Source organism: Pleuronectes platessa, chromosome 23, assembly GCF_947347685.1.
Source record: "Pleuronectes platessa chromosome 23, fPlePla1.1, whole genome shotgun sequence".
In the NCBI taxonomy this organism is placed as follows: Eukaryota; Metazoa; Chordata; class Actinopteri; order Pleuronectiformes; family Pleuronectidae; genus Pleuronectes; species Pleuronectes platessa.
The window spans coordinates 15,641,322-16,188,983 of record NC_070648.1 but is presented as its reverse complement, the minus strand read 5'-3'; the positions used below and the strand labels follow the sequence as shown (position 1 = coordinate 16,188,983).

The following is a 547,662-nucleotide window of genomic DNA, read 5'->3' as shown; positions in this document are numbered from 1 at the left end:
AGTTTTTAACACGGGTTACAAAGAGGAAATACATGATCAAACTGATTATTTTTTAACAAATATTAGTATCTATGGGCCACAATCCTCAACATATTCCAACCAGCAAAAGAAAAGAGTAGACCACCTAACCCTATTGTTTGTAGCCAAAGAAAATGATGAATCATCTAAAGTGATTATTTGCTGCCTGGTGTGAACGTGAAAATATGCAAGGCTGGAGAGGCCATGGGTGTAATTATTTACACAAATTGTTTTCTTGTGATTGTTATGATTATTAAAATGTATTTATTATATAGTTATCTTGGCAAAACATAACCCAAACTGTGTTGTCATGAGTCTGACATGATCCTTCCTAGACGATCTGAAAATACACAATGTTGTTGCTCTCTCCTGGAGATTCCATCATCCAGAAGGCATTCCTGATTATAGTGCCTTCTTGATGTCTGAGATTCTCACCCTGTCTATAAAGGTGAGACCAGACACCCCACGGAGGAAAGTAATTTAGGTTGGATCTATCTGGCATTATATTGTATTGGATTATTGATGATTGACAGTGAGTTGAATTCCTTGACGTGTGGCAGTTTAACTCTTTCAACTCAAAGTGAGCAGCAACCTATTAGGTGAAGGTTGTAGTATCAGTTTATCAACCGATAAATCCAGTGCATGACTGTTGTTTAGACACTAATCTGTGTCAATCCCAATTCCATTTTACCCTCAATTGTAAATAAGATGCAGACATTTGAACGTGGGTTTCTTGTAGGCAGCTACTGACTCCCAACTCAGAGATACTAATCCACTACTATACAGTAGCTGACTGCAGACTTGGAAGTGCTCATCAGAAATGAAATATCACATATTTCTTTTCTCCATTTTTTTCAAATGATCATGAAAAGTCAGTTTGGTATGGGTTGATTATGTGATCACAAGAAAACAAAGATTGTTATTTCAAGACAATGGATAAATAAAAATGATAACATTCATTATTTTAACCCATGTGCATCTTCAAGGTGCAAGACTTATAAGGTCTTTGTCCAGCTACGATAATATTACATATGCGCCCCCCTTCACACACACACTCACACACACACACACACACACACACACACTGCCAGTTAGTATGGTGAACTCAGCTCATTAATCTTTGAAAGATTGTGCAATTAGCTTGATTTCATTTTCCCTAAGAATCACAATGTCTCTATTAATTTTGAAGTAACCCTAACATAGCAAGTAGGGATGTACTTAAATAGGTTATGTTAAATTATCAATCATTATTTTTTGTTGTTTTGTCATAATATGTAATCCCTGTAAATACTGTACATTGCACTATACTGTACTGTGATCTTATAATAAGAAAACAACACAAGCACAAAAAAGTGCTTAGTTGAATAAAATTCACTCATTATCTACTCACCACTATTGGAGTAAACAGTGTTGCAGCAAATCCAATACAGTCGAATTAAATGGTGACAGATACTTCAAACTTTAAAAAAAGTACTGCTCCTGTGGTGTAACCCAAGTGTCCGCATTCCAATTTGACTCGAGTCAAATTTAAATGTTGGGGCTTAAGGACATTTGAATGACACCACAGGAGCAATATGGAACATTTATGTTTTTTGTATTGATTTTTATTGATGAAGAATCGTTCACCATTTATTTCAATTTTATTGGATTTGGCTGCAACACTGTTTACCCCTGAAACTTCAAAAGTGATTTGTGGACTGAAACACTTCAACCACCCCTCCATCGGCATAGAGGTGAGTAGATAATGAGTGAATTTAAATTTTTGGATTAACTATGCCTTAGGGCACTGAGGCTCAGTTTTGACTTTATATCGTTTATGTTTTTTGTGTAAAAGTCCTTTTGACCTGAGTTAAGAACCAAGTATTTTTTATCCTTCCCTGTGTGGGTAGATTAACATTAATCCTCTAGTGCTATCAGATTAAACTTTGTCCTGTAACTCTACACAATTTATAGGGCACATTTTGTTCGGTCAAAAAAATACTAAATACTAATCATCTACTTTTGCAGACCTCCTATAAACTTGACCCAGTCATCATGCCAAGTTGGTTTCTGTGGTCTATAATGTGAAGTGCTTCGCTTCCTGAAAAATGGGAATCTACTGCCAAATTCTATAGAGTGAGATAAATAAAAACTAAAAGGTTTTATGCTCCCCTATTAATTTTGATTTAAAATGTTAAATGGTATTGTAAGAACAAAAAAGTGCATTCAACCCAAGGCTGAATCCGATTGAATCGTGTTTCTTCACAGCCCTTTTATGACAGTCACATAGCCACAGCAGAAGTTAGGCTTTTTCTATTCAACGTAAGGGATGCCTTTTAAATAGTTCTAAAATGTAGCTAATGGCTTTGTTAATATGAGCATAAATAGACATTTATTTTTTAAGTTTGTTTGTATGACAACAGACACACAGCTCTGCAGAGGTCTTAAATTAACCTTGGCTTAATACGATTTTCAAAAGTTACATTTTGTGTAGGGTTTACAAGTTGCAACTAATAGGTTCATGAAATGTTTTTCTTTATACTTAAGGTTCCTGTACAAGTATATTATTATTAATATAGTTTGTGTTTTAAATCTGACCATCTTCTCTGTGGAAAGGGACTGAAGCCAATTTTACTGCATTTATTAACACACTGTTAAGCTTTAATACACAGATTATTAGAAATTGAGGCCGGAACATGCTTCTCTGAGCTGCCTAGATGTAAAGATACTCCGTTGTCATTTCTTTCAAACTTTTTTTACAGTATTACTTCGTTAAGCTTCCTGTTTCAAAGGTGCTGTCCCTCTTCCCTCCTTAGATCTACAAAGAGGTTTACATTTACTTTCACTCATTTATCAACTGAGGGACAACACTAAACCTTCAGCACAGAGATGAGACCTGGATAAGGATATATACCATCTTAATGCATTTTTTCACAAAATGATAATCCAAGTTCCTTGAACAAAGGGTTATTACTGCTTCGTCAGTTTATTAACCATTAGTGAAAACTCATAAAACTTGCCACTAATGTTAAATTACACTTATAAAAAATGTATGTAATAAGGGTATGGGCAAGACAGGGATGAGGATGAGAAACTATTAAAATTTACTTAATCACCCAGTAGTGTCCCCAATCAGAATCAAGTGCAGTATCTTCAGCTGTGCAGAGTCTCAGGTGTGTTTCAAGGTTTTCAGACAGTTCGGTACTTGTGTTTAATTTGGACTTGTGTATACAGAAAATGTTGCACAGATAAACTGTATAATACCTTCAGAAGACATTCATTTTTGCAGTATATTTCTTTACCGGAAGTGGATGCACTGTGTGCTTAAAGGGAACCTCAGAGAAGTGCCAAACTGTATGACTGCTAAACTTCTGTACTTGGTATTCAATTAGCTTAAAAATGTCCAAAAACACAAAATTTCCAGAGTTTATATTCTTGACAGGAGCTTTAGTTGAACACTTATCTATGAGTCAAATGTCTGTCTTTGTTCTTTAACACAGAGGGCCTGTAGCACACAAACAAAATTCAAAGGTGGTATTATCAGTGGTATATTGTGAAACTTACTTCAATTACTGAACTTTTTTTCATTTGGTTACTTAGAACACTTTGTGTGAAAAATGTTATGATGGTATACTTTGTACGAACTTTAACGAAATGCGAACACATTGTGCCGCAAATCCTATAAGTATTATAGGGATTTATATTATATTTATGTTTGTTTTATGAATAACTGTACAAGCCATTGAGTTAGTGGGTACAGCAGCATGCACTTTAGTTGTCTTTGGCAATAATAGATGTGCTCCTATCTCCTGTAAAGTAGCATCAACTTCAATGAAAAACAAATATTCTTGTCACACATCTTGATAAACAATCATACACGTTCATGTGAGATACGCCTTTCACTGTCATTTTGACAATGTTTCTTCTAAGCTGAACCATTTTACACATTTGAATATTAGTTTACAGTGTAATTAAAATCAACACTATATTTTATTTTAATAACAGACCAACACAATTACAGGTTGTAAGACTGTGTACTGAAAGACCAATGCAGGTTATGTTAGTTGAGTGGAGAGATGAAATAGTAACTAAGGAAAGTTAGTAATAGTATTAGTACTAATTTAAAGTAGTTTTTATGGGTGTATTTCTATTTTGTGAGACCTCATACTTTTACATTTCAAAGGGAAATATCGTTCATTTTACTCCACTATCAGCTTTGCAGCTTTTAGAGGTTAGAAGTTAGAAGTCATTTTGAAGACTGACATTGTTACATGTAAAATAAGACGCACTGCTAGACTTTAACTAACCAGTGTGTTGATGCATAGGCTTAAAAGATTATTTTATTATAATATTAAAATCAGTGATGCAAAACCTTTATCTGTGTACATTAAATCTCCTTCTGTACTTGATTTGTAGTGACTGCTTTATCATGAATTGACAGGTTATGCCTTGGACCTCCAGAAGGGGGAACATGAACAAAGTTCACTCATTTGTTGTATTCTAAGTAAAGACAAGCAGCAAGTCTGTGTTTTTTTGTTTCATAATTTTTCCTCTTTTTAAATGAATACATTTATTCAGCAAACAAAGTGATGTGAGAAGATTGGTTTCAAACTCATTTATGTGTGTTAAATACACAGCTAGAGTCAGGAAATGTATGGCTAGTCTAGCTCGGTATAAAGACTGCAAATATAATATCAGAGGTTGCCTGTGACACACTGGATACCCAGGCGGTGAATAAATAGGGATGAAACGTCTCCACGCGGTGACGTATTTTGGAGCCAGTCTGTGGAGTAGTTATCAAGAAGTGGTAATAAGATATCAATGTCCTGCCAATACACCTCCCTGACCACTAAAAATCAGTCTCAGCTTTCAATCATGACATCTCAGCCTGTTTCCTAAGCAGCAAAAAAAGAATTGTAACAAAATCATCAGAAACAAGTACACTTGAACATAGGGGTAGGACGAAATATTAATACAGCAATATATAGTCATCCTGACTGGTGAGATATTGCTATCAATATGCTGGTGCCAAATTTCGATATTTTAATTTTAAGAAATCTGCAAGAAAGCCAGTTTGACTTACCAGTATCACTACTTCATGACTCCTCGCTGTGGTGTTTATCACAAGAATAGTGGTAAGAGGATTGGAATTTAACTGCCTGAAGAAGTTGACAGTAGGATAACAGCTTTGAAATAAATGTAATGTAGAGTGATGCTACTTTCAAGTCTAAAAATTAGGCCCACAAAAACTGTGCAATATGCAAGAACTGTCTGGTGAAAGTAAAGTACAGCAATCCCTCAAACGTACAAAGGAAAGTCGGAGGATGCACTTTAGTCTGCAGCGGGTAGACTTAATGGGCCTTGAGACAATCACTGTCGATTTTATTTATGTTCCTTCTAAAATCAAATGTTTATTTTTATACTAATTCGTTAAATAGTTTTATATATCTCTAAATGTTATTGGCACTTTTTTACATTACATTACATTTCATTTAGCTGATGCTGTTATCCAAAGCGACTCACAAAAAGTACATCAACCATGAAGGTACAAACCCAGAACAACAAGAATCAAGAAAGTACAATTTTCTTTGACCGGTTTATGGTTATTTCACATTGGAATGATTGGGACATTGAAAAGTTACATTGTGTTGGTTAAAGACTAAGAGGCACCATGACAAGACTTGATGCACTTTTTCACTACATTGTTTCATCTCAGTTTGTGTCAAACTCTGTCACTGTGTGGTGATATTTTCCTTACTGTGGGCTTTGTTTCGAATAGAGCATCATATCCTGAGTTAGCCTGTGATTCCAACCCAACCACTTTACTTGCCCATGTCCCATCTGCGAACAAGGACGGGGCAGGGATTATGATGTATACTTCAACCAACCACCAAAGGTTAATGGTAAATGGTTTTGTATTTACAGTGCCTTGCATAAGTATTCACCCCCTTTGGACTTTTCTACATTTTGTCATGGTATAACCACAGATTAAAATTTATTTCATCGTGAGTTTATGTAATGGACCAACACAAAATAGTGCAGCATTTGGAAGTGGGGGGAAATATTACATGGATTTCACAATTATTTACAAATAAAAATCTGAAAAGTGTTGAGTGCATATGTATTCACCCCCTTTACTGTGAAACCCCTAACAAAGATCTGGTGCGACCAATTGCATTCACAAGTCACATTTGCAAGTCACATAATTAGTAAATAGGGTCCACCTGTCTGCAATTTAATCTCAGTATAAATACACCTGTTCTGTGACGGACTCAGAGTTTGTTGGAGATCATTACTGAACAAACAGCATCATGAAGACCAAGGAGCTCACCAAACAGGTCAGGGATTAAGTTGTGGAGAAATATGAAGCAGGGTTAGGTTATAAAAAAATATCCAGAGCTTTGAACATCTCTCTGAGCACCATAAAATCCATCATAAGAAAATGGAAAGAATATGGCACAACCGCAAACCTACCAAGAGGAGGCCGTCCACCCAAACTGAAGAGTCGGACAAGGAGAAAATTTATCAGAGAAGCAACCAGGAGGCCCATGGTTACTCTGGAGGAGTTGCAGAGATCCACAGCTGAGGTGGGAGAATCTGTCCACAGGACAACTATTAGTCGTCTACTCCACAAATCTGGCCTTTATGGAAGAGTGGCAAGAAGAAAGCCATTGTAGAAAGGGATCCATAAAAAATCCCGTTTGGAGTTTGCCAGAAGCCATGTGGGAGACACAGCAAACATGTGGAAGAAGGTGCTCTGGTCAGATGAGACCAAAATTGAACTTTTTGGCCTCAATGCAAAACGCTATGTGTGGCGAAAACCCAACACTGCCCATCACCCTGAGCACACCATCCCAACAGTGAAACATGGTGGTGGTAGCATCATGCTGTGGGGATGCTTCTCTTCAGCAGGTACAGGGAAACTGGTCAGAATGGAGGGAAAGATGGATGGAGCCAAATACAGGGAAATCCTTGAAGAAAATCTGATGCAGTCTGCAAAAGACTTGAGACTGGGGCGGAGGTTCATCTTCCAGCAGGACAATGACCCTAAACATACAGCCAGAGCTACAAAGGAATGGTTTGGATTAAAGAATGTTAATGTCTTAAAATGGCCCAGTCAAAGCCCAGACCTCAATCCAATAGAGAATCTATGGCAAGACTTGAAGATTGCGGTTCACAGACGGTCTCCATCCAATCTGACTGAGCTTCATCTTTTTTGCCAAGAAGAATGGACAAACCTTTCCATCTCTAGATGTGCAAAGCTGGTAGAGACATACCCCAAAAGACTTGAAGCTGTAATTGCAGCGAAAGGGGGTTCTACCAAGTATTGACACAGAGGGGTGAATACTTATGCTCCCAACAGATGTCAACTTTTTTGTTCTCATTATTGTTTGTGTCACAATAAAATTTATTTTGCACCTCCAAAGTACTATGCATGTTTTGTTGATCAAACGGGAAAAAGTTTATTTAAATCTATTTGAATTCCAGTTAGTAACAGTACATAATGGGAAAAAGTCCAAGGGGGGTGAATACTTATGCAAGGCACTGTATATAGCACTTTTCTAGTCTTGATGACCACTCAAAGCTCTTTACAGTACAGTTTTACATTCACCCATTCACACACACATTCATACAGTGCATTTATGAGCAGCACTTTGTTATTCTATGGGGGGCAATTCAGGGTTCAGCATCTTGCCCAAGGACACTTCGGCATGCAGATGGGTCAGACTGGGGATCGAACTGCCGACCTTCAGGTTGGAAGACGACCACTCTACCCCTCAGCCACAGCCGCCCATTGACTGAGATGTTTTGGCTTCAGTTTTTTTGGAGCTGCCATATGTCTATCTTTATATACAAACACTGGTCCGACAGTGTCTAGCTAGTCTAAACTATGAACAAACAAAAGTCTAGGATTGACCAATTGTTGTTTATGGAAGCTCTGTACTGTAGATATTTCTTTGGGAGGCTGCAGACAGTGTGACCCAAACTTTTCTTCAATAAGAAGCAATAACCACACATAACTTCTTTCTCCCTGCATTTATGCTTAGTCAAGAGCCGTTTTCAGACATGACCTCCGAGTAAAATCCGGAGAATAGGCTATGGAGTTTACCCAGAGTTTGCCTTTCACACATGCACAATACAGTGGGAGTTTTCTGCACAGACACTTTCACAACGGCATCAAATGGTGGAGCAGCTGGGTGCAGCAGACAGAGACAGTAAGAGATATTTTAACTCTGTGTAGATCCCATAGTTTTATTTAGAGCACACTGAGAATGTAGTTAGCACTTATCAGCACAATCTCTCTTGATATCTTTGTCTGTGTCTTCTACAAGTGTAACACAGCATTTTTACAGGGAGACATTTGTTTTCTATGTGTTTGTTTTTTTCATTTGTGCGTCTGTCGCGCATTAGAAGTGTCATCAACCACCCACTCGCTTGCCATGAATCTAGCAGGGGATCCCCTGCTGTGTTCATACATTGACCTCTCCTGGATCTCTACTGACATTATACTAGGAGGTTAGGCTGTTAGTGTTCATACAAAATTAGGAGCATCTCAAATTAACGTTAACACATACAGAAGTTCAATGAATGTCTGAAAGCAGTTAAGATAACCATGTCTTGAGTCATCGGAACATGTCTATGACAATTTTTTTAAGAATCTTGAAAAGGATATGGTTAGGCAACAACTGTATACAAATAAAAATATATTTATTAAAAGTTAAAATGAGATTTCTGGGAATGACTAGATGTGGAAAAAAATGTAGTAAAATAAATGAGTGATTTATCAATATGATTGAATGTTTAATGTATGAAATTTGGGTAGTGGTAGGAGATAGATTGTGGAGTTAGACTTAAATATGAATGTGAATGGGAGCCTACTTATGACATCAACCCAGTCATCAATAGCAGTGTAGTGTGACAGCTTAGCCTATTTACATCTCGGGGCAGTTAATGCCGCAGACGTCGGCTGGAATCCAAAGCAATGACTGCTGGGCCGGTGAATTGATGTTGAATCTAGGTGGATCTCGGACTAAACTCCGACCAAACTGGGATTTGACTTTGTGGAGGCAATTTCTATGAATCAAGCACAAAGTCAATCACTTCTTTCTGTAAGTTTAATTCACCATCTGCCGATGGACTCACAGTATACATCACCTGAATGACATGGACAAATGAGGAAAGAACAGAGGTGAGAGCTGTGTTATTTTAACCCACAGCCCCCTCTATTAGGTATGTAAAAGTATTTATTATCCTCCGTGATGTCTTATCTCGGTGGGAGACATCCTTCCCTCACGTTTCTGTGCAAAGACCCCTGGAATGAGACCCCGGGTGTGAGATCCTAACCATATACAAAAAGATACTATAAAATGTAGGCCTCAAAGAGGCTATAAGGTTAAAATCTTTGCGTAATAGATGTAAACCTAAAGATGAACTTTTAGATTAACAATCTGGTCAATCTTCCACACTACACCTATGCTGATGCAATATCACATCCTCAAATGACAACATTTCCATTACATTTTCCCCCTGTGAGCGTTTAATTTTCACTAAACACTAATCATTTCGATACAAACTCAGCATTTTGAAATCGAGAATTCCATTCTAGATGAGAATCAAGAAGTTGAAAATATTTTCCTTGGACAAAAGGTCATTGAATGGGAAACGATATGCGTCATGTTTTCGGAAATGTCCAGTATGTAGGTGCAGCAATCCATCCTGATTATGTGACAAACACCTTCTTGGCTGGCGAGCATCATGTCCGAAGCCATCCTATTCTGCAGAGCCAAATTTCGGAGGCCCTGGACACTGGGAGAAAGAGATGAAAACCCCAGCCCCCACCAAGGGAAAAGCCCTCCGAATCCTTCCTCCTGAGACACTCACTGTGGAACGCTTATATCTTGATGGCACATGATAGTGAGTGTAATTTGTATAGAACTAAGTGAGGTTAGTTCTCTCATTGGTGATCCTCCTCTCAGTTGTCATCATGGCTGCATACCATGCATTGTCTTCAGGACTGTCAGTTCATCGGATAGGTCAAACATGAGTTCTCTTTTTTGTTCTGCCTTTGATGCTCAGGTTGGTTTGTTGTTGTTCTTCCTGCCCAGGTTTGACGTGCTATATTAGCTGTGGCAGGACGACGATGACGGTGAGCGAGAAGAGGGAGCACATTTTTTCCCTTGAACTCCATCCCAGTCTTCCTATCAGGTCTCACTGTTTGTCTGCCGGCGCATTGTTTATCAGCAGTGTCGCAAAGCAGTTGAAGGCCGAAGGCTCAGTCACTGACATCAATGCACGCTATGCTCCGAAGAATCCACTCCTGGCTCAGGGACCTTCCTGCAATGGCTTGCATGTGTTCAGGTTGATCTTTCTGATCTTTCTCTGGTTTAGCCATAATTATCTTACAAAGTTGTAACTGCAAAACCCACTTGAATTATACCAGTCGCTGGATCTTTCAATGCTGAGCTGTCCATAAACAGCTCCATTTCTGAATTTATCAGCAGTATATCCTTTAAATCTGGTCTGGGAGATAAACTTCAGTTAACACTGCAACACAATCATGTTGCTGTCCATCACATGGTGTAGGGAGGAGAGTAGCAGGGTTAAGAACAGTACATCTTTTAATTGTGATGTTTGGCATTTCAAGCAATACTGTATTGTATCTGAGCCACCTGGCTGTTATAAGGTGGGAGATCTTTTGCTTAAGCAAAATCATTACAACAGCATGTGGCACCAGTAAAGTCAAGTCATCACAACTCACAACATCACGTGATGCAATCACAGCCTTGTCAGCAGCAGCCACAGTTCTTGTTTTGAGATATCTAATTTCTCATTTTCGGAGTAGTATCAAACTCTTCACATTTAATGACTGATTCTGTGCACCTGAATCTACCAAAAATGTGATGTCTTAACCACTTACTGTGATTTTGAGTTTTGGCATTTGTTTACATGCATCATGTGAATATTTAACATAAAGCTCAGTAGGCCTCCCTATACTGATCTTCTGACTAAGCTCACAATGGTCAATAGCCTTCTTGATCATCTGATCTGTGTCTTACATTAATTCACATGATGTGTAGGTTAGAACTCTCTCTCCATCTCAGCGTCCGCACCAGATGAATCCTTCACTGTCCCCATCTCCACAGCTGCTCAATAACACTGTGTTTAATAGTTTTCATGGCACTCCGTGGCCCAATAACAATTTTTTGTCACATTTGTAACAGGCGTCAGTTCTTCCAGTCCCCTTCCTCTCCGTCCGCAACCTCTCCCGTACCCGGGGACTTGGTTTTGATATTCTGCCAGCTGTGCCATTTGCAGTTTCTATGTAACCTGCACACTCCCTCTCCTTTTCTTATTGTTCAAGTGTTTCTCAGCAAGGATAGAATGTAATTCAACTGTCAAGAACTGCAGACTCCCAAACACTGCAGTTTGCTTGCACCATCTTGCTGATCTCCATCATCAACAGCAGTCTCTGCAGTTCAGTGCTGGTAGGTTCAAACTGCAGGCAAAACGCCTCCAATTTCCCTGCATACTGCATTCCCCCACGTATCACTTGAGGGAATAATGAAGTTGCAGATTATTTCATATCGGTGAATGTCCATGGACTGTAAAAGGTAATTATTACCATCCTGATTTCTTATCAGGATGGGACACATCCTGCCTTCACGTCTCTGTGGAAGACCCCTGGAGAGAGACCCCGGGTGTGAGATCCCAATCATACACAAAAAGATACCATAAAATAGATACACAATATGCCTACTCACATTATTACAGTTGTCATTACTGCTCCCTTCATCTCTGTTTCTATTAACAATTATAACATTGATACACCTTTCCTCTTCATTTATGCTAGGCATTGTCTTTTCTTAAGAATGTTGCAGATGCCTAAATCTAAAACATCATAGTAACCTTTATTCGCCACTGGGTGGCGCTGTTGCGCAGTTTACCCCTCTAGAGAATCCACCCATTCGCACTGATTGTTCCCCCTGAACAAAAAAACACTGTGTGAGAAGATTTGTATTGAACTGTAAATTAATTGATAAGTTGGGAAATTTGTATTGAAGATCAGACACATATGTGAAGTTACTGTTGCTGTATCACTGTACAATATCCATTGAGCAAAATCCTAGTTTTTATTTTGAGTCACAGTCTCTTTTGGGGAAATTTCTTACTTGTCCTTGACTGCTGTATTACAAGTTTTGTAATATTTCACCAGACATTGCTACTTTACATATCAATAGACATACACATAACATTCATCCACAATCACATCACTTGATATCCAGGTATATTAAATCAATCAATCAATCAAATTTTATTTGTATAGCCCATATTCACAAATTACAATTCATCTCATAGGGCTTTAACAGGGTGTGGCATCCTCTGTCCTTAACCCTCAGCAAGAGTAAGGAAAAACTACTAAAAACCCTTTTAACAGGGTAAAAATATGTAGAAACCTCAGAGAGAGCCACATGTGAGGGATCCCTCTCCCAGGACGGACAGAAGTGCAATAGATGCCACGTGTAGGAGAACATCATCAATAATCAAAGTCTCTAGCAGCATTTGATGAGGGTAGACATCCCGAAGGACAACCCCAACATGACATGCCAAGCAGTCCCGCTGCAAGCACAGTCCATGCTCAGCAACCATCTAGACCACGATCCACCATCCAGACCAGACGCCACTCCAGTCCTCAGTCACCGTCCACCGCCGCCCACCAGGACCCATCACAAGCCACCACCGCGGTCCTGGTCCACCGCCCGTGCCCAATGCCAACGCGACACAGGGTCCGCCACCAGCACCACGATCAGCCCAGAATCCGCCACAATGGATCCACCACCGCGACCCCCGGTGTACGATCCACAAACCGCAATCCATGGTGCGGCCACAGAGGCCCTGGATCTGCGGGTGATAAAGCAAAGGGATTCCGGGGAAGGGGGATAGGGATGGAGAAGAGGAAGGAGAAGCTGGAAAGAGAAGCTCCGTGTGTCATGTGTCATAAAATAGAACAAGTAACGTTCTGGCGCACTAATTAGCTCTAACTATAAGCTTTATCAAAAAGGAAGGTTTTGAGTCTACTCTTAAATGAAAAGATGGTATCTGCCTCCCGAACTGAAAGTGGTAGATTATTCCACAGCCGAGGGGCTTGATGGCTAAAAGCTCTGGCTCCTACTCTTTTTTTAGAGAATTTAGGGACGACAAGTAGGCTTGAATTCTGGGAGCGGAGTGCTCTAGCGGGTTTATAAGGTACTAACAGCTCTTTAAGGTAAAAAGGCGCCATATTATTAAGGGCCTTGAAGGTGAGGAGGAGAATTTTAAATTCTATTCTAGATTTAACTGGAAGCCAGTGTAGCGACGCTAATACTGGAGAAATGTGCTCTCTTCTCTTTGTTCTCATCAGGACACGTGCTGCGGCATTTTGGACAAGCTGTAGAGTCTTTAACGACTTACTGCTGGAGCCAGATAATAATGAATTACAATAGTCCAGTCTCGATGTAACAAAGGCGTGGACTAGTTTTTCTGCATCTTTTTGGGAAAGGACATGTCTAATTTTGGAAATATTACGTAAGTGGAAAAAAGCGGTCCTAGAAATTTGTTTTAAGTGAGAATTAAAGGATAAATCAGGATCAAAGATCACTCCCAAGTTCCTGACGGTTTCATTGGAAGCAAGGGCAATGTCGTCTAGCGCAGCTATATCATTAGATAATGCATCTCTAAGGTGTTTGGGGCCAAGTATTATAACCTCTGTTTTGTCTGAGTTTAATAAGAGAAAATTGCGGGTCATCCAGGTTTTTATGTCCTTGAGACATGTTCGAAGTTTAGTTAATTGATTACTTTGTTCAGGTTTTATTGACAAATATAACTGGGTGTCATCCGCATAGCAGTGGAAATTTACCGAGTGTGTCCTGATAATGTTTCCTAGTGGAAGCATATATAATGAGAATAAAATTGGGCCGAGCACAGAGCCCTGTGGAACACCATGGTTAACTTTGGTGCGCACAGATGACTCATCATTAATTTGCACAAATTGGGAGCGATCAGAAAAATACGATTTAAACCAGTTAAGGGCGGTTCCATTAATGTTAATTAACTGTTTGAGTCTTTGTAATAAAATTTGATGGTCAATTGTGTCGAATGCTGCACTGAGATCTAACAGAACGAGGACAGACACAAGTCCCTGATCTGAGGCTATTAAAAGGTCATTAGTGACTTTTGCCAAGGCTGTCTCTGTACTGTGATTGGCTCTAAACCCCGATTGAAAGTCTTCATATATATTATTTTCCCGGAGAAACTCACACAGCTGATTGGCAACAACTTTTTCTAAGATTTTAGAGACGAAGGGGAGATTAGATATTGGTCTGTAATTGGTTAAAACCTCTGGGTCTAGGGTGGGTTTTTTGAGTAGGGGTTTGATGACAGCTATTTTAAAAGACTGTGGTACATAACCTGATGATAATGACAGATTGATGATGTTAAGTAACGAACTATCAATTAGGGGCAGAATTTCTTTAAGTAATTTGGTAGGAATGGGATCTAAGATACAGGTTGTTGGTTTAGAAACTGAGATTAATTTGGTAAACTGATCACGGGTGATCAGAGAGAAGCTGTCTAAGTAATGGGTAGGATTCTCAGCCGTTTCTGAGATCTCTGTTGTTGGGAGGGTATTAGTGCCAATTGAGGGCAGGAGATGGTTGATTTTATTTCTAATAGTTTGAATTTTATCATTAAAAAAGGTCATAAAGATATTGCTATTTAGGGATCGAGGAATACTGGGTTCGGTGGAGGTGTGACTCTCTGTCAGCCTGGCTACAGTGCTGAAGAGAAACCTGGGGTTGTTTTTATTCTCTTCTATTAGTTTTGAATAGTAGGCGGCTCTTGCTTTGTGGAGAGCCTTTTTATATTCTTTAACACTATTCTTCCAGTCTATTAGATTTTCAACATGGTTGCTGGAGCGCCACTTCCTTTCTAGTTTTCTTGATAATTGTTTTAACTCATTTGTCTGGGAATTATACCATGGAGCTAATTTACTATGTTTGACATTTTTCTTTTTTAGAGGCGCTATTGAGTCTAATGTTAATCGTAATGAGTCTGCAGAGCTATCGACGAGGTGGTCGATCTCAATGGAGCTCAGGGTTTTAAAGAATTTGTTGTTTATATCTACTGCTAATACGGGTTTAAATGTAATTGGGATTATTTCCTTAAATTTAGCTACAGCACTATCAGGTAGACATCTAGAAAATGAATTTTTTATTAGTGGCATATATTCAGTTATTGAAAAATCAAAGGTTATTAAATTATGGTCTGATAGAACTGGATTGCGCGGAAGTACTGTTAAATTTTCAATTCCGACACCGTACGATAATACAAGGTCAAGTGTGTGGTTACCACAATGAGTAGGTTTGTGCACACACTGACTGAAACCAATAGAGTCTAGTATTGAAATAAATGCTACGCTAAGGCAATCTTTATTATTATCAACATGAATATTAAAGTCACCAACAATAATAATTTTATCGGTCTTTAGGACTAAGTTTGATAAAAACTCAGGGAATTCCTTTAAAAATTCAGTATAAGCCCTGGGAGCACGGTAAACTACGGCAAATATGATTGGCTGTTGGTGGTTCCTGGATTGGCGTGGAAGACTAAGAACCAGACATTCAAATGATTTGTAGCTGAGTTTAGGTTTAGGATTAATTGATAGACTGGAGTTAAAAATAGCAGCAACTCCACCTCCTCGCCCAATTTCTCTAGGAACCTGTGAATTGATATGACTGGGGGGAGTAGATTCATTTAGACTGACATATTCATCAGGATGTAGCCACGTCTCAGTGAGGGACAGTAAATCTATGTTGTAATCGGAGACTATTTCATTAACTAAAAGAGCCTTTTTTTCCAGTGATCTAATGTTTAAAAGACCACATTTAAAAGTCTGGGTTTCCTGTATTGTTTCAGAGGTTGTTTTTATTTGTATTACATTTTTGTGTGGAGTTCTCGCTCTGTTATTGTTTAATTTCAATAATTTAATCGGACGGTCAACAGACACAATCTCTATGGGGTTTTGTGATTGATCCAGAGGGAGCGCAGAGAAGTGTTTAGCACTGCAGCTCTGCTTCCTGGTCCCAACTATGGGTTGTCATGTAATAGACTGAGTAATATTCCTAGATAAGAGAGCTGCTCCATCCCAAGTGGGATGAACGCCGTCTCTCCTAACAAGACCAGGTTTTGTCGAAAAAGTTAGCCAATTATCTATAAAGCCCACGCCGTTTACAGGACACCACTTCGACAGCCAGCGGTTAAAAGACAACATGCGGCTAAACATGTCATCACCTGTTGTATTAGGGAGCGGGCCAGAGAAAACTACTTTGTCCGACATCGTTTTAGCAAAAGCACACACGGACTCAACATTAACTTTAGTGATCTCCGACATGCGAAGCCGGGCATTAAATGCTGCATAACTATTCAGATTCTTCCCAAACAATGCACTCACGCTTCCAAACCCCAACGGGGCCTACAGCAAGCCACAGCCACCACCAACCAGATCAGACACAAACTCCCCATCGGAGTGACAGGGCACATCCAATGTTACCAACCCCCTTTTGACAGCCTATGCTGATCAGCATTCTACTCCAGTAACCCAACCAAATAGACAAGACCATATTCCATCCAAATGACAACTCTGTTCCCATCTCAAAATGAAGGACGCAACAGCCTCTCTCCCTCTTCAAAGTGTCATGGCTAGACACACTCACACTCACCATTTCCTACTGCTTGAACACCAACCATATTGCAGTTGCCCCCATCTGCTGTCAACACGTGGGCCCCCGGCATGACCATATACATTCCTCAGGATGTAATGCAAGCAGCTAGAGATGCCTGTGTCAGATCCTGGTATCAAAAAACATTCAACCGCCACCACTCTCAACCCTGCCAATACACTCATACCCACCTGAGCTACCATCAAGGACTCCTGTCCAGACAGCAAAATGCTTTTGGAGGATTGGATCCATGACATGCAGTATCTCCTGGATGCAATAGAGCTCCCCACACATCTTTGCTTTTCCAAAGTGGTGCGACACTTGAGTGGTTAGGCTTGAAAGCTGGTATTGAACCTACCTCCTGATAACCAGACCCCAAAGAGAGCATTTGAGGAATTGAGTTTAGAGTACAGGGACACACAAGACTACTTAGACCCGTTAGCTGACTTTTATGAGCGAAGCCAGATGTCGGGAGAGTCTGCTTGCTCTTATGCTATTACACTGGAGGCAACATTGTGGGATGTGGTTGAGATCGAGACAATAAATTAAGCAGTAGTTCTTAAGAGGGCTCATGGAGGAGGAGGTGTACGCGAGAATTGGGCCAATGCTACCCAGGCTCCGGAGCTCCCGAGAGCTAGACGCCGAGAGATGTCACATCAGAGGGTTGTGCCAGTGTGAGGGCAGAGAGGACAAAACAGACCTCTGAACTATCAGAATTAACAGTGATGGTCAAGAAAATAGCTCTAAGCCAGCAAGAGCAAATGGTCAAATTGTGTAGAGTCTAGAATAACCGTTACAGCTCATGTCCCTCAACCAACAGTCCAGCCACCAATAGCGCACAAAAGTCAGGGTTCCAGTGCTACATGTTACCACTGCAGGAAGCGGGGACACACTGTCCGTGTCTGTCGAGCGTTTTTTCCCCGATTCCAACAAGGCATGGGTCCACCAGCCCCAAAACATGACCCCTGTGGAGGGAGATACACCTCACTCATCCCAGCCTTTAAACCATTAAAGCCCGAGATACACCTCACTCATCCCAGCCGTTAAACCATTAAAGCCCATCGTATCAGGGGGTTACACAGGTTAACAACACTGAAAAGGGAGCAGAAGAAACCCCATTAGGGGGTCCCAGGAAAAAGGGGGAGCTGGAAGTACTCACAGCTGTTAGTGCAACCACCCAGGCCTCCAGAAGCAGCAGTTACAGGTCTTTTAAGTCCCCATAGAGGTTGCAACAGGTCAGGCCCTTGCCTCATTATTGTGTTCTGAATGTTGAGCAAAAATTGCTGGGGAAAGTGTATAGACTGTTCCAACATTTGTCATTCCTGATACTGACTATCGCTCATCAGTCCCCATACTAGTGGAAACCAATGACATTAGGGCCTCAAGGAGCATCCTCCAGGCAGTCTATGGCCAGCAGTTTCTTCACCGGGTAAAGCCATCCAGAGATTCAAAGCTCCAGTTGAGGTCGGGAGTACCAAGCAAAGTGAAATGGATGACCTGGTAGGCCCTGCTGTGCATACGGGCCGGAAAATACACATTTCCTGGTGGTAAAGAGATGAATCTAACTGTATATCTGTTAATGGAGATGGAGGCAGCATGGGTTATTTGGCCCATATGCTTCTCCAGTGGTGGGTGTGATCAAGAAAGGTGGGTCCCTAAGGTTTTGCATCGACTATTGAAAGCTCAACTCCTGCAGCACGAGAGATGTATTCCCCCTGCCCAGAATAGAGGAGGCCCTTGAGTCCCTAGGGCAAGCAAAGTACTTCTCCACCCTCAAACTCACATCTGGATACTGGCAGGTGGAATTCTTCACTACCCCCATTGGGCTCTTTGAGGCCAACTTTATGCCTTTCGGACGGCAGAATGCTCCATCCACCTTTCAGCGACTCATGACCTGCTGCTTTTGGGGATCGGAACTTCACCAACCTTATGATCTACCTTGATGACCTCATCATCTTTTCCAAAACCTTTGATGAGCATCTAAAAAGTTTGCAGTTAGTGTTTGATTGACTGCAGGAGCATGGCCTGAAGTTAAAGCCATCGAAGTGCCAGCTTGTAAGAAAAGAGAGTCAGTATTTGGGCCCCTTGGTGTCTGCAGAGGGGATCAGGAAAGACCTGGATAAGATCAGCTGATTCAAGGACTGGGCGAGGCTGACCAATCACAAGGAGGTGTCCTCAAGTATGTGATGACCTCAGCCCCCTCACCTCCACAGTCATCTTAGTTCACTTCATTGGACAGAAAATGGGAACCACGTCCACACATTGTGGTGGTGAAGCAAGCTGGCTCACCTGTGTACGTAGGTCGATTGGAAGACGGTGGAACAGAGAGGGGGATCCACCGCAATCTCCTTGCCCAGTGCATGGTCTTTCCAATGGAGCAGGTTGGTGGAACAAACCTGGAAGAAGTAGAGCCAGATACAGAGACAAGGGAGGCAAGCATCGAGTGGGACTTATGGAGAGCAAAAATGCATACACCTACACCACAGCTACACGCATGACTCCAGAGCCATTGGCTGCAGCTGGTCTAGTGCAGGATTTTTGTCCATGTATCCCCAGATATTTTAGCAAACTAATGGTGGATGTTGCAAAGAAACCCCTGCAGCCAACCTACACAGGGCAAGCTATTGCTTTCCAGCCTCATTGCTTTGCCTGAAATGCCATGCAAGGTATTCGAGTACCTGGTTATGTCTCCATGTATACCTACCTTGGGAGAGACGTATTTTACAACCAGTGAGGATGTGCCTGAGGGTACTGGAGTTTAGCATAGTGGGCAGGATGGATCTTCGTTCAGCCACTGCTCTAGGTTTTTGGGTCAGGGAAAGACGTAATCCTGCTTGCTTCCATTCCCCACAGGTCCTTCCAGCTCTTTCTTTTCTCTGTATTTTCCAATTTCTTCCACTGCCCCTGTCTGGCTTGATTGACAGCCTTCACACATCTTGTTGCCTCTTCCTGATGCCGGATTTCAGGGCCATCAAATTTCACCATTCTGTAGGAATTGCTTTGTTCCACAGGGGTTTACTCTGACCCAGGCCAAAACCTCTTCTCTGTTGATCCTGGCCAACAATGTCAGCGTGCTGGAGTGCTGGTTTTGCTTGTTGAGTTACATCTTTTTGTGTCCATTTCTGTCCTATTGTCAATGGTCTAACTGTCCATTTAGATTTGTCTCTGGACTCTTAGAGGGTCAACTCCAGCTTTGTTTTGGTGCATTTAAGCTCTTCTCCAAGATTCGAGATAGGCAGCTCGAGAATGTACATACAGGCCGCTGTTGCTAAAAAATCCTGTGACTCCGAACTACTTTCTCACATAGGAGTTGATCGTTCCCTCCATGATCTCAACTTTTGTGATAGGAACGTCAACTACTGTAAGTGGCTAAATCAGTCAAGGTAAAAGGCCAGATTGTAAGCACCAGAGCTTTAGCTTGCCAGGAAGCATGGACTGGTCAATGTTCTTAAGACCTCTGTTGACATCCTGCTTCTGTTCCTGAACCTGCTCGCAGTCATGAGGCTTGCATCAGTGCCTCATCCGAGGCTTTTTATTGGTTTCTCAGACAGTGTTGGAATGGGTTATCCATTCATGTAAAACCTATGGTCTGATTTCTTACCTTTGCTTATTGAGAAGACCCCCCTAACCTTTGCTGCCCGCCACCTACAGCCCATTTTGAAGTTCTAATAATCATCGCCATAGTGAACTCTAGTTGGAAGATAAGAAGAATAAGAAGAATAATAACTTGATTTGTATCGCACATATCTAAGCTATTATCTAGATAGTGCAGCCAGACATGATGCCTACTTCGAGATGCTGCCATATGGTGGTCAAATCTGGTGTAATGAAGCGGTTTTGAAGTTCTTCAAAGTAGGCTTTAAAGGGGACATATTATACCCATTTTACCGCAAGTTGAAATGGTTTCTTTGGGGTCTTAATGAAATGTCTGTAATATTTCATGTCTAAAACATCCCTCCTCAGATTGACCTGTTGCACAGACTTTACCACTACATATTCTTATATATTTAGATATTAGATATATATATTTTTTCATCTGTTTTTATATATATACATTTTATATTTTATTGTACTATCCACTCCAGCAGCACAAGAACACTTTCCTACTCAGAATCAGAATCAGAATCAGAATTATTTTTATTGCCATGTATATTTGCACATACAGGAAATTGCCTTGGTGTGGTTGGTGCACTGTACAAACAACAATATAAAAACAAAAATAGAACAACAATATATACAGTATGAGAGTTATGGGCACGTGCGGTTCTAAGGTGCAGAGATTGGTGATAGTGCCAATAATATAGTTATAAATGATGTGGGGGGGGGGGCAGAGTCAGTGTGATGCAGGGGGCTTGTGAGCCCCACTGCCATAGGGAAAAAACTGTTCAGTTGACGCAAGGTTTTAGTCCTGATGGCCCGGAACCTTTTTCCGGATGGGAGTCGCTGGAATAGGTGGTGACCGGGAATGGGAAGGATCTGCAATGAACTTGCCTGCTCTCCTACTGGTCCTGGAGTGGAACAGGTCTAGGAGAGCCGGAAGGTCACAGCCGATGACCTTCTCGGCTGACCGAATGATTCGCTGCAGTCTGCCCTTGTCCTTGGCAGTGGAGGCAGCAAACCAGACGGTGATAGATGAGGTGAGGATGGACTCAATGTTGGCTGTGTAGAACTCAACCATCACTTTCCGCGGCATTGTTGAATTTCCTCAGTTGCCGCAGGAAAAACATCCTCGGCTGGGCCTTCTTGATGGTGGAGGTGATGTTCTCCGTCCACCTCAGGTCCTGTGCAATTATAGTCCCCAGGAATCTGAATGACTCCACTGTTTTAACTGGGGAGTCGCACATGGTGAGGGGGGCTGTTTGGGCTGGGCTCCTCCTGAAGTCCGCTACCATCTCTACAGTTTTTAAAGCGTTCAGCTCCAGGTGGTTCTAGCTGCACCAAGTAGCCAGGCTGTTAACTTCCTCTCTGTAGGCGGCCTCGTCCCCATTGGAAATTAAACCAATAAGGGTTGTGTCGTCAGCAAACTTCAGGAGATTGACAGAGGGATGGCTGGAGGTGCAGTTGTTGGTTTAGAGGGAGAAGAGTAGAGGAGAGAGCACCCAACCTTGTGGGGCTCCAGTGCTGAGGGTCCGGGTCTCCGAGATAAGCTTGCCCAGCCTCACGCGCTGCTTCCTGTCGGTCAGGAAGTTAGTGATCCACCTGCAGGTGGGCTCAGGCACGCTCAGCTGTGTCAGCTTGTCCCCGGGAAGAGCTCGGGAGATTGTGTTGAATGCGGAGCTGAAGTCCACAAACAGGATCCTGGCGTAGGTGCCGGGGGAATCGAGGTGCTGGAGGATGAAGTGGAGTCCCATGTTGACTGCATCGTCTAGGGACCTGTTGGCTCTGTAGGCCAACTGCAGTGGGTTGAGAGGTGGTTTGTTATGGTCTTGAGGTGGGTCAGCACGAGGCGCTCGAAGGTCTTCATTACTACAGAGGTCAGGGCGACTGGTCTGTAGTCATTAAGGCCTGTGATCCTCTGCTTCTTGGGAACGGGGATGATGGTGGATGTTTTGAGGCAGGCGGGTACAACACATTCAGCCAGTGAGGTGTTGAAGATGTCTGTGAACACTGGAGACAACTGATCCGCACAGTGCCTCCGTGTGGAGGGGGAGAGAGCATCTGTCCAGCTGCCTTGCGAGGGTTCAGTCTCTTCACTAGTTTGTTGACATCTCTCTCTTACAAAGATGGCGCCACGAAAGGCTGCTTCGGCGTATTGGTGCGCACTTCTGTGTTTGTTTTTAGTATTCAATTCTGTTTACTGCGACCCTACTCGGATTACTTTCACGATGGATGAGCTTCTTTCCATCAGGGACAAAACACCATCCGATTTATGTCCCAACTTCCTCGCCTCTTCCGTGGATTTAGTGGATTTACTGATCAAAGGTGCTGCGGTCCTCTGCCACGCAGCGAGACTGAGGCGGAGACGGAGAGGTAAGCGTCAATTCAACTCTTTTATCCTGGCTGGAGTTTACATCCCACTGCAAGCTGACGTGCGCGAGGCTCAACGACAACTCGTGGAGCACATACTGGGAGTGGAGAGAAGGAGAGAGAACACGTATTCCCCCGTTATTGTTCTTAGGGACTTTAATAAGGGGAAATTATCTCAGGAACTCCCAAAAAACAAACAGTTAATCAAATGCCCGACCAGGGGGGACAATACTCTGGACCACTGCTAAAGCACCATCAGCAAGGCGTATCATGCAGTTTCCCGCGCTGCTCTGGGTCTATCCGACCACGCTCTCATTCACCTGATCCCGGCTAAGAGACAGAAACTAAAACTTTCTAAACCTGCTGTGCTTAGATCAAAGAACTGGAGCAGCAGAGAAGCTGTGGAGGAGCTGCGTGACTGCCTGGAAAACACTGACTGGGACATGTTCCGAACTGCTTCTAACAGCCTGGACGAATACACAGATGCTGTGACGTCCTACATCAGCTTCTGTGAAGACAGATGTATTCCGACACTTACCAGGGTGAGTTAAAACAACGACAAGCCCTGGTTCACAGCAAAGCTCAAACAGCTACGTTTGGAGAAGGAGTTGGCCTTCAAGAGTGGGGACATGGATAGGTTCAGACTGATTAAATACTCATTTGGCAAGGAGATTAAGGAGGCCAAACGACAGTATTCGAAGAAACTGGAACAACAGTTTGCAGCCAACGACTCCTCGTCAGTCTGGAAAGGCCTTCGGGTGATCACTGGCTGCAAGACAAAATCCCCCCACTCCGTGGAAGATTTCCAACTGGCAAACGACCTCAATGAGTTTTACTGCAGATTCGACGAACAAAGGACCAGGTCTAACCCTTCCCCACATTGTCAACCCCCCACCCCCACAGCTATCACACCTCTTCTTCCCAGCCTGGACAAAGACACTAGCCCCCCCACCACAAAATGGCCCTAGACTGCCCCATTACTGGACACTGACACAATCACATCATTGCATTGCATTCCATTCCTGTATCTGTACATTTGTTCTCTGTATGTGATTTATGTATGTTTGTCAGTGATGGGTTAAGTGTACAAGCTACTGGATGATCCGAATTTCCCACGGGTTTAATAAAGTATCCCTCTATCTATCTATCTGTGACGTCAATCCTGGTCGTAATCCCATTCGACGCACTCTAGCGTATAGTTTCTGACATAGAGGAACCACAACAAATCGCGGGAGTTGTTTTTTTCCTGAGTTTTTGGGAAGGTAGACATGCCAGATACCCAAATCAACGTGTAGAAGCACTACAAAAGTGGAATTTTCATAATATGTCCCCTTTAATCAAATTTATATTTGGCTCTGGTATGTTGAAGAAGTCGAATTCAGCCCACAAAACACTTGGTGATTGGTGCCAGATCATGCTAGTGTGTTCTAAACATCCAGAGAAACCTTAAATTCCTGCCTTTTGGAGCGTTGTATCCACCAGCTGATTTTTCACCGGATAACTTGTCAGCTTATGGGCTGAAAGAAGATCTAACCTTCCATACTGAGGAGAGTGATCGGTGGAAATTGGCTAATGTTTCAGGATTCCTCCTCTTTTGGTATCAGTACTCCTCCAGCTCTGCGCCAAGCTTTGGGTATTGTTTGCTTCCCCCATCCCACTCTCATTAGTGGTTTCATTAATAATTCATTGGAGTTATGTTTGACCAGGACAAGTAATTGGACCCACATCAAAACAAGTCTCTAGGACAGCTTCCTTCCACCTGTGAATTATAATGAAAATTTGAAACATCCATTCATTTGTTACCTCTAGACTGGATTTCTGTAATTCTTTATTGAGGATGTCCCAGTAAGTCTCTGATACACCTCCAGTTGGTCCAAAATTCTGCAGCACGAGTGGTGAAAGGAACTAGAAGGAGATATCATAATAATTCTGTCTTAGGTTTACTTCATTGGCTCCCTGTCAAATTCAGAATAGAATACAAGATCATGCTCCTCACATACGAAGCCCTTAACAATGAAGCCCCTTCAGATATCAAAGAGCTATGAAAATATTGTTCAAATAAATAATTTTGAGTCCTGAACAAGCCCTTATTTATGCTGCTATAGGTCTGATTGCTGGGGAAACTCCCATCATTTCCTTAGCAACTCTCCCCTTCTTTCTGTCTCTCTCTGCCCGCACATTTTTTTTTTACTCGAGAGTTCTGGCTAATGTTCCTCCATTGCATATTAATGCCAGTCAGACGCCATATTTACCATTTTCTTAACTTATGAGTTGAACTGATGCAGGTCCCGTTGCACAGATGAGGTGGATGAATGTTTGTGTATAGTCTGAATGTGTGTATATGAGGTGTCCTTACGTTTAGTTCCAATCAAATGTAGCTTAAGGTGCAGTCAGTAATTATGTAAAAGTTCAAAGTAGCAAAGCAATATACAGTAATTAAAGATAATCAGCTAACTTAAGAGCATGCGGTTGAAAGACTGTTGCTATGCAGCGTCTTTTTCCCTTGTCGCACACCTGGTTCCAGTAACCTTTCTCTCTCTCTCTCTCTCTCTCTCTGCAGATATCTCTGACTCCAGAGGTAAAGGATCTCGACACCAACTATTATTATTATTGTTATTATATGAATGGATGCCGCTATTGTCAATAAAAATCTTTACATCCATAATTGTCACTATTATTGTATTCATTATAACAACTAGTCAGCGCTGAAACCTGACGGTACACAACTGTTCCTGGTCTCTCCTCCTCTCTCCCCCTCTCCTTTGAAACATTATCCAATCTGCACCAAACTTCACATTTGATAAAAATCCCAGCATGTATTATTCAGTCCTACTTATAGTGGCCCCACTAACTAAAATAAATAACATGTTTTATACTGTGATGTACTCCTCCTAACAGGTTGACCATATCCAATTGAAATCTGGTCAGACGACTGTTTAGACATGGTAATGATAGGTTATGAATGTTTTGTGTTTTTTTTGTTGAAGGCTGTTGCTGTGGCAATTTACTAATAGTTGATGTTTAGTTTTTACAATTTATCACATTTTCGAGCGGCTAAACATGCTCGAATACTAATGAAACCTAAGTTGGAAATGCTAAACATTTACTTCCAATATAGGTTTTGTATACTAGTGTGGCAAAATGGCTCGATAGCACCCCAAACAAAATCCATTTCACATTTTAGCAACATGTATGAAAATCGGTAGGTTTATGTACAATATCTAGACTTACAAAAAAGCCTCCCGGACCTGTACCCTAAATTGAATAGGAAGTTGGCGATGTTGATTGTAGTGCAAAATATTAGCTTACTTTGCTATTTGCAGGCATTCAATTTTGGTAAGTTCAATCGAACAACCTTAACCATGAACAGTTTTGCTAATAAGTTTAAGTTTTCCTTTAACAGCCTCCCCATGGCTATATGGCCATGAAACAGGAAGCTCTACTAATTTGACTAGACATTGTCCAATCTGCACATGACTAAACATGTTTGATTACCTGGCATTACCACATTTTTATGCCAACATAGACCACATACTAGCAACAGGATTTGAAATTTAACTCCTTCATGCACTGTGCAAATGCATAATGCAATACCAAGCTGTGTCAACCGACCTCCACCGTTTCCCCCTGTTCTAATACATTGGAAACAGAATATAGTGATCAACCAGAATCATTCTTCTACAAATGTGTAACCAAGAACTCCACTTACACTGTTCATGTTGGGTCTTTTGATAAACATTTTTTAGCGGTTCTGTCAGTAACTGAGCGCTCCTCTCAGTCTCTATCGTTCGCGCTGCACACTGCAAACAAAACTGTATCAAACCAACTAATGCCCTGCTATGAAGAAAGATTTTAGTAGTTTCCCAGAAAAAACATGGTCACTTTAAGTGGTTTCCATAATAAGTTATAATTTGACTTCCATATCCCATCTTCTAACATGGATGGTGCAAAGTTTCTGACCTGAACTGCAGCCAGCCACCAGGGGGTGATTTACACACTTTGGCTGAAGTTTTGGGAGCCGTCCAGTTGTACGTCTAAATAAACAGTAAATGATTTCAATAAATAAAACCCCTAATATTTTTTTGGGTGTGGGATAACTGCTGAATTTGCAAGCTGATAAAAGGTGAGGAATATTTGAACAGGCTGTTCTGGACATGAAGAAATACTCTTCTCCACTCAAGACTGATGACTCAAACCTGGAAGACCAACCATAAGTAGCTAAATCACAACCGTCTGAGAAGAGAAACAGCTTGAGCCATCACATTAGTGAGGTTACAGATATGTATTCAATAATCTATGGGCCTTAATGGATTTTGTAACATTTTTAATGATAACAGATTACTTCATACATGATTCAGATCACATGAATTACATGAGACTTACATTTCTATTCAGACATCATTCAGATTTGTATGGATCGAAAAGCAATATAAGATTTGAGCTTGAGAAATAATGTTCTGGAATATAAGTTTGATAGTATACTTGTGTAATGTCTGAATACAAATTTAACAATCAACATAGCGACTGTAGATTATAAGAATATTTTCTTTAAACATTTTGTATATATTTAATGAGACATTAAGTTCCAAAACACTGAAGTAATGTCACACAAACCAGTATTTACAGCCAGCAATATTTAAGGATGTGTAATTTCCACAGGACACACTTGGAACTTTAAGGGCACTTGCAATGATACTTGTAAAGGCCACAAGGACTACATAATCAGGGACTGAATTCCAGTGACACACAGAGTTTAAATCTACAAGTTTCTTTCTTATATATGCCTTTTAATTAATCTTATTACAATAATGAGTATACATAAATGCAGCAAAACATTAAAATCAGTCCATCCCCTTTGTAGTCTTAAATCATCAATATTTACTGTAAGAGTTATGGTATGTTTATCCCTTAGAGGAAAAAAAGTTATTTGAGGATATCTCAGAAATCTGAGTGTATGTTCCACCGACCATGTTTGAATGAGCATATAGGAACAATTCAGGTGCAGTGAATATTATCAGAATTGTACAATCATATCAGTTCATTATTTTTGTGACAATAAATTGAGTTGCTGTTAAATTTTCAAATAGTCGAGTAGATAATTAATTTACTGCTTGTTTCAGCTATAATGAACAATGTTGACAATTGCAAAAAAGTTTCTTAGCAACTCATTGGCACTTTCTGACTAGCTAATTAACTAAACTTGTAAGAGGCTGGATCAATTCAAATCACAAATTTCCTTTACCAACATATTAACAACTTGGTAGGGTATTCACCATGTAAGATTTGTAGCGCCTACAATAATGATAATTTTGTGCCTTCAATCACAGGTGTGTTGCCACAATGCAAAGTTTTACACTCGTAGACCATTCAGACACTTCGCCTGCAGCATGTGTTTGGCTTCTAGAGTTTTGGACGCAGAGATCCGACCACAGGTTTGTCTGAGCAGAACTCTTTCCACCAGGAAGGACGGTCCAGCACCTGGCTGCCCTGCAACACTGTTGACCATAGGTTTTTGTAAAGCTGTGTGGAAGAGAAAGAAGTAGATGAGTCCGAGTAGTTTTTATGCTGTCTTTGTCTGTTGTCTAAACGCCTCAACCCCGCTCGTTTCTTTCACAGACACTGAAATAAAGTGCTGAACTGTCTAAATTTTTTCTGGCAGAAAGACAATCTACACTAAAGATGATGATTGGGGTTTTTCTCAGTTTATTTAATTTTTTAGATCAAGTTAACATTATAAAATTGATGAGGTTAACATATATTTTTTTCTAATAAAACCCAATTAATTTAGTCTTTCATTATGACGAAAAAATATCCAATGAAATATGATAGTGCTGTTTAATCAATACCAAAAATGTGTGAAGTCAGTTAGGCTTGAGATACTTCTGAAAAATGGGTTAGTGGGGACTTGCTGCTTCAGGTATTAGTGAAAATAAACCAAGACTCAGGAGGTCCGTAAGTTTGCTGTTTGATGCCAAAACACTGCACAATGGTTTAAACTACCATGAGACAAGACTTAAAACTTTGAAAAACGAATAAACTGGAAGCCACTGTTATATTTGTTGTTGCAGTGACTGCTAGTGTGCTACCAATGCAGCACCTTGGCAGAATTTGTCACATTTCACTCTGGTAAATCTTCCATTATCAGTGATCTATGAATTGCACCCTCATGTGTCTCGCTACGTACTGCAGGTTATTACAGTAGCTGGAATTATACCTCTGCTTATCTTCCATTATGCTACAAAGTGTTTATTCTAATCAGTGCTGTAAATACCCATATTTCTGATTGTCTCCATTACACGTGGCATCTATTGCACTTCTGTCCCTCCTGGGAGAGGGATCCCTCACATGTGGCTCTCTCTGAGGTTTCTATGTTATTTTTACCCTGTTTAAAGTATATTTTTTTTAGTTTTTCCTTACTCTTGTTGAGGGTTAAGGGCAGAGGATGTCACACCTTGTTAAAGCCCTAAGAGACAATTTGTGATTGTGAGACAATATGGGCTATACAAACAAACTTGTATTAATTGATTTGATTCCCTTCATTTCCAGATCCTTGAAAAAGCTGTTGCTAACCATTTGTGTGATTACTTCGACCAAAATGGAAGACTTTTAATCAGGATTTAGAATCCATCGCACCACAGAAATAGCACTGTTAAAAGTTAAATGACCCTTGCATGGCATCAGATAATGGACTTGTCTCTATAATGCTGGATCTTAGTGTGGCGTTGGACACCATAGATCAAAACATTCTATGAGATATATAATATAATATAATATAATTTTTACATAGGGACATTTTTCTTGGGCCAAAGTACTACAGCAGCTGCAAAACAGTACATATTAGAACAAACAACAACAACAAAAACAGTAAACAAAGACATATCATGCAAGACAGATAATAAAAAACAAGTGTGAAATGTGCTAGTCAAGTGGAAGGTTTATAAGTAGGGCTGTCAAAATTAATAAACGCATGCGCAGAATGACCCGCTCCATGTACCGATACCCACCCCCACTCATTCACTCAGAGTGACACACGCAGTGAGATCATAGCTCGTTCACGTTAAGCAGGCGGTCAGTGACTTTGTAGAAGAACAGTGGAATACAGAATTTCTCTGGTCACAGCTGCTCAGTGATCAGCACCGCTGCGTCATGATTAGAGCAGAAGCTGCAGTGGGTTTTTACCGAGCTGGAGTTTCTGTGTCCTCCTCCGCTCTGACCTGCTCTCACTTGAACAAATAAACACTCATCACTAGTTATCAGGACCTGATCAGCACATGAACTAACTTAGTGTTGGTTTGATTCGCTTCAGAGTTTATGAGGCTGCATTTAAACATCATGAAAATGACATTTTGTGCTCAGTACAACACGCGACGCGACACTCAGTGTTAAGTGAGTGGAGCGACACGCAAACATGATCCGACACTATCGATTCATAACCAAACACATTACCGTACGTTTTTCCCCTAAATCATCCCAATAAAAAATTAACTATGAACATGAACTAGTTCATTTCATCTGCATGACCTGAACTTGGAACACGCTCTTTTTAAGTGTGAACTGGCTCACCACTGGTTCTACAGATATGCTCAGATTCAGATTTCACAATCAGATTTAATTGTGCAAAGGTTTGTTTGTTTGTTTGATTTAAAAAAGAAAAGAAAAAAGTTTTATTCAACCATCCTATATTTGCTTAAAAAAAAAGAGAGAGCAAAGGCTAAGTTGCCCCAATTCTTCTTTAAAATGAGTCAATCTCATGCAATTATATTACAGGGCAGTCATGCCGGTGTAACAAGCTTAAAACTACTGTATCAACAGAACATTTTATAATGTGATTATTTGGGAGGCTGCTCCTACATTTGTTAGTATAAAGTGTGTATGGGAAAGGAGAGCTTACGCAGCCTTGTGGTACACCTGTGCTACAGTATTTGATGCTGGAAAGTGAGCTATTTACCTTCACCTGCTGGGATATGTTGGTTAAGAAAAGAATAAACCATTTTAAAATGAAATGATTAAGTTGCATGCTTTTTAACATCTGGACCAGCAGGTAAGGTTGGATAGGGTTAAAAGCTGATGAAAAGTCTACAAATAGGCCCTAAGGATAAGTCTTGTGTTCTCTAAATGCTTACTGATTAGATGCGTCACAATTGCGACTGCATCCTCCGCGCTCCATCCCTGCCTGTAGGCAAATTGGAGGGGGTCTATGTTCTATATGTGCCCCAAAAGGCTGATATGATTTTGGCCTCATGCAGTCTAATACTAGATAGAACTAGTGAGGAGATGTTGGTTGGTTGATAAGGATCAGTAAAAGGTTTGAACACTGATGTTCACAGTTTACTCAAATAAACCAGAGATTTGTTACAGCTGACAACTTCAGACTAACGTCAGCTTTAGGATAAATAATTCAGCTTCTATGCCATACTCTATATTCTCACCAGCTATATTTTTTCTTATAGAATAATCAAGTTATGGTTGTGCCATATATTGACCTAATCAAAAAAGACCATCTTTCACAACACTCACTATGGTATGACATGACAGCTCTTTGGTTTCTGTGTTTGTGTGAGTTACCTGTCCATCAGCATTGCCAATGGGTGAGTTGAGGATGAAATCAGTGGGTGCAAATATGTCCACCAATGCTACTGCATCATCCTTTAGCTGGAGAAGAAACAGAGAGCAGATCAGGTTAAGTTTATGTGAGGTGGCCGAGCCACATCTACTAAAGGCATAATTTCCTCATTTAGCTTTATAAAGACAGGTAGAAATTAGGTAGAGCACAAGGAATGGGGATGCGTATCACAAAATTTCATAGAAAATTTACAGCAGCTTCAGAAATATCCCTTTTTGCGCACTTCGTGTTTGATCTCATTCACACCAACTCTTTAAGGATGTCAATTCAATTTAATTGTATAGCGCCAGATCCTTATATACATTATATCAAGGCAAAAGGTGTCAATGTGTATATTTAGGAAGCACAAGTGATTATGAATCAATTAACCTGCTTTGGTGCAAGTGGAAGTCACAACAGGTGCAATGGAGAAAAAAATGCAAGACAACCCCCCCAAAAAGGGAATGGTTTTGCATGTGAAGGCCACGGACAATTGCTCTGTCCTTATCCTTCCTGATTGATTCTTCTCTAGTTTTGTGTTCTGCTGGTGTCTTTGTCACTTCTGGTACTATGAGGCAATACCTGAAGCCCAATCAGTTTGCAGGTGCTTCAGCTCCTTAAGGGTGGCACATCCATACTTCTGGTCACAAGAAGATTTGCTGTGTCTCCCAGCATAGTCTCAAGAGCATGGAGGAGATACCAAGAGAGCGACCGTGACACAGGGAGAGCTAATCAGGGCAGTAGAAGGGCTTCAATCAGCAGCAGGACAGGTATCTGCTCCTGTGCGAGGAGGAACAGGAGGAGCCTTGCCAGAGCCCTACAAAATGACATTCAGCAGGGTAATGGTGTGCATGTTTCTGACTAAACAATCAGACTCAATGAGGGCCCGATGTCCTCTAGTGGGATTGGCAATCGCCAGAGAACACAAGGATTTGAAGGTCTGCCACTGGTGCCCCATTGCCTAATCAGATGAGAGCAGGTTCACACTGAGTACACTGACAGGCGTGAAAGAGTGTGGAGAAACCGTGGTGGATGTTATGCTGCCTGTACCATCATCCAGCATGACCAGTTTGGAGGTGGGTCAGTGATGGTGTGGGGAGGCATATTCTTGGAGGGTTGCACAGACCTCCATGTCATAGCCAAAGGTACCCTGACTGCTGTTAGGTACTTGGATGAAATCCTCAGAGTGATTGTCAGAGCTTACACTGGTGCAGTGGGCCTTGGGTTCTTCCTGGTGCAGGACAATGCCCAGCCTCATGTGGCCAGAGTGTGTTAGCAGTTCCTGGGTGACGAAAGCATTGATGCCATTGACTGGCCCTCATGTTCCCCTGACTTAAATCCGGCTGAGCAACTGTGGGACATGATGAATAGGTACATAGGATGCCACCAATTACCGCCACAGAATGTCCCGGACCTCACTGATGCCCTGATACAGGTCTGGAGGAGATCCCCCAGGAAACCATGCACAGACTCATCAGGAGCATATGCCCAGATGTTGTCGGGAGTGCATACACACTATGTGTGTATACACACTATGTGCATACACACTATGTGTACTATGTGTGTATGCACATAGTGTGTATGCACTCCCGAATTATTATTAATAATAATAATAATAATAATAACAATAACAGTTCCTGGTTTACACTGTATCAGGCAGATGGCAGACAGCGGTTAAGGCATCGGTTGGGCAAGCGGTTTCCTGACTTCGATGTTGTCAACAGAGTGGCCAATGGTGATAGAAGCGCTATGGTATGGGCAGGCATAACCTATGCACAATGAACACAGGTTTTTTACTGATTGCAATTTGAAAAACTATGATAAGTTCCTCAGGCAAAAAATCCCAGTTCTTGCATGGCTTGCATACAAACCCGACGTGTCACCTATTGAGCATGTTTGGGATGATTTGGATTGCCGTGTTCGTCAGCATGTTCCAATTCCTGCCAATTTGCGAATTTGTGTTGAACTGCGTCAGGCAAATGGTGGTGAAACCAGATACTGAATGGTTTTCTACTGTCCCCTCCTTAAAAAACTCTGTGAAACTGTAGGGTGGCCTTTTATGACCAGTCTTATTTTACTTATAACCTTTTAATTAGCATATTTTGATATGTCACACATTTCTTTCAACAAACGGATTCTGGCAATTTGAAAGATATAAGCCTTTTTCTGCATAGAGAAAAACCCTACATCTTTTATTTCAATTCATGAAATAAGGAGGTGAAAACGAAACTGTTGCGTTTATATTTTTGGTGCGTGTATTCACATACACATGCATGGTTGTTTTTAATACTTAAGATTTTGCAGATGATCCAAACACAAATGAGAGTTCTTCAAAAACTGAAATAGTAGGCGATTAAATTCAGTGTTAATAACATTCTATTGCTCTATGCTTCACGGGAACATGCTCTGATCTCTTGTGTGTCTCTGAGCGAGTTAGTGGGGGCGGAGCTCCGGGGCCTGTGTGTGTGTGTTGTCTGGAGACACACACACACACACATTTACCACTCCTGGTATTTCATGCTGGCCTGATAAGAAGATGATTCAACAAATTAACGTTTTTTTTTTATTTAAAATTTAAGTCTTTTCTTTTTTTATTTTTTTTATTTAGAGCATACCTTGCATCCGGCGGGCCGAGCTGGACCCCCTGGCAGGCCGTATCCGGCCCGCGGGCCGTATGTTTGACACCCCTGGTCTAAGTGTTTTCTTTCTCAAAAGACATATTGAGACTTCAGTATACTCAATGTACTGGGTTCACTTTATTTACAAGTAGATGAAATAATATCTATAATGCCTCTTACGCCAGGGACACACCAGAGGTGGAAGCACCACGAAGTGTCACCAAATGCTGTCCGCTTCCTTTCCGCGCCCATGTTAATCAATTGGCCAGCGATGGTTTCTATTCTATTATTTCCACTTGCCGTGAGCGAATCTGGCCAGAAAACACTCAGAAAATTTGATTTAATTTAAAGGATATAAATAATGTATATGCATCGCATACTTTTGATTTTCCTGCTGTTCTCCTGGAGTTTCAATTTCCCTGATTTTTCCCTCCACATGATGAAATTTCCACATCTGCCCACCCTCTGTAACTGCGTTTTAATTATGTACTTACACATTTGTCAGTTGGGTCTAAAAAGACAGACACACATAAGCACACAAGCAAACAGGAAGACAGAGGGGACCCCTACCCCTACACCACTACATTGAAAAGAGCATATAACAACCAGCAGAGAAAGCAGAATCACGGGCTGACGGCCTCCGCCTCCGGTGTGTCCCTAGCATTAGTGTATCTTATGCAAATGAGAAATACATGGATATGGTGAAAGACTTAGACAGACAGGAAGATAGAGACAACAATGTTACTGTACCTGGGAGCAGAGAGTGAGAATGGCCATCTGAACCAACTCTGCTGGCTTCCTTCCACTCATGTAATTACCTTGAAAAGAACAAGTATGTCACAATCTCACAAATACTGACACAAATTCTGAGTCAACACAACCGAGTGGATCATCTTAATTTCTGTGTATAAATGCAACATAAAGAGGACAGTACATACCCTGATACAGTGTGGCCATGTGGTTGCTGAGGCTCCACAGGCCATACAAGGCACACAGTTTGCTTAGTACTGGTCTGAGAGAAGCTGGCGTGGTCTGATCCATTGTCTGTTCATGAAATCTCCGGAGGCAGTTTTGTTCGATGTAGGCAATGGCAAGGGAACGACAGTAGTATACCTAAAACAAAGAAAACGGGGTGAATTTTTTGAAAAATATTTTTTATTTCCACTCACTTTACTCAATTGAGGAAATAGAAAATAAAGCCACTCTAATGCCACAGAGTTAATGGTTAAGTCGTACTTTTATGGTAATCAGTTTAAACAGCAACATGGGTCTGAGTTCAAACCCAGCTCAGAAACAATTCTGTATGGATTTTAAATCCTATTGCCTTGTTTCCTCCCACAGTCCAAACACATGCAGGCTCATTTGAGACCCTAATTTGCCTGTAGGAGTGAATGTTTTTTTGACTGACATTCTTCCCTGCGATAGACTGGCGACCTTAGGTGTGAACCTCTATGGTGTCAACCCACCTCTCACCCAATGTCAATTGGGATTAGCTCCAGCTGCAATGAAAGGATAAGCGGCCTAGCCAATGGACGGATGGATTAATGGATGTCACTATCATTAGTATCCAGTCTCAAACTAGAGCATCCAGCCTAGGGATGAGCAAGTAACGCCATTATCTGTATCTGTATCTGTTCAACTTAATTAATTATCTGTATCCGCTATCGGGAGGGGGCTTACACTTGAAGTGGGTGGGACCTATCTAAAGGTTGCCATCCATGGGGGACCTCTACACCCAGCAGTGTAGGACGAAGACCAACCGGATCATTAAAGACCCCTATCACCCCAGCCATAAACTGTTCTGCCTGCTGCCGTCTGCCGAAGGTCCCGCAGCATCCAGGCCCGCACCACCAGGCTCAGAGACAGTTTCATCCCCCAGGCCTTAAGACTTTTAAACTCCTCCCATCCGTCATAATTCCACTAACTCTGCACCTTAGCATATTTGCACCATTGCATTTTGCACTATTGCACACACTTGCACTATTGTTTTCACTCTGACTCAGCCAGTGGAGCTTGTGCAAGCCGCCTGGCTCTCACTCACTCACTCGGCTTGTGGAGAGGACCGCTAGCTCTGTGTGCATCTTGCCAGGCTGGGTGCACTGAACATTTTATAGGCTCATTAGGGGAAGAGCTCTGTGTGTGGCTAGCCTGGAATGATGTGGACACAGCTATTTAAGGAGGATTTTCATTCATCACGAGTACGGTTATCGATTAGTAAGACTAGCTACAGTAGTTTGGATAACAATAGCCATGTTAGCTACAGCTAGCTCTTATCTCATCTCAGAGTGCAATTAGCTGAATACTTGAAGCATAGGTCCACATATACTTTATCTGGAGTGATCTTTTCAAATGCATCGCACACATTAAGAGAACAACACAGAGAGACACCGATTAACATTCCTTTAACTAATGTACTTTGTTTCCCTGCACATCTTGGCCAGTCAGACCACCTCTCACTGCTGCTCGTCCCAGCATAAACCCCCATCAGGAGGAAAACAAAGCCCACAACAAAAATCATCAAACTTTGCCGGAGACAGCTCTGTCTCAGCCAAGACTGCTTTGACCACTCCTCAGGACAAAGAGGAGCCCACACTACATACACTGTAATGTTCTGTATCACAAGCTGTGCTGATAATGTCGAAGTTAACAAACTTTTCCAAGTTTTTCAAAACAAGAAACCGTGGTTGACGACTGAAATACAGTCACTCATCAGAGACCTCAACATTGCTGTCAGGTTTGGTGACAGAGCTCAGTACAATATGCCCAGAGTGACCCTGAGGAGAGGCATTAGAGCTGCCAAAGAGGCTTAGAAAAATGGAAATAGAGGACCACTTTAAGGATAGTAACCCATGGCGGGTGAGTCAGGGAATCCAGAACTTCACAAATTACAGGGGCAGCAACACCTAAAATTCCATGTGAGGTGAGCAACAAACCACATACCTAAAAACCTAAAGCTTTCACTTGCTCTATTCTTTATACATATGTATCAACACTTCTCTTTCTATTGAACACTAATGCCCCCATGAAAATGAAATGTTTTCTACCACATTAATTGCCTCTTGTATTTTTCCCATAATCATTTTGCTTCCCCTTTACCACAGGGCTCCATCATCAGCAAAGAGCAACCGCCCAATATCACCCTGAGCTTGAGAACACATCATTAATCACAATGGAAAACAATATTGTACCAATGATACTTCCCTGAGGAGAACCATTTTCAACGATATATATTCCTGATGAAGCTGTCCGAATTCTTATTTGAATAAATCTATCAAATAAAGAGTCTCTGATCCAATTATACATCCTACTCGCTATTCCTATCATATTCAAATTAATCAATAATCTCTCCTTCCAAACCATTTTATATGCCTTTTGTACATAAAAAAACACTACGATCACAGACCCTTTATTAACTTGTGCTTTCTGTTTCTAAGCATTTGTTTTGTGTTGTTTGTAATCTGTTCTTCTTCCTCCCTTTTGGAGCGATTTATGTTTAGAGAGTTTTAGTTAGTTTGATAAGCCTCCTGTTTAGGTGAGCCTTTTCTTTTGTCCTGTTTCATAGTGGTTTGGTTTTCCTCCTTCGGGAGCGCTTTTGATTTCTTGCTCTAGCCATTTGTTTGTCATCCTTCGGGAGCGATTTATGTTTCATACCTCTTTCCTTGTCTAGTGAGTGTTTTGAATTTATTAGGGAGTTTTTCTATCCCTGAGTTATTCTTTCAGGTCATAGATATATTAAGTGAGTTTTTCATAGCCCAATTGTTTGTCACTCTTCATAGAGGATCGGAATTCAATAAAGTGTGCTGGTACGTGTAATCCTCTGCATCTGAGTCCTCATTTCAGTCCAGGCCTGACATATCCCTTCTCTCAAGAAATCCCCAAGGTCAGCTGATCTTGTCCTATCTTGCTCTCCTCAGTCAAGTTATTAGAACTGATTTGAATAAGTACTTTCGCTATTATCTCTACCAAAATAAGATTTCTTCCCTTCTAAATGTGTCACATCCACCTCCTATTACAACTAGTAGCATATCCCATTATTCTAAAATCCAAATTAGTTGAGTTTAGTTGAACAACAATGCTGTGAAACATTCACTGCATGATCAGACTGCCTCTGTATGTGAGAGAAAACATCTGCTATAAGATTTCTCCTCTGCTCTTATTTGAGCGACAAGTGAACATGATAGCAGAGCTGGGACGTCGATGTTTTTGACTGTGGGCGTAGGATGTTTGGTTTGTTTTTCACCTTAATTCTTGTTTTAAGGTAAGTCTGATTTTGTCTTATTTTTTAACCTGTTTAACTTGTGCATCACCTTGTGTCTAGCTGCTTTCAGACATGCGCTAAAGACACATTTACTGAAAACTTCCCAAGAGACTGTATGTGAGAATGCAAATGTGCTTCAGAGTTTTTCAAAAGTTTCTGCCTGGACACAGTGTGTGTAGGGGAGAGCGGGGTAATGTGGGACAAATGCTGTGGGGTAAAGTGGGACACTGTCTCACTTTACCCCACCATGAAGCACAAGTTAAGTTTAGTCTTAAACATATTTTAGTGTTATATTACATTACATGTGTTATTTTTAATGTCATAAACATTGTAGAAAAGCCATCATGCCAAGAAACTATACACCAGGAAGACAACCTGGGGCCAAACACCCCTCGCAGAGATGGAGAGTGCAGCTGCTGAGGTCATGCAAGGAAAGAAGTCCTTAAGAAAAGCTGGAAGGGATAGAAATATTGATAAGACAACCCTCACAAGATTCATAAAGAGAAAGGGAAGGTAAAATCAGTAGCCTGGGTTGCAGTAGCTGAGGTAAAGAGAATATTCACAGATGAGATGGAGGAGGAGCTTGCCAAACACTTGAAACAACTAGCTGACCAGTTCCATGGCCTTGCTCCAGTTAAGAGCCGTGAACTGGCATTTGAATACGCAGAGAGAAACAATATCCCTTTTACTGCCAATTGGACAGAGAAACAATGTCCAGGTAAGCTAGGGTGTGCAAGAGATCACATGAATCATAATAATCATAAATGTGCTTAACTTACCAATCCCCATGATTCTGTTACTAGTCCGATATTAGTGGTTGTCAATCTAGCTGTCGGGATTTTAACTATTGCAACATGTGTTGTTATGGTAGTTTTAAAGTGAAAAAAGTGGTCTTGTGTCCCACTTTACCTCGTAGCTGGGGTAAAGTAGGACACAAGACCACTTTTTTTTAAATAATCATATTTTCACTGCCCTTTGTCCTGAAGACATTCTGATCATTTCCATTGCTAGAAAATATCCTGAATTAATGGGAAATGTGTACATTTTACTGATATATCATTTTAGCTCGCCTAGAGGGGAGCAAATGTAAAAAATGTCCCACATTACCCCGCTCTCCCCTACTTGTACAGATATCTTTGTGAGGACCATTTTGAGCCTACAACCTACAGTGTGTGCACTTGGGTATGTTACCTGGCTGTTGTTAGAGGTCTCAAACTCATCCTTGGATAAAGCCCTCTGCTGTTCTATCCTCTTCTGACTCTCTTCCAACAGGAAACACACCAGCCAATTATATGCTGCCAGTGGCACTGATTTGAAAGACAAAGATATTGATACACCTCGTCATTTATGTTATACACTTTCTTTTCTCATCAACATTGATATTTAATGGATTGCTCTGCAGATGAACAGATGTTTCTGTTAATACCTTGTTACCTCAAGTTTCGATTTTTACAATGAACAATGTTTTCTGAATTCTAGTTTTGTCAAAAAAAGTTTGTAGTCAACATTTCAAGTTAATCCAATCTGCACCAGCTGAAACAATAAAATACCTGCAGAGTCCATACACTCCTCCATTGCTGTTGGTGTAAATTTGCTTCCCAAAATCTTCTGGAAATCATCAAGGAAATCCACACTATGAAAGGGAGACTCAATCCGCATACCATCTGTAACCAGACAATACAGAATTTGATGCTGTACAAACTAATCAAAGATTTCATGTGAATTCATCAGGCATTATAAAACTGATAAGCCAGTCAGCATGACAGGCATGTGGAGCCATTATGTGGCTGTGTTGTTGTTTCAACTAAGGTCTATGTATAGATGTAATTGTACTTAACTTTGGTTCAACAAGCTCCTGAGTAAAACAATTAGTGACCTATTAGTTACACCAATTGACTAAAATTTGAAAAGTGCTTCACCAGACTTCAGTTATTGTTAAGGGACACAAATCACTTTGTTCATTGCACTCTTTATAGATCCAACAGTGAGTGTGATTTACGACATACACAAAATATGAACGTGTATATAACATTTGTAAATGAGGCCACTGGTCTCAAATGTTGTGAGAGTGCAGAAACTGCTTTAACATTGTAAACCACAGCAGCACTAAAACTGGAAAGCATCATGCCAATAAAGAAGAATTATAATCTCCAATCTGCACAAATGCATTTCTGCCTCTGTCCCAGGAACTTTATATTTAATGTCTCTCAGCATTACTGAGCACTGACCATGATGCTTGGCATGTAGCCAGCTGAGCAAGTAGTTGCTGGTCTGTTGCAGCAACAGATTATTGTCTCCTTCATATGTGCAGTTTGGGTCATTGTCATCCCGAAGATCACCCAGCCGATTCACTGAAAGACAGACAAATCAACTTAGGCGTGTGTGTGTGTGTGTGTGTGTTTAAAAAAATTCAAAATATTGTGAAACTGTTGCAGGACGAATAAGACTGTAGGGGGCCTCTACTGTCTAGGCAAGGAATGAAAACACTGTTATATGTGAATATGTGTATGATTGAGACTGACTGGCCAGGTATCCATGTCCACCGCAGGCCTCCCTGCATTCTTGAATCCCCTTCTGAGCAGTCCATGAACCCAATGGTTTACTGGAGCAGCCTATGGCATGGATCTCCCTGCCCATCTCTGCCTAGCAAACACATACAGCAACTATATTAAGTACAGACCATAATTATATTTTTGATCCTCAGGCTCTGAGCTCACTACAGTCAATTGGAACATAATGGCTACTACACAAAGTTGCAAAGTCTCAGCATAAATTTGTCAAGGTTAACTTCAATACAGAATGTGAAGTACTACCATGCAAAACTGTTAAACTTATTTTAAATGGAGTAGGATATTCGATAGAAATATATAGAAATATATATTATTTTACTTACTTGAATGTCGTCTTTGCTATTCATCATCTGCCCAATCTGGAACTCAACAAAATTCATGAAGATAGATTTGGTGAAGTGTTCAAGAGCATAGGCTGCTGCCAGATACGGGATAAGACGCCATTGCTAGACAAAAACACAACACATATATATTGCGGTTTAACACTCTGGCACATGGCATTGGATATTCTATCAGCACAACCCTTACCCTGGATATACTAAGTATACTTAACCATCTGGACTGAATAATAATAATAAATTACAATATAGCTCTACAAATGTTTATTGACAAAATTGGAATTTTAAAATAAACTGGTGTTACTGGTGGATAGGTTGGGATGATTATCTCTCTCCCTGGCCTTCATTCTTCTGTCTATATCTGGTGGTCTGTATTTTTTGCTTCAGGTTTTTAAGGGTTGTGTGTGTGTAATTTCCGACCTAGAACCCATTCAGTCTAACTCTGGTGTGGAACAGACTATAAATACCGCAATGCGGTTGTATACCTCCTTCAACAAGTACAGTTTCTGTGTACATATTTCTACAATTCTTTTTTTCTGGATTCAGTGACCTATGATCTTTGATCTCTGAAATACAATCACTTAACCATTAAATCCAAGTGCCAACTGATCAAAAGTTGAAGAAATTCCCTCAAGCATTCTTGAGATATTGCCAACTTGACCTCAACATTTCATCTTTGACCACTGAAATCTAATTAGTTAATAAGTGCATTCAAGTGAACATATGTGCTATATTTGAAAGAATTTCCTTGAGATTTTTCTGGGATATTACATTCACAAGGTAAACAGTGTTTGAGAGGTCACAGTGACCTTTGACCACCAAATTTTAAACAGTTTATCCATGAGTCAAAGTGAAATGTGGCAGATGTAATGAAAATCTCTACAGGCAGTCCTGAAATATAGCATTTAAAGGAAGATGAAATGATTCCATGAAGGCCTTGAGATATCGCGTTAAAAACAATGAGACGGACAGGCGACCAGAAATGCCTGCGACCACTGTCATCGGTGCGGAGGCATAAAAAATCCTTTAGTTGTACATGTAATAGTTGGTAGTTGTCTAGTTGTGACCATGGTAAAAAATGCATAACAAACTCAATGCTTCAGTTTACCTTAACCGCGTAAGGGTCGGGTCAAGTTTGGACATTAAAAACACTGCGCCCGACAGGTAAGGACTCAGGTTTGATTCAGACAGAAATATGCAGATTAAATGGCACTAAAATATCTCTGTATTATCGTCTTTGTCCATCATCTATACAATTCTGACCTGTAACTGGTACTCCAAAACCGGAATCTCATCCGAGTCCTTTGGTCCAAACTGTCTCCTGGTTGCTGAAAAGCGGATGGCCACAACCAGAGCTAGCTTCAGGTTGGTCAGAGCCATCCTGGTGATGTACACCCTGCCCCCTGACAGGGCACCAAGAGATGCTCCGAAACGCTTGTTTGAGTCCTGGTGGAGATGACAGACAAAAATGAGAGACACAATAAGCAATTAACTTCAACAACGACTCGTCGTTTCACTTTTCAATCAACCAAGCGTTCACACCCAGGTGTGCAAGCTGTTAATCATCAGATGTAGTCCTTATTTACTCAGTTTTTTTTACTGTACTCACTATTTACAACTGGCTACCAGAGCAATCAGTCCAGTAGATTGTTACCCCCGGCAGCCACAAAATAAGCCTCAAATTGTTGGGTATTTGCTAACAGTCTGCCAACATTAAATATCTTGCTCAATGAGAAGTCTCACTTGTCTAGACATTTTGTTTGACTTTCCTTTCATTCATCAGCCATCTGTAAATGTGTGGCTCAGGAGTTAGAGCGGTCGTCCTCTAACCAGGTCGGCGGTTCGATCCCAGCCTCCTCCAAATCACATGCTGGAGTCTCCCCTAATGGTCCCTTCTCATAGAGAAGTGCTGCACATAGATTCACTTTGAACGTAAAACTGTACTGTAGTCCTCGGGACTAGAAAAGTGCTATATAAATACAGACAGTTTATAAGCCCAACCTTTAAGATAAAAACATAACAGACACTATGTGATTACATTGTTTAAAATTGTGATGATGATGTGACTTGCGATAAATAATCACACCAGTCCCTTGCTCAGGACCCAGAGACCACGGACAGCTCCACAGCTGGGAGAAGGCACACAGCCTGGTCGAAGCAAGTTGGGTGCAGACACCAGGGAGCCATGCACACCTACAATGTTAGTTTGAGGGCTTTTCATAAATGTTTGGACCGTGACATTTTTTTATTTAAGATGCATGCGTGTAGCGGCGTATGTGAACCTGACTCGAGGCAAATGTGATCAATAGAAGTTTCCAAAATAGAGTTAAGTCAGAGGAGGCGGAGCAATCTATGTTTTAAAAATCACTTTTTTTCTCTATTTCCCCTTCTTATTATCTTCTTACGGCAATGATTAAGACAGAAAACCCTGATAATGATCGGAATGTCTTTAAATTATCATTACATTACATTTCATTTAGCTGACGCTTTTATCCAAAGCGACTTACAATAAATCATCTAGGGCAGCATGGGTCCATCTGATTGGCCAAATTTATTGGTACACAGAGCGAGAATATGTGCTGCATGGAACACCATTTATCGCAAATTTTGCCGTCTTTTGCAATGTGTCTATCCTGCACATTAATATCACAAAGATGATTGATTTTTTTCCAAACAGACACACAAATTTGCATTTATGCTTGTTTGCTTTGAATATAAATATGTTATAGTGAATTGCATTACAGTCTTTTTGTTTGTGTAGTGTTAGTTTTTTTTTTATTGTGGGCATGGAGGGGGCTCAGGGAGAACCCACAGGTGAACACTCCCTGGTTTCAGAAGGCAGCAGCTGAGCTGAGACACATGGGAAAGCCACAAGGAGACACAGAGACATGCATGGGAAGGAGAGAAGCACAAGAGCCTCTTGGAAAAGACTGAGCTGTGCTGCCAGGCCAGCAGAAATTGCTGAACACTTTGAGTGGTGATGTGGTGAGACCCCTGTGGCATCGTCAAGTGCCATAGTGACTATTATTACTCATATTATTGTTTTCAAAGTATTTTTGTTTTATTTCTTATATTGTCAGACGAGACTCTGCATGGTACTCTAGATTTAAGTAAAAAATCCTCTACAATCTTACTAACCTTGAATGGTGTAATGTAGTGGCCATCAGAAGTAACATCTCCTGTCTTATTCAGTAGGTTCTCCCGTGGGATCCTCACATTGTTGAACATAACAAACCTGATACATTGACAAAAATTAAGTGCATTAAGTTAATGGACTGTATTTATATTGCACGGATCTAGTATTCCCGACCACTCAAATGTTTTACATAATATACAAATACTATTACACACATGAGCGAGTTGGCGTTTTGATAAAGTCCTCACACAAAACAGAAAAGAACTAAAATAATTTTCTCTCAAAATTAATGGAAATTATTTAATCAACTTGCAAAGCCTTGGATTATATCTGCAACTGTATAAAGTAGCTAGTTATCAGATAAAGTGGGCAAAAAATCTCTCTCAGCCACCTACCCATTATCCAATCCATTCTGGCCCAGCTTCTTGCCAATATCTCCAGCCATTACACCCGGGAGAGACAGCAGGGTATTTGGGTCCCTCACCTGTAATACAATGGTTATAGACTTAATGAATTTCACTCAGGGTACTCTGTCATTTAACCTGTACAAAATCATCACTTTCTATTTCTACGATAATTGCTATGACTTGGTGGCTACTAAAGGCCGGCGCATGCTTCTGCAACTGCGTCTGCGGCTTTTCACGCAGCTGTGTCGAAGGACTCGTTGTCATTCATGCTTCTCAAACCGTTGCGCATGTTACAAAGCAATTTTCCGCCAGAACACTAGGCGGAGTAACGTATTTTGTCGAAGACGACCTTAGAGAAGCCTTCTTTCTTCTTCGTCGACTTTCTATTTACATCGCCACTGCGGCTCCTCATAGCCTTTTTCAAATCCGCCAGTCAGTGCGAGTTATACAAGTGGTCATACTTTCGGATCTCTTCCGCCAAACGCTCTTCTATTTGGTCCATATTCGTTCTTCTAAATCTTCCGTTGTTTCTGCCGGTATTATGGGGCATGAAACCGGAAATGCGACTCCGGAAAGGATGTAGTTAGCAGACGAATCACAGCATTGCGGGCTGCGTGAGGCTCGCGGAGCTTTAACATATAGTTAGAAAAATTGGGCGACGCACGTAAGCACATAAGAAGAGATACATAAGCACGCAAGGGGCCCCTGAAAACGCAGAAGCATGCGCCGGCCTTAAGGCCGAATTATAGTACTGCGACTGCAACTGCGGCTGATCACGCACCTGCATCGACGGACTCATTTTGGGTTAGGGTTAGGGTCTCTTCTGCCAAAACGCTCTCCTATTTTGGTCCATATTCGTTCTTCTAAATCTTCCGTGATTTCTGCCGGTATTATGGGGCATGAAACCAGAAACTAGACTCCGGACGGGATGTACTACAACTTCCCATCTCCTTTCTGACTTTTACCTTTATCTTGTGTATCATTAAACATATTAACAACAATTAAATCTAGAGTATTGTTGGATCTGGCCTGCGAGTTGATTCATAGATACAAAAAAAACATGTGCGAAAAATATGAAGTACAAATAAGATTTTCCCTGCTCGCACCAGTTTGCAACTGTGCCTCTAACATTGAACTGGTCTCTCTCTCATCTCTGGGAGCGATGCGGAGTTTACACTCACACACACAGGGAGTGAAGTGAAGCGAAGACGACTGAGGAAAATTCGTTAACGTGTACAAGCAGTTGGTTTGTTTTGTGTCAAAGTCCTGCATGTCGGCAAGAAGAGAGAAGGTGGAAAAAGGACCAACTCAGAGAATCATATGAAATCTTCCAGAGCCATCTATCTGACTACCAGAAAGCAGTAAAATCGGCAAAAACTATGTTTATATCTAACCTGGTCTCCAACAACTATAACAGACCTAAGGTTCTTTTTAATCATTTCAATAATATCATAAAACCCTGTAGTCCTACTCCTATTCTGCCGATATGTACGACATAGTGGTGAGTACATAATGAGTTCATGAAAAATTTACCAACAGAGAGAGACAACATACATAACAAACCAAATACAATATAATTACCATAGACAATCAAAGCACTTAACTAAAACCAAATGAAGACAGGGATGGGAAACTAATGAGTTTCTAATGAGAATTTATTAAATTATTGTTAGCTGAACAAGATACTGTTTTACTGTGGGTTGGATAATTGAAATAAATACATTTAAATATAAGCTGAAGCCAGTGAATTGATTCTGCACCAAGATATTTGTATATCCCTCTGCTCTCTCACTCTACCACCTTCTCATTCACACCGACACAGACACACAACACTGACCCATATAATTACAACAACATCAGATACATACACAGACTGGGTAAAAACTTTTCTGTATGACAACACTTGTCATCGGATCTCTCAGGACAGATTTTAATCCAAGGTCGAAACAGGGCCTGTGTGACATCACATCAGATGACAGCATCAAATAATACAATCAGTTATAACTCGGTCAGTGGCCAAAGGTCTTACCGGGACGATGAAGGAGTGCAGGCCGTGGCAAACCTGGTCAGGGGTGTAGAGCTGAGCAAACACCACAGCATGGGTGGCAGTCTTACCAAGGTTCCCCACCCAGAACTTGGCAGCCTCATAGTCTGGAGAGTTGATCACAAATTCCTACAGACAGGTTACTGTTTGAAACAGTGATGTAGAGTCCTGATTTCCCAAATAACTTCCAAATTAAATTTTACGAGTCAAAGTATCCAGTAAACCAGGAAAATACCACCAAAATGTTACTAGACGAAAACTGAGGTAGGGCTGCACAATATAATGAAAATCTATCGTCATCGCGATATTAATGTGCGCGATAGACATAAGATTTGGGAATCTTTGCTACGTAGTATTACATTTTGCTAAATAAATTACATTTCTGTAAATCTCACTCTCAGTGGTCCGGTAAGACCCTCACACCAATATGTTATAATATAATTATAGAAGCTTTAGTCAAACATAACATTATAAAATTATTAATGAAGAAAAAAAAATTGTTTGACCAGGTATTAACTGATTCGTAGAGTTTTGGAACCACTGGTATAAAGACTGATAGCCCTCTCCACATTCAGACTTCAACTTGTTTAAGTGAAATAGTGAATCCCTTCTGATTTCCATTTTAATCATAACAGTAATATTTATGGATACCAAATCTAACAATGTCAGAATCTGTCTTAGAAACTCACCATGTTTAATGTGTGTCTATTTAATGGACAGACACAAACACAATGTTTAAATCCTCAAAGAGTGTATGTGCTAACCTGGGTAGACGGGTCATACGTGGCTGTGGTCCTCATGGCTCTGGTGTTGCTGCCATGACTCAGTTCAGTCAGTGCAAAGCATCCAAATGTCTTTAAACAGATACATACAGTAAAAGGTAAGGTTAACATGTAATTTAACTGACGCTTTTATCAAAAGCACCTTCCAATTTTTTCATTCAACATCTTTGAGGGGTCATTTGGGCTCAGCATGATGCTCGTATGCAGATTGTGAAGACTGGGAATCGAACCACCGAACTTTTGGTGGAAGAGTGACTGCTCTCCATCACCGTCACCCCATTAGTTACCAGTGCAGGGTGAGTGAGTGTTTTCGTGTGCTAACAGGCACCATGCCGGTGCCCCTCAGTGGCATTTAGTGTGGCGGAGGACGCGCTGGCTGTGTGGGAGGTGGTCTGGTGTGACTCGGTCAAGTCGGCCTCTCGGATGAATGGAGCCATTGTGATGTTCCTAAAGAATACGGCGAAGGTGAGCAAGGTGGTGGAGAAAGTAGTGGGGATCCACGATTCTATTAATCCTGTTCTCCCACTCGTAATCCCAGCAACTAAGGTGATAATCTCCAACACACCCCTTTATAAAGAATGAAATTCTGGTGAAGAAACTTTCCCGCTATGGACAAATTGTGTCAATGGTTAAAATGGTGTTTGAGAAATAACTGATGTGATGAAGGGGGGGAATGAACGCAACTGAGGAAAAACTGTTAAAAACCAGTGTTGAAATTATGGTGTTTGAGGAGTTGGATAAAGACATGAGTGAAGGTGAACTGTTGAAATTTCACAAAAAATAAAGAACTCAGGGTCTGGGCATAGCGATGTCAAAGCCTGCAAGGACTTGGGCTAACACTCAGCCAGGGAAGTGATCCGTCGCGCACAGTCTGTATTCATCTGCTGAAATCAAAAGGTTTTTAGAAACAACCGAATTCCAGAGTATCCCTCGGTGGAGGAGCACTTCTCTGACATAAATCAGCCAAACTCTCACCAGGAAAAACAGCCAATGGCGAGGTGTTAATGGATCAAGAAATTTACAGACTAAGAAAACTCGTCTTGAAGTGTTGTGGCAGGATGATGAGTTTAAAAAAAGTTGATTTGACACGGTTGACACCTGTAATAACAGTAACAGTTTAAAACTTTTTAAAGCCCTATCTATATAAAAAAGGGCGTTCTAATTTGTCCGATTCTAATAAGGGATATTATCTAATGAAAAAGTAGCCTTGTGCAGTAATATAAGAATTTGTGGACGTGAGACATTGAAATCCATCGAGATGCGACGTTGTGCATTTGAATCGTTGACTGCTGAAATGAATGGAATCGTGAGGCTAGTGAAAATGCACACGTCTAGTGAGCACACAGTCATCGGCAGTCATGTCAGACAGACAGCACCTCCCTCCTCCTGTTACAGCTGTTGTGGGTTTTTTTGCTTGTCCGGAGTTGTGATGAACAAAGGACTAAGCTCCCCGTGCCTCCAGTGCCTCCAGTGCCTCCAAATTATTAACTTCATAAATGTTTGTCATTTCTGAAGTGCATATTTAGCCTCTCAAAAATGTAAGCAACTGTAAAATACATTTCAACATTCGATGTGTGGCCATGGCAAATTCAAACAGACAACATTCACAAGATGTCTTCATCACACTCTGGATTTGGCCTGGAGAGGTTTGCTGCAGACTGGATAATATATAGTGAAGTTGAAAGAACTAAAACCAAAACGTCGAATTTTGATGTGACGCCAAGGACATGTCATTCAACTAAACCTCATTAAGAATACAACTCTTAATTTTGCCGATTTTTGGATTACAATGACCCAATATGAAGGAGAAATGAATAATCCTGTTCGGTTGGTTTAATGTACAATGCATGAAATGGCAAACCTATTAACTATTTTCATATTTCTCCTGAGATGATCACTCTCTTCTACAGAAGTTTTATTGAAATCTGTTCTAACCTTCTATATTGTTTTTTGGTGTGGAAACTTCAATCTGGCAAGTAAAACAAGACTAGTGGCCCTTGTTAACATCGTCAGTAAGATCACACAGAGTCAGAGTCTGTCATGTATAACAGACAGGTTCTTCGGAGGGCAAATTAATGATGACTTGTCATCTCAAGAAGGAGTTCGAACTTTTGGCCTCAGGCAAAGGTAACAGGGCACCTAGTCGGAAGAGAAAAATACTTTTTTTTGTTAAAATGTTAATTCACTGGGCAATTACACATTCTTGAAAATTGGCATCTGTTTCGCATATTTGTAAGTGTTTGAAAGGTTTTATTTCCCTGTACTTGCTGACATTAGTCTATTTTGGACGCTTTTGTGGTAAAGGAGGTTGCCACTGGGGTCTCCCAACAGCAGCCATACACAAATCATTCGGTATTCAGTATCTTTATTTATTTAACACGGCCAAAAACACATATTAAACATAAATTGGCCAGGACTTTCTGTTTGGCTGCTCAGCTCTGTCCAGTCGCTTCCTCTCATACAGCGTGTCTCTCTTCTCCTTCATAAGTTTCCCTAATGTGTATCTCTTCTTGTGGCTGCTCTCCTGCTGCCTTTTTCAATCCAGGGAGAACTAATTGGCCCACTAACCTGGCGATCAACTCTCCCTGAATCACCTGGAGGTGCTCCGATGATCCACCTCCACACGGTTGTTGATTTTGGTGTTTTTGTCTCTTTGCAAACTCTTGATGCACACCAAATTTCCCCTTGTGAGACAATAAAGCTTACCTAACCTAACCCAATATACGGTCACCGAGCTGGACAGACTCCAACTGACATGGCTGAACAGGACTGTGGGTAGTGGAGGAAAGGAAGAGGGCTGGTAGTGTTCGTGAATGATATATTTTAGCAAGCAGTGCTGTCAGAAAATTTAAATGTTGGCAGTTTTAAGGAGATAGCACCCCCTCTCATTGTCCTTCAAACTGCCTACTTTTACTTTTGAGATAATTTTTCTCGAGATTTTGAAAGAAATCTATTACTAATTTGTATGAGAAAATTGTACAGTTTACTGTTAACATCATTCCACACTTCGGATTGAAGTAAGGAGTAGAGATGTGTGACATCCCTGTAAACTTGCCACACTGGATTTTTCATATTTAGCCATTAATACAAACATTGACACAACAATAAGGTGGTGTTACTTGCAGTTTGAAGCAGTGTTGTACTCTTACCGTCATGTTGTCAGTGTTTTCAACATATTTGTGATGTCTCCGTGATCCACTGTTGGCAATAGTTGCTCCAAACATCTAAAACAAAAGATAGAGAAAGTTCTAGCAGCCATGAAGGGTTGGATTAATAAACATTAATTTTAGGATGCTAACTTGCTTATTTTAGCAGGCAATTTTATTTTTCATCATCTTACTTAAGCATGTGCCTTTAACTAATTAGCTGAAAACAACAAATTATTGCGGAGGCTGATGGGAATATCATGAATTCTGGAAGTACTTGCAGTAGTGAATACATTTTAATTTAGGCTTTTACCATCATGGCTGAAAGCTGCTTGGTTGAGCCGAAATGTTAGTTGGTCAGTTAAAAAACGCAATTACAAATTACCTGAATGGTTGAAGTTTGGAGAGTAGTAATCAGTTGCAGTCTTACACGCTTCTCTCCGCTTCTTTAAGAGCAGTGACCCACCCCCAATAGCCTATAGAAAATGTGTCTGTTGCCCAACCACCTAAATTATTTAAATCAAAGGTGAACAGGAGGAGTAATACATTAAACATAAAAGTTGATATAATCACTATATCTGTACCAAAAAATAGAAGGATAAAAGTGGGTTTATTAAATATCAGGTCACTCAATCCAAAGTCCCTACTTGTCAATGATCTGAATCAGTAAGATGCACTGTGTCTACGGTTGCAAAGGGGCGGACAATTTCTGGTAAATTTCCGGAAACTTTCCGGAAACTTTCCATGGGAATATTAAGCTCGTGAATTTTGGTTGGAAACCATGGAAAGTTTCCAACTTTGAATATTCCCAGAATTTTGCAACCCAAACTGTGTCTAACTGAAACCTGGCTTGAAAAAGCTAAATATGTAGGTTTAAATGAAGCACCGCCCCCCGACCAATATTAATACTCATATTCTTCGAAGCACAGACAGAGGTGGAGGGGTCGTAACAATCTTTAGGTCTGACTTATCTATCAACCCCCTGACCTGAAAGTGTTATAACTCATTTAAAAATCTACGTAGTTCATCCAAGCCTGAAATCACATTACCAGGTCATCTAGTTATCATATATCGTCCAGCTGCCCCTAACTTTGAATTCGCTGAATTTCTATCTAAGCTAGTTCTTAGGACAGATAATCATTTTAGCAGGTTAGGTGGTGAGAAGGGGGGATAAATGAGATAATAAGATCACAACGGTTTGCACCAGACATCATACGTTTCGCACACTCTAATGGAAAAATGCATTATTTGTCGGTAAACTAGGAGATAGTACAGCCCAGTGAAACAGGATAATTTGTGAAATTAACCGGGTCCTTTTATATATTGTAATAGATTTCCACACCCCGGGGCCTGTCGGTGTGTCCGCACGAACGTTTGTAAGTATGTGTGTCTGATCAGATACCCTACCCCACTACTTTTTAAAGTGGGGGGTCTCGACCCCTAGGGGGGTCGCTAGGGGGCGCCAGGGGGGTCGTGGAAACTGTAAGGGATGTGACAATGTGACAATAAAAATAAAATTATTAATTATTAAATTAAATGATGTGTGCCTGAGAAATAGTTAGCTACTTCCTGCTAAAGGCAACAATGAACACATTCCATCCCCTATCCTTATGACCCATTTCCTATCAAATTAGCAGGATCACAAGTAAACAATTAATAACAAATTAACCATTAATACACCCAAAATACAAACCCATTACATATTATATCATAACCCAAAAAATAACAATAACATCTTTCTTTAACTTATTTACGGCTCGTACGTGTCGGATTGAACGTTCTTTACAATTAAGTTTATTGCTCTTTGAAAAAGCCGAACTTGCATGATTATCTTATAATATTATTATTGTATCAGTAGTTTAAAAAGGAGTCATGCAAAGAGTCCATTTTGCATCCCAAGACTAACTGTTCGAGAAAGCTTAACTGGAGTTTAGTAAAAAAAGTAATGTCAATTGTCTTTGTCAAACACAACAGTTAAATAACGAACACAACATGGCCTTTGAAAATGTGATATTTTCATCATGTCAAGTGTTACATTTTTTCATGCCTCCCACAACAGCCATGCATACTCACCCCTTTGTTGAGGGAGTACTTAGAGGTCATGGACCAGTCATACATTCCCAGACAGTCACTGAGGACAGCAGTTTTCCAGGGATTGGCCATTGCCTCATCTTTTGTTATGAAGTCATAGCGGAAGAGCTGCTTCACCCTGCAGATTTTCAGAAGCTTAATTTTTTCCCACATGTACAATACATAAATATCAAGCACAGGATATAACAGATTATGTTTCTCGTGGTAAATATACATGTAATTAAATAAAAATAATTCCCTAGCTACAATAGTGAAACTGCATCTTATGTTGATACCTGAGAAAGGTCAGCTCTCTCATTTTCTCCATAGCAATGTCTTCACCCGATTGACGAGCAAATAAAGGATCATTCTCCAGTGTCTTGAATACATGTTGCTGTAGAAAGAGTAAGAGTATAAACAAGTAAAATGTTATAAAATATAAAGTATTTGCATGTTAAATGTTGATGCTGAAATTGGTCACTGAAATTGTTTAAAATTTCAGTTTCAACTTTGAGGCCCTGTAGGAACTTCAATTGTTCACTTGCACACAAGAGACTAAAGCAATCAGAGGCTTTGGATTACAACTCATGCTCTGCTGCGATATCACAGTCAGTACATTTTCTTGTCTTGCTGTTAGCGCACGTGTCGACATCCCATCGTCAAGTTCTTTTTTGTTTGGTTATTCCCACATTGCTGATTCATCCATGTAAGAGAGGGAAGCGAGGAAGTGTACACACAAGACAGAGGAAGTGTCCCCCAAGGAAAGATACATTTAATACAAATTAGGGTTGAGAAAACTGGAAGAGATCGAGAGGCATAGTAATAGTACAGTGTTTTGGTGTGGTGATTTTAACGGGCACAGTGCAACATTGGGAAGTGACCGAACAGAAGCTCATGGTCAGGTTATTGAAGAGTTGCTGAATGAGATACATTTTGTTTTCTTAAATGATGGCAGCTATACAAGAGTGTGTACTGGACCTCACACTGGTATATCAAGTAAAATTGCAGCAAGATGTGATTAGACAGTGTATCAAGAAGGAACTACAGGGAATGATCATTATCCAGTCTGGTGCAAGATAAATATTGCTTCTTCACAGATCATAGAGAGTACTGGTGGAAAGTGGATCTTGGCAAAAGCAAACTGGGGGAAAAAATTGAAATAAAGTGACAGACGTCTCCAGCTTAATGAGGAAATGAGTAGAGAAGTGCTTGACAGATAAATAAAGCAAGGCAATATAGCAGCGGCCTTAGGGGCCAAAAAAGTGAAGGAAAGGTTAAGAAGAAAATAGTAACGTGTCGGGATAATAACTGTAAAGAAGCCATGAAAAATAGGAACAAAGCATTTAAACTAGTCAAAAGAACCCACAACTTGCAGCTCCTGATTCAGTATAAGCAAGCTAAGGCAGTTGAGAAGGACAATAAGACAGGCTAAAAGAACACATTAGAGGAACAACTGGGACTTAATAGGAGGCAAAACAAAGGTTGGAGAAGTGTGGGGGATGATTAAGAAGATGGAAGGGGGCAGGAGGGAGTGGAGTTGTCCTGTTCTGACAGATGGAAGTATCATAGCAGTTACGAATAAAGAAAAGGCAGAAGTGATGGTAAACATAAGTTAAGGTGCATAGTTATCATAAGAAGGGAAAAGAGGCAGAGAGTGAACAAAGTCTGAAAATAGAGAAGCATTGGGCTGAAAAACACATTTTGATGGGCTGGAAAGCGACCATTTCACTATGGATTAGCTGAAGAGTGCAGTTGATATGACAGGAAAGTTTGCAGCTGGAAAAACTGAAATCTGTTACTGTGTGTTAAAACATTTAAGTGAAGGGAGTCTTTGGAAATTGCTGCTACTGTAAAATAAAGTGTTTAACTGGATAATGCACTTCTTAAATGGAAGAACTATTCAGGTGACGGTTGAAGCAGAGTTATCAAACCAGCACAGGATAGAAAATCTGACACCTCAGGGGAGTGTAGTCCAACCATATTTTCATTAATAATGAATGACATATATGAGAATATCCCAGCTGGTATGGGGAGGTCATTGTTTGCTGATGATGGAGCTCTGTGAAAAAGGGGAAGAATTGTTTAATATATAGCAAAGAAAATGCAAGAGGGAATCAATCAAGTTGAAAATTGGGGGTTTAGATTCTCAGTGGAAAAAACTAAAGTTATGTTCTTTATAAGGAAAAAACTGAAAGATTGTAACTTGAAACTGTATGTAAGTATATTAGAAAGGTCTGAGAGATTTCATTTCTTGGGTATACATTTTGATCAGAGGCTAACTTGGAGAGAACATATCAGTCTAGTGGTCAATAAGTGTAATAAAGTAATAAACATATTGAGATGCCTTGCTGGGCTGAAGTGGGGTGCTGACTTTGTGTCGCTGAGATATATTTACGTAGCTCTAATAAGATCCCGAATAGACTTTGGGATAGTGTAAGGGTCATCAGCTAAATCAGTGCTAGCAAGCCTAGATACTCAAGCTCAAGCTCTTAGATTGAGTTTAGGAGCAGTCAGAACCTCACCTGTGTGTGCTCTTCAAGTAGAGGCAGGATAAATGCTGTTGCACTTGAGGAGGGAACAGCTGGTTGCCCATTACTGGATCAACATAAATGGACATGGAGATGCTCACCCCACTAAAGCAGTTCTGCTGACGTGTAGCGTGCAAAAAGAGAGATTTGGGTGGAAAGGAAATTAAACAGCTAAAAGTGTGGGGGGTGTCTGATAAAGAGTTTGGGGAGACTGTGCTGTGGCCTGTTAGGCCTGTCTGGCTGTGTGAGAAGCGAGGCGTAGAATGAAAAATTTGCAAAGGAGGCAGTTTAGAGAGAAGCTGTTGAGGTTAACATTAAGTTGTCAAAGTCAGAGGGCAGAGGCATAGTCTGGAAAAAGTCATTTTCAAGTGGCAGCAGAACTGGGATACGCAGACAAAGGGAAGGCATCTACAGTCAGTACAGAGCAGAGTAAATCGGTTAAGAAGCAGGGGAAATAAAAAGGAAGGAGCAAGTAACAATAGGCAGACTGAGGATTGGGCACAGTATGTTTACTTTCAGAACATAGGCCATTAATGAAAGTTTTCATCCTCGTCTGTCTTGAGCGATCCTCTCCAGCTGTTTCCACATCAGCCCCTTATTCTTGAAGTCCTGCTCTGTGCTCCTTTTCCAGGTGTTTTGGGTCGTCCTCTACCCTGTTTGCCTTGTGGGTTCCATGTCAGTGCCTGTTTTGTTATTGCTGTTGTGTTTCTTCGTAGTTTGTGTCCAATCCAGCTCCATTTTCTTCTAATCAGCTGTATATCTACTGTTTCTAGTTTTGTGCATTCCCACAGGTTGATGTTGCTAATTGTGTTTGGCCAGAAGGATGTGTCTCAGGCAGTGGTTTATGATGGTTTGCAGTTTGTTTGTGATGTTAGTGGTGGTTCTCCAGGTTTCGGAGCCATAGAGCAGCACGGTTTAAATGTTGGAGTTGAAGATTTGAAGCTTCGTCTTGAGGGAGATTTTTTTACTTTTCCAAATTTTGTTTATGTTGAATGTTGTTCTTGCTTTCCCAATTCTTGTCTTCACGTCCCCCCGTGTCCCACCATCAACAGCTATCACACTTCCCAGGTAGATGAATTTGTCAACATCTTCCAGCGTCTGGTCCCCGATGGTTATTAGGTCCATGTTCTTGGTGTTTATCCGCATTACTCTGGTTTTGGGTCCATTTATTTTGAGTCCAAGTCCAGCAGTAGCAGTATGGAGGCATGTTATGTTATTTCTGTTGTTTAATTACGTCTGAAGAAGGACTCACTATTGACCACCATTTTATTGGATACTGCTCTAACAAAGTATACCCCTGAGACTCCAGACTAAAAACATTTCACCCAACCCTCCATCGGCATTGGGTTGAGTAGATAATTAGTGAATTGACCTTTTTGGATGGACTATCACTTTAACCGTAGTTCAAGAATGAACTCTAAGCCCCACCTCGGACAAGAAAGTGCACTCAGAATTATCACGCTCAACCATTATCACCAATAGTTATTATTAATAGCTACTAAATTAATTTTGAGGTAAGACTTTTTTTCTTAAAAGCAATTGTGAGAGTTTTATTTTGACACTGTCCGGCTTGCCATCATTCTGGAGCACCAGAGGCTCATTAATCCAACCTGAAAATGCAATGCAATATTTTCTTCTGATTGAATAACAGTCACAACAAACTACATTGACCTATAATTACAGTCTTGGAAATGATGTTACCTTGAATGTCAGTATATCCTCTCCATCTATGAAGCGGACCATGTCCTTCCAATTGAAAGAGGCTTTTTTCCTGTAGATGTCCAGGGGGCCACAAGGGAGGTCAGCTACTTCATGCTCCATCATCTATGTTAAGACTGAAGGGTTTGAAATACAGATATATAAATAAATATGGGATCATATTGGTCATTCATATTTTGAAATTGTGAAATAATACAGTCCATCTCTAAGTGTAGGTGTGGAAATATGTTTTGGATTAGTGAAAAGGTTTTGTGTAAACACATTTAATTTCTACATGCATTGAAAAAAGGTTTTGTAAATTACCGTGCCAATAAGCGTCAGTGTCATATGCAAAGGTAGGACATTTGTTTATCTGTCTCTCACTCTGTTGAAAATAAACCTGCATAAATTTGAATACCACAATACTTCTACTGCCACAAAAAAAGTCTACACACTCTCTGTTAACAAGTATTTTTGCACACAATAGGTGTCTACAAGCATTAAATATTAGTGACCTTAATTCGATACTATAGGAATTAAAAGTAATTAAAATTCTGGCCCCTGGAATACTAGGGCCACTTTGCCGTAAATAATATAACTCTATAGCACAGTAAATGAAACGCTGTAAAACCTTATCTATCAAAACTGAACAAGTAGACGTTTATTTAAGTAACCTTTGTGCTTCAACTGCTCTCGATAACAGAGCAAAGGTCATGGCTTGCAATGTGACGCCTACTGCTTCGATCGGCTCACGTCAGTTACAAACCAAACTGCTGTTTCGAATCCACTGATGGTGATTAATATTGAACTATCACATTATACCTTGTCCCACTATCAACACTATAACCCTAAACCCACGCTGCTGTCCAGTGAGATGAGAAAAGAGGCGTTATTAAAGTGCGCTTTAAAACTTATTCTCCTTTCACTTTTGTCAGGAAAACGCTAATAACTTCATTAACAGCTGACCTGGGTCGTTAAGTCTTACCTTATACGTCAACTTTTTCTGTTAAAGTGGTTGTTTCTTCTTCTCCAGTTGTAAAGTTGACCAGAACACCGCTCTGTTTACAACTTCCAAGACACGCCTCTGTTCTGATATCAACGATATTACTTCCGGTTCACGTCCTTCATGACAAGAGTGCTGTCTTCGCCACAGTCTTTGTTGTTAACACGTCAAATGAATTAAAAACTGCCTCGCTGATAAGCTCCTTTAGTGAAAAATTATGTAAGTGATATATACATTTTACGAACACTAATAATGAATGAGTCTGTATAGCAGCTATGGAGTTAAGATTATAAATTGTTATGGAGTGCTTTTATTCTGAAAGCACAAAATCGCTCTTGTGACTTCTGGGGGGGGGGTGTAACCATGGAATAACAACGCTTGGGAATAAGATAACTCTTGGCCACAAGTTACTGGGTCATGGCAACGAGAAAAAAAAGCAAAGCTGAATCATGGTGCCTCTCAGGTACACCAGCCTGTGTACCATGATCAGTTTATCTATATAATATATTGTGATGTCATGAGAGGGAGTGTCATCGATTGGAGAAACATCCCCTCCCAGTGGCTGCAGTAGGGACTACAACCCATCATGGCATCTGGTTAAGTGACTACATATCCCAGAGTCAGCAGGGCAGCCAGAGCCAAGGGTGCTGCCAAGCTGAAAGAGATCGCTCTGATCGCCCTAGTGGGAGAGGAGGACAGAAACAGACAGAGAGAGGAGCTCAACTGAAGAAGACGGGTGTTGATTTTGTTTAGCGACTGTCTGCTGAATTTAGGTTAACCTTTTACTGAAAAAACCCGAATACATAATTTTGAGTTAGAAACCACCGTGTGTCGTCTTCCTTGGTGCACCCTCGCCTCCCAAGCCGATCCACAACCTCCCAAGACATCACAATATATACAAAATACATACAGAAAATCTGTTTAATTTCCCTTTTTTATGTCACTTTCCATTTTAGTGTAAACTAAATTGAACAAACATTTATGGTGGGAAATAGGAAAATATTCCTTGACAAATAAATAAAGCAAAGCAAATGTGTGAAAATAGTAAAAGAAAACAATTATAATAAAAAGACTCAACAGAAGTAATAATAAGAGATGATATGATGCTGTTAACGGTGTTGTAATCCCTAGGCTCCCTTATATGGTCAAACACTGTAACATCATCCTTGTACTACCTGTGAATATGTTTACCATTTCTAAGCAGTATTGGAAGAAATGCATTGGTAAACTCACACAGTTTTCAGGGAGTATCATAGGACACAACAGCTGTACAGCTGTGGCCAAAGGTTTTGAGAATGACACAAGTATTGGTTTTAAGAAAGTGTGTTGCTTCTGTGTTATTAGATATTTTTATCAGATGTTACTATGGTATACTGAAGTATAATTACAGGCATTTCATAAGTGTCAAAATATTTTATCGACAATTACACTGAGTTCATGCAAAGAGTCAATATTTGCAGTGTTGACCCTTCTTTTCAAGACCTCTGCAATTCACCCTGGCATGCTATCAATTAAGTTCTGGGCCACATCCTGACTGATGGCAGTTCATTCTTGCATAATCAATGCTTTGAGTTTGTCAGAATTTGTGGGTTTTTGTTTGTCCAACCGCCACTTGAGGATTGACCACACTTTCTAAATGGGATTAGGGTCTGGGGAGTTTCCTGGCCATGGACCAAAAATGTTGATGTTTTGTTCCCCGAGCCACTTAGTTATCACTTTTGCCTTATGGCAAGGTGCTCCATCATGCTGGAAAAGGCATTGTTCGTCACAAGACTGTTCTTGGATGGTTGGGAGAAGTTGCTCTCAGAGGATGTTTTGGTACCATTCTTTAATCATGGCGGTGTTCTTAGGCAAAATTGTGCGTGAGTCCACTCCCTTGGCTGAGAAGCAACCCCACACATGATTGGTCTCAGGATGCTTTACTGTTGGCAAGACACAGGACTGATGGTAACGCTCACCTTTTCTTCTGCGGACAAGCTTTCTTCCAGATACCGAAAACAATCTGAAAGGGGATTCATCACAGAAAATGACTTTACCCCAGTCCTCATCAGTCCAATCCCTGTACATTTGGCAGAATATCAGTCTGTCCCTGATGTTTTTCCTGGAGAGAAATGGCTTCTTTGCGGCCCTTCTTGACACCAGGCCATCCTCCAAAGTCTGCACTCACACCTGCCTGCTGTCATTCATGAGAAACAATTGCTGACCATGGACTGTGATTCATTAGTACCTCCTTCACAATTTTCTGCATCATTTTCCATGCAAGGAAGGTAAGCGCCACAAGCCTGTAGTCATTTAAGGATTTTGGAGCTTTATTCTTTGGCACAGGGACAATAATTGAATCGTTCCACATACAGGGAACTCTGTGGAGATGGATTGACAATGAAAAGATGAAACAGAAGATGTCTTCCAACTGTTCAGCACAATTTTGTAAGAATGTGACCTCCGATTCTATCAGGGCCAGAACTTTTTCCTCTCTTTAACTCCCTGGAAAAGTCTAACAACTTTGTCCCTGTCAACCTCTTTGCTATCCTGTTTCTAAACAACATTGTTAAAAGCTGCCAGCTCCTTAATAGAAATCGTGGATGTTAAAACTATTATAAAATGAGTTAAGGTCATTAGAGAGGTCAATATCAGATTTGCCATAGTAGGAAATTTCAGTTTAAATTTCCTTTTTAACTTGCTTCTGTAGATCTCTGTATTGAGTCACATCACCCTTGTTGAAACTGATGTTTCGCTGATTAATTATATATTTAACTATTTTTGAGATACATGGCTAATTATTACAGATGGATTTCTTGGGGATGATTAACTCCTCACAAAACTTAAAGGGGACATATTATGAGAAATCCACTTTTGTAGTGCTTCTACACGTTAATGTGGGTATCTGGCATGTCTACCGTCCCAAAAATTCTGCAAAAAAAACAACTCCCGCGATTTGTTGTGGTTCCTCTATGTAAGAAACTATACGATAGAGTGCGTTGAATGGGAATACGACCAGAATTGACGTCACAGTCGGTCTACATGGCATAGCCCCCCCGAGGCGGAGATCTGGTGGAGGAGGAGACCGGGTTACGTTACGAGCCACAGCACCCTCCTCAGCTCGAGGCTGCGGGTGTTAGCTGGCAAGCTAGCCGAGGGGGGACACTAACCAGCCGGTGAGCGGGGTGAGAGGCGGAGATCTGGCCGAGAAGCAGAGCCTGTGGTCGGGGTAATGTCTGGTTAGTTAGGGGATGTCTGGTTGCTGGACCCGTGTCTGCGGCTCGCTTCTGGTGGACCTATCGCTGTTTGTTTACGGTTAGTTGCAGGGAGCTAACGCTAGCTTGCTGTTAGTTTGTGTTTAAAGTTGCTTCAAATGGCTGATTGTGCATGTTTTTACAGCAGTATTGCATGTGGCAGCCCACCCTGGAAGCAGCGGAGATCTGGCTGAGAAGCAGAGCCTGCGGTTGGGCTGAGTCACATGCCAAAGCCCCCTCCTCAGCTCGGGCTCGTTAGGGGATGTCAGGTTGCTGAACCCATGTCTGCGGCTCGCTTCTGGTGGACCTATCGCTGTTTGTTTAAGGTTAGTAGCAAGGAGCTAACGCTAGCTTGCTGTTAGTTTGTGTTTAAAGTCGCTTCAAATGGCTGATTGTGCACGTTTTTACAGCAGTATTGCATGTGGCAGCCCAACCAGGAAGCAGCAGAGATCTGGCCGAGAAGCAGAGCCTGCGGTCGGGGTAAGTCACATGCCGAAGCCCCCTCCTCAGCTCGGGCTGCTGGACCCATGTCTGCGGGTCGCTTTTGGTGGACCTGTCGGTGTTTGTTTACGGTTGGCAGCAGCCGCCTGACTGATCTCCCCACGGACAGGGGAGCGTTGACAGTGCGTGTCTCGTGTCGCAGTGAGTGTCTTCAACTAGAAAAGCTGTTGTTTTGTTTCGGTAATTGACGGTGACATGTAAGCTAGGTGGCGTTAGCCTCATAGAAATCAGTGCCCGGCTTGCCGGCCGGCGTCGGCGGCAGCCAGGTGCTCGGTGGCGGGTTGGATCCAGGCTGTACCTGGGCGGCTCACTGTGAGGCTGGCGATGCTCCCGCTGACTTCACACACCTGAGAGCCGGACACGTCTGACCGGCTCAGGGTCCCCCACGTCTGCAGGGTATGTCTCATTTTCATCATTGATCATCATCGATCTGTGACAAATCTCCAGCCTGTGTGTCCCCTGTGTGTGTCCCGCTACAGTTAGCAGGAGCGGGCTAACAGCACTTTCAGCACTTTCTGGAATGGCTGCTTGTGAACGTATTTACAGCAGTATTGCATGTGGAACCCCGGCCTGGAAGCATCTGACTGGGAGGTGGGGGGAGAGATCCCATTTCGGGTCCGGAGTGGAGGAACAATGCTCTCGGAGTCGTAACTTGTGTGTGTGTGTTTGGCGCCCCGTGCCTGCAGCAGGTATAAATAGAAAACAATGCACTCGGAGGCTAACCCGAGTCGTAGCTTCTGTGTGTGTCTGTCTTTGTTAGAAAATAGCATCGGAACGTGTTCCAGGACCCCACCGGTCTCCGGCTGCATTGTACCCATGCTAAGGCGCTCGCTCAGCGGACAGCCTCTCCTGTGATGCGTGGGCGGCGAAGCGGAGGAGCAGGAGGTGGGGGGGGAGAGAGCTGCGCCTTATAACTTTTGTGGCCCGTACAGATTTGCTCCAAGCACCCCGAGCTGCACGAACCGGTGCCGGTCACCAGCAGCTCGTTGCCGCCTCCGTCGCTCGCTTTAAAATAAACTCATACCCGGGGTTTCGCCGCAAAAGTTGCAGCAGTGTTAGCCTCCAAGCTGTAGCCCCCCACGATCCCTTTGTCTGTGTTTGTCTGTTTGTGTGTGTGCGCACGCTCAGAATATATGGCCTGTGTGAATAAATATACACATACAATTATATAGTGTATACACACATATCTAATGCATGTATTTAAATAATGTACATCTTTATCAGAAGGTGTAGTAGTTTGAAAATTGTAGCTTCAATGAAGAAACACAACAAACAGATACAGAAATATATGTGTAGGAAAGTGACTTAAAATGATTTTAACCACCTTAAATATGCTAAGGGGAGATTTAAGATGGGTGTGTGTCTGTGTCTGTGTGTGTCTGTTTCTGTGTGTGTGTGTGTGTGTGTGTATGTGTGTGTGTCGGGAGCGGGGCAGTGAGAAGGGGGATGGGTTGTTGGTGAGGGGGGGGGGGGGGGCGGGGCACTCAAAACAGGTCAATCTGAGGAAGGCTGTTTTAGAGAGGGTAAAAAGGGTGCTGTTTTAAATGATCCTTGTGGTTTATGACCAAAAATTTTGACAGACATTTCATTAAGACCCCAAGGAGCCATATCAACTGTGGTAAAATGGGCCTAATATGTCCCCTTTAATGTTTGCAGATAAAAAATTGGGCTGTGATTCTTTCTTATTTTTACAGGCACGTTCAATATGGCCTTTCATACCACAGTTTCTGCAGTCCTTACACAAACACTCTGATGCCTGGTGCCCCACTTAGTTGCTGGGCTTCTCGGGCAGCCATTTCCATTGATGTACAGTTGCAATCAGAAATATTCAACCCCATCACCTCAAAAGACATTATAGTGATGTGGATGACAGATAATGACAATAAATGACAAAAAAACTCATTAAACATCAAAACATATTTATTGATACATATTTGAGTTATTTTGACAACAGAAGTTGACTTAACTTTGAAGTTTAAATGAAAAATGTAACCCTGTTAACATATGTGCATGTGCAGTATTATTCAATCCCCAGCCTCAGTACTTTGTGGCGCATCCTTTAGCTTTTATAACTTCTAAAAAACATTTCCAGTAAGTGCTGACAAGCTTCTTACACCTCTCAATCAGAGTCTTTGCCCATTTTTCACGGGAAAAGCCTCTAGCTCAGTGATGTTTGATGGCTTCCGTGCTGCAACTGCCTTCTTTAAATCCCACCAAAGATTTATAATCAGATTTAAATCTGGTGACTGTGAATGCAACTCCAGGACGTTCCAGGATCTTTTTTCTCAACCAAGCTTTGCTTGACTTGGAGGTGGTCTTTGGATCATTGACTTGCTGGAAAGTCCAATGATCACCAAGATTTGATTTGTCAACTGAAGGCATCACATTCCTTTTTAAAATGTCCTGGCATTTCTAGGAATCCATGATGCCAGGTACACGATCAAGATTGCCAGTTCCTGCCTCAGAACAACAGCCCAACATCATCAATGACCCACCATCAGGCTTGACCGTTGGGATGGTATTCTTCTGGTCATAAGCCTGGCCTTTCGCACGCCAGATATACAACTGGTCTATATGTCCAAACAGTTCCAGTTTGGTTTCATCAGTCCATAGAACTGTCACCCAAAACCCAGTCGTCTATCCAAATTCCTCCTGGCATATTCTAGTCGACTTTTGATGTTCCTTGTAGTCAAGAGCTGACTGCGTCTTGGAGTCTGGCCATAAAATCCTTTTTTTATTCAGTGCACGTCGTATAGTTGCCACTGAAGCACTTGTACCAGCCTTCATCAGGTCATCCTGAAGGTGTCTTGCAGTTACACAGGGTTTCTCATAGTTGTTCCGACTAAGTTGCTGAGGGCCCTTGATGAAATGTTGGGCTCTCTTCCACGGCCAGGCAGGTTTGAATCTGCTCCATAAGTTTTAAACTTCCTTATAATGCTCCAATGTCAGACAGCTTTAAAAACAACAATATTATATAGGGGTTGAATAATTGTGACATGGCTATCTTAACAAAATATACTGTGACACACAAATAATACATGATGCATTTTCTATGTTGATTTTATGTATCACTCAACTCATAAAGAAGTCATCCAAAGCAGAATCTTGCTCTTTGAAAATTGTAATTGATAAATCCATAAAATCTTCGGGGGGTTGAATATTTCGGATTGCAACTGTATGTATCTCTATGGCCTTTTCCAGTTTCAGGCAGGTGTTTCTGAATTGCCTCACTGCCACTGACATGGTTTTGAAGCAACTGTTGTCAAATAGTTTCTCTCCAAGCATCTTAAAATGTGCATATTTAGATTGGGGAAATCCCCCCCCCCCCCCCCCCCCAAATTCTGGCGATTCTGCCCTCCTGCCCCCGGAAATTGGACCTCAGCATTGCTAAAATCCTGGCTACGGGGCCGTGTGCAAATTTTTTTTTGGGTTGATTCTGGTGCAACACACTAGAATAGATAGAGATGATTTTCTTGTTCCACCCAAAGAAAATGGTCGATACACACAATAGCGCTTCTGGCAAATAATTAAATTCGGTTCCTCTCACATTTTCTGATAACTGAACTAATGAAACATTTCTAACACTCTTTTCTCATATCAGGGTGTTTTCCAAATTCTGATCAACAGCTAGCATTTGTAAAATATCCTTATCAGTGGAAATTGTATGAGTGTCTGAGGCCCTTCTGAGAAAATCTAGGGAATGCACCTTCGCGCACAGACACACAAAACACACAAAGAGGACTCTCTGCATTGTACGTCACATGTTTACATGGGTCCTCACATCACATATGAAAACCATGGTATAGTACGGAGATGAATGCAGAAGTGAGAAACTTTTGATAACACATTTATGCTGGGATACACATCAATGTGTTGGTCTAGTTCACTTATCAGAAAAACTGTTTCAAGTCTCAAGCTCCAGATGACACATCTCGCCCACTAAAGAAATAAAAAATTGAATTCACTGATTGGAAATTACTGAGGATGCATTCGTACTTTATTCAGTCCAATTGCATGCATATAAAAACAAACAGCGAACCGCTAATCTCATTGTCTCATCATTTTTTATCTCAAACGGATGTTGCGAACGTCATCCCCTTCAGGAAATCCCTAAGACACTGTGGATTCAAGGCAAACATTATGTTGGCTTGATAAAAATGAGGAACCTGCAATTATAACACCTTGATCTGACTACAGGCCCTGCCAACAGCAATATCCAATAAAAACTGACGCCATTAAAGGCATTAATCTCGGTTTTTTAATCATTGCAAAAAGCAGGAGTTATCAGTCCAAGAAACAACTCACCAGCACCAAATCCCTCTCAACCAAATGTATTGAGACGACACAGAAAAATGCAGACTTGACTAAGACCATGCACCTCTAAATTCCCTATGAGCAAAGAGAAACACGCAGATAAAGACTTCTGACTGGATATGTTGACAAATTCTGAGTTTGATGCATTCTCCAATGTTTAATCCTATTATTTGAATAAGGCTGATAACAGACCTCCAAGTATGTAAGTGTAGCTGATGAGATACCTGAACCAAAGCCTGACACTGAATGGACGTTTCAAAGGTAAAGCAAGGATATTTTCTATTTCTATATCACATTCAAATGTCAGACTGAATGTTCTTTACAGTTAAGTTAAATTCATTACTCTTTGAAAAGATAAACTTGCATGGTAATGTTAAACATTATTATTATATCAGTGTTCTCAAATAGTTTGAGAGTTATGACAATATGTCATCTAACGAAATTAGTTTTCATAATGCACCAAGTTAGAGGTTTCCTTTCACAGTTACACATATCCAAATAAAATTGTTACTGTACAATGATATATCCTTAACTGAAATAGATACTGAATCAAATTGAAATTAAACCTTTTAAATCAGAATAAATTAATAATAAACAAATACTTAGTCCACTGATAACAAATTTGGAGTGACAAAGAAACAATTTCCACACAGATATTCGTTGTAATTTTTATTTGGGAAACCCTTGAGTAAAGTTTACCTTTCCTAGTAAGAATTGGAAGATAAAGTCTACTCAAGAAATTTACTGGATATGTTCACCCTTAGATATAAAATGTGCAGACATTTTGCCAGTAAATTAGTCTAGTTTAGAAAATATTGAAATGAACTACCTTATCATTACATTATATCCAGACGTTCCTGAGTAATATTCAAATAGTATTTGACCTTCTAAAACAGCACTATTGTACTCTAGATTTGTTGTATTCTTAGTATGAGAAAAGGGTCCCCTCACTGAATTAGATATTGATGCTGTACAAATAGACAACACACTAATCTCAGCCTGAACGGAATGTTTCAGATGCTCCTGACTGTGCACACTGCCATCTAAACCGCTGAAAGACCGACCTCATGTCAGCCGCTGCAGAAAGGTTCCAACTCCATCTGCTGACCATCAAAGGTAAACGTCGAACAAAAACGCTCTACTCCACCCATCCAATTTCGAAAGACAACTGAGGTGTACGACTGACTACAGCTGTCAGAAGCAGACTAACTGACAGCTACTGTCACCACCAAGGGATCAATGGTGGAACGTAGACCTCCATGGCATCCCTGCCGTCATCCGGGGCTGTGTGGCCTAAGAGGGACAACATGTTGTTTGCTTTTAATTTCCGTTATCATTGTTGTTCCTATATTATACATGTTAGAGACACCTCCACAGTAGGATTATAATTTAAACTTGACAAACAACACTCTCCCCATCTCACAACACTCTCCTATCAGATCAGACCATCAACAGATTCACCTCTCTTCGACTCCATACTCACACAACAATATTTTAACATTAAAATTAAGATTAAAACAGCAAAACGCTTTAATATCACCATGTTAATGGTGTCCTAGATTGAATCTTTGAATTGAATCTGCGTTTGATGTCCATTATGGTGTGTATTTGTATATAGTTTACTGATCATTACTTCCACAATGCAGCTGAGTGAGTAATTTGTCCACATAAGGGTGAGAGTATTATTATCTGCCTATATGTATGGCACAGAGGCTTGTTTTTCTATTTGGCCTTGATATTTAGCTTTTATTGCTTCCATTTTGGAGACTCCACTACTCTGCAACAAAAGCTGTTGCCGGCACGGCGCATAAATAACAGACTCTGCTATTATCTTTTGAAATTGTTTATTTAATATTAGTAACACATACAACACCTGTAAGATATTGCCAGAAAATTCATAATTGAATAAGAAAGAAAGCAGAGCTCACATTACCTTGACATACAGAGATCAACACTTGTAAGCTACATGTTAAGGGTGTATACAGGATGCAGAGAAAAGCATGAATGATGATTATGTGCAGGAAAGCAGTGTACAGGATAAGTGAGTATGTGTTGTCGGTGACAAGCCACTAACTCAAAAAAAGCCAGCCCTCAAATACCAGACAAGTAAGTTTGAAAGTAAGTACTTTTTCACATTTGTTTTTGTTTTTCAAGTGTCAATCAGGCAAATAGACAAAACTTAATGGCAATGTTAAGGTGCTGAACTGTGGCTATACAGGACATGTTGACAGGCACTAAAGCATGGGAAATGCAGTGCAGGCACTTAAGTGTACCGCAGTGGATAGTCAGGGTGGCAGCAAGCATGTTTGACAGGTCATTGTCATGTGACTGCTCCCAAAAAACTAGAAGATCTCAGGCACATCTGTCATAATAAACACTACAGACATCATTCAAAGTTAAAACGCCAGAGAAACATTGAACAAACAAACTCACAGAAAAATCCAGGCTTATTATCAGTTAGTCTTCTTTAGTTTGTTCTGTTTAGGATTAAGGCTTGAAACTGTGAGAACAAAATGTGGTCCTGGATGAGTTTAATATCATGTAACAGTACAATCAGCAGTCTTTTTCTCACATCAATAAACCCATTATCTATACCTTCTATTACAAAAGCACACCATTATTAAAGATAAATTATTATTCAAGATGAGCAAATCAAACCTAAATCTCTGCATTTGTAGAACCAGATTATCTAGACGAGATTTAACTGGAACATTTTAGTTGGATAACATTAGTCTTGTGTCACATAAGTAACATAATAATTACTATACTAAAATTACAATAATAATACTTGGCCTATACTCATTTACAAGGTCCTTTCAGAAATCCTATAATCCAAAAAATTAACTTGCAATTTATTAAGCACAATGTACAATATTAATCAAATATTGAGTTCCATATAAAGTCTGAAATCAACTCTTAGTCAGATGAAGGTCTTTATCATGCTATACATCTCAAGATGGCTGCACTCTCATTTCTTTGATGTGCTGGTGCTGCTTTGAAGTAGGGCTGCACGATATTAGGAAAACATGTGATATGCAATAACTTTGTTGAATATCGCGATGACGATATGACTTGCGATAAATAAAGAAATGCTCTATGCTGACACTGACAAAAACCGTAGGGACCAAGGACAGCTCCAAAGCGAGCGGGAGAGGCAGCACAAGATTTGACGGAGCCGCCTCACATTTTTATATTTTCCTCTCCCGAAAATGATTTATTTTAGGGAAAAAACCTGTCAAATGATCTGAATATCTTTACATTTTTATGTAGGGTAGCTGGGCTCCATCTGATTGGCCCAATATATTGACATGCAGAGCGTAAATGCATGGCACATAGAACAACATTTATCGCAGGAGTACATTGGACTTCTTCATATTATTTTGCTAGACAAGACTGGAAACCACTTGCAAACAGCAGTTTAACAGGTCGCCACACTAGAACCTCAAACGGTATCAGCATCCAAAGTGCCATAGTGGGAGTTATTCAAACACTGTGTCGACACAAGCATTGGAAAGATAATTACACATTATTTGTAAGATACCAGGTGTACTGTCTATCAGATTTCGATGTTCTCTTCTGTGTCATATCCATCTAACTATCATTGTCAATGTTGCCCTTGAGACGAAAGGACATCTGCATTACATTCAGACTCGTGGTCAGATTAAATGTTTGTCCTTCATGATTATTTCAAGGCCTTGTTCTCACAAACAGATTCAAATACAACTCCAATACACAACAGAAAAGTCAATCTTAATCATCTTTGGTCAAATCTGTATTTTTTCTACAGCAGGTGAAGATATTTAATGCATTCAGTAAACAGTGGCTTTTTTTGTTTGTTTCTTTGTGTTTAGTTCAGCTCTCAGCAGCATGAGCTTGATACAGCACCCACACCTTTCCCCAGTACCCAATAGACAAAGGAGGGAAGCAATGGGTGTTGCTCATGTGCATGTTGGGGGGTGTTAGATGAATAGTGTGTCCTTGTGGGACTGAGCAGCTTATAAAACAGAGAGAATCACCATTTGAAATTACAGCTGCCAGGGCAGAGAGGTTATCCAGTAAGAGTCGTAGCAGAGAGTTTCATCCCTGAAAACAACAAACAAGGAAATTTCCCCTTGTTTGAACAAAAAAGTAACTTAACTTTGACTTTAGTATCTCAAGATGTTTTCCTCTGGGGTTACTCACACATCACTCTGTGCTATCTGTCAGAGAGCATGTTTAAGCACTTAAGATGTTTCAGCCCATATCTCTCAGGGTCTGGTTGCATAAACATCTTGTCAGACTCTTAGTTAGGTGTTCTACACAGGTAAAGTTGGCACACACTTGGCACATACAGTCTGAGATAAATGTTGGGCGGTGAACAGGCTTCCAGACTTAATCTGTCAGGTGCCTCATGGACATGGGCAGTTTTATTGACCCTAAAGAATATTCTGAGTGATCATATTTGGAGGCCAGCAACTGTTTTTTTTCAGGGTCACACAATATTGGTGAGTTTGAAGAAATCTACCCATCAATATTAGATGACGATAAAAGCTAGATAGGGATTATAAAATTTAAATGAAACAATTTTTCCTTATGGGAGCTGGATGTTTATTTTTAAAGGTGGTGGAAGAGCTGCTGATTGGCTCTGTTCAGTCACTACCAATGAACCATTCAAGTTTCAAGAGGTTTCACCAAAAATGACATAATTGTGGAGATTTACAAAATACACAAGACTGTAGATATCAGTGCAGGAACCACTTAAAAAGCCCAAGTTATAGGAAAATAAAGTGTTGGCAGTACACAACAAACACACTCACCAAGACGCGATTACAAAAAGTTAAGCCAAATTATTAGGAAAAGTAATTTGGGTACAAAGTGTAAAAAAAACTGGAAAAGCGTGTGAACACACACACACACACACACAAATACAAACACACACACACACACACACACACACACACACACCCACAAACACAAACACAAACACACACAAACACACACACACACACACACGCACAGGAATATAATCAAATGTGTCATCTCTTACATGATGCTATCAGTACAAACAAAGAACTACTCACAGTAAAATGTACAACCTTCATATTTGTTTCAACAATACCATTCAAGATCCTTATGCAAACTACTGATTCTTACTTCATCTAGGCAGCTAAAGCAAAGCTCTCTTTTTCTTATTCAAATTATCTTTTCCACTATTTGTAAAAGTGCAAATGGCTTCACACTCTTGTCTGCCTTCATTAGTCACTCAATCGTCACTCCTTTTACTCCCTGTCAGTCCTTCTCTGACTTCCTTTCACCATCACCTTTCTACTAATGTGGATCTTATTCCCATTAAGGACCTTTTAAACTTCAAAGCAAAATCGCTGTTTTCTAGTCAGATTATGTCATGTGAGGACCCTAATATGAGTCCATAATATATGCAAATGTTAGACTCTCTAAGCAGTGATTTTCCAATGGGACACAACCAATGGAAAATAAACTTTTGACGCCTCTTGTCTTCACATCTGTTTGGACAACACCTCTTATCAGCTATTCTGTCAAGAACCGAGGTTCCCAAACTTGTCAGTCCTCAACCCCCAACATTACAGACTCATAGACTTGTGACCCCATTATCCCTGGAGGTTGCTGAAGCATACAATTGATTTGAGATAGTTTGCAAATAATCAAGAACTTGCACATTTTGTCAACTTTGGCACTGTTCGTTGATACAATCAAAACTATACTGTGGCACAGTCATATCTACCTATTCTGGAGTTTGACCAGAATTGTGGCATAATTGATATTTTTAAGTTTCCAGAATCACATCAAAATGCTTAAAGTAAGCGCTTACAATATGAGTACTTATTATTAAAACGTGGTAATCTATTTTAGCCTTGACACACAATGGTTTCATGATATGCCGCTGTTCTGCAAGCATATCTCACACTGATGGAAATAACGGCCACCAGGGGATCAAGATGAATTCTATTCTGTACACGCTGAATCTCACCGCTTACACAATACAACATAGTATTGTGATGGGTCAGACTCCTTTCTAATTCAGAGGGAGGAAAAAACATGCTGTCCACTATTAAACTCAAACCACAGAACAACTGATTTAGCAAGCTAATTGTATCCTCCCAAGTGTTGATTTGACTCTTGTCAATTACCTGTCAACCAATCACTGTTCTTTTCAGAACTATTTTACCATTAGCACCTTGAAAAAATGAAACTTCTCCTTAGCTACCTACATCGTTGTTAAAGGCCAGTTGAAAAAGCGGCAGGCTATTTACAGTATAAAAGGTCGCAGGTTATGATTAGAAAGTATAGATGCATTTTTTTCCCACTCCAAAAAGATGCAACTCTGTACATTATAACATAAGCAGCGTGTAACAACTAATGATGTCACTGTCAGTCCACTTAACAGAGGTTCCCCGCGCTTACTTCAGGTCTATAAATATGTCCCTTGCCCACTACTGGACAAGGAGCTCATATTTAAGTCAACAAACAATCAAATGTTTAACTTCAGAAACCCTGATCATCTACTTAACAAATAGTATTATAATCACTGGTTATGACTTCATAATAACACAGTAAAGTGAACAAGTAATAAATCACATAAAATGTCACATTTTGTAGGAATAAGAAAAATTGGTGGGATAATTCATGATTATTACTGTGAAAATGTGTTCTTACATTATCTGCTAACTGGCCATTTATACATTTTATCACAATTTCCCAAATGATTCCATAATTAGTTGCCTCAAGGCTTGTAACAGAAATCTAGGGTCTACAGTTAAATGTTCTTCCTTAGAAAGGATAGTTCACCAAAAATGTATATGTATTGTATAAATGATGTCATTTAGAGTTGAATTTGAATGTCGGGCCTTACGGACACTTGAATGACACCACAGGAGCACTATTGAGGCATTTCTTTTTTTTTTTGTCTGTAGTTTTTTTTACATTTGAAGAATAGGTCGCCAGTTACTTCAATTGCATCAGATTTGCCCACAACACTGTTTACCCCTGAAACTCCAAACATTTTTCGTGATCTCAAACACCTCACCCATCCCTCCATCGACTTAGTAGATGAGTGAGTATACATCTTTCAGTGAACTATCCCTTTAACTGAGCACTGACAGGATTCTGAGATGTGTTATTCTACTTCGCATGGTTTCGATCAACATAAGTAAGATATATGATTTGTCACAAATAATCAGTTGTGTGTCAAAAGGACAAAAAAGCAAACCTGTTGGTGGTGTTGTTCGATGTGTTCAAATAGTCAGCAATAAATTACTATAAACACTCACATTTGGAAAGGTTCTGTTTGCGAGTGTGTGCATGGTTTGGGTGGGGGATTTTGTTGAGGGGGAATGTTTGTAGGTGACCTTGTGAATGTGTTTAGACAGCATTTTCTTCAGTGGGTGGCTCAGCATTGGACGGCTCAAGGAGAGTCTGTTGGACTGTAGAAACAAAACAAAATCTCTATCAGCCATTTCAAATAGATTAGACTGCACTTGCAGGTGGCATGACAAGTGAAGTCTATTTGTTTCATTTTGTTTATTTATTAGACCAAAACAATTAAGAACCAGCCTATTTTTCTGCATCCTTTGGCAAGATGTTTTGAAACAAGTAAGTAACAGGTTGGGAAATACAGATAGGACACCAAAGCAATAAAACCAACAGGCACAAGGAGAATAAAAAAAATGTATATATATAAATCATAAATCACTAATAGAACATTAATGCAACATACAATCCATTATTGCATTGAGCCATCTAGAGCAGGACTGGATTTCACTGATTCACATCAGTGGAAATTAAGAAATTGTGTACTGGATACAAATTAGGATAAATTCAGGATGAATGAGGATGTAGACATCAGTAAAATCCATGAATTTATATATAATTATTAGATGTGATGTGTATATTTTTTTAGGAATGTGAGCAATTTGACCAAAGTGTAGCTGGAGACAAAGAAAATGAAAAAAGGACTGGTTCAAGACAAAGACCAGCAACCTTTTTGATTCTGAAATCGATGCGATTGTGGAGGTGAAGAAAGACAGACTGGTTGGTGGTCATAGTAGTGATATCTAGGGTTGCAAAATTCCGGGAATATTCAAAGTTGGGGACTTTCCATGGGAATTAACGGGAATATACAGGAATAAACAGGAATTAACGGGAATAAACTGGAAATTGTTCGGGTAATTTATACTAACTGTATTTACCTTGTCATATACAGACATAAATATAAACATTTTGTTTTGTCATAGGCTGATTTGAGCCCTGAGGAAACTTTGGGCACTTGACTATATGCTTCTGCATATTTGTGTTATTCTTAACATAGGTCTTTGCACAGTATTTGCAAATGTACACAGCCTTTCCTTCTACATTGGCTGGGGTGAAATGTGCACGTGGCATTGTTCTGTAGAATACGATGAGAAAAAAGCTTGTAAAAAAACACTTATGCAATGCCAGAGATATAAATAGTTGGCCAATTGGAATCGTCTTTAAAAATATTTTACAATTGATGGATAAATTAATAGAAATAGGCTTGATGGACAGATGAACAATTCTCAATCAGCATGCTAATATATTTTCCCCAGTAATATCATCGAAACTTACCTGACTAGTCCTGCACACTACAGCAGGCCTCAATAGCCCTGCTGTAGTGTGCAGGATGCTGGGAATTATCGGCGCATGTGATGGAAAAATGCACAGTGGAGGGTTGAAATTCAACGTGCAGCGTGTACTGCATGCCATACATCTTTAAAATAGAGTTTTGATTGATGTTTTTATTGCTCAGCGTTTAATTTGTGTATTTGTGTATTTTTTTTAATTCCCCAAATTCCCGAGTTCCACAGTGTAACATGGTAAAGATGCAATTAATGCAGTGAGTGAGTGTGGTTACATTTTTTTTTTAATCCCATCACAAACAGTGATTTGAAAAGGTTTGTTTGTGAATCAATTTTTTTAGAGGACACAAGACAGTAGAAATGAGATCCCCATTGCCTGAGGCCATCATCATATTTTTGATCTATCAGATTCTTGTTGGTGCAATGAGATCACATATAACAAATATGTTTATAAAACAATGAGCTTAATAGCTTAATTCCACAAATTAAATGTGGAAAACATGTAGTACAAATTCTCAAGTAAAAATATGAATAACACATGAGTATTTGGTATTTTACTTTCTTTGAGCACAAAAATCAGTGAACTTTGGTACAAAATGAAATAAACCATCGTATGGAAACTATTTGGTCACTGCCATAAGAGTTTCAAAGTTCTTTGTAAGTCCCACCTCATTTTCTCTACAGATAAACAATATATTCATGACCCCATCACTACCCTGGGAGCATGTTAGGAAGGGATCAATAGGGCCAGACATCCTCTAGTGGGACTAAGCATATTTGAGTGGTGTGAAAGATTCTGGGGACGCAGTGGTGAATGTTATGCATCGTGGTACATCGTCCAGCTTGCCCGTTTTGCAGTGGGTGAGTGAGGGTGTGGGGAGGCATATCCTTGGATGGTTTAACACAGTGATTTTCAACCAGTGTGCCGTGGGAAATTATCTAATATCACCTAATTAACAATTGTCGAGTGTCAGTACCAGGGGTGCCAAATACGTCGATTGCGATCTACCGGTCGATCGCAAAGGCAGTGTGGGTCGATCGCACGACTGGACAAGAGGCAGTTAGGAGGACGCTCCAGCACACGTACCCCCTCTTTTTATTTTTTCCGCTGCCGCCACGCACATAGCTCAGCATCAGTTGCTGGAAAGGACATGACTTTACAGGAGCAAGAGGAACTCATTGAACTGAAACAAGATCGTGGTTTAAAGCTAAACTTTGCTGATCTTCCTTTGGACAGTTTTTAGTTATCAGCTGCCAAGGAGTTCCCCAATCTGGCCAACAAAGCTATTTGGACATTGCTCCTGTTTTCCACAACATATGTGTGAGCTGAGCTTTTCAAGCTTGACTGCGATAAAAAATAAAAACAGAGAGACACTGAGAGCTGTTGAGAAAGAGCTTTGTGTGTGTCTGTCTTCCATTCCTGCAAGGATATCAGTTTTGTGTTCATCTAAACAGGCCCAGGTTTCACACTGAGTGAGTGTAAATACATTTAGAAACTATATTACTAACTATATGTATTATATGTACTGTGTTAGGCCATAGAGTGTCAATTTGTGTCATTTTGGTTGGTGGTGTGCCCCAGGATTTTGTAAATGAAAAAAATGTGCCACGGCTCAAAAAAGGTTGAAAATCACTGGTTTAACAGACCTCCATGTCATAGCCAAAGTTAACCTGACTCCTGTTAGGTACTGGAAAGACATCCTCGCAGCGAATGTCAGACCTTACGCTGGTGCAGGACAACGCCCGGACTCATGTGGCCTGAGTGTGTAATCAATCAATCAATCAATCAAATTTTATTTGTATAGCCCATATTCACAAATTACAATTCGTCTCATAGGGCTTTAACAGGGTGTGACATCCTCTGTCCTTAACCCTCAGCAAGAGTAAGGAAAAACTACTAAAAACCCTTTTAACAGGTAAAAATACATAGAAACCTCAGAGAGAGCCACATGTGAGGGATCCCTCTCCCAGGACGGACAGAAGTGCAATAGATGTAAGCAGTTCTTGGATGACAAAGACGTTGATGCCATTGAGTAAACCTAGCTTTCCCTTGACATACATCCGATTGAGCACCAATGGGACGTTATGTATCACCACAGACTTTCCAGGAGCTCATTGATGCCCTGATGCTGGCCTGGAAGGATATCCCCCAGGTCACCATCCACAGACTCATCAGGAGCATACCCCGACATTGTCGGGATTACATACAGGCACGCAGGGGCCATAAACACTACTGAGTCAAATCATGAGTTGTCGTGATGAAATTCACACAAGTTGGATCAGCCTGTGATTAAATGTTTTACTTCAGCCCTTAATGGGTTGATGATTTTGGTTTCCATTCACCGTTTTTACGTCATTTTGTTCTCAACAAATTTTGCAATGTACATCAGCAAAGATTTTCAACTTGAATAATTTGTTCATCAAGATCTGATGTGTATTCTTGTTCCCCTAATTTTAGTTTTTGTGTATAATATATAATTTACATTTTGTTTGTTAAGTTAGTTTGTTGTTGTTAGTGTGTTCTAGAACATGACAGACCAAAGTCTTCTGCTTTTTCATCACCCATGCAGTGGTCTATCAGACCTGAGAGCAGCACTGAGCACTGACTCCACACAATGTTGATTTACAGCTCAGTCTAACAGCTCTGTTATCCTGCTTCTCTCTATTCCTATTTTCAGACATAGACTCAAAAACAATGTTTAGTCTTTAAGAGACCACCATACCACAGAGTAACACAACACTGTAACATAACATTGTCAACTTGGCCTGTGTTTCTCCCTCTGACACTGGAGATATCAAGTGATGGCAGCTCCACCATTAAAGAAAAATGTGTTCTGTATCATCCATTAACACATGTTTTTTATTCAGGGCCATTACAGTCATAGGCTGTACAGTGTGTGCATGTTTGTGTGTGTATTTACCTTGTGGTTCTGTAGCCACCACAGCCTCAGGGTTCTCTGCCTTCACCATGTCAGTGTTCAGGCTCTCTGTTAGAAGAAAGCTGCACATATCAGCATATAGTGTGCTCTGCAATACTGTGCTAACGATATGAATTGCAATAAATAGCTGTCCCTTGGTATGGATGCAGAGACCACGGACAGGCCGCAGTGCCCTCAACTTGGGGGCTGACACCAGAGAGCCATGCACAAGTCCACTAAGTCCACTTACAGTTTTAATTTGGGGTCTTACAGACATGTTTGGACAGTGAATAGTTTTAATTATTTTTTACAGTTTTATTGCAAATTACCATTTGAGCTGTAGGTGTAAAAGCAATGTAGTCACACACTGGTGACAACAATGTCCTCAAAGAGTGTTATGAACTGTAATGTAATGCCTTACGTTGCACACTGAAACACAGCTTCTTCTTCTGATAGGAGATGTAACTGCTTATTGCACCCACCAGTGCCATGGCAACTGCACTGACAATCCCTGCAATAGTGCCCACCTCAGCTGTGGTCTCTGGAAACACAAACACACAAACACACGCACACACACACACACACACAAACAGTTGTACAGTAAGCTCAGACAGTCACACATTCATAAATGATCAGACAGAGAAAACCAACCATGATTGTCATCATGCTGGTTAATCAGATCACCGCCACCTCCTGAGAATCCACCTGTGGAAACAGTAAGAGTAAATGTTCACATCTGTTAAAACTATTAAGTGTTGTTCTCTTCTGTAACACCAGGAGTTAAAGTCCACACTTTACCTTTGCCTTTGTCAGGCTTGTACGTGTCATCTTTACTCACATCACTCAGATCACTGTCAGAAAATATATCTGAGAGAGGAAATATAATACATAATCTTAATCATACATAATGAAATCACTGTGGTGTCACTTCTTGTTGAGTCTAAGAAAGTGAAGCTGCTCTCTGTGTTTTCAGTTCATAGTGCTGTGTGGGGCTTCCATAATTGTTTTATGTAGCAAATGAATTGGATAGACATCACGTGTCTATTCATATACTGACCTGTTACTACATCCGGTTTCCTGTATGGTCACTGCACCTACACATAATAAGCCGGTGGCTCCACTAAGGACACACGTAAACCCATAAAGCTGTCTTAAAACTGCAAAAAATATCTTTGAATAATTGCTGGAGTTGGAGAAGTTGAACAGAGGCTTGGGTGGCATTTAAGAAATCCAGAACAAGAATTAGGCAAAAGAAAAAAAATATTCCTACCCACCTCCCTGCCCCTTGTTTTTCTCCTTGCCACCAATGTCATTGTTGGGGTTCAAGGCATCAGCCAGGTCTAGGTCATCATTAGCTGTGAAGATCAGTCAAAGTTCAATGTAATTGTAAAATAAAGGCACAATCAGGATATTAACACTACATTAAAGGCCGATACATACTACTCCGTTTATAGGAAAGGGACAGATAGGACCGCCCTCTTCGCCGTGGAACGCCCTCTCCGGGCACCCCACGGAGAGCTCTTGGTGCACCTCTGATTTTTCTAATAAAGGCCGATGTATGCTTCTCCGAGTCCATTACGGACGGACGGACGGACGGATCGGACGGATCGGACGGACACTTTTGGATTTATTGTTCTCCGGTGCTGAAAACAATTGGCCGCAGTAGGTGGGGCAACGGAAGACGAGCTTAGAGAAGCCTATCTCATGAGTTCTCAGAAGAAGTCCACGTTCATTATTTACCTGCCCCCGGCTTTTCACACACACAGTGTACGATGGTAACTAAATAAAATAAAGTGACACCCAGCGGTTCCCCGGTCTTGTTTCTGAACTGCGTTGCTAATTCCACTACTTGATGCTACACGGAGGCAGCTAGCTGTATGTGACCGTACACACATGCCGTCAGGGCTCTAACCAGCCACCGTCAGCCGGAAAACTCCGCTGGCTTAACACACTTGTCATATTAATCGTAGAATCATAGTTGTGTTTGGGTTTATTGTGATATAGGAAATGAAGCAGGAAGTTTGAGGTCCGGAAATGATGTAGTTCCGAAATGCTGTCGTTAGCGGATCAGTTACAGCCAATGGCTATCCGTAGCCATGCCGACGTGTAGTTAGAAAAATCTGAGCTGCAAGAGCAGCTCTCCGTGGAGCCCGGAGAGGAGGTTCCACGGCAAAGAAGGCGGTCCTATCTGTCCGTGTCCGTCAAAACGGAGAAGCATATATTGGCCTTAACTACATGTCGGCATGTCGGAGAGCCTAGGGATAGCCCTTGGCTGTGATTGGTCCGCTAACAACAGCATTTCGGAACAAGATCATTTCAGGAACTCAAACTTCCTGTTTCATTCCCTATATCACAATAAACCCAAACACAACTACGATTCTATGATTAATGTGACAAGTGTGTTAAGCCGGCGGAGTTGTCCGGCTGACGGTGGCTGGTTAGAGCCCTGACGGCATGTGTGTACGGTCGGTCACATACGGTTATAACAAACTTTCATAATGGTGCTAGCGTGCTAGCCACCATGCTAACTGCGGTGGTAACAGCGCAAAAACCCGCTGTCACGACTTTAATTCCACGGCTATCATGACACTGTTTCTCAAACACTGTCAGGCTAGAAGCAAACACTTGGTAGTAGTTAGTATCAGGAGTCCCTGCTGACTGTGTGTGGAAGCTAAGGGGTGAAGCTAGCGGCTTCCGTGTAGCTTCAAGCAGTGGAATTAGCAACGCACTTCAGAAACAAGACCGAGGAACCGCTACTCTAAAACGTATCCATCTATCTATCTACAGTGCCTTGCATAAGTATTCACCCCCTTTGGACTTTTCTACATTTTGTCATGGTATAACCACAGATTAAAATTTATTTCATCGTGAGTTTATGTAATGGACCAACACAAAATAGTGCATCATTTGGAAGTGGGGGGAAATATTACATGGATTTCACAATTATTTACAAATAAAAATCTGAAAAGTGTTGAGTGCATATGTATTCACCCCCTTTACTGTGAAACCCCTAACAAAGATCTGGTGCGACCAATTGCATTCACAAGTCACATTTGCAAGTCACATAATTAGTAAATAGGGTCCACCTGTCTGCAATTTAATCTCAGTATAAATACACCTGTTCTGTGACGGACTCAGAGTTTGTTGGAGATCATTACTGAACAAACAGCATCATGAAGACCAAGGAGCTCACCAAACAGGTCAGGGATAAAGTTGTGGAGAAATATGAAGCAGGGTTAGGTTATAAAAAAATATCCAGAGCTTTCAACATCTCTCTGAGCACCATAAAATCCATCATAAGAAAATGGAAAGAATATGGCACAACCGCAAACCTACCAAGAGGAGGCCGTCCACCCAAACTGAAGAGTCGGACAAGGAGAAAATGAATCAGAGAAGCAACCAGGAGGCCCATGGTTACTCTGGAGGAGTTGCAGAGATCCACAGCTGAGGTGGGAGAATCTGTCCACAGGACAACTATTAGTCGTCTACTCCACAAATCTGGCCTTTATGGAAGAGTGGCAAGAAGAAAGCCATTGTTGAAAGGGATCCATAAAAAATCCCGTTTGGAGTTTGCCAGAAGCCATGTGGGAGACACAGCAAACATGTGGAAGAAGGTGCTCTGGTCAGATGAGACCAAAATTGAACTTTTTGGCCTCAATGCAAAACGCTATGTGTGGCGAAAACCCAACACTGCCCATCACCCTGAGCACACCATCCCAACAGTGAAACATGGTGGTGGTAGCATCATGCTGTGGGGATGCTTCTCTTCAGCAGGTACAGGGAAACTGGTCAGAATAGAGGGAAAGATGGATGGAGCCAAATACAGGGAAATCCTTGAAGAAAATCTGATGCAGTCTGCAAAAGACTTGAGACTGGGGCGGAGGTTCATCTTCCAGCAGGACAATGACCCTAAACATACAGCCAGAGCTACAAAGGAATGGTTTGGATTAAAGAATGTTAATGTCTTAAAATGGCCCAGTCAAAGCCCAGACCTCAATCCAATAGAGAATCTATGGCAAGACTTGAAGATTGCGGTTCACAGACGGTCTCCATCCAATCTGACTGAGCTTCATCTTTTTTGCCAAGAAGAATGGACAAACCTTTCCATCTCTAGATGTGCAAAGCTGGTAGAGACATACCCCAAAAGACTTGCAGCTGTAATTGCAGCGAAAGGGGGTTCTACCAAGTATTGACACAGGGGGGTGAATACTTATGCACCCAACAGATGTCAACCTTTTTGTTCTCATTATTGTTTGTGTCACAATAAAATGTATTTTGCACCTCCAAAGTACTATGCATGTTTTGTTGATCAAACGGGAAAAAGTTTATTTAAGTCTATTTGAATTCCAGTTAGTAACAGTACATAATGGGAAAAAGTCCAAGGGGGGTGAATACTTATGCAAGGCACTGTATCTATAAGCATTTTGACCCGCTGGGTGTCACTTTATTGTATTTAGTTGCCATCGTACACCTTGTGTGAGGAAAGCCGGGAGGAGGTAAATAAAAAAAACGTTGAGGTAGGCTTCTTGCACTTTTATCACTTTTATCACTAAGTTTACACTTTAGAGAACCTTATGCTGCTGTACTTAAAATCTGTATGTTTACTTAGTATTAGGAAATGTCTTGTGTTATCTGTTGTGCCTGTGTACTTTATATGTTTCACTGTGGGAGAGTGGGAAACGTACTATCGATTCCTTGTATGTCTTGAACATGTGAAGAAATTGACAATAAAGCTACTTTATCTTTATATCTTTATCTAAGCTCGTCTTCCGATGCGTCACCTACTGTTCTGGTGCCGAATTGTTTTCAGCACTGAAGAACTATAAATGAAAAAGTGTTCGTCCGATCCGTCTGTAACGGATTCGGGGTAGCATATATAGGCCTTTAGACCTCATCTTGAGTGGTCGCATCCTAAGCGGTCTGTGTTTGAAAGCATAATAAGAGACAAATTAAACCATAAACCCTCACATCTCTGGCCTCCATGTTTATTACCAACTTCTTCGCCTTGTTTACTATCATACACAGCGTAATGTGTGTCAACTCTTGTTGTTCTTCTGTGCATACGAGTCACGTTATCACCATGACCAGTTCATATTCTGAGTCTGATGCTGGCCAAGATAAGATAATGTGAACCGCTATATAAAACAATCGGATCTGGAAAAATATCTGAATTGAGCACTAAGGCTTGAAATGTGACATTGTGTGTCAAAAAAATGTAAACATGTAAATATATTCCTATCTATTCACCACAGTGTCAGTTACTAAAGTTATCCATGCTATGATCTTAAGCTGCATCTTAAAATTAACATAGTAACTAACTTGCAAGGTGTATTATATTTCTATTCAATTAAATTGTATTTGTGTAGAGCCAAATCTCAACATAGACTATTTAAAGGCACTATTCATAGTAAGATGCAGACCTTACAATGTCATACAGTTCCCACAGCAGGCAACCATTAGCGACTGCGAGGACAGAAACTCCCCTGTAACGGGGAGAAACCTCCAGCACCACCAGACTCAATGCGGGTGGCCATCTGCCTCAACCGGGTGGGGTGAGTGGAAAAAAATGGGGAAGAGAGGTGGATGGAAAAGAGGTGAGCGATTGGGGGGGCTGGAACAGTTGTGTAACCATCCAATTCAGCCATCATCAGGCCACATGCACACTATGCGTTTTTTGGTATGAAAATGCATCAACTCTGTATTGGATACGCATGGTGTCATCACTATTTCTCAAGCAGTTCCTGATGCACATGCCTTCATACATACACCGGCACGTGCATGGGCAGGGGAGGGTTCCCTCTCACCTGGCTTGGGTTTATGCTTGACTGGGGCCTTGGTACTTGCAGAACCCTTAGGTATAACCCTGGGTGGGGCTTTGGTGGTGCCACTGACTTTGAAAAAATCCTCCAAATCCAACTCTGCAGAGAACAATGACACCAGAGAATAATGATAAAATATTAATTAGTATGTCATAATTATGATATAGTATCTCATTATTATGACTTAGTATCTCATTATTATGACTTAGTATCTCATAATTATGACTTAGCATCTCATTATTAAGAGATAGTATCTCATAATTATGAGATAGTATCTCATTGTTATGACTTAGTATCTCATTATTATGACTTAGTATCTCATTATTATGACTTAGCATCTCATTATTATGACTTAGTATCTCATAATTATGACTCAGCATCTCATTATTAAGAGATAGTATCTCATAATTATGAGATAGTATCTCATTGTTATGACTTAGTATCTCATTATTATGACTTAGTATCTCATTATTACGACTTAGCATTTCATTATTATGAGATAATATCTCATTATTATGAGATACTAAGTCATAATTATGAGATACTATCTCATAATAATGAGATACTAAGTCATAATTATGAGATACAAAAAAAAATTCTTCATCAATGTGGCAGAAATGGGCTTCCATATATATTCTACTATATCATAATGTTAATTGTTATAGAATTATTGTAAAACATACATTTACATGGCACTGTGTCAGTTGCTGCATGGTGCTTACCTCCTCCTGCAGGTATAGCTGGTTTTGGTGCAGGAGTCGTTGCTGTAGTGAAAGTTAGAAATTAATTATATCTTAAAGAGAATTGTTTTATCTAGTGTCATTCATACGTGAAAATTAGGATTTTCTCCATTGGTTTCCATTATTTCCATATTATCTAAAAAACTACCAGTAACATAATGATTAAGTAACTCTGATACAAATGAACATAGACTAGATGTTACAGATTTATTGTTTTATCGTGTCACTGAGTCAATCTCTCTTCATTTGTGTAAAACAAAGTAAATGTTCAGTTTTTATTTTCAATACCACAGTTCATTATAAGTTAACAGTCAGGTTGACAAACTCATTAAATGATTAAGTTCACTGTTTAAGCAACAGTAGCATCAAAATGAACCAGAGGCTCCAAATGTGTGCTTTTACATCAATTGTTCTTTCTAAAACTCATTTAATTTTCTTTGTGAATTGAGAGGATACAGAATGTTAGGAAACCAAACTACCAATCAAATATACTCCTGAGAGCTCCTTCATAAAAAGTTAAATCACCTGGTGTGTGTGCAGGGTGTTTTTTTCTAACTACACTGAGCTCACTTTGTTAGAGAAAAGTAACGAGGCGAACCTAAGAAGGTCATGAGAAACAAAAAAGGATAATGTGAACAAGAAAGTGGTGTTCCATTGTACTTACATGATTTACTGTCACTGTTAACATCCAGAGCATCATTCAGATCAAAAGAACCCTGAGAGAGTACTAAGGACCAGAGAGGACAGAAGAGGACAAAGGAGGCAGATATGCTGAGGCTAACATATAAAACATATTTTTCATAAGTTCTTGGTGTGAGAATCTAGCATGACAAGCATTCTGTAACATAAATACACATACGACATTCATAACAAACAAAACGGTTAAAGAACGTATAAGAAGAGAAGACTGCACATACGTGAGTGCTAGAATAAAAGCAATGTGCCTGCAACATCCTTTGCTTTTAACTGTGACAGAGCTGTAACTCACTGGAAGTCAGACAACAGTGTGATTGTATTGTTTTAAAAAAGACACAGAGTGTGCATGTATTTGTATTTATGAGAACTATTTTGAGCAGGTCAGGCCGATAAGAAGCTGTGGAACGTCTCACTCGGACATTTGTGTTCACATTTGCACCTCCTCCAGTGCCGAATTGTCCTTGGGTCGCTAAGTGCTATGTAATGTGTTGCTTCCTCCAGAGAATATACAGAGGATCTGCGGCTTCCAGTCTGAAAGCAGCTCAATAGTGTAAAGAGGAGCAACAACTTATGTCTATTGTTTTAATAAATTATGATATTAGGGATATGTTATTAGTCTAATCTGAATTAGGTCTCGAATCACATGGTCTTGCTCTCTCTCTCTTTATCTAACATTTAATCTCTATTTCACTCTCACTCACAAATACATATTCTCACACCCAGATGCCCTCACAGGTACAGAAATTTGGCACCGATTGATTTAACATGAATCTGTAACTGCTGGTATCGACGTAATTCGTTTGGTACTCTTAAAAGTAGTGGGGTTGATGAGCAGAATCTTGAAGTTTATCCCATATTTTAAGATCCTCATAGAGGACTGGGGTGATTTGATCAGTTGGGCGGTTACCACCAGGCTGAGAAAGTTTCATCCCCCAGGCCATATAACTTTTAAACTCCTCCAATCTGATATTCTATTCTATATTTATTTGTATTCTTATTTTTTGCGAACTGCTATATGTGATATACGTCCATATGGGTGACTTGTTGAAAACATTGAAAACATGAAAGTGCCACTGTGTATGACAGTGTAAACACAACATGGGATTTAGGACACTTATGCACTGAACATTTTTAAAGAGTTTTTAAAGCCTCTATGCAAGGGGTTTGTAAGTGGTTTTGAAATGGTCTCATTTTAATATTGGTGCCTCTTTATGACCTACAACAGCAAATGAGACAATCAGGAAGAAATAAGGTGTTCATACTGTTATGGCAATATTACGTCGTCGTCAGGAATAAAGAGTGAATCAAACAAACAGTTTATCTGTCTTTATTACGAAGCTTCGGACACAAGTCAAACGGACAGCAAGGAGGGGGGCAAGCTACATGCTAAGCTCTTTTAAGGTACAGACAAGCATAGTCAACCACTTACGTCAGGGCCGGCCCTTGCAATGTTTCAGCGCGCACACACACACACACACACACACACACACACACACACACACACACACACACACACACACACACACACACACACACACACACACAATTCAAGTCGACGAAAATAAACATTAATGATGTGCAATTCTCGTGCGAGCAGCCGCCTGTCTGTTCACACAGGAAGCACATTTCTCCGCCTGTTCGGGGCGAAAATGATTATTGTCCTCAGTGACTGAGCTACACATCCTATAGCCGCCCCCCACAATAGATTGTGTGCTTTTGTGTCTGTTTAGACACAACTGACAAATGTGTGGAATAGGTACATTATTCAAGATGGGGAGATTTCATAATGTGGGGATTGAAACTCCAGGAGAACAGCGGGGAAATTGAAATTATGGGATGCATATTTATTCAAATATAAAATAGAACCCATTACTTATATCGTAAAAAATAGAACAGACCCTAAAACCATTGCTGTACATCGCGAGCCGGCCGCGGAGTTTCATGGCGCTTCGCTGCCGGTGCGAACAGCCCAATTGATTAACATGGGTGCGGAAAGGAGGCACACAGCTTTTCGAGGCTCTTTGCGCCGCGTCTGCCTCCGTTGTGTCCCCTGGGTTCGAGAACGATGGTGTGACGTTACTGCATTGGTTAACGTATGTGTCACGTCATCATAAATCATCCTCTTTGTGGCGCGGTCTCGGCACTTTGCGCCCTATTCAACTCCACATGTCGCCGATGCCAAGAGCCGCCCCTGACTTAAGTTAATGAAAAAGCAGTAGTTTGGAAAAGTCTGTTTGCCTACAAGCTCATCCATTACCCTGAATTTATAAACGTTTTCCACATATCTAATTCTAGTCATGTACTTATAAAATAATTAAGCAAAAAATAGATGGAATAATCAGAATACAGTAAAATGTCAGATGGACGTTGATGTAAGGGGTACATCACAATGATCTTTAATCTGCGTTATTTCATTCTTTTTTTAATTACTTACATCTAAGTGAGTAAATTCTTAAATTCATCACCAATGAGAGGCGTTGACAGACAGACACAACGGTCACTGGGTGGTGCCACATCAGTATGGTCTCTAATAACTGTCATATTTAAATAACTTTACCCCTGAAACTAACACATAACTAATATTATATTATAATACAACTATAATAATAATAATAATATATAGAATAATTAATTTAACAATCGGCAATCACTCTAACAGGGTGTCTGACAACAGGTTCAAATAGAACTGCAATATCTGAATATATAAAAAGGCTAATAACAATACGATGGATAACAGGTCCGTGAAGAGATCCTCATTCAGAATGACTTCGTAATGAATCACGAGTAGTGTATATTTCAGTAACATGTGTCTCCAGGCCGATGGACCGCTACCCGGCCTTGAATCAAAGTGTGGCACAAAAGGAGCGCAGAGCATGTGGGTGAGCTACTGTGAGACTGAGACAGAGCCTTACCTTCCGTTGGCAGCAGCAGCGCCAGCAGCAAGCCCACATTCCACAGAAAGCTGGTAGTCATGTCTACAGTGACCCCGAACAAACCCACCCAGCGGATCTTGATAGCACAGCGTTTAGACAGCTACTCCGTTACCGTGGGCTACTTGCAGTTTAACGAGAGCCGCATTAAAGGCGTTGCCTTTGGCTCTGTGACACTCCCAAACTGAGCAGCTTCTTCATTGTTCCGCAGACTGGACGCAGCGACGGACGTGGCTGCCCCCCTGAGGTTGGACCTTGCCATTGTACAAATCTGTGTAGATCGCTACTTGCCAGTGGCAATGACATTTTATAATCCTTGATTTAGTTTTAAACAAAAATAAAACTCGGACAGACAGTCGTTTGCTCGATAATGTTGAAATGAAAAATGATGCTTTCAAATTCCACAGCCTGGTTTCAATGACCTGTACCAAACTAAAACAATATCGATACATGCATAACCTTTACATTCCTGAAGAGGTAATGTAATAACAATTGTTGTTACTGGTGTTATGGACAGGCTTATTGACCACAATGTCGTCACTATGGGGACACGCTACAGAGAAGTTAGAATTTTTTTGGCTTCTCCCTCCAACACAATTTTTTTATTTTTTAAATGTATTTGTCTCTCTTCTAACTTCAACTTCTCTATTCATCACAGCACTCTCTGCATGAAAAACAGATGTCCTTATATGGAGAAATATAGGCATTGCAGTATGCTCATTACAGATAGCGACAAGTACAGCACTGTGGGTGAGGAGTAGAGCGGTCGTCCTCCAACCTGAAAGTCAGCGGTTCGATCCCCAGTCTGACCCGTCTTATAAGGGCGGCTGTGGCTGAGGGGTAGAGTGGTCGTCCTCCAACCTGAAGGTCGGCGGTTCGATCCCCAGTCTGACCAATCTGCATGCCGAAGTGTCCTTGGGCAAGATGCTGAACCCTGAATCGCCCCCCATAGAATAACAAAGTGCTGGGATAGATGCACTGCATGAATGTGTGTGTGAAAGGGTGAATGTAAAACTGTACTGTAAAGCGCTTTGAGTGGTCATCATCAGACTAGAAAACCGCTAATACATAAATACAAATCCATTAAATCCATCCATAACTACAATACCATAATGACCTTTTACATACACAAAAAGCTCTTTTTGTGTATGGATTGTTACATGTTTTTCATAAACTTAAGTTATAATCACCATGGGTATAACTGCCAGCTGTTTGTCAGACCTCAAACCTTTTTGACAGTTTTAGTAAAACTCTCTCTTATCAATATAAAAGATTCGATCGAATTTTGACATTTTTCCTCTCGGGTTGATGGTCTAGTGTTTGAAAGACTTTGCCTGCCTGGTATTGCGGATCTTTTTGACAAGTTTGGCGGAGATAATAGGACACATCAACTCCACAGGCTAAGAAGAAAAAGACAGGATAGATGGACCAAACATTCTTCAATACGTTTGTTCACCGTGACAGCTGTTGTTTGAATCTTGCTTCGGCCTCTAAGTTTGACATCACCTTCTCTTCATTACATAAGAGTGGTTGCTGGTGCCAATCCCAGCTGACATTGGACAGAAGGTCGGGTACACCTTGGACATGTGGTCAGTCTATTACAGGGTCACATTCTTGCTCACATTCACAGTGACAGGACCCTTGCATTACTGTGAGCCATGAAAAATATGAGCTATGTGAATGCATTATATCTACTGTATTATCAAACCTGAGATATACAGAATACTTAACAATTCATATTAAACAAGAACATATATTCCAAACTACTACATCTGCATTGTCTTCAACAGAATGTAAAAAAAGGGTCTTTATTTTATTTCAAACATAAGATAGGTTGTCACACTACTTTTTTACGTTTTGTGAAAAAGTTTTCCACCTGTCAAATGGAAGGTGTAACCTTGAACTTGTGTAAAAAATGCTATGAAATATATAATGTCAGACATGTTTAACTAAATACTGTTAGCAAGTAACTTTTTGCATTCTCAAGAGCTCAAAACATAAAGAAGAAAAAAGTTCTTGGCAGTTGTATAAGAAGCATCTTAAAAAGGGCCAATACAGCATATACTACTTTTTCTTTGCCGTTTTGTGAAAGTCAAGTATTGTAATTACAATGAAAAATTATTATTAAAGATTTCAATATGTAATGAGGTACGGGATACATTGGGTATCTCAGTGAAATGTTCCAACTCAGCCAGCTTCTCTTCAGCCATCTTTGCTCTCATGTCTGCTGCTGCTGCTGCTGCAGCTGCTGCTGCTGCATCTGCTGCTGCTGCATCTGCTGCTGCTGCTGCTGCTGCTCCAGCATGACTTCACAGGTCCGTCCCAGTTCTCCCAGTTTGACCTTAGCGTACTCTGCTCGGTTCAGTGCCATCTGACAGTCCTTCCTTGCAGAGTACGTGGAGCCCTCATGAGGTTGACCAGTAGCTACCTATGGAAATAAACAGGAGAGTTACCTTTATGAAGAACTTTGATGTATGATGCAAAAGATATCTCTGCAAATAATGGATTTTTCCAGGTATCTCTACAATATAGACCTAAATCTGAAGCTTATAGACTGAAACAAATGTATGCTCACATTAGAGTGGTGATCATATAAAGTAACTTTCTAACCCTAACCCTATAAGACTAGAGACACGATCTACAGCTTATTTAGTTCAACCAATCATTTGTCATAATATGGTGTAAATTATATCATGACGAATGTTATTACAACATAATAAAGGTTGCATTATCTGATGGGGTTTAGACAGCGTGGGAGTATACATCACCCCTCTGATGCTTTTCATAAAAATGTTATTGATTGTTTCTGAAGCCCATCTATGGGACAATTTTCTTTTAATATAATTAGCAATACATCTTAATTGCCAAGTAAAGTGACAGAGAAAAACCTGAACTGATATGATATAAGCCTTCCAACTGATATCTTATATGATAATATTGATAGGGATATATTGAGCAGAATATTCCAAGCTCTACATATAACAACAGTTTTGGTTAAGGTGAAACAGCCTCTCAAACAACACTTGTAAAATGAGGCACTTAAGTTATGTTGGACAAATGAAGAAATATAACTACTATTAGAATGTGTTTGACCTGTGTGAGGTAGCGGATCTGGGTGCTCAGTTCACTCTCCACTCGGGTGACAGAGCTTTGGAATTGGACAAGCTGTCTGTCCAGGAGGCTGGCATTATGTTTGTCTTTGGAGAGTTCCAGAACTATATTACCTGCAAGGGTAAGGAAACAAAAATATACAGTATCAATTTAGGACCTGACACTGTGACCATGATAAAAGCATCTCATGCCTAAAGCTACTCGAAAGGAGATTGATGAGAGTTGAGTTTATCAGCCAGGATGTCAAAATAATCTGCTCAGAGAGGCTGAAAAGCTCTGTGACAAGACTTTTCCCCCCCATTCATATTGTCAGTCGAATTGGGGATAATCTAATGCATGAACCAGACTAAGCTACTTTGCAATGCAAAGGTGGCTCTTTTAGAGACAATGAAGTCAACAAGGAACTGAACAGCTAATATTAAACATATACTCTTTTAAGACAATAGATGTGAAACATGACTATTAGTTCAAGATTCATTGTGTAGAATTTAGAGGCAAATAAATGTGATGATGTATGTTGGTATAACAATCCTGGACTAATTTCCATAAATGTTTCTGACCAACAATAAACTGTAATCAGTTCACAGTGGTTTCTTGATTGTAACCAACGGAATATCCCTTAATTTCCCCTGTCAAGCATGTACGTTTATGTTTATATAGACTTTATCTCCTCTACAACTTAGCTCACTTGTGTTTTGTGGTTTACTAACACTTAAATACATGGGTGTATATCTTTAGTATTCCTACAAACCTTGGTTTTAAGCAACCCTGCACTTATTGTGTATCACGCAGATTTAAATTAAACAGCTTGACAGCTTTTGAAGGTACACTGTGTAGAATTTAGTGATATCTAGTGGTGAAGTTGCATGTTGCAGATGAATACCGCTCACCTCACACACCCTTTAAAAGCATGTAAGCAAACCTGTGGTAGCCTTCAGTTGATATAACAAAAACTCAAAAAGGTGTTTAGTTTGTCCTGTCTGGGCTACTCTAAAAACAGTAGCTCTCCATAGCGAGGATCCACTCCCACTGTAAATATATTGTAAATAAATATGTGACGTCCTGTCATTTTAGTTTGTTAATTTCAGTGTCTTTGTATTTTCTGTTTCCTGTTTTATTTTGTAGTATCTGTCCCTTGTGTGTGGTTTCAATCTTCACTTCCTTTCGGTGATTGTCTTCCCAGTCCTCATGTGTTTCACCTGTGGTTAATTGTTCCTGCCTTCCCTCTGTGTCTCTATTTAAGCCTCTGTGTTCCCCAAGCCCTTTGTCGGTTTGTACTCGTTGTCTACTCGTTTCCACACGTGTTAGATATGGTTTGTCTGTTTCTGCTGTCTCGACCAGCTTCTCCTGCTTCCTTGTTCTCTGTGCGCCTTGTCGCCAGAACTTACCTGTTAGTGTTAGTGTTTTGTTTTTGTCTTGTTTAAAGCCCTTTCTTATATTAAATACCTTTTTGTTTGTAACCTCTGCATCCTGGGACCATCTCCTCCACATAACCGTAACAGAACAAACCGACCAAACTATGGACCCAGCAGAGGTTAATTTATTTTTTGAAAAAGTTTCTGGTGTATGAGCTGGAGGAGGGAGCCCCAGACCCTGCGGAGACCCTGAGGGAGATCTTGGTAGTGGAGGCCTGGCTGAAGGATCGACCTTGGGTGAGCCACACTGTGCCATACCTCCCGGAGGTGCAGGAGAGATTGAGGAAGCTGCGCAGCCATGCTGTCCCATCCGCTAACCCGTTTGTGGGAACCCGCCTGGCTTTTGGTGGACCCCGCAGCCTGCAGCGGAGGTCTGCGGTTGATGGCAGAGGTCGGAGCAGTAACCCCGCATCTCTAAGGCCAGCTCGCAGGTACCACCCTCCAGCCCCAGCCGTAGTCCTGTACGCTGGAAGCGGCGGGGCCTTTTGGGGACCTCGCAACCTCAAGGGGTTTCCTCTGGCGGGTTGCTGACGTTGGAGAGGGGGGATCCACAGCAGAAGCCATCCCTCCAGCAGCATGCTCCCAGGCACCAGCCACCTCCAGTCCCGACTGGGTCGCAGTCCCCTGCTCCGCGCCAGAGGCTCCCAGCTGACGTCAGTGGTCCTCACAACGGCGTCTGCTCCAGCACCTGCTCCAGTGCCTGTTCCGCGCCGGAGGCTCTCGGCTGACATCCCCTGTGTTTCGGCGTCGGAGATCCTCGCGGTGTCAGCTCCGCACCCAGCTCCCGTCCCTGCTCCAGTGCCTGCTCCGCGCCGGAGGCTCTCGGCTGACGTCCCCTGTGTTTCGGCGTCGGAGATCCTCGCGGTGCCAGCTCCGCACCCAGCTCCAGTCCCTGCTCCGCGCCGGAGGCTCTCGGCTGACGTCCCCTGTGTTTCGGCGTCGGAGATCCTCGCGGTGCCAGCTCCGCACCCAGCTCCCGTCCCTGCTCCGCGCCGGAGGTTCTCGGCTGACGTACCCTGTGTTTCGGCGTCGGAGATCCTCGCGGTGCCAGCTCCGCACCCAGCTCCAGTCCCTGCTCCAGTGCCTGCTCCAGTGCCGGAGGCTCTCGGCTGACGTCCCCTGTGTTTCGGCGTCGGAGATCCTCGCGGTGCCAGCTCCGCACCAAGCTCCAGTCCCTGCTCCAGTGCCTGCTCCGCGCCGGAGGCTCTCGGCTGACGTCCCCTGTGTTTCGGCGTCGGAGATCCTCGCGGTGCCAGCTCCGCACCCAGCTCCAGTCCCTGCTCCAGTGCCTGCTCCGCGCCGGAGGCTCTCATCTGACTTCCCCTGTGTTTCGGCGTCGGAGATCCTCGCGGTGCCAGCTCCGCATCCAGCTCCAGTCCCTGCTCCGCGGCGAAGGTTCCCGTCTGATGTCTCTCTTTCTCCGACGTCAGTGGTCCTCACAGCGGCGCCTGCTCAAGCACCCGCTCCAGTCACTGCTCCGTGCCGGAGGCCCTCAGCTGATTTCACTCGTTCTTGGACGTCAGTGGTCCTCACAGCGGCGTCTGCTCCAGCACCTGCTCCAGTCCCTGCTCCAGTGTCTGCTCCGCGCCGGAGGCTCTCGGCTGACGTCCCCTGTGTTTCGGCGTCGGACCTCCTTGCGGTGCCAGCTCCAGTTCTTGCCCCACGTCCGGGGTTGAGGTCGGAGCGCTTGCCCTCTGCCCCTGACTGGTCTACGGGCCACTTGCTCGAGGAGCTCCTGTGTTGGGCTCCTGACCCCCCTTCCGAGCCTCAGAACTCTGACTTTGAGCGGCCACGGCGCCGCCCTCCCGAGCCTCAGAACTCTGTCCCCGAGCGGCCACGGCGCCGCCCTCCCAAGCCTCAGAAATCTGTCCCAGAGCGGCCAAGGCACCGCCCCCACGAGCCTCAGAACTCTGTCCCTGACCGGCCTCCGGGCCGCCCTCCTGAGGAGCTCCCGTGCTTCGTCCCTGTCCGGCCTCTGGGCCGTCCACCTGAGACATTGTGCCAGGTTCCTGAGCGGCCGCGGTGCCGTCGGCCTGAGACCCTGGGCACCTCCCGGATTCTCTCCACCGGTTCCCTCCTCCCACCCGTCTCGGTTATGGACCGTCTGGAATCCGGTCCTTGAGGGTGGGGGTACTGTGACGTCCTGTCATTTTAGTTTGTTAATTTCAGTGTCTTTGTATTTTCTGTTTACTGTTTTATTTTGTAGTATCTGTCCCTTGTGTGTGGTTTCAATCTTCACTTCCTTTCGGTGATTGTCTTCCCAGTCCTCATGTGTTTCACCTGTGGTTAATTGTTCCTGCCTTCCCTCTGTGTCTCTATTTAAGCCTCTGTGTTCCCCAAGCCCTTTGTCGGTTTGTACTCGTTGTGTACTCGTTTCCACACGTGTTAGATATGGTTTGTCTGTTTCTGCTGTCTCGACCAGCTTCTCCTGCTTCCTTGTTCTCTGTGCGCCTTGTCGCCAGAACTTACCTGTTAGTGTTTTGTTTTTGTCTTGTTTAAAGCCCTTCCTTATATTAAATACCTTTTTGTTTGTAACCTCTGCATCCTGGGTCCATCTCCTCCACCAAACCGTAACAAAATATATTTTAAAATATAAGGGCCCATTCTTGGGTAAAGAAACCAACCATTTGTACAATTTAGATGATCACACATTACTGAAAACACCCCTAGATTTGACACACTAGACCTTTAACCACATGATGTAGCATCTATGCAATCAAGAGCGCTCAGACAGACAGAGACAGAATGAGAGAGAGAGCAGAGGGCATGACACAATATTTCATATTTATACTGTCTAATCTTGCATACATGCTGACACCTACCAATCCAAATTAGTCAGCACAGCAATCACTAATCACTTATGTGTGGTCATTACAACATGTTGTGGGACGAGCACTGATGCACAGATGTTTTTCCAGCTGAAGCAGTTGTGGTTCTGCACAATTTTAAGAGCTAGGTCATACATTACATCAGAGATGCCCTAACCTTGCCCTGGAGTGGTCTTCAGGTGGTACCCAACCTTCAATAAACATTTCGATCCTTAACCACACCAATCTCTAGTTGATGGGTCAGAAGTAATGACCAAATAACTGCCTCCTACTCCAGGCTTCCAGCTAGTATGCTTCCTCTTATGCCAGAGCAACCAGGAGTCCCTCTCTCTTATCGTCACTTATTCCAACCTTCGAACGGTATGTTTTCCTCGTCTGCCCTCTTACTCCAACTTTGGTCATCGCATTCCACACTGATTGAGCTGGGAATCATCAACACCCCACCTCTGCTGTAAACAGCCATGATGTCCTCCGTTGTCCTGATAATCCTGGACCAGCTACTGGTACTTGGCTTTTTTTTCTGTCTCTGCTGCGTCCTCACAGCCCACAGCTCACAGGATTGTTAATTCCATCAAGTTGACTTTCCTTCTCTCCTGAGACCACATGACGATATCTGGTCTCTTGTAGATATAATCTACTTTGGGTTGTGGACTTTTCTCCCAAGGTCTGACTTCATTTCCCATCTCTAGGTGGACTGCAGAAGGTTTTGTTTTGCTCCTCCTGGGATCGTGGGCTTCTGACCGTCTTTCACAAAATTGATGGTGCTCAGCAGCGTTTCTGTAGTGGGGAGTGGCGCCACCTGTACCTCCTCTGGGTCAAAGCTGTTTTGCACCCTATGTCGTGGTATCTCTTTTATCTCCAACCACAGCACGTCAAGTTATGAAGTCATCCAGTAAAGTGTGCAGCTGGTGAAATCCTCTGCCCAAGTTATGTCCAGGAGACCTGGATACTGGACTAAGTTCAATACAAAGATCACAGATCATAGATCTATAGAATCTTTTTCAGCTGATCATTCATCGTCATGGGACAAAAACTCTATGTGATAACTGAACCCTTGTTTCCTCCCCATTCTTCCATTCGCGTGCATCCATCACAAAGCATTACTCACGAGTGTCACCGCAGTATTTATATATTTAGAGCAATCGGACCGATTACCTCACATCAGTGGATCCTAACCTTCACTCTGGGATATTATTTGGAAAGTGAATATTTTTTCTACTCTTTTAGTGAGTGATCTCCAGTGCGCTCTGTGCGCCTGATGGCACAGTCACGTTAACTGCAGCAATTTGTTGATACACTGTACATAGTGTTGTACTCGGCTCTGTAGCTCCGCTGTTTAATGGAATTTGAACATAATTTGCTGGAAGTTGTTTTATATATTTTGCAATGAAAAGGTTTGTGTGGAACAGATATGTAGCACGAGCACAACCAAAGCTGTTGGTTTTAATGTCAATGATAAAGTGGATCAATAATCTGTCTTCAGTTCACCGCCTCAGGTTTGCACTTCACGATACCTCTCCCAGGACGGACAAAAGTGCAATAGATGCCATGTGTAATGGAGAACATCAGAAAGATAAGGGTATTTGCAGCATTGATTAGAATAAACAGTTCGTAGCATAATGGAAGGTAAATTAATTGATGGATTAGTGTCAGTAATGGTAGAGTATCTATTAGCCTAAAGCAAACTCCATGGTAGGGTCATATACGCCTGTGTGGGATAGGCATACTAAATGCATGACACAAAAATAAAAATTCCCACCAAGAATGAAAACTGTAATTTAGACCGCCACTGATTTATTCCTAACTACTGGCAACATGAGAATCGACGACAAGCACGAAGCATCAGATAGGGACACACAACATTTTTCGGACGAAATTTTTCTAGTTAATATCTCAAATAGAGACAGTGGTCCACAACAATATACAAAACCAAGATCTAAAGATTTATCAAACATGGCGGTGTCTTGTATACTTTACCGGCACACTGCAGGATCATCGCTATCTCTTTTTCGACCTCCTCCAGAGCTCTGAGCCGCTCATTAGCCATTACTGAGCAGCAAACCGCTTCTTACAGCAGCTCTCCAAGGACAAATAGTAACAAAGATTAGTCCAGACAGCCCAGCTCGGTGTAGACAGGGCTAAATGCAAATAAGCCTGCTTGGTTATGACTAAAACACATACACTGAAACGACTGGAGCTCCTGCACAACTCAGAGCTCACGAAATTGACGTCATACAGTCGCACAGTGATTACGTCAGCCGGTCAGACAGGCAAAATGGCTACATCGACTTGGCAGCATGGCTCATCTGCCATGCGACTAACCGAGGGTTTGGTGTCGGTTCTGAAAGAACACCGTCCAGAATATTTACCTGCTTTGTTGGCTAGCTACAGAGAACATGGCGTATTCCCGACACAGGTAGTGGCCAAACCGGAGCAGCTCATAGCCTAAAACGAGTTCCCTGTTAGCCCGCTGTCGCTGTGTAGCATCTGCTACAGGCTTTGTTTTTCACTAAACTGGCATCTGAGGTTACAGTAGCACAGTGTGGCACAGAGGTTTATGTGGCTGTTTACTGTGTTTTTGCTCGTATTGATAGTTAACGCCTGTGTTTATTTCTGCAGGGCGCGAGCGCCGTCGGGGGTCTCGTGGGTTTTAGCAATGCCAAGCTGGGCTCGAGCAAGACCAGGTGAGAAAAAATAATGTTTCACGTCAGCTGTCTTAAGGTTTCAGTCATTGCTAAGGTAACCTTAACACTGGTAACGCTGTAAGGATACTCTGTCACATGGTCAGTATATGCATTAGCGTTATTTTCAGTGTTCTGTATCTGAAGTGACGCTATCTTGTGCATCAAATGGCAAAAGTTTAATTTCATTTATTTTGTGAAACACGAAAGTCAATTGATTTGTTAAGAATTTTCACACTAATGTATATGATTACTACAGTGCAGTCGTGATAAATAGATTTGGTATCGAATTATATTTAATTTTGAGGTACATCATTTCAGTAAAATTGTATCAGACATTTGGCATTACAGTTGTGATAATTACTGATGTGAAGGAAAAAATCAACAAAAGTCCTATGATTATTGAATGCTATGTTTTTGAGGCATACCTTGTGTGTGCAGGTTTGAAGGGCTCTGCCTGCTCTCCATGCTGGTTAAAGACAGCTCCAGTTCTCTGTTTGAGCAACACTGCCTTTCCTGGCTGCGTTCCCTGCAGCAGGTCATACAGGTACAATATCCATGGACACAAATGTCCACACAGACTTTTGTTGTTGTCCAGTCCTTTCAGTCTGTGTCTGCCATAAAACTTGAATTGTTCCAAATTGAAAGCCTAAAAATCTGTCTGTGTCTTTGGATGTTCTCCTTTAGTCTCAGGCTCCAGTTCAAACCATTCAGCTAGCAGTGAACATTCTGAAGGATTTGCTACACTACTCATCCCAGTTAGCAGAGCTGGCCAGGGAAGTTGGACTCAACTCCATCCTGGGCATCCTGACTTCTCTTCTGGGACTCAAGACAGAGGTGAGGGAACAATGTAGTGAATAGTTTTACATATCAGGGACTAGGGCTGGGCGATGTGGAAAACGTTTTTTCTTATGCACAAAACTGATTTTACTTGCTCGTACAATCATCCTGTGCCACTGCACTATATACATTTTCTTTTTTACAAACCACTACAGTGAAAAGGGTTAAATAATGTACATACTCTGCATTTTAAATTTAAATAAAAAATTAATATTCTGTTGCCTTTTATATTGCTCATTCTGAAGGGGCTGCTGCTGTAACAGCTGCATTTTAATGGTTTTATCTTATCTTAAATCAGCGTCACTGCACTGAGGTGCACTAGTCAATTTACTGGTCAACAAGTGACTGATGTTTTCTAATCACTCACACTTGGATCTCATCTTTAGAAAAACCTGCTGAATTCATATTTATGTTCATGGCGTTGCTTCTTCTGCAACAAAGAAGTTAATACAGCACGCTGCGTCATAATCAGTGGAAGGAGCGGATGCACTTGCTTGCATACACAAACTGATCAAAAAAGTTATTAATCGATGGTTCAAATCAGGACCCCGGAACCTTCCCGTCTCTTTAACCCTGATTTCCTGACTGGTCTCGTCACGTTATGCCTCATGTTGTGGAGCAGGTTTAAAGATGTGTCTCATAAACTCTAGAGAATCAACCAAAGTAAACATCAGTCCCTCTACATGATCCCTCTACTAATAACTTGATGGTGTTTATTGTTGAAGTGTAAAGTGAGCGCAGGTCAGAGGGGAACTGAGACTCTGACACAGGACGACCAGACCTTAAATGAGCATCTGTCCTGAAGCAGCGTTGTTATAAATATTCAGCGATGGAAACCCGCTAAAACAATGTGCTTAGCGGAAAAAACATGAATCAATATGAGCAGTCACTACATGGATAAAGAGCGTCCACCTCTATGCAGGAGCTCAAACATTAGCATGTGTGCTGCGGCTCCTCTTGTGTGTGTCAACCTAAGATGACGTGGCTGTAATTCCAACCACATGATTGGTTTGGCGCGGCGCTATTCTCATTATCATTGGTTATTTGTGTTGTCTGTCAAAACATGGATGTGATGAGTCCTATCAACTTTATATCGACATGACATCATCGACATAAATTTATATCGTGGAAAGAAAGATGTGAGCCTGTTCGAGTTTTAAGCCCTCTTGGAAAAGGCAAGTTCAGTGTTTTGGGGAGAGTGGCCCAGAAGAAAGATGGAGGGTCTCCCTCACAGGACTCAGGGAAACCTACGATAATAAAAGTCCTCAAATTTTTTGCAAATGTATGCAAATTAGAAAAAATCCATTATGACAGTTATGGTCTAAAGGCCGGCGCATGCTTCGGCATTTTCACGGGCCCGCAAGCGCCCTTCCGGGCCTATTTATTCCTTCTTATGTGCGTCGCCCAATTTGTCTAACTATATGTTAAAGCTCCGCGAGCCTCACGCAGCCCGCAAGGGATGTGATTAGTCTGCTTACTACATCCTTACCGGAGTCGCACTTCAAGTTTCATGCCACATAATACCGGCAGAAACAATAGAAGATTTAGAAGAACAAATATGGACCAAATAGAAGAGGGTTTGGCAAAAGAGATCCGAAAGTATGACCACTTGTATAACCCGTCACTGACTGGCGGATTTGTCTGCCAGAAAAATGCTATGAGGAGCCGCAGTGGCGATGTAAACAAACAGTCGACGAAGAAGAAAGAAGGTGTCTCTAAGGTCGTCTTCGACAAAACACGTTACTCTGCCTAGTATTCTGGCGGGGAATTGCTTTGTAACACGCGCATTGCTTGGAAAAGCATGAATGACAACGAGTCCTTTGCAACAGCGGCGTGAAAAGCCGCAGACGCAGTTGCAGAAGCATGCGCCGGCCTTAAGAGGCATTTTTTTGTGTGAAATTTGAAGTCAAGTAATAGCGCCACTGTGTGGCCGAATGGGCTCAGATTTCTTGGGCATTATTTGTCATTATAACATGTCCAATAGATCTACACAGACAGTCTTTTCATGTTCTGCAGATTAAAACATATGGAGCTTTTTTCCTTTCTTTATTCAAGAGCGTGGTCTTTCAGTTTGAGAACATGACTTGTTGAATTGATGTACAGATTGTTTATTACTTTTCATCAAAACCCTGCCCTTGCACTCAAATAGCCCCTGTTTGCACATACATTTGCTCTGCTTCTGCTCAAACTGTGTGCTTGCACTCAGATATATTGTTGCTCACACGGATTTCCTTCACTATTTTTGTGCAGTGTTGACCACTGGTCAACCAATGAAATAATCTCTACCTCATTGCGGGCCCGTTCGACTTACTTCAAAGCCAACCCAGCGGGCTGTGGCTCTTTAACCGGGTTCATCCACTCCTGCCCTCCACAGCTTTATTACATAGACTTCCCCTTGGTTTTTCTATAACAGATGCGACAGGACGCTGGTGTAGCAATATAAAAATAAATATTTTTTTAAAGGAGGGCAGTGTAGCTATTATTATAAAGTTAAAAGAATGTGCACTGTAAAAAGTATCCTTTTATTCCAAAAGTCATGGAGAAAGCAAGGGGAAGTCCTACTGGAAGTTAGACTGTTTTTAGCTAGTTCTCAGCTCAGTTCGGTGTGGTCAGTAGCCGGTGTAGGTTGGCAGGTTTACACTCTTAGAGTTCAGAGGTCAGACCTAACTCCTCCTTTTTGTCCAATTATGGTACCGTCCGGCTCAGCCTGGCTACAAATCACCAAGATGGCGCTGATCAAATTCGAAACTCTCAGGTTCAAAACAGCAATTCACAAACCAATGGGTGACATCACGTTTGGTCGCCACTGGTTTGGAGCTGAGAGAGACTATGGTCTAAGAAAAGGATGTAAACTGATGCGGTCCTTGTTTCAGAATCAGTGAAAATGAAAAGTTCCTTGTAGGAGAACCAACATGAGCAACATTAAGTCACTGAGAGGTCATAAATGTCATTTTTGAATCCTTTTCGGTCAATTGCCAAGCACTAGTTGCAGGTGAACTGAGAGCACAAGATGTTGGACTTGTGTGTTTATCTTCAGGCTAACAACCATATGCATTGGTATTTCAATGCATTAACACTATTTCCAGGTGCGAACCGCACCAGACACTTAAAGGCTTGTGTATAGAACTGAGAATTACATATATGAGCACAGTGCCTGTTCATGCCTGTATGGAATTGGCTGTTTGCTTGTGCAGTGATGATGCTCCAGTCTACTTCAGAATTATTTCCTGACATCCGTGAGCCTTCCAAGTATAAGCTTTGCAATTCAATTATACTCCCTCATGGATGTTCTAATGTCTATTACTCAGTTTTTCTGTTTTAGGGTAGGGCTTAACGAAATAATCTAATTGCGATTTTTTTCATCTTATCCTCTTTTTTTTTTTTTTCCCCCTCCCAAAAAAACGCAATGAATGATTTAAATATGACCAACACAATATTGGATACATTCACTGTAACAATATTCTTTCCCACATTTTTACTTAACTGCTCACTACAGAAACAAGAACAACAAATCGGTGTGCATTTAAGTAATTTAATCAAAGTCATTGTAAGTATAAACACAAGCCGTGCACTTTTTAAAACCTGTGTGCAAAAATTACCATCTTGAGAAAAACATTTTTTAAATTATAGGTGTCTTACTGCTCCCAAGTCAGTAACATTTCCAGTGTTGGGAAGGATACTTTCAAAACTTATTCCGTTACAGAATACGTACCCAAATATGTAATCTGTAACGTATTTCGTTACATTAACTAATCTGAGTAACGTATTCTGAATACTTTGATTACTTCCACATGGAATTGCATTTTATAAGTGTAGGAATACGGCGTTGTTGTAGTCAGTGGAGCAGCAGCAGTTTAAGCTCTGTGTCCGCGGATGCGGCGGGCCAGCTGGATGCGCTGGAAGGGCAGCTTGCGGATCAGCAGCTCCGTAGATTCCCATTCATGTCCGGGTGGTCGTGCAGCGGTATGGAGGCGCCGGGCCTCAGCAGGAGCACCCCCCTGCTGAACACCTCCGTCTCGCAGATGTGCATGTAGGTGACCGGGGGGCTCTGGAGCCCCGCCGCCCCGGATCTCGGCTTGCTTTTCCGGGGAGTGATATTCTGGTCCGCCGCCCACACCGAGGTCACCGGCGAGATGAGCTCGCTCTGTGTGTCCGCTACGTCGGCCGAAGACTTTAGGTCCCTGTAGGTGATGCAGGCTTGCTTCACTATCTTCGGGATCAGAGGAGTTTTGTGGTCCCGCGGCATTCTGGCTGCGGGTGAGGAGAGCAGCCCAGAGCCCTACTCTCTTTCGCAAGTTTTAATCGCGCACGTTGCGATTAGAAAATCACGTTTTATCATATCGCGATTTTATCGCAAATGCAATTAATCATTCAGCCCTATTTAGGGGCATGTTAATAAATTGTTTGGTGATGTTGAGATGTATTGCTAGCAGAGCGTTTTTTGTTAATCAAACCTATCTTCATCGATTTAAACGGGTTGGTCAAAATCATATAAACCTTTTTGAAACCACATGAGTTGCTGTCTACACTAAAGGCATTAACTACTGCTTTATACAGTTTATAGACTCTATAGATTCTATGTTCCAGTAGCTTTGTGTTTTGAGTTGGTATAATTCAATTTTTCAGATTGAAATTTTTACTCATCAGTCGAAGATATCAATCATTAGTCCCATTGATTGCTAATGGTCTGGAAAAAGCCAAATGGCTTGACCCCTAAATTTAACAATATTGTGATAATATTGATGAACAGGATCATTTCGATCACAAGAAATGGTGGTATGAAATTGTCATACCATTCCCTACCTTTTACTGCTGCCACGCTGTATGTGATCTTTAGTTTGATATAAGGCAATCTAGGTACCAATTTGTTTATATAGCCTACATACATATCTTATTTATTCTAAATATTATTTAACATTTTGTTTATAATCGATTAAATGTATTATAATAATGCTTTGTACTTAATTTTTCTATAAACTAATAATATAAGATGTTTGTCCCTGCTTCACTAGTGTGAGCACTTGCAACCCTTCTGTTTTTTTCTCCTTTCTTACGTCATTAAAAATATTTATGTTCTTCGACTCTTCTTCAGATATCCCCTTGAACAATGTGTCCTGACATTTTAATGATTCAGCTAAAATTTATTGATTGAGTAATGAAGAGATTAATTCGGCAGTAACCAGCATTGTTTCAGCCCCATAACTAAGACCAAATTTGCATTATTCTCCCTTTTCTTCTTGTGAACACAGTGTGAGATTTCAGCCATGGAGGGAATGACTGCCTGCATGACTTACTACCCCAGAGCCTGTGGATCCCTCCGGGTAAGATACAAGGAGACAAAGAAAACTGGAATGAAGGAGTTATTTTTCACCATTAATAAAGTTTGACTTATGTTTTGTTGGTAACTAAGATTGTATCTATTTCACTTCTGTCATATGAAGAAAACAACTTGAGCTGTCTTTTTTATAGGACAAACTAGGAGCCTATTTCCTCTCCAAAATGGACAGTACAAACAAGAAAACACAAGTGGTTAGTGTTTCCCCCTCTCATTTTTTAAATATGTTATATATGTATATTTACGGCGGCTGTGGCTGAGGGGTCGTCCTGCAACCTGAAGGTCGGCAGTTCGATCCCCAGTCTTCCCCATCTGCATGCCGAAGTGTCTTGGGCAAGATGCTGAACCCCGAATTGCCCCCCATAGAACAACAAAGTGCTGCTAATAGATGCACTGCATGAATGGGTGAATGAAAAACTCTACTGTATAGAGCTTTGAGTGGTCATCAAGACTAGAAAAGCGCAATATAAATACAAAACCATTTACCATATATCTAATGTGCACAAATATTCCTTTACCCTCTTTCTTTGTGACTATTGTTCTGTTAGATGGGTTGTCAGTGCTATGGTCGCTTGCCCTGTCTGGGGGGTCTATTGGACAGAGGGATGGGTGCTGGCAGAGCTGACGGCTGGACCAATCAGATTCACTGCTTATTGGCATCAGCCAATGGCCTGTTGGCACAGATCTACCAAGGATCAGAAATGGGTAAAACTTTCAGTGAAGCTGAATTTCTCTGTAGAGCCAGAGTTCAATTCATATCTGTTCCTAACTGTATGAAACTGAGTTCATTGTATTTCCCTAACAATAACCTACAGAGACACACGTTTAAGGGTAAACATAGCATGGGCATCTCTTGCTCCAACCTCCATTGGATACAGGAAACAAAGTTATTCTGAGATGGGAGTTTCAGACCTTGCTGACAGGGGCGTTGGTCAGGCCTTCACTTTCCCTCTGACGTAAAGGTCTGCTCAGCTTTCAGCCCCAGCTACCGCTCTGATTCATTTGTCTCTCTTCATCTGAGAGTAAGAAACATACGTAAACACGTGTGACCACAAAGTCTACGGCCTAGTGTTTCTGGCACCAAATACACTTTGGGAACTATGCTTAAACATAATTTTCATTGTGGCCAATTCATGACAACACAGAACTCCAATGACGAAGAGCCATTTTGGCTAGGATGAGTGGCAGTTCCTGTCAGTCATTGACCTCCAGGTTTAACCCTAGCCCAACTGTTGGAAGTCCCATAGAGCACAGCAGCATCCGTAGGTTGTATACTCTCCAGGAACCCAACCACAGACATAGAGAAAACTGGATATTCTTAACTGATGTTCAATACCTGAGCACAGATAATAGTCAGAGCCTTCCTCATCAGGGTTGGGTGAATTGCATTTTGTCTGGCTTCTCCCATTGGACAGATTTTCGCTCAAAAACACCACTAGAAAGTATTTCCACCGACAACATGGCTACCAGTACCACTGAGACAGACAAACCCATTCAAACACAAACAAGTCATCTGGTGACAGATGTATAAATATTAACAATGGATGCATCATAAGGTTTGCTGATGACTCCGTTATAATCTGTCTGCTGGGGGTTGTGAAGTTATTAATGATTATTTAGAATGATGAACTGAATGTGTCTTAAACCAGTCAGTGATTTTTGGAATCACTTGTCTTTGCTTGCCTCAAAGATTATTTTGTGGTTTCATGTTAATAACTGGTGAATGGGATGTGTTGGGAGAGACTATATCCATCACTAGAGAATTATGATTATAAAGTTAAATATTCCCATGGACTATCTTCATTTAAAAATCCCAATAGCACCCTGATACTCTTGTGATTGACATGGTCCTAGTGGTAGTTGAACCTGGCACAGGATAGATGTAAAAAATGTTGAGCAAAGATACAATTACTGGGAGCCCATCGACAACATAGTGCAGTTGATATTTTGCATGTGCCTGACCATGCACTGGTCACTAACTGCTCTTCAACAACATTGTATATAACTACTGATGCGATGCCACTTACGATAAGTTATATCTCAGCAACAGCTCGAAAACCAAAGACCAAACTTTCTTTATAAACTAATGTTGTGGAAAACAATTTTTAAATATGTCTTTTTTTGCTATTCAACTTGTTACTGTTATTAACAAACAATGCTATTATAATAAATTGATAGCATACTAGTAGGATAGATATGGAGCTGGACAAAAGCTTTTAAATAATAGAACCATATACCTGTGACCTATATTAAAGGTGATATGACCAGTCAAATTCAGTGCCCCCCCCCAAATTTTGTTTTGTTTCCATAGGTTGCTCATACGACTTAGCCAGCAACCCAAATTTCATTAATATCTGCAGTGATGAGGCCCAAAGATGAGATGATTTGACATTGGCTGCATCCCAGTTAAAACAGTTTATTCTCTCTAACATTCCTTTTGTAATACAGAGCCATCACTGAGACTATATTAAATCTCTCTATTCTGGAAATGTATGCTTTTACACACCTGACATTTTTATCATTCTTTAAAAATGAAATGCAGATATCCGCTAGTAAGTAAATCAATCGCTATACCACATGGAGAACTCCTGTTAGATTTTATGAACATGTTTGTTGGATTTTCTTCATCTGTTGTCCCCTGGTTTAATGATTTGGTTGCTAAGAGTTGATTGCTTGTTGTTGATACAGATGGAACTGCGCAATATGAAGGTTCGGGGGTGGAGCTGGCCTTTCCTCATCTCGACCAATCCGATCCCCTGCTCCTCTTGCAGCTCCAGAACAGATACACAGCTCTCTGTATGGCACTTAAACACACACTAAGGTACAACACAAACAATGTCAAACTGAAATCTAACTTTCAAAATGTCACATCACCTAAACCACAATACAATCTTTTTGGTTATTATTCTGTCCCGCAATTAGAATATTTTTGGTATTCAAATATCTTCTGCCGCTATAATTTCATTTGTTGTGGTGGCAGCACTAACTACTACATTTGAAATAATCATCAGCAACATATCTTCCACATTCAATGTTCAGACAACTGGCCTCACTTTGATAAGTTCTAATCAGACCTAATCTCTACTAAATAAAAACTGTTAACATACCACAGTTTGTAGACTGGGTAAAAATGCTTGATCTTGGATTCTTTTTAAGATAGCAGAACCTGAAAGCTCCTGAATCTATGTACTTACTTGATAGTAGACACTTTTCAAAAAGAAAAAAAGAAAACTGGTTGTGGTGAATATGTGGGTACCTGTACTGTAGTGCATTATAAGGGCAGAAGCATCATGCTGTGTAGTGTTTATAAAGAACTAAATTTTGACTTGAGTTTACAAAATAGTAATTTAAAAAAAATTACAAAGCAGTAAAGTGTTTTGGGTTCCAGGTGTTCATCTTGTTCTTCTCTTGTACCTGTCCTTCAGAGTGGATCCAGCCTCAGCTGTACGTCTGCCTGTCAGACCAATTCTCAACCTGGTGTGCCGAGCCCTTGCTGTCAGCTCTAAGAGCATAGTGAGTGTGCAAATGCTCTCACACACACTCACAGAATAATTATGAATTAATATAATTCAGTGTTTCCCCTAGGATGGAGTTGTAGCACCTAACCAACAACTCTTTAAGAACAGTCATTTTCATTAAGATATTTGGAGCAATTGTCCATACAATTAGCGAAATATAAAATTATAGAAATATATAGTTTACGTCACAACAATCATAAATACCAATGATTAAGTGAGCGAAAAAGGATATATACTATATAGATACAAATAAAATAGAGAATCAAATTACCTATACATCACGATATATTGCCAGAAAAGAACACACAAATAAAATAAAATTGCACAAATCCTCCTGGTCTATCACACAATACAAAAACTGAACAAAATACTAGTGCACACTTATATTCAACTAAATTCCATAACTGCTAAATCCTGTCCTGACTTGCCTTCCTTGACGCAAAGTCATCCATCAAATCATTTTGCCCAGTAATTGTATTGTTAATAATAATAACAGAAAGGCCACTAAGGCATTCCTGTGACATGCTCGATCTGAGGTAGGCACATCGCCTCTAAATTTAATGCTAAACGCATGATGGGGGAAAAACTGCAAGTTATGCACTGCAACATCAGCCAGTGTATTTTCATACATTTTGGTAAATGACTGTGAAACAAATGGCTTGGATCATTATTCTTATTTGACTGTGTGTGTGCCAGAATTTAACAGGAGACGGAAGTGTGAGGATGCTTGTCCTGCCCATCATACACACCAACACTCTGGAGGTCCTATCAGCTCTCATCACAGTGTGAGTGTGGACAGACACACGCATTAACACACACTTTTTGAGATTTTTTATTTGAAATTTTTTCATATAGTTTTTTTTCTTCACAAATGTATATGTAGTACGATAGACAAATCATTTCAAAGATACAAGCATGCAGGAGATACAATTGTTAACTGAAACAGTGGAATTGATGTGTAGCTTCTTGTCTGCTCTGTGTGTATATTACAGTGTACGTAGCGGCATGGTTCAATACACTGTAGTTCTACAGAGGCTGTTTTCTCAAACCCTGTCTTCCTGGGCACCTCTACATGAAGCCAATCTAGGACAGCAGAAAGCCTACAGGTAACTGCAGCACTACCGCCTGTGATCGGTTTGTTTTATATTGTACAAATCAACCTCTTATTTTTTACATTAACCAATATCTAAATTACAGGCACCAAAACTCCTATTCTGTTGTTACATGAGACCATATTTGATCCTACTGATCTCGGCTCGCTCCTTGTGCTCAGTAGAATACGTGACGCTCACAGTCAGGACTACTGACACCTAAATCATCCCAATAAAAAATAACCTGAACTAACCCTCTAAACTTGAACTAGTTCATTTTAAGTGTGAACTGGCTCAACGCTGCAAACAGCCACTGGACACCAGTCAGCATTGAGAGGCAGAAGTAGTAGGGCTGGATCATTACACTCCTGTGACCAATCCTGCATGAGACTGCGGTTAGGCCCGCCTTTATCATTAGCATAAGGACACTGCAAATGAAAAGGAAATGTATCAGGGAATAAATAAATGTGCAAATATATTTAAGACATTTATTTGGACATTTCTGTTGTTATTAAGGTATTTATTTATTTATTTCTGTATTTATTTATACATTTATTTCTGTATTTATTTTTACTTAAGTCATGTATGGTCCTCCATATATCATGTCCGCATCCTACCTTTCAATTTTAATTAGATTTACTGAATCAGGTATGTTATCAGTTATTTTGAAACTATCGCTTGCTAAATATTTTGGGATTACCTTTAAAGCCGTATTGAGATTAAAACTAATGGCAGTGCAACATTATTTATTAGCATCACAACCGGACAGTACTTCATAGTGATTTGTTCTCACTGAAAGTCAGTTGACCTTTTTAGCTAATGTTTTATATAAAACAAAGTTTGTTTTGGTGTACATGAAATGCATGTCAAAGCACACTCCACCTCATGTACACGTTTCAGAAATGGGTCTGCAACAGCTTCAAGTCGTCTGCTTATGTGACATCTATTGGTTATTAAAAAGCATGGCATAAAATCATTTCGGGCTATAGTGTAGTCTGTTGGGCAGTAGGTACTATACATTTACTGTAATATAAACGTATTACTTATTACGCCTACTGTATAATGCAATAACAAACAATACATCCACCAAGGCCAACAAAATGTCAGAATCAATCAACACACCAATTCATAATAAAACTGAACTTTATGACAGGAGGGTTTATTGCAGGGAAGTTTCACTGGGTTCTTTACTATTTGCTACTTGCTTCGGTAGTACAGTGAAGGGATGGCATCTATTTCTATTAGATGGATAATAACACACTTATTCCAAGATGACTGCTTTGATACAATCAGATATTTGTGTTGACTGATGTACAGGATACAAACTCAAGACATGAAGAAGCCGTGAACTTTTCCACGTTATTTCAAATAAAAACAGCATTCAGCAAAAATACTGTATCATGTATCAGAAAGATGGGGTGCTATCACGGTTTCGGGTGGAGGAGGATTAGTTTATGAAAAATTTCAGACTATGAGGATATGGCAGAAGGATTTGTTTCTCATGTCTCTTCTTTCATTCCACAGTTCAATGCGGGTGTCAGTGTACAGAACCTTAGAGCTCTGGATCCAGGTGGCCGGGGCCTCTGCAAGCATTCTTCAGGGAAGCCCAGGCCATTCAGAACTCCTGTTTAGCCACCTGCTCAGTGACATCACACCAGGGGTCGACTCTGTCAAGGTGACTTCACTTTCCATTAAGTTAGTTTAAATGTATATGGGCACCATGTATTTTTGAGTAAGAATTAATTAGTTTTTAATATTATCTAGCAGCAGTATAGATTGTAGCAGCAGGTTTCTACATCGACATATGTAAAGGAAGAAGCACCAAGTATTCAGTCCATATGTCTTTCTGTGTGGTCGGTTCCTACAGCTCCGGGCTGGTCTGTCAGCTGATGTGGTTCCTGGAGGGAAACCAGGCCCTCGGAGGACGAAGCCTTTGGTCATAGCAGATGCAGGCGGGTCATCACTTCAGAGGAAAGGAGACCTTCTAGCCAATCAGGACACTTGCCTTTCAGCCCTCAGAGGTGAGATTTGGACCAAGACTGAAAAAATCTGATGTTATAGCTTTTTTGTAAATCTGGTAAATCAGAGATTTTTTCTTCTTCACAGCACTGAGACAGATCATACTGACAAGTGGTACACTGCTAAAGGATGATATACACAAGGTAAATGTCAGTGTTACATTGTTGTTCGTGGTAATTTTTTTTTTTTTTTGCCAGATATTAACTGTAACTGAGAATTGGTGCTTTAACACTACAGCAGTTAGGCTCAATCGCATTTCACCCCTTGGCCCTACCCCTTGTTTCAGAGGGTTATCTTGCCCTTTGAAACTGAGTCACAAAAGGTTGTGGTTTTAAATATTCCCCTACAAATTGGGACAGCCCTTCAAGAAGCCATTACATCATCAGTAGTCATCGCGAAAACCGGACACATCATCAGTAGTCAGTAAACAGTCCAGAAAATTGTCGGGGATGCCATTGTGATCTTAAATAAACCAATGCTATTTTTTGCAGTTACTAAAGTGAAAAATCCATAATATCCAAATAACATCCATGCTAACGCAGGTGAATCAATGAGATGTGAAATCCTCTGGATTATTTTACATGGGAATCAAAAGCACACAGCTTCAGGCTGCTAGCAGTGGTCTGTAGGCAACCCTACCAGGATGCTTTGTTATTAGAGGAACAGTTAAGTTCAGTAACATCATTGCTATACGTAGGCTCAATCAAGTGCATCGTGTGTCTTCAAAGAAGGGGAATGCGACATGAGACTATGCAAAAATACAGGACTATCATGCAAAAAAAAATGCTAGTATGCTAACGCCGGCGCACTCACGATCTTTATTGTTGTAAGTTTGTTATGAAAAAAGTGACCATAATACATTTAAATTATATTAAACTAAGATATTACAATCATTATCGTAATTTTAAATCCTTACGTTCATTGTGAGGGTCGGAAAATCTCCATTTGGAGGTATTGGGACATCCTACCGCTACAAGTGAACGCGCATATCGAAGGGGAAGGGCTAAGGCGTAGTCACTCTATTTCAGAGGGAACACATCATCTTTTCAATGGCAAACAGTCAAAATGTGTAGTTTTCAGTTCTGTTGATTTTCTCACAGCGTCTCCACGACGTGGTGCTGCCGCTTTGTGTGCGGCTGCAGCAGCAGCAGTCCTGCAGCAACACTGCATGTGATTCTGCAGTGGGGGTCAGTGGGCAGTACAGCAGTGCCCTCACGCGACGCGAGCTATACAGGTACTACCTTCATTCACATCACATCAGAGATTTACAAGGACACTGTATTAGTATCTTTTATACTTTTATAAACTTATATCTGACCATTATTTTTTAAATAAACCCTTTCATCTGTATTAAATTCTATTACTGTATTACAAAACATCAGCGTTTATATTTAGTTCAGGTTGCCAGTTTATAACACTTCTTTTTGGCTCATTTAATCCAATAAACTCACTGCTGACAGTGTGTGGGATTTTTTCTTCACAGGACAAAGATTCTCTACACACCTGTAGTGCACACACTGATTCATTTGACCTGTATGTTGTAAACTGAGTCAAGCTGAGTAAAATTAAGACTATAAACGGTTGTATCAATGGTTGATATCAGTGTTTTATTTCTATGGACTTTAAGGTTATTGCTGGCTCTGGTCCTGGTCCCATCACCCTGTTGGCCTCCACCTTTGACCTGTGCTGTATCCATCCTCAGCAAGGGACTAACCGACCGCAACCTCAAGGTAACCAATCTCAGGCAAAAAGAGAAGATTGAAGGCGGTAACCATGAGATGTGTTGGCTGGTTTGAGTTACAGGATCATCAATTCCAGCAGTTTATAAAAAAAATAGGAGACAAGATTTTTCAACTGCAGCAACTTTGCTATCTTCTCTCACGACTTCCACAACTCAAACAGTAAATGTTCATATTAACTATTAACTATTCTCTATATCTGCTAGGTATGTGTTCTTGCTTGTGGTTGTTAACAAAAATATATGAGATGATGAACAAAGACCTCCCAAAGTCGCTGCATCAGTTAGATCATCCTTATTCAGCACCCCTGAGCCATCTCAGATTACGATCAGATTTCTAACCTGCTTGAAATCTGGTCGGTGTCACCCAAACTCGCACCGCAATCACACCAGATGTGGAAGCGCATCAGCAAGAAATGCTGTCCGCCTCCTTTCAATTGGGCTGTTCACATCTGCAGCAAGCGACGCACAGTGGAGAGGCCGGCTCGTGATCTGCCCGTGATGGTATCGGCATCTGTTCTTTCTTCCCGTTCGCCGCTAGCGAATCGGGCCAGAAAACATACTGAATCTATTTTGAACGATATAAATGATATATTATATATGATATAAATGATCAAATATGCATCTCATACTTTGGATTTTCCTGCTGTTCTCCTGGAGTTTCAGTTTCCCCCGATTTTTTTATTTATTCCACCATATGATGAAATTTCCCGAACTGCCCATCCACTTAAATTTTCAAATTTTGTATTATGTACTTTCACATTTGTCAGTTGTGTCTAAAAAGACAGACACACACACACAGACAGAGAGAGGTGGTGGTTGAGTGGCTATAGGCATGCTGTTCTCCTGATCTGGAATATTTTTTCATTCACTGCAAACCCTTCTACTCCCCCCGTGAGTTCGCTTCATTCATTCTGGTCGGTGTTTACATTCCCCCGCAAGCTAAAGTGCAAGAGGCACAACGCACGCTCGCTGATCAGATACTGTGTGTGGAGCGGACTAACCCGGACTCCTTAGTTATTGTCCTCGGGGACTTTAACAAAGGAAATCTCACCCGTGAACTTCCCAAATATAAACAATTTATTAAATGCCCGACCAGAGAGGAGAACATTCTGGATCACTGTTACACCACAGTAAGCAGTGCTTATCACGCCGTCCCCCGGGCTGCACTGGGACTCTCGGACCATGTCATGGTCCATTTGATTCCTGCATACAGGCAGAAATTAAAACTCTGTAAACCTGTTGTGAGGACTTCAAAGTTGTGGGTCAGCGAAGCTGTGGAGGATCTTCAGGCGTGTTTTGACTGTACAGATTGGGATGTGTTCAGGACTACTACTAATAGTCTAGATAATAATAGTCTAGATAGATAATAGATCTATCTAATAGATAATAATAGATCTAATAGATAATAGTCTAGAGGCTGTGACTTCTTATATCAGCTTCTGTGAGGACAGCTGTGTTCCATCACGCACCAGGGTGATTTACAATAATGACAAACCCTGGTTCACAGCTAAACTCAAAAAGTTAAGGTTGGAGAAGGAAGAGGCGTTCAGGAGCTGGGACAGAGTCAGGTATATAGAGTCTAAATACAGGTTTAGCAAGGAGGTGAGAGAAGCTAAAAGACTGTACTCTGAGAAACTTCAACAACCAAAAACAGGCCGATTTGCTTTAGTAAATGGGCAAACTGTTCACACCAGGAGACTATGGGCCCAATCCCATTTCACCCCTTCTCCCTGCCCTTTAGCCCTTCCCCTCTGTTTTGAATGTGCGCGTGTCCCAATACTTGTAGGGATGGAGAAGTTTTTGGCTGTACAGCCTTCGAAAAGGACATTTATCAGACCCACACTTCAAACTGAGGGCTACGAGAATTTCCTAGAATGTCTTTGGAATCACAGGCAAGTTGGGAGAGTGTGCCACAAATGAAGTATTTTCTCAGTTAATAAAGGTTTTAAAATTGCGATAATAGTAATGTCTTAGTTTGATTTTCCGAGCATCCAAGTCTAAAAGTCCACCAGAGGTGGCTAAGCTAGCATTTCCGACGGTCCCTGAATGCACCTTGTCGGACATATCTGCGGACATTTAAGCTTAAAACACAATGTAACTACGCCGTTTTGAGTCGAATATGAATGTCGAGGCAGAAAAAGTATATGTTATTTCAAAGTATTTTATTTTATGTTGAAAATTGTATTTCAAATTATACTTCCATTATACTTTTTACAATATTGGAAAAAGTGCATATGTTTAACAATGACACACTCTTGAAACTGCACAGTGCACAATGCTTTTTTTAATCCAGTAATTAAAAATAGTTATTAGACAAGTAATTTCATTTACTGAGAAACTGTATAATTATGCGGAACAACAGATTATACTCTATATTTAAATCATTTTCTATATGTCTGTATGATAAGCAACACATAACTTGTACTGTTAATTTATGACACACGTTAGCCTCAAGTTTGGTGAATATTGCTTTGCCGCTACATTGACCGCCACTAGGAAAAGTCCATGACTGATGCAGTGACAGCATTTTATTGGTGGAGCTGCAGGACCACTTCCTGTTTGTGTTTCAAATTAAAAGCCCTCTTTGTACATGGTCCAGCCTATAGGTCTCAGCTTTGCTTCCGTTTCATCATACAACCACTGATGGCAACCAGCTTTAGAGCTTTTTAGTGTCTCTTCTGCCGTGTGTTTTTGTGATTAAACAGATTTTGCGGACCACTCAATGGTTTCTCCTGGTGAAAGATCATGTAGTGTGTGTCCCCCATCACCAGTCAGTAGTGTAGTATGAAGTCAGCTTTCAGAATCATTGGTGAATCTGATAACCATAGGTTGAACTGACTACAAACTAATTATTAAGATAGATATTGATTTGAACACAACTTTTAAAGAACACAATATGTCATGTAATTTGTCAAGTCATTTCAGTTTTTAATGACTATTTGCTCATGTGCCCTTCCTCCCCTCTCAGATCTCTACATTCTGTACTGAGGCCTTGACCATCTGTAACTCTCTGCTCCATCCCCGTAATCCCTCCATCGCCCTCCCCTTACCACCTCTCACGTTGAGACCCACCGCACCAGTCCTTTCATCCTCTCAAGGATCTACCCCTGGACTTACTTTGCCAACCCTTTTAGGAGGCACCGCCCCTGGTCCCCCTTTTGCTACTCGCCAAACCCTCAGCCTTGGCCTGGGCTCGCTTGAGAACCACCTCTCTCTGGTTCCGGGGCTGTCAGGCCAGGCCCCTACTCCAGGAGACATGATCCTATCCCCACATGCACACCACCTGTCAGACCAGCCTGGGCTTGGGCCCCTAGAAGGGCAGAGACCGGTGTTTGTCCGTTATGAAAAAGAAGAAGCAGATGATGTGGAGATCTCTTTGGCCAGTGACTCAGATGACAGTGTAGTCATCGTTCCTCCAGGGATGCTTAACATGGAAAACCAGCAGGAAGACACAGCCGTCTCAGCAAACTCCCAGAATTCGGCTTCTGCTGCACCTGGAGGCTCCACAGTCACACTACCAGGAGGAGAATGTGTCACCATGGTTCCAACCACAGCAGCACCAACCACAGTAGATGGCATCTCGCTTTCCAACCATCTCCCTAACTCCTCCCCTCTACTCACCACTTCCACAGCCCCCATTAACTCCTTCCCTCCTTCCAGCACCTCAGTGGTTTCTCTGGTTCCACCTCTTAACTCTAGCACTCTCACAGTTCCACCGGGCAGTCTGGGGGACTCGATGCTTGGTAGACCCCAGCTCCAGCAGATGCTAATGCAGCCCACCACGACAGGCCAGCCCAGTGCCATGGGTCTGCAGCTCCACCAGCATCAGAATCAGCTGGGTAGACATCTTCACCAGCATCAACCTCCCAATGCACTGAGTGAAGATTCAGCCGTCATCAACATAAACAGCACAGATGAGGAGGAGGAGGAAGAGGAAGACATTGAGGATGACGAAGAGGAGGAAGAGGAAGGGATGGAGGAGGAGGATGAGGAGGAAGAGGTGAGTGATTTTGCTGAGGATGAGTTCTATGATGGAGAGGAGTTTGAGGAGGATGAGGAATATGATGCACAAGAGGGAGAAGAGCTGGAAGAGGATGAGGAAGGGGATGGAGACATACCTCCATTAGAAGGAGCAGGAGAGATGGGGATGGAGGAGGGGAAGGTGCTCCAAGCAGCAGTGGATGAAGGAGGGATTGCTGGATTCAGTGTGGAAGGAGATGATGAAGGTGGGATAGAAGAGATTCAGACCAACAGAGTACTGTTCGGAGAGGACAGGATTAAGGTCCAGGAGGTGGAGAGCATTGGAGTCCTGGAGGAGGCGCGGGTGGGTGACGACGAAGAAAGCGAAAGGATGGATGACCCTACCATGCCACAGATACTGTGTGTCACCGGAGGACCACTGGAGAAGAGGGAGGAGACAGAGGAGAAGGAAGGGGGAGCTGGAGGTGTGCAGGAGGCAAGCTTGTGGGAGAAAGGAGCCAGTGAGATTGAGCCAACAATTCCCTCAGAAGAGTGTACAACCAATCAGAATCAACAGGTACTTAACACATTTTTTTTTTTTTTTACTTCTGATGTCATCACATCAGTGTTTAAGTACTTAACAAAGGCTACAAGATTTCGAGTAATTAAGTAAAGAAGTTGTAGATCTAAAATCAAAGTCAACACACATGGGCAGTGTGTGACACTATAACCATACCACTTGATTTGTATATGAACTTGCTCCCTGATAGTGAATATTTTATTTCAGCAAAGATAGCTTGCATGTAGACAATTAAGAATTGATAAGTGAAACCTGTCATCTCTGTGCACGCCTTGCGCAAGACACATGACAACTGCACTAATTTTCAGCACGATAAGAGTTGTGTTCTTCCCTGGACATGCATTGATAGTTTTATATAAAATATATGATATATATATATATATATATATATGATATATATATATATATATATATATATATATATATATATATATATATATATATATATATATATATATATATATATATATATATATATATATATATATATATATATATATATATATATATATATATTGAATTGCAGAGATGAACAGAAACATTCTCAAAATATTCATGAGGTGCACAAAAAAATTGGTGAAGACGGCATCAAGTATAATGGCACTCATGATTTAATTTAAGTGGGTTGTCAATTTGACCACTGTCCCCCCTAATGGCTGTGTCAACAGTGTGTGATTGATCTGGGATCGGCTGAAGTGTTGCATATTGAGGCGCACTCTCAATGTGTGTGCGAATAAGTGGATGGCAAAAAAAACTGTCCTGTACAAAGAGAATTTCTGCCTCCCGAATTGAAACTGGAAGATGTTTCCCATGGAAAGGAGCTCCTATTCTACTTTAGGGACATCAAGTATGCCTGAATTCTGCGAGTGCAGTGGGGTGATATGAGCGCTTTCAGGTACAAGTTATTGTCAGATCTACTCTTGACCTAATGATAGGACAGTTTTACTGTAAAAACAGTGACCAACGCATTCATACAATCAGCAAATTTTTGCTAGCCTGGATAATATATTTGTGATCTTTTTTTGTAATACAATATAGGGCTGCAACTAAGGATTATTTTGATATTGGTTCAACTGTTGATTATTATTTTAGCTACATTTGACCCTTTCCAGCTTCATCTTCTTGTACAATGCTGGTTCTAAAGACATCTGCAACTGAATAAGGATAATTCCAGATTCAGATATCTGCAATTTAATTCAATTTAATAATCAGATATCTTAAATTCAACTGAATTTTAGATACCTTAAATTAAGTTTGAACTTGTCAGAATGGTGTTTTAGATATTATGATGTTGAATTATGACTCGTTAGAATTAAAGTTAATATAATATATTAATTCAACTGAATTGTAGATATCTATAATGAGAAACCACACACAAATGAAAACAATATTTATTATGTTATTACAGATCTAAAAAAAGGTTTTGAGTAGTTAAAACCGAATTAAGTAAGAATGATGTTGATAATTTGGTTGATCTTGTACTGTATAAAAAAAATGTACCAGTCACAGTGAAAGTATAAGTAATCCAAATGACGTTGGTGATAATTGTGAAGTTATCCCAGATTAATCCATATGCTACATACATTGTTTGCATCATAGAAACAAATTTAGAGCTAGATATGTCATTTAATATGATCTAAGCCATTGGTTTTAAAGCATACTCTGCTGAGTATTCTGCGATAAACTGATAAATCGCACCTCATTACACCTCAATTAAATGTCCAGATATCTGGTTAGTCAAACTCTCAGACATGTACTCAACACGGCAGGTCCTCCGTCCCTTACCTTTCTCTTGGCCTTAAAATATCTTTGTATTTAACAGGGTCCTAAGTATATACCCTCCTCTGTTGTCTGTTTCTGTTACACTAAGGTTTGATCAAATTAAGCTTGTGTTGTTACCATGAAACTGAGAATCTTCATCTCAACAGGAGTCGTGGGCTGAAACGGCACAGGAAGCCAGTGTGAGTGATAACCAGCCATGTTGTCATCAGGAGGAACAACCAGCTTCTGCCGAAGAAGGAGAAACGGCAGCTGCAAAGCCCGAAACCGCAATAGCACTGAATACTAAAGAGCAAGAGGAGACAAATGAGAACAGAGACAACAAAGTGGAAACTGAGCTGCAGGAGACAAAGGGAGGAGGGGGAGAGAACGATGGAGAAGAAGTCAAAGGACTGAAAAGGAAGAGAGAGGAAGTGCACAGGGCGGAAGAGGCGGGACACGGCACTGAGAAGAAAAAGGTAAAATTCCCAGCTGTTCAAGTATTTTAAGTAACACAAAAAGTAATTTGTAAATCTCACTCCCCACATGGTGCATGTTTGAGCAGTTGTCCCTCTATCTGTCCCTTAGCTGGATGATGATGCCATGGCCTCCATGTTGGCTGATTTTGTCGCCTGTCCACCTGATGATGAAGACGGCGCCTCTGGATCAAACTGCTCATAATCACCTAACAACCATAACTGTCTGTAATGTTATTGAAGTCACCATGAGTACTGCTAAGATACTGTATTATTAGTGACATTTTCAAGACTGAGTTACCTCAAGTAACAAGTCCTGTATTAACATCTTCAGTCATTCTTCAATGTTCACATCAGACTGATATAATGTGGCCTCCAGGTTTGTCTTTTAACATTGTTGCTCACTTTCAGCTACACTGTGTGGGCTGTGGGAATATTAAACTATTACAACTTTTAGTGATAGCAATAAGTGAGGTCTTTGTTTATTTTTATTTTTTTATTTTTCACTCACTAAACATCACGCCATCCACTGAGCTGACAGATATCTGAAAACATTTACAAAGAAAAACAACTGAAATTGGACAAGGGCCTCGGGAGAGAGGAGGGAGATGTCTGTGTAATTTGAGTGTCACCTGTTCAGTAGAACGATGTCCACATTTCTTACTACATACTAGCTGTACAGGTTCTTTTACCGTAGTATTCTTTCTGTAGAGATACAAAAACATCAAAATAGTCTACTGTGGTAAACCAAAATTAAGAAAGAAATTACACAAACTGCCCTAACAGACATCAGTCTAACTGCATCTTTAGTAAGACGCAGCAGAACAAGACGCAACCCTAACTTCATGTTTAACAGCGCTTTCTGGAGCTGTGTCACAACCATCTGCTCTTCGCTGAAACATTTTGCAGCTGTGAGGCAGCTTTTCCATTTCACATTTACCGTTTGAACACATTACACACATGGGGCCATATTCAGAAAAGGTTGCTCTTAATGATAAATGCAGGTAGTTTATCTAGTCTGGTTTTCTGCAACTTTTACTTGTTACTTTGCTGTTTTGGTTGTTTCTAAGATACAAGATACATTTATTGATCCCAAACACATCTTCATATACTCCTTTTCTTCCCTTCTCAGGCCCAGAGACCCCCTGTGTTGTGTCTACAACTGTATAATAGTCTAGCTTGGAGTACTTAGGTTGTCAATTAGATATCCCTGCTAGCATAGGTCTATAGCAAGGATCGGCAACCTTTACTATCAAAAGAGCCATTTTCCCCTTCTTCCCCAAATAAAATTTGTCTGGAGCCGCAAAACATTTGATAGCAAATCTAATAAAGTTCTATATAAAGTTATACTCTACTAAACTATAGTTTGTTTCATTTATGAAATTATAGAACGAATAAAGAAAACTGTTGACATTTTATTGCTATTTTTACCTGTTACAACAAAGGAAAACGCCAAACTCTTATGAAGAGAAGAAAACACACATGCAGGTGTAGGCCTACTTTGAAATAAATTAAACACAGAACTATGGAGGGCTATTTGAGTCCTCCCCATATTTGTGGGAAATGTATGAAATAAGAAGTACCCTATTTTGAACTAAATAAAAACATAGCTGCAGTCTAATAGCTTAGGAAGATACATTTTAGTTGACGAAATGTGAAAGCAAAAAGTGACAAAATGAAGCTCGGTGGAAACTAACTGCAGCTTCTGCTCTGATCAAGAAGCTGCGGCACTGATCTCTGAGCAGCCGTGACCAGAGAAACTCTGGTTTCACTCATTCCACTGATAAGAAGCAGCCGGTGAGTCAGTGACCGGCTGGTGCACGTGAACGAGCTCTGATCGTGCGGCGCACATCGTCGTGCAGACATCAACCTGCTGCGCACATCATCACCGCAGATCGGCGCAGATCATCCTGCGGTGCATATCATCATCACCCACATCATCATGCAGCGCACCTCATCCTGCAGCGCATCATCGTGTGGCGCACGTCATCCTGCGGCGCACCTCATCACTGCACATCATAATGCGGCGCACATCATCCTGCAGCGCATATCATCATCACCACACATCATCGTGCGGCACACATCATCTTGCAGCGCACGTCATCCTGCGGCGCACATATCCTGCAACGCACATCATCACCGCACATCATCCTGCGGCACACATCATCGGCGCACATCATCCTGCAGCACATATCACCGCACATCATCAGCGGCGCACTTCATCCTGCTGCGCATATCATCATCACCGCATATCATCGTGCGGCACATCATTGTGCGGCACATCATCGTGTGGCTCACATCATCCTGCGGCGCACATCATCCTGCGGCGCACATCATCAACGCACATCATCCTGCGGTGCACATCATCGTGCGGCACACATCATCCTGCAGCGCCCTTCATCCTATGGCGCACATCATCTTGCGGCGCACATCATCTTGCAGCGCACATCATCCTGCAGCGCCCTTCATCCTATGGCGCACATCATCTTGCGGCGCACATCATCTTGCAGCGCACATCATCCTGCGCCCACATCATCCTGCGGCGCACATCATCCTTCGGCGCACTTCATCCTGCGGCGCACCTCATCGAGCTGTCTGAGAGTTCACGTGTTTAATCGTAGTCGTTCCCAATTTCACTCTTTCAAGTGATTGTTTTCGAGGATGTTTGACTTCCACACCAGTGTCTAGAATCTGCCAGGAGATTTCTCTGTTCTACTCATGGCCTGAGCTCCCCCTGGCAATGGGCCCCATTCACTAACCTGTGCACAGAAATGTTATTACTTTGCGCAGAAAATAAGTGCAAATGCAAAATCGCAGCTGGATTCATGACACATGCGCGCCAGCTGATTTTGTTCTTACCCCTTTGCCTATGTTTGTGAATCAGAATCATTCTCAATTGACAGGCGTGTCCTGAACATTTATTTGAAGTTATAAGAGATGGGGCCCAAAAAAAACCCACCAGAATTTCACAACAGCAGAAATTGAAGCAGTTGCATCAGAGGAAGCCTGAGCTGCAATAACTGAGATGGTGATTGCTGTTTCCTGTACAGTGGTGAGCAGTAGAGGTGTGGACATTTCTCCATTCTTACATAAATCGTGACATGAACTCTGAATAATATAACACTGCTGCTCCAGAATCAGGACAGACACTCATTGCTCTGATGGTCCTGTGTCAGAGTCTCTGTCAGTCTGTGTCCTCCTTACTCCCCCTCTGGCCTGCTCTCACTTTACACTTAACAATAAAAAACAGCACTGATTACAGGTTATTAGGAACAGGACTGATTTTTACTTTGTGTTTGTTTGATTCACTCAAGAGTTTATGAGACATGTTTAAACCAACACGTAACATGACAGCACAACATCAATGGTTAATGATTAATACATGTGGTTTTCAGTTTGTGTGTGAAGAGGGACAGAGATGAGAAGACACTCTCTTGCAGACAGAAGTTCTAACTGCAGATTATGATGCAACTCAGTGTCTAAACTTCTTTTTTGCAGTTTATCCATATAAATAGGAATTCAGCACGTCCTCTCCCAGTTGTGCTGGTTTTTCTTCTCTTGTGTGGAGCTGAGTAGTGATGAACAAAGTACTAAGCTACCAGTGCCTCCAGTTTACAGCTAATTAGCCAAAAGACAAAAACATATATAGTTAACATGTGTCTTGCTAATGTACATGCCTAAGCTACTAGCCAATGTAATAAGTTATGGCATAAAGGCGTATGTACTGTACTTAAGGGGAGAAACTACAGGTGAATACAGTCAATTATATTATATTTTTATTAATATGTAGAACGATGTCCACATTTCTTACTACATACTAGCTGTACAGGTTCTCTGTTACCGTAGTATTCTTTCTGTAGAGATACAAAAACATCAACATAGTCTACTGTGGTAAACCAAAATTAAGAAAGAAATTACACAAACTGCCCTAACAGACATCAGTCTAACTGCATCTTTAGTAAGACCCAGCAGAACAAGACGCAACCCTAACTTCATGTTTAACAGCGCTTTCTGGAGCTGTGTCACAACCATCTGCTCTGTGAGGCAGCTTTTCCATTTCACATTTACCGTTTGAACACATTACACACATGGGGCCATATTCAGAAAAGGTTGCTCTTAATGATAAATGCAGGTAGTTTATCCAGTCTGGTTTTCTGCAACTTTTACTTGTTACTTTGCTGTTTTGGGGGGTTTTGGTTGTTTCTAAGATACAATATACATTTATTGATCCCAAACACATCTTCATATACTCCTTTTCTTCCCTTCTCAGGCCCAGAGACCCCCTGTGTTGTGTCTACAACTGTATAATAGTCTAGCTTGGAGTACTTAGGTTGTCAATTAGATATCCCTGCTAGCATAGGTCTATAGCAAGGATCAGCAACCTTTACTATCAAAAGAGCCATTTTCATTATTATTATTATTATTATAATAATATTTTTTATATATATTTAGCAATTAGTTAAAAGTGTGTGCTTTTACATTTTCAAGGACAGCCGGGCCTTGGTCTGAGGAAGTTCTAAATTAGTTTGTACTCTTTAGGAGGTGAGAACATATTGACGAATCCCAGATATGACAATATCTTCTTACCTAAATTGTTTGAAGAGTACAAACAAATTTAGAACTAGATATGTCATTGAATATGAATTATCTAGGCCATTGGTTTTTAAGCATGTTTGGCCTAGTTCTACTGAAAACTGATAATTACACCTCAATGTTAATATTTTCAATTTCAGCTTTACTTTTATTTTCATCCATCCTAAAACAAAGTATAAGGCTAAACAAAATTCACTTCATGACTTAAAACTATATCTGTGGTGAACAGTTGTTAAATTAATTAACAAAGTGAATGTTCAGTCCTGAGTTAAAACGGCGGAGGAAAGGCAAATAGCATTAAACTACAAAGTAGAACATTAACAGGAGAGAAAAAAAAAAAATCTTTTTTCAGATTCCACTTTGAAATTCATTCACTTATTGTATTTCTTTAAATAATATTTCTTTATTTGCACAGCTTCTGTTTATATGCTGCTCCCTATGGCTGTTATCTGACACTGGAGCCCATATTATTACCCAACTTCCCTTTCTGCAACTTGTGTGTGTATGCGTGTGCGTGTGTTTGTTCATGCTTGTGTGTAACCTACAAAAGGGACTGACCGAGTGGAACTGGGACACACCTAACACCAGGAAACAGTTAAATATACAGTAGAGACTTGTGAGAATTTTTAACACAGAGAAAGAAGATATAAAAGACAGTGTGAGGGGAAAAGCTTGGGAAGTATAAGAACGAAGCCAAAGGCAATCCAGAGAGAAAGGAGTGCCTAGTGATACACACTGGACTAAGGTGAGAGCTTTTCTATTGTTCGTTGTCTTCTGAAAAAACTATCCTCTATATCACTATAATTAGTTTTATTTTGAATAGATGTAATGCCTATTTGCTGCAATGCAATATTTACCCCAATTGTTGAAATAATGATTAATGTCAAAACAAGCTGCTTATGTGGGGACACGAAGGGTCTTGATGTGCTTAGGGAGTGGACCTATTTGATATATTTTATTCTTTCATCACACACTGTTCTTTTGCTGACAGTGCTCAGGTTTCCAAATGCACAAAGGGGGCATAATATATGCACATAGTTGGGAAGATGATGTGAAATGTGACATGGATCCTCATGGCCTTAAGTACATAGAAGCAAACCACTGTAGAGTTGACCATCTTCTAGAGGGGAGAGAGATTAAGAGAATTAGAAGCCAGTCACTATTCCACTCCCATGAGCAATAGTAGGCTCACTGGCCCTTATTACAAGTCCAAAGCATGCATACTAAAAAACTGCTCTTCACAGTCACCTGTCATAAAGGGTTGTCATGTATATACTTAGCACTCAACTAAGAGTAATAGCAAATATAAAATGCATTAGATGTTTTAGTAGCATCAAACATAATAATGACAACATAAGCAATATATCAAATAACAAATATGTATATAAAGTGTCTCTCACAACAAGTTTTACCTCAAAATACATTACATGGCATGAACTTGATCCTTATCTACATCATGATAAATTATGCAAATAAATGTTGCAGAATGTGGGAAGCCACTGAATTTGGCACACTAATGTGAGCAAAGATATAAACTCAGGCACATGTCTCATGATGCATGTCTTAGTCACATACTTCCCCAGGGCTGTCATATCAGTTGTTTCAGGCCAATGTGTCTGTTGTTTCATCAGCTTATTTGCATCATTTAAGTTTACATATTCAAAACCATAACCGGAATATGATGCTCATGTCAGTACATTACTGTCCTCACACAAAAAATGCCCTAAGACTAAAAGTCAGCAAAAGCAAAAAGACATACAATAAGTAACATACAGTACTTGGGGGAAGGAACATAAAGAAATGTACAGAAATATTATATGGAAACTACTCCAAAGAAGATGTCAGATGCAGTCATACAAATTCTTCAGGAGCGCCCCCTGCACTCCAAAAGACGTCAGTCTCCTGAACAGATACAATCTGCTCTGGCCCTTATTGAATAGGGCACTGGCATGATCAATCCAGTATATTGTTCAGGTCCTCCATCTGTCCTCTGTATTCCCTGTCGTCCTCGTCAGTGATTAGGCCCACAATCAATGAGTCATTAGAGAACTTCTGCAGGTGACAGGAGGCTGAGTGATAGGTATAGTCTGCAGTGTAGAGGGTGAAGAGGAACAGAGCCAGGGCCGTTCCCTGCGGAACCCCCATACCTCAGACACCCGTGTCCAACACACAATCCTGGGATCATCACATACTTGGGTCTGTTGGTCAGGTAGTCCAATATCCAGGATGTGAGGTGCAGATCCATTCCAGAGTGCTCTAGTTTTTCCCTCAGAAGTGCCGGTTGAATGGTGTTGAAAGCACTCTAGAAATCAAAGAACATGATCCTCAAGTGCTCCCAGGCTTCTCCAGATGAGAAAGAGCTCTGTGTTGTAGGTAGATGACTCTCCTGCACCCTGATGCCCGGCTGATAGGCGAACTGCAGCGGGTGCATGAATGGTCTCAACAGGGGGTGGAGGATGAGGCGCTCCAATGATCAAACCTGTTGAAGAACGTGTTCAGGTCATTTGCCCACTTCTGGTCCCCTGCAGCAGATAAACCCATATTTAAAAGAGAGTTGATAGCCATGGGTTAGTTTAAGGTAAGAGAATGCCAACTACTCTGGTTATGGACTGACCCTCAGGCCACTCGGTTCTCCACCACCTCAGACTACCCCGAAAATAAGCTCACAGCTCGCCAGTACCAGGAACCACAAGGCCAGAGGACCAGACAACTTTAACCCGAAGTTGTTCCAGGTATTCAAAGAGCAGCTGACATGGGTGTTCACACAACTCTTCAACCTCTAACTGAGGCTGGAAATGATGCCCAAGATCCTGAAGACATCCTGCAACATCCCTGTGCTCCCAGTGACTTCAGACCTGTGGCTTTAATGTTAAATGTTATGAAAACCTTTAAGAGGATCCTCCAATAGCACATCTGGCATACCAGACTGACATTGAGGTTCGATGCTGCCATCATCTACCTGCTTCAAAGAGCATACACGCACACCTAGAGAAGCCACATAGCACCTTGAGGACGTCCAGCCCAGAAGCTCTCTGTAATGCAGGTGAACCGGTACCTCATGAAATGGATCATAGACTACTTCACCGATCAGCTGCAAGACTGGTTGTCATACAGGTTTGTTTGCACACCTCAGGGAGCAGTCCTGTCCCCTTTTCTATTCACCCTTTACACCTCAGACTTCTACTACAACACAGGAACATGCCATTTACAAAAGTTCCCTGAGAACTTCTCCATTGCCAGCTGCATCACAGATAACAAGGAAAAGGAGAACAGAGACCTGGTCAAGAGTTTTGTAGGGTGGTGTGGCATCAGTAAAACCAAGGAGCCGGTGATGGACTTACCACGCAGAAGGAGATCCCCTAACCTTGTTGTGATTAATAAGGAGGGGGTGGAGATAGTGGACAGGTATAAGTGTATGTGGCCAGTGTCATCTTCTTTGCTGTGGTGTACTGGGGAAGTGGCATAGGGAGCTATGGCACAATCTAACTCAGCAAGCCGGTGAGGAAGGCAAGCTCTGTGGTGGGGATGGAGCAGGACAGTGCTGAGGCAGCCTTGTCTTATCTTATCTTATTTATCTTATCTTATGAGCATGCTACTATCAACATTTTTTTTTTATGATCAGGCCCTACGTCTTCCCTTAAGATCTCAAAGGATATAACAACAACCCATCTTTCCCCCCTGATGCATAAAGAGCCCTTCCTGTAATGCACTGTAGCTGTAAAATTATAACGTTGAAGTACTGTTATTTGCATAACTAGCTCACAATTTGCCTATTGAACCCATACTAACCATGGTGTGTGTGTGTGTGTGTGTGCGTGTGCGTGCGTGCGTGCGTGTGTGTGTGTGTGTGTCAGATGGAAGACTACACTGTAACAGTAGCGACTGGTACATCTGAGTATTCCGGTACTAACAACTACATCTTTCTGACCCTGGTGGGAGAGAAAGGGGAGAGTGAACGCACCCTGCTTGATAATCCTGGACTGGACTTCTGTCGAGGAGCAGTAAGTAGGGCCTCTTTAGGATTTAAGATGCTTGTGTAAGGATGGTGCCCGGCCTGCCTGTGTGTTTTCCGTACTCTAAGCGTCTTGATTTGACTATTAGCATGTACGTTAGAGCAAGAATCTTCTCTGTTGACAGATCCATGTTGTTATAAACTTCTCAATTCAAGTAAAGAAAAATGAAGCTGATCAAGTCTTTTTTTGTTTATTCAGCCATTACCAGACAATTGTGAAGAAAATATATCTTTATCAAACAGACACTGCACAGAACCCTCAAACTCCCAGGACTCTGGCAATACACAAGCAAAATGTTCTAATGTTCGGAGGGCACTGGGAAAGAATGTTTAAATGTTACAGTCAGTGAATCTTTTGATTTGAATGAAGTAGCATTTATCAATGGTTGATTATATAACTACTTCAAAACCTAACAACAATGATATCTTTCTCCTCTGTCTTTTTTCATCTGTCAGGCAGACAAGTACAAAGTGACTAGTCCTTCTCCTTTAGGCTCCCTGCTTCTGGTCAGACTGGAGAAACAGAGGTATTGGGTGGAAGACAACTGGTTCTGTCGCTATGTCACAGTGGAGCACTTAGGTGGGGACACAGTGGTTTTCCCCTGTTACCGCTGGCTTATAGGAAACGTCAACGTGGAGATAAGACAGGGAAAAGGTAGGGAAGATTTCCACCATTCAGAGTAAGCTCCTAATTGTCAGCTGTAAACATATTGTTGAGGAAACCTTTTAGCAAAGCAGCCAACCACTTACTCTGGTTATTAATAGGTGGACCGTTGTCCAGACATTGTGCAATACGGACCCAGACCCATAACTGATACATAATTGAGAATTGTCGAATTTTGAGATAACGTTTCTATTGAAACCGGCACAGTTGTGTAGCCTTCACACATTGCTTTACAGCCCATACTAACAGACCAATTGCATGCATTGTAAATCATCTCATGTGATGATAATTAATCAAATCTGTGGATTCCGATGAGCATTTCAACTGTGTGTATCTCACTTACCAAGTCAGGGAGAAACAAACGGTGGAGAAAGTAGTATAGCATCAGTTGTTGACTACACACAGATATTGTTAAACTTATATTTCGATATACTATATTGCACTGAATCATAACACTGACATGGTGTTTTGGATCTTTGCAAGAGGATTTTTTTTTCATTCTGGACCTCTGAATTTTAAATGAATATCACTAATAAGATATTTCTGTGATATTGATAATGATATCAAGGAAGTACTGAGGTAAATCACTGAAGCTTATTTTGTGCATTAGTCCGTATACTCCTGATATTAAAATCATATCAATTATGGAACTTTTCTGGAAGCTGGTAAAAAGAGAACTCAGGCAGCATCTGATGTCTTATGCCGAAGATTTTAATGTAGACTGGATTTATCAAGGAGACCAGAAGGTTGAACAATATACAAACGTCAACAGAGTAACATACGCAATTGTCACCCCCAAGTCTGAAGATGTGTCCTACAGTTACACAACTTAAGATATGTCCCTAACTTCCTCTGGTGGCCACTAATATCAGATGACATCAACTGGCTGTAGGCATTAATTATAGAACATACAAGGGATATTCTCCATCTGGTCCTACATTCTAAAATGGGACATGGTTCAGTTAAAAAGGCACACAGGTTTTGAATAATGATCTATTGTGCCGGCCACAGGTATTTCCTATTATGAGTATACAAGCCAGTAGCTAAGGTGCACAACTGAAGTTATGTCCTTAGGCCCAAAATGATTGTCCCTTCTCATTGTGCTTTACTTAAAAAATTGGGTTTGCACAGTACAAGCTGCAACTCTGGGGGTGTCTCACTGACAGCAGCAGAGAGAGGGTCCGTGAATAACGCTGTCAGTGGCTGCATGGCGTGAAATTCGTGGAAGCTGTCGTTTAACTGCTGCTGCAGTGTTTTGATATTAGCTCTGTACTTGTGAATTGTTTTGTCACATTCAGCGACACATGGATTCACATGCCAAATATGGACAAAATTATCAAAAGCCCTCTTTGAACAAGGCTAGTTTACGCTGAAATACGATCATGTGGGCGTTAAGTTCTGACACAATTTGTCCCCTCCTCTTCAGGTGATTAGGATGTGAGGTAATGTCCACAAGGAAGGCCGAATTGCAGAGAAAATCTGTACCCCCGAGTTTTCTGCAGTAAGCGCCTGTATCACATTGAATGCTGTTCTCCAAAAACTCTGGGATTCTGTGCGTCTCCAAACACTAATTCCCACCCCATCTAATTTCGGTGTGCATTTTGTGTGCTGGGCCAATCTCACACTTCATATGAACTGTCTATAGCTCTTGTGAATATGAGTACCTGGCTAACATCCGTCGAATCTGAACTCTCATCCAATGCTATGGAGAAGTACTTGCAGTCGTGCATGACTTGTTTTAGCTTCCCCTTCCACATGATTTAGATAGTCAAAAATTATTGGCATCACTTTGCGACGGGACAGAGAAACAGTTTTATAGTTTTTAGCCATGTTATCGTCTCCAGAAGCTTTAGCCATCTCCACTGTACATCGCTTCACCATTTCTTCATCTGACAAGGGCTTCTTTGCTGTAGAGAGCTCAAGTTTGCTTCAAACATTATTGTAACCACCAATTTATTGATATTTGGAAATTGACTCTGAAAAGAAAGATGATATGTTAATATCTAGTGTAAAGGCTAAGTTCCTCTAGGTCTGACCTGTTGGTAAAAGTGCATTTTCTTGTCTCCACAGCTAAGACACTCAGGGATGAGTCCATAGCTCAGCTGCTGGCACATAGGAGGACAGAACTGCAGGAGAGACAGAAGATTTACAGGTATTACAAAAAAAAACACGAGGACAGAGTTTCACTCTACAGAATTAATGTTTTCAAAGATTATTTTTATTAATAATTGTATAATGTTGAGTTTTCCTGTGTTAGATGGCAAACATGGGCTCCAGGGGTTCCCAGATGTATTGACGCTAAAACAGAGGCAGATTTACCGCAAGACAGCCGCTTTGAAAATGAAAAGAGAAGCGACTTTGAACATTCCTTGCAATATGCGTAGGTGGCACACAAACATGCAGACATACACACACACACATCCTCTCAGCTGTCCATCGTGTCTGATGATGACGTTTCCTTCGTGAATGGGGGTAGGTGGGGTGCGGTCAGCGCTGTTGTCATTGGTGTCACTTAATGTAGCATGGATTCTGTTTAGAGGATTACACATAAACTGCCTACTGATGCCATTGGGCATAACTTTCGGCCCTCCCCTGTTTACCTGCCAGGCCAATCTGTCTATTGCCAGTAGCGCAAGATGCACAGGATTTATGTTGCATCTTCTCAGAAGGTCTCTGATGTAGCACTTATAGCGTTTCTTTATGTCTCCATGCCAGTGACAGCCAGTGGTAAGAGGCATTATGTGTTTGGGTTGCCTGTCTGTCAATCCATCTGTTCATCCATGCCCTTTTCATGAATCAGGGTTGATACATAGCAAGGGTATTGCAAAGAAGAGAGGGTTAGGGTGAGGGAGAGAGAATAGGTTAACAGTCCTCACTCTCACCTAGTCGTACATGTGTGTCATTAGATGGCTGAAGGTAGTGGGAACTCTCTCCTTTCTTTGCTGCTTTTGGATACTGGCAGATACTGGCACTCACAAGGTCTTCTCAGATTGAGTTGTTGATGAGGAAACGTTTGGGGTTGATCCTGATGTTGTCAGGATCAACATTTTTTTTTTCTGTCCTCTGGGTGCTCATTGGCCAACACTGCTGTTGATGTTTGCTTCCCATAGGACACTGATGTTACTGTGCTTTTTCCGCCGACTGGTGGTAGTACTCAAGGGCTTTCATATACCTACTGTAAGTAATCCAGGTCTCTCTATCATCACCATTATAAAAGTTTCGGAAAGATGATCAATCATCAATCAATCAAATTATATTAGTATACCCCATATTTACAAATCACAATTTGTCTCATAGGGCTTGGCAAGATGCGACATCCTCTGTCCTTAACCCTCAACAAGAGTAAGGAAAAACCCTCTCCCAGGACGATCAGAAGTGTGATAGATGTAGTTATACATGAACTGAGAACATTAGCAAAAAAACTGTATACAACATTGATTAGAAATAACATAATGGAAAGTAAATTAATTGAGGAGTTATTGTCATTAATGGTAGTGTATATCAGTAGGCATATTATACATTAAACAGTCTTGATCAGCTGCCACCATGATCCACAGTCCATCGTCATGATCCAGACTCTAGTCTTATTGATAGGTATAACTGAGGGTCATTCTCTTAGCAGTTGATATTTACAGAGTGTTTCGTGATAATGTTTCCTAGTGGAAACATTTATAATCATTCGTGATGTATGGCAGGATGTTCTAGACTGGTGTAAAAAATCTTCCTTGACATCGTCTTGTGAGTCCAGAGTGGGAGCAAAGGTACGCACAACAGTGGCTGTCTGGATGCTAACCTCATGTGCTTAGGTTCACCAGCAGAAAAAGGGGTATCCTCCCTCTTCCTCCTTCTGTTGTCCTTCTTCTGCCAGCCTGGTCTCAGACAGGGCTGCAATGTCAATGGGTAACCTTCATAATTCCCTTGCTATGAAGGCAGTTCACCTATCAGGTCTTTCACAGTCATTGCTGTCCAGAAGAGTGCACACATTGCATGATCAAAATTTATTTTCTTCTGATTCTGAAGACATGGAGGAGAAACCACGTGATGTCGTAATCCAGCCAGATTTAATTTCTCACAATGTAACCTTATATTCAGATCTGTATCACAGCAATGTGATGAATGTCAGGTGCACATATACCTTTTCTTCTCATCAGTTTGCTGGAGTTGTCTCTGAAAAAGTTGGTCATCATGTTTGGAAAGTCCTGGAGTGACCTGGATGATTTCAAACATATCTTCTGGAAGCTGAGAAGCCCAATTGCTGGTTGGTATAGATGCACCCAAAAAACTCATTTCAAAACCTTAAAAATGCGAGGGCTGGGCTGTGTGACGCAGTGCACTACAATTATATTAAATTCTACAAATGAAATCCAAATTCAAAACATGTCATCTATGCCACATCCAAGCCAAATCTAAAGACAAGACAGGAAATAAGATGTATTAGGTTTAACTTAACTTAAGAAAAGGGTAGCCAAGCCATGTCACCACTAAATACAAAGCCTTTATGAGATAAGATAAGATACGATTTTTAAGAGAATAAGCCAAAATTTACCTTGAGTGAATAACAACATTTTGCCAAGGAAGATGACAACAGGATTGGTGGAGAAACATCTTTGCAATCAGGCACAAAGCTGGTATTCTGCCCTACTTCTAGATGAGCTCATATTCCAACACTCTCTATTACACAAAGGCAAAGAGGGTATCTGAAGCCACTCTCTGTAATATGAGTCTTAGCCATAGATGCTGTATGAAAGCCTCAGGAGTGTTAGTGCTAACAAAATAATTGTCCTTATTATTAATATAAGCTATTAAATCTGTGTATACTTGATGCAAAATGACACTACTTTATACACATTGATCTTGAAATGAAAGAAACATCCAGATTCGAATTTCACACCCAGTATATGTTTTTGTGTCAGAGTACTGTATGGAGCACTGGAAGGAGGACTGGTTCTTTGGATACCAGTGTTTGAATGGCTCCAACCCAAGGATGATCCAGAGGTGCAATAAACTGCCAGAGAACTTCCCTGTCACATCAGACATGGTGCAGCGCTCCATGGCGCCCAGAACCAACATGGAAAAAGAACTCAAGGTGGGGAAATGCATTTATAAAGTTATGATGTTAAGTTATGACTCAAATTCTCTCAATTATCTTTCACTGTGGCTTCCCTGTCTCATGTCCAGGAAGGAAACATCTACTTGTTAGACTATGCCATCCTTGATGGAATTCCCACAAACACAATCAAGGATAAACCTCAGTACATTGCTGCTCCGCTCTGTCTCCTGTACCAACACCCAGATAATGGGCTCATACCTATTGCTATACAGGTATATAACTCACTCTTATTATGCTCATAGACCATGAGTGAAATACTGAATTAACTCAATGTGTCACTGATGTGCATGCACACAATCATACATGCAGTTTCTATTCAGTAAAAGTTGATTTGCTTTATTGTTGTGACAGCAACTAATGTCTGCCAATTCTTATAATTCAGTTTTAATAAAAGGCTTAGAATATAAAAAAAGTTAAAGAAACCACACGATTGGTAAACGCATCCTGAAGATACTAAAATAGATAGAAAGATAGATAGCTCTAAAATTGATATTTGAATGAATTAGATCGATAATCTAAATTACAGCGGCAAGATGTATCAAAGTTCAAGGTCAAAATACAATAAAATACACAAGCTGCAATGTAAGTTCAAATACACACTCATAAGACAACAGAATAAGAGATTGAAGGTGCAAAGGAAGTCATGATAGTGGTCGTGTGATAACATATTGATGAAGTGATGATAATGTCTAAACCTGAAAAAATGGTAATTGAATGAATATTGAAAGAACAATAAAGAAAGGCTGTATGGCTGTTGCTACTTTTTTTAAATGATGCTTGGTCATGGTGGTGACTTATATATGAACTAAATATGGAATCAGAGATATTTTTTTTTTATGCTTAAGATCCCTTTCTTAGTGGTACATGTCAGCTTGTCAAAGTTGCCCTTACTCGTCTACAGTTGGAGCAGACTCCAGGCCTGAACACACCCATATTCCTTCCCAGAGACCCGCCTCTTGCTTGGCTGTTAGCTAAGATATGGGTGCGTCACGCTGAGTTCCAGGTGTTCCAGGTGCTGTCTCACCTGCTCAGGACTCACCTGGTGATAGAGGTGTTTTGTGTGGCCACTCTGAGACAGCTGCCTGCTGTACACCCTATATATAAGGTAAACTACCACACAAGTCATATTATCTAACACTGCAACCCTTTCAGTCAGACCATGTTGAGGTTCTGGGGATAGAGTTAAGCTTACAATCATGTTACCATAACAACAACCTGACCTTTATTTAACAGAATCTTATATTTGAAGGAGACATTAATTCCAATCTCTGATCTGCGGTTGAGACAAACTCAAACCCTGCTGCTGCGCTATAACAAAGTACTGCTATGGTAACTTTTACTTTTATCTGAAAATTGTTGCTATTGACTTTTTGTTATTATGATTATTATTATTATTAATTACGACCCACTTTGTCATTTTTAGATGTACCATTAATCAGACCTTAATGCAAAAAAGATTTCGAGTGACTCAACAGATATAATTCCTTCACTGGCAGGCTTTTTTTTTCGAAATATGAATGATTATTGTCCACCAATAGTGGAAAATGACATTCGGCTCACCAGTCCAACATAAAATCTGACAAACAGATGTAAGAACAATACATTAAAGTTCAGTTTCTGTGGGTTGAGGTGTAACAGTCAATGTATTGATTTACAAATGGGTAAAGTTAAAAGTGCAGTTTGGTCTTGAGCTTAAAAATGTTGGTGGTGTTGAGGGTAAAAAGTTGAAATATCTGAAGGAGGTCTGCAGGAGATTTACAGATAGTAGTTTAACAATGATACATTTGGTAAGTAGAGGAAATGGGAAACAATTAGAGAACTTATAACCGTATTGTAATTTGGCTTAGGAATTGTACATTACACTCCATTCACTGTTACCTGTTATAGTAAAGATTTTTCCATCCTCATTATATAAGCAATAGTTTGAGAATTGGGCTTTTATATGATTACAACTACTTTGCTTAAATATGCAATATGCCTACTCACATATAATTCCATTATTGGGAATTCCTCTATCACTACAATTGTAAGTATTTTTTACTATTGTTGAGGGTTAAAGGCAGATGATCTTGCGCTTTGTTAAGACCTATGAAACACATTTTTCATTCTGTAGCTAACAAACGTTTTCTTTCTTCCAACTGTAGCTCCTGGCCCCTCATCTGCGCTACACTCTCGAGATCAACACTAGGGGGCGCAGTCAGCTTATCTCTGCTGATGGCATCTTTAAACGGGTGTGGCACATTTATGATTTTTTTGTTATATCTTATTAGATGTTGCCTTGATGTACCTTTCAAGGGACTTTTATAGTCACCATGATGCCAGCCACATAACAGTCACATTAATAATCTTGGATTTCACGTGTACAGTAAACAAAGTGAAAATACACTCTCTCAAGCTGTGTTAAACGATCTTTTGATGACATCATTATGGTTGTCATCATTGGTGTGACGATCATGTTTTTGTGTAGGTTGTGTCCACAGGTGGTGATGGCGTGTTGATTCTGGCTCAGAGAGAGTTTAAGATGCTGACCTACCGCTCCCTACAGCCCTACAATGACTTCAGTGACAGAGGAGTGTCCCAGCTCCCAGACTATTTCTATAGAGAACACAGTCTGATGTTGTGGGAGGCCATACACAGGTGGACACACAGGTGTTTTGTAAAACTGTACTATAAAGCGCTTTGAGTGGTCATCAAGACTAGAAAATCGTCCCCTTTTACCTTCGAGTTCTGCCACGGACACACTGCCTGTTCAACGTTTTGTTGTTAATTGACTCATGAACAGTTCCAATGATTCCTTCAGAACTTCAGCTGTTACTCAAGGGTTCTTCTTTACCTCATCGACAATTCTGCATTGTGATTAGCCACATTATCCACACTACCAAATTGTCTCCATGTATAGACAACTATCTATATCAGTCCACTAACTGATGGATATCTTAAGTCTTACTGTGTAACCCTTTCCTGCTTTATGCAAGTCAACTACTCTTGATTGTAGAGCTTCTGATATCTTCTTTTTGCATGGCATGGTGCTAATCAGCTGAGGCTTCTAGTGAATAGCAAGCTCAAAATGTTTGAGTGGTTTTTATAAGTCAAAGTAACAACTACAAATTTGTGTTATTGATTGGACTCCATGTTTGCTAACATCTGACGCCAATAAGCTTTTACTGAAGACATTAGTCTAGGGGTTCACATACTTTTCCCAACCCACACTGTGAATATTTGAATGATGTACTCAGTATGGAGAAAACTATAATATAATTGGTGTGTTATTAGTTAAAACAGATTGTGTGTTGTTCATTTTTGTAACATGTACAATTATACATAAATGCTGGTTATTTCAAATGTTTACCTGCCATGGTATATTATAGAGCATGAATTCCAGTGTTCATATAGCACCGTAGCCATTTTATTGCAGAATTGTGAATAATGACACACTAAAGATTTAGCTATTTGATTGTATTTTCAAACATTTCTCCAGATTTAAGGAGATTGGGAAAAATAGCTCCAGACATCATTCGGCTATTTTAAAGGCAATAATCATAATGACCTCCAATATACAACCACACTGGAGTAAAACTTTGTGGCTGTGAATTGTCATTTATGATTAACAACAATAGCAGATATTAGTAGTAATAAGCTAGAATCTAGCCTATTTCTATTCATTTATCCATCTAGCCGCTAGATGAACAGATGAACAATCCTCAATCAGCATGCTAATATATTTCCCCCAGTAATATCATAGAAACTTACCTGACTAGTCCTGCACACTAAAGCAGGCCTAAATAGCCCTGCTGTAGTGTGCAGGATGCTGGGAATTATCTATGAATGTGATGGAGAAATGCACAGTGCACGGTTGAAATTCAACTTGCAGCGTGTGCTGCATTCCATGTATCTTTAGAATAGAGTTTTGAATGATGTTTTTATTGATCAGCCTTTAATTTAAGTAATTTCTCTTTAAAGTTCTATATTTGCATGATATTTCAAAAGTCGAAGAGTAATCATGTTAAATAATCATGATTACAATATTGACCAAAAATAATCGGGGTTATAATTTTTGTCATAATCGAGCATCTCTCTTTGGTGCTATAATTATGATGCATTTTGGCATGTAAATGTGGTCATGCTAGGTATTCACACTTGTTAAGTATTGTGCATATTGGACAATGTATAGTCAAATCAGTGGAAAGTCCTCTTTCACGGGTATGATGATGATGATCGAAAACGTACTATTAGCACAACTTTTCAAAACAAAAATGTGATCAATTGTAAAAACTAAACATCAACCTTCTAAGAGGATTTCATTAATGCATGGACGTGGCAAAGAGTTGTACATTATATAGGGGGAGTGCCCTTTGGGAATGGATTTTGTGATTTGAGGTCAGATATGAATCACAATGAGTAGTAATTAAATGTAACCGTATTTCAGTTTTGTCTCTGGTATGGTGAGCCTGTACTACCAGTCAGATCATGATGTGACGGAGGATACGGAGCTCCAAGCATGGATCGGAGACATAACACAGAAGGGGATGGCAGAGCTCCCCAGCTTTGGTGAATCATTCATATCTTGTTATTTAGCCTGGCACAGCACAGTCCTACTATTTTCCAAGTCTCTGTCCAAATTTTTTTACAAAACAGCAAAAATGACAAATTGCAGACACTTGGAACTTGCAAGGGCCCTTTTAGTCCCAGCATGTTTAGCTAAGCTCACCACGTTGTGAGCCAGTAGCAAGGCATTTGATGTAACTGCAATTGTACATGGTAGGAAAAATATCAGAGGAATTCATCTATATCTATATATATATAGATATTTAGATCAATTGCTTGCTTTGCCTGTTGCAACACCCTCTGTTCTTCATATATCTATATCTATATATATCTTAAAATGCTTTAAATGCTTTTGGTCATGGATTTGTTTCAGGTCTGCCAAATAAGCTCAGCACCAGAGAGGAACTGTCCAACCTGCTTGCAGTGGTCATCTTCACCAGTACAGTCCAGCATGCTGCTACTAACAACGGGCAGGTACTGGCACTCCCACACCTTATGGTAATGGTCTGTATTTGACCACTCAAAGCGCTTTACAGTATAGTTTATTGACATTAATCAATTCATACAATATGTTTATGGGCAGCACTTTATCTATGAGGGGCAATTCGGGGGTTTCAGTGTCTTGCCCAAGAATACTTCGGCATGCAGATGGGGAAAACTTCGATTGAACGGTCAACCTTCTGGTTGGAGGATGACCGCTCTCTCCCCCCAGGCCACAGCTGCCCACTATAAGTATTGTTGTGGTTTTTGTTAATGCACTGAAATGCTCAAAGCTGATGACTTACTGTTGATGGTCTAAAACTCAACAGTCTATTGCACTTACTTTGAAAAAAATGTGAATGAACTTTAATGTCTCATCATGAATGTTAAGCATGAGCCTGCCTTTTCTTTTAGTTTGACTGGTGTTCATGGGTCCCCAATACTCCCTGCACCATGAGACAACCCCCACCGACTGAAAAGAGTGCGGCTACCATGGAGATGATCATGGCATCCCTTCCTGATGTCAGCCAGTCCTGTTTGCAGATGGCTATCACATGGCATCTGGGGCGAGCACAACCAGATGCTGTGAGTCCAACTCTGTCTGGTTTGCATGGTGATGGACAGTACACTCTTTAATGAATTTCTAATTTGAATAAGCTGAATTGAGTCTATATGTTGAATCACCCAAATAAGAATCACTTTTCTTCCAGTAGTGTTAATCTAGACACAGTTGATTTCCTTTGTCCAGGCTTTTAGATCTCTCAGATTTCTTCCTCCACCACATTAGGGAGGAGGTGAATGGATCATTTGTGGGGCTCAATAATTTATATGTATGAACCTAACCCTAGCCTGTGGTTACATACTAACCATACTACTAGGTTTTAATTTAATTTAAAATAAATTTCTAAGGGATAATCCAATAACAAAGACCCTTTTGATGGGAACTGAGGGTCAAATTTTTCAGTCTCATTTTCACTGGCTTTGCATCTACCACGACTGGTGTGTCCAATAGCACCTATTTCTGAAAAGTATGTTCTTAGAATCGATAAATGATATTAACATGAATCAAATTTTCAAACAACATAACCTCTAATGTAAAAAACACATTTCAATTGTGCTGTAATTTGTCTGTAGAATTGTTGACTTAACCTGACAGTGATTGATTTCCACCCACATTAGTTTATCTTTCTACAGCAGTCCCCTTATTTCTTCTGCCTAGATTCCTTTGGGCCGATACACAGAGGAGCACTTCACTGAAGCACAAGCTGTGGAGCTGATCAGTGGGTTCAGAACAGAGTTGGAGAAGATCGAAGCTAACATCCTGAGTCAGAATGACGGACTGGAGCTGCAGTACCTTTTCCTCCTGCCTAGCCGCATCGAAAACAGCATCACTATATAGATTTACAGACTACTCTGTGCATAATCTGTTTTTATGTTGACATATTTTGTTTTATTCATCGACCTTTTAAAAAACGGTATTCAATAATGTGAAGAAAGTAATTAATTACAAACAAGCAGTGATGGTTGTGCCCCCGCAGTCTACGTACGTGGAGGTGTGCTGCGGCTGCGGTGTAGTTGTTCGAGGTTGGTTGACATGGCTTGGTACTGCAATATGCATTTGCACAGTGCATAAATGAGTTGAATGTTACAATCTGTTACGGCGTGCATCCTGTTGCTTGTAGGTGGTGTTATGATATATGTAGAATTTTGGCATATAATAGGGGTCACAACAGGTCTCCAAACATGTTAAATAAGTGTTGTGCAGATTGGACAAGTAGTCAAATTAGTGGAACTTCTTGTTTCATAGTCAAATTGCCACGGGCATACTGTTAAAGGAAAACTTGCATTTAGCACAACTTCGTCGAGTCAGTTTGTTTGCAATAAATAGTAGTTCATTAAAGTAGAAACTCTGCAAATATCAAAAAACTATAGGGCAAAAACCGTAGGTTGTAACTGCTCATTACAATCAACCAACCAACATCGCAACAAAAATGCTCATCTTGATATGTTCAACCCGGGACTCTTCTAAAACCTGCGAAGTTTAGTGCAGATTGGATAATTTACACTACGTTGCTATTGCCCTTACACAACTACAACAATTTTCACATAAATCTCCCAACAAATAAATGCATTTTCTCTCAATTTCAAGGTCAACGTTTCAATAGTTTTCTATCACTTTTCTTTTACAGGCAAGTTAAGCAAGGATATTGTAATTTCTCACTCTTTCTTAAACATGTCAAAGCCCTAATAGTTTGTAGTTTGGGACACTTTTATGATAGAATAGAACAGCATGCCTTTATTATCATCACACAGCAGAAATTTAGTGAAACTCCTCAGTGGCAGGCCCTACATACATAAAACAAGGGAATTATACATATACCCAATAATTTGTATTCATTTTGGTCAAACGCACAATAGACGCTGCACTTTAGGGGGCGCTATCAATTGAACATGCCCATGCACGATTATCATTTGACATCTGAATTTTCTGCACATTTTTTGCAAAATTTACATTGGTTCAGACTGCCAAATATGCAATTCATTACTAGGATAAAAAAATTATTAGAAAAATAGGGTCCTTGCCGAGGTATTTTGCTTTGGCCCTAAATTTGTGATAAGAAGTGTTCAACTGAGAAGAAGTGAAAAACATCCAGAGAAAGATCAAGAAAAACATCACATCTGAATGTCTATGGATTATTATTGTCTAATGTGTGTTAAACTTGGATTGCTAAACTTTAGGTGTACTCTTCATTTATTTATGTAGCTAATATGTTCCACTTATAAGTTAATTTCATTATTAAACTTATTGTAATAAGTTGGTAAATTGGCTCTGACTGCAAGTTCAGATAAAATGTTAGCCGACTTTGAAGACATTTTATATCAATCAATCAATCAATCAATCAAATTTTATTTGTATAGCCCATATTCACCAATCACAATTCGTCTCATAGGGCTTTAACATTGGTGTGACATCCTCTGTCCTTAACCCTCAGCAAGATTAAGGAAAAACTACTAAAAACCCTTTTAACAGGGTAAAAATACCTAGAAACCTCAGAGAGAGCCACATGTGAGGGATCCCTCTCCGAGGATGGACAGAAGTGAAATAGATGTCAGGTGTAGAGGAGAACATCATCAAGATTTAAGTTTCTAGCAGCATTGATGATGGTAAACATTTTGAAGGATAACTTCAATACTATATATCAAGCAGTCCTGCTGCAATAATAGTCCATGGTCAACAGCCAGCAAGATCCCGAGCCGCCACCCAGATCGGATGCCACTATAGGGTCATTGTCATTGTCCACCGCCGCTTATCAGGATCCATTATCAGCCGCCGCCTCGTCGTGTCCCACCACCACCATCCGATGCCAACTCGACACAGGATCCGCCATTACCACCACGATCAGCCCGCACGATATAGAATCCGCATTGATTGATTGATATCCAGTAATCCAACCTTGTGCCTAATAAATCATTATCTTTTTGCTTTTCTTAAGAGCTAACTCAAAGATTCCTGCTTGTACAAAGTTATAGAAGGATGCTTATATTAATAATCAAGTATCCTGGATGAATCAATGTTAATGTGATGCTTTCTATCACGTGATGACAATGTTTCAGTTAAAGATATGCCATACAGCAGACAGAGGGCTTGGTTGGGCATAAGACTTGGTGGACACCCTGGTCAGAATGACTGATCACATTGACAGGTGGAATATGTTTGGACAGTCGAAAGAATGGAATCATTTGATGTAATGACTAACTAAAATGAAAGTTCTCTCATATATCTACTCACCACCATACCGATGGAGGGATGAGTGAAGTGTTTGAGTCCTCAAAACACTTTCGCAGTTTCATGGGTAACCAACCTTTAGCCCAGATGACCGCTTCTTCAGATGTAATAAAACAACAGAAAAAAACACAACATGCCTCCATACTGCTCATGTGGTGTCATCCAAGCCCGACATTCATTTTTGACTCGAAAATAGGTGATTTACACTGTGTTTCAAGGCTAAATGTCCGCTACTGGAAATATTGAAGCTAGCGGACATAGTAACACAAATAAAGTGCTCTTGGGTACGTGACACATCTCGTAGGAAGATATCACAGGGAAATATAGGCTAAAAACATGGTGGAAACTTGGATTAAACCACACAAGCGGTATGGAGTTATGTTGTTCCGTGTTTTCTGTTGTTTAATTATGCCTGAAGAAGTGGTCACAACTGACCTCAATTGTATTGGATTTGGCTGCAACACTGTTTATCCCTGAGATTCCAAAAGGTTTTGTGGACTCAAACACTTCACCCATCCTTACATCGGCATAGTGGCGAGTAAATAATGAGTGCATTTTCATTTTTCGGTGAAATGAATCCCTTTAAGACCAGCAACATTGACATTACAAAGATGAATTTCTTTGAAATTGTCCCTAACCTCTTCCCATGTAAGTCTTGTTATCCAAAGGAGATGAACTGTTGCCTTTACTATCAGCTGGATCTTTTGCATTTTACATTCCACCACAGCTGTACTATGAATTACTCCTGCAATAAGTGTCACCAGCTTTTTATTCTCAACCATTAAGCTTTCTTTTGAGACCTCACTAAATTCCCCTATTGGTACATGGATGTACCTTTTTAGCTCAGCTTAAGACACATTCACCATTCTAACTTTCTGTAATTCTACAACCGATTTCATTACCGCTTATCCCCTGTAGAAATTTAAAGCGCTATCAGCATCTCAACAACATCCCTTTTTTAGGAACCGCCTCCCCTTAAAACTCTATCCACATTGTCTCAGTGTCTTTCCTTGTCCCATTCACATTCAACCTTGTACTTTGGACATTCACAATCATTCCCCCTTTCAAGTAATTTTTTAACTCCCCAATGCATATATTAAGAGATACACCAGAGATGACCCCTCTTCAACCCTCTGCCCCACTTGTTCCTCCTACCCTGCTTGGCCTTACCACTTCAATCCCACCAATTTCTTATGCAAACACTTATTTTACACTTAATATTAATTTACACTAGTTTGTAAAAATCAATTTTAACTATGATATTAAAGAGTTTTTTTTTTTCAAATTCTTGTCAATGTTGTTCAAGCCTAATTATATTGACCATGATTACATGTATAAAAGCAACAAAAGGGTGAAACATCCAAGGGGGGATGAACACGTTTTATAGGCATTGTAGCTCCATCCAGGCCAGTGTTCTTTTGTATTCAGGTTGAGCATAGAGAATACGAGGAGACCTTGAAGGCAGCATAAACCCTGTGGTTGTACAGACAGGGAGAAGTGACCAGTTTGTCTCCAGCGGGGATGTCATTCACCCGTAGATAGAACTCCATTAGCACTATGCACTGGGGGGTTCAAATGCTGGACTACTCCAGATATCGAGTCTGAACGAGTGGACGAGCCGACGCGTAGCCGCTCTGCTACATCAGGAAGAGCACCAGATGTAGCTTGACTGCGCTGTTAGCATCTTAGCTGTTCCGTCAACTTGAGGGCACCAGTGGGTCCAACTCGTAGACAACATACAGCCTATGCTAACACAATGACCTCAGCCTCCACTAAAGTAAGTTATCCATTCACATGAACCACGCGGGTGTCGCCTCCCGGTGTGAACGGTACCTTCAAATCTGTACATAGACGCTCGAGCTATGCTTTCAAGTCGAACGCGATCGTTTGTGTTTATTCGCGCGAATTGCGAATAAACACAACCGGGGAGTATTTAGAGTGCGTAATGACGCCTAGTGTTACGTCGATACCAATTTGCGTACGTCGCGCTGCCGACAGGCATCCCATTCCCTTGAATTTTAACTAATTTACCCTTCTCTCATAAGGACTTCGTTTCTAATTTGGTTTTAATCACATGTGGCCTTACTGCTCAAATGTCTGCATACTTTAGGACATGTGCTGACTTTCACACTTTCGTTTTAATTGCACATTTGTTCATGTCCACCCACTGTTGAATAAGACAATCGACATAAGACCAGCTTTATTTGTCTGTGTGTGTCTGTGTTTGCATAATAGGTTGGAGAGATCTTCTCTGCAGCTGGGGCTGCTTTCACTAAACTAGGAGAACTCACGATGCAGCTTCACCCAGTGGCCGACTCCAGTCCTGCAGGGTAAAGCATGCATGTTATCACTTTTGGGGACATTAGTATTAATATAATTTCTAGGAGACATATCCTAACCAATACCACTGAATCATAAATCCAATTTTTTACCAATTAGTGACACAGCTTTACTCTGAATTGGACAATGCCTCCCTAATTAACTGGCCACATTATGATACAATGTTGTGGAGTATAGTTTGTCAGCCCTCAGGGGCCCCCCCTCATGGCCTGGGGCTCCAAGAAGTTGCTTGCCTTTCCACAAGCATGACTCTGGGCTGAAACTGCTGTACACCAGAAATCCAGCAGTCCAACTTGTTATCGGTTTTATACACTTTAATAGATTGATTATACTAATGAATAATCAATCAGCTTCTTTGGCTCACAAAAGGAATCTTCAACTGAGATAATAAATTGATAAAACTCAATTGTGCAAAATAAAGATTGGGGTTAAACACTGCTGGTAAAACCTCTCAGCGAGTGGGTTCATCACAGTATCCTCACTGGCAGTTACTGTAATAGCTGCATGTAAAATGTATTTCTGGAAACTTCCACACGGCCCAAGTCAACACCTGGACAATTGTGCTCCTGTTAACCTGCTGTACAGTAGATAAAGTAACGTCACTGTAGTTCCCATCTTCCTTGCAGCGCTCTGACAAAGAGCACAGTGAAGAGGAAGCTGTATGAAGAAGGAGTTCTTCCCACGTCCTCTGATGGGCCCAAGAGGGTCATCAAAAAAGCCCCAGTAACTGTTTCCATGGCGACACAGGGCACCCCAAATATCATCTCTCTGCCAACAGCTCAGGTTGTTGTGCCGTCAGGAGTACTGGGCCCCCCCTCCAACCAGGCCCACCTGAAGAAACAGAAGACTGCCGGTGAGTCCAGTAGCACTACAACATGAAAGCATTTCAACTGATGTAGAGGTGGTTGGAATACTGTTATTGTCCATAGTATGAAAAAAGACACATTTATTCAAACCTCTTGGGTAATTGAGAAGGAATCTGAAATTTCTACCCCACTGTATATTGACATTTTGAGTATTTACAAGAGGTATGGTGATTTTTATCGAGCTAGTAGAATCTACACACATAATTACTCCCCTAGAATTTCAAGTGACCCTTAGCGTGAAATGTATTGATTATTATGCAGAAAAGGTTTTCCCACAATAATCACATTCTTTGCATATCTCAAAATGACATGGTTCAACAATTTCAACTGTTAACTAGTGATATGGCTCAAGTTTGTCAAATGCAAAATACATTATGTACATTGTTCACGAACAGTATAATAAACACGTGTGTGTGTGCGTGTGCGTGTGTGTGTGTGTGTGTGTGTAGATGTTACCCTCAGTGCTCTGAATGACTCGGATGTCAACAGTGATCTTGTTGACATTGAGGGACTGGGTGAGGCGTCCAACTCCAAAAAACTCAACAACTTTGATCAAGGTGAAGTTTGCTGCTGAGACACAGCGGTTGATTTTTGTGGGACTTTGGGGTCGTGCTAGGTATACAACATCAAGTTTATTTACTACCAACCAACATACATTGAAAAAAGAAAGATGCTCAGGTTCTTAAAGATGTATCAGTGTATAATCTATAATTTTTGTGATGAGATGCCTGCAGATTTCAAGTTCTTACTTGTTATTGTTATGAATGTGGACAGGTATGTGTCTAGGAATGGGTTTGTGTGGATCTTTTTGGCATGACACATGAAATTTCATTGTAAAATTTTGTGCAATGACTATTACGCATTCTGATTCTGATTATAGCTGTTCAGCAACATTCAGCATTTCACTTGGCCTTTTTGTCAATAAAAGAAGGGCCTGGTAGAAAACACATACAAATGTTGTCAGGTGTTTATATTTAAGTACAATATTTGTATCTGTACACAAACACAAGTAGTATATTATCACTATAAATGACAAATTTGAAAGGATACTCTGCCCAGCCCAGTTCGATTTTTTTCAGATCTATATGTTTAATAAAAAATAAATTTGTTTGTTTTGGTCTTTTCAGTGGTTTTGTTGACTGTAATAAAAGCACAAAATAAATCCAGACCCTCCTTTCATTGAGCTGCTCATGTTTTTTTGTCTTCATAGATAACCTGAACCTGGACTCCAGCCTCATCATGAATCCAAGTGACCTTCCTCTGCTCTCCCGTTGAGCTCTTACTTCCTCTGACTTCTGTTGATGAAAAAAACTATGACAATAAGATGATAAAATGGCTGATCCTTTGTGCCAATGATGCAGACCATCAACTTTAGAGAGCATATAGGATTGTTATGTTGGGTCCCTCAGGACCTCTATCTTATCCACTACTGTTGGATAATTGTTACTTCATGACAATTTTATTTGAGACCATCTCCTTTCCTCACCCAGTTTTGCAATGTAGAAATATCCAACAAGTCTAACATTTAAAGGTGAGATTTTTAGAGTCATACTTCCTGTGATCTTTAAAGAGAACACATTTCTCTTGTGAGCTCATTGTGTACACATTTTGAAAGTGATTAGTAACAGATGTTACCACAAGAGTAGTTAGTCATGAAGATTATTTAAACCAGCAAAAAACATTTTGGAGGTGAATTTATGGTTTATTTTAGGATATCTTCAATGCGAGTTGTCTTTCACAATGTTCTTTTCATTCCAGCCAGGGGCAGTTTATAGTTGCATTTTAGGCTTAGTACCTGAAGAAAAAAAAAACTTTTTGTGGAGAGTGAAGATTTTTTTGTAAGAGTGATGTATTAAAGTTGTGGAAACTCACTGATACATGATCAGTGTTGAAGCCAGTTCTCTGTGGCATACATTTAAGTTGTAATTAAAAAACAACAAAAAGTCGACTTAGTAGCTTTTTTCAGAGCTTTTTGTCTTCACCAATCGATTCAGACTGCCCAGTTGTGGAGATCAGCATCAGCATAATTTACCTACTGATAAAGACTGATGGTGGTGAGGGGGTTAATACTGTACTTGGTGTTTTATTCCTTTATATACAGATCGAATGGAATGCCCAGCCTTTATTTGAGTTTTAGGAAATTATGTTACTGACAACTATGAGTTACTGGACTATTGTTGATGGATAACCGTGTAATCATGCAACGGCCATTGTCACTTTTTTAAATACTTAGACATCAATCCATTTGTGCTAAAAAGAAACCGAAGCAAATTAAGGTTCTTTGTCTTTTCGGAGGTATATTAGCAATAAACCATACTAGGGCTATGATTAGTATTTATAACTTAATAATGGAAGTTGAGACACCTCAACTAGAGAGTTCAACTAAAATTGTAATTACAAAGTGCAGCTCAGCTTTTGTCAGTTGTTGCATTAAAAATGACATTTCTGTAGAGCAACTTTTAAATCATATTTTAGTCTAGAGTTTTTTGCTGTGATTATCCCCCTCCGAAGTAGCTGTTGGCTTCCTTTAAATTCAGTTTAACCTGCTTGAGGTGGTCTCTTCACAATGTCTACTCTTAATGTCCTGTACAGTTCGACCCTAACTGCCTTGCACTGAAGGCTGTGTGATGAAGACAAGGTTATATATTGGTCTGCATTTGTTTGAAGAATTACAAAAGTTTTCTGGACAGATTATATGGATTGCGATAAGATGGTGGAAATATGATTTTTCAGTCATGAACAAAAACAATTTTACGGGAGATCTAAGATTTTTTTCACTTTAACACTGGAAAAGGATTTATGGCAACATTTGTGTTGACTTCTCTGGGAATAAATTCATGATGAAAAAGAAAAACAAAGCAATTTTTAAAATTTGGTGCAATTTGGTGCTGATCCAAATGAGGATCTGGATCAAGTGAATTCAAATGTGGATTCATAGGTGAACTGTTGGCCTTGATGGTCACAAACGCTTAGTAAAAAGTAAAAGGCAACCCATTGTGATTCAATGTTTAAAAAAAAAAAAAAATACCCCATCGCCTGGTGGAGAAGACCTTGTAAAGCTATAAAAAAAATAAATGTATCATTAAAAATTTAAAAACAAGCACACAAGTTCTGTTTTTGACCTCAGAATTTATACATGTTTATATTTCTAGCTCTGTATTAACGGGCCCATATTGTGTAAAATACATTTTCTTGGCTTTTACTATCCGTAATTACCTGAAAGGAGTCGGTAGTTACCCACAAAGTATGAAAACAGTCCCTCCGCAGACTTTTTCCCTCCTATTAACTATCCCTGCCCTGTGGGTAAAATACAGAGAATTGGCTATGGAGTTTACCCACAGTTTGCTTTACACACATGCACAGTACAGCAGAAGTTCTGCGTTCACAACAGCAGCAATCCTCCACATTATTCAGGAGAGGTGGAGCAGAAAGAGACAGGAGGCAAGCCATTAACTCTGCTGCACAGATTACAGACACGTATCACATCACTGAGACTGAGGGATAGAGAGGTCATTCTCCAACCAGAAGGCTTGTGGTTCTATCCCCAGTCTTTCACATCTACATGCCAAAGTGTCATGGGCAAGATGCTGAACCCTGAATGGCCCCTCATAGAAGAAGTGCTGCTCATAGATTCACTGTAACCCAGTATTCCTCGATCCCTAAATAGCAACATCTTTATGATAACTATTAGAAATAAAATCAACCATCTCCTGCCCTCAACTGGCACTAATACCTCCCAACAACAGAGATCTCAGAAACGGCTGAGAATCCTACCCATTACTTAGACAGCTTCTCTCTGATCACCTGTGATCAGCTTACCAAAATAATGTCAGGTTCTAAACCAACAACCTGTATCTTAGATCCCATTCCTACAAAATTACTTAAAGAAATTCTGCCCCTAATTGATAGTTTGTTACTTAATACAATCAATCTGTCATTATCATCAGGTTATGTACCACAGTCTTTTAAAATAGCAGTAATCAAACCCCTTCTCAAAAAACCCACTCTAGACCCAAAGCTCTGGATATTTTTTTATAACCTAACCCTGCTTCATATTTCTCCACAACTTTATCCCTGACCTGTTTGGTGAGCTCCTTGGTCTTCATGATGCTGTTTGTTCAGTAATGATCTCCAACAAACTCTGAGTCCGTCACAGAACAGGTGTATTTATACTGAGATTAAATTGCAGACAGGTGGACCCTATTTACTAATTATGTGACTTGCAAATGTGACTTGTGAATGCAATTGGTCGCACCAGATCTTTGTTAGGGGTTTCACAGTAAAGGGGGTGAATACATATGCACTCAACACTTTTCAGATTTTTATTTGTAAATAATTGTGAAATCCATGTAATATTTCCCCCCACTTCCAAATGATGCACTATTTTGTGTTGGTCCATTACATAAACTCACGATGAAATACATTTTAATCTGTGGTTATACCATGACAAAATGTAGAAAAGTCCAAAGGGGGTGAATACTTATGCAAGGCACTGTATATGCTTCCACTAGGAAACATTATCAGGACACACTCCACTGCTATGCGGATGACACCCAGTTACACTTATCAATAAAACCTGAACAAAGTAATCAATTAACTAAACTTCGAGCATGTCTCAAGGACATAAAAACCTGGATGACCCGCAATTTTCTCTTATTAAACTCAGACAAAACAGAGGTTATAATACTTGGCCCCAAACACCTTAGAGATACATTATCTAATCACATAGCTGCGCTAGATGACATTGCCCTTGCTTCCAACAAAACAGCCAGGAACTTGGGAGTGATCTTTGATCCTGATTTATCCTTTAATAGTCACTTAAAACAAATTTCTAGGACCGCCTTTTTCCACTTGCGTAATATCAAAAAAATCAGACATGTCTTTTCGCAATAAGATGCAGAAAAACTAGTCCACGCCTTTGTTACATCGAGACTGGACTATTGTAATTCATTATTATCAGGCTCCAGCAGTAAGGCGTTAAAGACTCTACAGCTTGTCCAAAATGCCGCAGCACGTGTCCTGACGAGAACAAAGAAAAGAGAGCACATATCTCCAGTATTAGCATCGCTACACTGGCTTCCAGTTAAATCTAGAATAGAATTTAAAATTCTCCTCCTCACCTTCAAGGCCCGTAATAATATAGTACCTTTTTACCTTAAAGAGCTGTTAGTACCTTATAAACCCACTAGAGCACTCCGCTCCCAGAATTTAGGCCTACTTGTCGTCCCTAAAGTCTCTAAAAGTAGAGTAGGAGCCAGGGCTTTTAGCCATCAAGCTCCTCTGCTGTGGAATAATCTATCACTTTCAGTTCGGGAGGCAGACACCATCTTTTCGTTTAAGAGTAGGCTCAAAACCTTCCTTTTTGATAAAGTTTATAGTTAGAGCTAATTAGTGCGGCAGAACGTTACTTGTTCTATTTTATGACACATGACACACAGAGCTTCTTTTTCCAGCTTCTCCTTCCTCTTCTCCATCCCTATCCCCCTTCCCCGGAATCCCTTTGCTTTATCACCCGGGCCTCTGTGGCCGCACCATGGATTGCGGTTCATGGACCCAGTGTGGCGGATTCTGTGTCGTGTGGGCTGATCGTGGTGGTGGTGGCGGACCCTGTGCCGCGATGGCATCGGGCACGGGCATTGGACCAGGACCGCGGCGGCGGCTCGTGGTGGGTGGCGGTGGACGGTGACTGAGGACTGGAGTGGCGTTCTGGTCTGGATGGTGGATCGTGGTCCTGCTGGTTGCTGACCATGGACTGTGATTGCAGCGGGACTGCTTGGCATGTCATGTTGGGTTGTCCTTCGGGATGTTTACCCTCAACAAATGCTGCTAGAGACTTTAATCTTTAATCTTGAAGACTTTAATCTTGATGATGTTCTCCTACACATGGCATCTATTGCACTTATGTCCGTCCTGGGAGAGGGATCCCTCACACGTGGCTCTCTCTGAGGTTTCTACGTATTTTTACCCTGTTAAAAGGGTTTTTAGTAGTTTTTCCTTACTATTGCTGAGGGTTAAGGACAGAGGATGTCACACCCTGTTAAAGCCCTATGAGACGAATTGTAATTTGTGAATATGGGCTATACAAATACAATTTGACTGATTGATTGATTGATTGTATGATTGCGGCAACTGTACTGTTAAGCACTTTGAGTGGTCATAAAGACTAGAAAAACACTATGTGAATAAGACCATTTACCACGAACTCTCTTGACATATTTCTCTGTCTTCTGCTTGTCACCCCTGTTTAACTGGGAGATATTTATTTTTATTAATTTTTTGTCTGTCGAGTGGTAGAAGCGGCATCAACTAAGCTGTTTACTACCAACACAGAAACGAGGAAAAATTTGCCACAATGCCTCAAGGTACACCATGGTTATAGGATAGCTAGCAAGGGCGGCTGGTTAATCCAGGCACTGGGGCGCTGCCCCCTGGAACATCCCGAGACAAAAGAGCTCAAATGTTTAACATAATTCAATTAGCTAATAATAATTTACTCGTACAATGCTCCTGGTAGAAAGCACCTGTGAGTATTCAAAAAACAGGGATTGGTCTAGAATAGGTATTGATTTGCTTACGCTGTGAGCTGACTGGTAAATTTACGAGGAACTGTGGAATATCCAGTCATTTCTTTACAAAAAGCACACTACCAAGAAAAAATGTATAAAGGAACTTGTTTAATAATTACAGATTCAGCCGTGCCTACAAATGTTGGATGCATAAATCTGGGATTCATCAATATGTTCTTACCTAAATTTGTTTGTAAGTGGCTTTGGTAAATGGCTTTGTATTTATATAGCGCTTTTCTAGTCTTGATGACCACTCAAAGCAATTTACAGTACAGTTCTACATTCACCCATTCACACACAAACAGTGCATCTATTGGCAGCAATTTTGTTGTTCTATTAGGGCCAAACCAGGGTTCAGCATCTTGCCCAAGGACACTTTGGCATGCAGATGGGGAAGACTGGGGATCGAACTACCAACCTTCAGGTTGAAGGACGACTGCTATAACCCTCGGCCACAGCCGCCCCATAGTTTGTACTCTGCAAACAAATTGAGAACATCCTCAAACCATGCATACACACAAAGATGAAGGCTCGGCTGTAGAAACACACCCATTTAACTAAATGCATAGTATAACATTTATTTGAATAAAAAGGCTTTGATGGAAAACGACAATTTAATTTACCAATGCATTGACCAAATGTATTAAATAAGCATGTGACCACCTCATTATTTATTTTCATAATTAAAATCTTCAACTATACCAGATATGATAGTTAATTTAGTTTACAATAGACTATATGAGAATGTTCATATTGAAATGTATCAGTTTTGGCTTTAGTAATACACATACGCGTCGTAATGGAGCTCACATTTAGGCAGCTCAAGGGTCATTGGATGTGCTTCGCTGGTACCTTTATGAACCTGAGAAGGTGCAGAATTGTCCTGCATGCTGTGTCCTGCACAACTTAGCTATGGCTCATGGCATTCCCTAAACACCTGGAGCAGAACCACAACCAGACTGGCCCGAAGATGCATAGCCAAATATGGGGGCTTCCTGGCAGGGCTGCAGTGCTGGCTCTCTCTACGCCTTTAAAGGGGACATATTATGCCCATTTCACCACAGTTGATATGGCTCCTTGGGGTCTTAATGAAATGTCTGTAAAAAAATGTTGGTCAAAATACCACAAGGATCATTTAAAACAGCACCCTTTTTACCCTGTCTAAAACAGCCTTCCTCAGATTGACCTGTTTTGAGTGCCCCCCCCCCCCCCCTCTCAGCGCCCCGCCCCCCCTCTCACCGCCCCGCCCCCGACACAGACACACAGACACAGACACAAAGACACACATGCACACACATCTTAAATCTCCCCTTAGCATATTTAATGTTGTTAAAATCATTTTAAGTCACTGTCCTACACATATATTTCTGTATCCGTTTGTTGCGTTTCTTCATTGAAGTTACAATTTTCAAACTAATACATCTTCTGATAAAGATGTACATTATTTAAATACATGCATTAGATATGTAGATATGTGTGTATACACACATATCTACACTTAAAATATGCGCTGCTGTACTCTCAAGCCCCGATGAGAGACCAGCTAGCCGCTGAGAGCTAGTTCGATTTGATGGTTCTCGACGTCTCAGTCCGGTTGTTGTCACGCCCTCACTCCCGGAACCCCTCACCCAGACCCGGGTCTGACCGGGTCCCCCTCCGCGTGGACTGACAGTCCGTGTGCGGACATGATGTCGAGCGAGCAGTGGCTTCGTTCAGCTGCTAACAACATCGTTGTGCTGAGTTCAGGGTAACTCGGATATCCCGACCTCCTGCCACATAGCGAACATGCAATAGTTTTCATCGATGAACATACACACAGACACACAGACACACACACACACAGACACAGGGATCGTGGAGGGGCTACAGCTTTGGAGGCTAACACTGCTGCAACTTTTGCGGCGAAATGCACTTAAAACCCCGGGTATGAGTCTGTTTTTAAAGCGAGCGATGGAGTAATGAGCTGCTGGTGACCGGCACCGGTTCGTGTAGCTCGGGGTGCGTGGAGCAAATCTGTACGGGCCACAAAAGTTATAAGGCGCAGCTCTCTCCCCCCCTCCTCCTCCTCTGCTTCGCCGCACGGGGATCACAGGAGAGGCTGTCGGCTGCAGCCGGAGACCGGGGCTATTTTCTAACAAAGCTCCACAAACAGCTCTTTTAAGTTATACCTGCTGTTTCAACCGGGCGACACAGACAACGGCTCGGGTTAGCCTCCCGGCCGGGGTTTCGCATGCAATACTGCTGTAAATACGTTCACAAGCAGCCATTCCAGAAAGTGCTGCAACTTTAAACACAAACTAACAGCCAAATAGTGTTAGCTCGCTGCTGTTGACCGTAGCGGGACACACACAGGGGACACACAGGCTGGAGATTTGTCACAGATCGATAATGATCAATGATGAAAATGAGAAATACCCTCCAGACGTGGGGAACCCTAAGCCGGTGAGACGTGTCCGGCTCTCAGGTGTGTGAAGTTAGCGGGAGCATCGCCAGCCTCGCAGTGAGCCGCCCAGGTACAGCCGGGATCCAACCCGCCACCGAGCAGCCGGCTGCCGCTGCCGCCGGCCGGCAAGCCGGGCACTGATTGCTATAAGGCTAACGCCACCTAGCTTACATGTCACCGTCAATTACCGAAACAAAACAACAGCTTTTCTAGTTGAAGACACTCACTGCGACACGAGACACGCACTGTCAATGCTCCCCTGTCCGTGGGGAGATCAGTCAGGCGGCTGCTGCTAACCGTAAACAAACACCGATAGGTCCACCAGAAGCGAGCAGCAGACATGGGTCCAGCAGCCCGACGTCACCTAACGAGCCCGAGCTGAGGAGGGGGCTTCGGCATGTGACTTACCCCGACCGCTGGCTCTGCTTCTCGGCCAGATCTCCGCTGCTTCCCGGGTGGGCTGCCACATGCAACCTGCTGTAAAAACATGCACAAGCAGCCATTTGAAGCAACTTTAAACACAAACTAACAGCAAGCTAGCTTTAGCTCCCTGCTGCTAACCGTAAACAAACACCGACAGGTCCACCAGAAGCGAGCCGCAGACATGGGTTCAGCAGCCCAACATCACCTAACGAGCCTGAGCTGAGGAGGGGGCTTTGGCATGTGACTTACCCCAACGGCAGGCTCTGCTTCTCGGCCAGATCTCCACCTCTCACCCCGCTCACCGGCTGGTTAGTGTCCCCCCTCGGCTAGCTTCCCAGCTTACACCCACAGCCTCGAGCTGAGGAGGGTGCTGTGGCTCGAAACGTAACCCGGTCTCCTCCTCCACCAGATCTCCGCCTCCGGGGGGGCTATGCCATGTAGACCACCTGTGACATCAATTCTGCTCGTATTCCCATTCAACGCACTCTATCGTATAGTTTCTTACATAGAGGAACCACAACAAATCGCGGGAGTTGTTTTTTTCCAGAGTTTTTGGGACGGTAGACATGCCAGATACCCACATTAACGTGTAGAAGCACTACAAAAGGGGATTTTTCATAATATGTCCCCTTTAATGATGGTAAGTTAAAATACCTTATTGAAAAGTGTATACTACATAAAGTTAAGAAATAGTTCACTTTTCCTAATGGGTTTATCCTAAATGTTCTGAAACTTATTACACATACACATGCTCAGTCATGCACTTATTTATTTGCGAGGAAATCCAATAACTGTTTCAGTGTTTCATTCATGTTTTCTATTCCTGATGCAATTTCCTTCACTGAATCCAGGAGAGCCAGTTGATTCTGTACAACCTGTTGGTTGGAGCTAAATTGGCTGGTGTGCCCATGTCATGGATGTAGCGTTGAGTTTGTGCATGAACTTATTTTGTTGCGAGAGTGAGAACGTTTATGCGCACATATTAGTGAATGAATCCCATTGTGTCTGAGTGACTGTTACAACTTTCATGCCATGTTTCAGAGAGGTTTTAGGTCTTACACCCCCATCGTTGTCCACAGTATCTCTGTGCCGACACTTTGAAATAGCAAACAGGGGAAGCAATAAAAGACATAACCTATACCGCATCCAGTTAGTCACCTCTGTTTCTCATACCAAGAGCAGGAGAAGCACAGGGTGTAAGCTCTTCCTCATCACTTACTGGCGGCTGAATCTGTAAATTGGATCGGTCTGGACTAAGGTCTATTATTCTCTTTATTTCTTGTTGGGGTGTTTTTGTAAAGAAATTTACTGCAGTTAGCCCTGAAGTCTCCGTAACTTTGCCAGTCAGCTCGCAGCGGATGTGAATCAATACCTATTCGCTGTGAATAAATGTAGGAGTATCTAGTTCGGGAGGCAGACACCATCTGTTCGTTTAAGAGTAGGCTCAAAACCTTCCTTTTTGATAAAGCTTATAGTTAGAGCTAATTAGTGCGGCAGAACGTTACTTGTTCTATTTTATGACACATGACACACGGAGCTTCTTTTTCCAGCTTCTCCTTCCTCTTCTCCATCCTTGTCCCCCTTCCCCGGAATCCCTTTGCATTACCACCTTCAGATCCTGGGCCTCTGTGGCCGCACCATGGATTGCGGTTTGTTGATTGCGCACCGGGGGTCGCGGTGGTGGATCCAGTGTGGCGGATTCTGTGTCGTGTGGGCTGATCGTGGTGGTGGTGGCGGACCCTGTGTCGCACTGGCATCGGGTACGGGCATTGGACCAGGACCGCGGCGGCGGCTCGTGGTGGGTGGCGGTGGAAGGTGACTGAGGACTGGAGTGGCGTTCTGGTCTGGATGGTGGATCGTGGTCCTGCTGGTTGCTGACCATGGACTGTGATTCTAGCGGGACTGCTTGGCATGTCATTTTGGGTTGTCCTTCGGGATGTTTACCCTCATCAAATGCTGCTAGAGACTTTAATCTTTAATCTTGAAGATGTTTTCCTGCACGTGGCATCTATTGCACTTCTGTCCGTCCTGGGAGAGGGATCCCTCACATGTGGCTCTCTCTGAGGTTTCTACGTATTTTTACCCTGTTAAAAGGGTTTTTAGTAGTTTTTCTTTACTCTTGCTGAGGGTTAAGGACAGAGGATGTCACACCCTGTTAAAGCCCTATGACATGAATTGTAATTTGTGAATATGGGCTATACAAATAAAATTTGATTGATTGATTGATAGTGCACAGAGAGGCTGCCTCCTGTGGAAAATCTGCAACAACCAATTCAAAAGCAGTCTTAGGTCTCGTGGTTGCCAAACATTTCAGGACCCCCAATCATTTACATTTGGCCGAAGCCCCGCAACCAGAAGTATATGTATTTAGACAGAAATTAACCAAAAGCCCTAACCCTAAGATGTGTGAAGTAGCTCCTGTGTCGACCATCAGGCCCCTCTCCTGGATGCTGCGTGCTGATTGCTGCTGGATCCCTGTATTTTCGTCTTTGATCCTGAAGGCGTAATTTTTTTTCTTCAGAGACTTTTCTCGCACCATCCTGTCTGTCTTTACGCCTACAAGTGCCGTCTTTGTGTGTATCACTTTTGCAGTGACTACACCATGTCTTCTGCCGACATGCTCTCGCTCTGTGGCCTTTGGTGCAACACTTAAACACACCATATCTGCGTCTTCATTGTTCCTGTCATATGCACTTTGCTTGGCGGGCCACCGTCCGGGTTTAGCTTCAGTCTTAATCACATTATCTCTCGACTCTGCCGTGCCTCATTTTTCAGTATCTTCAAAACTTATAGTTTTGTTTTGAACTCTGCAAACTGTTATGTTATCATCATTATGTGCCACGTGTATTGCAAATGGTCTAATGTCCTCAGGCAGTCCTTTTAAGACCATAGCTATCAGTAGGCCATCGCGTAACGTTTCACCTGGGTTCCATAGCGCTGTGATGGCGGTTTCTGCCCTTATGATATAGTCTGTGACACTTTCTCTGCTTGTCTTCTGAAGCGATGTCAACATGGTGTACAAGTTGATTATCCAAGGTTTTCCCCTCCAGGCATAATACCCCCTTAATATCTTCAGGGCTTCTCTTGCATTGTCGGGCGCTTCCCTCATTATTTGCATGAGGATTTTATCATCTAAAAGCTGAATTAGCTCAGCATACTCATTAGAGTCAAATCAATATTTATTTGAGTGTATTATTACACATCATATTTACAAAAACTCTATTAGCAGAAGTTATAACACTGTAAGCTCATTAATAGATCTTTGAGATAAACGAAAACATGAAAAAGTGACAGCATTAACAACAAAAAAGGCAGTAATGTAACGTATGGAATGAACACACAATGTTGTCACTTATGCAGACTGATAACAAATCAAAGAAAATACCTTAATAAATGAGTGCGGAAACAAATACAGATGCTTCCACTCATGGCATGAGGGCTAAATGGGCTGATTGGGCTGAAAATGATCTCAATAATATTCTAAGGTCTTCACAGTCAATAACTTAACCTTACTGAACACTTGGTAGATATGGATGTGTTACAGCACTGTCCACCACCAAAACATAAAATATTGGACTATCTTTTGGAGTTATGGTTTTCCATCCCTTCAGTAGAGTTCAGTGACTTGAGCTGCTTTCAGACATGTACTGAACTCTGTAGATCGTCTGTATTTCCTCAGGAGGAGGTGCATGTTCGAACGCTCCGGATTATCTGGGGCTTTATCCACCTGGCCTCCTATTATAAGGTTTTTAGAAAGGAAGGATCATTTTATGTGATAATTATATTTAGAGCAATAACTGACAGATGCAAAAATGAAGAAATACATTCAAAAATCAATCTCCCAATGAAATAGAAGTGTCGGACACATATACGAATCTAACAAAAATGTCTAGAGAGTTTGTGGATACAAGAGCTGACTGTGTGTCTGTGTGATGTTAAAAAAAAGTCACATGATCTTTGCAGCTGAGTTAATACATCACTTCCTGTCTCTGTCTGCTGCACCTGGCTGCTCCACCTCTGAGGATTTGTTGCTGTTGGGATCGCGTCTGGGCAGAGAACCTCCCACTCTAGTGGATATAAGTGCTACCATGATGATGTCATTTGGAGCCAGAGTCCAGTCCAGTAGTGATCATTGTAAGGGGAATCGAACTCTACCGATACATGCGCTCAATCAATTTCGAGTCAATGTCAGCTGTCAATCATGCCATCTAACACCATTTTCATAACATCTAATATTAAATTTAAACCAAACTTATCAGACACTTCAATATTTCAACAAACTAACTTAAATGACAGAAACTACCTTCACTTTTGGGAGCTTTCATGTTATTCATCTGTATATAATGAATAAAGCACTTTAACCTGTTAAAGTATTTTTTGTACTCTTTCCTTACTCTTGTTGAGGATGTCACACCTTGTTAAAGCTCTATGAGTCAAATTATGATTTGTGAATGGGACTATACAAATAAAATTTGATTGATCGATTGATAATCCTCTGAAACATGTTTGGTTCAAATGTCCATATATTCACATATACCTTATATGAAATAATATTGAAATTCAAAGACGTGTATTCCCTATATTAGAATGCGTACGTGAATAATTCATAATAAAGTGGTGGGGCAGTTGGCCTCTACCAAATGAGGACAAATATGACTCGCTGAAATGCCATGGCAATGCACAGATTCAGCAGATTTGTTTAAGTTAAATTTTGACTGGAATACTATCATCACTTGTTTATGATTGCCTTCTTTCTAAACATTCTCCTTCATGAGACAACTGGCTTTTTGGGGGTAGCCATTTGGAACATGTTTGGTTGGATGAGAATAAAACAGTTAGTGATCACAAAGGTAAGCAGAGTATAATTTTAAATCTGACACATTATAAATACCATATAGGCTACCATATAAAACAAAATAATGTAGTTTACATAATAAGGTCACATTGTCATTCATGCTGTTTATACTAACTAAGCTTCAAAGAATGATTTTCATTGAACCACAAGTATCAGTAAATAAAAGTTATATTCATTGTCTTGCTTGGGTCATCTTTAATCACTGCTTTTGCTACAGTGCTCCTATTATATATTGTATGATTTTTTTTTTTTTCTAGTAAAAGACAACCTGCAGTGCATCAAAAATTCATTCTTTTATTTCTCAAAAAAACGTTCATTCAACTATATATGTGACTTTTGCTCTGTTTACGTATGACGGACTCTTAAATGCTTTATTCTCCTTATTGTCCATTATGTCTTCCATTTCATTCTCTGCATTCTCTCCTTTTCTCATCATCTTCAGTGGTAACAGAAGCCCGCCATGTTGCTGAGTGTTGCCGTTTACTGTCTGGCAGCAGTGAGCTCCCCCCTTGTCTTTAGTTAGGAAGTAAAGTAGGGCGTTAAGCCAAGCGTTGAATGACGCCAAAGGCCTTGTAATCTTATAGCACATGGAGACCATGGTCATGGTAGGACAGGGAACTCTCTTTGTCACTTTCAACAGGAGGAAAATTGTTTTGGTGACATGAAAGGGGAGGAAACAAAGAGCAAAGAGGAGAGTGATAGTGATAATGGTCCTGATAGATTTGCGTCTGCGATTGGCATATGGGGAGTGGGCACCAAGAAACATGGAAATTCCTCCATCTCTTCCAACTGTCCTTGACAGTTCATTGCTTCCTCTTCTTTCTCTTCCAGCTATTGCCAAGTTTGTTCTCCATCTTCTCTCCACTCCCTCATGTCCTCCCTCTCTCTTGCCTCTGTGGGATGAGGGGCGTGAATGCAGAGTTCTAAATATGGTTAGAACAACATGAGAGTAACACCAAGCAATTATAGAAAAAGGCAAAAAAAAGCCCAGCAAATGGAGTATGATGCCATAGGGTATATAATCAGGGAACTCCTTATCTATTGCATCATCCCAACAGTTCTGGTATTCCTCAGTGACACCTCCCAAGTTATCATGGCTTGCATTACCATTAATAGCTGATATCTCATAGTTTGGCTCTTCAGTTATGCTTTCATTGGTGACAGCCCCCCCCATTCTTGCCACATGACCAGTCTGAGCAAACCGGAATATAGGGCAGGTCAAAGCAAAAACCACAATCCAAACCAGAACACAAGTGTACTTGACAGCCTTCTTGGTCTCCAGTGTGATCACTTTCATTGGGTGGCAGATACCGAGGTATCTGTGCACAGAGATGCAAGTGAGGAAGAAGATGGAGCAGTAGAGGTTAAAGTAAAACAGAAAACGGACAAGGCGGCACATGAAGTCCCCAAAGACCCAACGGTCTTGCATGATGTAGCTAGCCACAAGGAATGGCAGTGACAGGCCGTACATGAAGTCTGTAGAGGCTAGGTTGACCATGTAGATTAGAGAGGCATTCCAGCGTTTGGTCTGGCGGAAGGAACGGTAGAGGACAACAGAGTTAAGGGAAATGCTGAAGATAAATGTGAAAGAGTAACAGATGGGGAGGAAAATGTACTTGTAGGACTCATCTATGCTGCAGGATGGAGATGGAGGGGTGGTGGAGGGAGAAGAAGAGGGTGAGGATGAACTTAGAACGCCATGGAGGACTGAGTCACTAATGTTGAGAGGAACCCCACCACTGGATGACATTCTGATGAATAAATGGATTTTCATGTGAGGAACAGGTTGAATGAGGCCGTGGCTTGTTTGTTTGTTGTTCCGTCAGACTTCTTCTCTCTCATCCTTCTACTTGGTACTGTTTATTGTCAGTTTTGTGTGATCCTTTGCTGTCAATTTTCCGATGATTTCGGATCCTTGAGTGGGTGTTTACCTGGAGATAAAGAGACAAGTTAGTAATCAGCTTACAGTGATTCAAGGTTCTCAGTTAATTTGCCGAACTAAATTTCCATTTGCTGATGCAATCATTGTCTCTTTGCACAAAATAATATCTGGATGCTTTTCATAAATTTTAATAATTCTAATTCTGATTCAGCTGGTTTACACCAGGTGATGGCCATCACTATTTAAACGGTGTCCTGGGACCTCAAGGCTGTTGGTCCTGCTCTGACCACCTGATGCGGGAAGGCTGTCTGCCCCTGTCTTTTGTATCTATTTTGTCAAATAAATGGGAGAATTGTTAAACGTTACCCGACGGTGTCTGTCTTCCCTATGTCATGACTATTGTGAGCTAGATAGCCGTGACATGGTCCTGATGGCTTCCAACGTTACTGGCATGACAAGGAGATGCCACCTGAGATATTTTCTACGCGGCACAGTGGAGGGGGTGCCATCATGATCTGGGGTGCTTTTTCCTTCAATGGAACAATGGAGCTCCAGGTTGTGCAGGGGCGTCAAACAGCAGCTGGCTATGTGGAGATGTTGCAGCGGGCATCCCTCATGACTGAGGGCCCTTGTCTGTGTGGTAACGACTGGGTGTTTCAGCAGGACAACGCTCCAATTCACAATGCCCGTCTGACCAAGACTTTTTTCCAGGAGAATAACATCACTCTTTTGGACCATCCTGCGTGTTCCCCTGATCTTAATCCAATTGAGAACATTTGGGGATGGATGGCAAGGGAAGTTTACAAAAATGGACTTCAGTTCCAGACAGTGGATGCCCTTCGTGAAGCCATCTTCACCACTTGGCGCAACATTCGCACTAGCCTTTTGGAAACACTTGCATCAAGCATGCCAAAACGAATTTTTGAAGTGATCAACAATAATGGTGGAGCTACTCATTACTGAGTCCGTTTTTGACACTTTAATTTCTGTTTTAGGAGTTTTTTTTTTTTTTTTTTAGCTGTGGTCTTAAATTTTTGTTCAGCTGATGAACAGCCTACTTCAGTTAAATTGTTGTTTTCAATAAATTGCCTGCTCACAACTTTTGGGCTCTTGTTCCCATTTCTTCTTTTTGCATTTTGAAACTCTACTTAGAACCTTCCTAAGATTCAACAGTGCAAAATGCAAATTCATGCAATTTTTTAACTGGTCTTAAGATTTTGATCAGGAGTGTATATATATATTCTGGATTATGTTGTTGTTACAGAAGAATACTGAAATAATATTCTAATATGACCATATATACTAGGGGATATTATCATATTAGTGATGCGAGAAAGTGCATATTGCCTCAACATCCCCATTCCTACCTTAGGGTACTATTAATCCAAAATAGCAGAAGCTAAGATAGCAAACATAATAACACTTCCTAATTTACACCTGCATGTTAACATTATAAGCACCTTTTGATCTAATTCCTAATATCTCAAAGCACCAGTCAACGATGAGGTAAATCAGGAGGTAGTATTTCCTACTGCCTCCAATTCTTTGAATGTTGACCAGGACCTTTGCACAATCTTTTTGACCTCCTATTGTATGCTGCTGATTCGGAGTGCTTGTTTGCTTTCCTCTGTACAAGGGTATGCTGCTGATTCAGTCTCTTCTCACTCCATTAGCTCAGCAATAAGTAACCAAACTTACCGTTGTGTCTCCATCCGACTATAACATTAAGTCTCACTTTAATGACTATAGACTGTCATTACAATTCCAAAACCTACTCTAATTCCAACTCACATGAAGAAGAATTATGCTAAATCAAGATATTTCAGTTGAACAGGATAAACTGAAGCAACACTCAGTTGAAAGGCTGACCATCAGCTGTATTGCTTGATATTAGGATCAGCACACATACAGGTGCAACAGTGTGTGTTCAGTGAGCCATCTGCAGGTTTTACAAGCACTTCCCTAGAGTTCAAGTAAATAAGGGTAATGTGTCAACCAGTAACATGACATATTAACAGTAAAACAGAAATATAGCCACAAAAGGTGAACTCTTTGAAATGAACTGCATTTATGTATAAACAGATCTCATATCAACATCTAAGTTACAGTTATAACGTTTTGATACCCATAATGTATATTATTCATTCATTTATTTATTATTCACATTGAGAAGTTTAGAAAAAGTATTTGACTGACTCAAATTACCTTTATTTGTTTAGAAACTAGCAAGGTGTGCGTTAAATATATTTCAACATATAATAACTTAGATTTTCTAAACAAGCTGATGTGAACCTGGTCTCACAAAAAGACCCATGAGACTTATGCTCAAGTCAAGACATGTGACAGGGGCGGCTGTAGCTGAGGAGTAGAGTGACCACTCTACCCCTCAGAGTGGTCTGAGGGGTAGAGTGGTCACTACCACTCTACCCCTCAGACCTTCAGGTCGACCTGAACTGCCGACCTTCAGGTCCTCCAACCTGAAGGTCGGCAGTTCGATCCCCAGTCTGACCCATCTGCATGCCGAAGTGTCCTTGGGCAAGATGCTGAACCCCGAATGGCCCCCCATAGAATAACAAAGTAACTGCGAATAGATGCACTGTATGAATGTGTGTGTGAATGGGTGAATGTAAAACTGTACTGTAAAGCGCTTTGAGTGGTCATCAGAACTAGAAAAGTGCTTTATAAATACAAAACCATTTACCATTTACATGTTGATCCACAAAGTTAGAAGGCATTACAGAGTCACCTCAAAGAGTTTAGATATTCATCATGCTACAGTCAGACCAGGTGTTTGTAAAAAGCGATGGCTTAGTTCTGTGGTTGTGCTCTGATTAATCTAAGGTGGACTTTTTGAGAAGAACACAAAAAACATGTCTGGTTTAAAAAGGCCACTTTGTATTAACAATAATATCATGCCAGCGGTAAAGTGCTGAGGAGGGAGCATCGTGACTTTGGGCTTTGCTTGGTGTGGGTCTGGACTTTGATGTAAAGATAAAGTAGGACAATGATCGTGGAATCAAAATAAATCTACAACAGAATGAATTCAAACAAAGTAAATCCAACTTCAGGAGTGGTCTAGTCGGAGTCCAGAGCTGAACCAAGTAGAGAAACTGTGGAATGAGCTCAGAGCTGAGTAGCACTGTAGGAGGAATGGTACAAAACTGTTCCTGAACCTTGTGCTCTGGTGTGTAACGGATTCTACTGTTAATGGTTACTGAAGTGACTTCCTTCCAATGTAGTAAACCTTTCAATCATTTGCATCAGGCAGTAAAGTAACAACTTTAGATGACAGGTGTTAGCCCCTTAGCTGCAAGTGCTTATTATATTTGATTGCATGCTGCACTGTTTAAATTTGTGGGATGTTTTCACTAAACAATATGAAAAATCGTCAGATGTAGTCAGAGCACCATGTTTTCTTACAAAATGACTATCACTGCCTCGTTATTACTTACACCAGCAAAGGAGACAATCAGGTAGAAAATATACTTTTTCTATAAACTTTTTTCAATGTCTGTCTCAGGGAAGGATTACCCGCAAATTCAAAAAATTATTTACGACAATCATGCTGGAAAAGCATATTTTTTGGGCAGAGAGAGAGAAAAAATAAGCAGGCGAAGCGAAATGCTCTATGCGCTAGACTAGACTAAAGTCTAACCCAGGGGTCAGCAACCTTTACTACCAAAAGAGCCATTTTGCCCCCTCTTCCACCAACTAAAACGTATCTGGGGCCGCAAAACACATTTGACAGCACAGTTTATATAGTTTTATATATAGTTATGCTCAGTGTTGTGCCAGTTCACACTTAAACAAGTTTACATTCATAGTTACATTTTTTAGTTCACCGTTCAAAAAATTTACAAGTTCACATGCATTTTAGGGGATGATTTAGGTGACAAATTTACGATCATGTGTTTACTAATTAATCCATGGTGTTGGATCATGTATCTGTGTTGCTCCGGGCATTTGAACATTGAGTCCTGACTGTGAGCTCCTGTTATTTTTCATGATGTTTAAATGAAGTCTCAAACTCTGTAGCGAATAAAACAACACTAAGTTACTTCATGTAACTGATCAGGTTGTTCAGAATGTTTATGAGATTTAGTGAGAGCAGAGATTTAGTCAGAGTGGAGGAGGAATCAGAAACTCCACCTCGACCAACAACAGGTTCTGCTCTGATCACTGAGCAGCATTTGACCATAGAGAAACTGGTTTTACTGTTTCCACTGTTCCTCAACAAAGTCAGTGACCGGCAGCTTCACTTGAACGAGCTCTGATCACACTGTGTAATGCTCTTCTCAGCGATTGAGTACACACATACACACAATCTCTCGTTCCTGGTATTTCACATTATGGATGATTCAAAAATAAAAGTGAAAATTGATTCGTTCAGTTCATTGTTCACGAAAAATATAACTGTTCATACAAAACACTACACAGGGAGCCACTGCAGAGGGGTTGAAGAGCTGAATGCGGGATGCCGACCCCTGGTCTAACCCATAGAGACCAGCGCTCCCAAGTCTGTACTTCGCCAAATGCAGGTCTCTTACATGAGAAATACGATACATACATCTCCTCATCGCTATGCAGCGTGCAAACAGCTGTGTTATTGTGTGGATTCATAATTCAGCGAAATTTAAGCCCCTGTACATTGATTCCCTTGGATGTTCCATTTGCCTACAAGAGGAGGGGGAAGTATGAATTTCTTGTACCTGAATCTATGTAATCTACATAAATCTATGTAATGCTCAATGGTTAGGTTAAAATCAATTCTAATATTGTTAGAAAATTGTCTTTACAGACGAATTAATTAATATGTTAAGTATTTTTGTTTTTATGAATATGTTGGTTTATTTGATCTTTGAAACCCATCCCATTGTCGCGCTTTGGTACGGGCGCCCAGGAATCATTAGGTGCTTTAGACTTGGACTGGCTGTGTCTGACTCTATGGTCTGACTTGATCTGCTGGCAGCTGCAGTGGTGGAGTAAAATTACACAAGTTTAAGGTCTGTTACATGATTTACGTCTCGTAGCTTCAGCTCTGAGCTTTCTCTTTTTTTGTTGCAGATGAAATGGATGCTTTGGAAATCCCTTTGTTTCTGCATAAATAATATAATTAATAACGAAGTTGAATGAGAAGTTTTTTTCAGCTGAAAACTAAATTAAATAGTGACCATGGTTAAATACACAGGAGATAAAATTCATCACATCCTCTTAGGAGAGAAATAAACAGATAATGTTTTCCTTTTATATTAATCATACAGATATGCGTGTGTGCGTGCGTGCGTGTGTGTTTGTATGTGTGTGTGTGTGTGTGTGTGTGTGTGTCTCTCTCTGTGTGTGTGTGTGTGAGTGTAAACATACATTACATTACATTTCATTTAGCTGACGCTTTTATCCAAAGCGACTTACAATAAGTGCATTCAACCCCCGAGGGTACAGACCCAGGACGACAAGAATCAAGAAAATACAATTTCTTCAAAATAAAGTAAAACTACAAAGTGCTATGCATACATACATATATAGTTAAGTTTTTAGTTATTTACGAAGTAAAATGTGGGAAAAAAAATTGTTACAAAAAAAGGGTTAAGAGGGTTCAGCTTTGAACACCTTACATTTATAGATGTACGAAGCAGAAAACACATTTGATTTGTCAGAGTAAAAACATAAGACGCATCTTGCGTGTCACTGAAGCCTTTAGCCAATCAGAGCAGAGTGGTGATGTCACAGAAGCGGCCCCAGGGTGGTGCAGCTGGAGGAGAACAACAGCATGGTCTGTCTGTAGCCGGCTCGTTCGCGCGATATTTTACAGTCGCATGACCTTGTTACGTTTTGCAGCGCTGGATGTAGTCGGACAAAGTCGGACTGCACAGCGTCACATCGACTCGAACGCACCTAGTCTCTGAGTTTGCATTTGGAGCTGAGAGAGAGAGTGGCCTGACAAGAGTAAACGGATGCGGTCCTTGTTTTATATCATATCATTACAGTAAACGCATCTAAAGAGAGCTTGGATGTCGCAATGTTTTCTTGGTGTGTGTCCTGAACTCACACTCTTTTGAACTACTTCCAGAACAAACGTTAACCGAAGTTTTTACGACAGGTGACAGTGGAAACACTACCGCCTTTGTCCACAGAGGCGCCAAAATCAACAAAGACGATGAGTTCCTTGTATGAGCTTTAAAGCACGATGCTACTTCAGCGACAAGCTACTTAAAGCTACTTTTGAATACATCTAAGCGTTGTAAAACTCAACTCTGTTTTGCAGCAATATTTTCCCATTGTGAAGTTTTTGGCATAATAGAAATACGCTTACATGTATACATAACAAGTTTGTGTGGGAGAAATCTGGCTGGGAAGCCATGTTTACATAAACAAACATGATATTTAAGAAGACACAAAAAAGTGAAGACCATACGTTTACTTTCATTGATTATATGACTGAAATGTTTTTTAAGAGTCTGAATAAAGGTAAATCTATAACTGCATAAAATAGTATGAGATTTTTTTGCAAATAAATTACATATTTAATACTATTCCGTTGGCTTTGATTCATTTTAACATTTGCTATTCACTGTGAAGTGTAACACATTTAAAGACATTTGAAACACTGCATAGTACTATGTAGAATAAATAAAAATACATCCACATATAAAAGTTTATGTATCATGTATTCAGAAATGCTCAGCACATCGGTAGGCAATACTTACATTTTATTAAAGGTCTAGTGGAAGCTCCACACATTGATTGATGTGGGCATTTCTTAAATTTCTTGTCATCAACTTTCTCCAGTATATTTACCTGTATTATCGTTACATAAGTGGCTGTTTTTGTATGATACTTTGTTAAAGTTAAGTCCCACATTTACCTTGCTGTTCAGTGTGGTAGGTTAGTCAGTTTCACTGCACTAAGGCCTTTTGAAAACGGGAAATGTTGAGTGTTTTCATGTGAGGTTAAGCATTGAGGTAAACATTAGATTTTCCGTTGACCAAAGTGGCTACTGGTAAAGAATTATGTCAAAGTTTTCAAAATCTAATATCCAACTAACATCTTGTCAGAATTAAGAGCTAATCAAATCAAGTGGTTTTATATATTTTAAGGCCTGATGAATGGAAGGTCTTTTTAAGGACATACAAACACCCTGCGTTAAGAAAATCAATTCAGTACATATTATTTCCTGTTATGGACTGAATGCAGGCCTAATCAACACTGTTAGTTTTCTTGAGGCAGCTAATATGTTCGGAGAAGCCCCAGGCTTCACAAAGTCCAACTTGGTTTATAATGTGCCCCTATATTCATATTAATTCTTATTAAGAAATGTTTTTAGTTAAGTTTTTAAAGTTACAAAACAACTTGAACTGATGTTTAATAATAAACTGTATTACTGCTTTGACAAATGTTCTGGATTATATGACCAGAGTGAAATCTTCAGTGCTGCATTAGGAGTTCAGTGTTTGTCTAAAGGGAACTGCATAAAACTCATAAATACCTGCATCACTGCAATCTGCTGTTAGAAAGAAAGCTTACCTGTGCCAGCGATGACTTTTACTCCATATGGCTCCTGTTACATCAGTCACCCATTTGAATAATCACAAGAAAATACAAAAAAACTCCAAAAGGCTTTGACTGCAGCGCATGTCAGCAACTGTAAAATTCACCCTTTTCTGGTTGTATACAAAATAGTCAGCACACATCAGCTGTAGTCAGGTTTTATCAGTCCCAATTAGTGACCTTGACAGTAGGACCACTTCAGCTTTCACCTCTTTTCTGCTGCTTCCCTGAACAGTCCGACCAGTTTCTATGGTAATTCAGTCCCTCCCTCTGTCCCTCATTGTGTGTCATCCAATTCTTCTTCCCGCTTCAGCTGTTGTGCGTTTGTGTGTGCATGTGTGTGTGTGACTTGCTTTCTCCTCAGCTGGATGTTGTGCAATGGAGGTTGAGAACACAAAGACAGATTGATTCTACCAGTACGCATGTGTTTGAGTATGCATTTTTACAATAATGTAAAATAAGTGATCCTTAACTGCAGTTTTCTGCAAGTGCCTAAGAACTGACACCAAGTCCCCAACCTTTCTTCAAAAACTGTGGAGAGAGAAAGTCCTTTTGAGCTTTGTAGAAAGTGGAGCTTGAGATATGACTGTCAAATAACTGCAAATTGATTATTTATTCATACTTCAACCTTTTATTCAGGTTCTGTGTGTGGGAAGAGGGAGTGAGTGAGAGAAAAGGAAATATGGTGGATAGGTTTCGAGAATCAAAGGACATATCTGGATCAAAGATAACTCAAATTCCTGACGGTTCCACTGGAAGCAAGGGCAATAAGATATAGAATAGCTGTATCATTAAATAATGTATCTCTAAGGTGATTAGGGCAGAGTATTAGAACCTGTTTTATCTGAGTTTAATAGAATATTGCAGGTCATCCAGATTTTTGTCCTTGATACGTATTTGAAATTTTGTTAATTGATTACACACTTTTCTGTTCTTATTTGTACCAAACTCAAAGAAGATCGAAGCCTCATCTTCTTGAGGATCTTAAGGCTGCTGATCAACTTCTACAGCTGTACTTTTGAGAGCATTCTGACATACTGTTGCACAGTCTGGTTCTCAAGCTGCAAGTACCGAGGGCTGCCCAGTGGCTTGTCGGCTCCCCTCTACCAAATCTTGGGGACATCCACTTGTGTCGGCTCCACAGACAGGATGTTCAAATAAGAAGGGACCCCTCACATGCTGGTCAACACTTGTTCTCCAACCTTCCCACAGGCAGGCTCAGGGTCATACGTGCCCGGACAAACCAGCTGAGGAACAGCTTTTTGCAAGAGCTGTGGACAGGTTGTTAAAATCTTAACATCCCCCTCACCGCAACCCTAAGAACAAACTATGTTGTAATGTTCTAGAGGCTGCTAACATTGTATGAGTGTGCCATATATTTTATTTTTATATTAAAGTCTCTACCACATTTAACTTTTTTTAAACATGTATTTATTCAATTCTCTATTTATTAATATTTATGCTGCCAAATGAAATCCCATTTTGTATTGATGCATAGTGACGATAAAGTATCGATCTATCTAAAGAAATACTAGTCGTGAAAAAAGCCAGTAGTTAATGATTTTTTATTTATATAAAAGCTTTTCTAGTCTTGATGACCACTCAAAGTGCTTTACATTACAGTTTGTCATTCACACACTCATTCATACAGTGCATCTATTAGCATCACTTTAATTTTCTATAAGGGGCAATTCGGGGTTGAGCATCTTGCCCAAGGACACTACGGCATGCAGATGGGGAAGACTTGGATCAAACTTCCGACCTTCTGGTTGGAGGATGAACGCTCTACCACTCAGCCACAGTCCCCTAGTTCACATGCTCAGTTCCACAATATTAAAATAATTCTTCTTGGTTTGAGTGTTAATTTAGCGGGAATGAAATTCATCTCATAACAACTTCCCAGGAGTGAACTGTTTTGGGGGATTTTAATGTGAATGTATGATGAATGTGAAATTTGTGAGATGAAAAATGGCCAAACATTGTGCATCTTCCTTAAAGCATTAAAAAAAAGCACTTAATCAGAACAAAACTAAATGTGCTTCATTTATTGTACACAGGAGCACATTTAGGCCTTTACCAGCTTCAACTAAAAAGCTGACACAAAGACATACATGTATAAAACAACTTACATTTTCTAAAAAGAACAATAACAAAGTAGTAGTATAATAGTTGGCAGAATTAGCAGCTTTTTTAACATGACTCCATTTATATTTCAGTTTTAAGCCTTAAGGGAAAATATACAACACAGTAACATGTATAAAAGCATTGTCCTGATGCTATTAAGCTCCAAATGTTAACCTCCAATGTGTTGTACTTTATGCTTTTAAAAGCATAAATATTCAGTCAAGTCAAGCTACTTTATTCATACACCACAGACTATACTTGTTGAACAGTAAAGCAAAACCAGCCCAATGAGACAACTTGATCTAACCAAGCAGGAACAATTGCTGGTAGGAAAATACAGTTTACATGTACAATTCCACTTCATTTTGCCCATACTGATACTCATTGTATGTTAATCATCACAGACCAACAACTCAAGTTACCTCGAAACATTTGAGTAAATCTCTGCAATAAAGGTGATGTTCTTACTACAACTTCTTAAAAGGTGTTCTGTGTGGTTGTCTCCCTAACAAACTTTTCCAATTCAATTTTACAACGCACACCTTGGGTTGTTTTGTCACAAATACATTGTCTTGCTCCCTTGTTCTTGTCAAAGCTATTTTGAAAAATAAAAAACAAATACTATTGTTGCTTGACATTCTAGCCAACTGTCCACATCACATCACCAGCGTGTTCCTGTGTACGCGCAGGATCCTTTCAGTGAATTCAAATGTTTGGGTCAGTATCTGTGTCATGCCTTTATGTCCAACAAACCAATGATTTGTTTGATCTGGCCCCTTTTATCCTGCATTTACCTAAACTAGATCGAGCTGTCATACTCTGTCATGAGTTCATATATGGAGGTTTTACCACGTTACACTCTTTCTTCTCCACCAGCAAATAATAAAACATCTACAGTTGACAAGGGTTTTGGCTTATTGAGTAGACGTCTGTTTACACTATGTGTAAACATTAAATACCCCACTTTTTTCTTTTTCTGAGGCGGTTAAATGATGTTTCTCCACATTTCACCTCCCAATGTTGTAAATTAATGCGAATTATCAGCACAGGCAGAGATCAATGTGAACACCTAGAGGTGAGTGACAGGAAGAGGAAAGCATCTTTTACAAGTAACGAAGGCAATGTTGACCAGATGAACACAAAGAAAAAGAAACAACACAATGTACAATTGTAGTAGTGAAGTGCCGGTTGACGCACAGGTTGGGCGGGTTTTGGTCAACATTTTAGAGAATATTGCAGGTGGCTGGCCAAAAGTGACAAACCAGGTCCCATTAATGTTATAGGATGAATTGCATGCAATTCAGCTCAGTTCCGTGTACCGTAAGGCTTCCTCACCATCAACATGCCTCGGATGTGTAGCTTTGTAATGGTTCTCTCACAAGTGAGTCTATAACTATGGCTCAGTGAAACCGACTTTCCCTTTTTAACCACAAAACATTAACAATAACATGAAAAATACTGTGCAAGCGAACGTCCAAGTCCTTTCAGGGAGTGAGAGTCTTCTTAGTGGTTGGCTGGACAGACTAAAATTTTGGTCCGATTGAGGGCATGTGGGGACCACTGTGTCATTGTCTTATACAGAATAATGTTCACAGACTGTTTGTGTTACATCACCAGTCCGCGCTGTTTGATAGGTGACCTTCAACTGGGAGTGATCAGCAGTTTCATAGTGATGTAAGATCCTGGACCTCCAGCAGCATGGCGTCCTGCTCTGTTCTCAGCTGGTCTCTGACCTGGAGGCGACCCACCAGATCTGAGCTCAGGTCTGACATGGACAAATTCAAAATTAATTCAAAATGTAGTTTGTAGATTTGCCAAAAAATATTTAGGAATAAATGAATGCTATAGTAATAACTTTCCTTTTTTCTCTGTGGCCAAGCTCTGTGACCTTTCTTGAATTTTCAGGATTACAATTTACTTCAGTATTCTGTTCCATATTTCAACAATAGTTTGGCCTCTGCAGGAATCCACATAGCCATATAACTGTTTTACTTCTTAAAAACGTTGAGGCAGAAGGCCGCCCACACTGAGTTTGATGAGCTTGAGTCATCCAAGCCCTATTCATTATTATAATAACCAAGTTATAAAAAAAATCTAAAGTATTAAAGCTTAGATTAATCAAAATAAGAATCGTTGGATAAATCAATAAAAATGTAGTAGATAGGTGCAGCCCTAGATCAAATGTAAAAATGCCATTTAGATGAATTTGGCTATAATGATCAGGTAGTTCACAAAAAGTGTTAAATTTGGGGTCTTTTCGTACATGTTTAGACCATAACTAAGTTTACATTTCTGTTGTTTTTACTGGGGCTGGAAGATATGACTTCACATCAATATCATGATTATTTCAATTGTTAATAATCAATTATTTTATGGCAGCACTTACACTACGGGATTTTGAAATGACCGCTATAGTGATCAATTTGGCCCGGAAAAAACATTATCATGGTTATTATCATTATCATTAACATTTAAATGGTTTCCACTGTAAAATTTGGTTGGATAGAATTACTTCCTGTGCCTGCAATTGAGATCATCAATCCGTACCCGTTGACTTCCATAGGATTTGCAACTACCCTCATTTCTACTCTTTAGTAAATCTTCAAGCATCTTCCACTGGGTTGGTCTTCACCATTTATTTTGGATTCATCTTTAAAAAATACCTAATTCTGGGGGGATGCTGTCCTGGATTTGTGCATGACCTTGACAGACAAAGCATTGGACAAGGCATTATTCATGCTTGTGCACATTTTTTATGCCACATCATACAGGTGGGTTTAAAATAAAGCTCGCTGAGAGTCCAAACCCAACTGAATGCCCAGAATCTTGTTGATACATAAACACCTTCAAGTTTTCTGGGGAAGCCTTTCTAGAAACGAATATATGGTCTAAGGTTGCCAAGTGTCCTGGAATTCCAAATTCCTACACAGTTCATCTTATGACTCCACCGTCCATGTTAACGGCCGGTTTTAAATCATTTTAGTGACATTGTGCTCATAGAGAGGTCATTAGCTGTAATTAATAAAGCACGCACATCCACCGGGAAGAATTGGGATATAACGGTCTAAGTCCACATATTCTTTGACAGATATAATGTGCGGTTTTGGTGTCTTTTTTACTTCTTATTACTTACGCATTTTTTTTTACAAAACAGTGATCTATATGTATATAGATGTATATAGTTTGGTTGAAAAACTGTTTGTAAACCATTTTCATGTCATAAGTAAAAAAAAAAAGGAAATCACGAAAATAGTGGTTGCTTGGATGAAAATAAGGCATTACCAAATGACCAAACATTTCCAAACATTTATGGTCACAGTTGAGTGTAATGACTGTGTGTAGGGCTGTACCTTGTATGGTTTGGCTAAGAGATGAACAAAGACCATTTAGCTCCTTGATACTGACGCTTTGTAAATCACTGCACTCCAAATGTCTCCTCTGGATTATAGGGTCACTATGAGCTGCAGTCTGAGGAGAGGAGAGGAGAGGAGAAGAGCCGTGACAAATAACATTCAGGGCTGGAAAACAAAAAAGGGCTGCATCACTACCGTTTCATGCTATGTGCAACTTGGTAACATGAGCCTCACCAGTGTTTTGTGGTCTGTTCTCAGCCTGTCTCGTAGGTTCCTTAGAGTGTTCCTGAAGCCTCTGGATTTTGGTTTCTCTGGCTTGGAGGCAGGCTGAGGATTCTTATGAACCTGAACACTCCCTCTCTTTAAGATTGGGAGGGGACATGGTGTGGGGTTGACTTTATGAATATGATAGATTTTATACTCTTAATTACAACCCTTTAACACAGAGGTGTAGCGGAGCTCACCTAATCTTAACTGTTAATTCTACTGTCAAAACATGTTTTAGAGGTACTTACCCATGTGTTTGAGCCTTCCTTCTTGCTCCCATCTCCTTCCTTCTCTTCCTCCTCCTCCTCCTCACTTTCACTGTTGTTGATGAAGCAGAGCTGAAGATTCATCTGTGTCTGCAGGCTAGAGGATACACATCAATAAAATATATATCATATGTTGGTTTTACTATGGTGGTCATCTAGGTACATGTGTGACTGACTGATTAGTGTGTGTGGGGGGGGGTTCTATACACAGGTTTCTAGACTGAATAATCAAAATTAGCTCATAGGGGGGAAAAGACACAAAGGCTCCCATTAAATGTCCATCAAGCCACAAGAGGAAATGAATCAGACTGTTAAGAGTTCAACAACTTTGCAGGGAAAAAAACATTTTCTGCGGGAGAGTAGGAATTCCTCTGCTGCTTAGCAATGCAAAAAGCTGTGACACACCCAAGGAAAGGGAAACATAAAGTGCTAAATATTTAGCACTGTAATACAAAGGTCCCCACAAGTAGTACACAGCAGCTCTATAGTAATAACAATAGGGGGTGAAGCTACAAAATGTGGCAGAATTGTAACCAGTCCATATGCAAATCAGAGCCTGACATAGTAGACTTATTTCTCATAACCAGACAAACAAGAAGCTACAACGTCAGGCTAATCTAAAGCCCGTAGGTGTGCACGCAGCTTATGCACAGGGTTGGGAATTCATAGCTGTGCATATGTGAATGTGAGTCGCGCTGCAACTACATCACCAAAACACTAGTGGTGGTAGAATTACTATGCTGGTGTTGAGTGTCTTCCGGTTTCTGGGGTCTCATTTATAACCGTTGCGTACACACACAAAACAGGGCCTGAAACTTGCGTACACCACTTCTCACGCAAACGTTGGGATTTATAAAAAACAAACTTGGCGGGAAAATCAACCAGTATCAAATCACTGCGGTGAACGTGTCTTTTCCAGCAGGTGCACAGAGCGCACAGGAGTTCACTCACAACAAATTAAGAAACTTTCCAAATAATATCCCAGAGTGGAGATGGGGATCCACTGATGTGAGGGAATCGGTCCGATGCTCTAAATAAATAAATACTGCCATGACAGTGGTGCGGGGTTCTGCGTGAAGTGTGCATGGCATGCGAATGGAAGGATGAGGAGAGAACGAGGGTTCAGCGAGGTCTGATCAGCTGATAAAGATTATATTGATCGGTGATTTTTTTTTTACTTCAGTCTCCGTTCTTTCTATCGTCTTCACTCTCACACAGTGTGTTATCCACATCAACGGCAGAGTATCAGTGTATTTTCTTTATCATTGACATCACTGCTTTCCCATATAATCTCTTTTCTCCTCCACCTCACTAACAAACACCTCGATGTCAGTGTCAGAAAGTTTCGCTTCCTCACAGTGGAAACCCATTGGTCAACTGCATAATTTAATATTCATGCCGTGCTTGCATTGACCATTTATGGTTGAAAGTGGGCGTGTGGAGGGCGGATTTGGAGGCAGATCCACGTACGAATGTGTCCAGGTGGACTGGGATTTATAAAGTGAACATTGCGTTCAGGTGTGCGTGCGCACGGTTTTATCAAATCAGAATATTCTTTTTCGAATTTCTGTCTGTACAAGCTTTGAACAATGCTACTTACATTACAGCTGCTTCAAAGGGCTGCAAAAACTTGACATAAGTAAAACTAGCAATACATCACTGTGTAAATAACAAGTTCAAGTTTTGCTTTCAAATTAGTGGGGGGTGGGAGGGTAAACCAGGACAGGCCATCAGTCTTTCGAGTGTATGTACCGGGAGGTCAGTGCCAGCACGTGGCTGTTGCAGGCGTCGTCTCCATCCTCCCAGCTCTCTGCTCTCCTGCCTCTCTCCTCCGTCCAGCTCACCGGAGCTCTGCCACGCTCCAGGGAAACTCCATTCTGAAACCACATCACACGTCACTGTCAATTCTACTCAATCATGATGGGAGCGACAACAAAAAAGCTAGATAATTCCCTCTTGTATTCATTGTGGAAATATTATTTCTGTGATTGTGTCTAAGTTCTTTTGACTTGATAAGATGTTAAAGTAGCATCAACAGAGGTTTCTAAAGTAACTGATACCAAACAGTCATCCAAATCACTTGGTTAGTATGAATGTAGTATAAGTCATAACACATCAACACGCAATACCCAAATTGAAGGGTAGGTTGTCTGATCCTGACATCAAGTGTCCACTGAACCCCAACTCCGATGTTGATGGTGGCATTATGTAATTATGATGTATGTGATAAAGAAGCTGCTAGCAAGTATTGTATGAATTTGGGTTAGGGGAAATTCTTTTTTAATTACTTAAATATACCATGTGCACTTAGTGTGGTACATTCCAGACTCGTCAAAATCGCACTCAAAACCATGTAGGCAGCCATTTTAGGATAGTCTAACAATGACAGAGCAATCAGTGCTTACAAAAACTTAAGTCGAATTGAATCATGGATGTGGATTTATTGTGACACCAAATAAATAAAATCTCAATGAGTTATTTGTCAATTCCTTTCAATCTAAAGTATTGAGAGAAAATAAAAATATAGCTTCTTGAAAGCCAAAATTAAACATTTCATAAAACACAAAATGCCTCCATATTGCTCGTGTGGTGTCATACAAGTGTTCGGAAGCCCCAACATTCAAATTCGACTCAAAACGACTGAATGTTTTTACCTGTATATTCCAACAAGGTGCATTCAGGGCCCGTCGGAAAGGCTAACGACCGCTAGCTTAGCCACTTAGTCACAAAACACGGTGTCTTTCGAGTTGAATATGACTGTAGGGGCTTTAGGACACTTGAAAGCCGGCATACGGGCAGAATGGAGGCAAGTTAGGTTTTTTCTTTTGTTATACGATGTCTGAAGATAGGTCACTAATGTCTTCAATTGTATTGGATTCAGGTGCTAAACTGTTTACCCCTGGAACTCAAAAAGTGTTTTGTTGACTCAAACACATTGCCACACCCTCCATCGGCTAGTGGTGAGTAGAAAGTAATTATTTCTGGGTGAACTATCCCTTTAAGTTGGTTGAATTTTTGTTTGTGCCAGATCAAATGAGAATAAAGATGCTAAAAATTAACTACTTTGTCTCTGGCTGCATTGAGCCCCACGTTGGGCGCGACTGTGGCCACAGACGATGCCAACGGGTTCTCCCAACACCAGCCCGAGATGAACCACTCACTTTTCAGCATTTTATTTCAGGACACCAAACATAAATTCATATAACTCAACTTAAATTATCGGATAACCTTTTCAAGTTCCTCCGTTCTGTGTCTCCCTTCATGTTCCTCTCCCTGGCAGCTCTGCGCCTGCTGCCCTTTTGGAACATGAGGATTAATCAGCCAATAGCCCTGCGCTGATTAATCCTCTGCAGGTGAGCTTCCTCCCTGCCCACAATCATACTCCCCTCTCCCAGACTATGACCTCTGACCTTTGCCCTTTTCTCCTTCTTCTCCTCTTCTTGCTTCTCCAGCTCAGCGATGCGCAGGCTCAGCGCTTCCCAGTGCATGATGGGAAGCCCCAGATTGTCCTCACCATAGCCTTCCTGCCAAACCAGTGCAGCACCCTCCGAATCTTCATCATCCTCCTCTCTGTTGTCAGTTTCATCACCACTCTTCCTATCGTCTTCCGCCTCGTTACTCTCTTTCTCCTCCCGCTGCTGCCTCTGTCTCTCCTTCTCACCCTCCATCTTTACAGTGGAAACAGCAGTTGAACAGATACAATTTTATACAAGTGTCTCGGACAAAGAGGTCTAAAAAGAAAATATGCCCCCAGGTTACAAACTGTATTAAGTAAAAGTATTAATTCAAAGAAACAGGTGTTTCTGGCTGCCTAAAATCACAACTTAACAATCATTAGACTCTTCACATTAAAACGTTATAATCCCAATCATTTACAACCTGGAGGGACCTCTTCAGTTTACAAAGCTAACATATGTTAACTACTGCATTGACTTATTGAAGTATTTTCGAAAATGATCCAATATTTATCTACCATATCTTTATTTCTGCCAGGGTGAATGGGGCTTTAAAAACAACGCCAGTGTGAGCCTTTCAGTGGTTAGAGCTGACTACTTGTTTTTCTGAATAATAAGGTGGAGGTCACTGAATGACACTTACAGCTGTTATGAAGGAATTTCCACGAAACACACTGTGGAGAGAAAGGGGGAAAGGGAAGGTACAGAAAAGTCAAAGATTTGAATATGCTCAATATGTGCATGAATACAAGCACTAAACTGCATGTTTGTCACAGAAACACAAATTTTTTAACATCAAGTTCTTCCTTAGCTGCTGATCCAAGCCATCACAATTTTTAGGTTCTTGTATGACCCTCTGTATTTAGACAACATGTAAAATTTGAAAACATGAGCATCTTTTTTGAAGTTCCAGTGTGTAGGATTTACGGGGACCTCTGCAGAAATAGAACATACTATTCATAATAATGTTTTCCTTGGTTATCCCCTGCTGTGCACTCACATTGGATTCTACTGACTTTCTGCTTACTTTATACTCGGGGGCCAGGCAGGGAAAGTCCACAGACAATCCGGAGGCTACACATTTCAACATTGGTTTGGTATGACTTTTCTAATACTGAGCAGGACCATTACAAATCATTTTGAGTCACTAAATCTCTTTCCTTTGATTTGCAAAGGATACAGTGTTAACTGTGAAATGTTTTGTGTAAGTGGTTATATGGACCCAAGCCCTAAAGCCTCCTATTCATTTAAAACAACACTTTCTGTTCAATTTGCTGATGCTTAGACGTCACCAGAAACTATGATGATGGGATGTTGAGGTCTATTTTTTGACATTTTAAATAGCAAAATAACAAGGTTACTTTAAAATCTTCTTCGAATTTTCTCCACAATCGGCCATCATATTAACTTAAAACTTGGTGGCTGGGTTGCTGAAGATTCTGGGACATGTCTTGTTGACTGAAATTCGGAGGAAACAGATTCCTTCTATTATTTTTAATCTATAATCAACAGTAACAACAGTTTTTTCATCATTTGAATGAACCATGTTTCCAAGACAAAAAAAAAGAATGTGTATCGTACCGTGTTCAGAGGATATTAAGAAAAGAAAAGGATCAGTGGTTTAAGTTCAGGACTATAAGTAATAAATATAAACTATAAGTAATACATTGAATGTAAGTGGCAGAAGGCCCTCTACAGGCATTACGTCACTTGTAAGGTGAACTGTAAATACTCCAGTAAGACGTTATTGAATTAAAAATCCGGTTTCGAGGCTACACCCCTGGAAATCAATCTAACCATATACTGAGTATCACACCAAACGGGAGATTGTTATTTAAAAATGGACACTTACCACTTTACCCGTAACACAAACACAAGTCTACTGGTGTGATCAGAGGAGTTGAGGGCTCTGCCACATTGCTCAGCTCCCCCAAATTGTCTTCCTCCTTCGCCTCCTTTCCATCGAGTTTCACGCTTTCTCAAACAAAGTACAATAAATAGAAAACACGTCCATAAGAGCCGTTCACGCCCAAGTCTCAGTCTGCATCACAACTATGTGTCCACAGTTTAGATCACCCCACACATCCACGTCCAAGATTTCTTGGTCAACTCTTAACATACGAACAAAAGACGAGGAACTTAGGAATTTCACGAAAAGTAACGTTCGCGAATGCAATTCTCAATTCTCACACTTCCTGTGGCTGCCTTCAAAATAAACGTCTTCTTGGTTATCTGCCTCCTTTTTGAATAATGTCGTAGTTAAGAAGAAAGTCTACAATATTACCAGAACAAATTTGCAATTAAATTAGAATAAATATTAAATATGATTGTAATTTAATTAGGGGGAAAAGTCAAAATATTGCAAGAACAAAGAACAAATAAATTAAAACAAAATATTCTAGACCCAAAATCGTGAAAAAGAATCTCATGGTTTCTTGGAAAACTACGAAACCCCTTTGAATATCACGCAGATGTAACTGTTAGCCTCGTACTCAACAGCTACAAACATCTCCTCAACAAAAGAGTCAGATCACTCCATGTCTGTATAAACGGTTTCTTTCTGAATTTATCCAAAGTCCTAATTCGTATTGTAATCATTTCAAAGTTTTATGATACTGACACTTTTTAAAATCAGGTCTGGTCCAGAGGCAAGAGAATTATCATCAGGCAAAAATATGGTTTTATTTGAATAGTAAAAGTCAACAAGCAGTGGCAGTATATATAGGCTGCAAGGGTGGCAGTATATATAGGCTGCCACCCTACTCCCTAAAACACATAACGCTTCAACTGAATTCTATATTGCACACCCCTGGGATGACACTATACATCCCAAGCACAGCAAGTGATTGTACGGCACACAATGGAACTTAGTATCTCAATGCACAGCAATCCACAAAGAAACTATAAACTATAAACAGGTCAAAACCAAATGCCACTAGGGGGAGCCAGCGGACCTCCCTTACACCAACGGCTGTCTCAAATGAGCCCATAATAGGGTGTCAGGCTATAAAAATCGATAGAAAGACAAATCCCCAAAAAACTGGCACGACAACACATCATCCATTAAACATGAAAAGTCTTTTTCTAATTATCGTGCCCTGTTCAGCAACCAGACTCCCCTGTGGAGTGCGAACATAGAATCTCTTTTGTGAATTTGTGATGGCAATTTGGTGTGACAGCTTGAAGTGGGGCTGTAGTCACTCTCAGGATAGCCACCTGCAAAGGCACCACAAATCCCTGGTCCCTTGCTACCTAAAGGGAGGCATTGTGCCTCCCTCTCCTAATACAGGAACAGATCACCTACTTAGCTGTCTTTGCTCCTGGCAACACTATAAGTGGCAAACAGCACCCTCCCACCAGAGTGCCACACTCACAGACAACAGCAGTTCAGGCTCTCATACTTTATTTTAAAGTTCATCCAAATGATCACTTTTATTCTTTTATCAATCATTTTGCCCACATACATGTGTTCACAAGAAGACAAATCCTACCCCACTTCGACTCACCACAATGTGGTGCTGTTACCCTATAACATAAAATGAAATCTCAACTCTTTTCTTTTCTTCGTAAAATTATGAATTTATTCCTGGTATCCCAGAATTCATTTTTAGGAGGCATTCAAAATCAGAAAAGAACATGAGCAGGTGAGTTTGAGTCAGATTATGGTGTCTAGGATTCTAAGAAAGAAGCTAGGAGAAACGGAAATTATCAAGATTGTCCAAATGGCAACCAGTTGGTAAAATGATGACCTGAAGAACAGAAAAATAGTGTGCCACATTGAAAGTAAAAAGGAAAGGTGGTAGCTCACGGTCAAGTTCTGGGTGAGAATAAAACTAATCTGACAGTTATAACTGACATTCATATTCAAGAGCATTGAAAAAATTAAAGGTTTGTCAGTGTCTAGAGTTTCAGTACTTGATACTGCCAGATACAATAAAGAAAGGCCGCATGAGTTTCCAAGTCAGGCCTTATGTTCCTACTCCCCTTCAGTGTTCAGCCAAATTCATGCTTTGTGTCGAAGCTACAACGTATGCACGTAGCCTATCCACGGGGCAAAGCATTCATAGTTGTGCGTAGGTGTGTGTGAGTTGCATTGCAATTAAATTGCTGAAATGCTAGTGGCGGTAGATTCAAGATTCAAGAGTTTATTGTCAAATGCACAACAATATAATTTGTCGCTGGCAATGAAATGCTTGGGTCACAGGCTCTCTTATAGCAATGCTTGAATATTACAAGCAAAAAATTATTTAATAAAATAATATAAAATAGAATATCTAAAATTTTAAAGAGAAAATATATATATTTAAATATATATATATATACACCTAAAGAAAAAAAACAAAAGTCCAATTATGTGAAATAGTGAAAGTATGCTAAGGTGCTGGTTTAGCGGAGTCATTGCAGTTTGGAGGAGTTTAAAAGTCTTATGGCCTGGGAGATGAAACTGTCTCTGGTGCTCTGGTGGTGCGGACGGCAGTAGGCAAAACAGATATGAATGAACATCGTCTGAAGATATCAGCAGACATTTCGGCCTTGAAAAAGTTTTAGCCAATCAGCTGTGTGAGTTTCTCCAGGAAGGTAATGCATATGAAGACTTAAAACTTGCTGTCTCAAGTCGCATATGAATGAGGGGGCTTACAGACACTTGTATGACACCACAGGAGCAGTATGGAGGCATGTTATGGTTAATGTTGTTTTATTACGTCTACAGAACGACTCACCATTGACTTCAATTGTACTGGATTCTGCTCTAGCAAAGTATACCCCCTGAGACTCCAGAAGTGTTTTGTGAAGTCCAACACTTCACCACCTCTCCATCGGCATATGGGTGAGTCGATAATGAGTACATTTTCATTTTTGGATAACCATCCCTTTAATCGTCACAGTAAAACACCAAGTCCATTTAGGATCACAAGTTACTGTGAATCAATTTCACAAAAGCGAGAGGCCCAAAGCAAAAGCAAGACAACCCTGAAAAAGGGAATGGTTTTTGGGGGTTGCTCTGATCGTGGTGTGGGAGGAGATCACCCAGGACACCATCTGCCGACTCATCAGGAGCATGCCCAAACATTGTCGGGAGTCCATACACGCAAGCAGAGGCCATTCACACTACTGAGTCACATATCAGTTGCTGTGTTGATTTTAACACAAGTTGGGTCACCCTGTGATTTACATATTTTACTTATTTAAATCACAGCCATAGACTCACAGATGAACAGATTCAATTTTATTGGTCAAAGGCAAGGGTGACCTCATATGAGTCCGGAAAAGAATGAATGCAGAAACAAACTGCACAGGTTGAAGGTGACCATCAACCACAGGGTGAAAGTTTATCAAATCAAACTGTCTTGTGGGCAACATGCGGCCTGGAGAACAGAGGTTCCTCACTGTGTTGTGAATAAAAGATCCAAGTACTTCTTCACAAAGCTAGCACCACTGTAAACATGTGTTTTCTTTCTCTCCTTGTTCTTGAAGTGAAGCTGCAGGACTCCTCTGGACCTGAATGACCACTGGAAACAAGAGTTATCATGTTGACTCCTCTGAATTATTTTAGGATGTTGAATAATTCTTCCAGGCATTGCTGCTGTAGAGCTGCTGTTTTTGGTTGAGATCAGGAAACACACAACATGCTGGGGCTGAGTTGGTACTCGGGCCTAGAAGGACTGGATCTGAGACATGTGGTGCAAATTGTAACTCCGTGAACACATCCATGTTGTGAAGATGAACACTGGATACCTGAAGGCAGGCTTCAATATCCAGTGGGGTTCCATTTTCAGATTTTTTTTTTTTCAAATGAAAACAATTTATAGATGATAGCAGTGTAATAATAATAATACTCATAATCATCATTTATTTTTCTTCTGTTTACATCCTTATTTTCATCTGATCTACATATTGGATGGAATTAGAGGTGATCACAACATTAGAAGATAAACATTTCAAACATCCCTGTCACAGAGGTGTCATTGGATCCTGAATGTAGAGATTAATTTGAGTCCTCAAACATAACACAAATAACTGGTTTCATCCTCAGGGTGCCTCACCTTGTCCCCATGCCTCCTCCATCAGTACCACTTTGTGTCTGATGCAATGACTTGGATTAAAGCTCAGAGCTACTGCAGAGAGACATACACAGACCTGGCCACAATTGAAAACACTGAAGAAATGAACAAACTTAACGACACAGTTTCTGCCGCTGGTAACAGCTCCGAGGTTTGGATTGGCCTGTACAGTCATATTGACTGGAAGTGGTCAGATGGGTTCAACCAGATCGGAGCTGAATATAGGAACTGGAGTGAACCTGGTTGTGATCCAAACTGTTTAGCATTCAATGAGCTCTGTGTGAAAATGATTACAAATGGAAAATGGTTTGATGATAACTGCCATAAACAGAGTCCATTTGTCTGCTAAAATGGTAATGATGTGCTTTATAATGATCTTTACTGTACAACGTAATGTATTAGATATGATTTTGAAAATCAATGTGTGATCTCTCTTTTGTTCTCAAACTTAACTGCAGGGACAATAGAGGATTCTGACTTTGTGCTGGTGAATACAACAAAGAATTGGTCTGAGGCTCAGAGGCACTGCAGAGAAAACTACACAGATCTGGCCACTGTGCGGGACGACGCTGACAGCAACAAGATACTGAACTTGAAAAAAACTCTCAAATAGGCATGGATCGGTTTGTACAGAGATCCTCAGATTTACTGGTCCGACGGGAGTAACCATTCATTCAGCTCCTGGTATCAGGATTACAACAGACCTGGATCAATGTGGTGTTGCAGATTTGGAGAATGGAGGAAAATGGAGGTAAGTTTCCTGTGAAGAAAGAAACGCATTTGTCTGCTACAGCATGCGTGGATGGTGCTTCCTTGATTGAAAGAGAGAGAACACATCCAGACTTTAGAAAAACTGTTATTGTTTCAATAGTGATTATTATAACATTAATGGATTTATGAATATTTGGATGATGTTTGTTCTGTCTATTGTTTCTTTACAGTGAGAGAAACTAGAAATGTCTTGTGATGTACTTGTATGTTATCACTTAATTTATCTGCTCTGTGATGGTTCTTCAAGATAAACTGACACTTTGGATCATTTTGACTCTGTCTGGTTTCAGATTCCTTCACTAATTATCCTCATGAATGAGAATTCAGCTCTTAACTCTCAGCAGTTTTTTTGCCAGATTTCAAATTAAAATTACCCATAAAACATTCATATTCACTTGTTTTAGTTTTATTGAAACCCCTGTCTTATATATAGAGGTTTCTCTTTCCCCCTGTTAGTATGTCTTTTTTTGTCGTTTTTCCTTACTCTTGTTTAGGGTTTAAATCATGCAAAGATTACATTATTCCAAAGAAAAAAAGTATATAATGTATCCTAATGTATCCGATATAGGAGACAGGTGTAAATCTTTGAAGGGTACTCTAGGCCACACATTTTGGCTTTGTCCTAAAATTCTCACCTTCTGGCAGGATATTTTTGAGTGGTATTCTAAAAATGTATGATATACAGATTGAACCTGACGCACTGGTCTCCCGTTTGGCGGCTCTGTAGATTATCTTGCACTGCCACATGCTGTTCAGCAGACCCTTTTGTTTGGTATGTTAGTTTCTATATTATCTTGTGGGGTTTCCACTTGTTTCAGTATCAGTATGTCAGTACGCACGCACGCACGCGGGCACTCGGGCACGCACACACACACACACACACAATGCATGATGACTCATGTTGATATTATCTTTTTACAATTTGAGTCAAGTCACCACGAAGATATCAACTGAGTTTAAAGGTCATTTTTTTTTTTTTCAAAAACTGATAGTTAAAGATGATTCTGATTTATATTAGAAATGTATGAATAAATAACATCATAAGATCTGACTTACCAGTAGGGTCGAGTTGGGATGTAACCTTACTTTAAGTCACAGAACAAAAATTATGCCATGGTCTGTAGCAACCTGTATGAGAGTGTGATTCTTAGTCATAGGTGATCCCTGACATCTGAGACGTCTTTCTAATCAGTAACATTTTGTCTTTTCTGTAAAATCTGTTGGACTCTTACTCCACCCTTCACCTGATCCTCGAATGCGTGACGAAGGTTTTTTAGTACTTACGATAAAGCCGTTGCTAAGGTCCTTGTGTTAAGGTGTGACTGGCGTGGGTGGAAAAAACATCTCAGATTTGATGTCATAACCACATCTATAAAAAACCGAATGCTCTGTCATCACAGCCAGTGTGTCTGCGTGCAGCACATGTTTGTGTCATCAAGACTCCATTGTAAATTTAAAAAACATTTTTTATAATAAATTATCCATACATAGCTTTCTAAAAATCCTTCATATAGTCTGCTCTTATACGAATATATCAGCATCTAATTATGCAATATGTGTTAACTATTCGCAGGGGCGGCTGTGGCTGAGGGGTAGAGTGGTCGTCCTCCAACCTGAAGGTCGGCGGTTCGATCCCCAGTCTGACCCATCTGCGTGCCGAAGTGTCCTTGGGCAAGATGCTGAACCCCGAATGGCCCCCCACAGAATAACAAAGTGCTGCGAATAGATGCACTGTATGAATGTGTGTATGACTGGGTGAATGTAAAACTGTACTGTATAGCGCTTTGAGTGGTCATCAAGACTAGAAAAGCGCTATATAAATACAAATCCATTTACCATATTGGTTATGTACAAAAAAAGGCCTACATCATCCTATGCAAAGAATAAGTCTGAAGCATTTTTGATACAATCAGTTCCGAATGTAGACCAGATGCATTTTTTATGCTTTTTAGAGCTTTTTAGAGAAAATGTTTAATTTCATATTCTTGATTCAGACCTTTTGGAGCTAGGCTCTCAACAGTAAAAATATAGAAACTTTCTCATTTCATTGTGTTCATTGCCAGCACATCTCCGAAAGGCCACAGGGTGGTTTGCCTTTCCAAAATGTACTGCCACTGGGTTGCGTTGGGCCTGCGTCTGGATGCAGCTTCTACGTTTTTCTATCCTTGTTTTTAAAGCTCTTTGTGTTTTCCGTACATATGCTAAATCACATGGGCACTTCATGAGGTAAATCACATTGTTTGTAGAACAAGAAATGGTGCCTCTCACGTTCATAGTTTGACCTGTGATCCGATGGGTGTATGTAGTACACTACATACACCGATGGGTGTATGTAGTGCACAGGCACACTCATGCAATTGTAGGGAAATTTAACCTCTGCGTTTAACCCATCTGGTGCAGGACACACAGAGCAGTGAGCAGCCATGTACGACGCACGGGGAGCAGATGTTGGGGGAGTAAGGTGCCTTGCTCAGGGGCACTAGACAGGGTAGGGAGAATCCTCTTGGATTTTTGGACAGATCAATCCAGGTTCGTCTTTTTTGTTGTTTCTCTGTGGAGTCGAATCAGAGACCTTTTCTGCCCATAGTCAAAGTTTCTGCCACTAGTCCACCGCCTCTCCATACACCTCTTAAATACACACACACGCAATCACATACAGATCCTTGTTAGTTAGTACGTTTGTTTAGTAATTTGTGTTTTTATACTTTATTATGTTCGTAATAAATATTTTCTTTCACAAATGTTCTGTCATTAATGTTGCATAAGTGAATACAAGTAAACCTGATTTTTGGGAGAGCAGTGCTCTAGCGGGTTGATACGGTACTATCAGCTCTTTGAGGTATAAAGAGCTTTCATTGCTTCGCTGATGACGTCTCTACTACAGTAAATCCATCATCACTGCTACTCGCTGCCCCCTGACAAACAGCCTCACTGACATTAAATCCTTGATGCAAAACAACTTCCTCAAATTAAACTGTGACAAATTGGACATAATCCTCATTGGTCCCAGATCCTTCATTAAAAAAAGTCAGAGCTTCTGCCTCACCATCGACAACTCCACTCTCTCTCCCTCCCCACACATCCGCAACCTCGAAGTCTTGTTTGATAGCAACCTCTCTTTTGAGGCGACGAAGCCTTCTCCGTAGCCGCCCCCTCCCTCTGGAACTCTCTTGCCAAACCGCCATCCGTGACTCCAATGACCTTACCTTGTGCAAAACTCTAATCACACCTCATCTTTTAAGAATTGCTTTTAATGTGAATGTTTTATATATGCTCTTTGATTATATTGTGATACTTTTTATGCAAAACTTTTAATGTTGTAACACGTCTTTGAGTATCATGAAAAGTGCTCTATAAATAAAAAGTGTAATATTATTATAATTATTATAGCTATGAGTCATACTGACCTCCCCTCCTTTTCCTCCATGGCCACGACCTTGTCCTTTTCCTCTGCCTCCCCTCTGACTTGGACCTGTGAAAGCTGATAACAGTGTCAGCTGTGCGTTGTCAGTCTTGTCTGGTTGATGATTCTGCTGCTGCTCATTCTTTCGCTGTACGCTGTCTTCAGCGTGTTCCGCTTGGTGATTTCATCGACACTGGAGAGTTCGGGTCTTAACCTATTTAAGAAGTGTTCTTTTAACCTTTGTGTCGTGTCGGGTCAAATCTGACCGATTTCCATTTCGATCAATCATAAATATTGTGTTTTACATTTTATTGTCTCAAGGGCTTATGATATCCTCCACACTAGGCATTTGAACATTTACAATTGCTGATCACTACTTTCATTGAATTTTGAGTTGTTTAGTCAACTTTGTAACACCTGTGGTGTTCCCGGTCAAAAATGACCGCCATAGTAAATGAATGGGTGACCCTAGATTGTGTTCATTCATCAGATAGTACACAACCACAAATCCACAACCACCACCACACGCACACACAAACACACCTACACGCACACACACACACACACACACACACAAACACACCTACACGCACACACACACACCTACACACACACACACACACGCACATACACGCACGCACACACACACACACTCCACCCCACGTGAACCCCTTTCAGACTGACCATGTGTCCTCTCTTTCCCGTGCTTATGTGCCTGTCCCCCTACGTGAACCACACCTTCCAGACTAAACGTGTAACACTTCAAAGTTACCAATTAGGTGTTTGTTATGGGAACCTGGCTCTTTCCCGGGCTAATGTGTCCATCCCCCCACGTGAACCACACTTTCGATACAAAACGTATGATATCTTCTCACAGATCCCCTATATATAGCTTGCTTGTGCATTGCTCTTATTTTACTCTGAACACAATGAGTCGGCGCCCGATCAGACGTTTTTCTGTCAGAGAAACTCTTGACCTTTTTTTTCAAACTGATGAAGACGGGATTGGAGTTGAACCAGAAATAGAGGAGGATGTTTCAGAAATAGAAGACAACGATCCTTATTTTGATCCAGACCATCATGAGACCGAACAGTCAACAAATGGCGAGGAAGAGGCCCCTGAGGAAGAGGCACCTGGGGAAGAGGCCCCTGTGGAAGACACACCTGAGGTGACATTCCAGTCCAAGGATGGCAACTTGCTCTGGTATTCATCCCCCCAGGACAGAGGAGGCAGAACAAGAGGGGAAAATATCATTAGGATGTCACCAGGGCCAACACGGTATGCAACATCTCGTGTGGATGACATCAAGTCCAGCTTCCAACTCTTTTTACCAGAGTCCATTGTGGAAATTATACTGGCGATGACAAACCTGGAAGGGGGGCGTGTGTTTGCGGACACATGGAAGGCCTTGGACCAGGTAGACCTCCAAGCCTACATGGGTCTGTTGATTCTAGCAGGAGTACATCGGTCCAACAATGAGGCTACAAAAAGTCTGTGGGATGCAGAGTCAGGGAGGCCTATATTCCGGTCAACTATGTCCCTGCAACAGTTTCATGTCCTCTCAAGAATTATCAGATTTGATGACAGAGCTACACGACCTTTCCGCTGGCGAGACGACAAACTGGCTGCCATCAGGAACGTTTGGGACAGGTGGGTGGAGCGCCTACCACTGATGTACAATCCAGGCCCTGAGGTGACAGTGGACGAGCGCCTGGTCCCTTTCAGAGGTCGCTGTCCATTCAAACAGTACATCCCAAGCAAACCAGGCAAGTATGGGATCAAGATCTGGGCAGCATGTGATGCCAGGAGCAGCTACGCCTGGAATATGCAGGTTTACACAGGGAAACCTGTTACTGGAAGGCCAGAAAAAAACCAAGGCATGCGTGTTGTGTTGGACATGACAGCCGGTCTCAAGGGGCATAACATCACATGTGATAACTTTTTCACATCACATGGGCTTGGTCAGGAGCTGCTGAAAAGAAAGCTCACCATGGTGGGGACAGTGAGGAAGAACAAGCCTCAACTTCCCCCTGCACTGGTGTCGACCAGAGGGAGAGAGGCACTCTCATCCAAATTTGCTTTCACTGACACACACAGTCTTGTGTCATATTTGCCCAAGAAAAATAAAAATGTCATCCTGATGAGCACTCTACACAAAGACGCCGCTGTCAGCGAAGCAGAGCACAGGAAGCCCCAGATCATCCTGGACTACAACAGAAACAAAGGAGGCGTTGATTGCCTTGATAAGGTAATGTATATTTTCATCTGTCATGCATTTGATTTACTTGTATTCATGTAAAACATTGCATTTTGTGTAAGACAGGTTCAATATTGTTTCCAATCTATTCATTATTGTTTCTTTCATTGCAGCTTACTGGTACATACACCTGCAAGCGAATGACAGCTCGTTGGCCTGTGGCTGTGTTCCACAACATCCTCGATGTGACTGCATGTAATGCATATGTGGTGTGGACAGCGATCGACCCAGCCTGGAATCAGGGGAAACGTTTCAAGAGGAGACTCTTCCTGGCAGAGCTTGGGAAAGCTTTAGTGACTCCTCTAATTCAACGGCGCCAGCACCGCCGCAGAAACGGAAGAGATGCAAGCTATGTGCCCTATAGAGACAATAAGACAAGTCTTACATGTTTCAAATGTGATGCCTACGTTTGCAAGACACACTGTGACCTGATTGCAAAATGCCACTCCTGTGTCTGAACACACACACACACACACACACACACACACACACACACACACACACACACACACACACACAATGTGTTCATGTTGATGTTCTGATGTTCTGTGAATTTGGTCTCTGTTTTGATTTTTCTACAATAAATGTAAATTTTGGAATACAACTTTCAATTTCTGTGTCTATTCACTGCAGTTATTCATGTAACCAGTAGTCTGAGACATTGTTTACAGGTTAAAAGGGAGTTAAATACAATTTGGTGACGATCAATGGTTTTTGTGTTAATGTAAGGGCAGTTAAAACAGGCCGGTCAAATTTGACCGGGAGCACCAAAGTAAGGGGGGAGAAACGAACACGACACAAAGGTTAAGTGGACCTAATAGGGAGACAATGGGGATGCTTCCATATCAGCTAGACGTGTGAGTCCACTGCGCAGGTCAAAAGAGCTGACAGTCTCATTCACTTACCAGTCATCAGGCGTCATGTCTGATGACAAGTCAACGCCTTTGTTATATCCAGACTTGATTAGTGTAATTCCTTATTATCAGGCTCCAGCAGTAAGTCGTTAAAGACTCTGCAGCTTGTCCAAATTGCTGCAGCACGTGTCCTGATAAGAACCATGAAAAGGGACCACATTTCTCCTGTATCAGCTTCACTACACTGGCTTCCAGTTAAATCTAGAATAGAATTTAAAATTCTCCCTCTCACTTCGAGGCCCTTAATAACATGGTACCATTATACTTCAAAGAGCTGATAGTACCTTATCAACCCACTAGAGCACTGCGCTCCCAGAATTCAGGGTTACATGTCGTCCTTAAAGTCTCTAAAGTAGAGTGTGAACCAGAGCTTTCATCTATCAAGCTCCTCTCCAATGGAATCATCTCCCACTTTCAGTTCGGGGGGGCAAACACCATCTTTAGGTTTAAGAGTAGGCTGAAAACCTTCTTTTACGAAAAAAGCTTATAGTTTGAGCCGGTCCAGGCTTGTCTTAGACCTGCTCCTAGTTATGCTGCTATATGTCAATCAATCAATCAATCAATCAATCAATCAAATTTTATTTGTATAGCCCATATTCACAAATCACAATTTGTCTCATAGGGCTTTAACATGGTGAGACATCTTCTGTCCTTAGCCGTCAGCAAGAGTAAGGAAAAACTACAAAAAAACTTCTAACAGGGTAAAAATACGTAGAAACCTCAGAGAGAGACACATGTGAGGGATCCCTCTCCCAGGACGGACAGACGTGCAATAGATGTCAAGTGTAGGAAAACATCATCTAGATTAAAGTTTTTAGCAGCATTGATGAGGGTAAACATTTTGAATGATAACTTCAATACTATATATCAAGCAGTCCTGCTGCAATCATAGTCTATGGTCAGCAGCCAGCAAGATCATGATCCATCATCAAGATTGGATCCACTATAGTCCAGATTCATTGTCCACTGCCGCCAGTTATGATCCATCATCAGCTGCCACCTCGGTCGTGGTCCACCACCATTATCTCACTCCAACGCGACAAAGGATCCGTCATTCCCACTACGATCAGCCGGCCCGGAATGTCTAGAATGTCAGAGGACACATGACACACATTGAAAAAGTAATTAAAAATAGCAACCACACCTATAATAACATATACATAAGAATAAAAACTACCTAAAATGACACAAACCTTATTAGAGAAAAACTTATATGATGTGAATTTTGTCTTTTTAGTTTGCTCCATGTTCCATCTGCTACCATAGAAGTGAATATGTGGTTGGATGTAAATGGTAAACAGATGACATTTAACACTTTTTTGGGTACACATGGTTCACCTGTCTTTGACATCATAGCTCACCTGTCTTCACCCGTTGCTCAGGTCGCTGATGTTGACAAACAAATAAATCAAACAAGCTGAGGCTAAATAATGTAAATGTCTTAATGAACCACATGTAGGAGTTATTTATTTAATTATATATTACTGGACATTCTAAATAGCGGAGCTCAGCTGTTACATATCTTATTTGCTTTGGGAGGCATTTTTGCCTGGACTGATGGTCATATTTTGATTTTGAACGACCACATTTTGGCCAAATTTATCCCAACAAAAAAATGTATGTCAACAGATGTTTTTGTCCAGTCATTGTGTATAAGGATCATTTAAACTAGCCCTGCTAGGCTGTAGTAGGTCAACTGTGCCTAATAGAGAATGGCAGTAGGGGCTGTCAGGTCATGCTTGTGTGTGATATGCCTTCGCTTGTCTTCAGAAGGTATGGATGCCTGATAAAAGGCCTGAGTCACTGTATGTTTAGTCAGATGGTAATATTGTTTTTTAATGATTACGGGAAACCCTTTTCAATGTACAATTCATGCTGAAAAGGTGTGTCCATGTGATCAAAGTATTCTGTTTATAACACAATAAACTTTATTATGTCTTAAAGTACAAGTTTTTATTCATAATTTAGTGTTTGATGGGCATCCCCACCCAGCCTGTGAACTGCCAAGAGGTCAGAAAGCACATACACACACACACACAGGCTCAGATATACATCCACAAAGTCACACCCAAAGAGAATACTCCCTGTCCCTATCACTCATAGTTACTCATTTACACATTTTGCAACATCAAGTAATGCAGCAATTCAGCATCCACCCCACCCACCCACCCTTTTTCCACACAGCACTCCCCTGACCCATCCGAGCCCTCTATATAGAGCTCTGTTCTTGTCTCTGCTGTCTTTTCTGATCTAACTAATGGTTAGCCATGGACACTTTACAATTTCAAATTTTGCTCCTATGGATGTGTGGCTGCAGAGCAGGCTGGGCACAGCACAGGTGAGTCAGTCCACTAGGATGGTATAATAAATAGATTCTAAATTAATTCATAATTTAAAACAAATCTAATTATGTAAACTATTTCTTAGACATTTTCATAATATCAAAATGTTTTAGTTTCTGGAGACTTAACTGTACTTACTTTTAGAGAAAGGTTACAGGGTCACAATCTGATGTAGTATTTGGTCTTGATTAGTAAACACAGGATCACATATTTTTTAATTACGTAATATCATTCATTTGTATGTCATCTAACAGTAGTTCAGTTAAATCTACACTTTATGTTCCATTTTTAATTTATATTCTTATACTCTGGACTTAACTCGATTCTTAAACTTTTTCAAATATATTCAACCATGGTTATATTTAGATATCGATGTCTAAATTTGAGCAACATGTGGCTCAGGACGATGAGCAGCTTATCTATGAACCAAAAGGTTGATTGTTTGATCCCTGCTCCTCCAGTATGCATGCCGATGTGCCCTTAAGCAAGACACTGATCACTAATCACTGTCATGTCATAATGTGAATTATGTGTAACACAAAAAGCAATGCATAGAGAAGTGCTTTGTAAATTTGTGAATGTAGCGTGTAGTGAAAATCACTTTTAGTGGTTATTAAGACTAGATAAATCTTAACTGTACTTACTTTTAGAGAAAGGTTACAGGGTCACAATGTGAAATAGTATGTGGCCTTGGTTAGATAGACTAGATAAGTATTTATAACAGTTTGTTTACCATTTGTTTTCATGGCCATTTTACGTGTCTGCACCTTACTATAACTTTGAACTCACCTTTAACTTGAATATTGTCCTATGTCTTCTTATCTTTTACAGTCTGCAGAACACACAAAGAGAAGATGGTAGGTTGTGTTGATCATCCAATTAATTGTTTCAATCTTCAAAACACGTTCATATCAAACCAAAATCAAAAATCAAATTAATTTCTAATGCACATTTTAAACACCCATAGTTGACCAAAGTGGTGTACAATAAGAGACGATAAAAACAGTATTAAAGTTAATAAAGAACCAATAAAACAACAATAAGAGAAGATAAAACCAAAATGAAAGCCATCCATTAAGCTTAAGATGAGTCCACAAATCAAACCCTTTGGAATACAATAGGCAAAACAGTTTAAAAACAAATAAGTTAAAGACCTATACACACTTATTAAATGGCTGACTAATTTAATAGTTAAGTTAACTATTTGATTTAAGCTTGGAATGCACTTTTTCTATAACATTGTCATTGAGATGATGTGGACTTTACCTCTGTACAGCTCTTATCTTCACTCTCCATGATAAACAAACACTTTCACAATTTGCTATCTGTGTGTTTATATATACATATATAAACACACAGATTATATATACATATATGTATATACAGAGAGACAGCAAGAAATGTAGATGTAGATATAGATACAGCTATAAATCTGTTTCAGGTTCCTGAATATATTGGAAGGGTGCACTCTGACCAAGCCCCATATCACAGATGTACACACTTTACATATATCACTTTCACAACACAATAACCCACAATTATTTGGGTGGTAGATGACATGATATTGCATTGACATGACATGGAATTGCTGCTCTTCACCCCTAAGCCTGTAATATCCATTTGTCTTGTGTCTGTGTGTTGTGTTTGTGTTCCTCCAGCTGAAGTGCTGACTTCCTGTGACTTTAACCAGAACAGTCACCCATTCTGCAGCTTCATACAGGACACCGCAGACAATAGTGACTGGACCCGACATAAAGGTCAAACACCAACAGAGGGAACCGGACCAAGCGGAGACTACCCTGATGGAAGTCAGTCCTGAACTTCTGGTTTAAAACAAATATTTCCTTTCTGTACAATTACTTTATTGACTCTCAGGCCATGATTAAGGTGAATTTCGGCACAGATGCTGTCTATTTCTGTCTGCAGATGGATTCTTTATCTACCATGAGTGTGACAATGTGGCAAATGGGCAGAAAGCTCGTCTGCTGAGCCCAGCCCTCTCATCATCGGCATCTCAGATCTGTGTCCAGTTTCGATACTACATGTACGGCTCAGATGATCAGAATGTGTTAAGGGTTCTGGTCAAGAGCCTCAATGCAGAGGAAGAGGTCTGGAAAAAAACTGGACTCCAGAGTCCTTCTTGGCTGAAGGGCTCCATCACTGTGCCCAAACCTGGTAGTCAGAGCGTCACTGTAAGTGTCATTTTAGATGTTGCTTTAAAAATAAAGAATGGATACTTACAGTATAGCTGACGGTGGCAAAGGGGGCAACTAATAACTGTAAGGTTATTTGGCCGAGAAGAAGAAATTGTTGAAACATTATATAGTTAGGTATAAAATGTTATATATCTAAATAGCATACAGTCTACAGACAGATGCACTTCATTTAAGTCTGAAACTGTTTATCATTTCATCACCTTAAAAAGATATTTACTTTTCCTATATTTAATTGTCTGCAGTTTTGCTTACATCGAGAATCACCCATCTGCAGTGCTTTGACAGAAACTGAATTGTTTTATTTTCCAAAATAATTTGGAGAATTGGAGGGAAACAACTTTTAGCATTAATTTTCATGCTAACCGTTGCTTTTTCATTATATTCTAACATTGGTATAAAATAAAAATTCCATGGTCAGAATTTAAACATTGAGATACATCTACAGAATAACAAAAACCTTTTCGACATCCACTGTAATGCCTGTCCAATACACAATTAACGTGTGGTTTGATCCCAGTCTCCTTAGTCTAGGGCTAGGGTTAGACTAGAAGAGTGGAATATAACAACTTTTACCATACCTTTTGTTCATATATAGAAATACTTGTTATTGCTATTGATAATACCTATTACAACAGTATGACAACAAAGCAATTGACAATAGTCAAGGTTTCATCTAAGTGTAGTGCAAATTTTAAACAATTTCCATATTTCCCCAAAACGGGCAAACAGAATATGTGAAGGAAGGCATGTTCAAGGTGCTCCTTCCACACAGAGAAGGGACTATGAGCATTAATCATGTGTCTATAGGCTGATTTATTTTCTCTCTGTTTCTCTAGATCGTATTAGAAGCTCAGAGAGGCTTCTCCTCTTCCTGTGATTCGGCTTTGGACAACATTGTCATAACTGAAGGAGCATGTCCCTGTGAGTTTTCAAGCACGCACACACACACACATGCACACAAAACAAATATTTCTGTCTCACTGATTGATCGTTTTGTCCACAGCTTGTGTTTCTGGCTGCGATTTCGACTCTCTTGATGACCTGTGTGGGTGGACAACACTAACTGAGAATAATGATGTGTTTGGCTTTGAGCAGTGGATTGGACAAACCGACACTCCTGGCACCGGACCTGATGATGACTTCTCCAAACCTGGAAGTAAGGGGTTCTTTTATAAGTCTGTTTGGAAATCATTGTAAGGAAGTAGCGCAGTCTGCACACCCATTTTTTTTTTAAATACTCCAGAACAGCAGCAGTCATTGAAGACTAAAGTACAGAATTTTTAATTTGTATTTATGTCTTGTCGAACGCAGGAGGTGTGACCACACGCAACATATTTTCAGATTATCGGTCCGTTCATTTCAATCTCATGAATTAAATACCTTAATATCTCTGGAATGTCTCTAGGGAGTATCTTCATTACATCACTTGGATTCAAACACTTGATTTTGGAATTGTTTAAAATTTGCAATGAACTTAAACAAAACCTTGATATTGACAATTGCTTTGTTTTCACTGTCATCATCGGTATTTGCTTAGCAATTACAGGTAGTTTATATATGAACATAGGGGATGGTAAATATGTTTTGCAAAACATATTTCTTTCCATTATTCAAACAGAACAGAAGGGGAGATTGTGAGAATTTTTTCCTGTAATATGAAAAACTGTAAACGCCCTCAAGCATTTGGCGGTAATTCTAGTCTCATAACCCTCTTGTACTAAAATTAAGTTGGGCAAAAATGTAATTGTGATGTGTTACTTTCTGCCGTTAATACATAGAATAAGACATCTGAACAAAAAAAAGAAGGTTAAATTAGCATTCTCAATTTTTGCCCTTTGGTTGTTCAATGTATTGTACGTACATTATTGCAATCTTTTTATTTTGTTGTTTTATTCTGAATTGTATTTATTTTTTTAACATTCAATTTGTAGCTGGTGCCTACATGTTGATGGATTCTTTCGCGGCCATCCCTCAAGTCAGTTCGCAGATCAGAAGTCCTCTATTGACCCCCAACTCAGGATGTTTGGAACTCTTCTTCCACTACTACCTTTATGGCACAAGCACCACCATGCAGCTCAGTGTCCACACCATCACCGAAAGTAAAATACAACATTTATCATTATTTGCATAGAAAGAAATAAAAAAAAGATAGCATGAAAAAAAATGTTGGGCTTAAATTAGTTTTTCTAAATACACAGAGGGACATCTTGGACCAAGTCTTTTTACCAGGACGGGCAACCAGGGTCAAGGCTGGAAGCCTGCAGAAGTCCAATACCTGGGAACTGCTGCTATTCAGGTTAATATTAGTACTAAGTTTGTCTCATTATATCTGTATTTTTGTCCACACAGGTTTACACCAACTAAATAATAAATTAATACATTTTTTGTACTTGTATTCCAGTTTGTAATTGTGGGGACCTATGGAGAAACTCCTGAGACAGATATTGCCATTGATGCAGTGTGTATCATGGCCTGCAAAGGTGAGAAACTGACCAGATAATTCAAGTTACTCTCGGCACCACCAGAAACAAATTGTTCAACAGTTTTTTTCAAATATATATTTATTTTCTCATTTATAGCTCAGCCAACAACTCCTCTTCCACCAGTAACAACTCCAGGACCAACTACGCCAAAACCTACAACTCCAGGACCAACTACGGCAAAACCAACAACTGTAAGACCAACTACACCTAAACCAACAACTCCAGGACTAACTACACCAAAACCAGCAACTCCTGGACCCACTACACCAAAACCAACAACTCCAGGACTAACTACACCAAAAGCAACAACTCCTGGACCCACTACGCACAAACCTACAACTCCAGGAATAACTACACCTAAACCAACAACTCCAGGACTAACTACACCAAAACCAGAAACTCCTGGACCCACTACACCAAAACCAACAACTCCAGGGCCAACTACACCTAAACCAACAACTCCAGGACTAACTACACCAAAGCCAGCAACTCCTGGACCCACTACACCAAAACCAACAACTCCAGGGCCAACTACACCTAAACCAACAACTCCAGGACTAACTACACCAAAGCCAGCAACTCCTGGACCCACTACACCAAAACCAACAACTCCAGGGCCAACTACACCTAAACCAACAACTCCAGGACCCACTACACCAAAACCAACAACTCCAGGGCCAACTACACCTAAACCAACAACTCCAGGACTAACTACACCAAAACCAGCAACTCCTGGACCCACTACACCAAAACCAACAACTCCAGGGCCAACTACACCTAAACCAACAACTCCAGGACTAACTACACCAAAACCAGCAACTCCTGGACCCACTACACCAAAACCAACAACTCCGGGAATAACTACACTAAAACCTACAACTCCAGGACCAACTACGGCAAAACCAACAACTATAGGACCAACTACAGCAAAACCAACAATTCCAGGGCCAACTACACCAAAACCTACAACTCCAGGACCAAGTACACCAAAACCAACAACTCCAGGACCAACTACACAAAAACCAACAACTCCAGGACCAACTACACAAAAACCAACAACTCCAGGACCAACTACACCAAAACCAACTACAAAGCCACCAAGTATGACATGTCTTTTTGAAAGTTTTCCAATGAAACTTGTTTGTTTGTTTCAATCTTTCTTGTCGAGCAACCCATTAATTTTCTTTCTTCTGTACAGACCCATGCCCACCTGATGCAGAGTATATAGAATGTGGCCCATCTTGTATCCCCACTTGTAGTGAGCCCTCCACCAACTGTTCTGGATCCTGTATCAGCGGCTGCTTCTGCAAACCAGGGTTTGTCTTCAAGGGACGGCGCTGTGTGCCACTGGAGAAATGTGGCTGTCTGGATGACAAGAATAACTACTATGAGGTTATAAGTTGGAGTTTATATAACAATATGCTTGTGCATTTTAGGCTTAAAAGATTTAATGACCAAGTAATAAATAGTAATCAAGAAGGTTGTACAATGTAACTTTAGTGATACAGTTCACATCACTAATGTTGATCCTTCATTCAATTTTGTTTTAGCCTGGCGAGATCATATTTGGAGATGGCTGCTCACAGCTGTGTCGCTGTGCAGGGAACTATACTTTACAATGTGTTGATAACTCCTGTGACCCAAGTGAAGAGTGTCGCAACATTGATGGCGTTGCAAGCTGCTATCCCAAAGGTAATGCCTCTGAAATTGCTACAGTACTTGGTGCTTACAGCTTGAAATGTGTCATCCAAGTTTCTTATTTTTTATTCCTTTAGCTACATCCACATGCATTGCATCTGGTGATCCACACTACACCACATTTGACAAAAGAAAATACAACTTCATGGGCAACTGCAGCTATCTGATGTCCAAACCCTGCAACAAAACAGCTCTGCCATACTTTGAGGTCCATGCTGACAATGAAAATCGCTATAATTCACCCACCATCTCCTATGTAAAGGCCGTACATGTATATGTGTACATGGTGAAGATTTCCATTCTCAAAGGGGGCACTGTGCAGGTAAGAAATGAGAGGAACTAGCACTCTTAAATAGGATCATATATTCAATCAATCAATAAATCAAATTTTATTTGTATAGCCCATATTCACAAAGCACAATTTGTCTCAAGTGCTTTAACAAGATGTGACATCCTCTGCCCTTAACCCTCATATTGAAAACAATAGTGTGACAACAGTCACTACTGTTATATAAACCCATCAACAATACCTCTCCAGTTACTGATATCATTGGAGTATAATTCGTAAGTGTAAATTCTGTACACAAAAAACAAATGCTCCTAAATTTTTCCTCATTAATCGCTCATTAGGAAATTCATGAATGCTTTCCCTTTACAGGTGAATGGGACCAATGTAAATCTGCCTCTGAGTCCGGCCCCTGGAGTGTCTGTGTTCAAGTCAGGAAAGCATTACACTGTGTCCTTAAACTTTGGTGTGACCGTTCGCTATGATGGAAATCACTTCATGGACATCAAAGTGATCAAAGAGTGAGTGAATCCTTTTGTTAATGGATGTTTCTAAATGAATGGATAATCAATGAAAATACAAATGCTTGGTTGAATTGACAAACAATGGTTGAGAAATAGCAAATTACAGTTTTAAATGAATTGTTGCCTTCACGGTTTTCTTGTAATCTATAGCTTTCAGAATAAACTGTGTGGACTGTGTGGAGATTATAATGGAGATGCCAAAGATGACTTCCGTAAGCCAAATGGATCATTGACCGACAATGTCAATTCCTTTGGACACAGCTGGAACATTGACCCAGAGTGAGTATTACAAGGATAGAAGCATACATTAATAATTTTACTGGAGCTAAATGTCCCAGTTTGAATGTCTGGGTTAATAGTTGATTATGTCTAGTGGTGCCACAGTGATTGGCATGGCGGGGAATCTTGATGACTCGCCAAGAGGCTTCAAGTAGCTGTAACTTCCATGTTTCTGCTCTAATTACTGTCAAACTTCATTTTTGTGATAAGGAACCTTCCCTGAAGAGTTCTATATGCAAGTATACTTTAATAGTCACAGCGGCCCAGGGTCGTAGCGCCACCTACTGATCAGCGTGGCTCAATGAAGTTGTTGTAACTCCACTGTGCATTGTCCATTTGACTCCAAACTGCTCACACTTTATCATAGCCCGGACCTGAACAGATTTAGAGGCTGGATTTTGAAAATAAAGCCCCAAGATTGTTATAGGGATTTACCAGGAAACACAAAAGGGGCCTGGATTTTCAAAAAGGGGCCCCCAGATAGTTACAGAAAGTTACCAGGAAGCCTGAATAGAGGGTGGATATTAAAATAAAACCCTGGATTGTACTATGACCTTACCAGGAAGCCTGAAGGAGGCTGGATCTTCAAAATAAAAGTCCTGGAAGGTAATAACACCTTACCAGCAAGCCTGAAGGAGGCTGGATTTTCAAAATAAAATCCCCCGGATGGTTACAGGATGTTACCAGGTGACCCGAAAGGAGGCTGGAACAGTTTCTCTCTCTCTCTCTCTCTCTCTCTCTCTCTCTCTCTCTCTCTCTCTCTCTCTCTCTCTCTCTCTCTCTCTCTCTCTCTCTCTCTCAATTGGCACAGTCTCTCTCTTTCGCAAACCTGGATCATGTTATACAGATGCAGCTTTTATAAAATGTCTCTCTCTAGCCGGCAGCAAGCACTAGAGCTTTGAGTTGTCATCATCACACTAGAAAAGCACTATATAAAAACAAAACCATTTATTTCATGTTATGTGCTAAAAATATCTTCCTTTCGTTCTCCCAGTAATACCATTCAAACAGTTTGATTCTGCAGTCATGGTCATTTACTAATTTTGTGTCCAATGATAATGTTTTCTGGGATTTCCAACTCCCCCTTCATGCTTATCTCTTCTCCCATTAAGTGACAGGCGAACAAAGAAAGTTAAATTCTAAGGCAAGTTACTTAGGGCTTTCGTCACATAAATATTGTACAATTTAGAAGTGTACAAATGGCAACTTCATTTCTAACGGACGAAGCTCCCACTCACTTCAAAGTAGAGAAGCCTCTTGGATGAGAGGTGAATCATCTTCAAGAAACTTAAGCAAGTCCAGTTGCCTATGTACGACTGAAGATACCATGACCTGGATAATTGAGAAACTTCACAGATCCAAGTCCAAACATCATAACGGTTCTCAATAAAAAGCATTTTGGTGAGCATCCATTACTAACGAACTAGACACAGAGCTTCTCTAACAGACTGTCTGGGTTAACAGGTGTAATAAGGAACCCAACACCACAATTCCAGGGTGTGATGAAGAGCAGGAGCAATATGAGAGCTCTACATACTGTGGCATCCTGCTGGACACAGACGGTCCTTTTGCTGTGTGCCACCCCAGAGTCATCCCCAATGTAACTGCACACTCATTCACACCACAAATGCACAAACATATGCAGCACACACAGATGTGAAGTTTTTCCCTCTGATGATGTTTTGAGAAATATATTGTACATATATGATAAAAAAACAAGAAGACTAATTTCATTAAAATAGAAAAGAGATTTTCTAGTGCTCAGTTTGAGATGGTATCCCTCTGTGGACCAAAGCAAGCAACAATTACATTTTCTTTTATTCCAACCACAGGAAATCCACCTAACTAACAACTAGCAAAGTGGATTAGTGTTATATAAATTAAACAAGAAAAATGTAGATACCCTGGTACAAAACTCTTGATAAAGATTATTGCATTTAATTCAGAATGGACCAGTCACTAATGGCATACCATAAGTTATTACAAATGAAATGAATGGCGATCCTTGGCTCAACCTTCTGCAACACAAATTATTGTAAAGTCACAAAATTGACGGATTACATTTCTAAGATAAAATGGGGAAACAGAATTAACTCAAAGCTTCATGTGCCTTTAGAGTTATTTTAAAGACTGTGTCTTTGACCTGTGTGAGCTGGATGGAGCCAAGCCCATTCTGTGTGAAGCAATTGAAGCCTACGTCAATGAATGCCAGGACCGGGGAGTCAACATTGGACCCTGGAGGAATGAAACCTTTTGTCGTGAGTATTAAATGAATGGATATGTTTGTTTATTCTAGTCCACTCAAAGCCCTTTACAGTAAAGCTCTTGACATTTACCAATTTACACAAGAATTAATGCATTTTTGTGCAGCACTTTTTCTTTATAAGAAAGGGCAAGGATATTTTAGGCATTCGGAAGAATAGGATTGGACGGATTGCAAATAAACACAGTCCTTCAGCTGCAGCTTTTGCGTCAGTACTTTTTAAAAAGAAAAATTATACTTATACATCTATTTAATAAGGATTAAATCAGTTCAACTAAAAAATCTAAACAACCCAATAACATAGGAGATGACTCTAAGACTCCTGTGAAAAAAGACAGAAATCTTATTACTGAAACCCCCAAAATGCTTGATTCATTGAATTTTTATTAAGATGGGAAAAACATGTACCGCTCTGCAGTTATTGCATACATTAAAACTCACTGAGGATAAAACACATTAAAGACTGTAGTGTTATTACCATCATTGTCCTCTAGAATTTACTTTAACACATTACAAGATAAAAACAGAAAAACAAGACAGTGACTAAAAACAATACAACAGAGACATAGCTCATTAATACTACTTAGTCAAGTCAAGTCAATTTATTTATACAGCACATTTTTACATTACAATTCATTTAGCTGATGCTTTATCCAAAGCAACTTACAATAAGTGCATTTAACTATGAGGGTACAAACCTAGAACCGCAAAAATCATGTAAGTACATTCATTTCAAAAGTCAAACCACAAGTGCGTCTTGTAAGTGCAACTAAACTTATTTTAATTTTTTGTATTGGTTATTATCATCATTTTCTGAATCAAGGTGTAGTATAAAGAGATATGTTTTTAGCCTGCGGTGGAGGATGTGTAGACTTTCTGCTGTCATGATGCCAGTGGGGAGTTCATTCCACCATTTAGGAGCCAGGACAGCTTTTAACATTTTTTAAGCAACAAACACATACAATCACATACAGGCAGAGTTCAAGGCGGAAAAAAAATGCCAAAGGGAAGAGGTGAGTCTTGAGCTGTCTTCTGAATGTCTTGATGGAGACGGCAGTTCCATGTTCCACAAACTGGTCGACACTGAGTTTCCGACGAGCCCTAGCTGCGACCAGCAAAGACTTGTTGGTCAATTATAGTTAATTAAAACTTCAGACAGATAGGAAGGAGCCTATTCATTAAGAGCTTAATAAATAAATAGCACCATTTTAAAATGAACTCTAAAACTGAGAGGGAGCTATGGTAGAAGGCAAGTACAGGGGATATATGCTCATGCTTTTGGAAGCTAGTCAGCAACCTTGCAGCAGTGTTTTGCACATATAGCAGGCATGACAGGGAACAATGACTGACAGGAAGTAAAAGCATGGATAACTTTCTCACAATCTTCGAATGAAAGAAAGGCTTTTGCCTTTGCTCAGGCTCAACTTTTGAAATAGATACCTGTCACAACAGAGTTTTGTTTGTCAAATTTAATGCAGAGTCAAAAATGACTCTAAGGTTCCTGCGGTTTCACAAAGGGTGAAAGAGGGCTGAGTTTCCCACTCAGATTATTTGTAGTGTTTAAGTACCATATTTATGACAATTTTATATGCAAGTAACATATTAATGTAAATTAGTCTGGAATGTGCAGGGTGTGATATCAATCTAATCACTTTGTTATGATACTTTTTTCATTTGATTTTATGGTGTTGCGATAAGAAGGTGTACCAGGAGATGTCAGCATTAACTTTTTCTCGGTTAGGGATTTTAAAGCCATATTTGCACCAAATAAGGGCCTGTCTAAAATGCAACCAAGTTATTTTACTAAGCCTCTCCAACTCTGACTATAACATTTACGACAGACAACTCACCTCAAACATTTATTGCAGCTGTAGAACAGGTTTAGCGTTTGGCGTCTAGGCTCGAACTTAATCACTCCCCCATATGATTACACAGATATGATGGGAGTGATGAGCAAATAATTGTCTGACAGCCATCTAACTCATACTACTAATAATAGTAATAATAATAACCAAAGTAAGCAGATAATGAAAAGGCAAACAATACTCATTGGAAAACAGATTAGAGAACAACATAATATGATACTTAAATTTTTTTTTTTAAATGCCTCTGCTCCTCAGACCAGCTTAGTCCGCTGTAAATATATCACACATGCAGAAGGGGTTTGGTTCCTGTCTAATATGCGTATTGAAGAACAGTTTGTTTATCCTTCAATGAATACCAGTCAGTGTAGAAATAGTAAGTTAATTCATCTCCAATTGTTGGGTGCCTCTCAGCACCTTTGCAAACAAACCAAAACAATTAACTCTGTGGATGAAAGTTTTACTGCCATCAAGGAAAAACTGCTGTATTCCTATATTCCTATCTGCTCACTGACTTCAATCTCCAATCAACCCTCTAGCCCTGAGTTGCCCCCCCAACAGCCACTATGAGCCCTGTGCAGATCCCTGTCAGGAGACGTGTTCTGGGAAGCCTCCGTCCTGTGATGGGCCCTGCTCTGAAGCCTGTGTGTGTGATCCTGGCTATGTCCTGAGTGCAGGAAAATGTGTCAAAAATAATGCATGTGGCTGCAAAGACACCAACGACCAGTATTATGAGGTACACAGTGAAGGGCTTGTGCTTGTGCATGTGCATTTGTATGTGGATGTGTCCCTTTTCCTAAATACACATTTGCAATATTAAAAACACAAAGTGGCCCGCTTAGCCTTTACCATACCGGACAAATTATATTTATCATTGCTAATTGACAACCTTTGATTTAAGCCTCCTCCTGCTAACACAGTTTCAATTTGTGATTGTCTCAGCCTGGAGAGGAGTTTTATGTGGAGGACTGTACGCGGAAATGTAGGTGTGATACTCCAAATATCACCTGTGTGACCTCTGAATGCCCCCCAATGAATGAGTGTAAACTCCAAGATGGCGAGTTGGGCTGCTATCCCACTGGTACGTTTAAAACTATTGTCCTTATACACATGTGTTAAATGGATGTTGGGGATACAGTGTTAGCTGAAAGCTGAATCGGTGTTGTAGTCTAATGCTCAGTTTGTTTTGTCTCTCCCTGTCAGGCTCTCAGGATTGTGTAGTCTCTGGAGATCCTCATTACAACACATTTGATAAGAAGTTCTACAGCTTTATGGGAACATGTACCTACACATTGGCCAGAACATGCAAGAACAAGACAGGTAGTGACATGTTCCTTTCATTGCACCTCAGCGTCTTTTGAACACTATTTCCTTCAGTCCCTGAGACTCACCCAATATTCACCAAAGAATCAAACATACACAAGCACAGCAAATATTCTGGTTATCCCCCAAATGCAACCTCCTGTAATTATTGCAAAGTTCTGAATATGATGATACACGCAGGTGTACTTCAAATGGTCACTTAAGTTTGATGTACAACTACGGGTAAATGATCAATTCAAATAACCATAGAAAATGACAAATAATATTACAAGCACAAGTGCTAAAACTTATGTATTATCAGATCAGAAATACAATGTGGCTGATGTTTTCAATTACTACCCACCAACTGTATTTTGTCATATTTCTGTAGTCATTACTCTGACTTATCTGAGAAATTTGGCATCTATCATAAAGGCTTGTGGGCTCTTGGGACATTTTACATTCATATAATTGCATATGTTTTTTATGGACATAATGTTTATGAAATCGAACTGCTGCCAAAATAAGACCGTGAAATGAATTGTTGTGCCTTTACTGCACACGTCAGAGAAATCTTGTTTAGTCTACACTGTAGGGCAACCTAGAAGAGCCTAAGCCATGCTGGATTTGACTTGATCTTTATAAATATGGTTTTGTGCTACCTTTGCAGCTCCTTGGTTCTCAGTGGAGGGGAAGAATGAAGCGAGAGGATTGTCAAGTGTGTCGTACCTGAGGAAACTCTATGTCACTGTGAATGGAATTACTGTGACACTGATGAAGGCCCGAAAGACGCTGGTCAGTAACATTTACACAATGAAGTCTGTGTATGGAAGTGTACCTATCCTTTATCACGAGAGGATGACTGGGCTCGCACGCACACACTCACACACATACACACACACAAACAAACGCACCATCTGTAGCAATCTCTCTATATCCATCATCATCCTCTGCTCTAGTGAAATTACAACTATAAGCGCTCATCCCTTGATGTCATCACCTTTTATTAGAAATGATCCTTGTTCTTTGAATTTTATCTCCTTATTCTCTTTATTCCATAATCCTAGAAACACAAATCCATCCTCATTGATCCTTCCACAGATCAAACACGTCTTGTCAGTGTCATTGTTTTCTCGTCTTATCCTTCAAGACAACTAAGTATCCTAATCCCTGTGTGCTGTTTTTTTTAATCCACTTGCCATATGACATGTTATGTATCAAATTCGAAAAGCTGACAACACTCTTAATTTAATTTGTAGCAAACATTACCTGTACCTGTAGCTATTGTTTAACATGGGTTTTATATCATACGTCCTGTATCCCTCCGGCAGGTAAATGGACGGCGGGTGGCCCTCCCTCACTCACCCTCCCCTCTCATGACTATCAGCCTTGCTGGTCAGTACATCACCCTGCAGACACCCTTTGGTCTGCGGGTGCGTTGGGATGGAAACCATTACGCCCAGATCTCAGTTCCCAGGTTGGTATAGAGATTTGTTTAAGAAGTAATAAGCGACACAGACAGACACTATGTAATAACCAGTAACACTAAGGTAGGAATTAAGTAACTTAATGTAACTCATTATATTTTTCCCAGCAGTGTTCAACGTTTAGGGAAAAGTATCTTAACACTTAAGATAATTTCACACAATACATACAAGCCTAATTTTGCATAACTGTGGATTCTTTTTTACAATGAAAATCTTGTCCTTGTTTCACTAAAAATTCCACCAAGTGAAATTCTACTTCTTCTTTCTTTTCTCTGATCTTCAAAAGTCCTTTATGTGAAATCTTACATAATGTGTAGCATAGATCCTTGGCCTAATGGACTCAAGACAGGTTGAAACTTTTTCATCTTATGCCGATGTGTCTGCCTCCAGATTTGGCAAAAGAACACATTCTTTACTCAGGGAGAAGTGCGGACACTAAAAATAAAATTACTAAAGTAAAATGTATGAAAGTACAAAGGATGAAAGTAAAAAGTAAAAATAACAAAGTACTCCTCGGTTAGGACTGTCACATGACAATTTAAATTAAACCACTCGTACTTCAAATAATATAAAAAATAATATACTACAAACAGGGGTTAAAGCAAAACAAAATTTGTGATTTGTCATTTTCTAGGAGAAAATGTGTAGGCTACGATGGAATGTAGTATCATTTTAATAAGGCAAGGGTTGTGTACATATGCGTCTTGTGTATTCAACATTATTTCTGATGTTACTTTCTTCCATGTTGTTACTCCTTGTCATGGACATATTCGCTGTGCCTCATCTCCGCAGTTGAGTCTCCCTCTCCTGTCTGTTTTATCTTTATATGCCCTTTACACTTTGTTGTCTATGTTTTGCATGATTTGCACCAATAGATACACAGCAAGGAATTGTCTTTTCTGTATTATTGTCCATTCAGTTTAAAATCAGTATTTATATTGTAAAGGCAAGGCTCAATGCTGCAACATAAAAATTATGAATAACTGCCCTCAAACGCATTAAGAAAAAAGTAACAAGCCTGTTTTGAAAAGGGTCTAAAGTATTAATCAATCTACAACTAGAAAGTCACAATGATTTGGACTGGTTACCAATTAAATATTTAATTACATTTACTCAAATTCAGCCAAGATATATTGGTCTGCAGAAAATATTAATCAGATTTTAACTGTTGAAAATCATAGTTTAATATCAGTTTATGCTGTTACATATCAGACGAGAATCTGTGCAAGATGTAATTTAAAGGTCATGCAAATCTGTTATTTTTAGTAAATCCTTGCAGCATCCCTAATTCCTAATACTTTGGCTGTATTCTGCAGACTCTATTGATAATGCCCTGATGGATAGGAGCAGAGATTTCTATATTGTAACTATTTGTGTCTAAAAATCCATTAAAGGGCTAAACAGTATTTGTCCCTGTAAGTCTTCTTAAAACATCCCTCCTCCTCTTTTAATCCCCTGGTATCTTTGTATTCGGCCCTTCAGCTCCTACAATGCCCAGATGTGTGGTCTGTGTGGTGATTACGATGACAATCCAGGCAATGACTTCACCAAACCAGATGGCACTCTGGTAGGAAATGCCAATGACTTCGGAAACAGCTGGCAGACTGAAGAGGATGAGGATGAATCGTGAGTTAGCACACATCCATCTTATCAATGTAACCGGAACATTTCTGAGAATTTACTTCACAAACTCGATCAGGCAGCCAACTTGAGCTGCGCTTTGCTAATCCTGTGACATACGCCACATGACATATCGCACTCTCCACAATCGTCTATAATACAGTCCCACCTTATTCGGTGATCTATTTAAGCAGAGGAAATTTCCCATCACCCCCTTTGCTTGCCCAGCTTGTGCGTCAGTATTGCTACTGGTTGCTTCAGCCCCTCCACCACCCCTGCATCCACCTGTAGGCTCCGACGGGGGGTTACAAGTAGTGGATCATCACTCCCATTATATCTATGTGATCATATCGGGGGCAGTGATTAAGTCGGAGCTTATACGCCAAACACTAACCTGTTGTACTTTTGCATAAACGCTTGAATGTGAGTTTTCTAACTGAAATGGTTATTTTGATAACTGATTCATCTGTAGATTATTTTTTTCGATTGACTGATTGTTAATTGGCTAAAATGACAAAAGCTACATTTGACCCTTTACAGTTGATTTGAAGTGTTCTTTCTATGTGTGTGATGATAATTCCAGTTTCAGATATGTGTATTCCGACCAAAATGTTTTCTCTTCAGGTTCATACCACAGTGATGTTTGCCGATGTTTCTTGTGAATTCAGCTTTTTACATTTGCAGTTAACGGTCTTCTTTGCAGACTTACATGTAAAGTGTTCCTAAACTCTCTGCTGTATCAATAAAAACAAATATCTAACATAGTTACAAGCAGCATTTTGCAGGTTCTAATCTCTTTGTGCTCAGCAAATGGAAGCAGCTCAATTGAAAAGCATTTTTGAGGAAGAAGTAGCATGAGCATGTTTAAGCAAAGACAATGCAGTTGGCCCATTGGGCTTGAGTTCCAGGGAAACCCATATATATCATTTCCAATTATTGGGCCAAGTGTCCCATTTCTAGCTCCCTCCAGCTAACAGCCATTTGAGCCACAGCAGAAGATGACAAATAATACTATTGCAGCAGATTTTATTTTGCAAAAAATATCATATTATCAGCACAAATATAATGTGGGAAGATGTTTTCAATCACCAAACACCAACTGTCTAAACTGTTGGTGTTATCATTTTTAGGGATAAATGAAACTGAACTTGTTGTTGATTTTACTATTTAATGAGCCTGTTGGTTGTTGTCTTTTCTTCAGGTGTGTTCCAGGTACTAAACCTGACCCAGACTGTGATCCAGAACTACAGGCTGAGGTGGTCAAACCAGACAAATGTGGCAAAATTAAAGACCCTGCTGGACCCTTTAGGTGAGAAAATTCAAACAAAAATGTAACTGCTACTATTTACAGCTGTAAACCATCAATATGTGTGTGTGACAAAAACATGACTGATGGCACTGATGAAGTGTGCAGTTCAGTTTTTATTTTTAATGGAGGAATCTCAAGAGCTGCTCGTCCAAAACTATTACAGTAGACATTACATTTGTTTGGGTCCTCAGAAACCCACGGGTCATGATTGAAATTTAGATAATCAAAGGACACCCAGATAGACAGGCAGACAGATATTTATAGTTTATGTATTGGTTGCTTGACCCTTTAATAAAACATTGATATAGAAAACATTTATTTTGAAGGGATGTATATATTTCTTGGTGTTATGTCATACATTAACCTAGTTAAACTCAGAAATCACATAAATTACAAATTTATCCAATTTTAATTTCTTCATGTTAAACTCAGAAGTTTTAAGATGACTATTCATTCACAGTCCATTTATATATATATATATATATATTTATATATATATATTAACATAGGTTTCAGGAAAATCTTTCCTAATCAGATCTGTTTATATTATTGTATAAACCTTAGCTTTTCACCTTGAATCGATATCAGAAGAAAGAAAGCGCCCTTTTATGAGCAGTCAGCACTGGGGGTGTACCATAGTGTATACTTGTTTTTGCAACTGCCCAGACAACATGTGTTTTTTTTAAACGATGTGTCTATAAACAATTCAGTTAGACACATTACGGTATCTTTACAAAGATTATCTGATTCACTATCATATCTTAGGTTACATTTATAGCTCCTTCTTGGAATATCACAAAAAAAAATCAATGGACTCTGAACCTCTGAACATTTTAGAGCACACAATCTTGGGTCATTCAGGAAGGTATTCAGATGGTTTCATGCATTTCTGTTAATGTTTACAGCTGTAATCTTAACAAGGAAAGAGTTGGTGACAATAATGCGATGGTATTTAAAACCATACCTCATTTGTTGTTCTACAGCTCTTTTCTGTCTTTGGTTTCTTTCTGTCATCCCCTGAGATTTTGACAGCATTGAAACATCTGCCTTCTCCAGCCCCAACTTGATTACTGTTTGTCTGTTTTCCAGGGAGTGTATCAGTGTGGTGGATCCCACTCCATTCTTCCAGAGCTGTGTGTATGACATGTGTCAGTTCAATGGTCAGCAGCATGTGTTGTGTGATCAGCTCCAAGCCTACACTGATGCCTGCCAGAACGCCGGTGCCAAAGTCCTCCCGTGGAGGACTCCAGACTTCTGCCGTAAGTCTTCAGTAGCTTAATGCGACAAACTTACATTAGTTTTTTTCGAAAAAGGCTCTTTAGCTCCAGGTAGGGGCATGCTAAGGGAGCATCAATAGAGCCATTACAAATGTATTCATTGTCTTTTATTACATAAGCACAGAGGGATGACAAAGTGTTGCCAGCAGTGCCACTAGCTTTAGCTGTAGACTATTCATTTCTGTTCCCAATTGTATGAATAAGGTCAACTGAACATCCACAATATCTGAAAGTTCAATGCTGATCTCAACATTCACACACTTCCATTCAGTGTGGCTGCAATAGCAACCATGTGAAAAATATTTTGTAAATCCTTTCGTACCATACAGCCTAATCACAATAAATTCATGCAACTCTTCCACTTTGCCTTTGTCCATGCAGCCCTGGACTGTCCTCCCAACAGCTCCTACTCTCTGTGTGTCAGTTCGTGTCCAGAGACGTGTCTGGGTGTGGTTGGACCTCCGGGCTGTGAGGGTGTGTGTGTCGAGGGCTGCCAGTGTAAACCAGGCTTTATCCTCAGCAATGACAAGTGTGTGGCACTGAAAGACTGTGGCTGTGTGGACACCAGTGGAACCTATCACCCTGTAAGTGGCGACAACATATCCTAAATCTATACAACCCTCTCACTTTAAAGTATTTTGCGGTTATATTATGAAATCCGGATGGTTTCATAGAGAACTTTGGATATATTACATTACATGATCAGAACAAGCTAGGTATCAGAAACCAAGCAAATAATAATTACAGCACAGTGAACAAGGAATATTTTTAATGATTTGATTTGAGAAAGATACTGTCAATCATCTACTGCATAACTTGAAATGACCCACAACTTCATACTTCTCATCACATCAAGTGTTGGAAATGCAAAAAAGTCGTCAAACGATGATTCATTTCAACGGTGTAAAGAAAGAAAAATTCACTTTATCAACCACACTGCACTGAAATATGTTTTCTTTGTTTGACCTTACCCTCTTTTGATACCAACTCAATTTTTTCCTGACAAGTTCACCTTTGTTCATTTACCAAATGATTGATAACTGTCTGTGTTATTGCTGTAGGCTCCTCCATGTCAAACATGAACATGGGCTTTATATTAGTTAAGTAAGAGCAATACAGAAAAGCCAGAATATCTTGTTTGAATGCATTTATATAGCACTTCTCCAGTGTTAGCAGTAACAAGTCACATTCACCCATTGCACACCATATAGTGCAACTCATTATACATCCCATCCACACACTGCTGTCACAGCCATCAGGGGCGATTTTGGGCTCTGTATCGAAGACATATCTTGAACTGGAGGAGCTGGGGCCACCGTCATCTGCTCATAAATTAATGAGTTGGAAAAGGGGGCAAAATGAGCAAATGTGATCAAGCACACAGAGATAGGTGTATCTATTAGACCTTACTGTGTTACTGTATCTGCTTGTACTTCATTCTAAGCATTCATGGGCAACAGATAAATAACATATAATAATCAGCCTTCAAGACCAACTGACTCTGTTTGACAAATTCTCCCTCTGAAGGAGGTTTCAGCTTCTTGGCTTTCAGGTTGCTAATCACAAATCTTGGCGGCATAACATTTTCTCTGTTACAGTCGGGTCTTGTGAAAGCACAGAGCACTAACTTTATCCAATAGCATTTTTCCTTGGTACTTATTCAGTTATACTGCATGTTTCCAGCTGTAATAATAGTTTTTGAGAGAGATTGGTGTTTGAAATCCCCCACAGTAGGCCCACTGGCTAGTTTTTTTATTTCAACATAGAGGAAACAAATTATTTTTCCACTCCCCCTGGAAAGTACAATATTTCACAGTCTACTTCTCATTTCTTGACTGTCAATGATATTTGTCAGCAACATAACAGCTTTGTGTGTGTTTTGTGACCTGACAGACCAACAGCAGGATAGAAAATGTTAGTCTACTGATATATGTTCATGTTTTTATGTTATTTCCAAAGAATTGTCTCATAGCCCATCCCTATTGCTGCAAGTGATTCTGCCATCATTAATAAACACAGAACTTCATTAATTTGTCCCCACTGAACATAATCTAGTCAGTCATTACATTTCATACAAAACACATTTACCATTGTAGGTTACTTTTGTAGAATCTCAATAAGCCATGGTTGAACGTAAATTGTTTTTGAGAGAGCAACTGAAAACACAAATATTATATGTGCATAAACTATACTATATTACACAAGAATGTGTAGGATGGTTTGAGTATTACACAAAATACCAGCTACAGGTGGAAGCTTCTGCACAAAGATGTTTTGATCTTGAAAATATCATGCTGGTCAGTTAAAGAGCAATTATTTGTTTGTGGATTCTTAATGTATTATTTGCATTATTATGTGTGTTTATAAGGTGGATGATGACTGGTACGTAGAGGGTTGTGGGCAGAAGTGTGAATGTCAAAGTGGAGGTTTCATCCAGTGTCACAACAGCAGCTGTAAACCAACCACTGAGAGCTGCCAGCTACAAGATGGAGAATATAAATGCCTCCCTCAGGGTATGTTACACACACACACACACACACACACACACACACTAACACACAAACCGTCTAACTGTTTCACCTTAGGTCTTAAATTAAACTTACTTCTCTTGTTTAGGATTTGGTATCTGCTCAGTATCTGGAGATCCTCACTACATCACATATGACAAATTCACCCACAATTATATGGGAGCCTGCTCATACACCTTGACCAAACCCTGCAACATTTCCTCCAACTTACCATACTTCACTGTGGACACCCAGAATGAGCACAGAGGAAGTAATAAGAGGGTCTCCTACGTCAGGGCTGTGGTCATCAATGTGAATGGTGTGACTATCATCCTTGGCAAGGGCCGCACAGTCCAGGTAGGTTACCTGACAGGCATGATTCTTACGTTAGAGGTGGAATTCTGCTCAATACAGTAGTCATCTCCCCACTGCATCTGTCACATCTGTAGGAAGAACTTGCTTCAGAGAATCTGTAACAATTAGTCAATTATTCCATTAGTCAGAAAATATATCTGCCACAACTCTGGTGATCAATTGATAAAGTAAAAACAATAGTTGGCTCAAATTTGTTTGTATACTGTCCAAAAACAAACATTATCTTACAGGACTATACATAATTAGGCAAAAACCTTAAAATATTGTAGAGAAACACAACAGCTCCTACAATGAGCAAACACAGTGGAGAGAAAAAACTCAGTTTAAACAGGAAGAAACTTCCAACATAGTCATCTGTCTTGACCATTTGGGGTGAGAGGGGAGAGATGAAATAGAGAAGAGATGGGAAAAGAGTAGAGCGAGAGATCCGGAACAGTTGTTAAATGATTTAATCATCATCAGACTTGTTGTTATAATGTGTTATAATCACTAGGTAATATGTAGGCTATGAGGTGGGGGTTGTCATCCCGCTTGATAACCTACCAATTCTCATATCCCCTCTCAACCATCCCCTAAGACAGAGAGAGTTGCATCTGCAGAAAGAGAATTTGAGTCTGCAGGTGAACATCCCATAATTAGTTTTCTCCCGATGGCAGATGATCAGTGGCTTTGGTTGATCAGCTTTTGGCAGGCAGGCAGGATTCAGCATAAACTCAATGGACAAGCTGTGCGCATTAATTTCTTGGGAGAAAGGAAAGATAACTTGATAAAAAGGAATGCTTGAAATTGGAATCAGTTTGTGTTAAATATGTTGCCTAATGGTTATAATTACAATAATAACAGTGATACTTATGGATGTAATAATGAATTATTACCTTTCTACTCTTCAGGTCAATGGCACAGTGGTTGTCCCACCTGTCAGTTCAATCAGCGGTGTTAAAATCTTTCTGAGTGGAAAGTTTGTTGTTCTGGAGACAGACTTTGGCCTGAGGGTGCGTTTCGATGGAAACCACCACGCTGATGTCACTGTGCCAAACTCCTACAATGGCCTGCTCTGTGGCATGTGCGGTAAGAGTTCTACATTTTATAAGCCTTTTTAAACAACAACTTCCAGTCAGAATTTGGTCAATTTCCTTATGACAGCTACTTTTACTTTATTTTCTTAAAGGGGACATATTCTGAAAATTCCACTCTTGTAGTGCTTCTACACGTTAATTTGGGTATCTGGCATGTCTACCGTCCCAAAACAACTCCCGCGATTTGTCATTCAAAACAGGTCAATCTGAGGAGGGCTGTTTAAGACAGGGTAAAAAGGATGCTGTTTTAAATGATCCTTGTGGTATTTTGACCAAAATATGTTACAGACATTTCATTAAGACCCCAAGGAACCATATCAACTGTGGTAAAATGGGCATAATATGTCCCCTTTAAGTGTAGCTCTTCAACCTAAATTACCAGGTCCAACCAAAATACTATCGCAAGCATAACTATGTTGATAGAGCACTCTGTAGTGAGTCTGTATACTTGTTCCCTCTGCAGGAAATTTCAATAAAAATCCAAAGGATGACAACTTGAAACCAGACAATAAACCAGCTGCTAACACCAATGAATTGGGAGACAGCTGGCAAGTTCCTGACCTGCGGCCTGAGTGAGTCACAGTTTACATTTATTAATACAGACCTGCGCTCTCATATCAGAGACAGCCTTTAGAACTCGCTGTTGCTATGTTTACGTCTGACATCCACATTACTGCAGAATTTACAAGTCCCTAAAACTGAGACTTTTGGAAACAAATGATGCGCATATGCTTCCTGATAAACTCTTAACAGTCAACGGTGAACGCAACGTGTTGCTAACTTATTTTCAGTAACAGGTCCACCTTGTCGTCAGTCCAATAAAAGAAATCCCTGCTCTTACTCTTCCCTGTTGCTGTTCAGTGTTCATAGTATTTTTTGTAGCTAATTAACCTCAATCCTTAACATCATGTAAGCTTTAAAGGGATAGTTCACCCAAAAATGAAAATTCCCTTATTATCTACAATATTACATCATAATCGCATACCAAATTGCACTGATGACATGTTCATAGTCTCCTCTCTGAAGGAGAATTCCACCATAATCCTTTCATTCAGTTTAAATGAATCCTCCGCATCTTTTCCAGCTGCACTAATGGAGGAGAACCTGAAGACTGTGATAAAGAAGTAGAGGAGGAGGCCAAGAAGCCCACCAGCTGTGGCATGATCACTGATCCAAATGGTAACACACACATGCACTCTCACACTCTCTAAAAAAAACACACACACACACACACACAGCCTATAAGTAATAGAGTAGCCTGATACCACACTACAGTATATTGCACATTGCACATCCTCAATCTCTCCAGTTTTGCATTTATATCTTGTATTTATTTTGTTTTGTTTGTTTTTTGTATAGTTATTTCTTTCTTATGTGAAGTACTTATTGTGTTTTTGTAGTACTTATTGTGTTTTTATGTTTTTTATGAAATCCTTTCTGATTCTGATTCTGAAAAATAATGATGAACTTAATATGTGCCTGGCATTCACCTCTTCGACATCTATGTGTTTTCAATCTACAGGTATCTTTAAGCCTTGCCACTCTGTTGTGCCCCCAAGTCCATACTTTGAAAACTGTGTGTATGACTTGTGTGCGACTGGAGGTCAGACCGTGGCTCTGTGCCAGTCCATAGAGAGCTATGCTGATATGTGTGCTGCTGCAGGAGTCCCCATCACATGGAGAAACCAAACCTTCTGTCGTAAGTCTTTGTGTGTGTCTGTGTGTTGTGCTGACCCTAACCCTAACCCAAAGACTTTTCATTCGACAGCATATCAGAGATTTGCACAAATTTTGATCAGGTTATGAGGGAACATCCCCTTTAACTGGGATTGCGTATTACAGCAGAAACAGGCACACTAATTATATGAAACCTGTAGCTGACATCACGGAGATGTGTGTGATTTTTCTTTGTCTGCAGAAACCGTCAGAAGACACAAACTTAGAAAATAGTTTCCTGCGTAAATGCCAATTAATCAGCAATGACACTTCCCTGTAAAAGAGAAACTTTGAACAAGTAAATATACAACAATGATTTTTGACCAGCCTTTTCTAAACTCTTTAAGCAAAACAACTTCCCAAAACTGTGTAAAATATCTTTGGTGGCAATGTACAAAAAGAGTGTTGAGATTTTTTTACTACATTTGTCAGTAAGACTCAAAAAGTAATTAATGTGCACAAAGAACCATTGGTCTCACAATCGCATGATCTAGCTGCTATATTATTTAGATAGCTGCTGTCAAGTTTTGTTTTGATTGAGTATATAAAGTATCCATCTTTTTGTCCTCCTCCCTCCAGCTCTCAAGTGCCCCCCAAACAGTCAATACAGCCCATGTGGCCCTTCCTGTCCCCAGCCCAGCTGTCAGGACCTTGCAGGCCCCGGTGTCTCCTGCAACCAGCCCTGTGTGGAGGGATGCATCTGTAACAAAGATTTTGTCCTCAGTGGAGACAAATGTGTCCCACTCAGTGATTGTGGATGTACTGATGACGATGGACGGTACAGGCCGGTGGGTTTTATTACGTGGAACGCGAAGCAATAATATTTATTTTTTTGAGATTTGTCACAGGAAATTTGTTTGTGTGTGTGCGCTTGCGTACTTGTGTGCAGACGGGAGACACTTGGTTCACAGAGTTGGACTGCTCAGAGCGCTGCAAGTGTAATAGCAACAACAACATCACCTGCGAGCCATGGCAGTGCAGCCCTGCACAGGAGTGTAAAGTGGTGGAGGGGGTACTCGACTGTCACTCTACTGGTAAATCTAACAACACACTAGATGACCCTAAGGGTCACAACTTCTGAAGTCGGTATTTGTATAAAGTGTCAATATTTTGAGAATAATGTGATCATTTTCCATCTTAAAATACACACCCAGACTGGACATCAGTTTACTATTAGCTGTGTCTCGTGTCTTTAGTTGTGTTCGTCTTGTGTACTTGAGCCAAACACTTATCTATTTTTAAATTGCCCTCTACAGGTAAAGGAGTTTGCCAAGTGTCTGGAGATCCTCACTACTACACCTTTGATGGTGTGATGCACACATTCATGGGCACCTGCACTTACACTCTGGTGGAGGTATGAGATTAATTTGACCTGTATTTCAAATTTCTATATAAACATGACACATATTTTGCGAGTATGTGCCCATCACTGGTTTATCTGCTATGTGCAATGTGTCAGTTGTAAATCACTCTTAAACTATGAGACTGGTCTGATATTGGTTATTTTTAATATTTTAGGTCTGTAACACCACCAACGTCACTCCCTTTAAAATAGTAGCTAAGAATGAGGAGCGTGGTCAGCCGGACGCCTCCTATGTCCGCTCTGTCAAAGTCTATCTGCCGGATGATACTGTGGTTGAACTGCAGAAGAGCCGCAGAGTTCTGGTAAGAAAAGTTTTTTTCAACTCAGGATATTAGTTCATAACTGTCTAAAATAGAATGAAATGATCAGTGGTATATTCTCTATCTCATCTTAGCTGAACGGGCGTCGGGTACGCACCCCAGTTGCCACTAAAAGGGCCAAGGTGATAAGCAGTGGGTCCTACAATCTGCTGGACACAGACTTTGGTCTACAGGTGAAGTTTGATGGAGTCCATCACCTGGAGATAACTGTTCCCGGAGAATACTTCAACAAGGTATGAAGACGTCCTATCAGCTTTAATGTCCCTCCAATAGATTCCTCAGTGCCAAGTCAGACATTAAAACACAGAAGGAATAGGAGATTCTAATTGTAGTGGCTTGTAATAATAATTATTTTCTTTAACTGGATTTTGAATACCACAAGGCACACTCTAGGAATATATATATCATTTTTATTGAGCACTCATATCACAGGAGTTGTACATGATACAACATTCACAAAAGAACTTTAGACCAATGCTCACATCATTTTGTATAAATTATCCCCCCTCCCCGAACACACTGGAAATCCATCCAGGAAAAAAAAACAAAAAACACATACATTAACATAGGCTCACCATTTTTTAAAAGTTGTACAAGGCACACTCTAATTCCACCTCCCTACTCTCCAGCTTTGTGGCATGTGTGGGAACTACAACCACAATTCCACTGATGAAAACCTGATGCCCAACAAGAAACCCAGCAAAGATGTGATTGAACTCGGCAACAGCTGGAAATCAGATGGAGACAGTGATCCTGGGTTAGTGGATTACAACATTGTTTACTTGTAATATCTTGCTCAAGGACGCTTCAACATGCGGAATGATGAATATATACAGAATATATATGTAATAAGTAACACTGCAAAAATGCCAAGAGCCTCAGCCACTCATCCAAGCATTATCCTCTATAGCTGTCAGCCGGACACTCGTCCAGACATCCACCCCAACTGCACTGCAGATGAAGAGACACGTTTCGAGACTCAGTGTGCTGAGATCATCCTCTCTAATGGCTTCAAGCCCTGCCATTCTCTGGTGCCCCCTGCAGCTTTTCTTGGTAACTGCATCTATGACATGTGTGAGTATGACGGCATGGAGGCAATGCTCTGTGACAACGTGCAGGCATATGCTCAGGCCTGTCAGAGTGCTGGAGTCACCATCAGCTGGAGGAACAATACCTTCTGTCGTGAGTTCTATTCATCTACTCAACACTTTAATTAAAGTATACACTTTTATGATTTTTATAGTTAATTCTCCTTCTGTCCTGCAGCCCTGCCTTGCCCGCCAAACAGCCACTACTCAGATTGTACTGTCCCCTGCCCACCAACCTGCTCTGACCTCTTCCCCATCGTCTGCCACCTGCCTTCAACCACCTGTGTTGAAGGCTGCCAGTGTGACGCCGGATATGTGCTCAGTGACAACAAGTGTGTCCCTCTGGACAGATGCGGCTGTCTGGACTCAGATGGAGACTACCATGACGTGAGTGAGGCTGACAGATCAGTTGAAACATGAACATCCTGAATCACATAAAGGTTATAATTGCAGTCGGAGCTTTGTTAGTTAATAACTCTTACTATAGAGCAGGGAGGTAGGAATCAATGGTTTCTACCCTGGGTTCAGGACCCACAGAAGTGTTGACAACTGTGAATGTTCACAAATGATGCACCATTAAGAAATAAATCAAGATAATACTTATTTACTTAAAGTGCAAAATATCATTCACACACAGATTCATACAGTGCATCTATGTGCAATACTTTCTCTATGGGAAGGGGACTTTTTGCAGTATCTTGTTCAATGATGCATGTTGAATGGGGAAGACAGGGTTCAACTGCCTATCCTCTTCAAGGATAACGACTCTACCGCCTTAGCCACAGCCTTATTGTGTGTGTGTGTGTGTGTGTGTGTGTGTGTGTGTGTGTGTGTGTGTGTGTGTGTGTGTGTGTGTGTGTTTGTTTGTTATTGTGTGTGGCTTATTTTATAGGTGGGAGACTCGTGGCTTACAGATAAATGTGCTGACTCATGCATCTGTAAGCCTGGTGGCAACATCACCTGTAAGGTCCACAGCTGTAACTCCAACTCAGTGTGCGCCCTGGATAAATATGGAGACCTATCTTGCAAACCCAGCAGTGAGTTCCCCACATTGACTGACATTGTAACTGCTGGGCAATGTGCAGCTCAGAGACTTTGTCCTTTAAAAGAATAATAAACATTGACTGCTTCTATATTTTCTTGTTTTGATGTTTTTTAATGATTCCAATCAACCTCTCATTCTCTGTAGGTTTCAACAAGTGTAGCATCTCTGGGGATCCTCACTACCGCACATTTGATGGTTTCACCCATCACTTCCAGGGCCCCTACACCTACATCCTGACCCAGGACCACAACCTCCACTCCTCTCTGTCACCCCTGGTGGTAAGGGGGAAGAACATCAGACGCGGGGGCAACAGGAGGGTGTCATTCCTGGATCAGATGTACATTGATGTTTACGGTGTCAATGTTCGCTTCCTGCAGAAGAAGAATGTCTTGGTGAGCCTTAGTTTGTCTGATGAAAGCACCATTTATTTGTTGTTGTGTCTTGTAGAAGAAATAATTGTTGTTGTATCTCCTGTAGGTGAACGGGGAGCGTGTTGTGCCTCCTTTCAGTCCAGTTGATGGTTTGACTATCACAAGGAACTCCAGGCAGGTCCAGCTTACCACTGTCTTTGGACTTACAGTACGCTTTGATGGCAACAGTCGCGGAGGTAAAAAAAAAAGGGGGGAAAAAGGAGAAACCTCAGCTCAAACTAATTGAGCCCTTCTTTGGCTTGTTTGTTAATTCATTAATTTCAATCTACTTCTGTTTGTGTATTAGAGGTCATACTGCCCAGCACCTATAAGAGCTCTGTCAGAGGCTTATGTGGAAACTTTGATGACAGCACCAGAAATGAGTACATGAAGCCAGATGGGTCGGTGATCAGGAACCTGAATGAATTCGGAGACAGCTGGAGAGTCAGTGACCGACAGGCGGATGGACTTAGGATACACGATCTTCCTCAAACAGTCCATGTCCATAGGTAGGACCACAAACTAGAGTCACTATTATGGTAGCCGATTGTAAAGCTATACATGCTGTAAATAACAGCAACATTTCACCAAATTACCCACAAACGTTTAAAAATGTGTGTATTTGTAAAGTAACTTTTTTACCAGATTAACACCAATATATGAGGACATTGTCATGTTTACTTCTTTCATAGTGTATTAAAGATTAGAAACATTAACATTTCACGTTTACATTTATCTATCTTTTATTTTTAGATTTAACATTTACCATTTATATTTATAGTTAAAATTTAGATTTAGATTCAACAATTAGATGTATTACAACGTTAAGATTTAGATTCAACATTTAAATTTAGATCTAATGTTTCTCATTTAGATTTAACATTTAGATTTCTATTGATATATAGATTTAACATTCACATTTTAATTGAATATTTAGATTAGACATTGATGTTGTCTTTCATATAATAGTTAAATATAACAGTTCACAAATACTGCTATAGAATTTGATAACAAATGAGTGACTTTTAACATACACAGCACTTTTTTTATTTTGGAGCTAAATATGGTGAAATATTGCTGTTAGTTTTTAGCATGCACAACCTTACAATCAACAATGCATACACTATAAAGAACCGTTATTACACTTTTAATGTTGGGTCAAGGTCAGTACTCATTAGAAATATTCATGTTCATAATCGTGTGTGAAGATTCATATTTGACCACGGAAAAACTCAGAACCCTTTGTTTGTGACCTACTGAACTACACATCTGTCTTTGCTTCACTGAAGAATGCTGTAGGATATGTATGATCATGTTTAGACATTGCTGACCCTGATGCCTGTGCTAACAGCTGTTGTGCAGTTAAAGTCTGTATACATAACAGTAACTGTGTACATTTCATAGCTCTGTTCCTTCAACCTCCTCGTTCACAATTTCCTTTAAACATTGGTTTAAACGTAGCAGCTTCGTTAAAGCTCTGTTTCTTCTCTCCTTCCCTCCCTCCCCTCTGGCTCCAGGAGAGAGATTGAGACTGATCCAGACTCAGGATTTGAGACATCGGACTGCTCTCAGTCTCAGATCAATGATTACAACAGTGTGGCTCAGTGTGGAGCACTGTCTAATTCCAACGGACCGTTTGCTGCCTGCCATGCCACCCTGTCACCCAAATCCTTCCAGGAGTGAGTACTCTGCCTGTGTGTCTGGGAGTGTGCACATCTGTATTCTGGAGAGAGTTAGTATGCTGCTAACAAGTTGTCATTGTACTTATTGTGTGTGTCTCCCTCAGTGACTGTGTGTTTGACCTGTGTGCCGAGCAAGGTAGTACAGCACTACGTTGTGCCAGTTATGAGGCGTATGCTGTAGCTTGTCAGGAAGAAGGTATCAAACTGGGATCCTGGAGGCAGCAGCTGGACTGTGGTAGGTTGTTGAACCATTATAAATCATCAGATTAGCAGATAAGAAAAGGATGGTTTCTGCACAGTTTCCCTTGATCACGAATCCTGTCATTGTTGCCGACTGTTAAGGATAATTACTTTAAAAAATCTGAAAACGGTTACGTTTTACAGAAACATTTAACAATATAAGTAAGGTTGTGCTTTAAGGTTATTGTTAGAAAACCATTATCCATATCAGATGGTGTTGTAGCTTCTCTCTCTCTCTCTCTCCACCGCCCCCCCAGTTCTCTCATGTAATGCCAACAGCACCTATACCACCTGTATGACACCTTGCCCACCCTCCTGCGCCAACCTGGCAGCCCCTTCTGAGTGTGACACCACTTCCTGTGTGGAAGGGTGCGAGTGTGCCAGGGGCTTCGTCATGAGTGAGGGAATCTGTGTGCCGTACTCAGAGTGTGGCTGCACCTTCCTCAACAGATACTATCCTGTGAGTAGCCTTATCAAACAGTTACACCAATAATTTGGATGTATTGATGAAGATGGAAGAAATAGGTGTTATTGTGTGGAATGCTCAACAGGTACTTTATTACATGACATTAATAGGGTGCTTACTTTTCTGTTAATTAAATGTTCACATATGAGAAAAAAAAGTAGCATGAATGATATTTATAATATGAACACCTTTAACAAGACCAAAACCACATCATTTAAAAATATGTGTGTGTGTGTGTGTTTGCTGATATGATCTCATGCTACTCTCCGTGTCTCTTCTCTCCCTCCATCCTGCAGCTGAAGGAGACATTTGTGACTGAGGATTGTTCTCAGGTCTGTGAATGCACCCCCACTGGAGCCGTGTGCCAATCCAAGACCTGCCAGGACAGTTACATCTGCACCATTTATGACTTCAAACGGGACTGCTACAGAGGTGTGTGTGGTTATGTGCGCTTTTATGGGAAGAGTTCTTCAAAATAAAATTTGCTTAATATGATGTATATGATATCAAAAAACATATTAAAAGGGATAAAAATGTATAAACCTTGTGTAGATATATATATATGGATATATTCATACACATGTGCCATGTTTGTTCTGCCACTCATTTGCCAAAATCTTAATCCCCTTGTTACATTACATAACATTACATTTCATTTAGCTGACGCTTTTATCCAAAGCGACTTACAATAAGTGCATTCAACTCCGAGGGTACAGACCCAGGACGACAAGAATAAAGAAAGAACAATTTCTTCAAAATAAAGCAAAACTACAAGTGCTATAAGTAAGTGCCATTTAGGTGCTAGTAAAGTGTTAGTTTCAAAAAGTTGTTAGTATTTTTTGTCGTACTCTAAGGAGGTCTTCACTGATAACCTGAATACATAACACAAATGTAAAAATAAAACAGCAAACAACGACATTTTCATGTAATTCGTGTAACAAACAGAGAAGTTAGAATGAGTGCAAAGGAAGCAAAGGCAAACCTCAGTGATATTTTGTCCTGTGTTGTAGCGAGTCCCTGTCTCAATTACCCCTGTCTGAATGGAGGAACATGTGAAGCAGAAAGCAACAACACATACACCTGTCAGTGTTCAGAAAGCTTCGAGGGCTCAAATTGTGAGGTGGAGAAAACACCGAAAGAAGAAGGACTGGGTAAGGCCTTATCACTCACCTCACTCTGCAGGGAGTTAACGTCTCCTCTCATGATGACTTGAGTCATTCTATGGTAATTTCATGACAGTTGAACATCTTTATCCGACTTACTCTGCTCAACTACTCAGCAGGACTTAACTTTAAACTTTAAAGCTGTCTTATTTCTATTCTTATTTCTTCATCCATTTTCGGCTGATAGAAAGGGTCAAAGATTGTTTTCGTAATATAACCCGTTATTTGTTGCAGGAACCACGGAGTTAATCCTGATTGGGGTTCTGGTCTCAGTCGCAATAATTATTATCGTGGTCACCATTGCGTGTGTTTGTACTCGCCAAGCCAGGTGAGTTTCAAGTGCTTCCCTGGTGCAATTGTATCACTGTTACTGTCACTACCCCTGTCCGTCTAACCTGTGTCCACTGCGGCAGAACAGCTTTGTTTCCTCCTCTGAAAACAACCTGTTAATGACTTTTATTCTTTGTGCTGATCTAATGGAATTACTATCCAGGTCAATGTTCCTAACTGTTTTGGGGAAGGGTGTGGGTATTAACGAGTAGAAAAATAAATGATCCAGTAGGGTTTGGTTTTCTCGCTCCTGTGTGTTTGTGTGACTTGGTGGGAATATATTGCAGTTGTGAGTGTATCTCCAGATGAGTAACTTTCACAGCTGATCATTTAAAGCTCAAGATTGGGAAAATATCGTCAGAAAAACCAATTTTCCAGACAATCTAAAGCTTCTATAGCCTCCTTGTTCCTATTCCTCCTTTAGGATTATAGCCAACCAGAAGCTTATATCGATCGAAAAATAATTTATTAACATATGGTTGGAATGATGTCGTCATGAGATCATTGTGAACGAGGAAAATGACATCAGATTAGAGACACTTTATACATCATACCTAGATTGATAATTTCTATTCAAATGGAATAGATGACCTCATGATGATGTCATTATTAAATGGCTTTATTACAATATAAAAATGTAGAATTGCCTGATTAGGGTTTATATACTGCATGCATGCAGGGTAGGCATGGGCCCTTCCATCGTTTTCTTTCTGTATTTTCAAGGACGGGATGACGATATTGCTTTTTTTTTGTTGTTTCTTCTGATTTTGACTTGCAGCAGGGATGTAACCAGGACAAAAGTTTCATTTTAATTTAAGGTCACAGGTTTATGTAATTCAGAAGCATATTTATCGGAGCACAAACCGGATCCGCACATGAAAGGGTTTCATTCTTTATTCTACAACCATAACCATTAATCTCTACCTATGTCTCCTCTATTCTTTCGTGCTCATGCAATAGTTCTTTCTCTTAATTTTTGAGTCTCTCACCTTTGTTCTTTCTCTCCATAGGAAAAAGAAGTTAGAACGGAAAAAACTCATCATGACAAGTAAGGATAATCTAAAGAGCTAGCTGACAACTCTCACACTACCTCAGATAGATGATCAATCACAGTGAACATGTATCTGGCATCATGTCTCACGGACAGTGTTGTCAAGGAATTTCCTTTTTGTCTCCATGTGTATCGAAAAGATTTTCAATGATAAAAACACTATGAATCAATATCACAGCTTCAGTCCTGATTGTGATTATCTGTGCAGCACTAATATTTATCCCTTTTTTATGTCTTTCAGATGTTCCATATACCATGCATACAAACGACCAAAGTAATGAAAGAGTGACCTGTATGTGATGACAAACTGTTCATCCTGTTCACCTGAATGTTGACTCCTGCTGTTTAGTCTCTTCGGAAGCTTTTTAATTTGGTCTCCAAAGGAAAATATCATAGATATCGTTCATGTTGCTTTTTTCACAACTTGTGCTTTTGAAGATGTCATTTGGCTCAAATGTGAACATTTTAACAGAAAAGTAAGCGCCTTGTTAATGTATTGTACGAAGTTTTTTTTATCAATGAAGTATGAGGCGGTAAAGAAACTGCGGTTGTCTTTTTGACACCGCAGTTTCTACAACACATCCACAGCTCAATTTTTAACACATAACAGCGGTTTGCAGCCACACCTGCATGTAATATTTGGCACAGACATTCCGACAGGATGACTCTGAATAAGAGTGATGATCTTTTTTTTTTGTAGATAAACTTTTTTCGGGAACCAAATAATTGAAATGGATATCAGAGGGAATCACATGTCAGACAGAAAGAGACAAAAGTCAAGTTTGGTTTTAGGATTGAATGGAAACATTTGCCAGACAGATGTTAAAATGTAGAATGAAAGTTTTATTTGTTTTTTAATTTAAAGAGACACAATAAGAAAACATTAAAATGCTATCTTTCTCTACCTGATTGAGTTCTGCTCCAGAAATGAAAAATTAGAGAGATTATTATTCCCAACATTATATGCTATTCTAATACAATCATTGAAGATATTTTTGAAATTACAGTAAAAGTTAGTTCCGACATTGCTGCTGTGTAGAATATATTTCATTCCCCTTTTGTAGAATGGTACAAACGGCAAGTGGCTTGCTTTGAAATTTCTATTCTGGTTTAAAACCAGTACTTTGGTCCATTACAAGGTGGTGTGTGGTCTACAAAGTTCATTTTCTGAAATCCATTTGTAAACCCAAATAAAATATTGAAAGAATTGACAAAGCACAGTAATGTTCTCTGAATGATAAACCCTAAAACTTCTCTCCAAAACAACTTATCTCTGAGTCCTACTGGTAATTCAAATGTTGAGTATGTATGTATGTATGTATGTATGTCAGTCTATCCAACAATGAACTTGTGGAGTGAGCATTTTAACCTTGTGGATTAACTAGCTGGGCTTTGTAATCCTACGCTTAGATAAACTCTCCAGATGTGTTTGGAATCCCTGCGATTCACATCTGTTAACAAGCTGCAGGAGAAAGCTTTTTGTTGAAAAGGGCAGGAACATCAGTGGGATTTAAATTACCAGATTCTCTTGGAATGGTGAGCAAATTACACTGACAACACTTTGTGTCAGTGGGTTCAATCACAACAGTCTATACAGTATTTTCCAGAGTAACTAGTTCTGCTCTGTCCGCCTGATGAAACAGCCTTTCTGATGTCACATCAAGTGTCATCTGATTAAAACTTTTAACTCCATGAGGCTATGAGGTTAGTCTTTCCCAATACAGTTTCGTATAATAAATGAATGGAGATTATTTACAGCTACAAAAAATACATTTTGTATAAGTAACATAGACAAAGATGAAAAAAACCTGATGTGACTCACTAAAAAGCAGCTGATAACAGAAAAGGCCTAGATTTAAGAGAATTGAAAGTTGTAGCAGACAATAAATATTTGTGTTGAAAAAACGCTCAGTAAAATATGTATTTATCTCTAAAACGCTTCAGGTATTTATTGATGTGGCACATTGACAATTGTGTTACAGAGAAAATGAGCACTGATGAGCCCACTGTATAGACTCTACATAGAACTGTCCAAACAGTGGGGAGGGGGAAGGATTTCAGGCACAACCTAAGTCTCTGTGGCATCTTATACCTTTGCTTATTTAGCAGGTGTGACCCGATACTGAGAGGTAGGTCAGGTGATTCTGTACACATTTTTTAACCTGCATTAAACAGCTGCCTGAAAGCCTTTAATGAGCTGAGACTTTAATGGTCCCATAAGACCATATTGTTCTGCGCCTCGTTCACTGGGACGACTTAAATCTAGAAATGTAAAAGAAACTAAATGCCAGTAGAACCCCATTACCTCCACCCTGCCCCCACTGCACTTCACATTATTCATGACAGCTTTCATTCAGATTATATATCTTGTGATGCACAGCTGGGGAAAACTTCACGTACAACAAAACAAGGAGAGTACACTGCAAAAGTTTTTGGTACATCGATGCACTGATCGACTGCAGACAGTTCAAACTAAAGACTAAAAGCATCCATTTAAAACTAGATTCTACAGAACTTACAAGAATAAATTCAACATTCACAATATAGATCAAATCAGTCTGTGTAAGGACTCCTTTCTGAAGCTGCAATACATTCACATTGAAATTATGTCCTATTTTGAAAATAGATTTTTACAGATGAAAGTCAGTCTGAGCATATCGCTTCCTCGAATTGGCTGTAAACTTTTATAAACTGACTATAACATGTTTGTGGTCCAATTACAAAGACAGCCATTATCATTTTCATTAATATATTACCGTAGTTACATTATCCTAACAGAGTAGCATGTTTCAGGATTTTATGGACCAAAAAAAAAAGATTGCTGTTAAAAACCATAGGATCTACCCAGTCCGAATATAGAGCAGCATATGTCCACGATTATTTAAAGGAGCAGTCTGAGGTTGTGGGGCCTCTGTTATTGCTTCATTACCCAGAATCTGACTGTTGATTAATATCAGTTTCGATTTTCAGCACAGAACAAAATTACTTTCAGCACACGTTTAGCTTAGCTTAGCACATACTCTTTCTGACCAGAACCTAGCTGGCTTTGGAGACAAGCTTTCTAGTTATCTACATGGCCAAAGGTATAGACGGCCAAACCTTCCGGCAGTATATGATATGTGTAATGATTAATGTGCTGCTCTTCAGTCTGTGTAATAGCCAGAGGTCCAGTTTATCCTGAAGGTGTTGGCTGCAGCTGGGCTCAGGGCTATTTGCAAGGAGGTCATGGGAAACAGATAAACAGACAGTGTGCACAAGGTCGAACTGGGACTGCTGCAGACTCTTCGTTTCCAGATGGAGCTGAGTTGGAACTTTTCTGACTGTGATGGCAAACAAGTGTACATACAAATGTAGCCAATCAGAGGTTTCCTTACTGACAATCCAAAATGACACGTGAGCTGCCGTATACAAAAAAAAACAGTCAATGATGCTTTAATAAAACCCTTAAACCTTCATATGTAATTACAACAAAATCACCCAGACATAGGAGAGTAAAAAATATCCCACAGACTTAAATTAAATGCAGGCTTGGAGAAAATGTCTTACGAAAAAAAATAACTGGTAAGTAATCCAGTGAAATGATAAACCAGTGAAATGAATAACCGCTGTGGCTTGACGAGGGCTTTTCCTTTCATCATCTCTGCAGAGCAGCATCTTTCCACCACGTCAACACCACTCCTCCTGGCCTTTGATTCTACTCTTCTCTGCTCCTCCTTCCATGGAGCCTGGACTGATCGATGAACACTGACGAATGTATCTTCATTACAACATTCCTCTCCACGTCATCTGACAGGACAGACAGAGTAGGGATTGGCATAACATGCTTTGACTGCTTCCAGTTAAGAATAACAGAACTGTATCAGGGCTGTTTTGCCTCACACATCTATTTTGTGCACAAATCTAAAAGTAAGGTTTGTTCTTTATCATCCTATATTACACTGTGTTACACTTTATAGTTTGCTATGCTAGGGTCAGAATCAATATGACGTTGCTGAAAACAGATTGTGTAGAAAACAACTACTACTCCTGCTTACTGCTGCTCTATCTCAGGTTATCAAATCTAAAGTGGAAAGCTCTAAGTACAAGTGTGAACACAACCAGACACATAATTAAAATAAATCCAACAATGCACATGGGCAGCTGTGGCTGAGCAGTAGAGCGGTCATCCTCCAACCAGAAGGTCCGGGATTCGATCGAAGTCTTCCCATCTGCACGCCAAAGTGTCCTTGTGCAAGATGCTGAACCCCGAATGGCCCCGAAAAAGTGCTGCCCATAGAAGCATTGTATGAATGTGTGTGTGAATGGGTGAATGGCAAACTGTAGAGTACTGTGGACTATAGTGGCATCCGATCTTGATGGTGGATCATGATTGTGGTGGCTGCTGACCATGGACTATGATTAAAACAAGACTGCTTGATATATAATATTTCTCCTAAGATACTCAAGCATTACTGACAATAATCCATCACTTCATTTACCTTTAGTTATGCTACAAAGTGTTTATTCTTTGCAATACTGCAAATACCCTTATCTGGCTGATGTTCTCCTTTACACTTGATATCTATTGCACTTCTGTCCTTCCTGGGAGAGGGATCCCTCACATGTGGCTCTCTCTGAGGTTTCTATGTTCTTTTTCCCCTCTTGTTGAGGGTTCAGGGCAGAGGATGTCACACCTTGTTGGGGATTTGTGAATATGTGCTAGTCGAATAAAGTTATATTCACTGTACTGTAAAGTGTGGTCATCAAGACTAATACTAATACGATTTGTTTTGCAAATTGTTAAACTTAGTTCCAAAAAAGAGCTACACACAAACACATTGATTCACTGCCCTTCCTGGCTCCATTTCTACTTCTCTCTCACACATTAGGGCCCGCGCACATCAGGTCTGGTATAAATTTACTGAAAAGTTCGAGTAATCGTTACATGGTCTGAAGGTGGCGTGGCGTAAAATGTTGATGAATCGCCATCAAAACACAAGGTTGTTGTATCTTGGACATACATGGTCAAATCTACTCCAAACTGGAGATACAGTGCCTTGCATAAGTATTCACCCCCTTTGGACTTTTCTACATTTTGTCATGGTATGACCACAGATTAAAATTTATTTCATCGTGAGTTTATGTAATGGACCAACACAAAATAGTGCATCATTTGGAAGTGAGGGGAAATATTACATGGATTTCACAATTATTTACAAATACAAATCTGAAAAGTTTTGAGTGCATATGTATTCACCCCCTTTACTGTGAAACCCCTAACAAAGATCTGGTGCGACCAATTGCATTCACAAGTCACATTTGCAAGTCACATAATTAGTAAATAGGGTCCACCTGTCTGCAATTTAATCTCAGTATAAATACACCTGTTCTGTGACGGACTCAGAGTTTGTTGGAGATCATTACTGAACAAACAGCATCATGAAGACCAAGGAGCTCACCAAACAGGTCAGGGATAAAGTTGTGGAGAAATATGAAGCAGGGTTAGGTTATAAAATAATATCCAGAGCTTTGAACATCTCTCTGAGCACCATAAAATCCATCATAAGAAAATGGAAAGAATATGGCACAACCGCAAACCTACCAAGAGGAGGCCGTCCACCCAAACTGAAGAGTCGGACAAGGAGAAAATTAATCAGAGAAGCAACCAGGAGGCCCATGGTTACTCTGGAGGAGTTGCAGAGATCCACAGCTGAGGTGGGAGAATCTGTCCACAGGACAACTATTAGTCGTCTACTCCACAAATCTGGCCTTTATGGAAAAGTGGCAAGAAGAAAGCCATTGTTGAAAGGGATCCATAAGAAATCCCGTTTGTAGTTTGCCAGAAGGCATGTGGGAGACACAGCAAACATGTGGAAGAAGGTGCTCTGGTCAGATGAGACCAAAATTGAACTTTTTGGCCTCAATGCAAAAAGCTATGTGTGGCGAAAACCCAACACTGCCCATCACCCTGAGCACACCATCCCAACAGTGAAACATGGTGGTGGTAGCATCATGCTGTGGGGATGCTTCTCTTCAGCAGGTACAGGAAACTGGTCAGAATAGAGGGAAAGATGGATGGAGCCAAATACAGGGAAATCCTTGAAGAAAATCTGATGCAGTCTGCAAAAGACTTGAGACTGGGGCAGAGGTTCATCTTCCAGCAGGACAATGACCCTAAACATACAGCCAGAGCTACAAAGGAATGGTTTGGATTAAAGAATGTTAATGTCTTAAAATGGCCCAGTCAAAGCCCAGACCTCAATCCAATAGAGAATCTATGGCAAGACTTGAAGATTGCGGTTCACAGACGGTCTCCATCCAATCTGACTGAGCTTCATCTTTTTTGTCAAGAAGAATGGACAAACCTTTCCATCTCTAGATGTGCAAAGCTGGTAGAGACATACCCCAAAAGACTTGAAGCTGTAATTGCAGCGAAAGGGGGTTCTACCAAGTATTGACACAGGGGGGTGAATACTTATGCACCCAACAGATGTCAACTTTTTTGTTCTCATTATTGTTTGTGTCACAATAAAATTTATTTTGCACCTCCAAAGTACTATGCATGTTTTGTTGATCAAACGGGAAAAAGTTTATTTAAGTCTATTTGAATTCCAGTTAGTAACAGTACATAATGGAGACATTGATGATGAAGTCCTATGGAAACTGTAGGCATGTTAGTGGCGTGGCATCAAGTTTTAATGTGACGCTGCAACACACGAAATTAGTGTAACTTCAGTGTACATTGTTCAATCTCCCTTAAAAATGATGTATGTAACAACAGCCAAATAGTGACTGGTGCTGGCGACAGGAAGTGACGTGTTTTTTACTTTAGACATCATGCTCCTGGCTGGTTGGCAATATAAATCTCAAATGTGCTCAGAATAGTCATAAGACATTCATCGTACTTCATGGTCAGAATTGTGACTTTTCCTCAAACCGTTTAACTACAGAGGTGCAGCAAAGGTTGACGCTTAATGATTTGAAATCAAGATGATTGAGCTGTAGTTGTAAGTTTTAATCACTAGAGGGAAGTGTGATTCCATGGTTTGCCCAAGTGTCATAGAGCTTCCTTCTAAGAGCTATAAATAATTCATTCTTTCCTGTATTTCAGGTTGATAATGTGTTGAAATCCATATTAAACTTACTGATGTGTGTCAAATAATGTTCAGAGACAACTTTCATCAGCCTGAAAGAAACATGTGTCAAATTCACTCAGGGTCATAGCACCACCTACTGATTTGCCGTGAAATGGCAGTTTTTTGTAAGTAAAAACAAGAAGTGACGATTTTATCATTCTTGCGTTGCCCAGAATGTATGCAACACAGAGCTGTTTTTTCCCAGTCCTTGTTTGACCGTCGCCCCGCGGCCGCATCAGGCCCTGTCATGCACAGGTGTAAGGGCCCGACAGTGCTACTTGCAGCCTTAGTTTCTGGTTGTTTTCATTCCTATACGTTTGTGTTTGTTGTTTGTTTTGCATGTTTGTACACAAGGTTGCACAAACAAACACTGGACTGATAACCATGACATGTTGTGGAATAAATCTCAGGGAATAATTCATGGATCCAAAGTGCAACCTATCTACCTGCTTATCAAATCTAAGGATCTAAAGTCTAAGGATATTTTGTGAGTACAACTTCTGATCTTTAGAAAATATCAATAAAGGAACTCAATGAAGAACTGAGTCTAGCTACACTACCACTATGGTTTCTTTTTGGTGACCTCTGCATCCCACCACTTTTGAGAAAGGGATCTGTTGGCAGAAACTGAATATAAAATAATAATATTCCTAGAATCAGCCCTTTATATATAAATACTTTATATTTACTGTACATCAGGAGTGGGTCCTCTCTAGGGAGGCCGTCATGTTTTATCAGTTGTCCAAACTGTACATCCCAAACACCTTTTGTGTTTTCATGACAACTGACCGCTACCACAGGTTCTCTCTCACATTTGAAAGGGGAGGGGGAGGGGTGTCAGCTGCAAAATGCAACTTCACCACTGTCCCTAAATTGTACCCAATGAACCTTTAAACCTAGTTTTATATACTCCTTACCATTGTACTTTTATATTTAGATACAAATTTAAGTTAATTATAAGAGGTTATGTCATCATGGAGAGCTTATTAGAAACTCATATTGTTAAAGCTGTTATCTTACCTGCAGTATGCCTCTTGGACATGTTCCAGCACCAACACTTTACACTTTCTCTTGGCTACTTTGTCCAATGAAATGAGGGTGTGGTCAGGGGGAAGCTGGGTGGCTCTGCCCATTGAAGGTCCCATAAGTGGTGTGATTCCCCGATGCTCCATCACACTGCCTGTCCTGAAGCAAACAGAGACACCGTGTCATGGACATGATGACACAGGAATGGTTAGGTGTAGGGATGAATGGGTTACTGGTATCATGATTAACCACAAGCAAATTCTCGACGGATAGTATTACTATATGAAATTAAAATTATCATTAAAACTGCAGATGATTACCACAGTGTAAAGCTCATGATAAAAACTGTCCAGCATCAACCCCAGTGAGCGACGGTGTCCCAACCAGATACACGCTTGCAAAGTGGGATTGTTATGCGCCTGTGTGAAGTTCACCAAATATTTGTTTGATTCGCTCCAGAGTTTATGAAGCAGTATTTATCCACATTGAAAAAAACGTTTGCTAGAACACAGTTCACCTTAGACAAACAACACGAGACGTTGTGAAATTCAGGATCTGACATCATCCTTAATAACTAAATAAATGTGAATGTCAGTTTGTGTAAAGAGTGACAGAGACAAGCAGACAAGCACGCACACTCAGAGAGGAGAGAAAACTTCTTCCCACAGATTTTGAGGCAACGCAGTGTGTTAACTTCATTGTAGCAGAAGAAGCAATGCCTCGCTAATCCAATAACACATAAATTATGTGTTATTATAAAGATCAGATCTACGAGTGAGTGATTAGAAAAGAGCAGAGGAGCAGAGTCACTTGTTGACCAGTACGGCGTAATGCACATCAATGCAGTGGTGCTGCCAAGAGGGGGCCAGCGGGGCCACCGGATACTGTAAAGGCTATAATCAGAGTTTTTCACCACACACGGTTCAACACAAAGCAGTGATACGAAAACATAGGAAGGCTGAACCGGGATTAATCAAAAAAATCCAATTTAGTCTCTGTACCTAATATGGTTTGATCTGGCCGACTGTTGGTGGGAGAAGCTCTGAGATCGGCCCAGGGTACGTGTCTCTAGAAGCTCACCGGCTACCAAGCTTGATGATAATGGAGATTTCTTCAGGGGTGATCGAGGAGGAGGAGTGGACACAGTAGCTGTGAGCTGAAGCTTCAGTTTCATATGCTGGCTTAACTGTAGTGTTAAAAAGGAGCAGGATAAGAGAAGACAAGATGGAAGAGCACTTCATTAATTCAATTATTGTATTCAGCATATTTATATTGTGAAACTAAAATATGTTTTTTCCCAACTTATCCACTTTAAAGTCATTTTCAGACAGGACGTCTGCACAGTTGGGTCCATACTTTCTCAGGAGTTTGCCTTTCAAACATAAACATGGGAGCAGGTGACTCTCTACCCAGACGCACTCACAACAACACAGAAATCTCCAAAGCATTCAGGTAAGGGGTGAATGTAGTCTTCAGCTGTGGAGATCACATATATTTATTTACAGCACATCAGCAAAGGCGTATCATCAAAAGCTCTCTTGACATCTTCATCTGTGTCTTCTACATGTTTGGCACCGCCTTTTCCTCCTGAGATGTATTATTTTTTAATGTTTGCGTCGGTTTCATGTTCGAAACGTAAATCTATACGCCCAGTCGCTTGTAGTGAATCCCCCAGTGCATCTGCTATATTCTTACATTGGCTCACTCAGGAATTATCCACAGTTTTAACAAAGGGGCTGGGCGGAGAAACCCCGGAGAAAGTCCGGAGCCTCTCATTCAGGCAGTTGCGTTTTCACACACAGCCCCTCCGGAGAATGTCATGAGATTATCCAGAGTTCAGAGCATGTTTGAAAGCAGCTTGAGTTTTATCAAAGAGGTAACTATACGCCTGTCAGCAGGTTTAGCCTATAACAGTTACAAAGTCCATATTGTAGACTTAATACTTTAGGCATCTATAAACACATGTGGGGTGTCCCTTTATTTAATCCCTCTGGGGTGAGAAATCCATCAATCTCAGCGCGGGGTATTACTTGGGTAAAATGTTATTTACTTCACTTGAATCAATGTCAAAATTATACTGTATAAATGTTTTGACTGCTTCTGATTTTTCGAATACAATAAAAAAAAAATCAAATAGAATTTAAAATTCTCCTTCTCAATTACAAGATAATTCATCATATGGCACCATCACACCTCTATACATTTAAGAATAGGCTTAAAACCTTCCTTTTTATAAAGCCGTTATTTAGAGCTGGTTTAGGTCTGTCTTGGCCCAGCTCTAAGTTTTGCTGCTTTAGGTCTAGAATGTCGAGGGTCAAATGACAGGTGGAGCATTTCTTTCCTCTTCTCCCTCATTATCTAATTAATATCTTATCAATATATGTTACTGACTGGACTTCTTTCCCGGAGTTATTGTGCTTTATCGCTTGCAGATCGAGGGCAACATCCTGGATTATGATAATGGATCATAGACTGTGATCATGGACCATAGATCATTATGGTTGTTCACGAATCACACATCGATGGAGATCGTGGATCATGATCGTGGATCATGATGATAGATTGTCGATAGTGGTGGCATCTGATTGTGGACTATGATTACAACAAGATTGCTTGACAAACACTACGCCTACTCACATTCCATTACTGACAACTACTTCTCAATTAATTTGTCATTGTTGCTCCTTTCATCTCTATTAGACATTTTCTTATGTATAAATACTTGAAACATAGACACAGTTTTCCATTGTGTTACAAATTGTTTCGTTAATCAATGTAGTTGTTCCTTACTCTTGTTGAGGTTTAAGGGGAGAGGATGTTGCACCTTGTTAAGCCCTATGAGACAAATTGTGATTTGTAGATATGGGCTATACAAATACAATTTGATTGATTGATGTCAAAGTTGTTCTGTACCACAGGAAAACTTGCAGTGTACTAAGTATATTACTCAGTGTGTAACCTCGCAAATGTTCAGTACCTCAAAGAGTCCAGTTCTGAGGATCTGGAAGGCCACAGTGAATGAGAGGGTGGAGCCCTTGCTACACTGTCCCAGGTTGTTGATAGGAGACTGGCACACCACTGCTTCATCCCTGGCGTCCTGCTGATGACTTTGAGCTGAGGAAATGATGGATGGAGGAATAGGGACCAAGTGGGGGGGAGGGAGTAACAAGCATAGATAGGACAAAGCATACACAGTTAGATTAAGACAGAACTCTAAGACTCAGATTGCTGTGGTGCTTTATCTTTCAAGCTAGAATTTCCGCCATACGATTATATGCCTCAACCTATCCTTAAGTTAATGTGTTCACGGTGACTTTGACCTTTACCCTTCAAATTCGAATCAGGTCATCCTTGAGCTCAGGTGAATGTTTGTTCCATTGAAATGGGTGTTCTAAATCCCTTTCACAAGAACATAAAATCACTGTGACCTTGACAAGCGTGGAATATCTATATTGCAGTCCTGGAGTCAAACAGCAATTTATGAAGGGCATTTTTTTATCTTATCATACAGTAACAGCAAACTATCCTGGGCTCCAAGTGGCCTGTGTGGCTGCTGGAACTGATCAAATAAACCTCTGTTAGTTCCCACCAACACATATATTAGGCCTCTGGGGTAAACTGTACATCCATGTACTTTTGGGTTCTTCTGCGAAATTACATCTCCTGTCTTGTGTAAACACTCAATCATGCTACTCAGAGAACCTGATGTTATGCAAATAAACTAAAGTTATCTTTTATGGCATTCCTTTGATGATTCCCTATGGGATATACTGACTCCCGGATTGCGCTATAAACCATCTAGGAACCAATCCTACTATTACACTTATTCTTGTGCAGCACCTTCCCCTCCAGCCACCATTACACTTACCACTGAGTGAGCTAAAAAGGGAGATTTAACATTCAGCCAGAAGCTAGCAAAAGTAATAGGTGAAGAACAGCACCCTGCTGCACAAATATCCTGAATGTAGACACCTATGTAACGTACCAATGAAGAGGTCATAGCCCTTGTAGAGTGCAGCTGCTGACCAACTGATGGTTGTAAGCCCTTACAGGCATAAACAAGTCCATTTGCCCCAACTATCCAACTGGGAAGTCTCCACGTAGAGACTTGTTTTCCCTTGGGTAAAATTTCATTGAAGACACAAACATCTGGCCAGAAGTTCTAAATACAGCTGTTTTTCCAAATACTTCCGCAGAGCCTTGATGTTGTAGCAATTCACCTTGCTGAGAATGTAAAAGGGAAAATTACATACGCTATTCTAAAGGAGCAAGGATGGATCTGTCACGCTGTGTACGGGCGCCGCCCACTGACCATCTTACAATAAACGAATAATACTTTATAATCTTGTCATCTGGCCCTAAAACATTTAAAGAATATATATTATAACGAAATTAACCCAGAAGTTGGCATTTAATGATCTGTATTTCAATAAACCTAACTATACACAAGTAGCACCTGGACGTGTGCCCGCAAACAAAGACGGGATAGTGACCACAACCACTCAACCTCAAACAAATCACATACATCAATATCACCCCCACACCCCAGGTTCATACAATCTCTCAGTTCACCAATCGAAATAGTTTGTCCCTTATAGCCTTGAATCCCCAAAAACTTCCCTAAGCCAAGTTTAAGCAGGTGTGGCATTGAGAGATTGCCGCAAACAATAATATAGAAATATTCCAAGCTATTCTGACCACCTCTGATCGCCTAGAAAAAGGGTCCGATCCTCACGGTAATCCCTGAAAGTTTAGCCAAGGCAATAATCCAGTTTATTTGGAAATAATCCCTTGTAGGTCCTCAGGTCTGCAGTTTCACCGAACGTCGCTGGTCGCTCACCGGCCCAAAAAAACAAAACAACCCCCGTCGAGACATCAATTCCCCCCTTTTATAACATTCTGATATAAAGAAACAAATATATACACATTAATACCCACAATAAACAAATACCGATGAAGATCCCATCCTTTATCATTATAATTTCAGGCTTCTGACAGATAAATATGCAAAGACTATAATATATCCAGGTAACAAGAGCAGATTAACTGTCCTCCCTAACACATTTACTGTGCATATAAAGTGCACTAAGGTGACCTTTACAATGGTACATAAAGAATTTAACCAAGACACACACTCACACCATCAGGTTCATGCAAGCATCATTTGCAGAAAGCCTAATTCCCCCCACCCTCTTTGCAGAGGTAAAGGAAATAAAACATGACTGAGTCGTTAAAGTAACCATATTCATATCCACCTGCCAAAGGGGTTCAAAGGGTGTCTGCTAGATAGCTTCCAGAACTATTGGCATATCCCATTAATAACAGTAGCAACAACAACTGCAGCTTAAGTTAATATTGATGACGTGAAACAACTTGACCTCATTCAAAGATCACGATGACCTGTGTCAACAGAAGGAAGACCTGATGTATGGAGCAGAATATTTGGTGCCATTCTTCAGGATGTGGAGGAGAGAGACTGGACAACAACATCCTTAATTCTTTAATGAGTTGTGCTAATGACATGCCAGACTAAAAAAAGTTTGTGATAGATTCTCTATATTCTCAGATTCAGTTTCCTACCTTTTAGCTAATTTGTGCATTTTTTTTAAGTTGGCAGTGAAATTTTTTTAACATTATTTTAAAAAGATGAAACTACAATTAGTAAATGGATCAACTTCAGCAGTTACAACCTTTACAGGTAAGTTTTTACCAATGTGACATGAAGAGTCTTCAATTCTAAACAGCTAGAACTGTACAACCTGAAGTTCACCTGGATTAAATGTGTGTATATCAAATGTTAACTTCTGGTAAAACCTCGAAATGATGTATTAAATATACAGACTCTTAAGTATTTACTTAACCTCTGATATAAACATTTTTAAGCCACAGTTTATGTGATTGAACAGTTTGTGTTTAACACACATACCCAATATGATTAAACTGAACTAATAATTTGATTAAAACAAAAATGTAAAAGGCCTGTGATTAATTTCAAATTCCAACAATACGTTCTTCAAAATGTTCTTGTATGATTACACTACTGTGCATGTTGCTGCCGTTACTTTTTTAACAGATGTGCAGAATCATGAGTAGTAAAATAGAGTTTCACGGATACATTTATTATACATTGACCTACATTAATGCAGTCATATCCAACAAAAATATTAATACAGTTGTGGATAAAGGTGAACATGATCGTCACTGTATAAAGATTAACCTGTGAGTGACTTTAATTTATAGGCTGCCTTTTGGCCAAATTATTAAGAAACACTATGCAGATGACATGCAATTATATATTTCCCCAATGATCGGAGACCCATTGACACATTGCCATAATGCCTCAAAGATATTGGTTTCTGGATGTCTAGCAATTTCTTACAGTAAAATAAAGATAAGATAGTAGTCCAGGTTGTCAGGGGAATAAGAAATAGACAGCAGACCCTTATCATCACTATCTCTGGATAGTGTCAAACTGTCAGAAACCTTGGTGTTACCTTGACACCGACCTCACTTTCCAGAGCCATATCAACAACATAGTTAGAATTGGATTTTATCCTATTAGAAATATTTCAAAAGAAAGGAGCGTTCCAAGAAGACACTGAAATATTTGTCCATGCTTTTATTTTCAGTCGGCTAGATTACTGTTCACAGAAACCTGTAAAAAGCATCCTGATCAGCTCAAGCATCCTGAAGCTTGAGTTTTAACTAGAAATACAACACCTGCTGAAGTCCATACACAATTTTAGAATTGATTTAAAAATGTTAAGGACCTACATAGTCTGGCATCACAACATCTTACTAACATGCTTGTTAGCTATGAACCAGCTCCACCGCTTAGGTCATCTGGAGCAGGTCGCCTGGTTATTCCCCAGGTCTCAACAAAAACTGGTGAAAGTGCCTTCAGGTTTTACTCACCAAGCCTATGTTAGGTGGACTCCAACACTTCGGTATTTCTAATCTAAACTATTAACGTTCCTTCATAGCTGTGCTTTTCAGTAGTTTTAATTGTATTTTATATTTTTATTAACATTTTTTATTTATTTATTTTTTAACAAAATCCTCCTTTTATTTTATATCTTACCGTCTTCTTATCTTACTATTTTATCAACATGGTATTCTAGCTGCTACTTCTGTCGTAGCTAACAGTCTGTGCAGCCCATTGTGAGTCCAACTGGAATGAGATGTGCTGCATAGATAACATTTTGATTGCTTGCTTTGTCACTACATGACTTTTCAGTTAATTTAAGCTGATTAAAGTGGCGTTACAAAAGCCAAACCATGAGTCAGGCAAAGATTGAATTAATAGTCGATGCTTGTGTTGAATAATTCAATCTTATCATGTGGACATTTTTATCTTTCTGATGAAGTTGGAACAGTGTTTCAAGTCTGCTTCTCACCTTCAGAATTCCAGATCAGATGGACGGCAAAGTCCTGCAAGTTGTTCAGGAGGGTGTATTTTACCCAGAAGTGCTCCAAAGGCCTGACTGCCCTTGGACAGGAAGCTGTCATCACCAGCTGAGGACGATCCAAGCGAATACTGGGCAACGAGTAATAACTAGAGATATATCTGGAAAAAAAGGAAACAAGTATTTTTATGTCCTATCACGCGGCTAACACTTTGACTTGTTACAAGTGAAACTAGTTTTTTTGACATAGTAATGCTAGTGAGTCAGAATGCACAACAGATTGATAATGGAACTAGCTCACATAAATAGATTGCTGTGGTTTCTCCTACTACTGGTGTATCTCAATAAATGAGAATATCATGGAAAAGTTCATTTATTTCAATATTTCAAATCAAATCGTATAACTCATATTATATAGATTCATTACACACAGAGTGAAAGGTTTCAAGCATTTATTTCTTTTAACTTTGATGAGTATGGCTTACAGCTAATCATAATAAAAAAAAAGTATCTCAGAAAATTAGAATATTACATAATACTACATAATACAGAAATGTCAGCCTACTGAAAAGTATGTTCATACATATATGCACTCAGTACTTGGTCAGGGCTCCTTTTGCATGAATTACTGACTCAATGCGGCGTGTCATGGAGCTCATCAGCCTGTGGCACTGCTGAGGTGTTATGGAAGCCCAGGATGCTTTGATAGCGGCCTTCAGCTCGTCTGCATTGTTGGGTCTGGTGTCGCTCATTTTCCTTTTGACCATACCCCATAGATTCTTTATGGGGTTCAGGTCAGGCGAGTTTGCTGGCCAATCAAGCTTAGTGATACCATGGTCATTAAACCAGGTATTGGTACTTTTAGCAGTGTGGGCCGGTGCCAGCTCCTGCTGGAATATGAAATCAGCATCTCCATAAACCATGTCAGCGGAAGGAAGCATGAAGTACTCTAAAATGTCCTGGTAGACGGCTGCGTTGACTTTGGACTTGATAAAACACAGTGGACCAACACCAGTAGATGACACGGCTCCCCAAATCATCACCGACTGTGGTAACTTCACACTGGACTTCAAACAACACAACAATATTTACTTTCATCTGAAAAGAGGACTTTGACTGAGCAACAGTCCAGTCCTTTCTCTCCATAGCCCGGGTAAGACGCTTCTGATGTTGTCTCTGGTTCAGGAGTGGCTTGACACGAGGAATGCGACAGTTGTAGCCTATGTCCTGGATACATCTGTGCGTGGTAGGCCTTGATGCACTGACTCCAGCCTCAGTCCACTCCTTGTGAATCTCCCCCAAATTCTTGAATGGCCGTTGCTTCACCATCCTCTCAAGGCTGCGGTTATCCCTGTTGCTTGTGCACCTTTTTCTACAACACTTTTTCCTTCAACTCAATTTTCTATGAATATGCTTGGATACAGCACTCTGTGAACAGCCAGCTTCTTTAGCAAAGACCTTTTGTGGTGTACCCTCCTTGTGGATGGTGTGAATGACTGTCTTCTGGACAACTGTGAAGTCAGCAGTCTTCCCCATGATTGTGTGTCCTACTGAACAAGCCTTAGAGACCATTTAAAGGCTGACCAAACCTTTGCAGGTGTTTCGAGTTAATTAGCTGATTAAAGTTGGACAACGTGAGTCTACAATATTGAACTGTTTCACAATATTCAAATTTTCTGAGATACTGAATTTGGGGTTTTCTTTTAGCTGTAGGCCATAATAATCAAAAAAAAAAAAATTGAAACGCTTGAAATATTTCACTCTGTGTGTAATGAATCTATATAATATATGAGTTTCACTTTTTGAAATTAATTATCGAAATAAACAAACTTTTCCATAATATTCTAATTTATTGAGATGCACCTATACACACTATGCATGGCATTCAAGTGGTTAAGTTGACAGAACACCACTGCGAGGCAACAGCAACATGAATGCTAATAAAATCTAATTCCAACTATAGGCTGGCAGTTGTTTGAGGTAATGCGCTACATACAAAAGCATAATGAAATTATCAAACAGTTGGAATATTAAAATTACATTATAAAACTCCAAAAACTCAAAACAAAAAGTCACTATATATGAATTATCTTTTGATGAAAATAAGTCAGAAAGCCTGCTTGGAACATGGTTTGTCACAGATCTGTCATAACACATTTTTCTATTGATGTTTTTCTTTATGATTTAAAAATACACAAAAGCATAGTTGTACCATTAAGCGTGTATCATGTTGTCCAGTGCACAGGCCATAAAACATGGGAAAAAACTGACTGAATGTTAAAACAAAGGGTAATTCTTGAAACAATAAATGGTAATACTCCTACATTGTTTTCATAGCACTCTGAAATGTCCGTAGAGATTTGCTACACGTTGAACAAAAGATGACCAGTTACCTTGTGAGAGGAAGTGCTGGAGAATACCATTGTAACACAGCCACCAAAGGGATTTCCATACCCTACGTTTAAAAAGATAGAATAAATTCACTGCAACACATTTCATACAGATTGTGCCAGAAAGTTGAAAAAAAGTTTCATGAGTGTATCAGACGCTTTCTCTGTCTGCAAATATATCAGTAGGACTCAGTGATCCTAATCACCATAAGCACACATTTATTATGACTCTGCCACACACACATCATCTACCAGAAGTTTTAATTAAAGCACTCAATGAAGATTAATTTGCTGCATAAGATAGTCGCCAGCTTATTTTCTGTTTCATCCTTTTGTTAAAATCTTGAAGTAAAGGAGCTGACATGACCTTCCTAATGTCTCCTCACCTCACTGGAGTCCTCTTCTGGTTTGTTTTGAAGCTGTAGCTGAAATAGAAAGTTCTGTTGCTCCAGGGCACCGAGCGTGCTTGGTAAGCGTGATGACTCACTATCTATCCGATAGAATGACGCCATGGTGACCTCAGCTGATTGGTGGCTGGTGGGATAAGTATATATGGGTCATAAGTGCATCAATGTTTTTTCAAAGATAAAAATGTTTCAATGATATACATAACATAGGATAGATTATTATTCATATAGCTGACTCTGCATTGCGGGGGAACTGATGCATGGATAGAAAGATAGATAGACAGACAGACACATAAATGGTTTAAATGTATTTTTTTCTTCTTTTTTTAGTCTTGATGACCACTCAGTATAGTTTGCCAGTAACCCATTTACAGACACATTCATACAGTGAATCTATTGGCAGCACTTTTTTTTTGTTCTATGAGTGGCAATTCGGGGTACAGCATCTTGGCGTGCAGATGGGGAACACTGGGGATTGAACTTCCAACCTTCTGGTTGGAGGACGATCGGTCTACCCATCAGCAATAGCCGCCCCACATAGACAGATAGATAACCACCAACCGGGCACTTTATTGGGCACACCTGTTCAATTGCTTGTTAGCACAAATAGCTAATCAGACAATAACATGGCAGCAACTCAATGCATTTAGGCTTCTACTCGTGTTAATTAATACAGTTCTGAAGGTAAAAGGTGGTCCAACACGGTACTAGCAATGTGTACCTAATAAAGTGGCCGGTGAGTGTATAATTCTCTATAATACATCTTCCAAAGTCCTCAACAAACATCATTCAATCCAGAACTCTGCTACCTGTCTGCTAACCAACACTCACTCCTGTGATCACATCAACCTGTTCTCCAGAACCGCCACTCCAAATTTGGAAGTTTTCCTTAATCTGACAGTTTACATTATGGGCACATACTTACCACACATTGTCAACTATGAGCACTGAACCATCTGGCATCATCGGAAGATAGGACAAGTTATAGTTGGGAAGGATCTTCATGTCTCTTACACACATCTCCTCCTGAGAGCTGCAGTTCACCACTTAGGATATAAGAGGAAGGAACAGCAGCTGATTACCCAGTCATGGTGACTTAATTCTATTTGGCTGCGTCAATTTCAGTTAACATTCTTGCTGGCTCAATGGAATACAACCATGTGAACATGGTTAGTAACACATGTGCTTCTCCTACTATGACAAAGAGCCTTGGGACCACACACACAAATGGGTTACTCATATATAGTTGCCAAAACAATTACTATGGTGTTGTACTGTATGCTAGATGATCAACTTACTCTTTTTCTTGCTGGAATTTAAAACTAGAGTGGACAGTATCTTTTATGTTCAAACGTTGTTATTTAGCTGAGGGCGGTATGGCATTAGCTAACTTGGAGGAGACTGCGGATTGTATCTGTGAATATGAATGGTTTACCTTTAAGAACTGTCAAGTGTTTTCCAGACACGGTCAGCTGCTGACACTGGACGCTGGGAGGTGGCAGAACATTCAGGGTGGTGTTGACTGGCAGTCAGATACAAGACAAATACAAAAAATATATGCACTTTACATAACTACAGTTATTCAGCAGTCACATAGGACAATTTTAATGACATGAATGGTGTTGACAGATAAATAATTGTTTGTACCCTGTGCCTTGAAGGTGCTCAGGTCCTGTCTGAAGGTGTGTGTTGGGCTCCTGAGCTGCAGAAGAGTCAGGTAGCCATGTTCCCTCACTTCCACATTTTCTTCCTCCTGCTTCCACAAAGTCACCATGATCTGACAGCAAAAAGAGGCACACAAACACAAAAAGACCAGGGGCCTCATTTACAAAACATTGTGAAGGATTAATTCTAAAAGTGGACATGCGAAGGCAGACAATGGCTTACACAAATATATTTTCTTATTTATAAAACCATGTACACCTGAGGGCAACGGGCCTGATTCACCAACCGTTCCTATATTTGTTAGCCTGACGTTGTCATACTCACAATTCTAGTCAGAGTGTGAGTCTGATACCGCTCCATTGGGCTGTGATTATGGGGCGTGTTTCAACCGAACCAGAAAAAAAAATGCCTCTTCGCTCAATTGGATAGACCTACAACCAATCAGTGCAACGTAGTATGTGACGTATGTAAAGCGACGCATAACTGTTGTTCACAGAGCTCAACTGCACGCATGCTGGAAGAAGTAGAAGAAGAAGATCAGTAAAAACGATTTTTGCCAGTGTTGTAAAAATAATTTAGGATACATGGAGATCTTACCAACACGATCAGCATTTTTGAGAGAAACAGTAAATGGGAGTCGCTACGCGGCAGGCATGTTGGTTGAAAACCAATTCAACCCAAGCGTACTTTGATGACGTGGTTGATTACGTTACCGTTGATCATCTGTCCATCATCGTATAAAGCCCGCCCTGACAATCTGATTGGACCGGTCGATTTCGAGCCAGGCATAATTTCTCCCCAACGGAGCGACTCCAGACCGAACTTCCCGACCTCAAATGTTGTGGGCGGGGCTAAATTCGTCTGGCATCCAGGCTATATATTTGTTCTTGTGTAATAACAAAATCTCTGCAAACTGAAAAGCACTCTCACGCACTCTTGACAACTGAAACAATCAGTTTTTTACTTTTAACTTTAAAGTTTTATAGTAAGATTTTACAATAATATGTTATCATTTGTATCTTAAAAAAGACCTGTTTCAGTGTTTCAGACAGAGTTCCCACCACGAAGGTCCTCTTTGCTGGCTTTCAGAGACATATGTGAATGGGCCAACTATTCAAATATGTGATTTACAATGAGCTCAATGCAGGCACAGGAGGCCACATTGAATGCCTGCAACTTTGCATCCAGGATTACTACAAGCAGGACTGGAAGCTAGTAGACGTAAATCTGCCTGTTTTAAACCTACGAAAAAAAGGCCCGAACAAACCTGCATGCGGAAGAAGTGAACTATTGAGATAGACATCCCAACTTGGGACTCCTTAACCAATCTGAGAAATTGTTACTAACTACCATCTTGGTTCACCATCATCTCCCAAGATGAACCGATGCCAACAACATTGAAATAAAGTAAATTTATACACAGTATAAAGAGAAGAGCTGTGAAACATGTAATGTCTCACAGTTTACATGTTCGTATCATCCAAACCTCTTTGCTCGTATATTCATGTGTCTTACCTTGGCTTTGAGTGTGTTCACTGGCAGCTTGTCCAAAGAGACTGTGAGGCAGAAGATAACCTGGTCATCTAACACCAGAGCAGACTGCAGGGGGATAAGAAAGAGGACACAATGTTCAACATTAGAGAGGGTGTGGAGACTATAAGTGAATTTAAGCCTACAAATAATGAAAGGTTCAGTGTGTAGAATTTAGTGACATCTAGTAGTAGACACCTCCCCTTTCAAACATGACAAAACTAACTGGATGTTGTTGATGATAATAATAAATATGTTAGCTATATATTGCTTCTTGTGTGTCCTTTTCCTTTCTAGAGTAAAGATAATCCTGAAGCCATAATATTATTATATTATATTATTTGATGTTAGCAGAGGTTAGCAACAACCAGGGGATGTTAGGGACATGCCTTTAGTTGTGTTCCAGGATTTGAATTGCAACAGCATCACAAAACCAAACCTGGCGGAACGTTGAGGCTAAAGGGAAGTTTGACTGGCTACTGGCATGTATGGCAGTACTATGAAAGTAGATCAGACATAATTACCTCTATGCCTTTTTAAACTAAACACCTACTGTTAAATACTGCACTGTTTTTAAGATTCTGCTACTCACCTTTAAGGCAATCCACCAACTCGCTCCACCATACCTTTCTGAACTCCTGCACGTGGACACCCCCTCCCGCACCCTCAGATCTTCTTCTTCTATTCACCTCACTGTACCACCTGCACGTTTGTCCGTCTTCAGCTGCTCTGCCCCCCGCCTCTGGAACTCCCTCCCACCAGACATTCGCAACACTGACTCTCTCTCCATTTTTTAAATCACCTGTAAAAACTCATCGATTTAAGCAGGCGTTTTTTATTCACTATTAATTTCATTTTATTTATTTTATTGATGTTTTTGATACGTTGTTTCTTATGTTGTGTTTTTTATCTGCCGTGCAAGGTGAGCTTGAGTTCTATGAAAGGCGCCTATAAATAAAATGTATTATTATTATTATTATTATTAAACCTCCACCACAAGCCTGTGACAACAACATCTCTCTGCTGAACCAACTGAACAGCTTATTTGCACGTTTCGATGCACGAAACACCACCACTGCACAGAAGTTTATTGTGGTCGTGATTTTAACAACGCCAAGATGAGGAAAATCCTGCCGAGATACCATCAACACATCAGCTGTCCTACGTGTGGTGCGAACACACTAGACCATGTTTGCACTTCCTTCCGGGATGCGTATAAGGCCCTCGCTTGCCCCCCATTCGGCAAATCGGATCACATCTCAGTTCTGCTGCTGTCTTCCTATAGGCGGAAACCTGTTCCCCAAAAAACTAAAATCCTCTACCTGAACGACTACCGCCCAATAGCACTCGCCTCCAAAATTATGAAGTGTTTTGAGCGGCTTGTCAAACCCTTCATCACCTCCTCCCTCCCTGACTCACTGGACCCTCTTCAGTTCGCCTACAGGCCGAATAGGTTGACAGCAGATGCCATCTCCCTCACCCTCCACACTGCCCTCTCCCACCTGGACCAGAGGGACACATATGTGAGAATGCTGTTCATCGACTACAGTTCAGTATTCAATACCATCATACCCCTGAAGCTTGTCACCAAGCTCAGAGAACTTGGGCTCAACATCGCCCTCCCTGATTGGATCCTGAACTTCCTGACAGGCAGACCCCAGGCGGTGCGAATAGGCAGCACCACATCCTCCACCCTGACTCTAAACACCATTGCCCCCCAGGGCTGTGTGCTCAGTCCTCTCCTGTACTCCCTGTTCAAGCATGACTGCGTGGCCACCCACAGCTCCAACACCCTCATTAAGTTTGCTGATGATACAACTGTCATAGGCCTGATCACCGGCGACGATGAGAAGGCCTACAAAGAGGAGGTCAGAGCCCTTACATCTTGGTGTCAGGACAACAACCTCCATCTCAACGTCGGCAAAACAAAAGAGCTGATCGTTTACTACAGGAAGAGACAAGGAGAAGAAGACGCCCACCTGACCTGGACCCATCACACAGACCCCATCAGTAAGTAATTCAGACAGCGCCTCTTCTTCTTCCGCAGGGTCAACATGGAGGCCAGGATTCTCTGCAATTTCTATAGGTGCACCATAGAGAGTATCCTGACTGGCTGCATCACCGCCTGGTGCGGAAGCTACACCACCCTGAACCGTAAGGCTTTACAGAGGGTGGTGAAGTCTGCACAGCACATCACCAGGGCGGAGCTACCATCCATGGAGGACCTCTACACCCAGCGGTGTAGGAAGAAGGCCAACCGGATCATTAAAGACCACTATCACCCTTAACCATAAGTAGATAGGAGACAATGTGAAGGTCAGTGAGTTTGTAGTTTAAGTTTAATTAAATATACCCCGATAAATTTACAATAAATGTACATGACATTGTTTTATGGCAACACATCTTAAAATGTGTATTTAATCCATCTTACCTTAACCGGTTCCTTCCCATCCAGTCGCCCATCAGACGCCGGGTTCTTGTGAACGAGAAACGTGTTGCACGCTTTGAAGGTCCGGTTGCTGTCGGTGCATCCGGATTCCCTCTCCCTTAGATCTTTTTCCTCGTCGTCTTCGCTGCAGCTGCTCTGGAGGTCTGGTTGCCCCTCACCGTGCCTCGGCTGCCGGCTCTCAGCGACGCACACACTCGCCACAGCAGACAGAGATCCCAGCTGGTCCTTCCAGGGTAACCCACTGGAGCGGTCATCCCGGAACCGCAGCACCAGCAGGAACTGGACGGTCTCGCCGAGGTAGACGTGATTTCGCCGCGGAAGAGTTGCGTACTCCGCCGGATCCAAGAGACTCGATATTGGAGCGGCAGGAAAATACATGAAATACTCGCAAAGTGGTTCCATCATAGCAACCACTAATTAGAGTCAGCTAACATTAGCTTACTGTGAACCACCTGCTGCATTGTCAACAAACCAATGCTGCGATATTTTCATGCGTGAAAACAAAACGCATGACCATGCGTCTGAAACAATCTAACATCCAAATTCCGTAAGAAACATAATTCAAGTCACATTCAAGCGATACGCATCCACCTTCCCCGCTACACTTCCTTTAACTCTTTTACTAGTCCAAACAGAAACAGGATGTTTAGTAGATTACCAAAACAGAGCGAACACCAGACCAAGCTAATCTATCACCAGAGGAGACTACATCAACAAAGCTGCGTAAGAGACCAAAGCAGCAGCTAACAAAATATTGTCATTTAAAGGACCAGTTTGTAAGATTTAGGTAAAAGCATTTATTGGCACATATGGACGATGAAAAATGTATCAAGTATAAATAATGTATTCAATAAATGCATAAATATATAAGGAAATAAATACACTTATGAATAAATAAGCTTTTATAATTTTATAGGACATAAATAATGAAATGTCTTAAATTTATTTCCACATTCATTAATTTCTGTATTTCTGTGTCCGTATGCTAATGAGAAAGTCCGTCCTATCCTCAGTCTCTTGCTGGATTCATCACAGCAGTGTGATGATCCAGTTCGGCTACTTCTGCCTTTCAATGCTGACTGGTGTCCAGTAGAGTTGCCATTTGCAATGTTGTGACAGTTCAAACTTAAAAAGAACTAGTTAAAAGTTCAGTTCATGCAGATGAAAATTAACTTTTTATCGGGATGATTTAGGTGACAAACTTACGATCATGTGTTTAGTAATTAATATGGTGTCAGGCAGTGGCGGTTTTGGGCATGGGCGAACCGGGGCGGCACCTTCTCTTGTCACGTGGGGGGCGGCACGAGCACTCGAAAAAAAAAAAAAAGAGTCACCTGGCCCGCGAAGCGGTTTTCCATGATCTATCATATCACTGTGTGTGGAATTGGCAAATTGGCGCCACCTGCAACTGCAGCGCCCCTGCTTGATGCTGTGTGAGAAAGGGGAAGGGGAGGGGGCGCGGGGGACAGTTCACCTCTGGGTCTCCCAAATGGAACGGACGAGGGTGGGATCCACTGTATAGAGCAGTGATTATCAAACTGTGTGGCGTGGGCAAATGTTTTAACGTCCGCATCTCTTTAACGGCGGAGCAGTAAACAAATCGCTCTTTCGCCGTAGACAGGGGTTTCCAACCCGCGGCTCTGAAGAGCCGCCCCTCTGCAGTGGCTTCCTGAACAGTGTTGTGTGTGTCGCGGACAGCACACACACACAGGCGCCGGGGTTCGCCCCCCGCTCCGCTCACTCTCTCAGAGACACACACTTATTCATTATTCGTGTGCAAGTCGCTACCAGCCACACATACAAACACACTCACAAGACCACGACGTTGCAATTACAACTTTATTAACATCACACACACTGTATCAGCAAACAAACACAACCATGGAAAGTTTCTGATTCGTAAAAGTCAGGCAACCGATGCGCCAGTTGCAAAGAAGCCAAAGCTTTGCAAATATGACGAGAGCTATTTGCAGTTTGGTTTCACCGTCACTGGCACGACTGAGCCACATCCTCAGTGTGTTTTGAGTGCCGAGGTGCTGGCAAATGACAGCACCTCATGAGAGAGTTCAGTCTCTTCATCTATGCAGAGTCCACATCGTGATGCATCTAAGAATCGAGACATTTCCAGACCTCTAGTGTGGAACGTGGTGAAACTGAACCCTTTCAGGACACTGAAAAAAAAAAAAAATTGCTCTGCCAGAGTGTCTCTTTTGGCTAATTTTGCTGGTCCGAAGCCCGGATAAAGGAGGAGGGTTGGACCTAGAGCTAGCAATAACGCCCCACTTAACAGTGGCGCACATCATCCTGCGGCGCACATCATCCGGCAGCGCACATCATCCTGCAGCGCACATTATCCTGGGGCACACTTCATCCTGCAACGCACATCATCACCACTCATCATCCTGCGCTGCACTTCATCCTGCGGCGCACCTCATCTTGTAGAGCACATCATCCTGCCGTGCACATCAATCAATCAATCAATCAAATTTTATTTTATTTGTATAGCCCATATTCACAAATTACAATTCATCTCATAGGGCTTTAACAGGGTGTGACATCCTCTGTCCTTAACCCTCAGCAAGAGTAAGGAAAAACTACTAAAAACCCTTTTAACAGGGTAAAAATATGTAGAAACCTCAGAGAGAGCCTTATGTGAGGGATCCCTCCCCCAGGACGGACAGAAGGAAAACATCATCAATAATCAAAGTCTCTAGCAGCATTTGATGAGGGTAGACATCCCTGAAGGACAACCCCAACATGACATGCCAAGCACACATCATCGTGTGGCGCACATCATCCTGCAGCGCACATCATCACCACACATAATTGTGCGGCCCACATCATCCTGCAGCGCACATCATCCTGGGGTGCACATCGGCGTACATCGTCCTGCCGCACATCATCCTGCGGTGCCTTTCATCATCACAGCTCGGAGGGGGTCTCGCCCGGGGCGCAATTCCATGTAGAACCGCCACTGGTGTCAGGTCATGTATGCATGTTGCTCCGGTCATGTTGAACACTGAGTTCTGAATGAGGACAAAAAGTTGATGAGTCATTTTGACTGATGTTTAAATGCAGTCTAAGAAACACGAAATAACCACCTGTAAGTTACTTCATGTACTGATCAGGTCCTGATAAGTAGTGATGTTTATGAGATTTAATGAGAGCAGCTCAGAGTGGAGGAGGGATCAGAAACTCCCGCTCAATACAAACCAACTGCAGCTTCGGCTGCAGTGTGTTTTCACTGATTCCACTGTTCCTCAACAAAGTCACTGACCGGCTGCTTCACGTCAACGAGTTCTGATCTTATTGTGTGTGTCGCCCTGAGTGAGTGAGTGGGGGCAGGGTGTCAGAACCTTGGACCTGTGTGTCGCTGTCTGGGAGCACACACACACACACATTTTCTCTCGCTCGTGGTATTGCACGTGATGGCCTGATACGATGATGATTCAAAAAATGTACGTGAACGTGAGTCACTCAGTTTGCTAACTAGAACAGGGAAGATTCGCTAGGAAGAGATTGCTTCTGCCTGGATCGCTCAGTTGACCAATCCTGCTCGAGGCTGAGGCTAGGACTTTTACATATGGACACAGACATAAATAAATAATTTATTAAAAAGAATTAAGTAATTTATTCATTTATTTCTGTATGTATCTATTTCTGTATTTATTTATTTCAGCATTTATTTATTTATTCTAGCATTTATTTATTTTATTATTTATTAATTTATCAATCAATCAATCAATCAATCAAATTTTATTTGTATAGCCCATGTTCACAACCTGAATTTGGACATCCTTAGCCCTTAACCCTCAACAATAGTAAGGAAAAACAACTAAAAAAAACCTTTTAGTTTATGCATTTATCAATTTATGCATTTATTTATGCATTATTTCAGCTTTTATTGATTCATCGATAGGCAGAAACTGAATTATAAAATAATCCTGTTGATGTTTTCACTACTGTATAATCATCTGAATTGTAAAAAAAAATTGTCTTTACCCTTTAGAATTAAGTACTTTATATTTACACTAGGAGTGGGTCTTTTCTACAGAGGCCATGTTTTTTCACAGTAGCCCAAACTGGACAACTAATCACCTTTTGTGTTTACATGACAACTGAAGGCTATCACAGGTTCTCTTACATGTTTAGAAGAGTGTGAGGTGAGGAGATATTCAGCTGCAACATGGAACTTCACCACTAGATGTCACTAAATCCTACACACTGAACCTTGAAACTATATAACACAACTTAAGCAGAACCGCGTTGATAAATAAGTAAAACCTTCTGACTTTTGTTAAACGAACTTGTTCAAAGTGGTAACAATTAACAATGGCCCGTTTTATGATGAAATTACATTATTATTACTGATGAATGACCACATTCTTTATTGGATCTCAGTTGATTGAAGTTCAACCTGAATTAATCAGTTTATATAATTGTAAACTATAACCCAGCGGTTTATTTGTTTTGCAGATAATCCCTTGCAAACATTTTCTTTTGAGCTAATCATATTTACAACCTGAGTCTTCTTAATAGCTAGAGTGATGAGGAAAATACACAAACATCTTATTAGGACTATGTATCAGCTGCAACAAGTTGACCAATGTGTCCTAAAAAAAAATACATGTTCCATTTATGACTTACTGTTCCCTTCCCAAATGTCACTAAAACATCAAAACTGTTGATACCATTAAACAGTTTATTATCCAGCTGAATGAATAAACATGAAAACGAAGACCAGGAGAACAACTAATGACGTTAAAGAAATGTTTTATTCAGTACCAGAAAAGAAACAACTCAGTGGATGCACACAAAGAGGCCTATTACAACTGTCCACAAATATATATGCAGTTTCAAGTAAAATCCAAGCCAGGGTACACCACTGCATTCTGAATGAACATTTGCATTTCCACTTCATTCAAATCTGTAATAATTTGAGAATATTCAAGTACTTCCGGTCAATTGTAAACCAGGATGTGAGGATAGCAGGCGGAGATGGAAGCTGTTGGAATAAAATGTGCATTATCAGAGATGAACAAAATGAATTGGAGCATGTGCTCATTTTCCTCTGAGAAATTAAAGAGGTTTGACAAAAGATGTACATTTTATATTCTGCATCATTCTTATACACCCAATAACACACACCATGTTGATAAAGTAAACCTTTTTAATACTTTTAACAAGCTACAACATAAATCACAGTACCATATCAGTAAAATGTTTGAAGCAAAAACAGAGCCTGGGAAGACAGCCATGAAAATACAATTGAAAAATGTATTTGTAAAATGTTGAATGTAAGTGGGAATTAAACAGCTGTGTAAACAAAGTGTTCTCAGAACCATTTTTGATTTCATCATGAAATCATGTGTACACATAAAACAATCAAACTTCTGTTCAGTGTAATGAATGTTTTTTAAAATCATGTATAGTGAGATTTCCCTCTTCACACCTTAACATCATTAACATTTTTTTTCTTTTTAAAGCTGCAATCTGTTGAAAATCTAACTTTCTGTGATTAAACTATGTGAAAAACATGATGTGACTGATGCAACCATCCTAGTGAAATGAAATGATAATATTGAATAACGGCCCAGCCCGAGATGGTGACCGGCACATTTGGATCAATGTTTTTTCCCCAACATCAATAGTTAATGACATCATACTCCCACAGGCACACTCCTCCTCTCATCACTAACCCCTAAAGAGAACAAGCCCTGATAAATACAGTATGTACACATGGCAAATAGAATATTAAATACAGAGGGACAAGGTTTTAAAGCCCAGGTCCATTCTATGATCTCCTAAGGCATGAGAAAATGTTTTTAAATTTGTGTTTCTCCTGGTGCAGATTAAACCGTGGTGTCATGGAAAGGCTAACATCTGATAGATGTGGATCAGTTTCACTGTAAAACAAGTATGTGGGTCTTTTCATCACAATAAAATGAGGGCTACGATGAACATGGTATCCATAGTTTAGACAAGTTGGGCGGCTGAGGGTGGCGCTAAAGAAAGACAATGAACTGTCCAATATTTAGGGAATGAAAAGTGCAACTGTCAAGAACATGTGCCTATTAGAATTACATATATTATAATTATATCAATATCTGATGGTGGCTCTGAAGGTAAAGTTGAAGCTTTTCCAAAAAATATTTGTCTCTCATCTGTTGCATTGGAGCCTGTTCAATACACTGACAGTTTATTACAGATATATTGATTTGAGTTTTGGCTGATAAGTAACAAAATATCAAGTCAGAAATCCTACAGAAGTTTTTAAGGTAATTTATAAAGAATGTCTACATCCAGGAATCCATAACGATAATGTTTATCTGACACTGCAAGTTTGAGTAGAAAGAGAAATATTTTCAAATACTGTCAAATATTAACGTAATGGCCTCAAAAAATCATGTCCGAGAACATTTCAGTCTCAGCTCATAACAAAGAAGGCAATCTTAAAAGCAAATTAAATGGCTGGAAAGGATGCACAGTCAGGTGCAGTGTTATATGAAGTGGTGCTGAAGTACTGCGATCCTGGTGGCAGCACTGAAGACACAGCAGCTCCTCAGTCTGTGAAAAAGGCAGAAATAATTTAACATGCTTTCAGCTTCAATTAACCACAATGGAAGATACCTATTGGAGCCAGTAAGAAGTTTGTACAGTCACTCCCTTCCTCTTTAATGATTGAGATGTGACAGTATTTCAGTAGATATGTATGAATGTGATGCATCATATCACCATCCAGGATCAGGATTAGGTATTGGTAAGGCTCCATTTTGCACAGAAACAGTACTGTAATGATTTTTAATGTAACAGATGCAAATTTAAAGTCTCTGAAAGTTGATTTCCAGATAAATGTGTAAATAGTAAGTGGCTAAGCCAGCGGATGTTAGCATGTGGGAAGGTCCATGACCTTACCTCATCGGAGGATATCAGTGGACATTAGATTTAAAACATGGTGTAAATGACCTTGTTTTGGGGGGACAATCCTCTCTTCTGCAGATATGTATATTGTGTAGGTAGTATGTGTACCATCACCTACAATGTCTGTCTAATACTAACCCCGTCACTTGCGATGTGACATTCTTTTTGCAGCATTTCTTTATACAGGATGCTGGTTAAGTTTGTCATGTCATGGAGAATACCCAGTTCTGACTTGTCAGACAGTGTGGTCTAGCAGGTCTCTGATACTAGTTCAACTGTCACTAGCCTATAGCTCCTCAAAACGATCATATCCTTTAAGATTGCTAACACAAATACTGCATGTAGAATGCAATTTACAATAAATAAGTGTAGAGTGCCAAAATATCAATAAACAATACTGTAGAGTAAACACAATGATTCACTCTTTATTGTGTAAATCTTGAAAATGGAATAACCTGAGGACGGCTTATGGTTCGCTGAAGATGGACAAATTACCTCCTGTCATACCATGACCCCTCACCTGCTAAATATTTTTCACTTAATATCACTCAAAAGACTGGACATCATGGCTGTAAAAGACTCAGACCAGAGTACTTGAATGGTGTCACAGCAGCAACGGTGTTGTGCTGGCTCAGAAGTGTTCTGACTATTCACACACAGACCAGTTTGTTATCCGGCAGCAGCTCACATGGATTCCCTGCATTCATGTGTATTCATTAAATCCCTGTGTTTGACTTTACTCCCACACCACATGACAACGGAGTTAACAGAAGGAGATCAGTTTCCCCCTGCTCCTACATTCTGGATTGGTCTCATGCAAACAATGAACTTATTCTGTTCTTCATTTACAGCTACGGAAAAAAAAAAATCAAGCAGAGACTGATATGCTCTGGCACTGCCAGTGTCTGTCCTTTTTAAGTCACAAGTATGTTTCAATTTAATGCTGCTACTTCAAGTAATAATAATTATAAAATAGTTATAATTAAATAAATGAATGGTAAATTGTGATCATTGCCGAAAACCATTTATCAGCACAATCCTTGGAGGTATATATTGGTTATTATTATTTTGTAGTATTTTGACCATAATTAATTTGCCAAAAATTAAAATTAACTTTATTGAGAAATTGACTGATAGTATCATTAGTATTATCATAATTGCTTTTCAAACTTTCAATAGATGGCAATATTATGATTTTGGGCATGATAAATGTTTAATGGAAATCTGATGTTGTGACAGCCCTTACTGACATATTCACGTCACAGACCATATCAGCGACATAATGACATCCACCATTTCAGGCCTGGTTTCTTTTGTTACAACCAGCTTTCAAAGATCATTTGACAAGGATATATGTAATAAATAATGTGTTCCAATAACCAAAAAAGTCATATATAATAAATAACAATCACTGGATCTGACCTCCATACAAGCAAAGTCAAGTTAACAGCCAGGCTGGCTATGCAGCACAGCTTCTGACGATAGTTCTCACTAATTCAGTAAGCTCACTTCACATGAGCAACATGTGACCAGTTACAGGACACCGGGTCTTTTGGAGTTCTCCTGTGCCCAAAGCTATTGTGTCTTTCGGGTGTTTTATAAGGCTGGGCAAGCTCCTGAGCAACCCTGTTGTCCCGTTGAAATAATACCATGTAAGCTAAAACAACGTCAAGTCACAGCCCCCTACCTACATCACTACATTTCTGCTGAAACATTGAGGTTTTGTATCAAATTATTGGCGGTGATCAAAGAGGACATTAATGACATCATGTCAAAACAATAGGCTCTCTATGGGAACGTGTCTGCATGTATCAGACAATGGATACATTTCATCTATTTTAGCAGCTCAGAACAGAAGTGCAGGCCTCGGATCCTTTTCCACTCATGTATTATTCAGAGATATTTGATAAGACATACGGGTTATCTCTCTGAGGATGAACCCCTGAACCACTACCAACCCGCACTGACTTGAAACTTGATCAGGCATGGAAAATTCGCTAGATACAGACTCTGACCCTAGTTTGCAATCTGAGGCGTTACTCTTACATTGGATTCAAAGAGGTTTTCTGAAAGATACTCTTAGACATAGAAGGGGGATTAGCAACTGTTTTCACAAGTCTCTTCCAACCATCTGAATACAAATCATTTAAAGGGGACATATTATGAAAATTCCACTTTTGTAGTGCTTCTACACGTTAATTTGGGTATCTGTCACGTCTACCGTCCCCAAAACTCTGGAAGAAAACAACTCCCGCGATTTGTTGTGGTTCCTCTATGTCAGAAACTATACGCTAGAGTGCGTCGAATGGGATTACGACCAGAATTGACGTCACAGTCAGTCTACAAGGCATAGCTGGTTTGTTTACGGGTAGCAGCGAGCTAACGCTAGCTTCTGTGTGTGTGTGTCGCCCCGGTAGAAGCAGCAGGTATAAATAGAAAACAGCTGTTTATGGGGAGCTAACGCTAGCTTGCTGCTAGTTTGTATTTAAAGTTGCAGCACTTTCTGGAATGGTTGCTTGTGCACGTGTTTACAGCAGTATTGCAGGGATATGTGGCACCCCACCCGGGAAGCATCGGACTGGGAGGTGGGGGGGAGATCCCATTTCGGGTCCGGTGTGGAGAAACAATGCTCTCGGAGGATAACCCGAGTCGTAGCTTCTTCTTCTCACTCAAAACAGGTCAATCTGAGGAGGGCTGTTTTAGACAGGGTTAAAAAGGGTGCCGCTTTAAATTATCCTTGTGGTATTTTGACCAAAAAATGTTACAGACATTTCATTAAGACCCCAAGGAGCCATATCAACTGTGGTAAAATGGGCATAATATGTCCCCTTTAAATCCACTACATGATATTTCCTAACTCGGGTGGATGGAAATAACACCAGACATGCATGAAGTCTAGAGAAAAGTATGTGTGAATGCAAATGTCCAGGTGAGAACCTCTGGAGTTTCTGAAGACCTCTCCACCAAACCCCATAATATAAAGTCAGCAAAAGGTCAACAGACGTCAATGTGAGAACACAGCAGAAGATGTTGTGGATTCACTGCGGGGGATCTCCTGCTTCTACACATGTAGAAGAAAATGAAGAAGATGTCAACAGAGTTTGTCATGATGTGATGCACCGGTGTCAATGTCCTGTAAACAAAATCATGTGATCTCTGCAGCAGAATTAATACATAAGATCCTGCCTCTGCCTACTGCTCGACCCTTCGTCTGAATCCTGTGGAGAGTTGTCCAAACCCAATGCACTGGAGATCCTTCACAAAAATGTCTGAAAATGGGCAATATGTCCTTGCTCATTTTGTGGATTATATACAGAATCATTGTTAATCCTAATTGAAAAGAACGTAATTTCATCCTTTTTGTGCCCCTTTGGGAAATGTGAAAATGTATTAAGCAACAGTAGAAACAAGCTAAACACGTTTAAACTGAGCAGCAGTGAGGATATTTCTTCATCCAGAGTCTCTGAGGCTTTTGGAAAAATGACCCAAACGTTTGAAAGATCATCAGGCATTTATCTAAAAAAGAACAGATGTTTACGCATGCACTGTAATGGTATTGCATGAGAGGCACAAACTGGGGCCACACTTACCTATATGTTGAGAAATTTCAACCATAGGCATTGATGTCAAAATAGAAATCACAACCCTTAACAAATATGAATATGTAGAGAAATAAAACAAGTGTCCGTGTGTCTGCTGTCACATGAATGTGTGATGAACATTAGCATTACCCACCATCACCACAACTGCTTCTCCTTATGAAAAAATTCAAAGTTGGCTTTTCATTTTCAATTTTTATAGCTTCTTACTGCAGCCATGAAAGCATCACAATCGCTCGGTGGTTCAAAGTCAAGTCCAAAAGGATTACACCAACCAAGATCCAAGACAGTTTATAAGAATACAGGAAAATGACCAAATAGTTGAAGTACAAGGCAGGGTCTTTCTGTTTACTCCAAGTCCAAAGGTACCATATTTGAGAAGGACACTCACCTCAAACCATCTCAACCTTCCTTTTCTTTCCCTCGCGTCAAAGTCTGGTTGGTCCGAATTGAATGGCTTGCATCCCAGTCTCGCTCCCTTTCCTCCACTGTCCTCCCCCCAACCTCTCCCGCAACCAGTGTCTCTCCTGTTCTCGATGAGTCTTGTTTTAAAAAAGAGCCACCGGCTGAGACCACCCGTCCCTGGCTCTGTTGCCCTGGCTGGACTTGAGATGCAGAATCCCGTGGGAATTGTTTAGCATCAAGCACGTCTTTGTACTGGATCTCTGGCCTGATCATTCTCAGACAGGCTGTTCTGGTGGCGTTGTCCAGCCCCGGTTGAAGCTCATAGCCAAGAATCTTTACCATTCCAGTCTGATATGGCCGGATGGTTTTATCTCGGATCCGGTATGCCTCCAAAGGTTTCCCACCATTCCTGAGGCAAACCTGGGCCAGTACATCCCGCCGTGCCCTGAGAAGAGCTACTTCCTGCTCCATCTCAGTGAGACCAAACCTCTGAATTTCCTCCCAGAAGGTCTGGTTGAAGGCTTTGTATAAGTACCAGTCTAAGGCGTTCCACTGCCGCAGCCTTTCACGCTGTTCCTCTGTGAGTGGCAGATTGGGCGGCATTTTGGCTTGAGAATGTCCTCCTCTATCACCGAAACCTGCCGCACCTTTGCCAAACCGGCTCCCTCCCATCACCCCAATGCCACTGGGCTTCTGCTGGCGGGCATTAAGGCTGAAAGAGACAACAGCGTCCAGTGGCCAGCAGAGGGCATGCCTCAACAGGATCATGGACTGATCAAAGTACTCGGACATCAGAATCAGATTGAAGGCCTGGCGGATCATGGCCTCACCACGTTGAGCCAGTGCCATAGAGAAATTAGCATTGTGGTCCATTCCAAAGTCAAACGACAGAACATTACGGGCATAGTGATTGTTGCGCAAACGAGGGTCGTAGTATTTCTTAGGGTCATCAGCAAAGTCGCCCAAGCCTTTGGCCTTCCGAAAGGCAGGTGCTACCTCTTTGAAATACGAAAAGGAGGACTCAGCCAGAGAAACCGGGTCTCGGATGATAGAAAAGTAAAAGGTGTCTTCCGGCATCACCTTCTCCACCTAAGAGACAGAGGACGGACATATGGTCAGAAAAATGTGCAATTAAAATGATGCAACTCAACTAAAGCCCCTTCTCTACTCTTCTCATCTCATCATATAACATCCCTTTACTGGCTATACTAGCCCCATGCACAGAATTTTACCTTTTATCACTTCATATTCTTATATATTTATATATATATATTTTGTTGTTTTTATATTTATATAGATATTTTTTTTGTAATACTCCACTCCAGCAGCACAAGAACACTTTTATACTAGACACTGACACAAGCACATCATTGCATTCTGTAGCATAGGGTCAGACCCATTCATGCACCTGTATCTGCAAGGTTCTACCTATGGATACGCGTTTTATGTTCGTATGTCGGTTAAGTGTATAAGCTACTGGATGAATAAAGTATCCATCTATCTATCTAAAGCAGTAGTATATTGGTTTCACTGAGCAACAGATGCCTTACACTGAATTATTTTGTAGTTTTAAAATGATCACCAGAAACGAGTCAACCTCTTTGAGAAGAATCTGTCAATCCCTGACACAGGGACCACAGACGGCTCCATAGCCCGACGGAGAGGGCACACAGCCTGTCCACAGCACCATCAAGTCTGGGTTAGACACCCAGGGAGCTATGCACAGCTCCACTAAGTCCAATTTCAGTGTTAATTTGAGGTCATGCTTGGACAGTGAAACGTTATTTATTTACAGTTTTAGCTGCACTGTCAGTAAGATACTGCTCCCCTCCATGTGTCTATCTTTCATGCTGTGCGCTTCCCCAACCACGTCACGCCAAACCGATCTCCACCATCTCCTCCAGCTGTCCATACATTGTCTACTTTTTTGTTGAGTTTATATATATGTGTGTGTGTGTGTGTGTGTGTGTGTGTGTGTGTGTGTGTGTGTGTGTGTGTGTGTGAGAGAGAGAGAGAGAAGGGTAGTTTGTTCCTGTACTTATATTTTGGTGAGGACCATTTTAAGCATAGACCTGACAGAGTGAGGACATTTTTGGAAAGTGAGGACATATTGAACAGTCCTAACTTTTTCAATGGGCTGTTTGAGGGTTAAGACTTGGCTTTATACAGTTAGGTCCATACATATTTGGACATTGACACAACTTTCATCCTTTTGGCTCTGTACACCAACAAAATGGATTTGAAATGAAACACTCTGTGCTTTAAGTGCAGACTTTCAGCTTTAATTTGAGGGTATTTACATCCAAATCAGGTGAAAGGTGTAGGAATTACAACACATTTCATATGTGGCACCCCCCTTTTTAAGGGACCAAAAGTAATTGGACAATTGGCTGATCAGCTGTTCCATGGCCAGGTGTGTGTTAATCCCTAGTTATTTCATTATCAAGGAGCAGATAAAAGGTCTAGAGTTCATTTCAAGTGAAGTATTTGTGTTTGGAATCTGTTGCTGTCAACTCTAATTATGAAGTCCAAAGAGCTGTCACTATCAATGAAGCAAGCCATCATTAGGCTGAAAAGAGAGATAGCAAAAACTTTAGGTGTGGCCAAAATCAACTGTTTGGTACATTCTTAAAAAGAAAGCACGCACTGGTGAGCTCAGCAACACCAAAAGACCCGGAAGACCACGGAAAACATCTGTGGTGGATGACAGAATAATTATTTCCCTGGTGAAGAAAAACCCCTTCACAACAGTTGGCCAGATCAAGAACACTCTCCAGGAGGTATGCGTTTCTGTGTCAAAGTCAACAATCAAGAGAAGACTTCACCAGAGCAAATACAGAGGGCTCACCACAAGATGTAAACCATTGGTGAGCCTCAAAAACAGGAAGACCAGATTAGAGTTTGCCAAACGACATTTAAAAGAGCCTGTACAGTTCTGGAACAACATCCTATGGACAGATGAGACAAAAATCAACTTGTACCAGAATGATGGGAAGAGAAGAGTATGGAGAAGGGAAGTAACTGCTCATGATCCAAAGCATACCATCTCATCAGTGAAGCATGGTAGAGGTAGTGTTAAGGCGTGGGAATGTATGGCTGCCAATGGAACTGGTTCACTTGTATTTATTGATGATGTGACTGCTGACAAAAGCAGTAGGATGAATTCTGAAATGTTTCGGGAAATATTATCTGCTCATATTCAGCCAAATGCTTCAGAACTCATTGGACGTCGCTTCACAGTGCAGATGGACAATGACCCAAAGCATACTGCGAAAGCAACCAAAGAGTTTTTAAGGCAAAGAAGTGGAATGTTCTGCCATACCCAAGTCAATCTCCTGACCTGAATCCAATTGAGCATGCATTTCACTTGCTGAAGACAAAACTGAAGGGAAAATGCCCCAAGAACAAGCAGGAACTGAAGACAGTTGCATTAGAGGCCTGGCAGAGCATCACCAGGGACGAAACCCATTGTCTGGTGATGTCTATGGGTTCCAGACTTCAGGCTGTCATTGACTGCAAAGGATTTGCAACCAAATATTAAAAGTGACAATTACATTTATGATTATGTTAGTTTGTCCAATTACTTTTGGTCTCTTAAAAAGGGAGGGCCACATATAAAATGTGTTGTAATTCCTACACCGGTCACCTGATTCGGATGTAAATATCCGCAAATTAAAGCTGAAAGTATGCACTTAACGCACATCTTGATTGTTTCATTTCAAATACAATGTGGTGGTGTACAGAGCCAAAATGATGAAAATTGTGTCAATGTCCAAATATTTATGGACCTAACTGTAGTTTGGGTTAAAATTAGGTTTAGGTTAGATTTAATGTAATGGTGAGGCATTTAGTGTGGATGTTTAAGGTTAGGGATCATATTATGTCAACCAGTGTGAGTGTCCTCACTAAGCTAGAAGTACAAATGAGTAAGAGAGAGAGATAGAGACAGTGTGTATTACTTTTCCCTCAGGTTCTGGGACTTTTAGATAATCCACTGCTCATAGTGATGAATTTGACCTGGGACATACGTGATGAATAGAAGTTTCCACAGTAGTCCGGTTTTGTGTCTCAGCACATCAAATTTTGATACCTTCTAGCACTAATCAACAAATACACGATCTAACCTTTCATTATTTATAACACAATGCATCCACATCACATATCACATCATCATTGTCCCAATGTCAAGCTTATATTGCTATTCTGCATAACTCACCTCCAGCCTGTCAAATCTCATGTGATTTCCCATGATGTGGAACTCCTTGGCTCCAGGACCCCGATAACCTTTGACCCTGTGAGCATTGAAGGGCAGTGGATAGCCCAGCTGGTAGCTCATTGGCAGGGCAAAGCGAAGGTTGCGCTCCTCTCCAAATCGGTACAGCATGTTGAGCACAGTGCTGCTGGCCGTCTTGTGGGTCTTCAGGAACATGATGTGGGTGTGGGGCTGACAGGAGCCCAAAGAGGGCCCCTGAGCATCAGGGAACGAGAAAATGGAGTGAGCAGCTGGATGTACACTGCTGTAGGAAAGGTGGAGAAAAAAACGATGTTTACCATTTGATCAAACAGTGCAGATTTATAATCCTGAAGCTTGTTGTCTTTAAGCTGTATAAATCAACAACGGATCAGTGAAAAGACCAGGACACAGTGGACCATTTGGCAGCTAAACACAAAAACAAATCTTCTCAGGTGTTGGTGAAGACAAAACTAGAGGTAAAAGAAGAAGAAAAAAAAAAGGACAAATGCTAATGTTGCTCTGTACATGCTGGTTGTGTCAATAGGGAAACAAATGTTTGTTAATATTTTCAAAGTCACTTAACAAAAAAACTATTGGAATTATAAATTAGTTTGAGTGTACACCTGCTAATTCATCAGGCAATAAATCTCATCGTACTTGACAAATTAACGTAAGCTTTGAACTTTGACATGAACAGATTTATTATTTGCAACACTGACAATGATAAATTAATGATCTTAAATATATTAACTGACAATGTATATGATCATGTCACTTTTATCAAACCAAATATCAAGCCAACATTTGACAAAACATGTTGAAACTGACATTTTGCTGGTTTCCATATTCATAGTAGTTGTGGTCACTGTAATTGTTAAACCATGACAATCTTTGTGGCTTTGCATATTTGTTTCCAGAAAAAAATCCATAAATATAGCTCTAGCTGGGTTATCAAAAGAAAAAAAAGACGCATTACACAATATTATTATACACACTGGGAATCTAGAGACATGGTGCCAGTCCACACTGCTGAGACAGTGGTAACAGTGCGGGGTTACCATTGAGTGCTACATCGACACTCATCTCTCACCTCACTGCCATTCACCTATGTTACCAATAGTACAGTCACTAAAACACAATGTGAAGAGGTGTCATATGACTTGGTCACTGTCGCTCTGTCAGTGTGGTTCTTGTGGTTGCTGCAGACGTCTGCACGCTGAACATCAGTCAACACTTTTTGCTTTGGTTATAGTTATTAAGCAAAAAACGGAAGCAGCAGCCCTAGTTTCCGCTGTTTTTTCTTAAATAGTAGATTTTTAGATGTGCCTCAATTGCATTACATACACTTGTGTTTATGGTAACTATATGCTGAAAAGCCCCATCACATTTCCTGAACTCTTTGAGGGCTATTTAGGAGCAGAGCAAGCTATGAATGCAGATTAATTAAAAAGACACGAGCCAATGTATTTTGATCAATGTGTTTCTCCTCTTTTACTCTCCACTGTTTACCTGCTGCCAACCAAAGATAAAATACATTAATGAAACTACTTACCTCTTGTTGAAGATGACCCCCAACAACTGGCTGGCGAATGCAATTGCCCCGAAGAGAAGCAATGCCTTCCACATCCACACTGGACCCAAGCGACCACAAACCAGCCATCGCAACATCCTGGGGGAGAATGGGTCAATGGAGAGAGTCAGAGAGGGAGACAACTGAGTGACTCATAAAGCAAATATGACTAATGCATTATACTCATCATCATCGTTACAGACACGTGAGCAGCCTGGAGACATCTGGAGACAACAGGGAATATTCATCATTAAGATGCTGTTGACCACTACTAACTTCAGAATAACATTTTCTGATACATACAATACATTTGATAGTTACATTGAATTTTCTCGACTTTTTCTTTAATTTAGTACATCACGAAAACAGAGAGTAGGTGACGAATCAAATAAAGGGTACTTTTAAGTCTGATTTAAGACTTTTCACTTCCATACTGGCCCAAAAAACTACAAAGGATCTAGGGAAAATTGTGCCAGAATTACATACAAAGCAAATGTATCAGTAAATTATATTTTCGTATTCATTCGAGCGTGACTACACAGAACATTTTGAACAGAATAATAGTTTGTGTGTGTGTATTCTGGTGACCTTTTAAGGCTGCAGTTTGGTTTTCCTCCCATGTGACTCTAATGATCGTGTTTTCTTGCACGAGGTACAGCAAGTTTCAAATTCATTCTTTTCATCAAGCTTCAGCCGAGCACTCAATGTTCTCAACCTAGATCTGGTTGAACTCTCCCTTACCCACATGAAAGCTAAAACAACCTAATATAACGTATACTCTAGAATAGATCTATTTTTGATGACAGGAGATGCAATGTTGGTGACACACTCAATCGAGTGTGCTCCGATAAATTTTGGCCAAGCTGCATAGTTTGTCAGTTGTTATTAGTTAAATGGTCTGTAAAGGGTCTCTATTTATATAGTCCTTTTCTAGTTTTGATGAAAACTCAAATTGTTTACAGTACAGTTTTTGTCATTCACACACACATGCATACAGTACATCTATGTGCAGCACTCTCTCTATGAGAGTGGAAATTAGGGGTTCAGTATCTTGCTCACAAGACACTACGGCATGCCATTGGAGAATACTGGAATCAAACCGCTAACCACTAGATCTATATTAGTCATGTCAATGCAATGGTTTCCTGAAAATACATTTAAAAGTGAGACTGAAGTTAATGCAATGTCATAAAAGTACAATATTCACAAGCCAACCATTTGCTTTTTATATTCAGGAAATTTAAAATTCAGGTAAATGGAGAACTTTTTAGGACCCAAGTCTGGTGATGTAATAGAACAACATTGTCTCCCTGATTCATTCAAGCCCCTGAGATGATTGATGGTAGATAGTCATTTAACTGCTGCTGACAGTAAGTTGTATGAGACCGAATTCTTGAAAAAAAAAAAAATGAATATCAATGATTGCTCTCGTCCAGTGTAAGATGGGATAGGCTGGTCCCACTGCAATTCTCAAAGGAAAAGCAGTACAAATGGATGGATGGAATGCACGGACGGACTGGCAGACAGAAAGATGGATATCATGAAGAGACCATTTTAACTGTTGTTGATATTTATTATAATTCCCACTCAAGTATTTTGCACATGTAGTCTTAAAAATATGAATTATGAGGAGCACTTTACTCAACATTAATATTTATCCAAATTAACCAAATCTTCAAATCATCCAATCTGCTTGAATAGAAATGTAATTAATCGATGGTAGATAAAATGGAATTGAGTGTTCTCAGTGGTCCAGATATAAATTTGATGATGAGAGACCGACAGCCGTTATCACATTTAGTAAGTATAATCACTGTTAACAGTCTGCTATAATTAGTTTTACATAGAAGGATGCAGCTACAATGACGAACCTCATTCAACCACAAGCCAACCCCAGTATTGTCTAATGAAGTATGAATGCTAGTAGCTAAGTACATTATGTTAGTTTCTAAGCTTTGAAACTGTCTAACCTGCCATCTTTAGCAAAAAGATATTAATCTCACAATAGGTACATTTCTTGTAAAAAAAAATGAAAGAGCTGCTGGCGCCCCTGGTGACTAGGGATGCCCAAAACTACTCAGATACAACTGCATCTGATACCACTTTACGGCAACTTGACGTCAACATCACGTCAGTGGAGCATGTAGCAGGAGGAGGTGCAATGTCAGCAAGATAAACGATGACAAAAGTAGAGCAGACTGCAAACTATGCTCTGCTAAATTGTCAAGAGGAGTGGTGAAAAGTAGCTTCTTTAAAAGAAGCAATTTGATAAAGAGAGTGGCTCTACAAGCAAAGCATTTTCGGGGTTCGCATACTAGCCAAGCCAGAGCAGGTGCGTTTGAGAAAAAAGCTGCAGATGTGGGGCATTCCGAAAAGTTCTGTTTACGTTGTGCTCCGGGAAAATGCCATAAGCGATGCTGGTCTCACGAGCCTGCCGTGTGTAACCCAAACCTTCCGGATGGTTGTTAACGTGGGACTTCCGGCTAAGAGAGGTATAGCTGATGTGGTAGCAGTCCGATGTAAAATTTTGGGACATTCCGCCTTAGCCTACTAATGCTTGGAAGATATTCAGTTGCAGCTTCACATGCCTATAAGAAGACTCCAGTGAGACGTGCAGACCCGCTGGAACAGCCATACTACATGCTACAGTCTCTAACCGAGGAGAAGCGGGCTCTTGGAATAGTCCTATCAGCATCAAACCTCTTACACACAATCACAGTCCTATATGCCAATATTGACTCATCATCACAGTGCGACCTGCTGGCGACAGGAAGTGAAATATGTTATACTTTGATGTACTGCTCCTAGCTGCTTTGCAATATACAGCTCAAATGAGTTCAGACTTCATGGTCAGAATTGTGACATTTCCTCAAACAGTGTAAACATTGAGGGGCAGCGAAGGTTGATCCTTCGCCGAAGGAGACAAAGTTATCATAACTCGACTGTGCATTGTCTAATCAGCACCTACATTTTGTCACATGATCAGAGTCCAAGTTAAGCAGAGCCATTTTGCCTGTCCTGTCCACCATCCCCCGCGACTGCATCAGGTTCTGAGTTTGCATAAGTGCCCGTTAGGTAGTTAGGTTTCTAATTAATTAGTTTGAAGGCAAGTTGATGAATTTGACTCGAAAATTGCCTCTTATATGTGAGGATTCACTGCTTTTCTCTGCTCTAAATTAGTTATTTGGTCATAAAACAACCTCTGTAGAAGGGATCACCAAGTGGCGTACTACAGTCCAATTCCGCACTGCGACTCTCCATCAAAAAAATTGGAGGCCTTGTTTGACTTTTAATCAGGCATAATGAAAGCAACCCAGTGGAGCCACTTGGGTCATATGTGTTGCTATCATATATTGTGTAGCCGGGTGGCTAGGTGGAGACAAGCACGCAGACGGAGACACATGGATGACGGAGAAATATGGCGTTATCAAAAGTTATGAAAGTTGACGTTGAAAACCGAGTCTTCCGAGCAGAGTGGACAGAAAATGACGTGTTTGTTCTTTCTGCAGTGAGCTCAACAAGACCGGTGTGTCTCACTTGCTCTGAGTCTGTTGCGGTCCAAACACTTCTGGATGGAAATGAAAGACGTGAACTGACAGAAAAAAATCAACAAATCCCCCTCTCAGCCACAACAGCCACAAGACACACAGAAATATTAGGAGAGGATGTTAAGTCACAGTTCACTGCTGCTATTAAAAGGGCACCTTGCATAGCCTTAGCAGTTGATGAATCAACTGATATTAGTGACAATGCTCGACTTTTGGTATATGTCAGATTTTACCACGCAGAGGAAAGATTTCTGTGAGGACATTTTCGGCATCACAGCAATTACAGCACACACCAGAGCGGAAGACATATACTTAGCTATAAAAGAAATGTTAACACAGAGAGTTATCAGTATGAAAGATGTTGTATCCATCACCACCGACGGAGATCCCTCTATGATGGGAAAAGAAAAAGGGAGCAGTAACTCAAATGAGAGAGGACAAGCCAGACCTCTCCTCATATCACTGCATGAACCACCAGTCTGTTCTGTGCTCTACTCTTTCAGAAAAGTACAGAGAGGTTATGAATACTGTGATGCAACTTATTAAATTTCTCAGGGCATCGTCATCACATAAACATTGCCTCCTTCGAGAATTCCTGACGGAAATTGATGCAAATACAATTGACCTACTGCTGCACTGCAATATTAGATGGTTGAGCAAAGGAAGGGTTCTAGCACGCGTTTGGGTCATTCTAAATGAAATTTTAATGTTCCTGGAACAACAGAAGAATCACAAGGCCAGACAGGTGCTCAGTTTTTGGAGAGAGAAACAATTATTTTATGGCCTTCTTAGTTGACATAACCTCACACCACAATGACCTCAACTTAAAACTGAAGGAGAAAAACAACTCTGTGTGTGATTTGGTAGCAGCTCTTCTGTGTTTCCAGTGGATGTTGGAGATTTTCAAAGTGGGTCTCCAAGAGAACTTTACACATTTTCCAGCCATGAAGCAAATTCAGGGAGAGAGATAGTTCCTCTGATGCTGAGTTCATACAAAAACTGATTCGAAACTTCAATGTCGTTTTGGTGACTTCAGCCTGGAAGAACAGGTCCTCCTTTTCATTCAAAATCCTTTTCTGGTCAAAATGTGACAGGAGGCTAAAATTACCTTCAAGTGGGTAGATTTGAAGGTAAATCTACCCACTCCACCTGGACAGATTGAGATTGTTGATATGCAAGCAAATGTAGTTCTGAAAGAGCAGTGTGGAGTTAGTAATGCTGCCAGCTTCTGGCCACAGACTGTACCTGAGAAAGTTTTCCCTGGTCTCACTGAAGTGGCAGTACACACCTTGACGATGTTTGGCTCCAATGAAGTTTTTGCTTCAATCTTAAAGTAGTTGTTAAGCTCAGTTCCACTTAAAGCAATTTATATGTTTGTCTTAGAGGATGTTACATCTTTGATGGGTAAAGGAATATCGGTCTAAATGCAAATTCCAAGACAGAATGTTGATCGCACATTGTTTCATGTTTGTCCAGCATAGGCATTGTAATTTTGCAAGTTTGTGTTTGATTTTGTTCTGCCACGAAAGCAACCTTTAAGCAACAAACTTTTTTTTCCCCAGACGGGGAGAAGGGTTTATGTCTGGACCTCTTGTAATTTTAGTTGAAGAGCCCTTATCATCAACCATCTCCTGCCCTCAATTGGCACTAATACCCTCCCAACAACAGAGATCTCAGAAACGGTTGAGAATCCTACCCATTACTTAGACAGCTTCTCTCTGATCACCTGTGATCAGTTTACCAAAATAATCTCAGGTTCTAAACCAACAACCTGTATCTTAGATCCCATTCCTACAAAATTACTTAAAGAAATTCTGCCCCTAATTGATAGTTTGTTACTTAATACAATCAATCTGTCATTATCATCAGGTTATGTACCACAGTCTTTTAAAATAGCAGTAATAAAACCCCTTCTCAAAAAACCCACCCTAGACCCAGAGGTTTTAGCCAATTACAGACCAATATCTAATCTCCCCTTCATGTCTAAAATCTTAGAAAAAGTGGTAGCCAATCAGCTGTGTGAGTTTCTCCAGGAAAATAATATATATGAAAACTTTCAGTCGGGGTTTAGAGCCAATCACAGCACAGAGACAGCCTTGGCAAAAGTCACTAATGACCTTTTAATAGCCTCAGATCATGGACTTGTGTCTGTCCTCGTTCTGTTAGATCTCAGTGCAGCATTCGACACAATTGACCATCAAATTTTATTACAAAGACTCAAACAGTTAATTAACATTAATGCAACCGCCCTTAACTGGTTAAAAATCATTCTTTTCTGATCGCTCCCAATTCGTGCAAATTAATGATGAGTCATCTGTGCGCACCAAAGTAAACCATGGTGTTCCAAAGGGCTCTGTGCTCAGCCCAATTTTATTCTCATTATATATGCTTCCACTAGGAAACATTATCAGGACACACTCGGTAATTTCCACTGCTATGCCGATGACACCCAGTTATACTTGTCAATAAAACCTGAACAAAGTAATCAATTAACTAAACTTCGAGCATGTCTCAAGGACATAAAAACCTGGATGACCCGCAATTTTCTTATTAAACTCAGACAAAACAGAGGTTATAATACTTGGCCCCAAACACCTTAGAGATACATTATCTAATGATATAGCTGCGCTAGACGACATTGACCTTGCTTCCAACAAAACAGCCAGGAACTTGGGAGTGATCTTCGATCCTGATTTATCCTTTAATAGTCACGTAAAACAAATTTCTAGAACCGCCTTTTTCCACTTGCGTAATATCTCAAAAATATGACATGTCCTTTCGCAAAAAGATGCAGAAAAACTAGTCCACGCCTTTGTTACATCGAGACTGGACTATTGTAATTCATTATTATCTGGCTCCAGCAGTAAGTCGTTAAAGACTCTACAGCTTGTCCAAAATGCAGCAGCACGTGTCCTGAGGAGAACAAAGAGAAGAGAGCACATTTCACCAGTATTAGCATCGCTACACTGGCTTCCAGTTAAATCTAGAATAGAATTTAAAATTCTCCTCCTCACCTTCAAGGCCCTTAATAATATAGCGCCTTTTTACCTTAAAGAGCTGTTAGTACCTTATAAACCCACTAGAGCACTCCGCTCCCAGAATTCAGGCCTACTTGTAGTCCCTAAAGTCTCTAAAAGTAGAGTAGGAGCCAGAGCTTTTAGCCATCAAGCTCCTCTGCTGTGGAATAAACTACCACTTTCAGTTCGGGAGGCAGACACCATCTGTTCGTTTAAGAGTAGGCTCAAAACCTTCCTTTTTGATAAAGCTTATAGTTAGAGCTAATTAGTGCGGCAGAACGTAACTTGTTCTATTTTATGACACATGACACACGGAGCTTCTCTTTCCAGCTTCTCCTTCCTCTTCTCCATCCCTATCCCCCTTCCCCGGAATCCCTTTGCTTTATCACCCGCAGATCCAGGGCCTCTGTGGCCGCACCATGGATTGCGGTTTGTGGATCGCGCACCCGGGGGTCGCGGTGGTGGATCCAGTGTGGCGGATTATGTGTCGTGTGGGATGATCGTGGTGGTGGTGGCGGACCCTGTGTCGCATTGGCATCGGGTACGGGCATTGGACCAGGACCGCGGCGGCGGCTCGTGGTGAGTGGCGATGGACGGTGACTGACTGGAGTGGCGTTCTGGTCTGGATGGTGGATCGTGGTCTGGATGGTTGCTGACCATGGACTGTGATTGCAGCGGGACTGCTTGGCATGTCATGTTGGGTTGTCCTTCGGGATGTTTACCCTCATCAAATGCTGCTAGAGACTTTAATCTTTAATCTTGAAGACTTTAATCTTGATGATGTTTTCCTGCACGTGGCATCTATTGCACTTCTGTCCGTCCTGGGAGAGGGATCCCTCACATGTGGCTCTCTCTGAGGTTTCTACGCATTTTTACCCTGTTAAAAGGGTTTTTAGTAGTTATTCCTTACTCTTGCTGAGGGTTAAGGACAGAGGATGTCACACCCTGTTTAAGCCCTATGAGACGAATTGTAATTTGTGAATATGGGCTATACAAATAAAATTTGATTGATTGATTATCTATAGGCTCTGGAAACCTGTGATGGGCTGTTTTCAATTTATTGTATGTGGAAGTAATTATTATGATCTTAATCTCGGAATTCTAAGACTCAATTCAAGAGAGAAAATCCAGAACACTTTTTTGACTGACTTTACACTAAGAATCCTGTATTCTTATTTAGCAAATGTGTTGTAAAGAAGGGCTTTCTTTGCTGAGGGACCAAACCTGAGTGGCCATAAGAGACAGTGTGCTGACAGTGTGGTCCAACCAGAAACAGAGTATGAAGGACACACATTCTCTCAGGTATTTCCACGGTGGCGGACACACATTCTCTCATGTATTTCTACTGTGGCCTCGGGGTAATCAGTAACAGTGATTACAGTGAACCTCCTGCCCGTCACCATTTAACACCGAACATGTGGCGAGAACACAGTGAAGCAGAGATACGATGGTTACATGATAGCGAGAGCAGTGATCCACACAGAGGAATCTGTAGCCTCCACAACACAAAGGAGAATTTAGTTCATAACACAAACGTTGTAATGGGTCTTTTTTTGAGGACGCTGCATTGTCTTGCATTTCCCGAATTTTACCAAGACAAGAAAAAAAAATCCCCAATCCGGGACATAGCTTGTCCCTTACTGGCGAAAGTATCCTCAATTTAATTTATCTTAAGACTGAAGTAAGTCCGCAAATGGAGCCTATGTCTCACACACGCGCGCGCGCGCGCGCGCGCACGCACACGCACGCACACACACACATACACACACAGCTGGACTGGATAAATGTTAAAGAAAGAGGCCGCTGCGTGTGGAGGAGCTCCTCCACCCACACCTCCTTCCCTTCTCCCCTTCTCTCCGCAGGATCACAGCCCAGCGCCGCCCTTTATTCACCACAATCCCCGCAGCCCAGCCGCTGTTCAGCGCCTCAGATTTACGCCTGGACCTGCTCCCCCCTCCTCGCACTCGGACGGCTCTGCTAGCGAGCTAACGTTACCTGGCTCTCCGTCTGAAAAGCATAGCTGAGTCCTCGGGCCGGTGTTGCTGACGGTGTTGTTGTGCAGCTGCGGAGAGCTCGGAGCATCTCGAAGGCTTCAACTGCAGCTTATCCGCCGCCGGTGGAGATCAGGCCATGCAGCCGGAGCAGGCGCGTTGACACGGATCCTGGGCCATTCCCTGGGATACTGCTAGGTCCTTTAGTCCTGGCCGGGTCTTTAACCAAATCCACTTTCTGTGCACCAACAACTAGAGCGCGTAAACCGCTGATGGCCAAGGCACAGACTGTAACAGGGGGTGCGCATAAAAAGAGCGAGATCATGAAATTCCTCATCCGGACACGTCCAAAATAAAAGCGATTGGCCAGGCACGCAGAAGGACAAACCAGGATTTTAATAATAAAGTGTAAACATGATAGGGTAAATATTTAATGACTCACTCTCTAACATGATATAAATGATAGTGTATTACATACAAACTTGACTTTATTATTATTTTGTTCATAGAATTAAAAGTGTAAATTATGTAATGAGCTTATTTCTCAATGTTTGATTGTGGAACTGTAACCCGTATCGCACAAATTGTAAATCAAACAAAAAATGTTTATCATACTGTTTTATCTCACAGACGTATGTTTACGCGTTCAAGTCCGTGCTCTTATTCCAACGTAACATGGGTTTCCGGTCTGGGTTGGTTCACTTCTGCTACCTTGAAAAACGGGTATCTGAATCTGACGTCACCCTCCGACGCTGACAGAAAGGCATTCAGAGAAAACCAGTCTGGGTCTGCACACGTTAGTTGGCGCGCATACACACGCACACACAAGTCACAGTTGTGTCAGTTCTTTTGGAGACTTACTACTTCACTATAGATATTCTTTGATTAAACCTGACCCTTATCCTGAGCAAAACCTAAATGTCTTAAAATTAAATGATTCTGATTACATTATGGGGATTTATTCTTGGAAGGAAAATATTATTCCTCTATCCCTGAATAGCAATGTCTTTATGAACTTCTTAAATTATAAAATTCTGCCTACTAAAAATAATATCTACAGTCTCCTGCCCTCAGTTCACACTAGTACACCATCAAGCACAGAAATCTCACAAAAATAGCTGAGAATCCTACCAATGATTTAGACAGCTTCTCTCTGATCACAATAATCTCATCGTCTAAAACCCACAACTTGCATCTTAGATGCCATTCCTACAAAGTTACTTAAAGAAATGCTGCCCCTAATTAATATGACTTTACTGAATACAATCACTCTATCATTATCATCAGGATATGCACCACAGTTCCTTAAGCTAGCTGTAATCAAGCCCTTTCTTAAAAAAACCATCCTGGATCAGAGGTTTTAGCCAACTACAGACTGATATCCAACCTCCCCTTCCTGTCTAAATCCTTGAGAAAACTGTAGCCATTCAGCTGTGTGGGTTTCTCTGGGAAATTAATGTATATGAAGACTTCTAGTCAGGGTTTAGAGCTAATCACAGCACTGAGAAAGCCTTGGAAAAATACACTAATGACCTGCTCATAGCTTCAGATCAGGGGTTTGTGGCTGTCCTCTTCCTGTTAGATCTTTGTGCAGCACTCAACACATTACAGAGACTAAAACAGTTAATTAGGATTAAAGGACCAACCCTGAACTGGTTTATATCCTATTTTTCAGATCGATTCCAATTTGTGCAAATTAACGATGGGTCATCTGTGCGCCAAAGTTAACCACTGTATTCCACAGGGTTCTATGCTTGGCCCAATTGTAGTCTCATTATCTATGCTTCCAATAAGAAACATTAGCCTTTGTTACATCCAGACTTGATTATTGTATTTCTTAGTTATCCGCTTCAAGTAACCGCAAGCCCCGACATTCATATTCAACTCGAAACGGGGACATTTACACCAGGTTTTTATTATGTCTGAAAGAGGGGTTCCATTTGCTTCAATTGTATTGGCTTTGGCTGCAACACTGTATACCCCTGAGACTCAAAGTGTTTTTCCTGATTTATATTACCTTTACTTCTACTCAACTACATTTATATGACAAATATAGCCTCTAGTTGTTAAGTAATTAAGACTTAACAGAGATTACATGTTGTGGTTCCCAGATTGTGATCCCGACACAAAAACACTAGTTGTAGCCGTCCTGTCTTACCTCTCCTCTACCCTTCTGACAAACAAGGGTTCCACTAGAAAAAAAAAAAAAAAGTTGAAAGTTGAAAACCCAAAGAGGTCAAATACAGTACACTAACCTGATAATTGTACATTCAGTCAAGTAAAGGATCTGATATTTCTTGTACCTTTGTTACGTGTCAGCATGCAGTTGACATTCAGAAATTGAAGATCTGGGGTGGGGGGGGGGGGGGGGGGAGTGAAACAAAACAGCTACATGACTGTTTACAAAGTCGGGTCAGTTAAAACACTAATAGAGGGCACTCTGTCAACACAGTCATACAGTGTTACCAGGTGCACGTTTGAGCCACAGCCCCAAGGAAGTGAAAAAATGTGATCAGTTTTTCAGATAGCTGAATTAATTAATTCATTTAAATAACTCCAAGGAGTTCAGATGAGTTTAACATGAGCTCCTAAGTTGTCATTTTATGTTATTAATTTGGAAAGTGTAGTCAAGCTCCGCAGGACGTTGCTGCAGTTCAGTTATCGCTCAGTGCTGCAGCTGTTAAAAACATGTCAGCTCTATCCACCAATAACTCACCGTTTTACAGCTGTTCTATTGCTCAACAGTCTGAATAGTATGAAGTGTAATGGATTCACTCTTGTGCCGCGAAAGACAATGACAATCAACCTAATGTATGCACATATAGAATGTGTATACAGAGTATTTGACTAAATCTATTTCATAATAATATACCCTTCCTGTACTGATTTCTCATTATATTCCTACATTCCTGTCAAAATAGGTACAACCTTTTTCTGTTTTAATTACTTTTAGTTAAAAATCATGTCTCTGTGATCAGAAAATATTAGTTTTCCTCGGGATTAAATCTTCTCTCTTCAGACCAATAATGTCCCTTATTCAGAATTTATTCTCTTCTTGGACAGGAAACACTGTTCACTGCAGTCCAGGTTACCACTAACCAAATTTGACAAGTAAACATGTTGAAACAGGCCTTGAAGGTGTAGCGTGACACTGATGTCAAACTGTAAAACAACATCAGAGCAGGAAATGGTTCTGAACAAGAGTGTTACGGTTTGAAGGAGGAGATGGACCCAGGATGCAGAGATTATAACAAAAGGGGATTTAATATCCAAAAAGGTCTTAAGACAAAAACAAAACAGGAATACTAACAAAAGTTACACTGGCGACAAGGCGCACGGAGAACAAGGAACGAGGAAGCAGGAGAAGCTGGACGAAACAGCAGGAACAAACAAACCATCTCTTACGACGTGGGGAGAAAACAACTAGTACAACCCGACACCAGACAAAGGGAAACAGAGGCTTAAATACCAAGCAGGAAGGCCGGCGCAATTACACCAGGTGAAACACATGAGGATTGAGAAGACAATTAACGACAGGAAGTGAGAAGCTGAAACAAGACAGTGACAGCGGGGCTACAAAATAAAACAGGAAATAGAAAACCATAAACATAAATGACTGAGCGTCACAGTTCCCCCACCCCTCAAGGACCGGATCCCAGACGGTCCATAACGAGCACCGAATCGGGAGGGAGGAGGGGGGAACCGGAGGAGGGACTCCGGGACGTGCCCAGGTTCTCGGACCGACGGCTCCGTGGCCGCTTCGGAACCTGGCATAATGTCTCAGGTGGACGGCCCCGAGGCCGGACAGGAACGCAACACGGGGGCTCCTCAGGAGGACGGCCCGGAGGCCGGTCAGGGACAAAGTACATAGTCTCAACCCGACGGCTCCGTGGCCGCTTCGGGGCTGAGCGCAGAGGCTCGGGAGGACGGCGCCGTGGCCGCACAAGAGCAGAGTTCTGAGGCTCTTGGGGGCGGTGCCGTGGCCGCTCAGGGACAGAGTTCAAGGGCTCAGCTGGACGACCTGGAGGCCGGTCAGGAGCCAAACACGGGAGCTCCTCAGGAGGGCGGCGCCTTGGCCGCTCCGGGACAGAGTTCAAGGGCTCCGCTGGACGACCTGGAGGCCGGTCAGGAGCCAAACACGGGAGCTCCTCAGGAGGGCGGCACCTTGGCCGCTCCGGGACAGAGTTCTGAGGCTCCGCTGGACGACCTGGAGGCCGGTCAGGTGCCAAACACGGGAGCTCCCCAGGAGGGCGGCGCCTTGGCCGCTCCGGGACAGAGTTCTGAGGCTCAGGAGGGCGGTCCAGAGACCAGCACGGGGCTCCACGGGCAGGTGGACCGAAGACCAGTCAGGGGTAGAGGGCAAGAGCTCCGACCTCAACCCTGGACGTGGGGCAAGAACTGGAGCTGGCACCGCGAGGATCTCCGACGCCGAAACACAGGGGACGTCTGCCGAGAGCCTCCGGTGCGGAGCAGGCACAGGTGCTGTGTGCGGAGCCGGCACAGCGAGGATCTCCGACGCCGAAACACAGAGTAAGTCAGCCGAGAGCCTCCGGCGCGGAGCAGGCACGGGAGCAGGGACCGGAGCTGGGTGCAGAGCTGGCACCGCGAGGATCTCCGACGCCGAAACACAGAGGACGTCAGCCGAGAGCCTCCGGCGCGGAGCAGGCACGGGAGCAGGGACCGCAGCTGGGTGCAGAGCGGGCACCGCGATGAGGACCACTGACGTCGAAGAATGAGAGACATCAGCTGGGGGCCTCCGGCGCGGAGCAGCGACTGGAGCAGGTGCTGGAGCAGACGCCGCTGCGAGGACCACTGACGTCGGTGAACGAGAGACATCAGCTGGGGGCCTCCGGCGTGGAGCTGGGACCGGAGCCGGTGCTGGAGCAGACGCCGCTGTGAGGACCACTGACGTCGAAGAATGACAGACATCAGCTGGGAGCCTCAGGCGCGGAACAGGGGACTGCGACCCAGTCGGGACTGGAGGTGGCTGGTCCCTGTGAGCATGCTGCTGGAGGGATTGGCTTCTGCTGGGGCTCCCCTCTCTCCAAGGTCCGCAATCAGCCAGAGGAAACCCCTTGAGGTTGCGGGGTCCCCAAAAAACCCCGTCGCTTCCAGCGTACAGGACTACGGATGGGGCTGGAGGGTGGCGCCTGCGAGCTGGCCTTAAAGATGCGGGGTTACTGCTCCGACCTCCGCCACCAACTGCAGACCTCTGTTGAAGGCTGCGGGGTCCACCAAAAGCCAGGCGGGTTCCCTCAAAAGGGTTTGAGAAAAGAAAACTAAAAAAACTAACCTCTGCTGGGTCCATAGTTTGGTCGGGTTGTTCTGTTACGGTTTGAAGGAGGAGATGGACCCAGGATGCAGAGATTATAACAAAAGGGGATTTAATATCCAAAAAGGTCTTAAATAAGACAAACAAAACAGGAATACTAACAAGTTACACTGGCGACAAGGCGCACGGAGAACAAGGAACGAGGAAGCAGGAGAAGCTGGACGAAACAGCAGGAACAAACAAACCATCTCTTACGACGTGGGGAGAAAACAACTAGTACAACCCGACACCAGACAAAGGGAAACAGAGGCTTAAATACCAAGCAGGAAGGCCGGGGCAATAACACCAGGTGAAACACATGAGGATTGAGAAGACAATTAACGACAGGAAGTGAGAAGCTGAAACAAGACAGTGACAGCGGGGCTACAAAATAAAACAGGAAATAGAAAACCATAAACATAAATGACTGAGCGTCACAAAGAGAATACAAAGAAACAAAGTATAATCTAAATTGCTATTAAAAACAATCTTACATTGAAAAAGCTTTCAAAAAACAACGAGTGAACCCAAATCTTTTTTCTTATAATCTAATCGACAACCACACTGGATGGTTGTGTGTGTTATTCTTGTTATATTTTCATATACATAAATATATCTTTATCCAAATGTTTACAATAAGATTTCCCCACTGCTGGAAAACAGGAACATCAGAGCATATTACAATAAATTGCTTTGGGGTGATGAGACTCTAAATTGAAAGTCTTTGGCCAATGATATAGTTGCTGCTCATCAACAACTAATGGCATCAGGGATGCATGCTGGGGAGGGAGCTTCCTGACAGCAGCAGCTGTGACATTGCTTAGGGTTTAGAGAATGATCATGGTAAATAGTCTGTATTTACATAGCACTCCTCTAGTCTTGATGACCATGCAAAGTGCTTTAAATTACAGTTTTTCCACTCATCAATTTCCACACACATCCATACAGTACATCTATGTATAGCTTCTTCTCTATCACACATCAAGCATACACAAAGCCGTCACTGGAAATTTGGGGTTCAGTATTCTGCCCAAGAACACTTCAGCACACAAAATGGGGAGACTAGGACCGAACTACCAACCGCTGGACAGTGACAGGGGACACCCTGCTCTGTAACTCCTGAGCCACAACCTCCCACAATGGAGCTGAATACTGAAAATCTGAGGTTCTAAAGATAAAAGGATGTACAGAGAGACTAACTGAGACAAATATGTGATATCATTTTTTGCCTGCTGCCGTCTGGCCGACGGTACCGCAGCATCCGGGCCCGCACCACCAGGCTCAGAGACAGTTTCATCCCCCATGCCATAAGACTTTTAAACTCCTCCGAACTGCAACAACTCCACTAAACAAGCACCGTGGCATATTTGCATCATTGCACATAATTGCACTACTTTTTTTTCTTCAGCTGTATATATATATATTTAGATATATATATTTTATTTTCTATTTAAACATTTTGATATTCTATTTTTATACTATTTTATTCAAATTTAGTTTTTAATTATTGAGCATTGTTAGAAGAGAGCCTGTGACTCAAGCATTTCATTGCCAGCAACTGCTTGATGTTATCTATGTGCATTTGATAATAAACTCTTGAATCTTGAATATAACTAAAATCATGAACAACAAACCAAAGCACCCAGTGCCAGTGGATTGGGGACACGTTTTTTTTTTGTTCTTCAGTTTGGCATCGACCGCCTGTTTCCCCATTGATCTTCCAGGTTGTCCTATTATTTGTCACTAAACTACATGTGTCTCTGCTTGTATGGATTATCTCACACTCTTTAAAATATTCATCTGAATGGTATTATTGTGAGTCGTTAAAGTCGTGAGTCAAAACCACCAAAGGGGCAATAAACACCCTATAAGCATATATGCTATATAAGCTTTAGGCTGTGTATCTAGTCATATAGGATGCAGAGATACCTGGAAAAACAAACATTTAAATAATTAAAAGTAATATCGGGATCACCTGACTATGACCGCAGGGAAAACGGCTAATCTTCTCAATTTATCTTGCTTTTTTCTAAGCAATTTTTTGTAGTTTTCCCTCAGTATTGTTGATGGTAAAGTCTAGATGGATTTCCCTATGAGAACAATTGCGATTTGTAAATAGGGTTAGTTAGTTAGTTAGTTAGTTAGATACCTAGTTAGGGACAGGATCTCTCAATAGGTGATACTATGGCTGCAGGTGAAAGGCTTTTGCCAAAGGGGGCCCTTCTAATGTGTCATAATGAAAAATGACAGTTGAGTGGTAATTGAGGTTGAGTGAGGTTGCTTACCTGAATCGCAAAGAAGTTAAACAACTTTAAAAACCCGAACAGCTCTGTTTCAGAGTCAGTGAGTAGAGCAGGAGGAAGCTCTGGCTCTAAATTTAGAATAAATCTTCTAATTGGTTAAACACTGCCTTTGTTAAGGTGGCAGCACCAGCTGCTCCAGGCCTTAGTCCCATTCCTCCCCTCCTCACCCTACCACCATATGGCCCAGTTCAGACAATAGCAACTTAGCCAACAATCTATATGGTAATTTTGGTTATATTTATTAATTGAATTGTTAATCAGCATTCCAAATTTGTAATTAGCACTTTTATGAGACTTAATCAATCAATCGGCTATCTTTTCCCTTCTTTTAACATTTGAATATCACATATTCAATGTTAACTGGTCAAGATGTGAAATTTCCTGTAACTGTTAAGTGCTTTTGAATTAAGACATAGCGTGCCACCGACCCTGTGTAACAGAGCTTGTACCTGGCTGTTACTGCCTAGCATTTCAGCCAAAGTTGTATGAGAGAGCCTGAGAAAGAGCCACAGCGTCCTTCCAGCCCTGTGAATTTAAAGAACCCCTAACTGTCACTGCCCTGTATATCAGTTAGTATGATTAAATGTTTGGTGAGCTGTTTTACCCACCATAGTTTTGGTTAGGCTAGTGTAAGATCAAACCTACACTACAAGGTGTCTGCCAGTGCAACACCATAGCAAACAACACTGCTTTGCTGATTTATAAACTTCTCAGACACAGCAATGGTGAACCCCTGTGTTGAACAGGTTGTGCAGGACGGCGAAGTGTAAAATGCTGATGAACGTGTCAATCACGTTTCACCTGCAGCCGCCTCGTTCCCCACCTCCCGCCTTCAGCTCTCCGGAGAAAAGTTTTTCAAGTAAAAAAAAACAAAATTGGCTTGAGTTTCTCGCTAAAGATATTGAACAATATTATCCAGACTAATGTGATGACAATATTGATAATTTCCTTAGGGAAGTAGATGTCAACCTAAGTGATGTGCCAAATGCAACAGAAAAAGAGAAGGTTAAACTTGTGTTAAAAACCAGCTCTACAGCTGTTCACAAGTTTATTCAGTCACTTCCTTCGTCCGTCAAGCATTAGTCTAGTAATTCTCTTCTACTGCTGACGAGAGAACATCCATTGTTACAGCATCCCAAATTAAACATTCACGTCGTGAAAGACCAGGGATTTCTCGACGTTTCATACATGTTTATTTTCAGGGAAAGAACGCACCAGGCCTAAAAGAACATTCCAACTTCAAGTCCTTGATCTTACATAACCAACATCCATGTATACGCACACATGTTGGACTAATGACACAGCAAGGAAAACCTTCAATGCAGCAGATCACTGAGCCCTTCCTTTGAAGGGTGGTCCCCCGGGGTAACTTTAATCAATTAAAGTTATTATTTATTTATATTTTTTATATTAATATACAGTTTGTATAACCCCCTAGTCAAAGTATTTTTAAATGTCATTTCTAAGCTATGCTTTCAAAACATCAGCAGATCCACATAGTCCAAAAGTTCCTTGATCCATTCTTTTGTCCAAATCTCCACCAAAATGTAATGGCTTCATGAACCAATAACAAAATTAAATAACACTGAATAACTGAAAAAGAATATTGTATTCATTACATATTTAACATTAAATCAATTAATGTAATTATTATTCATCACCCTCTGCTGTAGTGTATTATGAATGAAAGCGAAGTTTTCAATCAATATAGGTCCATGTCTACCAAACTGGTGAGACGCTACCATCTAGTGGCACCACCTGTTACTACAACACAGTGTCCAGGGAAAAAGTTTCTCAACGCAAAGTAGGTGAACCCTGAAACATTCAGCTCACTTTTGGATAAAGCAATTAAGAAGAAAGACAGTTTCCAGGAAGAGGACAAAGGATTATATATGATCAATCTATTTGACTGAAAGATGAAGAATACAATATTTAAGAGATTATTTCCTTTCTATTTTTATTTTTCAGCCTGGTAAACCTCAAGTAAAAGGGACACTATATTTTTTGCATTTGAGTACACAGACGGTTATCTCTATTTTTTTGATAACAAACATTTAAAAAATTGAATTATATTGTAAATAAATAGTCAGAATATAGTTTTTTTTTAAACATTGTGTAAATGTTCTCAGTGGAGGCTTTACCTAAAGTAAAAGGCTAACATTTATACTCTCTTAAAGCTTATTGAGGATTTAAGCAAGATTGCTACAAAAATATCCAAATCACCATGCTTTTTTATATATATATATTGTGGAGATGTGTTCAAGTGCTTTCCTACATAAAGGTTTGACTGTTTTTAACTGAACTATCACCAGCACAATGAGAGACGTGACTGTCAATGACAGATCCTACGATTGTACCCCCCTTTAGTGCCCTCATCCAGTAACCTATTGGCTAAAGGATCAGTCAAACAAGATTACTCCAAACTGTCGGACAAATGCCTGGACAATAAGCCGAGAAGAGCTTTGTGTGCTTGAGGATATACCATTGGGTTTACAGGAAGGCATAAACAGGCCAATGGCAATTAAGAACCAAGTAGTTTGGCTTTAGCAAAACCTGAGGAGAGGAGATTCATCAATTTCTAGGCTCCATGCAAGTATTATACCATTCCCTGAACAACCAGCATGCTATGTGGTCTTATTAATTATAAACATACTAAACAACGTTTGCCAGTGTAGCTTCCCGCCATCCATTATCTATACTGCTTATCCTAAGGATCACAGGGGAGCTGGAGCCAATCCCAGCTGACAATGGACAAGAGGTCTGGTACTTCCTGGATAGGTGTCCGTGTAACAGTCAGGCTCACATTTATGTGATTCAAACAAAACCCCTCCTGTGTTGGCCTATAGGCTACATTACATTAATACAATAAAGAAAAGTGAAGTGCTCACTACAGGCTGTCTGAAGTAATTTTAAGAGTAACTGGTGAAAAAAGTAAATAATATTCAGTTATTGATTATTATTTAGACTCAAACAAATTTTAAAGACACAGCAGTAATGGACATGTCATTTTCTTTCCTCATATTTGTGTTACTCTTATTTTATTGATTTAGATTTGTTCACGGTAACAATTTTACTGACTTTGTATAGCCTAATTTAAATTCGGTAACTCATTATTACACAAATCGTTTTGTGATGAGTTGTATTAAGACTTATTTTGAGTGGAAATGTATGAGTTAAGCTTGCCGTAATTTCGATGCAACTTAATTTCGACTTTTATGTTGTGGAAAGGCGCGTTATTTCCAGATAAATGTGCTGTTCTCAGTATGTGCTAACTGTGTGGAGCGGACTCACCTTCTGGAGCTTATTCTGATCGGTGTGGACGGTAGGGAAGTCACAGCGGTGTGTTTGTGGACACGCTCCGTCTGTCTGTGTAGCTCTGCTCCAGTTGGATGATTCAACACCATCATAACAATGCCGTCGCATCCGTAGGAGAACGAGGCAGTTGACCAGGGGGGAGAATCGAAAATGCTGATGAACGTCTTAATCACGTTCCACCTGCAGCCGCAGGTTCTTCAAGTCAAGTTTAAGTAAAAAAAAAAGAAAGGTTTTGAGATGATACTGCAGCATGTCTGACCGACCGAAATTATTGCGAATAAATAAAGAGGCGACTTTCCAAAAACGGAGGGATGTTAACATCCCGTTAGCAGTGTTGTAAACGCTAAACTAAACGAATCAGTTTACATATACGTGAACGTCTTAGCCATCATGTGAAATAAGAGGAGCGAGAGAAACGCTCAGAGACACAGGACCCGGGGCTCCGCCCCTACTCACACGCTCGGAGCCACTCACAGTGCGATCAGAGGAGCGTTCACGTGAAGCAGCCGGTAGGGGACTTTGTTGAAGAGCAGTGGAAACAAACAGTCACCTTTACCGTCTATCTCCGGTTCACTGGGGCTCAATGATCACAAGGGGGGTTTGTACCGAGCTGGAGTTTAATTGTCCTCCTCAACTCTCCGCGGACATGCAGTCACTTAACTAACAAACGCCAACAATTCTCACATTACATTACATGGCATTTCATTTAGCTGATGCTTTTATCCAAAGCGACTTACAATAAGTGGATTCAACCTAGAGGGTACAAACCCAGAACAACACGAATCAAGAAAGTGCCATTTTTTCAAAAAAAAGTTTAACTACAAAGTACTATAAATAAGTGCCATTTGAGTGCTACTAAATTGTTAACTCACAAATACTAATGTTTTGAAACGGATGCGAGCAGCCACTGGTAACCAGCGGAGGAGCGGAGTAGTTCTCAGGACCTGGTCAGTATAGGAAGTCTGCTTGTTTTACTTTCATCAATAATTAATAAGAGAGCAACTGGTCCACTTCTTATCTAAGTTGGAAGGTAACATTAGACCCCGCCTCCTGAAGCAGCATCACTCAACCATAAGGATGGAGCATAGACCAGGATTCTTCAACGTTTTCAAGCCAAGGACCCCCAAACTGATGGAGAGATGGAGCAGGGACCCCCTACTATATATATTGTATACAATTTTATTTTATATTAAACTGGGCATAGTGCCATGTATAAACATAGCTACCCTGTTATTGTGCATTAAATACTAAGCTATTCAAATAATAAACAGGTTAATATAATCATGTTTTTATTTTAAACATGAGCAAGGTATAGGAGCTGCAGTTTGCGCATTGCTGACTGAAAGATAACGCCTTCTGCCTATAATTGGTTGGGGGGAAAATAAAAAATATAAAAAATAGTCTAATCAACCAAAAATGTATTACACAATTACTAAACAAGTTTATCAAAATGTTTCAAACATTAACAAACATAAAACACATCATTACGCCATACCTTCAGTTCATTACAATAAAGCAGAGACCCAAGCCGTCCTTATTGTCTGGACTACAAGTAAGCAGGAAAAGAGAATAACGCTCAATGTCACAGATATAATAGTATAGACTCTGGATACATCGTATAACGACCGGCGCTTCACCTACAAGTATCGTTCCCATTAGTATGACCACGCTGACTGGAGGAGATCACAGCGTACATGCATGGCGACGCTATGTACGAAACCAGTACAACATGATCCCAATAGACTTTTATTGGTCGATCACTTGGTTCCGCACTTACAACATTTATACTTGTATGTGCACACATGACACACACACACACACATTTCATTTCTCTGTCTTTTTTTAGAGAGTAACATAGCATTGGTACCACAGCAAAGGGTGTTCAAATTTAAATGGATGAGTCTTCACGTTTTCTGCGGGATCTCCATTGACTTTCAGTTAATAAACTTACCGCAACAAACAATAGAGAGAGAGAGAGAGAGAGAGAGAGAGAGAGAGAGAGAGAGAGAGAGAGAGAGAGAGAGAGAGAGAGAGAGAGAGAGAGAGAGAGAGAGAAACTATCCGGTTTTAGCTAAAGCTTTATTAAGGATTAACCCCATTACATATTTATTTGTACTTTTACTACAGGGAAATGCTTGAATTCTGCCTCCACCACTGTCGGACTTTCACAAATAGATTAAATAAACAAAAACAATAAGATCATTTCCAGTGCTTTTACAGTTACAGAAAGAACATGCATTATCACCAGACAGGCATCAGGCCTAAAACAAGAACTCTATCGAATATACAATATTCAATTTAAAATAAAAGTTATGCATGTGTTGGATGTTTGACACTAATGTTTTTATACTGAACATGATACAATATGATGGTATTCTGTAAATTATATCATTTAGTATAATGAAATTGAATCATTCTAAATGATATTTGTGCACACACCATCACACACATCTGTTAAATCTGGATGTTTAAATGAAAACCAGAAGTGACTCTAAATGCAGAGCCATTTCGGAGCTGAAACAGCTTCCTCTTATTGCTGAGCTGAGCTAAATCATCTGGATTCCTCATCACTCTATAACCCTTTTATCTCTTTCTAGTATTCTTTTAATTATCTACACATTTCCTTGTATAGACTGAATATTTTCAGGCAAGTACTCGAAAAGTAGGGGTGTTCTTGTGAGAACTACTTATTGTAGATGTCCCATTATTTAACATTTAAACTGCTTTAAGACATGCGCTGAACTCCAAATACTCTCCTGAAATTATGAATTTAATTACGCAAATCAAAGAGTCAGAGGCTTCGTATTTTCTCTGGAGTTTTCCCTGCCAGCCCCCTGTTAAAAAACTCAGAGTGAGCCCATATGATAATAAGATGTAACATTTCCTCTATGCAAACAAAAGGTTTATTTCTCTCAGAAAACAAGTCATTATCACCATTTGCCTCACAGATTGCGACCCCTCTCCTTTGCATATAGTTGATCATGTTATTGATTGTGGCCTGTGGAATATTGATCCACTCCTCTTCAATGGCTATTACAAGCTGCTTGATATTGGTCAGCTAGATACCAGACGGAAACTGTGCATAGAACAAGGGCCTCATCAGCTCCAGGTCCTAATGGAGTTCCGTACAGGCTTTACAAAAGTGCAGGAGATCCCAGTGTCATGGCAGAGAGCAAGAGGAATCCTGATTCCCAAGGAAAAGGACACATCTGTGATGCTGAGGGAAATATCTTGGTCAGCGTGGTGGCCTAACGTGTAACCTGCTACCAAAGCATTTGATTGGCAGGTGAATCCAGAAAGCAGGGGTCTCAGGCTTTTCCGACTGTCTGGAACACCCTAGCACCATCTGGCATCAGATCCAGGTCACCAGGAAGGAGAGGACAGATCTTCAAGTGGTGTTTGTGAACATTCCCAACCTCCTCTGTACTGCCTTTTTCAGATTCCTCGCAGATCTTGTCGAGGCCTATATTAAGGACATTCAGCTTGACAACATCAGACTTTGATGGAAAGACGGCTCCCATTGATAGGCCGGAAATCAAAATTCCAACCCAAGGTTATTACGGACAGGTTCAAGTCCACTCCAATTGACCTCTCTACGGTTTGCCCCTGATAATTTATCTAATTTGTGTCCAGTTGTGCACAAATTGTGTGTATATATATATATATATATTTTATGATTATTGCAAATATATGTTTATGTATTTTCTCCCTGCACTGAATACCTCAGTAGCAGCTGAGTCCGATGATTGTTTTTGCCCAGTGACTACCCTCCTGCCCCTTCTCCTAAACAAAATTGGGAGGAATGTTGATCTAGAGTGGCGTAAAAGTCGCATTGTATTCCATATGGGTCAGGCTGTTCAGACTGAGGCTCCATTTAAAAAAATTTGATCTTTATCTGATTTATCGCGATATATGGAAGTGGCCCAAAGAGATTCCATATTATTTGTGTTTGGCTGGGAGGGTCGGATTCATGACACTTGGGCCGGCTATATGAACGTTGACAACCAGTCTGGAAAACCCAAACTACACCTCACCTCCCATCTTTCGCTCTCCCACACAAGCCAATTGGCTTGCTAATGCAAAGTATTTAAAGTTTTCTAGCTATGAGCGACGACACCAGTAGCAGTATACGCACACTTTTGCAACAGATATGTCATATGAGGTAAAGGACCTTAGGAGTTTCCTCAAAAGTCTGAGGGCTGAAGCGGCATGGAGGGGCAAAAGAGGATGGGGAACATCTCTGAATGGTTAACGATTTTATGGTTTGGGGTTTAGTTTCAGAATGGACGTGAAAATGGCTACCCAGATTCCCACTCACAAGAGATTGCTAATGGTAGGAGGCAGACCAGCTTTGATTTGAAGGTTTTTTACCTTTTAATTTATATATACAGTATATGCTATGAAGTAGAGCAGTCCCAATGATTGAATCTATGTCAATATTTTCCCTGCAAGGTCCAAGATGGTTTGAAACACTAGATGGCGTCATGAGCCATGATCCACCCATAAATGTTGCATTTTTTGTGTCAGAAAAAGGCTCCATGAGGGTGGCACGAAGGCCCCAAATTATCTAGTGGGACCTGTGCTCAGCCCTGTGCAGCTTGATTGGCAATCTGTCCCATTTACTTCACAGATGAAAGAAGTGCATACAGGCACGTGAGGATACCATACACACTACTGAGTCACATGAGTTCCCGTGATGAAATTCATGAAGGTTGGATCAGCCTGTGATTTACATTTTTTCTTTGATTTTCTATATGGTTTTGATTCCATTCATCCATTGACCATTGCCATATAGGTCTCAACAAATTATACAATGTACATCAGAAAAGATTTTTAACTTGAAAATGTCATTCATCAAGATCTGATGTGTGATTTAAGTGTCGCACTGCATCATTTTGCTAGGTAGATATTATGATTTTCCAGACCTTGGATAAACGTTCTTAATCTTTACCTCTTTTTTAAAGAGACATTGTCTTTGCTTTTTTATTGACGGATGGTACAAAAACACAACTTCACTTATTGTATAAAATGCATTTAGACTGGGAGTGGAGTGCGGGGGTGGAGAGACACCCTATCAGTCTCAATACGGTACCAAGCAATGATAAATATGTCAAATTGATATGGAGTTCTTATCTTTGTCTCTGCCACTGAGACAGCGCTTGAAATGTATGCTGTAGACAGTGGCCAAGAATACTCTCTGGAGCTTTTGGAACTTTAGTTCCTGCACAGGTTATTGAAATTGAAGAAGTGCCCTTCAGCTTGAGATGCATTAAGCTGATACTGTAAAACTGGGAAAAACTAACTGGTGAATCACACTTGTACAGTAAAGTGTATTTTTCCAGGGACTGGTGGGAGGTACAAAACCAGATAATTTTTCAAAATGACCAGAAAACTGAGAATAGAGCAGGAGAGCATAGTAAATCATGCAGACTGATTATGTATTCTTTTTAAGGCAAATGCAACAATCAGACATTAATTTTACCTTTCTACAAGATAACCTTGCAAGTGTGACTGATTCTTAACGTAAGGGAAATTATTTTAAAATTATTCTGATGGTTTGAAGAACCCAGAGAGTGAGAAAGGAGGACGCTGGGTGTATGTGGTTGGCTACAGCTTAAAAAGAAAACATGATCAGTCGGTGACATGGAATCTGTTTTCACAACAGAACTATTAACAGTTTTTTGGACTTTGTGGTGGACAGTTAATACCAGACCAAGAAAATGATGTTCTGTTGTAGGCGTTTGGGGAGGGAAGTTGTGTCTATTTTGTTAGAATTGGAAGGATTAGCCGTGTAGTTAACTAGGTTCATGGGTATGCTAAGGTTGATGGCTATGAAATCGCTTAACTCTGTTAAGATTGGCAGACTGAGACTCCAGTATTGTTGGTTAAATCAGTATTTGCAGGTAAATATCCAACTGGGATGTTCAAATGTGGAAGTTCTACAGTCAAGCATGTTTTTCTAGAATGTGGCACTTATTACACAGAATGAAAAAGATTTATAAGAGTTTGTAAAACCAAGGCGTTATTCTGTTGATTTGTTCTTTGACCAAAATAATAGTTATGTTCTGTTTGCAAAAACAAATACTGCAGGGTATAGATCAATATACAAAAATATGAAACGTGGCAGATTTTTACTCTGCAGGGGGAAGTAGTACGTCTAATAACCTATATACTGCCAAAAACACATAAACTTAATAACTTCTGTAGTAGACCTTTCAGGGGCTCATCATCACATCACAGTTTTTTTGGAGAATGCAAATATATGCAAAATGAATGCATGGTTCCTTGTATCATATGGAATCAATGAACCATAGCAAAATCTGACTAATAAAGCAAAGCCAAATCAGAAGGATAAATACAAATGAAACCCGCATTTAAACCGTTCATCTTTATTTAAATTCAAATACTGGAGGCCAATTTATCTGGTTTCGTTCAATATTAATTGTTGGATTTGTGTTTCGTAATATACTATAGGCGAGGGTCCAAAATGAAAGGCTACCCTTAAAAAGCATACTCGGTGTGACGCAATCCTTACGCGACGGAGTTGAAAGAGCGAAAAAGCAGCAGCGGTTCAGGGCTCTGCCATCATTGGTCTCCGTACAGACATTTTAAACAGAATTTAAACGAATCGTCCCAGTCCATTTCACGTATACCTTCGACTGGGATTCCACCATCGCTGATCATATTTACGTTTTTCTCTGAACCGGAAGACCTAAATGAAATCAAAGTTCGCAGGGAGGTGACATCTAGCTGCTCCACACCTGACTTCATTGAATTGGGTTTTACAACAATTAGCATTTGTTTTGGTCCCATCCCGACACAGTATTAAACACGCCCAACTTTCAGTCAGAAGCAACTGGACTCACTCGTATAAATCTGCAGGCTAACGGTAAGCACACCAATGCAACACTTAGCTTTGTAAGGAGCACATGAGCCAGGCGTTGGATTTTGTTGTTGCTAATATGGTATCTGCCTAAGCAACGCTCTGCTAGCTAACGACAACATGGCTAACAAGCTAACCTGTTAGCTCGGATAGACAACAAATTACTGATTAAGTCTGGTTATTTTAGATTCTTCATAATGGTGGTGCGGTGGTTTCAACTTTCCATAGTAACTGGCAATGTAATGTTTTCAATCGGTGGGATTTTTATTGAGATTTAAGTGGTTAAACCGTGACGTTGTTTTGGCTAATGTTGATCGCGCACAAGCTAGCCCTGGTGAGGACTGCCCCCTGCATCGGTAAGAACTGTTCTCACCACGTAGCGGCTGATCTGAAATGTTTTCTATTGGACAAGCAACAACTCCCAGCTAACGATCTACAATTATATTAGCTATTTAATCCAATGCTCCTTTATTCGCGTAGCCGAGCGGTGGTACCGTAAATATAGTCAGTCTAGCTAGCAAGCTAAGTTGCACATCCGCACTCCGACTAGGTGCACATGGTTACGATGTTTTGCACTCTATTCTCATGATCTAATAATACCAGAGGGTTTTACAACTGTTATAACAAATCCTGTGGGTTTAATGAAATGGAACACGCACGCATGGTCTGTTAAAAGACCTTTTTTCATTAGAACTACTGTGTATTTCATTGAAAAAGAGGTGCCAGTTACATGACATCTATTGGAAGTGTTGCTGTGATAAAATGTGTTTTGAAAATCGACTTGCCGGTGTAGCTCTGTCAATATTGCGGGATTAGTACCATTAGTACCCATCCAGCTTGGGGCTGCATCTACAATTGGACATAGGTCTTCTCAAAGTTGTCTCGAAATTGAATCGTGTATGGAGTGAGACTGGGGCACTGTGCAGCTGCTGTGTTCATAGGTATCTTCTCTGTCAGATATAACTAGTAAACTGCATTTATATAGCGAGAAAAGTGGCTTCCTCTGACATCGACTACGTTGGTTTTCACAACGCTGGCTGAGTTCTTGACAGAGCCTGCTGTGACAGCAAGCTTTTGCGAATAATTTCCCAGAACTTGCAAAAAAATTCAGTTTTTGAATCTAAAGTGTGAGATGTCAATACTATTAGTGCCACAATGTAAACTGTTTGATTTTTTTTGTAGGTGACGAGCTGGCGCAGGTCGTGGGTTGTCCGTGGATAATGCGAGACAGTGGCGGTAGCCTGGCCCAGAACTGCTGGCAAGGCGACCTGGGTCTTACGGCTGTGGGGCAGGATGATACAGGGGGAGGTAGGCATTTCACCTCTGCTTAATAATATGTTTACCGTCTAGTTAGGTTTGTATAATTATGAATAATGCTTGTGCAAATGTGTCAAGTCAGGCTATAAGTGACCACCAGTACCTTCACATAAAGCATATTGGAAGCACTTTACAAGCTTTTATTTCTGCAGTTCTGTTGTTTGGAGCAGGCACTAGCAATACTAACATTTGTATTTATCCTCTTCCCAGTGAAGTGCAGTTCAGTGTTGGTTGGCAGCAAGTATATCCTATGATGAGTAATAGAAAACCTCATCAACAGTTAGAATGTACAGCATACAGCAGATGCCAGACAGAAATCATTTCAGTAAATCCCGACACAGTTAAATAGCACTGAATTAATGAGTTGTTGTACTATACATTCCAACTATCACACAGAGTCGGCCAATAACAAATAGTCTTGAACGTGTAGATCTGAAAAAAGAAAAAAAAGTATTTTGTGTCAAGACTGCACATGGTTGGACACACTTGAAAAAATTAATCTGTGTTTATGTTGCTGTTTATGTTGCTGTTTAGGTGGGATTCCTGGAGACCACCTCATAGTCCCAGTGTCAGGTCACAGTGTACAGAGTCCCATGCACCTCAGACTGGGGCAGAAAGAGAAAGTATGGACACGCGAGTATGTAGATGATGAGGAGGAGGAGGAGCAGGAGGAGGGTGGGATTGAGCCAATAGGTGACGAGGAAGAAGACAACTATCTGGATGGGGAGGACAAGGGTGAGTTTGAAGGCAAAGATTGGGATAACATTGAGGAGGAAGACGAAGAAGAAGAGTTGGAAGAGGAAGGAGACCAAGCAGAGGTGCAGTGGGCGATCCCTGAATTTCCTTTTCAGTCCACCGCGCACTCTAATTCACAACAACTTCAACATTATGGACCACAACAGAAGGCAGAAGAAGGTGGTGTTGTCAATGTAGAGGATACTCTCTCCCATACCGAAGTAGGGGGCTTGTTCAGGCCCCACCTCAGCCGGTACAGGGCTCTGAGGAGGTTCAGGCGCTGGCAGCGTTTGCGATCTCATGGAGGCCTTCAATTTCGGCTAAGTCAGCACTGGAAGAGCTGGCGCCAGCGTGCTCAGTGGATATGCTTTCTAGGACATCAGTGGAGTCGGAAGGGGAAAAGCTACAATCTGTATGGAAAACAGAGGAGGATAAAAAGGTATCAACAATCCCCCTACACAGATGGAGAGGAGGACAGCAACAATGAGAGGTTCAAAGAGTCTGACAAAGGTACTGACGTACACCACATTTACTTCTTAACAAGACTAGTTGATGAATATAAAGATGGCACAGTCCTATATTTTCCATAGGACAAGGAAAAGACAAAAGCAACTAAATGTCATTCTGTTTCATTGACCTGTTTTTAATAATTGTTGTATACTAACAGAGCACACGTAACGGAAGTCCTCTCAGTCTCTGTTAAGTTTCTGTGTTAATTCTGGATGGCAAATTATTTTGCATTGCATGCAATATTTGCACAAATATTCCATGCATGAAAAATGTGCACAAGGAAATAATTGCACAATAAATGATGAAGACAAGCAGTTAATGCTTTCAAAAGCCTTATTGTTGTTGTTTTTATAGTGATGTGTGTGTATTGTTAGTTACATTTAACAGACACTATCATTATAAGTGTACATTTATTGTTTTGGTTCTGTTCTTGATATTAGTTACTAAATATTACAGGAAATTATATTTACATTTTCACACTTTTTTTTAAATATACAGATTTATACTATATCTTACCTTCAAATTTTTTTGAAAAAGATTGAGTCTAAGAATCTGCATATGGAATATAAAATGCATTTTCCTTTCTCTGGCAGATAACCAAACAAATGGGCGCTCTCAAGACAACCAAGAGGACAGAGGGAGAAGGGAAGCTGAGGTCAAACCTTTGGAACTGGCCCTCAATGAAGAACACATGAGCTGTGTGACAGGTATGGAACAGAGGCCGAGAGTTTTGGCTGGTGTTCACCGCCAAATAAATCTGCTGTGCTATGTCTAATTAGATTTTGTCTTAGCTTTGTCATTCACTCTGAAATACCAAAGCTGTTGGTGTAGTTTAATTTCCTATGAAAATCAGATGATAAGTAAGCTGTTAATGTCACATCTGTCTTGGTCACACTTTTCATTTAGCTCCCCTTTGTTTCCCTGTTAGCTTTGCTTTAAAGTATGGTTAGTGCATCCTTATCTGCATCTGGTGTAGATCCAGACATTTGTCAAGAGAGACAATTGTCCTCATGAATGAACTCTTATTATTTAGAGATGAAGTCTTTAGTTGCATCTAAAATGATTCAGAAGATTCCAACTTCACTTATTTTCAAATATTTTGTAATATCGCAGTGAATGAGGGTGTTCCACTGCCTAATCCAGGAACAGCCGAAATCATACCAGTGCAGCATCACATATTGTTGCACATATTTTTCATCCAGATCAATGACAGACCTCCCTCTTGAAAGTGAACAAAAAAGTTTTTGTTTTTTTCAAGCATTTTCATATCAAAACAGTTATTTTTTTCAGTGACGGGTGACACAACACTGCTGCTATAGTTGGTTTCTTAATTCCACTGCTGATGCTGCTTAAAATGATCAACTTTGCTCTCTGGATTTGTGAAAGTAGGACATCAATCTCTGAACTTTTAAAGCTCCTTGTACACTTTCATGACAATTTCATGAATGAACACTTCTTGACATGAGCCAGGAAGCGTAGCCTTATATGGTATTATTGATGCATTAATATCCTAATTTGCCATCCTCGTGCACATCTGCTCAAACGCGTGAAGGTGGCATTCATCATGCTTATGCAGGTCATCTACAGGTCATATTTTCTTAAGTTAGAAATGTTTGAATCTGACATGTCATGTTCTCACAAACAACCCCTAAGAATTTTAGGATAAGTATGATCTTGCATGAGTCCTCATATTTTTTCTTTTTGCTCTTTTTTTGTTCTTAATTTGAAACTGGAATTATACGCAAAAACTACAGAAATATTCTAAAGAAAACATTGATCCACTTGCATGGAAACCATAGTATATATGTCAGGAATTTTGTGAAGACAATTGTTTTGTCTTATGACTCTTCTGTCTCAAGGTATTCTCGAAGAGTCTCTACAGCAGTATGGCAGTTTGATCCCCATCCATGTGGATGACATCGTGGAGAAGCTTCAAGACATCTTCAGTGAGAGCTTCTCACAGCCGAACAGGTCAGACACAGTGTTTGGTGGCTACTTTAGTGTCTGATTAGATGGTGTGTAGGTAATGGAGGTATTGTATGAAGCTAATTCGGGAGATTTGTGCAAATAATACCATAAATGTTTAAATAATCTTTTCTTTTCTTGATTGATTGCCTCAATTATGTAAAATATTAGATTTCCCTCAAAACAGTTAAACTGTCAGTACAGGCCACATATCAGTGACTATGAAAGCTTTATTTGACTCAAACTGACACAAAATGAAAATGTAGTTTTACATTTTGTTCAACTTGGGCAGTGCGACATACGCACAAAATAAAAAACATAATTTTATTTGCTTACAATAATTAATTTTAGGCTTATGATACACTCTACTGTAACTCTGATGTCATAATTTCTGTTTGTCTGTTGTGCTGCCTGACAAGACTGTAAAAAGTAACAATTGGGTTGCCAAGAATAGTGTGACTGAACCACTTTTGGGTTGTACAGGAGGCTCTTCAAATGTCATGTAGAGTTCTAATAAATCTTTTTTATTATTATAATTATAAATGTTTCACTCAATGAATCATCAATATTAACCACAGTTATCATCAGAAAACTTTATTCAGGCCAGATGCATACATTGTGATAACCCATAATGATCTTTGATGTGAACAAATAAAACATAAATTAGGTACAATCCAAGGTCTGGTCCATTGACACTTTCACACTGTAGGTGGGTCCATTTCATAATTCATGACATTTGTAACATAATCCAGAGGATAAATTAAAATAATGGCTATATTTTTTCCCTTCTAATATGACTTCATGTTTGATTTGTTCATTAGGAAAGCATTGGTTCAGCACCTAATACAGTCGTTCCAGCGTTCATCAGGATCAGCATTGGCTAAAACATTTCGAGTCAACTACAAACGCCACGTTCTGACTATGGATGACCTGGGCACTCTGTATGGACAGAACTGGCTCAACGACCAGGTATGGCATGACAGACTTGTAACTCTTAATACAATAAACTGTTTTCACGTATGACATTTTACTTGTCATAGTAAAGAAAAGCTTTAATGAGACCCAATTCGTCAATGAAACACATCAGAAGGGTGATGCATAGCCTGTGCACGTGCTGTATATCCGCCAATCCAGCTTTGCTTACTTTTTCTATTCTAGTTAGGATGGGGCGATGGCAACCTAATTGGCATATGAAAATGTATGTAGTGAAACATCGCGATGGACACTGCCGATCTAATATTTTGGAACATGTGTTTTTCAGACCATTTTTTTTTTTTAACCATCAGCTCCACAATTTTGTCATCCAGGAATACCTTACCATACCTTGCTTGCACAACTATGCTGGTGCACAGTGCAATATGGTTCAATTCCATTATCTACATAAGCCATTTACAATTTTCACTTCTTTAGTCTCTGTCAAAAACACTCCCACATTTTAGTCGGTCTGAGCCTATGTGAGATTGTGTAAAAAAAACTTTAAAGGACCCATCGTATGCCCATTTTACCACAGTTGATATGGTTCCTTCTTGGGGTCTTAATGAAATGTCTGTTACATATTTTGGTCAAAATACCACACGGATCATTTAAAACAGTACCTTTTTACCCTGTCTAAAACAGCCCTCCTCAGATTGACCTGTTTTGAGTGCCCCGCCTCCCTCTCACCCCTCTCACCCTCACCCCTCCTCCCTCCTTCACGAGATACAAGCGCCCAGATTTTTAGCTATCCATTACCTCTGTAGAAATATGGCTACAGGAGACGAAGATACAATCTTGCAACCATATCGTTTTGAACGGGGAGAGGGTGGAGCGCGTTAGCTCGCGAGCTAACGCTAGCCGGGGAGCCGGGCCGTCTCTCCCCGGAGCCGGTGAGATGATGGTGGTCCAAGGCCATGTAGCAAGACTCCCTACATGGGCATGGTTGGAACATGACTTATTTTTCGGTCGTAATCCCATTCGACGCCATCTAATTTAGTTCCACTGCTTGATGCAATGATTCACCATAGAAACCCATTGATCATTTTGGTCATTTAATATTCATGAGGTGCTTTGCATTGGTAATTTATGGTTGAATGTAGAGGGCGGGGTATTAGGCAGATCCATGTTTGCACTTTTCCAGGTTTACTGTGATAAAGGAAACATTGCATTCAGGTGTTGCCTGTATGTCCTATGTGTAAGTTGATGTTCAATTTTAAATTATCTTGAGACACAACCCAGGGTGTTTTTACGTCAATCTTTTTGAAGTACTGTAATGTTTACAATGATATAAATACTTTGAAAACCTAAGTATTCTAAGAAAACTTAGGTCTCTGCTCAAATAAATGAAAACAAATTTTATCAGACTGGGTGGCAGACTGCTTACAGATGAGAAAGTGTGCTATTGCGCCACTTTCTTTTCTTTGTGCTAAGCGCAGTGCAATTGTTATTGTTGATCTCAGACAAAAGTTATTCACTTATCAGAGAATGTCCTGTATCCCTCTTAAAGATGTTTGTTTATATATGTCATCTTCATTTGCTCTGTTGTTTAGGTTATGAACATGTATGGTGACCTGGTCATGGATTCTGTGCCAGAGAGGGTAAGGAAATAATAATAATGTACCAACTACTGATTTTACACAGAAACAACTCTGTGAAACAAGTAAAAAAAAGAAGAAAAGTGATTGGATTGTTAAACATGGTTAAAACCAAATCTGATTACATTAAGCTTCCCAGGTGTTTATGCCCACGTTGCACAAGTTACTGAATAAGGTTGGGGTGTTGAATATGTTTCTATTCAATTTATAATTAGGTGGACACCCTGCTTAATTAAGGTTTAGTGTATGGTTGACTCCTGAACAGAGATGTTAGCCAGTTTCAATAATTCCTTCAGGCTTCGAAAGTGTTACTCCAGAGTTCTTCTTTACCTCATTGAGGATTCTGCAATGTGCCTTTGGAGTCATCTTGGCCACGTGTAGGGAGACTAACCACTGTACCATATCTTCTCCATTTAACGACAATTTGTCTAACTGTAGACTGATGGAAATCTAAAGTCTTTCAGAAGACTTTGTAACCTTTTCCAGCTTCATGCCAGTCACCCACTCGTGATCGTAGGTTGTCTGAGATCCCCTTTTGCGAGGCCAGGTTCACATCAGCAGATACTTCTTCTGAATAGCAAACATAAAAATGTAGTCAAAGCTGCTTTTGTCCAAATTTGTCTAACTTATTAGAATCCAGGTTTGCTAACTTCTGACTCCAATAACCTTTTGCTGAAGTCATTAATCTAGGGATTCACATCCTATGCTGTGAATGTTTGAATGATGTACTTATAATGTGTGTGTTAGCAGAAACAGATTGTTTGCTGTTCATTTTTGTTTTCCACTGTATAAGTATTCAGTGTTAACATGCTGAAAATACTTGTCTAATATCTTTATAAGACATTTCCTAAGTTTTTTTCCCCACACAACTAAGTACGTATCTACAAAATAGGCTCTGTCAAATTATTCCAAGGGATCTTGAGTTGATTCCTGCAATATATCTTGTAGGGTGTCCTTGACTGGGAAAAAACCCACATGTACAATCACTCTTTACCTTCTCTACCTCCCTCCCCAGCACACAACGTCATTCACTACAAGCAATCACTCGCCATCTCTCATAAGCTGTTTTCAAACATGACCTCCGATGGAACTCCTTAGAATTGAGTCCCTACTTTCTCCAGAGTTTGCCTTTCACACATGAACAACACTTTGTGCAGAGTTAATACTATCACCCAGACATTTGCAGAGAAAGTCCGGAGTTCAGTACATGTCTGAAAGCAGTAGATATAATTTTCCCTGTTTGCATTCATGAGGCACACATACAATACTCAGCAAGCAGACAGACCTATTCTCAACACTGACCCTTTTCTGTAATGGCGTGTGGAATTACTGAAGTGATAAATCCCCCCCCCCCCCCCCCCACACACCATTTTTTTAACTCTCAAACAGGCCCAAATATCCACATAAACACACAGGGCCAGTAGACATAAACTTGTTGAGGAGAGCGATAGTGCTGCCATTTAGCTATGCTCCGATCAGTGCCAAGAAGTCTAACTGGTATTCCTCCAGGATCTTCCCTCTCTTGACTTCTTATATCCATCTAGAAAAGGGGAAAGCCCAATGAGTCAATATGGACAATTGAGATGATTTAACAGTCATGACACTGCAGCCTTGACCAATTTGAACGATTTTAATCTTCATGAAATAACTTCATATAGGCTATACAGTACGTACCAGAATCAAACATTTGGTGTATGCCTGCAGAACAGGCCAAGCCTACATCTACGTCTCATCTAGCATTATGAAAATGATCCCCATCGGAATGTACCTCTTTTTCCCTTCCCTTTTAACCAATTTAGACTCTTTGGCACATTTGCCAAACCCACCAAACTCCATTAAAATCATTAAATACACACTTAATACAAAGTCAACAGGAGAAGAACAAAACTCACTCGAACCATCATGGCTTGTCTTTCCACTGAACAATCAATCAACACACAAATATTGTGACATGTGTGTACTTGTGCGCTTTTAACACAATTATTGATTGTGTTCGATTAGGATTAAAAGTAAGTCATCATGTTTTATTTTTTTGGAATACCATCTCAAAATATTGTTCACATTTACCTTAACATAAACGTGTTCACAATTGCCGTCCACGATGATCACACATTTTGTTGACTATTCCATACAACAATTTTTTCCACTGCATAATTGTTAATTTCTTTCTTCCTCAGGTTCACTTTTTCAACAGCTTCTTTTATGATAAACTAAGGACAAAAGGATATGATGGAGTCAAACGGTGGACAAAAAACGTAAGTGTTTCCTTCTTTGAAAAGTCTTCAATTAAGTTGTTGGGACGCTCTCCTAGACCATCTTGTCATTTTAAATCATTAAGTGGCAAAAAAAGCAGAAATTACCCCCATGTTTGCTAAGCAGTTAAATCTGTCTAAAAATTAACAGGAATCAAACTTCTTTGTAAACATTAAGTGCCAACAGGAACTCAAAATCCAATATAAAATATAGCAGATGAAACTGAGAGGAAACAAGGAGCTTAACTAACTTGGTCAAACATACAAACTGAGCAGTAATCAAACTTTTTTGTAAACATTATGCAGAAACGGTAATTCAAAAACCAATATAAGATATAGCAGTGGCATCACTCACTATGTTGTGAGCTGCAATGTATGAGCAAAGCAGTCAAAGCTGTGCACTCCCATGTTGTCCTTGTCCTTTTTCATGTTGCTAGCATTGTCCCTAAATTGACATGCACTTTATTCAATGGAGAAAGCCACTGATTATTTCCTTTGGCAGTTGAAAATGAGTCACTGGTGTGTATTCTATGGAAGATTTTTGCTTGGAGCATCGCACAGGGAGGCGTCCAACCAGTGGAGAGTTGAACCTAAATGCGACGTTGGCCACATGTCAGGGCTCGACATATCTGTGGTTAAGCTCATTGGTTTAACATCTTCTGTACACTTCTGATATGTCTGTTTGCACACTTTCCTGTACAGTTTAGGCAGAAGGGTCTTGGAAAAATATATTTTCTCGACGGTAAACTGTGACTCCAGCTGTTCAAGTAGGTGACCTAGCCTTTGTTTGCGACAACGAACAGGGGGTTGCACATCCAAAACATGAATGAATGAAGTTCTTTTTGTCGCTTTCACGTCTTTGCAGTTCTTTTACCAAAGTTAACTGCTTCGTCATATTTTCTCCTTGTTTTATTTTGTTCAACTGCAGGAACATGGCGTGCTCTTTAGCGTGATGCTTCTGGAGGTGCTTGAATAAGTTTGCTATGTTGTATTTTGCATTGCTACCACCCCTCGCAACATTTCCTTTGCATTTATTGCAAGTAGCCGTCAAACCTGTTAGCGTAGCAAGCGTGAAATACCTCCATACAGCTGACTCTTTGACTGGCTCTGTGTTGTTGCTGTTTGTAGTGAGTCAAGTCTACAGGCATGCTGCGCGTGCGGCTGAAGCATGACGTAGCATGCGACGCAAACATAGAATTGACGTGAATAGATAAGCCCCATTATCTGATACTCGATCTAGCTGTTTAGTCAATATCGGATAATAATACTGGATCGTTGCATTCCTATACCAAATGTTCGGCCGTTCTTTCTAGGATTATGGATTTTGTTGTTTGATAGAGGGTGCTGTGGCGTAATGCAGTCTGATGGCTGATGAAACAAAGCAACACCCCCCAAGCGCTTTGAGGCACTTGGCTGAATATGCTCCTGTGCTGCCTCAGTTAAGCTGAGAGAGAATGATGGCCTCTGGTTTCCTCATCTTTTCAGTCACTGCCTCAACACTGTCAAGTTCCATTCTCATTACAGAGTTGGCCTTCCTCACCGGCTTGTTGCCAACCCCCCCCAGCACACCACAGCAAAGAAGAGGACACTGGCCACAACAGAACAGTAAAACATTTGTAGCAGCTGATTGCACATGTTAAAAGACCTGAGCCTTCCCAGAAAGAACATGCTGTTGTGTCCCTTCCTGTTGAGAGCCTCAGTGATGTCTGACCAGTACAGTTTGTTTTTTAGATGCACTGCCTGAAACTTATAGTGTCCACCATCTCCGCTCCTAAGCCATTAATCACAAAAGGTGTCGGGGATCTATGTCTATATCGGAAGGTCACCACCAGCTCCTTGGTTTTACTGATTGGTTTCACCATTCAACACGACTCCCGACCAGGTCTCTACTCTCCTCTTCTTTGTCAACTGTGATGCAGCCGACAATGGTGGATTTGTCCAAGAACTGTTGTAGGTGGCAAGTTACTATGTTTAAGGGGTCAGAGGGTTAATGGTAGAGGATGCCCCACCTTGTTAAAGCCCTATGAGACAAATTGTGATTTGTGAATATGGGCTATACAGATACAATTTGATTGATTTTGTAGTAGAAGTTTAAGGTATAACGGGTGAATAGAAATTGTGACAGGACAGTTCCCTGGGGTGTACCAGTGTTGTTCACAATCACATCTGACAAGCAGTCCTGCAGCCTGACTTACTGAATCCCGACAGTGAGGGAGTCTGTGATCCATGACAGAGAGCTTCTGGGGCTGACCTGAGTCGCTGAACTGTGTTAAACACACTGGAACATTTTAAAAATATAATCCTTGTGTGCTGCTCTGTGGCATCTCAGTTGGTGTGCACAGTATGCCCTGTGATCCAGGTACATGATGGCATCAACCCAAGGTCAGTCTGCTATGCAAACTATAGTGGAACCAGGTTGTCCTGTATCAGGGGCCTGAGGTGCTGCAGGATGATCCTCTTGAAGGTTTCCATGACATGTGACGTTAAAGCCACAGGACTGAAGTCCCTGGGAGCACTGATACAACCTTTCTTTGGCACAGGGACAACGCAGGATGTCTTCCGGGTCTAGCTTAGTTAAAGTGGGAGACAGGGATACTGTGTCAAGCAGCCACTCGCTGCGGTGCTCACTCGCAACTCAATGTTTCAGTGTGAGGAATCAGCAGTTATACTCAGTCTCTCTTGTGCCTGTGCTGACCCATACAGACACGAGCACACAGACGCAGTTTCATCGGACACATCTGTAAACTCAGACGAGATAAAATATTAATTTGGTGTTCAAGAGTACAAATTACGTACTTTTGTTTGCATATGTAGCTGGGAGTGAAATCTGATCATAAGAACATGCATTCAGGATGCATTTAATGCATGATGTCAATAATCACTGGGGGTTTGGAAGTCAGTCAAAATGTTTCGAAGTTAATGTCAAAATATTACTACATGGAATAAACAAATAACATGAATACCTTTTTTTTCCACTTTTACCTGGTATCATTCTAATCAATTACAGCTGCAGCCTGTTCATACAAAAAAGTAGGAAAGCTGTGATTTCAAGTCTTGCTACAGATGTTCAAAAATTTACATTTAATTAAAAAGTATGGATTAAATTAACTAAATCTAAACCAAAACATTTGTAGGATTTGGTAAATCGCAATCAATTGTAATGCAACAGGAACATTTTTTTACATTTCCTAATTATCTGGGTCCAGTTATTTAGATGTACCATTTACCTGCATGATATAAATTTATATTTAATAACTGTAGTGGTGAATTTGATTTAGATTTACTAATAATCTGCAAGAAATGTATTTATAGTCACACATTGTTGCTTTACAGTGATATCCTTATTTAACTCTAAATTCAGTACGTGTTTGAAAATTACAGTTTTAAATTGTATCACAGCACTTTAAAACTATTCAATATTATTAGATGTCAGTTTGTTGCCATAATTTTCCTATTTAAAACAAACTCAATATCATGCCTTTTCGATGCAACAGTTAACTAAAGTTTGGTCAACATGACAAACATACTAAACCGTAGAGGTGTGCATCTTCACTAGCCTCACGATTCGATTACAATTCAGCAGTCAACGATTCGATTCACATCGATGCGTTTCAATGTATCGCATCCACAGTTCTCTAGATTACTGCACATGGCTGCTTTTTCATCGATTTTAATAAAATCAGTCAGACGAACATGAATTCTGTTTTTATTTAGAAAATGTTTTAAAAATAAAGAGGTCGCTCACTTTAACACTGATGTCCTGACTTTTTGATCACGCTACGTTACATTTGTCTTATAAACTCTAGAGCGAATCAAATCAACAAAAAGTAAATGTCAGTCCTGTACGTCTCCTAATAACTTTGTGATAAGTCGTGGTGATTCTGTGTAAAGTGAGCGCAGTTCAGAGGGGGAATGAGGAGGAAACAGACTCTGACAGAGTCACACAGGACGACTGGACCTTTTTAATGTGCGTCTGTCCTGGTCCTGAAGCAGCTCTGGTTATAATTATTCAGCGGTGGGACATCGCTAAAGCAATGAAGGTAGCTGAAAACATGAATCGATTATGTTCTGTCACTGCATCGATGTAGTGTCGTCAAAGTCCGCATCGCGATTCATCTAAGAATCGAGAAATGTCAACATCTCTAATAAGCAGTCGGAGGGGCTCTAAGAAAAACAATCACAATTCTGTGTTGGGAAGTCAATGCAGAAACACCACTGACCACAAAACTGTTGCCATTCAGATTTTTAATGGGCAAAAAATGATTAAAAAAAAAAAAAAGTTATAAAATTCTGCAATACCTTACTCAACATGCTCCCGAAATGTGCCATAGCAGCCTATGTGTATTGGATATTGGCTTTACTTCAATAATTCATATTTCATAGACACATAACAGGGAACCAATTAAAAGTAACAGAACAAACTGTCAACGTATGATAAAAATCTGAGGGTTACAGTTTTGGAAAGTTTAGAATGTGTTTTTCACTCAGGAAAATAACAAACGCACAAGCAGCGTAGCTTTCTGAAGCTTACAAAACGGAACGCTTAAAAACCTTCTTAATCCTGTATTAATTATGTGCTTAGTCCCACAACTGTTTCAACCGTAGGAGATTTTTCCTCTGTCAGTCAGTGACAGACCATCACACAATAATCAGGAGTCAGTAATGTGAACTAATAATTTGTTATATGTAGGCCAGGATGAATAAACCATCATTTTCTATTACTGTAATATTTTTTCCATACCAATACTTTACAAAATAAATAATTGCAATAATGTGGTCAGACCATTGAAATATGTTATATGTATTTTGAGAAAATGTAGGTTTGGGTGATAAAACCATTGTCATAAGTTTGTTTTTGGAGAGGTTGCTGCTGTCACTGTGGTTGTTGTTGCAGCAGCTGGATGGCTGTAGTAATCTGAGATTCTAGACCAAAAAAAAACATGGTGGAGGCTTCATCAGGCTACAGCAGCACAGTGGTTAGCTGGCAGATGTAAACGCTACTAGTAAAAGCTGCGCAGTGCACCACGTCTAGATGCCTAAATGCATTGAGTTGCTGCCATGTTATTGTCTGATTAGCTATTTGTGTTAACAAGCAATTGAACAGGTGTGCCTAATAAAGTGGCTGGTGAGTGTATCTCGATATTATATTATCATGATAAGATCCTTTTCCAAATTGCTCCTATGTTTAAGCTGGTATACATGAATTAAAAAAAGTGATGACCAAATCTGTTTAATGTGTATTTCAAAACAGACTGACTTGTTAAGCCTCTGTCTAGCAGGTCAGACACTGCATCATCAAACCCTTATTCACAAATGCAGCTTGGTGTGGTCGGTTAGCATTAGCAGCAACCACTTTTTGAAAGCATATAGCGATGGAGAAATAACAAGAAATGGGCAGTTTTGCTTCGTAAATCTCATCTTGTGGCCTCATTGTACCGTGAACAAAGGCATGACAATGCCTGGTTAATGAGCCTCAGCGAATTTTGGGTTAGCACAACATCAGGCAAAGGGTCTGCACAAAACACAATGACAGACTTTCAATCAAACTACAAAATATTAAATGAAGGGGAGATGGCGCACGTTGTTTCAAAATCTAACGAGAGAAATGCCTACTGATTTTTCTCCCGAAATATTAGACCATTTCTAGAGTTTTTAACGGCATGTTGCATAGGTAAAACCTGTATGCATACTTGTGTACAGTTTTCTTTTGAAAACAAAATTTAGTACAAGTAACTAATATTACTTAACTCTGATGGCAATGTTTTATTCTCATTAATGCGGTCCCTTCTTGTGGCTCATTAAAGTTGTTTGGGTGGAACACTATTGTAGGAAAATTGGATAAATTAATTTAGCTTGTATCTTGAAAGAAAAACAATTTTTATTTGGAAGAGTAACATGAAACTGTGACATTTAACAAACCACTTTTTCAGTCCTGGCCATGTTTTTAATCAAATCGTAGAAGATACACTTTGACTTTCAGTAGTTAAGATGGCATATTGGGCCACGTTAACTTACTAACTTGCGATAAACAATATTCATCTACTGCAATAAAATGTATAAAACATGTTTTACCTTTTGGAAATGGCTACAGCATTGTAAATCATCTCATGTGACACCACTTAACCAGTCAAATTTGGGAATTCTGATAACCATTCAGACACTAGATACAGGTAAGAATAGATTCAGAGAAAAGTAATACGTTTTTAATCAAGATTCTTTGAAACGGATAGTTCACAGAAAAATGAAAATTCACTCATTATCTATTCGCCACTATACCGAAAGAGGGGAGGGTGAAGTGTTTGAGTCCACAAAACACTTTTTTTTTTGTCCCATTGTCTCTCACACAAACTTGTTGACCCATCAGAATGGCCATCTGCGGCATTGTGACAAATCCTGCTTGTGTCTCTGGCCAGTTAAAAAACCTTTTCACAACAAGTTTTTCCCATCCATGGCAGTCAGACAATATTCAGCATAAACTCTATAGATGAAGTTTTCTGTGAACCTTATCAACAAGCACACAGCTTTCTGAAGGTAGATAGAATTTGATCATCTGGAGATACCCTGTACCAATACTGCATGGTTAATTAAATTGCTCACCACTGTTTAGATAAGAAAGCTAATCAATTTCTTCTGTACTTTCAAGTGGTGGGAAGCAGTATGTAATATTAAACATAACAATGTTCTCTCTTTCTACTACTCTCTATCCTCTCTTCTCATCTTACTCGTATCAGGTGGACATCTTTCAGAAGGATCTGTTGTTGATCCCCATCCACCTAGAGGTTCACTGGTCGCTGGTCAGTGTTGACATTCCTCGTCGAGCCATCACCTATTTTGACTCTCAGCGGACCCTCAACAGACGCTGCCCGAAGGTAGGACTAGACTACACATACTCGTAGTTTATTAAAAACAAAAACAAAAATGCCTTGAGACCTCTTTGGTGAATAGTATATTAGTGTGTGACGTCAAATTAAACTTTCCATCTAGGCAGTGTCCAGGCTGCATTCATAGAACAGGCAGGTGTAGTCTATTCTGACACACCTCCTATTGCTCTGTTAACATGGACCATCAGCCTGTTTCTTTATCCTGAACTGTTTTCAGATTAACCCAGTTTATAATATACTAACATGCAGGGTCTTGCCTGTGTTTGCAGAGGTCTTGGGGTGTTTTTTGTGTTTCGAGGGTTTGTGGTGCTGTTTGGGAATTTTGTAATTATTCAAAATAAATGTTTATTTAATGTCACTTTGAGTTTTTTGGCATGTTTTCAGTTTTTTTCTACCATATTTGTGAAAGAAAGCTGAAAATACTTATTTTACTTGTAAGGAAGTCTATTAATACTTTTTTTAAAATAAATTTAGATTACCTGAACATGTACACAGAACAAGAATGTACATGTTGATAGATATGTACGTTTTTTTTCAAATGCAGTGATGTCACTATCACTTATACCTGCAGACTTGCGAATGATCTACAGGTCAAGGGGTTAGGGTTGTAGAAATTAACATTTCTGATTAATAGCGTCTGGGTTTAGGTGAGTGAAATAGGCCTGATAGTTTAATTAAAGCCCTTTTAACCAGTTATAGTAACATCACCCCTCAGGCTTTATAAGCGTTGCGTTGCGTGTGCAGCGTTGAACGGTGCTTTTAATTTCGGTGTCATTTTACCAGGTTTGAGCATCCACACGTCGCTGAGCCATACTGCACTTATAGAGATTTGAGGTCTCGTCTATTTCCCCTGCATTCCATGCAAGACTCACAGCAGTATAAACAGGGGAAATAATCTATCGCCACAGTTTCAATATTTACTATTGATTATGTCACAACATAAATATTTGCAACTCTTCCTGTACTCATTTCAAAGTATAAGCACCCTTGCGTTTCTTTTGAATTAAGTAATTTGTTTTAACAAGGTTTTGATTGTTATTGCAGGACCTGGAAGATGTACGGCTTCATACCATAGTGTCGTTGCATTTAGCTGCGTTTATAACTGTAATTTTATTTGCTGGAATACAGTATAGCAGAAATGCCAATGAAATGGTGTGTGTGTCGGCATGAGAGAAAGAAGAAGGGAGCGAGTGGAGTGGGGGGTGAATAAAATTGTTAACACACGCAGCTATTAAGAAAGATTTTTGCTCATTTAAGAAAAGTATCGATCAGTATGTGTTTAAGTGTTTACAATGTGGAGTTGGTTAGAAACAAATCAATTTGAAACTATAGCGGGTCAGAGACGTCAGTGTCGGTATGTGTGTGTGATTGCATGTTAGTGCAAGAGAAGAGCGCGAGCAGATTCAGGTTGAATATGAATGTCATGAATATATATATACTTAAGCAATGTACACTTGAGCATGGTTCTATCAATCTTTCTGCATAGAAATTTTAATTGTTCACAATCTAATTTCACCTCTACTTCCAAACTTAAATAGAGAAAATAGCCTCTTGTTATTTTTTCCTACTGCACACTTTTTGTTGGAGATTAAATTTTAAATTGATCAATTTGCAACTTGCGAATCAAAAACTAAAATTCCTAATTGCTGGAAATATTCAGACCCTACATTCAATAGAAACCCCTTTTGTACTTTTACCGGTATGTAAGTCCCTACAAGATTTGTATACATGGATTTGTCAGTTTATACACTTTGGACACACAAATACGCACACACACACTGTACATAAATTCACAAAGAAACCTGTTTGTTTGCTTTATCTCTGTAGTCTTTTCATTGATTATTTTGTTGTTCACAGCACATTTATAAGTATCTGCAAGCAGAGGCCATCAAAAAAGACCAACAAGACTTTTTGACGGGATGGAAAGGCTTTTTTAAAATGGTGAGATGCATTATTAGTTTTATTTTTGTCCTAACTTGACTCGCTGATGCAGATTGAGGTTTCTCATTACACAAAGCCCTTTGAAGAATTAATTAAAAAATTTGGGATCTCTGTGGCGGATCGTAGGCTGTGGATGCTGATAGTCATAGTTCATATTATTAGTGTGGCATCTGTACTATGGTTTGCTAACATTACGGATTGTATGTTGCAGAATGTGGGTCGTCAGAACAATGACAGTGACTGTGGGGCTTTTGTGCTACAGGTGAGTTACTCTTAACCCCTATTGACACATGCAGATTTATGTGGAATCCTTTGTAGCCTCAAAGTCAACTTAAGTCAATGTTAGGGGATACACTGTTTATCTCATCAGTATCTCCGTCATGATTCAGGCCCATATGCAGTCTCTGTATCTATCCACCGTGGGAGCCTTAAGGCGGCGCATGCTTCTGCGTTTTCAAGGGCCCGTAAGCGCAAGAGCCCTTCCGGGCCCCTTATGTGCTTATGTATCCGTGCTTACGTGCATCGCCCAATTTTTCTAACTATATGTTAAAGCTTTGCGAGCCTCACGCAGCCCGCAAGGCTGTGATTGGTCTGCTAACTACATCCTTTCTGGAGTCGCATTTCCGGTTTCATGCCACATAATACCGGCAGAAACAACGGAAGATTTAGAAGAACGAATATGGCTCAAATAGAAGAGCGTTTGGCAGAAGAGATTCGAAAGTATGACCACTTGTATAACCCGTCACTGACTGGTGGATTTGTCCGCCAGAAAAAAGGTTATGAGGAGCCGCAGTGGCGATGTAAATAATCAGTTTATTTACATTGCCCGCAAAAGTTGCGTGCAACCCGACTATAATTCGGCCTTTAGACAGTCTTCGACCAAAAACCTTACTCCGCCTAGTGTTCGGGCGGGGAAATGCTTTGTAATACGCGCAACGCTTGGATAAGCATGAATGACAATGAGTCCTTCCACACAGCGGCGTGAAAAGCCGCAGATGCAGTTGCAGAAGCATGTGCCGAACCTTTAGAAAGACTACAGAGGCTATGGCTTTGAAACTAACTCAGGAAGTAGGCTGCTTGTTGCTGTAACTTGAGGATCTATGGAGCTGGTCGCTCAGCACTGGAGGAATACACGCAAACCTACGGGCTGATGTTGCACGTGGTGTAAATGCACTTACAAAATGTTTTGTTGTTAATCTGCAGGCCTATAACTTGTTTTTTCCCCCCTCATATACCCCCCCCCGACGCCCTGCAGTACTGCAAGTGTCTGGCACTTGGGCAGCCATTCAGCTTTGGCCAACAGGACATGCCACGGCTGAGGAGGCAAATGTACAAAGAACTATGTCACTGCAAGCTCATTCTGTGACCAACCCCCTTAAACCAAGCCCACCATCTCCAGATGCTCCCACCCCTAACCCCAACAAGATGGAGGGACAATGATAAAACAAGAAGAGGACAATGAGCAAATGATTGACTGGAAAAAGACAAACTTTTGAAAAACTTTATTTTTCTCTGCCAATATCCAGAGAAATTACTTCTACTGTAGGTGATGTTATTATTTTGCTTTTTTTTGTCTCCCTTTGCTTCCCTTCACCCTCCCCCCGGAACTCTCTGATTTTATGTCCATGGTTATTCCTTTGTGGTTGACAGAGGCCAAGACTAGCTTCCGGTTTTGAAATGTGCTAATCTTCCATCTTATTGTATATCATATCTATTTTTCTGTCTGAATGGGAGCATGAAAAAGATCATGGTTGGATTTTTAAAGAATCCAGCCCAGATGAAGGCCTGAATCACACTTAGTCTGACTGCTACTTAAACGGAAGATGCCTAAATAGTAAGTGCAGATGTGGTGTGAAGAAGATTTGAACCAGTCTGTGTACGCTTGTTGTTAAGTAGTACCAGTTGATTTCTGTGCCTTCCATCCATCCACTCTTTACATCAAGTTGTGTTCCATTCCAAGTTCAGTGGGAAACTCTGAGCCAACGTCTTTTGAAGAAAAAGTAGAAATACACTCCCCCGATGCTACAGTCAATGTTATGTTGATCATGCATTCTAGTCAGCACATAATGTTTGCCACTGTAGTGCAACGTGACATTTCCAATGTATAATATTTGCTTATTCATTTTCTAGAAGATGTTAAGATGGATATAAACTGATCCTGAAAATGGAAACGTTTTGAGGTCAGAAAATGGCATATCAAGCTCTCCTGGTGCTTTTTTTCCCTGAAGGAAACAAGTAGTAAAACCTAATCCTGGAAACACGTTACATATTGACTCTTTGTGCCAGAAACCTCCTCAGCCACCATCTTTATTCCCAGCCATACAAGTGGAACATCTGCACATGGGAGATTAGATCTGCATCAGTTGATCAGCCCACCCCATCCCACCCCAAACAAGCCAGACTGACATTGGCCTAAAGAAGGGGTAGCTTTACATAGCGTTTATCTTTTTCTGTGATTTATCTCTGTCAGTAAATTTGTTGATATGCTTATTGCTTTAAAGAAACGTTGTTAAAAGGAGGACTACAAATTTGTGTTGTTTCGGTGTAGGTACAGAAGAGATCCTCATGCTAGTATGTCTTTGAAAGTTCAAGATGCATTTTGGTGTGGACCATGACAGCTACACAATAGATGAAGCATTTGGAGTTACAGTGTCCTCCTCTTCTTTTTGTAACGAAAGACAAATTTGTTGATAGCTGTGTTTTGGTTTGTTTTTTTGTCTTTTTTTTCAAACAGGAGTTGATGCAACAGAGATGACAGTTTTATATATCTTCTACAATGCATTATGGTTGCTAAAAATTAAAATACGTGGCAAACGAGATATGTGTGCAATTTTTAATGATATTACTGAATGGGTATAAGCTGGCTACATGCTATCTGCATGTTGTTCAGGATGTACACAATTGGGAGACAGGTATTTTACTTGAGAGTTTCCAATTTATGCCATATGACAATACAACTCCAACATTCAGATCAGAATACTGCACTCATTTATTTATTTATTTTTGTCAGAAGTAGCTTGGCAAATAGAGATTTTTAATTTAATTAGAAACATGATTGATTTACAAATATGATGCACTGTTAACTGAATTGGACCCAGCTAGAGACTTATCAAAGATCTCTATAAGGTGACCAACAACTTAAGAGTTTATCAGTATGACGAATCTTGGAGGTTTTGGAAGATGGCAAAAATTTATAAATTGTTATAGTTATGCTTTTTGATATATTCAATAGACTTAATCTAACGCATTAGGGCCTTGGCATAAGGTTAGGGGAACCTCTTGATGAGGAAGCCTTTATACAACACTAGTAAAATCTGGAATGGCAAAGAAAAAACATGTAAATGGTAAATGGTTTTGTATTTATATAGCGCTTTTCTAGTCTTGATGACCACTCAAAGCGCTTTACTGTACAGTTCACCCATTCACACACACATTCATACAGTGCATCTAATCGCAGCACTTTGTTATTCTATGGGGGGCCATTCAGGGTTCAGCATCTTGCCCAAGGACACTTCGAATAGAATAACTGAGAAAATAGTCAATTTTACAAAAATAACAAACTGTAAAATCTGTAGTATGGGTAGAATATATCTATGCGAAGTACTTTCGTTCTGCCAAATTTTCTCTTGTCTGCGGTGAGTATTTTAACTGTGTAGCCTCTTGTCTGAGGTTAGCATTTTACCTGTGTAGCATGCATAGATCCAATCCATAGAGGTTTCCTCCATAATACTACAACCTCATCTATCCATTCTATTATGTATATGGATTTGTTTCTTTGCATCACTGATTGCTCAATTTAATGCATGAATGTGGAGGAAAGTGATGTTTAGAAGGAGCTTCAAGAGCTTTTTTGAGAAGATTGGAAGGCTTGAAGGGTGAGGAACATTTAAAATCATATATTAGACTGTGGGATTTTAGACTGTGGGATCTGTTATTAAGTTAACAGGGTGTTAACAGGGTTGCCCTCCAAAACACCCAATCTGGACATGAGTTTCAAACCTTTATTGTTCACCAAAGACGCAAGGAGGAAAAGGAGCAACAACAAAGAAAGAAAGGGAAGTTACACACAAGCTTTGAGATCTTATATCACAGACACACAGATAGGTGGGACATGATATCGATGAAATCTGATGTTAGTTAAGTTAGTTTAAATCTTGATGCTGGAAACGACATTTACAAACATTATTAAAGATGGAAATTACTTTCGTACTTCTTTAGTACTCACCAACATGCTTAGAAACGATCTACTGAAACTTTCTTGTTTCATTAGGAGTTTATCAGCACTTCATTATTTGACCATTAATGTGGTTGAAATGAATTCCAGTATGAAACAACGGTGTAATGGGACATGACTACAGTGTGACACAGTCTATGAGTGTGACTCATCATTACATCACTTGATGTTAAATATGTGCCTGCTGTAATTTTCCATTCTCTGATTTGCTACAAAGTAATGTGAAATATTGTTCCCAGTAAAGCAGTAGAGAAACGTAACCCCCGGGGACTGGCCCTTTGTCCGTGCTGATGGCTCAACTGGGGCCTGAAAACAGTGTCCCGGGGCCGCCCGGCTGAGAGGGACTTAGCTCCATCTTGCACTTTTCTGCTATAAAATGTTAACTCCGCCCTTGTGCCGTGCTACGAGTGAGACAATCCTGTACGTATGAAGGCGCTAGGACCCGCCTACCATTAATGTGACGTCCCAATCGGCCAATCACAAGTCTCGCTGGGCGGGAGTTGGGTTAAATGACGGCGGTGTGTTGCAATGAGAGAGCTTCTTTGTGCGTTGTCAAGGTATATAAGACATTTCTGCCGCAATTTCTTTCTTTGGAATAATGTCGGCTGAAAGTGAACATAGGTAAGAGACCTCTATGTACCTGTTAAACTGCGCTGTTCCCGAGTGTGTTTAACGTGTTAGTGTCGGTGTGTCGCAGTGTATTATCGAGACTTTTCGTGATGTAGACATTAAAGGATTCGTTCTGGCGGTTCTGTGCTCGACTAACGTGAAGGCCTCAGACTAGCGTTGCAGTATAAGCGGTCGCATTCCACACAAGCCAGCTGCGGTACGTTAAACCACAGATGTTAGTATGTACATTCGAGTACAAGTGTGTTGCTTCCTCCGGTATATACTGACCGTTGATTTTTAACGGCAGGAATGGTCGCCAACTACCTTTTTAACGTAACGTTATTAAAAACGGCCGAAATGGCAGCCGGCGCCTTGGGTAGCACGTGATGTAGCTTTGATCAAGGCCTCGACAATGCCTTTTTTTTTACTGATGGCTCCGTCATTACATTTCTTAAGCTCGATGGAAAGTCGTATTGGGCCTGTTCAGCCCCGGTGTACGAGGAGGAATTATCGCGGTCTACACGCGGATATATTTATTCTTCTTGTTCGACCGGCGCACATGGTCGAGGCGGCGTTAGCCGGCTGCTCCGACAATGCCGGTAGCGTAGGCCTCTAAATACCAGGAGAGGCCGTTCCCCGGTATACTGCCGTTGGTGATGTGCTGCCGCCGGGGAACAAACTGCTGGTTTGTGTCGACGGTTGCTCTCGTTAACGGACATCTTTCACCCGACGATGACATTAAAAAGGCCTGTGAAAACGAGCCGGGCCTGCTGGTAGTGGATGTAGCGGTTTGGTGCTAATGCTAGCTGAGCAGTTTTTTATTATTGGCACACCCTTTGTGTAAAAACCACGGTTAAAACTCGCAATCCATGATGGGTTGGTGCTAAATATCGAAGCTAGAGAATATCCGATTGTTTTGGCGAGGAGATTTGTGACTTAAGTCGCTTCCAAAGATCTCGGCCTTCGGCGGAGAAACCTCCATCTTGAATTGAAGTAATAGAAATGGCGGACTTCAGAGAAGGCGTTTACTTTCTGGATCTGTTAATGGCGATTTGAGTATAAACTAAAATCCGTAACGTGGGTCATCATGCCGTGTTTGGGAATATGATCAGGAATTTGCATATTGTTTATTGATGAGGCCACCATAAGCAGGAAACTGTGTCGCAGGGTTCGATTATAACTAATGTAGCTAGATTTTGGCCACCGTTATTTCCTCCCAAAATCATCACATTGTTGGTCAGCATTCTTTGAATAATTGTCTTTCAGTTTTTATGATTGTTATAGTTTGATGGGAAACAATTAATACATGACTCTTTGTTTGGTCGTTCACAGAGACAATGGCCCTGAGGGCATGGAACCAGATGGGATCATTGAGGTGAGTCTAAAATACCCAAACCTAAATTCATGTCAAGATATCCTAAGGAAGAGTGATAGCTTTTTTTAACCCAAAGGCATAATATGAACGTTATAAAGTATATAATGCACATATAAATACAACCTGAGAATCGAATTTTGCATGTTAATGTCTTTTACCCTTTGCATTACCTCTTCAGAGCAACTGGAATGAGATCGTGGACAGCTTTGATGACATGCACCTGTGTGAGGCTCTGCTCAGGGGAATTTATGCCTACGGTTTTGAGAAGCCTTCCGCTATTCAGCAGAGAGCCATTATGCCTTGTATCAAGTGTAAGTTGATGTAACTCTTTAATACATAATTTGTGCTTTCCACTTGTACTTCTGTATCTGGTTAAAGTTGTATTTATTCATTGCACTTACATAATGTACATTAACAAGCCAGTATTCAATCATGTAATGTCACATCTGTCAATGATTGACAATAATCATTGATCCTATTTATTGGATACCTGATTAGAAAATATACAGTAGTTCAACAAGAGGAGTACCAGAATCTATTAGCACAGAACAAGTTGAACTCTCACCTAAGTCAGTTTGTAGTTGATTATGTTTAGGTGGCAGCCCAAGAAGTTATTTAAGGTTAAACTGGTCAGATATATACTTGTAACCTTTTCATGTATCCGCCCCTCCCATTAGGTTATGATGTGATTGCTCAGGCACAGTCTGGAACTGGTAAGACTGCCACCTTTGCCATATCCATCCTTCAGCAGATTGATGTGGAGCTTAAATGCACTCAGGCTCTGGTCCTGGCTCCCACTAGGGAGCTGGCTCAGCAGGTATGATCTCGCAATCACAATCTCGCTTTTCGTGCACGAAATTGTTCATTGGTTCAGATTGAATACTTAATATCATTAGGCTTGGTATATTTAAAAGCTTCTTTATGATATTGCCAGAACTTGAGGGAACAGTGAGCATCTCCCTCAATGCCGATCACCCAAAATAATCTAAAATTTTCTTTATCAGAAAATGAGACATGGCAACGCACTTCCTTTGAATACGGCAACTTTTAAGCATGATCCTCACAAGTTAAACTTTACTTTATGCTACAACCAGTTTTGATAGAAATCATTCATATTTGCAGCAAACATGCCAAATGGTTAATTTCATTAATCTCAGACAAAATCCACCATAAATGTGTTGATTTTATTCATGATTTAAAATATGCATCAACAGACTGTTTCTTGCATCTTTAACTAGATCCAGAAGGTGGTGCTGGCCCTGGGGGACTACATGGGAGCAAATTGCTATGCCTGTATCGGAGGGACCAACATTCGCAGTGAAGTCCAGAAGCTGCAGGCTGAAGCCCCTCACATTGTAGTGGGAACCCCTGGCCGTGTCTTCGACATGTTGACTCGAAAAAACCTGTGTAAGTCGTAAATGACAACGAATGATGGCAAATGGTTTCTGGACCCTGTACTCCAGTTTAGTGCTTTTCAGATTATGTTTTTCAGCCCCTATGCATACTGCTACACTACATGAGAGAATCAGAATTGCTGTATAGTGATGAAATCCATGCGTGTCATATGACTCTGTTACTCCTGGTGTGTTGTTGGTCTTGTCGGCGTTCTGCAGACTTGAATCCTCAGGGCAGCAGGGATTCAGAGACATGATCATACTTAACTTCTGAATACAGCCAGATCCCAGTAGCTCATGTTAACAGATGATTGATTGCAGTCATAGCCTGACGTATTCAGGCACATTAATGACTTTGTTGCCGTTTTTGCAGCTTCGAAGAACATCAAAATGTTTGTGTTGGATGAGGCTGATGAGATGCTTAGTCGAGGATTTAAGGACCAGATCTATGAGATTTTCCAGAAACTTTCAAGCAACACGCAGGTAAGACCAAACACCCCACAGAATAATGTAAAGCACTCTGTTGCTGGTTGGCCGGTGGAACACCAAAACAAAATTCCCAGTCTTCCTGTCTTAAGAGGCAGGTGGGGAAAAAAAAAAAAAAAAAATCGCTAACCCTCTCTACCCGTCATTCAGGCTGGCTTAAGCCTGAAACATGCTTCTGCGTTTTCACGGGCCCCTAAGCGCAAGAGCCCTCCCGGGTCCCTTACGTGCTTATGTATCCCTTCTTACGTGCTGACGGGCGTCGCCCCACTTTTCTAAAATTTACGGCAAAGCTCCGCAAGCTCAAGGCTGTGATTGGTCTGCTCTACATCCCTTCTGGAGCTGCATTTCCGGTTTCATGCCCCATAATATAGGCAGAAACAACGGAAGATTTAGAAGAATGAATATGGGCCAAATAGAAGAGCGTTTGGCAGAAGAGATCTGAAAGTATGTCCACTTGTATAACCCGTCACTGACTGGCGTATTTGTCCGCCTAAAAAAGGCTACAAGGAGCCGCAGTAGCTATGTAAATAAACAATCGAAGAAGAAAGAAGGCGTCTCTCAGGTCGTCTTCGACAAAAAGCATTACTCTGCCTAGTGTTCTGGCGCGGAATTGCTTTGTAAGACTCACAACGGTTGGACGCATGAATGACAACGAGTCTTGCGTCACAGCGGCGTGAAAAGACGCAGAAGCAGTCGCAGAAGCATGTTTCAGGCTTTAGTCGCACGCTATTTTTCATTCCGTTTGAGTCGAGCCAAATTTTGATTTAATTAGTTGGTTTTGTTTTGCAGGTTGTCCTTCTGTCGGCCACAATGCCAACCGATGTTTTGGAGGTCACAAAGAAATTCATGCGTGAGCCTGTCCGAATCTTGGTGAAGAAAGAAGAGCTGACCCTTGAGGGTATCCGCCAGTTCTACATCAATGTGGAGAAAGAGGTGAAGAAAGTTATTTCTTGTATGCAAGCTCTGCAATATACATGAAGCTTTGAGGATCTGCTGTGTACAGAAAATAGTTTTTTAAACCTATGATGTTGTTCCTTAGGAGTGGAAGCTGGACACGCTGTGTGACTTGTACGAAACCCTGACCATCACACAAGCTGTCATCTTCATCAACACAAGGAGGAAAGTAGACTGGCTCACTGAGAAGATGCATGCCAGAGACTTCACTGTGTCTGCTCTGGTAAGAGCCTGTACAAGGCATTTCTACATTCACTTGAGTGCTGTTGGAATAAATTTCAGAAGTCTATTATAATTCAAAACAATACAATTAGTATGGTGTAATTACCACTTGGAGTTGCAAATATGTTTTCTCCATTGCTGATGTGCTGCTAGCCTGCATGTGTTGTACAGAGGTGACATGTCCCTTTTGAGGATGCACAGTCCACCTTAAGTAATACCTAGATTAGCATGTTTGCTTTTAAGAATGAGGCTGAATGCAGTCCAGGATCCCTCTCCTCCCAACTGTAGTGTTGGTGAAGGACTGAATGTTCCATGGTAGAGAAATGCATCTGCCCTCCACAGTGGCTGGGCTCAAATCCCTGACTCACTACTAATTGGCAGATCACACTATTTAGAATGTGCTTAACTTTTAATAGTAACTCTTTATTTTAAATTAAGCTAGACTCGGTTTTCTAAAACAGAAGGTATTGGTTTGGACAATAACGCAGAGGTGGCATGTCCGGTTTTGTTATCCTTGTCCCGAGGAAAAAATGCAAGAGCATGCAACAAAAGTTTACCCTCAATTGCTGTTTTCAGAGCCTGGCATTCTACAGATTGTGTCTTTTGGAAGTTGTACTGTTGCTGTTATGCCACAAAGCATAATTTTCACTGTCACTTATATTTTCTGCTGTGAACTACACACATTTGAAATTATTCGCATAGGAGACGCGCGCTGTGTATATTCAAGATAACTAAAGTTGGTCTTCATTTTGATGTCTCATCCTGTATTCTACAATCTTATTTCTCAGCACGGTGACATGGACCAGAAGGAGAGAGACCTGATCATGAGGGAGTTCCGCTCCGGCTCCAGTCGAGTCCTTATCACCACTGACCTGCTGGTATGTATAAGAAACATGCTCTGTCAATACTGAGTAAATCATGAGAAGTTTTGGCAAGTATATGCTTGGAAGATATCTTGAGCTGTGTCAAGACTGTCCCTTTTGGGGGGAGGGGCACAGTCCACCTTAAGAAATACCTAGACTAGCATGTTTGCTTTTAAGATTAAGGCTGAATGCAGTCCAGGATCCCTCTCCTCCCAGCTGTTGTGTTGGTGAAGGACAGAATGTTCCATGGTAGAGAAACGCATCTGCCCTCCACAGTGGCTGGGCTCAAATCCCTGACTCACTACTAATTGGCAGATAACACTATTTAAAATGAGTTTAACTTTTAATAGTAACTATTTTATATTAAGCCAGACTAATTTTTCTTAAACAGAATGTATTGGTTTGGACAATAACGGTACTTAAATAGCCCATATAGTGTGAAGGACGGCCTAAAAACAAGGGGTTTTATCTGGGGATTTGTTCAATGACTGGCTTTGTAACTAATGGTCTTTTTTCTTTTTTACTTCAGGCCAGAGGTATTGATGTCCAGCAAGTGTCCCTAGTCATCAACTATGACCTGCCAACCAACAGGGAAAACTACATTCACAGGTAACAACATGAGTGCCAGTATCAAATTCCAATTAGCAACATTTTCTTTTGAGGTTGTTTCTTATAACGAGGTAATCAGCCACTTCTAACTTAAAAATGATTATAAAAGATGCAACGCTGCCTCTAGTAATGGATAAAAGCCAAATGGACTATCTGTTCCTGTCATCACAGGTTATTTTTATATCAAGTTGGTAATCAAACCTAAGGACGACTATCTTTACAACTAATACCACATCCGTCTGTATGTGGTGTATGTGTATCTTGCAAACCTTTCCAGCTTCAAACACTTATTCTTAATTGTTCTGGGACGTACTGTGCTCAAATCTGAGATTTTAATATATTAAAAGACTTCTGTGCAAATGCAATTCAGTTGCATTTGCTGTTGAAACTACCAGATGTTCTTTCCTTAATGAAGTCCTTTTTACTTCTGGCGTTCAGGATTGGACGAGGAGGTCGTTTCGGAAGGAAGGGAGTAGCCATCAACATGGTGACTGAAGATGACAAGCGAACCCTAAGGGACATTGAGACCTTCTACAACACCACCGTTGAGGAGATGCCCATGAATGTGGCTGATCTTATCTAGAGGAGTCCACATGCCCTTTACGCTGCCCCCCCCTTGCTTATTTTAGAAATTGAACCTCATTACTTTATGATCTGAACCATGACTACAGTCTACAGGAAGGAAGATTGCAGTTCTTCCTCCTAGTTTGAAATATTTTTGGCCATCTTGGAAGGATGAATTGCTGACAACTTAATCTGCTCTCTATAGTGATGCTCTATATCGCCACCTAAATACTTTAAACATTAATTTGAACATTTCCAAATTGAAGGTCTGCAAGATTAGCAAATTTGGAACTAGTTCTCAGTAGTGCAAACAAGTGCATTCTTGAAGGATCCTTGCTCTGACTGTTAATGATGTTTTAATTGGTAACTTTCAAAGTGAAAACTTAAGCTTTTGTGAAATGTGTCTGGGTTGTACCCCGACTGCATCACCAGGTACTGCACTGGTAGTTACTTGTAGACTGTTGGCTCGACTGAAATTGGGTCTAGACTTGCCACATACAGAAAATTGGACATGCTCTATTTGACCAAATCAGTATTTAAACAAGCGTCAGTGTACTTAAAGCATCTATGGTCATGTTAAGAACAGGTTTTGGGGGGTTCTAGAGTACACAGGGCATATTCAATAAAAAGACCTGTATAGTAAAATCATTCATGAATGAGTTGTTTACCATTTTGATCCTTTTTAACGCTGTTTCATGACTGTATTTTTTTTTATTATAATTTTTTTGCTATTGTACATACTGCTTGACTTGTAAAGTCACTTGTCCAGTAGCATTCACTTGAAGACTGGCTGCCACAAGTGTTCGGAAGCGAAAACAACGGTGAGTTCTGTGGAGACTATAGCCTCTGTCTTGCTGGATTTTCCTATTTTTCTTCATTCACAACATTGTTTATTTTCACACAGAATTTGACTGGAAGTCGGGGTAATTTTTGTAACCTACCTTGCCAAAACAGGGGAAGGCTGGGTTTCTGAAATGGAAGGACCAAACTACCCATGATTGAGTGTATATGGAGATTTCTTGCCCTCCCTCTTCTACGCTTGTCTTCATGGGGTGTGGCGTCTGGTTTAGGAGAAGCATTGTGTTTTGGGGGTGTACGGTCAGTGCTATTTTTTAAGATGAATATATGGAGTTGTTGACCTTTTTGAGACAGAAACCGTGTATTAAGTTTTTTTTACATTGGATTCTGTATAGTATTTATTTTAATGGTCTTAAAAATAAAGGTTCTCCTTAACAGTGTAAACTGGCCTCTGCATTGTTGAATAGCATGAAAGCTTTTTGGGCCAAATCTTGTGCTGAAAGGTTGGTAGCCAAATTAATGGGTTCTCATAATCTTATAGGTAATTGGTGTACTGGCTCTCAGTTGTACTTGTGCGTGAGGCCTGCTGCCCTGAAACTCCAGCATTACAGTTGGTTCAACTACTGATTTTGACAGGCTAGCAAGTGTACCTACTTCTCAGGTTGTGGTTAAATGTGTTATTTGGATCCAATTGGTGATTGTCAACTGTAGAATGTGCCAGGTTCCGCTCAGGTCAGCCAAAAACAGAAGTGAGTCCGTCAACACTGGCTCACCAACACTGGACGGATGAAGACTGAAAAACAGCCTGGCCTGAAGGATCTGGATTCTGGAGAAGCTGTAGATGAAGTCCCCAGCATGAATCCATGGAGCCAGCCTGCCTTTTTTTAATAATTCAGGTTGATTGTGCGAAATGTTGTTACTTTTTATACTCTATATCATAAAATCAACCATGCTTTGAATGTTGGTCCAATAATTGTTGCAGATGTGAGGCTACTGGCAAGCAAAAGGTAGAAACTACGCAGTAATAGTGTGGGGTTCCTGATCAAGAGCTTAATAGAAAATCTTAAGCAAATAGGAAACATTTCCGGGCAAAATTAGCATAGGACAAGGATCTGGTTTTATTGTGTGTAGTTCACTTATTAAAAGTAATTCTGAGCTGTAGTACACAACTGATAACCTCTTGACATCACAAGAAATGCAAAAAATCCTCTAACTGGAACCACAGTTAAATAAATACATTTATAATCTCAATTTCCCTCGGGATTAATAAAGTATATAATACACACAGCTTTAGTTATGACTCATACATTTGTTCTTCTAGGGGACACAAAGTACAGAACATTTTACACCTTTATTGTGTAAAATGTTTTGATACATCTGAGCATATATTTAATATAACCATTTGTTATGTAGCTGCACACCAGGTTTCAATCGAAACATGTACAGTGCTTCAACCGTTTCAAGCAAATGCATTGGCAAAATGGGAATGGTTTGGAAAAAAAAATCCCTCCACTAGAGGGAAACATTGTTCTTTGTATTAAGTCAACTGGGAGCATCCTGAGAACATGTGACTGCACGGTAAGTAGAAAATGATGCTGAAAGATTCAGAGCACAGACCCAACAGTTTGCAAACCGGAGCATTCTCAGGGTCTTCAATAGTTAATAACAAATCTATATGCTCACATGGGTAATTGGAGGAACAGACAACAGAAATTATTGTCTACTTCCTCCAAGAACCCACTGAAGGCCAGACCGCCCTATCCAGTCTGAAACCGTTTCTGTTTTGTTTTATTGCAATGCCAGATTTTTACATCAGATCTGGTTTTGACCTTGTAACATGAACATCTGTCTTCCTCTTTGAGCTGTTCCTGTTCTCCGTGTCTTTCAAGTTGTATATAAGAATTACAGCATTTTTTTTTTAAATAGCCACCACCATGTAATGCCACACTAGCAAAAAACTAATAATAGTAATTATTTTATAGTTCAAATTCTTTATTTGTTTTTATAATAAAGACCTCATTTTCCTTTACTTCGTTGTAATTTTAATCACATATTTTATTTAAATGTTCGATAAGAAATCAATGAAAGTCAATGTGATGTCCTCTTAAAAAATAGTGAGACAAGTGTTTGTGTAATGACACAAATCCAGTGCCACTGAAAACCACTCAAAGTAATGTCCTTTTTGAAGAGTTTGAGAGTTTCGCTTTGTCACTAACCACATTGTATCCTAACCTTTTAGTCCATGATATTGTAGAAAAAACTATATTTACAACATTCAAACTCCAAACCATGATATTTAATCTAGGGTTTTGCAGAATGGAGAATTGTGTACTTGTCAGTCACATTAAGACACATTCATACAGTGCTGTCTACGACTGACACAACCCAGTCACACGCTGTTGGCACAGCCACCAGGGACAATTTGGAGTTCGGTGTCATACCTTAGGAAATTTCCTCATGTCAATTTATGAGCCAGGAATTGAACCGCTGACCTTCCAGTACAGTATCTGCTCTAATTGCTGAGACAAAGCTGGACACTCACATACTTGTAAAATAGTACATCAATATTGTCTAAAGCCATATCCGGCTACAATCAGATTCACTAGTTTGATGTCACGTTTCTCTTTATCACAGGGGGATGTAGTGTTATCATGGGTATTGGTCATTAAGCTCAAACCCTGTACCAGTTCATTTTCTGTACTTTGAAAGTGTTAGTGGTGACGAAGAATGTGAAAAGTCTGCGATCAGAACATTGGATAAAATGAGAAATGAAGAACTGGTTTGTTACTCACAGATGCTGGCACACTGACCTTAAATTAATAAACTGAAGGAAATCTTGTAAATGATGCCTTTGGATTGTCTTGTTAGAGCTCTGATGAAAGATGAACCATCATCTCAGTCTCACGTCACTTGCACCTTGGAACAGATATCCTGGAAGAAAGCTCTTATTTGGCTGCATTCATCCTTCCCTCAGTCTTCTTGTCTCTGCAGCTGAGATGGGGCTGCCACCAACTGGCTTTACCACAGGGATGGTGCAGTATGTGTATATATGATAAACAGTGTCCACTGGTCACTGGACACAATTTTATCTCATTCCACCAGGAAATCACCAGTGAAGGTCTGAATGACACTTTAAATATCCATTTGATTAATTTAAAATTAAATCCACACCAGTTTTGTAAGTGACACTACATTAATTTCTTCTTTATGTAACACATATAAACAGCATTTGCCCCTGCATGCACAGTAAATATGAAGATGGACCCTGCACCAACAGGCCTGAATAACACATCTCTCTCTCACACCCACACACACACACACACACACACAGCCACATCCCAGGCAGGTTAAACTCTCCTAACCTCCATGGTGTCCCAATATGATGTCCATCAGCCTCAAAACATGTTATGTCTTTCTGCTTTTTTTGTCCCATCTCAGCCTAGGTGGCCGGTCTTCCAAAGGCACTTTCTGTGGCAAAGATACCCCCTGACCATCCCCCAACTGCCCAACACACATACATACTCCTGTTACCCACTCCACCCCCCATTGGGTGCCGGATAGTAGGGTTGAGAGATGGTGGGGTGGAGAGGGGGTGGGGATAATGCGAATGTGAGCCTCGTAAAGGGCCTGCCATGGTCTTTCTGTTGTGTGACGGATGGCTGGGAGGCTGAACAGGCCTGTTTTGCATGAGAAGAGAAGCTAGCAGAGGGGAGAATAGAGGTCTATTCAATGAGGCCTGTCACCCAAAACCACCCTCCTGCACAGAACCCTCACACCCCACCCCTCCATCATCCATCCCTTCATCCTTTCATCCCTCCTCCTCCTCCTCCCTTGTACTCCCTCTCCATCTCAGTCTCCCTTTCTTCCTTCATTTTGTGGTTTTTATTTGCCTGTCTTCACTGCTTCGTTCTCACCCTATAATCTATACCCCACCCCCACTCCACTGCTCTCCTTACTTCTTCTTATTTCATCCACTTAATTTCTGTTCATTCAGATTTTCCCTCCTTTCCATCAAACACTTTTCACCTCAGTGGGTTTCATAAAATCTGAAAACTCATTATTTTGTGGGTATTGTGAATGAAAAACTATAATGGCATGTCAAGGTCAGACTTCTTTAACACTAATAGAAGTCATGTGACTTGATGCCCTGACAAGCTGACTGAGTCGGCATTTGAATCAGCAGGAGATATTATGGCATAATTAGGTTAAAGATGGATTCAATAGTTTTTAGCTACTGGGAGCAGAAAAAAATACAGATATTCAGCCTCAGTACCAGTTCAAACAGCTAATACAGCTGACAAATGAAGTGAGGTGTGCTGTTTGCTGCTAGATAGTTACCAAACAGCAGACAATGGTTACATTGGGTTTATAAGTTGTTTATAGGGATTGATGAGAACTGCTGGATTCAAACCTATTTCACACTTGGCAAATAGCCAACTTACTACTACTAACTTCTGCCTTTTGTCTCCTGTGTGATAGTTCAACCAATGTTTTTTGGACCTCAGTGTTTTTACCCTAAATATTAGGAAAATTTGTGATATTTTTTATTTCACCCACAGTACATACCAGTGGCATGCAGGGACTTTTACACACAGGTGTGTTTACTGAAATGTTCTCCTATCTATACATCCCTGCACTCAACTTGAACATCTACATCTTTCTGTTCTCTTTCCAGGTGGAATAGGTATTATATATAACTCCCCTGTGCACCAATGTAGACACCAAAGCTGAGTATTGTGTTCACCCTTGTGTGTGGGACCCCATACGCCCCTGCTACTAACATGTGTTCTTTGTGATTCGATCGCAAGTGGACAGCTCTAAGTACAGGTGTGAACGCACTCAGATTGAATAGTGATCTGATCACGCCAGAACACATTCGGAGGTGGTCAGGCCAACATTTAAGGACCGCCTACTTTACTGACGTCCTCTGTGTAAGTGGAAATGCATACACATAGCAGTGCCTGAGGTGTCATTTAAACTGTAGCAACAGGCAACAGCTACAACAGAAGCAATTTGCCCTACCTTGAATGCGTTATGTCTGTTATTTTTATTTCCTCTGGTTCTCCTTGTTGCTTCCCACCATGCATTGCGTCGTGTGAAAATAAATGACGTAATTTTTTATTGATATGCATGGTGGGGAAGTGAGATGTTATCTGAGATATAATCACGAGACTCTTATGGGGCAACATTTTAACACCAGGTGTGAAGTACGCACTCAGAACTGTCCACGGATCACAAGAAACACCTGTTACAGGGTATTTTTGTATGTTTTACGTATAGATAGATCTTCACCTAAATCAAATAAGAACATGGATCAAAAAGCTTGGGACAGAATTGTTCCTATGCAAATGCTTTTTAAATAATTTGGTGATAGTGATCATGTAGTATGCTTACATTGTTCATTTTGGGTCTTTTCATAGGCAATATCACACCCTGCTGTACTTATCCATCCAGCCTGATGAATCTCTAATTACTTAAACTTCAGGAAAGTCTTACAGACGTTAAAAGGCCCTTTGAGTGGTTAGCTTACGAAGAAAATGTAATGCTCAGTTACTTCGAATATTTGAATTGAACTAAACGAGACAACTCAACTTTTGTCTGCTCAGGCAGTGGAGTATGCCAGGCTCAAATCCATCATCTCCCTCTCCTTTAAAATGTGATCTCAAGTACAACAAACATACATTTCTCTCAAAGATGTTTTTTGTCATTTTCGGTAGTTCTTCTCACGCTGATGTATGTGCAAGCACAAGTTGCTACAACAATGGGGTGAAACTTCATGATTGAAAGCTAAGACTGACTTGTCTATGAATAGAACTCAAGATCCTGCTCCTCACATATAAAGCCCTTAACATTTAAGCCCCTTAATATATCAAAGAGCTCATAACACCATATTGTCAAAATAGATTACTTTGCTCCCAAAACAAAGCTCCCCTGTGATTCCAAAAATCTGTAGGAGCAGAACGGGAGGTAGGGTCTTCAGCTGCAGGCTCCTCTCCAGTGGAACCAGCTCCCACTCTGGATTCGGGAGGCAGAAACCATCTTTACATTTTAGGTTAAACTTAAACTGTCCTTATTGATAAAGCCTATAGTAAATTCTGGATCAGGTGAGTCCTGAACCATCCCATAGTTGTGCTACTGTAGGTCTAGACTGCTGGGGGAACTCCATGTACTGAGCACTTCTCTCCTTCTCTCTGTCTCTCTACCCCCACATTCCTTTATTTAGATGTCACTAACTATGTGTCTTTTTCCAGAGCTGCTGGATAACAACTATTATTATTATTATAATTACTATAGGAACTGTTGCTGCTATCATTAATAATCAATAGAATCTTTACACTGTTATTGTTTTCAGTCTAAAGTGTTCCTGGTCTCTCCATCCTCCTCTCTTCCCCTCTCCTCCCCCTCCCCACTATCTTTCTCTCTCTTTTGCCCCTCTTTTACACACATATCTGCTCTCCTCCCCATGTTTCCATGCTCACCCCAACCGGTCGAGGCAGATGGCTGCCCACATTGAGTCTGGTTCTAGAGGTTTCTTCCAGTTAATGAAGGATTTTCTCTACCCTCCACAATCGCCAAAGTGCTGCTCATCGTGGTAACTGTTGGGTTTCTCTATAAAGAAAATGTGAGGTCTTGACCTTTCATGTAAAGTGGCTTGAGATGTATATTATGATTTGGTGCTATACAAATATAATTTAATTGGATTTGAATTGATTGGTGGAGCAGGTGTATTGCTGGGATCCAGATGACATGGCTCCATACCCTGATTGCTACTGCATAGACCCTGGCTCCAAATGACATCATTGACGCAAGATGGCAGCATTTGTATCTAGGATATTTTGGCTTTAAATTAATTTCTTAATTTATGTAGGGTGAATAAGGGTAATCTGGGATATTGGGTAATGTGGGACACCCAAACTTCAGTCTGTTTATAACCTGTTCTAACAAAATCTAGTCAACAATGTGAAATCACATGACTTCATGGGGCTGATGTCACAGAAAGGGGTGGGGCATTGTCAATCAAACCCCCCCCCCCCTTTGGAACTGCATGACATAGGATTCTGACAAGATTAATGTTAAGGATATAAATTTGTCACAAATAAGACAATGTTCTTAATTGTTATCAAATCATGTGTTTGATTTATTCAAGCACAAAATATGCACTGAGGGGTTTTAGCTGTCCCACCAAATCGAATATGATTGATAATATGGGATGAATGGTGTAAATGGTAAAATAGAATACTCCAAAGACAATTAGTGATATGTAAGGGTGCCTACACAATCAATCAATCAATCAATCAAATTTTATTTGTATAGCCCATATTCACAAATTACAATTCGTCTCATAGGGCTTTAACAGGGTGTAACATCCTCTGTCCTTAACCCTCAGCAAGAGTAAGGAAAAACTACTAAAACCCCTTTTAACAGGGTAAAAATACGTAGAAACCTCAGAGAGAGCCACATGTGAGGGATCCCTCTACCAGGACGGACAGAAGTGCAATAGATGCCACGTGCAGGAAAACATCATCAAGATTAAAGTCTTCAATGTTGTCTCCAATCTAGTGTCACAAAAATTTGATCCCCAAAAACTTTTGGAGACCCAATATAGAGAGGGAGGAAGGGGACGGAAAAACAAATGCAAGGTGCACACAAGTGAAAATAAGAGTGTGTGAGGGGAACGAGGGAGCTGAAAAACTCAATAATATTGCATTCCAGTTGAAATCACAGAAGAAAGGCAGATGAAGAACAGCTCAGAGTGTGAGTTGTTGTGAACGAGTAAAGGGAAGCCGAGAGGGGAGGAGGGAACGGGCAAGGTTTTGAAGGGATTCCACACAAGGTTGTTATGGAGATGGAAATGGGAGAGTGGAGTCTCACAATTCCCAATTAGTCACAAACACATGGTCACAACACACACCTGCAACATGTGTACAAACTGGTAAGATGTCTTACACACACACGCTCACACACGCTCACTAACACACACACACATACACATACACACACACACAGTTGTGTCACCAGGACTTCAGAGGATCTCACATTGACTTACATACATTTCCTGAAAAGGAGGTAATCAATTAGTCTTTACCTCACATCTGAATTATTTAACCTCTAGGATGGTCCCCATGATGTAACTGTTAAACAGATCTAGGCCCCCCACATGAATATTACCTAGATTACACACACACATACGTTTATTCATTTTCCATCAAGTCTCGCCTTTCTCAGGTAAACCAACAGCTAACATCAACATCAACAAAAGGATGAACACGTACTTAAGCACCACGTTTGTGAGAAGTCCCATGACCTTAAAGGAATAATTCACCCAGAAATGGGGGGGGGGGGGGGGGGGGGTTGAAGTGTTTGAGTCCACAAAACACTTTTGGATGTTCAGGGGCAAACAGTGTAGCTGATTAGTGACGTGTGGTGTCATCCAAGTGCCTGGAAGCAACGACATTCATATAAGACTCAAAACGAGGTAATTTCCATCATGTTTTAAGCTAAAAAAGTCCAACAAATCGTGGTGGCTGCTGACCACAGTTTATGATTACAACAAGAATGCTTGATATACAATATGTCTACTCAGATACTCGACCATTAATGACAATAATCCATCAATTAGTTTACATTCCATGAGGCTACAAACTGTTTATTCTAACCAATGCTATAAATACTCGTATCTTTCTGACGTTCTCCCTTACACGTGACATCCATTGCACTTCTGTCCGTCCTGGGGGAGGGATCCCTCACATGTGGCTCTCTCTGAGGTTTCTAAGTTCTTTTTACCCTGTTAAAAGGTTTTCCCATTTTGTTATGTAATTTTTTTTGTAATGTTTAATGTAGTATGTTCTGCATGTTCTCTTGGATTGTGAAAATATTTGGAAAAATAAAATATCACAAAAAAAAAATAACAAAAAAAATAAGGTTTTCCCTACTCTTGTTTAGGGTTAAGGGCAGAGGATGTCACACCTTGTTAAAGCCCTACGAGATAAATTGGGATTTGTGAATATGGGCTATACACATGTAATTTGATTGATTGATTGATGGTGATCTTGTTAAAAGAAAAAATGCCTTCACTAATGAGTCTTTTCTAACTGAATGGGAAATGGTCTGCATTTATATAGTTCTTTTCTAGTCCTGATGACAACTCAAAGCACTTTACAGTACAGTTATTTGCCATTCACCCATTCACACACAGACATTCATACAGTGCATCTATGGGCTGCTTCTATGAGAACAGCACAGCTGTCAGGGGCAATTTGGGGTTCAGTATATTGCCCAAGGACACTTCCATGCAAACTGGGGAAAACTGGGATCGAAACACCAACCTTCTGGTCAGAGGACAACCTGCTCCAAACCCATGAGCCACAATTAATATGTTGGTGCCTTTCTTTGCAAAGAAAAAGTTATGTAACTGTCACTTCCCTTAGTCAGGAAAAGACTAGAAGAAAATAGTCTGTTTTTTGGATAACTGATGGAAAAGTAATGTCACAGATGTTTCACCTTGTTAAAGTCCGATGAGACAAATTGTGATTTGTGAGTAGGGGCTATACAAATCAAATTTGATTGATTGATTGAGGTTGTCCAGATTTCACTGCGTGTCTTAAGTTTAAGTAAAGTGTCTTGTATAACTATAATGTATGAAGGGATTTGGCGCTATTCAAATCAAATTGAATTAAACTGAACTCAACCATTCACTTTATTTATTGTACTTTGCACATCTGCGATTATGTGAGGGTCTACTAGCATCAAAGTACCATAAATTACATCCTTTTCAGGGGGTGTGTGCACAACTGCTTGTGGATTTGTGTGCAAGCACCAATTTGTTGTGTAGACACTACGCCACAAGGGCTACTGCTGCTCACAGCCCAGACCAAGCAGACTTCAATCATACTAAAAGATTGAAAACAAGAACAACTATATATCTTTGGTGCACAAGGCTGTCCATGATTGCAAGAGAGGCCTAAACAAAATCTTTGAGAGTAGCTTACTCCAATTTGTGGAGTAAGCAGGTTGGCACTTTTATGACAACAGACCTGTTAAGTGCTGATTGGAATTTCCACAATCGATGATAAAGTGCTAATATGCTACTGTTAAGCCATTTTCAGACATGATCCAGAATTTGCCTTTCACACATGCACAACACAGTGGGAGGTTATCTGCACAGACAGGTTCACAACAGCAACAAATCCTCCACAGTGTTCAGACAAGCAGTGGAGCCGCTGGTTGAAGCAGGCAGAGGCAGGAAGTGTCGTATTAACTCCACTGCAGAGATCACATGATTTTCCTAACAACACAGAAACCGGTGACGGCTCCTATCTCCACAAACTCTTTTGACATCTTCATCGGTGACTTCTACTTGTGTGACACCGCTTTTTCACAGGGAGATATTTGGGTATTTCATTTTTGCATCTGCGGCGTTTTACTCCCCTAATTGGAAGTGAATCCAGCAGGGTATCCCTCACTTTGTTCAAACATCGGATTTTCCCGGATTACAGACATGCAGCTCCTCCAGAGGAAATACAGAGGAACTGCAGAGTTCAGTGCATGTCTATTGAAAGCAGCCGTAGACTTCATGTCAAATATTTTCATTAACCGGATTAGGGCAAAGTGAAGAAAATGAAAATATAAATCAATGATAACCTAATTTTTGCGATTAGAAGTTGAAAAAATGTTCAGGTTATAATTGAGTGTAAATGTCTTTTTTTTCATCTTTTTCCCGATTTAAAAGAACTTGCCCAAGAGCATTTAATAACTTTATTTCAACATGTAGCAAATATATATGCAGCAAATAGATGCTGTTAAAAAACAAGTTCTGCAGTGTATATTCAAAACTTATAACAGCTAAGCTTTCAGCCGCACTACAATCATGTTCTCTCAGAAATATTATGTCCTCCAGAATAAAAAATAGATAACTGTGATAGGAATGTTTAATCGGCACAAGAAATTATTCTTCATAGATCATGGATCCAAGAGACACAAAGATTTATTCTCCTTAGAGCTCCACTAGTGATGTGTTCTTTGCTGGGTTTCAATGCAACTATTTTGAATGGCCCTTTAGTAAGAATGAAAGAAAAACCTTGTCGTTGGCTACTTGAGCCTTTCCTTTTACAAGTGTGCCCAAATTTAGCTGCATTAAAGCCACGCGTCTCCCTTTCATGAGGACTGTGAGAGATAAGATTTTCGTACTTTTTCCTCCTCATTAATTAATATTCCACTGATTATTTCACACCTAACCCTAGTAAATCCTTGCCCCCTAAACAAGAATGATGAGCCTGCTCTTGGAAAGGCACGGAGCCATATGATCTGGGTTCCTTCAAAGAGCCCAAATTCCCATCAATACACCAACAATGCAGCCTTTACTCTGAAAAGAGTCTCTCTGCCGACTATGATCAATCATAAAAGGGGTGATGGTAGGATCGGGTCGTGGGTAACAAACTAATGTTTAATATGGATTTTATTCTCCTCCCATGCGCATATGAACGCTTTGACATCAACAGTGTTGGAATGAGGAAATGAAGTGTTGCATCAGACAGCTGCTTCAGGTTCAACAGGAAGAGACGGATAGAAACTCAGGGCCTGTTGAGGAAAGCTTTCACAGAGTCAGTCAGAATCAAACCCTGAATGCACCCCCGGCTCTGTCGTTTTTATAATCTGTGACAGACTTTAATTCCTTTTGAAAGACTGGTCTCAGAGTTGATATGTGGTGTTTGCTGCTGCCAATTTGTATTCGATGTATGCAGATGCACCACATTTCAATACAAATAAACATTTTAATGAAAATTAACTGAGGCACTGCATTTAAAAAAAATGTTTTAAATAGGCTCCATAGCGGATTGGACAACAGGGATTATTTGCACTGTCAATCAGGCCCTTGTTCCTTGTGTGGTGTCTGATGTTTACACTCTTCATTGAGAACTTTGGTAAAAGCCCTCGTTTAAGCTTAATAGTTGTTAATAATTGATTATTAAGATACTTTTGTGCCTGGAAGGCCTCCCCTCTCCCCGCCTCCACCATCAACAAATGTCTCGTGCACTGTCAGGGGCTTTTGAGTTGCAAATGCACGCGCACGGGCGGAGGCCCTGCGCCCTCCCATTGGTCCAACCCGGCGGAGTGCACGAGAGCAGGGAAACTTTTGGAGTGAGCGGGCACATGAGTTCAGTGTGCGAGCCGAGCGTCTAACAAGTGGTTTCCCGCTGAGATCCCTCAGAATAGAATTGCTGCGTTTACGAGAGAGACCCTCTATCCTCCAGTGTCCCAGTATCCCAGTAATGCCTTCCACAAGCCGTCTGCTCGTCTAGGATCATTAGAACCAAGTGATCGCTCCTGTCTCTGGTGCGCTGCGGCTAATTGGTTAATTTGGATCACCCGGCGCTCCCACTTCGACCTGAGAGGAAACCCGACCACGAGTCGCCAGGTGGAGGGCGACAGAAGGCTGCAGTGAGCTCCAGTGTTCTCTTGTTCTCTAACTCATCCCTCCTCTACTGCATCCGTCCAACATGTACAGCATGATGGAACACGAGCTGAAGCCGACCGGCCAACCCCCCTCTCACCAGACCTCACAGGGCATGTCACCGGTCACCATGACCGGGAACATGGGCGGCAATGGCAACTCTCACCCGTGCACCAAGACTGCGTGTGCACCTGGAAGCGACCCCATGGATAAAGTCAAGCGGCCCATGAACGCGTTCATGGTCTGGTCCCGGGGTCAAAGGCGCAAGATGGCTCAAGAGAACCCGAAAATGCACAACTCTGAGATTAGTAAGCGACTGGGAGCTGAGTGGAAACTTCTGACCGATGCCGAGAAGCGACCCTTCATCGACGAGGCCAAAAGGCTCCGGGCAGTCCACATGAAGGAGTACCCCGACTACAAGTACAAGCCACGCCGCAAGACGAAGCCCCTGTTGAAGAAGGACACTCAGGTGGGCAAGTACCCACTGTCGGCCGGAAACTTGCTGGCCGCGGCCCAAGGCCAAGGTGGTAGTCCGAGGATGGAGAGCTACGGCTGGGGTCCAACCGGGGGGTACGCGGGCATGCAGGGCGAGGCGCTCGGCTACACACAGCAGCTGCACCGGTACGACCTGTCAGCTCTCCAGTACCCGCCGGCCATGACCGCGGCTCAGTCCTACATGAACGGAGCCAACTCATACAGGTGAGCAGCAGCCCAGTGTTTAGGACCCAACTTTTAGTTTTAATTTTGTTCTTTGACTGTATTAACTTTCGTGGTAATACTCAGCAACAGGTAAGGACGATTAGAAGGATAACTTCCACGGATTATTTCCAGTCTCCCTTTTTAAGTAATTATTTAATGTCTTAAACGAGCTGTAGAATCCACCTGTCAGACATTATATTCTAAAGTGGGGACTCAAAGTCTTTACACCAACTTCGTATTCAAGTCGTTCACATGTTTTTAAGCACACGCATTCATTTATGTGGATTGATGAATATGACAAATGTCTAACATACACCAAGTATCTCAATAGAAATACTTAAGGAGTTTGACATTATTTAAATGTGTGTCTGAGGTAAAACTGACTTAGCAGTTAAAATGAGACTTAAGTCAGAGAAGTTTTTTCCCTTTGAGTCAGGAACTTTGCATATGATGGAACAACAGGCTTCAGTCTGTTGCCTACTTGTTATGCATGTGACACTGTTCAGGGCTGGGTCCTGCCTGGAATGTTGATCAGGATGACTTGATGGCAGGCAGGGCTGCTCTGTGTGTGGTCCTCTACCCACTGTCCCTTATTCCTGCAAACCTTTGTCCCCCAATTCCACTTTTGGGCCTTTGCCTCATTCCCTGCAAGCTACGCAGCTTCAACACTTGGATAAATGTTCGGGTTTACACCAGAACATTAGATGGATGATGTTGAAGTGAAATCCAATATCCAAAAGTTTCATAGCCCTTTGACTAATGGCTCAACAGCTTTAATATTTCAGACTTCAGGGGACTCCATTTAAAAGCACCAGATGTTTTGATGTTAGTTAACAGTAACCTTCATGCCAACTGTTGTTGTTGCTAAAAAGCTGAAAGTACTCTTTTGGTTAGAACAACTTGTCAAATGATACACACAAAACTTTATAGATGGTGAGTGTGAGGTCCTATGGCTAGAATACTGATCTCAGAAATTAAATTTGTTATATTTTCACTGTATTTAAGATTGCCTGAGAGTTTCAATTATTCAATAAATATATATTTGAAGCCTGTACATTTTAATTGCTTCCTTCCCCTTAGAGGCGTATTCTTTTAATTTAACAAATTAATGATTTCAAAAGACCAACAATGTGAAAGTGATCGATGGTAAATTTAAAAGATATGACGTCGTTGCACCTTATCGTGTATTTAATTCTCTTTTGACAAATGTGCAGATTGAAAGCAGTGAACTGAAGACTGACCTGAGTTTTGGGGGAGGGGGGCAGCAGCTCTGTCTCAACATGCAAATTGGCATATATATGAATAATCTGCCACGGTGTATTGACCCTCTCACTCCTTGCCTGTTTTTAAAGTTTGATGTGTTGGCTTATTCCATTAATTGACTCAGGTGTAGCAACACCACAGTATAAAAGTCCTCCATTACAAGTAAAGAATGCTAAATGTAATATGCAAAAGTATCAAATTTAAAAAAGTTAAAGTAAGGGCACAAATAGTATTTTTGACCATATAAATGTAGATTTTATATTTTTCAAAAATATGTTTGACCTTCAACCAGTATTTTAATGTAGGTCCTGCTGGAGACAGTGACGATGCAGCACATTATTAACCCAATGTTTGCTTGAAATATAGTTGCAAAACAATCCAGTGGAATTCTAGTAGTGAAAACATTAAGAATAAACTAGAAACGTTATTTTCTCATGCTCCGAGGGGAATGGAGTCTCCCGTTTCAATGGCGTTCGACGTTAAGTAATTAACTGAGATTGCAGAGCAATTGAAGATAAATATCATGGTGTCCACACTATTGTACCATAAACAATAATTCAGATATATTCAGTAACCGATTCGGAGTAGAAGTTCCAAATCATGGATTCAGTCCTTGCCCAACCAAGTATTGGGAAAACTGAAAGACCTCAAGTCAGTTCATTAGTTTTAATATTAAAAATTTAGAACAGTAAAGGTTGTGTAGTTTTCGTTAACACATTGCCATCATGTTGTCCAACAGATCCATCCCACATTTTCTTATAATTAAAATGAATTCAGGAATCTCTTTATCATTGGCTACTGAATTATTCTTTAAATGAAAGCTGGTTTTCTGAACCTCAATAATACACTAAAGCATGAAGCACAGCTAAATGAAAAGAGTGTTAATTTGCTTAAATAAATTCAAACTTGTATTCAAATGTAAATGTGGATTTTAGAGCAATAGATGTTCTGATTCACTGTCTTAGCATAATTTCCCCCATTATGAGGATTTCTCATCCTGATGTGTTTATGTTTTTTGTATTTTTTTAATCTGACATCTAATTTGTTCTGTCTTGTCCACTGCACAGCCCTATGTCATACGGTAGCAGTCCTCAGCAACCAAGCCCTGTCACCATGTCAATGGTGAAAGCAGAACCAGTGTCTCACTCGCCTCCAACTGGGACACCAAACCACCACAGAGGGCCTTTGCAGGGAGACCTCAGGGACATGATCAGCATGTACATTCCGGGGCCAGGAGGGGATGCCGGTGACCCCACAACACAGAGGGGCTACACCAGTGTCCAGCAGCACTACCTCAACGGAACTGTCCCGCTCACACACATCTAGGACTGTGGGAATCATGGGGGTGCGGGTTGAACTGAGTGAGAGAACAAGAAATGCTCATGATGCACAGGTCAGTAGGTGGAGTCAAAGAGATGACGGATGAAGGATGAAACGTGAAGTGAAAAACTTTCTACCTGGGTTAGTCTCACTGTTCCAGATGTGCCTGCAGTTCCAGACGTGCAAGTGACGACTTAATGTGTGTTTCACTAAAAAGCTGTTTTTCTACCTCCTTTGGTTCAACATCAGTTAAAATAAATGCCACTCACACCCTCCACCATTCATAGTGAGCCGAGTCTCCTCCCTGCCCACCACCCGACCAGAGGACTTCTCTCCATGCAGTGAAGATTGGGACAGCTTTAAAGCATGTATTCTACAAGCTGTACCAGTTTCTGTACAAATTACAAAATGTTTGTCTTTTTATATTTTTAGAACTTATCCACAATGAGTCAAGGTGATACTAGCCAAACACCTGTGACACTGGCACTCTTTTCAGTTCCACCACCCACAGTCCGTGCCTGGACACTGCTGTGCGAGCAGATCTGAGAACAGCTGGGTGCTTGTAGTGAACACAAGAAGGACATGCACAACTTAAATAACGGCTATTTTGAAAATGAACCTTTTTGTGTCTTGGCTTAGGTTGAGTACTATTGTGTTTTTGTATTTTAACTGATGAAATCCTATTGGACAACATAAAGACACCTTTTGGACAATCAGCACTGCATCCACAGGAAATGAATACAACACAATAGCATCTATAATCTATGGTGTTTCTTACAATGAAGAATCAGCTTGGTTCCACCTTTAGTAGATTACCTGTCAGAGTATGAGGAGGTCTGCGACACTTGTTGCTGCCAGTCTGAGTTTTATTTGTTATTAGTTCTAGATTTGTGCTTTGATATTAATTTTTAAGATGCATTGTTCTGGCAGCATCCTGAGTGTAATTGTCACTTTGCTATAGGCAGGAGTTGTATTGCTTTTAGGCTGCTTGAGTGAATGAATAATATGAAATGCTTCATATCATTTGTTTGTTCCAAATAGCAGATTAAGACATGTGGAAGCTTACTTGTGAAGCCAACCTTATGTTGACAAAAGGCCGCCTAGGCATGTGTTTTGTTTTTTTAATGACCTGTCTTTTTTTGTGTTTTATGATTACCAGTTAGTTTCGGGAATATATCTCCAGAAAACAATACATCTTATTTTTAAACTGTTTAGAGTTACTTCAACAATGGGTAATTTTTATTCTCTTAAATAATAAAACTGTTTTAATCCCAGTTCTTTCAATCTGACGGCACTGTCATTCTTCTGTCGAGCCTGCTGTCTGCTTACTAGTGCTGCTATGGACCTAAAGGAAAGTTTTATTTTAAACCAACAACTAAGTATTGAATGTGTTAGATAATTCAGACAGTATTATAAACTACACTTGCACTGGAAACAGATGCCTGAGTTATTTTTGAAAGTGAGTAATGCATAAATGTTTACATTGATGCCCAATATTTGAAAACCTAACATTTATACTGATTTTAGAATGAATTCTGTTGTATGTAAATGCTGCCATGTGCTAGAGTTATTGTATGTAGCATTCATGTAAATAATGTATACATTTTTTGGCTCTTATACTAAGAGTCTTGATTCTTTTTTGATTATACAAAATCTTTGTTATGGCATTCATGACAATATTAATAAAAAGTACAAATTGTTTTTCATTAATGTTACATGTCTGTGTGAATTTAGTTGAAAGATTGATGGAAAGTTTGATGAAAAGTGTTTCACACTGACACAAATCATTCAGTGGCCACTTTCTTATACACTTGTACAATTTAAGCTTTTTTACACTTACATCAACTGATGAAACGTCCAGCTGTTGACAGTACCAGGAAGACATAAATCCAAATATATTTTAGTGCTACACTGGGTGTGAAATATTGAAAGCCCATATACATACTTGAACATTCAGGTCAGTACATCTGGCCCCAATAATAAACACAGTTAAATAAACCTTTTGGACTGTGTCAGCTAAAACTGAACGTTAATCTTTGTAATGGTAAAATTGATGGCTTAGCGTTGTCATATCCTATCCAATTATAACAGTATAACACACAAAGTGGCCACGGAAGGCCACTTATAGTGCTTAGCATATGTAGTCTGGCAATATGCTGTGTGTAAGTTTTATCCCCTGTACCACATAGTTGATAATACTTGACTAAACTGCAAATCGTTTTTGAATAGTTTCTAATTATTTTAAGATACACTTTCCCACCAGACAATCATCACAAGGATAAAAAACAAACAATCATTAAACACTTCCCAGTGAGCATCAAGTTAAGTCAAGTCAACTTTATTGTCATCCATCCACATCCACAGTACGGCTGAACAAAATAGTGTTTGCTTTAGTCTTGTTAACACATGCACAGTGTCAATGCCACAAAATATGCTTATTTTGTGTTCAAGCACATATTCTTATATAATTTCATATACAAAGATCTTCATGGAAACAATTGACTATAGGGAACACTAGGAATAATTAACTCTACAACAACAGATGCTCAAACAATTTAGAGTTAATAGCCGTGTTCTTCCCCATTTCTCCATGTACAAACACTTTTGACATCAGGCTATGAGTGTGTGTTACTATCAAACGTTTTATTTATGAGAAGACTGAAATTAATTACTAGCCATTTGCCCTCGGGCAAAGTCGAAATGGAAAATCGATAAATTGAATCCTGTGTATTTCCGGTGTTTCTCGGCCGTTGATACAAACGTGAGCTCATCCATCAAAATGATTCCAGAAGATAAGAATGGCAGCGATCAGACACGACTTTATCATTTGCGCCGCCTGTTCACAGGCGGGGTCTGCTGCCACTCGCACGAACACTCCGGACTGAATTGAACAATGGCGGCGGGACATGGGCAGGAATGGGAAGATGTGATGAGAGAGGGTGAATTGTACATAGTGGCCAGAATGATTTAAAGCTTGATTATTTACTTTCTTATCTTTACTCTCTTTTAAAATTCACTTTCGCTGTTCCCCTCCTCCTCCCTTTCACTCCCGCAACTCCTCCCCCACGTCTCTCCACAGAGAAAGCGGGTGGATGGCCCGTGCGTAATTGGCCGTTTCGGAGGCGCATTGTCCGCGGCTTTTCAGGCCGCAGGTGCATATAGTAAAGCCGAGCTCTCCGCTCCTCCCCCGGCCGTCTTTGTTCCCTCTCCCCGCTTCGCCCACTCCCCCGCCGGGCAGAAAATTAGGGTTGCTTTTTGGGGCTTCGTCCTCAGGCTTAACCCTTTCACCGACCGCCGCCTTTCTCATGGAAATAGGAGAGAACCCCGCACTGGCTAATCGGTCAGTGAGGGGAGGGGTGAGTTGGAGAGGATGGGAGAAGAGATGCGGGCACCAAGATCAACAGATGCAAAGGAGGGGACTTTTCAAACTTCTCCAAGAGCACATATCAGAATGTGATTAAATGTCATGGGCGGTGTATGCGTAAAGTCTTTAATGAAGTATTTCATTATGAAATGTGTGTACAGAGATGTGGTTTAAATTAGAGTCTAATAATACTGGGAGAATGTTTGGTCTCTTAAAATGGGTCTAATACATTACAGTCTAGACCTACTCTAAATTAAAAGTTCCCTCGGGTAACATCTTTTAGGATTTGGAGCTGTACGAATAAACACAAATACTACCTCCAGCATCCCTGGAATCAAACCCCCTGAGGGATTCCAGAAACCCTCTCAGAGAACTTCTTGATCCCCTCAAGGATCCTTGGAACCTCATTTATAACGTCTGTAACTTAAGAACTAGTGGAACCTTATAGCAAGACACATAGGGTCCCTGAAATGTTCTTTTCTTGGGTTTATAAATATCTTAAACCATTTTCTACACAGTTCAGTTGATACTGCTGCTTAAACCGCTTCTTTTCATTACTTTTTAGTTAAAAGTGGCAATGTCACTTTTTAACTCCTTTTAGTGGACAGTGTTTGAATATGCAACATATTAACTTCGGCAAATTAGCAAATAAACATTTGTTGCTCTAACTAGCGGAAGTTACAGCATATATTTGGGTTGTTTTGGCTGCAGTCCACGGGTGGGTACAGATGGGGTAGGGAGAGGGAGGGATTGGTGGAGAAGGGGGTGGAGGGAGTGTCAATGGAAGGATTTTCTGGTCCAATACATCCCATCACTTAGCAACGAGCAGTGAGGCTTCAACAAGTGGTTGCCATGGATCTGTGGAGAGTGACTTAAAAGTCCCTACAAAGAGCTTTGGTCAGCCTCTGTGTGTGTGTTTGTGTGTGTGTGTGTGTGTGTGTGTGAGAGAGAGAGAGAGAGAGAGAGAGAGAGAGAGAGAGAGAGAGAGAGAATCAGGTGGTGGTTACCAATGGGTTTTTTCTTTAATTGTGAATTGGCATTTACAATCCAGACACAACCACGATGTTTTAGCAGTGATTCTGTTTGAATGCCAGCTCCTTTAAAGTTAATTTATGGTCTGTCACTTGCAGGTCAGTCACAAGCTGCTGTTTGTCTATTTCTTCCATCAAGATTCAAACAAATAAGAGGCAGAATTGAATGTATATCATCACAAAAATACAGGATTTAGTTCACCAACAAGTTTTCATGTAGGCTACAGAACATGGTGCATTCCTTCAGGACCCCAGATAGTCTTAAACACACGTATGTATAAAACCTAATTTGTGTTGCACTGTATTGTCTTTTTTATCTATTTGTCATTATTGTTTTTTCATGCAAAACAATATTAAAAACCATCCGGCTGATGCTGCCTGGTCATGTTTCACGCACCTGTGGAATAGAGATGCTCTGTTTTTCCATGCATGTCACCCTCATGCACAATCGTTGTTGTCATCCAATGTGAATGGTTGACTAGAATTTCTGGCCAAATTTACCAACATATTTCCCATAGATTCACATACAGATGTCATTTCTATCACTCATCAATTAAGAAAATAACTGGCTGAACAGACGTTTCCAGAGGAATCTATGTACTTGTAGATTGCCTGATACTATTGTTAGCATAGAGCCTTCATGCCGTGAAAAGGCTGGCCGGAGGCATATAACCTTTTTTCTTCTAACCTTGCAGTTTTTATGGTTAAGCATGTTCCTAAAAAAACCACCCTGGAACCGGAGGTTTTAGCCAACTACAGACCAATATCTAATCTCCCCTTCCTGTCTAAAATCCTTGAAAAAGTTGTAGCAAATCAGCTGTGTGAGTTTCTCCAGGAAAATAATGTATATGATGACTTTCAGTCGGAGTTTAGAGCCAATCACAGCACAGAGACAGCCTTGGCAAAAGCCGTTGCCCTTGCATCCAATGAAACACCCAGGAATTTGGGAGTCATCTTTGATCCCGTTTTGTCCTTTGAATTTAACTTCAAACAAATTTCTAGGACGCCTTCTTTTACTTGCGTAACAAACAAAAAATCTGACATTTACTTTCTCAAAAGATGCAGAAAAACTAGTCCACGCCTTTGTTACATCCAGACTTGATTAATGTAATACCTTATTATCATGCTCCACCAGTAATTTGTTAAAGACGTGTAGCGTGTTGTGCTGACAAGAACCAGGAAAAGAGCCCACATTTCTCCTGTATTAGCTTTACTTCACTGGCTTCCGGTTAAATCTAGAGGAGTATTTTAAAATTCCCCTCCTCACCTTCAAGGCCCTTAATAATATGCCACCATTATACTTCAAAGAGCTGTTAGTACCTTATCAACCCACTAGAGCACCGCGCTCCTAGAATTCCGGCTTACTTGTCGTCCATACATTTTCTAAAAGTAGAGTAGGAGCCAGAGCTTTCAGCCATCAAGCCCCTCTCCTGTGGAATAATCTCCCACTTTCAGTTCGGGAGGCAGACACCATCTTTGCGTTTAAGAGTAGTTAAAACCTTCCTTTACGATAAAGCTTATAGTTAGAGCCGGTCCAGGCTTGCCTTAGACCTGCTCTTAGTTGTGCTGCTATAGGTTTAGAATGTCGGGGGACACTTAACACACAGAGCTTCTCTTCCCAGCTTCTCCTTCCTCTTCTCAATCCTTATCACATCAAAGAAATTAATATGATTATGATGGTTGATCACGAATCAGAGATCGTGATCATAATGGCGGATCCTGTATCATGTTGGCATCTGATAATGGTGGTGGACCATGATCAAGGTAGCCCCAGAAGGTGGATCCTGGAGGGGGCAGTGGATAATGATTGTGGACTATGGCGGCTTCCGATCGTGATTGTGGATCATGATCATGGTGGCTGCTGACCATGGACTATGATTACAAAAAGACTTTTTGATATACAATATATCTACTCAGATACTACTGACAATAATCCATCAATTTATTGACCTTCCATTATGCTACAGACTGTTTCTTCCAATCAATGCTGTAAATACCCTTATCTTTCTGATGTTCTCCTTTACACATGGCATCTATTGCACTTCTGTCCGTCCTGGGAGATTTTGTTTTGTTTCTAACTCTTGTTGAGGGTTAAGGATAGAAGATGTCACACCTTGTTAAAGCCTATGAGACCAATTGTGATTTGTGAATATGGGCTATACAAATTTTGCTTAATTTAAGTCATATTTTCCCCTTGGCCTTAATTCAATGTGCAATATCTAAAGAAAACCAGGCACTGTTCATCACCTGCCAAATACAATCCCAGTGGGAAAACTATTTGGTGACAACACCTAATCCGTTAAGGTTAAGGGAAATCTGAGTGGAGTAAAGTAGAGAGATATCATTATTGAAAACAAGGAGTGAGGTTTGAATTTATAGTTGGGAAGGCAACAGTTGTTACAGCTGAACCATAGTTTCACATAGCAACCCTCACATGATGGTACGTTAACACAGCCTGCATTTAGATCCATATTATAACTAAACTCTAAATTCACTCAGATTAAGGCAAAATAATCCAAAAGATGTTGTGTAACCTGTGCAGAGGCAGATTATACATACCTAACACATACAACAAGGCTCATTGAGTCCGAGAGACACTTGGTGAATAACACAAATTAAGTTGTGACTCAAATGTGCCACAGCTGTTTGTTCAAGTGCTTCTTGTATCTACATTTTTTAAATGTTTAAATTAATTACATTAAAACAAAAAGATTCTGTTAAGACAAAAAAAAGGAGGAAAAGATTAAGTTGCCTTAAAATGATAGCTTTACAGTAAGCGGGTAATGCACTTTTATTGTGAAGCAGCTTCAAATCCCTACAAGGTTCTACACTTTATAGTAAAGTAGAAGGTAGTTGAGTCTCACCCCTGATTATGGGATATTGACCAATTGTTTGTAAGATATATAAGCACCCATATAGTACCGGTGTGCAAACTGCATCCAACACAACACATCTTATATGACGCTTAAAACAGGATCATTTACTACTTATTTGACTTTAAAGGTTTAGTGTGTAGAATTTAGGGACATCTAGTGGTGAAATTTCATGTCGCAGCTCAATACCTCTCACCTCACCCTCCTTCCAAATATGAAAGAGAACCGGTAGCCTTCAGTTTCATAAAAACTCAAAAGGTGTTTAGTTTGTCCCTTTGGGCTACTGTAAAAAAAGATGGCCGCCTCCATTGAGCAGACCCGCTCCTAATGTAAATATTAAGTACTTAAATAAAAGGGCCCATTCTAGGCCAAAGAAAATAACAATTCGTCCAATTTAGAACAGTAAATTGGACGAACTAACACACTAGTCAAAATATCACTAGGATTATTATATTCAATGTCTGCCAATAGATCCCTTTCACCTAAATATATCACACTGAACCTTTAACATCACAAAAAAAACTTCCTTTCATCACCTCTGTAAAACATTAATATATTCATATATTTTTCACTTTTTAATCACTTCAACCGTCATTCCTGATCCTAATTTCCAAATATTCATTCATTATTAGTATTTTAACCCTTTAAATACCAGTTTGTTTACATGTTACATTGTATAACATGAAAGACAAATAAACCTAAGCCTTTTTTTTTCAAAATATGAAATATATGTAAATTATATTTGGATATGTCAATTATTAGCACACTGAAAGCTTAGCATGCTAAACTCCTATAAAGAGATTCCCAGCTTAATTGAGGTTCAACTGACTGTGAAACATGCATGTTTTTGTGTGTGAGTGTTTGGATTGATGATGGTGTGTAAGTGTGTGAGAGAGGCACAGAGAGTGTGAGAGGAAAATAACATTGCAAAAGTTTATTTCTCTTACTTTTCTACTTCTGGACTCTCTCTTAATCCACTCACAGTGTGTTTATGGGTTCCATTATACAGAAGTATGTATTATATATACAGAATTACAGGAAACAATGTCAGAACAGGAGACAATAAAATAGCAAGCATTTAACCTATATGTAAAATATGGGAAAATTGGTCAAAATGACATAAAATGGTAAAAAATATACATTTGAAGCAGGGATCTCGGAATATAAGCATGCAAACCTGGAATGCATGATTCATTGTTCTAATGACATTGGGGAAAAAACTAGAAAATTTGAATCCATACGCATTTACAAAAAAATTATCAAAAAGTAAAAAAAAAAGATTTAAGATGTCCCGAAGGTGCCCTCAGGGATAAAGTATGTGACAATTTACGAAAATAAAAAAACCTTACCTGATTAAATCATGAACAAGGCCATTTGTATTTAGGAAACTGACAATTGGGCAACTGTGACTCAGGATATAGAGCAGGTCATCCATTCACCGGACGGTTGGCAGTTGAATTCCAGTCTCCGCCATTCCTTGGGCAGGACACTGAACCCTATCTGGCCCCTGTCCTGGCAGTTTATGTGTGTACAGTGCTGCACCATATGAATGTGTGAATGAATTGGTGCATGGCAAATATTTTACTGTAAAGCGCTTGTGTTCATCCAGAAAAGAAAGTGTTAACTGACTCTGAGTATGTGAGCGTGCATGTCCACGTGCGCAAACCTGTGTACTTCTCAGAAGAATTCTCAGCGGATATGAAGAGATAAAAAAAAGTTTGAAACAGTGAAATATGAAACTGTGAGTGGGAGGTTAATTAAAACACCTTACTGACAGAGTACATTCATAAAAGAAGCGACGTTTTGTCATTTGTTCACTACAATCTTCATTTGTAATATGATTGACATGCAAGTTCCCATTAATATGTTAAAACACTGAAAACATTCTTAAATTATAGTGTACATGCACTCAATTTCTGAAATTGACACTGATGAGTTTTGAAATTCTTTCTAAAGCACTGAGGCACTTACATGGTGTCTGTGTATGATACTGTTCTGTTAAGTATTTATTTGATTTTAACATTAATTTTAGCTAAACACACAATGGAAAATCCACCTGTAGTAAATCAGGATGAAATTAAAAAATATTCTATCAAGTGATCTGTAGGAATATTTCTCATTACAGTTTGTCTAAATTGCAAAGTCACGCATCAGGAAACTGGATCCACTTGATCTATATCATCATCTTCATCACAGCAAGAGTTATCTCACGTGTTAACACTTGCAGTAGGGTCAAATTTCTAATAAAGAGAAAATAAATATATAGTTCACACTGTGATATGTTTGTTTGCCTATCTTTGGCACAAACTAACAAAAACCACAGGACCACAGACAGTAAGTCTGACAGATAGCTATATTTTGTAGTATAAAATAATTCCTGTAGTTCTGTCTTCTGTAAAGTTAAATAAAGTTATGGTTTTGGTATGATCAGTCAAAAACAAGAACATTGATGTAAAAAATGATTTATGATTCATAATATCTCTCATGAGCTCATGGGGCTTTAACGGCATCAATCCTATAGAAACGCATGTTCTATGTGTTGACCTGACAATACACATATATAGACCAAGTATTTTTATGCTGTAGATCAGGGGTCTTCAACGTTTTTCAGGCCAAGGACACCCAAACTGGGCAAGAGATGGAGCAGGGACCCCCTACTATATATATATATAGTATAAAATTGTGTTTTATATTAAACTGGGCCTAGTGCCTTGTATAAACATAGCTACCCTGTTATTGTGCAATCAATACTAAGCTTATCAAATATTACAAGGGTTAATTTATTCATGTTTGTGATTTAAACATGTGCAAGGTACAGGGTGGCCATGCCACTGCCATTTATAAACATACATCTTGCATACAACACTGAGCTATTAAAGTAATTCACAGATTCATGTTTTTATTTTAAACATGCATGTAGAAGAGACAGTGAATCCTCAAGCCATCTGTGGATGGCACACATACGCCCACATTAGTGAGATGTCGGACCCTGATGGGTAGCACACAACTTATCTAATCTTGGACAGATGGAGGTTGTCAGGCAGAGGGTCATTTCAGCCTCACAATATGTTGGATGCATGTAAATGTTTATTTAAAGAAATTTAAATTGGTGGGGAAAAATTGTCTTGAAAATTAGAAAAAAAAAAATTGAAAAAATTAAAAAAATTGTCTGATCAACCAAAGATTTCGCGACCCCCCTGCAGTACCTCCGCGGACCCCCTAGGGGTCGCGGACCCCCTGTTGAAGACCTCTGCTGTAGATGACCTGCGATCGCAACCGCTTTAGTGACAGCAAGTACCACACAAAGTTACATCATTAGGTGTGGAAATATTTTCATGTTTAATGACAAATCACAAAATTCTCCATTACATGCATCTATGGTCAGTTTCAAACCATTTCCACAAAAAAGAAAATGAACAGGCAAGTGCACGGACTCTTTCCAAATATTGAACTGCATCAAGAGGAATGTAATAACAGTGGGAGTCTGACCCCAGCAGCTCTGCTTAGAGCTACAGAACCTGCAACCACCAGCTGTCCACTGTCATCATAAAGCCAGTGGATCTACACAGAAACAATAGAAAACACTACCTAACATCTGCTCGGCAAGAATTACATCTTTGCATCAAGATCAAAAGTTTGTCCACCAGACGCAACGGGGCTCCATTTTCAAGTGGTTCTTTCAAGTTTTGAAGATGTCTCTTTGTATCTTAAGATTGGGAAGAAGAGTAACTCGAGAATAAAGTTTAGCTTGGTTCTTTGCCTACTGCGTCTTCTTTTTCGTCTCTGTCTTGTGTTCTGGGGAACTGTTCCAGTAGTAGAGGACCTGCAGAGTGATGATGCCGTTACAGGTGGAGGATATAACATAGGTGAGGGCCATCAGTGAGTCTCCAGTTTCCTGTGAGAAGACAATATGGATCAGAACACGTTGACATGAGCTGATAACATAGTGAATGGATTTTCTAACATGCTGATGATCCTCCCGATACTGAGCTATGAGGTAGCACCTGGAAGTAGCTCAAATAAGCTGCTTTCAGACATGCACTGAAATCCAGATATACTAAGCATTTTCTCCGGAGGTTGTGTATGTGTGAACGCAAATGTCTGAGTGAGAGCCTCCGGATTTTCTGTGTACTATCTTCACCTGGCCCCCTAGGTGTATTATTAATATAAATACCCCAAGAAAAATACTCAAAACTATGTGACAGTATTTTTGGTCCAAAGTTAGGGTTGTATCCTAACCAGGAAGAGACCATTTATGTGTGAATTGTATGTGGTGACCCTACACTGCACACCCTCTTACCTGTAAGGAGGTGAAGATGCGGGCGAGGGATCCAGCAAACAGCAGGAAGACAGAGACAGCAGAGAGCTGACCAGTGTGTCCATTACTGTAGTTAGTGGCTACCTGGATCAGCTGACACACACACACACACACATACAAACACATAGTAAATGCAGACCTTTTCTATCAGAAATCACATTCACCAGTGGCATCTTGCCCAATGACACTTCGGCATGCAGACTGTTTGCACATGATATATCGATAACACATCTGTCTGTCTCGGGAGAAGGATCCCTCACTTTTGACTCTCCCTGAGGCTTCTCTGTTTTTTGGAAGTTTTCCTAATCCTGGTCTAGCAGGAGGACATTGGATGTCACCTTGAACACATTTCTTCATGGGTTGCTGAATCATGGAAGCCATGCAGCAATAGCTTCTAGTAGTGGCCGTTTGTATATAAGACAACTATCAGGGGTTAATACTAATGAAAGTGTCGGACTATCACAGGAAAGACTCCAGCACAGTGTTTTTGATGTACTGAGAAGAAGAGGGTGTACATGTTTATGCACCTCCATCAGATTGGCACAGTTGGTTAAAACATCATGTGACATGTTCCTACATTATAATCTGAACCTAATAAACAAAGAAACAACCTCATTTCATTCTCAATAGTTATAAACACAAGAAAAACGCATTGACAAATTGAACAGTGAACAACACAATGATTTAAGAAATCGTAAAGAAAACAACTCTGCCATTCAGGCTGTTTCTTGACATAAAATTTAACAGTTGCAGCTAAAGCTGTGAGGTCTTGGCATCAGCGCGGACGATAACAACTTTATGGAGGAGAGTTCAAGCACACGAGAGGGAGCGACAGAGAGAGCATGAGGTAAACAGCTCTTCAAGAAATCAATGGAGAAAAACACTAACTTAGAGTTCTCTTATGTTATTATGAAAAGTAGAAATGTTTGTGTTGTACTGTGAATTTGTGGCAGGACAAATTACAATATGGTAGGCCACCACAATCTGGTTAATTAATGTGAAACGCTGTACATGTATTAGACGGGTGCTGTACCTACCCTGCCAATGATGATGGCGGGCATGTTGAAGGCCTGCATGATGGTCACCACTGACATGGGGGTGACTCCAGACAGCAGGGGGAGCAGCAGGGCAAAATACAGCACCAGAAACAGGAGACCTGGGACAGAAGAAACTCGTTTAGACTGAATTCAGCTTTGGAATGAACGAGTTACGAGTGTAAAAATTCCAATGAATCAGAATCAGAATCAGAAAGTATTTATTGCCAAGTAGGTTTACACCGACAAGGAATTTTCTCTGGTTATTGGTGCATATAATGCACATAGAAATATAAAAAACATTAAAACACAATAAATACAACACAAATAAGAAAAGCAATAAAAAGAAACAATATATATTTACTCACTATTTACTTCTTATTTACTCCCTTTTTCTAATATTTATACAAGTAACATTTATTTAGACATAAACATGTCTAAATAAAATATATATAATAGATAAAAGATATAAAAAAGTGAAGTAAAAAGTGAAATGCAAGATGCAATGAGGTGGGTTATTACCCCTATAGACTGGCCGAGACTATATTTTAGTCAGGTGATATGCATTTGTTATGTTAAGTTTGATATTTTCTATAGCAACCTAGGAGTTTGATAAATTACAGACATAAAGCAAATGTTTACTGAACACAGTTTACCTGGAGGCAAAAATGGTTAATGCACTGATGTGTGTCATATTAAAATTCTATGTTATTTGTATAGCACCAAATCAGAATATACATTATCTCAAGGCACTTTACATAGAAGGTTAATACCTTAAAAAACAGTCCCCAAACACTCCCTGCGTTAAGAGTTGTGGTTTGCTCTGTTTTCATTTATGTGGGTTACAGTAGCCATTACTCTGGCAAAAATATGTGTGTTGAGAATTGTGTATCTTTTTCAAGATTCAAGATTCAAGATTTTTATTATCAAATGCACAACAATAACATTAAGCAGTCGCTGGCAGTGAAATGCTTGAGTCACAGGCTCTCTTCTAGCAATGCTCAAGTAATTACAATCTATAAAATAAAATAGAAATAGTATAAAATAGAATATCAAAATTTAAAATAGAAATAAAGTATATATACATATAAATAAATATATAAACAGCTGAAGAGAAAATAAAACAACAATAGTGCATTTATGTGCAATATGCAAATATGTCACGGTGCTGGTCTGGTGGAATTATTGCAGTTGGTGGAATTATTGCAGTTTTTCCATACTGCAATACAGATATCTATATTTAAATCTGTGAGATGTACTTTTATTTGGAACCCCATCAGCTTCATCATTTCAAAGAAAATATATGCTAGGTTTTCAGTTATTTCTGTCCTGAACTCTATTTATCAGTTATGTCTCCTAATTAATTGGGCCAGAATCCCGATAGGAGTCCTTTAGAATAGAAATAAACCACTGACAAATGAAATTGTGTTGTTCATTGGATTATAAAAAGAAAATGTAACATAAATATTTTCTTTTCCTTACTATATTTACAATTCAACTAGCATTGCTGGAAATCACAATAATATTTGTGATGTCATCGGAATGGTTCGCCACTTTGTCTCGGTTGTTGTTGGCTTGTTCACCACTAGGAGTTGTAGGTAAAAATCTAAGTGAATAGAGAATAAAGCAAAGGACACAGTAACAGATTATGAGGGTCATTCTGTATTGCCCTTTAGTGGTCAGGAGTGCTACAGAACAAAGGAGAGCAGTAGACTTGTCCATGTTTATGTTCTTCCTTTGAAAAAAACATAAAGTGCTGCAACACTGGACAGTAACTGTGAAACACTGCAGTCCATCTGTGGAATTAAGAACACGTTTCCGCAGTGATCATTTTGTCCAGATTTGGTTATGTGGAGAAGGATTTGATGAGTGTGAAAGATTTGTCGGTCGGACTACAAATCTTTTTCACTCAGAGTTTGATTTTAGTGGCGGTTTCTCACAGAATTGTTTCAGATTATGGCGGTACCGTGACACGCAGTTCACGTTCACGTACAACACAGGCCGAGACAGGAACACAGACTAGAGAGTGACAGAGTGTTAGAGAGCTGCTTCTTGTGAAGGCCAACAGCTGCAGCAAAAGCTATGATGTCTGGCTGCCTGCGTGGGCAGTGAAAGCTTAATCGACTCTGACCAGTGGGAGAGACTGAACAAACACATGGCAAATAGCACTGCAGAGAGCTCTACAGGGAATCAACCGAGCAACACTGGCCATGGGTAAGAGTATGATTTAGTTGCTTGGCTCTGGGTATCTGTTATCGATATCGAGAATGGCTAGGGTGGTTATGCTAATAACAGCTAGAGCCAAGGTTAACAATAATATTAACTCTGGGTACAGCGGCAAGGACATCGAAAGTCAGATTCAGGAATACAATTTGAAAATATTATATTGTGCTATCAGTTTGAAAACATGGCCCTATTCACAGGGCTAACCCTCTGACCCACCCATTCCCCAAAGTTATAATTTAATCCTGTAATACTCTATATATTCTGCTCACACTGAATATATTGTTTTTATACTGTGTATATATATTTTATCTTAAGGATTAAATTAAATGTAAATCCAATTTCCTCTTCACTTTTTGAAATATGTTGTCATCTTGAACTGTGAAACTGTAAATTGGTATTGTAATTGTATTTGATAATATGGGTCATTGTTGAAATACTAACCCCACAGCTCCTCAGTGATTAAATAGTCATATGAGCATCGGTGTTGTTGTTGGAGTGTGCAGTTAGTGTTACCTTTACTGGTTCTTCCTCCGTAGTGCAGAATGAGGAAGCCAATAGTGACAGTCTGCAGCGTGAGGAACAGAGCCTCACCCCAGGCGCTGAGGTAACATTGAGCAAATGTTGATTAGTTGGTTACTCACAATAATAAAGAAAAGAGGAAAAACTTGTCTGAATCAACATACAGTGCAAATATTAAGTGATGGCAATACAACAGCAGAATTGCAGACTGCATAGTGCTCCATGTACATAAAATATTAAATCATTTATAGTTTATTTGAAAATATCCCCACCTGAAAGGGAACTTGTTGGCGATACTGTAGGCCATTGTTCCTGTGATGGCCAGCAACTCTAACAGCACAGACTGGAAGCTCAGCCCCTCAGCACTCTTTGCTCCTATCAACTTTAAGATCTGTGGCAGTTTCACTGTGGACGAATGTTAATGTTGACTAAATTGGAATCAAATTCACGAAATCAGGTGAAAGAGAGGCAGAGTTGAGGTGTTTTACCCAGCACTGATCCCAGGATGATCCCGATCCCCAGGCCTTTGCTCAAAACAATCTTCAGACATGGTACTGGCACAAAACATACAAAGAGGCAGATTAGCCACATTGTCATACATCACGTCAGACTTTGCACACAGAGTGCATGTGTGTGATTAAGACAACAACATGGCACGGAGGAATAAAATGAATCAGATGTTATTTAACACGCATTACTGGCTTGTGTGATTAGTTCATTGTTGGTTTGGTTCTTTGTAGGGAATTTGTTTATGGACTTTTATTTTGCTGATTAATCCTGGATGGCCTTTTCCAATATAGCTGGGATGATTACACTGCTAATCCAAGTGCACTAGCAAGAAATGTTTTGTCTTGCCATGCTTATCTTGCTGAAGCATGTTGACAGGTGGAGCTGGGGATCGAACCACTATACTTGATGACTAACCTGTCCAACCGAGTGGCCTCTAGCCCACACCAGAACATCTGGACCTTTGTGAGACCCATAGAGTGTCTGACTAAGCAGGCTTACCAATTAAACGAGGCTTATTTCAATATGTAGAGCTAGTTGTAAAGTATGTTTATGTCATAAAGTAGGATTAAGTCTGAGCAGGGTTATTGTAGACACCATCAGACTAGTTTTAATGCTTAACTTGCTTCATATTTAAATTGCAGTGATTGAAATTGTGTGATTTAAATGTCACATCTTCTCATTCAAATGTATCCAAACAGTATTCCAGCCATTACATGGTACAAAAAAACCTCCAGTGCTTTACAGTGCAGTTTTTGCCACTGACCAATTCCATACAATTTTGGGCTTCAGTATCTTGCCCAAGGACACTTCAGAATGCAGAATAAGGAATAAGACTATAATTGAACTGCTGACCCTCTGGTTACCACCCTACACCCTCAGCCCTATCATATGTGCTTTTAAATACAAGGATTTCAAATAATTCAAATAAAGTTATTGTCTTATAGTAGTTATTATGATACAAATATTGTTTTCTTATTTGGTTTGTCAAACTTTTTTCAAATTGTATGTTCATCTCTGTATCTATCTAATGCATGTTGTCAAAAATCAAAAGTAAAGAGACGCAACGAATTGATAACATCACTTTGACTGAGTATGAGCTCTCTGAGGACTTGTTTGCTGCAGTGATCTTGTTACAGTTCTTTTGGATTGCTTACACACTCAAATTAAAAGTAGTACACTATTAGCAAAACCTTACACTCAAGAAGCAAAACATAAGCCCATATTTGCACAACTATAAGCACATTGTCAACCTCACACTTGTTGCAAAACTCTACACACAGTGATTTGCAAAACACTAAACACACTTAACATATATTACACACAAAAATCGATAATGAAGTCACATCCTTGCAATACCAAAGCACTCAACACAGTCATCAGGTGTGCAAACACTCGTTTGCTTAATTGTAGACACACCAATCAGGTGTGTAAGCACTATAAAAAGCAGCAGGTAACCTGTCTGCAATTTAATCTCAGTATAAATACACCTGTTCTGTGACGGACTCAGAGTTTGTTGGAGATCATTACTGAACAAACAGCATCATGAAGACCAAGGAGCTCACCAAACAGGTCAGGGATAAAGTTGTGGAGAAATATGAAGCAGGGTTAGGTTATAAAAAAATATCCAGAGCTTTGAACATCTCTCTGAGCACCATAAAATCCATCATAAGAAAATGGAAAGAATATGGCACAACCGCAAACCTACCAAGACGAGGCCGTCCACCCAAACTGAAGAGTCGGACAAAGAGAAAATTAATCAGAGAAGCAACCAGGAGGCCCATGGTTACTCTGGAGAAGTTGCAGAGATCCACAGCTGAGGTGGGAGAATCTGTCCACAGGACAACTATTAGTCGTCTACTCCACAAATCTGGCCTTTATGGAAGAGTGGCAAGAAGAAAGCCATTGTTGAAAGGGATCCATAAAAAATCCCGTTTGGAGTTTGCCAGAAGCCATGTGGGAGACACAGCAAACATGTGGAAGAAGGTGCTCTGGTCAGATGAGACCAAAATTGAACTTTTTGGCCTCAATGCAAAACGCTATGTGTGGCGAAAACACAACACTGCCCATCACCCTGAGCACACCATCCCAACAGTGAAACATGGTGGTAGTAGCATCATGCTGTGGGGATGCTTCTCTTCAGCAGGTACAGGGAAACTGGTCAGAATAGAGGGAAAGATGGATGGAGCCAAATACAGGGAAATCCTTGAAGAAGATCTGATGCAGTCTGCAAAAGACTTGAGACTGGGGCGGAGGTTCATCTTCCAGCAGGACAATGACCCTAAACATACAGCCAGAGCTACAAAGGAATGGTTTGGATTAAAGAATGTTAATGTCTTAAAATGGCCCAGTCAAAGCCCAGACCTCAATCCAATAGAGAATATATGGCAAGACTTGAAGATTGCGGTTCACAGACGGTCTCCATCCAATCTGACTGAGCTTCATCTTTTTTGCCAAGAAGAATGGACAAACCTTTCCATCTCTAGATGTGCAAAGCTGGTAGAGACATACCCCAAAAGACTTGCAGCTGTAATTGCAGCGAAAGGGGGTTCTACCAAGTATTGACACAGGGGGGTGAATACTTATGCACCCAACAGATGTCAACTTTTTTGTTCTCATTATTGTTTGTGTCACAATAAAATTTATTTTGCACCTCCAAAGTACTATGCATGTTTTGTTGATCAAACGGGAAAAAGTTTATTTAAGTCTATTTGAATTCCAGTTAGTAACAGTACATAATGGGAAAAAGTCCAAGGGGGGTGAATACTTATGCAAGGCACTGTATGTAGATGAGGCTGGGTTCAACCTGACGAGAGCACGAAGGAGGGGAAGAAACATCATTGGCCACAGGGCTATAGTCAATGTCCCAGGGCAACGTGGGGGTAATATAACACTCTGTGCAGCCATTACACAGAATGGGGTCCTCCACCGCCATGCCCATATGGGCCCTTACAACACAGCACTCATACTTACATTCTTGGACCAATTGCACAACATAACAGCAGCAAATCAAATCGATCATATGCAATACATTGTTGTCTGGGACAATGTGTCTTTCCACCGCTCTGCTCTGGTTCAGAACTGGTTTCAGCAACATCCACATTTCACCGTCCTATATCTTCCACCATACTCTCCATTCCTCAACCCTATAGAAGAGTTTTTCTCGGCATGGCGGTGGAGGGTATATGATCTCCGTCTCCAGGCTGAGGTACCCCTCATCCAAGCCATGGAGGAGGCCTGTGACCAGATTGAGGTAGCAGCAAAGCAAGGATGGATTCGTCATTCAAGAAGTTTCATTCCAAGGTGTCTTGCTAATGACAACATTGCCTGCGATGTTGATGAAATTCTCTGGCCAGATCCAGCTAGGCGAAGAGACAATGTCTAGTTTTTATTTTTTGAACTTACAATACGTAAAGTGACGTTTGGTTACAGTATTATGAATCTCTATGTCAACATTTTGGGCGTGTTGAGAAATAAAAGAGTATCTTCAGTCTGTAACATTGGTCTTGTGTAGTGTTTGGTGAATTTACATTACATTTATACTTTGTTGATAGTAGCCTACTCTAATCATAGGGAAGTAGAAGTGCTAAAAGTGTTTTAGGTTTATCACAGCAGAGTGTAACTCGTGCAAACAGAGTATAGTAATGTGAAACGTGTGTGTTTCATATGGTAACAAAGTGTGGTTTTTAAAAAGAAGTGTATAGTTTTTAAAAGAGTGTTTAATTTTGCAAATGATCTGTAGTGTTTGGCTAATTGGGTGTGTGGTTGTGCTAATTGTGTGTAGTGTTTTGAAAACACGGGCCCTGTTTTGAAAATCGTGCTTAAGCGATCAGAAAAACTGTAAAAGTGCAGTCTGCAGAACTTAGTGACATCTAGTGGTAAAGTTGCATACTGCAAACAACTGCATATCCCTCTTCTTTCCCATCCATTTCCAAATGTGTAGGGAAATCTACCATGGCCTTAATATAATTCCCTCCACCAAGGAGAATCGGCCTCTCTCAACAATATCTTTCAAATACGTTTTCTCTTTAATGTGTTTTCAAGAAAGTTCCTGAGAAAATAGACATCAGATTCATGATGTGTTCTTAAACTGCAGAATTGTTTGATTTATTGGTTTGATGTTGTCTTCATTAGTTGAAAACACCTGCCATTTATACCTAATTTGCATAGGTCAACGCGCCACCCATGCCCATAACATGGCATGAGACCGCAGTGTGGTGTGTACGCACAGAAATTTAAAAGAATATGCAAGAAGTCAAGAAGGCCGAAACGAAAATCTAATGACAGTCGAGCACTGGACTCAAAACCCCCAAAAATATTTTGTAGTATCAGCAGTGGATATAAAATACACAAATTAATAATTGTTGATTGGGATGCAGTTACCGGTTCAGTACACGCTGTACTGGGAGAAGGTTGCACAGTTGATGGAGAAAAATAATTGTTGGATCCCAAATCTAAAGTCAAAAGGGACATAGTAACATAAACTCTGTGCAGTTTACAATAACTGCATTGGACTCGGGTCGGTCATGGACTGAAAAACACAGCATTTCTGTCAGGTATGTGTCAGGCTCGATGGAAAATGTAGGAAGAGACTGAGGTCCTTCGGATTGTGCAGGACAATATTAAGGACTTTTCAGGACAGTGTGGTGGCTTCTGAAGTGTCCTACACTACTGTCTCCTGGGGGTGGGGGGGCACTGAGATGGACAGGATAAGACTAAATAAACTGGTTAAGAGGGCAATCTCAGTCTCGGACTGCTCTGTGTACTTTACTGAGAAAGTGGGGGAGAGGAGGATGGTAGCGAAGCTTAAATCCATCATGGGAAATACCTCTGATTCGCTATGTGACACTGTGAGGGCTCTGATCAGCTCTTTCAGCAGCAGACTGCTGCACCCACAGTAGGATCGCCTACTTATCATGACTTATATTTTATATATTTAATTAAATTGAATTCCGCACATTGATATCGTCCTGCACATTACTTGTTTAACTTATAAACACCTGCATATCTTATAATATTCATATTATCTGGTATATTGTGAATTTATACCAAAATATTTCGATGCATCTTTTTAAAGTTGTATTTAATGAAACCACCAATACCAATACACTAATGAGGAATGGTTTATCAGCTATTAAACTCACATTTGAGCCCAACATTAAACTCAGAAGAACGACTGGGAAAAATGACTACGCCATACATATCAGACCAACCCGGAAGAACAAGCCGGTCACCTACATACTGTAAATCGTCTGGCTTAGCATTAGCTTGAGCTTCCTGAGGATTCATCAGTGTTCATCTTACCGTCCAAAAAGTTGAAACTGAGGAAAAACTCGTCATAGCATGACTCTGGCATAAAATATGTCAACAGAAGCCCCTTCAGGGGATCCATAAACGATGTCCCTCGGTCCAACACTGCTTCACTCGCCATTGTCAACAATATAGTGACGTTGTATTCCTACTTTTTCATGTTTTATCCCGGTGGCAACTGGGAGTTTAAACTGCGTTACCGCCCCCTATCGTGGTGGAGTGGAGGACATAGATGTCAAAACCAGCATTATCTCTGATTTTCGGTGAGGAATCTTTTAATATATTATAATACGGAATTCTACACATTTTGGTGATTTTTTTGGTGAATAGCAGCTCCTCTGATTGAGGAAGCTGATTCTCATGAGGAATCTCCACCATTCAGCTGTTTATTTTCAGTGAGTGGGATTACACTGTCAGAACTTTGTTCAACAGATTAATAGGCTTTGTTTTTTAAACACTTCCTCTTTGAATTTTAGTCACATTTTTATTCTCTAGCAAACAAATGCATGTATATACAGTGGAGGAAATAATTATTTGATCCCTCGCTGATTTTGTAAGTTTGCCCATTCACAAAGACACAAACAGTCTATAATTTTAATGGTAGGTTTATTACAATAGTGAGAGATGGAATATCAAAAGGAAAATCCAGGAAATCACTTTAAATAAAATATATAAACAGACTTGCATTTTATCGAGTGAAATAAGTATTTGATCCCCTGCCAACCATCAACAATTCTGGCTCCCACAGACTGGTTAAATACTCCTACTCCTTAGATACACTGAAAAAAACATGTTACCTGCAGCAAAGACACCTGTGTGTCAATCAGTCACCAATCACCTGTATAAAAGACACCTGTACATGCATTCATCAGTCAGACTCCAAACTCTCCACCATGGGCAAGACCAAAGAGTTGTCTAAGGACATCAGGGACAAGATTGTAGACCTGCACAAGGCTGGATTGGGCTACAAGACTATAGGCAAGAAGCTGGGTGAGAAGGAGACACCTGTTGGTGCGATCGTTCGAAAATGGAAGACGCACAAAACAACCATCAATCGTCCTCGTTCTGGGGCTCCTTGCAAAATCTCACCTCGTGGGGTATCACTGATGATGAGGAAGGTGAGAAATGATCCAAGAACTACACGCGAGGAGCTTGCTAATGATCTCAAGGCAGCTGGGACCACAGTCACCAAGAAAACCATTGGGAACACACTACGCCGCAATGGATTAAGATCCTGCAGTGCCCGCAAGGTCCCCCTGCTCAAGAATGCACATGTACAGGCCCGTCTGAAGTTCGTCAATGATCACCTGAATGATTCAGAGAAGTCTTGGGAGCAAGTGCTGTGGTCAGATGAAACCAAAATTGAGCTCTTTGGCATCAACTCTACTCGCCGTGTTTGGAGGAGGAAAAATACTGACTATGACCCCAAGAACACCATCCCCACCGTCAAGTATGGAGGTGGAAGCATTATGCTTTGGGGGTGTTTCTCTGCTAAGGGGACAGGACGACTTCACCGCATTGATGGAAAGATGGACGGGGCCATGTACCGTAAAATCCTGAGTGACAACCTTCTTCCCTCCGCCAGAGCACTGAAAATGGGTCGTGGATGGGTCTTCCAGCAGGACAATGACCCAAAACATACGGCCAAGGCAACAAAGGAGTGGTTCAAAAGGAAACACATTAAGGTCATGGAGTGGCCAAGTCAGTCTCCGGACCTTAATCCCATCGAAAATCTGTGGAGGGAGCTGAAGCTTCGAGTTGCGAAGCGACAGCCTCGAAAACTGCATTGTGAATCCTTTCTGGTAGGTGTTCTTTGTATTCACTCATCTCCATCAGGGTTGTTTGATGTGATCAAACTCTGTATTATATTTTTCTTGGGTCTATGAATGTGTTTCAGGGTGGATTTTGGAAACTTGATGATTTCAGAATGTCTGCTTTCACAGCAGGGTCCTTCAGGTCCAGAGGAGTCCTGCAGCTTCACTTCAGGAACGAGGAGAGAGAGAAAACACATATTTACAGTGGTACTAGCTTTGTGAAGAAGCACTTGGACCTTTTATTCACAACACAGTGAGGAAGTGTTGCCCACAAGACAGTTTGTTCAGGCCTGTCATACAATTCACAAAAACAAGCAGCACAGATATAAACTCTCACCCTGGTTATTTGCGAACTTCAACCTGTGCAGTTTATTTCTGCATACATTTTTTTTTCTGGACTCATATGAGGTCACCCTGAACACTGAAATCTAATCTGTTCATCTTCAACATCTGCTCAAAATGTGAGGAAATTATCGAACCACAGACTTGAAATATCATGTTCAAGAGACCAAATCAGGTTTTATAAGTTAACCACTACCAACTGAAATCTAATCAGTTAATCTGTGGGTCTATGGCTGTGTTCCAAATCCCTCACTAATCACTAGTGCACTATATACTGAGTTCGTCTTTTTTTTGTGGTGTCCAAATGTTTTGATGATTGAGATTTTTTTTATACCCTATATGTTGGACTCATTGTTTCCCACACTGCATCATTAGAAGTAGTGTACAACCAATGGTCACTAACCAAACAATATATACCATCATGCATTGCACTCGTGGTGGAGAGACGGGAGGAGCGAGGGCAGCAGGAACAGCCCGACCTGTCGTTCTAATGTAAATAGAAGCAGAGCGGTGCATCACAGCACAAAGTGTGGGAAACCAGTTTATTCCCACATGTAAAGATGATCATCCAACATGTTTTTTTACATTAAAGCTGCAAAATAAACATTTAAAATTTACTTTGGGATTTCCACGTTGCTGTTGTTGTAAATTGTATTCCTGTGACATGTCATTTTTCGATGCAGACAAAATGCACTGAATATGTCTGAAGGCTTTTATGTTCTTTTCCGATGAGCTCTATATAGCAGTCACTTTTTGGACTTTTCATTTAAGTTATGATCCTTTGTTTGGACTTAGTTTTATCAACCCTGAGTTATCAACAGTTTGGTGATGTCAGTGGGTCACAGTCTTGATCCAGTCATTACAAGAAAAGGCTATTACACCAAGTGTATAATATCTTCTACTTGAACTTAAACACCATCTGTTTAAGATTGGAAAATGTTGATTTTAAGTTTCTTCTTATTAAGTATTAATAGCAGGAACAGAAAAAAAGTTCCATAACATATTCAGAATCAGAAAGTATTTATTGCAGCTGAGAGGAAGCACATGGAACAGCCAGGCTAAAGGTATCAAGGTTCAGGACACAAACAGTTGTTGTTTGATCTCAACCTAATGAGGCTACTATGTGGTTGTTGTCGATATAAAAATATAATGATAAAGATAATTGAAAAAATAGCAATGCAGAAACCAAAAGTAAAATCAAAACAGAAAAAGTTATGGCATTGGAATAGAGGAACTATGGCCGAGCTATTCAAAGAAAGGAGAGAATATCAACAAGCGAGACAGGTAGTTAAATATGCACTAAAGAGGAATCAGATTGCTCTGAATATTAGGGAGATAATGTATAGTTGCAGGGATGTAGGTTACAGGGATATTTTCAGATTTCTAGCAGACACCAGCGTTTTAAGGAGAATTGAATGATTTAATACTATATTGAGTCACACTCCCATCCAGAAGGTAGTGGTAATGCGTGTTCAAGCGGATTACCAACCGCATTAAACAAAAACAGAAGAAGCCCGAGAGCAGCAGGTCATCATACAGAGTCAGATACTGTAGGTGGCAGTTAATCTGAGAATCGGTATAACAGGATAAATGATACACTTCATAAAATAGGCAAGCACCCAACTGGCCTCTGCGACCACTGCAACACTCATGTATTGATAGAATGTAACAAATATAATGACCTAAGAAGGGAATTAATATCGGGATTAAAAGACGAAAAGCTAATTATCACATTCAAATACTTATTAGGACAGCCATCAAAGAATACACATAATCTTTTAATTAACTACTTAAGAGAAACAGGACATAAGAAGAAAATAATTTAATTTTAGTTTAGTTGAGTCAGCTGCCAATCTACTGTTCCACACTCGTCCAAAGGGTGGCGATAATGCACCTATACGCTTGTTTGCCAACCGCAAAAAAACACCTGAAGAAGAAGGTATCAACATGCAACGTGATGGTTTGGATGAAGTCATGGACCTTGCTGTCATGTGCTCGTCCGGCTCAGCTCCTCTTGAGGACTCATCGGACATGTCGGGGACAGGCAGCGTCCTGGTCTCTGTCTCTGAGCAGTATCAAACCATCCCGCTGCCGGAGTCTCACGCACACTTTCCTGGACAGCCATACTCCGTGTCCGTGCTGAAAGTGGGATACTGTCTTCCTCAGCCGGACGGGACATTCAGAGCCGACGGGACTATCACCCTCATAACGGGACCCAAGACAATTCTGGTGGACACGGGAGGACCATGGGACCGGGACTTTCTCCTCATGTCGCTGAAAGAGAGGGGTCTGGAACCGGGAGACATTAACTTGGTTGTAGGGACTCACGGACATTCAGACCACATTGGAAATCTGGGACTTTTCCCAACAGCTCTCATGATTGTAGGGTATGACATCAGCGACGGGGACACGTACCGTCCCAACAGGCTGGCACAGGGACATGCTTACACTGTTGATGAACATGTGAGTGTCACGTCCTCACACAAAACTTTGCTCTGAAGGTAAACGTATCTGAAAAATCCAAGTAGTCAGCGATTGGTAATTCTTAAAGTGCCCCAAAACGACTGAGAGCTATGGGATTTCAACCTGAAAAAACTTTTTTTGCAGGCTGCCTAAAAAAGAATGGGTGGATAATGTTCATTATCCCAAGAAGTGAACCTGTATTTTCGCTTAGAGAGCAGGACTAGCTGTCAGATCCGAGACTAAACCTGGTGTTCAGGTCAAACTGCGGCAGTGAAGAAATAACAGCTTTAAGACCAGACAGTTCCCAATGTTACTGTTTGTTTGAGGCTGATCAAAGAATGTTCTGTGTTTGACACTCTCAGGTTGTGAATCAGTTAAAGACCACTGAGAAACAGGGTGATGTTTTTACAGCACTATTTTGTTTACGTTCTAAAGATAAAACGGTGACCACAGGCAGTGCATCGTAGCAGACAGTATCACAATAATGATAACATATTAGGGCTGCTCGATTATGGAAAAAATAACCACGATTATTTTGGACAATATCAAAATCACGATTATTTAAACGATTAGTAATATGTGCCCTTATTCTGAAGTCTATGCTTTATTTGTTTTAATCACTTCCGGTTCCGGTAAACACCGATGACGGCTGCGTGTCTTATCCCTCCGTGAAACAAGGATATCGGTGCCCGGTTATTCAAACCCTTAAGGCCGAATTATACTCGTGTTGCACGGACGCACGCATGCACGCAAGACACGCAACACGCCCCTTTCGTACCCTCTGCGGGCTTGCGTGCGTCCGCCAATTTTTCTAACTACACGACAAAGCAACGCGAGCCTCACGCAGCCCTCAAGGCTTGTGATTGGTCTGCTTACTATATCCCGTCCGGAGTCTAGTTTCCGGTTTCATGCCCCACAATATGCGGAAATCACGGAAGATTTAGAAGAACGAATATGGAACAAATAGAAGAGCACTTGGCAGAAGAGATCCGAAAGTATGACCACTTGTATAACCCGTCACTGACTGGCCGATTTGTCCGCCAGAAATAGGCTATGAGGAGCCGGAGTGGCGATGTAAATAAACAGTCGACGAAGAAGAAGACGTCTCTTCTTTGTGGGTTTTGTCTTTGAAAAAAAAACGTTACTCCGCCTAGGGTTCTGGCGGTGAATTGCGTTGCAACACGCGCAGCACGTTAGAGAAGTATTAACCAAAACGAGTCCGGTCTGAACAGCCAGGCGGGAGCGCGCTTGAGAATAGCGGTGCGCAGCGCGGCCGCTACATGGTCTGCTGCTGCCCTCCCTGCTTTTCCACTCGCGCTGTTTTTTTCACCGCCGATCACCACACACACACAACTCGCCTCCTTCACTTTACAGCTGTTTGAGAGTGAGAGCCAGTCAGCTGACCGCTGAATGCTTTGTTGGAAGGACTGAATTGCGCATGCGCGTCTCTTTCGAAAAAATGCCAAATAATCGTTTCAACTCGATTATAGTAGTATGGGGATCGTTTGACCCCATAATCGTAATCACGATTAAATTTCGATTAATCGAGCAGCCCTATAACCTATGATGTGCTGTAATAATAAAAAAAAAAAAAAAAAAACAGTACATTCAACATTGTTATTAATAATATTAGGATTATAATTATTTCTTTAAAAAATAAATAATCATGATTAGACCTTATGTAGGTTGCTCATCCACAAGAACCATGCAGTTGTCAACACAGGTAATATCCCCACCCACATAAACGCAGCATGCATTCTTATCACACTCATACTGAAGATATATATTTCCAAAATGACTGGATCATCTTATTTCACATTTTGTGGTTGGGCAGGCCCTCTAAATACCCAAATATATCTGCATGGCATGCGCACTTGAAAGGTGAGTTTCTCAAAGGAGTCCCTTTGTTAAATGGTCTCCAGTGGGCTCTGTCTGTCTGACAGTACAGCTATGTTTACAGCATTGCTTTTATATAAAAATTACATGAAAACTAAAGTTGAACTTGGTGATACATTGACAGTGACAATATTAAAAACGAAAAATTGCTTGGTTCTGTAACTCTATAATGCTAACGATGCTGGGTTTAGTGTTTATGATAAAGTGGATCTATAATCTGGCATCAATTCACAGCCTCCCGTCTGCATTGCAAATTTCTAGATTGCACAAAGGTTCATTTTATAGTGCCCAACTTTTGTGTGGGAACTGTTGCATCTTTCTTGCCCCCTGGTGGCTGGCTGCAATATAGGTAAAAAACCCCACCTCCCCCATGTTAATAGATGAAGAATTGAGTAGAATTTAACTTAAAAAAAACACACCATTCTGTTGTTTTAGGTTGTTATTTCCACTTAAATTTATTCAGAGTGTGCATTTCCCAGGACATTTGGTTTTAGAAGTTTTATTTAACACTGTTGTAATTAACAGCTGACTTGACTGACTTGTGATTGGTCAAGTGTGTGTATTGGCAGGACCCCAATACTGTGGTGTCACACCATTACTACTGTGCACACAGATCACAAATTGGCTGCTCTTAGTAACTGCATTATCAAAAAAAATCACATCAATATGTTCTGAATGTATTTTGTGACCACGTAATCATATCTCACATCCCGCTCTATATGCAAATAAATAGAGACAACATGCTGACTGTGGTTAACTGTTTATGTGTCTCTGTGGGCAGAAGAGATAGAAAGGGTGAGAGAGAGCAGAGTCAGGAGGGGCTGAGTGAATCTATGTGCATGTGAACTAAGAAGACTTTTAGTAACTTGTGGTTAACTATGAAGCTGTAGCAGGTCAGAGTTCTTCAGCTGTGTAGATCTAGATGTAGATATAAGTTCTGTCTTTTCAAAAGATAAGTATTTGTGTTGTGATTTGATGTAATATGCACTGTACAGCTATAAACGTATGGATAGCATGTTTATGTGAGTGGATTGAGGTGATTTCCAGGTTCATAAAGTAACAAACATGGCAAAGCCTCTGCGCACACACTCACTCCAACTACGGCTGACAGGATTAACACTACATAAAGGAAAAGAGAAGACATGGTAAAACTAGAGTCGGACTGTGATGGAGCTTAGAGGCTGTTGTGCTGGTTTCCCCTCAGGCTCTGACAGTGTCTCTTCTCTCCTTTTCTCTCCTACAGATAAATGTAGTTCCAAGTCCAGGCCACACAGGACAAGATGTCAGTGTTCAGGTGAAGGGAACCTCAGCAGGCACTGTGCTTGTTGCAGGGGATTTATTTGAGTGCTGTTCAGACGGTGACAGCTGGCGGGATCTCAGTCTGAACACTGCAGTACAGGAGGTCAGCCGCCAAAGGGCGTTACGCACTGCTGACGTCATCATACCGGGACATGGACCCCCATTCAGAGTCCTCAGGAACCAATGAACCAACCCTAATGACCTCAGTTCGGGATTATATAAGAAAGTGACATCATTAACATTAGGTGGAGTTATACAACTGAAATGGATCTGCTAGACATAGTTACTCAGACCTGTGTGAACAAACATGTTGACAGCTGTAAACAACAGGTGTGCATGCACCAAAGATATTTTAAGGACACATTTGAGATCCAATCACACAGACCACATTTGGATGTGGTCTGGGTTGCGTGTGGCCACATTTTTTTATCTGTGCAAACCCTGACCCTCTACAGTTTTATAAAGAGCCCAAAGCTTTTACATCTCATTTTTCCCATACATTTTTTTATTTGTGGCCATCTACACAATATTGACACTGAATTATATATATATTTTTTTTTTTTCCAGTTTTTGTTACTATTTCAAATGAATAAAACCTTATGTCATGGTAAAGTTGTGTGCATTTTAAAGTAAAAAGAAGTCAAGGATCACCAGTCCATGATATTCTACTTCGTCATGGCTACCTGTCAAGACAACCTGGTCATGGCTGATGAGGAGCTTGGGGTACAAATAGTAGATGTAGTAAATATGAATAATAAATAGCAAATATTGATCATCGTGATCATCAGGGGAGGAATCAAATCAAAATGCTCTGGTAAGCCTCACGCAGTCTCTCTCTTTAGGGATTAATGACACAACATTAGCCATGAAAAAGGAATGACCCTGACTGACTTTAAATTAAAACCTTCTGATTTGGAGTCAGTCAGCCTAGACACAAATTAAACAAACTGGCGCCTACTCTATCTGGGTAAGTTTTACAGAGAGTCAATCATTTCCATTACACAAATGACTCACTGTTTACTAAACGATGTTTATATACTTGTGCTCTGTCCCATACAACCATTTCTGGTTACATTTTTTGTTATTATGGTCTGTAAATATGCATATTTATTACTTGCTAGAGGGCTGACTCTTTCTAAATATAACTTGCATATCAAATCAGGCAGTTTGTTAGACAAGTTAGCTATTTACATTAAAACATAAATTTCTGAAGTTTTCAGAAACAAGAATACGGTGAATCACAAAGGCTTTTAATATTGTATAAGAAAGTAATTATATCTGAGTTATTTCTGATGACTGACTGGATTGTTTCTATTCACATAACTTAAAAGAATCAAACCTTCTCTCTTTTGGAGCACTGGAAGAGCTCCCTAACAATATAATAACTAAAAAAATTGTCGTTAATGTTGACTTATTTAATGTTTTTCTGCTGACTTACAAATTGCATCATTACATTTGACCTTGAACCTGTGTCTAAAACTGAATTTTCTTGCGAAATTAACATTTCCCTTTGATTGAAACACAAACGTAGTTGGTCTACAGGAAGTCCACAAAAAAAGGCGGACATGTATGGACCAACAAGTCACAGGCGATGTTGAGATGTGTTCAACTTCCTCTGCTGAGTTTCACACAGCAAGAGATGACTATATGCTGAGGTGACAGAGTCTTTTTTCCCCTGGATCTTCACCTAATTTCAGCAAGCAAAAGGTACAGTAAACCTATCTCCTCATTTCTACAATTCCTCTAAAATGTACTAATACATTGCTTTTGTATTTCAGTTTGATACGTACAAATCTGTGAAACAGGAAATAGATACATACTGATGAGAAATTACACCATCAGTGTGTATACAGTATATGCACTAGCACAGTGTGATTATATCTCAAAATGGGTAGAAATATATATTCAGAGAGCAGATTATTAGCTACCAATAAATGCAAACAAAAGTGATGAGTTTTTTCATTTTTCTCCATCAAATGAGTTGCCTATAAAAAAATAAAATATTTTATATACATTAAAACAAACTCTTTGACGAAAGGACATTTTTCTGAAGCAGAAATATTAAAGATAATTTTGTCAGCTTGTTGCTGAGTGCATCAGTAACACAAACAAGACAAGTTCTGCTTTGTGCAGGAAAAGCACTTTACTCTGAGAGAAGAGACCTTGTTCCTCTTTAACAACTGTGAATGTAGTTTTAAATAGAATATTAGACTACACTGAACATATACATTAAATTAATAAATGTTTATATGAATCTCTTCAAATTTAATGAACAAAACAAATTTTATGTAGATGTTATACAGCTCTCAAATACCGCTACAATGTGTGACCTTAGGAGGACTTTCGTGGTAACTTGACTACGTAAGGAGATTATGATCCACCCAAGATTTCCTGCCATTGCACGTCCGCTGCAGCCCAACCCAACTCTGAGCAGTTTTTGTTTGTGGTTAACTCAGTGTTCATCTCTATAAGCATCTCTGTAAGCATCACGTTTATCCTTTTTGTAGCACCTGTTGTTTCCTTTAATGCAGGGCCTAAGACTTATATGCAGATATCGCTCTGATCTTTGCCTGTGCCTGCATTGGGTTGTGATTATCTAAACGTAAAGAAAAGTAATAGCGTGACATGTTGCTGTCTGGAAGGGTTGTGTCACAACCACTTTAGACCTACTTCCTTTTCCTTCTTGATGAAACCCACCTGTTTTGTACTGTCTGTGGGCTATATGCATGCTGGACATATTGTAGGCCTACTGAGAGAGTGCTGCACTTGAAGCCTCAGAATACATTTTTAAAACATAAATTTATCAACTGAAGCATCTCACACGGCAGCTCCAGCACTAACAGCTGAAAACACCTGTAGCTGAGATGCAATGGATCCATTTTACCTGTCTACAAGGTAGCTACAGAAGCTCACTATCAGGCATAATCTTCCTCATCTACCGGAGTCACTCACCTTTTTATCAGGTTACCTGCATTAAAGAAATGGCATACAAAGAGTATATGGCTTTTTCTAACTCCTCTCTCTCTCTCTTCTGTTTCACAGGTCATTATGTCCAACAACTCCATTGCATGTCACAATGACAGTTCAGGCCAATACAGCATCTTGCCTGTGTGCATATACTCCTTCATTTCCACAGTGGGCCTCATCTTTAATATCACAGCACTGGCTTTTTTTTTCCATAACACCAAATCCAGGTCACACACAATCGTCTACATGACCAACCTTGCCATAGCAGACACACTGCTCGTCCTCACATTGCCAATGAGGATCTACTATCATCTGGGTTTTCCTGGTCTTCCTCAGTGGTTGTGTGATGGCCTTGGGTTGGTCCTGAAGGCCAATATGTATGGCAGCATCTTTCTCCTCACTTCCATTTGCTTTGACCGTTGCATGGCGGTCAGCTTTCCTATGTCATCGCATGTTCAGGAAGGGAGACGGAAAGCGCCCGTGGTTTGTCTCGGAATATGGATTCTCACCTTCGGAGCCAGCCTGCCCATCTACCTTTTCGGGCCTCGAACGGATTCCCACTACTGTTTTAATAACCTGCCTATCTATGCCATACAACTTAAGGTTGTTTTACCAACGCTGTTAATGGGGTTTGGCTTCCCATTAGTAATCATGCTGATCTGTTCCTGGGGTTTGGTCCGTTCTGTCCAAAAAAGCACTGTGGCCCAGACCAAGCTAGTGGACAGCAGAAAAATCTACAGAATGATCGCTACCAGTCTCCTCATTTTCCTGATCAGTTTCCTCCCTTACCATGCCACCCTGGTTCTCCTGTCTCTTGATAGATATAAAAACTCATGCACTGTGCTGACTGCATACCGCTACAGCCTGATGGTGGCTTGTCTTAATACAGTACTAGATCCCATTGCATATTATTTCACCACAGATACATTCAGGCGGAGTGTTGATACAAGCACTGTTCGGAGGATGTTCCCCATGAATAGTCAAAGCTCGGAGTCGAACGGCAAGAGCAGGCGTCCTAGAAATAGCTAAAGGACTGTTACAAAACCAATCAGTATTATCACCCAAAAATCCTCAAAGTTGTTTAAAAAAAAAGATGTTTTCAAATTCAGGATACAGGATTTGAAGCTTATTTGGATACCCGAGCAGCACTCTAGTATGGGTTATGCCTTATTCTTATCAGTGACCCTCATCAAATATCTGAATGATTGCATGATATTATTGTACTAGACATAATTGGAATTTGGTTAATGCCTGCCACAATCCCTAACAGGAATACTGCTTTTGGCTCTGGGTTATAGAGGGGTTAAGGTGTTATTTAATCAGTGTAAGTCACTGTGATGACTGAAGACAGACCAATGTGGCTGAATGTGTCATGTTGAGTTCATGTTATAATATCCCACATAAATGGAGGATCAAATTGTTTCATTGATCAGTTTTTTTTCCCATGGAATAAACCAAGCACCACTGTATTTTTTTATCGAAAATCTTTGTTTATCTCAAGTGGAAATGAAAAACAGAACTGAGATTAACACAAATAGAAACGGACAATGTATCTAAGCTAGCACTGCAAAGTTTAAGGAAATAGTCTTGGTAATCTATGCAACTAGGGTATTAAAGAACCAAATAACTTTCAGCTGCCTTTGATGGTGTACGTCTCTAACATGGGAACATTTTTCACTATGTGCTTGTCTGTGCTTCACATATCTTTCTGAGTATAAACGGTATATCTCTTGCACTCTGTCAAAATAAAGGTCAATCATGAGTTGTCATGAGACAGATGTAATACTGTGTATCTTAATAGTATATCTCATGATGAATCATGATCAGTTACTAAATGCATCTGTCAGGATTTGTGGAAGGAGATGGACCCAGGAGCAGAGGTATTTAACAAAAAGAGTCTTAACTAGACAAAACCGAAATACTAAAAGGAGTGGAAAAACTGGAAAGAAAAGAAAAAGAGGATAAAAACACAAGGAAGCTTACAAGAGGCTCAGGAGATCAGGAAAGGGCAGGACAGGAACATCAAAGAACCAGAACAAGAGCAGCAAGAACAATCCGACAAGGACAAAGGGAAGGACAGAGGCTTATATACACAGAGGGAAGGCAGGGGCAATTAAACACAGGTGTAACACATGAAGACTGGGGAAGACAATCACTGACAGGAAGTGAAGACAGAAACAACACTCAAGGAACAGAGACTACAAAATAAAGCAGGAAACATAAACAGAGAGTGCAAACATGAAAACAACTCAAACATAAACAACAGAGATCTACCAGATAAACTGAAAACACTTACAGAATTTGGCCTGACAAATACAACCTAAATTGCCAGACTGTTACACAATCAATGTTTGTCCGTTTCTGACTTCAATCAGAAGGCCAAATACATCAGGATTGTGGCCATAAAGGGAAGAATGCAGTCAGCAACAATACTGGATAGACTTTCATCTCACTGATTGAAGCTGATTGGTCATTACATTACATTTCATTTAGGTGACACTTTTATCCAAAGCGACCTCCAATAAGTGCATTCAACCATCAGGGTACAGACCCAGAATAACAACAATCATGGAAGTAAATTAGCTTAAAAAAAACAAAATACATTTTTATTACATTTTTATCACCTTTAACGGATAGGCCAGAGAGCCTGTAAAAGGGGGAAAGAGAGAGAGAGTGGGGGAGAACATGCATCCATGGCCGCAAGTCGGAAGCGACACAGGCCTCCTCCGGTTGAGGCCCTGCTTCTCAGTGTAGCTCCTCTTTGCTACTCTGATCTCCTTGCCAAGTGTGTTTCTGGCCTGGTTGTACAATTCATTAATTGAGTTTCTTGAGCGATTCAGACCACTCACGTTAACAATCACGAATTATCCCACAAACCCAAAAATATTTTCTTGCTCGATTTCATGCATCATGTGAAACTTTATGCATGATATAAATATGAATTATTAAATAGCTATTAGACAAATTGACTTTTTAAGGATCAATTGAAGACAATGCACTGAGAAATTTATTTTAAACTGATTTCAAGTATCACAATGACAACTCAGTGTAATAAACAGAGCAACACAAATAGAGTATGTAGCCTTTATTTTCTTCATGTATATACTGTATAGGGACAGACATGAGTATTGAACACTCACTATTACATATAGTAGAATTTATTGGCTAATCAACATTTTTTAGATGGACATCCTTGAAAATGTAATATGCATAACACAATAAATACATAGAAAAATGGTAATAGGGCTTGGAAATCAAGACGTTTGCTTGTGAATACTTCAACCACTGCATAGATAAGCATACTCTCTATATTAGCTGTTTTTCTGAGATAAGCAATTTTTTATTTTTGTTTACTCAGTAAAATTAGGTCCTGCTCTCAACTTATTAATGTGTGTCCTCTGTATGCAGCTGCACCTTCACAACAAGTAGAAGTTGTCTATTCTATTCGGTTCAAAAAATATTCAACAATCTTAATTTGACTAATAAATCAAGTCGATCAAAACAAATTATTTTTGTACAGTCCCTAAGCTAATTTTTAAATAACAAAAGCAATTTAAAAACAAAGCATTTTATGTTTATTTTTCACCTGGATAATATACTTGATAAAAGTATACAAATTGAAAATAATAAAACAAAATACACATTCTATCAGTTTTTTTTTATCTCAGAAAAACAGTTAAAAAAGACAAGACAACTTTTCTCTAAATCTTTTACAGTGAACATAATATAAAGAATACAACATTTTAATAAATAATTATGACATACTAACGGTACTTTAAATCCCCAAATTACATTGTTAGAGTAATTGGATTATTTTAAAATGTATTAGATCATAATTATCAGTAAGGTACATATGTATAATTTTAAGGTAGGGTTAATAATATAATACACTTGTTGTAAAATTCGGCTAATATCTCCTCATGGCCCACTAGCTCTATATTTTGTTTGTGCTCATAAAAATGATTAAATACACAGCCCTGGATTTTATTATTATTAACCCTATTATTTTGGAAATAAATAAAGCTAGGGCCCATACTATGACGCGATCAAGATCAACCAACCTGGGATGTTTTGTTGCACTACTGCTTTTACTCACAGCCCCTTAGGGGCGACATATCCTGCATAAGTAGGTTTGAGTGTTTCAATTAAATTTTATTTGTATAGCGTAGAATCGAAACACAGAATCAGACCATACATTATTATAGGCAAACACAACAGTTCCCACAACTAGCAAACGGTTGCCAACTGTGGAAGGAAAGAAAACTCCCGTTTAATGGGAAGAAACCTCTGGCAGAAACAGACTCAGTGTGGACGGCGATCTGCCCCGACTGGTTAGGGTGAGCAGAGAAAAATGGAAAGAGAGGAGAGGTGGGTGGAAAAGAGGGGAGAGAAGAGAGTGAGGTGGTGGGGAGACCAGCAACAGTTGTGTAACAGTCAAGCTCCATATGACTGGTTGTTACAGTGGAAATAATAATAGAGATAATTAATGATGTTATTAAGACCTTGGCGTGCTGACACCCAATACAATATACAGTTCTGAGGAGCAACAAGGATTCTGGCCTGGTCATGGAAAAGTGTACGGGGGTTAGTTCCATACCTATGCATAAATATTGGTGAAAGCATTGGATGCTGTGGATTTTGTAATGCATATGACCATGATACCCTCTCTGGAAGAATAACCTTTGTGTGAAAAATGCTTATGAGAAAGTTAATTAATTTGATTATCTGTGTACTATCAACACATTTTTAAGTAGAATTTTATTCGATTTTATTAATCAATTCCACATTACATGATTCAACTTTGCTGCTAATTTGTCATTTCCCACATGTACACCCTAAGATGCTGCCCATCAGCTGTTGTTGTTTAGTTATTCTCGAGCTTCATTTAAATCTATATACTGACTGAAACTATCATTTTAAAAGAAGCACATATTTAACATTCATTAAATGGGTGTGGCTGACTGCAGGCTATTCCAGCATTGACCTGATAGAGGGGGTGGGCATGTACCATGTTGTCCTTAATGATACTTTCCACCTTTTATTTTGTTACAGTTAAGTTGTACCATCCACCATGTCATTTCCGCTGTAGGTCTAACTGTGCTGCAGTGCTGTGTCGACAATGTCTACTGCATAATAATGTCAGGTTCGATATTAAAGAGCAGGTCATCATTATCCCTCCTGACTTCCAGTAGCAAGGCTGTCTCCTCATGCAGCGCCCCCTGCAGGTCAGCTGTTGTCATCATTGGTCTGCCATTTAGTTTCACAATAATGTCACCGTCTCGGATACCACCTCTGGAGACAGTGAAGAATGAAGAGATGGCCATTAATCATTTGACGCTAGAAATGACTGACAGGCGCTGTACGATATCTGTTTGATCGAAGAATGAAGAAATTAAACTTACTTCTGTGCAGGTGAGTGTGGAACGACCTCATGGACATAAATCCCACTGGTAACATCAGGGAAATCTGGTTTCTGCTGTTTTAGCTCTTCAGTTAACCTGGAAAACCCACAAACACAAACACAGAGACACACACACACCCACACACAGACACACACATGGTCCATTATCTAACCCCAAACTTTTTTTTAAATGTTACTTTGTTAATTCAGAGTACAGGATGTGTATGAATATGAATCAATAATGTATATTCTTATCTAACCCTTATTTAACCAAGGAATTCTCACTAAGGTTTATTGTCCTGATCTAGACAGGTGGCAAAAACAATATCGCAGTTTTATGAGGCTAGAAAGAAACAGAAATGAATATGTAATTTTTCTTTATACATTTGAAAGGTCTTGACCGTCTATGTAAAGTGCCTTGAGATAATGTTTATTTTGATTTGACGCTAAACAAATAAAATTGAAATGAATTTGAATTTTTTACCATTTTAAATGTAACTGCCAAAGGATGTTGGAAGATTGAGCAATTAGCTTCTTTACTCAGTTTTACTGATAAGTATGTTAGCACGTGCAAGGTCATTGCATCTCCAAGGGCAAGCAGACAGACAGATTTTAGCCAGTTTTATTTACACAAATGCAACTAAATAATATCTGAAAGACTTCAAGATTATTTATATAAATTCACTATGCAAATGCGAAGGACTATTTGATGACCGTACATTGAATAAATCCCAGTTGGTTCAACTTTTGCTGCAACACAATGTGATGTCATCTGGCAAGGCACTGCAGGGGCCAGTCACATACATGCAAGCACAATTCTTTGGGGATTACTTTCTATTGTGAGACTCAAGATGCAGTTGCTGCCGTAAGTATATTACAATCCAGTGTTCTGTGTTTTGCTGTGTATTTCCCATTTAAACAAAAATGTATCATGAGTTCAGACTTACGCTGGTGTGATTGTCAGCATCCTGATTCCAATGAAACGCTTCTTCTTTACGCTTACATCTGAAAGAAACTTAATTTAGTTGATTTCTATTTAGAAGGATACACACATGTCTTAACCATCAATCTCAGACTCACCCTTGTTATGCTTGTCGAGGGAATCATTAAGAAAGCGAGTGATCCTGTCAGAGGGAATGGCAAATGAGATTCCGGCTGCAACTTTCAGGGTGTTGATGCCAATCACTTCCCCATCCTCAAATAAACAAATGTGGTTAAATAAAAGTGAGAATACAATTAATAAACATTTTATAAGTTTGCCTGTCATTAATAACATGAGTTTAAGAGCCTGTTTCTGGCCAGGGCCAAACCACTGCTTATGCAAATACTGCTGTCATGCAATTTGTGTTGTAGTTTTTACAAGAATTGAGAAGAGAGAAGTATTCTACTGCAAACATGAAATCCTTTAGGTAGAGAACTTACCAAATTGACAAGAGGTCCGCCGGAATTCCCGTACTGGGAGGGAAAACAAAATACAAACAGTTATGTAAAAAAAATCTATTTAATATTTTGAGATTACATGTTTTCAACCTTCTTACATTGATAATAGCATCTGTCTGGATGTAGTCCATGTCAGAGTCCGGCAGGCCCAGCTCCTTGCCATCTCTCTGTGCAGTGCTGACGATGCCAGTGGTGACAGTGTTCTGGAGGGCAAAGGGGCTGCCAATCGCAACCACAAACTCTCCTGGCCTCAAATCTGCACTGTGGCCCAGAAACAACACAGGCAGCTTTGTCTAGAGGTATGGAATAAACAGATAAAGTGGGCCAGGGTAAGACATCTCTGTGGTAGGGTATAGTAGAAGACAATTAAAGTTATTTATAAAGCGTCAAATCATATTATAAGTTATTTCAAGGCACTTTTTATACAAAGCAGGTTTGGCTCAGTATACAATTTTGAGGGATCAAACATTCCCTCATGAGCAAGAACTTTGCATCAGTAGCAAGAATAATGTCCCTTTCAACAGGAAAAAACAATTAGCAGTCATAAGAAGTTTGGGGAGAGTGAGAAAGAGAGGCAGGGAGAGCATGTCCAAGCAACAGGTGGGGATATAACCCTCATAATAAGGAGACTGAAAAAATGATTAGTGGATCCAATACACTGACAGCAAGCCCAAAAGCCCAACCAGTCAGAAATACACTAACTGTACGCCTGCACCAGCAGTCTCATTCAAAGATCCAGTGCCTGGGGAGAGAGCCTTCAAAAAAAGCCAAACCCTGAACATTCATTACGTCCCCCTGTTTCCCTCTTTTTGCCGACATTACAAATTTAACTTGGGGTTTTCTTGTCGCAAGCTGTGCTTGTCTCCGGTGCGTTCATCTCCTCCGGTGCGCTCTACTCCCTCTCCGTTCCCCGGCTGCTCTGTTGTGGGACAGCTTGTACTGAGAGACTCACCACTGCCTATTCGCCATCTTCTATCCCTAATGCCAGCGCCCTGAAAGCCCATGACAGACCAGATACAGCGCTGACCAACTGCCTGGTTTGCCCGAGTATGTCCATTATTTTATTTTAAACTGAAGAACTACATCTACCACACTATGGTTGTTTGGCTTCGCCAACCAGTGCAGTTTCCCTGTACATATTTGCGTTGACAATCTAAAATTCATGGCAAATGACCTAAAGTTCATTTAAACAGAAATGCTGTGAGATATCCTACTTGTTTATTGTTCAGCAGATCTGTCCAATATTCATAGCTGGTTGAATACATTTTTGCCATTTGAAAATCAATGTGATACAGCTGAATCAAGTGTCAGGTTATAAATGGATGATATAGACATTTCCTGTTTGATGAATGATGTGAACTCACCTGTGAGTTGATTTTGATGGTAGCAATGTCAGATTTCTTGTCCATGTCTTTGATGCTGGCTTCATATACGTCACCATTATGCATCTGGACCTGAAAGAAAGAATGGAAGAATCACAGATTAACCATACAACACAGTAAAGAATTAGCTTGATCTATTTCTAAAATATAACCTTGATCAATAAACTTTTTAAAGGGATGGGTTACCCAAAAATTATAATAGCTGAAGAAGTGGGATTTGAGGGCCTTTTTGAATTATAACAGTGTCGGGGCATTTTTGATGTGGGGTGGTAATGAGATCTACAGGGAGGGGGCAGTGACTGAAAGCACCCTGTTTCCCCCATTTCGGCACTTGTTCTGAACTTGAAGGAGGTTGGCATCAGCATATCTGAGGTGTCAGGTGGGGGTGTGCTGGTGGAGGAGGTCGGAGAGGTAAGGGGGAGCCAGGTTGTACATCCTCCTGCATCAGAAATGATGTATTTAGATATATGTGTGGGTCTTGACCGCTTTTTTCACAAAATGGATATAGGGTGCCCCCTTGAAAACTTCAAGGAGTTAAGCCGATGTACCGAAGAGATTTTGATTACCTGCGTCCCTCAATAACAACTTCATATGTCAGAAAGGCAATTGCATCTGCTAAAAATTTACCGTTTTAACAATTTTCTGACCTTGGTTGAGGTGGATATGAAATACCCACTATGAAAATTACAACAAAAGATAAAACATGTATCTCCTGTTGTCAGTAGGTGTTGACTTTATCTGAATATTGATATATAGATCAAATGTGATGGTTGGGGCATATACTTCCTGATAGCAGAGAAATAATCTCTTAGGGGCATTCAATATTATTATATTAAATAAATTCAGTTCAAGGTTAGAATAAGTCAAGTTTAGGTCAAGCTGTATAATATACAGTAAGTGGACAATACAACACTGATGTGATCCCTTTGTAAAATAAGCAGTTCAGCTCTTTGGGAAATACACTTTCCCTGAGAGATGCAGTGACTGTGTGCATCCTCATTACTGTAAGGTTGACCATATTTATTAACCACACCACAACGTAAACCCCTAAACTAACCTAGATAAATTGATATTCTTATTCTAGCACATGAAAACTGTTAATTTCGTCAATGCAAACAAAGGGCTTATTTTTCAAATTTGTTCAAATCTGTGTTAGTGAGCACCTCACCTTTGCCAAGATAATCTGTACACCTTTAAGGAGTGATATATAATAATAATAATTATAACAATAATAATAATATTTTTATAGCACATTTCAATGCAAGTAACAACGTGCTTTTCTACAAACAATACAAAATCTGAGTAAGGAAATAATAATAATAAAGATACAAATAATAAAAGTCATAGACATCATACGATAAAAGATAAAACAGGTAACGGATTCTGCTGGTCTAATCTCTTCTGGCAGATTGTTCCAAAGTGTAGGGGCCCTATAAAAAGTTGCTGTTTATAAAGCTTTATATTTTGTATGACAAACCATCACATAGTGATTGGTTTATTGATTGTGGGATGTGGAATATTGGTTCACCCACTGATCATCTGCTGTCTGGGTGGCTGATCTCCCAGGATGAACTGCTAAAGTCCCTGAAATGACGTTGGAGGTGGCTTATGGCAGTGACATGAACATTCAGTTCACAGGCAACAGCTCTGGTCGACATTCCTGCAGTTTTCATGCCAAATGCAAGCTCTCTCTAAAATGTGTGGCATCTGTGGCATGAAAGAACTGCATATTTTAGAGAGGCTATAATAATGATCTTTGGATGGATCATCTTAGCAAAGGTGACGGCTCACATTTTTTTGTGTGTACAAAATTTGAGAGAAATAAGCTTTTATTGTTCACAGAAGAATTCATAACTGAAAAATATTTTTGGTATGTGTATATCAAACCCTAATGCCTCACGTCTGTACTAATCTAAGTATGATTAAATATGGTGTGGCGGTGTCTTTAGAACTTCGTGGAATCATTCTTTGCTTCTTAAATGTTCTTCTCAGATTCTGTGATTTCTGTGTGACCACACGGCACTGAAGTCTAATGTGCTTTTATGGGCATTGACGGGGCATTTTACTTATGCTAATTAGATATTACTGGAACGCGCTTTCAATTTACGTAGATATGGCATTTATCAATATAAGAACACAGGTACGAATTCTGAAGTTTAAGAACGTGTCATGATTCTGCCGTAGAGTTTTCTTCGAAATTGTTTTAAGAGCTAATTTAGGAAAATTCTTAAGAAGATATTGTTGAATGAGGCCCATTAATACCAGGATATCCTATTCATGTTTACATTTAATCTCAGACAAAACTAAAGTCACTGTACTTGGCCCTAAATATCTCAGAGAAATATATTCTGACCATTTAGCTATTCTGGACGGCATGAGCTTGGCCCCAGGCACTAGAAGAGGAGATCATATTACTCCTTTTTTAGCTTCTCTGCATTTGCTCCCTGTAAAATTCGGTAAAAAAAAGGATCCCTGTAGAAAAACTGGATTTTGTACCTTGATATGTTGTTGACCGGATACTGGAGTAGTGCTGGAGACTACATGGGCATTAGTCACAATAAGTCCATTGTCTGCCATCACAAATCCAGATCCACTAGACAGAGGGATGTTGCGACCAAAGAGAGGATGCCTGGTGTGTGAGGAAAGCATGAATAAGTTTAGTTGAACTGGATTGGAGAGATGATTTCAGAATTTTTTTAGTCCTGCTATCTTAATATCAAAGCTTGGGATAAAAGAAAAGGTTATATTTCATATTTTAAGAAGCTTTTTCGAGAGAATAATTTGTTATTTCAAGAATTATTCAATTAATCTACCTAAGTGAGGGCGAAATATGATTGAAGATCATTTAAAGAATGGATTTTTCCTTTCAAATTCGACTGACTTGACATAAAGCATACATTTCTACATTAATCTGGATATGGCTTGTATGAGTGGGCGCCACTTAAATAAGCTAAGGTATCCAAATGATAGACTAAACATATTGTATGTCGTCCCTTAAAAAAATACTATTTATTGAACCTAAAGCAGTTGTTTTTCATGAATTCAAAAAGTTGACATTTCATGTCGCATGTTTCACCCCGGCATAACCACTGCTAACACAAAAATGCACACAAACAAACAGTGAATACCTGAGAAAGAGCTCGATGTGGACCACAGCAGGAGCGATTTTCTCCACTACATCAGCTATGAAGTTGAACTTGTAACGAGGACTGGCGGCATGTGAAGGATCTATACTAGCAAGAAGAATTATACATTTTAATAATCAGTCAACATGAGCCATAGGTGGCTGTGGCCAGGGGCGGTTCTGGCTAATTGGAGGCCCTGGGCAAAGAACAATTTTGAGGCCCCCCCCCCCCCCCCCCCCCAAAAAAAAAAAACTATTTTGACTGTGTGTGTGTGTGTGTGTGTGTGTGTGTGTGAGAGAGAGAGAGAGGAAGAGAGAGAGAGAGCGAGAAAGAGAAAGAGAGAGAAAGTGAGTAAATAAGTGTGTGTGAAATGGAGACTTGTGTGTGTGTGAGTGTGTGTGAGAAAGGGAGACATATGAGTGAGTGAGTTAGTGTTTGTGTCATACTAACCCAGGGGTAGTCAACCTTTACTATTGAAAGAGCCATTTTGCCCCCTCTTCCCCCAAATTAAATCTGTCTGGAGCCAAACAAATATTTGATAACACAGGTTATAAAGTTATATATATAGTTATACAATATATATAAAAACTATAGTTTGTTGCATTTATTAAATTATAGAACGACAATAAAAAAACTGTTTAACTGCTATTTTAACCTGTTACAAAAAGGAAAACACCAAACTCTTATGAAGAGGAGAACATAATACATGTGTAAGCCTACTTTGAAATAAATGAAACACAGAACTATGCTTTTTTTGCTAATCTCCAGCTTGGTACTTTTCAGCAGATGCTGTGTGCTCGCTCTGGAAATGTCTTTCAACATGACATTTCTTATTGTTTGCTAATTCCTCGCCACATATCAAGCATACAGGTAAACCTGCATCGTTGGCAGTGAAGGCAAATTAATCTGTCCACGCAGAATTAAACTCTCTATTTACCTCCCAGACATTTCTTTTGGGGGATTTGTCCCTGGTTAGTTTACCGAGGCCGGGGGTCGGACACTATAGATTAGCGACCTGCAGGAAAGAGCGCCAGGAGCAGAGCACCAGCTGCAGCGCTGATCTCTGATCAGCTGTGACCAGAGAAACTCTGTGTTTTCACTGTTTCCACTGATAAGAAGCAGCCGGTAAGTCACTGAGCGGCTGCTTCACGTGTACGAGCTCTGATCTCACTGAGTCTCTCTGAGTGAGCGGGGGCGGGGGGCGGAGCCCCGGGGCATGTGTGTGTGTTCGCTATCTGGGAGCACGCACCCACGCATTCACCCGCTCCTGGTATTTCATGACGGCCTGATACGATGATGATTTAAAAAATGAACGTGAACATGACGTTCACTCACGTTCATTATATGACAACTTATTCGTTAAGTTCACCGTTGGCGAAAAATATGCGCAACATGCATAACACTGTACAGGGAGCCACTGCAGAGGGGCTCCGGAGCCGCATGTTGCCGACCCCTGCACTAACCAAACACACACAAAAAAAAAATCATCTGGCCCGCGAAGCGGTTTTCTATTATCTATCATATCACTGTGTGGGGATTGGGCAACTGCAGGCACCCCTGCTTGATGCTGTGTGAGAAGGGGGAAGGGGAGGGGGCGAGGGGGACAGTTCACCTCTGGGTCTCCCAAATGCAGTGATTCTCAAACTGTGTCGCGCGCCCCAACTGCGGTAGGGGATATGTGAGGAGGAACTAATGTTTTGAGTCAAAACTTTTGACGTCCGCATCTATTTAACGGTGGAACTGTAAACAAATCGTTCTTTCGTCGTAGGCAGGGGTCGGCAACCCGCGGCTCTACAGCGGCTACATGTACAGTGTTGTGCGGGCGAGTGTGTGTGTGTGTGTCCCCAGACATCACACACACACAGGCCCCGGGACTCCGCCCTCTCACATTCGCTCAGAGACACACATTGAGATCAGAGCTCGTTCCTGTTAAGCAGCCGGTCAGTAACAAACAAGACACGGTGTTCAAAAACCAAGTTGAAAAGAAAGTATGATGACGCCTGTCTTGCTATCGGCTTCATATTGAATGAAGGAGGACTTGAGGAGTGATTTATTTGAAAAATAAAGAAAAAAATCATAAATACGACGAGGCCCCCTGGTGGCCGAGGCCCTGGGCAACTGCCCGACTTGCCCAATGGGACGCGCCGTGCCTGGCTGTGGCTCAGGGGATCGACTGATTGTCCTCTAACCAGCAGGTCGTGGTTCGATCCTAGTCATCCCCACTTCAGCATGCCTTGGGCAAGATACTGAACCTCCTTGTCCCACATTGTTCCGTCTCATAGAGAAAGTGCTGCATATGGATGCACTGTGTAAATGGAAAACATATGTACTGTAAAGCCTTGAGTGCTCATCAAGACTAGAAAAGCACTATATTAACACAGACAATTAAATTTTCAAAGGCCAAGAATAACGCATGTTATAATCATAAACTTAATTAGGCATGAATAACTTTATGACTAAAGTGAAGTGTAAATATGGATCTAAAGGACGCGTGATAGTTTTATGATCCACATTAGTACACACAGCACAGACTAGACATAAACTGACCATTTTAGGCATAAAGGCTGCGTTGTGTTTCCAAATCATTCGTAAATTCCCTGGGGGAAACTGAACGCATGAAGGGTGCACAGATTTTAGGCCAAAGCCAGAGCTAAAACACTGTCTACAGAAAAAAAGTGTTTCAAGTCTGCATCCTCTGCCAGTGGGTGCTTGCTAGCCTCCAAAACCCATATGACAGGCAGTGATGTGTACCGAATTCATATTAAATGTGGAAATTACCTTTGAAGACACTGTGAAGTTACGGACAAGACAGTTCCCTTTGAAGTTTTCATCAGAACTGATTTCTGTCATTTGGTGTAATTTTCCTTTCTGGGGTTTCTTGTTACACTGTTATACATCCTTTTTCCTCTGCTTACTAGCTTTGCATATAGAGTTCCTTTTAACTTGCCATATTAATTTACATGAGAAGATGAAATTCAAAAGGTAATTGAGATTAGTAGTTTTTTCAAACCTCAAAGGATGAGGGCCTGATCTACTAAAGGTTTGTGAGTGTAAAACATGTGCAAACTTGATTTCAATATGCAAATAATTTATCTATATGGATAAGATGCAAATAATTTCATTTAGCACACACATTGTTATTTACAAAGCCTGGAAAAAATTTGACGTAGTTTAAAAGATGGGTACTGCCTGGTGTGCGCTCTGTGTGCACTACAATTGCCCGAGTGTCGTGCCTTATCACAGTCCACATGACCTGTAAGGTTCCATGACCATTTACTTTAGTTCGGTCCTCACTAAACTTTTATTTTGTTGTACATGATCTAATAGTCCATTACACAACATTATATAGCTAAAATCGCTACAGACCAGATGTCGTCAATTCAGGCGATTATGACTTCACTCATCATTTTAGAATCAAAATGCCCAAATTCATGGAATACTTAAAATATTAATGTTTTATATTCATAATTTTCACGGGAGTATGTTATCAAATAATGGGTCATGTCTGCTTTACATGTTGTTCAACTTGCACCTTCCCTCTAACCAATGTTAGTTAGTGACCTAAAATATTATCAATATTACGTCTGCACAATGTATTTAAAATTGACAACGAGATCAACAGGGCGCAATATACGTATTGCAAAAGACTGCTTGAACGTTGCGTTGTGATGGCTGAAGGGGGAGAGACGAGCATGTCTATTATTTGGAAATATTTTGGATAAAAGAGAGATGATGTGTTACCAACACAGGTACTATGCAAGTCATGCTGACCACTTGTGGCAACCACCAGAGTAAACATGACTAATCTCAATAGCCACCTACAACACAGCCACAAAGATCTATATGAAATATTCCCTAAATCCAGCATAAGCAAAAACAGAAAAACTAACATTAAGTTAAACAGACATCCAATTATTAAGAGTTTCACAAGTGTAACTCATTATTAGAAAAACATGAAAGGAAGTGGCGCTCCAACTTGTGTTGAAAGCAACAGCTGTCTACTACTCCACATTAATAGGAGAAAATAAAACAACCCCAGGTTTCTCTTCAGCACTGTGGCCAGGCTGACAGAGAGTCACACCTCCACTGAACCCAGTATTCCTCGATCCCTGAATAACAATATCTATATGAGCTTCTTTATTGATGAGATTCTGAGAAATAAAATGTACCGTCTCCTGCCCTCAGTTGACGTGAATACACCATCAAGCACAGAAATCTCAAGAACAGCTGAGAATCCTACCAATGATTTAGACGCAGATGATTTTTGCACAGAGTTGGTGGAACATTTCTCCCATGGCTAGAAAGAGAATGTGAACTGAAAAACACACAGCAGGAGCACAGCCTCCCGGATCATTCACTCGTCACAGAATGCCCAACCAGGTTGGGCTCCTCTCCGCAGACAAATATTCTGGGTATTTGATTCCCACTTGGCAGGATCTGAATGTACTTGAGAATGTAAAACAGGCATTACAGCCTCTGCAAGAATTTACAGATGCTCTTTCAGGGAGAGTTGTGTGAGTGTTTCCTCCGTGAAACCAATCCTTCATCTGATGAAGACATCAGTTCTTAAAGAGAAGGAAGAAGACAGTGATTTACAAAATCCTCTAATGTGAAAATCCTGGACAACATTTACACTAAGTATGACAACCCTGCAACCAAAGAACGTCATGCCTTGCACATGGATCCCAGATTCAAAGTGAGCGAAAAGATGGCAGACATAAAGACCAGGGTAATGTGACAAATGTAAGCTGCAGCAGAGGAAGCTAATTAGTTCATAATATTTATTTGACACAAGGGCTGTTGATAAAATATTTCACATACACAAATCAGATATTGCAAGATCTTGAATGGAACATAACTGATTATGCAGCGCAAAATGAATAATGACGTTTTTTCCTGCTGTATTATTCTATCTGTTCTAGTAGAGAAGCCCCACTGACCCAGATGCCCAGAGCATGGATCCATCCAGTGCCTCTCTGAAGAAATAAATCACTGTGCAGCTGGAGCAAGCTGTGGAAGCCGAACTGTACAGCTTAGTGCCCCCCACCGTAGACAATGAGGCAGACCCTCTGGCTTGGTGCTAACTCCACCAGGTCAGCTTCCCACAGCAGAGTAAACTAGCCAGGAACTATTTCTGAATAGCTGCAAGTAGTATACCCTCAGAGAGGCTTTTTATGACATAAGGAAATGTTGTAACATGCCAAGGCACATGTTTAAAACTTAGCAAAGTAAAGGCATGCTCTCACAGGTGTGCTCTCACAATTTGGCAGCCAAGCACACTTTACTCCACTTAAATCCCCCCCCTCCCTTCATACTGCAACACTCTCATACCCCAACTAATTTCTGGGCAGAGACATTTTAGACCAGAAATGGGCAAAGTACGGCCCGTTGGGCTTTTTAATCCGGCCTGCCAAACTTGTCCAAATATAAAAAATAAAAAAAAAAAAAAAAAAAACTTAAATGGCACTTAGCACTTTGTAGTTTAGCTTTATTTCTGAAGAAATTGTACTTTCTTGCTTCTTGTTGTTCTGGGTTTGTACCCTCGGGGTTGAATGTACTTATTGTAAGTCGCTTTGGATAAATGCTTCAGCTAAATTAAATTTGACCGTGAGTGTGGTCTATAGGGCTCGAAAGGGCACATGATCTCCCTTCACTTTTTCGCTTTGCCCTGTGAGCCCTTATGTAAAATGAGCGGATCAAGGAAACGAAAAGTGGACAATGAGTGCCGAGTGTTTAACACCGAGTGGACAACAAAATACATTTTCACTGAAGTCCAATCGAAGGCTGCATACCTGATTTGCCGAGAAACTGTCGCAGTTTTCAAGGAGTATAACATCAGCCGTCAATTTGCTACGAAGCATGCTAGCTACGCTAGCAAGCAGTCAAGAACGGGCGGCTACGGCTCAGAGGATGGCGGCTAATTTACAGACTCAGCAAAAAAATTTCACCGACAAACTGCGATTCAAGAGTCAACTACCAAAGCAAGTTTTTTGGTGGCATTCGAAATAGCAAAGGCTAGCAAGAGTTTCTCCAAAGGCGAGTTTTTGTTAAATTGCATTGCAAATAAATGCTTTGCTACTTGTTAAAGGCCAAATCCTTCATGTAATGATTTTTCCAAGTCATTTATATCAGTTAACAAAAACACTCCATCCATTTGGTCCTGGCCCGGTTTGCCCACCCCTGTTTTAGACAATACTGAGACATAGCAGTTGGATTTAAATTATTATTTTTACATTTATTTAAAACTTGTTCCAGGTAGTAAGCAATGTTTTTAGCAGAACATGTTTTAATGGGGGCATTAAGATGTTCGGCTAAAGTGATCAAGAAACTGCATGCAGTACAGCTATCTTGGTTCATTGACAAAAGCATGTTGTGGGAATGTAAATACTGCCTTACATTTTTGTTTTCAGTGTCTGCATAGGCTAATCACTGTTTGGGTTCTATGTTAGCAGTGGACCCAAATCAGAGAGACATTAACACTATATACTTAAAGGGGACATATTATGCCCATTTCACCACAGTTGATATGGCTCCTTGGGGTCTTAATGAAATGTCTGTAACATTTTTTGGTCAAAAAACCACAAGGATCATTTAAAACAGCACTGTTTTTACCCTGTCTAAAACAGCCTTCCTCAGATTGACCTGTTTTGAGTGCCCCCCCCCCCCCCCCTCACACCGCCCCTGCTCTCACCAACAACCCATCCCCCTTCTTACTGCCCCGCCCCCGACACACACACGCACACACACACACACACACGCACACACACACACACACACACACACATCTTAAATCTCCCCTTAGCATATTTAAGGTTGTTAAAATAATTTTAAGTCACTGTCCTGCACATATATTTTTGTATCTGTTTGTTGTGTTTCTTCATTGAAGCTACAATTTTCTAAATACTACATCTTCTGATAAAGATGTACATTATTTCAATACATGCATTAGATATGTGTGTATACACTATAATTGTATGTGTATATTTCTTCATACAGGGCATATATTCTGAGCGCACACACGCAAACACATCCAGTTTCACGTCTTAAATCTCCCCTTAGCATATTTAGGGTTGTTAAAATCATTTTAAGTCACTGTCCTACACATATATTTCTGTATCTGTTTGTTGTGTTTCTTCATTGAAGCTACAATTTTCAAACTACTACACCTTCTGATAAAGATGTACATTATTTAAATACATGCATTAGATATGTGTGTATACACTATATAGTTGTATGTGTATATTTATTCATAGAGGGCATATATTCGGAGCGCACACACACACACGGATCGTGGAGGGGCTACAGCTCTTGAGGCTAACACTGCTGCAACTTTTTTTGCGGCGAAATGCACTTAAAACCCCGGGTTTGAGTTTATTGAGCAACGGAGGTGGCAACGAGCTAATGGTGACCGGCACTGGTGCGTGCAGCTCGGGGTGCGTGGAGCAAATCTGTACGGGCCACAAAAGTTATAAGGCGCAGCTCTCTCCCCCCCCCCCCCCCCCCTCCTCCTCTGCTTCGCCCTCCGGGCATCACAGGAGAGGTTGTCCGCTGAGCGAGCGCCAAAGCACGGGTACAATGCAGCCGGAGACCGGGACTGCAGTAAAGTGAGCCGTCATCTGGGAAGCCAGCCGCCACTCGGGTTTTTGTTGCGCGTCTACCAGTGCCTCATACGGTAAAGCGGTAAAGCCGTTTCACCCAACCATGCTGTTTCACTGTAAAGCCACAAGTAGACGCGCAAAAAAACACGTTCCGGTGCTATTTTCTAACAAAGCTCGACAAACAGCTGTTTTAAGTTATACCTGCTGTTTCAACCAGGCGACACACACAGAAGCAACGACTCGGGTTAGCCTCCCGGTCAGGGTTCCACATGCAATACTGCTGTAAATACGTTCACAAGCAGCCATTCCAGAAAGTGATGCAACTTTAAACACAAACTAATAGCCAACTAGCGTTAGCCCGCTGCTGTTGACCGTAGCGGGACACACACAGAGGACACACAGGCTGGAGATGTGTCACTGATCGATAATGATCAATGATGAAAATGAGACATATACTCCTGATCAAAATCTTAAGACCAGTTAAAAAATTGCATGAATTTGCATTTTGCACTGTTGGATCTTAGGAAGGTTCTAAGTAGAGCTTCAAAATGCAAAAAGAAGAAATGGGAACAAGAGACCAAAAGTTGTGAGCAGACAATTTATTGAAAACAACAATTTAACTCAAATAGGCTGTTCATCAGCTGATCAAAAGTTTAAGACCACAGCCTTTAAAAGCCAAAATCTGTGCAAAAATTTGGATTCCATGTCATTTCCTGTCAAGTAATCACACTGTGAAGATCTCTTGATGGCAAAGGCAAAAAAATTCACCGTCTTTGAACGTGGTAGGATTGTTGAACTGCATAAACAAGGCCTCTCACAACGTGCCATCGCTGCTGAGGTTGGACACAGTAAGACAGTCATTTTGCATTTCTTAAAAGATCCTCAGGGTTATGGAACAAAAAAATCAAGTGGTAGACCCAAAAAAATCTCATCGGCGCTGAGCCGGAGGATCCGAATGGCTGTCCGTCAAGACACGGGACGATCCTCGTCCCAAATTAAGGCCATTACTGGTGCTGACTGCAGCCCAATAACCATCAGACGGTATCTGCGAAGGAAGGGCTTCAAAAACAAGAAACGTCTTCAAAGGCCACGTCTCCTTCAACGCCACAAAATTGCCCGTTTAGACTTTGCAAGGGAGCACCAAACCTGGGACATTCAAAGGTGGAAGAAAGTTTTATTCTCTGACGAGAAAAAATTTAACCTTGATGGTCCTGATGGCTTCCAACGTTACTGGCATGACAAGGAGATGCCACCTGAGATGTTTTCTACGCGGCACAGTGGAGGGGGCGCCATCATGATCTGGGGTGCTTTTTCCTTCAATGGAACAATGGAGCTCCAGGATGTGCAGGGGCGTCAAACAGCAGCTGGCTATGTGGAGATGTTGCAGCGGGCATCCCTCATGACTGAGGGCCCTCGTCTGTGTGGTAACGACTGGGTTTTTCAGCAGGACAACGCTCCAATTCACAATGCCCGTCTGACCAAGACTTTTTTCCAGGAGAATAACATCACTCTTTTGGACCATCCTGCGTGTTCCCCTGATCTTAATCCAATTGAGAACATTTGGGGATGGATGGCAAGGGAAGTTTACAAAAATGGACTTCAGTTCCAGACAGTGGATGCCCTTCGTGAAGCCATCTTCACCCCTTGGCGCAACATTCGCACTAGCCTTTTGGAAACACTTGCATCAAGCATGCCAAAACAAATTTTTGAAGTGATCAACAATAATGGTGGAGCTACTCATTACTGAGTCAGTTTTTGACACTTTAATTTCTGTTTTAGGAGGTTTTTTTTTTTTTTTTGAGCTGCGGTCTTAAACTTTTGTTCAGCTGATGAACAGCCTACTTCAGTTAAATTGTTGTTTTCAATAAATTGCCTGCTCACAACTTTTGGGCTCTTGTTCCCATTTCTTCTTTTTGCATTTTGAAACTCTACTTAGAACCTTCCTAAGATTCAACAGTGCAAAATGCAAATTCATGCAATTTTTTAACTGGTCTTAAGATTTTGATCAGGAGTGTACCTTGCTGACGTGGGGAACCCTGAGCCGTTGAGACGTGTCCTGCTCTCAGGTGTGTGAAGTCAGCGGTAGCATCGCCAGCCTCGCAGTGAGCCGAGCAGCCGGCTGCCGCTGCCGACAACGCTGGCCGGCAAGCCGGGCACTGATTGCTATGAGGCTAACGCCACCTAGCTTACATGTCACCGTCAATTACCAAAACAAAACAACAGCTTTTCTAGTTGAAGAAACTCACTACAACACGAGACACGCACCGTCAATGCTCCCCTGTCCGTGGGGGGATCAGTCAGGCGGCTGCTGCCAACCGTAAACAAACAGCGATAGGTCCACCAAAAGCGAGCAGCAGACATGGGTCCAGCAGCCCAACATCAACTAACGAGCCCGAGCTGAGGAGGGGGCTTTGACATGTGACATACCCCGACCGCAGGCTCTGCTTCTCGGCCAGATCTCCCCTGCTTCCCGGTTGGGCTGCCACATGCAATACTGCTGTAAAAACGTGCACAAGCAGCCATTTGAAGCAACTTTAAACACAAACTAACAGCAAGCTAGCGTTAGCTCCCTGCTGCTAACCGTAAACAAACAGCGATAGGTCCACCAGAAGTGAGCCGCAGACATGGGTCCAGCAACCTGACATCCCCTAACGAGCCCGAGCTGAGGAGGGGGCTTTGGCATGTCACTTACCCCGACCGCAGGCTCTGCTTCTCGGCCAGATCTCCACCTCTCATCCCGCTCACCGGCTGGTTAGTGTCCCTCCTCGGCTAGCTTCCCAGCTTACACCCACAGCCTCGAGCTGAGGAGGGTGCTGTGGCTCGTAACGTAACCCGGTCTCCTCCTCCACCAGAAGGGGGGGGGGGGGGGCTATGCCATGTAGACCGACTGTGACGTCAATTCTGGTCGTATTCCCATTCAACGCACTCTATCGTATAGTTTCTTACATAGAGGAACCACAACAAATCAAGGGAGTTGTTTTTTTCCAGAGTTTTTGGGACGGTAGACATGCCAGATACCCACATTAACGTGTATGAGCACTACAAAAGTGGATTTTTCATAATATGTCCCCTTTAAGTATCTTTTTTGTCATATCGCCATGGCAAAATTCAACATTATCGCATATTGCATGTTTTCATAATATCGTGCAGCCCCAATCTCTATTAGGTTATGTCAAAGCTTTAGTATTTTGGTAAATCGATGGTATTTATATACCCCATTTCTTGTCTTACCAACCACTCAAAATGATTTACAGTACATTTCACATTTATACACAACCAGCAATTTGTGGTTCAGTATCTTGCCCAAGGATACTGCAGCATGCGGACTGGAGGATCTGGGGATCGAACCCCCACCGAACCAATACCTCTTATATGTAGACCATTGAAAAAACTCATAGAGCAGTTTATTAAGGCAGGGGCGCAGGGCCCAACTGTCTACTGGCGATTCAACATGATTTTGAGGGAAAACAGGATTTAATGACAGTAACAGTAGACAGGTTATTTTCCAACCTTAGAACCAACACTTGAGAAAACCATCTCACCACAATGTTCATTTTTATAGCTGCTCTGGACGTTAAGATTTTTTCACATGATCATATATATATATATATATATATATATATGTCTGTGTGTGTGTACCTGTGTGTGTCCATCTGTCAGACCTCAGTGTCAGTAAAAAAATGAAACTGCACACATTGGAATTACACTCACACACATATATTTTTTAACTTCATTCCACCAGTGGGAAACATCAGTAATCTTTATTTTACTTAACTGACATGAAGCTGCATGAGTGCAATAGACACAAAAATATGTTTTTTGATTGTAGGCTGCTATGAATACAAGTTTGCACAGAAAACTTTCACTCTGAAGAAACAGAAGAATTTCCCAACATGAAATTAATGCCAAACACTGAACTTGTGTTTTTTGATCTAATTTTTAACTCTTCAACTTTTTTCGTTTTAAAGCTTTTTTTATCAGATGTCTTATACACAATGTCACTAATTTGACCTTTCGGTATCAAGGAAAGGTAAAAGACAGCTGAGAAGGTCGGTGGGTTTGTATTGGAAAGAGCCTTGTTTCTACAAAGTGTCCTGCACTTCTTACAGACCATAGTTGAACAAAATCGTACCTATGCTGGCGTCACACGCTCCACGCAGGACTTGGGTGATGCCGGAGAGTCCCAGCTGCACGGCCTTCCTGCTGCTCGTCCTCAGATGGCAAACATTAACATAGGTCTTCCCGTCGCTGCCGCAAACTCCGTGGCTCAACTTGCACTGACAGACTCCGTGGGAGAAACGCTTGCTCGCCTTGTGTTTACACTGCAGTCCGTCCCCACACGGCAGATCGTCCCGGCGGCCGCACGGCTCTCCTTCCCCCAGAGCGCACACCAGGCAGCAGCTGCAGCGGTCCAGCACGTAGCCGTTGGGGCAGCTAGGGCCCGGACAGGTATTCACATCGCATCGGGTTGGACATGTTGCATTCGGCTCGGCGCCGGCTGACTGCTTGAGGTAAAAGAACACAGCTGTATACACGAGGATCAGCATTTTAAAAACGGAGTATGCGGGGCTGACACTAACACTGATACTTTGAAACTAAAGAGAATAGTGGATGTTTTTACACATCCGCACTAATCATACTTTCTTTTTTGTTTGTATAGAGGGATGGAAATCCACACACAAAACAGTTGTCTCCTAAACACTGCATAAAGACATGAGAATACTTTATCCTAAGCTCGGACGGTTAACGGTGAAACGCATTCCCACGCGCAATGACGCGTCCAGCTAAGACATTTATCCAGTTGCGGGTTGGGTTGAGAGTGGCAGCTGGAGTTGGAAAAGTTTTCCGTGTTTCCTCTGTCCAGTTTGAGAACACTTCCACTCTGGCAGTAAAATCTTTGCCGGCTGGACAGAGAGGGGGAGGAGACGTGAGGAGCAGCTCCCTTCTGGAGGCGTTGCGAAGAAGATTCCACTCCAATGATGGGAACGTGTTGTCCTGAACGACCACAGAGTCCCACTCTGCACCCCTGTTTATGCACCAACTTGGTAAAATATGTGCGGGTGTCGTAATTTATTTAATAAAATTGCATTTATGTTTTATAGTATTTTATTGAGGATCTAAATTGTGTGGATATTCTAATCCTTTATACAGGACCGAGGGGTATACCACTCGAACCATTCTGAGGACAATGGTGTGTCCATAGCATCGTCAATTAAGTGTCAAGTTAGAATAGATAGCTTGATACTATTATTAGAATTGATTACTAATCCCATGATCCAACATTTCCTCATTAAAATATTTTAGACATTTAGGGAAATCCTTGAGCAGTTGAACTAATGATAAGTGTGTGGTCAAACAGGTGTATAATCCTAAAAGTAAGGTATCATTACGGCCCAAATGCAGTCCAGCATTGACTTGTAGCAGAATTAAAATGTCCTTTTTAGTTCAGATATGTTTTGCCCGTTAAAGTGTGAAAGGGTGTGAGAGAGTAGTTAGTATAAAATTTGTATTGAAGTCTAAACATACGCGATATAACCTAACCCATCTCACTCAAATTAGACTTCAATTTACTTAAATACTGAACTACTCCATTCATCTTTAGTCTTAGTAGCAACAGTGTCACACCAAAATAAAAAAACTCAGCTCAAAGAGAAGTAGCTGGGATTGGCCTGTTTGGAGACAAGCAGGGCAAATTGTCAGAACAGTGGTCACCGTATCTTATATAAGTCTCTCCTGCTGGTTGTTAGGTACCTGCATGAACATTGGTCTCACACAGCTCCAGCTACAAACTTGGGCCAGTAACACCCTACTTATCGGACATCTTACACTCTCTCACATCACCTCATATCTCGTGGTAAACACAGACCACAGCTGCTTGCCATCTGACTGCTGATGTACATTTTTGTTTTCTGCAAATACCTAGTCTGTGTTCTTAATACAAATAATAATGTTCAGAGTTGTCAAGAGATTGTTATTGCTGTTGTTCTGGACAATCAAGAGAGAATAGACCTCACACAGATAGCCTCAACCCTTTCCCCAATCTCTGGGCCACTTAATGAAATACAAATTTACAAAAATAAAACTATGCACTGGTGTCAGGGCCGGCAGAATGGCAGGCGTGAACCCAAAAGCAACGACAATGAGGCAGAGTGGGAATAAGCAATGTTCGTGGTTTATTGGAATGAGCAGGGGTCAGATACCAGGTAGTCAGTCTGATGCAAACAAATCCAATAGGGAGCAGGCCGGAGATAATCCAGAGTAGACAGAGCAGAGGTCAGGAGCCAGGTTATCAGTCCAAAGCAAACAAAACCGACAAGGAGCATGCAGAAGAGGAATCCAGGGGAAAAGCAGACAGGTCACGGTGGAGATCAGGCAGGCAAGGAAGGAATCAGGAGGTAAATGCTGGAAGGACTAGGCACAAACACACTAAACGATCTGGCAGAGGACAAGGGGAACAGGCATGCAGATATAGAGGGAAGACTAATGAGGGAATGGAAGACAGGTGCGTCTGTGGGTGGAGCCGGTGAAGGGATCAGAGGAATGAGGACGGTGCAGAGCAGGAGGGGAGTGGCAGAGTTCTGAAAAGAGAAAAGAATTAGTAAACAAAACTTAACAGACAAACTGAAAATATTAATAAGAAGGCGAATTCGTGACAACTGGAACTTATCTGCCTTTTTTTGCAAGTATGTTGTTCAAAAGATTAATTGTAAGCTATAAAGAACCAGATACAGGTAGAACATTGAAAATGACTAAATATTATGGAGCTTTAAATGAAAATAAATTGTAATTTTTTATTATACAACTATAGAATTGAAGTTAACATAATAACAGATTATTTTGGAAAGCATGTCAGTCAGCGTGCAACGTGTGCTTTTGAGTGTCGTAGATTCTGTTCTTTCCTAAGAGCAAATCCCAGACAAGAAAACATTGGTAAATGTCAGAGTCCTTATAACAGTTGGTGAATGACGTGAGTGAAACATTTTATTCTTGTAAATTTCCATTACTGTTTACGTTTGAAAAACCCACGTCAGTGTTCATCTTGGTTTTATCATTGAGGTGAAGGGCCAAGAGGCAGCTAAGCCCTGAATCATGATGCTGCACTAGCGACACTCAGCTCTGCAGTGTGGCTTTTTTTCAAATTTTTCCCCCCAAATAATGACATCATTCATTCTTTGCTGCGGACTGCAGGGTTTGAGGACAGATTTCATTCCTGTCCCCTTGTAAGGGCAATTTAAGACCACGAGACCATGCAGCCTCACTCCATTCCAAAGATCCGGCTTTTCCTCAGAAGATTCAGACTTTTTGTGGTTTGAGCTACATGCTTATCTTCAGTTTACAATAACTTATTTTTTTTGCGATGCCGTAATGAAATTTTTTCTTAGGATTCAATTAGACTTTTCCTTAGAAAACAAGAAATATCATTATTATCCCAAGGTTACAAAAATCTTCAAATTATCATTAGAATATCTTTCCTCCAAGTCACCAACTTTCTTTAACGCACCCATATTTTGTCCATTCACAGTTTCATAATATTAATTTGGGGTCCATACTTGGATAACTTTACATACTGTAATTTTAAAAATACACATTACTTCTCTCATGTGAGACATGTTACGCAGTGGTTTTTATTCTTGATGCCTATAAGCTGAAAGGAATTGAGTGTGCACTTAATGAAATTTGGACCCTGATTCATAAGAACCTCTGTGAGAATACCAACAGTAATGGACATTTTAAGAATGCCTGTGGCTAATAGTTTGGCTGTTACTTCTTTTACAGGGTTGGAGTCTGGATACTTAGCGGCGTAAAACAATTTTGGCAAAGTCCAATTGGAGCTTAACTGAAAACTGATTAGAATACCTTTAGTACCGGACTGATACGCAGTATTGGTATGAGTACACATCCCTTACAACCATCATACGATACTATAATAGTATGTTTAGGATATAAGTTATAAAATAATAAAACAAATAAAAGATTACTAAATGCCTTCAACAAGGCTGCCAGTTTAGCCCCTTCTTTTGCCCCTGTCTGTTAGCAGTAGGTCAAATTTTTTGGCGATAAATAAATGTGTATACATATATTCATTTTGAGTTTATTTCATAGTTTTTAATACCTGATAGTATTCAGTCTGACTTCTGAGGTTGTACACATGTGCATTTTCAGGCACAGAAATTGTCCATGCTTAACGTCCTGTTTAACAGGAATGCGCTGGAGCAATTCCAACAGTGAGGGGGTTACAGCCTTTAATGCTCCTATTCATACTTCACCCTCCACATCTTTTCCAGTTTTTCTATCAACTGCTGGCACTTCTGGATCTTCTTCTGCTCCTTATTCCTGATGTGACTGTCAGCTGCCATATATATACATACATACACTCAATCTGAATTTTACTTGCCACCGAATATCAGCACTGTTGTTAGTTCCATTGGAGTTTAGCTGATGACTGGTGGGACATCAGTCATAATGCTGTTGGCTTGGATCGTATTCCTTCCTTTTAGCTGGCTTCTCAGCATCTATCTTACCCTCTGGAGGTATTTGGTTGTGTCTGATCTCCTTGTCCTTGACCTGTCGAGCTCAGTGCATGTCTGAAACCAGCTTATGCCTGTTGTCCTTCATTCTGGTAATTCCACCCCTTAACTACCATTCCTCTTTTTGGCACTATGCAGCCACACTGCTGATCAAGGTATGAGGCAGGCTTAAGAATCAGGGTCTCATAATGGAGGCTTGCTCTGACCGTTGTAACAGGCCATAGTATACCCCCAGTCCGGACTATACCTGGGGTTAAATGAGCCTAGTCTAGATTATACCCCGGGTATATTATGGCCTAGGTTATTAATTTACACCCTAGGTATAGTTTGGCCTAGGACAGTGCATCCCTGGGGTATACTCTCGGCTAGGTTTAATATGGGCGGGGGTTAATTTGGCCTGTTACACCTGTATTACTATGTGAGCAGTGTCACAACCATTAGAACAGCAGATCGTCCGATTTGGGTTTGAACCTTGGTTAGGGAAAGCCATACTTTTGATTGAGAGAAAACAATACAACAGGAGCGGCAGAGTTGTTGTAGATGTGGAATCTATTTTGTAATCAACATAACTTTTTTAAACACCATCTCATGTCATCACCTACACCAAGGAGGTTATGTTTTCATTGCTCTTTGTCGGTCCCTACTTAGGATTACGCAAATACTACTGAACTAGTTTTATTTAAACTAAGTGGAAGAATGGGGTGTTGGCCAAGGAGGAACCCATTAACTCCTGCAGCAGATTCAATAAATGGGTCAGATTCTGGGTATTTTTTTTCTTTTCTTCTTATATTGTAAGAAAGGATGTTAGGCATATTTAGGGGACTGGTATCAATGAGTGTGTGCAGTTTGGTGCAGCTTGATTGAATTCAACTGTTTACTGTTGGTCCTTAGGAGAGGTATGCGCTCAGCTGAGTGCAATTCTAGTTACATATTGTGCCCGGCCAACTGGGAAAGTGCCCAGTATTCCAGATGGTCAGACTGGTTTCCCAATATTAAACTACTAAATGGCCTAAGCAGAGTGGTGGTGAATAAAAAATTTCTGACAGTTGTTGAACTAATGAAGGACAAAAGAAGACAACGTTTTCTTAACTCTCAATGGAAAGTGTAATTTTTTTAAATTACCTCACTTTCCAAAAATGTCTTTTCTCTCAGAGCCTTCAAGGTGTCTCTCAAATGGGAATATACTGTAAGAACCCTCCCCTCTGACTCACACACACGCGGGCACACACACACGCAGGCACACATGCACACACACACACACACACACACACACACACACACACACACACACACACACACACTGTAGATGTGAAGCTGTTTTTAATTCTCACTATTCTCTGACAGAATGATGTCACCGAGGGGAAGCAGGCTGTACACTATTCATGTCCATGGATCAACTACAGTCAAAGTTTATTTGAACAGACAAGAGGGGTATTGGCCGAGACATATGTTCTTCACCCAGTCGTGAGTGTGTTTATTTGAAATAGTCTGTCACTTGAGAAGACACAGGGCTCATTGTTTAGCAGGAAAACACTCTTTCTGAGGGCAATAGAGGGATGCAGGCAGCACGTCGTAGCTCTTTTCGCCTAAATTAAATGTATACGTTTCTTTTCCTATGACCATATGTTACTTCTTGTGTCTATGCATTATGACTCATTAAATAGTGTAGGTATTTTGAGGTTGAACTGCCTTTTAAATAAGCTGAACTTTTTATGGGAGAAGAGTCTCCCCCAAGATATGCTACACACGGGCATTCCAAGGAACTTTGGTGGTTTCAGGAAAAATGGTCGTTGGGATATAATTGTTGTGGCTATGGACTAATATAATCAGCCATATTCAGGGGCCCTTCTCAGCTCAGGTCCCCAGGCTCCATCTTTGCAGAAGAGCCAATCCTCATCCCTACAAACCCACTTTTTATCCCCTTTTCCTCCAACAATAAGGACTCTGAAGCTCAGGGCCTATTGTTATCCCTGTTAAAACTTGAACAGGCCAAGTCTGTGTATAATATTTGTGTAAATGGGTTCACTTTTACATTTTATTTTTTGTGTTTATCCAAGGATGCTTCTCCTTGAGTCATGCAATGACTGCAGCCTTGACCAGGAGGTCCTCTCATCAGATGATTACTAACAGTGTTTTGACTCTTAACCCTAACACTCTCCTGTTGGCAGGTCAGCAGTGGTAGCCAGCCACTACTCATTCCCTCCTAGCTTCCAGCATAACTTCTCTCGCCTGCTTCGTATCCAACAGGAGGCTTTCTCTCCTGCTTCCCCTAATCTTCGTACCGCTTTCTTCCCCTCTCTCCATGTCAATCCCATTGCTGTCAGCAACTTTCAGACTGATTGGGCTGGGAATCCTCTGCCCCCTAATCAACCTGATTCAACCATGCCTGCAAGCCTCTGTCCCTGCAGTCCTGCACCAGGTATTTGTAGCGATCCGATTTTCTCTCAAATACCTCCTAACACCCCTCTTCCCAAGGCACAGTCAGCTCTCCTCGGATCATCTTCTTTCCTTCACTTGAAAACAGGACTGCCTCGGGTCTCAAGGTGGTATAGACGACAACTGACATTCTCCTACCTATTCTAGTCTACCCTCAGCTCCCATGCTTGGGCTGACTGCAGGAGACTTGCCCTGGTTTTATTGGGTGCTGCTGGCTTTGCTCCTTCTTTAACGAATGTTTTAACAGGTGGCGTCTTGCTCTTGAGTTGATGTTCCCTGGGTCTCATCTGCTCTAGAATGTGTGCGAGCACAGTCGGTACTTTGTCTTGGCACCACCGGCCCTGGGTCAGAGCAATCTTGCATCTTGACAGGATGTGTGCCATGGGGCCCTTTTGTCATAACGTAATGACTGCAGCCTTGGCAAGGAGGTCATGTCTCAGGTGGGACATTCCATTTGCCAACAAGAGGAGGGGGAAGTAGGGATGTCTTGTACCTTTATCAATTTATTTAATACACAATAGTTATGTAAAATCTGTTTTAATATTGTTAGAAGATACAATATCAGTGGGTAAAAAAACAATAGTCTGTCTAGGCAGTAGGCCTAGACAGCTGAGGGAACTCCCATCATCCAGTGAGCACTTCTGCCTTTCTTTCTGTCTCTCTGACACCACATTCATTCATTTTACTACATGTAACTAACTTTGTGTGTTTTCCCTCCCATAGTCCCATATTGTATATTGTGATATGCTGTATAAATAAAATCTCATTGAATTGAACTGTAGCAGAAGGAATATGTCGCTTCCTGCCTCTGCTCTGGTACCTGAATAATGCAGAGGATTTGAAAGTGTTGTGAACATGTCAGTGCCAGTGTTGTGCATGAACGAACGCAAAAGTGAACGCGTTCATTGAACACGTTCACTTTTGTGAAAACGATGAACTGAACGCACCTCAATGACAAATAATGCATTTGAACGGTGAACACGTTCATATTTCAGCGTCCTCGCTTATAGTGAGAACCAATGAGAGCCTGTCATGCCAGGTAACTCTCCAGCCATTGGTCTAGAACTGTCACTTGCCCCACCCCGACTGGTTCACTGACCCTCTGGAAATCCTAATACTTATTGACATGGTGTAGTTAGCTGAACATAAGTCATAACAAACACATAGCAGTCAAACAGAACATAAACCTAACTACCAGTACGTTACAATATTATCTAAGGTCTAGCTAAAACCTAACGGAATGTTTTCCTTCTCCTGAGAAGAGACGCTGTCTAAATCGAATGCTTGCACCATGTCGTTGCTCAGTGCCCGTGAAATGTCCGCGATGTAGCCTAACCTGAACCAAGTAACTCGACTTCGCACTACGTTACCCATGATTCATCGCACACACACATGCACACCAAACAAGCAACGTATTCCAAGTGTTTTCTTCTCTGGCCAGTGTCTCGGCTCCGAGCCGTAGTCTGGAGCTCGGCTCACGGGTTATCTTGGCTCGCTGTCCGGACCGCTCCGTGAAGAAGGAGGAGGAGATGTTTCTTTACTTGGAATGCAGCCACTTTATTTCTCGGATATACAGCAGGAGCAACACTCGAAACACCTCTAGGTGGTCCGTCACTTCTCGTTATTCACACAATTTTGGCGTCTTTTCCCACAATACCCAGGTGCACTACGTCACACAATACAAACTTTCCTTAAAGGGCCAGGCCATACCTCCAACACAACAGCTCTCGGTCTCATATACAGATGGCAAGAGAAAGCAGAGAGGGATTTTTACACACTGTCTGATAAAGATTCCGACAGTTAAGGCAAGGGGTAGTGATGGATAAGGTTTTCTTTAACAAGTTAAGTCTTTCATTCTCACTTTCCACCTTAAAACTATGAAATGAACTGAACTATGAACTCGTTCAGAATTTAAATGGTGAACTATGAATGTGAACTATTCATGTTTACTTGTATGAACTGAATTTTGAACTAGTTCATGAGAGGTGTGAACTTGCACAACACTGGTCAGTGCAGAGAACCTCCTGCTGTGTTGTGCATGTGTGAAAGGCAAACTGCCGGGAAACTCCGTAGCCAAGTCTCTGAATTTTCCGCACCGGTCATGTGTGAAAACGGCTATAGATCCTCCTCTAGACAGTGGCAAATATGAAAACATGTATGTACATAACAAATGTCCATGACTTCATTCTCCTTTTGATCAACTTTAAGGCTAAGAGCATTCTAAATCACGGCTTTACATCACAATCTTAAAATTCATGAACGTCCTTCAGTGCATTTAGATATCGCTATTATCAAACAAAATACCTCATCTAGTCAACTTGTATAGAACCAGTCTGCATGATGTATAGATCTATGGTGAGAGAAAATTGCAAGAGCTCATTTTTACACAGTTAAATCAAAATAACATGAGTGTAAATGTGTGTAAGAAATCAGGGAAGATGATGTGGTTTTAAGACAGTTACCAAAATACATACAGTAGTAATCTCAGATTTTCAATTGTGCTCAAAATGAAACCTCTGACAATTGGAACAAAACAAATTGCTATTCTCTTTAGCACTTTGAAAACATCTATTATGATCTTAGCCAATTTAATAAATACAGACAGAATTTTCCATACCCGTTGTCCGAATCGTATATGCATACAGTACAATGCAGTCAGCTATTAAAATGGACATCTTAGCGATCATCATCTTCATCATCTCAATGGAGGGTCTTAAAATTTACACTGAATACGATTTTCAGAACAAAAATCACCATCACCTGAGCTTTAACTTCTTGTGTGACATCTAGCAAAATGTTGTTTTTTCTTCTGATCTTCACATGTGGTCTTTTACTGGGAGATACTGCTAAAATGCTTATCTGATGAAATGTCAATCCTTCTCACATTCAGCTCTGCAGCGAATCCTCTTGCCCTCTGGTAAAAGAAGAGAGACAGCTCCCGGTCAATAAGGAAATTGTGGTAGATGGTGGCGAGGTGTGTGCACAGCTTCAGCTGAGCCCGCTTGTTGCCCAGGTCCATGGCTGCAGCCAGAGCCAAATGGTAGTAGCCTGCAGCATCAAATGGGTCCTATAGAGATGACACCAAAATGTAAAGGCGATAAAAAAATTAATGTTTGTCAAAATATTAAACACCTCATCTACGAATTAAACAGGGGATACTAAACTTAATATTCTGGTAATGTGCACATTCATACAGAAGTAGCCTATATTTTTTTGTTATCTTTTTAAATACATTTTCTAGTTGGCTTATTTAAATTTGATTTTTGTTCAGTTGTATGCCGCTAAAGAATTCGACCATGTAATGATGATTGGGGAAACAACACAACCACTACACAAAGAGATGGCACAGCACAGGCCAGGACATAGCATTTCACTTACACCTCAAGGACAAGACACACTCTTTTGAAGATAATAATGTACATATTATGGCCTTTGAAAACATCACTTAACAGGATGTGGTTTAAGCCTCGAAGGTTCCGCCACCACAATGCCGTCCTTGTTGCACAACAGCAAAGCTATTCACAACTTTACACAGCGAACACCACTCTTCTACTCTGGGTGTCAACAATCACAAACAAGACGTTTACCAGTCTAGCAACAAACTCCACCCTTTTTTCTCCCCCCCAGCACCGATGGCCTGCTGTGAGGCAGACTCCACCGGAGGCCAGGCTGTCTCCTTCACAGACCCAAAGGGGAGCATTATACTCTGGCACCGCTTTAAGTTCTGTGCAAGGAAAAGGAACAAATAAAAGGTCTAGCTACGTAAAGAGACAAACTCTGATTGGGAACCAGTCCAAACCTATCCTATTATGGAAGTTTCAGATGGCAATGATCAGAGCCACTATGTGTTTCCACAATGAGCGTTGGAGGGGGCCAAACTGCTTCCTGGTGTCACTGAGGGAGGTGATTAATTCAAAACCCAAGTGAGTCCCTTTAATGAACAATTTCTCCAAAGAAGTAGGGAATATAACTGTCTACCCTGTTCACCTCTGGGCTGAAGATGGACACAAACTGAACTGACAGAGCAATGTGTGGGTTGAGAACGACCTGCTGATGGAGGGATGTATAGAAACATCCAGTTCAGCCAAAAAATACCATGAAAGGTAGAAACCAAATAAAGATGATAAATGACCAGCAAACCTCATGTAGCTCAACTGGCGATGCATGGTGCACAGACTGGGCATGAAAACTTCAGAAGCAGAGGCAGAGCCGAACTTAAAACAGTCCCGCTCGAGAGTGTTCGACAATCTAGAACAGGGATGTCAAACTCATTTTATTTACGGGGCAGCATACTGCCCACTTTGATCTCAAGTGGGCCAGGCCACGCCCCTCCGCCCTGGACAACGTCGCTTCGCTCAGGGTGGGGGGGCGTAGCGGTGGCGGTTACCAGCATGAAACCAACATAACAGGGGGGTCCAACCAATCTTGGAACACAGACCTAGGAGTCTGACGCAAGGATTGAAAGTGAAAGGTGAGGGCCCACGCGCGCCGGCTGAGGTGGGATTCTAGCCCCCATGGGGCTCAGTGCACACCACTGCGTACCCCCTGAACCACTTCGCGTACCCCAGTTTGGGAAACGATGGTCTATGGCAGGGGTCACCAACCTTTTGGAAACTGAGAGCTACTTCAAAAATACTGAGTAGTACGAAGGGCTACTTGTTTGATACAAACTTCCTGAATAACAAAGTTGCAAAGATCACCTTTTAATAATAATAATAATATATGTGAAGAGACCATGTCAATGTTAATTATTACTCACAATAATTATCAACAATGATTTCCACAACAACGATGGTAGGAAACAGATATATTAAAACATGCAACATTTATTTCTTTGCTTAAATTCAACTTAATTGAAGTACTTTTGGTGACATTTATCACTACATTCCTCCATCAGTCTGTACTTTTTCAAAAATAGAGAAAAAATGTATTAAATTATAATCACTTTGTTACAACGATGATAAAGCTCAACCAAAAAGAACACATGCATGTGACTGGGTGGTAATGTTTCTAAGTGTCTTATTAATTGTTGGGTCTCATACTGTCAGCTGCCAGAGTTTTCAGACGTAAAATACAAACTGGTCTCTCCTCATGTCCTCCTTCATACACTGTGAACCCAAGAGCATTTTCTTTTCAACTTGGTTTTTGAACACTGTGTCTTGTTTGTCCCTGACCGGCTGCTTCACGGGAACGAGCTCTGATCTCATGTGTGAGTCTCTAAGCGAGTGAGTGGGGGCGGAGCCCCGGGGCCTGTGTGTGTGTGTGCTGTCTGGAGACACACTCACACACAGTTTCCGCTCCTGGTATTTCATGCTGGCCTGATATGATGATGATTTAACAAATAAACTTTTTTTTTAATTTCAAATTTAACAAAAATTAGTTATTTTTTCATTTTTTTCCCCATTTTTTTTCATTTTTTAATTTAGAGCATGCCTTGCATCCGGCGGGCTGAGCTGGACCCCCTGGCGGGCCGTATCCGGCCCGCGGGCTGGATGTTTGACACCCCTGCTATAGGACGTACAGAAAGTGAGAAAAAAAGCCCTAAATATGTTTAGAACTTAAAATAAGCTTTCTTTTCTGTTTTCCTGGGATATTATCTCGGAAATTCCGAGACAAATGCCCCAAAAAATTAAAAATAAAAGTGAATGCAATCGATTCCGTATTCTTCTGTTGATTCTTTTTTTTTTATCTTGCCATTGAAATAGGCCATCACTTCTCAAAATAACTTCATGACATTAAAGCTGTATCTAGACCCACAAATATAAAACGATTTTGTCCTGTATTGTTAAATGTTAGAATATCTAATTTAATCAAAAGGCTGTTATTTGGGGTGGAACTTCTAGCTCTAGGTCCAACCTTCCTCCTTTGATGTGCGCCGCAGGATGATGTGCGCCGCAGGATGATGTGCGCCGCAGGACGATGTGGCTTGCAGGACGATGTGCGCCAATGTGCGCCGCAGATGATGTGCGCCGCAGATGATGTGCGCCGCAGATGATGTGCAGTGATGATGGGTGCCGCAGGATGATGTGCGCTGCAGGATGATGTGCGATGCACGATGATTTGCGTTGAGGATGTCTGCGCAGGATGATGTGCGCCGCAAGATAATGTGATCAGCAGGATGATGTGCGCTGCAGGTAGATGTGCGCCACACGATGATGTGCGAGGACGATGTGCGGTGATGATGATATGCGCCGCAGTATGATGTGCACCGCAGGATGATGTGCGCCGCAGGATGATGTGCCCCGCAGGATGATGTGCGCCGCAGGATGATGTGCGCCCCAGGATGATGTGCGCCACAGTATGATGTGCGCCACAGGATGATGTGCGCCGCAGGATGATGTGCGCCGCAGGATGATGTGCGCCGCCGGATGATGTGATGATGTGCGGTGATGATGATATGCGCCGCAGGATGATGTGCACCGCAGGATGATGTGCACCGCAGGATGATGTGCGGTGATGATGATAGGCGCTGCAGGATGATGTGCGCCGCAGGATGATGTGCGCCGCTGAATGATGTGCGCCACACGATGATGTGCGGTGATGATGATATGCGCCGCAGGATGATGTGCACCACAGGATGATGTGCGCCCCAGGATGATGTGCGCTGCAGGATGATGTGCGCCACAGGATGATGTGCGCCACAGGATGATGTGCGCCGCAGGATGATGTGCGCCGCAGATGATGTGCGCCGCAGATGATGTGTGCCGCAGATGATGTGCGCCGCAGATGATGTGCAGTGATGATGGGTGCCGCAGGATGATGTGCGCTGCAGGATGATGTGCGATGCACGATGATTTGCGTTGAGGATGTCTGCGCAGGATGATGTGCGCCGCAAGATAATGTGATCAGCAGGATGATGTGCGCTGCAGGTAGATGTGCGCCACACGATGATGTGCGAGGACGATGTGCGGTGATGATGATATGCGCCGCAGTATGATGTGCACCGCAGGATGATGTGCGCCGCAGGATGATGTGCCCCGCAGGATGATGTGCGCCGCAGGATGATGTGCGCCCCAGGATGATGTGCGCCACAGTATGATGTGCGCCACAGGATGATGTGCGCCGCAGGATGATGTGCGCCGCAGGATGATGTGCGCCGCCGGATGATGTGATGATGTGCGGTGATGATGATATGCGCCGCAGGATGATGTGCACCGCAGGATGATGTGCACCGCAGGATGATGTGCGGTGATGATGATAGGCGCTGCAGGATGATGTGCGCCGCAGGATGATGTGCGCCGCTGAATGATGTGCGCCACACGATGATGTGCGGTGATGATGATATGCGCCGCAGGATGATGTGCACCACAGGATGATGTGCGCCCCAGGATGATGTGCGCTGCAGGATGATGTGCGCCACAGGATGATGTGCGCCACAGGATGATGTGCGCCGCAGGATGATGTGCGCCGCAGATGATGTGCGCCGCAGATGATGTGTGCCGCAGATGATGTGCGGTGATGATGGGTGCCGCAGGATGATGTGCGCTGCAGGATGATGTGCGATGCACGATGATTTGCGTTGAGGATGTCTGCGCACGATGATGTGCGCCGCAAGATAATGTGAGCAGCAGGATGATGTGCGCTGCAGGTAGATGTGCGCCACACGATGATGTGCGAGGACGATGTGCGCCGCAAAATGATGTGCGCCGCAGGATGATGTGCGGTGATGATGATATGCGCCGCAGTATGATGTGCACCGCAGGATGATGTGCGCCGCAGGATGATGTGCCCCGCAGGATGATGTGCGCCGCAGGATGATGTGCGCCCCAGGATGATGTGCGCCGCAGTATGATGTGCGCCACAGAATGATGTGCACCGCAGGATGATGTGCACCGCAGGATGATGTGCGCCGCAGGATGATGTGCGCCGCAGGATGATGTGCACCGCAGGATGATGTGCACCGCAGGATGATGTGCACCACAGGATGATGTGCGGTGATGATGATGTGCACCACAGGATGATGTGCGTCGATGTGCGCCCCAGGATGATGTGCGCTGCAGGATGATGTGCGCCGCCGGATGATGTGCGGTGATGATGATGTGCACCACAGGATGATGTGCGTCGATGTGCGCCCCAGGATGATGTGCACCGCAGGATGATGTGCACCGCAGGATGATGTGCGGTGATGATGATGTGCACCACAGGATGATGTGCGTCGATGTGCGCCCCAGGATGATGTGCACCGCAGAATGATGTGCGCCGCAGGATGATGTGCCCCGCAGGATGATGTGCGCCGCAGGATGATGTGCGCCCCAGGATGATGTGCGCCGCAGGATGATATGCGCCCCAGGATGATGTGCGCCGCAGGATGATGTGCGCCGCAGGATGATGTGCGCCGCCGGATGATGTGATGATGTGAGGTGATGATGATATGCGCCGCAGGATGATGTGCACCGCAGGATGATGTGCGGTGATGATGTGCGGCGCAGGATGATGTGCGCTGCAGGATGATGTGCGATGCACGATGATTTGCGTTGAGGATGTCTGCGCACGATGATGTGCGCCGCAAGATAATGTGAGCAGCAGGATGATGTGCGCTGCAGGTAGATGTGCGCCACACGATGATGTGCGAGGACGATGTGCGCCGCAAAATGATGTGCGCCGCAGGATGATGTGCGGTGATGATGATATGCGCCGCAGTATGATGTGCACCGCAGGATGATGTGCGCCGCAGGATGATGTGCCCCGCAGGATGATGTGCGCCGCAGGATGATGTGCGCCCCAGGATGATGTGCGCCGCAGTATGATGTGCGCCACAGAATGATGTGCACCGCAGGATGATGTGCGCCGCAGGATGATGTGCGCCGCAGGATGATGTGCGCCGCAGGATGATGTGCACCGCAGGATGATGTGCACCGCAGGATGATGTGCGCAGCACGATGATGTGCGGTGATGATGATATGCGCTGCAGGATGATGTGCACCGCAGGATGATGTGCACCACAGGATGATGTGCGGTGATGATGATGTGCACCACAGGATGATGTGCGTCGATGTGCGCCCCAGGATGATGTGCGCTGCAGGATGATGTGCGCCGCCGGATGATGTGCGGTGATGATGATGTGCACCACAGGATGATGTGCGTCGATGTGCGCCCCAGGATGATGTGCGCTGCAGGATGATGTGCGCCGCAGGATGATGTGCGCCGCCGGATGATGTGATGATGTGAGGTGATGATGATATGCGCCGCAGGATGATGTGCACCGCAGGATGATGTGCGGTGATGATGTGCGGTGCAGGATGATGTGCGGCGCAGGACGATGTGCGCTGATGTGCGCCCAAGGATGATATGCGCCGCAGGATGATGTGCGGTGATGATGTGCGGCGCAGGATGATGTGAGGCGCAGGACGATGTGCGCCGATGTGCGCCCCAGGATGATATGCGCCGCAGGATGATGTGCACCGCAGGATGATGTGCGGTGATGATGTGCGGCGCAGGATGATGTGAGGCGCAGGATGATGTGCGCCGATGTGCGCCGCAGTATGATGTGATGATGTGCGGTGATGATGATATGCGCCGCAGGATGATGTGCACCACAGGATGATGTGCACCGCAGAATGATGTTCGCCGCCGGATGATGTGATGATGTGTGGAGATGATGGTATGCGCCGCAGGATGATGTGCACCGTAGGATGATATGCGCCGCAGGATGATGTGCGGTGATGATGTGCGGCGCAGGATGATGTGCGGTGCAGGACGATGTGCGCCGATGTGCGCCGCAGTATGATGTGCGCTGCAGGATGACGTGCGCCGCAGGATGATGTGCGCCGCAGGATGATGTGCAATGATGATGATATGCGCTGCAGGATGATGTGCACCGCAGGATGATGTGCGCCACACGATGATGTGCGGTGATGATGATATGCCGCAGGATGATGTGCACCGCGGGATGATGTGCGCCACACGATGATGTGCGGTGATGATGATATGCCGCAGGATGATGTGCGCCGCAGGATGATGTGCGGTGATGACGATATGCGCTGCAGGATGATGTGCACCACAGGATGATGTGCGCCGATGTGCGCCCCAGGATGATGTGCGCCCCAGGATGATGTGCACCGCCGGATGATGTGATGATGTGCGGTGATGATGATGTGCGCCGCAGGATGATGTGCACCGCAGGATGATGTGCGTCGCCGGATGATGTGCGGTGATGATGCTATGCGCCGCAGGATGATGTGCACCGCAAGATGATGTGCGGTGATGATGTGCGGCGCAGGATGATGTGCGGTGCAGGACTATGTGCGCCGATGTGCGCCGCAGTATGATGTGCGCTGCAGGATGACGTGCGCCGCAGGATGATGTGCGCCGCAGGATGATGTGCGCCGCAGGATGATGTGCAGTGATGATGATATGCGCCGCAGGATGATGTGCACCGCAGGATGATGTGCACCGCAAGATGATGTGCGGTGATGATGTGCGGCGCAGGATGATGTGCGGTGCAGGACGATGTGCGCCGATGTGCGCCGCAGTATGATGTGCGCTGCAGGATGACGTGCGCCGCAGGATGATATGCGCCGCAGGATGATGTGCGCCGCAAGATGATGTGCAGTGATGATGATATGCGCCGCAGGATGATGTGCACCGCAGGATGATGTGCACCGCAAGATGATGTGCGGTGATGATGTGCGGCGCAGGATGATGTGCGGTGCAGGACGATGTGCGCCGATGTGCGCCGCAGTATGATGTGCGCTGCAGGATGATGTGCGCTGCAGGATGATGTGCACCGCAGGATGATGTGCGCCACACGATGATGTGCGGTGATGATGATATGCCGCAGGATGATGTGCACCGCAGGATGATGCTCACCGCGGGATAATGTGCGCAGCACGATGATGTGAGGTGATGATGATATGCGCTGCAGGATGATGTGCGCCGCAGGATGATGTGCGCCGCAGGATGATGTGCGCCGCAGGATGATGTGCGGTGATGATGATATGCGCTGCAGGATGATGTGCACCACAGGATGATGTGCGCCGATGTGCGCCCCAGGATGATGTGCGCCCCAGGATGATGTGCACCGCCGGATGATGTGATGATGTGCGGTGATGATGATGTGCGCCGCAGGATGATGTGCACCGCAGGATGATGTGTGTCGCCGGATGATGTGCGGTGATGATGCTATGCGCCGCAGGATGATGTGCACCGCAAGATGATGTGCGGTGATGGTGTGCGGCGCAGGATGATGTGCGGTGCAGGACGATGTGCGCCGGTGTGCGCCGCAGTATGATGTGCGCTGCAGGATGACGTGCGCCGCAGGATGATGTGCGCCGCAGGATGATGTGCAGTGATGATGATATGCGCTTCAGGATGATGTGCACCGCAGGATGATGTGCGCCACACGATGATGTGCGGTGATGATGATATGCCGCAGGATGATGTGCACCGCAGGATGATGTGCACCGCGGGATAATGTGCGCAGAACGATGATGTGAGGTGATGATGATATGCGCTGCAGGATGATGTGCGCCGCAGGATGATGTGCGGTGATGATGATATGCGCTGCAGGATGATGTGCACCACAGGATGATGTGCGCCGATGTGCGCCCCAGGATGATGTGCGCCGCAGGATGATGTGCGCCCCAGGATGATGTGCACCGCCGGATGATGTGATGATGTGCGGTGATGATGATGTGCGCCGCAGGATGATGTGCACCGCAGGATGATGTGTGTCGCCGGATGATGTGCGGTGATGATGCTATGCGCCGCAGGATGATGTGCACCGCAAGATGATGTGCGGTGATGGTGTGCGGCGCAGGATGATGTGCGGTGCAGGACGATGTGCGCCGGTGTGCGCCGCAGTATGATGTGCGCTGCAGGATGACGTGCGCCGCAGGATGATGTGCGCCGCAGGATGATGTGCAGTGATGATGATATGCGCTTCAGGATGATGTGCACCGCAGGATGATGTGCGCCACACGATGATGTGCGGTGATGATGATATGCCGCAGGATGATGTGCACCGCAGGATGATGTGCACCGCGGGATAATGTGCGCAGAACGATGATGTGAGGTGATGATGATATGCGCTGCAGGATGATGTGCGCCGCAGGATGATGTGCGGTGATGATGATATGCGCTGCAGGATGATGTGCACCACAGGATGATGTGCGCCGATGTGCGCCCCAGGATGATGTGCGCCGCAGGATGATGTGCGCCCCAGGATGATGTGCACCGCCGGATGATGTGATGATGTGCGGTGATGATGATGTGCGCCGCAGGATGATGTGCACCGCAGGATGATGTGCGTCGCCGGATGATGTGCGGTGATGATGCTATGCGCCGCAGGATGATGTGCACCGCAAGATGATGTGCGGTGATGATGTGCGCTGCATGATGATGTGCGCCGCATGATGATTCGGCGGCACGGTGATGTGCGCCGCAAGACGATGTGCGCCGATGTGCGCCCCAGGATGATGTGCTCCACACGATAATGTGCCCCACAGGATGATGTGCGCCGATTTGTGCCCCAGGATGATGTGCGCCGCAGGATGATGTGCGCCGCCGGATGATGTGATGATGTGAGGTCATGATGATATGCGCTGCAGGATGATGTGCACCGCAGGATGATGTGCGGTGATGATGTGCGGCGCAGGATGATGTGCGGCGCAGGACGATGTGCGCCGATGTGCGCCCAAGGATGATATGCGCCGCAGGATGATGTGCGGTGATGATGTGCGGCGCAGGATGATGTGAGGCGCAGGACGATGTGCGCCGATGTGCGCCCCAGGATGATATGCGCCGCAGGATGATGTGCACCGCAGGATGATGTGCGGTGATGATGTGCGGCGCAGGATGATGTGAGGCGCAGGACGATGTGCGCCGATGTGCGCCGCAGTATGATGTGATGATGTGCGGTGATGATGATATGCGCCGCAGGATGATGTGCACCACAGGATGATGTGCACCGCAGAATGATGTTCGCCGCCGGATGATGTGATGATGTGTGGTGATGATGGTATGCGCCGCAGGATGATGTGCACCGTAGGATGATATGCGCCGCAGGATGATGTGCGGTGATGATGTGCGCTGCAGGATGACGTGCGCCGCAGGATGATGTGCGCCGCAGGATGATGTGCAATGATGATGATATGCGCTGCAGGATGATGTGCACCGCAGGATGATGTGCGCCACACGATGATGTGCGGTGATGATGATATGCCGCAGGATGATGTGCACCGCGGGATGATGTGCGCCACACGATGATGTGCGGTGATGATGATATGCCGCAGGATGATGTGCGCCGCAGGATGATGTGCGGTGATGATGATATGCGCTGCAGGATGATGTGCACCACAGGATGATGTGCGCCGATGTGCGCCCCAGGATGATGTGCGCCGCAGGATGATGTGCGCCCCAGGATGATGTGCACCGCCGGATGATGTGATGATGTGCGGTGATGATGATGTGCGCCGCAGGATGATGTGCACCGCAGGATGATGTGCGTCGCCGGATGATGTGCGGTGATGATGCTATGCGCCGCAGGATGATGTGCACCGCAAGATGATGTGCGGTGATGATGTGCGGCGCAGGATGATGTGCGGTGCAGGACGATGTGCGCCGCAGGATGATGTGCAGTGATGATGATATGCGCCGCAGGATGATGTGCGCTGCAGGATGACGTGCGCCGCAGGATGATGTGCGCCGCAGGATGATGTGCGCCGCAGGATGATGTGCAGTGATGATGATATGCGCCGCAGGATGATGTGCACCGCAGGATGATGTGCACCGCAAGATGATGTGCGGTGATGATGTGCGGCGCAGGATGATGTGCGGTGCAGGACGATGTGCGCCGATGTGCGCCGCAGTATGATGTGCGCTGCAGGATGACGTGCGCCGCAGGATGATATGCGCCGCAGGATGATGTGCGCCGCAAGATGATGTGCAGTGATGATGATATGCGCCGCAGGATGATGTGCACCGCAGGATGATGTGCGCCACACGATGATGTGCGGTGATGATGATATGCCGCAGGATGATGTGCACCGCAGGATGATGTGCACCGCGGGATAATGTGCGCAGAACGATGATGTGAGGTGATGATGATATGCGCTGCAGGATGATGTGCGCCGCAGGATGATGTGCGGTGATGATGATATGCGCTGCAGGATGATGTGCACCACAGGATGATGTGCGCCGATGTGCGCCCCAGGATGATGTGCGCCGCAGGATGATGTGCGCCCCAGGATGATGTGCACCGCCGGATGATGTGATGATGTGCGGTGATGATGATGTGCGCCGCAGGATGATGTGCACCGCAGGATGATGTGCGTCGCCGGATGATGTGCGGTGATGATGCTATGCGCCGCAGGATGATGTGCACCGCAAGATGATGTGCGGTGATGATGTGCGCTGCATGATGATGTGCGCCGCATGATGATTCGGCGGCACGGTGATGTGCGCCGCAAGACGATGTGCGCCGATGTGCGCCCCAGGATGATGTGCTCCACACGATAATGTGCCCCACAGGATGATGTGCGCCGATTTGTGCCCCAGGATGATGTGCGCCGCAGGATGATGTGCGCCGCCGGATGATGTGATGATGTGAGGTGATGATGATATGCGCTGCAGGATGATGTGCGGTGATGATGTGCGGCGCAGGATGATGTGCGGCGCAGGACGATGTGCGCCGATGTGCGCCCCAGGATGATATGCGCCGCAGGATGATGTGCACCGCAGACTGATGTTCGCCGCCGGATGATGTGAGGTGATGATGATATGCGCCGCAGGATGATGTGCACCGCAGGATGATGTGCGGTGATGATGTGCGGCGCAGGATGATGTGAGGCGCAGGACGATGTGCGCCGATGTGCGCCGCAGTATGATGTGCGCCGCAGGATGATGTGCACCGCAGGATGATGTGTGCCGCAGGATGATGTGCCCCGCAGGATGATGTGCGCCGCAGGATGATGTGCGCCCCAGGATGATGTGCGCCGCAGGATGATATGCGCCCCAGGATGATGTGCGCCGCAGGATGATGTGCGCCGCAGGATGATGTGCGCCGCCGGATGATGTGATGATGTGAGGTGATGATGATATGCGCCGCAGGATGATGTGCACCGCAGGATGATGTGCGGTGATGATGTGCGGCGCAGGACGATGTGCGCCGATGTGCGCCCAAGGATGATATGCGCCGCAGGATGATGTGCGGTGATGATGTGCGGCGCAGGACGATGTGCGCCGATGTGCGCCGCAGTATGATGTGATGATGTGCGGTGATGATGATATGCGCCGCAGGATGATGTGCACCACAGGATGATGTGCACCGCAGAATGATGTTCGCCGCCGGATGATGTGATGATGTGTGGTGATGATGGTATGCGCCGCAGGATGATGTGCACCGTAGGATGATATGCGCCGCAGGATGATGTGCGGTGATGATGTGCGGCGCAGGATGATGTGTGGTGCAGGACGATGTGCGCCGATGTGCGCCGCAGTATGATGTGCGCTGCAGGATGACGTGCGCCGCAGGATGATGTGCGCCGCAGGATGATGTGCGCCACACGATGATGTGCGGTGATGATGATATGCCGCAGGATGATGTGCACCGCGGGATGATGTGCGCCACACGATGATGTGCGGTGATGATGATATGCCGCAGGATGATGTGCGCCGCAGGATGATGTGCGGTGATGATGATATGCGCTGCAGGATGATGTGCACCACAGGATGATGTGCGCCGATGTGCGCCCCAGGATGATGTGCGCGACGCAGGATGATGTGCGCCCCAGGATGATGTGCACCGCCGGATGATGTGATGATGTGCGGTGATGATGATGTGCGCCGCAGGATGATGTGCACCGCAGGATGATGTGCGTCGCCGGATGATGTGCGGTGATGATGCTATGCGCCGCAGGATGATGTGCACCGCGGGATGATGTGCGCCACACGATGATGTGCGGTGATGATGATATGCCGCAGGATGATGTGCGCCGCAGGATGATGTGCGGTGATGATGATATGCGCTGCAGGATGATGTGCACCACAGGATGATGTGCGCCGATGTGCGCCCCAGGATGATGTGCGCCGCAGGATGATGTGCGCCCCAGGATGATGTGCACCGCCGGATGATGTGATGATGTGCGGTGATGATGATGTGCGCCGCAGGATGATGTGCACCGCAGGATGATGTGCGTCGCCGGATGATGTGCGGTGATGATGCTATGCGCCGCAGGATGATGTGCACCGCAAGATGATGTGCGGTGATGATGTGCGGCGCAGGATGATGTGCGGTGCAGGACGATGTGCGCCGATGTGCGCCGCAGTATGATGTGCGCTGCAGGATGACGTGCGCCGCAGGATGATGTGCGCCGCAGGATGATGTGCGCCGCAGGATGATGTGCAGTGATGATGATATGCGCCGCAGGATGATGTGCACCGCAGGATGATGTGCACCGCAAGATGATGTGCGGTGATGATGTGCGGCGCAGGATGATGTGCGGTGCAGGACTATGTGCGCCGATGTGCGCCGCAGTATGATGTGCGCTGCAGGATGACGTGCGCCGCAGGATGATGTGCGCCGCAGGATGATGTGCGCCGCAGGATGATGTGCAGTGATGATGATATGCGCCGCAGGATGATGTGCACCGCAGGATGATGTGCACCGCAAGATGATGTGCGGTGATGATGTGCGGCGCAGGATGATGTGCGGTGCAGGACGATGTGCGCCGATGTGCGCCGCAGTATGATGTGCGCTGCAGGATGACGTGCGCCGCAGGATGATATGCGCCGCAGGATGATGTGCGCCGCAAGATGATGTGCAGTGATGATGATATGCGCCGCAGGATGATGTGCACCGCAGGATGATGTGCACCGCAAGATGATGTGCGGTGATGATGTGCGGCGCAGGATGATGTGCGGTGCAGGACGATGTGCGCCGATGTGCGCCGCAGTATGATGTGCGCTGCAGGATGATGTGCGCTGCAGGATGATGTGCACCGCAGGATGATGTGCGCCACACGATGATGTGCGGTGATGATGATATGCCGCAGGATGATGTGCACCGCAGGATGATGCTCACCGCGGGATAATGTGCGCAGCACGATGATGTGAGGTGATGATGATATGCGCTGCAGGATGATGTGCGCCGCAGGATGATGTGCGCCGCAGGATGATGTGCGCCGCAGGATGATGTGCGGTGATGATGATATGCGCTGCAGGATGATGTGCACCACAGGATGATGTGCGCCGATGTGCGCCCCAGGATGATGTGCGCCCCAGGATGATGTGCACCGCCGGATGATGTGATGATGTGCGGTGATGATGATGTGCGCCGCAGGATGATGTGCACCGCAGGATGATGTGTGTCGCCGGATGATGTGCGGTGATGATGCTATGCGCCGCAGGATGATGTGCACCGCAAGATGATGTGCGGTGATGGTGTGCGGCGCAGGATGATGTGCGGTGCAGGACGATGTGCGCCGGTGTGCGCCGCAGTATGATGTGCGCTGCAGGATGACGTGCGCCGCAGGATGATGTGCGCCGCAGGATGATGTGCAGTGATGATGATATGCGCTTCAGGATGATGTGCACCGCAGGATGATGTGCGCCACACGATGATGTGCGGTGATGATGATATGCCGCAGGATGATGTGCACCGCAGGATGATGTGCACCGCGGGATAATGTGCGCAGAACGATGATGTGAGGTGATGATGATATGCGCTGCAGGATGATGTGCGCCGCAGGATGATGTGCGGTGATGATGATATGCGCTGCAGGATGATGTGCACCACAGGATGATGTGCGCCGATGTGCGCCCCAGGATGATGTGCGCCGCAGGATGATGTGCGCCCCAGGATGATGTGCACCGCCGGATGATGTGATGATGTGCGGTGATGATGATGTGCGCCGCAGGATGATGTGCACCGCAGGATGATGTGCGTCGCCGGATGATGTGCGGTGATGATGCTATGCGCCGCAGGATGATGTGCACCGCAAGATGATGTGCGGTGATGATGTGCGCTGCATGATGATGTGCGCCGCATGATGATTCGGCGGCACGGTGATGTGCGCCGCAAGACGATGTGCGCCGATGTGCGCCCCAGGATGATGTGCTCCACACGATAATGTGCCCCACAGGATGATGTGCGCCGATTTGTGCCCCAGGATGATGTGCGCCGCAGGATGATGTGCGCCGCCGGATGATGTGATGATGTGAGGTGATGATGATATGCGCTGCAGGATGATGTGCACCGCAGGATGATGTGCGGTGATGATGTGCGGCGCAGGATGATGTGCGGCGCAGGACGATGTGCGCCGATGTGCGCCCAAGGATGATATGCGCCGCAGGATGATGTGCGGTGATGATGTGCGGCGCAGGATGATGTGAGGCGCAGGACGATGTGCGCCGATGTGCGCCCCAGGATGATATGCGCCGCAGGATGATGTGCACCGCAGGATGATGTGCGGTGATGATGTGCGGCGCAGGATGATGTGAGGCGCAGGACGATGTGCGCCGATGTGCGCCGCAGTATGATGTGATGATGTGCGGTGATGATGATATGCGCCGCAGGATGATGTGCACCACAGGATGATGTGCACCGCAGAATGATGTTCGCCGCCGGATGATGTGATGATGTGTGGTGATGATGGTATGCGCCGCAGGATGATGTGCACCGTAGGATGATATGCGGCGCAGGATGATGTGCGGTGATGATGTGCGCTGCAGGATGACGTGCGCCGCAGGATGATGTGCGCCGCAGGATGATGTGCAATGATGATGATATGCGCTGCAGGATGATGTGCACCGCAGGATGATGTGCGCCACACGATGATGTGCGGTGATGATGATATGCCGCAGGATGATGTGCACCGCGGGATGATGTGCGCCACACGATGATGTGCGGTGATGATGATATGCCGCAGGATGATGTGCGCCGCAGGATGATGTGCGGTGATGATGATATGCGCTGCAGGATGATGTGCACCACAGGATGATGTGCGCCGATGTGCGCCCCAGGATGATGTGCGCCGCAGGATGATGTGCGCCCCAGGATGATGTGCACCGCCGGATGATGTGATGATGTGCGGTGATGATGATGTGCGCCGCAGGATGATGTGCACCGCAGGATGATGTGCGTCGCCGGATGATGTGCGGTGATGATGCTATGCGCCGCAGGATGATGTGCACCGCAAGATGATGTGCGGTGATGATGTGCGGCGCAGGATGATGTGCGGTGCAGGACGATGTGCGCCGATGTGCGCCGCAGTATGATGTGCGCTGCAGGATGACGTGCGCCGCAGGATGATGTGCGCCGCAGGATGATGTGCGCCGCAGGATGATGTGCAGTGATGATGATATGCGCCGCAGGATGATGTGCACCGCAGGATGATGTGCACCGCAAGATGATGTGCGGTGATGATGTGCGGCGCAGGATGATGTGCGGTGCAGGACGATGTGCGCCGATGTGCGCCGCAGTATGATGTGCGCTGCAGGATGACGTGCGCCGCAGGATGATATGCGCCGCAGGATGATGTGCGCCGCAAGATGATGTGCAGTGATGATGATATGCGCCGCAGGATGATGTGCACCGCAGGATGATGTGCGCCACACGATGATGTGCGGTGATGATGATATGCCGCAGGATGATGTGCACCGCAGGATGATGTGCACCGCGGGATAATGTGCGCAGAACGATGATGTGAGGTGATGATGATATGCGCTGCAGGATGATGTGCGCCGCAGGATGATGTGCGGTGATGATGATATGCGCTGCAGGATGATGTGCACCACAGGATGATGTGCGCCGATGTGCGCCCCAGGATGATGTGCGCCGCAGGATGATGTGCGCCCCAGGATGATGTGCACCGCCGGATGATGTGATGATGTGCGGTGATGATGATGTGCGCCGCAGGATGATGTGCACCGCAGGATGATGTGCGTCGCCGGATGATGTGCGGTGATGATGCTATGCGCCGCAGGATGATGTGCACCGCAAGATGATGTGCGGTGATGATGTGCGCTGCATGATGATGTGCGCCGCATGATGATTCGGCGGCACGGTGATGTGCGCCGCAAGACGATGTGCGCCGATGTGCGCCCCAGGATGATGTGCTCCACACGATAATGTGCCCCACAGGATGATGTGCGCCGATTTGTGCCCCAGGATGATGTGCGCCGCAGGATGATGTGCGCCGCCGGATGATGTGATGATGTGAGGTGATGATGATATGCGCTGCAGGATGATGTGCGGTGATGATGTGCGGCGCAGGATGATGTGCGGCGCAGGACGATGTGCGCCGATGTGCGCCCCAGGATGATATGCGCCGCAGGATGATGTGCACCGCAGACTGATGTTCGCCGCCGGATGATGTGAGGTGATGATGATATGCGCCGCAGGATGATGTGCACCGCAGGATGATGTGCGGTGATGATGTGCGGCGCAGGATGATGTGAGGCGCAGGACGATGTGCGCCGATGTGCGCCGCAGTATGATGTGCGCCGCAGGATGATGTGCACCGCAGGATGATGTGTGCCGCAGGATGATGTGCCCCGCAGGATGATGTGCGCCGCAGGATGATGTGCGCCCCAGGATGATGTGCGCCGCAGGATGATATGCGCCCCAGGATGATGTGCGCCGCAGGATGATGTGCGCCGCAGGATGATGTGCGCCGCCGGATGATGTGATGATGTGAGGTGATGATGATATGCGCCGCAGGATGATGTGCACCGCAGGATGATGTGCGGTGATGATGTGCGGCGCAGGATGATGTGCGGCGCAGGACGATGTGCGCCGATGTGCGCCCAAGGATGATATGCGCCGCAGGATGATGTGCGGTGATGATGTGCGGCGCAGGACGATGTGCGCCGATGTGCGCCGCAGTATGATGTGATGATGTGCGGTGATGATGATATGCGCCGCAGGATGATGTGCACCACAGGATGATGTGCACCGCAGAATGATGTTCGCCGCCGGATGATGTGATGATGTGTGGTGATGATGGTATGCGCCGCAGGATGATGTGCACCGTAGGATGATATGCGCCGCAGGATGATGTGCGGTGATGATGTGCGGCGCAGGATGATGTGTGGTGCAGGACGATGTGCGCCGATGTGCGCCGCAGTATGATGTGCGCTGCAGGATGACGTGCGCCGCAGGATGATGTGCGCCGCAGGATGATGTGCGCCACACGATGATGTGCGGTGATGATGATATGCCGCAGGATGATGTGCACCGCGGGATGATGTGCGCCACACGATGATGTGCGGTGATGATGATATGCCGCAGGATGATGTGCGCCGCAGGATGATGTGCGGTGATGATGATATGCGCTGCAGGATGATGTGCACCACAGGATGATGTGCGCCGATGTGCGCCCCAGGATGATGTGCGCGACGCAGGATGATGTGCGCCCCAGGATGATGTGCACCGCCGGATGATGTGATGATGTGCGGTGATGATGATGTGCGCCGCAGGATGATGTGCACCGCAGGATGATGTGCGTCGCCGGATGATGTGCGGTGATGATGCTATGCGCCGCAGGATGATGTGCACCGCGGGATGATGTGCGCCACACGATGATGTGCGGTGATGATGATATGCCGCAGGATGATGTGCGCCGCAGGATGATGTGCGGTGATGATGATATGCGCTGCAGGATGATGTGCACCACAGGATGATGTGCGCCGATGTGCGCCCCAGGATGATGTGCGCCGCAGGATGATGTGCGCCCCAGGATGATGTGCACCGCCGGATGATGTGATGATGTGCGGTGATGATGATGTGCGCCGCAGGATGATGTGCACCGCAGGATGATGTGCGTCGCCGGATGATGTGCGGTGATGATGCTATGCGCCGCAGGATGATGTGCACCGCAAGATGATGTGCGGTGATGATGTGCGGCGCAGGATGATGTGCGGTGCAGGACGATGTGCGCCGATGTGCGCCGCAGTATGATGTGCGCTGCAGGATGACGTGCGCCGCAGGATGATGTGCGCCGCAGGATGATGTGCGCCGCAGGATGATGTGCAGTGATGATGATATGCGCCGCAGGATGATGTGCACCGCAGGATGATGTGCACCCCACGATGATGTGCGGTGATGATGATATGCCGCAGGATGATGTGCGCCGCAGGATGATGTGCGGTGATGATGATATGCGCTGCAGGATGATGTGCACCACAGGATGATGTGCGCCGATGTGCGCCCCAGGATGATGTGCGCGACGCAGGATGATGTGCGCCCCAGGATGATGTGCACCGCCGGATGATGTGATGATGTGCTGTGATGATGATGTGCGCCGCAGGATGATGTGCACCGCAGGATGATGTGCGTCGCCGGATGATGTGCGGTGATGATGCTATGCGCCGCAGGATGATGTGCACCGCGGGATGATGTGCGCCACACGATGATGTGCGGTGATGATGATATGCCGCAGGATGATGTGCGCCGCAGGATGATGTGCGGTGATGATGATATGCGCTGCAGGATGATGTGCACCACAGGATGATGTGCGCCGATGTGCGCCCCAGGATGATGTGCGCCGCAGGATGATGTGCGCCCCAGGATGATGTGCACCGCCGGATGATGTGATGATGTGCGGTGATGATGATGTGCGCCGCAGGATGATGTGCACCGCAGGATGATGTGCGTCGCCGGATGATGTGCGGTGATGATGCTATGCGCCGCAGGATGATGTGCACCGCAAGATGATGTGCGGTGATGATGTGCGGCGCAGGATGATGTGCGGTGCAGGACGATGTGCGCCGATGTGCGCCGCAGTATGATGTGCGCTGCAGGATGACGTGCGCCGCAGGATGATGTGCGCCGCAGGATGATGTGCGCCGCAGGATGATGTGCAGTGATGATGATATGCGCCGCAGGATGATGTGCACCGCAGGATGATGTGCACCGCAAGATGATGTGCGGTGATGATGTGCGGCGCAGGATGATGTGCGGTGCAGGACGATGTGCGCCGATGTGCGCCGCAGTATGATGTGCGCTGCAGGATGACGTGCGCCGCAGGATGATATGCGCCGCAGGATGATGTGCGCCGCAAGATGATGTGCAGTGATGATGATATGCGCCGCAGGATGATGTGCACCGCAGGATGATGTGCGCCACACGATGATGTGCGGTGATGATGATATGCCGCAGGATGATGTGCACCGCAGGATGATGTGCACCGCGGGATAATGTGCGCAGAACGATGATGTGAGGTGATGATGATATGCGCTGCAGGATGATGTGCGCCGCAGGATGATGTGCGGTGATGATGATATGCGCTGCAGGATGATGTGCACCACAGGATGATGTGCGCCGATGTGCGCCCCAGGATTATGTGCGCCGCAGGATGATGTGCGCCCCAGGATGATGTGCACCGCCGGATGATGTGATGATGTGCGGTGATGATGATGTGCGCCGCAGGATGATGTGCACCGCAGGATGATGTGCGTCGCCGGATGATGTGCGGTGATGATGCTATGCGCCGCAGGATGATGTGCACCGCAAGATGATGTGCGGTGATGATGTGCGCTGCATGATGATGTGCGCCGCATGATGATTCGGCGGCACGGTGATGTGCGCCGCAAGACGATGTGCGCCGATGTGCGCCCCAGGATGATGTGCTCCACACGATAATGTGCCCCACAGGATGATGTGCGCCGATTTGTGCCCCAGGATGATGTGCGCTGCAGGATGATGTGCACCGCAGGATGATGTGCGGTGATGATGATAGGCGCTGCAGGATGATGTGCGCCGCAGGATGATGTGCGCCGCTGAATGATGTGCGCCACACGATGATGTGCGGTGATGATGATATGCGCCGCAGGATGATGTGCACCACAGGATGATGTGCGCCCCAGGATGATGTGCGCTGCAGGATGATGTGCGCCACAGGATGATGTGCGCCACAGGATGATGTGCGCCGCAGGATGATGTGCGCCGCAGATGATGTGCGCCGCAGATGATGTGTGCCGCAGATGATGTGCGCCGCAGATGATGTGCAGTGATGATGGGTGCCGCAGGATGATGTGCGCTGCAGGATGATGTGCGATGCACGATGATTTGCGTTGAGGATGTCTGCGCAGGATGATGTGCGCCGCAAGATAATGTGATCAGCAGGATGATGTGCGCTGCAGGTAGATGTGCGCCACACGATGATGTGCGAGGACGATGTGCGGTGATGATGATATGCGCCGCAGTATGATGTGCACCGCAGGATGATGTGCGCCGCAGGATGATGTGCCCCGCAGGATGATGTGCGCCGCAGGATGATGTGCGCCCCAGGATGATGTGCGCCACAGTATGATGTGCGCCACAGGATGATGTGCGCCGCAGGATGATGTGCGCCGCAGGATGATGTGCGCCGCCGGATGATGTGATGATGTGCGGTGATGATGATATGCGCCGCAGGATGATGTGCACCGCAGGATGATGTGCACCGCAGGATGATGTGCGGTGATGATGATAGGCGCTGCAGGATGATGTGCGCCGCAGGATGATGTGCGCCGCTGAATGATGTGCGCCACACGATGATGTGCGGTGATGATGATATGCGCCGCAGGATGATGTGCACCACAGGATGATGTGCGCCCCAGGATGATGTGCGCTGCAGGATGATGTGCGCCACAGGATGATGTGCGCCACAGGATGATGTGCGCCGCAGGATGATGTGCGCCGCAGATGATGTGCGCCGCAGATGATGTGTGCCGCAGATGATGTGCGGTGATGATGGGTGCCGCAGGATGATGTGCGCTGCAGGATGATGTGCGATGCACGATGATTTGCGTTGAGGATGTCTGCGCACGATGATGTGCGCCGCAAGATAATGTGAGCAGCAGGATGATGTGCGCTGCAGGTAGATGTGCGCCACACGATGATGTGCGAGGACGATGTGCGCCGCAAAATGATGTGCGCCGCAGGATGATGTGCGGTGATGATGATATGCGCCGCAGTATGATGTGCACCGCAGGATGATGTGCGCCGCAGGATGATGTGCCCCGCAGGATGATGTGCGCCGCAGGATGATGTGCGCCCCAGGATGATGTGCGCCGCAGTATGATGTGCGCCACAGAATGATGTGCACCGCAGGATGATGTGCACCGCAGGATGATGTGCGCCGCAGGATGATGTGCGCCGCAGGATGATGTGCACCGCAGGATGATGTGCACCGCAGGATGATGTGCACCACAGGATGATGTGCGGTGATGATGATGTGCACCACAGGATGATGTGCGTCGATGTGCGCCCCAGGATGATGTGCGCTGCAGGATGATGTGCGCCGCCGGATGATGTGCGGTGATGATGATGTGCACCACAGGATGATGTGCGTCGATGTGCGCCCCAGGATGATGTGCACCGCAGGATGATGTGCACCGCAGGATGATGTGCGGTGATGATGATGTGCACCACAGGATGATGTGCGTCGATGTGCGCCCCAGGATGATGTGCACCGCAGAATGATGTGCGCCGCAGGATGATGTGCCCCGCAGGATGATGTGCGCCGCAGGATGATGTGCGCCCCAGGATGATGTGCGCCGCAGGATGATATGCGCCCCAGGATGATGTGCGCCGCAGGATGATGTGCGCCGCAGGATGATGTGCGCCGCCGGATGATGTGATGATGTGAGGTGATGATGATATGCGCCGCAGGATGATGTGCACCGCAGGATGATGTGCGGTGATGATGTGCGGCGCAGGATGATGTGCGCTGCAGGATGATGTGCGATGCACGATGATTTGCGTTGAGGATGTCTGCGCACGATGATGTGCGCCGCAAGATAATGTGAGCAGCAGGATGATGTGCGCTGCAGGTAGATGTGCGCCACACGATGATGTGCGAGGACGATGTGCGCCGCAAAATGATGTGCGCCGCAGGATGATGTGCGGTGATGATGATATGCGCCGCAGTATGATGTGCACCGCAGGATGATGTGCGCCGCAGGATGATGTGCCCCGCAGGATGATGTGCGCCGCAGGATGATGTGCGCCCCAGGATGATGTGCGCCGCAGTATGATGTGCGCCACAGAATGATGTGCACCGCAGGATGATGTGCGCCGCAGGATGATGTGCGCCGCAGGATGATGTGCGCCGCAGGATGATGTGCACCGCAGGATGATGTGCACCGCAGGATGATGTGCGCAGCACGATGATGTGCGGTGATGATGATATGCGCTGCAGGATGATGTGCACCGCAGGATGATGTGCACCACAGGATGATGTGCGGTGATGATGATGTGCACCACAGGATGATGTGCGTCGATGTGCGCCCCAGGATGATGTGCGCTGCAGGATGATGTGCGCCGCCGGATGATGTGCGGTGATGATGATGTGCACCACAGGATGATGTGCGTCGATGTGCGCCCCAGGATGATGTGCGCTGCAGGATGATGTGCGCCGCAGGATGATGTGCGCCGCCGGATGATGTGATGATGTGAGGTGATGATGATATGCGCCGCAGGATGATGTGCACCGCAGGATGATGTGCGGTGATGATGTGCGGTGCAGGATGATGTGCGGCGCAGGACGATGTGCGCTGATGTGCGCCCAAGGATGATATGCGCCGCAGGATGATGTGCGGTGATGATGTGCGGCGCAGGATGATGTGAGGCGCAGGACGATGTGCGCCGATGTGCGCCCCAGGATGATATGCGCCGCAGGATGATGTGCACCGCAGGATGATGTGCGGTGATGATGTGCGGCGCAGGATGATGTGAGGCGCAGGATGATGTGCGCCGATGTGCGCCGCAGTATGATGTGATGATGTGCGGTGATGATGATATGCGCCGCAGGATGATGTGCACCACAGGATGATGTGCACCGCAGAATGATGTTCGCCGCCGGATGATGTGATGATGTGTGGAGATGATGGTATGCGCCGCAGGATGATGTGCACCGTAGGATGATATGCGCCGCAGGATGATGTGCGGTGATGATGTGCGGCGCAGGATGATGTGCGGTGCAGGACGATGTGCGCCGATGTGCGCCGCAGTATGATGTGCGCTGCAGGATGACGTGCGCCGCAGGATGATGTGCGCCGCAGGATGATGTGCAATGATGATGATATGCGCTGCAGGATGATGTGCACCGCAGGATGATGTGCGCCACACGATGATGTGCGGTGATGATGATATGCCGCAGGATGATGTGCACCGCGGGATGATGTGCGCCACACGATGATGTGCGGTGATGATGATATGCCGCAGGATGATGTGCGCCGCAGGATGATGTGCGGTGATGACGATATGCGCTGCAGGATGATGTGCACCACAGGATGATGTGCGCCGATGTGCGCCCCAGGATGATGTGCGCCCCAGGATGATGTGCACCGCCGGATGATGTGATGATGTGCGGTGATGATGATGTGCGCCGCAGGATGATGTGCACCGCAGGATGATGTGCGTCGCCGGATGATGTGCGGTGATGATGCTATGCGCCGCAGGATGATGTGCACCGCAAGATGATGTGCGGTGATGATGTGCGGCGCAGGATGATGTGCGGTGCAGGACTATGTGCGCCGATGTGCGCCGCAGTATGATGTGCGCTGCAGGATGACGTGCGCCGCAGGATGATGTGCGCCGCAGGATGATGTGCGCCGCAGGATGATGTGCAGTGATGATGATATGCGCCGCAGGATGATGTGCACCGCAGGATGATGTGCACCGCAAGATGATGTGCGGTGATGATGTGCGGCGCAGGATGATGTGCGGTGCAGGACGATGTGCGCCGATGTGCGCCGCAGTATGATGTGCGCTGCAGGATGACGTGCGCCGCAGGATGATATGCGCCGCAGGATGATGTGCGCCGCAAGATGATGTGCAGTGATGATGATATGCGCCGCAGGATGATGTGCACCGCAGGATGATGTGCACCGCAAGATGATGTGCGGTGATGATGTGCGGCGCAGGATGATGTGCGGTGCAGGACGATGTGCGCCGATGTGCGCCGCAGTATGATGTGCGCTGCAGGATGATGTGCGCTGCAGGATGATGTGCACCGCAGGATGATGTGCGCCACACGATGATGTGCGGTGATGATGATATGCCGCAGGATGATGTGCACCGCAGGATGATGCTCACCGCGGGATAATGTGCGCAGCACGATGATGTGAGGTGATGATGATATGCGCTGCAGGATGATGTGCGCCGCAGGATGATGTGCGCCGCAGGATGATGTGCGCCGCAGGATGATGTGCGGTGATGATGATATGCGCTGCAGGATGATGTGCACCACAGGATGATGTGCGCCGATGTGCGCCCCAGGATGATGTGCGCCCCAGGATGATGTGCACCGCCGGATGATGTGATGATGTGCGGTGATGATGATGTGCGCCGCAGGATGATGTGCACCGCAGGATGATGTGTGTCGCCGGATGATGTGCGGTGATGATGCTATGCGCCGCAGGATGATGTGCACCGCAAGATGATGTGCGGTGATGGTGTGCGGCGCAGGATGATGTGCGGTGCAGGACGATGTGCGCCGGTGTGCGCCGCAGTATGATGTGCGCTGCAGGATGACGTGCGCCGCAGGATGATGTGCGCCGCAGGATGATGTGCAGTGATGATGATATGCGCTTCAGGATGATGTGCACCGCAGGATGATGTGCGCCACACGATGATGTGCGGTGATGATGATATGCCGCAGGATGATGTGCACCGCAGGATGATGTGCACCGCGGGATAATGTGCGCAGAACGATGATGTGAGGTGATGATGATATGCGCTGCAGGATGATGTGCGCCGCAGGATGATGTGCGGTGATGATGATATGCGCTGCAGGATGATGTGCACCACAGGATGATGTGCGCCGATGTGCGCCCCAGGATGATGTGCGCCGCAGGATGATGTGCGCCCCAGGATGATGTGCACCGCCGGATGATGTGATGATGTGCGGTGATGATGATGTGCGCCGCAGGATGATGTGCACCGCAGGATGATGTGTGTCGCCGGATGATGTGCGGTGATGATGCTATGCGCCGCAGGATGATGTGCACCGCAAGATGATGTGCGGTGATGGTGTGCGGCGCAGGATGATGTGCGGTGCAGGACGATGTGCGCCGGTGTGCGCCGCAGTATGATGTGCGCTGCAGGATGACGTGCGCCGCAGGATGATGTGCGCCGCAGGATGATGTGCAGTGATGATGATATGCGCTTCAGGATGATGTGCACCGCAGGATGATGTGCGCCACACGATGATGTGCGGTGATGATGATATGCCGCAGGATGATGTGCACCGCAGGATGATGTGCACCGCGGGATAATGTGCGCAGAACGATGATGTGAGGTGATGATGATATGCGCTGCAGGATGATGTGCGCCGCAGGATGATGTGCGGTGATGATGATATGCGCTGCAGGATGATGTGCACCACAGGATGATGTGCGCCGATGTGCGCCCCAGGATGATGTGCGCCGCAGGATGATGTGCGCCCCAGGATGATGTGCACCGCCGGATGATGTGATGATGTGCGGTGATGATGATGTGCGCCGCAGGATGATGTGCACCGCAGGATGATGTGCGTCGCCGGATGATGTGCGGTGATGATGCTATGCGCCGCAGGATGATGTGCACCGCAAGATGATGTGCGGTGATGATGTGCGCTGCATGATGATGTGCGCCGCATGATGATTCGGCGGCACGGTGATGTGCGCCGCAAGACGATGTGCGCCGATGTGCGCCCCAGGATGATGTGCTCCACACGATAATGTGCCCCACAGGATGATGTGCGCCGATTTGTGCCCCAGGATGATGTGCGCCGCAGGATGATGTGCGCCGCCGGATGATGTGATGATGTGAGGTGATGATGATATGCGCTGCAGGATGATGTGCACCGCAGGATGATGTGCGGTGATGATGTGCGGCGCAGGATGATGTGCGGCGCAGGACGATGTGCGCCGATGTGCGCCCAAGGATGATATGCGCCGCAGGATGATGTGCGGTGATGATGTGCGGCGCAGGATGATGTGAGGCGCAGGACGATGTGCGCCGATGTGCGCCCCAGGATGATATGCGCCGCAGGATGATGTGCACCGCAGGATGATGTGCGGTGATGATGTGCGGCGCAGGATGATGTGAGGCGCAGGACGATGTGCGCCGATGTGCGCCGCAGTATGATGTGATGATGTGCGGTGATGATGATATGCGCCGCAGGATGATGTGCACCACAGGATGATGTGCACCGCAGAATGATGTTCGCCGCCGGATGATGTGATGATGTGTGGTGATGATGGTATGCGCCGCAGGATGATGTGCACCGTAGGATGATATGCGCCGCAGGATGATGTGCGGTGATGATGTGCGCTGCAGGATGACGTGCGCCGCAGGATGATGTGCGCCGCAGGATGATGTGCAATGATGATGATATGCGCTGCAGGATGATGTGCACCGCAGGATGATGTGCGCCACACGATGATGTGCGGTGATGATGATATGCCGCAGGATGATGTGCACCGCGGGATGATGTGCGCCACACGATGATGTGCGGTGATGATGATATGCCGCAGGATGATGTGCGCCGCAGGATGATGTGCGGTGATGATGATATGCGCTGCAGGATGATGTGCACCACAGGATGATGTGCGCCGATGTGCGCCCCAGGATGATGTGCGCCGCAGGATGATGTGCGCCCCAGGATGATGTGCACCGCCGGATGATGTGATGATGTGCGGTGATGATGATGTGCGCCGCAGGATGATGTGCACCGCAGGATGATGTGCGTCGCCGGATGATGTGCGGTGATGATGCTATGCGCCGCAGGATGATGTGCACCGCAAGATGATGTGCGGTGATGATGTGCGGCGCAGGATGATGTGCGGTGCAGGACGATGTGCGCCGCAGGATGATGTGCAGTGATGATGATATGCGCCGCAGGATGATGTGCGCTGCAGGATGACGTGCGCCGCAGGATGATGTGCGCCGCAGGATGATGTGCGCCGCAGGATGATGTGCAGTGATGATGATATGCGCCGCAGGATGATGTGCACCGCAGGATGATGTGCACCGCAAGATGATGTGCGGTGATGATGTGCGGCGCAGGATGATGTGCGGTGCAGGACGATGTGCGCCGATGTGCGCCGCAGTATGATGTGCGCTGCAGGATGACGTGCGCCGCAGGATGATATGCGCCGCAGGATGATGTGCGCCGCAAGATGATGTGCAGTGATGATGATATGCGCCGCAGGATGATGTGCACCGCAGGATGATGTGCGCCACACGATGATGTGCGGTGATGATGATATGCCGCAGGATGATGTGCACCGCAGGATGATGTGCACCGCGGGATAATGTGCGCAGAACGATGATGTGAGGTGATGATGATATGCGCTGCAGGATGATGTGCGCCGCAGGATGATGTGCGGTGATGATGATATGCGCTGCAGGATGATGTGCACCACAGGATGATGTGCGCCGATGTGCGCCCCAGGATGATGTGCGCCGCAGGATGATGTGCGCCCCAGGATGATGTGCACCGCCGGATGATGTGATGATGTGCGGTGATGATGATGTGCGCCGCAGGATGATGTGCACCGCAGGATGATGTGCGTCGCCGGATGATGTGCGGTGATGATGCTATGCGCCGCAGGATGATGTGCACCGCAAGATGATGTGCGGTGATGATGTGCGCTGCATGATGATGTGCGCCGCATGATGATTCGGCGGCACGGTGATGTGCGCCGCAAGACGATGTGCGCCGATGTGCGCCCCAGGATGATGTGCTCCACACGATAATGTGCCCCACAGGATGATGTGCGCCGATTTGTGCCCCAGGATGATGTGCGCCGCAGGATGATGTGCGCCGCCGGATGATGTGATGATGTGAGGTGATGATGATATGCGCTGCAGGATGATGTGCGGTGATGATGTGCGGCGCAGGATGATGTGCGGCGCAGGACGATGTGCGCCGATGTGCGCCCCAGGATGATATGCGCCGCAGGATGATGTGCACCGCAGACTGATGTTCGCCGCCGGATGATGTGAGGTGATGATGATATGCGCCGCAGGATGATGTGCACCGCAGGATGATGTGCGGTGATGATGTGCGGCGCAGGATGATGTGAGGCGCAGGACGATGTGCGCCGATGTGCGCCGCAGTATGATGTGCGCCGCAGGATGATGTGCACCGCAGGATGATGTGTGCCGCAGGATGATGTGCCCCGCAGGATGATGTGCGCCGCAGGATGATGTGCGCCCCAGGATGATGTGCGCCGCAGGATGATATGCGCCCCAGGATGATGTGCGCCGCAGGATGATGTGCGCCGCAGGATGATGTGCGCCGCCGGATGATGTGATGATGTGAGGTGATGATGATATGCGCCGCAGGATGATGTGCACCGCAGGATGATGTGCGGTGATGATGTGCGGCGCAGGACGATGTGCGCCGATGTGCGCCCAAGGATGATATGCGCCGCAGGATGATGTGCGGTGATGATGTGCGGCGCAGGACGATGTGCGCCGATGTGCGCCGCAGTATGATGTGATGATGTGCGGTGATGATGATATGCGCCGCAGGATGATGTGCACCACAGGATGATGTGCACCGCAGAATGATGTTCGCCGCCGGATGATGTGATGATGTGTGGTGATGATGGTATGCGCCGCAGGATGATGTGCACCGTAGGATGATATGCGCCGCAGGATGATGTGCGGTGATGATGTGCGGCGCAGGATGATGTGTGGTGCAGGACGATGTGCGCCGATGTGCGCCGCAGTATGATGTGCGCTGCAGGATGACGTGCGCCGCAGGATGATGTGCGCCGCAGGATGATGTGCGCCACACGATGATGTGCGGTGATGATGATATGCCGCAGGATGATGTGCACCGCGGGATGATGTGCGCCACACGATGATGTGCGGTGATGATGATATGCCGCAGGATGATGTGCGCCGCAGGATGATGTGCGGTGATGATGATATGCGCTGCAGGATGATGTGCACCACAGGATGATGTGCGCCGATGTGCGCCCCAGGATGATGTGCGCGACGCAGGATGATGTGCGCCCCAGGATGATGTGCACCGCCGGATGATGTGATGATGTGCGGTGATGATGATGTGCGCCGCAGGATGATGTGCACCGCAGGATGATGTGCGTCGCCGGATGATGTGCGGTGATGATGCTATGCGCCGCAGGATGATGTGCACCGCGGGATGATGTGCGCCACACGATGATGTGCGGTGATGATGATATGCCGCAGGATGATGTGCGCCGCAGGATGATGTGCGGTGATGATGATATGCGCTGCAGGATGATGTGCACCACAGGATGATGTGCGCCGATGTGCGCCCCAGGATGATGTGCGCCGCAGGATGATGTGCGCCCCAGGATGATGTGCACCGCCGGATGATGTGATGATGTGCGGTGATGATGATGTGCGCCGCAGGATGATGTGCACCGCAGGATGATGTGCGTCGCCGGATGATGTGCGGTGATGATGCTATGCGCCGCAGGATGATGTGCACCGCAAGATGATGTGCGGTGATGATGTGCGGCGCAGGATGATGTGCGGTGCAGGACGATGTGCGCCGATGTGCGCCGCAGTATGATGTGCGCTGCAGGATGACGTGCGCCGCAGGATGATGTGCGCCGCAGGATGATGTGCGCCGCAGGATGATGTGCAGTGATGATGATATGCGCCGCAGGATGATGTGCACCGCAGGATGATGTGCACCGCAAGATGATGTGCGGTGATGATGTGCGGCGCAGGATGATGTGCGGTGCAGGACTATGTGCGCCGATGTGCGCCGCAGTATGATGTGCGCTGCAGGATGACGTGCGCCGCAGGATGATGTGCGCCGCAGGATGATGTGCGCCGCAGGATGATGTGCAGTGATGATGATATGCGCCGCAGGATGATGTGCACCGCAGGATGATGTGCACCGCAAGATGATGTGCGGTGATGATGTGCGGCGCAGGATGATGTGCGGTGCAGGACGATGTGCGCCGATGTGCGCCGCAGTATGATGTGCGCTGCAGGATGACGTGCGCCGCAGGATGATATGCGCCGCAGGATGATGTGCGCCGCAAGATGATGTGCAGTGATGATGATATGCGCCGCAGGATGATGTGCACCGCAGGATGATGTGCACCGCAAGATGATGTGCGGTGATGATGTGCGGCGCAGGATGATGTGCGGTGCAGGACGATGTGCGCCGATGTGCGCCGCAGTATGATGTGCGCTGCAGGATGATGTGCGCTGCAGGATGATGTGCACCGCAGGATGATGTGCGCCACACGATGATGTGCGGTGATGATGATATGCCGCAGGATGATGTGCACCGCAGGATGATGCTCACCGCGGGATAATGTGCGCAGCACGATGATGTGAGGTGATGATGATATGCGCTGCAGGATGATGTGCGCCGCAGGATGATGTGCGCCGCAGGATGATGTGCGCCGCAGGATGATGTGCGGTGATGATGATATGCGCTGCAGGATGATGTGCACCACAGGATGATGTGCGCCGATGTGCGCCCCAGGATGATGTGCGCCCCAGGATGATGTGCACCGCCGGATGATGTGATGATGTGCGGTGATGATGATGTGCGCCGCAGGATGATGTGCACCGCAGGATGATGTGTGTCGCCGGATGATGTGCGGTGATGATGCTATGCGCCGCAGGATGATGTGCACCGCAAGATGATGTGCGGTGATGGTGTGCGGCGCAGGATGATGTGCGGTGCAGGACGATGTGCGCCGGTGTGCGCCGCAGTATGATGTGCGCTGCAGGATGACGTGCGCCGCAGGATGATGTGCGCCGCAGGATGATGTGCAGTGATGATGATATGCGCTTCAGGATGATGTGCACCGCAGGATGATGTGCGCCACACGATGATGTGCGGTGATGATGATATGCCGCAGGATGATGTGCACCGCAGGATGATGTGCACCGCGGGATAATGTGCGCAGAACGATGATGTGAGGTGATGATGATATGCGCTGCAGGATGATGTGCGCCGCAGGATGATGTGCGGTGATGATGATATGCGCTGCAGGATGATGTGCACCACAGGATGATGTGCGCCGATGTGCGCCCCAGGATGATGTGCGCCGCAGGATGATGTGCGCCCCAGGATGATGTGCACCGCCGGATGATGTGATGATGTGCGGTGATGATGATGTGCGCCGCAGGATGATGTGCACCGCAGGATGATGTGCGTCGCCGGATGATGTGCGGTGATGATGCTATGCGCCGCAGGATGATGTGCACCGCAAGATGATGTGCGGTGATGATGTGCGCTGCATGATGATGTGCGCCGCATGATGATTCGGCGGCACGGTGATGTGCGCCGCAAGACGATGTGCGCCGATGTGCGCCCCAGGATGATGTGCTCCACACGATAATGTGCCCCACAGGATGATGTGCGCCGATTTGTGCCCCAGGATGATGTGCGCCGCAGGATGATGTGCGCCGCCGGATGATGTGATGATGTGAGGTGATGATGATATGCGCTGCAGGATGATGTGCACCGCAGGATGATGTGCGGTGATGATGTGCGGCGCAGGATGATGTGCGGCGCAGGACGATGTGCGCCGATGTGCGCCCAAGGATGATATGCGCCGCAGGATGATGTGCGGTGATGATGTGCGGCGCAGGATGATGTGAGGCGCAGGACGATGTGCGCCGATGTGCGCCCCAGGATGATATGCGCCGCAGGATGATGTGCACCGCAGGATGATGTGCGGTGATGATGTGCGGCGCAGGATGATGTGAGGCGCAGGACGATGTGCGCCGATGTGCGCCGCAGTATGATGTGATGATGTGCGGTGATGATGATATGCGCCGCAGGATGATGTGCACCACAGGATGATGTGCACCGCAGAATGATGTTCGCCGCCGGATGATGTGATGATGTGTGGTGATGATGGTATGCGCCGCAGGATGATGTGCACCGTAGGATGATATGCGGCGCAGGATGATGTGCGGTGATGATGTGCGCTGCAGGATGACGTGCGCCGCAGGATGATGTGCGCCGCAGGATGATGTGCAATGATGATGATATGCGCTGCAGGATGATGTGCACCGCAGGATGATGTGCGCCACACGATGATGTGCGGTGATGATGATATGCCGCAGGATGATGTGCACCGCGGGATGATGTGCGCCACACGATGATGTGCGGTGATGATGATATGCCGCAGGATGATGTGCGCCGCAGGATGATGTGCGGTGATGATGATATGCGCTGCAGGATGATGTGCACCACAGGATGATGTGCGCCGATGTGCGCCCCAGGATGATGTGCGCCGCAGGATGATGTGCGCCCCAGGATGATGTGCACCGCCGGATGATGTGATGATGTGCGGTGATGATGATGTGCGCCGCAGGATGATGTGCACCGCAGGATGATGTGCGTCGCCGGATGATGTGCGGTGATGATGCTATGCGCCGCAGGATGATGTGCACCGCAAGATGATGTGCGGTGATGATGTGCGGCGCAGGATGATGTGCGGTGCAGGACGATGTGCGCCGATGTGCGCCGCAGTATGATGTGCGCTGCAGGATGACGTGCGCCGCAGGATGATGTGCGCCGCAGGATGATGTGCGCCGCAGGATGATGTGCAGTGATGATGATATGCGCCGCAGGATGATGTGCACCGCAGGATGATGTGCACCGCAAGATGATGTGCGGTGATGATGTGCGGCGCAGGATGATGTGCGGTGCAGGACGATGTGCGCCGATGTGCGCCGCAGTATGATGTGCGCTGCAGGATGACGTGCGCCGCAGGATGATATGCGCCGCAGGATGATGTGCGCCGCAAGATGATGTGCAGTGATGATGATATGCGCCGCAGGATGATGTGCACCGCAGGATGATGTGCGCCACACGATGATGTGCGGTGATGATGATATGCCGCAGGATGATGTGCACCGCAGGATGATGTGCACCGCGGGATAATGTGCGCAGAACGATGATGTGAGGTGATGATGATATGCGCTGCAGGATGATGTGCGCCGCAGGATGATGTGCGGTGATGATGATATGCGCTGCAGGATGATGTGCACCACAGGATGATGTGCGCCGATGTGCGCCCCAGGATGATGTGCGCCGCAGGATGATGTGCGCCCCAGGATGATGTGCACCGCCGGATGATGTGATGATGTGCGGTGATGATGATGTGCGCCGCAGGATGATGTGCACCGCAGGATGATGTGCGTCGCCGGATGATGTGCGGTGATGATGCTATGCGCCGCAGGATGATGTGCACCGCAAGATGATGTGCGGTGATGATGTGCGCTGCATGATGATGTGCGCCGCATGATGATTCGGCGGCACGGTGATGTGCGCCGCAAGACGATGTGCGCCGATGTGCGCCCCAGGATGATGTGCTCCACACGATAATGTGCCCCACAGGATGATGTGCGCCGATTTGTGCCCCAGGATGATGTGCGCCGCAGGATGATGTGCGCCGCCGGATGATGTGATGATGTGAGGTGATGATGATATGCGCTGCAGGATGATGTGCGGTGATGATGTGCGGCGCAGGATGATGTGCGGCGCAGGACGATGTGCGCCGATGTGCGCCCCAGGATGATATGCGCCGCAGGATGATGTGCACCGCAGACTGATGTTCGCCGCCGGATGATGTGAGGTGATGATGATATGCGCCGCAGGATGATGTGCACCGCAGGATGATGTGCGGTGATGATGTGCGGCGCAGGATGATGTGAGGCGCAGGACGATGTGCGCCGATGTGCGCCGCAGTATGATGTGCGCCGCAGGATGATGTGCACCGCAGGATGATGTGTGCCGCAGGATGATGTGCCCCGCAGGATGATGTGCGCCGCAGGATGATGTGCGCCCCAGGATGATGTGCGCCGCAGGATGATATGCGCCCCAGGATGATGTGCGCCGCAGGATGATGTGCGCCGCAGGATGATGTGCGCCGCCGGATGATGTGATGATGTGAGGTGATGATGATATGCGCCGCAGGATGATGTGCACCGCAGGATGATGTGCGGTGATGATGTGCGGCGCAGGATGATGTGCGGCGCAGGACGATGTGCGCCGATGTGCGCCCAAGGATGATATGCGCCGCAGGATGATGTGCGGTGATGATGTGCGGCGCAGGACGATGTGCGCCGATGTGCGCCGCAGTATGATGTGATGATGTGCGGTGATGATGATATGCGCCGCAGGATGATGTGCACCACAGGATGATGTGCACCGCAGAATGATGTTCGCCGCCGGATGATGTGATGATGTGTGGTGATGATGGTATGCGCCGCAGGATGATGTGCACCGTAGGATGATATGCGCCGCAGGATGATGTGCGGTGATGATGTGCGGCGCAGGATGATGTGTGGTGCAGGACGATGTGCGCCGATGTGCGCCGCAGTATGATGTGCGCTGCAGGATGACGTGCGCCGCAGGATGATGTGCGCCGCAGGATGATGTGCGCCACACGATGATGTGCGGTGATGATGATATGCCGCAGGATGATGTGCACCGCGGGATGATGTGCGCCACACGATGATGTGCGGTGATGATGATATGCCGCAGGATGATGTGCGCCGCAGGATGATGTGCGGTGATGATGATATGCGCTGCAGGATGATGTGCACCACAGGATGATGTGCGCCGATGTGCGCCCCAGGATGATGTGCGCGACGCAGGATGATGTGCGCCCCAGGATGATGTGCACCGCCGGATGATGTGATGATGTGCGGTGATGATGATGTGCGCCGCAGGATGATGTGCACCGCAGGATGATGTGCGTCGCCGGATGATGTGCGGTGATGATGCTATGCGCCGCAGGATGATGTGCACCGCGGGATGATGTGCGCCACACGATGATGTGCGGTGATGATGATATGCCGCAGGATGATGTGCGCCGCAGGATGATGTGCGGTGATGATGATATGCGCTGCAGGATGATGTGCACCACAGGATGATGTGCGCCGATGTGCGCCCCAGGATGATGTGCGCCGCAGGATGATGTGCGCCCCAGGATGATGTGCACCGCCGGATGATGTGATGATGTGCGGTGATGATGATGTGCGCCGCAGGATGATGTGCACCGCAGGATGATGTGCGTCGCCGGATGATGTGCGGTGATGATGCTATGCGCCGCAGGATGATGTGCACCGCAAGATGATGTGCGGTGATGATGTGCGGCGCAGGATGATGTGCGGTGCAGGACGATGTGCGCCGATGTGCGCCGCAGTATGATGTGCGCTGCAGGATGACGTGCGCCGCAGGATGATGTGCGCCGCAGGATGATGTGCGCCGCAGGATGATGTGCAGTGATGATGATATGCGCCGCAGGATGATGTGCACCGCAGGATGATGTGCACCCCACGATGATGTGCGGTGATGATGATATGCCGCAGGATGATGTGCGCCGCAGGATGATGTGCGGTGATGATGATATGCGCTGCAGGATGATGTGCACCACAGGATGATGTGCGCCGATGTGCGCCCCAGGATGATGTGCGCGACGCAGGATGATGTGCGCCCCAGGATGATGTGCACCGCCGGATGATGTGATGATGTGCTGTGATGATGATGTGCGCCGCAGGATGATGTGCACCGCAGGATGATGTGCGTCGCCGGATGATGTGCGGTGATGATGCTATGCGCCGCAGGATGATGTGCACCGCGGGATGATGTGCGCCACACGATGATGTGCGGTGATGATGATATGCCGCAGGATGATGTGCGCCGCAGGATGATGTGCGGTGATGATGATATGCGCTGCAGGATGATGTGCACCACAGGATGATGTGCGCCGATGTGCGCCCCAGGATGATGTGCGCCGCAGGATGATGTGCGCCCCAGGATGATGTGCACCGCCGGATGATGTGATGATGTGCGGTGATGATGATGTGCGCCGCAGGATGATGTGCACCGCAGGATGATGTGCGTCGCCGGATGATGTGCGGTGATGATGCTATGCGCCGCAGGATGATGTGCACCGCAAGATGATGTGCGGTGATGATGTGCGGCGCAGGATGATGTGCGGTGCAGGACGATGTGCGCCGATGTGCGCCGCAGTATGATGTGCGCTGCAGGATGACGTGCGCCGCAGGATGATGTGCGCCGCAGGATGATGTGCGCCGCAGGATGATGTGCAGTGATGATGATATGCGCCGCAGGATGATGTGCACCGCAGGATGATGTGCACCGCAAGATGATGTGCGGTGATGATGTGCGGCGCAGGATGATGTGCGGTGCAGGACGATGTGCGCCGATGTGCGCCGCAGTATGATGTGCGCTGCAGGATGACGTGCGCCGCAGGATGATATGCGCCGCAGGATGATGTGCGCCGCAAGATGATGTGCAGTGATGATGATATGCGCCGCAGGATGATGTGCACCGCAGGATGATGTGCGCCACACGATGATGTGCGGTGATGATGATATGCCGCAGGATGATGTGCACCGCAGGATGATGTGCACCGCGGGATAATGTGCGCAGAACGATGATGTGAGGTGATGATGATATGCGCTGCAGGATGATGTGCGCCGCAGGATGATGTGCGGTGATGATGATATGCGCTGCAGGATGATGTGCACCACAGGATGATGTGCGCCGATGTGCGCCCCAGGATTATGTGCGCCGCAGGATGATGTGCGCCCCAGGATGATGTGCACCGCCGGATGATGTGATGATGTGCGGTGATGATGATGTGCGCCGCAGGATGATGTGCACCGCAGGATGATGTGCGTCGCCGGATGATGTGCGGTGATGATGCTATGCGCCGCAGGATGATGTGCACCGCAAGATGATGTGCGGTGATGATGTGCGCTGCATGATGATGTGCGCCGCATGATGATTCGGCGGCACGGTGATGTGCGCCGCAAGACGATGTGCGCCGATGTGCGCCCCAGGATGATGTGCTCCACACGATAATGTGCCCCACAGGATGATGTGCGCCGATTTGTGCCCCAGGATGATGTGCGCTGCAGGATGATGTGCGCCGCCGGATGATGTGATGATGTGAGGTGATGATGATATGCGCTGCAGGATGATGTGCGGTGATGATGTGCGGCGCAGGATGATGTGCGGCGCAGGACGATGTGCGCCGATGTGCGCCCCAGGATGATATGCGCCGCAGGATGATGTGCACCGCAGAATGATGTTCGCCGCCGGATGATGTGAGGTGATGAGGATATGCGCCGCAGGATGATGTGCACCGCAGGATGATGTGCGGTGATGATGTGCGGCGCAGGATGATGTGAGGCGCAGGACGATGTGCGCCGATGTGCGCCGCAGTATGATGTGCGCCGCAGGATGATGTGCACCGCAGGATGATGTGCGCCGCAGGATGATGTGCCCCGCAGGATGATGTGCGCCGCAGGATGATGTGCGCCCCAGGATGATGTGCGCCGCAGGATGATATGCGCCCCAGGATGATGTGCGCCGCAGGATGATGTGCGCCGCAGGATGATGTGCGCCGCCGGATGATGTGATGATGTGAGGTGATGATGATATGCGCCGCAGGATGATGTGCACCGCAGGATGATGTGCGGTGATGATGTGCGGCGCAGGATGATGTGCGGCGCAGGACGATGTGCGCCGATGTGCGCCCAAGGATGATATGCGCCGCAGGATGATGTGCGGTGATGATGTGCGGCGCAGGATGATGTGAGGCGCAGGACGATGTGCGCCGATGTGCGCCCCAGGATTATATGCGCCGCAGGATGATGTGCACCGCAGGATGATGTGCGGTGATGATGTGCGGCGCAGGACGATGTGCGCCAATGTGCGCCGCAGTATGATGTGATGATGTGCGGTGATGATGATATGCGCCGCAGGATGATGTGCACCACAGGATGATGTGCACCTCAGAATGATGTTCGCCGCCGGATGATGTGATGATGTGTGGTGATGATGGTATGCGCCGCAGGATGATGTGCACCGTAGGATGATATGCGCCGCAGGATGATGTGCGGTGATGATGTGCGGCGCAGGATGATGTGCACCGCAAGATGATGTGCGGTGATGATGTGCGGCGCAGGATGATGTGTGGTGCAGGACGATGTGCGCCGATGTGCGCCGCAGTATGATGTGCGCTGCAGGATGACGTGCGCCGCAGGATGATGTGCGCCGCAGGATGATGTGCAATGATGATGATATGCGCTGCAGGATGATGTGCACCGCAGGATGATGTGCGCCACACGATGATGTGCGGTGATGATGATATGCCGCAGGATGATGTGCGCCGCAGGATGATGTGCGCCGCAGGATGATGTGCGGTGATGATGATATGCGCTGCAGGATGATGTGCACCACAGGATGATGTGCGCCGATGTGCGCCCCAGGATGATGTGCGCGACGCAGGATGATGTGCGCCCCAGGATGATGTGCACCGCCGGATGATGTGATGATGTGCGGTGATGATGATGTGCGCCGCAGGATGATGTGCACCGCAGGATGATGTGCGGTGCAGGACGATGTGCGCCGAGGTGCGCCGCAGTATGATGTGCGCTGCAGGATGACGTGCGCCGCAGGATGATGTGCGCCGCAGGATGATGTGCGCCGCAGGATGATGTGCACCGCCGGATGATGTGATGATGTGCGGTGATGATGATGTGCGCCGCAGGATGATGTGCACCGCAGGATGATGTGCGTCGCCGGATGATGTGCGGTGATGATGCTATGCGCCGCAGGATGATGTGCACCGCAAGATGATGTGCGGTGATGATGTGCGCTGCATGATGATGTGCGCCGCATGATGATTCGGCGGCACGGTGATGTGCGCCGCAAGACGATGTGCGCCGATGTGCGCCCCAGGATGATGTGCTCCACACGATAATGTGCCCCACAGGATGATGTGCGCCGATTTGTGCCCCAGGATGATGTGCGCTGCAGGATGATGTGCGCCGCCGGATGATGTGATGATGTGAGGTGATGATGATATGCGCTGCAGGATGATGTGCGGTGATGATGTGCGGCGCAGGATGATGTGCGGCGCAGGACGATGTGCGCCGATGTGCGCCCCAGGATGATATGCGCCGCAGGATGATGTGCACCGCAGAATGATGTTCGCCGCCGGATGATGTGAGGTGATGAGGATATGCGCCGCAGGATGATGTGCACCGCAGGATGATGTGCGGTGATGATGTGCGGCGCAGGATGATGTGAGGCGCAGGACGATGTGCGCCGATGTGCGCCGCAGTATGATGTGCGCCGCAGGATGATGTGCACCGCAGGATGATGTGCGCCGCAGGATGATGTGCCCCGCAGGATGATGTGCGCCGCAGGATGATGTGCGCCCCAGGATGATGTGCGCCGCAGGATGATATGCGCCCCAGGATGATGTGCGCCGCAGGATGATGTGCGCCGCAGGATGATGTGCGCCGCCGGATGATGTGATGATGTGAGGTGATGATGATATGCGCCGCAGGATGATGTGCACCGCAGGATGATGTGCGGTGATGATGTGCGGCGCAGGATGATGTGCGGCGCAGGACGATGTGCGCCGATGTGCGCCCAAGGATGATATGCGCCGCAGGATGATGTGCGGTGATGATGTGCGGCGCAGGATGATGTGAGGCGCAGGACGATGTGCGCCGATGTGCGCCCCAGGATTATATGCGCCGCAGGATGATGTGCACCGCAGGATGATGTGCGGTGATGATGTGCGGCGCAGGACGATGTGCGCCAATGTGCGCCGCAGTATGATGTGATGATGTGCGGTGATGATGATATGCGCCGCAGGATGATGTGCACCACAGGATGATGTGCACCTCAGAATGATGTTCGCCGCCGGATGATGTGATGATGTGTGGTGATGATGGTATGCGCCGCAGGATGATGTGCACCGTAGGATGATATGCGCCGCAGGATGATGTGCGGTGATGATGTGCGGCGCAGGATGATGTGCACCGCAAGATGATGTGCGGTGATGATGTGCGGCGCAGGATGATGTGTGGTGCAGGACGATGTGCGCCGATGTGCGCCGCAGTATGATGTGCGCTGCAGGATGACGTGCGCCGCAGGATGATGTGCGCCGCAGGATGATGTGCAATGATGATGATATGCGCTGCAGGATGATGTGCACCGCAGGATGATGTGCGCCACACGATGATGTGCGGTGATGATGATATGCCGCAGGATGATGTGCGCCGCAGGATGATGTGCGCCGCAGGATGATGTGCGGTGATGATGATATGCGCTGCAGGATGATGTGCACCACAGGATGATGTGCGCCGATGTGCGCCCCAGGATGATGTGCGCGACGCAGGATGATGTGCGCCCCAGGATGATGTGCACCGCCGGATGATGTGATGATGTGCGGTGATGATGATGTGCGCCGCAGGATGATGTGCACCGCAGGATGATGTGCGGTGCAGGACGATGTGCGCCGAGGTGCGCCGCAGTATGATGTGCGCTGCAGGATGACGTGCGCCGCAGGATGATGTGCGCCGCAGGATGATGTGCGCCGCAGGATGATGTGCAGTGATGATGGTATGCGCCGCAGGATGATGTGCACCGCAGGATGATGTGCGTCGCCGGATGATGTGCGGTGATGATGCTATGCGCCGCAGGATGATGTGCACCGCAAGATGATGTGCGGTGATGATGTGCGGCGCAGGATGATGTGTGGTGCAGGACGATGTGCGCCGATGTGCGCCGCAGTATGATGTGCGCTGCAGGATGACGTGCGCCGCAGGATGATGTGCGCCGCAGGATGATGTGCAATGATGATGATATGCGCTGCAGGATGATGTGCACCGCAGGATGATGTGCGCCACACGATGATGTGCGGTGATGATGATATGCCGCAGGATGATGTGCGCCGCAGGATGATGTGCGCCGCAGGATGATGTGCGGTGATGATGATATGCGCTGCAGGATGATGTGCACCACAGGATGATGTGCGCCGATGTGCGCCCCAGGATGATGTGCGCGACGCAGGATGATGTGCGCCCCAGGATGATGTGCACCGCCGGATGATGTGATGATGTGCGGTGATGATGATGTGCGCCGCAGGATGATGTGCACCGCAGGATGATGTGCGGTGCAGGACGATGTGCGCCGATGTGCGCCGCAGTATGATGTGCGCTGCAGGATGACGTGCGCCGCAGGATGATGTGCGCCGCAGGATGATGTGCGCCGCAGGATGATGTGCAGTGATGATGATATGCGCCGCAGGATGATGTGCACCGCAGGATGATGTGCACCGCAAGATGATGTGCGGTGATGATGTGCGGCGCAGGATGATGTGCGGTGCAGGACGATGTGCGCCGATGTGCGCTGCAGTATGATGTGCGCTGCAGGATGACGTGCGCCGCAGGATGATGTGCGCCGCAGGATGATGTGCGCCGCAGGATGATGTGCAGTGATGATGATATGCGCCGCAGGATGATGTGCACCGCAGGATGATGTGCACCGCAAGATGATGTGCGGTGATGATGTGCGGCGCAGGATGATGTGCGGTGCATGACGATGTGCGCCGATGTGCGCCGCAGTATGATGTGCGCTGCAGGATGACGTGCGCCGCAGGATGATGTGCGCCGCAGGATGATGTGCGCCGCAGGATGATGTGCAGTGATGATGATATGCGCCGCAGGATGATGTGCACCGCAGGATGATGTGCACCGCAAGATGATGTGCGGTGATGATGTGCGGCGCAGGATGATGTGCGGTGCAGGACGATGTGCAGTGATGATGATATGCGCCGCAGGATGCTGTGCACCGCAGGATGATGTGCACCGCAAGATGATGTGCGGTGATGATGTGCGGCGCAGGATGATGTGCGGTGCAGGACGATGTGCGCCGATGTGCGCCGCAGTATGATGTGCGCTGCAGGATGATGTGCGCCGCAGGATGATGTGCACCGCAGGATGATGTGCGCCACACGATGATGTGCGGTGATGATGATATGCCGCAGGATGATGTGCACCGCAGGATGATGTGCACCGCGGGATAATGTGCGCAGCACGATGATGTGAGGTGATGATGATATGCGCTGCAGGATGATGTGCGCCGCAGGATGATGTGCGCCGCAGGATGATGTGCGGTGATGATGATATGCGCTGCAGGATGATGTGCACCACAGGATGATGTGCGCCGATGTGCGCCCCAGGATGATGTGCGCCCCAGGATGATGTGCACCGCCGGATGATGTGATGATGTGCGGTGATGATGATGTGCGCCGCAGGATGATGTGCACCGCAGGATGATGTGTGTCGCCGGATGATGTGCGGTGATGATGCTATGCGCCGCAGGATGATGTGCACCGCAAGATGATGTGCGGTGATGATGTGCGGCGCAGGATGATGTGCGGTGCAGGACGATGTGCGCCGATGTGCGCCGCAGTATGATGTGCGCTGCAGGATGACGTGCGCCGCAGGATGATGTGCGCCGCAGGATGATGTGCGCCGCAGGATGATGTGCAGTGATGATGATATGCGCTGCAGGATGATGTGCACCGCAGGATGATGTGCGCCACACGATGATGTGCGGTGATGATGATATGCCGCAGGATGATGTGCACCGCAGGATGATGTGCACCGCGGGATAATGTGCGCAGAACGATGATGTGAGGTGATGATGATATGCGCTGCAGGATGATGTGCGCTGCAGGATGATGTGCACCACAGGATGATGTGCGCCGATGTGCGCCCCAGGATGATGTGCGCCGCAGGATGATGTGCGCCCCAGGATGATGTGCACCGCCGGATGATGTGATGATGTGCGGTGATGATGATGTGCGCCGCAGGATGATGTGCACCGCAGGATGATGTGCGTCGCCGGATGATGTGCGGTGATGATGCTATGCGCCGCAGGATGATGTGCACCGCAAGATTATGTGCGGTGATGATGTGCGCTGCATGATGATGTGCGCCGCATGATGATTCGGCTGCACGGTGATGTGCGCCGCAAGACGATGTGCGCCGATGTGCGCCCCAGGATGATGTGCTCCACACGATAATGTGCCCCACAGGATGATGTGCGCCGATGTGTGCCCCAGGATGATGTGCGCCACACGATAATGTGCCCCACAGGATGATGTGCGCCGATGTGCGCCCCAGGGGATGATGTGCGCTGCAGGATGATGTGCGCCGCCGTATGATGTGATGATGTGCGGTGATGATGGTATGCGCCGCAGGATGATGTGCATTGCAGGATGATGTGCGCCGCAGGACGATGTCTGCCGATGTGCGCCCCAGGATGATGTGCGCCGCAGGATGATGTGCGCTGCAGGATGATGTGCGCTTCAGGATGATGTGCGCCGCCGGATGATGTGTGGTGATGATCGTATGCGCCGCAGGATGATGTGCGCCACACGATAATGTGCCCCACAGGATGATGTGCGCCGATGTGTGCCCCAGGATGATGTGCACTGCAGGATGATGTGCGCCGCCGGATTATGTGATGATGTGCGGTGATGATGATATGCGCCGCACGATGATGTGCGCTGCAGGATTAAGTGCGCCACAGGACGATGTGCGCCACACGATGATGTGCGCTGCAGGATGATGTGCGCCGCACGATGATGTGCGGTGATGATGTGCTCCGCAGGATGATGTGCGCCAATGTGCGCCCCAGGATGATGTGCTCCGCAGGATGATGTGCGCTGCAGGATGATGTGCACCGCACGATGATGTGCGGTGATGATGATATGTGCCGCAGGATGATGTGCGGCGCAGGATGATGTGCGGCGCAGGATGATGTGCGGCGCAGGACGATGTGCGCCGATGCGCGCCCCAGGATGATGTGTGCCGCAGGATGATGTGCGCTGCAGGATGATGTGCGCCGCCGGATGATGTGATAATGTGTGGTGATGATGGTATGCGCCGCAGGATGATGTGCGCCGCACGATGATATGCGGTGATGATGTGCGGCGCAGGATGAGGTGCGGCGCACATCAGATAGATTTTTTTTATAAAAATCTACAAACGTTACATTAGATATAACGCAAAGCTTGAAAATGTATTGTAATCAGCTGTTTTGTCAGTACAGATTGGGTCTCCTGGCTGGATCAGACTGACATTTGTCAATTTGCATGGGTCCTGGTACAAGCTTTTTGGTAAGGGCTCAGTTACGGCGACTATGTTGTGTGGGTCCTGGTGCCAGTTTTCAAATAATAGGTGGGTTTGGTTCCCGGTAGTACATTTCACCACACATGTTGTAGCAGTGCACATATTGTAGTCGTTGCAATGTTTGTTTTCAATTATAGTCAGCAATGTTTATTACTGCACTCAAAGCTCCTTGGTGGTTACTGGGCCATCAGAAAATACAAAGTGGAAGGGGTACATTCCAGACTCATATGGTTAGTGTCATTGATTCAAAATATAGAAAAATCACACCATATATTTGAATCCCTTACCTTTAGGTCATAGAACATGATGTCCCCTAGTGTCTGGTAGACCCTGACATAGTACAGTGTTTCCTCATCGAACTGCAAAGGTGTCGGACAATGGGTCAGAGTCTTCAGGTAATAGTGTTCAGCCAGCTCATACTGCTCCAGACAGTGGAACAGAGAGGCCAGGCGGTGGTAGGCCACGCGCTCATTCAGACGCTCACCTGTCCATCCAACACAAATGTAGGAGAAGAAAGTTATTCAGTCATAACACACTACATGTCAGGAGCGACTCTGATTGTTCAATTTGGATCAGTCCTTTTACCCTTGAATATTTGGTTGTTGTAACTCCCTGAACCATAGGGAATTCCAGTATTTTTCAACCTGTGTTTATAAATATGGGTACGTCAGTGAATCGTACTTAAACAAGACTTGGAGACTCCAAGTGACTCCTGAGACTCAGGTTGTTAAGAGCATTCAATTTGATGTGGCGCTGCCAGGGCTGACTTAACGTGATGCATGCTGGTCCTAACATAATGCATGCTAGTTTGAAATCTTGTCAGACTTCATCCAGCAGTTGGACTAAGACCATCTTGAACGCACCTTGTGTCTCACTCTCAAGTCCCATGACACCAAACGGACAAAATATTCAGCGATGTTGATACTACTCGAACAGAGAAATGTGGAATTGTTTAAATCTGGTAAGTTATTGTAATTATTATAAGGTGGCTTATATCATTTCTTACAGGTAGGATGCAGATGGAAGGCAAATAACGTGGCAAACTATAGGGTGGGAAAAAATTGGAGTTGGCTGCAAAACATGATTTACTCTGACATTAAATTCACATAATTCTATTAATTGCTTACTGGCATGTGCTAAGTGCTGACCAAATATTTTATTTAATATTCCTATAACATAGCTTCCACAGCCACTGGCAGTGTTGAGCCACTTTGCACAGCATATTTGTTTCCATCTTAAAAGTTGCTCTGAAGGTTGCCTTCCATCCTGTGAATTTGGATTTAAAACCTTTGTAGTGTTATAAATGTAGTGAGCGCCTGAGCATTAATTCTACAATTGCATTGTGAATGCATTTCATACATGATATTATTTAACCAATATTTAAAATGCAATTGCACTGCAAATTATTATTATAAGGACTCAATCTAATCTTGCTAAATTGAAATCCTAAACCAAAATAAATATTTTATTTTTGAGTTGGAGTTTTTTCATACCCAGAGTGATACTGATGTCCAGTGCAGTCTGAGCAAATTCAACAGCTTCCCCATACAGCTTTAGACTGAGCATCACTTCAGTCAGTTTATTACACAATCTCAGCCTGGTACGAACACTGCTGCTCTTCACTGCGATGGGCATAGCATGGTCCTATGGATTACACACAAATATGCAGAACATTTTTAAAGGTTTAAATGATAAACTCCGGCTTATATTAAGTTCTATTTGTGTAGTTTTGGTAAATTTAAGCTGGCTGGAATAATTCTAAAGTACATTATAAAGATACTGCAAGTCAAGATTGACATTTATTAGATCTATATCATGGGTATTTGTTGGATGAGGGCCTTGGGTTGGAAAATGGATAAATATGTTTTAAATTATCATATTTCACAAGTGGTTTTATCCAGAACTTACCCTGTAGAAGATGGTAGCCTTATCCCTGCTGTGGCAGCTGTTGAAGAAAATGTCTCCTGCAGCTTCCAGAAGCTGGAGGATGAAAGTGGTGTCTCCTGTTCTTAGGGCGACATCCTGAGCTACCTGACAATGACATTAACAAATGCTTTTAAAGAAATATAACACCCTGGCCACAGTGGTTGTGGTTACGCTGCGAAATGCCTGCGCATCTGCTGCATATTGTCTGTTGTTCACACTGGCTTCTTCAGCAGAGCTTGTATGCTACTGTATTTCCTTGAAGGTCGGGTTATATGCACTGAACTAAATGCCAGGACACAACGGTATTAAACCGTGCATCTTCTAGTTTTGCGAACCAATCCAAGCCTTGTTAAACGAATGAATGGTTTCATTTAATGGAAACAACGTAAGTGGTTTTACTTTGAAACGGGTACAGGAAGTGTTGCAGATACATAAGTTCTTGATATGTTCAACAGATAAACAATCAGACTGTGGTGAATGATAATTCCCACTGTCTATTTTGCTTTGAACTGCTCACGCCATGAGAAAACATAGGTAAGACTTTGATTCTCTAGAAAAACTGCGCTGATCCGCAGATGGAGCACAGGCAGTGTGGATCCTCTGATCTGCCGAAATGAAAAACAATCCTTTCTGCAGCCGTTTCACAGATACTGTCGCCCAGGTGTTACACACAAACTGCTTCCAGTCTTAAATAATCAATCTGTCTGGTATTAACACTTCTAACTTTAAACCACACGTGAATGTCACTTTCTACACTTTTGACATGACACTGTAATCTGAATGAGGCGGGCAATATTTCAGATTTCTTCGACGTTGAGTTACTGTGTCCGCTGCATCAGCCCCCGTCCCTGGTTTGGCAAAAAGAGGCGGCTGAATGTTGAGCCTGATTTAATAAAGAGGCACAGTAAAATTGACAAAACCAACCATGTTTGTGTCAATTTCAAATGGTCTGAACAGCCAGTTTATGTGACCTTATCAACTGTATATGTGTGTATATGTGGCAACAGTGCAGAGATTTGATGAGGTTGATGAAGGAATAAAAGGTATTTGTGTATTTTGTCATAATTAGCGTATGTATTCCTCCATTATGGGCAAAATGAAAAGATAAGGTCATGCTGATCTTGACCTTTGACAGTCAATTATATCAGTTCATCCTTGAGTCTAAGTGAATCGTTGTGCCAAATTTGTAGAAATTATCCTGAGGTGATCATGTGATATTGGGTTCACGAGAATAGGACTTGGGCAGGTGTCTTATAGTGGGTTTTCCACTAACCAGCTGTTCTCAAACCTGAACATAAAGGTCCACCAGTTCAGTCTGTCCCAGCAGGTGGTATATCTTCCCGGCCTGCAACCAGCCATGTGCCTCTTTTTCCCTGCAGCCCAGGTCGATGAAAATTCCCAGACTTATCTTGGTATAGTCAAGAGCTGACTGGTACGCCCTGAAAACATCGCTATTATAAAATTTGCCATATTGTAAGTAAGTGAATCATTAATACCTTAAGACTAATGGATAATGTGATTTCAATTTCAAGGATTTTACTTTTTTATTGCAACACCTGTCACTGAAAGGTAAAAAGAATGTAATTGATTATATGACATGCCCACACACACACCTTTCTGTGCCCAGAGAGAGGAAGAGCTGGCTGATGGCCTCCAGTGCCTCTCCCTCCTGCTGTCTGTCTCCTGTGTGTCTCAGCAGCTGGACCTGGTGCTCACTGTAGATGATGAACTGTGCCTGGTCTGGACTCTCACAGCCATAAAGATGACACAATTTTCTAGTTGCAGTGAGTTGATCTGACAATAAACAAGAGTTCATTGCAGATCAGTGACAAGAGCAAAATAATTTATAAATATCCCAAAATAAAAAAAAGCAGAATATCTGTAAGAGGCTGTGTGACTTACTCACTTACAATCTAACAGGTTAGCATTGATAGCCACCAGCAGAGCCCACTCAAAGCATCCTTTCCCATAGTGTATCTGCTGCTGCTTCAAATAGAGATCCCCCAGTTCAAGAAGTACTGTGATGAAGTTCGCCTCATGACCTTCTTCATCCAGCCCTGAGAAGAGCTGCACAGCCTCAATCAAGTGCCCCCGTGCAAGTCTTTTAGCTCCGGCCTTCAGACACAACAGCCCTTTATGAGGATGAAGGACAACCGGGTCTCAACAAATGAAAACCATTAGAACAACCATCTGTCATAAAGCCTATACAATCTTACCGAGGTTGGCCTGAGTGACAGCCCAGTTTGAAAGGTCCTCATACTCTTGGCAGATGTCAGCCGCAGCCTGGTAGCTCTCTGCTGCCCTCTGGAGGTCACCCGTACATCGAAGCGCCACACCACGCATGTTATGGAGTACACCTTTATGTGCATTAAAAAAGATAGTTTGGTGTGGATACACCTTTTGTAAACACATGTTTATATCAAAAAGGAGTCATTTAAGGAAATATATATATATATATATATATATATATATGATAGTATAAGTTGATATAATTTCATTTCTTCCCAATAAATAAATTAAAGATTTATACCAATCGTATAGAACAAAGGGATGTAGACAGGACATGGATAGGATAGCTTAGCATAGAGATAGGAAGCGGGGAAATGGCTAAGCTGGCTATTTACTAAATTCATGAATACACTTCCCAACATCTCTAAAGCTAACTCATTAATATGTATGTTGTGTAATTATTCTATACACAGGAGTTTAGTGCAGCATACGCACAATTATGTTTTGTGCGTATGTCAACTGTTCCTTCTAAATGTTAACTTTGTACTTAACTGTTCAGAGCATGGCAGCAGTAGCACCAGTTTTACTTTGCAGCTTTGTTCCTCTAGTGTTGACATTTGTTCGGTCGAATGTAGAACTTACTTCAGGTCTATCATGAATGGACTTTATAATTTACATATCGATCAGAATTTTTAAAGTTCCTGTTAATTTGTGTTTAATAAGTGCGTGTAACCATAGAAACTGACCTTCCAGAGGGGTTGTGCAGTGTTCTGGTGTGGAAGAGAGGACGGAGTCTAGTATATCCAATGCAAAATTGGGCTGGTTGTTGTCAATGTGAAGCCATGCCAGCCAGATAAAGGCACTGCTTCTCTCCGACACAGAGCTGGGGACATTATGTAAAGGTGGAGTGTTGTTTATAAAAATGTGCATTTGGTTGATCGCGCACTCCAGCATTTTGTGCTTGTAAAAAAGTTGGCAGAGACTAACAGTAAGTTGGTGGCTCAAAACTTGGTATTGGCCTACTTCTTGGGCTTTGATTAAAGAGAGGGCTTGGTGTAAAAATGGAGCCACTTCAGGTGGGATGGAGGCTTCCTGTTCTGAGATCCCGTACAGTTGGTTGTAATTATCCAGGACCAGGACCATGCTGTTAAGACAGTCACTCAGTTTGGCAGATGGCTCAAGAGAAGCTCTCCTGGCTGAACTGACACTGAGGTGGAGAAGGCTGAGTTCACTGTACAGTCTCGCCAAGGTCAAGTATCCATTACTGACTGAAAATGTCCATGGTCTTTGAGCTTCAGTAGAGAGAACAAGAAGTCTCTCAAGGTATGGGACAACTTGAGCCCTTCCAGCGCTCTCAGCCCAGTGGTACTTTGCCAAAAGATAACAAGCCCAGGCCTCTGCCATTTTGTTGTGGGAGAGAACAGCTTTCTTGAGGATGTATTTAAGTACAGTGTTGTCCTCTAAGCTGTCCAGGCAGCCAGGGATTCCTAATTGCAAAGCAGCAAGTCGCTCCATCACAGAAAAGAAACTTTCTGTATTTTTCTGCAAATGATATATGGTAGCCAGGTTAGAGTAAATGCTTCCCAACAGTTTAAGGTCCCTGAAGCCTTCTTGTGGAACAATGAGGGCCTCCTCAAAGTAAACCCGAGCCTGGCTGAACTTTGACCTCCCAGCACAGAGCTTGCCTAACAGGAAGCACAAACGAGTCTGTGACCAAAAGAGACGCTTTTTCCTGGCTGCTTCCCTGGCAACAGCCAGAAAGGAAATCAGCTCTTCCTCGTCAGAGTGACCGGAGAAGGCAGTGGAAGCGAGGAGTTCAGAACTCAGTCCGTAAAGGACACTAAACTCTACTTTGCAATCTTGACCCTCCAAAAAAGAAAAGAGCGGGATGAAGATCTCAGTGTTGTTCCCCTCCACAGTTGGGTAAACAGTGAAACAGGGAGGGCTTGGGTCTGTTGCCTCTGTAGGTGCGAGTGAATCCTCTAAGGTCCTCTTCATGGTCACAATAAAATCCGATGAGTCTTTTCCTTGATCCAGAATCCTCTGCATATTTCTCTTCAGCTCAGTCTGCTGAGGATCAACTTGAGATGAAGAGTTCACTGCAAAAGTTGAAGGAAAAAGCAATGCTAAAATAAGGCGGAAAGATACATTGATTAAATTTAAAATTAAAAATAAATGTAACATTAGATCGTAATACTTACATGATGGCATTCTTTCAGAGTCTTGGCAACAGACAATATCTGAGATGAACAACAAAAAGTGCAAAAAAATATATGAGATATTTTCCTAAAACCTCAAAAACAGGTGATTCAAGCTCATGAATAACTATATAACAATTCAGTTTAAATAAAAGAAGGAATTTATGACATATGTTATTAAAAACAAACCATTTAGAACAGGACACAAATGTAATAATATTTTTTTTATAAAATAAATGTGGGGATCCAGTAGCTATGATGTTTAGAAAAATTAGGTCATTATAAATAATACAAATATCTATCATGCATCCTATTTGAACACTGGAAAATAAAGTCCGACTGATATTGGAACTGAGTTAAAATAATAGTTTGGGCTGTGTATGTAACTGTTTTGAAAGTGTAGGGTTTTAAAAATTGTTGAACCCCCAGTGAGCCTCAGTTATTGAGAAAAACTCAAACTTATAGTCATAGACTTAACTTAACTATAAACCAGCCCTTACAGTAAACTATCCCTATCATTTACCTGTATGAGAAAATGAAAGATGAATCATATAAATGAAAACTGTTTAGTTTCACTCAGGTGGAAAGCCCAATTCAATCTGTCACCTTGCTGTAAGTCTGCTACCATCAATCCGCGACAGGTTGGACTGAACTAAGTCAAAAAGTGACAGATTTCTTTATTATGTTTGTTGTTTTTGTCCGTTGATAATAGTCTGATCATTGATATAGGCTGCTCCAATATAATAACCTAATAGTACGAAATTTACATTGTTAGGTTTATGTTCAGAAGAAGAAAAACTGAAGTAGCAAAACCTTAACTTTGCTCCTCTTAAATAATGGAAAGGCATTTGCTTGAGACTTGTGGGGGAAGAGAGTGGTAAAAGTAAAAACAACTTATTGAGTACAAAAAGCTTTAGAATGGTTTTGTAATGCACTTATCCTATAGGAAGATATATCATTCCTGCGGTTAAAAAATTGAAAATATAGCTGCTACCAAATTTCTAATGGAATTTCACAAAGCGGTGTCATTTGTCCAGTTTTATTCATTATTGGGATTAGCAACACTTTTATGAATCTTGACAGCAGGATTGAGACAGTTTATCCAATGGGGCTCTTGGCCAAGTGTGTTGGATAACATTAAGAGCAAAGTAGCAATTGAAATAGAATCAATCAATCAATTTTGTTTGGCTTTCCCATATTCACAAATCTCAATTTGTGTCTCATAGAGTTTAACATGGTGTGACATCCCCTGCCCTTAACCCTCAACAAGAGTAAGGAAAAACGAACAGGATAAAAAGAATGTAGAAACCTCAGAGAATCAAAATAGAACGTCATGTAATGCGTGCTTTAAGCTTTCTACAGGCTTTATTACATGTTTCTTTACGATGTTGTCCTGCCAATAGGTGTGACAGTTAAAAAGGCAATACGAAAATATTTAGACCAATATTGTGTTACTTAGTTTGAAGTTTTTTTGTTTCCCTTGTTTTTTCATCAGTCTGAAGTATTGGTCCGGCAAGTCAAATTATTTATGTGTTTTGTTAATAAAAATATGAAATTGAGAATTGATAAGCAGGTGGAAATAGGTGTGCTAACTATCAGGTACTTTAAACATCCACTCACACCTCTATCTGTGGTAGGAACAGAAAACACAGTGATGGAAAATCTGTAGAAATCGGTTTGCCCTCTAATTCCTTTTGCAGTCTTACCCAGTTTATAGTAGTGACCAGTGTCATTTTGAGATTTCTTCTGCAATAAGGCAATTGCCTCCTCTATGACTTTGTCCTCTTGCAGACTGTAGAACATCCCTTCCTCTTCCTCTTCCTCCAAAACTACATTTGCTGAGCTAAAATGTTGAAAGGGAATAGAAAAACATACAGTTTTGTTATTTAGTATAATTTATCATGAAATAAGTTTGGTAGGAGTAGCAATAATGTTAATAAAGTGGTAATGCACTTACCCATAAATGTCAGTTAATGGTTTCACTAGGCTTGTCTTGACCAGACCCACTTCCCCTGTTGCCTCCTTCCTTCCTGTGAACCAGTCGAAACAAGACACCAGGAGTCCCACAATGATGATGCGATCACCTGGTGCCATGCTCAGCTCATATGGGCCTTCAGCATGATAATCCACTGTGGCGAGACACGTTCCTCTGGCTAAATGGATGAGAGTGAACAGAGATGAGACTAAATAAATTAAAATTTGAGTTATGGGTTTATTTCTCAAATTTAGCTCAGGGGTTAGAGCGGTCATCCTCTAACCAGAAGGTCGGCAGCTCGATCCCAGTCTTCCCCATTCCGAATGCAGAAGCGTCCTTGGGCAAGATACTAAACCCCAAATTGCCTTTTCTCATCGAGAAAAGTGCTGCACTACACCCAGGTCTGTGGGTGCACCATGCACCAAGTCCGACTTGAACCGACAGGCATTCATTCGGTCTGTAGTGTGCAAACAAAACCCAAGTCTGTTGCTGTACATGTAGTCGCACTGAGTTTGATGATACTCTGTCTTTCACACATGGTTATTGCTTGTTTTCCGAAATTACAGACCAAACCCGAATATTATTTAAAACATTTTGACCTAAATGTGTTCAGTATGGTTCGGGTTTCAACAGGTGCTTAGCTGAGGGTACACCTACATTGCTGCGTTGCAGATGATGTGCTGCTCCAGATCAGATAACTCTGATGAGATAACTCTGTGCCGCCTTTCAGACCATCAAAGACCAGCCAGATTGTCATTTGCATGGAGCTTTAGTTGCCAGCCTCCATGGCCTGCTTCTCAACTTCACCTTTCATCCTGTCAAACTGTCAGTGGTCACATTATTTGGACCCCAGTGTCCTTCTCTGCCTCCAGATGAGTCCTGCCTTTGCCAGAGGTATCTGCCAGAGGTATCTGTATCCTAAGGAACTCTGCCCTCATCATCAGCCTACAATGTGGCAGAGGTGGGACCAAGTCATTTTTTTGCAAGTCCCAAGTAAGTCTCAAGTCTTTGCCCTCAAGTCCCGAGTCAAGTCCCAAGTCAAGACTGACAAGTCTCAAGTCAAGTCCAAGTCCTGCAGTTTGAGTTTCGAGTCTTTTCGAGTCCTTTTGATCACTGAGTAATAATATATTTACACAGATCATGTATGCTTTTTAAATCTGTATTTATTTATTTATTTATTAAAACAAGTGCAATTGAAATTACAGAAACATTTTTTTTGCTGACATTGCACTTCCCTATTGCACTATTAACCAGTCATTTTTAACATTTAACTCATATTTTGCAAGAATATTCTTCATTTTAAACCACTCCTACAGAATGAACACATTTGAAAAAACAAGTGCAACTGTAATTATTTGTACAAAAGTGCTAACATTGTATTTAGCATTTTAACTAGTTCCACAGCAGTTTCTGTCCTGTCCTGTGTTTATCTAATCTCATTTATCTCACCTCATATTGTCTGTGTGTGTGTACATGTGAGAAACATAACAAATACTTGAACATAACAATGAACGGGGTTGTGCTTTTTATATGTCAGGGCCCTATGCTGCATTGCATTTGCAAAAGACCAAATTGGCCAAAAATCTGTCAGTCATTTGTGCACGATGGGGACATAGTATGATTCCAAGAATAAACAAGTTAAACAAGAATAGTCAATCTTCTTTAACTTTTTTTGAGCAATTTAATATATCTCTTGTTCTGACTTTTTTGTGATATACATGGATAAAAGGTACCTAATATTTCTATACTGAAATAATATCGGCATTATAATTGTAAGCTAATTTATTTAATGACGTTATTGTTGAGGGTTGATTTGTATTTCCGGTTTTAAGTGGGTTGTTGGTAGTGACTCTTATTTTGAAAGGGGGTTTAAAAGAAGTGGGTGCTGTGATGAGTGAAGTTGTAAAATGAACTGAGGATAAACGGGTGTGCTGTCCCGAGCGCATGACCTGCTCTCGTGTCCTTTGTCGGCTGAAGCCGGACTCACACACACACACAGACGCACACAAACACGATGAATGATACAGAGCGCTCCTTAATAAAATACTTTTTAATCGTTGTGTTTTGGGTAAAGGAGCAAGTCTTATCAAGTCAAACGGCTCAAGTCCAAGTGAAGTCACGAGTCATTGAGGTTGAAGTCCAAGTCGAGTTGCAAGTCTCTTTACATTTTGTCAAGTCGAGTCTAAAGTCATCAAATTCATGACTCGAGTCTGACTCGAGTCCAAGTCATGTGACTCGAGTCCACACCTCTGTAATGTGGTCCTGCCTTTATGCTCACCTGACAGGTTGACCTGTCTTTGGCAATTCCCACCAGAGTGGCCCTGCACCAGCCTCTACCTTGTAGGGCAGGCAGTCTTTCATTTGTCACCGAGGGTTTTCAATTATCTTGCTCGCCAGCCCTCAAGCCATCCAGCCAAGATGTTCTATGCGTTCTTCAGATCTGCATTGTTTGTTTAGCTAACGTTCAAGAACCAGTCATCAATATGTGAGCAAAATAACTGTTTTGGAGTTCTTAAGGTAAGTTGCTGTCAAAAAGCAATTCCTAATAGAAGTTGAAATGGCTGTTGAAAATAGTAGTACCAAAGTGGCAAAAACTGTGCAAACACTGAATTATAAACATTAATATGGGGAATGCCTTTTTTGTGTTGGTTTATATATATTTCCAAAATTATTTCTGAGTGAAACTACCCTCAATAGATTTAACTGCACTTACCAAACTGCAGGGGAAAGTCGCAGGCAAGTTTCCCCTCTCCAACTAAAATGCTCTCAGCACAGGATTTGAGAAACCATCTGTGAAGAGACGGGACCAGAATCAGAATCAGAATTATTTTTATTGCCACGTATATTTGCATATATTGGAAATTGCCATGGTGTGGTTGGCGCACTTTACATAAAAACAAAACAACAATATATACAGTAAGACACTATATACATCATAAGAGCACAAAGATAGAATACCTCCTATCAACTACTGCATGATTCCAGAAGAGTAAAAGCAGTAGGTATTAGGGATATATGACTATAGGCACAGCATGTAGAGGTGACTCACTGGTGAAAAGGAATAACTGGCTCCAGATTGGGTCTGGGTGCAGTTCCCCGGGCTCCATCAGAGAGGCATAGAACGGTCCAGCCTGAGCCCAAGAAGGGAGGCTCAAAGTGAGCTATGTCACCCTGCTCCAGGTGCAGGTCTCTTCCAGATGTAGAGCCATCAAACATTTGGTCGGCACAACAAATAGCGAACAAAGAACCTAAGGACAGAGAGTGTGTGAATTTGAAATGCTTTTCATTCAAAGGTTTTGTTAAAACCTAGAAAGACACAAACAACAAAGATAATTTGAAAAAGTGAACTTTAACAAATGAACAGCAGTAGCAGATGACTAATAATTCTGTTGATGTTGTTTCTCACAGTTTATACCACTTTTAATACTTTATAACCTCTGTTATCAATGTTGTAAAGGACATTTATTGTGTAGAGCACCACCCTAGATTCAACACCTACCATCTTGCATGAGGATGCCTTTGTAGATAAGATTCAGTGTTTCCTCCTGAATGGAAACCTCAATAGCAACATCCTCCTTCAAAGAGCTGAGCCAGAACTCCTCATCTAACAATAAATTCTCCATACACTGACCGAGGAAACCTGGAAGATGAAGAATCAGCAGAAAAGTGATGTTCATATTTGTCTATGAAACAAGAATTGCATACAGCTTTACTACGATGTAATAATTTTCATTTTAATACATTTGCACTTTTGAAGTTTGCAACAACAACAACAAAATACTGCAAAAGGTGTCATGGAAAACAACTTTTTTTATCCCAAACATACCTGTTGTAAAATATGTGGTGAACTTCCATATCTCTTCAAATGTTCGGAATCTTACAAATATAACATTTTCCTCACAATTGATGGAGATGACATGAGCAGACAACTCCTGTATACACAGAGAAAAAAAATAGACAAGACAGATATGTATGATTTCGGAACTGCATGACAACCTTGCTGAGGAAACATGTAGCAACAATTAGTCCAATTATAATGATTTTGTTTTATGTATCACACTGCTGTAACCACCTACTTGTGTGAGTCTAGTTTCTAAACTCTAAAAGTTCTTTCTACAGAACACAGACCATGTTTACATGTAGACAATGACATGCTTATTGGACTGACAGACATTAAGACCAGGCTTGACACACTGTGAATGAGCCCACACCTCCCACTTACATCCTCTCACACTTCCTGACACACATAAGCACACACAGTTGCGTCTGCTCTTCTCTTTTGTTCTGTTCCTTTCTGTCAACACTTAGTTGAAAAGTATATTCTAACGTAAGAATGCCCTGGAACACATTTTAGTAAATAATATTCTTATATTAGCAGAATACGTTTCAGGCTTCACAGTGTCTCTGTATATTTTGTTTATACTGAAACACAACTCTGTCAGTTTGATAAAGGCCTCATAGCTTTTGACTTTTACACACAAACAAACCTATACACAAAATGAAAGAAATTTATTATAAAGGAAAACAGTAACCTAAGGGAATGATTAAGGTTTAGAAATATAAATGCAACCTTGTTGTAAAATGCAAAAAGCTTGAAAAATGATGGCTTATATATTTATTTGTGTGTGTGTACTTTAACAAATATCTTTGTGAGGACCATTTTCATCCTAGACCTGAAGGAGTTAGGACATTTAGGAAAAGTGAGGTTATTTTGGCCGGTCCTCACTTTCTAAGAGTTAGCATTAAAGTAAGGATTAGGATCTGGCATTTACTTGTGATGGTCAAGGTTGGGGTAAAGGACTAGAGAGGGTTATGCCAATTCAAATTCAAAACAACTTTATTTGTCCCCAGAGTGCAATTCTAAATGAGTGTCCTCACTGAGATGGAAGAACAAGGTTGTGTTTGTGTGTGTGTGGGTGTGGCTATACCATGAACAGAGCGTTGACCTCGGTGCTTTCAACCTGCAGAATGCGCAGTTTCCCTTGCAACATTTCTTTAAACTCCTCATTTGCAGGAAGACGCTCAGGACCCCTGACCATATCGAGCTTCACAGGCAGAACTGAACACAGAATACAGAGTCAGGGCATGGCACAATTTCATTTTCTGAGTGTTTTAAAGGTTCAGTGTGTAAGATTTATGTGAAACCTTTAAGGAATTGAATCACAATCATGGAGGATTACATCTGATTCCATTTGGGTTATTTTGGAGGGATACAACGGAAAGCAGAATAATCAATTCAAAATGGTCCTGCTTAAGTTTGCACATGTATGCGTAGAGGCTTATTTTATTATTGCAGATTATCATTGATCACAAGTATTAGTTTTTTTTAAGAAGTCACTCAATAGAACCTATACTTTGCCAAGGTCCAATAATCCCCCTTAAGCTGCCCCAAATTGTACAGTGTTTGTTTGTTAGTGAGCAGGGTTACACAAAGCTACTACACAGATATCCATAACATTTTGAGGAGGGGTGGGGACTGATTCCAAGGAATAACCCTTTCATCTTGTAGCAAATCCAGATAATGTTTTTTTTTTTCACTTTCTTTAAAAGTCAGCCCCATATCAGGATCCAATAACCCACAGAGTTTTACATCCGTCAAGGAGGTTCATATTTTTATCAGAATTTTTTTTTTTGTCTGTTTGTTGGGAGGATTAACACTACTTACCAGATCAGCACAACATTACCACAAAGACGGATGCAGTATAGGTCAGGGAAGAACTGAATTATATCTATAAACTAAAGGGCCATAGTTTTTAATGTAATATAAATAAGTGTACATATTTCGTGCCTTACAAACATTGGAAAAAGTCATCACACTCCACATTCTCCTGCTGCATTAGAGATTATTATAGCAGTTGATGCTTAGAAGGCCTTAGACAGGGTGGAATGGGAATGTTTTCTTACTCACATAAATTTGACCTTGGCACTGTTGTTATCTTTTGCATCTAGTTATTTGTTTCCTTACATATTGCTATCACCATTGAGGCACTGCCAATTGCTCTGAAGTTCAAGTTAAACTCTTTTTGTTCAAGTTAATTAAATTCCAGAACAGAAGGTATGAATAAACCAGTAAAAATAGGCTAATTGTATTGAGTAAAAAGGGGGTCAAAGCATTAATCTATGAACAATCTAAAGCATTTTAAATGTTTTCATCATGGTTAACATTACATTTTTGACCAAACATTTTCAATATTACCACTTGTTTTGACGAATGGTTGTGGATATTGCTTTAGATAGTATATTTATTTTGACTTAGATTTGATTTAATTTAGACCAACTCTTTTTTCCACTAAGAAAAGACTGACTAGTGAGCAACCTGTACTATAAACTCATTCAGTAAGTTGAGTCAATAATGACTATGTGTGACTAACTCAGATTAATAAGTGACTTTAGAGGACATCACAGGTTCAAGGTGTAAACCTCTTTAAATTCTATCACATGATTTTCCACTGAGGTAATTTATTTTTACAGGTATTGTGTTTGCTGTGTTTGCGATTACATTTTTTTTGTATTATCCTATTTAACCTAAAAAATGTCAAATTTTAATGGGTAGATTACAGTGAAATGTATTGAACACTTCCATGCTCCAAAATAAATTGACCTTTCATAAAATGTTGTCTCATTTTATCTACCAATATTATATACACTAATAGCGGCCAAAGGGAAACTGTTTCTTTCAGTAGAACACAAGTGCCCTGGTGCATTTATGTGTCAAAAGGGCAGTTTAACAGCAATGGCATATGAACTGGCATATGACCCTACAAGACTGGTACACCATTGTTATATGACAAACAGGAGTGGTAACTGCAATGACATACTTTTATAAGGGGCATATACCAGTGGAACATCAATTATATAACATTAGGGTAAGGTGGCTTATCATATAATTTCCTTGCATATCGTTTCATTTTAGTCATATTGGCACTAAAACAGGAGTGGCGTACAATCTGCTACTTTTAAGTCTCAATGTCCCCCATGATCTATTATTTGAAAGTAAACTAACAAAAACTGGCGTGTCTGGAATGTACTGTAGTTACCAGTTGGGACGTTTTCCTCACATGTTAATGGAGTTCCCTTCAGGCTTGCAGCATCTGTGGAGAAACTATGCACTGTTAAAAACATTCAAAGGACAGCTGAAGTCTCACCTAACTACACTTTGGTAAACGTCTTATACATTTTACTTTACAAAAGGACACACAGGCCATGGAGTACTTGATAGCCATTTGCAAAAAAAAATTGGTTGTTTTTCAATAAGGATTTTAAATATGAGTACTCATTCGAACAGCTAATGGTAAACATGTTAAAAAATATATTTTTAATCAACCTATCAACATTTTTGTCCATGGCTTTGTTGCTAGGCGGGGACAAGCTCCTAACGCAAAAGGAACAGTCTCACTCTCAGAGTGAATTCCTTTTTGACAAGTATTTTCATATAACAAATAGAAATACAAACAGAACATATCCACCAAGCCCAAAAAACAGAGTGAGGAAACATGAATATCATTGGGGCAAAATTGAATACTTCCCTTTTTTCTACAAGTGTCAACAATAACTGCCAAGTAACATAGAATTTCAGAACAGACACAAAATTCCAAAATCGTATCTTCACTTGCTTAACATATAGCATTGCCTCTTTGATCGATTTAGAATACAGAGGGCCAGCATGTTGCACTTTTGATTGTTTTGGTGTACACCCAGTGGTTATCAGAGTGAATCCTTGGTATTTTATAGGAATATATAGATTGTGATTGTTAAAGTATTTATAATGGGTTATCTGCATCATTTACATATTTTTCCAGTGGTTAAAACACCCTCAAACTGACCAAACAAAATTAATGGCAACCGTCATTATAACTCTTAAAAGGGCCTTAATCTCTTATTGCATTAAAGAAGTTGCACCTTTAATGGGCATTTGTTTAGGGCTTAATGTAATGTTATTGTAAAGATTTTAATGGACATTTTACCCCTGTTTACGTAATTTAGAGTTGAGATAGTTGCATTATGGAAAATTTGACCTGACCATAGCTGACCATATTATAAACCATGTTTTTAAGCCCCTAGTTCATATATGCCCTTCTACATCATTAATTCAGCCCAGTATATAATGATACAATTATAAAATTGTAGATGTTTTAAATTGCTTTGTCTGAGCAAGATATATTGTTCAGAATCTTTCAAAAATATTATCCAAATTGAAATTGATTTGTCATCATTTATTCCATTATCAAACCCTTTAAATCAAAGAAAAAATAAAGTATGGAATTATGGCCTATAAGGTTTTAAAACATATGTGCACAGAACACTCAGACGATCCCATTGTAATAGGCTTTACGAATTTAAATACAGAGAGCCTACCCATTCTTCTGTGTCGGGTTGATTTCGACATGATTTCCTCTCACTTGCTCTTGCTGCTGTCCGTGTGAACTTTCTGCGGCATATGTCTCCCGCTGTCTGAGCGTGACCTGGCAGATGTGTCCCGTACAATTTAAGGGATTGCGAGCAGTGACTCCTCTCTCAGTAAGAACCACGGTGCTGTCAAGTGGACCACAGTGGCTGTCCTAGTGTTTCTTTTCAAAATAAATGTCATGTTTTCACATAAAATAGCTGTGGGTATGAGAGGTATAGGCTTAAGTATTTTGTATTTGATATTTTTATGTTTTATTTACTTTTTTGTTTCTTTTATGTACTTACTAATGTATTTAATTTTCAAGTTATGGTTTATATATACAGGATAAAACAGTTATTCTTTTGTCCTGATGATAAATTCATATTTTGTTAAACATTTCTTCTTCTTTGAATTTACTCACTTATCCACAATATTATAAATGTATTGTATTTAATGGTTGTGAATGAATCATTGATGTTTGTGTCACTCGCTTATTGGGGGACATGGTTGTGGTATTAAATATGTTAATGCGTTCATCTATCAGCAGACTCCTTCTGTTGGACCTTTGCATTATGTAACTCATGTATGCTGAAAAGTTTACTGCAGATGATAAACGATGGCAAGTTGAAGAGAATTCTTTTAATTTGAAGTTAAACTTGCATCGTTTCCTGTATTACTCTGGTTAACTTGACCTGATACTTGTACCTAGAACCTTTTCAGTATTACAGTATATTGTTTGAATTTGCCTATTATATCTGCTTCTTATTTCTTATTTCTGTAGACTGATGCAAATGTTAATTAAAATAGTTTTACAAATACAACAGTTCCTACAGTCTTCCCTTAAAATCCAAGTGCACAGTTTTCAGGTTAATAATCAATCAGTAAACAAATAAAGCTCTCCCCATTACATGGTCAAAAAATAGGATGGGGGTAGGGACATATAGGCTTTAATTAGTCATTTTAAATAAAGATTAATTACAGTTACTTCTCTTATATAAACAAGAATTATCCTGTTTTCTTCCACACACACACACACACACACACACACACACACACACACACACACAGAGAGACACGCACACACACGTGCACACACTTTCTATCTTAAACGTCCCGTCCGCCCCTACCACCAACACCACCACAGTTTCCCTCTCTGTTTCATTGTGTGTGGGTTTTGGTTCACTGTGTAACCCAGAGTGTGTTTTTAAACATACCAGGAAAAGACTCAGCATTTCCTTTCCACCAGTCAGTTCCTCTCTCAACTCAGAGTTGTTTTGAACCTGGGGCAACATGTCAAGTCTTTTTACCAGCTGCAAATTAAGCTTATTTCCAGTTTTAGGATGGCTCAGCATTTTAGTAATACACATGCACGAGGTGTCTGAAAACTTATAGTCATGAATTCTTAAGTATTTTAGTCATAATATACTTTTTCTCCTGATCACACCTTTTTTATTACATCCAGTGGTGGTCAGATGACTAAATTTATGCACCGATCCCTAAATGTCCTCTCCTCTCTCTGAGTAGCTCACAGTTGTATTTGAAAACATCAACACTTCTTTTAAGACAAGAGAGTTGTGTTTCTCTGACTTGCTCAGTTAAACCATTTCAAAGGTTTGGGGCCACCATCAGTCTCAAGTTTAGACAGGAACTGAACCTTATCTGATGATCTCAAGCTAGCAGACTGGTGAGCCATGATTTAGCTCTCTGCAAAACATTAAAGGGTGGTAAAAGTCAAGGGCTTTTAAAAGGGCAATATTTTAAAATCAATATTGAATTAAATAGGTGGGCAATGAAGGGGAGCTAAGAGTGATATCATAAGAACAGTTAAGTATCACAAACAGGTTAAGCTTTGGCACCATAACATCAAAAAGTCATGTCTTGGAAATTGAGGGAACATTTTACCTCCAAGCTCCAAAGAGATATGTTATACTAGCACCCGTCCATATCACAAAACTATCTTGAAGAATGAGATTCTCAAGTAAAACAAAAAGGGAAATTCTTAGATTTTACTGTGGGATAAATGCTTTTCTGTGGATTACATTTTTATCAGAGAGTTTTGTGTTAAGTAATTGCCACATCCAAGATGTAAGAGCTCAAATTTAATGTTATCGTATTGGAACAGCTATTTATGGATTGTTTGTTTGCTTAATAGCTCTACGAGTGTTGATACATCTCATTTTACTAAATATTTACTGATCAGTTATAAGCCATTATCATGAACAACTTATTGGTTCCCTGTGACATGGACCAAGTCAGACTGTGAGATGACGTATTTCTTTGAGACAGCCTTGGTCAATCACCACCAAAATTAATTCAACAAAGTAGTTGATCATCTACATGTTAAGTCATACTACAACAACTACACACTTGGTTATAATAACAGTAAAGGACATGATAACCCAGAAGTGACCTTAGTAACGAATAGAAACGGATCTATAAAAGATTTATAGATCATGTATTAACTTTTCACCTAAGGTTCCCTGACTAGGTGGTTGAACAATAATGTTGATACAAGGGTCACTGTTCGTTTTGTAAACTTTAGAGGGCGCTACTTAAAAAAACGACTCCATTACTCTGTTGTGTGTTTTTGTCATCACAGTGACAGCAGATGTATACTTCCTTTTACCGATTCCAAAACAAAAGTTCCAGTTGACGCCCCAATATCTGCGCAATGGATTGACGCGACGGTGCTTTTGTTTTGAAGGCAGATTCCTGTTACATCCGTTGTAACTCAAGCTGACTCTGAAATAGCTAACCACTGTCCATCAGCATCACCCAAACATTAGCTGTCCGAGTAGCTTTTAGCTAAACTCCCCACAAACTCATATAATCTATGAGTCGCAAAAGAAACTACAGTTTCGCTGAAACGAGCCTGTCTCCTCCGCCCCACGGCGCGTTCATGGAACCTTCCGGGTCAGCCAGCCGAACCGACGGCGATTTCCTGGAGCTGGAGCCCGACGAAGAGCTGCTCTTTTCAGTCAACGACATCACCGAGCACCTCGGCAGAAATATCACCTTGGTGCTGGAAACAGCGCTGTCCGAGATCCGGAAGATGGTCAGCATCAGGATACGAGTCCTGAAGATGGAACTGCGCGAGAAAACGGAAGAGATCGACGTGTTAAAGGCGAGACTGGACATAGTCCAGAAGGATGGCAGGGACCAGTTCCCCAGCGCTGCGACCGCGGAGCCATCCACAGAGTCCGGCTACAAGAAACCAAACAACGCCGACCCCCGGAGAGTCAAAGGTGTCATGACCGCCGTGAAGAAAGAGAATATAGATGCCATTTGTGATTATCTGATGAAAGACAAGAACTCGAGAGGTTGCACCGAAATAGACGGGGACCAGAGCAGCCAGACCAACGGGGAGAGGGAGGCTCGACCGGAGCAGGACCCGCACTCGCTCACCCTGTGGCCTGACAGCGGTATGGCCGGCTCCGGCTCTGGCCACGGAGACTCCGAGTCCACCACAGATGACATATTCAGTATGCTTCCTTCTGGCAGCAAACGGATGTATGATTACGAATGGATAACACCGATCGAGTATTCCTCAGACCTGAAAGGTAAATGCAATGGGCGATACGGTGGGTGAGTCTCAGGTGTTCCTGGGGACACTTCTGAAGACATGCCATTGCGTAGCCCTTATGAAAGACCTATGTGCACATCAGAACGGATGATGGGTAAGGAAGATAAGAATAAAACAATTCCGCAAACTCTCACTGGGATGGTTCACCCAAAAAATGAAAAGTCACTCAATTAACTAGTCAACACTACCCTGCGGTCCAGGGGTGGGTGAAGTGTTTGACGCTTTTGGAGTTTCAGGGGTAAAACAGTGTCACAGCCAAATCCAATACAGTTGAAGTAACTGGCTACCGATTCTTAAAACCTTAAAAAAATCGACAAATAAAATACCTCCATACTGCTCCGGTGATGTGATCCGACATTCAAATTCAACTCGAAACAGTGTCATTTACGTGATCCATGCATAAACACGGCTCCAGAGAAGGATATCAGAGAACATTGAGGCCGAAAACATGGTTTAAATTACGCGTTCGAGTCGAATTTGACACTCAAACACTTCACCAACCCCATCCATCGACAAAGTGGTGAGATGATGAGTGAATTTCAATTGGGGGTGGTCTATCCCTTTAAGTAATGACATAACATGCAAAGATCAAAACTTTACATTTATAAGGGTTAGCAGAAGTACCTGTACAAATATGTCTCCACTTCGGCCCACTGTACAAAAATTAAGCCAAACATACGATGTCATGTCATCAGGAGCTAGTGTCTGCTCAGCAGTAAAGCCTGGGATGGACCTGCTGTATAGTAATCATGCACATACATCCACCTGACCAATAACAAGCCAATTTCAGCTCTCAATTATGAACTGTCATAAATAGAAATTGAGATGTTGTGTAATATTTCAACTAGCGTGACAACTGAATGGCAGATTGAGAAAACAATAAATCTATACAGTGAAGAAATCATAATTGTCATGTGTGCCAACTCTTTGCACACTATATTGACGTGCGCTATAAACACATAAACACTTGACAAAAGACTGGTAAAAACAGAATGAATAAGAAAATTATGTTAGGGTTGGGCACCAAAACCTGCAATTGAACAGGCCTCAGGACCAAGCACTAGGGCTACATGCATACTTAATAATTGAAGCATCGTTTTAAAACCAAAACCATCATTGTCAAGGCAATGTCATAACAGTAAAGACCAAATTAACAACTAGTAGTGTGTGTCTACGTGACCGTTTCCAAACATCTCTGTTTCTGTGCCTCCAGACTAAAAAAGAGTTTCAAACTAAAAACAAGGCCAGCAGCATTTCCAAACCTGTCTTTTTCAGCATCTCTAAAACACACACACAGGATTATGCATGCAACGTTTGTTTTCCATTCAATTTTGTTTTCTTTACCATATCCACGGCATTTAATGAAAAGCCCTAAAGCTTAACTATGTAGAAATCACAATTGAACAATTGAAGCTAAATGAATGTGCTGAATTGGATGTGAGCCTATCTTTCGGGCAGAGAGCAGTGTAGAAGATCCAACATTTTGCACAGGGTGTGAAAATCAAATGTATGTTCAAGCAGTTCTACAATATACTTTCACTTTGTATTGTTTGCATGCTGGACCAATGCTAATAATGTAATCTTACCATCCCTTCCCTTAATAGACTATAAAGAGCTCCACAAGGGGACACTTGCACATCAACCTCCATGTTGTATGCTAAATGTAGTAACCGCGGTACAACTACCCCAGTAGATGATTCAAGTTTTATGTCATCATATTTTTTGCAGTTATGAAGGACCCTGATTGTGATAACACCCTGACTGGCGAGACGGATGATGATGATGATGATGATGAAGATGAGACATCGAGGAGGGAGGGGGATGGACTTGACCAGGACCAGGTTCCGCTCTCACATGTCCAGCCCTCTGACTTTACTGTTGAACCCCTGAGCTCTTCAGGAGATGGAGGCAGTCCCCTGGATGGCAACACAGACAACCCTGAGGCAGGTGGGTAAGAATGGGTATAAAGAAAATGAAAAAAAAAATTGATCATCCGCAAGCCCTGGCCGGTCAGGGTAAGGGTTAGGGTTAGGATGACCCACAGATTGTAATTTTCCAATTCTCCTGGGGTCATTGAGACCCACAGAGAGGCCGGTGTGTTTCTCCCGAGATCCCAATTGGAATCAGCTGTATTGTCGAGCAAATTGACCAGTTCCCCACCCCAAAGGTGTGCTTGTGTATAGGGATATAAATAGATTACTAACAATAAATCCGGTACAAGTCAGGACACATCCTCTCCTCTCCTCCTCTTCTTCCCCCCAAGCCTGTGTCCTTTCCGACAGTACATGCCCAGCAAGCCGCCGAAATACGGGATCAAATCATGGGTGGCCTGCGACGCCAAATCCAGCTACGCTTGGAAGATGCAGGCCTACACCGGAAAGCCGAGCGGTGGACGCATCCCCCGCACGGAAGCGTCTGCCGCGGTTGTGAAGGCTGTGTAAGCCGGTGCCGGCGCTCAGAGAGCTCTTGACCACGATTGAATCCACAATAATTCTGATTAGCAAACATTAGCATGGTGGTAAGAACATAATTGGCTGGTGCGCACGTGTCCACACAGAGGAGCAGTAAACTACTGACAGAGCCGGTAAAGAATTAATGTTCATGGTCCAGATATGTATTAATAGACCCAAAATTATCACTTAATGGAGCTGTGCATGGCACCCTGGGTGTCTGGCCCGGACTGAGTGGCACTGTGGCCGGGCTGTGTGCCTTCTCCTTCGAGCTGTGGAGCTGTCCGTGGTCCCTGCGGCTGTAGACAGGTTGAATCTTTTCAATAAAACCATGTTGTTGGAATGGAAATAATGCATTAGATTTTTTTTCACTGTCTGCATAGACCAGTTACTCTATGGCAGGGGTTTCAAACTCATTTTAGTTATGGGGCCACATACTGCCCATTTTGATCTCAAGCGGGCCAAACCAGTTAAATCATAGCATATTAGCTTCGTACCCCCCCGTTTTTTTTTCACCGCCGCAGCCTCGCCCCTCCGCCCTGGACGACGTTGCGTCACTCAGGGTGGGGGGGCACCAACATAAAGGGGGGGTCCAACCCGTCTTGGACCTAGGAGTCTGATGCACGCATTGAAAGTGAAAGGTGAGGGCCGGCGTGCGCCGGCTGAGATGGGATTCCAGACCCAAAGGGCTCTGTGCACACCATTGCGTACACCCTGAACCACTTTGTGTACCCCGTACCCCAGTTTGGGAACCGATGGTCTATGGCAGGGGTCACCAACCTTTTTGAAACTAAGAGCTACTTCAAAGGTACTGAGTAGTACAAAGGGCTACTTGTTTGATACAAACTTCCTGAATAACAAAGTTGTAAAGATCACCTTTTAATAATAATAATAATATTTGTGACTGAGAGACCGTCTGATCACGTCAATTTTAATTATTTCTCACAATAATTATTAACAATGATTACCACAATGATGGTAGGAAACAGATATATTAAAACATGCAACATTTATTTCTGTTAATCTGTTTCAACTTTGCTTAAATTCAATTTAATTGAAGTACTTTTGGTGATATTTATCACTACATTCCTCCATCAGTCTGTACTTTTTCAAAAATAGAGAAAAAATTAATTAAATTATAATCACTTTGTTACAACAATGATAAAGCTTAACCAAAAAGAAAACATGCATATGACTGGGGTGTAATGTTTCTGAGTGTCTTCTTAATTTGTTGGGTCCCATACTGTCAGCTGCCAGAGTTTTAAGACCTAAAGTGCACACTGGTCTCTCCTCATGTCGTCCTTCATACACTGTGAACCCAAGAGCAAGACAGGCTTCATTGTACTTTCCTTTCAACTTGGTTTTTGAACACTGTGTCTTGTTTGTCCCTGACCGGCTGCTTCACGGGAACATGCTCTGATCTCATGTGTGTGTCTCTGAGCGAGTGAGTGGGGGCGGAGCCTGTGTGTTTCTGCTGTCTGGAGACACACACACACATTTTCCGCTCCAGGTATTTCATGCTGGCCTGATACGATGATGATTTAACAAGTTAACTTTTTTTTCCTTTTTTTTTTTCTTTATTAATTTAGAGCATGCCTTGAATCCGTTGGGGCGACCTGGACCCCCTGGCGGGCCGTATATTTGACACCCCTGCTCTATGGGGTCTAGTTTAGCAGTGAAACCTTAGCATTTGTTTATTTATCGCAAGTCCTATCATCATCCCAGTATTCAACAAAGTTATCACATATTGCATGTTTTCCTAAAATCTTGCAGACCTAAATGGTATACTCATTTTAAATGAATGCTGCATATTGACCAGCTAGCATAAATAGGCAGGAGCCTGTAGTAGGACCTGGCTTGGACCAAAAGTTTATTGTTTTTGTGAAACAAGTTATTGGCATTTCTTGCTCATCTGCATTGTGGCAGATATGATGAATTGCACATTGCGCAACAACGGATCTGAGTATGTTTTTTGACGTTGTACTTTTTATGTTCTGTATTTTATTTCTGTAGCCTACCTAACCTGTGTTATTTAATTATAAATAAGTTAAAATACTCTGCACTCTGATTTCAGGTCAACAGTTCACCAGTCACACCTACATCTGCTCTCTATGTGGAACCTTCTGCCCTGATTCTATGTTCCTGGAAGAACATATTAAACTGATACACTCAGACTCTGCTGGTGCCCAGACTCTTCAGGCCCTCCAGTCCACCTCCTCCGCAGTCCCCACCATGGGGAGCAGCAGCAGTGACTCCATGAGGAGTGAAAAAGAGCAGCACGAAGATGGCACAGGACCAGGAGCTGGTGTGGGCATCAGTCGGGGAGGAGGGCTTGTGAAAAAGGAGATTAAAATTGAGGGGGGTTATGAGTGCGGGGACTGTGGCCGCCATTTTAACTACCTTGGCAACCTGCGACAGCACCAGCGTATTCATACCGGCGAAAAGCCCTTTATGTGTCCAGAATGTGGAGAGAGATTCCGCCACGCAGCCCGGTTAAAAAGCCACAGGCTGGTGCACAGTGGAGCCCAGAGCCCCTTCCCATGCCCTCAGTGTGGCAAAGGTTTCTCAGTGCTGTCTGGACTCAAAAGACACCAACGGGTCCACACTGGTGAGAGCCCATATGCTTGTCCTCAGTGCGGCCGCCGCTTTAAGGAGCTTGGGAACCTGTACACTCATCAGAGGATCCACAGTGGGGCCACACCTTACTGTTGCCAGCAGTGTGGACGCAGCTTCCGCCACCTGGGTACCTACAAGAGCCACCGCTGCACCCCGGCACAGTAAGCAGAAATTGAACGGACATGGTGCTGGTTCTGTGGGTTGGGTCTTCATTGTGTGTCTGATTCCACTGTGGGAGGTTACTGGTCATGTGGAGAAGGGGGCTGAATTTTCTGGGATGCTGCCCAGGCTTCAGTGTTCTGTCCTTGTCCATTCAAGGCATTTTACCTCAGTCCTCAAGAAATCCTTGAGCTTGAAAGTCTATTTCAGACTTTGGAAGCAGCAGTTTTAGTCTCAACTCAGAGTTATAATTACTTGTAGCAAAGCTTTCAGTGGTCTCACACACAGGGATGCACACTATGGAGTTAATTCAATTTATACCAATAACCGATAATTACCCGATTTCGTGGCCGATAGAATAGCCGATCTCACATTTTAAAATATTTAAAAAGATATCGCACTCCTCTGTGTGCAGTGTTTCTCATGTTAACGACTTCATCCAGCCACTGAGCTACTTAACTCAGAGGTCCATATGGCCACCATAAAACTTATGTTGGTGTTGATGGGACTAGGAATGTGTGTGGTGACAACATCCTACAGAGTAGCGTTCCTCATGAAGCCACAAATTAGTGCCCGAACCCGAAAAGACCCAGAAATGCTCTACCCGAAACCAAGCAGGACCTGTCATTTGAAAGCTGGGATGCTGGACGGACACCCGGCAGGGAGAGTCCGACCCCATAGGCCTAGATTTCTCATCTGATTGCTTTAACAAGTTTATTCACAAGGTGTCATAACCAAACTTTGTGTCTTACCCAATGCAACATTAGCAGCCTTCTCCACTGTGCCTGGCTGTGAAGCATATGATCCATCCTCTAAGATAGTTTTTGAAATACATCCAGGTTTTCTGTTATTCCTCTTACAAACACACACGACACACACGACAAACACAGACACACGCACACACACTGTGAACCCGTTTGGGTGAACCTGGGAAGACCTCTGGTGCAGTGCAGGTAGGAACATGTCACAAATGCACTGTAGGCGATAAATTATACTGATAGTTAATTATTTTTCACCTTAACAGCTGTTTCTTATTCCTTTTCTTTCACCTTAGGAGATTTGTTACATTTAAACTTACAATCTTTGACCCTCCTCTCGGGAATCCAGTACAGTGCATTGCTGCCACCTGCTGGCCTAGTTATGTTATTTGAATTATTGTTATTAAAATAATGTAAAAGAACATACATACATATTTTTCACTGTCTATTTTGCCGTAAAAACATGTGGGGAAAATAGGCAAGACTCCAACTCTTAAGAAGAGCGGCTGTGTGAGAAAACCCCTCAGTCAAGGTTAGTAACTGTTTGCTAGTTTACCAATTCCTTTTTTCATACAAAAGATTGGTAGCGTTTAAAACTTTTAATTAAAAAACAATTCAATAGGTTTTAGAATGAATTTGTTGTTTTTTTGCCTTATATCTCTTTTTTGCTGCGAGAAAACAGACTTCTGACTTTTAGCCTTGAACAACTTAGATAAGTAACTTCCACCACAGGCTCATCACCACATAACGACTAATGCTTTTCTAAAATTGGTAAAATCTTTTTCCCTAGCAGAGCTGCACATGGAACAAGATTCACTCAGCCCCTCCCGACTCTGCTTGTTCTCTCCCTCTTGCTCACGCCAACACACACTCACATACACACAGACACAAACATTGTAATTGAAAAGATCTATACATGCAGACTAGATTGAATAACATAATTTGGTCTTTGTGAACACAACTGGCGCATATAATTACTTGCGCATAGAATGGGGGGATACGATCACAAGTGGCTACAGGAGACACATTCAGGACAGATTTGAATGCCAGGTGTGAACAGACAAACTCAAGAGCTGTCCACTCGTTATTAACTCTCAGGACAGCACTTTCATGACCTTAGAGGTTATATTTGTGAGTTCAATGTTATCATGACGGATGGCAGCAACGGCCAGGACTACACTCACTGGATTACCAATCTGAGATGCTGTTTTTCACAACCTACTGAGAGAAAAAAACCTTGTCAAGCTTCATCAGACTTTGGTATGATCGGAATTCCACAGTTCAATTAGCTAAACAGGACAGCTTGGTAAAACGACAGCATTTAAATAGATGTGTGTATGGCTCCATATATTGATTTGCATCTTGATCCATTTATTCTGAAGTACGCCCTGTCACCCTCACTTTGTGGAGAAGGATGGATCTTTTAGAGTAGTAGTGGGACAGCATCCCCCACATGTGGACCATTTGTGTAACTGCAACAAAATATTATCTTCTGGCTCATATGGTACTGCTAATTTTCTTTCATCATGATACTGTTTGGTGCTATGTGTAGAGCAGGAATTTTATCATAATTTTTAAAAAGTATTATCTGATGTTACAGACTATATACTGGATATTTTATATGTTTGCTTGTATGACAACTAAAAATAGTGCGATTGAAAAAAAAAACATACCTGAAGGAAATTGAATCCAAAATATCTGGTGGGTTTAATCATTTGATCTCATTCTGTGTAAGCCCATTAGAAAAATGAACACTTTTCTTAGCACTATCGGGAAGACTAAAAAAATTTATGAATAACAAACTTATTAAAACCCGTGGAAGCTAAAAGCAAACCATTGACAATCTGCTTTCTTTTCTAAACTGTTGTCCTAAACTCATGAATGAAAGTGTGAATTTTTTTTACCGAAACAAAATAAAACAATAAAACAAAGCATTATGTGTGTACTCTTCAGTCTGAGTGTTTATTTATGTGTGTTTACGTAACACTTGGTAACATCCAGTGCAGTTTAAAAGAAATTGGGACAAACATTCACCTTGACTTAAAGATGAACTGATTGGATTTTGGTGGTCGAAGGTCAGCGTCACTGTGGACTCACAAAATTATGTTTTTGGACTTTTGAACCCAGCGTCTCACGAACACCTTGACGGAATTTCATCAAATTTGATACAAACATGCACTTGAAGTCAAAGCTAAAGTGATTATATTTTTATAGGGCAAAGGTCGCAGTGATCTTGTAACTTGTCAATGTGATTCATCAGGAAAACACAAAGGGAATTACATTACATTTTGGACAAATATTCACTGTGACTCAAAGATGAACTGATAAGTATTTGGGTGGCCAAAGGTCAAAAACCTTTTTGCCTCTTGAACAGAATTATCTTAAGAACGTCTAGAATGAACCCTTTTAAATTCGGCACAAATATTCACAGAATTACAGATCAATTGGTTAGAATTTGATGGTTTAAGGTAAAGGTCATGGTGGCCTCACAAAACATGTTTTGGACCTCGTGAACATGAAATCTCAAGCCTTTCTTTAAGTAATTCCTTCAAATTTTCACTAGTAATCACTTGGTTTCGATGAAATGGTTGGATTTCAGTGGTTGAAGGTCATGATGACCTCAAATCAAAACTGTCTGTAAAAAGCGGGGGGGGGGGGGGGGGGGGGTTGAGGTAGATAATCACAGCATTGCAAATCTAGTAAGAGAGTGTTTCATAGAGGGTTATCGGAAACAATTACTCACTAATGACTGAATAAGATCTGTAAACTGAGCGCTGTAGAAGGAATGACAATGCTGAATATAGGTCAGAAGGGGAGAGAGTGAGACCCCCTCTGGGAGCCAGAACCTGGTTTTGATCAGCACATTCCATTAGTCAGTACACTCACAATACATCCCAACTGTGTTCAGAAGCTGGTGGTCTTTTCTGGAGAAGAAAAATGTAAAACTCTGTCTCTCCACCCAAATTCATTACTTCATATTTCTGAGGAGGTGAGAGCAAATTGCTTGTGGTTTGCTTTAAAACACCAGGGCCTACAAAAAGGGCTGAATGAAAAGAAAATGACTATCGACAAAATATGCTTTGAATGTTCAGAGCAGTAATGCCAGTATAAATACAATCCACATCACTGCATCCACAAAACCCCATATAACATGGTGACAAATACATTTTATCTTGTTGGCTACTCACTAGTATTCACTGAGTATTTAAATGCAACTTAATGGTCTTTCTAAACAGCTGGTAATATGATGACAATACGTCCTCCAAGGCACTGAAGGGTACCTAAAAGGAAGTGTAACATTTGTTTCCACTGTGAATAATAAAGTTTCACACAGAGTCCCTGTCATACCTTTTAATTCAAGATTGCTTCAAAAAACAAAAAAACATCACAATATAGATAAGATGTTTCTTATATTTCACAGTCTATCAAAAAATATTTTCTGTCTGCATTTGAAATGGCACTAAATGGAAATTATGTCAAAAAACAGAGTATGTGCTTAGATTTCTTTCATTTGGGCTTTTTCCACTTTGTTTCATTAAAATGAAACACCTTAAAATCCAACCGGCACTTCAATTTACAGTTTTGTAATCTGTGATCTGAAATTATCAATTTAAATTTTCACCATAAATTGTAAAACATTTAGCAAAAAAAAGTTTCAGAAGAGTTTCACACTTACTATAGTCTCAGAGCTCGACAGGATCGACAGCAACAATTAAAACATTTAAAGGCTTGGCAAAGACATAGACTTCTTCTATTAATGAAGTAGGGTTATGAAAGGTGATCGATAGCTTTTCTAATATCATGACTAATATCGGCAACCAGCTCCCAAAACATTCCTTGTGCAATGTGAACATCTGTTCTTCAACTTACATTTAAAAAAAAGTCAGAAAAGGGATAGGTGCTGTTAAACTGGACATCAGTTGGGAAAAATATTACCATGTGTAGACAGACATTCCTTTGTATTTTACTAGGTTTATGGGGTCCATAAACTGTGTCATTTATTTATTACAGTTGTGGAATTTACTTAAAAATTTGACAAGTATGAAACTTAATATAAATACAATACAAACACAACACACAAAGATGGTTTCAGCCTCTCATGAAGTATTCAACACAGTGATTTCCAATTGATTGTTTTTCCAGCAACATGGGATATTTGCCTAGAGTTTCCTCTTCCCCATTGCTGATGTGAGCAGGTCGAGTAACAGATGTCTACCGGGATATGCAAATAAAATTAACTGAGCCCGAAGATTTTGAATGAAAGAGACCTTGTAGTCAAGTTTCGCTATGAAATGAATGAATGTATCCCCAGATATTATAATTTCTTTTGACATAACAAAAAAAGATTGTATATTATATGATACTATAGCACTGTCCAGTTTTCAAAATCTTTATACAGATTTGACCACATAGAGAGTGTGTCCCGAAAGTTCAGTGGTTTTCAGTGTGTCTTCATTGCCTCTATCAGTTGATATTCAAGCGTAATTTCTAAATGTGCTCAGAGTTGGCAGTTCCTTAGTCAGAGAGGGTTAAAAAAAAAAATTGTGCCTTTTACCAGGTTCATTATTCCCTCCGGCCTACCTCTGAAAAAGAGATAACTTATTTAAATGCTAGTTTCCCTCTTCTCTGTTTAAACACAGGTCTTGACCCCGACTGAGGGGTTGGAAGCTACCTGTGGATCATGAGCCCCTGAAATCCAGTGGTAGCAGTCAGTCACATTCTTACTGCGTGGCCGGAGAGCACAGCGAGTACAATAAACAATGACCAATGCCAGCATCACCAAAATGAGTATACAGATGGGCACTATTAGTCCCACCAGGAACCAGGTGCTACTGATTTTAGGCTCACTGTTTTCTGAGCCAGAATCCGGGGTGTCTACGCTCCTTCCACCCTCACTCGAGGTTGGCTGGGAAGAGGTAAACTGTGTGAGAACAGTCGGATCTTGGGAGTCTGTTATCTCCACATATTCCTTTTTCTCCTCCCCCAGCTCCTCCTCTAGGTACTGTTCTTTGTCGACCTCATTGTGGTAGCTGGAATCTGTAGTCATGTTGTGGCTTGTGACTGAATCCTCTGAATTTCCTGCTTCATGGCTGGAAGTTGTGAGACTGGACCACCAATTCCAAGCTCCCTCAGTGATTGAAGAGCTGGAAAGGAAAGGAAGGGCTGTGGTGGTCTCCTGGTCATCTTCATATGAGTCTTGTTCAGTGCTAGTACTGGTTTCCGGTGGAGGTGTGGTCGAGATGGTGTTTGGAAAAACCTCCAGCTCAGGCGGAGGTTTCTGCCCCCACTGTAACCAATCAGTTCCATTAATGTCGATGTCTTTCTCATCATTCTCATCCCCCTGTGTCAAAGGGTCCACTGTAGATGAAAAGGGAAGTTCCTCCTGTGGAGCACTGGTGACCCAGATGACATCAGGGTTCAAAACTCTCGGTGGATCAGTCAGCCAGTTCAGAGATGGCTCCTCCTCTGGGGGCCAGTCAGTGTGGCTCTGCTGCAGATTCCATTCATAGTCCATGAGGTCCCATTCAGGCCCAGGTTGGTGGGTGACCCAAGGAAAAGGAGAGGTAATGGCAGGATGGCCATCTCCTTCCCCTCTCTTCTGACAAGAGTAGTGATCAGACATGAGTTCATAACCTTCATCACAGTAGCACTCGAATCCACCGTCATAATTCACACACATCTGCTCACAGGTCCCAGGGATCTGGCACTCATCAGTGTCCTGGCATCGTTTTGTGTCCTCGGGTACTGGGGAAAACCCCAGATGGCAGTGGCAGATATGAGAGCCTGGAGTGTTCTCACAGGCATGTTCACATGGGTCATTTATACACTCATCTTGATCCTCACATCCACCCTCATCATCTGGATGGTAACCATCCCGACATCGACATTCAAATGTCCCTGGAGAATTCTCACAAAGTTGTTCACAAGGACTCTGGAGGCACTCGTCTACATCCAGACAGCCACGTTCATCTGGTGCAAGCATGTATCCTTCAGGGCAGGCACAGCGATACCCATCTGAAAGGGGCAGGCACTCATACTCACAGGGGGCCCCTTGACAAACATCAGACATCTCACAGCTCTGCCCATCATCTCCGAGTTGATACTCATCCGCACACTCACAGAAGAAGTGTTCCCCAGCCGGCCTACAGAAATGCTCACATCCACCATTATCCTGATCACACCAGTTGTGGGATACAAGAGGATCAGAGCAAAGAGGGGAATCTCTTGACCACCCAACAGAGCCATCCTCCCTCAGCACACACAAAACGGACTGTTCCTCCTTGGTGCCTATAAGGCATGGCACAGTAGCAACAGATCCAAAGGGTACATGGGTTAGCAGTGTGCTTAGAAGGTTAAATGGTGTTTTGTAAAGGATATGGCCTCCACCTTCTGTCCATAAGGCTGGACACATTCCTTTATAGCCATAATAACAAAGATACCCATCTGCAGGGACTGAGCAAGAGTCATCCTGCCATTTCAAATTATCATTCTTCCCGTGAATGCTGTAGCCCATGACCACACAGCGTGGCACAATACATAAATCAGGGGAATCCTGTCTCTGCCAGTTGGTATACTCTGTGTCCTGGTCACCAGTGGTCCAAGAGAAACCCCGCAGGGGTAGAGCAGTGGTACACTGGCGAGGCTGGCGCTGCAGGCCAATCCATACCTTGATCTCGGTGCGTGAGTGGCGTAAGTCCAGAGCTGAAAAAAGTATGGCAATAGTGGTGGCATCCTCTTTGCGTTTGATAGTGGCGAGATTGCCTCCTTTCTCTTTGCAGGCCCTCCATGAGTCCAGAAAGGTTTTTTCTTGGAAATAGACCACAAAGCAGCCATCAGCATTACAAAGTGCATCATTCTCTCTCAGTTCCTGGCCCAGGACGGAAGAAACTCCAAAAAGCAAAGCCAGCAAGGAGGTTAAGAGAAGAGCAGCTGCACTGCTAACTAGGCAGCCCATTCTTTTTTCCAATTATCTCTCACCCTAACTTCCTACACGCTTTATACTACCTAACTGTGGTTTCTCTCTTACCCCGCTTTGTTGTCTCTCTGAGTTTCACTCCCGTCATTTGAACTCAACATTTTTACACTGCCTGCGCTCTTCACTCTATCCTGTTAAAACAGATCTGAGCTGTAGTTGAGTGCATGCAGATTGTCCAAGCATTTCAGATAGCAGAGAGGGAGGGGAGAAATGGCAAGAAGCTAGAGGGAGTGATACATAGCCAGAAGGAGGGGAGCAGGGAGGGGAGCAAGGGAGGGAGTTGAGGAAAAGAATTGTATGTTTTTTAGAAGAGATGTCGGTTGGGGGTTGGGGGGGTACTATGTGTATGTGTGGGTCCGAATGGGGGGAGGTGCAGCAAACTATGCTTTTCTCTCTGTCATATGGTTTTCATAAGCGCTAGTCATGGACATAGTTTGGTACTCTGCTATTAATCTGCACAGACATATACACATTCACAAATATAGGCCCACATGCAATTGTGGCACTGTGGCCCAGTCATTAGCCATGTTCTGGAACCGGCAGTGTTTTAAAAAAGATGTGATTTTGTTAGCATCTGTGTACAGCTTAAAAAACAGAAAATTGTAAAATAAGAAGGGTGCTTGGAGATTGCATATGTCAACCTAGAATCGTGACCTATTGTGACATGTTAAAGAAAGCACTTGTGCATCTGGATCCGTTGTGTAATGCCCCTCCACACCAAGAGAAATCAGTTCAGTACCTTTTGAGTAAGCCTTATGATGGACAGACAGGCAGACAAACAAAAAAAGAAATTACTATGTAAACATAGCCTCCTTGACAGAGGTAATTAGTGAGAGCATAATTCATTAAAATATATTTTCAAGGGGCGGGGTTTAGCTGATCTTGGCTAATACTCTTTTAGAATTTGTCCAGTCATCATAAATCTTTGTAAATCTCTTCAGCATATGTTTGTGAATGGGCCTACCAAAGCACATTCAGCCTGACCCATAGGGGCGCCACAAATAGCAAAATTGTGTGCCTCAAATTTGCCAAGATTAGGTGTGCATGCTTTATTTGAATAGCGCCAAATCACAACATACATAAGATAATGTTTGGTGCGAATGGGCGCAACCTGTCCCAACTTCGCTTGTAACACAAGAAGACATAAGCACTGAGTTTCCTTCACATCTGATGAAGGGGACACAAATGATGGAACTTGGTGCATATTTAAGGAAATGCTACATATATTTAAATCATAAAATAACAGTGTGGTTGGTCTTAGGGCATCTGTGGCTGGGTGGTAGAGCGGTCATCCTCCAACCTGAAAGTCGGCAGTTGGATCCCTAGTCTTCCCCATCTGCATGCCGAAGTGTCCTTGGGCAAGATGCTGAACCCCGAATTGCCCCCCATAAACAACAAAGTGCTACGAATAGATGCATTGTATGTATGTGTTTGTGAATGGGTGAATGTAGAACTGTATTGTAAAGAGCTTCAAGTGGTCATCAAGACTAGAAAAGCGGTATATAAATACAAAACCATTTACCATTTACAGTCTTTAAAGAGAAATGAACTATCTGAGGTGACTTTGTTCAACTTTCTCAAGCCTGAAACCTGCTTATTGCTTCTTGCAGATTGAATTCATGCCGTTTGAGCTGCTTTCAAATTCCCAGTTTTGCTATTACTATTGACATCTACACCATAGATCCACAAAATAGTAATATATTATGCTCATCACATCATTCAATCAAATTTTACAGTGGTATTATAATTTTTCAGAGCTGCATTCATCTTATAATTGTCACCTTATGATAATGCCATAATTTTGTCAATCAGCAACGTTCACCTGAGCCTAAAAGATACGACTTTTGAGCCTTAGACACACAATGTAGCACATATTGAATGTTTGAAACTGCATGCTGCACGGGTATAGCGTCTTAGTTTTATTTCTAGGCCTATTGTTGTTGTTATTGATCCTAATTATTAATTCATAAAAATTCATTTACACAGACCCTTCCAGGCAGTGGTGGAAAGCCTGTCTGAAGCACTGGGGCTCTTCTATGGCGTTTGTTTGAGCCTGCCGTGAAGGGTCAACTTGGCAACATCTGATATAACAAGCAGGATTTAACCTTACATCAGAACAACTCATACCCCACCTGTGCATTACAGCTAGTGTGTCCACCCAATTGCTGCTTCGACTCTGCTAGCCCTGCCTTTAAACATTGAATTTGCCTTGGATAATGCGCATCAATAATAATAAAAACTAGGACCTGTCACATTTGAGTTGTAGCCACAATCATGCACACAGGATTTGTATCTATCCTTGTTTATCCCCATTACTCTACAAGCTCCAAATCGTCTTCTTGAACTTTATTTTAGCCCATTCATTTCATTCCATGATGAAATATTTTTCCAACAGATTCCCCTAATCTTGGACTTGACCAATGTTTATGTAGAAATAGATCATCCAAAAAAGGTTGACAAAGTGTCTGCATCTGAATCGACTTTGCTCTCCTAAATGCAAATGACTCTCAGACTGGGACAGGGATGTAGGGAAAGCTGTTGAGGTTGCTAGTGTGGAGGAAGAGGGCCCCTGGGTTTGCTATAAAAACAAAGCCAGGCCGGTGAAATGGAGACCTGTGTTCCTGCATGGAGTACGTAGAAGGGTTAGAGGGTCTGGATATGTGTGTCTGGGCTGAGGAATGGGGGATGTTGAATAGGCTGGGGCCGTTGCAGGAGTCCTGTGAGTCTGCAATAAATCCAGCTGTCTGTGGAGAGAGCTCTTACTGTGCAATATGCACCTAACTGTGGAAGCTAGAGTGATGCAAAAAAAGTGGAATAGCTTCAGCTTCAGCATTTGCCTGTAGGAAGAGGTGGAAGTGCGATGGAGGGTTACATGAATTTTCAAAGGGACATTTCAAATTTGTCAGAAGTATTCAAGCGATATGTTTTCTTGTAAAATCTCACGGATGTACTGTTACAGGACATACAGGTGTAAATTGAAGCAGCAGAGGCTGAAATATTCTAGACCCAAACCATAAAGAATTGTAATTAAAAAGGCACTACTTTTACCTTGAGAAAAGAATAATTGTCAATTTAGTGTGAGCAATAATAAGCGACTTCTTTCAACTTGCAGCAAAGGTTCACTTTTAGGAGCAACTCTCAAGTGATCCCGACTAACCCTGTCAGGTCAGAGAATTAGGAATATTTAATCAGCGATATAAACCAGACCTAAACCGCTGCTGTATACACATCTGAAATCCTTAGTTTATCCAGTTGTAAGAAAACTGGATAAAATACATTTTTTATGATAAACTTTATTAGTATAGCAACTTTAATACAAAAAAATGCAGCTCTTAGTTCTTTATATACAATATTGGTGAAAATAAAAACATGGTTGAGTGTAATTAAAAATAAGTGTAATAATATTCTGGATGAATTAACATGGTAACTTAACAGCAATCTAATATAGTTCATGTCTAAATCTAGATCTCTCTATCTTCTATCTATCTACTGATTCCACAAATCTGGCTGGCTTGATCATTTTGAAACACAACAATTTATTTTAAAAAGCCACATGTGTGAGGAGTAATAGAGCCAATTCCATTTCATTTAATGAAAAATATTAACTATAGAATTGATGCAAATAAACTAGTTAGGAAGAAAGTTTTCTAATTTCACTCTGCACCAAAGATTGTTTATACAAATCTATGCATACAATGTCCACAACATAAACAATTAAAAAAATAAACTGGGTATTGTAAACAGGGTAAGTGTCGATCAATGGATTAATCAAATTTTTTTAACATAGCACTTATTCACAAATCTAAATCAGCCTCTTTGCTGTGCTCTCAGCCCTTGACTAGAGTGAGGAAAAACAACCCAAAACCCCAAAGATACACTGCCCCGGCCTAGATCCTGGATCTATAACAAAAAAGCACAAGAGCTCTGGTAAAGACGTTAGGTCAGTACTGTATTGATGCTTGATTGAAGCACCATGTGTAATGTGTCAGCCGAGAATCTAGGCCTATAGCAGCTAAGAAATGGTCAAAGGGGAGCCAGCCCTAACTACAAGTTTGATCAAAAAAGGTTTTAAGCCTACTGTTAAGAGACTGAAACACCCTCCATATTTCTTACATATACATATATATATATATAAATCATACATATAAACTTACTGATACACCTGTCACTGCTACATTCTTAACTGTCTTATTTTAGGGATGGATACAAACAACCCTCATGGATTATCAGACTTCTTGTACGCAAGTCAGATCTTTGTACTGTTACAAAATATTTTCTTAGTCCTTATTCGCACAGTTGGTGAATTTTGTACATTCAGGGAAAGTATCAATACTGATCCTGATTGAAAGTGTTATGTGTTCACATGTTAATAGAGGAATTATAAAGGTGAATTCATTAAACCCTCAAATTCTCGACCTCTGAATATTGCAGCGAAAAAGGAATTAATCGGTCTCAGGCTGTATTATTATTATTATTAATGATGACATTGTATACCAGAGTCAACTGCAGTGAATCGATAATACTTCTTTAGTAGTGCAGTCTGTTGTGCTTTCTTCACTGCACATCCACAGAGTTCTGCTGCTGAAGGGGACACTACTTATCTCAACCAAAGCTGGCCTTGTGTGCTAATATGTTTCCCATCCAACGCCAGAGAGAGTTTATGGGAATGAAGAAAGTTTTAGACTCCAATCAGAACCCTCTGGGATTTTTACAGATTTCTAGACAAAGTCTAGGACTCCTATATGTATCATGCCTGGATGTCGGGAGCACATACCTTGAGATTTTTGTATTGTTTATTCTCTAAATAATATTAGCATATGAAGTGGATTTGGAGAGCTGCAGCGGATTCATGGGTCTGGTTGTTATTCTACTTGATTCCTCCCCCATCTTTCCAACTAGCCAGGAAATGGTCTTTTTTTTTCAAATTGGCCTCATAATGCTGGAACTCCAGGGCATTATCGTCGTTGTAGTTTTCCACAGCATAGCTGCTTAGTGACATGAACAAGAGAGCTGAAGACAATCTATCACCTGATAAGAAGTGTCAAGGGAGGGAGAAAGTGAAACATTATTCTCTTCTCAGGGGAAAAGATATCACAGGAAAATAAGACAGAAGTGTACTAGGTTAAGGTGCAGCATCATGTATGTTAATTGGGAATAATTTATAAAAAGAAAATCAAAACAAAATAAATGAAATGCAATTGACCCCAAAATTATTTATCCAAAAGCTGATATCTAAAATAACAGTTTTGGGCTTTTCAAAGATTAACTACAGTTCAAAACTTGAATTGACCATTAACATTTCAATCAGTTATACCCTAATATATATTGGAATTTATAAGGCGCTCTCATTAGCTATCTTAAAACAACAGAGCAGGTAATAGAGCAACAATAGTTGCTTTTTTTCAGATTAGATGGATTAACAAAGTTAATAAGAATGGTGAATCAATGAACACAATCTCATCACTTTTCCAACAACTTTCAGTGAAAAGATGAGTATCGACTCAGAATCATTACAATATATTTTGTCAAACAGACATGTTCTAAAACTTGACTTTTTGATAACAGCGTTGAGCTGTAAACTTAGATATTGTTGAAATCTTTAAAAGTTTACATTGTAAATTTGATTTTGTAAAGTTTACAAGTTTACAAAAGTTTACATTTGCTTGTAATTACAACATTAAATCTTTATGTGACAGCTAACACTAGTTGCTGTCAGACATTCTTTGAACTCCAATAGTTTCTCTGGAGGAGTTGTATGTGTTAACGAAATCAAGAGTTCTGCTGACTTTCTTCGCTTGGCTCTATAAAATCTGGAGAATGTCTGGAGAACCCGCAGAAAGATAACTCCGCTGGGTTCATCATTACACATGGCATCTATTGCACTTCTGTCCGTCCTGGGAGAGGGATCCTTCACATGTGGCTCACTCTGAGGTTTCTACGTTTTTTTACCCTGTTAAACGGTGTTTTGGGGGTAAAGGAGAGAGGATGTCACACCTTGTTAAAGCCCTATGAGACAAATTGGGATTTGGGAATATGGGCTATACAAATAAAATGTTGTTTCTATATGCTGTTAACTAGATCTCTCTGCCGTGGAATTAATATGTTCCATTCTGCCTCTGCATGCTGTACCACACCTCACCAGAAACCTTTGTTGCTGCATCTGAGCAGAGAACCCCCCACTGCGTTGTACATGTGGTAAAGGCAAACTGCGGAAAATCTCTGGACCCAAGTGTACGGATATCCGCCTCTAAAAAACGCTACTTTGCTACTTAGGTCGACAAAAAATGTCAGCACATAAACAACCAAGAAAATAAGCTAAGAATAGATTCTTGTAGTGGCTTGGAAAATTTGACATGTAATTATCATTAACTACAAATTTATCAGAACATGATGATGATACTTAGACGATTATGATAAAGAAAGTCCAAAGCCTTTGAGAGGTCCAAAATGCACCAGATAAAAATTGCTTTTAGAAATGCTCAATTGAATAGATATCCAATAAATGTCCATACACTCTTGGGTTTTTCAGCTGTTATATTTAGTTGTTAATACACTATCTACCTTCAGTAATCTGCTGCACTCAAGTTATGTAATTTAGGCAGGGACAATACAAGCAGTCTCTGCAAACTGTTTTGATTTTGCATACCATGTGTACAGAGAGTATGGGAGCTCTAAATTTATATTTTGCTTTCCCTGCACTCCCTCCCCCAACTACAGCACGTCCTGTTCCCAAAGTAAGAGCAAAGTTGGATCTACTGGTTGTCTGTGGAGTATAACACAGACATTATAGCTGTGGACTGTCAAACAACACCTAGCCTTTATCACTGCTCGCCAAGCTGTTCCTGTTATGATGGGACACAATAAGCCGTGGCTGAAGCTCTTTTCAAGACTTTATCATGTTTCAGATATGGGAACACATGGGGGAAAAGACTGCTCTGTTACAATCCATTCAGTCCCAAAGAGCTGCAACATTTTCCTTTATACAATATATGTTACAGTGGATGTACTATCCCCAATGTAGTTCTTCAACTCATCAAAGATCTCAGAAATTGACTTTTGTCCTGGACACATGTGATTCAAACAGTTCCAGCCATTTTCCGTTTGCATTATGTATAGCTGCTAGGGAACCTAAAGACACATTATTACTAGGCTCTCCTGAAAAAAGCAAACCATGATAAGACTCCATGTGCCTGCACTAATCTGCTTTGGGAAGATTGGAACCTTTTTTTTTGTATTTTCTTAGGTGATAGTACTGCTACTTGAGTAAATGATCTCAATACCTCACTGATTTCAAAGTGTCTAAACACAAGAACATAACAGATTTCAGTAAAATTTGTTTGACATGTGAGATAAACATTGGGTATGCTAGAATACTGAGACAAACCAAGTGCTGAAGATTTCCCAATATTTTGGGTAGAGAATAAAGATTGTATTGGATTGTACTCATACTAGTAATAGTACGGTGCCCATTGTAAACATGCCTGTTTGAAATGGGTTACATACTTGGCCTGTGGGAATACAGGTTGCAGTGTACTTTCTGAAATTTTAAAAGTGTCTTTACCAACCTCAGGGTCCTGTGGACTGAGTCCCAAAGTCCGTCTTTACTTTCCACGGCTCAATTACTGAGAATCTTTTTTACAGTTTCCGAAAGAAAACTGCAATCAGCATTACCAAAGGCCAAGCAAGCAGCCGATTCTGAAAAGGCACGTTTAGACTATAAATTAATACATATCGATCCTTAATGCTTCCAGCCTACCATGAGTGAAACGTAAACTAGGAAAATAATATTTGCTCAGTTGCCCACATTAGGTTTTGGGGAACGAGGGCAACCTGATGAGAAGTGGGCTACTGTAACAAGACATTCATGGACTAGAGTAGGAAGCATGGAAGTGATGGAATGCTACTATACAAGCAACCCCAAAAGAGAGGTTATTAAGATACAGATACAGATACATTTATTTGTCCCAAACACATGCACAGACATGCACAGGCACACTCATGCAGTAAGGGAAATTTAACCTCTGCTTTTGACCCATCTGGTGCAGGACACACAGAGCAGTGAGCAGCCATGTACGGCGCACGGGGAGCAGATGTTGGGGGAGTAAGGTGCCTTGCTCAGGGGCACTAGACAGGGTAGGGAAAATCCTCTTGGATTTTTGGACAGATCAATCCAGGTTTGTCTTTTTGTTGTTTCTCCGTGGAGTCGAACCAGAGACGAACCAGAGACCTTTGCCACTAGTCCACCGACAGGAGATGTGGGACTTATGGATTCTATAAGACCCAACATCTAAGCTAAAAAAGAAACAACTACTAGCTCACTGTTCCAATGTCGGCAAATGCAAGCTACTATCACACATAGAGATTGAAGGGGTTCAACAAAGATTCTTTGGCAAGGTGGAACCAGGATGACAGGTCAGGTGGGAGATATCATCAACCCCACACTCCAAGCCCCAATTACAAATAGACCTAATACGAGGGCAACTGACCTGAGATCATAATTAAGTTGGATACTCAGAACTTTTCTAGCTGATGTCCAAGGCCAAGTAAAAAAGTACCTTCTGAAAGTCTGTTAGACCAACTCTGTTAAATCACTGTCCCACTCAAGTCAACATTTTCACATTTTTGGGAAAATACTTTTAACTCTGATGGTAATGGAAAAAAAGGACTGTACTTATATAGCAATTTACTAGTCTTATTGACCACTTTAAAGCAAGTTGCATTCAACCATTCAAACATTGCTTCTTTAAGCAGCACATTTTCTATCACCCACCATTTTTGCCACGATGCACCTCCTTTAGACCTGTCGTGACTTTTGTTGTTGTACTTCCTGTTTTATTTTTTTGTGGATGCACCCTTGAGATATGACCTCAGATATCTGAACTTGTCTATTCTTGTCAGGATGGACATGTTGTGCACTGCTGTTTCACACGAACTCTAAAAGAACTGACACTGGCTATTCTCTGCAAAAGTATCTAATAAAAGCAACATATTATGAATGACATTGTTATGTGTTCCTTTTATTCTGAAACTCGTTTTTCATCTTTGGTACTACCTCAACTCCGGCATAATTTTTTTCTAAACATTCCACTTCCATTGCCAGTTGTTCCATTAACTCCTCCAGGACATCTGGATCACCAAGTTTATCCTCAGTCTCACTTGCATAAGGTCATTTTTAGGAACAGATTTTCATTGTCTCCTTTTTCATTTCTTTTCATTATTTTTTTTAAGCCATATTTAAATAGGATTTATCCTTTTTGTTTGTTTATTCACTTAGCACTGACAGATCCCATCTAATATTAAGGAGACTGCATTGTACAAATTATAATAAGCAAACCTCCAGATAATGAGTTCTGGAGAGGTGAACTCATGCACCTTAATAGTTGCAACAAATAGCACTACCAAAGGCGAAGGTTTGTTTGACCAATAATTTAGTGTGGAACTAGAAGGATGTTATTAGAACTGTAATGGCCCTTGATAATAAAGAGGTTACTCATCTCTGCCATTCAGGAAGCATAGATTTGAGTTGTAGCATACACTGGTATTGTATAAGTGGACTCAATGATAACTGGTACCCTTGGTAAACCTTGGTGAAAAGAAAACTGGTCTCTGTTAAATATGACATGATCTTCCATAATCACACAACCACAAGATGTTCAACTTTTTCTCAGTTTTCTCTGGCTATTGAGGTCCCAATTATGAAAATACATGTACAAGTACCGCAAAGAATACAGAGAAATTGCCCTTCTTGAAGCAGGGAAATTCCATATTAGTTTCTACTATTGAATCAAATGTATGTCAATACCAATAGAAGCATTTTCCCTTACTCAACATTAAGGTACAAAAAAGACTCATAATCATAGTTATAGGTGTTTCACTACTGTGCAAATCCCTTTAAGTTGATCTGAAGAAAGAGGCTGCAAGCTACAGATGGGATCTCCTATCATGTCATGGTTTCCATTCTCCTCCCAGCCCCACAGGGTTACGGAAACAAATTGTTCCCACTCAGCTAGAGCGTAAGCAGTTGTTTATTGAGCCTACAACAACCAAGGCATGGCCACTGGGCCAGCTAAGAGGAGCTATTTTACCCAAAAGTGGCTTGGGGAGCAAGTGAGGTCAGCCCCTTGGGGGATGTAGAAGACCCTTTTCCCTCCCTCCCTTTGTCACCCTCTCCTCCCAGCCTCCAATCCAATAAACACATTTTTTCCCTGGTCCTTGCCCTCCTCTGTTCCACTCCAGCAGGATGGGAAATACATCTGAGAAACTGTGGGAGCACAGCCAGTCATCCTCTCCTTTTCTGTTTGTACTCCCTCCCTCCCTCCGCATTTCATGAACATTAGTTATCTGCACTGATTTTGACTTATGTGTCCCAGTCTCACAGTGTATCAGAGACACAGAGGAGTGGTGAATTACAGGGACCTAAATCAAATTTTGTTTTTTACCCATGTAAGGCTGTGGCGTGTTAAGAGACTCCAGCTCCACAGCACAGCTTTGTGTCTAACATTTCATCCCTTCATACCACAAAGTTGTCCTATCATCCAGTGTTCCCCCTTATCGGTTACTGTTGAAACACTGCTGGACAGTTTTTTTGATGGCGAATCATCTCTGCTACGCTCAAAATTGATATATCTAATTCGGTCTTGTCTCATAAATACCACACTTTGACGTTAATCGTCAGTAAACTGTTTAAGGCGTCTGTAAATTTGTCATTTGACTTGTTTTGCAGTGCAGAATCCGGTTTGACTGATGTTGAATTCAAATTATTGAAACACATTTGTCCTTAAACCAATCAGTAAAAACATCCACACTTTTCATCAACCTTTCTGTTGACTGTAAGCACTATAAGTACACTGGTTTTGCATATATTCCCAGGTTCCTATGGCATGTCCTCACACAAATACAGCAATATCATAGACAGAATGTTCATAAAACAATTGAATTATGATAATATATGTTTTTTGTATAGCGCTTTTCAAGTATCTCTAGTAGTAACACTGCATGCTGCTATAGGTCTAGATTTTCTGTCGTCACAAAGAGCTTCTATATCCTCCTCTAGCTCTCCATCACATTCATTTCTCATCAATAAATGTTACTGACTTGACTTCTTCCCTCACAGTCCTCGGGCTTTATCGTTGCAGATCCAGGATTGCTGCTCTGGCCACGATGATGTTAGCTGCCCCTTAATTATGATAACAACTACATTGCTTGGATATACAATACGCCTGCCCACACATACTATTATTACTGTCATTACCCCCTAATCCCCCACCCTGCTTTCATTTCGGTTAGACATTTACTTTTGTATAAATACTTTAAACATAGGTATACCTCCGATTTTTGGACTCACCTAGCTAGGCGGTATAGCAAATGAATGACTGAATGATAAACAAAAACAGAAAGACAGATGGAGATTTCTGGATATATTTAGAGCTTCAGTGTGTAGAATTTAGACTATAAAAAAGCATGGCGGCCTCCGTAGAGAGGACCCGCTCCCGAAATGTTACTAAATCTTATCTTGAACCTTTAAATTCAAAGGAACAATGTACGTCAATTAACATGTAAATGTGCCAGATTTAGCGATGCAAGCTAGTTTCCGTCAGCAGGTTGATGGTAAGTCGCACAAACACCTAATACAGAGAAATGTATGAAAAACACAGCCACTAAGCATGAATAATTAATAGATTAATTATATAACTATAACAAATTAAAAGAACATGAGCACATAGAACACGAAGGGCCAAAAGTATAGTGAAGCGATATAGAGACACAGGCATATCAAGCAAAAACAAATTAGATGTAAGAATATATCTCTTCTTGTTCGAGCAGGGTTAAGCATCTAGTAGTAAAGACATATATGGTACTGAATGTTGTGTCCTTTCAAATCAATCTTTTCCTGACTCACTCATTAACCCAGTACCACTGCCTCCCCCCCACCCCAGACCCTGCTCTGCCTGACCCATCTCCTTGTGGTCTAACCCCCGACTTCCTGTTGTATTTTGGGGGAAAGCTCAGTCGGAGCGTGAGAATGTTTTCAGTACAGGCTGTCGTGACCCAGTGGTATTTGAAGCAACATACACACATCAAGTATTTCAGTTTCAAGGCTCACCCTGAGGCAATGATACAAGGCCTGGGATTCATCAGGGATCATTAGGATTCTTTTCCTTTTATCACATCTGATAAATATCTGATTGAGTCTGTCTGTTCTGACAAAAGAGATGTTGCAAGACTGGCTGATTTAGTAAATTGTACTCCATATATGGTAGTGTTTTTCAAGTGTAATTTTTTAGTTTGGTAAATGGTATAATGTGGTAGTAGTAGTATACGCAGTAGTATAAATCTTTGTAACAAATACCATACTACAGCATGAGGGCATAAACACACCAACCAGCTTGATCAAGGGTACACTGAGAGTCCCCCCCCACCCCCCCAAAAAAGCTAGTTGTTATGAGTTTAATAGGTGGGGTGAAAAAACAGACCCCATTTTAAAGTGGGACTTAATAACTCAACCTCCCTTGGGGTTTTGCATGATAAACATCTCCCAGAGTTCTCCCACGGTCAAGCTGGCTCATGTCCAGGACTCCCATACTACAGTACAGTCCCCACACTGCAACATGTAGTTGCTCCATCTACTTTCAAAATAACAAGACGAGACTTAAAATAGAGATTCTCTTTAGTGAATTCAAAATGGGTGGATACACATGTGATACCAGAGGCTTTACAATAACAGCAACAGCTAACTAAATTACTCACAATATTGCTTTTTCTGTCCCATGCATATTCTGAGAGCATTATGAGTATTTTAGTGCTCTCAATCAAACTTAAGACATCTGGATTCTAAATTATTTCCGGTACTTAGATCACAGATCAAATATTCAACAACATTAGTCCTAGTTTATCTAGTCACGACAGGATTGGCCATTCTGCTGCTGTGTGCAAGGGACAGCAGGAATGTGGCAGAAAGCATGCATATGGACTGTGTGCTGTGAAGATCGTAGATGTTGAACCCAAAGTAATGAATCAAATACAAGGGCAGGATCATCTCACAACTATCAGATAGGACTCTCAACAGACAGATCTGTTCTGTTTCTAGCATTTTTTCACTGTTCAGAGAAAGCAAAGACTAACACAGAAAAAAATCAAAATTATCGTAAAGACAGGGGCAAAGTTCTCTATTATGAAAGATGTATCTTGGGAAGAACGTGCAGATCTGAGTTAAGGACAGGGTACCTCAGAGGTCACATCTCAAATTGCTATGCTTATTCTTTAGTGGAATGCAAGAAGTCTGATTGAAAATGGACAAGAGTTTAAAGGGTATATCAACACTTTAAAAACTAAACCAGATGCCATATGTATACAGGAAACATGGCTCAAACCAGCTTTGGAGTTTATTATAAAGGGATATACCAGGACACACAAGGAGAGAACCCGTGGAAGTGGTAGAGGGTGTAATGGAAAATATCACTGACCAGTGTCTAAGGTATTGGAAATCCCCTTACTAGGTGTCTCACTGCTGTGATACTGTCTACCTGACAGGATGGAACCCTTATTTGGTGATATTTTTCTTTTAATTGGTACCACGGGTGGTAGGGTGAGGTTTTTCTTCTAACTGGTACCGGGGACGGAAGGACACAGCAGATAAGACAGAGGATGATCTCATGTCTTTCATGTCTTCTTTTTTTTTCATATCATGTCTTATGAAACGCCTCTTTGTATAAGTTCCGGCTTCTGTGAACTTGCAGCCAGTTGTTCCATTTTGAGCACCCGTGCTTGTAAACTCTGCAGAGCTTACTATTATAAAGACTCAATGGCAACTCCAGTCTGAGAATTTCATTATTTCAAATCTCAAGATGAATTTCCATCACAAGGGTCTGCAATATTTATCAAACAAGGAGTAAGGTACAGACACTTAGCTACACTGCCAGAATTAGAGGTAATAGCTACTGAAGTATGGACCAGAGAAGGAAGTATGAAAATATTGAATTTCTATTACCCATGCAAACAATTAGAAGAAGACAAACTAAAATCCATGGAGAGGAGCACTAATCTGGTGTGAGGACTTTAATGCACACAGTGCAACGTGAGGGGATCAACACCGGAAAGCTTATAGAAGATACAATGAATGAAAGGGAATTGGCGTGTTTAAATGTTAGTTCAGGCACAAGGGTGAATTTGTAGAAGGGCACAGAATCAGCAATTGATTTCCCTTTGGTATCACCATCTTTGGCTGGAAGTTGGAGGATATTAAAAAGAGGGACAGTTGGCATATATATATATATATGCCAACTGTCCCTCTATATATATATATCAAACAACTTGTGTTACCTTAAATGTCTACTACATCCAGTTAAACGTGTATGTCAGTGCAACTAACCCGCTCCATTTGACCTTGTGTAAAAACTTTAAATGGTTTGAGGTGATGGGTTACATGCAATTTTCTTGAGAAGTCAACTAATTTGGGTTGAGAGTGTGGGAAAGTGGGAAAGCTAAGGCAGAGTGTTATGCTTGGGCAAAAAATAAAATGGCAGAGGAAATTGGAGTACCTAAGAAAAGATATAACTCCCACATGGCTATTTCACCCTGTGTCCATAGATTTTTATAGTCAAGAAATAAAACCAACATGAAGGAAGGGGAAATTAGCCAGGTTTGGTTGAGGAAAGACTTAGACCTACACGACGATGGAGATGCAGGTTTTGTTTTGGTCATCCCAGATTTAAATATAATTGTATAGGACAAAAACACCAGACCACTCACGTATAGTTGAGATGTTAGCCAATTTCCTGGAATATGAACAGGACCATTATCAGCAATGGTTTTACTTGAATTCATGCCATCCTTGAAACACATGAGACATAGATCTCTGAGATAACTGAAACACTATTAAAAACTATATCATACGAAAACAGAGGGCAAGTTTATGGGGATCCCAGCTCCCAGGGGCATTGAGGGGAATGAAAGCAGATTTGCTGGCTAAACAAGCTTCATAACAAAACATAACTATAGATGGAGCATTTGGTGGAGCTGAAGATGAAGCACTAATAAAAAGTCACACCACAAAGGGCTTGGGAAAAGCATTGGAATGAAGGAAACAAAGGCTGTCATCCATATAAAATAAAAACCAAAGGGGGAGGAATGAAAGCAACACGAAAGAAAACCCCCAAACACTCAAATTACAATTGAAGTTAGGACACATAGGCTTAAACAAAACAATGCATTTAATAGGAAATAAAACAACAGGGCTGTGTGAATGTGGGGAAGGAGAATCTGTCAACTTGTCAAACTAAGAGGGAAAAGTAGGAACTATAGAGAATGGGGGGTGGGGGTTCGAGCTCCGATCCTACTGTGTGTCTCGCCGAGCGGGGTCATGTGTGCTAATTGGGAGGGCACACACACACACTCGCCCGCTCCTGGTATTTCATGATGGCCTGATACGATGATGATTTAAAAAATGAACGTGACGTTCACTCACGTTCATCGTTACGTTCATGTTAATCATATGAAAACTGATTAGTTAGTGCAAAGAAAAATATGCACAACACTGTACAGGGAGCCACTGCAGAGGGGCTGAAGAGCCGCATTCGGCTCCAGCGCCATGGGTGGCTGACCCCTGTGTGCAACCGAATTTGTGTGATGTATTGCACGTTTTTGTTTCTCCTGTGGCAGCAGTGTCCATCACTTTTAGCTGTCCTCTGGAAACACTTCCGATATCGTTTTCTCTATTTGCTGCGCGTTCCTGTAATGTGTTGTGTTTTGAAATTGATGAAGATGTTTTCTTACTTTGCTTGTGTTTTGTCCACTTGCATGTGTTTTCTCAAGTTGCTGTGCGTTGAGTTCTCAGGGCCCCCGTAGGTTTTACCCAACTGCTGCATGTAGTTCCCCAAACAGTTTCTGTTCCTGAAACTACTGACACTGTAAATCAATCTGTTATTGTTTATATACACCAAGTCAAAAACACAGACCTTCTCTACAAAGTAAACGCTTATTAGCATCACGCCAACGACAGAAATTTGAAGTTTAACTTGACACAGAAAAACGTCCAAACTACAGATTCAAATTCAAACCCCCAATAAATGAGCCTTTTCTGGTTTTTGGGTCGAACAACAAAGGCATGCCCTAGCTGGCATCAGAAATGCAACCAGTTAACTTGCTCTTTCATTGGGCCCACTGAAGAACCAGGTCACCAAGTGGCACATGAATTCTATTTATTTACTCCATAGCAAATAAATCAGTTTAGCAGCAGTGACAGCTGACAACAGGATGGACCTGGCAGAGGTTGAAGAAATTTCCCGTACCACAGAAAACAGTGTTGGACAGGCTGACAGTGCACATGCAGCAAAGCCACATTTGAATAGATCTATAATTTGTGGATGAAAGCTTACAGCAAGCGTTGCAATTCTATTATTTTAACAAAATTTGAGATTTTAAAAGGGACATTCCAACATTTAACATAGTTAGCGTTAGTTTACACAGTTTACCCACCATGAAAAGTTTCACTCTGTTTGTAAAAATCCATGAACTGTATATAAACATGGACGACACATCTCCACTTAAAGTTTCTTTATGTAAATAAAGTCATTTTAGCTTTTTCCATGTATTTCCACAAACATTGAGGGGGAAGTGTGTATGGCCTGTACTTCCGTCAGCCACCAGAGGGCAGTCAAGACTCTTGGAATCACCATTAACACTCAAAGTCATCTTTGAAAATAGTTTTCGTTGTGTGGGTGTTAGAAGATCTGTAAACCGGTTACTTTGGTTTGAGTTTGAATACCACAAATTTATAACTGAAACCCTGAATTATAAACTGAGGGAGTAAAGTTTAAAAGGAGGTGGAAGTTATCAGGTGCAAGGTGTACTCTTTCCCTACTGAAGTTGAGGCTTAAGGGCAGAGGATGTCTCACCTTGTTAAAGCCTTATGAGACAAATACAAACACATATAATCTTGTTTTTATATGAAAAGACTTTCTACGAGTTTTTGGGAGTTATAGTGTGTACTCATGATCTAGATATGTTGGTTGCTTCTTCCACACGTCTTTATGAATGTACTCTCCTGAAAGCACAGTTTATATGTAGAAAAGTTAACCCCTCCCTCTCTTACCTTTCCTGAAGCCTCGTGGAGAAGGAGCGTCTCTTACAAATGTTACAGTAGCACGTTGGAGGCCCAGTGCAGGCTGCAGGCATCGAGCCCTTTCTCCATCCGAGAGCTTCCATGCCCTGATGACCAGGGTTTGTACACACAAGCTTTTACACAAGGAGACAATCATTCAGAAGGGTTGTGTTTGTCTTTTATGATGTTTGTTCCTCTAATATATTATTATTTATTTATTTGATTTCAATTTCTATACACTCAAAAACAATATTCAAGCCCTTCCAAGAGGTGACAAATTTAAATATACTTTGCTTTATTAATATATATATATATATCCATTTAAATAGTGTACATAAATATTTTACAGATGTAACCCAAAATATTTGAATTTTTTCACTCACATTCATGAATGCAAAAACTTAGTATCTTATTATTATCAGATACTAAGTCATAAGAATGACATTTTTTATTTTCTTCATCACATTGAAATGGGCTTTCATAGATTTTGACCCGACAACTGATGAGCCTCCTTTTATGAAACTGCAGTTAATGTAAGAATTCTACTTTATATTTTTGTTTGTAATTTTCTATTGTGTTGTTCAGCATTGTACTTAAAAAGTGTTTTGTATTTGGGTTGTTTAGGCCTCTGCCACTGGGGTGCAGAGAGGGACATTGCACTCAAAATCATGAGGACATACACTGTCCGCAGAGATGGAGATGTGGAGCCAGAGGACGTGGGAATCGTGACTGAAGGCATCAAAGTCATGGATAACTAAGGAAGGGTGGTAATGGGGTTCATCATGCTGTTTGGGATCATTAATGCCCTTGATCTGAGTTTTCCAGACAACCTCAAGTACACTTTCGAATTTATTCAGAAGTGAATTTGAATTGGCACAAGCTCAATGCAAAGATACAGCAGCTGGAAATCAAGTTGTTTGCATGAGCAGGAAACACAGCCGACAAAGTTCTTTGAGCTCAGTGATGTTTTCCTGGGTCTGACATTTCCATGAGCTCGGAGAAGACTGTTCACATATGGAACTTTTGTCCACGTAACTTCCCCTTTCCATCTATGTGACCTTGACTCTGCTCTACACCACTTCTGTACTGCTACCTTGTCACCTTCATGACTCTCAACTCAGGCCAAATGGACATAAACACGATTTTGGTTGTGAATGACCTCTTAATGCTGCCAGTCACTCTGTTACAGTTTATAAGCTACATTTAAATTACTGCTTTAATGAGTTATAATGAGTTAAACTGGGGGATTGCTAGGCATTTATTTTTCACCAGCTACAGCGCTGGGCATGAGACTCAAACTGGTGAATGGCTATTTCTGAAAAATTGTTATCGATATTGCTCGATGCATGGACCCAAGTGGAGACATTTCTTTGTAAATTAGCTTCTTTATGGCTGAATGGATGTCATGTTGATATTAGGAGAACACTGTAGTCTTCTCGGCCTCTTAATGCTGCAAGTCACTCTGCCACAGAGCTGTTAAGATTACCCTTTAGCATTAAAGAAAAGTGTATTCAAGGAAAAGTTTATATTGTCAGGGTGGGCAAAATGGCAAGTGTGAACCCAAAAGCACGACAATGAAGCAGTCTTGGAAATAGCAAAGTTCTTGTTTTATTAACGGAGCAGGGGTCAGAAGCCAGGCAGTCAGTCAGAGAAGGCAAACGAATTCCGGTAGGGAGCAGGCAAAACGGGAGTCCAGGGTACAGCAGGCAGGTCACAACGGAGATCAGGCAGAACACTTAGTCAGGAGATAACGCTGGAAGGCTAGGGGAAAACACACTAGACGATCTGGCAGAGAAAAAAGGAAACAGGCAGGTAGATATAATTGGAGACTAATGATTTGATGGAAGGCAGGTGCGTCTGTGGGTGGGGCCGGTAATGGGATTTGTGGGACGAGGAAATGCAGAGTAGGAAGGAGTGGCTGAGTTCTGAAATGACATAAGATTAGTATATACAAAAAATAAGATAAGACAAATAGAAATGTTAATAGCAGGGTGAAGTTGTGACATATATCTTATAAGTATAAAAATATATGTATGTTGAATTCAAGATTACTGTCAGGGCTGTGTTGCTTTTATTTCCTGATTAGTTTGTTTCTTGATATTTTAATGTATGTTAAACAAACAAAAAAGTTTTCAATGTGGGTTGGTTTTTACTATGCCTGTTTCTGAGCATTTTAAATAAAAAAAAAAACGGTTTGTCTCATGCTTCAAAATGGGGAAACAGATGAAAATAAATATTACCTTATTAATTAAAAAAAATTTTTTTTAGGCATAACTAAAATCTATTTAACATCATCTATGTAGATATTTTACTCTAGCTGCTTTTAAAAAAGATAAGTTGGTGTTATGTTAATCAACTTCACTAATCAACTATATACTAATTACTGACATTGTCCACTGCCGCCAATTAGGATCCATTATCAGCTGCCACCTCGGCCGTGGTCCACCACCATTATCAGAGGCCAACACGATAAAGGATCCGTCATTGTTATTACGATCAGCCAGCACTATACAGAATACGCCAAACTGGATCCACCATTGCGATCTCTGATACGCGATCCACAGATCGTATCCATGATGTGGCCACAACTGCTGACCTGGATCTGCGGACGATAAGGTAAAGGGACTCCGGGGAAGGGTCAAGTCAGTAACATGTATTGATTAGATATGAATTACTTTGATGTGATAAGGATTGAGAAGAGGAAGGAGAAGGTGGAATGAGAAGCTCTGTGTGTCATGTGTCCCCCGATCTTCTAGACCTATAGCAGCATACCTAAGAGCAGGTCTAAGACTGGACCAGCTCTAACTATAAGCTTTATCTAAAAGGAAGGTTTTAAGCCTAATCTTAATTGTACAGATGGTTTCTGCCTCCTGAGCTGAAAGTGGGAGATGATTCAAAAGGAGAGGAGCTTGATCGCTGAAAGCTCTGGGTCCTACTCTACTTTTAGAGACTTTAGGGACGAGTAAGGTACAAACAGCTCTTTAAGGTAAAATGGAGCCATATTATTAAGGACCTTGAAGGTGAGGAGGAGAATTTTAAATTCTATTCTGAATTTAACCGGAAACCAGTGTAGTGATGCTAATACTGTAGAAATGTGGTCTCTTTTCTTTGTTCTCGTCAGGACAAGTGCTGGGCAATTTGGACAAGCTGCAGAGTCTTTAACAACTTACTGGTGGAGCCTGATAATAATGGATTACACTAATCAAGACTGGATGTAACAAAGGCGTGGACTAGTTTTTATGCATCTTTTTGCGAAAGGACATGTCTGATTTTTGGGATATTACGCAAGTGGAAAAAGTCCGTCCTAGAAATTTGTTTCAAGTGTGAATTAAAGGACAAATCAGGATCGAAGATCACTCCCCAGTTCCTGACTGTTTCAGTGGAGGCAAGGGCAATGTCGTCTAGCGCAGCTATATCATTAGATAATGCATCTCTAAGGTGTTTAGGGCCAAGTATTATAACCTCTGTTTTATCTGAGTTTAATAAGAGAAAATTGCGGGTCATCCAGGTTTTTATGTCCTTGAGACATGCTTGAAGGTTAGTTAATTGATTACTTTGTTCAGGTGTTACTCACAAGTATAACTGGATGTCATCCGCATGGCAGTGGAAATTTACAGAGTGTGTCCTGATAATGTTTCCTAGTGGAAGTATATATAATGAGAATAAAATTGGGCCAAGCACAGAGCCCTGTGGAACACCATGGTTAACTTTGGTGCGCACAGATGAATAATCATTAATTTGCAAGAATTGGAAGCCATCAGAAAAATAAGATTTAAACCAGTTAAGGGCGGTTCCTTTAATCCTAATTAACTGTTCTAGTCTCTGTAATCAAATGTGATGGTCAATTGTGTCGAATGCCGCACTGAGATCTAACAGGACGAGGACAGACACAAGTCCCTGATCTGAGGCTATTAGAGGTCATTAGTGACTTTTGCCAAGGCTGTCTCTGTACTGGGATTGGCTCTAAACCCAGACTGAAAGTCTTCATATATATTATTTTCCTGGAGAAACTCACACAGCTGATTGGCTACAACTTTTTCTAAGATTTTAGACAGGAAGGGGAGATTAAACATTGGTCTGTAATTGGCTAAAGCCTCTGGATCTAGGATGGATTTTGAGAAGGGGTTTGATTACAGCTATTTCAAAGGACAGTGGTACATGTCCTGATGATAATGACAGATTGATTGTGTTTAGTAACGAACTATCCATTAGGAGCAGAATTTCTTTCTTCTAGTGTATAGAGCACTATAGTCCATTAAATAGGGCAGGGGTTCCAAAAACTTTTAGCTGGCGACTCCCAAAATAATGGTGCCAGAGACTGGCAACCCCCATCGACCCTGGATGTGTTATATGTTGCATACAGCCACGCACATGCACTATAAGGCCTGTGCAATCACGGGCATTAATACAACACAAAAGAACAACAGCCTTACAGCCATGTTATTATTTTATGGCAATTTAAGAAGAAGAATATAACCAGAATACAGGGAAACTCCTGTTATAAACAACAAGGCTGAGTGAGCATATGCTGTAAGTATAAAAACAATGCTCAGGTGATGTCTGTGCGCGTCTGAATGCATAACGAGCAGTAGACACCTTATTGCTGCCATGTGCAAAAACTTTAGGGTTATTTATTTTTCCCTAAACATTACTTTCAAGAAGAAGAAGAAGAAGAAGAAGAAGAAGAAGAAGAAGAAGAAGAAGAAGAAGAAGAAGAAGAAGAAGAAGAAGAAGAAGAAGAAGAAGAAAAAAAAAAAAAACGCCCTCCACTGGGGTAGGTGGCGGTACTTCGCATTATGGCTAGATGTCACCCGACATCAAACAAGAGGAAGAAGATCGTACCAGAAGTTGTATTGTTTATCCGGAAAACATGTGTTCTACCGTCAGTGATACGGTTTAAGTTTCTGCACAAAAATCAGCAAGTAAGAGCCTTGAGAGGCACAGCGATCAAACCAAGCTCGGTAATCATCTTTCTGTTCGGCTGTTGTCGACTCAGCTTCGTTTGAATCGGCGACGTGAGCCAAGATGAAGCCGCCTCCTCGTACTCGAATTAAACCAGGTCGCATCCGGACACCTGACGGGTCACCGGTGGACTCAGGTAGAGTGTCCCAAAACTGGAAGCGATTTGAGCGGAACAATCTTCTGAAGGCCCTGCAAACGCTTAGCATGACGACTGGAGGCCAAGGGGACATCGATTATGCCGCCCTGAGGAAACGGGTGCCCACTCGGTCCGTCGCAGAGGTTCGTGAGACATTCTACTCTTTCGACCAATATAACTGTCAAAGTGCCACTTCCCTCTCTTGAAGTGTTATTATATATTTTTTTTGTGCCAAACAAACCAGGAATTCGTCCACGTGTTTTGCTCTGTCAAACCAACCATGGTTGAAGTGCACAACTAGTGTGTACTGTTATTGCCTAGAGGGAGAAACTGGCTGTCACTTTAACATATTCATCACGACACACTTATCAACACTGTGCACAAACTGATACTTCAGGTTAGAAAGTACACACTTGATATGGGCTACTTGTCCTCTGACTTGTGTCTTTTCTCTATCTTTTAGTTGCATTTTAAACAAAACGGGAAGATGTCTAGAGGGCTAACTGATCAGCTTACTGTCCATAAATGCATTTACAATCAATCATCAGAGCAAAATGAGAGACATGGAGAAATCATAAGGCAACACTGTTTTTTAACTGTCCTATTCCATGGATGTGTTACAACACTTCAGTTATTTGTGAAATGTTCACAGTCCACATGGGTCAAAACATTTTTTTGTTACATCTGGATCAGAATCAGAAAGTTTTTATTGCCAAGTAGGTTTACACCTACAGGGAATATCCTTCTACAGTCACAAACTGCTTTGTAAGCAGCTCTGTAAACAAAGCTATGTAAAGTACAGTATAAAGAGGTGTTGACGGATCCTTTTCTTCTTCAGATCCACGCTGTTGTAGAGGGTCTTAAAGACAAAGTGATCTCTTCTGCGAGCTTCTACCTGAAAAACAAAGATGAGATGGTCAGAAAGCCCATCGAGATGTGGACAGATATGGCTTTGGCTGTGACTGGAAGCCTCAACGATCCCATTTGTAGAGCTTTCTCTCAGGTATGGCAAGATACACATATGACAGGTTAGATTATTACTGTTTTAGTTTCTGATAGACAGTGATTATATTTGGTATGCTCAAGTTAAATCTTAACAATGTATATTTGCCTTAAAGTGGTTGTGTCAAGAATGACAGCTGTTAGTAAATTATATCTAAGTTTGTTTTTTGACAACTTTCTTTTCCATGCTTTGAGAAATGAGCTACTGTTGGATAAGAGAATGTGATGAGAAACAGTTTTGTAGACTCGCTGGCCCCAATTTCATGCATTCCACTTTCTTGCTATCTGTGTGTTTTTAGATGCTGATAGTGTCATCCACTGAACCTCGTACTCTGAGGAACTGTGACCCTCCTCAGGACAACAGACTTTCCACAGACGCAGGCAGGCGTCTGGGTTGCAGCATCCCTCAGAGACGAATGCTTCGTTTTTCAAGCAAAGGTATGGCCCCTCTGTCATTTCCAACTGATTTAATAGAGACTCCAGCCTGATCACGGCTACACATAAGTTTTCCTTATGGTTGTTTTACATATTTTATCCCTTGTTTCAGTAAAACTTAAAAATGTAATCACTCAGTAAACGCCAACAGGTCATTACACCCTAAATCTAAAATTGACAGTTTGACTATTTAAACTGAAACTGCTGAAGTCTCATAACAAAAAATAAATCCTGGAATTGAACCCGAGTGTGGATTTTGCCCTCATCGATTGGGATGGAAGTATTTCCTATAAATGCGATGTAAAATGGTTTTGGTTTTGTATTTTATATAGCACTTTTCTAGATAAATGACCACTCAAAGCGCTTTACAGTACAGTTTTTACATTCACCCATTCACACACACATTCATAAAGTGCATCTAATCGTAGCACTTTGTTATTCTATGGGGGGTCATTCAGGGTTCAGCATCTTGCCCAAGGACACTTCGGCATGCAGACTGGGGATCGAACCGCCGACCTTCAGGTTGGAGGACGACCACTCTACCCCTCAGCCACAGCTGAGGGGTAGAGTGGTCGTCCTGATGGTGGTATTCTGATGCAAAGCAAGCACTTGCATCAGAATATACACCTGAGTCAATTCTGTGTAGGGTTGCAGTGTTACTTGTGTTAACCTTCTTAAGCGCTGTTCAGGCACACGATTACATATAAACTGCCCACTGGCCCCACCGTCTGTTAAATTTTTTTTGTCAGTGGTGTATTTTGAAGACATTTCACCTATCATCCAAGAGGCTACCTCAATTAGAACTGAGGAGATGTAACCTCGTCGAGAAACAAAAGCTAGTCCAGGTTTCTACATCCACATGTAAAACTTCTGAAGATACCATGACCGGGATGACTGAGAATCTTCAGACACATAAATGCATTACAGATAGGCAGTGAGCGTACACAAATATAGTGATTCATAACAAATTATGTGCAGCAGCCAATCTCAAAATGATATGATTTATCTATAGAAATATTGACAGTATAGTATAAGTATATATAGTATAAGTTAAAAGTTGGACGATGTCCAAGAATTTTGTCTATACCATCCTTCATGTTACTGTGATATAATTACATCCTGTGTAAAACTGTGCACCCTTAGGTAAGCGCCCTGGCACCAACACAGCCCATCCTTTTGTGGTATTCAAGACGCCAGCACCAACCATAGGTCGGGCCATGAGACTCCCAGTATCATCCAATGTGGTTAGATTGCCAAATATCAGAATCCCTCCACCCCAGCAACAGCCTTCAAACGCAGCTGGAACCCAACCTGCTGCCACCTCCCACCCCCCAGGCAGAGCAGAGGAACTCGTGCCTCCTACAACTCCCCAGCTTGTGTCACAGACTGTGATCCCAGTCACAACCTGTTCCAATACTACTTCAGAGGTGAAGACTGTGAATGTTGGCAGCCTTGTAAAGCAGCCTACACAGCAGCTGTCAAAGCAGAAACCCTCCACCATCTCTACTTTAAAGTCCCATTCTTCCCGTCCTGACATGCCCCTCGCTTCGTCTGCCACCCGTCTCACCCCTCTCCCCAGTACTGCTCCATCCTCTGTAAAGTCTTCCACTTCAGCCACCTCCAACCACCCAGTGGCCCCACTCTCCACACCTGCTGCTGCGTTTCCTTCCAGGGTTGGTTGCGCTAGCAAATCTGCCAATAAAAAAACTATCCGGACCTTCGATGTCAACTCTAATGTGGACTTTGAGAGGATCTATCACTACATGAGCGCCCTGCACGAGACGGACGACAAGCGCCCTCTCACCCCCATGGGTGAGTTGGAGATCCATTGTTTATTTCAATGTTCACAGCATGTCACAGGTTTAAACAATGGCCACATTAAACAAGTAACATCCAATCTGTGAGTTAACCACATAGAAGTCATCTTGCGGCGATGACGTTTTTTGGAGCCAGAGTAAATTAATCCCCATTATCGGGGTCCTGCCGATACACACGCCTGACCAATAGAGAGTCAGTCTCAGCTGTCAATCATGATGTTCCATCTAGATTTCATGCCTCCGCGCCGGCGATAACCAGTGGCTTGAGGCAGTTTGTTTTAGATTTTCTGTATGTATGTATGTTCATCTGTTCCATTCTTGTGAATGTAACATCTCTGGAACACCTTGTGGGAGTTTCTTTAAACTTGGTAGAAACTAGAATTATCGTACTGTGGTTGTATGTTAACCAATGCAGATTCTATTTACATACATTTTTCTTTCCAGATTCATATAAGGTCACTGTGACCTTTACTTTTGACCACTGAAAGTTAATCAGTTTATCTTTGAATATAGAAATTTGAAAGCATTTTCTTGAGGTGTTCCTGACATTCACCAGGCAAAATGTGTGTTTTTGTAAGGTCACAGTGACCACGGCCATTGATTTTTAATCAGGTCATTCATGAGTGCGCAGACACCCACACACTAACTCCGCTTTCAATTTATCACTCACTCTCTCCCACAATATCATCACAAATCATAACATAGTGATCTTCACTTTTCTTCACTTGAGGCAAGTCCTTCTTCAGAGCTTCGCGCGCATTCATCAGCCCGTCCAGCTCGCTCTCTTTCCCTCTCTCGTTTGCTGACAACACGCACAAACAGTGTGATCAGACACATGTGTAAAGTCAGACTGGGTAGAAAGAACCGAATTTGTAACCCATGTATGGAGAGCCTTCATCTTTTCTTCCATCTAAGTGAATGGTTTTACCAAATTTGAATACTAACAAATTAGATTTCATTGGTCAAAGGTAAAGGTCATCGTTACCTCATGTTATTGTGAATACAATATATGATTGGAACACCTGAAGGGAGTGAAACTGCACGGATTGGTGGAGGCATACAACCACAGGGTGGTAATTCAAGTTATATAAAAATAAGCAGTTAAAAACTGAGCACTGAGCACTTCGACATACATTCAAAAAACTACCTAAATTTGTATATACCATCCTTGAGAAAATATTTATTATGATATGTATTTTGGTGGAAGTGGAGCTGTCATGTTGTTTGTTCATTTATTTTCATTTTTGTATTTATATTAATAGATTGTTAGAATGAAAATATTAAAAGCACAAGGCTAAATTATCAGACTGGCAAATGTATTTTTCTAAAACAACACCAATCTTAAGAAAGCCTCTACCATCCCAAGACATAAATAAATATGTAAACTAATAAACATCAGATTTCCTTATTGGTAGGAATGCATAGAATTTTTTTTTCCTTATTCAACTTATTAATTGTTTCTAATCAATATATAATCTCGTCCTTCTCCTCCAGAGAGTGCTATCATGTTGGACCTGTTGATGTCTCTTCCAGAGGAGCTTTCCCTGCTGCCCTGCACCAAACTGCACAAACATCTGATCCAGGTACAGCTTGTTACACAATAGTCAGTTGGATGCTGACAGACAATAGATTCAGTTTAGTCTGCGTTTTATCTTTGGAATAAGGTTTGGCCATTATCTCTGCTGCATCTGTGAGCAAAAAACTACTGACCTCTGGTTAGGCAATTTATGTTAAGAATAGTTAAGTTGCTCAGTAAATTTGTTTTCACGTCACCTGGTTTAAGTCAGGAGTTGTTTACCAAAAATAATTTGAAAGGCAAATGGACACCAAAATAAAACTGTTCGGATTGGATTGATCATATAATTAGTTTCATTGGCCCTGATTCACTTAATATGCGCAGAACTGTTCTTACTCTCCGCAGAAACTAATTGCGTGTCAAAATTGTCACTGGATTCATGACGCGCATGCACAAGCCAATTTTATTCTTACCCCCATGTGTATATTTGTGAATCAGAATAATTCTAAATCGACAGGCACGTGTCCACTCTCTGTAATAAGCATACTGCCACATCTTTATTTTGTCCATATAAAGACATCTATTTGTCATGAAGCCAGTGGTGTGCTTGACAGATAAGTTGAAGTGAGAAGAGAAAAAAAGAATTTCACAGCAGAAATTTAAAAGGTGGAAGCCACAAAAGTGACACTTCTCTGTAGCGTATCCTCCAGAGTAAAATAATTGAACCTGGGCCGCAATAACTGAGGCCCTGAGTGCTGTGTCCTGCACAGAGCACTAGAGCTGTGGACCACTGATTCAGGATCAGGAATGAGGCACATTAAAGGTCCAGTCTTCCTGTGTCTCTGTTTCCTCCTCACTCCCCCTCTGGCCTGCTCTCATTTTACACCTAAACAATAAACACCATCACTGATCGCACGTTATTAGGACATGTACAGGACTGATGTTTACTTTGTGTTTGTTTGATTCGCTCTAGAGTTTATGAGGACACATGTTTAACGTGGCGCTCACAGTCAGGACATCAGGGTTAAAGTGAGCGGAACGATCCGGAGTCATGATCCGACATCATTGATTAATAATGAATACATGTGATTATCAGTTTGTGTGTGTGAAGAGGGACAGAGATGAGCAGACACACATACTCCTGCACCTCCCACCTCCTCTCCCAATTGTGCTGGTTTGTTTGTGTGGAGCTGAGAGGTGATGAACAAAGGACTAAGCTACCAGTTCCTCGAGTTTATATTATCTAGGATCGCCTTCATTTGTGCGTACGAATGGTCTGAGGAAGTTCTAAATTTGTTTGAATACGTTTAAGTAAAAACATATAATGCTGAATCCCAGGTTTGTGTGTCAAACATTCGTACGCTCGGTCTAAGCACAGATCTGTACGCACACACTGTTTGTGATTGAGGCCCATTGGGAGTAGTTTTTTACATTTCACATTCATACTGACTGGCCTCTAGAGGTCAGGGCACCCCAACAGACTGTATTGTTACCGAGTGAAAATACAGCATATCATGTTATGCAACCATTATAACTCCATAATACGAAGATGTTAGCAAATTTAGCTGAAAACCTAGGAACTTAAAGATTGTTTTACTTTCTCATAAATTATTTATTTCTACTTGCAGTTCTACTGTTAGTATTTTTAAGAGACGATTGAATAGCTTTTATCAACATGCAAAACTTATAAAGTTACTGCTCGTGTGGTGTCATCCAAGTTTTAGCAAGCTAAAGGTTACATAGAACTGTGGTGGGCAAAATTTTAACATGGCGAGCTACAACAAAAGATAATTGTCGTTAAACACTGGGTCTAAAATATGTCCTTAATGTGTCTGGGGTGTGTTCACACTCCAGTTGTTAATGAATCACCTGAGACAGATTGTAATGCCAGGTGTGAACAGGTAACTGAAGCTTAATCGTCTTTAAATGACACATAACCAAAATCTTAAACTTGCTACAAAAGCATTGGAAGCAGAACCAAGACCTCACAGATTCTTACAAATTAACTTAAAGAACACGAACCAGAACCCTGTGACAATACAAAAGGACCCAGAACCAGACATGATTAGACTGAATATAATTTGATCTAAGCCCGGGGGGGAACCTTTGAAGACATGTCAATTCTTGTAAAAAAAATGTATTAGCACAAACACCCACCTTAATTATCAACTATCAACAATTAACAAACCCTTAAGTCCCGGTTACAGTATAGTATAGTAATTACTGAGATCAGTGTACAATTCTGTGCTAGTATCACTAGCAGGCAAGTTTCAGTATAGTCAAGCATTCCCAGAAGCAGTACCAGTCCAAACCTAGTTTGTACCGAGCATGCAAAGATATTTGTACAAACGATTTGCTTATATATTTATATATATATTTGCATTAACCTTGAACGTCATCCTCCTGTTTCAGATGTACCAACGTCTATCATCCCCTGCTAACTCCATGGAAGGTGGAGAACTGTTTAAAGACCCACAGGATGGACTCTCTGCTCAGACAGGTGGTCAAGACATGCCAGCCTGTCAGCAGATCACTGCTCAGCCCTTTGACAGCAGTGGAGTCCAGGACAGTGAAGAGCCAGAGGCGGCTGAGAGCCAATCATCAGGAACCAAAACCTCCTCTATCCAACCAGGGAAGGACAATGAGATGGGATTCCCCCCCCTCAATCCTTTTTCGGTGCCACTGCAACTTTTGATGCGTAGATAGGTTGCATTTAAAATGTATGAAACAAATGTGCAATGTTTTTAGGAGGCATTATTCATGTTGTTATCTCACACAGTCTTGACCCACAAATGTGTAGGTTTTGCTGAGGGGCTGGGTTTTGAGCTTGTGTATTTTCTGAATATACAAAAATAGAATTTGTGAAATGTGAAGGTTTGCTTTGAATTTCTGTTCAGATTCATCACCCTGTTTACTTATTCTTAAAACGGACTGTTGCGTCTTTAATTTTTGGCTATTTCAGACAGTTTTATTTAGGTTCTGTTCCATTACTAATAATAAGCACAGACTGACATTGAATTGCATATGTACTGATGCCAAAACCACAGCGTGTTGCTACCCCCGTGAGTCCGTCTCATTGTAACATGATTTTCTCGTTTTGATAATACTCTCAATATTTTACCATGATTGTGTTATATTAACATATTTTGTTTTAGAATCCGTTTTTCATGGTAGTATTAGATATTTATGTTTCAACAACAAATAAAGAAATGAAGTATTTAATGTGAATAACAAAGAATGAAATCTTTAGAATTTATTTTTTATAAAAGATTTTTAAACCGCTTTCTTAAAGGACTTATCAAGAGTTCAGAATTTGTTTAACTACTGAAATTGACTTAAAATGTGAGAAAATTATGTTGTTTCTGGTCCTGCACTCTCTAAACCTCAACAGCTACAACATTGTTGTGAACACTTGAGGTATAGGATAATTGCCATGAAACCCAGTTTGTGTTGACAATAAAGATCAATCAAATTAAATCAAATTGTATTTGTATAGCCCATATTCACAAATCACAACTTGTCTCAAAGGGCTTTGATGATGAAATGTCGACAGCTGTCTGAATTCTGAGAATTATTAAGTATCAAATAAAAACTTACTTACTTAAATATATGCTAAACACCAGTTAACCCCACAGGTGAGGGAGGGGTTGAGGGAAGGGCTATGAAAGACATACATTTCCACAGAACTGAGAAAAACTTGCCTTGACTTAGCTGACTTGTTGCCCAGAGGCGTTGTTATATTTAAGCAAGAACTTGGGTAGCAATTTGTTTTTTAAGTCCCTCAATTTCTTATATTTATCAGGAAGTTTTCAAGAAATACAAATATTTGAGTTGGTTACTAGAAAAAGGTCAGTTTAAACCAATATTAACAACATTCCTGAGAAAAGAGCGTGCAGGCAGGCATATTGTTAAAGGATATTTGTAATCGGTGGGAAGAAGTCAGGTCAGTAACATGTATTGATTAGATGTTAATATGATTAAGAGAAGGAAAGAGAAGGTCCCTGTGTAATATATCCCCTGATAATCTAGGCCTAAAGAAGCAGACCTGAGCCAGCCCTAACCATAAGCTTTATCAAAAAGGAAGGTCTTAGACTTAAGCCGACTACAGAGGGTGTCTGCTTCCCAAACTGAAGCTTGGAGATGAGTCCAAAGGAGAAGTTGATAGCTGAAGGCTCTGACTCCCATTCTACTTTGGAGCCTTTATAGGGATGACAAGTAATAAAATTACATTGAATCCCAACTGAAGCTGCTGGCTAATGCTAAACGTAAATACTGAGTTGACGTCAGCAGCAAAAACTCACGGCTTCTTCGTTAATGTTGAATGGACTTGCGCATTTGTCAAACCTAATCTGACCAGTGATGACATGTTTATTCATCCGCATGCTGTCGAGGTGGCTTTGAGGAAACAATGATACCACTTTGAATGGAGTGACTCGCTGATCTAAAAATATAACTGAGTTTATTGAGACAAAATGGGATTTGGAGGCACAGCTGCAGTCCTACACACTTCTCTGCACTTCTTTTAAATCAGTCACACACCCACAACCCCATCAAGGCCCCAAAGACAATAGACACCACCGCCTGAATAATTAAATGAATAAATAAGTAGAGAAGGATTTTCACATAAAACCTGAGAAGAATTAACACAACCTCTGCCAAAAACATCTTTTATAATCTTTTAAACATAGGATAACTTCCATCCAAGGCTGTATGGAGTTGCACCTATTTTTAACTTCAGTTTATCAATAAATACCAAACCCAAACTAACTAATATTAATTGAAAGATGTGTTCTGTGTTTATCACAGAATCCTGGAAAACCCTACAGCCGATACCATTTGTTGAAGTCTACAATGCTCCTGGGGCCCAATCAATGTGGACATCATCCCACTCATTGTTTTAACCACACCTTTAATAAATAATGAATATTCCTTCCACACAATCCTAAACTATCTGGCCATCATTTAATAACCTTTGATATCCTATAACCTACTACATGCCATTAATTAAAAATATTTTCTAGATCTGTAGCTGCTGTAGCTTAATCTAAAGAAATAATTCCATGCCTCAATATAACAGATCAGTCCTTTGAAAACTTGTCTTACTTTATGAAGTCGTTATTCTTTATTCTATATAACGCTATTATGACTGACTCAACACATCCTAAAAAATATCCAAAGACAAATGTAAGAATGTTTGTCAGAAATTCAAATTTAAATCATGAACCTGTTTTGAGTGTTTGTATTCTGTTCAAGATAAACCAGTTGACAGTGTGTGTTCATGAATGAAACAGCTCGAGGCAGAAGGAAGCAGCATGTTGTCTTTATTTCTGTTGCTATAGCTTAACCAAGTCAGCATTCATGATACAGAGACATACTGGGAAGCTTCAACACTTAGTACTGGAACAAACAACAATGAGGCAGAGGACTGAAACAAAGTCAGATAAACTGAAAAATATCAGAAAACAATGGTTTATGGCACTCATTTTGAATTTACACTCTTAATAATATTGCTTTTAAAACAGTTTAAAACTCCCTCGCTCATTGTTGTTATAACATATTCTATGTTCACTGCATTTAAATATCAAATATATTCCTTTACTGATGTATTTACGTTATTGCTAACATTGCACATACCTAACATTAAAGATATATTACTTTGATAATAGCTTTGTTCAAAAGTACAAATTTCACAGAAAATAACAGTCCACGTTTGGCAGGATATACTAGGGACAGAGTCAGCTTCAGGACATGCACAAGGATTCCATAAGAGGGTCGGGGAGGTCGGTGGGGCTTAAGCAGGGTCTTCCAAAAGATGAGAGATGCAGGAGGAGCTGTCACTCACGCCTCATAAGGCCTGTCACACATGCATTCGTCACGGATATTTTAGACATCAGGTACAATCCATTATTCATATTTTGTTCTTATTAAAGCTAGACTACAATACTCCAATCCATAAATAGGAGCTTTACATGCCAACAGGTACAATTTGCTGAGCCGCCACCAGCCAATCAGCACTGATTCAGTACCCTCCAGTGTTCAAATGAAAATAGCTTGACAGACAGGTACAGTAGTCATATTACACACACGCGCACACATACACACAGTTATATTAAGAGTGGTAGACATAGATTAGATGAATTACACACGACTACATATGTATATGTATTTCACATTCAGCAAATGATAATGCTAATTTGCTACAGCAGTCCTCCGAGATGCTATTTTCATTCATCTCAGAAGGTAGAGCTAATCCTATAACCAGAATGTTGGCGATTCGTTCCCAGTCTCCCCGACTCCGCACATCGAAGTGTCCTCGGGCAAGATACTGAACCCTCGGTGTGCAAGAGATGTGTGATAGAGATAGAGCTGCACATTGATGCACTGTATGAATGCATGTGTGATTGGCAAAAAACAATGTACCGTAAAGCACTTGGAGTGATCACCAAGACTAGAAAAGCGCTATATAACCATTAGACCATTTAACATTTACCATCACAGAAATGTATGAAGTGGATTGTGTTCTTACAAGGCTATAACTTATGTGTACAACAAATGGATTTAATGTGAACAATTAAAGTAAATTTGGTTATATTAAATTATATAACCGCACATGGATCAATTGCACTGTAATTATCTCGTGCAAAATATCTTTTTGGAACCAGTTTCAGGACTTTAATGCTCTTTAGTAATCAAGCATAGTAATTTACTGCCCTCTGGGGGCACAGAAACGAAGAATTTCTGAATGTCAGGTTTATGTTTTGTACAGCATTTGGCATGTTCTTCAGCATTTTTGCACAGCTTTCTCTATACAACTGTGTATGATTGTTAAATAAAAGCTGAAACTGTCGAACCAATGCAATAGAGATAAATAGCCTGGGTCTTGAGCTGTAAAGTAAAAAACCTTGAGACCATTCTCTGAGGTAAAACATATAAAACCTCCTATCAAACCCAAAATGAAGTACGGTATAGTAAAATAAATGTTTTCGTTCAAGTATAATTCTTTCTACATATACCGGTGCCATAGTTTAAGCTGCGACTTACATACAGTTTTATATGGAAAAGTTATGTAATGTATTTCTCTGACTGTCCTTTCATCTTCCAATCCCATCACAACCACTCCCTCTGCCCCATCCATCTTCCCTCTCTCCCCTCCTTTTCTGTTTCTTTCTCCTTGCTTTGTCTCTATACCCTTTCCCTTCTATTTTCCATCCATCCATTGTGTCCTGTTAGCTGGCAGGCCAGAGGCTGAGCCAGCACTCTGTCACATTATCGTGCTGCTGAGTGAATTACTGCGTCTCCATTAGATGAACGAGAAAGCAGGAGTATGGAGTGAGATGGGAGAAGGGACAGGGACATTGCATAGGGGGGAGGGGGGAGTGATGCAACGGAGAGATAGAGGAGTAAAGAAATGAGAAGGATGAAGAAACGTTTGATACTGGAATAAGAAATATACTGGAGGGGGTTTAAAGAAGAGAAGGACATATGACTCTAGTGTGGGAGATGGGATGAAAGAATGGAAAGACAGGAGGAGGGTGGGTGGAGGTTTATTAGTGATGAAGATGAAAAGGACAGCCAAAGTGAAGAGTGACATTAAAGAGGTGGAGGAAGGAGAGGCAGAAACCAGGGCAAGGGGCCTAACAACAGGGTGGGGATAGAGCGAGAGCAACAACTGCAGGCAGAGAAGAGGAGTGTGGTGGTAGTGGGTGGAAAAATAAAAGGGAAGAGAGGAAAGGAATAGAAAGGTTAATTCCCCTTTGTGAGATTTAAGGGGAATTAACAGAATATGGAAGAAGACATTTCTAAGACTGAGGTCATGCAATTAGATTTGAAAACCCCCAAAGTTTTGATTGTTCATAGATCATTTTTTCAGTTCTACCTAAATTAGATTTTATTTGTATTGCCAAACATAGATGTCTAAATGCTGCCTGCTGTTTACTCCAAACCAAATACTAATACAATTTGGGTGATTTGGGGAAATAATGAATTCATTGTCGATTGAACTATATTGAGGTTAAAGCGGTTGATTTGTTAAAATAGGAATAGTTTACATTTTTGACATTTTTGATATTGTAATACAAGGAAATATTATCACAGATGGACATACAGTATATAAGTATATTGGAATTATTTGAGAGATGCAATGTATTCTTTTGACAGGACATTCTTAATGCTAACAACAAATGGCACGGAAAAAAAGGTTGTTTAAGTCCTCCATATAATATCTTTAAAGCAAAACCATGTGACTCACATATGATGGAAATGTTCCAATGTTTTCTGATGGTGTAGCCAAATGATGACCTGATTAATTTGGAATCATCATTCAAAAATATCTAGCCCTGTATAAGAAGCTTTGTTTTTGTATCAATTACATCAGTGGGTGAGTTTACTGCCTTACTTTTAAGCAAAGCGAATTTAGAGAAAAATCAGATTTTACTTGACTCTCAGCTCTTAATGCATTCTCCAAATTTTAAAACCTTTTGAACTCATGCTCTCACTCCCCCCTTTGGATTGGTGTAGCATATAGATATATTTAGATTTATATATTAGACATTTTCAGTTCCTCTGCTTACCCCCTTTTGTCCTATTTCTGTCAATCTTTGCTGATATGCTGATAAGACAGTGACTTAGGCGGTAGATATGGCACTACTGATAGAAACAAGGCGAAGGAGTGCAATACATCGTCCATTCAATTTAAGGTTCCTTTTTCTAATGTAATGTGGATTAGGTAGCTATCATTTGGACTGAATCTACAGCAGAAGTGGACAGATCTAAGTTATAAACTTACATGTCACATCAATGTATTTTAGAGTGGTTTTCCAATACTATGCAGAGTTTAGTGAGTTTGAGGTTACTATAAAGGATATTCTTACTACCTCAAAAGACCCAGATGCCAACCAGGTGTAGATTGCCATACAAGAACAAGAACAGGACTAAATCGAACAGGTCATGATATTACCATGAAGACGAGTGAAATTTAACCAGCAGTTAGGTAATGTCATGGGCCTTTTGAGATGTTGATAACTGAATAGAAACTGGGAGGCTTCCAAGCAGCACACATGCACGCACACACACGCACAGCTATTTGCAGCTATTTGCAAAGCTACGATTGTTAGGACAGTGCATTGACTTTCATTCATTGTGGACAGCCTCAACAACCACACATACACACACACACACGAGGTAATGACATATCTTTGACATTTACATTTGTACCTCCATGCAGATGACAAGTGCCCTCATAATCATAATTTCAATTAGAACACAAAAACTCAGAAAAAAACCACATATATAAATAGTATAAATAATATATAAGGTCTCCAACGCAACAGAATACAATCAAATAAAAAATTGAAATGAATGAAATTAGATTTCACTGAGGGGCTATTGGAGAAATTGGCCATGACCTGGTTTACAGCTTCCCCCCTCCCTGTCATTCTCTCCTCTCTCGCTCTCTCTCTCTCTCTCTCTCTGCTGAAGCTCTCAGAGGTCAGTGCAGCGCTCCTGCTTGCTGTAGTGGTCAAACTGGCTCTTCCAGTGCATCATATAGGAGGACCAGCGGTGAAATTCCACTTTCCACTGACGCTCTGCCTCATCGATGTTGTCTAGGAAAAGAAACACAGAGTCACCGAAGGGAGGTTATTAGTTGAGCTTATACTGACCTAATACTATTTTATGATAAGCTTCCTAAGGCACAGGTTATTTGTGTTTGGATCGGCTCCAACCTCAACATGGTGGGTTTCACTTAGATGTTCTGAAGGGAGATTCCAGGGAGGAGAGTAGTGTGAGGGTATGTTTGCATGAGAACGTGAAATGGCAACTTTTGATCCCGACCGTGATGGACTCCAGCTTCCTCCCACAGTCCAAAGACTTAAAGGTTGGGGTTAGCTTAATTGGATACTCTGAATTGACCCTGGATGTGACAGAGTGACGTATTGTTTTGTAAGATATGCTGGCAACCAGAACAAGGTGTACCCCGCTGACCAACCCTTAAAGGACAAGCGGTGTAGATTATATGGACGGAGAGATGTTTGTGTCAACCATTTATTTATGATTTAGCCCTTATCATTAAACTAAGAACCTTTCAGCGACACCAAACGGGATGTGTGACTGTGGAGCATTATATTCAGTATAAATTTCCCATGTTGAGTGCAAACAGTGTTTTGAAGTAGTTCTTACCAGTGATGTTCAGGAGGCGAGGCAGAAAGCGGTTCCAGAAAGCACACATCTGGTTCCTCATACCTTTGTGGATCTTCAATGGCTCAGTGTTGAGTCCCACATGTTTCTGCTCGCTGACAGTGAACAGAGGCCAGCGCTTCCTGGTATCTAACAGCCCATCGTGATTCACATTTGGATTTCTGACACAGAGGAGAACGAAGGGGGAGATAGAAGAGATACAGTTACAACAAGGAGAAATATTAGTAAGATATTTGTAATGTATCATTGGCAGGCTTATTCAACAGCCCTACAACCACATCAATGCAAGCAAATTCTTGGTTCATGGTTCAGTGAAAAATTGCCACATAACCTTGATATTACTATATAACTATTTTTGCATGCATCACTATTGATATTAATATTAATCGAAGGTTATTGTTTAATATATGTTACAAACATATATCAGCTTATTCCACTTCTGATTTAAAATAGTGTTTAGTAAAATTGTTTGTAATTTAATATTGACTACTGTTTTTTGTGACATCAGCGTTTTGTTTTAACTGGAGGATGATACACCAACTAAGACAAAAGCAAAAATATGTTTCCCCAAAAACATTTCCCCATTTGAGAGCAGGACATTTTATTCATCATCTCTCCATATGACTTTCTATTGGTAGGGGAATTTTGATAGACTTGTTGCCCCCCCCAAAACAGATTAGAGAACATTACAAAATCTGAACATGAAATCAATAAGTCCTGCTCTCAAACTAAAAGACCACACTCTAAAGATAGGGAAAACCCCACCCAAAGAGACACTACTATTGACGATACTTGATAAGATTAAAAGCTCTCACTCTCTAAATATGAAGAAGCAAACATATTGATATCATTTTTTTCTTTTTTCCAGTTCATAATTTTTTTTTTAAGTGTGATTCAACTGCCCACACTGCCTCAACAATTGCTTCCGGGAACACAATTGTTAATTTTGTATGTATGGTTTAATAGAAAAAATTGATCCTGAATTCCCTCATCTTTTAGAGCTATTGGAAGTATGTTGCGTTGTACACAGGGAATACAAATCCCTCTCAAAATGTTTAATGCTGAATTCCATTTCCAATTTAATTGAACATAAGCCGTTTTAAGATATGAACTCCGGAGGATGACTGCACAATTGGGTGCAGACTTTCTCCAGAGTTTGCCCTTCACACATAAAGCACACAGCAGGAGATTCTCCAGTCAGCCTTGAGGTTAGCGGTGGCAGAGCATGCAGAGGAAGGATGTCACGTTTAAACTCCGCTGTAGAGATAAGATGTTTTAGTATCACCCCTTATCACCAAATCCTGAGGTATTTGTCTTTTCTATTTTTCAGTTTTGCATCCGTTGCATTTGAGTAACAAGCATATCCACCTGCTCGTGGTCAGTCCCCCATGAAGATCTCCTTCTGTGTTCTCCATTACTTGAAAGAATTTTTACTAATGGGCCGGACAGAGAAGCTTAATTCCATTTCTTTTTTTTTCACTGCTACACAATTTTGAGACATCTTTTATGTTGCTTGTTTGAATGGTCCTCTCAACACTTTCTCACCCTCATTACCTTCCACTGAAATTCCTTCTTCAATTTCAGTGTCAAAGGAATGTCTTCATTGTAGATATCTCGCACCAAGTTTTTCGAAAGTTTTCCCTCCATGAAAGCATGAATGTACGGCTGTTATTCCTTTCTCTCCCTGCCTTTAAATGTATTATCTATCTCTCCAAGTCTAAACATGGAGGGCTTATACTCCAGAACAGAAACTTAATGTAACAATCCATGTAAAAGTTTTTGATAATTTAATCAATGATTTCAGTGTTTCTTTTAAAATGATCCCTTTTCCCCTTTTGGTCCATATATTATTTTTCACCTAGCCTGGCCAGAGGTCGACGTTGGCCCAGATGTAACTCTATGTGTTTCTGTATCTCATGTGGGCAGCATAATAGTATTCTCTGAGATTAGTAAACAAATCTGTCTCACCCAGTTCGTGCAAAGTTGGCCCAGTATCTCATCATTCGTCGGCTCAGTTTCTCCTCATCTAGAGTATAGTTGAGCCTCTTCTCTAGTGGTAGACCAAAGACAAATTCAATCTCATAGCCATGGATTACACCCATCCACTCGGGCCAGGCAAGGTTGGATGCTCTGTGGTCGAAAAGATAGAGGTACACCCCTCCTTGAGGAGCAGGTAGAGAAAAAGATTAGTGTTTCAGTTTACAGTGATGTGAAATCGCTGCAGATATTAGTAAAATTGCCTCCCCTCAGTAAATCGCATATATGTTAATGCCATACATGTATAAATAAGAAAATACAATTATTAAAATGCATATTCAAAATGGTAATGCACTTTTATTTAATGAACCTCAAAACAGAAACATTTTAATTGTGGCAAATATGTTCCAAATGGGAGTTGGACTTCGCCAGCGTTGCCTTTTGTCAAGACGTGGCTTTGGTGAGGAGAGTGTCCAGCTTGGAAACCTTAGCATTGCCTCCCTGCTTTTCGTGGACGAAATGGTTTTGTTTGCTTTATCAGACAATGAACTCCGGTGTACACTGAGGTGCTTTGCAGCCGAGTGTGAAGCAGTTCGGATGGGCATCACCACCTTCAAGTCCGAGGCCATGGTTCGCTGTCGAAAAAATCCGTAGATTGTTCTCTCTGGGCTGGGCATGATTTGGTGCTCCAAGTGAAAGAGTTGAAGTATCTCTGGGTCTTGTTCGGAAGTGAGGGAAAGATGGGGCACAATATGGAAAGGTGGGACAATGAGATGACAGCAGTAACGTGGTGAAGAGGGAGCTGAGCAGCAGAGGAAAGCTTTTGATACACCAGTCAATCTTTTCTCTGTCTAGTGACTGGGCTCTTACCACCTCCACAGGCAGCAATCATGGTGTGATCATCCTTGTTTTATCTAATGTCGCCTGTTTTGTGCATTTCCTGCGAACTGAAACACTTCCATGTTTGCACATTGTCTGATGGTTGAAAACCCAGTGTCCCGTCTGCACCCTTTTGCTTTGAATTGAGATCATGACTCTCTCTATCACAAAGTTTATTTTTAAATAAATGTTTATTGCACTCAGTGACCTGCAACAAAAAATATAATGTCTGTGTTTTCAGGCAGCAAGAATTTCCCATGACGTTTTCTCTGCCGTAACAACTTGGCTTTCACAGTCTACATGTTATAATTATAACAACAACCAGGATGCGAGAGCCTTGCTTGCAGCTTTCCTTCTTATTTTATTTTATTTTATTCCCCTTGATGTCAGATTACTGACATTGAAGGAAATGGATGACAATAACCGGTCTGCGGAACCGGTTTTAAATGTTTACTAACAGAAAAGTTATGCAGCAATAATTTTTTCAATTTCCAACTCAGTGGCCTTGCCTTATTTTGTGTGGAGAACCCCCCACACACATATATAAAAAGGGTCCTCATGATCTTTGCTGCCTCTGGCCCTACCCACTGTGCTGATGCTGGCAATAAGGCCCTCATTGTTGTTCTGGGCCCCCGACACCTGGCTCTCTTCCTGGAACTGACCCTTCCACCACTCTCAATGATCCTGGACAGTCTGTCTCCTAGAATATAAATAACATGTCACAAAATAATGAGTCTTGTTGTTCAACACGACAAGACTAATGTCTAAATGTGAGAAGGCTTTTACATCGTAACTCCTCTCTCTGAGCTGTCTTTGCCTGATGACGCATTTCCAAAAGCACTTCATTACGTTCTTATATAAACTTGCATTTGATATCACTGGGGTCCTTATTCTTACTTACTTACTAACTTATACTTATCGTTTTGGTGGAGGGTAAAAAGATAAGGTTATTTACAGTAGCAGTAGAGAAGCAACACCTATTAACCGAGCTAAAGCTAATAATATGCCAAGTTAGATTTTATTTTTATTAATCATTTGCTGTGAATATGTAAAAGTTCACAACATTATGAAGCCGAACAGTGAACATATATAACAGCCTTTGGTGTAATTTTGTCTTTTTTCAATTAATTAAGAATTAAAGAAAATGCACCATTTTAAATGCAGTAAAAAGAGAATTATGCACTTAAAACCTAGTTGTTTTGGATAAGTAAATCTTACATACTACTGAAACATTACTACATTATCATCTACAAAAGATCACGTATTTTGGTTTGAAAACCTTGATTTTTTTTTTATGTAACCAAGCATTCTGTGTCATAAATAAACATCTGACATTTATATATATATAAATGTCAGATGTCTCTCTGTGACTCTCTGGATAGGGGCTACGGACCCCTCTGTCCCCCCAAATGAAACCTGCCCCTGATTCAAAATGTGTTGTTTTGGTCAACTGGAACCAATGGTAGCTAAACACTTTAAATGCATCTAAAGTGTGGACATTGTAGGTGCTGTGTACCTAGAAGGTCCATGTTTTCGAGATACCAGTTAGGTGGGGTGAGTCCAAATTAGGTAAATAGGAGAAAAACATAACAAATAACTCCTCGCTTACTGGAATCAGGGGAGTTGTTCTACTACGCCCCTGTCACGATTTAGCATCTGTTGCGTTCTGCTGTAACAGTAGAGGAAACAAACGGAATGTAAAGAGGGATTAAAATAGCAACACATGGCGCTTTGCAGTTCCATAGTGAGTGGTAGGATTGAGAGACCCAGTGTCTACGGATTCTAGTATGGCCGAAAACATTCAGATGCCTGGAGGAACACGAATCTGTGCACCCATACTATTCAGATGGTACTGTTGAGCTTTGTGGGCTTTCCTACACTCCTGACATTCAAGCTAAAAAATGTCACACATGTGCCCACTATTTCAGAAGTAAGACCACTATTTGCCAAAGGCATATATGTTTGAGAGTGAAATTAACCATGACAACATCAGCGCAAGATACAGTAGTACTTCAAAGAAAGCCAACAAGCTATAACCAAAATAAACTCACAGAAAACAGAAACAACAAACAATTCCTTCCCTCCCATACACCCCATGACCAAGGTGTAACAATGACCCCATTCGACAGGTCTCTGGACTATCTATATGCCAGCTGTGGATTGGAGGGTAAAGCGGGGCAATGGAAATGAAAGCTGACTCCTCAGATGTCACAAAGCTGCATCCTCTTGACTCCAAAAGCTCTTCCTTCCCACACCAACATTGAAGTCGGTAAAGATATGTTAAGACCATTCATTGTAAGACAGAGTCCCAATCTGACAAGTCTGGTGAAGGATGTGTTCATGTTTGTGTAAGTAATGAATCCTGATGACAAAAGACCGTGGTTGTTCTTCAAGTTTGGGCTTAGCTTGTAAGGTCCAGATTGCTCTGTCAAGAAGGAGCTTCTCCTCTAAGTTGAGTACCTTCTGGAGGAGAGTTGATGCAAATTCAGTAGGTGAGGTACATTTCTGGTCCCCCAGTAAGCCCACCAGCCGTATGGTTTTCCTCCCATTTGGCTTGGAGATTGCGACATCTGTTTGGTGGGACTTACATAAGTGTAAGTACATGAATGGATGGATGGACATAACCCATGCATGTTTAATGTTGATTAATATGGTAATAACCTTTAAAAAAAAGTTTAATAAAATATAATACTGGCCGATTAGCTGTTTGAGAGCACAGCGCCAATTGAACTATACTAGAAGTCGCTTGCAGGATTCACCATTTCTCTACTCATAAAGCTGCAGATTAAAACCACATTTCTCTACTGGTGACAGCTGTGGTAAATGGAACACACAATCATATACTGTATCTTACCTTGTAGGTTTGCTCCACTGTTCACCACCCCGGATCCAGCTGCTCCCATGTTAGCCTTAAGGGCATTGTGCTGGGCATAGGAGCGAGCAAAGTGGGCCAGTGGGCAGATGACGTTGTGGTCGCCCACGATATCATCCATGGCATCGCGATTCTTGAACCCATTATTCTCATCCATCCAGTCAGTATACTGTAGCACTACTGCCTCCAGGCCAATATCATTAGCATGTGGTACGCTGAGCTTGACCCCTGGCAGAAAGCAGTTTAAAGGTGATATGTAAATTGTTATCGTTTTATTTTATTAGACATATCCGTGGTTGTAATTTACTTGATTATCTCTCACATCAGCAGAAAGATCACGGAGAACTGTTTAAGCAATCATATGAACAATTAAAACATTGTGTGACTGTTTTGGGGTAATTTCATGTAATGATAGCTTATTATTTAGGTCAAAAGTCAAACTAAAGTAAACTTTAAAATTGCAGATGTTTTTCATATTTGTAATTTCACTAAAGAAATTAAAAGGTCTTCGCTGCACCCAATACTTTCATATGGATCATTGACGTGAAACAATGTCTCACATGTAAAACACAACATGTGACAAAGATTTCAGAAGCTACTGTGATCTATGTTGTGACAGAAGGGTCAAATCTATGCCCCTTTTTAAAAGAGTTACTTACATAAGAATAACTTCATTAATTAATTTATATCCATTATATCTAGCTGATTGACAGAGCTTCACCTTCCATGAAATCCTCTCTGGAGATGAGGCTCTCATTGTCCTTGCTGAAGCCCGGTGCTCCGTACAGCAGGAAGTAGGATCCCTCATCCTGGTTGACCCCAAGGAGGATTTGAGTGTCTTTAAAGTTGCCTGAGCTGAGCATGGCCTCTGGAGTGTCAGGCAGAACTTCACCATCCACAACAGGCACAAATGGAAACCGGAAGAGGGCTGACCATGGCAGAACCTGTTTAGAAGAGGATGACAAACCCAAATTTACCACTGAGTTGATCTGAATGACTGTGACATGATGTGCAAACACACAGAAGTCAGAATGTTATGACTGAAAATGGGTAGTTTCTAGGGGCTTCACAGACTACTTGATTAGTCAACTAGTTGACTATCAAAATTCTGCATTCTGACTCTGCTCAGTGATTATGAGGATTTGGGCCTCACTTGCCAGTAGAAAAGTATTGAATGTCGACACCTGCCCAGAGAAAGCAGGAATCACCCAATCCTGCATGATGAGCAACCCGCTGGTGTGGTGGGCATGCAACTATATAGAATTCTCCTGTTTGGTGAAGATAGCCAGAAGCTCCCTGGCTATCCCAGCCACCGGTACACCAAGAAGGAGGATTTCTCCCTGGTCGGGAACATAATTACCTGGCAGCGTATAAGCTTACATCTAGCTCACACGGATGCTCTTATGCCAAACTGCTTGGCATAAACTGGGACAGCGGCCCATTGGTTAATGCTCTACTTTCTATTCCCCTCTGTCTACTGTGTTTCTCATGTCAGTCTTGACTTGCACTACCCTACCTCATAGTTCTGGACAGGCATCCCTGCTGGGACCATGTTTTCGAGGAAAAATATATTTGCTAACCGCCAAAAAACATGAGGATGAGATGAAGAAGATGCTATGAGTCAGAGCCAAAAGATTGAGGATGAACATGTCGATGTAAGTAGGTGTATGTAGAGCTGCAAATGTAGCTGACTTGCTACTGACAATCAGCTTTACCTGCCACTCCTGGTCGATGAGTTCCTGTGGAGTTTTATCCCGAAGGCAGTCCACCAACTCAGTGTCATTGCCTCCATTACAGCCAACCAATTTTGCCAGCAGAGTGGCCCGTCTGCGGGCCTCAGCAGGGGTGACTGAGGCCCAGGGTGCATTGGGGACCCCGCTCTGAAGGATGGCGCGAGTGAAGGTAGACCGGCTGTCTGGAGACAGGAGGTGGAATCCTACTGAAGCACCACCAGCACTTTCTCCAAATATAGTAACCTGTTCAACAAGAAAAAAAGAGAGTGCAAAAAGAAAGAACAGGATCTTTTACTTTCTCGATTAGAAACAGAAAAGGCTAGGATAGATACAGTTGAGAGACGTGAAGGAAAAACGAGAATTACTGCCTTCCATTTGTACAAATCTGACAAGATAAGATAATGCAGCAAATGTTTTGAGATCAAATTGAACCATCGAAAAAATGTAATCACTTCATGAATCAGTTCATAAGTCCTTGTGAGACTTTGTGCAAAAGTTGAGGAAATTCCTTCACCATGATTGAGAGCTATCACATCTAAAAGAATGGGAAAGACACATGGCCATATGGACGCACAACCCGAAAACATAAAGCCTCTGGCTACAGCTGTCGCTGGCTCCAAGGCATTATATTAGAGTGAGAAATTCACCTGTTTTGGGTTTCCACCAAAAGAATGGATGTTTTCTTGTACCCACTGCAGTGCCAGTCTTTGGTCCAGCAGACCGACATTGCCAGGAGCCTCAGATGAACCATGCAGGGCTAGGAAGCCAAAGGCTCCAATTCGGTAGTTCATGGACACCACAATGACTGTCTCACTGTGAGCTAGGTAACGACCATCATACACGTCCAGTGAAGAAGACCCACTGTAGAAGCCTGGGAATGTAAAATATCAGAGTAAAGGGATTTTATCATATTCTAAACGATGCACAGACCCTTTGTTGTCTAAATGTTCCAATCAAACTGTTTTCAAGAGCTTCAGAGTATCAGGAAACTCTTTAAAAGGTATAAGTTTAACTCTGCTATTGTGATCAGTCAAAATTTGACCTGCTTTTGAAATCTAGATGTGCGAAACATACCATTGATTTTTATCTGATGAAATGACATACTCATAAAGGGCAAACTGAATATAATAAAGCAAATAATAAGAAAGTGACTTCTATGGTGCTATTGGTTAAATTTGACCCAGAAGTAATTATTGGTTGTCAGAAATACACTTGAGAAATACATAGTAAATGTTGCCCAGCCATCAAAGAAGACCAAAATACTTCCTGTTCTGTTCATCATCAATACAATGGATACATTGGGACTATTTTAAACTAAAAAGGATTTCTACATTTTAGAATAAATGTTGTTTTATGAATAGAAAAGATATTATAATATAGTATAAATAATTAGTAGTAAAAACCTTTTTTAGTGTTTCTTGATGACCCGCAAACACAATGGATGTAAACCATTTTCAACACAAAAGGGAGTTAAGTGGTATTTTCATAGTGTGACTTTTCAAAACTACAAATGACTTTCTTCAACTTCAACTTACTGTCACAGCTGCTCAGTATTTTTGCACAAATAATACCTTCGTATGACCACTGCAGTTATGGTAAAGTGGTGAGAGACGACTGCAGTGTTCTTCATTGTAGATAATGCATTGGAGTATGATACGGAATTCAAATCCAAAGAGTTTGAACAATTTAAACATGTAATGGGAAACTTGAAAGACCCTGAAACTGAAAGTTGTGATCACATACCTCCTCCGTAGATCCACACCATTACAGTAAGATTGTGTGGTCTGGGTGAGGTAGGCACCCAGACATTGAGATACAGACAGTCCTCGTTCATCTCCCTGTTAGGGTTCCACATTTCAGTGCCCTGGAAGCCAGGGAATGATGTATCCACCATCTGGTAGCACGCATTGGGGTAGGCATTGGCCTCGTGTATCCCTGACCATTGACGTTTTGGTTCAGCACGACGGAAACGGCGCTTTCCTATTGGTGGCTCTGCAAAGGGGATGCCCAGGAAAGCAGTCACAAAGCTTCGGTCCGGTACTTGCATGCGGGTTCCACGGACTAGACCGCTACGTGTCTTAACGATGAAGTCTGCCTCGCTTTGGGCGGAGCAGGCAGGGATGAGGAGAGACAGGAGGAAGATTGGGGCTATGGGGAGAAGAGCGAAGGCCTTCATGATGGAGGAAAACACGGTTTCTGTGGCTGGAGCAGCAGTAATGTTTCCCTCTCCAGTCAAGGAGGGCAGGGTCTGCTCTGCTTCCACTTAGATCTACATACAGAAAGATACAAGGGGGTGGGGGGGAGAGAGAGATAATTTGATTATAGATAGGAGAGTGATGGAGTACAGACTGAAAGAGGTAGGGATAAATCAGATGAGTAACGGGATGAGGGCACAGAGGAAGTCTGGAAGTGTCATCACTGTAGATTCAAAAATGTGTTCAGACAGACCAATCCAACTAAAATGATTATTTTTGTATGTGTAATATTTGTTACATATCCTTAAACCCACATTGAAAGTAAAAACATTAATATTCCAAAGCAAGTCTTTAAACTCTGCTTATTCAAAAAAGGTTCCATCCAAGATGTGTGAATCAATCTTAAAATGTTCAAAATAAGTAATAAATATATGGAAATCTGCAACAAAGGATCACGTGACTAGCCAATGCTAAGGCCAGGGAACCTATAAAACACTGAAGGACAGGGAGGGGTTCACATGTCCTAAAACAAAGTGTCCTCGAAATGAAGTCCTACAAGTGCAGAGGCCTGTGATGTCAATTGTTCTAACTACAGTTGCTGATGAAGACTATGAGGTATGGTTGGAAAATTAAAAAAAAATAAAAAGCTACCAAGTAGAACTTTAGATTTTGTAACAGAGCAAATGATTAGATAATTCTCTTAAATTCTTGAATATGAGAGTTCAAATAAGAACTCAAAATGTAATTCTTGATGTAAAAGCAATCTTTTTAGTGACCTATAATGCCTAGTTTGTATAAAAGACTAATAGTCAAACTAATAAAATAGGACAAATGTGTTTCAGACGAGGTTGAATGTCGCTTGAAAGAATAAATGGATGCAAGTGAAACCCGTATCGAATTCATCAAGATGTATCATATGTGAAAATTGAAAAAAGTTCATCAAAACTGAATAATCAGGCACACAGTGAAAAAAGTGTGCAAACTCGTATTAGAAATAATCAACACATTTGATTTACATATTACATCATGCAATTCTCAACACAAGGAAAATGTATTTTCCGGTCTAATTTGTTTGAACATAAGAATGAATTATTCTGAAATATGATATGGTAATACTTTGTCAAGATAGCTACATAGCTGATCAGTTGAAAGCATACAGAAAATAAAGACGTGAAGAGTGTAGGGGAGTTGTGAGATCCCATGATAAGACTTATTAAATATTCAACATTACACAAAGAAAAACAGCAGTCTGACATAATCATTTTTTGAACAGTTCTTGACAAAAAAAATTATACAAACGCGTACATTTTTCTGCTCCTGCCTTTGGTAAATGGTCTGTATTCATACAGCACTTTCGAATGTTGAATGAAAGCACTTTATAGTCCACTTGCTCATTCATACATTGCATCCATGATCTGCCAGTGAACCGAGAGAAAAAAAAGAAAATTTGCTGTGTTCAAAAGACCATTGCCATTTTGACGATTCCACATTCCAGCCTTTAGAGTAGTATGTCACGTTTCAGCTCGTCCACCCGACCCTACTAATCGTCTCTAATCATCCACACCCGATCACGCCAGTTGAGCCAGTATGCCTTGATATAGAATGTCAGATACTGGAAAATATCCGGACATTGGTAATAGCAAACGCATTTACCCTAGCTTAAGCCATGGCTTGAGCTCGTGGATGTAATTTAAGGTCATATTTCATGGGTGAGCTCTGAGAGCATTCAACACATAGCCTTTAATGCAACATTGTCTTCTCCTGCAATGCCATGCCATGTCACTCAAATTGTGGCTGACTTATTTCATTTGTTATGCTCATGTGAATTCCTGTGTTGATTTTGGCCGTTTTCACACTGTGATATTTTGTATTTGCTCAGATTTACTCATAATTACCAACAGTTATTTTTTTGTTATTTAAAAATCGCTGTTAAATACCAAACTATAATATTATGAAAGTAAATTATAATGCAAAAGAAATCTGAAGGGGAAGCTTCCTGTTGACATGAGCCAGGTTAATGAACATGCGACATGTATGTTGACGGTATTTCATCATTTAAATATAAACTGAATCTCTTAGGGCTACTTCCTGTACATATACCATCAGTTACCTTCTCCAATGAAGGGGAGACTGATGATTGAACTTTGACAGCACAATAAATGGAAAGCTACATACATTGACATTATGAAATAAGTGTGCAATTGGTTTGGTTTTAAGCAGTTTATAACAGAATTTAACTTAATGAAGTGACAAAACCTTTACAAAATCTGTAAAGAGTAACAATCATATAAACCAGAGAAAAGCAGTCGCTCTCACATTGGAGAAGCTGTAATCATCTCCCTTGACTTATGGTATTTCGACACAGTGGGAAGACTTGCACAAAAATAAGCAGAGCTGGGAATATTAGTGTTTAAAAAACAAAACTCCTAGATACACCTTCTTATAATGCAACTGGATTTTCATCAGACATCCACCAGTCAGGCAACTAGTCCTATTTTACTCAATGTCACTATTTTAAGTATGTTGCCTAATAAAATAGGCTGTGGATATGTGGTAATGCTAATAATGTGAGACATTTAAATAGAGAAGGCCGTATGATGAACTGGCCAACATTGTAATTGTAAGTCATTGTTCGCCTGAGTGAAGGAACTCTGTATGTGAGGGAGAGAAAGGGTGACATCATAAAAATAGATCTTCTACATACAAGCGAGCTCGGCAGAAATAGCACACACACACACACACACACACACACACACACACACACACACACACACACACACACACACACACACACACACACACACACACACACACACACACACACACACACACACACACACACACACACACACACACACACACACACACACACACACACACACACACACACACACAGCTGCACCCTATCCCTTACAGGACCTCAAAGCTAATTCTGTCACTATGACAACAATATACTGCAAAACATAAACACTAACCTTTAACCTGACAGGTGGGAGACATCTGAACAAGGGCAGTTAGTTTTAATTTGGTTTCACAAGAGCATCTGACTTTAAAGGAAGGCATCAGTGCTAACTTAACAGGTCGTAGCACTATAGCTACTAAACAACATAAACAATAAGTGTTTATCCAACCACCTTTGTAGGTGATGTAAATTATCATTGGCATGGGTAATCCATATTGTTAATCTATTCATGCCAAAGGTCATGAATAGTTGACCTTGGGGATATATAGTTGTTGTTGAGCGAACCTAGTTTATCTGGGCATGTTTGTCTCTGCACCATCCCACAACTTTCTGATTTAGAAGAATGTAGAATGTAGATCTGTTATGAAGCATTTATTTTTATACTGTTCTTTTTCCAGCTATGAGAATCAACTCCTATGATGGCAATACCTTTTCAAATCCAGCTTTATCGAGCAGTGCAATTTCCAGTGGAAGAGACCAGCAAGTCATTGGTTATACTTTTCAAAGATGAGGAGTCCTTCCCCCAAGTATATATGATCTTTTTGTATATAAAAGTTTACAATTTCACATGAAGTTAACCATTGTATAACCATATCTGTGTAACACAAGGTTGGAAAAAGTTATATAGTATTGAAATATTATGTTTGTTTTCGCAGCTTACACTCCATGAGGATTGTAGAGGAGGACATGGAGGCATTTTTTTTAAATGACCTTGAACAGCCTGTATAAGTATTTCCTAATGTAACATTTTAATATTTAGGATTCTCTCCATTATTTAAAAGGTAGGAGTATGTGTTAACACAAGTTTCCGAATGAGAGCCTAAGCAGTTTCTACAGACTATCTCTACTTGGCCCACCTAGTCTAGAAGGAAAGAAAGTCCGGAGGAGTCAATGTGAGAACAGAGCAGGTGATCCTCTGGAGGAATGCCACAGGGCATTCCACAATCATATTCTGGTGTACAAATGCAAACACTATGCTTTCAGTCCCCTGGTTTATGAAGCAGGAGTGCTGTCTTGATAACAACTAACACCAAAACAGACCATCAATAAAAACTGCGGAAGCAAATAAATCTTTGGTTTACATTTGAAATAATCCCACATTTTTAGTCAATGTTTTGTATGCAAATAATATTGTACATGCACAAACAATGTTAAAAGGATATTGAATGGTTAAAATGTGATTTCAGCTTCAGTGGGCTATATAAAAAGAATACCAGAAGATACAGCGTGCATGGCCTGAAAACCGAAATAAAAACGTATCCGAGAACATCTAAGAGCTGCTCGCAAGATTTTTGAATCGCAGGATCACAAGGGGAGTTGGGAAGCCTCAAAGGAGAGACCTTCATCCAGGTGACCCCAGAAGGCTAACAAGATAGGAGATGTCTGTGTAAATGGGTTTTTAACCTTTCTTTTGACAAATAAACCCTGTAATTCAAATTCATACTAGGATTGTGTTTACAAAATAATTTAAAATATTAGTAATATTAGTAATCCAACTGTTTTCAACAGGAATACTATTTCATGCAGTTTTGGGATGTGCCTCTCAGTCACACTAACTTGTGTAATTTAATGTGTATTTGTATAAAATGAATACAGTAAATCTGTTGAATATCTTATATTGTTGCAATTTTCATTCCAGCGTCAACTCAACTGAACAATTTGTTCTAATGAACAATATGAAAATATTTATAAAGAACACTAGTAGTAATAGTAAAACAATTACATTAAATTAATACACATGCATCATATATGCCTTCATTTATCCACAAATGTTTGATGCCTTGATGATGTATATGAAGGCGGCAACTTTATGACCAGGTATGAAACCTGTGCGCTGTCCTTTTGGATCCTCCTAACACAGCAGCTGGGGTTGACAAGATGGTTTCTTTGGCCTAAATGCCTTGTTGCATTTAACAAAATAATGCATAATAGTAGTTATAACCCTGTAGTCATCCCCAGGCTCTACAATATGGTGTAATATAGTGACGTCCTCTAAATACTACCTGCGAATACATTAAAAAACCTTCCTCAAGGTAATACTTGGAGAGGTGTGGTAGTCGATTCACACCCTTTTCAGATCCTGGCCACAGCGTTTCTTCTCCCGGTCTGTAAGTATGTCCCTACAGTTGCCATGGTACATCATGGTCCCCCTGGCACTCCAGCAAAGGGTGGGTCACCATGACTGCACTGATGCATCATCAAAGCATCTAAAGTAACCCTGGCTGCTTAGTTGGGCAGTCCCTGTGCTCCTCGAAACTCATCTCTTGACTATGTCTCTGAAGACATAAAACAAAGGAAAAAGACAGATAAGGCTGTAATGTTTTTTACTAGGCATATCTCAAACTATAATCTAATCCCTATAGAGTATTCATATAATTATTCAGTGGTGTCACTGATGTTTTAACGCAATGACTCATGTGCACCACACACCTACATTACACATTACTCAGTAAGATGCAAACACTAAGCTGCGGTATAAACACCACTTTATGTCAAATCGGTCTAGTTGATATCATGCACACCACATAGGATTATATTAAATATTTGTTTTATGAATACAAACCTGTGTTGCTTCAGTTCAGTTTGTAGTGCTTCAATCTCTCCTCTTCCTCCCTGCAGCTGCTGCTGCTTCAGGAGCTCTCCCTCACCTCACCCTCTGCCCCTGCCCGCCTCTCTGTCCTCCTCCTCTCCCTCCTCCTCTTCCTCTACACTCTTTGCAGCTCAGTCTGTAAATGGAGAGAACATATATATCCTGCTGGCACCGTCTCACCGTTGTCTGACTCTACAGTCCAATTAAATATCTTGTTACTTTAGCTTGCAAAATGTGAGAGAAGACTGATTGATCCTGACACAGGAAGGCCACCGTGGTTCAGGGGCTGGGAGTTCAGTTAGTTACAACATAAACTTCACCACTAGATGCCACTTAATCTTACACCTTTAACCACTGCAAGAGTGCAAATTAGCTTATTGCCCTAATCTATTTCCTTCAAATGTATCAGTACTTGCCCTACATGTAATAACTTCTGAAGCTGTGGCCAATAAAAGGAGGATCAGGTAAATACAAAACAGACGAGGAGAAGGTGGGAAGAGGATGAGAGCAGAGTAAGACACTGACTAGACGGGATGTGACGGGGAGGGGGAAAGTGTGTCACTTCTTAAATTAGACTGAGGAATTTGTGTATGAAGTTCACATGAGGATTGGTTTCACTGGGGGTGGGAGCAAGTTGTGTTTCTAAGGATAAATCACTCTACAGAAAATAAATAAATAAGTAATTTTCCGGAAATTTGTCTCCAGTGCTGAAGACATGTAAATTCAGAATCGATCTTTAATCAGCCAGGGATAGGGATTCATTGAACGTAAGAGACAGTGCTAGGTTGCGTTATTGTTTTAAGCCCCTTCTATTTGGTCAGATTCGGTCTCCTGGGGCAAGTCTTTATATGCATGCCCAAAAAATGCTTATATACTTACATTGTGCGTACGGAGCAATGTGGTATGATTGACACAGTGAACCAGGTGAAGTGAAGTTAAATCAGGTTGTAAAAGTATGCTCACGTTTTTTTTAACAATAGTGCAGTGGTTAGGCTAGTAGCTAGTAGTTGTTAAGAAGCAACGGAAGCTGTCTCTATGTAGTCTGTGATTATCTTATATGCCATGAATATGGTAAACTCTTAAAATCGTATCTATTGTCGGAGACAAACCAGCCTCTCTCGAAAGTGATGCCTAAAGACAGTATCAAAGCAGCACTCCAAGTGGCATGCCAAGAATTTTGATGAAAACAGTAGGGATATTGGTCGGCTGTGGCATTAGTTGCAAGCACTAGTTAGCACAAGTAATATATAAGTTGTAAGTAAGTGTAATAGCTGTAAGTGCTGCCACTTGTTGCAGTCTATCTAATTTAGTTACTCTACCTAATACCTCAGCATTCATATGCAGTTGTTAATGAACTTTAACCTAAATTTGAGCTTCCTCCTGACAAAGATCCCACTCTGGATCAAAACATTGTTTAATTTAACTCTCTCTGGCACAGAGTTGTATAAGTATGCAGGCTTTATTTTGTCTCTGCAAACACCCAGCCATCTTTCTGGCTGAATGTTGTGGTGCTAGCTGAAATGCTAGTCCTTCTGTCACCTTGTCAGGCTTCAAAGAGTCCTCACCCACGCCATCATTTTCCAGTTCATCTCCTATAGGTTCCCACATATTGTCTCCAGTCCTGCCTCCTGAGTTAATGTGCCAGTGCCATCACCCTCTGGCTGAGACACCTTGTCTTCATCTTAACTGGTCTCCTGGCTACCTCCAGATGGGCTCTGTCTTTGCTTTCAGCCTCTTGCTCAGTCTGCACCACCAGACTCCAATCCTTCTTCAGGGGAGATCGAGCATTTGTCATTAGCCTCCTATTTGCCCCACAGGGTGATCCAGCTTTCCTGTAAGCTTCCGGCTTGCCCTTCAGAGAAGTTGCACCTTCATCTTTGTCTTCACCAACGCTGTCCACAGCAGTCCTGTCTTCGACAACACCCTCCTTACCATTGGAATGTTGTAGATGGTGGAGAAGAAGCTCTTTTGAACTAATTTCTATCCAAATCCGAGGATTTTCTTTCCATTACCACTGCAGTGCCGTAAACAGAACCCCAAAAAGGAGGATAAGTTGCAATTGTCGGGAATGTGCTGCTGACGTGTGTTCAAAGTCACTTACATTAATGAGTCTGGGCCACCACTGCGAAAGTGCGCTGGTCGGCTGTTTATTCAAGTCTATTAATATCGAACGTATCACATGTCCACATCGCACCAAATTTGACACTACACTTCCTTGTGACCTTAGTACACATGCCAAACTACAAATATACAAACAGACATAGATTTCTGAGAGATAATGCACAGCCCCCACGTTGCAAGGATCTGGACACAATTCCTGGAGGCTGAAAACATCCCAGTTCTTGCATTGCCTGCATACACACCACACGTGTCACCTATTGAGCACATTTAGGAGCTTTGGATCGACGTGTATGAAAACTCCTGCCAATATCTAGCAACTTCGCACAGCCCTTGAAGAGGAGTGGAACAGTATTCCACAGGCCACAATCAATAAACCGATCAACGCTACGTGAAGTAGATGTCTCTCACTGCATGTAGAAAATGGTGGTCATTCCAGATGCTGACTGGTTTTCTGCAACTGCTGCCCTCCCACAAAATACCCTTTGTGAAACTGTAGTTTGTTGCTCAATAAAAGGTCTCTCTTCAAGATAAACTGTATATTTAAGAGTGGCCTTTTATTGCGACCAATCAAAGTCACGTCTGTCTGGTCATGCCTAATAATCAGCATATTTTCATCAGCAACGGATTTGAACAAATTTGAGAACAAGATTTGAAAAAAATAGATCTTTTACTTTTACATATTTTTCTTCAATTTATGAAAAATGGGAACGAAAACAAACGGGGAGCATCTCCATTTGTGTTGAGTGCAGTGACCACAATTTACTCAAGGTGTAAATGAGTGCAGCCAGACTGATCCTCTGTGCCGTCTAACCCACACACACTAAGCACCCAAGCCAGTACAGTTTATATACACGTATCTTCAGTCCCACATTGGTGCCTGAAATACTCACTAATCAAATTGGATGAACCCACAACTGAAAACAGCCCTTAACAGATTCGTGTCATTTGACTTATATCCACTAAAATGCTGAAACCTTCTTTAAATTAAAGTATACATTCATGAACCATTCTTAAACATTTACATCCTCAGCAAACCTGCAACACTGATAATACTTTGGCAGTCATTCCATTGAGAATGCAGATAGGGAATTTACACTGCCAACTGCCCAAATGCATTTTCTCGTAACTTACAGAAGTATCCAATACTGGCTCCGAAGGCGTGAAATGGCAAAATGACTCTGTTTAAATCATAAAAGACACAAATACATCACTCACTAGCTGCGCTTCAGCTTTTTTATCCTTTGACTTCAGCCAACATGCAGCCTCCTTGAAAGCATGACTGTTATGCAATATGAGAAGAACACAAGAGACTATGGAGAAGATATCGTATCTGCAACCACAAACGGAGCTGTTTACCTGAGAGATTTAACAGAATGCAAGACAACACTGCTTCTGTAATGAGATCATTGTTGACATGACACATGGTATGCAACTAAACATGTACATGTGCCTCTGATAGCAAATACTGTTAATAACCTCACTCATTAAAATATGTGTGCATTTAATAATGCCGAGTCAGTCAGTGCAATTAACCATTTAGCTCATGATGCAAAACACACAATATTCCTAGACATGGATTATGAAGGAGTATTTCCAACATCTATGATTTCAGTATTTATTTAACCATGAAAAACTTCAGAGGTTTTCCACAGTGTTATGGATATCGGATGCTGCGTGTGCATGTTTGTGTGAAAGAGACGTAGAGACAGAGAAAGCACCTCTTACCACTTCACTCCGTTTACGCGTTTATTTGCAGCATGTTTATTGCCTCGAGAGACAGAGTCAATTAAATCAATACAATTTCCATAAAAACCAAATGTTACGCGGTTATATCCGTGCCGAAAATACACACTGCGTGTGTCAAATCGAAAAATTCAATCCAATCGTATCCATGAGCAGGGGAGCTTTGCTAACAAGCAGGGGAACGTGGAATTGCCTGAATGTAAAAGGGAGATTGGCCTGACGCTCTGCCATGTTGGAGAAAAGCACGCAGCCCACAATAGGCTGGCCGGAGAAACAGCTCGTAACCATGGCTATTGGTTTGCTACCATGCAGCAAAGATCCATGGGCATCACACCATCACCCTCACTGGGATCGGTGGTGTTTTATTACTGTGCGATACATAGATTTGATGCGGTATGGATGGTGGCAAATGCAGACTGGCTGTTGAGATTCATGCTGATCATAATGACAAATTAAAAAAATTTGCGAGTGACACTGGCATCCCATACAGGATCGGCACCAGTATGTCTTACCTGACTGCCCCCTGCAAAGCAAAGCTTAAATCGACGAGCAGTTGCCTTCACGTCTTCCTTACCTCGCTCTGTTGGGTCCGCAGACAACGACACGGGACCGGGGTCCGGGGCTGAGCTGAACTGTGTCCCGAAGGAGAGGTGTCCGGCCGGCTGTCAAAGACGAAATGTCGGTAATGCCTCCTCCGAGCAGCGGCGGCTTTCTTCAACATTCATTCAGCCAGACCGTAAGGCAGTGACGGTAGGGGGAGACTGCCGCTAATAAGTACTGCATGTAAACATAGTACAGACAGGAGTCTCGCGAGAACACACCCCTGTTCGAGTCTCCTGTCAAACGGAATGGGTCTGTTCCAGTTGGACCGGTCTGACTGCGGCTGCAGGGGCGGAGGAGAAAAAAAAGGCAGCTGTCAAATCAATATTTACCTCAACAACGGCCGATTCTTAAGTCTTTCGACTTCTCAGTTAAATCGTTTATTTATGTTTCTCTGACTTGACAACACTGTCACCCAATAAACATGTATCAAATTTATTATTATTATTATTTTTAGTTTCTTGCTGTTTTTCTTGAAGTTTTAAAAGACTGTCTCTAACCTATGTCAAAGGATTAAGGCATACATGTGTACATACATGTTCCTCCATAAAGAAAATACAACCCTGTTACTTACAACAGGTGTGTTGGACTTGATGCAGCGCTGATTTGACGGGATGCATGCTGGTCCTAACACAATGCATGCTGGTTCGAAATTTTGTCAGACTTCACTCAGCAGCGCAAAACATCACCAGGTCACATGACCTTAAAACATCGCAGGGGCAAAGCCAGCTGTAGTCAGACGGTGCAGTTTCTCTCCTGCAGCTCCATCCATCCATCCATTCATATTTTGAGGGTTTCATGGGGGCTTAAAATAAATCATTTTAATAGTAAAAAAAAAGCTACCCATTGACTTCTCAGTGGCCTGGGAGGAGGTAACCAAAGGTGGGAGAGTGATGTCATCCACTAATCAGAAGGTCCCCCGTCCGATACCTGTGCCAGCAGTGTGTGAGTGATTCATGATAGTGGCGGTTGCCCTCTAACCAGAAGGTCAGCGGTTGGATCCTAATCTTCCAGATTCTGAAGGCCGAAGACATGGTCGATTGATTTTAGGAGGTATCCATCCCATCCACCATCGCAGACCTTCATCAATGACATAGGCATTACATTTGTGGAACAGTAGAAGTATCTTGAAAGGTAATTGAGAACAAACCTATTTCCTGAGGTAGTTGTATGTTTTAATAATTTTCTCTATTATTTCCTTGAGTGGAAATTTGAATACCAGGGGAAATAATGCCTTACATTGTATTGTGAAGGAGGTCACTCTTTGACCAGCAGGTCCTCCGTACGGCCAGGTAGTAGTTGAGAACCACCTCCTACACTGTGAATTATAAATGTTCCCGATGGCAGCAGACCCCGTACCGGAACATCTGGAGGTCAGAGTTCTGGAAGGCTGAGCCACAGCGGATGAGTTTCCTGATCCAGTTGGTCTATGATGTCCCCCCCAAAGGCGAGAGGGGGAGAGGGGCGCTACTGCTGGCGCTGTGAAGGTGCTGAAAGCCATTGCAGGGGTCATCGGTACAGAGGGTGTCTGATGTTGAAAGACCAGAAACACCCGATGACGCCAGGTTACATCACTGATGATGTATTGAAGTTGCATCAAGAGATGTGTGTTCAAACCAAATATATCATATCCCTAGGCTTGCAAGACATGTATTTTAAGCAAAAAGTAAGCAATAAAAAGCAACATAATTACAAATATATTTTTTAACATTATTACATACTATTAACATAAGGTTAGACACTTGTTTATTTTTTTACTTGATATATTGATTTGAACAGCCATCATTCATTCCCTCGCTGCTTTTCTACAGCTGAAAATATTGAAGATGTGCCGGCTTTATTTACCTTAAAACTTTTTTTTTGTCATGGTTGTCGGACAGCCATGTCTATCGTTTACTTTTATTTGTTTGCTTTTGTTGTTCTGTGGTTACTTTATTATCAATATTGTGCAACATCCTTGTACTTTCAAGATAAACATCTGACAGTCCCAAATTCCTGAAGTTCCTGTGCAAAGCCAAACTAATAACAATAGCAAATCTCTCTTACTCCAAATCACTTGTTAATATTGTCAGCAGTGGTTAAAGACATTATATGCTTTAAACATCCTCTACAAAGCAAAATATGCAGATAAATACACCAGCACACACAAGGATTACTTTTAAATGAGTCTAAACATAATATGTGGCAAAGGGAAGCTTAACTATTGTTCAAAGTAATCTGTAAACTTAAACTAACGACAAAAGCAAGTTATTTCAAGAGCAAGAGCTAATTAGACGAGTTGACTAGAAGCAGATTGACTACAATCTTATCAACTTTTTAGTTTAGGTCATCCTTGAGTGTAAGTGAATGTTTGAGACTAATTTAATGGTATTCCCTTTGGGCATTCCTGATATATGCAAAGTAATGTGACCTTGACCTTTGACCGTCGACCTCCAAAAAGAAATCAGTTCATCTTTGAGTCTAAGTGAACAATTGTAGCCAATTTGAAGACGTTCCCCCATGCTGATCTTTAGATATCATGTTAAAAAAAGACATGAACCCATTTTGTGAAGCTATGTGACCTTGACCTTTGGCTACAAAAATCAAGTGATTTAATCTGTGAGTCCCAAAAAATGCTTGTGCCAAATGTGAAAGGATTTCTAGACAGCTTTCCAGAGATATCACCTTCACAAGGCAAATGGGCTTTGTGACGTCACGGTGATCCTCGACCTTTGACTACCAAAATCGTATCAGTTCATCCTTATGTCCAAGTGAATATTTGTACCAAATATAAAGAAATTCCCATAAGGCATTCTCAAGATTTTGCATTCACGAGATTTGGTTTGACGGACGAACAATGGATCTGTGTCGGAGGGGATAGGGACTTAAGCTAGGTAACTTGTCTAATACAATGCTCAAAAACACGGAAGCAAAGCTTGAACCTGCATTTGAAAGGTTATGAGAAACCAAATGAAAACAAACTGACCCAACTTGCAGAAATTCTGTGCTTATTATTCTCCAGTACATATTTCTGGTGTCAAACTCCCAGAAACCCAGTGTGGTGGGCTGTGTGATGTCACTTTTTTCAGCCATACTGCATTATTGCCATGGCATATTTTACCACACCAAGCCTAAAATGTGCTGTAAAATTTTCCAGCCTAACAACAATTACCCAGAATGCATTACAATCTAAGGTATTTTACTGTAAAGTGGTATTATACAGTGTTTTTTTTTTTCAATACTGTACTGCTAAATCGACAGAATTTACAAAGGAAAGAAGATTTTTTTTAAATTCTACATGAAGGAAACTATATTGTAGGACTGTAGTGGAATGCATTTATTTCAGGTGGGTGTATCCAATAACCTGACAACTCATATTCTTCAGGTAGATTTTTGACAAAAAAGCGAGATGGAGATCCCCAGATGGAGATCCACAGTGAGGAAATAAGAATTTCGTATTATCTTAAGCATTCAATACCAGACAAGAAAGCTTTATACGTGTCTGTGAGCACTACAGGAGAATTCTTATTCTCCTCGTGCCTTTGGTTAACAAGGTTGGTGTACTGCAGCAGTCTATGAAAGTAGAGGGGGAGGGGAGAGTAGAGGGAATGTAAAGAGGAAAGTAAAAGGGATGTAAGGAGAAGGAGGAGGTATTGCAGTAGAGAGAGATTTTAATCATCCTAAGTGCCTTTACTCTGACCTGTCCCACCTCCCTCCTCTCCTCAGGGTACATTAAAATACACACACACACACACACACACACACACAGCTGTCAGGCATTTGTAGGGGATCTGTTACAAGAGTAGGGAAGGACAAATATTTTGTCTCCCCCTCATGAGGCGTAAAATCCGACAGCACCTGTCATTTGTGTCGCCGCCAATAAAGTCTCTCCAAATTAGAGTCAGTACACTACTCTCAGTGGTCTCCAACAGATGACAATGTGCAGGCACTTCTTTTTCACTCGTTTATTCGACCCAACACACAATGTTGTGACAATTCTGTTATTATAACCAAACAAAATACAGGTTGATCCCACTGGAAGTAAATTCCAAGTCAGCGTGCCTATAAGGTTCTCAACAAGCTATTCTGTTCAATAGAACAAAAATGTATTGATGCTTCTTGAAGTGAGATATAATCTCTTTTAACTTGTAAAGGTGGTAGGTCGCTTTTAAAGCATACACATTTTAATATTTACAATAATAGCGTGAGAAATTGTTTACCAGAAGGCCTCGAAACTACTCTTCCCCTAAATATTACTCTGCACATTTATAATTAGTTGATCTTTCTTTGTGCACTGTGTGAGAAATACAATGATTGACCCTTGAGACCCATTGAAAGCTTCCACATTAAAAAAAAAAAAAATTCTGGAAAAAATATTTGAAAAATGAGTTTTCTCTTATAAATGTATTTTTAAAGGGTATATGTCCAGTATTAGGTAGGCAGGGTATCCACTACGTTTATTTTGCAGGTCGGCCCATTGCTGCACACACAAGTTCTTTCAGCAGATTATGACACAATTCTGACTTCATTGTTGCAGAAGAAGCGATGCCCCGTTTATCCATCAAATCACAAATATGAATTCAGTAGGGTTTTTTTTACGGTTAAACTCTATTTATTATTTTATTTATTTATTCATTGGGAGGGTACCTCAGCATAACACTAGGTAGGGGGGACCCCTGATTGCCACTGGGTATTTCGCACACTGTTTACACACCATTGCTCAATGTTAGACCCTCACACACACACTACCTTCACACATATGATATACATTTTATTGGTTTCAATATATTTTCAAATGCATTTAGTTTAACTTTCACTACTATTTAAAACAATGTCTGTGTTCCTTGTGCACAAAATTACAAACCAAGAAGCCCTGATCAGACACTCTTTATTGTCCCCTTTGTATCTAAGGAAGTTGGTTAAAAAGGCTTTCGTGTTTCGCGCTCCGTCTGGTTGGAATAAGTTACCTATAATTATAATATACATAATCTGTAAAAATTTGGCTTATTCAAAAATGTTTTGGTTTTTCTCATTTAAAATCAAATTGCTTATGTTTTCACTAATGATTTCACTGTTCTATGATTATTGTATTTTATTCATTCATTATTCATTTATAGATTGATAATATTTTGTGTCTTTCCTTGTGTCTTATCCGTTTGTTTTTTGTTTTTTTCTGTCTTTAAATTGTTCTCTTGTGTGTTTATTGTTTGTTTTAGAACTGCTTACTACTCGACAGAAGTACCCAGCAATTTCAGTGTTTTCTGATAAACACGCTGTTGTTGTGCCTCCATGACTTAAAAACAAACCTTACCCTAACCTTAGAAAATGTATTCTTCCTAAAATCGAATTATATATGTTATGGGGATGTGCTTTTTGTCCACATAAGGAAGAGTAACACGGATGTAATGTGAATGCATCAACAAATTTAGGTCCCCGCAACACAAGTAATATCTGGACCACACAAACACACGCACACACACACACACAGCCAGTTGCTCCTCCCCTGTTGAATTAATCTTATTCTGTCCATCTCCCCCTTTCTCCCCCACCCTTTCTCTCTCTCCATTACAGTGTCTGTCTCAGCATAATGGCAAACAGCTTTAAGAGAATTAAGGACTCACTGCAGCAGCACTGGTTGTACATTACATAATCAATACAGTCTATCCTAAAAGTGCAGACACTGATCTTCCTTCAAAGATCAGCTTGTGTCGCCAAGTTCCTGTGGATTTTTCTCCTTTTTTTGCATCTCCAAATACTTTTCATAATAAACGGTCAAGGCAGATGGCCCACATTTACTTTTTTTCTGTCCGGAGTCGCCAAAGTGCTTGCTAGTTGTGTGTTCCTCTATGATTCTTAAGGTCTTGACCTTCTCAATCAATCATGAATCAAATTGTATTTGTATAGCCCATATTCACAAATCAAAATTCGTCTCATAGGGCTTTAACATGGTGTGACATCCTCTGTCCTTAACCCTCAGCAAGAGTAAGGAAAAACTACTAAAAACCCTTTTAACAGGGTAGAAATACTTAGAAACCTCAGAGAGAGCCACATGTGAGGGATCCCTCTACCAGGACGGACAGAAGTGCAATAGATGTCAAGTGTAGGAAAACATCATCAAGATTAAAGTTTTTAGCAGCATTGATGAGGGTAGACATTTTGAAGGACAACTTCAATACTATATGTCAAGCAGTCCTGCTGCAATCATAGTCTATGGTCAGCAGCCAGCAAGATCATGATCCACCATCCAGATCGGATGCCACTATAGTCCACAGTCATTGTCCACTGCCGCTTAATAAGTCTTTTAAAATAGCTGTCATCAAACCCCTACTCAAAAAACCCACCCTAGACCCAGAGGTTCTAGCCAATTACAGATCAATATCTAATCTCCCCTTCATCTCTAAAATCTTAGAAAAAGTTGTTGCCAATCAGCTGTGTGAGTTTCTCCGGGAAAATAATATATATGAAGACTTTCAATCGGGGTTTAGAGCCAATCACAGTACAGAGACAGCCTTGGCAAAAGTCACTAATGACCTTTTAATAGCCTCAGATCAGGGACTTGTGTCTGTCCTCGTTCTGTTAGATCTCAGTGCAGCATTCGACACAATTGACCATCAAATTTTATTACAAAGACTCAAACAGTTAATTAACATTAATGGAACCGCCCTTAACTGGTTTAAATCGTATTTTTCTGATCGCTCCCAATTTGTGCAAATTAATGATGAGTCATCTGTGCGCACCAAAGTTAACCATGGTGTTCGACAGGGCTCTGTGCTCGGCCCAATTTTATTCTCATTATATATGCTCCCACTAGGAAACATTATCAGGACACACTCGGTAAATTTCCACTGCTATGCGGATGACACCCAGTTATATTTGTCAATAAAACCTGAAC

The 547,662-nt window shown here is 41.9% G+C and overlaps 24 protein-coding genes and 1 non-coding gene across 41 annotated transcripts; 13 read left to right on the top strand and 12 right to left on the bottom strand.

Moving 5' to 3' along the window:
- Positions 1-27,025: 27,025 nt before the first annotated feature.
- acox3 (acyl-CoA oxidase 3, pristanoyl) lies at positions 27,026-58,029 on the bottom strand. 3 transcript variants are annotated; one of them, XM_053415819.1, is made up of 19 exons: positions 57,901-58,029; positions 56,919-57,052; positions 52,986-53,083; positions 52,693-52,828; positions 50,623-50,697; positions 47,456-47,545; positions 46,677-46,820; positions 44,636-44,724; positions 44,243-44,339; positions 42,368-42,550; positions 41,090-41,212; positions 40,719-40,839; positions 40,425-40,547; positions 39,747-39,860; positions 39,388-39,503; positions 34,877-35,051; positions 34,689-34,756; positions 31,284-31,370; positions 27,026-28,238 (listed from the first exon to the last, which is right to left on the bottom strand). In XM_053415819.1, exons 2-19 carry the CDS (start codon positions 57,039-57,041, stop codon positions 28,119-28,121), a joined length of 2,082 nt encoding a protein of 693 aa, XP_053271794.1. In that variant the 5' UTR covers positions 57,042-57,052; positions 57,901-58,029; the 3' UTR covers positions 27,026-28,118. The 3 variants fall into 3 exon arrangements, 2 of the variants coding, with proteins under 2 accessions (XP_053271794.1, XP_053271795.1); XR_008333921.1 differs by lacking the exon at positions 27,026-28,238 and adding an exon at positions 31,903-32,137; XM_053415820.1 differs by lacking the exons at positions 52,986-53,083; positions 56,919-57,052; positions 57,901-58,029 and adding an exon at positions 51,005-51,125 and having other exon boundaries at positions 52,693-52,829.
- Positions 58,030-67,793: 9,764 nt separating this feature from the next.
- On the bottom strand, positions 67,794-87,885 carry cd99l2 (CD99 molecule-like 2). Of its 2 annotated transcripts, XM_053416261.1 has the most exons (10): positions 87,664-87,885; positions 84,720-84,782; positions 84,038-84,079; positions 83,301-83,414; positions 78,771-78,851; positions 78,295-78,363; positions 78,148-78,201; positions 77,918-78,037; positions 77,500-77,565; positions 67,794-73,405 (listed from the first exon to the last, which is right to left on the bottom strand). In XM_053416261.1, exons 1-10 carry the CDS (start codon positions 87,722-87,724, stop codon positions 73,344-73,346), a joined length of 732 nt encoding a protein of 243 aa, XP_053272236.1. In that variant the 5' UTR covers positions 87,725-87,885; the 3' UTR covers positions 67,794-73,343. The 2 variants fall into 2 exon arrangements, with proteins under 2 accessions (XP_053272236.1, XP_053272237.1); XM_053416262.1 differs by lacking the exon at positions 78,771-78,851.
- A 1,588-nt stretch (positions 87,886-89,473) lies between these two features.
- med11 (mediator complex subunit 11) lies at positions 89,474-97,268 on the bottom strand. Its single transcript, XM_053416385.1, has 3 exons — positions 97,013-97,268; positions 90,775-90,905; positions 89,474-90,109 (listed from the first exon to the last, which is right to left on the bottom strand). Exons 1-3 carry the CDS (start codon positions 97,080-97,082, stop codon positions 89,900-89,902), a joined length of 411 nt encoding a protein of 136 aa, XP_053272360.1. The 5' UTR covers positions 97,083-97,268; the 3' UTR covers positions 89,474-89,899.
- Positions 97,269-97,297: 29 nt separating this feature from the next.
- Positions 97,298-119,490, top strand: pelp1 (proline, glutamate and leucine rich protein 1). The gene is made up of 19 exons (XM_053416384.1): positions 97,298-97,451; positions 97,655-97,719; positions 98,158-98,263; positions 98,404-98,553; positions 103,806-103,877; positions 104,026-104,085; positions 104,440-104,596; positions 106,580-106,712; positions 107,317-107,404; positions 108,106-108,194; positions 108,402-108,515; positions 110,025-110,175; positions 110,368-110,521; positions 110,607-110,662; positions 111,620-111,753; positions 112,147-112,249; positions 115,229-116,797; positions 118,729-119,037; positions 119,147-119,490. Exons 1-19 carry the CDS (start codon positions 97,311-97,313, stop codon positions 119,237-119,239), a joined length of 3,744 nt encoding a protein of 1,247 aa, XP_053272359.1. The 5' UTR covers positions 97,298-97,310; the 3' UTR covers positions 119,240-119,490.
- A 4,648-nt stretch (positions 119,491-124,138) lies between these two features.
- Positions 124,139-140,586, top strand: alox12 (arachidonate 12-lipoxygenase). 4 transcript variants are annotated; one of them, XM_053416378.1, is made up of 15 exons: positions 124,139-124,372; positions 127,482-127,628; positions 128,096-128,294; positions 130,374-130,455; positions 130,561-130,683; positions 132,455-132,561; positions 133,217-133,389; positions 133,482-133,625; positions 134,315-134,518; positions 135,558-135,644; positions 135,881-136,062; positions 137,840-137,961; positions 138,332-138,456; positions 138,853-139,023; positions 139,658-140,586. In XM_053416378.1, the coding sequence occupies exons 2-15, from the start codon at positions 127,482-127,484 to the stop codon at positions 139,835-139,837; spliced, it is 2,046 nt and encodes a 681-aa protein (XP_053272353.1). In that variant the 5' UTR covers positions 124,139-124,372; the 3' UTR covers positions 139,838-140,586. The 4 variants fall into 4 exon arrangements, with proteins under 4 accessions (XP_053272353.1, XP_053272354.1, XP_053272355.1 ...); XM_053416379.1 differs by having other exon boundaries at positions 124,140-124,372; positions 135,881-136,050; XM_053416380.1 differs by having other exon boundaries at positions 124,141-124,372; positions 138,332-138,432.
- Positions 140,587-143,671: 3,085 nt separating this feature from the next.
- On the top strand, positions 143,672-147,379 carry zgc:92664 (uncharacterized protein LOC436695 homolog). The gene is made up of 5 exons (XM_053416383.1): positions 143,672-144,002; positions 144,461-144,555; positions 145,192-145,418; positions 145,881-145,988; positions 146,642-147,379. Exons 1-5 carry the CDS (start codon positions 143,982-143,984, stop codon positions 146,704-146,706), a joined length of 516 nt encoding a protein of 171 aa, XP_053272358.1. The 5' UTR covers positions 143,672-143,981; the 3' UTR covers positions 146,707-147,379.
- A 12,619-nt stretch (positions 147,380-159,998) lies between these two features.
- On the bottom strand, positions 159,999-169,372 carry si:dkey-6n21.13 (P2Y purinoceptor 3). Its single transcript, XM_053416278.1, has 2 exons — positions 169,122-169,372; positions 159,999-161,649 (listed from the first exon to the last, which is right to left on the bottom strand). Exon 2 carries the CDS (start codon positions 161,490-161,492, stop codon positions 160,032-160,034), a length of 1,461 nt encoding a protein of 486 aa, XP_053272253.1. The 5' UTR covers positions 161,493-161,649; positions 169,122-169,372; the 3' UTR covers positions 159,999-160,031.
- A 1,321-nt stretch (positions 169,373-170,693) lies between these two features.
- Positions 170,694-180,793, bottom strand: si:dkey-6n21.12 (schwannomin-interacting protein 1). Its single transcript, XM_053416363.1, has 8 exons — positions 180,463-180,793; positions 179,254-179,284; positions 178,566-178,823; positions 176,908-177,032; positions 175,138-175,252; positions 174,857-174,982; positions 174,620-174,737; positions 170,694-173,034 (listed from the first exon to the last, which is right to left on the bottom strand). Exons 3-8 carry the CDS (start codon positions 178,821-178,823, stop codon positions 172,934-172,936), a joined length of 843 nt encoding a protein of 280 aa, XP_053272338.1. The 5' UTR covers positions 179,254-179,284; positions 180,463-180,793; the 3' UTR covers positions 170,694-172,933.
- Positions 180,794-185,407: 4,614 nt separating this feature from the next.
- Positions 185,408-191,562, top strand: LOC128430034 (piggyBac transposable element-derived protein 4-like). Its single transcript, XM_053415958.1, has 3 exons — positions 185,408-185,423; positions 189,846-191,095; positions 191,218-191,562. The coding sequence occupies exons 1-3, from the start codon at positions 185,408-185,410 to the stop codon at positions 191,560-191,562; spliced, it is 1,611 nt and encodes a 536-aa protein (XP_053271933.1).
- A 2,723-nt stretch (positions 191,563-194,285) lies between these two features.
- zanl (zonadhesin, like) lies at positions 194,286-228,166 on the top strand. The gene is made up of 52 exons (XM_053415957.1): positions 194,286-194,356; positions 195,192-195,217; positions 196,019-196,168; positions 196,287-196,552; positions 197,413-197,497; positions 197,580-197,732; positions 198,508-198,675; positions 198,775-198,872; positions 198,978-199,074; positions 199,156-200,160; positions 200,258-200,451; positions 200,610-200,751; positions 200,835-201,079; positions 201,416-201,564; positions 201,718-201,846; positions 203,311-203,446; positions 203,963-204,104; positions 206,511-206,707; positions 206,914-207,052; positions 207,175-207,291; positions 207,944-208,068; positions 208,605-208,750; positions 210,243-210,386; positions 211,582-211,689; positions 212,779-212,948; positions 213,348-213,550; positions 215,335-215,479; positions 215,583-215,830; positions 216,739-216,916; positions 217,388-217,496; positions 218,009-218,103; positions 218,447-218,623; positions 219,220-219,428; positions 219,530-219,674; positions 219,897-219,994; positions 220,159-220,305; positions 220,398-220,556; positions 220,953-221,080; positions 221,234-221,505; positions 221,590-221,798; positions 222,304-222,448; positions 222,601-222,848; positions 222,934-223,063; positions 223,174-223,375; positions 224,384-224,545; positions 224,653-224,783; positions 225,046-225,248; positions 225,551-225,686; positions 226,265-226,405; positions 226,652-226,745; positions 227,758-227,795; positions 228,040-228,166. The coding sequence occupies exons 1-52, from the start codon at positions 194,286-194,288 to the stop codon at positions 228,096-228,098; spliced, it is 8,613 nt and encodes a 2,870-aa protein (XP_053271932.1). The 3' UTR covers positions 228,099-228,166.
- A 454-nt stretch (positions 228,167-228,620) lies between these two features.
- LOC128430130 (trafficking protein particle complex subunit 14) lies at positions 228,621-252,480 on the bottom strand. 3 transcript variants are annotated; one of them, XR_008333956.1, is made up of 12 exons: positions 251,769-252,480; positions 249,323-249,406; positions 247,790-247,919; positions 247,578-247,664; positions 247,068-247,188; positions 246,122-246,269; positions 245,739-245,800; positions 243,337-243,506; positions 238,917-239,053; positions 236,941-237,125; positions 235,934-236,093; positions 228,621-231,584 (listed from the first exon to the last, which is right to left on the bottom strand). XR_008333956.1 is itself a non-coding variant. In XM_053416099.1 (12 exons), exons 1-12 carry the CDS (start codon positions 252,189-252,191, stop codon positions 231,581-231,583), a joined length of 1,716 nt encoding a protein of 571 aa, XP_053272074.1. In that variant the 5' UTR covers positions 252,192-252,479; the 3' UTR covers positions 228,621-231,580. The 3 variants fall into 3 exon arrangements, 1 of the variants encoding a protein (XP_053272074.1); XM_053416099.1 differs by having other exon boundaries at positions 235,934-236,098; positions 251,769-252,479; XR_008333957.1 differs by lacking the exon at positions 236,941-237,125 and having other exon boundaries at positions 235,934-236,098.
- Positions 252,481-256,542: 4,062 nt separating this feature from the next.
- On the bottom strand, positions 256,543-277,360 carry gal3st4 (galactose-3-O-sulfotransferase 4). 3 transcript variants are annotated; one of them, XM_053416544.1, is made up of 5 exons: positions 277,076-277,360; positions 268,498-268,614; positions 266,928-267,228; positions 262,698-263,800; positions 256,543-258,353 (listed from the first exon to the last, which is right to left on the bottom strand). In XM_053416544.1, exons 1-4 carry the CDS (start codon positions 277,096-277,098, stop codon positions 262,709-262,711), a joined length of 1,533 nt encoding a protein of 510 aa, XP_053272519.1. In that variant the 5' UTR covers positions 277,099-277,360; the 3' UTR covers positions 256,543-258,353; positions 262,698-262,708. The 3 variants fall into 3 exon arrangements, with proteins under 3 accessions (XP_053272519.1, XP_053272520.1, XP_053272521.1); XM_053416545.1 differs by having other exon boundaries at positions 256,543-256,791; XM_053416546.1 differs by having other exon boundaries at positions 266,928-267,225.
- A 17,180-nt stretch (positions 277,361-294,540) lies between these two features.
- On the top strand, positions 294,541-315,871 carry senp3b (SUMO specific peptidase 3b). Of its 2 annotated transcripts, XM_053416310.1 has the most exons (12): positions 294,541-294,889; positions 296,066-296,191; positions 296,735-297,445; positions 298,039-298,152; positions 299,305-299,416; positions 300,232-300,379; positions 301,936-301,983; positions 304,158-304,235; positions 310,964-311,101; positions 312,971-313,054; positions 313,266-313,316; positions 314,310-315,871. In XM_053416310.1, exons 2-12 carry the CDS (start codon positions 296,104-296,106, stop codon positions 314,418-314,420), a joined length of 1,683 nt encoding a protein of 560 aa, XP_053272285.1. In that variant the 5' UTR covers positions 294,541-294,889; positions 296,066-296,103; the 3' UTR covers positions 314,421-315,871. The 2 variants fall into 2 exon arrangements, with proteins under 2 accessions (XP_053272285.1, XP_053272286.1); XM_053416311.1 differs by lacking the exon at positions 296,066-296,191.
- A 1,920-nt stretch (positions 315,872-317,791) lies between these two features.
- Positions 317,792-325,012, top strand: eif4a1a (eukaryotic translation initiation factor 4A1A). The gene is made up of 11 exons (XM_053416037.1): positions 317,792-317,909; positions 319,230-319,272; positions 319,451-319,583; positions 319,950-320,089; positions 320,511-320,679; positions 321,040-321,149; positions 321,942-322,085; positions 322,192-322,329; positions 323,117-323,206; positions 323,721-323,800; positions 324,239-325,012. The coding sequence occupies exons 1-11, from the start codon at positions 317,887-317,889 to the stop codon at positions 324,381-324,383; spliced, it is 1,215 nt and encodes a 404-aa protein (XP_053272012.1). The 5' UTR covers positions 317,792-317,886; the 3' UTR covers positions 324,384-325,012.
- LOC128430717 (small nucleolar RNA SNORD10) lies at positions 320,809-320,944 on the top strand. Its single transcript, XR_008334072.1, has one exon. It is a non-coding gene; the product is annotated as a small nucleolar RNA SNORD10 (small nucleolar RNA).
- Positions 325,013-337,659: 12,647 nt separating the features above from the next.
- On the top strand, positions 337,660-341,069 carry sox19b (SRY-box transcription factor 19b). Its single transcript, XM_053416331.1, has 2 exons — positions 337,660-338,312; positions 340,643-341,069. The coding sequence occupies exons 1-2, from the start codon at positions 337,660-337,662 to the stop codon at positions 340,899-340,901; spliced, it is 912 nt and encodes a 303-aa protein (XP_053272306.1). The 3' UTR covers positions 340,902-341,069.
- Positions 341,070-351,478: 10,409 nt separating this feature from the next.
- Positions 351,479-362,242, bottom strand: mpdu1b (mannose-P-dolichol utilization defect 1b). Its single transcript, XM_053415812.1, has 7 exons — positions 362,072-362,242; positions 356,749-356,814; positions 356,533-356,665; positions 356,255-356,340; positions 353,519-353,637; positions 352,464-352,574; positions 351,479-352,058 (listed from the first exon to the last, which is right to left on the bottom strand). Exons 1-7 carry the CDS (start codon positions 362,196-362,198, stop codon positions 351,924-351,926), a joined length of 777 nt encoding a protein of 258 aa, XP_053271787.1. The 5' UTR covers positions 362,199-362,242; the 3' UTR covers positions 351,479-351,923.
- Positions 362,243-366,152: 3,910 nt separating this feature from the next.
- Positions 366,153-370,503, top strand: mblac1 (metallo-beta-lactamase domain containing 1). The gene is made up of 2 exons (XM_053415811.1): positions 366,153-366,696; positions 369,836-370,503. The coding sequence occupies exons 1-2, from the start codon at positions 366,181-366,183 to the stop codon at positions 370,076-370,078; spliced, it is 759 nt and encodes a 252-aa protein (XP_053271786.1). The 5' UTR covers positions 366,153-366,180; the 3' UTR covers positions 370,079-370,503.
- A 936-nt stretch (positions 370,504-371,439) lies between these two features.
- Positions 371,440-374,641, top strand: LOC128429919 (lysophosphatidic acid receptor 6). Its single transcript, XM_053415810.1, has 2 exons — positions 371,440-371,598; positions 372,934-374,641. The coding sequence occupies exon 2, from the start codon at positions 372,940-372,942 to the stop codon at positions 373,885-373,887; it is 948 nt and encodes a 315-aa protein (XP_053271785.1). The 5' UTR covers positions 371,440-371,598; positions 372,934-372,939; the 3' UTR covers positions 373,888-374,641.
- A 1,303-nt stretch (positions 374,642-375,944) lies between these two features.
- Positions 375,945-396,706, bottom strand: htra3b (HtrA serine peptidase 3b). Its single transcript, XM_053415809.1, has 10 exons — positions 395,937-396,706; positions 384,210-384,309; positions 383,578-383,710; positions 381,064-381,153; positions 379,798-379,992; positions 379,682-379,714; positions 379,340-379,454; positions 379,207-379,264; positions 378,261-378,356; positions 375,945-378,150 (listed from the first exon to the last, which is right to left on the bottom strand). Exons 1-10 carry the CDS (start codon positions 396,349-396,351, stop codon positions 377,982-377,984), a joined length of 1,404 nt encoding a protein of 467 aa, XP_053271784.1. The 5' UTR covers positions 396,352-396,706; the 3' UTR covers positions 375,945-377,981.
- An 8,247-nt stretch (positions 396,707-404,953) lies between these two features.
- On the bottom strand, positions 404,954-467,528 carry LOC128430298 (SH3 domain and tetratricopeptide repeat-containing protein 1). 6 transcript variants are annotated; one of them, XM_053416333.1, is made up of 19 exons: positions 467,387-467,528; positions 466,069-466,122; positions 463,960-464,090; positions 462,858-462,963; positions 462,531-462,671; positions 462,081-462,279; positions 461,745-461,821; positions 459,014-459,209; positions 458,763-458,899; positions 457,060-457,098; positions 455,605-456,957; positions 454,846-454,986; positions 454,540-454,761; positions 454,243-454,423; positions 453,918-454,080; positions 452,612-452,734; positions 452,197-452,347; positions 450,991-451,187; positions 404,954-405,835 (listed from the first exon to the last, which is right to left on the bottom strand). In XM_053416333.1, the coding sequence occupies exons 1-19, from the start codon at positions 467,415-467,417 to the stop codon at positions 405,599-405,601; spliced, it is 3,879 nt and encodes a 1,292-aa protein (XP_053272308.1). In that variant the 5' UTR covers positions 467,418-467,528; the 3' UTR covers positions 404,954-405,598. The 6 variants fall into 6 exon arrangements, with proteins under 6 accessions (XP_053272308.1, XP_053272309.1, XP_053272310.1 ...); XM_053416334.1 differs by having other exon boundaries at positions 453,918-454,068; XM_053416335.1 differs by having other exon boundaries at positions 466,090-466,122.
- Positions 467,529-470,153: 2,625 nt separating this feature from the next.
- Positions 470,154-478,914, top strand: znf16l (zinc finger protein 16 like). The gene is made up of 3 exons (XM_053415921.1): positions 470,154-470,977; positions 472,729-472,947; positions 475,525-478,914. The coding sequence occupies exons 1-3, from the start codon at positions 470,251-470,253 to the stop codon at positions 476,229-476,231; spliced, it is 1,653 nt and encodes a 550-aa protein (XP_053271896.1). The 5' UTR covers positions 470,154-470,250; the 3' UTR covers positions 476,232-478,914.
- Positions 478,915-480,319: 1,405 nt separating this feature from the next.
- On the bottom strand, positions 480,320-484,164 carry cd248a (CD248 molecule, endosialin a). Its single transcript, XM_053415920.1, has one exon. It carries the CDS (start codon positions 483,936-483,938, stop codon positions 481,614-481,616), a length of 2,325 nt encoding a protein of 774 aa, XP_053271895.1. The 5' UTR covers positions 483,939-484,164; the 3' UTR covers positions 480,320-481,613.
- A 21,690-nt stretch (positions 484,165-505,854) lies between these two features.
- On the top strand, positions 505,855-514,407 carry snapc2 (small nuclear RNA activating complex, polypeptide 2). The gene is made up of 6 exons (XM_053416589.1): positions 505,855-506,298; positions 506,994-507,158; positions 507,457-507,595; positions 508,736-509,404; positions 510,904-510,992; positions 513,338-514,407. The coding sequence occupies exons 1-6, from the start codon at positions 506,083-506,085 to the stop codon at positions 513,629-513,631; spliced, it is 1,572 nt and encodes a 523-aa protein (XP_053272564.1). The 5' UTR covers positions 505,855-506,082; the 3' UTR covers positions 513,632-514,407.
- A 1,822-nt stretch (positions 514,408-516,229) lies between these two features.
- ache (acetylcholinesterase) lies at positions 516,230-540,942 on the bottom strand. The gene is made up of 9 exons (XM_053416633.1): positions 540,766-540,942; positions 530,324-530,849; positions 529,228-529,451; positions 528,563-528,823; positions 527,569-527,791; positions 526,830-527,075; positions 523,088-523,280; positions 521,102-521,280; positions 516,230-520,527 (listed from the first exon to the last, which is right to left on the bottom strand). Exons 2-9 carry the CDS (start codon positions 530,754-530,756, stop codon positions 520,406-520,408), a joined length of 1,881 nt encoding a protein of 626 aa, XP_053272608.1. The 5' UTR covers positions 530,757-530,849; positions 540,766-540,942; the 3' UTR covers positions 516,230-520,405.
- Between the last annotated feature and the right edge of the window lie 6,720 nt (positions 540,943-547,662).

Excerpts from the sequence above, each read along its gene's own strand:
- acox3 (XM_053415819.1), bottom strand. The coding sequence starts at position 57,041 with ATGATGGAGCATGAAGTAGCTGACCTCCCTTGTGGCCCCCTGGACATC. Across the intron at positions 46,821-47,455 it reads CGTATGACCCGTCTACCCAG|GAATTTGTGATCAACTCTCC; the intron begins GTTAGCACATAC and ends ACCTGTCTGTAG. Across the intron at positions 44,725-46,676 it reads TGCACTCCTTCATCGTCCCG|GTGAGGGACCCAAATACCCT; the intron begins GTAAGACCTTTG and ends ATTGTATTACAG.
- cd99l2 (XM_053416261.1), bottom strand. The coding sequence starts at position 87,724 with ATGACTACCAGCTTTCTGTGGAATGTGGGCTTGCTGCTGGCGCTGCTG. Across the intron at positions 83,415-84,037 it reads AGCTATACCTGCAGGAGGAG|AGTTGGATTTGGAGGATTTT; the intron begins GTAAGCACCATG and ends TGTTCTCTGCAG. Across the intron at positions 78,038-78,147 it reads CCAGCATGATGACAATCATG|AGACCACAGCTGAGGTGGGC; the intron begins GTTGGTTTTCTC and ends TTGTGTTTCCAG.
- med11 (XM_053416385.1), bottom strand. The coding sequence starts at position 97,082 with ATGGCTAATGAGCGGCTCAGAGCTCTGGAGGAGGTCGAAAAAGAGATA. Across the intron at positions 90,906-97,012 it reads GATGATCCTGCAGTGTGCCG|GTAATATAGTTCTGGAACTC; the intron begins GTAAAGTATACA and ends TTACCCTTGCAG. Across the intron at positions 90,110-90,774 it reads AGATCCGCTACCTCACACAG|GTAGCTACTGGTCAACCTCA; the intron begins GTCAAACACATT and ends TTATTTCCATAG.
- pelp1 (XM_053416384.1), top strand. The coding sequence starts at position 97,311 with ATGGCTACATCGACTTGGCAGCATGGCTCATCTGCCATGCGACTAACC. Across the intron at positions 97,452-97,654 it reads ATGGCGTATTCCCGACACAG|GGCGCGAGCGCCGTCGGGGG; the intron begins GTAGTGGCCAAA and ends TTATTTCTGCAG. Across the intron at positions 107,405-108,105 it reads CTGTCAGCTCTAAGAGCATA|AATTTAACAGGAGACGGAAG; the intron begins GTGAGTGTGCAA and ends TGTGTGTGCCAG.
- alox12 (XM_053416378.1), top strand. The coding sequence starts at position 127,482 with ATGGAAGACTACACTGTAACAGTAGCGACTGGTACATCTGAGTATTCC. Across the intron at positions 133,626-134,314 it reads TCATACCTATTGCTATACAG|TTGGAGCAGACTCCAGGCCT; the intron begins GTATATAACTCA and ends ACTCGTCTACAG. Across the intron at positions 136,063-137,839 it reads ATACACAGGTGGACACACAG|TTTTGTCTCTGGTATGGTGA; the intron begins GTGTTTTGTAAA and ends ACCGTATTTCAG.
- zgc:92664 (XM_053416383.1), top strand. The coding sequence starts at position 143,982 with ATGACCTCAGCCTCCACTAAA. Across the intron at positions 144,003-144,460 it reads TGACCTCAGCCTCCACTAAA|GTTGGAGAGATCTTCTCTGC; the intron begins GTAAGTTATCCA and ends TTTGCATAATAG. Across the intron at positions 144,556-145,191 it reads GCCGACTCCAGTCCTGCAGG|CGCTCTGACAAAGAGCACAG; the intron begins GTAAAGCATGCA and ends TCTTCCTTGCAG.
- si:dkey-6n21.13 (XM_053416278.1), bottom strand. The coding sequence starts at position 161,492 with ATGAAAATCCATTTATTCATCAGAATGTCATCCAGTGGTGGGGTTCCT.
- si:dkey-6n21.12 (XM_053416363.1), bottom strand. The coding sequence starts at position 178,823 with ATGGAGGGTGAGAAGGAGAGACAGAGGCAGCAGCGGGAGGAGAAAGAG. Across the intron at positions 175,253-176,907 it reads GTGCTGGCACTGACCTCCCG|CCTGCAGACACAGATGAATC; the intron begins GTACATACACTC and ends TGTATCCTCTAG. Across the intron at positions 174,738-174,856 it reads GAACAGACCACAAAACACTG|ACTGCAGCTCATAGTGACCC; the intron begins GTGAGGCTCATG and ends TCCTCTCCTCAG.
- LOC128430034 (XM_053415958.1), top strand. Across the intron at positions 191,096-191,217 it reads GCGTTGATTGCCTTGATAAG|CTTACTGGTACATACACCTG; the intron begins GTAATGTATATT and ends CTTTCATTGCAG.
- zanl (XM_053415957.1), top strand. The coding sequence starts at position 194,286 with ATGGACACTTTACAATTTCAAATTTTGCTCCTATGGATGTGTGGCTGC. Across the intron at positions 208,751-210,242 it reads GCCCAGATCTCAGTTCCCAG|CTCCTACAATGCCCAGATGT; the intron begins GTTGGTATAGAG and ends TCGGCCCTTCAG. Across the intron at positions 225,249-225,550 it reads TCCTCAACAGATACTATCCT|CTGAAGGAGACATTTGTGAC; the intron begins GTGAGTAGCCTT and ends TCCATCCTGCAG.
- LOC128430130 (XM_053416099.1), bottom strand. The coding sequence starts at position 252,191 with ATGATGGAACCACTTTGCGAGTATTTCATGTATTTTCCTGCCGCTCCA. Across the intron at positions 243,507-245,738 it reads CCAGCACTTCCTCTCACAAG|ATATATCTCTAGTTATTACT; the intron begins GTAACTGGTCAT and ends CTTTTTTTCCAG. Across the intron at positions 239,054-243,336 it reads TCTGATCTGGAATTCTGAAG|CTCAAAGTCATCAGCAGGAC; the intron begins GTGAGAAGCAGA and ends TCATTTCCTCAG.
- gal3st4 (XM_053416544.1), bottom strand. The coding sequence starts at position 277,098 with ATGCTTTTCAGACGGAGAGCCAG. Across the intron at positions 268,615-277,075 it reads CTTTTCAGACGGAGAGCCAG|GATGTTGCGATGGCTGGTTT; the intron begins GTAACGTTAGCT and ends ATTCTCCCCCAG. Across the intron at positions 267,229-268,497 it reads GGGGTCATCTTCAACAAGAG|CAGTGTACATCCAGCTGCTC; the intron begins GTAAGTAGTTTC and ends CCTTTCCTACAG.
- senp3b (XM_053416310.1), top strand. The coding sequence starts at position 296,104 with ATGCGAGACAGTGGCGGTAGCCTGGCCCAGAACTGCTGGCAAGGCGAC. Across the intron at positions 297,446-298,038 it reads GTTCAAAGAGTCTGACAAAG|ATAACCAAACAAATGGGCGC; the intron begins GTACTGACGTAC and ends TTTCTCTGGCAG. Across the intron at positions 298,153-299,304 it reads ACACATGAGCTGTGTGACAG|GTATTCTCGAAGAGTCTCTA; the intron begins GTATGGAACAGA and ends TTCTGTCTCAAG.
- eif4a1a (XM_053416037.1), top strand. The coding sequence starts at position 317,887 with ATGTCGGCTGAAAGTGAACATAG. Across the intron at positions 320,090-320,510 it reads CTAGGGAGCTGGCTCAGCAG|ATCCAGAAGGTGGTGCTGGC; the intron begins GTATGATCTCGC and ends ATCTTTAACTAG. Across the intron at positions 321,150-321,941 it reads AACTTTCAAGCAACACGCAG|GTTGTCCTTCTGTCGGCCAC; the intron begins GTAAGACCAAAC and ends TTTGTTTTGCAG.
- sox19b (XM_053416331.1), top strand. The coding sequence starts at position 337,660 with ATGTACAGCATGATGGAACACGAGCTGAAGCCGACCGGCCAACCCCCC. Across the intron at positions 338,313-340,642 it reads AACGGAGCCAACTCATACAG|CCCTATGTCATACGGTAGCA; the intron begins GTGAGCAGCAGC and ends TCCACTGCACAG.
- mpdu1b (XM_053415812.1), bottom strand. The coding sequence starts at position 362,198 with ATGGCGAGTGAAGCAGTGTTGGACCGAGGGACATCGTTTATGGATCCC. Across the intron at positions 356,666-356,748 it reads CATCCTGGGATCAGTGCTGG|TGAAACTGCCACAGATCTTA; the intron begins GTAAAACACCTC and ends ATTCGTCCACAG. Across the intron at positions 352,575-353,518 it reads CCGCCATCATCATTGGCAGG|CTGATCCAGGTAGCCACTAA; the intron begins GTAGGTACAGCA and ends TGTGTGTGTCAG.
- mblac1 (XM_053415811.1), top strand. The coding sequence starts at position 366,181 with ATGCAACGTGATGGTTTGGATGAAGTCATGGACCTTGCTGTCATGTGC. Across the intron at positions 366,697-369,835 it reads CTTACACTGTTGATGAACAT|ATAAATGTAGTTCCAAGTCC; the intron begins GTGAGTGTCACG and ends TCTCTCCTACAG.
- LOC128429919 (XM_053415810.1), top strand. The coding sequence starts at position 372,940 with ATGTCCAACAACTCCATTGCATGTCACAATGACAGTTCAGGCCAATAC.
- htra3b (XM_053415809.1), bottom strand. The coding sequence starts at position 396,351 with ATGCTGATCCTCGTGTATACAGCTGTGTTCTTTTACCTCAAGCAGTCA. Across the intron at positions 383,711-384,209 it reads CACATCGAGCTCTTTCTCAG|GCATCCTCTCTTTGGTCGCA; the intron begins GTATTCACTGTT and ends CTCACACACCAG. Across the intron at positions 381,154-383,577 it reads CCGGTCAACAACATATCAAG|GTCCAGATGCATAATGGTGA; the intron begins GTACAAAATCCA and ends TCTTTCTTTCAG.
- LOC128430298 (XM_053416333.1), bottom strand. The coding sequence starts at position 467,417 with ATGTCGAAATCAACCCGACACAGAAGAATGG. Across the intron at positions 464,091-466,068 it reads TGAGGAAAACGTCCCAACTG|TTCTGCCTGTGAAGCTCGAT; the intron begins GTAACTACAGTA and ends TTCTGTGTTCAG. Across the intron at positions 462,672-462,857 it reads CACCACATATTTTACAACAG|GTTTCCTCGGTCAGTGTATG; the intron begins GTATGTTTGGGA and ends TTCATCTTCCAG.
- znf16l (XM_053415921.1), top strand. The coding sequence starts at position 470,251 with ATGAGTCGCAAAAGAAACTACAGTTTCGCTGAAACGAGCCTGTCTCCT. Across the intron at positions 470,978-472,728 it reads GTATTCCTCAGACCTGAAAG|TTATGAAGGACCCTGATTGT; the intron begins GTAAATGCAATG and ends TATTTTTTGCAG. Across the intron at positions 472,948-475,524 it reads CACAGACAACCCTGAGGCAG|GTCAACAGTTCACCAGTCAC; the intron begins GTGGGTAAGAAT and ends CTCTGATTTCAG.
- cd248a (XM_053415920.1), bottom strand. The coding sequence starts at position 483,938 with ATGGGCTGCCTAGTTAGCAGTGCAGCTGCTCTTCTCTTAACCTCCTTG.
- snapc2 (XM_053416589.1), top strand. The coding sequence starts at position 506,083 with ATGAAGCCGCCTCCTCGTACTCGAATTAAACCAGGTCGCATCCGGACA. Across the intron at positions 507,159-507,456 it reads TTTGTAGAGCTTTCTCTCAG|ATGCTGATAGTGTCATCCAC; the intron begins GTATGGCAAGAT and ends GTGTGTTTTTAG. Across the intron at positions 509,405-510,903 it reads GCGCCCTCTCACCCCCATGG|AGAGTGCTATCATGTTGGAC; the intron begins GTGAGTTGGAGA and ends CTTCTCCTCCAG.
- ache (XM_053416633.1), bottom strand. The coding sequence starts at position 530,756 with ATGAAGGCCTTCGCTCTTCTCCCCATAGCCCCAATCTTCCTCCTGTCT. Across the intron at positions 527,076-527,568 it reads CAGAGAGGATTTCATGGAAG|GGGTCAAGCTCAGCGTACCA; the intron begins GTGAAGCTCTGT and ends GCTTTCTGCCAG. Across the intron at positions 520,528-521,101 it reads TCGCCTCCTGAACATCACTG|ACAACATCGATGAGGCAGAG; the intron begins GTAAGAACTACT and ends TTCTTTTCCTAG.